This window comes from Ranitomeya variabilis, chromosome 4 (genome assembly GCF_051348905.1).
Source record: "Ranitomeya variabilis isolate aRanVar5 chromosome 4, aRanVar5.hap1, whole genome shotgun sequence".
Classification (NCBI taxonomy): domain Eukaryota; kingdom Metazoa; phylum Chordata; class Amphibia; order Anura; family Dendrobatidae; genus Ranitomeya; species Ranitomeya variabilis.
The window spans coordinates 141,167,857-141,744,572 of record NC_135235.1 but is presented as its reverse complement, the minus strand read 5'-3'; the positions used below and the strand labels follow the sequence as shown (position 1 = coordinate 141,744,572).

Sequence of the window (576,716 nt, the reverse complement as noted above, 5' to 3'; positions counted from 1 at the left end):
TTATGGATGGCTTTGTACATTGGTGTTAGTAGCTTGAAGTGGATACGTTGCGGAATTGAGAGACCATGAAGAGATTTGCAGAGGGGAGAAATAGAGGAATAGAAGGACAGAAGTGGATTAGTAGGACAGCACAGTACTTCCACAGATTTGGATGCAGAGTACACACAGTGGCTTAAAGGCACAGTACTCCCACAGGCGGGGGTGAAGAGTAGACACAGTGGCTTTTTGGCACAGAACTCCCACTGGTGGGGTTACAGAGTACACACAGCAGATTTTGGCATAATTCTCCCATGTTGACACGTGCAGAGTATATAAAGCGGATTTTTGCAGAGTGTGCAACCTAACACTTTTCCGCATTCTGTCCCTATGCAAATCACAGCAGGATGGCGGCTGTACTCATGATCCGGCATTTATACAGGCTGGGTGACATGGTGCGCCAGCCAATCACAGCCTTGCCATTTTTTGGCATGGCTGTGATGGCTCCGAAAGTGCCTACAGCCTGAAAGCTTGTTCATTGGCTGTGCTACAGATTTTCAGCAAACTTTATTAAGCATGACCCTTTACAGTAAACTAGGCATCATGTTAAAAGTCAGTGCTCAGGGTTAGGTACAGAACACTAGGTGTCCGGTACCACCCCCAAACTTCACAGTTTTGGTTCTCTCATTGTTAGTTTGCTGTCCTTTATATAGGTACAAGATATATTTATACTAAACACACACGGAAAACATATATATATGCTTTACTGGTAGCTAGTGTTGAGCATTCCGATACCACAAGTATCAGGTATCGGCCGATATTTGCTGTATTGGAATTCTGATACCGAGTTCCGATATTTTTGTGATATCGGAAATCGGAATCGGAAGTTCCCAGTGTATGGTTCCCAGGGTCTGGAGGAGAGGAGACTCTCCTTCAGGCCCTGGGATCCATATTCATGTAAAAAATAAAGAATTAAAATAAAAAATATGGATATACTCATCCGTCCGGCGGCCCCTGGTCCTTACCGATGTAACCGGCAGCCTCCGTTCCTAAGAATGAGGAGTTTAGGACCTGCGATGATGTCGCGGCTTGTGATTGGTCGCGTGAGCAGTCACATGAGCGGTCACGCGACCTATCACAAGCCGCGACGTCATCGAAGGTCCTAAACTCCTCATTCTTAGGAACGGAGGCTGCCGGTTACATCGGTAAGGTCCAGGGGCCGCCGGACGGGTGAGTATATCCATATTTTTTATTTTAATTCTTTATTTTTACATGAATATGGATCCCAGGGCCTGAAGGAGAGTTTCCTCTCCTTCAGACCCTGGGAACCATCCAGGATACCTTCCGATACTTGTGTCCCATTGACTTGCATTGGTATCGGGTATCGGTATCGGCGATATCCGATATTTTTTGGATATTGGCCGATACCATCCGATACCGATACCTTTGAGTATCGGAAGGTATCGCTCAACACTACTGGTAGCTTTATTTAAGGACTTTCAGTAAATTGTCAGGGAAGCATTGGAAATCTACATTATTTACCTGCAGAATAGCCATACAAAGTGGAGAAAATAAGTATTTGATACACTAACGATTTTGCAAGTTTTCCCACCTACAAAGAATGGAGAGGTCTGTAATTTTTATTGTAGGTACACTTCAAAAGTGAGAAACTGTTATGGTCTGGTGATTAAGGAGCGACATGCAACTAGCTCTGAGCAGGTGGTAACTATACCGACCGCAGTTCCTGATCTTAACACAGACACTAGCAGTAGCCGTGGGATGTTCCTGTCACTCCCTGGACACCTCGTCACAGCCGGAGATCTAGCTACCCCTAAAGGTAGAAGCAGGAAAGCTATCTTGCCTCAGAGAAAATCCCCAAAGGATAGGACAGCCCCCCACAAATAATGACTGTGAGAGGAGAAGGAAATGACATACGTAGTATGAAACAAGATTTAGCAAAGGAGGCCACTACTAGCTAGAAAGAATTTTTACAGAACAGAACACTGTGCGGTCAGTAATAAAAACTAGAAAAAGTCCACCGCAGAGAAATGCAAAAATCTCCACACCTGACTAAAGGTGTGGAGGGCAAACTCTGCTGCCCAGAGCTTCCAGCTTAGCTGACTAGATACATACTGATAAGCTGGACAAATGAGCAAAACATAGAAAGTGCTAAACAACAAAGTCCACAACAAGTGAACTGCAAAAAGACAAGCAAGGACTTAGCTTTGCTGAAATGGTCAGAGTGACAGGGAAATCCTCAGAGAGCCATGACTCCAAGCTCAACAATTGACAACTGGCATTGAATTAGGGAAAAGGCCAGACTAATATAGCAGAGCCAGAAAGACGATCAGTGAAAACAGCTGCTGATGCTAAATCCAAGAAGCAGCCATACCACTCAAAACCACAGGAGGGAGCCCAAGAGCAGAACTCACAAAAATGCTACTTATAACCACCGGAGGGAGCCCAAGAGCGGAATTCACAACAGAAACGGAGCCTAAAAATAAAAAATCCGAAAATCACATTGTATGATTTTTAAATAATTAAGTTGCATTTTATTGCATGAAATAAGCATTTGATCACCTACCAACCTGCAAGAATTCTGGCTCTCCTAGACCTGTTAGTTTTTCCTTAAGAAGCTCTCCTACTCTACACTCATTGCCTGAATCAATTGCACCTGTTTAAACTTGTTACCAGTATAAAAGACACCTATCCACACACTCAAAAAAGCACACTCAAACCTCTCCACCATGGCCAAGACCAAAGAGCTTCTGAGGATACCAAAGTTTTCTGGATTTTTTTAAGATTCTATTTCTCACAGTACAAAAGTGTACCTACAGTAAAAATTACAGACCTCTACACTCTTTGTATGTGGGAAAAGTTGCAAAATCGTCAGTGTATCAAATACTTATTTTTTTCAATCTGTATCTGCAGGTAAATATCATTTTCTAAAATAGCAGGTTCCCTTTAAATAAGATAACTAAATTGTAGACTTACACAAGGCTGGGGTAAGCTACGGGACAATAGGAAAGCAGCTCGGTGAAAAAGAAACAACTGTTGGCACAATTATTTGAAATAGGAAGAAACACAAGATGACTGGCAATATTTCTCGATCTGTTGCTCCATGCAAGGGCTTAACTTGTGGGATAAGGATGATTCTAAGAAAGCTCAGAAATACATGGGAGAACCCGGTCAATAACTTGTTGAGAGTTGGGACTGCATTTTCAAACATTGCGGTGAGTAACATACTACACTGCAATGGATTAGAATCCTGCAGGACATGCAATGTCACCCTGTTTACGCCAGTACATGTACAGGCCTGTTTATAATTCACCAATGACCATCTGTATGATCCAGAGGAGGCATGGGAGAAAGCCATGTGAATTTTTGTTTTCAGCTCCACTGTTTGGAGGAAGAAGGATCAGTACAACCCTTATAACCCCATCCCAACCATGCAGCATGGTGGGAAAACATCATAGTTTGGGGTGATTTTCTGCAAAGGGGACAGGACAACTGCACTGTAATGAAGGGAGGAAGGATGGGATACTGTTTCATGAGATTTTGGCCAACAACCGCTTTCCCTCAGTAAGCGCATTGTAGATGGGTCGTGACTGGGTCTTCCAAGATGACAGTGACCCAAAACACACAGCCAGGGCAACTAAGGATTGGTTTCTTAAGAAGCAATTCAAGGTCCTACAGTGGCCTAGCCAGTCTCCATACCCAAACCCAATAGAAAATCTTTGGAGGGAGCTGAAACTCAATGTTGCCCAGTGTCAGCCCTGAAACCTGAAAGACCTGGAGAAAATCTGTGTGGAGAAGTGGGCCAAAATCCCTGCTGCAGTGTGTACAAACTTGGTCAAGAACTACAGGAAACATCTGACCTCTGTAATTGCAAACAAAGATTTATATACCAAATATTAAGTTCTGTTTTTGTATTGTATCAAATACTTATTTCATGCAATAAAATGCAAATTAATTATGTAAAAATCATACAATGTGATTTTCTGGATTTGTTTAAGACTCTGTCTCTCACAGTTGAAGAGTACCTACGATAAAAATTACAGACCTCTCCACTGTTTGTATGTGGGAAAACTTGCAAAATCTTCCGCATATCAAATACTTATTTTCCACTCTGTATCTGCAGGTAAATATCATTTTCTGATATGAAAGGTTCCCTTTAAATAAGATAACTAAAAAGCAGCTATACTATTACTATATTTTTGTATTAGTTATATGGGTCTAAAGTATAAGTTGTTAAGTTAAGTTAATTTCTGGTCTTGAAAATGCAAGACTCTCAATTTGAACTCACTCATGTATAAAATAGTCTAAAAAATGAATGAAAACATCATTGTCATAAACATAAATGTAATAGATTTCACTTAGCTGCATACATATGAAAATATATTAGGTTTTCATTGGATGTTTCATGTCATAAATCATATATTATAGTATGTAAGGTAAACTTGAGTCTACATAATTTATATTGATGTCCTTAAGCAGTTATTGTGATAAATGTATTTTTCCCAGAAATCACATTTAGTTTCTACGCAAATTCCAACTACATTTAAACTCATTTATTGCATTTTATCATGTCAAAAATGAACACAAAATTGTGCAAAATATTAGTTTTATACTATACAATGTTCACACCGGAAAGCTGAGCTATCGCTGCATCATACAACTCAAATTTCTATTTTAACAAAGCCTATAAATTCTCTAAACTTAAGTATCCACTTTAAAATATGAAAGGCAAAATCATATTTCTTTAGGTGCTATATTCCAATACAAAAACCTGAATTTTTCTTCTACTTTCATATTTCATTGCTCATTGAAATTTCAGAATAAAATGATTCAGAATTCAGGTTATTATAAAGAAGAACAATCTACTAGAGAGAGCTGGTGATACAATTGTATAATCTGTGCCTTTTGCTTATTTCCACTATACTGTTGTTCTTCAGGGCTTAGATATAGAAAATCTATAGTGCAATTTGGCAAGGCAATGCAGCAACGAAAGCCATTAAAAGAGAGCCCCTCATTCCTAAAAGGAAGATGTTTTCATCAAAAGGTGATAGAATGTTATCAGCTGCAGTTCTTTCATAGAAACCTCAAATTTTACATCATCCAATTTTAACAGAGTTATCTAGCACACAAAGTCTACTTTCTGTAAGTTATCATAACTGAGACCTTGCTAAAGATGAACTTTACTTCCAGTCAATAATAATGTACCTAAAAGATAATGACATCTCTGTCACACATCATTCTGTAATTATAGTGATTGAAACAAGCAACAAAGCTGGACAAATAGCTTTAGAAATTACTGCTGTACCTGTGATAACTTTGCTCGGAATCATACATTAGAAAATACATGGGCATGTAAAACTGCAACATATTTCTTACCATTATATTTAGATTGCAGCATATTTAGGATCAATCGTACATATCAATTTTAACTTTACTTTAAACATGTTACAGATTTAAAGAACATTAAGCGTTAAGGAAATCATAAAACATGACATCAAATTATAAACATTTTCATGAATGGGATTTCCACTGTTACGTATGTGGATCCTAAAGGTTGCATAATATTTAAAATATGAAACACAGAAGGTACTCATGCTAAATCTGCTTGGGTCTCAGTGTTTTAGCTAGTGAGGTAATATCATGTTGATAGTGGGTATCACCACTGTAGCAAATCACAGAGATGAGCGGCTTGTGCCATCAAACTTGCCCAGACACTGAGCTCAATGATTGGCTACAGTGGTGATGAGCGCTGTCAACTTGAAGTCACAACTGCAACCAAAATGTTTAAGCCTCAGTAGCAGCAGGTAGCGAACACTGAACTTGGGGAGGGTTTTGTGTCCATATTCCTGATGGTGGAGAACCACTTTAAATATATATCATTTGCAAATTCAATTATTTCTCTTATTGTTACAGGGAAGCAGGTTGTACTTTGACTTTTCCAAAGAGAGCGCAGAGGAGGTGATATGGTTCTACATAACATCTGAATGATAAATTATACCCTTGTGCTCAGATTTGGATGGACTTGGCATATTTAATAATTTTATTGACTTGTTGGTCCAAGGAATATAATGAAAACTAAATTCACAGATTTTTCACAAAGATTCAAGAAAAGTAAACCTAGAGGTTTATGACTAAACGACCACCTGAGTTTTCGCTTGCGCTCCTGATTATGGGGTTAGATTTGAGCTCAGGTGGATACCAGGTACTACTCAAGGACAGTTCCCGGTAACATGGCAGCTGCCCCCAGGGGTCAGGAAAGCAGAAGAAAGCTGCTAGTTTTCTTACTACAATTACTGTTCAGACACCTCCAGGTGAAGGTGTCTTAAGTATTAGGTGCCTCCCAGCTATTGGCTGGGGACACATTAGGAGTGTGCACTATGTCTCTGACAGAGAACCTGTGTGGTGCATGCAGACCCTGGGACATGGAAGGCACAGCAGGGTAGAGCCTGGGTGGTGAGTAAGGGTACTGTCACACTCTGCAACTTTCCAACGATCACGACCAGCGATACGACCTGGCCGTGATCGTTGGAAAGTCGTTGTGTGGTCGCTGGAGAGCTGTCACACAGACAGCTCTCCAGTGACCAACAATGCCGAAGTCCCCGGGTAACCAGGGTAAACATCAGGTTACTAAGCGCAGGGCCGCACTTAGTAACCCAATGTTTACCCTGGTTACCATCGTAAAAGTAAAAAAAAAAAACATTACATACTCACATTCCGGTGTCCGTCAGGTCCCTTGCAGTCTGCTTCCCGCTCTGACTGAGTGCCGCCGTAAAGTGAAAGCAGATTTCCGGCCGGCAGTGTTGATGTTTACCCTGGTTACAAGCGAACGCATCGTTGGATCGATGTCACACACTCCGATCCAACGATGACAGCGGGAGATCCAGCGACGAAAGAAAGTTCCAAACGATCTGCTACGACGTATGATTCTCAGCAGGGTCCCTGATCGCTGCTGCGTGTCAGACACAGCGATATCGTATGGATATCACTGGAACGTCACAAATCGTACCGTCGTAGCGACAAAAGTGCCACTGTGAGACAGTACCCTAAGTTGGCGTCCTTATCAGGAAGTAAAAGCAGAGGCATGCAGGGATGATGGTGTTACACTGTACAAAGTCAGACAGCCTGAGCATACGTAGAAGTTGTGAGAGGATTTAAGTTGCTGTTTCAAGCCTTTTCCTACTGCTGTTACATAATGGACAGGATTTCATCTTACATCTCTTTTTAATTAACCTCTTTACCCCCAAGCTTGTTTTCCCTTTCTTGAACAATTTACAATTTATCATAAAATTTTAATTTATCCTCATTTTTTAAAATTTTCAACAGGGTAACAGGAAAAAATGAACTGCATAATTTGTTGTGCAATTTCTCCTGTGTATGCCAATACCTCATATGTGGGGGGAAACTACTGTTTAAGCGCATGATAGCAATCAGAAGAGAAAGAACACCATTTGACTTTTTGACCACAAAATTGGCTGGAATAGATAGCGGATGCCATTTCACATGTGGCGAGCCCCTGATGTGCCTAAAATATTAAAGTCCCCCACAAATTATGGCATTTTGGAAACTAGACCCATCAAGGAATGTATCTAGATGTGTGGTGAGCCCTTTGATCCCCCAGGTGCTTCACAGAAGTTTATAACGAACAGCCGTGTAAATAAAAAAATGTAATTTTTCCCACAAAAATGTTCTTTTAGCATCAAATTTTTTATTTTCAAAGGGTAAAAGGACAAAAGTTGACCCCAAAATTTGTTCTAAAATTTTTCTTCAGTACGATATTCTGATACTCCATATGTGGAGGGAAACTACTGTTTTTGCGCACAGCAGGGCTTGAAAGGGAAGGAGTGCCATTTCACTTTTTTAACCCCTTCGTGACGAAGCCTATTTTGACCTTAATGACCTACCATTTTTTGCAATTCTGACCAGTGTCCCTTTATGAGGTAATAACTCAAGAACACTTCAACGGATCCTATCGATTCTGAGACTGTTTTTCGTGACATATTGAGCTTCATGATAGTGGTAAAATTAGGTCGATAATTTTTGGCGTTTATTTGTGAAAAAAATGGAAATTTGGCGAAAAGTTTAAACATTTTGCAATTTCCAAATTTTGATTTTTATTCTGTTAAACCAGAGAGTTATGTGAAACAAAATAGATAAAGCATAACCTTTCCCACATGTCTACTTTACATCAGCATAATTTTGGATTTTTTTTTATTTTGCTAGGAAGTTATAAGGGTTAAAATTTGATCAGCGATTTCTCATTTTTACAATAAAATTTACAAAACCTTTTTTTAGGGACCACCTCAAATCTGAAGTCAGTTTGAGGGGTCTATATGGCTGAAAATACACAAATGTGACACCATTCTAAAAACTGTACCCCTCAAGGTGCTCAAAACTACATTCAAGAAGTTCATTAACCCTCCGTCACATACAATATTCGGACTAACGAGTTCACATACAATGTGCCTGTCAGGCGCCTGCTGGAAAAATACCTATAATATCTAATGTTTGCAATTTCAGTGCTCTAAAAGTGATCAGTGACCTTCATAGGGATGTAATAAAAGAGACTACACATAATCAGTTGCAAAAAAAACCATTTACTTAACATAAAACTAATAACTATGAAATACAAACTTTTCAAAACTCCCGCCAAATAGTCCCCAGTTCGACTCTCTCAAAAAAATGTACAAAGAAAATTTTTGAACACAAACTTAATTTTAAGGTACCTTAAGTACTATTAAAAACATATTCAATCAGAAGTAGATGCTGAGGTTTCCCCAGAAAAGTCACACTTGCAGAGCAAATAGCAAGAATTACACACCATTTTTGCATGTGTAAGGCAAATTGCTTTATGACATTTGAGACATTTGAGACATTATTTTATAAAATCTCCCTTATTTCTATGAAATATCCTCACATTTTGTGCTATACATTCATAAAACAAGCTAAATAAACTATTGTGATGAATAAAAACATAAAATACCAACCTTACTGAATGTGACGTATTCACATACAATGAGCCTGAGAGATCTGTGCAGCTATATCCTCTCCCCTGAAGCTCTGAAATCCAACTGTGATATCAGGTTTCACAGACCTTCAAGAGACAGGAGACTACCTGGAGGGAGGGGCTTTCCTCACAATCTGGTGAGGAAGGAGAAATGAAAGTAAAAGAGAAGCGCCTGTCAGATCAGTTGTATGTGACGGAGGGTTAACCCTTCAGGTGTTTCACAGCAGCAGAAGAAACATGGAAGGAAAAAATGAACATTTAACTTTTTAGTCACAAAAATGAACTGTAAGCAACAATTTTTTTCTTTTCCTAAGGGTAAAAGGAGAAACTGGATACTGAATGTTATTGTACAATTTGTCTTGAGTACGCTGATACCCCATATGTGGGGGGAAATCACTGTTTGGGTGCATGACAGGGCTCGGAAGGGAAGAAGCACCATTTGACTTTTTGAATGAAAAATTGGCTCCAATCTTTAGCGGACACCATGTCGCGTTTGGAGAGCCTCTGTGTGCCTAAAGATTGGAGCTCCCCCACAAGTGACCCCATTTTGGATACTAGACCCACCAAGGAACTTATCTAGATGCATAGTGAGCACTTTGAACCCCCAGGTGCTTCACAAATTGATCCGTAAAAATGAAAAAGTACTTTTTTTCACAAAAAATTATTTTAGCCTTAATTTTTTCATTTTCTCATAGGCTACAGGATAAAATGGATCTTAAAATTTGTTGGGCAATTTCATCTGAGTACACCAATGCCTCACATGTGGGGATAAACCACTGTTTGGGCACACGGCAAGGCTCGGAAGGCAAGGAGCCCCATTTGACTTTTTGAATGAAAAATTAGCTCCAATTTTTAGCGGTCACCATGTCGTGTTTGGAGAGCCCCTGTGTGCCTAAACATTTGAACTCCCCCACAAATGACCCCATTTTGGAAACTAGACCCCCCAAGGAACTCATATAGATGTGTGGTGAGAACTGTAAACCCCCAAGTGCTTCACAGAAGTTTATAACGCAGAGCCATGAAAATTAAAAAAAAATTTCTTTCCTCAAAAATTATATTTTAGCCCACAATTTTTTATTTTCACAAGGGTAACAAGAGAAATTGGACCCCAAAAGGTATTGTCCAGATTGTCCTGAGTACACTGATACCCCATATGTGGGGGTAAACCACTATTTGGGCGCATGGCAGAGCTCAGAAGGGAAGTAGTGATGTTTTGAAATGCAGACTTTGATGGAATGGTCTGCGGGCGTCATGTTACATTTGCAGAGCCCCTGATGTGCCTAAACAGTAGAAATCCCATACAATTGACCCCATTTTGGAAACTAGAGCCTCAAGGAACTTATCTAGATGTGTGGTGAGCACTTTGAACCCCAAGTGCTTCACAGAAGTTTATAACGCACAGCCGTGAAAATAAAAAATCATTTTTCTTTCCTGAAAAATTATTTTTTAGCCCGCAATTTTTTATTTTTACAAGAGTAACAGGAAAAATTGGACCTCAAAAGTTATTGTCCAGTTTGTCCTGAGTACTCTGATACCCCATATGTGGGGTAAACCACTGTTTGGGCACACGTCGGGGCTAGGAAAGGAAGTAATGACGTTTTGAAATGCAGACTTTGATGGAATGGTCTGCGGGGGTCACGTTGTGTTTGCAGAGCCCCTGATGTACCTAAACAGTAGAAACCCACCACAAGGGACCCCATTTTGGGAACTAGACCCCCCAAGGAACTTATCTAGATGTGTGGTGAGCACTTTGAACCCCCAAGTGCTTCACAGAATTTTATATCACAGAGCCGTGAAAATAAAAAATAATTTTTTTCCCACAAAAATAATTTTTTAGCCCCCATTTTTTATTTTTCCAACGGTAACAGGAGAAATTAGACCCCCAAAATTGTTGCACAATTTTTCCTGAGTACGCTTATGCCTCATGTTTGGGTAAACCACTGTTTGGGTGCACGTCGGGGATTGGAAGGGAGGGAGCACCATTTGACTTTTTGAATGCAAGATTGGCTGGAATCAATGGTGGCACTATGTTGTGATTGGAGACTCTCTGATGTGCCTAAACAGTGGAAACCCCTCAATTCTCACTCCAACACTGACCCCAACACACCCCTAACCCTAATCCAAACTCTAACCATAACCATAGGTTTACATGGTACTATAAACGTGATGGAAAAATGCCACGAATCCACAGCGGCCAATCCGCACCGTGTGCACATAGCCCAATTCTAACCCTATTTCTAACCCTAACCCTAATTGCAACCCTAACCCTAATTCTAACCCTACCCCTAATTGCAACCCTAACCCTTGCCCTAAACTTAGCCCTAGCCCTAACCCTAACCCTAGCCTTAACCCTAGTTCTTACCCTAACCCTAGTGGTAAAATAAAAATAAATATATTTTATTTATTTCATTATTTTCCCTACCTATGGGGGTGATAAGGGTGGCTTTATTTACTATTTATTTTATTTTGATCACTGTGATATAACCTATCACAGTGATCAAAATGTACCTGGAATGAATCTGCTGGCCGGCAGATTCGGCGGGAGCACTGCGCATGCGCCCGCCATTTTGATAGATGGTGGCGCCCATCGCTGAAGACGGTCGGACACCGGGAGGGACACCGGGACTTGGTAAGTATGGGGGGTGGGATTGGACAGCGGAGGGGTGGAGGGGAGGCCGGGGGCAGGCGGAGGGGAGAGGAGGGCAGCGGAGCACAGAATGGAGGGGAGGAAAGACTGACAGGAGTGGCAGATCGCAGCTGTCAGTCGGTAGACGGGGCAGATCGCAGTCTCCAGCCATGGCCGATGATATTACAGCATCGGCCACAGCTGGATTGTAATATTTCACCAAGTTTCATAGGTGAAATATTACAAATTGCGCTGATTGGCTGTTTCACTTTCAGCAGCCAATCAGAGCGATCGTAGCCACGTGGGGGCAAAGCCACCCCCCCGGGCTGAAGTACCACTCCCCCTGTCCCTGCAGATCGGGTGAAATTTCAGTTAACCCTTTCACCCGATCTGCAGGAACGCGATCCTGCCATGACGCCACATAGGCATCACAGGTCGGATTAACACCGACTTTAATGATGCCTATATTTGGATCTCCCCCAGGCGCAGGGCAGTGGGGTACTCAGTACCAGGTCCCTCTGTCTCGGTTCCGGGGATGTCATGGTGGCCCGACCCGGTCCGTGGCCCTGCTAAGGGGCGCCCAATTAAAGGTGTAGTTAGTTGTTTGTACGATGTTCGTGACGCCACCTGTGGTATTCGGTCAGGATGACCGACGCTGCTAGGGGTCCACTTGGCTGATGGAAGATGGAATGGCAGCTAGATGGTATACCTTCCCACAGGTGAAGTATGTTCCCAGGGCTTCCCAGTAAGGTAGATGATGATGGTGTAGGTCGCAGTAAATAATGAGGACACAGGGTTGCAGTCTCTTTACCTTTTACTCAAGACTTCAGCATCCACAATCCAGAGCACTGCTAACAGGGCTGGCTGAATCCGGCCGGTCCAAAGGCACATCCAGAGTTCCCTTTGCAGGTGGAAATCAGTAGCCTTCCTACTTGTGCCTGTGTGTTGTAGTACCTCCCTGCTGAGCACCACGGGATAGTCCTCACAACTGTCGTGTATGTTTCTGATATTCTCTCTCTCCGTCCCCCAGATGGTATGGATATGATGACCCATATGACGGGGTAGGCCTGGAGCTATTTTATAGGGACCCTAGAGACGCGCCTCTCCCACAATTTGCCTCCGTTGTCTTCATTAGGTTAAAGGTTGGGCAGCCAACTTGGAATTAACTGTCCTGCCGTAGTTTGAAGTAATGCGTAGAGCCTATTACTCCCTCGGTGTACCGGCCACCGGCTACACGCCTCAGAAGGATGTTGCCAATCTTAAGGCAGAACTCCTCCCGTTATTATCTCCTTGTGCTGTGATCTCGTTTCTCACTTCTCCACAATATACTCCGCTTCTTGTCCTTTCTTAGGATGCTGCTGCAATGGGGTGCAGGCGCAGCTCCGTAACGTTCTATCTCTTGCTAAGTCTCTGCCAGGATCCCACCCCTGACAGGGACCTCTGTCTGCAGCTCAGATGTTCCTCCTTCTCTCCCTGTCTGCCTGACAGGTCTTTCCTGGGTCTCACCCAGCAGCTTTCTGACTAACTTCCTATCCAACCCCCAGTTTTACCCGAGTGTGAGAAGTGGCCTAATAGATAGAACCCTTTGCTCCCCCTGGTGGTTGGAGTGTGAAGTGTAGTGTGTGACTGTGATACCTGGTCAGGTGAACTCCTTTAGTGCCATCAGACGTACCATCACTCCCCCTGGTGAAAGAGCAACAATACTGCAACGACCAGGACTCTGGGGCGCTGCATATTTATAGTGGAAACCATCCACAAGTGCCCCCATGTGTATACCATGTCACATTTGGAAAGCCCCCGATGTACCTAAACAGTGGGAAAACTCCTACAAGTGACCCTTTTTGGAAACTGCAACTTATCTAGATGTGTGATGAGCACTTTGAAATCCCAGGTGCTTCACAGAAGTTTATAGCATAGAACAGTGAAAATTAAAAATCATATTTTTCTTACAAAAATGTTGCTTTAGCCCCATTTTTTAATTTTCACAATGGTAACAGGAGCAAATGGAACCCAAAATTTTTTTATGCAATTTCTCTTGAGTACACAGATACTCCATATGTAGGGGAAAACTAAAGTTTGGGCTTGGTCATGAGTGGCTTTGACTTGACACAAGGAATGCGACACTTGTAGCCCATGTCCTAGAAACATCGATCTTGAAGCAATGACTCCAGCAGCAGTCCACTCCTTGTGAATCTCACCCAAATTTTTGAATGGCCTTTTCTTAACAATCCTTTCAAGGCTGCCGTTATCCCAGTTGATTGTGCACCTTTTTGTGCCACACTTTTTCTTCCATTCAACTTTCCATTAATATGCTTGGCTACAGCACTCTGTGAACAGCCAGCTTCTTTAGCAATGACCTTTTGTGGCTAACCCTCCTTGTGGAGTGTTTCAATGAATGCCTTCTGGACATCTGTCAAGTCTGCTGTCTTCCCGATTATTGTGGAGCATACTGAAACAGACTACGGGACCTTTTAAAACGCTCAGGAAGACTTTGCAGGAGTTTTTTGTCAATTATTATAATTTACTGAAATAATGATTTTTTGGGTTTACATTGGCTGTAAGCCATAATCATCAACATTAACTGAAATAAACACTTGAAATAGACCATTCTGTTTGTAATAACTCTATATATATAACATATGAGTTTTTTTATATTGAAGAACTGAAATAAATTAACTTTCTGATGTATTCTAAATTTGTGAGAAGCATCTGTATATATATTTTGTCCTGTCCTGAGAGCCATAACTTTGTCATTTTATTCATTGACAGAGCTCTATGAGGGCTTGATTTTTTGTGTATCAAGTTGTAGTAATTATTGGTATTATTTTTAGATATATACAAGTTTGTGATCGCTTTTTATTTAATTTATTTTTTGTGTGGCAGGATCAATAAAAACTGCAATCATGACATCGTTTTTATCTTTATTTTTTCAGCTTTCGTCATAAGGATAAATAACAGTATGGTTTTACAATATGTGTTGTTGTTTTTTTTTAACAACCATACCAAGTATGTTAAAGTTTTAAATTAGATTTATCTTTTTCCAGATTAAACTATTTTTTTGTTCGTAACTGAGATTTTGAGGAAAGTGGGGTTTTTTTAACATTTTTTTTTCATTTGTCACTCAAGGGGACTTGAGCATGTGATCTTATGCTCACATTAGTAATACAATGACAGTACTACTTTATTAGGGCTGTGTATTACACTATCCTATCAGTGCACGACTGACAGAGGCTAATAAGGCCCCACCTCCTGTGAGATCTATTGGGAGGTGTATTGGAGATCTGAAGGTCATTGTAAGGCCTTTTGTTCCTATAGCAACCTATCCATAGACTGTACTGTAGGGGTACTGATGGGATGACAGAGGGAATATTTTCCCTCTGTCAAACTCCTCATATGCTATTTTCACTAATCTACTCCTATCCCTTGATTTTATTTTTTATAACTAGCAATTAAAACTTAAAAATATACAGAAAATGGTCTGTTGCTAAGTTGACTAGCCATTAACCCATCCAACTCTTACAATATTTTATTTCCCTGTTAGACAATTGGCGAATCAGGAGCCGTCCCCCACTGCAATAGGGCGCCATAATTATTGTGCCCCACTGCTCTGGTCAAACTCATTCTTCAGCCATTTGCCAGAGAAAAATAAGTAAGATTAGTAGGAAACTGAAGGAATGATCTCTGCAGGATTTCTACAAGACAATTTTTTCAGAAACATTAAAAAATCATATCTATTGACAGATAGTATGGGGACGTTTGAGTATGGGCAAGTTTGTTGGCTTCCAGGTATTGTTTGTGCAAGAATATTCTGCAGTGAGACAATTTGTTCTACCTGATATTCAGCATTTTCATGATTTTTGCATTCATTGGATAGATATACATTTTGTCTTTATTACTTCAGTAATATGAGGTTTATTATGATTCGCCATTAGAGCATTGAAAAGGGTTTGAGCAATACAAACACAATATCAATAATTACTGAATGTGTTTTCAGAGATGTTGAGGAAACCAGAGTGTATGTTTGTGTCAAGAAATGGTGCAACCTAGAGGATAAAGTACATATGTTGCCTAGCAACTTGGAAAGTCTCAAATGACTTCAAGAGTACAATTTGCAATGCTGCTGGCAGTTTCACTCAGATAGAATATCTAATGGACCTTGGTTACTTAATAAAATATACATGTTGTATCATCAGACTGTATTATTTGGATAAACATAGTTCTTCATAGCTTAAAACAAGAAATTTGGTGGCTAGTCCGAACGAAAGATTAACTGAGATATGGTGTTTGGTGAGTGCCTTGTGTAGTAATCATCTCACTGATCTGTTGTGCTGTAACTTATTGTGAAGCTCAAAGAAGACATCTATATTTTAGAAAATTGAGGGAAATGAAATCTTTAAGCAGCCTTTAGATTTCCTGACAATCCCATCAGGAGTAGAGATGTGTAGACCCCTGGATGTTCAGGTCCGGTGGGTTCAGCCGAATTGTTAAAAAAATGTCCCTGTTCAGGTACCAGAACTGTTCCCAGACCCTAACCCGGAGCCTGCACTGTAGCATGATCGCATGTACAATGTCCATTTAATGATTGTATTTGGTGAGATAAATATATTCAGAAAAAAAAATCTCTCAAAATGGCGCCGGCTGCATCAGCGCAGAAGCATCTATTGGCGATCCGATAGATGCTACTGCGCAGGCACCACCGGCGACATTTTACTAGAGGAAAAAAAAATTGTCTCCACCAAGATGGCAATTCCGCAGAGCACCACAAAGTGCTGAGGAATACGTTGGTGCTATAGAAAATAAGATTATTATTATTATTATTATTATTATTGATGATGATTTTTAAGTAAACTTAAAAATAATCTTACCCAGCAAATAAACATTTAGCTTGTTCTCCAGGTGATTGGAGGTCTGATAAGAAAGGTCAATTATTGGGAGAGGAGAGTTCCTAGAAATGCTTTTTCCCAATAATCAGGATGAGTAAATACACCATAAATGGTAATATTAAGAGGCAGTTTTACCATAAAAAATAAGCAGTTTATATGATTTGGCTTTCTTTTAACTATGGGCTTTACTTCTCCATTTATTCTGTTAGTCTGTGACCCTAACACCGATGTACATTGTGCAAAATTAATGTGTAAATTCAGATGGCAATCCATTTTTGCCTTATACAGATGAACCATCAAAAGTCATAAATAACTGATATATTTGTGACCACCTTCCTTTTCCAATACTAATATAAAGAAAACTGTTGATGTTCATAATTGCAGTTAAATGGCACAAATTGTGCATTGTCTAACTTGATTGTGCTTTTTTGTTCTTAGATTGGTGTAACTGTGCTGCATTACAAAATATATGGTACTAAAATGGTTAAATTTCGATAAACGGATTGTTTCATGATAAATATTACACACTAATGTACATGTTCAATAAATAATTCACTTATGTGACCTAATGAATGGATGCTGTATTCGAAGTATTGCCTTAAAGTACAATATGCCATAATTAGGCCATCCAATATCTCGTGTGCTAACATCTTTGGTAATGACTTTACACAGTCATGGTAAAGCCATAACAATTTTGTACTGATTAGTATGCAAATTGCCTCTTCCGAGAAAAAGAGGACTTAACTCTATAGCGCCACCTGTTGGAAGTAGCGATCCTACAAGTCACAATCAACCCTCTAACGAGTCGTGCAATATGACTTAGGATAAAAGCCAAATCAGTATCTCAATTCGCAGACATGGTGTTTCGGGCTGTTGGCCCTCGTCAGTGCGAAGCATGAGAACTTATTTGGCTAGGTGAGAGGTTCTGGACTGGGGTCTAAGGGGTATCGTTTCTCCTTATGGAGAGTGACATACCAGCTGGCTTGTCAAGGTAAGGAGGCTTATTTGCCGTACAATGCTCCTCTGGGAAATTAAATAGGCAAATTGCCTCTTCTGAGAAAAAGAGGACTTAACTCTATAGCGCCACCTATTGGAAGTAGCGATCCTACAAGTCACAATCAACCCTCTAATGAGTCGTGCAATATGACTTAGGATTAGTGTTGAGCATTCCGACACCGCAAGTATCGGGTATCGGCCGATACTTGCGGGTATCGGAATTCCGATACCGAGATCCGATACTTTTGTGGTATCGGGTATCGGTATCGAAACAACATTAATGTGTAAAATAAAGAATTAAAATAAAAAATATTGCTATACTCACCTCTCCGACGCAGCCTGGACCTCACCGAGGGAACCGGCAGCGTTCTTTGCTTAAAATGCGCGCGTTTACTTCCTTCCGTGACGTCACGGCTTGTGATTGGTCGCGTGCCGCCCATGTGGCCGCGACGCGACCAATCACAGCAAGCCGTGACGTAATTTTCAGGTCCTCAATGCCTAATTCTAGGCATTCATGATTTTAAAATTACGTTCCGGCTTGTGATTGGTCGCGTCGCGGTCACATGGGCGACGCGACCAATCACAAGCCGTGACGTCACAGGAGGCAGGAAACGCGCGCATTTTAAAATTACGTCATGGCTTGTGATTGGTTGCGTGCCGCCCATGTGAACGCGATGCGACCAATCACAGCAAGTGACTAATTGTGCCTAATTCTGCATTCAGGACCTGAAATTACGTCACGGCTTGCTGTGATTGGTCGCGTCACGGCCACATGGGTGGCACGCGACCAATCACAAGCCGTGACGTCACGGAAGGAAGTAAACGTGCGCATTTTAAGCAAAGAACGCTGCCGGTTCCCTCGGTGAGGTCCAGGCTGCGTCGGAGAGGTGAGTATAGCAATATTTTTCATTTTAATTCTTTATTTTACACATGAATATGGATCCCAGGGCCTGAAGGAGAGTTTCCTCTCCTTCAGACCCTGGGAACCATCAGGGATACCGTCCGATACTTGAGTCCCATTGACTTGTATTGGTATCGGGTATCGGTATCGGATTAGATCCGATACTTTGCCGGTATCGGCCGATACTTTCCGATACCGATACTTTCAAGTATCGGACGGTATCGCTCAACACTACTTAGGATAAAAGCCAAATCAGTATCTCAATTCGCAGCCACGGCAAATAAGCCTCCTTACCTTGACAAGCCAGCTGGTATGTCACTCTCCATAAGGAGAAATGTTACCCCTTAGACCCCAGTCCAGAGCCTCTCACCTAGCCAAATCAGTTCTCATGCTTCGCACTGACGAGGGCCAACAGCCCGAAACACCGTGTCTGCGAATTGAGATACTGATTTGGCTTTTATCCTAAGTCATATTGCACGACTCGTTAGAGGGTTGATTGTGACTTGTAGGATCGCTACTTCCAACAAGTGGCGCTATAGAGTTAAGTGCTCTTTTTCTCGGAAGAGGCAATTTGCATATTTAATTTCCCAGAGGAGCATTGTACGGCAAATAAGCCTCCTTACCTTGACAAGCCAGCTGGTATGTCACTCTCCATAAGGAGAAATGTTACCCCTTAGACCCCAGTACTGATTAGAGAAAGATATTAATGTCATGTTTAATATATGTATTAAAATGGCATTTTAATCAATGCAAATTTAATAAAGCGGTTTCTAATTGGAGCATATGAAAGATTCTAATCAACAGTTGTCAAAAAATAATTGGAGTCATTGCTTTTTTGCGTAGTAATTATCAGATTATAAACCTAATATGTGGATTGAGAATCATGAAATCTATAGGCTCACAAGGATACATACATTTCTTTTAATGAATTCATATAAAATGTGTCAAACAACATAATGTACATAATGAAAATAATGACGCGTTCTAATACAGTGACTTGTGGCAAAATCATAAGGTGCTGCAAAGAGTGTCTATGGCTAAATAGCATATATTCACAGGAGCTTTGTTTTTTTATTGTACAGACTGCATGCATACATAATACAATAGCCATGAATAGTAAAATTTTCAAAATTGTTCAAAAGTGAAAAAAAACAACAGGATACATGTGTATAATAGCCGAGATTGTCGTTCTAATTGCACGTGCAGGCGACCATATAAATCGGACCAGCGCTATCCGTGGTTTTAATGTAAAGTACTCGTACCCATATTATTCCGTAAGGCCATGCACAGGTCCGATTTTTTCCTCAGACCGAGCTAGATAACTTGTCAAATTATCAAGTTAAATTGATAACATTATGTGTTTTTTGTGCATGCAATGATTTTGATATGCTGACATTCAGTAACTGAACTGATTTTTGGTGGAATCTGTTCCAACAATCTGTTACAAACTACTCTATCATGCACATGAATCCAATTTGCAAAACCCTATCCAAACGTAGCTGCAGATTTGTTCAGTTTGTGCCTGGGATTTATCCAATTTTCATAGAAATTATTTAAGACCTGTTTTTTCATGACATTTATATTTTAGTGAATTTATACAAGCATTGTAGCATCAAAGAAACAAACCTAATTAAAACAAATTATTTTTAATAGATAATATTAAAAGTATAAGACACAAGACAGACCAAACAAAGCATACAGTGGGTACGGAAAGTATTCAGACCCCTTTAGATTTTTCACTCTTTCTTTCATTGTAGCCATTTGGTAAATTCAAAAAAGTTCACTTTTTTCTCATTAATGTACACTCTGCACCCCATCTTGACTGAAAAAAAACAGAAATGTAGTAATTTTTAAAAAAAGAAAAACAGAAATATCACATGACCATAAGTATTCAGAACCTTTGCTCAGTATTGAGTAGAAGCACCTTTTTGAGCTAGTGCAGCCATGAGTAGGGTTGAGCGACTTTCATTTTTTTAAGATCGAGTAGGGTTTTGGGAAACCCGATTTTGTCCAGAGTCGAGTCGAGTGCAGTCGGCCGATTATCGCTAAAAGTCGGGGATCGACCGAAACACGAAACCCAATGCAAGTCAATGGGGAAGCATAGTCGGCAGTGAGTGGAGGCCAGGAAAACACCTACAGTGCCCATTTTAATGCCAAAAACATCCATTCTTGTTTCTGAAGCTTGCCAATCTTAATTAACTGTATAATAATAGTTGGGCATAGGGAATTGGGGGAAAGTTGTGGGGGGAGTAGGGCTGGCTCAAGTTTTTCGTGGGCCCAGGAAATGCGGACTACGTCACGGCGGTGTTGCAGGGAAAGGTAAGTATTTAAACGTTGCAAGTGCTGTGATCCTGAGCAAGCAGGGGGGGGCCCACTCGTTCGCATTGGCACTGGCACAGGGCCCCTCAAAGTACGGCGGTGTGTTTGCATGGCGGGGGCGCCTCCCACCAGCAGCGACACTTTTGCGTACTCTGAGGGGCCCTGTGCCAGTGACGTCGCCAACGAGTATGCCCCCCCACCTGATGAAGGAACCTGCACTTTCATCTGCACCTTCCTCTTTGTCCCTGTGTAAGGTGGTATAACATGCGGGAAGGGGAACCTTACTTTCAGCAGGGTCAGATTCTGGCTGTGTAGAGTACAAGGGGAATGTAGTGGTCTAGGTCAATGTACCAGCAGACTCATTTAGCAGTGGCTGGGCAATGGGCAGGATGAGGAGGAAACAGATATAGGGCCAAAGAATAAAGTAGGCTAAATGCAGTTCAAAATTGGTAACAGGACTAAACAGGCGGCATTGCTTTGTTCAGTGGAGTAGCAAACCCAAGAGCAGCAGACACTGTTTCAAGGGCCTAACCACACTAGTAGGCCAAATGCAGTTTAATATCTGATAGTATAGGGCGAAAGCCAGAATGTGGAAGCTCAGCTTTGTTCAGTTGAGGACAACAACAGGGAGGGGCAGACACCTTTAGTAGGCCGGAAAAGCCTATTGCATTTTTTAAAATGGTAATTTGGAGCAGAAGGTTGAAGCTCAGCTTTATTTAGTTGAGGACAACACCAGGCAGGGGCACACAGACAGACACCTTTAGTAGGCCGGAAAAGCCTATTGCATTTTTTAAAATGGTAATTTGGAGCAGAAGGTTGAAGCTCAGCTTTATTTAGTTGAGGACAACACCAGGCAGGGGCACACAGACAGACACCTTTAGTAGGCCGGAAAAGCCTATTGCATTTTTTAAAATGGTAATTTGGAGCAGAAGGTTGAAGCTCAGCTTTATTTAGTTGAGGGCAACACCAGGCAGGGGCACACAGACAGACACCTTTAGTAGGCCGGAAAAGCCTATTGCATTTTTTAAAATGGTAATTTGGAGCAGAAGGTTGAAGCTCAGCTTTATTTAGTTGAGGACAACACCAGGCAGGGGCACACAGACAGACACCTTTAGTAGGCCGGAAAAGCCTATTGCATTTTTTAAAATGGTAATTTGGAGCAGAAGGTTGAAGCTCAGCTTTATTTAGTTGAGGGCAACACCAGGCAGGGGCACACAGACAGACACCTTTAGTAGGCCGGAAAAGCCTATTGCATTTTTTAAAATGGTAATTTGGAGCAGAAGGTTGAAGCTCAGCTTTATTTAGTTGAGGACAACACCAGGCAGGGGAACACAGACAGACACCTTTAGTAGGCCGGAAAAGCCTATTGCATTTTTTAAAATGGTAATTTGGAGCAGAAGGTTGAAGCTCAGCTTTATTTAGTTGAGGACAACACCAGGCAGGGGAACACAGACAGACACCTTTAGTAGGCCGGAAAAGCCTATTGCATTTTTTAAAATGGTAATTTGGAGCAGAAGGTTGAAGCTCAGCTTTATTTAGTTGAGGACAACACCAGGCAGGGGCACACAGACAGACACCTTTAGTAGGCCGGAAAAGCCTATTGCATTTTTTAAAATGGTAATTTGGAGCAGAAGGTTGAAGCTCAGCTTTATTTAGTTGAGGGCAACACCAGGGAGGGGCAGAAGCCGTTAGTAGGCCCTAACCACCATTTTTTTTTTAAAAAACCACTTAATGAGAGCCGGAAGGTTGAAGCTCAGCTTTATTTAGTTGAGGACAACACCAGGCAGGGGCACACAGACAGACACCTTTAGTAGGCCGGAAAAGCCTATTGCATTTTTTAAAATGGTAATTTGGAGCAGAAGGTTGAAGCTCAGCTTTATTTAGTTGAGGACAACACCAGGCAGGGGCACACAGACAGACACCTTTAGTAGGCCGGAAAAGCCTATTGCATTTTTTAAAATGGTAATTTGGAGCAGAAGGTTGAAGCTCAGCTTTATTTAGTTGAGGGCAACACCAGGGAGGGGCAGAAGCCGTTAGTAGGCCCTAACCACCATTTTTTTAAAAAAAAACCACTTAATGAGAGCCGGAAGGTTGAAGCTCAGCTTTATTTAGTTGAGGACAACACCAGGCAGGGGCACACAGACAGACACCTTTAGTAGGCCGGAAAAGCCTATTGCATTTTTTAAAATGGTAATTTGGAGCAGAAGGTTGAAGCTCAGCTTTATTTAGTTGAGGACAACACCAGGCAGGGGAACACAGACAGACACCTTTAGTAGGCCGGAAAAGCCTATTGCATTTTTTAAAATGGTAATTTGGAGCAGAAGGTTGAAGCTCAGCTTTATTTAGTTGAGGACAACACCAGGCAGGGGCACACAGACAGACACCTTTAGTAGGCCGGAAAAGCCTATTGCATTTTTTAAAATGGTAATTTGGAGCAGAAGGTTGAAGCTCAGCTTTATTTAGTTGAGGACAACACCAGGCAGGGGAACACAGACAGACACCTTTAGTAGGCCGGAAAAGCCTATTGCATTTTTTAAAATGGTAATTTGGAGCAGAAGGTTGAAGCTCAGCTTTATTTAGTTGAGGGCAACACCAGGCAGGGGCACACAGACAGACACCTTTAGTAGGCCGGAAAAGCCTATTGCATTTTTTAAAATGGTAATTTGGAGCAGAAGGTTGAAGCTCAGCTTTATTTAGTTGAGGACAACACCAGGCAGGGGCACACAGACAGACACCTTTAGTAGGCCGGAAATGCCTATTGCATTTTTTAAAATGGTAATTTGGAGCAGAAGGTTGAAGCTCAGCTTTATTTAGTTGAGGGCAACACCAGGCAGGGGCACACAGACAGACACCTTTAGTAGGCCGGAAAAGCCTATTGCATTTTTTAAAATGGTAATTTGGAGCAGAAGGTTGAAGCTCAGCTTTATTTAGTTGAGGACAACACCAGGCAGGGGAACACAGACAGACACCTTTAGTAGGCCGGAAAAGCCTATTGCATTTTTTAAAATGGTAATTTGGAGCAGAAGGTTGAAGCTCAGCTTTATTTAGTTGAGGACAACACCAGGCAGGGGCACACAGACAGACACCTTTAGTAGGCCGGAAAAGCCTATTGCATTTTTTAAAATGGTAATTTGGAGCAGAAGGTTGAAGCTCAGCTTTATTTAGTTGAGGGCAACACCAGGGAGGGGCAGAAGCCGTTAGTAGGCCCTAACCACCATTTTGTTTTTTAAAAACCACTTAATGAGAGCCGGAAGGTTGAAGCTCAGCTTTATTTAGTTGAGGGCAACACCAGGGAGGGGCAGAAGCCGTTAGTAGGCCCTAACCAAAGTTGAAGGCCAAATGCAGTTTAATTTCTGATACTATAGGCCGAAAGCCAGAAGGTGGAAGCTCCAATTTAGACAGTGGAGGACAATTTGAATTAGGGACTGCAGACAGACTTAGTAGGCTGTCCCCTGTGGACCATGCATCCACCACATTAACCCATTGCGCCGTAATGGACACGTAATCTTCCGTGGCCATGCCTACAGGTCCATGCGTCTGTTGTCAGGTGCACCTTTGTACTCACAGATTGCCAGAGTGCATGGACAATGCGGTCTTCTACATGCTGGTGGAGGGTTGGGATGGCTTTTCTCGCAAAAGAAGTGTCGACTGGTTAGCTTGTAGCGTGGTACAGCGTAGTCCATCATGGCCTTATTAATAGTAAATAAAATATATAACTAGGCTCTATGAACTTTTAAATAGGTTCCAGGGGTACACGGGCAGCATTGGTGTGGTCAGTGGAGGAGTATTGCAAGTAGGGGCTGCAGACAGGCTATCAAAGGCCTAAAATACCAAACAGTAGGCACTCATGGCAGTTTTACATCGGTTACATGGATACACAGGCAGGCACTCCAGGCAGCATTGTGGTCAGTGGAGGAGTATTGCAAGTAGGGGCCGCAGACAGGCTATCAAAGGCCTAAAATAACAAACAGTAGGCAGTCATGGCAGTTTTACATCGGTTACATGGATACACAGGCAGGCACTCCAGGCAGCATTGTGGTCAGTGGAGGAGTATTGCAAGTAGGGGCCGCAGACAGGCTATCAAAGGCCTAAAATAACAAACAGTAGGCAGTCATGGCAGTTTTACATCGGTTACATGGATACACAGGCAGGCACTCCAGGCAGCATTGTGGTCAGTGGAGAAGTATTGCAAGTAGGGGCCGCAGACAGGCTATCAAAGGCCTAAAATAACAAACAGTAGGCAGTCATGGCAGTTTTACATCGGTTACATGGATACACAGGCAGCTAGGTGGTGAGTGGAGGAGTATTTAAAGTAAGGACCGCAGACAGGCTATCAAAGGCCTAACATAACAAACAATAGGCTCATGGCAGTTTTACAGCGGTTACATGGATAGACGGGCAGGCAGCTTGGTGGTGAGTGGAGGAGTATTTAAAGTAGGGACCGCAGACAGGCTTCAAAGGCCTAACATAAGAAAATGGGCTGGCTGTAGGCACTTTATAATTGGTTCCAGGGGTACACGGGCAGCAGTGGTCTGGCCAGTGGAGGACTAGTGGAAGGAGGGACCGCAGACAGGCTTCAAAGGCCTAAAATAAAAAAATGGGCTGGCTGTAGGCACTTTATAATTGGTTCCAGGGGTACACGGGCAGCAGTGGTCTGGCCAGTGGAGGACTAGTGGAAGGAGGGACCGCAGACAGGCTTCAAAGGCCTAACATAAAAAAATGGGCTGGCTGTAGGCACTTTATAATTGGTTCCAGGGGTACACGGGCAGCAGTGGTCTGGTCAGTGGAGGACTAGTGGAAGGAGGGACCGCAGACAGGCTTCAAAGGCCTAACATAAAAAAATGGGCTGGCTGTAGGCACTTTATAATTGGTTCCAGGGGTACACGGGCAGCAGTGGTCTGGCCAGTGGAGGACTAGTGGAAGGAGGGACCGCAGACAGGCTTCAAAGGCCTAACATAAAAAAATGGGCTGGCTGTAGGCACTTTATAATTGGTTCCAGGGGTACACGGGCAGCAGTGGTCTGGCCAGTGGAGGACTAGTGGAAGGAGGGACCGCAGACAGGCTTCAAAGGCCTAACATAAAAAAATGGGCTGGCTGTAGGCACTTTATAATTGGTTCCAGGGGTACACGGGCAGCAGTGGTCTGGCCAGTGGAGGACTAGTGGAAGGAGGGACCGCAGACAGGCTTCAAAGGCCTAACATAAAAAAATGGGCTGGCTGTAGGCACTTTATAATTGGTTCCAGGGGTACACGGGCAGCAGTGGTCTGGTCAGTGGAGGACTAGTGGAAGGAGGGACCGCAGACAGGCTTCAAAGGCCTAAAATAAAAAAAATGGGCTGGCTGTAGGCACTTTATAATTGGTTCCAGGGGTACATGGGCAGCAGTGGTCTGGCCAGTGGAGGACTAGTGGAAGGAGGGACCGCAGACAGGCTTCAAAGGCCTAACATAAAAAAATGGGCTGGCTGTAGGCACTTTATAATTGGTTCCAGGGGTACACGGGCAGCAGTGGTCTGGTCAGTGGAGGACAAGTGGAAGGAGGGACCGCAGACAGGCTTCAAAGGCCTAACATAAAAAAATGGGCTGGCTGTAGGCACTTTATAATTGGTTCCAGGGGTACACGGGCAGCAGTGGTCTGGCCAGTGGAGGACTAGTGGAAGGAGGGACCGCAGACAGGCTTCAAAGGCCTAACATAAAAAAATGGGCTGGCTGTAGGCACTTTATAATTGGTTCCAGGGGTACACGGGCAGCAGTGGTCTGGCCAGTGGAGGACTAGTGGAAGGAGGGACCGCAGACAGGCTTCAAAGGCCTAACATAAAAAAATGGGCTGGCTGTAGGCACTTTATAATTGGTTCCAGGGGTACACGGGCAGCAGTGGTCTGGCCAGTGGAGGACTAGTGGAAGGAGGGACCGCAGACAGGCTTCAAAGGCCTAACATAAAAAAATGGGCTGGCTGTAGGCACTTTATAATTGGTTCCAGGGGTACACGGGCAGCAGTGGTCTGGTCAGTGGAGGACTAGTGGAAGGAGGGACCGCAGACAGGCTTCAAAGGCCTAAAATAACAAACAATAGGCTCATGGCAGTTTTACAGCGGTTACATGGATACACGGGCAGCTTGGTGGTGAGTGGAGGAGTAGTGCAAGGAGTGTCTGTCCCAGTACTCCCAAAATATAAATAGATGTTAATGTCTCGCAAAACAACCAAAACAAAAAAAAAGGTGGCATACTTAGGTACAGGGGTGGGCTCATCTGCTGAGTTTCTGACATAGTAATTTGGCAGTAACTATTTAATGGTGCCAATATAGGACACAGACACAGACTACTTTAAGTTGCATCATAGATGTCTACAAATTTGTATTGTCAGTGCCAGACATTGAATGATGTCAGCGAATAGACTAAAGATTGGTGGAGCTGTGCGACATAATTTTGCACGTGGTAGAGCACATTTTGAGCTGGGGTAGGGGGGAACTCTCTTGAGGCCGGCGGGACCGCCCCAGGGCCCCTCATGTTACAACGGTGTGTCTGACGTTGGGTGCGCACCACCACCGCCAGAGACACTACATTGTACTATGAGGGACCCAGTAGCAATGCCGTCAACCAAAAGCGAGCACACCCACCTCTTCAGACAAACAGCAGTCTCACGGGTGCTTGCGCCAAGTCGCGATACCACGGCCCCGTGTGGGGAGTTTTGCCATTTAGGGAGGTGTAAACATGTCGTATGCTGTACAATCAGCTGCAGCAAATTAGACATTAGAAAAGTAATTCACAGGCAAGAGCTTTTCATAGGAAAGCTAGGTGTCGGCCGGGCAAGGTGGGGCAAAAGATTTCGAAATCCAGTTGTGGTTCATTTTAATGAATGTTAGATCGTCAACATTTTGGGTAGCCAGACGAGTCCTTTTTTCGGTTAATATTGAACCTGCAGCACTGAATACTCTTTCTGATAGGACACTTGCTGCCGGGCAAGCAAGCTCCTGCAATGCATATTCTGCCAATTCTGGCCAGGTGTCTAATTTGGAGGAGCAGTAATCAAATGGGAATGACGGTTGAGGGAGAACATCGATAAGGGATGAAAAATAGTTAGTAACCATACTGGACAAATGTTGTCTCCTGTCACTTTCAATTGATGCAGCAGTACCTGTCCTGTCTGCGGTCATAGCAAAATCACTCCACAACCTGGTCAGAAAACCCCTCAGTCCAACGCCACTTCTGATGTGTGCACCCCTAACACTCCTAGTCTGCTGCCCCCTGGAGCTCGTGTGAGAACGATCACGTGCGCTGTGTGCTGGGAATGCCTGAAGCAAACGGTCAACAAGAGTTGATTGTTTGGTTGCTAATATTAGTTCCAAGTTCTCATGTGGCATAATATTTTGCAATTTGCCTTTATAGCGTGGATCAAGGAGGCAGGCCAACCAGTAATCGTCATCGTTCATCATTTTCGTAATGCGTGTGTCCCTTTTTAGGATACGTAAGGCATAATCCGCCATGTGGGCCAAAGTTCCAGTTGTCAAATCTCCGGTTGTGATTGGTTGAGGGGCAGTTGCAGGCAAATCTACGTCACTTGTGTCCCTCAAAAAACCAGAACCCGGCCGTGACACGCAACCAATTTCCTGTGCCCCCGGGAAAGGTTCGGCATTAAAAATATACTCATCCCCATCATCCTCCTCGTCCTCCACCTCCTCTTCGCCCGCTACCTCGTCCTGTACACTGCCCTGACCAGACAATGGCTGACTGTCATCAAGGCTTTCCTCTTCCTCTGGTGCAGACGCCTGCTCCTTTATGTGCGTCAAACTTTGCATCAGCAGACGCATTAGGGGGATGCTCATGCTTATTACGGCGTTGTCTGCACTAACCAGCCGTGTGCATTCCTCAAAACACTGAAGGACTTGACACATGTCTTGTATCTTAGACCACTGCACACCTGACAACTCCATGTCTGCCATCCTACTGCCTGCCCGTGTATCCTCCCACAAATAAATAACAGCACGCCTCTGTTCGCACAGTCTCTGAAGCATGTGCAGTGTTGAGTTCCACCTTGTTGCAACGTCTATGATTAGGCGATGCTGGGGAAGGTTCAAAGACCGCTGATAGGTCTGCATACGGCTGGCGTGTACAGGCGAACGTCGGATATGTGAGCAAAGTGCACGCACTTTGAGGAGCAGGTCGGAGAACCCAGGATAAGTTTTCAATAAGCACTGCACCACCAGGTTTAAGGTGTGAGCCAGGCAAGGAATGTGTTTCAGTTGGGAAAGGGAGATGGCAGCCATGAAATTCCTTCCGTTATCACTCACTACCTTGCCTGCCTCAAGATCTACTGTGCCCAGCCACGACTGCGTTTCTTGTTGCAAGAACTCGGACAGAACTTCCGCGGTGTGTCTGTTGTCGCCCAAGCACTTCATAGCCAATACAGCCTGCTGACGCTTGGCAGTAGCTGGCCCATAATGGGACAACTGGTGTGCAACAGTGTCATCTGCCGATGGAGTGGTTGGCAGACTGCGTTCTGTGGAAGAGCTGTAGCTTCTGCAGGAGGACGAGGAGGAGGAGGAGGAGGGGGTGCGAACGCCTACAGCCAACTGTTTCCTAGACCGTGGGCTAGGCACAACTGTCCCTAAATTGATGTCGCCTGTGGACCCTGCATCCACCACATTCACCCAGTGTGCCATGATGGACACATAACGTCCCTGGCCATGCCTACTGGTCCATGCATCTGTAGTCAGGTGCACCTTTGTACTCACAGATTGCCTGAGTGCATGGACGATGCGCTGTTTAACATGCTGGTGCAGGGCTGGGATGGCTTTTCTGGAAAAAAAGTGTTGACTGGGTAGCTCGTATCGTGGTTCAGCGTACTCCATCAGGGCTTTGAAAGCTTCGCTTTCAACTAACCGGTAGGGCATCATCTCTAACGAGATTAGTCTAGCTATGTGGGCGTTAAAACACTGTGTACGCGGATGCGAGGATAAGTACTTCCTTTTTCTAACCAGAGTCTCATGTAGGGTGAGCTGGACTGGAGAGCTGGAGATCGTGGAACTTTCGGGTGTGCCGGTGTACATGGCAGACTGAGAGACGGTTGGAGACGGTATTGTTTCCGCCGGTGCCCTAGATGCAATATTTCCTCCTACAAAACTGGTGATTCCCTGACCCTGACTGCTTTTGGCTGGCAAAGAAACCTGCACAGATACTGCCGGTGGTGCGGAAAATGGTGTCCTTACAGTGACGGAAGGAATGTTGCGTTGCTGACTAGCTTCATTGGCCGAGGGTGCTACAACCTTGAGGGACGTTTGGTAGTTAGTCCAGGCTTGAAAATGCATGGTGGTTAAGTGTCTATGCATGCAACTAGTATTTAGACTTTTCAGATTCTGACCTCTGCTTAAGCTAGTTGAACATTTTTGACAGATGACTTTGCGCTGATCAGTTGGATGTTGTTTAAAAAAATGCCAGACTGCACTCTTCCTAGACTCGGATCCCTTTTCAGGGATTGCAGACTGAGCTTTAACCGGATGGCAACGCTGTGCTCCAACAGGTTTTGGCTTTGACACGCGTTTTGGGCCAGATACGGGCCCGGCAGATGGAACCTGTTGCGATGTTGATGCCTGCTGCGGCCCCTCCTCCACCTCCGCTTCTGAACTACTGCCGCCTGCACCCTGTTCCCCCAATGGCTGCCAATCGGGGTCAATAACTGGGTCATCTATTACCTCCTCTTCGAGCTCGTGTGCAACTTCGTCTGTGTCACTGTGTCGGTCGGTGGTATAGCGTTCGTGGCGGGGCAACATAGTCTCATCAGGGTCTGATTGTGGATCTGTACCCTGAGAGGGCAATGTGGTGGTCTGAGTCAAAGGAGCAGCATAGTACCACCTGCGCCAGGGACGGTATGTGTAAAGAGCTCCATGGAGTGACCCGTTGTGTCGCCTGCTGCATCCTTCTCTCTTGTTGTAGTTTTTGCTGAGGAGGACAAGGAAGCGACTTGTCCCTGACCGTGAACATCCACAAGCGACGCGCTGCTTTTACATTTACCAGTTTCGGAAGAGGAGGCAAAAGAGCTAGAGGCTGAGTCTGCAATGTAAGCCAAAACTTGCTGTTGCTGCTCCGCCTTTAAAAGCGGTTTTCCTACTCCCAGAAAAGAGAGCGTTCGAGGCCTTGTGTAGCCTGACGACGAAACTGGCTCCACAGCTCCAGACTTAGGTGGAATATTTTTATCCCCACGACCACCTGATGCTCCACTACCACTACCATCATTACCAGCTGACAATGAACGCCCACGACGACCTCTTGCACCAGACTTCCTCATTGTTTTAAAATCTTAACCAAAGTAACTTTATTTGTTGCTGTCAAACAACTTACACGGTGAGCTATAACTTCAGTATGATTTCAATATCCCTTAACAGGTTGGTGAGACCACAAGGAAAATCAGGCACAATGTTACACACTCTGTTTTCTGTGGCACAAAATCACAGAGATGACACACACGCAGGACTGTCACTCAAGCACTAATGTCAATATTAATCTCCCACCTAATTTATTTATTTTTTTTTCTCAGGGAGACTTTAGAAACCAAATAATATTAAAAAAAACAAACAAAAAAAGGCTTTCTATGGCCCACAATTAGAGAGAGAGAGGTGGCACACCCAGGAGTCAAGACTGGCGCACAAGCTGAAAGGGCAATATTACTCTCCCACTGTTTTTTTTATTTTTTTTTTTATTTCAGGGAGACTTTAGAAACCAAATAATATTAAAAAAAACAAAAAAAAAAAATAGCCTTTCTATGGCCCACTGAATGAGAGAGAGAGGTGGCACACCCAGGAGTCAAGACTGGCACACAAGCTGAAAGGGCAATATTACTCTCCCACTGTTTTTTTATGTATTTTTTGTTTTTTAAGGGAGACTTTAGAAACCCAATAATATTTAAAAAAATAAATAAATAGGCTTTCTATGGCCCACTGAATGAGAGGGAGAGAGGTGGCACACCCAGGAGTCAAGACTGGCACACAAGCTGAAAGGGCAATATTACTCTCCCACTGTTTTTTTATGTTTTTTTTTTTTTTCAGGGAGACTTTAGAAACCAAATAATATTAAAAAAACCAAAAAAAAAAAATAGCCTTTCTATGGCCCACTGAATGAGAGAGAGAGGTGGCACACCCAGGAGTCAAGACTGGCACACAAGCTGAAAGGGCAATATTACTCTCCCACGGTTTTTTTATGTTTTTTTTTTTTTTTTCAGGGAGACTTTAGAAACCAAATAATAAGAAAAAAAATAAATAAATAAATAGGCTTTCTATAGCCCACTGAATGAGAGATAGCACACACAGCAGTGGCACACAAGCCCTGACTGAGGCCAATATTTTTCTCCCACTGATTGATGTAGTGTTTTTGTGTTGAGGTAGATTTTAGAACACAAATCAAGGAAAAAAAAAAAAAATGCTTTCTATGGCCCACTGAATGAGAGAGAGGTGGCACACCCAGGAGTCAAGACTGGCACACAAGCTGAAAGGGCAATATTACTCTCCCACTGTTTTTTTATGTATTTTTTGTTTTTTAAGGGAGACTTTAGAAACCCAATAATATTTTTTTTTAAAAATAAATAGGCTTTCTATGGCCCACTGAATGAGAGGGAGAGAGGTGGCACACCCAGGAGTCAAGACTGGCACACAAGCTGAAAGGGCAATATTACTCTCCCACTGTTTTTTTATGTTTTTTTTTTTTTTTTCAGGGAGACTTTAGAAACCAAATAATATTAAAAAAACAAAAAAAAAAAATAGCCTTTCTATGGCCCACTGAATGAGAGAGAGAGGTGGCACACCCAGGAGTCAAGACTGGCACACAAGCTGAAAGGGCAATATTACTCTCCCACTGTTTTTTTATGTTTTTTTTTTTTTTAAGGGAGACTTTAGAAACCCAATAATATTTTTTTAAAAAAATAAATAGGCTTTCTATGGCCCACTGAATGAGAGGGAGAGAGGTGGCACACCCAGGAGTCAAGACTGGCACACAAGCTGAAAGGGCAATATTACTCTCCCACTGTTTTTTTATGTTTTTTTTTTTTTTTCAGGGAGACTTTAGAAACCAAATAATATTAAAAAAACCACAAAAAAAAATATCCTTTCTATGGCCCACTGAATGAGAGAGAGAGGTGGCACACCCAGGAGTCAAGACTGGCACACAAGCTGAAAGGGCAATATTACTCTCCCACTGTTTTTTTATGTATTTTTTGTTTTTTAAGGGAGACTTTAGAAACCCAATAATATTTTAAAAAAAAAATAAATAGGCTTTCTATGGCCCACTGAATGAGAGGGAGAGAGGTGGCACACCCAGGAGTCAAGACTGGCACACAAGCTGAAAGGGCAATATTACTCTCCCACTGTTTTTTTATGTTTTTTTTTTTTTTTTCAGGGAGACTTTAGAAACCAAATAATAAGAAAAAAAAAAAATAAATAAATAGGCTTTCTATAGCCCACTGAATGAGAGATAGCACACACAGCAGTGGCACACAAGCCCTGACTGAGGCCAATATTTTTCTCCCACTGATTGATGTAGTGTTTTTGTGTTGAGGTAGATTTTAGAACACAAATCAAGGAAAAAAAAAATGCTTTCTATGGCCCACTGAATGAGAGAGAGGTGGCACACCCAGGAGTCAAGACTGGCACACAAGCTGAAAGGGCAATATTACTCTCCCACTGTTTTTTTATGTATTTTTTGTTTTTTAAGGGAGACTTTAGAAACCCAATAATATTTTTTTAAAAAAATAAATAGGCTTTCTATGGCCCACTGAATGAGAGGGAGAGAGGTGGCACACCCAGGAGTCAAGACTGGCACACAAGCTGAAAGGGCAATATTACTCTCCCACTGTTTTTTTATGTTTTTTTTTTTTTCAGGGAGACTTTAGAAACCAAATAATAAGAAAAAAAATAAATAAATAAATAGGCTTTCTATAGCCCACTGAATGAGAGATAGCACACACAGCAGTGGCACACAAGCCCTGACTGAGGCCAATATTTTTCTCCCACTGATTGATGTAGTGTTTTTGTGTTGAGGTAGATTTTAGAACACAAATCAAGGAAAAAAAAAATGCTTTCTATGGCCCACTGAATGAGAGAGAGGTGGCACACCCAGGAGTCAAGACTGGCACACAAGCTGAAAGGGCAATATTACTCTCCCACTGTTTTTTTATGTATTTTTTGTTTTTTAAGGGAGACTTTAGAAACCCAATAATATTTAAAAAAAAAAAAAAATAGGCTTTCTATGGCCCACTGAATGAGAGGGAGAGAGGTGGCACACCCAGGAGTCAAGACTGGCACACAAGCTGAAAGGGCAATATTACTCTCCCACTGTTTTTTTATGTTTTTTTTTTTTTTTTTCAGGGAGACTTTAGAAACCAAATAATAAGAAAAAAAATAAATAAATAAATAGGCTTTCTATAGCCCACTGAATGAGAGATAGCACACACAGCAGTGGCACACAAGCCCTGACTGAGGCCAATATTTTTCTCCCACTGATTGATGTAGTGTTTTTGTGTTGAGGTAGATTTTAGAACACAAATCAAGGAAAAAAAAAAAATGCTTTCTATGGCCCACTGAATGAGAGAGAGGTGGCACACCCAGGAGTCAAGACTGGCACACAAGCTGAAAGGGCAATATTACTCTCCCACTGTTTTTTTATGTATTTTTTGTTTTTTAAGGGAGACTTTAGAAACCCAATAATATTTTTAAAAAAAAATAAATAGGCTTTCTATGGCCCACTGAATGAGAGGGAGAGAGGTGGCACACCCAGGAGTCAAGACTGGCACACAAGCTGAAAGGGCAATATTACTCTCCCACTGTTTTTTTATGTTTTTTTTTTTTTTTTCAGGGAGACTTTAGAAACCAAATAATAAGAAAAAAAATAAATAAATAAATAGGCTTTCTATAGCCCACTGAATGAGAGATAGCACACACAGCAGTGGCACACAAGCCCTGACTGAGGCCAATATTTTTCTCCCACTGATTGATGTAGTGTTTTTGTGTTGAGGTAGATTTTAGAACACAAATCAAGGAAAAAAAAAAATGCTTTCTATGGCCCACTGAATGAGAGAGAGGTGGCACACCCAGGAGTCAAGACTGGCACACAAGCTGAAAGGGCAATATTACTCTCCCACTGTTTTTTTATGTATTTTTTGTTTTTTAAGGGAGACTTTAGAAACCCAATAATATTTAAAAAAAAAAATAAATAGGCTTTCTATGGCCCACTGAATGAGAGGGAGAGAGGTGGCACACCCAGGAGTCAAGACTGGCACACAAGCTGAAAGGGCAATATTACTCTCCCACAGTTTTTTTATGTTTTTTTTTTTTTTTAAGGGAGACTTTAGAAACCCAATAATATTAAAAAAAAAAAAAAATAGGCTTTCTATAGCCCACTGAATGAGAGATAGCACACACAGCAGTGGCACACAAGCCCTGACTGAGGCCAATATTTTTCTCCCACTGATTGATGTAGTGTTTTTGTGTTGAGGTAGATTTTAGAACACAAATCAAGGAAAAAAAAAAATGCTTTCTATGGCCCACTGAATGAGAGAGAGGTGGCACACCCAGGAGTCAAGACTGGCACACAAGCTGAAAGGGCAATATTACTCTCCCACTGTTTTTTTATGTATTTTTTGTTTTTTAAGGGAGACTTTAGAAACCCAATAATATTTAAAAAAATAAATAAATAGGCTTTCTATGGCCCACTGAATGAGAGGGAGAGAGGTGACACACCCAGGAGTCAAGACTGGCACACAAGCTGAAAGGGCAATATTACTCTCCCACTGTTTTTTTATGTTTTTTTTTTTTTTTTCAGGGAGACTTTAGAAACCAAATAATATTAAAAAAACCAAAAAAAAAATAGCCTTTCTATGGCCCACTGAATGAGAGAGAGAGGTGGCACACCCAGGAGTCAAGACTGGCACACAAGCTGAAAGGGCAATATTACTCTCCCACTGTTTTTTTAGGTTTTTTTTTTTTTTTCAGGGAGACTTTAGAAACCAAATAATATTAAAAAAAAAAAAATAATAAATAGGCTTTCTATAGCCCACTGAATGAGAGATAGCACACACAGCAGTGGCACACAAGCCCTGACTGAGGCCAATATTTTTCTCCCACTGATTGATGTAGTGTTTTTGTGTTGAGGTAGAATTTAGAACACAAATCACGGAAAAAATAAATAGGCTTTCTATGGCCCACTCAGTGAGAGATGGCACACACAGGGATGGCACTGTAGCAGAAATGCCAATCTTAATCTCCCACAAAAAAAACAAAAAAAAAACAGGGACTGTCCTACAATTACTATCTCCCTGCAGTAATCTAAGCCAGGTATGGCAGGCAGCAATAGGAGTGGACTGATGCACAAATTAAATAAAAAGTGTGGACAAACAAAAAAGATAGCTGTGCAGAAAGGAAGGAACAAGAGGATATGTGCTTTGAAAAAAGCAGTTGGTTTCCACAGTGGCGTACACACAGCAATACAGCTATCACGGAGCCTTCTAGGGCAGCCCAATGAGCTACAGCGCTGAGGGGAAAAAAAAAAAAAATAGCTTCCACAGTCCCTGCACACCGAAGGTGGTGTTGGACAGTGGAAATCGCTGCAGCACAAGCGGTTTGGTGGTTAGTGGACCCTGCCTAACGCTCTCCCTGCTTCTGACGAAGCGGCAGCAACCTGTCCCTAAGCTCAGATCAGCAGCAGTAAGATGGCGGTCGGCGGGAACGCCCCTTTATAGCCCCTGTGACGCCGCAGACAGCAAGCCAATCACTGCAATGCCCTTCTCTAAGATGGTGGGGACCAGGATCTATGTCATCATGCTGCCCACACTCTGCGTTCACCTTCATTGGCTGAGAAATGGCGCTTTTCGCGTCATTGAAACGCGACTTTGGCGCGAAAGTCGCGTACCGCATGGCCGACAAGCACAGGGGTCGGATCGGGTTTCATGAGACGCCGACTTAGCCAAAAGTCGGCGACTTTTGAAAATGATCGACCCGTTTCGCTCAACCCTAGCCATGAGTCTTCTTGGGAATAATGCAACAAGTTTTTCACACCTGGATTTGGGGATCCGCTGCCATTCTTCCTTGCAGATCCTCTCCAGTTCCATCAGGTTGGATGGTGAATGTTGGTGGACAGCCATTTTCAGGTCTCTCCAGAGATGCTCAATTGTACAGTGTTCATTTTAGGACATGGTCACAAATCAAAGTCAAACATCAGAAATACTCTGTCTGATACCTCATTCTGATACTTGACTCTTATATCTAAAGGTACCTTCACACTAAGCGATGCTGCAGCGATACAGACAATGATGCCGATCGCTGCAGCGTCGCTGTTTAGTCGTTGTGTGGTCGCTGGAGAGCTGTCACACAGACGGCTCTCCAGCGACCAACGATGCCGAAGTCCCCTGGTAACCAGGGTAAACATCGGGTTACTAAGCGCAGGGCCGTGCTTAGTAACCCGATGTTTACCCTGGTTACCATTGTAAAAGTAAAAAAAAAAAACATACTCACATTCCGGTGCCCGGCGTCCGCTTCCCTGCACTCCTCCTGCATCCTGTGTCAGCGCCGAACATCTCCGGCATCTCCCACAGAGCACAGCGGTGACGTCACTGCTCTGCTTTACGGCCGGCACTTACACAGGATGCAGGGAAGCGGACGCCGGGCACCGGAATGTGAGTATGTGGTTTTTTTTTTACTTTTACAATGGTAACCAGGGTAAACATCGGGTTACTAAGCGCGGCCCTGCGCTTAGTAACCCGATGTTTACCCTGGTTACCAGTGAAGACATCGCTGGATCAGTGTCACACACACCGATTCAGCGATGTCAGCGGGAGATCCAGCGACGAAATAAAGTTCTGGACTTTCAGCAACGACCAGCAATATCACAACGGGATCCTGATCGCTGCTGCGTGTCAAACTAAACGATATCGCTAGCCAGGACGCTGCAACGTCACGGATCGCTAGCGATATCGTTTAGTGTGAAGGTACCTTAACTCTGATACTTGACTCTGATACCTAACTCTGATACCTAACTCTGATACTTGACTCTGAGGCTGGGGTCACACTTGGCGTAAGACAATACGCCACGTATTATACGTCCGTACTACAGCCGTAATACGGAGAAATGTTCCCAAAATATTGATCCGTAGTCAGGGTGTGTCAGCGTATTTTGCGCATGGCATCCTCCGTATGTAATCCGTATGGCATCCGTACTGCGAGATTTTCGCGCAGGCTTGCAAAACCGACATCTAATGGATTTATGTGCTCAAATGTTCGGGAAAACATATATACAGTATATATATATATATATATATATATATGTCATTGAGACACATATATATATATATATATATTCTGTATTTATATTTCATTCAGCGCGATATCTGTGAAAAGCCGGTAATTCAATTGCCGGCTTTTCATTTCTCCTGCACAAACCCGACAGGATATGAGACATGGTTTACATACAGTAAACCATCTCATATCCCGATTTTTTTTGCATATTCCACACTACTAATGTTAGTAGTGTGTATGTGCAAAATTTCAGCGCTGTAGCTGCTGAAATAAAGGGTTAAATGGCGGAAAAAATTGGCGTGGGCTCCCGCGCAATTTTCTCCGCCAGAATGGTAAAGCCAGTGACTGAGGGCAGATATTAATAGCCAGGAGAGGGTCCATGGTTATTGGCCCCCCCGTGGCTAAAAACATCTGCTCCCAGCCACCCCAGAAAAGGCACATCTGGAAGATGCGCCTATTCTGGCACTTGCCCACTCTCTTCCCACTCCCTGTAGCGGTGGGATATGGGGTAATGAAGGGTTAATGCCACCTTGCTATTGTAAGGTGACATTAAGCCAGATTAATAATGGAGAGGCGTCAATTATGACACCTATCCATTATTAATCCAATTGTTTGAAAGGGTTAAAAAGGGTTTTTTTCCGCCAGATTGGTTTTATTTTTCTGCCGGATCAGTTTTTGTCGGCCGGATCTGTTTTCTTTCCGCCGGATCCGTTTTTTTCAGCTGGATCCTTTTTTTTCCCGCAGGATCCGCTTTTTTTGCCGCATCCGTTTTTTCCGCAGGTCCGTTTTTTTCCGTCGATCTGTTTTTTTTCCGCCGGATCCGGTTTTTCTCTGCCAGATCCTTTTTTTTCCCTGCCGGATCCGGTTTTTTCTGTCGATCCTTTTTTTTTTCCACCGGATCCGTTTTTTTCTTCCGGATCCATTTTTTTCCGCCTGATCCGTTTTTTCCGTCGATCGCTTTTTTTTCTGCTGGATCCGTTTATATTCTGCCGGATCCGTTTTTTTCTGCCGGATCCGTTTTTTTGCGCAGGATCTGTTTTTTTTCCGTCGTATCCGTTTTTTTCCGCCAATCCGTTTTTTTCTTCCTGATCCGTTTTTTTGGCGCAGGATCCGTTTTTTTTTCCACCGGATCCGTTTTTTTCCTCCGGATCCATTTTTTTCTGCCTGATCCGTTTTTTTGTTCTGGATCCGTTTTTTTTTGCTCCGTATCCGTTTTTTTCCGTCGATCGCTTTTTTTCCACCGGATCCGTTTATTTTCCGCCGGATCCGTTTTTTTTCCGCCTAATCCGTTTTTTTCTGCAAGATCATTTTTTTTGCTCAGGATCTGTTTTTTTCTGCCGGATCCTTTTTTTTACGCCGAATCCGTTTTTTTCTGCAAGATCATTTTTTTGCACAGGATCCGTTTTTTTTCCACCGGAAAAAAACGGATCCTGCACAAAAAAAAACGGATCCTGCGCAAAAAAACGTATCTTGCAGAAAAAAACGGATCCGGCGGAAAAAAACGGATCGGCGGAAAAAACGGATCTGGCGGAAAATAAACGGATCCGGCGGAAAAAAAAGCGATCGACGGAAACAAACGGATTCTGCAAAAAAAACGGATCCGGCAGAAAAAAACGGATCCGGCAGAAAAAAACGGATGCGGCGGAAAAAAAACGGATCCGGAAGAAAACGGATCCGGTCTAAAAAAAAAAGGATCGATGGAAAAAAACGGATCCGGCAGGAAAAAAAAGGATCCGGCAGAGAAAAAACGGATCCGGCGGAAAAAAAACAGATCGACGGAAAAAAACGGACCTGCGGAAAAAACGGATGCGTCGAAAAAAGCGGATCCTGCGGAAAAAAAAGGATCCAGCCGAAAAAAAACGATCCGGCGGAAAGAAAACGGATCCGGCCGACAAAAACTGATCCGGCAGAAAAATAAAAACGATCTGGCGGAAAAAAAAAGGATCGGCGGTAAAAAAACTGATCCTGCGTCTAGAGACTACAGCCGTCGGCCTTACCATTGCATCACAAGCTCAAGTGATCCCAGGTGCTAATTTTAGCTAATTTTACTAATTTTACTAATTTCATGTATCAGAGTTAGGTATCAGAGTCAAGTATCAGGCCGGCGTCACACTTGGCGTAAGACAATACGGTCCGTATTTTACGGCCGTAATATGGCCGTAATACGGACAAATGTTCCCAAAATAGTGATCCGTAGGCAGGGTGTGTCAGCGTATTTTGCGCATGGCATCCTCCGTATGTAATCCGTATGGCATCCGTACTGCGAGATTTTCGCGCAGGCTTGCAAAACCGACATCTAATGGATTTATGTGCTCAAATGTTCGGGAAAACATATATACAGTATATATATATATATATATATATATATATATATATATATATATATATGTCATTGAGACACACATATATATTCTGTATTTAGATTTCATTCAGCGCGATATCTGTGAACAGCCGGTAATTCAATAGCCGGCTTTTCATTTCTCCTGCAGAAACCCGACAGGATATGAGACATGGTTTACATATAGTAAACCATTTCATATCCCCATTTTTTTTGCATATTCCACATTACTAATGTTAGTAGTGTGTATGTGCAAAATTTCAGCGCTGTAGCTGCTAAAATAAAGGGTTAAATGGTGGAAAAAATTGGCATGGGCTCCCGCGCAATTTTCTCCGCCAGAATGGTAAAGCCAGTGACTGAGGGCAGATATTAATAGCCAGGAGAGGGTCCATGGTTATTGGCCCCCCCTGGCTACAAACATCTGCCCCCAGCCACCCCAGAAAAGGCACATCTGGAAGATGCGCCTATTCTGGCACTTGGCCACTCTCTTCCCACTCCCTGTAGCGGTGGGATATGGGGTAATGAAGGGTTAATGCCACCTTGCTATTGTAAGGTGACATTAAGCCAGATTAATAATGGAGAGGCGTCAATTATGACACCTATCCATTATTAATCCAATTGTTTGAAAGGGTTAAAACACACACACACACACACACACGATTTAAAAGTATTTTAATGAAATAAACACAGCGGTTGTTTTAATAATTTATTGTGCTCTCAATCCATTTGCAAACCCTCGCTTGGCAAAATAATAAACACACAATATACATACCTTCTGATGTCCTATCACGTCCAACGAGGTAATCCATCTGAAGGGGTTAACTAATATTACAGGCAGGAGCTGCGATAAACCACTCGCTCGTGCCTCTAATCCCCGGGTGCTGAAAGGAAAGCAGTGATCTATACTTACATTGAGTCGCGGTGATGCGCCCCTGCTGGATGTTCTCATGAACTGCAGCCTGGGAACTTTTTCCCACGCTCCAGGTCATATGAGGACATCCACCAGGGGGCGCATCACCGCGACTGAAGGAAATGTAGGTCAATGACCTACATTTCATTCATTCGCCGGGGAATTACAAGCTCGAGCACAGCTGCTTAATAATGGAGAGGCGTCAATTATGTCACCTATCCATTATTAATCCAATTGTCTGAAAGGGTTAAAAAACACACACACACGTTATTAAAAAGTATTTTTTGAAATAAACAGGTTGTTTTAGTATTTTATTGCTCTCTCAATCCATCCGGAAGACCCTCGCTTGGCAAAATAATAAACCAACAATATACATACCTTCGGATGAACTGTCAGGTCCCACGAAGTAAATCCATCTGAAGGGGTTAAATCATTTTACAGCCAGGAGCTGCGCTAAAGCACCGCTCGTGGCTGTAAAAACCCCAGGTGCTGAAAGGAAAGCTGGGTGATCTGTACTTACATTGAGTGGATGTCCTCATGAACTGCAGCCTTGGAAAAGTTCCCACGCTGCACAAGGTGGCTCTTTTAGTTTATAATGGCTGGAGGGGGGTGACAGTGGCCCTTTAACACTTACCCTACATACACCTCGAAAACCAAACCTAATCCCTCTTTCACCACAACCTCACTTTTTCTCAGTCATGTTACTCAGATAGTGTGCTCAGATAGTGTGCTATGTGCACATTATTAGCAACAAAAAATTAGATTTCTTACTCTGCACAACCTCTGCACACAGCTGAATTTCAGTGGCACAAAACTAGAAGGTGAAATATGGCATGATGAATCACGTTACTAACAGAAAAAAGAATTGTTTCATTGTGGATGTGGCCTGTATGACAAAGAAATTCTGCTCCAAAAATTTTCAAAGTGAGATGTCCCCCTACTGTGTGACGTTAGTAACAGATTTTTTGTTGTTTTTTTTGTGTGGTAGCTCAAAACAATTTCAAACTGAGATCTCCCCTTCTGAATCACATTAGTAAAGTAAAAAAATATTTTTAGTGTGGATGAGGCCTGTATAATCTACATGATTGTCCGTGGCATTGGATAGCCCTCTTTCTTACAGTTGCTGCTTGTAAGGTGCAGGTTTGCCACAGAAATATGGCCGAAGTGTCATTAATAATAATGACGATTATTCATTTACCCAACACCAACTACCAAAGAGCGTTTGATGCTCGTCAGAAGATAGGTGTAACAGATGTGTATCTCAAGCTAGGCTTAAAAAATGCCCATGAGAAATTGGATGCCAAAGAAGCAACATAATCTAGAAGATAGGCTCAAAACAATGTTAAACGCAGATCTCGGCTGCTGTATCACGTTTGTAAAAAAAAAAAAAAAAATTTATGTGCAACAGTTCTGCACATAGAGTTATTTCAAAGCCACTAAATGAAAAGTTTGGATATAGCAGGCTGTATCAGGTTTATCAACAGAAAAAAATAAATGTTTTAATGTATGTGAGGTCTGCAGACAGTTTCATATCACCACCACAAAATGACAACAGGGGATACGGCGGGCTGTATGACATTTAGCAACAGAAAACAATTATATATTTTTTCACTGTGCATAATCTATGCACATTGTTGAATTTCACCGCCAATAAATAACAAGGTGAGATATGGCATTGTGAATCACGCAAGTAACTGCCCCCAAAAAATATTTCTTCATGCACAACAGTTCAAATCACAGAACAATTTCACCACAGCACTAAATGACAAAATGGGATAAGGCATGCTGTTTCACATTTAGCTAGTAATGGCAAAAAAAATGCCAGAAGTTAAATTTAACAGTCACACCAGACATTAGCTAGCTACACTATCTGACTGATATACAATCGCCTAACTAACTAGCTAAAATCTAGCTGATAACAGTGCCAGCATCAGGAGCAGCCTCTCTGTGCTGTTAAAGTGTCAAAATGGCACTAAAACAAGATGTCCGCTCTTTATATGGAGAGGGACATGTGATTTCAGCAGCCAGTGACACAAGCCGTTGTGTCCAGACATTGTGGCTGTTTCCTGCACCCTGATTGGCTAGCTGCAATGTGCACACATAAAGTTGTGAAAAAAATGACTGTTTACAAGAACACCAAACCTCTGAGCTCTTCAAACACCCTCCCTTCATCAAACACGTGCCAAATGCTCATGACACACCACCATTATCATAGCTAAAGTGCTGAAAATACTTTTGTGGCAGCGCAAATATTTTCCCACACTTTTTAAACATTGTTAGCAATATTTCAGATTTCACAAAATTTGCCGATCATTAATCTGAATGTGCCACATTAGTGCAGAATTTGTGTTTGGCAATCGTTTTCCGAACAAATTCACTTAACGCTATTAAGGATATATATATATATATGCCATAATGTTGCTTAGCAATAAATAAATACATACTTGTCTATATGTTTGACATGGAACCAGGCACAGAAGACTCACATGCAACGTAGATAGGGTATATAATAATCAGCTGAGATACATATGGACCTTACGCCTCATTTATGCACCTGTAATACGCTATATGTACCCCAGAATGAAATACAACTGATCCCAAAATACAAAAAATAAAAAAGCAATGGCTCCTCAAATGCAACAATATAAAAGTGAAGAAAAAAAAAGTGGCACTAGAATTCTAATCATTTTCCTCTCTGAAGAGACAATTTGCATATTTCCCAGAGGAGCATTGCAAAGCTTAAAAGTCTCCTCACCTTGGTATGTCAGCCCTGACATGTCACTGTTTGCAAGGAGAAATGTTAGCACTTGGATCCCAGTCAGATGCCACTCATCCAGCCTAACCAGATCTCACACTTTGTACTGACAAGGAGCAGTACCCTGAAATACAATGTCTGCAAGTTGAGATTTTGGTTTTGGCTTTTATCCTAACTCATGTGGCAAGACGGTTGCTACTTCCAATAGGTGACATTACAGTTCTAGTACCCTTCCTCTCTGAAGAAACAATTTGCAAATTTCCCAGAGGAACATTGCAAGGCTGAAAAGTCTCCTCACCTTGGCATGTCGGGCTTGACATGTTACTTTCTGGTAGAAGAAACGTTACCCCTTGAATCCCGGAACAAAAACAGTATGTCGTAACAGACAAAACTGTCTGTGATGTGAAAGAGTTAATTTGCAGTTTCTTCAGATCCTATATGCTGCAAAGAAATAAAACAGCATGTGCTATATGCCAGATTGTCTTGCATTATAGCAATATACATTTTTTTAGAATTTATTAGAAATCATAGTAAAATTGCAGTAAAAAACAAAGCAGTAATTAATTATATATTTTTATGTTATATAATGTGATATGGTGTATCTATACGTATATGAATATACAATTGTGTTATAAAAGAAATTCCTTGCACAGCAATCTCCTGACAATATTCAGTTTAATAGAGGGAAACTAATCCGACTCATTAAGTTACCGCAAGTTTTTATTGAGCCAAATAAAATCAAGGAGCTGATTGAAATGTTTGACAGATTCGGCTTACAACTTCTATTTGAGTAGGTGTTATCTAGACACGCACAGTACGCGATACTTCTCTAATTAAATTAAACTAAGACAAGAGAATGTGGAAAAGAGCAGAGATAACGTGTTGAAGTAAAGTGCTCTTTCATCAAGCATAATTTACGGCATTCTTTGGAGGATATGAATTGCAAAACAATGTTAATATGCTAACAGTATTTTATTTACAGACTATGGATGAGGAAAGATTGAACCTTTTTGTGTTGCCAATCATAAGGGTACTGTCACACAGTACCATTTTGATCGCTACGACGGTACGATTCGTGACGTTCTAGCGATATCGTTACGATATCGCAGTGTCTGACACGCAGCAGCGATCAGGGACCCTGCTGAGAATCGTACGTCGTAGCAGATCGTATGGAACTTTCTTTCGTCGCTTGATCACCCGCTGACATCGCTGGATCGTTGTGTGTGACACCGATCCAGCGATGTGTTCGCTTGTAACCAGGGTAAACATCGGGTAACTAAGCGCAGGGCCGCGCTTAGTAACCCGATGTTTACCGTGGTTACCAGCGTAAACGTAAAAAAACCAAACAGTACATACTTACATTCTGGAGTCTGTCCCCAGCGTCTCAGCTTCTCTGCACTGTGTGAGCGTCTGCCAGCCGGAAAGCGAGGACAGCGGTGACGTCTGACGTCACCGCTGTGCTTTCCGGCTATGGCGCTTACACAGTGGAGAGAAGCAGAACGCCGGGGACAGACACCGGAATGTGAGTATGTACTGTTTGTTTTTTTTACGTTTACGCTGGTAACCACGGTAAACATCGGGTTACTAAGCACGGCCCTGCGCTAAGTTACCCGATGTTTACCCTGGTTACCGGGGACTTCGGCATCGCTCCAGCGCCGTGATTGCAACGTGTGACCGCAGTCTACGACGCTGGAGCGATAATCATATGATCGCTGCGACGTCACGGATCGTGCCGTCGTAGCGATTAAAATGGTACTGTGTGACGGTACCCTAAGACTCTTTTTTAGCACTATTGAGTGTTTCCAGTATGTTTTATTTAAAATGTAACTTTACTAATAGGCACAACTATGCATCTGTAATGAGCCCTACATTGCGATACTGGGTTTTAGAGAAGGCTGTGTTTCGCACCCAGACTGAGGATGCAGACAAAAAATTTTATTCCCTCCTGGCTCACATGCATTTGCCTACTACAATCTCTACCCATATAACTGAAGCCAAAAAATACAAAACAAGTTGATTATTTGTATTGATCCTTTAGTTTGGGGTGTGCATCCTTGTATCCTTTTTCATACATTATCTCAACCTAAACTAAATGGTGGCATAAATTTCGCCAACATAAAAATATACAATTTGGCCTTTCTCCTTAGAGTGATCGGTGACTGGCTGCATTTTATGTCTATATTTACAGTTGATCAACAGTTCCTTTCTCATATATCTCTCACATTGGTACTTCACCTACCATATTCACACTAATTATTCCACCCACCTTCCCCTAATTTAAAACCCTAACTTCCAACATGGACAATCTCATCATACTTTTTACCTTTGATTAAAATGGGACTTAGATCTATTGATAATATATTAGATCGGTCACATATATGTATCCTAACTATTTCAGAGCTTTTTTTTCTAAACACCTAAAACTCTTTTTTGGAATTTTCCTTTATCTACTAGCTAAGAAATACATATTCACTATTCTGTCACACCTTATCGACACAGAGTGGGACCCACAATTAAAGATATTTGCACAAAGCCAAATATCAAGGTAATAAATGCTCCTTAATAATTCAATAGATCATGTCGTTCAGTCAACATCAATAACTAAATGGTTGAGAGTCGTACCAGATCTCACTACATCAACCCTACATAGAGCAATTGATTAAAGTCATAAGTTTTTTCCTTCAGCGCCATATATAAAAATGTTTTTCAATCTCTGTCATCGGGCCTCTGTTACCTTAATGAGAGTAGATAGGATGGGTATTTTCCCTACATTAAATTGTTCCTTGTGTAATGTCCTCAAGGATGACCTGTACCACTGCATGTGGTGTTGCCCACACATACAGTCTTTTTGGACTAAGATCCATGCTTTTGTATCTAATCAGCTGACCAATTTCACTCTTGTTTCTATCTAGACCATTTTTGGATCTCTGGATACTGAAGCATAACGATGCAATTCTGGTGTAAGGAAACATTTACACATAGTAGCAGCATTTTGATCCAAAATAGTTTTCCACACAGGGCTTAGTCCACAACCCCTTCTTACAAATCATTTTTGGAAAAACTTAACTTTTTGATAATGATGGAGTGGGAAGAGGCGTCTCTTCATAAGCAACATCTATTTCAAAATGTCTTTGACATTTGGGAGAGTTTTATCGAACTGTTAACTTACCATATTCGTAAACTCTTGCAAGATAGTTTTGAACCAGCCACATGGTTTTAACAAAAGCTGTTGATGGTAGATTCTCTGTTAATGTTACCTTAACTTTCCACTACATGATATGTGTACAACATGGAGACACAAATCAAAAACTGTCTCTCCTGCAATCACTATAATTTTCCTTGATGGTCATATGAGAGTTTTAACTGCCATACTGTTTAACTGCTGTATAATTGGTGAGAGCGCCAATTCTAGTTGTTATATCAGGAAATCAGATTCATGTATCAGTCAGGCTTCTGCAGCTGATCAAATTGGTACAGAAGTTGTACCAAGCGATCTGCATGATGTTCCATACATATCTGCAGGGGAGCACAAAGTGACATAATCTCTTGGTGGATTTGTATTGGTGTTCTCACAGTTTAACCTCTCATATTACCCAGTTAATAGTGTCAGAGGTGCATAATGAATTTTACAGGGGAAGAGCACTAGTGATGAGCGACTGTACTAGGTACTCGGGTTTTCCGAGCATGCTCGGATGGTCTTTGAGTATTTTGGGCGTGCTTGGAGATTATGCTTGAGTCGCTGCAGCTGCATGATTTGAGGCTGCTAGAGAGTCTGAATACATGTGGGGATTCCCTAACAAACAGGCAATCCCTGCATGTGTTCAGGCTGTCTAGCAGCCGCAAATCATGCAGCTGTGACGACTCTAACATAATCTCCGAGCACAACCAAAATACTCATAGACCACCCAAGCATGCTTGGAAAACCCGAGTACCGAGTACACTTGCTCATCACTACTGAGCACTCCATCTGCCAGCCCATTGGCACCCTCACAGCATGACTTTTGGGAGCCAATTAATTGCTATAGAAATTGGAGGCCTGACAAAGGCATGCTGGTCTTCTACACACTACTGCCTATCAAATTCCACATAACTCTGAGCCTGATAGACTTGTATCAGTCAGCCAATGACAGGATAGTGTAAAACACAGTAATAACCAAGTAATGCTTACTAAAAGTATTGCACATTCAAACTTCCTTGGTGGACTAGTAAATATTGTAAAAAAAATCTCATTCAGCAGAATAAACTCAGATCAGAACAGAATCTTCATGTGCATATATGTGCATTCAATCTTTGATAATCCTAATGATTTTAATAAATGGCAAAATTCTACAACACAAAGAGAATTTAGGGGCTATGTAAAGCACTTGTTCAATGGTTATATTGGTTCATGTATAACTATAGCATTCAGATACTCCTCCTTTTGCATTGCGTTGACCACGAGATTATTACTTTTTCTCTTGAGCAGTTATAGGACTAAACAAGCTAAAGTTTTCCACTTGTTTCACATATTTACCACAAAATTTTCTCGCTCCTTACTAGAGATGAGCGAACCATTCAAGGTTCAGTTCGGTTAAATTCACCGAACATTTACACGTTCACCGAACATGTTTGCAGAATGGTTAGACAATACTAGGTAGGTTAGGGGTTGAGGTTGGGGGATGGTGGACCAGGGTTGGGGGAGATGTACCCTGAAATCAGTAGGAGTAGGAAGATAAAGAGCAAGTAGGTATTGGAATTGTACAAAGTGCAATTGGTGGTTTGCATTTGAGAACATTGAGATTCCCACACTAAGGCGTGTCGATCGCGCATGTGACGGTTAATGCATATGTTTGTCAAATTATTGCAATTTTTGCCTTACTTTTTTTTCGCAAATTTAGCAGGTAACGTGATTGGGGTCATCCTTTGTGGTCTCAAAAAAGGCCAAGGCTAGGCAACCCATACCACCCCTGCAAACTGCACACTCGTGACCATTGCTGGCCACAGCCAGAGTTTGGGCTAAGGATGCAGTGCTTGTCATGGTTGCTTCACTTCATGTCTGTGTGGGAAGCCACAACGTAACCTTCTCGCCTACATTCTTCTCTACCTCCACTGCTATTCAGCTGTGTACCTCTGGGTTCACACCAAGTGGGTCTACAACCTCATCGTCATCCTCTCTGTTCTCACACTCCTCCTCTTCCTGACCTGACACCACAATACAGTCTACATGCACCTCTGGTATCTGAGTCTCATCAGGATCACCTCCACCCCCAGTGGTTAACGTTTGATGATAAGTATCTGGATTCTGCTTGAACCTTACTTGTTCTGGCCTCACATCCAACATGAAAAGATTTTGATCTTTGGTGCAGATGCTTTCCTCCTCTGCATTCTGTGAATTTTTTGGAGCAGACCTCTGATGTCCATGGAATAGAATGTGTGAACAGCTCTGAAGAATGGCCCATCTGTGGTTCCTCACAGTCAGTTGGGCATTTTCAAATTTGTGACATATGGGGAAACAAGGGTGATTGGGGTGCCACCTCTGAGGATTGTACTGTGTGTGACATTAAGGTGGGGGAAGAGGAGGAGAGGCCAATTGATGCAGCGATTGCCATCCACTGAGGTACATGCTCTTTCTTGCCTTCATCTACAAGGCATACTGCTGTGTGGCTGTCAAACATAGGGAGTGGAGTAGGCCGTCCAGTGTCAGATGTTGTCAGTTGACTATGGATAGAACTAGATGGTGTTTGCTTAGTTCAGTTTTCAGTAACATTAACACCTAACCCACATACACCTCGAACACCAAGCCTATTCTACCTTCCGTCTTGCTTTTTCCACTCATGTTGTGTGTACCCTTCCAGTCTTATAAACTGCTATTTCACAACCTTAGGCCCACAGCTGTCAATCTCCTGTCACTAAATGAACAATCACTATTTTTTTTCTTGGATAGTGTGATTGAGCAACAACAACAAATCACACAACAACAAATCACACTTCTAACAAATTTTAAGAAGAAATGTGGCTTTCTGATCTCTCACTGCAACAGAATTTCATCCCAAACGATTTGGATTAGCAAATTGGGTCTCTTGGCTGCACCCCAATATTAGACTTAAAAATTTATAAGTGGAAATCTGGCATTCTGATCTCTCACTGAAACACAGTTTTATCACCAATGATTTAGGTTAGCAAATGGGGCCTCCTTAGACTGTGACACAGTTTTTGCACAATCTGGTTAGATGCTGGAAGATTGATTTCACACAAAACAGGATCCTATCTAGCTAATTGACAGACTGAAAAAATGTGATGCACACTGTATACTTGGAGCAAAAGGTGCAGGCTGAACTAACAGTCACAATGTTAATGGAAAAACAGCCGCACACATAAAACTTGAAGGTCTATGCAAAAAATATTCTTTTATTTGTGCGTACAGTCATCGCCAAGTGTAGCATATGAAGCATTTGACGGACAGTAAGTTTTTAGGTTAACGTTTCGACCAAGGCTGGTCTTTGTCAAAACCTCTCTGAAAAGATAACTAAATAATAATATCAATATATGCTACAAGCATGCTGTACATAAATACACATAAGTGGAAGCAACGACACGACATGTACCAATCCAAAAACCCTCTACCAATAAAATCTCACATATATACAATTATATACAACCTAATATACAATCTAACAGTACATAAAAGGGACTATACAAGGTGTCCCTGAAAATACACTTCTTAAAGCACTAGGAGAAGCAGGCGAACCATGAAGACGGAAGCCAAATCCGCATTAAGATAAAAAGTAGCATATCCATATATACATAACAGCAATTCCCATGTTATTTTGATTTATGGGACGCCCACCACAACAACCTAGAGGAAAGAAAGAAAACGATTTGGATTAGCAAATTGGGTCTCCTGGCTGCACCCCAATATTAGACTTAACAATTTATAAGTGGAAATCTGGCATTCTGATCTCTCACTGAAACACAGTTTTATCACAAATGATTTAGGTTAGCAAATGGGGCCTCCTTAGGGTACCGTCTCACAGTGGCACTTTGGTCGCTACGACGGCACGATCCATGACGTTCCAGCGATATCCATACGATATCGCTGTGTCTGACACGCAGCAGCGATCAGGGACCCCGCTGAGAATCGTACGTCGTAGCAGATCGTTTGGAACTTTCCTTCGTCGCTGGATCTCCCGCTGTCATCGCTGGATCGGTGTGTGTGACACTGATCCAGCGATGCATTCGCTTGTAACCAGGGTAAACATTGGGTTACTAAGTGCAGGGCCGCGCTTAGTAACCCGATGTTTACCCTGGTTACCATCGTAAATGTAAAAAAAAAAAAACAGTACATACTCACATTCCAGTGTCCGTCAGGTCCCTCGCCATCTGCTTCCCGCACTGACTGTGAGTGCCGGCCGGAAAGCAGGGCACAGCAGTGACGTCACTGCTGTGCTCTGCTTTTAATTTACGGCCGGCCGGCACTCACAGTCAGTGCGGGAAGCAGACGGCGAGGGACCTGACGGACACCGGAATGTGAGTATGTACTGTTTGGTTTTTTTTACATTTACGATGGTAACCAGGGTAAACATCGGGTTACTAAGCGCGGCCCTGCGCTTAGTAACCCGATATTTACCCTGGTTACCCGGGGACTTCGGCATCGTTGGTTGCTGGAGAGCTGTCTGTGTGACAGCTCCCCAGCGACCACACAACTACTTACCAACAATCACGGCCAGGTCGTATCGCTGGTCGTGATCGTTGGTAAATTGTTTAGTGTAACGGTACCCTTAGACTGTGACACAGTTTTTGCACAATCTGGTTAGATGCTGGAAGATTGATTTCACACAAAACAGGATCCTATCTAGCTAATTGACAACTTCACTTACAGCACTATCAGAAGTGGCTTCTCTGCTCTGTGACAATAAGAAAATGTCGCCCTCAAAACAAGATGTCCGCTTTTTATATGGCCAGGCACATATGAATTTGGCAACCAATCACAACAGACCTTGTATCATGATGGTGTGGATGGTTTCTGCACCCTGATTGGCTGCTGGAATGTACCTACATTAAGTTATTAAAGAAAAATAATTAAACAAAAAATTACACTCTGCAGCTCCTCTGACCTAGACACCCCCCTCCCCTCATCAAACATGTCCCCCCATCCCACCCGCTCAGCATACAGCATCACTATCCTAGCTAAATTTGTGATGAATTTGAGATTGAGATTCTACTCCTTACATTTTAATCCTGAGTTGACAGTAACTGTAAATAAATTACATTAATTTATTTTGTAACTGTTGTATGATGATACATCTTTAAAAAGGTTATTGAAAATTCCCCAAATATTTGTTGAAAATGCATAATTAATTATAAATTTGTTCTCTTTAAAGTGGTTGTCCTCTACTAGGTAACCTGTTCTTAAAAACCATATTTCTCACATGTAATTTAATATCAGCTATACTCAACTCCGCTGTGAACATGGTTGAAGCGATCTCAGCACCTTATCTCTCTGGGCAACAATGTCACAATCAGCGTCCGGTTCACCCTCATTTCCTTCGGATGAAACAGCCAACTGGAAAAAATGAGAGTGAGTGTCTGCTCTTTGACTTCCTCCAGGATGTCAACTACATCCATAGGGATTGAGAGTGCAGCAGCCGCTGATTGGCTGCCAGGCTCACGTGACATAACAATGTCATGCAAGCCCAGGGAGCGCAGGTGTTAACATCACTAGAATGTCACCCGCACTGAAGGTGAGCATATCCTTGATTATTTTACGTAAGGGAAATACGCTGCATCTTACTGCATGTGTCTGTAACAATGCCTACTATGATATCCAATAACCACAAGATTTTGAAACAAATTTTGTGGCCAATGGGAATCATAATGGACAGATTATGTGCATTCAGCAAGATGCAGGAAGCAGTCTGTCCCAAAGGAGAGGCTAAATTGAGTAAGTATATCACAATCTGATTTACAGATTTGCTAGTTAGACAGCTGTTCCTTTGCAAAATCAAGTAATAGTTTAACAAGTAAGCAAAACTGACTAATTGCCACTTTAGTTTTCAGCTACATTGCAGCTGGAACATGACCGATCCATTTGGCCTTACTGTAATAAAGGTGTGTTTGCTATTCTACTTAGACTCATGGCAGATTGATTTTTTTCCCATGTCAGTCAGATGCTACATTGATTGATTTCCTTCACATCCATACACTAGACAAACAATGTGATTTGATGATTAGTCTCTTAGGTTACCACCAAATACATAATACATCGGTAACAGATGCCTTCCCTACTAACCTATATAGTGTTATTTTGCTACAATTCCTCCATTATATTTTGAGCTCCATGTATTATGTACTGTATCATCATGCATTTTTTCTACTATTGTATTATGATTCTTCTTTCTAATTCTTTCTGGGATTTACAGAGCTATTAAATATATTATTATGACTTATATTCCTGTTTGTTCACTCCAGGCTGTCACTTACATGTTATATACTTTTGCAAAAGAAGAAAAAAAGATTTATTTGTTGTACAGAAATGTAATGGAAAAATATAATTTTTGAGTATTATCCAAGAGAAACAAAGAGAACTGGTGTATAATTTCCATGGCAATTAACTGGGTAGAAGAGTTTTTCGCGAAAAAGTCTGCAAGAGAAATTTCAAAAAGTATGCTCCAAAAGAATCAAATGTGAATATCCATTCATTAAAGCAGCTCAAAATAAAAATGAGGGGCAGACTAAGGGGAGCTCAGGGCTTTTTTACCACGTATTTAGCCTAATTTTTTTGCGCAAGTTACAGGTCCTCTTACACTCCTTCTTCACAGGGCCAATTTTTGCTTTTCCACTTTCATTTTATCCTTCTATTCTTAGGAGAGCCATACTTTTTTTCCTTTGGCATAGCCAATGGTTTCTAGGTCAATTTCAAATGAAATCAATTACTGTGTTCAAACATGAGCTCACTAGATAATTCTCTGATACTGTTAAGAGAATATCAGCAATACCTCATACATATTATAGTTCCTCAATTAACATGAATTGTGAACCTACAATGAAAAAATGACGGACATTGCACGTATGAGCGGGTGTCAGTTCCTGCAACATGATGGGCTTTGCCCGTCATGATTTTGAACTGTCACTGCATGCAAGCATGCAGTAACAGTTCAGTGCCGACAGCTGTCAGTGACAGCGGAGCAGCACCGGAGGAGGTGCAGGGACCCGTGCCGTCGATCACCGTACCCAGATCGTTGTAATCTGTCAGTCAATCTGACTGACAGATCTCAGTATGATCATGCAGGAGGTGCTGTAATATCAGCACCTCCTACCCAATCAGAGCAGGAGTGGGCAATCAGGCACTGCTAGTGGCCAAGCTTCTGCAGGAACAACCAGGCACAGTGCCAATACTGCCCCAGGCTCCTTAACCCCCTATGTTCTGTGATCGCTTGTGATCACAGCATTCAGGGGTCAGGCAGAGGGACGGAAGCTCCCTACACCATCAGATTGATGCCCCTGCAACATCATCGCGGGGGCTCGATCATTGCCATGGTGACCCGGGGTCATCATGACAACCCCAGGTAAGCAAGATACGGCAATCTTTTGAGACTATGCTCAAATCATGGTCATGCTGCACACAATGCATTATAACTGCAAACATAGTGAAAAAAGTGACAAAAGTGAAAGTCCCATAGACTAAGTAAAAAAGTTTAAAAAGTTACCCAAAAATTTAAAAACTATTAATAAAGTACAAAATGTAAAAAAATAATAAGTATTACACCAATGGATACAAATGTTATGTAAAAAAAATAAATAAACAAAAAAGTACATGTATTTAGTATTGCGGCGTTCGAAATTACCCGATCTATAAAAGTGTCACACTAGTTAACCCCTTCAGTGAATGCCATAAAAAGTGGTAAATTATGCTTTTGTCATCATGCTGCTGGAAAAAAAGTGTAATGAAAAGTGATCAGAAAGACAAATGTAAATATAAAAGCAGCCATAGAGCTCCATCAGTGGAAAAATAAAAAAAAGTTACAGCTTTCAGAATACTTTTTTTTTTTAAAAAAGTTTTCACTGTGTAAAAGCACAAAAATATGAAAAATTATATAAATGTGGTATCGCTGTTATCAGTATGTGAGACACTCACTTTTGCTCTGTGAAGCAGAATGATCTCACCCAGAGGACAGACCTGTGTGAGTGTGGGGAGAGAGTGGTGAGAGTGGAGAATCACTGAGATGCTTCTCTGCTTTCAAGAATCTGCTCCCTGCGCAGTCAGACCTATGTGAGGTTAGCACAGGGAGACTACATTGTGCACACTGGGGGGGAGTATGAGGGGACCTCTTATGATGACAGGTACTGCGCAAGCTCGGCCAGCTGATCGTCTACTGAAACGACCGATAAAGCTTGCAGACGTAATAACGCCAGAGGTGCCAGGGAGCATACTTCAGCAGATGAAAGCTTGTTATTTTTTTAATGGAGCATAATTATTAATAACTGTAAATTAAAAAACCATTGATTTTCACCTTTTCTGCTTGGTTAAATGTATTCTTTATGGTGGCACAACCCCTTTACGGTTTAATGCTTTCTGGAAGAGTATGCACATATAGCTCACTATTATTGCTAACATAATAATGATAAACAGCTTATTAATATAATATAGATAAAAATATATCATTACAAATAATATACACTGCTCAAAAAAATAAAGGGAACACTAAAATCTCACATCCTACATATCACTGAATGAAATATTCCAGTTGTAAATCTTTATTCATTACATAGTGGAATGTGTTGAGAACAATAAAACCTAAAAATGATCAACGTAAATCACATCTAATATCCCAGGGAGGTCTGGAGTTGGAATGATGCTCAAAATCAAAGTGGAAAATGAAGTTACAGGCTGATCCAACTTCAATGGAAATGCCTCAAGACAAGGAAATGATGCTCAGTAGTTTGTGTGGCCTCCACGTGCCTGTATGACCTCCACACAATGCCTGGGCATGCTCCTGACGAGGCGACGGATGGTCTCCTGAGGGATCTCCTCCAAGACCTGAACTAAAGCATCTGCCAACTCCTGGACAGTCTGTGGTGCAACGTGGCGTTGGTGGATGGTGCGAGACATGATGTCCCAAATGTGTTCAATTGGATTCAGGTCTGGTGAACGGGCGGGCCAGTCCATAGCTTCAATGCCTTTATCTTGCAGGAACTGCTGACACACTCCAGCCACATGCGGTCTGGCATTGTCCTGCATTAGGAGGAACCCAGGGCCAAACGCACCAGCATATAGTCTCACAAGGGGTCTGAGGATCTCATCTTGGTACCTAATGGCAGTCAGGCTACCTCTGGCGAGCACATGGAGGGCTCTGCGGCCCTCCAAAGAAATGCCACCCCACACCATTACTGACAAGCAGCAGATCACTCTCCAGACTCTGTCATGTCTGTCACATGTGCTCAGTGTGAACCTACTTTCATCTGTGAAGAGAATAGGGCGCCAGTGGCGAATTTGCCAATCCTGGTGTTCTGTGGCAAATGCCTAGTGTCCTGCACAGTGTTGGGCTGTGAGCACTACCCCCATCTGTGGACATCGGGTACTGAGACCATCCTCATGGAGTCGGTTTGTAACCATTTGTGCAGACACATGCACATTTGTGACCTGCTGGAGGTCATTTTACAGGGCTCTGGCAGTGCTCCTCCTGTTCCTCCTTGCACAAAGGCTGAGGTAGCAGTCCTTCTGCTGAGTTGTTGCCCTCCTATGGCCCCCTGCACATCTCCTGGTGTACTGGCCTGTCTCCTGGTAGCGCCTCCAGCCTCTGGACACTGCGCTGACAGACACAGCAAACCTTCTTGCCACAGCTCGCATTGATGTGCCATCCTGGATGTACTGCACTACCTGAGCCACTTCAGTGGGTTGTAGAGTCTGTCTCATGCTGCCACAAGTGTGAAAGCACAACCAACATTCAAAAGTAACCAAAACATCAGCCAGAAAGCATTGGTACTGCAATGTGGTCTGTGGTGCCCACCTGCAGAACCACTCTTTTATTGAGTGTGTCTTGATAATTGCCAATAATTTTCATCTGTTGTCAATTCCATTTGCATAACAGCATGTGAAATTGATTGTCAAACAGTGTTGCTTCCTAAGTGGACAGTTTGATTTCACAGAAGTTTGATTTACTTGGAGTTATATTCTGTTGTTTATGTGCTCCCTTTATTTTTTTGAGCAGTGTATATACAGTGCCTTGCAAAAGTATTATGCTCCCTGGAACTTTTCAACCTTTTCCCACATATCATGTTTCAAACAAAAAGATACCACATGTAAATTTTAGGTGAAGAATCAGCAACAAGTGGAACACAATTGTGTAGTTGAACGAAATGTATTGGTTATTTTAAATTTTTGTGGAAATTCAAAAACTGATAAGTGGGGAATGCAATATTATTTGACCTCTTTAACTTAATACTTTGTTGCACCACCTTTTGCGGCGATTACAGCTGCAAGTGGCTTGGGGTATGTCCCTATCAGTTTTGTACATTAAGAGACTGAAATTCTTGCCCATTCTTCCTTGGCAAACAGCTCGAGCTCAGTGAGGTTTGATGGAGATCGTTTGTGAACAACAGTTTTCAGCTCTTTCCACAGATTCTCTATTGGATTGAGGTCTGGACTTTGACTTGGCCTGTTGTGAATTCTATTTTTGGGCTCCCTCTAGTGGTCACAAGCGGTACTGTGTAGTGTTGTCTTTCTGCAGGTTGGCTGCATCAGCTGGTTCGTTATCCTTGGTTGGTTTCCTATTTAGCTCACCTGGAGACTCAGTTCCTTGCCTGCTATCAATGTATTCAGTGCTCTTCAGATTCCTTGTGTCTACCTTGCTCCCAGTCTCTCCAAGACAAGCTAAGTTTTTGTTTGATCATTTTTTGATTATCAGCGTTCATTATGTTTTTAGTCCAGCTCGCTAAAATGTGATTTCCTCGCTTGCTGGTTGCTCTAGGGGACTGAGTTTCTCCCCCCACACCGTTAGTTGGTGTGGGGGTTCTTGAAATCTCAGAGTGGATATTTTGTAAGGGTTTTTTACTGACCGCATAGATTCCCTTTTCTATTTTCTGCTATCTAGTATTAGTGGGCCTCATTTGCTGAATCTGCTTTCACCCCTGTGTATGTGCCTTCCTCTTACCTCACCGTTATTATCTGTTGGGGGCTTCTATATCTTTGGGGATTATTTCTCTGGAGGCAAGAGAGGTCTTTTCTTTCTCTCTAGGGGTAGTTAGTTCCTTAGGCTGGCTCGAGACGTCTAGGATATTTAGGCACGTTCACCGGCTACTTCTAGTGTGTTTGGATAGGTTCAGATTTGCGGTAAGTCCAGTTTGCCACCTCCCTAGAGCTTGTCCTATGTTTGTTACTTAGCTGGAGTAATTTGTGATCCTCAACCACTAAGGATCATAACATTGGTAATTCTAACACCTGGACACGTTTATTTGTGAACCATTCCATTGTAGATTTTGCTTTATGTTTGGGATCATTGTCTTGTTGGAAGACAAATCTCCGTCCCAGTCTCAAGTCTTTTGCAGAATCCAACAGGTTTTCTTCAAGAATTGTCCTGTATTTGGCTCCATCCATCTTCCCATCAATTTTAACCATCTTCCCTGTCCTTGCTGAAGAAAAGCAGGCCCAAACTTTGATGCTGCCAACACCATGTTTGACAGTGGGGATGGTGTGTTCAGGGTGATGATCTGTGTTGCCTTTACGCCAAACATATCGTTTGGCATTGTTGCCAAAAAGTTTGATTTTGGTTTCATCTGACCACAGCACCTTCTTCCACATGTTTGGTGTGTCTCCCAGGTGGCTTGTTGCAAACTTTAAGTGACACTTTTTTTGGATATCTTTGAGAAATGGCTTCCTTCTTGCCACTCTTCCATAAAGGCCAGATTTGGGCAGTGTACGACTGATTGTTGTCCTATGGACAGACTGTCCCACCTTAGCTGTAGATCTCTGCAGTTCATCCAGAGTGATCATGGGCCTCTTTGCTGCATCTCTGATCAGTCTTCTCCTTGTTTGAAATGAAAGTTTAGAGGGACGGCCGGGTATTGGTAGATTTGCAGTGGTATGATACTCCTTCCATTTCAATATGATCGCTTGCACAGTGCTCCTTGGGATGTTTAAAGTTTTGGAAATCATTTTGTATCCAAATCCAGCTTTAAACTTCTCCACAACAGTATCACGGACCTGCCTGTTGTGTTTTTTGGTCTTCATGATGCTCTCTGTGCTTTAAACAGAACCCTGAGACAATCACAGAGCATGTGCATTTATATGGAGACTTGATTACACACAGGTGGATTATATTTATCATCATTAGACATTTAGGACAACATTGGATCATTCAGGGATCCACAATGAACTTCTGGAGTGAGTTTGCTGCACTGAAAGTAAAGGGGCCGAATAATATTGCACGCCCCACTTTTCAGTTTTTGAAATTCCACAAAAAATTAAAATAACCAATAAATTTCATTCAACTTCACAATTGTGTTCCAAGCATGATATGTGGGAAAAGGTTGAAAAGTTCCTGGGACCCGAATACTTTTGCAAGGCACTGTGTGTATATATATATATATATATATATATGTATATATATATATATATATATATATATATATATATATATATATATATATATATATATACAGTACAGACCTAAAGTTTGGACACACCTTCTCATTTAAAGATTTTTCTGTATTTTCATGACTTTGAAAATTGTACATTTACACTGAAGGCATCAAAACTATGAATTGACACATGTGGAACTATATGCTTAACAAAAAAGTGTGAAACAACTGAAATTATGTCTTATATTCTAAGTAGCCACCTTTTGCTTTGATGACTGCTTTGCACACTCTTGGCATTCTCTTGATGAGCTTCAAGAGGTAGTCACCGGGAATGGTCTTCCAACAATCTTGAAGGAGTTCCCAGAGAGTTTTAGCACTTGTTGGCCCTTTTGCCTTCACTCTGCAATCCAGCGCAGCCCAAACCATCTCGATTGGGTTCAGGTCTGGTGACTATGGAGACCAGATCATCTGGCGTAGCACCCCATCACTTTCCTTTTTGGTCAAATAGCCCTTACACAGCCTGGAGATGTGTTTGGGGTCCTTGTTTTGTTGAAAAATAAATGATGGTCCAACTAAACGCAAACCGGATGGAATAGCATGCCGTTGCAAGCCATACTGGTTCAGTATGCCTTCAATTTTGAATAAATCCCCAACAGTGTCACCAGCAAAGCACCCCCACACCATCAGACCACCTCCTCCGTTCTTCATGGTGGGAGCCAGGCCTGTAGAGTACGTCCGTTCACCTTTTCTGCGTCGCACAAAGACATGGTGGTTGGATCTCAAATTTGGACTCATCAGACCAAAGCACAGATTTCGACTGGTCTAATGTCCATTCCTTGTGTTATTTAGCCCAAACAAGTCTCTTCTGCTTGTTGCCTGTCCTTAGCAGTGGTTTCCTAGCAGCTATTTTACCATTAAGGCCTGCTGCACAAAGTCTCCTCTTAACAGTTGTTCAGAACCAAAAAACACGAATTATGTAACTCATGAATATATAAAAAATATATATATATGTTTATTAATGTACAGAAAAACAAACAAACAAAAAATATATACCAAGAAATAATTACAATCCAGAAAGTCAACAGTAATTACCACAGAGTCATATGAATGTTGAGAAATGGGTGCACCAAAACCAGTGTTGCACCATGGACAAAAAGGGGCATACAATGTAGTAACACAATTGTGCTGGGTATCTATATCTTAAAGTGCAAATGCTTAATATACCTCAATGATAGGTGTTACACAAAGTAAAAGGGATATACCCTATAGTCCAGTGACCACCGTTCTATCAATATAAGGGAGCTAGTCCCATGCTGTCCTCTTACCCTTCTCCTTGCCCATGTCTTAACAGTTGTTGTAGAGATGTGTCTGCTGCTAGAACTCTGTGTGGCATTGACCTGGTCTCTAATCTGAGCTGCTGTTAACCTGCGATTTCTGAGGCTGGTCTCTCGGATAAACTTATCCTCAGAAGCAGAGGTGACACTTGGTCTTCCTTTCCTGGGGCGGTCCTCATGTGAGCCAGTGTTTTTGTAGCGCTTGATGGTTTTTGCCACTGCACTTGGGGATATTTTCAAAGTTTTCCCAATTTTTCGGACTGACTGACCTTCATTTCTTAAAGTAATGATGGCCACTCGATTTACTTTACTTAGCTGCTTTTTTCTTACCATAATACAAATTATTAAAACAGTCTATTCAGTAGGACTATCAGCTGTGTATCCACCAGACTTCTGCACAACACACCTGATGGTCCCAGCCTCATTTATAAGGCAAGAAATCACACTTATTAAACCTGACAGGGCACACCTGTGAAGTGAAAACCATTCCGTGACTACTTCTTGAAGCTCATCAAGAGAATGCCAAGAGTGTGCAAAGCAGTCATCAAAGCAAAAGGTGGCTACTTTGAAGAACCTAGAATATAAGACATAATTTCAGTTGTTTCACACTTTCTTGTTAAGTATATAATTCCACATGTGTTAATTCATAGTTTTGATGCCTTCAGCGTGAATGTACAATTTTCATTGTCGTGAAAATAAAGAAAAATCTTTTTTAAATGACATTACAGCATCGGTAAGGTTAACCCTTATTCTTTCTGTCTAATACCTATGTTATAACTTTGTACCTACTGTACATGTGGCATGTGAGACGGAGCTATTAGGAACTGTGGACATTATCATGCATTAACCATTGGGACAGAACTTGTGTTGTCCTCCCCCTAGAGGTCTTGTGGGGATATGTTTGGACACACTATTGGATAGGGCTACTTACCTCATATATTTTTGGTCCTTTTCGTTGGACGTTCAGATTTATTTGTTGCTGTATGTTGCTCATTGGTGTCCTTTACCATCATATATATTTTTTTTAAAAATTGTTTGTCAATGTACGTGTGATTGTATTAATAAAGATTTGTCATAAGTTTTTCTACCATAAAACTCCTAGGTTTCTCCTTTGTTAGTATAGTTATTAAGGTTGAAGGAAGACTTTAAGTTCATCTTGTTCAACCCATAGCCTAACCTTACATGCCCTAACATGTGGATCCAGAGGAAGGCAAAAAAAAACATGTGGCAAGCAGTAAGCTTCACATTGGGGAAAAAAATTCCTTCCACATAAAGCAATCAGACTAGTTCCCTGGATCAACGAAATATCAAAGAATCTGGTATATATAACCTGTAGCATTAGACTTTTCAAGAAAGGCATCCAGTCCCTTCTTAAATTTTAGTAATGAATCACTCATTACAACATCATACGGCAGAGAGTTCCATAGTCTCGCTGCTCTTACAGTAAAGAATCCGCATCTGTGATTATGCTTAAACTTTCTTTCCTCCAGACATAGAGGATGCCCCCTTGTCCCCGTCTCAGGTCTACATGTAAAAAGGTCATTAGAAAGGTCTTTGTACTGTTCCCTCATATATTTATGCATTAAAATAAGATCACCCCTTAGCCTTCGTTTTTCCAAACTAAATAGCCCCAAGTGTAATAATCTATCTTGGTATTGCAGACCCCCCAGTTCTCTAATAACCTAACTCTTTCTATCCCTTTACTTGCACTGGAAGGGCCGTATTTAGAGTTTCTGCTGCCCTAGGCACTTTTAGTGCTGCCTCCTCCTTTGGTGAGTATGACATTATCGGCAGTGACTTTGGCAAGAATTGCTGATGTGAAAGTTGCCTTTTGCAGCAGATCCAGCAGTTTTTCTGCATGTGCCGCATAATGGATCACTTATGGCAACACTGCGTTCAGCCTCATTCATTCCCTATGGGATTTGTGGCACTTGCCATGATCTGGCAAATGTGGTACCATACCTCCCAACTTTTGAAGAAGGGAAGGAGGTATAAAGTTTGCATCGCACGTAGTGCGCCGCAGCAAATTTTAGGCCACGTCTCTGACCACACCCATTTCACAACTAGTCACACCCATATCCACATCCCAACCACAGCCATTTAGCACTGCTGATCACACTGTTTTATATACAATAATTATAAACAAAAAAAAATATGGCCACACAGTGCTCCATACTGTATAATGGCCACACATGATACTCCATACTGTATAATGGCCACACATGATGCTCAATACTGTATAACGGCCATCACACATGATGCTCCATACTGTATAATGGCCACACACTGTTCTCCATACTGTATAATGGCCACACATGATGCTCCATAGTGTATAAGGGCCACACATGATGCTCCATAATATATATTGGCCACACAGTGCTCCATACTGTATAATGGCCACACAGTGGTCCACACTGTTTAATAGCCACACACAGTTCTCCATACTGTATAATGATCCCACATGATGCTCAATACTGTATAATGACCCCCCTCCTGTATGCATGGCTCATCTCCCTCCCATCCCATATGCATGGCTCATATCCCCCCTCCTGTATGCATGGCTCATATTGCCCCCTGTATGCATGGCTCATATTCCACCCCTGTATGCATGGCTCATATTCCCCCCTGTGTGCATGGCTCATATTCCCCCTCCTGTATGCATGGCTCATATTCCCCCTCCTGTATGCATGGCTCATAGTCCCCCTCCTGTATGCATGGCTCATATTCCCCCTCCTGTATGCATGGCTCATATTCCCCCTGTGTATTCATGGCTCATATTCCCCCTGTATGCATGACTCATATTCCCCCCCTGTATGCATGGCTTATCTCTCAACCACCCCGCTCCTGCTCCTGCTCCCATCTTGCATGGCGCTGCTTACCGTCCTCCTTCATCCCCCCTCCCCTGTTCCCCATCCCTCATACTCACCTGTCCCACACCATGCGGCCGCGCTAACATCCCTCTGGCTCTCTCCCGACTCCCAGCACAGCACCTTCTTCCTGCGTGAGCGGTCTTGTGATACCGCTCATTAAGGTCATGAATATGCGCATATTCATGACCTTAATGAGCGGTACCATGCGACCGCTCATTCAGGACGAGCTGCAGATGCCCAGACCAGGCATCGCTGGAGAAGGGTGAGTATCGTCTTCAAGGAGGGTGGGTGGGGGGGCGTGGGGGCGCGGGGGGCGGTCAGTAGGGAGGTGACCCAGGACTTATATAAAAAAAAAAAAAAAACCTTGCTCAGGTGCCGCCCCCTGCATTGTCCTCACCCTAGGCACCTGCCCTCAAGTGCCTAGTGGCAAATATGGCCCTGTGCACTGGGATTGCAATTATGATGATCTTTAAAATGTCAGGGAATTGTTTGTAGTTCCTTGACATCTGTAACTTGCTTAGCACTTCTGGTTATCTCAAGCATGTTCCAGAAACCTGACCTTGAGTCGCCTAATAGTCATACCGATATACACTATGTTCCAAATTATTATGCAAATTACATTTTTCTCAGATTTTCCTAAAAGGTCGGGGCAAATGACAGTCAGTCTAATAAAAGTCATCACCCGTTAGATTATACATTGAATTTTATTGAGAAACCTCCCAATGATAACAGTATAATCTCCAAAATGAATAAAAACTCAAAATGCACTGTTCCAAATTATTATGCACAGTAGAATTTCTAAACATTTGATATGTTTTAAAGAACTGAAAATGCTCATTTGTGGAATTTGCAGCATTAGGAGGTCACATTCACTGAACAAAAAAGCCATTTAACTCCAAAACATCCTAACAGGCCAAGTTACATGTTAACATAGGAACCCTTCTTTGATATCACCTTCACAATTCTTGGATCCATTAAACTTGTGAATTTTTGGAGAGTTTCTGCTTATATTTCTTTGCATGAAGTCAGAATTGCCTCCCAGAGCTGCTGTTTTGGTGTGAACTGCCTCCCACCCTCATAGATCTTTTGCTTGATGATAATCCAAAGGTTCTCTATAGGGTTGAGGTCAGGGGAAGATGGTGGCCACACCATGAGTTTATCTCCTTTTATGCCCATAGCAGCCAATGACTCAGAGGTTTTCTTTGCAGCTTCAGATGGTGCGTTGTCATGCATGAAGAAGATTTTGCTCCTGAAGGCACGTTTCTCCTTTTTATACCATGGAAGAAAGTTGTCAGTCAGAAACTTTATGTACTTTGCAGAGGTCAATTTCACACCTTTAGGAACCTTAAAGGGCCCTACCAGCTGTTTCCCCATGATTCCAGCCCAAAACATGACTCCTCCACTCCTTGCTGACGTCGCAGCCTTGTTGGGACATGGTGGCCATCCACTACTCCATCCATCTGGACCATCCATAGTTGCTCGACACTCATCAGTAAACAAGACTGTTGGAAAATTAGTCTTCATGTATGTCTGGGCCCACTACAACCTTTTCTGCTTGTGAAAACTGTTTAGCGGTGGCCGAATAGTAGGTTTATGCACCACAGCAAGCCTTTGAAGGATCCTACACCTTGAAGTTCGAGGGACTCCAGAGGCACCAGCAGCTTCAAATATCTGTTTGCTGGTTTGTAATGGCTTTTTAACAGCTGCTCTCTTAATCCGATTAACTTGACTGGCAAAAACCTTCCTCATTCTGCCTTTATCAGCACGAACACGTCTGTGCTCAGATTCAGCCACAAATCTCTTCACAGTATGATGATCACGCTTAAGTTTTTGGGAAATATCTATTGTTTTCATCCCTTGACCAAGGCATTGCACTATTTGATGCTTTTCAGGAAGAGAGAGATCCTTTTTATTTCCGATATTGCTTGAAAACCTGTGACCTGCTTAATAATGTGGAACATCATTTTTAAGTAGTTTTCCTTTAATTAGAATCACCTGGAAAACTATTTATCACATGTGTTTCAGATTGATTTCAGTGATCCATTGAGCCCTGAGACACAATACCATCCACGAGTTTATTTGAAAAACAAAACAATTAAATCTTTATGACACTGAAATCCAATTTGCATAATAATTTGGAACACAGTGTAGATTTTCCTACAAGAGCAGCTCTCACAGTAAATCACCACTTCCATCTTAAAGGAGATATTCTGTGTAATGCTGAATACTTTTTCCCTTTTGAGTCTTCATAAATGGTTACCCTGTCCATATATTTGCATTCGGAACAATCTTCACACAAAAGCAATCTTTTGATATTATTGTAAATCACGTATTGCTATGTTAGTTATAATGCATCTAGCAATACATGATTGTATATGCAATTATATATATACCGGTATATACAGTATATATTTTTTAAATTATGTATTTTTATTTTTTATTACGGTATATTAATAAGTTATTTTTCATTGCTGTAAATGCAATAATAGAGGGCTCATAAAGGCTTTCTTTATATGTGTATACTTTTCCAGTGAGCATTAAGCATTAACTATGTGATAGTTCCTTCTTTGATTTTTTTTAACTAAATCATTGTTTGTAATACACCTAGTTTCATCTCTGGATAGCTGAGCGAGCGCACCCATCGCGTATACAATGCTTCACTGCTATAGGAAGACACTGTCACTATGCCACATCTCCCAGGTAACTGATCCTGTGGTTAAAATACATGTTCATGTTATTAGATCATGTGAGCACTGTGCCCTGTCCCTATTGCATCTCAACAACAAGACCAAGGAGCGCCCATAACCTCCAGGCCACCTCCTTCCTATTTGGGACCGCTATAAAGACATCTGTCTCTACACAATACACCACCTCCTGACAAAACCATCCGTAGTGGTGAAACGCGTGGGAAGGTTTTCCTCTTGCTGCACATGCAGACCAGGATGTCAAAAGGCATCCCTATAGCACTTTTTTATATATTAACTTTTATATTAAGTCAGAGAGAAACTGACACTTTTGTGAACACAGATCCTCAAATACTGACGCGTTTCATAAGTAAACGTCTTTTGAAAAAAACATACCATCAAATCAGGAAAAAATACATGTGTTTTAATAGTTTCTTGCTCTCAATTTTTTAAGTTCATTATTATTGTTTTTAATTGTGCTTGTCAGTAGTGTTTGTTTTATGATGGGTATATAACACACACTGCTAGCAAGCACAATTTAAAACTTAATAATAATAAATATAACAAATTGACAGCATGAGAATATAAAAACAAATTCATAATAATGTCAGTTGGAGAGCCATTGGCATTGAAAAGGTTAATACAGATGTAAGAGGTGTGTACTGTAGGAGATAATTGCTTAGCATGGAAGGATATTGGATTTTTGTGTTGCAGACAAGACAACCTTCTGGTGATAACTTATGGCAGGATTTAACCTACCGTTATCACTAGTCAGCACTAGTGATGAGCAAGTATACTCTTTACTCAGGTTTCCCCGAGCCTGCTCAGGTGATCTCCGAGTATTTGCATGTGCTCAGAGATTTAGTTTTCGTTGCAGCAGCTGCATGATTTGCGGCTGCTAGACAGGCTGAACACATGTGGTAATTCCTTAACAAGCAGGCAACCCCCACATGTATTCAAGCTGTCTAGCAGTCGCAAATCATGCAGCTGCAGTGACAAAAACTAAATCTCCGAGCACACCTAAATATTTGGAGACCACCCGCGTGTGCTCGGGAAATCTCAAGTAATGCTCATCACTCATCACTAGTAAGCACACAAAAATCGGACTGCACTCAGATGTTACCCAACTGCAGTTTTATGGTAACCAATCACTCATTGACTTGCATGGTTGAGTGCAATCTGATTAGCAGATCAAACTTGGGCATGCAGTGATCTTTCCTCTTTGGACTTTCCCTGTCTGACGAAATAATCAGACATGTGCACAGCTCATAGACTGACATTCGTCCTAGTGCGAGTGTTTTGTGGGATCTCACTCAGACAGAAAATACTCTGGCCTGCACCTGCCCCTAATATGTCATTTTAGCAAAAACTTCAAGGTCAGAGGGCTGTTATAAATGTGGCTACAATATCTGTAAACTTTTCAAATGTCTGATGGTTTCAAAAGAACTCTCGTTGATTAGGCAACACATATCCAAAAAAACAACAACTGTGAAACATATCAATTACAACAATAATTTCCGGGACCCATTCACTGAGTTTTAAACGGAAACAACATGTAGATTTCAGAATATGCTACTAGAAAATATAGGCAGGATACTTTAGTGGTATCCAGACATTTTTGCCCAAGTTCTCACAGGTAACACTGATCTGAGAGCTAGCGGACTAGAAAGGGTTATTGCCAGTGTGAGAGGTCGGAGGTTACTGCTTAGCAGGGAAACCCATTAGATTAGCCAATTCATGGCAGGATTTAACCTACCATTATCAGTGTATTATGATTAATTATATTTTCATGTTGCAAATTTGTTATATTGATTACTATTATGCTTGGTTTTAATTGTGTTAGTCAGTAGTGTGTTATATACCTACCATGTATTTTTTCATTGGTTTGTCAACTCTTGCAATTTATATATTTACTATAATATGTGCCTAGATTGCTGCAGAGACATTTATATTAATACTAGATGGTAGCCCAATTCTAACGCATCGGGTATTCTAGAATATGTATGTAGTTTATTTATGAAGATTTTAGAAGTATATAGCACAGCCCACGTAGTATATAACAGCCCATGTAGTGTATGACACAGCCACATAGTATATTGCACAGCCACGTAGTATATAGCACAGCCACATAGTATATTGCACAGCCACGTAGTATATTGCACAGCCCACAGAGTATATAGCACAGCCCACGGAGTATATAGCACAGCCCATGGAGTATATAGCACAGCCCACGTAGTATATTGCACAGCCCACGTAGTATACAGCAATGTGGGCATCATATCCCTGTTAAAAAAAAGAATTAAAATAAAAAATAGTGATATACTCACCTTCCGTTGGCCCCAGATCCAGGCGAAGCACTTTCCGATGTTCCTCGCACGCTCCGGTCCCAAGAGTGCATTGCGGTCTCGCGAGATGATGACGTAGCAGTCTCGCGAGACCGCTACTTCATCATCTCGCGAGACCGCAATGTATGGAGTGGTCACCGGGGCGTCGTGAGGAGCGGGAAAGGCCTGTTCTGGATCCGAGGGGCCGACGGACACTGAATATATAACTATTTTTTATTTTTTAAATTATTTTTAACATTAGATCTTTTTACTATTGATGCTGCATAGGCAGCATCAATAGTAAAAAGTTGGTCACACAGGGTTAAGAGCAGAGTTAACGGAGTGCGTTACACCGCGGCATAACGCGGTCCGGTAATGCTGCCATTAACCCTGTGTGAGCGCTGACTAGAGGGGAGTATGGAGCGGACACTGACTGCGGGGAGGAAGGAGCCGCCATTTTGCCGCCGGACTGTGCCCGTCGCTGATTGGTCGTGGCTGTTTTGCCGCGACTTGGGATTTCCGTGACAGACAGACAGACAGAAAGACGGAAGTGACCCTTAGACAATTACATAGTAGATTTTATATAGAAACAACTAGAGCCTTGTTATTGGTATTATACTGTTGATACTGGTTTTCTCTGCATCTGGAGTTTTGGGTTGTTTCTGTGCTGTTAGAGTCTTATGGACCTTACTAGCTCTGCCTTCTCTGTCTTGCTTTTAATATAGTTTGATTGTAATTTGCTTGCTTTTACAAATACTCTTTAATAAACATTTTCATTTTTTATGATTGAAATAGTCTCCACCACCTTTTTTCATTGTAGGTTCACACTTTTTAAGAATCAGTCTGACTGAAGTTTCTCTGCAAGATTTGAATCATTTATCTATATAGAGGACCCAGGCTACCACTGTGTCACCATTTTATAAATGGTTTTCATAATTATGGGTGGACTTCATTACAAACATAAATGGACTATTTAGTCATCCTGTTCATTAAATCAGTACTGAAACATCCTGTAGTGCCTGACATTTTCCCTTAATGGTTGTTGAGCTCTTCTGTTGGGGAAAAAAATACTTTGCAAGAGCACAATTCTATTTTAAGAGCAAATAACATTATCAATGCATCCAACAGTTGACTCACATCCAATACTTTTTAATTATATGCCATTCATCACATCCTGCACGAGCTAAGGTAATATGTTGCTATATCTACACACTGGCACTGACAGCAATCTAGCCAAGCACGTATAAGTTCCTTTGTAGCACCCATTGATTTCCTGTAGTAGCTAAAATGAAGAAAGCAAGCCTCTTCTTATCGAGGGCCTACGGTCAAACCATTGCTAATAAACAATGAGTACAAGCTAAAACAATAAGTCAGCATGATTAATGGAATCACGTAATAATAATCATTAAAGACTATTTGTCCTTTTAGTTCATGCACACAATGTAAAATCTTGAAAACTGGCGTTTGAACTTGTTATACAGTGAAGGAAATAAGTATTTGATCCCTTGCTTATTTTGTAAGTTTGCCCACTGACAAAGACGTGAGCAGTCTATAATTTTAAGCCTAAGTTAACTTTAACATTTAACATAGAATATCAAAAATAAAATCCAGAAAATCACATTGTATAAATTATATAAATTGAGTTTCATTTTGCAGTGAGAAATAAGTTCTTGATTCCTCTGGCAAACAAGACTTAATACTTGGTGGCAAAACCCTTGTTGGCAAGCACAGCAGTCAGACATTTTTTGTAGTTGATGATGAGGTTTGGGGCTTGGGCACATGTCAGGAGGAGTTTGGGTCCACTCCTCTTTTGCTGATCAGCAAGGGATCAAATAATTATTTCCTTCACTCTATTAACTCTTTCTTATCATATGATAGGTCATATGTTGAGTTCCTATCTCTTGAAGCAGGGTCAAAAGTTGAGCATGCATTATTGCAATCAGATGTTGACTATGTAAATCAGCCATCATTTACCTCTAGTAGCAGTGAGTGAAAGATTGGACTATAAAAATAATAAAACATAAAATGAATTAGCTCAATTAAAAATAAAATTTTGTTTTGCTTTCCTAGGAAAGCTAAAGAGAGTGGTGAGTTATCGCAAAGCATATGTACTATACACTGCTAACCTGGCCCCTCTAAAAAATAAGCAGCTCAATACAAGAGTGGTACATTGTTCACTGCAGCATCTCTAACTCAGCAATTGGTAGGGGTCTTAACACCAACAGTCATTAATTAAGGCAAAGAAAATGTTATTTTGCTGTATCATTGGACAAACATAAAGTATAGTAAAGTATGTTCTATATTATGGCATTGCTTATGCAAAGTATTTACGCTCTTCCACCTTGTTGGAAATACTCATGTGCTCTACTTACTCATGTCAAATACAAAGTGTATTTAGCCTGTTTTATGAGGATGACAGATTGTAAACATCTTTCCTGATCATTACAATATTCATTTGCTTACAAAATTTCTTGTCCTTTCCAGATGGTTTAAGTCAAGTGAGATGCTTTGGCAAATATTTTCAAACGTAAAACTCCATCTGGCACCAGAAACGGTTTCACGATGTTTACTGTATATTATATTATTCTGATGCAAGCATTTTCTATAACAGCCTTCGGAACAATTAAAACATTGTTAAGGTAAATGATGCATGTCCCCTCTCCTCACTGATTTCAGTTTGTATTTTGTGTGAAGATACAATATATAAAGATCAGGGAGATCATGAGTTTCATGTTCACATGAGCTAAGGACAGTGTTACATAGGCATGGAGGACAATTCAGCACCAGTTACTCTTTTTCATCTATTGATCTGAAGCATGTTGGTTGTATTCTTCACAATTAGTACAATTTGAGAACATTTTTAGTAGAATGATTTGTATATAGTTTTTATTCAATATGACAAAAATACGAAAACAATAGACGCAGGCATTATTCTTGAACATTTTGGCAATATTTATTCAGTTATTTAAACATTGGACAGATATTGAGTTAAACTATGATTTTTGTTAATTGTATGCCTAATTATGAAGCCTATCCCCATTACAGTTCTTGATTTTTGGCATGTTTAAAATGCATAGATGTTGCTTTCTCCGTGTTTTATTCAATTAATGTTTTTTTTTAATTGTTGGATTTTCAAGGAAACCTGTTTGCAACACAGTTATGGGTTATCCTGGATCTGTGAAGACGGCAGTTTTTAGTAGCTCCAGTCTTTTGAAAAGTATATATACATGTTGAGTTCTGTAGACATCCCATGAAGAGTGGTACAAACAAGGGGGGAGTGGATAGCCAAAATAAACCTCCGCAATTTACTATACTGTTGCCGTATAAACATTTTCCTGATGGTTATTTTTAAATCACATCTGTAATCTTAGTAAAGAACATTCAAATATATTAAGTAGGGTTTCGAGCAATGATCAGGGATCCCCCACTGGTTTTCCATCAAAATGAAACTCATAATGCCAGGCGTCATATGATCAGATTCTCAGGATTCAGCTTTTTTTTCCAATATAGTTGTTTATCGGCTTGTTAATTTTTTGGATTAATTGCTTTTATCAGTGAAACCATATTGCTGCTTACAACTGAATATCTAACGTATATTAACTTTTTATATGGAAAAAGAAAAAACAGCTATTCTGCTCTTTAATTTCAATGTTTTACATTTTTGAATTTGCTGCAGAAATAAAGCGTTATTTTTTTCTCTGAGTCAAAACAATTCAGATGATACCAAATTTGTATAGTTTCATTTATGATTTATTGAATTTGTTCAAAAAGGACCCTTTTTAGCTGTTGTGTTTCTATAAGTTCAATAAAGTTTTGTGATGGCATATTTTTTGCAAAGCATTGTGTAGTTTATATTGGTAACATTACTTTTTTCCCACTTTTTAATTCATTTTTTTGTGTTGCGGGTTGAACAATAATGGAAATTCTGGCATTTATTTTCATTGATTGTGCAGGAAAAATAAATAAATGCAATAGTGGTATGTAGGTGTGGAAAAATGCTGCAAAGTAAGAATGCTTTCAAATAGAAATGTTAATAGTTATTTTTTAGCCATTAAAGTGCAAAGTGAATGAACAAAAGACAAATCAAATCGATACTTGGTGTGACCACCCATTGCCTTCAAAACAGTAACAAAGCCTCAATACTTCTAGATTCACATCCACATAGTTTTTCATGGAACATAGCAAGAAAGTTTTTCTAAACATCTTGGAGAATGAACCACAGATCTTTTGTGGATGTACAGTAGGATTGTGCAAATCTTTTTTTCTGTTTGTGGAATCCCATGCAGATTCGATGATGTTGCGATCAGGGCTTTGTAGGGCCATACTGGGACATAACTTCAATATAAATGCCCTAGTTCCCCCTGGTAAGGAATTCTCACTCACTGGCAATTCAAAAAGCTGATCTCAGCTTGCTTGAACCCTGAAATTCCTCAAGAATCTTCTATTAAATTCAGGATGCTGGGCCTCCCTAAACATCACATGTAGTGTGACACTACCTTGTTACAAGTTTTTTCTTAAATAAAAAAAAGTATCTTACCATAACATGATTGAAAGTTTCTTGACTCCTGCTTTAGCTGCAATGCTGTGGCATGCATGGTAGATGTGTAGAGAATATTAGCACTACCATTTCAAAAAATTACAGGAAACAATATATGAAGTGAAAAGGGAGAGATGATATAACTTGAAAAAACTTTTTGGATTAAATTATGCACACAGAATAATGACATGCCCCGAGGAGATCCTGTGAGCAATTCCCCATTGAATAAGACCTTAGAAATAACAGAATTCTCAGAAAAGCAGCAGTAATAAAATAAATTAAAAAACTGTCCACTTTTTACTTTGGGACAGGTCTTAAAGATTGATCCCTATTAATGATAAGTGAACCCTAAAATGCTCAAGTGCTCATTACTCGAATCGAGCAGGTCAGACTCTCGGACGGGCTTAACTCGAGTAACAAGTATAATGGAAGTCAATGGGAAACTTGAGAATTTTTCCGGAGGGCACTCATGCTCTCTATGTCCCTGCGTTCCCAGAATGGAAATACCCCACATCAGTGCTTCACACAGCTCAGATGATGCAAATAAGCTTCTTATGGGGATTCGAGCACCACTCAATTCTCGGCACTGCTTGATACTCGATCAAGTACCCCGATGCTCGATCGAGTATCGAGCCGTACTAAGCACGCTCACTCATTACTAATGCCTATATAATATTAAAATAGGTGGTGATCCAACAGCTAAAATACCCTCTTAATATTGAGAATGAGACTCTACAAACTTCATAGAAATGGACCAAATGCTGCATACTATCACCCCATTCATTATGTATGGGACTGCAAGAAAAAGCAAAGCGATGTTACAATGGGCATTTCAGAGACCCATTTTATGGGGCAGTGGGGATCCCATCTGTCAGACCTGCGCCAATCAATAAGTTGTGAAGCATTCTATGGATACGCGATAACACCTAATGTTGGGAATTACCGTTTATAATGCATCTCCAGTCTTTGCACATTATTTCTTTATACATTTCACTAATATCTATTTGCAAGTGATTCACTGTCAAATTTGCATTTAGAGTTTTGTAACTCCTAATATATAGCATTTACCATATTAAATATATTAAAACAAAATCGGAGATGCTGATGCGTGCTTCCTTTCCATAAACAGTTGAATATTAAAATGAACAGTCATTTTGACATGAAAAAGGAGACAATAATTAGATGAATAATTGCCTGCTCATTTTTAAGCTGTCATACAATTAAAATTAATTGAAAACTTGTACACTTGACTAATCTTGTATAAAAAAAAGCTGGATGATTTGTCATGGGCGTGGCGAGTTTTGGAGTTGATATTTTCAAGGTTACATCAAATAAATTGCAAGATAAGCAATCCATAAAACCAACTCTCCTATTAAGCCATAAACGTCCCAGTCCTATGTTCTTATAAAACAATATGTACAGTTGGCATAAACTGTGATTCATAGAGACATGTAATAAATAGTGTTGAGCATTCCGATACCGCAAGTATCGGGTATCGGCCGATACTTGCGGTATCGGAATTCCGATACCGGGATTCCGATACTTGCCGCGTATCGGATACCGGAATCGGAAGTTCTAAGATTCAAAAAGCAGAAATTCAGCCAATGAGATTGATTCCAAGTGTGGGCACATCCTGTTTAGCATGGAGGGCATGAAACTACTGGCAAGGCTGTGATTGGCTGGTGTAATGATGTCATGATGCAGTTTAAAAGTCGCTGGCGCCATTTTGCGATCACTCTGCTGTGAATTCAGTTAGTGACAGGACGCTGTTTGCTGACTGAGGGACAGTTTAGAGATAGCGATTTGCTTCTTTGTGCTTTCCAAAGGCTAATTTAGCAACCGCTGTGTTCACCTACTATTCACCTTGCTTTTGCCTTGTAGCGCTGTTTTCACAGCGATCTGCAGGGTCTGTGTGTGTGTGTGTGTGAGTGCAGCCCAGTCTCCAGTCTGAGTGCAGCCACATAGGCCATCCATAGTTGGTTGTATTCAGTTCAGGGAGGGTGGTTCATTGCCTCATACTGTTCCTTTTTTTTTTTTTTTCCCAAGTAGTGTAGTCTGCTGCTAATTTATTCAAAAAAATCCTATTAGTGTCTTTCCACCCGTCTCCAGCTAATTTGTGGAAAAACACTACATAGGATAAAGTAGAGGAGGGTTTTTGGGCCTTGCAGCGCCGTTTACGGCCGTCTGCACGGTCTCCGTGTGACTGCAGCTCGCCCTGTAATCTGTGAGCAGCTGTAGCCTGGTTGTCTCCAGCTCAGGGTTTTTCACTGCGTCATACCGCCAAATCAATTTTCTTTTTTTTCAAAGTAGTGTAGTCTGCTGCTAATTAATTTAAAAAAATCCTATTAGTGTCTTTCCACCCGTCTCCAGCTAATTTGTGGAAAAACACTACATAGGATAAAGTAGAGGAGGGTTTTTGGGCCTTGCAGCGCCGTTTACGGCTGTCTGCACGGTCTCCGTGTGACTGCAGCTCGCCCTGTAATCTGTGAGCAGCTGTAGCCTGGTTGTCTCCAGCTCAGGGTTTTTCACTGCGTCATACCGCCAAATCAATTTTCTTTTTTTTCAAAGTAGTGTAGTCTGCTGCTAATTAATTTAAAAAAATCCTATTAGTGTCTTTCCACCCGTCTCCAGCTAATTTGTGGAAAAACACTACATAGGATAAAGTAGAGGAGGGTTTTTGGGCCTTGCAGCGCCGTTTACGGCTGTCTGCACGGTCTCCGTGTGACTGCAGCTCGCCCTGTAATCTGTGAGCAGCTATAGCCTGGTTGTCTCCAGCTCAGGGTTTTTCACTGCGTCATACTGCCAAATCAATTTTCTTTTTTTTCAAAGTAGTGTAGTCTGCTGCTAATTAATTTAAAAAAATCCTATTAGTGTCTTTCCACCCGTCTCCAGCTAATTTGTGGAAAAACACTACATAGGATAAAGTAGAGGAGGGTTTTTGGGCCTTGCAGCGCCGTTTACGGCTGTCTGCACGGTCTCCGTGTGACTGCAGCTCGCCCTGTAATCTGTGAGCAGCTATAGCCTGGTTGTCTCCAGCTCAGGGTTTTTCACTGCGTCATACCGCCAAATCAATTTTCTTTTTTTTCCAAATAGTGTAGTCTGCTGCTAATTTATTCAAAAAAATCCTATTAGTGTCTTTCCACCCGTCTCCAGCTAATTTGTGTAAAAACACTACATAGGATAAAGTAGAGGAGGGTTTTTGGGCCTTGTAGCGCCGTTTACGTCTGTCTGCACGGTCTCCGTGTGACTGCAGCTCTATCTGTTGTCAGTTCAGCCCCCAAAAAATAAATAAATAATAAAGTTCACCAAACACACCAGTGACACCACTTTACATTTCTGTAGGCCACATTAGCTCATATTAAAGTCTAGTCCACACTTTAGATAATTAGTGCTTCTTATACCTGTTAGGAGGAGTTGCTCAGGAATAAGCACACAAATCCGTTAGTACTTTTCTGCTTATCTTTATCAGTCAACCAAGATGAAGAAGGCAGTGAGTAAGGCACGTGGGCGTGGGCGTGGGCGTGGAGCAGGGAGGGGACGTGGGGATTCTGTGCCTGCTGCGGGCACCGGTGACTCATCAGCACCCACTTTCACCAGGCAACAGTCGTTCATGCGAAGCTTTGTGTCCGAGCGCCGTACACCGCTGCTGCGTGAAGAACAAATTGAAGCTGTTGTCGGATGGATGGCAGCTAATGCATCAACTTCCATTAGTGCCACATCCTCTCAGACACAGAGCACTGGAGAGCAGCCATCTGTCTCTTCACCACCTGCCAAATTGCCCAGGCAGACAGAGAGCCCAGGACAGGAGCCGTCTCTACTTCTGTTCTCTGAATCTCTTGGCTTGGAAACAGGGGGCCAGCCAAGCAGCATTGGAGAAATGGAAGAAGAGGCAGGGTGCAGTGATGCCCAACAGCTTTTTCTGTCTTCCTCTGAAGAGGCGGGTGGGCCAGTGGCTCCGGTCACCACATCGCAGGCCGCATCAGCTGATGATGACACTCAGGTGCCACTTACTGGTGCGTGCTCTGCTGCTGAGACTACCCAGGAGGAGCAGTTGGGGGCAGAGGGTAGTGTAGATGATGAGGTCCTCGACCCATCTTGGCGTGAGGGACAGGAAGGTGGTGGGAGCAGCTCTGAGGAAGAGATTCCCCGTACGGCCCAAAGAGGGAGAGGGAGGGGGAAGACTGCGGATCCTGCAGCCTCCGCTTTGGCACCCGTTAGGAGCATGTCTCTTCCAAAAGCCAAAAAGGGCGCTCCCAAGACTTGCAGTGCCTGGTCCTTTTTTGACACAGTTGCAGATGACATTTGCTATGTCAGATGCAACGTGTGTCATCAAAAAGTCAAAAGAGGGAAAAATGTCAGCAACCTCAATACCTCCAACATGTGGAAACATGTGCGCAACAGGCACCCGGCGGAGTTAGAAAAACACACTGAAGAGGTAGGCCAACCAACAGCGGCAGCTACCACCCCTTCAGCTCGTGTTGCCTCTTCCTCTACCTCACACGCAGCTGGTTCGGCGTCCTCCCAGGATCGCCGTGGAAGAACCTCTGCCCCTGTTGTCCAGAGACCCGCTGTAATTCCACCCGCAGCGCCACTTTCCCAGTCATCCACACACTCCCAGCCCAGTCTACAGCCATCGGTAGTACAGGCATGGGAGAAAAGGCGGCCTTTCTCGTCAAACCACCCACGAGCACAGGCTCTGACTGCAGGCATTGCCAAACTTCTGTCACTGGAAATGCTGTCATTCAGGCTGGTGGAGACTGACAGCTTCCGTGACTTGATGTCATTGGCAGTCCCACAGTACAATGTGCCCAGCCGCTTTTACTTCAGCAGGCAAGCCGTCCCTGCCCTGCAGAAGCATGTGGAGGGACACATAAAACACGCGCTACTGAACGCCGTCAGTAGCAAGGTCCACCTCACCACCGATGCGTGGACCAGTCAACATGGACAGGGGCGATACCTTTCCCTCACTGCCCATTGGGTTAATGTCGTTGAGCCGGGTACAGACCGTGCGAGTGGCGCAGGACGTGTCCTGCCCACTCCAAGGATTGCAGGAATCCATTCTGTACGCATTGACTCCTCCTCTTACACCAGTTCCTCAGAATCATCGCTGCAGGAGCCGTCACAGTCCACCTCCACATGGACCCGTGATGAACGTGTACCTGTTACGACCGACATGAGCACAGCCGTGGCCAAACGTCAACAGGCCGTCTTGAAATTAATTTTCTTGGGGAATCGTAGCCACACAGCGCAGGAGCTCTGGAATGCCATCAAGCAGGAGAGCGATGTGTGGTTTGTGCCAGCGAATCTCCAGCCAGGCATGGTAGTGTGTGATAATGGCCGAAATCTGGTGGCAGCTCTGGGCCTCGGCAACCTCACTCACATCCCATGTCTGGCACATGTGCTCAATTTGGTCGTGCAGAGCTTTTTGAGGGACTATCCGGATCTTGATGCACTGCTGCACAAGGTCCGCCTAGAGTGTGCTCACTTGCGGCGTTCCAGCACGGCAAAAGCGTGCATTGCGGCTCTGCAGCGCCGACACCGCCTGCCGGAACATCGCATCATATGTGACCTACCTACCAGGTGGAATTCCACGTTACATATGTTGGAGCGGTTGTGTGAGCAGCAGCAAGCTGTAATGGAGTACCAGCTGCTTCAGGCGCAAAAAAGTCGCAGTCAGCGCCGTACAGACTTCACAACCACAGAGTGGGCCACTATGAATGACGTCTGCCAGGTTTTGCGTCCCTTTGATTATTCCACGCGGATGGCGAGTGCAGATGATGCACTAGTCAGCATGACTGTCCCCCTTATCTGCCTGCTTGAAAAATCACTGCAAGCGCTAAGGGATGATGTTGTGGAAGAGGTGGAGGATGAGGATTCACCATTTCCATCATCTTCTGGACAGTCAGCGCCACGTGGTTCCTCACAAACGCGTAGGCAGGGGACCGTTTGTGAGGAGGATGAGGAGGAGTCAATGGAGGAGGAAGACATCCGTCCAGAGGAGGGAGTTACACAATTGTCCAGTAGTCAGTGTGTACAGCGAGGGTGGGGTGATGACGAGCGGGCAGAGATCACGCCTCCAGCAGGGGACAGCGTTTCTTGGGCAGTTGGCAGTCTGCAGCACATGGTGGATTACATGCTGCAGTGCCTGAGAAACGACCGCCGCATCGCCCACATTCTCAACATGTCTGATTATTGGGTGTTCACCCTCCTCGATCCTCGCTACCGGGACAACGTAGAAAGCCTCATCACACCGTTGAACCGGGAGCGAAAAATGCGGGAGTACCAAGACACACTGGTCAATTCCATCATCTTCTCCATTCCAACTGAGAGAAGTGCTGCTAGTGCATTCCAAAGCAGCTCAGTGCGTCCAGGCCGTGGTGGAGGCTCTGCACAAAGAGGGAGCAGAAGCAGTGCCTCTGCCCAAGGCAAGACCAGTATGGCCGAACTGTGGCACAGTTTTCTGTGCCCGCCACAAAAGTCTACACCATCACAGACGGCTCCAGTCAGCAGGAGGCAACGGTTCCGTCAGATGGTGACAGACTACATGTCTTGCCCTCTTGCTGTACTCCCAGACGGCTCTTCCCCTTTCAAGTTTTGGGTCTCAAAGCTGGATACATGGCCAGAGCTAAGCCAGTATGCATTGGAGGTGCTGTCTTGCCCTGCGGCCAGTGTATTATCGGAACGTGTCTTTAGTGCTGCAGGTGGTGTACTAACTGACCGTCGCATGCGACTATCCTCCGATAACGTTGACCGGCTTACTTTCCTGAAAATGAACAAGGCCTGGATCTCGCCGGAATTTGCCACTCCTCCTCCTGATTGAATAATTAGGTCACTGTATACGTTATCCAGGTCTCCTGTTGTGTTCATCTTTCTACCACCTGAACTTAAATTCCTGGGCTCCAACACCGCCAGTTGAGGCTCAGACGTGCCGTCTGCACAGTCAAAACATACGACCCAGTGTTATTGGGTTTCAGTAACGTCAGCTGATCCCCAGCTGTGTAGCCGGCAATGTGTCATGCGACCGCCACGCTGACACAACAACTGAAATGTAAGGGAATCTGTCCCCCCCCCCCCAAGGCGTTTGTTACTGAAAGAGCCACCTTGTGCAGCAGTAATGCTGCCCAAGGAAAAGGTAGCTATTTTTGTTTAGCTCCTTGCACACGCAGAACTTAACACTTATAAAATGTGTCCACTGATACCGTAAAACCGTCCCGGAGGTGGGACTTTCCTTCGTAATGTGACGCAGCCCAGCCGTCATTCCTACCCCCCCGGCGCCGCGCACCGGCTCCTCAGCGTTGTTTTATTCCGTCCAGGAGCCTGCGCTGTTATGTTATCCCGTGGCCAGGCACACTTAGCGCTGCCCGTCTTCTGGCATCATTTGGTGTCTGGATGGCTGTGCCTGTGCGGCCGCGCTGGCAGAGAGCCCACCTCGCAGTGTCTTCTGATTTAATCCCACTGGGGGCCTGGGATCCATGGACATGCGCAGTGCATATCTGAACCTCCACCTCTCACTCATTTCCCTATGGCTTCTTCAGACTGTTCGGTGTCAGCTGGTCCCTAACAGCATGCCACGGCCGTGACACCGCACAGTCTGAAGAAGCCATAGGGAGATGAGTGAGAGGTGGAGGTTCAGATATGCACTGCGCATGTCCATGGATCCCAGGCCCCCAGTGGGATTAAATCAGAAGACACTGCGAGGCGGGCTCTCTGCCAGCGCGGCCGCACAGGCGCAGCCATCCAGACACCAAATGATGCCAGAAGACGGGCAGCGCTAAGTGTGCCTGGCCACGGGATAACATAACAGCGCAGGCTCCTGGACGGAATAAAACAACGCTGAGGAGCCGGTGCGCGGCGCCGGGGGGGTAGGAATGACGGCTGGGCTGCGTCACATTACGAAGGAAAGTCCCACCTCCGGGACGGTTTTACGGTTGCAGGGGACACATTTTATAAGTGTTTAGTTCTGTGTTTGCAAGGAGCATGATGAAAAGAGCCACCTTTTCCTTTTGCATCTTTTGTGCTGCACAAGCTGGCTCTTTCAGCTACAAACGCCTTGGGGGGGGGTTAAAGGTTCCCTTTCGACTTTCTCAGGCTTCGGCCTACATTGTGTTCCTCTGCTTTTCCACCTGTCCCTGGGCTCCAACACCGCTAGTTGTTGCCTGGTAGTGCTGTACGCACAGTCCCAACAGTCGCTCCTCTGTTATTGGGGTTCAGTAACGTCAGCTGTTCCCCTGCTGTGTGTGTGGCAATCCCTCCTACCTCCTCCAACCTCCTCCTCCTCCACCTGTCCCTGGGCTCCAACACCGCCAGTTGCCGTCCAGAAGTGCTGTACGCACAGTCAACAGTCCCTCCTCTGTTATTGGGGTTCAGTAACGTCAGCTGTTCCCCTGCTGTGTGTGTGGCAATCCCTCCTACCTCCTCCAACCTCCTCCTCCTCCACCTGTCCCTGGGCTCCAACACCGCCAGTTGCCGTCCAGAAGTGCTGTACGCACAGTCAACAGTCCCTCCTCTGTTATTGGGGTTCAGTAACGTCAGCTGTTCCCCTGCTGTGTGTGTGGCAATCCCTCCTACCTCCTCCTACCTCCTCCAACCTCCTCCTCCTCCACCTGTCCCTGGGCTCCAACACCGCCAGTTGCCGTCCAGAAGTGCTGTACGCACAGTCAACAGTCGCTCCTCTGTTATTGGGGTTCAGTAACGTCAGCTGTTCCCCTGCTGTGTGTGTGGCAATCCCTCCTACCTCCTCCAACCTCCTCCTCCTCCACCTGTCCCTGGGCTCCAACACCGCCAGTTGCCGTCCAGAAGTGCTGTACGCACAGTCCCAACAGTCGCTCCTCTGTTATTGGGGTTCAGTAACGTCAGCTGTTCCCCTGCTGTGTGTGTGGCAATCCCTCCTACCTCCTCCTACCTCCTCCTCCTCCACCTGTCCCTGGGCTCCAACACCGCCAGTTGCCGTCCAGAAGTGCTGTACGCACAGTCAACAGTCCCTCCTCTGTTATTGGGGTTCAGTAACGTCAGCTGTTCCCCTGCTGTGTGTGTGGCAATCCCTCCTACCTCCTCCAACCTCCTCCTCCTCCACCTGTCCCTGGGCTCCAACACCGCCAGTTGCCGTCCAGAAGTGCTGTACGCACAGTCAACAGTCGCTCCTCTGTTATTGGGGTTCAGTAACGTCAGCTGTTCCCCTGCTGTGTGTGTGGCAATCCCTCCTACCTCCTCCTACCTCCTCCAACCTCCTCCTCCTCCACCTGTCCCTGGGCTCCAACACCGCCAGTTGCCGTCCAGAAGTGCTGTACGCACAGTCAACAGTCCCTCCTCTGTTATTGGGGTTCAGTAACGTCAGCTGTTCCCCTGCTGTGTGTGTGGCAATCCCTCCTACCTCCTCCTACCTCCTCCTCCTCCACCTGTCCCTGGGCTCCAACACCGCCAGTTGCCGTCCAGAAGTGCTGTACGCACAGTCAACAGTCCCTCCTCTGTTATTGGGGTTCAGTAACGTCAGCTGTTCCCCTGCTGTGTGTGTGGCAATTGTTGTGAATTTGGATTCTGGGCTCCCCCGGTGGCTACTGGTGGAATTGAACTTGTGACATCATCTTCCCTGTTCACCTGTTCTGATTAGATCTGGGTGTCGCTATATAACCTGGCTTCTCTGTTAGATGCTGGCCGGTCAACAATGTTATCAGAAGCCTCTCTGTGCTTGTTCCTGCTCCCAGACATCTACTAGATAAGTTGGACATTCGTCCATGTTTTGTTTTTGTATTTTGGTTCCAGTTCACAGCTGCAGTTTCGTTACTGTGTCTGGAAAGCTCTTGTTGATCAGGAATTGCCACTCTGGTATTATGAGTTAATGCCAGAGTCCTAAAGTAATTTCTGGATGTGTTTTGTTAGGGTTTTCTACTGACCATGAAAGTATGCTTTCTGTCTTCTGCTATCTAGAAAGCGGACCTCAAATTTGCTAAAACTATTTTCCTGCTGCGTTTGTTGTTTCATCTCATATCACCGCCAATATATGTGGGGGGCCTCTGTCTCCTTTTTGGGCATTTCTCTAGAGGTGAGTCAGGTCTTATATTTCCCTCTGCTAGCATTATTTAGTTCTCCGGCCGGCGCTGGGCATATAGGGATAAAAAGTAGGACATGCTACCTGGCTACTTCTAGATGATGCGGTAGGTTTAGTTCATGGTCAGTATAGTTACATCTTCCAAGAGCTTGTTCCTATTGAGGCTTATGCTAGTTCTCTGGCCATGGAGATCATGACAGTTTGACCGGCCCACTAAAGGGTTAAAATCCTTGGCTGAGAAAGGAGAGAAATAAGAAGTCTGCTGAAAAATTTTTTTTTTTTTTTTTTTTTTTTTTCTCTAGTAGTTAGTGTGCTCTTAATTGGATCACTTGCCAGTCTGTCTATGCTGCAGTCTTTCTTTTTTTTCTCTCTCCTTCTAATCTTTGAATGGCTCTATGTTCACCTGTCTATAATGGATCTACAGAGTGTAACTGCAGGTTTGAATAATCTCGCCACGAAAGTACAAAGTTTGCAAGATTTTGTTGTTCATGCTCCGGTATCAGAGCCGAGAATTCCTTTGCCGGAATTCTTCTCAGGGAATAGATCTAGCTTTCAGAATTTTAGAAATAATTGTAAGTTATTTTTGTCCCTGAAATCTCGTTCTGCTGGAGACCCTGCACAGCAGGTTGGGATTGTGATTTCCTTGCTCCGCGGCGACCCTCAAGATTGGGCTTTTGCATTGGCACCAGGGGATCCTGCGTTGCGCAATGTGGATGCGTTTTTTCTGGCCTTGGGCTTGCTGTATGAGGAACCTCATTTGGAACTTCAGGCAGAAAAAACTTTGATGTCCCTATCGCAGGGGCAAGATGAAGCTGAAATTTACTGCCAAAGATTCCGTAAATGGTCTGTGCTTACTCAGTGGAATGAGTGTGCCTTGGCGGCTACTTTCAGAGAGGGTCTTTCTGATGCCATTAAGGATGTTATGGTGGGGTTCCCTGTGCCTGCAAGTCTGAATGAGTCCATGACAATGGCCATTCAGATCGATAGGCGTCTGCGGGAGCGCAAACCAGTGCACCATCTGGCGGTGTCCACTGAGAAGACGCCAGAAAACATGCAGTGTGATAGAATTCTGTCCAGAAGCGAGCGGCAGAATTTTAGACGGAAAAATGGGTTGTGTTTCTATTGTGGGGATTCTACTCATGTTATATCAGCATGCTCTAAGCGTACTAAAAAGCTTGATAAATCCGTTCCCATTGGCACTTTACAGTCTAAATTTATTTTGTCTGTGACCCTGATTTGCTCTTTGTCATCTATTACTACGGACGCCTATATCGACTCTGGCGCCACTTTGAGTCTTATGGATTGGTCCTTTGCCAATCGTTGTGGGTATGATTTAGAGCCTTTGGAGACTCTTATTCCTCTGAAGGGGATTGACTCCACCCCATTGGCTAATAATAAACCACAATACTGGACACAAGTGACTATGTGTATTAATCCGGATCACCAGGAGACTATTCGTTTTCTGGTGCTGTATAATCTACATGATGATTTGGTGCTGGGATTGCCATGGCTGCAGTCTCACAACCCAGTCCTTGACTGGAGAGCTATGTCTGTGTTGAGCTGGGGATGTAAGGGGACTCATGGGGACGTACCTTTGGTGTCCATTTCATCATCTATTCCCTCTGAAATCCCTGAGTTCCTGTCTGATTATCGTGACGTCTTTGAAGAACCCAAGCTGGGTTCACTACCTCCGCACCGTGAGTGCGATTGTGCTATAGATTTAATTCCGGGTAGTAAATACCCAAAGGGTCGTTTATTTAATCTGTCTGTGCCTGAACATACTGCTATGCGAGAATATATAAAGGAGTCCTTGGAAAAGGGACATATTCGTCCATCGTCATCTCCCTTAGGAGCCGGTTTTTTCTTTGTGTCAAAAAAAGACGGCTCTTTGAGACCATGTATTGATTATCGGCTTTTGAATAAAATCACGGTTAAATATCAATACCCATTGCCGTTGCTGACTGATTTGTTTGCTCGCATAAAGGGGGCCAAGTGGTTCTCTAAGATTGATCTCCGTGGGGCGTATAATTTGGTGCGGATCAGGCAGGGGGATGAGTGGAAAACCGCATTTAATACGCCCGAGGGCCACTTTGAGTATTTGGTGATGCCTTTTGGTCTTTCTAATGCCCCTTCAGTCTTCCAGTCCTTTATGCATGATATTTTCCGCGATTTTTTGGATAAATTTATGATAGTGTATCTGGATGATATTCTGATTTTTTCGGATGATTGGGACTCTCATGTCCGGCAAGTTAAGAGGGTTTTTTCAGGTTTTGCGGTCTAATTCTCTGTGTGTCAAGGGTTCTAAGTGCGTTTTTGGGGTTCAGAGAATTTCCTTTTTGGGATATATTTTTTCTCCCTCTTCCATTGAGATGGATCCTGTCAAGGTTCAAGCTATTTGTGATTGGACGCAGCCCTCTTCTCTTAAAAGTCTTCAGAAATTTTTGGGCTTTGCCAACTTTTATCGTCGATTTATTTCTGGTTTTTCGGATGTCGTTAAGCCATTGACCGATTTGACTAGACAGGGTGCTGATGTTGCTAATTGGTCCCCTGATGCTGTGGAGGCCTTTCAGGAGCTTAAGCGCCGTTTTTCTTCTGCCCCTGTGTTGCGTCAGCCTGATGTGACTCTTCCTTTTCAGGTTGAGGTCGACGCTTCTGAGATCGGGGCTGGGGCAGTGTTGTCGCAGAAAAGTTCTGACTGCGCCGTGATGAGGCCTTGTGCCTTCTTTTCCCGTAAATTTTCGCCCGCTGAGCGGAATTATGATGTTGGGAATCGGGAGCTTTTGGCCATGAAGTGGGCGTTTGAGGAGTGGCGCCATTGGCTCGAGGGGGCCAGACATCAGGTGGTGGTATTGACTGACCACAAAAATTTGATCTATCTTGAGACCGCCAGGCGCCTGAATCCTAGACAGGCGCGCTGGTCATTATTTTTCTCTCGGTTTAATTTTGTGGTATCGTACCTACCGGGTTCTAAGAATGTTAAGGCGGATGCCCTTTCTAGGAGTTTTGAGCCTGATTCACCCGGCAACTCTGACCCCACAGGTATTCTTAAGGAGGGAGTTATCTTGTCAGCCGTTTCTCCAGACCTGCGGCGGGCCTTGCAGGAGTTTCAGGCGGATAGACCGGATCGTTGTCCGCCTGATAGGTTGTTTGTTCCTGATGATTGGACCAGTAGAGTCATCTCTGAGGTACATTCTTCTGCATTGGCAGGTCATCCTGGAATTTTTGGTACCAGGGATTTGGTGGCAAGATCCTTCTGGTGGCCTTCCCTGTCACGAGATGTGCGAGGCTTTGTGCAGTCTTGTGACGTTTGTGCTCGGGCCAAGCCTTGTTGTTCTCGGGCTAGTGGATTATTGTTGCCCTTGCCTATTCCTAAGAGGCCTTGGACACACATCTCGATGGATTTTATTTCAGATCTGCCTGTTTCTCAGAAGATGTCTGTCATCTGGGTGGTGTGTGACCGTTTTTCTAAGATGGTCCATTTGGTTCCCCTGCCCAAATTGCCTTCTTCTTCCGAGTTGGTGCCCCTGTTTTTTCAAAATGTTGTTCGTTTGCATGGTATTCCTGAGAATATCGTTTCTGACAGAGGAACCCAATTTGTGTCTAGATTTTGGCGGGCATTCTGTGCTAGGATGGGCATAGATTTGTCTTTTTCGTCTGCTTTTCACCCTCAGACTAATGGCCAGACCGAGCGGACTAATCAGACCCTGGAGACATATCTGAGGTGTTTTGTGTCTGCTGACCAGGATGATTGGGTTGCTTTTTTGCCATTGGCGGAGTTCGCCCTCAATAATCGGGCCAGCTCTGCCACTTTGGTGTCCCCGTTTTTCTGTAATTCGGGGTTCCACCCTCGATTTTCCTCCGGTCAGATGGAATCCTCGGATTGTCCTGGAGTGGATGCGGTGGTGGAGAGATTGCATCATATCTGGGGGCAGGTGATGGACAATTTAAAGTTGTCCCAGGAGAAGACTCAGCTTTTTGCCAACCGTCACCGTCGTGTTGGTCCTCGGCTTTGTGTTGGAGATTTGGTGTGGTTGTCTTCTCGTTTTGTCCCTATGAGGGTCTCATCTCCTAAGTTTAAGCCTCGGTTCATCGGTCCGTATAAAATATTGGAGATTCTTAACCCTGTTTCCTTCCGTTTGGACCTCCCTGCATCCTTTTCTATTCATAACGTTTTTCATCGGTCGTTATTGCGCAGGTATGAGGCACCGGTTGTGCCTTCCGTTGAGCCTCCTGCTCCGGTGTTGGTTGAGGGTGAGTTGGAGTACGTTGTGGAAAAAATCCTGGACTCCCGTGTTTCCAGACGGAGACTCCAGTATCTGGTCAAGTGGAAGGGATACGGCCAGGAGGATAATTCTTGGGTCACTGCATCTGATGTTCATGCCTCTGATCTGGTTCGTGCCTTTCATGGGGCCCATCCTGATCGCCCTGGTGGTTCTGGTGAGGGTTCGGTGCCCCCTCCTTGAGGGGGGGGTACTGTTGTGAATTTGGATTCTGGGCTCCCCCGGTGGCTACTGGTGGAATTGAACTTGTGACATCATCTTCCCTGTTCACCTGTTCTGATTAGATCTGGGTGTCGCTATATAACCTGGCTTCTCTGTTAGATGCTGGCCGGTCAACAATGTTATCAGAAGCCTCTCTGTGCTTGTTCCTGCTCCCAGACATCTACTAGATAAGTTGGACATTCGTCCATGTTTTGTTTTTGTATTTTGGTTCCAGTTCACAGCTGCAGTTTCGTTACTGTGTCTGGAAAGCTCTTGTTGATCAGGAATTGCCACTCTGGTATTATGAGTTAATGCCAGAGTCCTAAAGTAATTTCTGGATGTGTTTTGTTAGGGTTTTCTACTGACCATGAAAGTATGCTTTCTGTCTTCTGCTATCTAGAAAGCGGACCTCAAATTTGCTAAAACTATTTTCCTGCTGCGTTTGTTGTTTCATCTCATATCACCGCCAATATATGTGGGGGGCCTCTGTCTCCTTTTTGGGCATTTCTCTAGAGGTGAGTCAGGTCTTATATTTCCCTCTGCTAGCATTATTTAGTTCTCCGGCCGGCGCTGGGCATATAGGGATAAAAAGTAGGACATGCTACCTGGCTACTTCTAGATGATGCGGTAGGTTTAGTTCATGGTCAGTATAGTTACATCTTCCAAGAGCTTGTTCCTATTGAGGCTTATGCTAGTTCTCTGGCCATGGAGATCATGACAGGCAATCCCTCCTACCTCCTCCTACCTCCTCCTCCTCCACCTGTCCCTGGGCTCCAACACCGCCAGTTGCCGTCCAGAAGTGCTGTACGCACAGTCAACAGTCCCTCCTCTGTTATTGGGGTTCAGTAACGTCAGCTGTTCCCCTGCTGTGTGTGTGGCAATCCCTCCTACCTCCTCCTACCTCCTCCTCCTCCACCTGTCCCTGGGCTCCAACACCGCCAGTTGCCGTCCAGAAGTGCTGTACGCACAGTCAACAGTCCCTCCTCTGTTATTGGGGTTCAGTAACGTCAGCTGTTCCCCTGCTGTGTGTGTGGCAATCCCTCCTACCTCCTCCAACCTCCTCCTCCTCCACGTGTCCCTGGGCTCCAACACCGCTAGTTGCCGTCCAGAAGTGCTGTACGCACAGAGCCAAACACCTCGCCAATGTGTTAGTGGGGTTCAGCACCGCCAGCTGTTCCCCTGCTGTGTATACGGCAACGTGTACTGCGACCGCCACGCAGACACAACAAGTTAAATGTAAGGGAACCTGACCCCCCCCCCCCCCCAGGCGTTTGTTACTGAAGGAGCCACCTTGTGCAGCAGTAATGATGATGCAAAGGGAAAAAGTGCCTCTTTTCGTGATGCTCCTTGCACATGCTGAACCAAACACTTATGAAATGTGTCCCCACACAGCGTTACACCGTCCGGTAGGTGGAACTTTCCTTTGTCGTGTGACGCAGCACAGCCATCATTTTTACCCCCTTGGCGCCGTGCGCCCCCTCCTCAGCGTTGTTTGAATCTGTCCCGGAGCCTGCGCTGTTAGGTTAGCCCTTGGCCATGCACACATGTTGCGCTGCCCGTCTTCTGACCTCATTTGGTGTCAGGCTGGCTGCGCCTGTGCGGGTGCGCTGGCCGAGATCCCGCCTCGCAGTGTCGTCTAATGTAATCCCACCGCGGGCCTGTGATCCGTGCCCGTGCGCAGTGCATATCCTCTCCTCTCACTCCCCTCCCTACGGCTTCTTCAGACTGTGCGATGTCAGCTGGTCCCTAATAGCATGCCACGGCCGTGACACCGCACAGTCTGAAAAAGCCGTAGGGAGGGGAGTGAGAGGAGAGGATATGCACTGCGCACGGGCACGGATCACAGGCCCGCGGTGGGATTACATGAGACGACACTGCGAGGCGGGATCTCGGCCAACGCACCCGCACAGGCGCAGCCAGCCTGACACCAAATGAGGTCAGAAGACGGGCAGCGCAACATGTGTGCATAGCCATGGGCTAACCTAACAGCGCAGGCTCCGGGACAGATTCAAACAACGCTGAGGAGGGGGCGAACGGCGACAAGGGGGTAAAAATGATGGCTGTGCTGCGTCACACGACAAAGGAAAGTTCCACCTACCGGACGGTTTAACGCTGTGTGGGGACACATTTCATAAATGTTAGGTTCCGCATGTACAAGGACCATAATTAAAAGAGCTAAGTTTACCTTTTCCAGCATTAGTGCTGTACACAATGGCTCTTTCAGCTACAAACGCCTGGGGGGGGGGGGGTTAAAGGTTTCCTTTCAACTTGCTCGAGTGCAGGCTTCGGCCTACACTCCGCTCCCCCTGCTCCTCCTGCTGACCCTGGGCTCTAACACCGCCAGTTTTTGCCCAGATGTGCTAGCTGCACAGAGAAAAACACCAGCCAATGTGTCAGTGGGGTCCAGCACCGCCAGCTGTTCCCCTGCTGTGTAGCCGGCAACGTGTCCTGCGACCGCCACGCAGACACAAGAACTGAAATTGAAGGGAACCTGTCCCCCCTCCCCCAGGTGTTTCTATGTTTTACAGCTACCTTGAACAGCAGTAATGCTGCATGTGTTCAAGGTGGCTCAGAAACTTATTCTCCTTGCCCATGTTGAAGTGAACACGTCTAAAATGTGTCCTCTGTGACCATTAAAACGTCCCTCAGGTGTGATTTGACTTTGTATTGACACACGCAACAAGCTCCTTGGTAACGCTGCCCGTCTTCTGGCATCATTGTTTGGCTGGCTGCGCTTCTGCGGCCGCCCTGACCCACACAACGCCCCTCGGTGTCTTATTTATTGGGACTGCGAGGGTGTGATTGATGGGCAGGATCAGTGCATCAGTTCGCCTGTCCCTCCTCTCCTTCCGCCTTCTTCGGACTGTGCGGCTTCATGGCCGTGGCATGCGATAAGGGATCAGATGACGCCGCACAGTCTGAAGCGGGTGTAAGGACCCGAGTGTGAGAGGCGAACATATGTGCTGCGCCAGGCCCTGAATCCCAGCCCCGCAGTGTTTTAACAATGTTAAGACACTGCGGGGCTGGGATTCATGGTCATCGCGAACCGCACCGGCCGACATTACATGATGCCAGAAGATGGGCAGCGCTAACGGCGCTAGGCCAGGGGATAACACGACAGCGCAGACTCCTGTACAGCAAATAACAACGCTCGGGAGGCTGCACCCAGCACCAAGGTGGGATTCTTGACACCTGTGCTGCGTCTCATTACAAAGGGAACTCTCGCCTCCATTACACAGTTTGACTGTATAAAGGGCTGAATGTTATACGTGTTCCATTCAGCGTGTGCAAGGAGAAAAATTACAAGAGCAACCTTTGACTTGCGCAGCACTGCTGCTGCATAAGCTGTGGCTCTTCTACTTTGTAACCCCTGAGGGGGGGTTAAAGGTGACTTTTGAAATCGGTTCAATTAGGCTTCGGCCTACACTCTGCTCCACCTGCAGAGCCCGGGCTCCAACAACGCTAGTTGCTGTCCGGAAGTGCTGGCTGCACAGAGCCAAACACCTCGCCAATGTGTCAGTGGGGTCCAGCACCGCCAGCTGTTCCCCTGCTGTGTAGCCGGCAACGTGTCCTGCAAAAGCCACGCAGACACAACACACCCAAAGCTGCCGCCTGTGCAGGCTTCGGCCTACACTCCCCTCCCCCTGCTCCTCCTCCTCCTGCTCCTCCTCCTGCTGTCCCTGGGCTCTAACACACCGCCAGTTTTTGCCCAGATGTGCTAGCTGCACAGAGAAAAACACCAGCCAATGTGTCAGTGGGGTCCAGCACCGCCAGCTGTTCCCCTGCTGTGCAGCCGGCAACGTGTCCTGCAAAAGCCACGCAGACACAAGAACTGAAATTGAAGGGAACCTGTCCCCCCTCCCCCAGGCGTTTTTACGTTATCCAGCCACCTTGTACAGCGGTAATGCTGCATGTGTGCAAGGTGGCTCAGAAACGTATTCTCCTCGCACATGTGGAACTGAAAACACGTCCGCAATGTGTCCTCTGTGTGACCATTTAACCGTCCCGGTGGTGTGACTTTCCTTTGTAATGACACGCTGCAACCCCCTTGGTAGCGCTGCCCGTCTTCTGGCATCATTGTTTGGCTGCCTGCGCCTCTGCGGCCGCCCTGACCCACACAACGCCCCTCGGTGTCTTATTTATTGGGACTGCGAGGGTGTGATTGATGGGCAGGATCAGTGCATCAGTTCGCCTGTCCCTCCTCTCCTTCCGCCTTCTTCGGACTGTGCGGCTTCATGGCCGTGGCATGCGATAAGGGATCAGCTGACGCCACATAGTCTGAAGCAGGTGTAAGAACCCAAGCGAGAGGCGAACATATGTACTGCGCCAGGCCATGAATCCAAGCCCCGCAGTGTTTAAACTATGTCAATACACTGCGGGGCTGTGATTCATGGGCATCGCGAACCGCACCGGCCAACATTAAATGAGGTCAGAAGATGGGCAGCGCTAACAGCGCTAGGCCAGGGGATAACACGACAGCGCAGACTCCTGTACAGCAAATAACAACGCTCGGGAGGCTGCACCCAGCACCAAGGTGGGATTCTTGACACCTGTGCTGCGTCTCATTACAAAGGGAACTCTCGCCTCCATTACACAGTTTGACTGTATAAAGGGCTAAATGTTATACGTGTTTCATTCAGCGTGTGCAAGGAGCGAAATTAAAAGAGCAACCTTTGACTTGTGCAGCACTACTGCTGCATAAGCTGTGGCTCTTCTACTTTCTAACCCCTGAGGGGGGGTTAAAGGTTACCTTTGAAATTGGTTCAAGTAGGCTTCGGCCTACACTCTGCTCCCCCTGCAGAGCCCGGGCTACAACACCGCTCGTTGCTGTCCGGAAGTGCTGGCTGCACAGAGCCAAACACCTCGCCAATGTGTCAGTGGGGTCCAGCACCGCCAGCTGTTCCCCTGCTGTGTAGCCGGCAACGTGTCCTGCAAAAGCCACGCAGACACAACACACCCAAAGCTGCCGCCTGTGCAGGCTTCGGCCTACACTCCCCTCCCCCTGCTCCTCCTCCTCCTGCTCCTCCTCCTGCTGTCCCTGGGCTCTAACACACCGCCAGTTTTTGCCCAGATGTGCTAGCTGCACAGAGAAAAACACCAGCCAATGTGTCAGTGGGGTCCAGCACCGCCAGCTGTTCCCCTGCTGTGCAGCCGGCAACGTGTCCTGCAAAAGCCACGCAGACACAAGAACTGAAATTGAAGGGAACCTGTCCCCCCTCCCCCAGGCGTTTTTACGTTATCCAGCCACCTTGTACAGCGGTAATGCTGCATGTGTGCAAGGTGGCTCAGAAACGTATTCTCCTCGCACATGTGGAACTGAAAACACGTCCGCAATGTGTCCTCTGTGTGACCATTTAACCGTCCCGGTGGTGTGACTTTCCTTTGTAATGACACGCTGCAACCCCCTTGGTAGCGCTGCCCGTCTTCTGGCATCATTGTTTGGCTGGCTGCGCCTCTGCGGCCGCCCTGACCCACACAACGCCCCTCGGTGTCTTAATTATTGGGACTGCGAGGGTGTGATTGATGGGCAGGATCAGTGCATCAGTTCGCCTGTCCCTCCTCTCCTTCCGCCTTCTTCGGACTGTGCGGCTTCATGGCCGTGGCATGCGATAAGGGATCAGATGACGCCGCACAGTCTGAAGCGGGTGTAAGGACCCGAGTGTGAGAGGCGAACATATGTGCTGCGCCAGGCCCTGAATCCCAGCCCCGCAGTGTTTTAACAATGTTAAGACACTGCGGGGCTGGGATTCATGGTCATCGCGAACCGCACCGGCCGACATTACATGATGCCAGAACATGGGCAGCGCTAACGGCGCTAGGCCAGGGGATAACACGACAGCGCAGACTCCTGTACAGCAAATAACAACGCTCGGGAGGCTGCACCCAGCACCAAGGTGGGATTCTTGACACCTGTGCTGCGTCTCATTACAAAGGGAACTCTCGCCTCCATTACACAGTTTGACTGTATAAAGGGCTAAATGTTATACGTGTTTCATTCAGCGTGTGCAAGGAGCGAAATTAAAAGAGCAACCTTTGACTTGTGCAGCACTACTGCTGCATAAGCTGTGGCTCTTCTACTTTCTAACCCCTGAGGGGGGGTTAAAGGTGACTTTTGAAATTGGTTCAATTAGGCTTCGGCCTACACTCTGCTCCACCTGCAGAGCCCGGGCTCCAACAACGCTAGTTGCTGTCCGGAAGTGCTGGCTGCACAGAGCCAAACACCTCGCCAATGTGTCAGGGGGGTCCAGCACCGCCAGCTGTTCCCCTGCTGTGTAGCCGGCAACGTGTCCTGCAAAAGCCACGCAGACACAACACACCCAAAGCTGCCGCCAGTGCAGGTTTTCGGCCTACACTCCCCTCCCCCTGCTCCTCCTCCTCCTGCTCCTCCTCCTGCTGTCCCTGGGCTCTAACACACCGCCAGTTTTTGCCCAGATGTGCTAGCTGCACAGAGAAAAACACCAGCCAATGTGTCAGTGGGGTCCAGCACCGCCAGCTGTTCCCCTGCTGTGCAGCCGGCAACGTGTCCTGCAAAAGCCACGCAGACACAAGAACTGAAATTGAAGGGAACCTGTCCCCCCTCCCCCAGGCGTTTTTACGTTATCCAGCCACCTTGTACAGCGGTAATGCTGCATGTGTGCAAGGTGGCTCAGAAACGTATTCTCCTCGCACATGTGGAACTGAAAACACGTCCGCAATGTGTCCTCTGTGTGACCATTTAACCGTCCCGGTGGTGTGACTTTCCTTTGTAATGACACGCTGCAACCCCCTTGGTAGCGCTGCCCGTCTTCTGGCATCATTGTTTGGCTGGCTGCGCCTCTGCGGCCGCCCTGACCCACACAACGCCCCTCGGTGTCTTAATTATTGGGACTGCGAGGGTGTGATTGATGGGCAGGATCAGTGCATCAGTTCGCCTGTCCCTCCTCTCCTTCCGCCTTCTTCGGACTGTGCGGCTTCATGGCCGTGGCATGCGATAAGGGATCAGATGACGCCGCACAGTCTGAAGCGGGTGTAAGGACCCGAGTGTGAGAGGCGAACATATGTGCTGCGCCAGGCCCTGAATCCCAGCCCCGCAGTGTTTTAACAATGTTAAGACACTGCGGGGCTGGGATTCATGGTCATCGCGAACCGCACCGGCCGACATTACATGATGCCAGAACATGGGCAGCGCTAACGGCGCTAGGCCAGGGGATAACACGACAGCGCAGACTCCTGTACAGCAAATAACAACGCTCGGGAGGCTGCACCCAGCACCAAGGTGGGATTCTTGACACCTGTGCTGCGTCTCATTACAAAGGGAACTCTCGCCTCCATTACACAGTTTGACTGTATAAAGGGCTAAATGTTATACGTGTTTCATTCAGCGTGTGCAAGGAGCGAAATTAAAAGAGCAACCTTTGACTTGTGCAGCACTACTGCTGCATAAGCTGTGGCTCTTCTACTTTCTAACCCCTGAGGGGGGGTTAAAGGTGACTTTTGAAATCGGTTCAATTAGGCTTCGGCCTACACTCTGCTCCACCTGCAGAGCCCGGGCTCCAACAACGCTAGTTGCTGTCCGGAAGTGCTGGCTGCACAGAGCCAAACACCTCGCCAATGTGTCAGTGGGGTCCAGCACCGCCAGCTGTTCCCCTGCTGTGTAGCCGGCAACGTGTCCTGCAAAAGCCACGCAGACACAACACACCCAAAGCTGCCGCCTGTGCAGGCTTCGGCCTACACTCCCCTCCCCCTGCTCCTCCTCCTCCTGCTCCTCCTCCTGCTGTCCCTGGGCTCTAACACACCGCCAGTTTTTGCCCAGATGTGCTAGCTGCACAGAGAAAAACACCAGCCAATGTGTCAGTGGGGTCCAGCACCGCCAGCTGTTCCCCTGCTGTGCAGCCGGCAACGTGTCCTGCAAAAGCCACGCAGACACAAGAACTGAAATTGAAGGGAACCTGTCCCCCCTCCCCCAGGCGTTTTTACGTTATCCAGCCACCTTGTACAGCGGTAATGCTGCATGTGTGCAAGGTGGCTCAGAAACGTATTCTCCTCGCACATGTGGAACTGAAAACACGTCTAAAATGTGTCCTCTGTGTGACCATTTAACCGTCCCGGTGGTGTGACTTTCCTTTGTAATGACACGCTGCAACCCCCTTGGTAGCGCTGCCCGTCTTCTGGCATCATTGTTTGGCTGCCTGCGCCTCTGCGGCCGCCCTGACCCACACAACGCCCCTCGGTGTCTTATTTATTGGGACTGCGAGGGTGTGATTGATGGGCAGGATCAGTGCATCAGTTCGCCTGTCCCTCCTCTCCTTCCGCCTTCTTCGGACTGTGCGGCTTCATGGCCGTGGCATGCGATAAGGGATCAGCTGACGCCACATAGTCTGAAGCAGGTGTAAGAACCCAAGCGAGAGGCGAACATATGTACTGCGCCAGGCCATGAATCCAAGCCCCGCAGTGTTTAAACTATGTCAATACACTGCGGGGCTGTGATTCATGGGCATCGCGAACCGCACCGGCCAACATTAAATGAGGTCAGAAGATGGGCAGCGCTAACAGCGCTAGGCCAGGGGATAACACGACAGCGCAGACTCCTGTACAGCAAATAACAACGCTCGGGAGGCTGCACCCAGCACCAAGGTGGGATTCTTGACACCTGTGCTGCGTCTCATTACAAAGGGAACTCTCGCCTCCATTACACAGTTTGACTGTATAAAGGGCTAAATGTTATACGTGTTTCATTCAGCGTGTGCAAGGAGCGAAATTAAAAGAGCAACCTTTGACTTGTGCAGCACTACTGCTGCATAAGCTGTGGCTCTTCTACTTTCTAACCCCTGAGGGGGGGTTAAAGGTGACTTTTGAAATCGGTTCAATTAGGCTTCGGCCTACACTCTGCTCCACCTGCAGAGCCCGGGCTCCAACAACGCTAGTTGCTGTCCGGAAGTGCTGGCTGCACAGAGCCAAACACCTCGCCAATGTGTCAGTGGGGTCCAGCACCGCCAGCTGTTCCCCTGCTGTGTAGCCGGCAACGTGTCCTGCAAAAGCCACGCAGACACAACACACCCAAAGCTGCCGCCTGTGCAGGCTTCGGCCTACACTCCCCTCCCCCTGCTCCTCCTCCTCCTGCTCCTCCTCCTGCTGTCCCTGGGCTCTAACACACCGCCAGTTTTTGCCCAGATGTGCTAGCTGCACAGAGAAAAACACCAGCCAATGTGTCAGTGGGGTCCAGCACCGCCAGCTGTTCCCCTGCTGTGCAGCCGGCAACGTGTCCTGCAAAAGCCACGCAGACACAAGAACTGAAATTGAAGGGAACCTGTCCCCCCTCCCCCAGGCGTTTTTACGTTATCCAGCCACCTTGTACAGCGGTAATGCTGCATGTGTGCAAGGTGGCTCAGAAACGTATTCTCCTCGCACATGTGGAACTGAAAACACGTCTAAAATGTGTCCTCTGTGTGACCATTTAACCGTCCCGGTGGTGTGACTTTCCTTTGTAATGACACGCTGCAACCCCCTTGGTAGCGCTGCCCGTCTTCTGGCATCATTGTTTGGCTGGCTGCGCCTCTGCGGCCGCCCTGACCCACACAACGCCCCTCGGTGTCTTATTTATTGGGACTGCGAGGGTGTGATTGATGGGCAGGATCAGTGCATCAGTTCGCCTGTCCCTCCTCTCCTTCCGCCTTCTTCGGACTGTGCGGCTTCATGGCCGTGGCATGCGATAAGGGATCAGATGACGCCGCACAGTCTGAAGCGGGTGTAAGGACCCGAGTGTGAGAGGCGAACATATGTGCTGCGCCAGGCCCTGAATCCCAGCCCCGCAGTGTTTTAACAATGTTAAGACACTGCGGGGCTGGGATTCATGGTCATCGCGAACCGCACCGGCCGACATTACATGATGCCAGAACATGGGCAGCGCTAACGGCGCTAGGCCAGGGGATAACACGACAGCGCAGACTCCTGTACAGCAAATAACAACGCTCGGGAAGCTGCACCCAGCACCAAGGTGGGATTCTTGACACCTGTGCTGCGTCTCATTACAAAGGGAACTCTCGCCTCCATTACACAGTTTGACTGTATAAAGGGCTAAATGTTATACGTGTTTCATTCAGCGTGTGCAAGGAGCGAAATTAAAAGAGCAACCTTTGACTTGTGCAGCACTACTGCTGCATAAGCTGTGGCTCTTCTACTTTCTAACCCCTGAGGGGGGGTTAAAGGTTACCTTTGAAATTGGTTCAAGTAGGCTTCGGCCTACACTCTGCTCCCCCTGCAGAGCCCGGGCTACAACACCGCTCGTTGCTGTCCGGAAGTGCTGGCTGCACAGAGCCAAACACCTCGCCAATGTGTCAGTGGGGTCCAGCACCGCCAGCTGTTCCCCTGCTGTGCAGCCGGCAACGTGTCCTGCAAAAGCCACGCAGACACTTGCTCTTGTACCTTCTGCTCCCCATCCTGGTTCCAGTACCGTCAGCTGGTTCCGGGCAGAGCCTTTGGCTTAGGTGCCTCCCTCTGGGTATCCGAGTTCCACCAACGTCAGGTGGTCCTTGGTAGTGCTTTCAGGCACGGGTACCTCCTGCTTAGTAACCGGGTTCCAGTAACGTCAGCTGGTCCTCGGTAGTTCCATTGGCTCTTGGATCTTCGGCTACCCATCCGGGTTCCAGCACCGTCAGCTGGTTCTCGGCAGTGTCTTTTGCTCTTGTACCTTCTGCTCCCCATCCTGGTTCCAGTACCGTCAGCTGGTTCCGGGCAGAGCCTTTGGCTTAGGTGCCTCCCTCTGGGTATCCGAGTTCCACCAACGTCAGGTGGTCCTTGGTAGTGCTTTCAGGCACGGGTACCTCCTGCTTAGTAACCGGGTTCCAGTAACGTCAGCTGGTCCTCGGTAGTTCCATTGGCTCTTGGACCTTCGGGTAGCCATCCGAGTTCCAGTTCCATCAGCTGGTTCTCGGCATTTTCTCAGCCTTCTTGTACCTTCTGCTACATTTCCAAGTTCAAGAGACTAAACACGATGACCCGGAAGAACACCCCTAAGATGACGACGACACCAGAGACGACAACCACCGTGATGACGACGACCCTGGAGACGATGACCCTGAAGACCACCCCGATGACGACGACCCCGGAGACCACCCCGATGACGACGACCCCGGAGACGACGACCCTGGAGACGACGACGACCTGGAAGACCGAGAAGCAGAAGAACAAGAGGCTGCAGAACAAAGAGCAGAAGGACATTAAGCATAACACAAAATATCAGAGCAAAAAAATATTATGTAAATTATAAGCAGAAGAAGACTAAGCAGTGTATGGGGGTGAGTCCGTTCCTCCTCGTGGTGCCCCTGGATAAAGCCTGATGCTGCAGGCCAAACTGAACGCGGACAAATGTAACTGGTTTGTGACAGGCAGAACGGAAGGTGTAATCTTCAAACTTTTATAGATAACAACTACGGGAATGCCTGTCACAAATAAGAATATGATGAAGAAGTTGAATATGATGAAGATAAGAGTAAAATAAAAAGAATATGAACAATGTAACCCAAAAAATAATAGGTAGAAGATGAAGAAGAAGATGAATAAGGTGAAGAAGTTGATGTCAAAGAAGCTGATGATGAGGATAATTAAGAAGAAAGCGTGGGAGAAGTAAAAAAGAAGGTGAAGGGCGTGGAAGTAGTGAAACATCAATATCTGACATAAAAAAAAAAAAAAATAACATAGTCAAATTCTTTCTAACGCCGAACTTCATAAAAAAAAATTAAAAATCCTGCTATTCTATTACATTGGGCTAAACCTCTGTCCCTTTAATATCTCCGCCACGTCCCCCAATACATCCTACATTATTCTTAGTTGTTTTCCTTCATGTAGAATGAACCTACAAGTGTATAAAGGGTTTATTTTAATTCCGATATTTTCGTCCCATTGACTTGCATTGGGATCGGGTATCGGTATCGGATTGGATCCGATATTTTGACGGTATCGGCCGATACTTTCCGATACCGATACTTTCCGATATCGGAAAGTATCGCTCAACACTAGTAATAAACTGAACAGTTGTCATCCATCTATTTGCTGTTTTTTATTAATTGCCCATTCACTTGAATGTACAAGTTTGGGCCACATAATGAACCAGTATAGGACTTGTTTCAATTTTCTGATGTGGACCATCATTCTGGACAATGAAAGAGAACAATTATAAATAACCCCAAAGAATATAAGATGTCTGTGTGCTGCCTATGGAAAACAGGAACAGCACACTGGTGAAAAGAAACCAATTTAATAATGCCTCATTGTAGCATGGTATATTTAATTATCATGTCACTGCTAAGATTGTACTTATTGATTTTTAACAAGACACTTTTCAGTTATGAAATTATGACTGGCACAATGATATCTTCCCAGTGTTTAACAACTGTAAAAAAAAAGCACCTACACGCAATGCCCAAAGCAGTATCAGCTCTCATAAGACATCTTCTACAAATATATTATAAATCTGATAGGTGTACAGAGACTGTCAATGATCTTCTCTTAATCTATCAGCGGAAACATACCAGTTGGAGCAAAAGTAAGTTCACGTGTATGAGAAGCTGTTATAAATTGTCCCTCAGGAAGGCAATAAGGGTGAACAAAAAGGAATAATGACAATAAGGGCATGTTATAGGAGTATTATGCCTGCTTTTGAAATATATCACATCAACAGTCAGTTATGTGGGATCTGTTAGCTGAACCACTGGTTCAGTAATTTCAGCTTAGTTGCTCAGTTCAAGTCATATGTATGAGCCGTGTTTTTCCTTCTGCCATAGCGTTCATGAAATAGGATACAAAAAGTCAATAATTATTACATTATTATGTACAATTATTTATTACAATGGAGTTTATCCAGTTTCTGCTGTGATCAAAATACCTACAGCCATTAGAGATAAGAACATTTTGCAGGAAGCTGAGAGGAGGGAAGAGGAAACAAGAGAGCGCTACCTAAGCGCAATAAATGACATATAGAAAACAATTGTGATATATATATATGTTTATATGCTCACCTGTGGGGGTTATGCAGGATAGGTACAACACTATGTAGAAATTTGATCACAAATGGGAATCCATCCTCGTGGTATGCCGCTGTAGAAGTCGCAGGAACACAGGATGCAGGGATGAGCAGGAGGCAGAACAAGAGTTAAGGGGCTTATTACAGGGGATACTCCATGCAGGGAGAGTAATAGTGATGTAGGGAGGGTAAAAGTGAAACTCATAAACAAGGATAATGACACAGTTAGCTAAACAACAGGCAAACTTATCAGTCTGAAGTTTTTGAGGCATTGAAGGCTTGTACTCCCACGGTGGCATCATAGAAATGAAGTCCCTGGCTTGGTCCTGAAGGAAACCAAGGCACTGTCTCCTGAAGGAAGCGGCGTGTCTGGGTTCTCTTGAGCGAAATCCTGCAGGGACGGTGCAATGTATGGGTAGTGACACAGTCTCTGGTTCCGCCGGAATGCTGTAAAGTTCAGTGACGGAGGTGGGATGTAAGCCAGACAGCTCCAGCTGATAGTCTGGTTCAGCAGTGGGCCACATACCATCGTTAGACTTAGGAAAGGCGTGCGCGATGAACTCGGTGTTACCGCTAGGTGAAGGCACACAGTAAATTCCCTCATGGTCAGGAGGGGAATGAGGTAGCATACGGCAGTGAGGGTCTGAGATGTGACATCATGTTATGGAGTGAGAGTAAATGGTCTCCTGTTGCATACTCTGCCTTCCCGTCAAGTCTCCCCTTTTCCCGGCCGCTGCACCTTTTATCTCAGTCATGCCCCCTTCAGAGCAGTGCAAAGGTCCATCCAGGTCTAAATGCTTCCCCCCTGCAACAATGGTGACAATCCCGATGGTTCCAGGCCCCGCACAAGAAAGGCACCACTGGTCCAGTCCATCTTCCTATGATCCCCTCTCCTTGAACTCGCCATTCCACTGGTGAGTTTTCTTGTAAAATACTTTGGGGTTCTGTGGCTCCTTGAACAGTTTGCTTCCAAACAAATTGGTTCTGATTGTATCGATTGGGAGGTATTCCAGCTGTTGTTCGTTCTGAGCGCCTTAAGGCAGAAGGAGTAATGGGAGTCACCTTGAGTGGCCAAGTCAGGCTGTATAGAGGAAGGTGGCAGTGTGTCTGGTTCCACTGGTGTGGGGTATTCAGGAACGTCTGGAACTTGTTCCACTGAGGGACCCTCGGATGATTCCTCAGGCTCTTCTTTTTCTTCGTAATTTGTGACCTCTGATGCAGGTTCCTCAGGAGCTTCTGGTTCACTTTGATTTGCTCAGGATCTTTTGACAGACAGGGCTGCAGCATGTTTCAGTGAACTATCCGAGTGGTGGAGTTCTTCCCCCTTCAGGTTGAATTTTGTATACAGGACCTACAAGGTCAATCCGCCGTTTCACCCAATACGGGTGTTTCTTCCACCGGTATTCTAGTTTATCTTGAGGGCGTTTCTCCCATACTAATACACAGTCACCAACTTGAAGATCCATTCCTCAGGGCAGAGACATCTCTACATGCTCTACTTCTTGATGTTTGGTCCGCACCAAGTGATGCAAAGTCTCCAACTGATGTTTATGTTCTCGAACCCAGGTGGACACCCCTGTCTGAGGATACTCCTCTTCAGCAGTGTATACTCCTCAAACAGCAGTGTATACGGGGCATAGCCGCTGACTTGGTTTACATGGTTGTTATACAACCACACTAATTCAGCCACGTACTCGGGCCATCGAGCCTTCCGATCCTCTTCCAGAGTTCTCAGCATCTGAATGAGGGTGCGATTGAATTTCTCGCAGGCTCCATTTCCTTGTGGATGGTAGGATGTGGTGTGAGACTTCTCGATCTGATATAACCGGTGTACTTCTTCCATTACTTTTTCCAAAAAACAGGCCCCCTGATCAGAATGAATTTGTCTTGGGCAGCTGTATATTTGAATGAAGTTTTTGCAGATGGCATTGCGGATTCAGCAGTCTGTTCTCGTTTTGGGGTCACAACAGCAAACTTCGTAAAGTGGTCCACCATCACCAAACAATGTTCATATCCTTGATGGGCTGGCCCGATGGTCAAGAAGTCAATCATTAACACCTCCAGGTGGGCCAAGGTCACGATGGTCTGTGTGGGAGCTCTCTGCTCAGGTGTTTTTTCTAAGTCACAACTACTGCACAATCTAAAGGTCTCTTCCACCACTGCTCTTAATCGGGGGTGGTATACAAGTCATTGTAACCACTGGAAGGCCTTTTCCTGGCCAAGGTGTGCCCCCTGTTCATGCGCTTCTGTGGCCACTTTGGATAATATTGATTGCGGGAACACCACTTGCCAGATGATGCCGAGTTCCTGCCGTAGCTGCAACTTCCGATACAGCAGCCTATTTCGCATCTGAAGTCATTCCCATTACCGAAGAATCTTCAAAGTCTCTGGTGAAAAGGCATTTCTCTCTTCCTGACCGGGAGGATGCTTGGATGTCACCCACTGTGACATGGCCACTTCAGCTTCAAGGGCTGGGGTCATGGGTTGCATTCTCAGCATTCCCTCATGCGTTCTGACCAACTCCATAACATAGTTACTACCTGTGAACTTGGGCAGATTATTCAACATTGCCCCCAGAAAAAGGCTGATTCGTGGGTTCACCCTAACTGCTTGATCTGCCTCCATGCTGGCAGACTGCATCCTGCCAACTACGCCAAGTGTAGAAATCACAGGAAGTGATTAACATGAGGCAGAACAAAAGTTAAGGGGTTTATTACAGGGGATACTCCACGCAGGGAGAGTATTAGTGGTGTAGGGAGGGTAAAAGTGAAATTCATAAACAAGGATAATGAAACAGTTGGCTAAACAACAGGCAAACATATTAGTCTGAGGTTTTTGGGGCGTTGAAGGATTGTACCACAACGGTGGTGCCGTAGAAGGCACGTGAAGTTCCTGGCTTGGTCCTGAAGAAAACCGAGGCACTGTCTCCTGAAGGAAGCAGTGTGTCCAGGTTCTCTAGGGTCTCTCCTGCAGGGACAGTGCGATGTATGTATAGTGACACAGTCTCTGGTTCCACCGGAGTGCTCTAAAGTTCAGTGACGAAGGTGGGGTGTAAGTCAGACAGTTCTGGCTGATAGTCCCATTAAGCAGTGGGCTGCATGCCCGTGTTAGACTAAGGAACAGCACGTGAGATCAATTCGGTGTTACAGCTAGGTGAAGGCACAGTCAATTCCCTCATGGTTAGAAAGGGAGTGAGGTGGCATACGGTAGTGAGGGTCGGTGATGTGACGTCATCTCATGGAGCGAGAGTAAACTGTCTCCTGCTGTGTACTGTGCCTTCCTGCCAAGTCTCCCCTTTTCCCACATGCAGCACCTTTTATCTCAGTCACACCCCCTTCAGAGCAGTGCAAAGATCCATCCAGGTCTAAATGCTTTTCCCCCTGCAACAATGGTGAGAGTCCCGATGGTTCCGGGCCTGGCACAAGAAAGGCACCACTGTTCCAATCCAACTTCCTACATCTCCCTTCCAATTGGTATGGAGTTGTGTTAGTCATGTTGCATTCACAACTCCAAAAGATATGTGAGAAAAGAAATCGGAGGAGCTCCCCTCTGGTGGAATGAATCCACAAACAGATGTCAGATGTGAACCACTCCTTTGGGCAATGTCCAAACTGGTGAAGACACTTTGTATTTGTTAAATTCAATTTATTTAAAAAACATGAGCAATAAAGATGTTTTCATGCTTGCGATAATTAAAAAAGCATGAAAACCTTACATAGGTATTAAAATCACAACGCGTTTCTGCTCTAGAAGAGCTTTCCTCAGATGAGGATAGGGGTATAAGTATAATTCCCTACAAGTCATTTTTTTTATACACCTGAGGAAGGCTCTTCTAGAACAGAAACAGAGAACATATATAAAGCTTAATCATAAAAATACCCACATTTAACCCCTTTACCTCAAAGGGTAGTTTGACATGAATGACTGGGCCAATTTTTACAATTCTGACCACTGTCCATTTATGAGGTAATAACTCTGGAACGCTTCAATGGATCCTGGTGATTCTGACACTGTTTTCTCGAGACATATGGTACTTCATGTTAGTGTTAAAATTTCTTTGATATGTTTTGCATTTATTTGTGAAAAAAGTGAAATCTGGTGAAACTTTTGAAAATTTTGCAATTTTCCATCTGTGAATTTTCATGACCTTAAGTCACACAGATATGTCACACAAAATAACAAAATATTTAATAAGTAACATTTCCCACATGTCTACTTTACAATAACACAATTTTGGAACCAATTTTTTTTAGGGAGTTATAATTGTTAAAAGTTGACCAGTGATTTCTCATTTTTACAACACCATTTTTTTAAGGGACCACATCACATTTGAACTCCCTTTGAGGGGTCTATATGATAGAAAATACCCAAAAGTGACATAATTCTAAAATATGCACCCCTTATGGGATGCAAAACCATATTCAAGAAATTTATTAACCCTTCTAGTTCTTCACAAGAATATTTGGAATGTTTAAAAAAATGAACATTTAACTTTTTCATCATCCTACATCTCCTCCCTCATCTCTATCACCCTACCCATGCCCTCAATTCCGCTAATGATCTAAGACTAACATCCTCAGTTATCCGAACTTCCCACTACCATCTCCAAGACTACTCATGAGCTGAGCTACTTCTCTAGAATGTGCTACCAGGACAATTTGATTAATTCCCAATACCAACAGTTTAAAGGATGCCCTAAATCCTCACTTTTTGAGTCCGGCCTATTGCTTCACCTCAGTTATGTATCTATTCCAGTTTTGCCCTTCCAAAAATTTCTTCCAAATCTGGTCCTTTGTAGCATCTGTTCACACACCCTCTATGCACTTAATAGCACTTTGTGTCCATACTTGCACACATACTGGCTAGTCACCGGTTCATGCAGCATTATGTGAATACCCTATTTATTATATTGATGGCTGGATCATACCATACAAGCAATTTTTACTATATATACTTTTGTGTCTCCCTTCCTTTCCTCATAGATTGTAAGCTTGTGAATGGGACCTTCACTCCTCTTAATATCTGTTGAACTTTGCATGTACTCTGTTATGTTTTTATTGTCTGTACAAGTACCCTCTGTAATGGAAAGGGCTGCGGAAAAAGTTAGTGCTATAGAAATAAAAAATATTATTATTTAAGTGTTAAAAAAGTTGGAAATTTGTATGAATTTTTTTTAACTTTTGTCACTATTTGAGACCGATAACATTTTCATTTTTCAGAATATGTGGCTGTGTGAGGGTTATTTTTTGTGCCCGGAGCTGAAATTTTTTTATACCATTTTAGGGTAGATACAATGTTTTGATCTCCTCTTATAGCATTTTATTGCAATGTTGAGGTGGCCAAGAAACATAATTCTGGCGTTAAGACTTTTTTCTCATTAAACTGTTTACTGATCGGATTCATTTGTTTATAATTTTGATATATTTTAAATGCAGCTATACCAAATATATGTGTTTTTATTTTTTTAAATTGTTTTATTTTCAATGGGTTAAAATAGGAGTGATTTGAACTTTTGCGTTTTTTCATTTTTTTCATAGTTTTAAAAACATTTTTTCCATTTTTACTTTATTTAATAGTTAACTTAGGGGACTTGAAGCTGTGGTCATCTGATCGCTTGTGCTATACATAGCAGTGCTCCAGCAGAAATCATGATCTCCTATAAACGCTGGCTATGGGCCAGCCCCAGGGCTGGCAGTCTGGTGTCACACTAGGACCGACATGGGTAAGAATCAATCCTGAGGTAGCCAGTATGCTACCTCAGTGCTGGTAGTGGGGGACTCAATTATTAGGGGAACAGATAGGGCAATCTGTCACAAAGACAGGGATCGTCGAACGGTGTGCTGCCTACCTGGCGCTCGAGTCCGACACATCGCTGATCGGGTGGACAGATTACTGGGAGGGGCTGGTGAGGACCCAGCGGTCATGGTGCACATTGGCACAAATGACAAAGTTAGAGGTAGGTGGAAGGTCCTTAAAGATGATTTCAGGGAATTAGGGTGCAAGCTGAAAGCAAGGACCTCCAACGTGGTATTTTCTGAAATACTGCCTGTACCACGTGCCACGCCAGAGAGGCAACGGGAGATTAGGGAGGTTAATAAGTGGCTCAAGAATTGGTGTAGGAAGGAGGGGTTTGGGTTCCTGCAGAACTGGGCCGACTTCTCAGTTGGCTACAGGCTCTACGCTAGGGATGGGCTGCACCTCAATGGGGAAGGTGCAGCTGTGCTGGGGGAGAAAATGGTTAGAAGGTTGGAGGAGTGTTTAAACTAGGGAATGGGGGGAGGGTATTCATTTTATAGGTGGGGAAGATAGTGCAGATAGAGACCTGGGCACAAATAAGGAAGTTGGGGGTGGCGGAGGCATGGGGGGTGGGGTTAGAACAGTTAGTAATTTAAGAAAGAATAGAGGTACAGAGAGGAACATCAAGTGAATGTATACTAATGCCAGAAGCCTCGCCAACAAAATGGACGAATTAGAACTAATGTTGTTGGAACATAATTATGACATGGTGGGGATATCTGAAACATGGCTGGATGAGAGCCATGACTGGGCTGTTAACTTGCAGAGCTATAGCCTTTTCAGAAATGACCATACAGATAAGCGAGGGGGTGGGGTGTGTCTGTTTGTAAAATCGACCTTAAAACCCATCCTGCGTGATAATATAGGTGAATCTAATGAAAATGTAGAGTCCCTGTGGGTGGAGATAAGGGGAGGGGGAAAAAATAATAAATTACTGATAGGGGTTTGTTATAAATCTCCAAAAATAATGGGAGCAATGGAGAATATCCTTGTAAAGCAAATAGATGAAGCTGCGACTCAATGAGAAGTCATTATTATGGGGGACTTCAACTACCCTGAAATAGATTGGGGAACAGAAACCTGCAGTTCCAGTAAAGGTAATCGGTTTTTGACAACTATGAGAGACAATTACCTTTCACAACTGGTTCAGGACCCAACAAGAAGGGGGGCACTGCTAGACCTAATATTAACCAACAGGCCAGACCACATATCAAATATAAGGGTTGGGGGTCACTTGGGGAATAGTGATCACAAAATAATAAGTTTTCATGTCTCCTTTAATAAGATGTGTAGTAGAGGGGTGACAAGGACACTAAACTTCAGGAGGGCAAATTTCCAACGGATGAGAGAGGATCTTGGTGCAATTAACTGGGACAATATCCTGAAACATAAAAGTACACAAAGAAAATGGGAGACATTTATTAGCATCCTGGATAGGACCTGTGCACAGTATATACCGTATGGGAATAAACATACTAGAAATAGGAGGAAACCAATATGGCTAATTAAAGCTGTAAGGGGCGCAATAAGTGACAAAAAGAAAGCATTTAGAGAATTAAAGGAAGTAGGTAGTGAGGAGGCATTAAATAAATACAAAAAATTAAATAAATTATGTAAAAAGCAAATCAAGGCAGCAAAGATTGAGACAGAGAGACTCATTGCTAGGGAGAGCAAAAATAACCCCAAAATATTCTTTAACTACATAAATAGTAAGCAACTAAAAAATGATAGTGTTGGCCCCCTTAAAAATAGTCTGGGTGAAATGGTGGATGAAGATGAGGAAAAAGCCAATATGCTAAATGACTTTTTTTCATCAGTATTTACAAAAGAAAATCCCATGGCAGCCAATATGACTAGTGATAATAATTCCGAATTTAATGTTACCTGCTTAACCCAGCAGGAAGTACGGCGGCGTCTAAAAATCACAAAAATTGACAAATCTCCGGGCCCGGATGGGATACACCCCCGAGTACTGCAGGAATTAAGTACAGTCATTGATAGACCATTATTTTTAATCTTTAAAGAGTCCATAATAACAGGGTCTGTACCACAGGACTGGCGTATAGCAAATGTGGTGCCAATATTCAAAAAGGGGACAAAAACTGAACTCGGGAATTATAGGCCAGTAAGTTTAACCTCTACTGTGGGTAAAATCCTGGAGGGCATTCTAAGGGATGCTATACTGGAGTATCTGAAGAGGAATAACCTCATGACCCAGTATCAGCACGGGTTTACTAGGGACCGATCATGTCAGACTAATTTGATCAGCTTCTATAAAGAGGTAAGTTCCGGTCTGGACCAAGGGAACCCAGTAGATGTAGTGTATATGGACTTTTCAAAAGCTTTTGATACGGTGCCACACAAAAGGTTGATACATAAAATGAGATTAATGGGAATAGGGGAAAATATGTGCAAGTGGGTTGAGAGTTGGCTCAGGGATAGGAAACAAAGGGTGGTTATTAATGGAGCACACTCGGACTGGGTCACGGTTAGTAGTGGGGTACCACAGGGGTCAGTATTGGGCCCTCTTCTTTTTAACATATTTATTAATGACCTTGTAGGGGGCATTCAGAGTAGAATTTCAATATTTGCAGATGACACTAAACTCTGCAGGGTAATCAATACAGGGGAGGACAATTTTATATTACAGGCTGATTTATGTAAGCTGGAAGCTTGGGCTGATAAATGGCAAATGAGCTTTAATGGGGATAAATGTAAGGTCATGCACTTGGGTAGAAGTAATAAGATGTATAACTATGTGCTTAATTCTAAAACTCTGGGCAAAACCGTCAATGAAAAAGACCTGGGTGTATGGGTGGATGACAAACTCATATTCAGTGGCCAGTGTCAGGCAGCTGCTACAAAGGCAAATAAAATAATGGGATGCATTAAAAGAGGCATAGATGCTCATGAGGAGAACATAATTTTACCTTTATACAAGTCACTAGTGCGACCACACTTAGAATACTGTGCACAGTTCTGGTCTCCGGTGTATAAGAAAGACATAGCTGAACTAGAGCGGGTGCAGAGAAGAGCGACCAAGGTTATTAGAGGACTGGGGGGTCTGCAATACCAAGATAGGTTATTACACTTGGGGCTATTTAGTTTGGAAAAACGAAGACTAAAGGGTGATCTTGTTAATGTATAAATATATGAGGGGACAGTACAAATACCTTTCTGATGATCTTTTTAATCATAGACCGGTGACAGGGACAAGGGGGCATTCTCTACGTCTGGAGGAAAAAAGGTTTAAGCATAATAACAGACGCGGATTCTTTACTGTAAGAGCAGTGAGACTATGGAACTATCTGCCGTATGATGTTGTAATGAGTGACTCATTGCTTCAATTTAAGAGGGGACTGGATACCTTTCTGGAAAAGTATAATATTACAGGGTATATATATTAGATTCCTTGATAAGGCGTTGATCCAGGGAACTAGTCTGATTGCCGTATGTGGGGTCGGGAAGGAATTTTTTTCCCCATGATGGAGCTTACTCTTACCACATGGGGTTTTTTTGCCTTCCCCTGGATCAACATGTTAGGGCATGCTAGGCTATGGGTTGAACTAGATGGACTTAAAGTCTTCCTTCAACCTTAATTACTATGTAACTATGTAACTATGTAACTGCCTCTTAAAGGTGTAGGAACATATTTTACTTTGGTCTATTTGTCATGCATATGGTTCTTCTGGTCTTGTACTTATTCATTAAGGGTTGACCTCCAGACTCATTATACCTGAGTCCTTTCTCAAATCTACCTGTTAACCTTATCTATATATATAATTGTATAAGGTCCACTTCCATCTGTTTGTCTGTCAAGGAAATCCCGCGTCGCTGATTGGTCGTGGCCGGTGACAGGCACAGTCCGGCCGTGAATTGGCCCCTCCCTACTCCCCTCCAGTCAGTGTCCCCTCCACTCAGTGCCCACATAGTGTTTTAGCAGTCAGTTAAATGGACTGCGTTACACTGTGGCATAACGCGGTGTAACGCAGTCCGTTAACACTGCCATTAACCCTGTAAGTGTGACTAACGTTTTACTATTGATGCTGCCTATGCAGCATCAATAGTGAAAACATATAATGTTAAAAACAATAATAATAAAAAATCATTATATTCTTACCTTCCGGCATCTGCGGCAGCCTTTCCCGCTCTTTGCGACGCTCCGGTCCCAAGAATTATTATTGCCGCAAGGCATTACTGGGAACGGAGCATTGCGAAGAGCATTGCTAAAGGCCTGGGTGGATCCGGGGGCCGCCAGAAGGTGAGTATATAACTATTTTTTATTTTAATTCTTTTTTTTAACAGGGATATGGTGCCCACATTGCTATATACTACGTGAGCTGTGTTATATACTACGTAGGCTGTATTACATACTGCGTGGGCTGTGTTATATACTACGTTGCTGTGATATATACTATGTGGGCTGTGCTATATACTACATGGCTGTGCAATATACTACGTGGCTGTGCTATATACTACGTGGCTGTGTTATATACTACGTGGGTTGTGTTATACACTGTGTGGGCTGTGTTATATACTGCATGGGCTGTGCTATATATGTGGGCTGTGCTATATACTACGTGGGTTGTGTTATATACTGCGTGGGGTGTGCAATATACTATGTGGCTGTGCAATATGCTATGTGGCTGTGCAATATACTACGTTGCCGTGCTATATACTACGTGGCTGTGTTATATACTATGTAGCTGTGCTATATACTACGTGGCTGTGCTATATACTACGTGGGCTGTGTTATATGCTACATAGGCTGTGAGACTCTTTCACCCGGGGCCCTCAAAAATGGAAAAAATAACTGGAACTGGCCCTGGATTCACTGATTGGTCACACTGGCCGTGAACAATCAACGACAGGCGCAGTCCGGCCACGAATTGGGCAGGATTTGAACCACGCTTCGCTAATTGGTCGCACCCAGCCGGCTGAATCCTGTGTATTCATTGCATTATTCTGAAATTTTCATAAATAAACTACATACATATTCTAGAATACCCGACACGTTAGAATCGGGCCACCGTCTAGTACTACTATAATCTCTATTGGTGAAAGACATTTTATTTAATGGTTATATTGATGTTTAATATAGAAATAAAAATTATCTTGTATTTACTTCAAAGACAGACTGTCTCAATTCAACTAGCGAGTGACCTGGGACAGGTGGCACCTTTCCTGGCCCTAACACTAGGAGGCATCCTAGCTTGCCCTGTTCTGATACTTCAGATTGCAAAGATGCCAGGACCTCCGCCCTTTGCTTATCTCCTACAACAGCCCCACATCTGTCCACTTCCCCCACCCGGGGAAAAGAGGCACTACTGTGTACCGCAATACACCAACCCGACAGACAGGGGGACAGAGACAAGGGTATAAAGAAAACTCCACACACACAAAATATATACTCACATAAAACAGAGGTATACACCAGGGTGTGTAGGGTGGGAGAAGAAAGTAAAACGGGAAAGGATAAGGAATTTACAATAGTACAACCAAGCAACAGTCGCTAATAAACTCCTCCAGTTCTCTTTTTCCACACCAGCTTCTCATACTCCAGATCTGTGTAGCTAATGCTAACTCAGACAAGGACCTGGTAATCGAGCCCAGCTTTTATAGGGAAGAGGAGTGGTTAACTGAGCACAGCTGAATGCAGGAATTTCCAACATGGCCGATTAACCTCTGTTCTGCTGAAAGAAACAAACACGTTTAATACACCGGAGAAGTGCTTCTTTTCAGTGAGTAAAAGCCACCAGATGCTGTGGTCATCTGGCTCTGCTCTGTTCTGGTAACCCCATGACACAGACTTTAGGTGGCCATTTGGCCTTGTGATGTGGTGTATATTTTGGGTGTTGCTCTGATTAATCTGTTTATATTGGATTTTGGTCATAATTTAAAAATAATCCAAATACACATCTTTTACAATAATGTTTATATATCAGACTCCTGCAGCATTACCAAAAAGTTAATTTTCAAAATACTTTGGTGATTAGGGTGGTAAACTGGTTGCTCTGTTTGATTAGACTGAATGTTCTGAAGCCTTATGTTTTGGTAAATTAGTATGTACACCAGAAGGCAGAGAAAGAAGGTTTTATGTACCTGTCCTGGCTCAGTGGCCAGGCTCTGCTACCTTCCCTTATACGAGTTCCCCTCAGCTGTGGCAGACATCAGGTTTCACAAGTTACCCAATGTACCTCAGTTGCGTCGTCACCTAAAGCCTTTTAAAGGCAATTGTGACACTCCTGTAAGTAAAAGTATTGACTGAGCCATGTGTTTATTATTTTTTGTCTTAGAGTTTGTCCAACAAGTTTACTCAGCTGGAATCATCTCTTCGGGTATGTGCACACGTCAGGATTTCTTGCAGAAATTTCCTGAAGAAAACCGGAAATTTTCTGCAAGAAATCCGCATTTTTTTTTTGCGTTTTTTTCACGGTTTTTTTTTTTCGCGGTTTTTTAGCATTTTGCAAGCGTAATTAGCTTGCAGAATGCTAAAGTTTTCCAAGCGATCTGTAGCATCGCTTGGAAAACTGATTGACAGGTTGGTCACACTTGTCAAACATAGTGTTTGACAAGTGTGACCAAGTTTTTACTATAGATGCAGCATCAATAGTAAAAGATAGAATGTTAAAAATAATAAAAAAAATAAAAAAAATGGTTATACTCACCTTCTGCAGACTACCGATCTCCTCAGCGGCGTCTGTTTCTATAGATGGTGTGTGCAGGACCTTCGATGACGTCGCGGTCACGTGACCGCGGTATCATCGCGGTCATGTGACCGCAACATCATCGCAGGTCCTTCACACACACCAGCTATATGAACCGAAGGGCAGCGTGCACCGCTGAGAGGCGGGAAGACTGCGGGGGCCATCCAAGGTGAGTATATGACTATTTTTTATTTTAATCCTTTTTTGTTTTACCAATTATACGGTGCCCAGTTCGTGGAGGAGAGTCTCCTCTCCTCCACCCTGGGTACCAACCGCACATGATCTGCTTACTTCCCGCATGGTGGGCATAGCCACATGCGGAAAGTAAGCAAATCAATGCATTCCTAGTTGTGCGGAATCCCTGCAATTCCGCAAATTTAATGAACATGTTGCTTTTTTTTCTGCGATGCGATTTTTTCGCGGAAAAAAATGCAACATTTGCACAAGATATGCGGAATACACTGAAAATAATGGGAGGCATATGAAAGCGTTTTTTTCGCATTTTTTTCGCGTTTTTATAGCGAAAAAATGCGAAAAAAATGCGAAAAATACTGAACGTGTGCTCATGGCCTTCAAGATACTGTTGCTTCTGAAATCTGCATTTGTTTTCTGGCTTGTTGGCTCAGACTTGTTGATTTACCATGCACCTGCTGTCAGCATTGTCTTCACTTTTATCGCTATTGTAACAGATTGTATCATCTCCATAATTAAGTTTACCTCTTCATATCTATGGCCAACAGCTATCTATTATTTACTTATTAACCCTTTCTCTTATGAAAGTTTTCCAAACTGACTTCTGGACTAGTTCACATTACAAAACCTGCTGCTATTCATGGATTGTTTATACATCTTCAGTTCCTACGCTACGCCACTGGATATGTGACTTTTGGTGAGTCTTGCTTCACTTCCATGCCTTCTATATTAGTCCTTGCAGTTTTATGTATTATCCAGCAAGTCAATATTGCTGTACCATTGGCATTGGTCCATGCTCTCACCTTAACCTGGAGCTTAATGCTTCCACCTCTCTAACTGAGCTCTAACAACATACAACACTGCAACATACTCCTCTGTGGCCTACCTTCTAACACTCTCGCACCCCTCCAGTCCATCCTTAACTCTGCTGCCCGACTAATTAATCTCTCTCCTCGCTACACTCCTGCTTCCCCTCTTTGCAAATCCCTTCACTGGCTCCCAATTTCTCAGCGTATCCAGTTTAAACTACTAACACTGACCTACAAAGCCATCCATAACCTTTCTCCTCCGTATATTTCCACACTAATCTCTCAATATCTTCCCCCACGTAATCTCCGGTCCTCCCAAGACCTCCTTTTCTCCTCCACACTTATTCGCTCCTCATCCAATCGCCTCCAAGACTTCTCCCGAATATCACCCATCCTCTGGAATTCAGTGCCCCAACACATCCGGTTATCCACTACTTTTGGATCCTTCAAAAGAAACCTGAAAACCCATCTCTCCAAAGAAGCTTACAGCCTGTAAAGACCACACAGCCACCTCAAGACCATTGGAGCTACTGCAACCCTCGACCTACTGTCTCCTTCCCCATAATCCTGTAGAATGTAAGCCCGCAAGGGCAGGGTCCTCGCCCCTCTGTACCAGTCTGTCATTGTTAGTTTTGTTTACTGTAAGTGATATTTGTATTTTGATGTAACCCCTTCTCATGTACAGCACCATGGAATTAATGGTGCTATATAAATAAATAATAATAATAAAAATAATAATAACAAAGGATATTAGAATAGGTGGAAGGAAGGAGGATGAACGGTGGCAAAACAAGGCGTAGAGTTTATTGGAACAAATTTCAGTTTTTGCTACTGTAACTGATTATTAGGAGTATGATTATGGCTAGGTCATACATTTTTGGCATTGTCCAATTATAGGACATGTGATTACCTGCTAGAGAAGGGGAAGGATCATATATGATGGCACAGAAGTGTGACCTATGTGCCAAAAATGCTTCAAAGCTGTGAAGCCATCCTGCAGATCATTGGGTGGGGTGGCTACTTCAAGCGATGGGATTTTCAGTTATGTTATGTAAATATGGCCTCAAAGTATGCGCAAATGTGTTCTCAACACTTTCTTCAGCATTGTGGCAGAGATGTTGTAACTTGTGAGAGTATGATGCTGTATTTTTTCTGGCTTGCTGGAGGTGGAGATTGTGATATTGTGGACAGTAAGCACGGTACTGGTCCACACAGTGTTAGGCTACTTACACACTAGCGTCGTACGACGCACGACGAATTGCATCATTGCGATGTACCGACGCTAACAGTGAATGCGCCACACAACGGGGGCAGCGGATGCTGTTTTTCAACGCATCCGCTGCCCCATTGTGAGGTGCGGGGAGGAGGAGGCAGAGTTCCGGCCGCAAATGCGCGGTCGGAAATGCTGGACATGACGCACCAAAAAAGTTACATGCAACGTTTTTTGGTGGCGACGGTCAGACGCAACACGACGGTTGCGACGTGTGGCAATGCATCGCACTGTGTCGCTAATGCTAGTCTATGGAGAAAAACGCATCCTGCAAGCACTTTTGCAGGATGCGTTTTTTCTACAAAACAACGCATAGCGACGTGCAGTGCACGACGCTAGTGTGAAAGTAGCCTTAGACTCATTTGAAACATGTAACTGTTCTTCAACATGAGGATAGCAGAGAGGTTAGAAAGATATGTGTCTGTTGTGGTCTCCTCTTCTGAAAAAAATTGGTTTCAGTTCTAAAAAGTAATATTTAAAAAAACATCAAATGCATTCAAAAACCATAATTGATAAACCATTTAACCATCATTTTCAGCTGCTAAATATAAATTAAATCAGCTACTTCTACTTACAATGTCTTCCTTCACTGAGACCTTACTCTACTACTATCTCACACTATATTCCCACAAATAAATTGCGTCCCTCAATATACATCCTTTTTGTTGTCATCTTTTCTGCTGTTCACACAACAGTCTGAAGGACTTCTACCGTGCTTCACCTAAACCTATAAAATCCCAAAATATAACACCGCTTAAAGGGGTTGTTCAGCACTGGAAACCCCCTGCTGAATTACTTTATAATTCTATGCAGAACATAAATAATCTATACTCACCTCCCACAGCACAACTGTTCCAGAACTGTTAGTGCCATTATTCCCTGCAGATCATGAGACATTGTTGGGTCAAGTAACCATTGTAACCAATCAGTAGCTACTGACCGTCTGCAGCTCATCAACATTCTGTCAGTTCAGATATCCACTCCGATGAAATAGAAAAGACTGCAGCCAATCAGCAGCTACTGATTGGCTGCACTAATCACATGACACCACATTGGGAACAGCATGATGCAGGGTGCTTAACTAATGATTTTATTCAAATGTAAAATCAGCACATGAACAATTTAAAAAAAAGTTACAGCTACACAAGGTTTAGAAAACATGTCAACGTACATAAAAAAGAAAATTAAGCTTCTGTACATAAAGGTATGGCCTCTTTTTGGGAGGTGCAGAGCCTTGTTTCTCTTGGCAAAACTGGTAACGGCAGCATCACCAACATTTAGTCAGCTAAAAATGTGTAATTTTAATTTGGAAAAATACATACATACATACATAAATATATACATTTTAGAGATCTACATAATAAACATTTTTGCTGGGGACAAATGGTGAAATATGCAAAGGAGCATTTTAGAATGGAATATTTACCGTATTTGCTAGGAGCCCAAAGTGTAGAAACAATTCAAGAACTTAAAGATTAAGTTCTTTTGGTCAAATTTCCTTGTTTTTTAATGAAGGTAGAAGTCCACTCCTGACAAATTTCTGCACAGTTCCTATTTGTTCTTTTCAGAGTAGAAGTGTTAAGAGGAATTTCTTGGGACATACTTGACTCAGACCAAAATAATCTGTCTCTCAACATCCAGTGACTTTTTCATGGCTGCTGAACACAATTCATTTCATCCTTTTTCACTTAATAACTTGCTAGTAGAGATGGGTGAATCCAAACAGTAAAGTTCGGCATCTGTACTGAACACCTACTGTTCGGGCATGGCCGCTGAACATGGATGTCACTAGAAAATCTGTGTTACTGTTCGGGTTCTACTGCCTGAACACCGGGTGTTTGTCACGCTGTCATGTGCATGTCAGCATGGCAAACACCACTTCTAAAACCATCACCGATGTCAAAGAGCTGCAATTCACATGCTGTTAAAAGACAGCATGAGTGTGCTGCTGTGATCGGAGGTATAAGGTTTATCTCCAGTCACTTGTGTCAGCTGATGGGACTACTGCTCCCATCAGCTGACGCCTGCTGCCACTAATAACAGCAACAGCAGGAGTGGCTGATGGGTATATTCATCAGCCGGCTCCTGCACTGAAAATAAATAATTCTAAAAAAAACGGTGTGGGTTCCCCTGTATTTTTGTTAACCAGCCACGCAAAGCTCACAGCTGGGGGCTGCAACACTCAGCTGTCAGCTTCAGCAAGGCTTGTTATCAAGAAAAGAGGGGTCCCAACGCAATATGCTTTAATTATTTAAATAAATAATAAAAAAAAATGTTTGGGGTCCCCCATTTTTGATAACTAGCCTTGCTAAAGCAACTAGGGGCTGGTATTCTCAGGTTGGTAAGTGGCCATGGATGTCAGCCCCCCAGCCTAAAAATATAAGCCCGCAGCCACCCAGAAATTGCAAATCTATTAGAGGCGCCAATTCTGGTGCTTTGCCTGGCTCTTCTGACTTGTCCTGTAGCAGTGGCAAGTGGGATTCATATTTGTGGGTGACATGAAGCTCACTGCATAGTAATAGGGAGGTGTCTATAAGATGGCCTCGCCCATCTCTATTTTCCTAACCTTACTAACTTCCTGCCAGGCTCTTTAGAGAAGGATCCTATATGCTTTAGGTCCAGGTAGGCACACAGATCTCTAATGCAGCAAGCAGAAAGGCAGAAAGGCACATACATCAAGAACTTGGCACACATGAATCTCAGGAGCAGCAGGATGAATAAAGTAGAACCCAGCCAGGATGAATGCAAACACAAAAAACAAAGCAAAGATGATAAGAGCACACCAAATATAAGAATAGAGTCTCAGTCCCAGGACACAGATTTGGGTCTAAATGGCATTTAATTGGGTATAGTAAGACAATGTCATTGATCTACTCCAGCTAGCCTGCAAAACTCAGTGCAGAGCACAGCAAAGGACAGCAAACCCAGGAGAAGTAATCAGAGCCTGGGATACCCAGGACGGGTGTGTAACAGTATCCCCCCTTCTTAGGGACCCTCCCAGATGAGCCAGACACAGCAGAAGAGGATGCTTAGTATGAAATCTCCTGTGCAGGATTGGATCATCTATGTACTTGTTGGGCACCCAGTATCTCTCCTCAGGAACACGAGTCATTTCACAGTCAAGAATTTGGTGGATTTCATACTCCATGAATGGATCAGAAGTAAAAGCAGGAACTGTTGTGGCCATAGAAGAGGAATCTTTGAGGGCCAGAAGACAAGCTTCAGATGGAGAGTTGGAAAAGGAAGAGACAGAAGCAAGAAGGCACTCAGGCTCTATTACATCTTCCCTTCAGTTCCTGTGGCCCCATGTCTGGAGAAAAGAAAACATCTAAGAAGTTCTGATAGGAGGCAGAAAAATTAGAGGCAGCAGATACCGAGGAGATTTTCAGAGAATGTAGTTGATGCAGAATTTTCATTCAGTTATGAAAACAAGATGATCCTATCTCAGACGACCAATTAATTCCTGAAGCGTGAAGACTTAGCCACGGAAGTCACAAAATCACCAGTGCATCAGAAGATGACAAAATTAAAAGATAGATATTCTCAATGTGTTGTGCACCAATCTGAAGCGTTACTTTCACTGCCCGGAATTGAATATCACCATCTGGAATTTTAGAGCAATTCATGGAGATTTGCTTCAGGGGTGTCTGCAAAGAAATTAAATTAATTTTCAGCCTATTTGTCAGAGAGAAGTCTATATAATTCTCTGCTTCTCCTGAATCAATTAGTGCTTGTCCCGTGAACACAGAGTAACTGTAAGAAATGCGCATAGGCACGAATAATTTATCTTTAATGACGGAAAGAGTTAATCATTGGGCGATACATCACTCTTCGCCTAGGGACTGAAGATCTCTGATTTTGGAATTGAGATTTGTACAATTTCTGTGATAATGATCCTGTGCACCTCAAAACAAACAGTCTGCCAATAAGGAGTTGGAATCTTTCAGCTGGAGATAATTCGCCAGCAGACCCAGGGAAAGGAAACAAAACCCAAGATACCTAGGGTAGGTGTGTAACACTTCCTGAAGTAATACCAATTTCCTATGTCAACTATCTGCGGAACCATAACAATCAGATGTAATACAGATGATATGTATGAGCTCTGTTTTCTTCTAATTTTGTACACCCATAGACTTGAATGGGTAAGTCTCATTCAAAATACAGAGGAGAATGATGCGGTTTTTTTGTGTCATATGATCATGCAGCGCCCCAGAGTCCTGGTCGTTGCAGTATCATGGCTCAGCCACTAAGGGGGGCCATGGTGCGTTCGATGGCACTGAAGGAGTTCTCTGAGCAGGTATCACAGTCACCAATACATTTCACGGCTGGGCCTCCGGGGGGAGCTAAGGGTGCTATTCATTAGGCCACTCCCCACCATAGTGGGTAAACTGGGGGTCAGGCAGGAAGTTAGAGAGAATGCTGACGGGATTGAACGGAGCAACACCCTGTGGCAGGGGGTGTTGTGAAGGGAGAGACTGTAGGGTCTCTGCCAGGGGTGGGATCCTGGCAGAGGCTTGGCATTGAAAGAACGTAACGGGTCCGCGCAGGCTCCTGGAAGCGGCGGGACTCAAGAAAGGACTAGAAGCGAGATAGATTGTGCTGAGTGAGAAACGAAGTCAAGCGAAAGGAGATACCAGTGAGGGTTGTGCTGAAAGAGGCAGCACCTTACTGAGGCGCACTACCGGTGGCCGGAACGCCGAGGAGGTAAAGAGTTTCAAGCCATACCTCAGACCTACGGCAGGGCAGTTAGCTTTAGGCGGACTGTCTCACGCATCACCCAGGAAGGCAAAGGGGGGTACCAACAGGAGAGGGGCGCAGATAGAGTCCCGGAAGATCTCCGAGCCTCCCCGTCATACGGGTGCGTTCCTACCATAGTATCTGGAGGGACAAGGAAGATCATTGCGAATTAAGTTGTTGTGAGGGAACACGAGAAACAGACACAACAGTTGTGGGGTACTTTCCGTAAGCACAGCAGGGAAGGACTGCAACACATAGCGCTAGAAGGAAGGCACCGATTTCCACCTGCAAGGAGAGCTCTGGAAGTGCCATTGGACCGGCCGGACTTGCGCAGCCTGGTGAGCCGTATTCTGGACTGAGGACCCAGAGAGCTTCAGTAAAGAGGTAAAGAGACTGCAACCTGGTGTCCTCGTTATTTACCGCGACCTGCACCCCACAACTGCACCGCTACACCGTTACTACACCACTTATTGCACCGGACGTCCCCCACTGACAGACAGGGCCACGGACCGGGTCTAGCCACCGTGACAACCCCAGGACTGAGACCTAGAGGCCCGGCTCCGGGTACCCCTCGGCCCTGCGGCGGTGTGGGGGCGCTCCAAACTTGGCGTCACGAACAGGATCTACTTAAGCCTGAAGAATCAGGTCATGTGTGCCTAGAGACTGTGATTTACTGTACTTTATTGCAAGATTGTGCTGCGCCATTGGCCGCCAGAAGTTCCCGCCAAAAGGCGCCGCCATTGCTACACCCCAGGAGAAGGAGGGTGTGTTATGGGCGGAGACTCCCAGTGTGGCGCGAGAAATGGCTACCGCCCCCTGCACTTCTGGTTGCAAAGAGATGACCTGCCCCAAAACAGAAGACAACCCCCTGAGATGCAACGGCGGGAAGCTGGCGACGGAGAAGCCCGACCTAGGAGAAATGGCGGAGTTAGGTGCATGCACTGCCGGCGACTATCAGGCGGCGATGACGAGCAGCAAGTGCCGGAGCGAGGAAGAAGCGATCTCGGCCTACCATCCTTCACCAGCGACGGACCGGGAGCCTGTGAAGCTGACAGCGGAATTACCTCCACCAATCCCGACCTCGGAGTTGGAGGAGGAGGAACCACAGCAAGCGGAGCCGAATCCGAGAATCCCATTGGAGGAGCCACGGTCCAGGCTGCAGCTGACTCCAGTGCCCTTGTCGGCGGACCGGATCGACCACGGTGGGACCACACTAGGCGCAGGTACGAAAGGCGCCCCTGCCTCCGCACTCGATCCCGCTCCCGCGACCGATTTCCCCCCCAACAGTAGCCCTTCCTTCACAATTGACCGGGCGATCCTCACCCCTGGCGCGATGGGGAAACTGTTACCACCATTACCCACCAAGTGGGGGGAACCCATAGAGATGGACCCGGGAGGAGTGATGTTTCGATGGGATACCCCCTGGGTCGAGCAGGACGGGGTTCCAGTGGATGGTCTCACTATTGCGGTGTTTACCTGGGAACAGTACAAACAATGCATACTCCAACACTGGAAGCAGCGCGAAGAAGTTGAAAAACAGGAGATGCAAAGTAAGAAGTTTATATATGGTGGAAAGGACGCAGTAAGACGAGGAATTGTATCGGCCTTCTACCCCAAGAAAGGGTGGGGCTCCATTTGGGAATCAGGTTTACCTACTGGCATCTTCGTTGCTGGCTACGACGTGGACACCCCCTGCTGTGATCGGGAGGGCGAGCCGCTACGGGAGGGAGATCAAGTGACGTACACCCGCCACCAGAATGCGCAAGGATGGCGTGCCCGGAAGGTGCGGCGATGTGAGCCTGAGAGAGTCTCACCTGTGGCCCCAATTACGGGTGATCCAGAATTGCCGGATCTCGTTACTATCTCCACGGTGCGCTTTGTAGTAGCTCCCGAGCTTGCCCGTCGGGTTAGTCTTCAAATCCAGATGCCGAGTGACCTGGTGGCCCCTGTGGAGCTTGCCGCTGGAATCCGTGTCACAGTGACCGGGGTCCAGGAACCAAAGCCACCGGAAGAAGAATAAACCTCGATACCATGAAAATGTAAATAGTTAACTGTTCATTCCTTTAACTGTTCCTGTTTGCTGCTAAACCCGTCTAGGGTTAAAGGTGACCCCTTTGTTGACCCGGGGTCACTGTTGTTTTCCTGAAGTTTATACAAGTTTTAAAGTTACACAAACTGCAGAAATCATGGACTGTGCATGATTCGAACTTTCTTTTGTAAATAGTTTGCACCTTCTTAAGGGTGCTCCCTACTGGTTTTAGCCAAAGACACTTTGCGAAGATATTTGCCCTATTGGTTTGAGCCAAAAGACACTTTGCGAAGATTCCTTCTCTACTGGTTTTAGTTAAAGACACTTTGCGAAGAAACCTTTCCTACTAGTCCTAGTTAAAGACACTTTGTGAAGATCCCGGGCTGGAACTTTGCATAAGACTGGTAGGCTGAGAAGACGAGCTACCTCAGAGAGACTTGGTCCCCTCTTAAAGGGGATGTGACGAAGTAAATTTGAAAGAGATACTGTTACCGAACAGTAATGTGATAATGATGCCTTGAAAAAGAAAATGCAACTGTGTTACATGCCGAGTTATATGTGTTGAAGTTGTTGAAATGTGAAATTTGAATAATGTTTTGTAGAAAGGAAAGATGCAGAGAGCCCGTAGGGGTAGATGTAGAAGCCTGCATAGTTGAAAGTAAAAGAAGTAATAATGAAGGTGAGGATAGAAGGTAAACCCCGCGTCCCCATTGAAAAGTTACTTTGTTACTAAGGACAGAGAGTGAACCCGTAGGGGTTAGAGAGTGAGTCCTTAAAGGAGCCGAGTAGAGCGGGCTCAGAGTTCTTTAAATGAAAGGAATGTTATGTCTATACTGTGTATAGTAGCGAAAGGCAGTAGGCCCTGGCTGAACAGGGCGGTCCTGTAAAAGAAAGGAGAGGCAGTAGGTCTGGTGCCGTAGGGACAGGCGGTCCTGCAGGTTCACAAGAAGGAGAATGTAAAGTTGAAATGCCTTATAATGTGATTATAGGAAGGCCTTTGATAGACTAAGAGTGTGAGTTTCTTAAAGGCAATGTTAAGTTATTGTTCCAAAAATTGCACTAAGTAGAATACCCGGTTGGGTAACAGAAGTTATTTATGCTCTGTAATTTATAATGTTGATTATGTTTGTAACGTTAAAAGTGTCCTCACCTCCCATAAAGGGAAGCCTACTTAAGTATACTTACTGTTATTTGCACTCAACAAAATTGTATGTCTTTTTGCTAACCTGTATTGTTGTTTTTCTTCCCAGTCCCGGAGTACTGTGTTTAACCAGGGGGGAGTGCAGCGCCCCAGAGTCCTGGTCGTTGCAGTATCATGGCTCAGCCACTAAGGGGGGCCATGGTGCGTTCGATGGCACTGAAGGAGTTCTCTGAGCAGGTATCACAGTCACCAATACATTTCACGGCTGGGCCTCCGGGGGGAGCTAAGGGTGCTATTCATTAGGCCACTCCCCACCATAGTGGGTAAACTGGGGGTCAGGCAGGAAGTTAGAGAGAACGCTGACGGGATTGAACGGAGCAACACCCTGTGGCAGGGGGTGTTGTGAAGGGAGAGACTGTAGGGTCTCTGCCAGGGGTGGGATCCTGGCAGAGGCTTGGCATTGAAAGAACGTAACGGGTCCGCGCAGGCTCCTGGAAGCGGCGGGACTCAAGAAAGGACTAGAAGCGAGATAGATTGTGCTGAGTGAGAAACGAAGTCAAGCGAAAGGAGATACCAGTGAGGGTTGTGCTGAAAGAGGCAGTACCTTACTGAGGCGCACTACCGGTGGCCGGAACGCTGAGGAGGTAAAGAGTTTCAAGCCATACCTCAGACCTACGGCAGGGCAGTTAGCTTTAGGCGGACTGTCTCACGCATCACCCAGGAAGGCAAAGGGGGGTACCAACAGGAGAGGGGCGCAGATAGAGTCCCGGAAGATCTCCGAGCCTCCCCGTCATACGGGTGCGTTCCTACCATAGTATCTGGAGGGACGAGGAAGATCATTGCGAATTAAGTTGTTGTGAGGGAACACGAGAAACAGACACAACAGTTGTGGGGTACTTTCCGTAAGCACAGCAGGGAAGGACTGCAACACATAGCGCTAGAAGGAAGGCACCGATTTCCACCTGCAAGGAGAGCTCTGGAAGTGCCATTGGACCGGCCGGACTTGCGCAGCCTGGTGAGCCGTATTCTGGACTGAGGACCCAGAGAGCTTCAGTAAAGAGGTAAAGAGACTGCAACCTGGTGTCCTCGTTATTTACCGCGACCTGCACCCCACAACTGCACCGCTACACCGTTACTACACCACTTATTGCACCGGACGTCCCCCACTGACAGACAGGGCCACGGACCGGGTCTAGCCACCGTGACAACCCCAGGACTGAGACCTAGAGGCCCGGCTCCGGGTACCCCTCGGCCCTGCGGCGGTGTGGGGGCGCTCCAAACTGTCATGCTAAATAACATTAGTCCGTGTGGTGGCAGTGAGCTACCCGATTTTAACGCAGACAGCACATGTGCATAAAGGCAACGTAGAGACACTATGCTATGGTTCTGTAATATTCTGGGATTTGTGATACCAGCCTTGCTTGGAGCTCTGCAGTTAAACTTTTGGCTTTAGGTTTCTCCTATTAATCCAGGGTGAGGTCACTGGCCATATAAAATCCTGAAGATGTAGTCATAGTTATACTTATTGCTAATTAGCTGACTGGTGAGCACTCATCTATCTGCTTCAGTTTGTAGTCATCTGTTGTTGACCTTAGCCTGTTTTTTTGACCATGTACCTGCTTTATGGTTTTACTACTGTTCTGCATATCTTGGATTTGAATGCAGCTTTCTGACTACTCACTAACAGTCGGTTTCCCTAGCTAGGCTGTCACACACTGCCCAGTGACAGGTACCGTATTAGTATAGAGAAAAGACAATATAGTAAATGGCTGGTAAATTTAACTCAAGGCACTAATTAACTTCACAGAATGGTGGGATCCTAAGGTAAACATCACAGAAATTTTGATGACTACAGTCAAAAGTAATAAACACCACATTAAACCAGGCACATAAACAAGTGTTACCCCAATCACGTTTCACTTGGAAAGCTTTGTCTAGGGTAATGCTAATGACTTAACTTTTAGATAATATTCTGGCAATGCTTATAAATGGTCATTTAACAGTATGTCAAAATCCTAGTTACTTTGTAGCCGCAGAAAGAACAAGAAATAAAAGGATTTTATTGTTTGGCAAAATACATTCTAGCAGACAAAAAATGCAATTTAGGATCAAAAATTGTCCGTATCTAAATCATTTTTCAATTCCAGATTCTACAACACAAAATACAAATTTGACTATTTGATTTAGGTATAACATGCTTTATTTATGATTCATGTGAAATTTCTATATGCATGTGTGAATTATGCTGCAGCTAAGAATAATTCTTATACTTGGGTAATATATGCAGTAGAATGCTGGACACTGTGCAGTATTTTATAGACATCTTAGAGTTCAAAGAATACCTTGTTTCCTTGATTTACTGGGACCATTGAAGATCTGATTTACTAGTCTACTGTCAGACTTTCTGGCTCAGCATAAGAATGTGGACTAGAATATTTTTTTTTTCTTTACAGCGACATATTACTCTTGTTTTGTCAAAGAAAGTGTTCTTCTGCAAAGTACTCTTCTGCAGTATCACTGATTATTTTGAGAAAATTATCTACCAAAATCCTGACATTGAAAATATTTACCATTTATATTAATTACTGAGATTCCTATTTGCATGATATATACTTTTTCAGTATAAATATTCTTGGTTCCTATAATCGTGAATAAACTTTTTCAACATAATCATGTGTCACGCTATTAATCCCTTCACACACCCAAGCGTGTTTTCACCTTCATGACCACATGTCTGCTTTACATCAGCACTATTTTTGAAACACAATTTTTTTGCTAAGAAGTTAGAAGAGTTAAAAGAAAATACTCAAAATTTACGCCATGCTAAGGCCGGCGTCACACTAGGCGTATGAAAATACGGTCCGTTTTTTATGGCCGTAATACGCAGAAATGTTCCCAAAATAGTGATCCGAATGTCATCCGTAGGCAGGGTGTGTGTCATGTCGGATGCTGTTCACACTAGGGCGTCCGACAGACAGCAGTAATTCCACTTACGTCCACTACACGCTCAGTGGCGTCGGCTAGATTTTATCCAGCTTGCTCGGGGTTAATCTAGTTGGTAATCAGTTTGGAGGCTGGGTCACGCCCACGGCCTTTAAATAGTCGCACTGGACTTTGGGCGTCGCTGAATATAGCTTGTGCTTTATGCCTGGTGATTCCGGTCTGGAGTGGTGGTCTTGTTGTAGGAATATTGTATCTGGTGGTGTATAATCCTTTGTCATATTCCTCCTCCCTATTTGTATTTGTTTTGCCCTGTGCACTTTATAGTGTATTCCTGTGTGTCTGCGGCGTGGTGCGTTTTTCAGTTTTCCCTGTCTGTGCTTTCTGTGGGGATTGGTGTGTGGTCTCTTCACTGGGTGGCGGGTTGTGGTTTCAGGGCTGAAGCAGGAGTCAGGGTCAGGCCTGGCGGCCCAGACATGCACACCTTTAGTGTAACTTCTGGGAAAGGGACAGACAGGGTTTCCCTAGCCTGAGGGATATCGCAGGGGCCCGGGTAACCAACCTTAGTCTACCCAGTTCCCCCGTGACAGTGTGTCAGCGTATCTTGCGCATGTAAACCTCCGTATGTAATCCGTATGGCATCCGTACAGCGAGATTTTCTCGCCGGCTTGCAAAACGGACATACAATGGATCCATGGGCTGAAATATTCATGAAAACATATATACAGTCTATATATATATATATATATATATATATATATATATATATATGTGTGTGTGTGTGTGTATATATATATATATATATATATATATATATATATATATATATATACATGTCAGTGAGACATAAATATATATATATTTATATTTAATACAGCGCTAGATAGCAGAAAAGCCGGTTATTCAATTGCCGGCTTTTGCTATCTCCTTCCCAAACCCGACATGATATGAGACATGGTTTACATACAGTAAACCATTTCATATCCCTTTTTTTTGCATATTCCTCACTACTAATGTTAGTAGTGTGTGTGTGTACAAAATTTTGGGGATTTAGCTGTTAAAATAGAGGGTTAAATTGCGGAAAAAACTGGCGTGGGCTCCCGCGCAATTTTCTCCACCAGAGTGGGAAAGCCAGTGACTGAGGGCAGCTATTAATAGCCTAGAGAGGGACCATGGTTATTGCCCCCCCCCCCGGCCTGGCTAAAAATATCTGCCCCCAGCCACCCCAGAAAAGGCGCATCTGTAAGATGCGCCTATTCTGGCACTTAGCCTCTCTCTTCCCACTCCTGTGTAGCAGTGGGATATGGGGTAATAAAGGGTTAATGTCACCTTGCTATTGTAAGGTGACATTAAGCCAGGTTAATAATGGAGAGGGGTCGATTAAGGGTAGCCAGGGCCCTGGGCTGTTCAGACACTGTGCTCCCCCTGGTCATGTGACGGGGTCATGTGATGGGGTCATATGACGGGGATCATGTGACGGGGGTCATTATATAACTGAACCAGATTATTCCAGAAAAATAGTTGCTGTGTGAAACTATAACCTGTCAAACATCCATTGATCTAGTCAATTTACCCTTCAGTTCAGTATATAGTATACACTGTATAGTAAATTTAGGAAAACTGACTGAACAGCAATCTAGTTCCGAACTGGTGCATAACCAAAAAAAGTCTTACATAGCAAATAGATAATGGCTGCACTCAGTTTTACTGTGCTAAAGCAAGGAAATGTGCGATACATGAAATGTGAATAGCATAATGGCTTGTGAAATCTATGAAAAAACACATGAGATGCTTAGCACAAGATTTGGCCAAAAATTGTGAGCCCATCCACCAAACGTCAAGGTGATCTCAGATCGGATGGGTAACTGACCTGTCTGCCTAGTGTGAACACTTACCTATGGCTAATTATCTATTTGCTATACAGTGTATAGTGTCAGTGTATAGGTAACACTGACTCACATGTGACATCTCTAGGTGAAGTCCTTCATCTTTCTTCCAGCACAGACTGCCATCACTTCATTCAGCCAGGACTCGTCTCAGCAGGAAATAACACAGTTATCTCAAGCTCCGATTGCAGAACACATTACTTAATTTTTCCCAACTTCTACATTACACCACATGAAGAAAAAGAGGCAACATAGTCTCACTCTACACAATAACAGGACCGCCCCCCATTTAAAACAGTGTCCTCAAAAAATAAAATAAATACATCACTGCAGTAATAATATCCCTTAATTAGCCCCTGTGGTAATAATAATATCCCCCATCCTGGCCCCGTATATCTCATTCCTGGCTCCAGCCATATGTTCTCCCATCCTGCCCTCATGAGTATCTATCCTGCCCCATATGATCTCCCCATCTTGCCTCATCAGTCTCCATCGTATCCATCCTGCCCCATGATTCTGCACGATCTGTCTCCAATCCTGCCCCATGTCTTTCATTCTGCCCCATGTCTCCAATCATGCCCCGTATCTACATTCTGCCCATGTCTTGAGCATCTCTGCCCCAAGTGTCTAGCATCTCTGCCCCCAGTGTCCAGCATCTCTGCCCCCAATGTGTCCAGGATCTCTGTCCCCAATGTGTCCTGCATCCTGCCCCTAGTGGGTCCAGCATATTTCTCCTTTGTGTCCAGCAATCTGCCCCAGTGTCTCCAGCATATTGCCCCCAGTGTGTCCAGCATTCTGCCCCCAGTGTGTCAAGCATCCTGCCCCCAGTGTCTCCAACACATTGCCCCCAGTGTGTCCAGCAATCTGCCGCAGTGTCTCCAGCATATTGCCCCAGTGTATCCAGCAATCTGCCCCAGTGTGTTGAGCAATCAGCCCCAGTGTCTCCAGCATCCTGCCCCCAGTGTGTCCAGCAATCTGCCCCAGTGTGTCCAGCAATCTGCTCCAGTGTATCCAGCATCCTGCCCCCAGTGTGTCCAGCATTCTGCCCCCAGTGTGTCCAGCAATCTTCCTCAGTGTCTCCAGCATCCTGCCCTCAGTGTCTCCAGCATATTGCCCCCAGTGTGTCCAGCATTTTGCCCTAGTGTGACCAGCAATCTGTCCCAGTGTCTCCAGCATCCTGCCCCCAGTGTCTACAACATATTGCCCTCAGTCTGTCCAACATCCTGCCCCCAGTGTGTCCAGCAATCTGCCCCTAGCTTGTCCAGCAATCTGCCCCAGTGTGTCCAGCAATCTGCCCCAGTGTCTCCAGCATCCTGCCCCAGAGTTTCCAGCATTCTGCCCCCAGTGTGTCCAGCAATCTGCCCCAGTGTCTCCAGCATCCTGCCCCCAGTGTGTCCAGCATTCTGCCCCAGTGTGTCCAGCAATCTGCCCCAGTGTCTCCACCATATTACCCCCAGTGTGTCCAGCATTCTACCCCAGTGTGACCAGCAATCTGCCCCAGTGTCTCCAGCATCCTGCCCCCAGTGTCTCCAACATATTGCTCCCAGTGTGTCAGCATCCTGCCCTCAGTGTGTCCAGCAATCTGCTCCAGTGTGTCCAGCATCCTGCCCCCAGTGTCTCCAGCATATTGCCCCCAGTGTGTCCAGCATCCTGCCACCAGTGTCTCCAGCATATTGCCCCCAGTGTGTCCAGCAATCTGCCCCAGTGTCTCCGGCATATTGCCCCCAGCTTGTCCAGCATTTCTACCCCCAGCGTGTCCAGCATTTCTGCCCTGGGATCGCCGCTCTAAAAAAAACCAAAAAAAAACAAAAACGAGTTCTTACTTACCAAGCCGCGATCCACGGCGGCCGGCGGGCAAAGCTTCCTCCCTCCACTCAGGTGAAGCATGCACTCGCTGGCGGCTGACAATGATGTCAGACGCCGGCGATGTGCACCCTGCGGCACATGTCAGCTGCCAGTCTCCGATTGGCTGGCGGCTGTTAAATATTAACATGTGGGCCCGCACCCGCACGTCAATAGCCTTACTGCCACAGCGCCTGTAGGAGGGGCCCGGTGAGCAGATGAGATGGGGCTCGATGTGGGCCCCCTCTGTCCACCGTGCCCATATGCCAGTCAGGGCAGTAATGCCCTGATGGCGGCGGGCAATCTGAGCGGTAGCCCAGGGCCCCCCACACACCACTGGGCCCTGGGCTACCGCCCAGATTGACCCTATTGTAATCCACCCCTGCACCTATCCATTATTAATCCAATAGTAGTAAATGGTTAATAAAACACACACACACATTAGGAAAAAGTATTTTAATGAAATAAAGACACAGGGTGTTGTAATAGTTTATTATACTCTCAATCCAATTGAAGACCCTTGTCACCTGAAAAAAAGTTAAAATAAAAAAACAACAATATCCCATACCTTCCGTCATTCAGTCTTGTCCCACGCTGTAAAACCATCTAAAGGGGTTAAATAATTTTACAGCCAGGAGCTCTGCTAATGCAGCTGTGCTCCTGACTGTAAAATCTGGGGAATGAATGGAAGCAGGAGAACGTAGCTACCTAGACTTGCGGTGCTGCGCCCCCTGCTGGCATAACCTCATATGAACTCGAGCGTGTGAACTTTTCTGAACTTTTTCCCACGCTCGAGTTCATATGAGTTTATGCCAGCAGGGGGCGCATCACCGTGAGTCTAGGTAACTACGTTCCCCTGCTTCCATTCATTCCCCAACGTTTACAGTCAGGAGCACAGCTGCATTAGCAGAGCTCCTGCTTGTAAATTAATTTAACCCCTTCAGATGGATTTACATCGTGGGACAAGACTGAACGACGGAAGGTATGGGATATTGTTGACTTTTTATTTTAACTTTGTTACAGTGACAAGGGTCTTCAGTTGGATTGAGAGTATAATAAAATATTACAACACCATGTGTCTTTATTTCATTAAAATACTTTTTCCTAATGTGTGTGTGTTTTATTAACCATTTACTACTATTGGATTAATAATGAGTAGGTGTCTTAATTGACACCTCTCCATTATTAACCTCTCTAGGCTAGTAATATCTGCCCTCAGTCACTGGCTTTCCCACTCTGGCGGAGAAAATTGCGCGGGAGCCCATGCCAGTTTTTTTCCACAATTTAACTCTTTATTTTAACAGCAAGAGCCCCCAAATTTAACAAACATACACTTCTAACATTAATAAAGAGGAATATGTAAAAAAAAGAAGGGATATGAAATGGTTTACTGAATGTAATCTATGTCTCATATGCTGTCGGGTTTGGGAAGGAGATAGCAAAAGCCGGCAATTGAATTACCGGCTTTTAAGTTATCTTGCGCTGTATTAAACATAAATATATATATATGTGTGTCTCACTGACATATATATATATACCTATACTATGTGTAGACATTTATTCTATCTATTCTATTCTCACATGTCAGTGTGATTTTACTATACACCGCACTGAATTACCGGCTTTTCTATAGAACACCGCTGCGTATTTCTCGCAAGTCACACGCATGGTCCGTGTGCATTCCGTATTTTTCTCACCCCCATAGACTTTCATTGGCATATTTTTTGCGCAATACGCCGACAAACGCAGCATGCTGCCATTTTCTACGGCCGTACAAGACTGTAAAATACTGATGCATAAAATACGCCAGATAGGAGCTGGGCCACAGAGAATCATTGTACCGTGTGCAATGCGTATTTTCTGCGCCTCTCATTCATCCGTAAAACTCGCTAGTGTGACGCCGGCCTAAAAACTACACCCTTCGAGATGCTTAAAATCGCATTCAAGAAGTTTATTAACCCTTCAGGTGTTTCACTGAAACTGAGGAAATGTGAAAGGAAACAAATGAACATTTAACTTTTTTTCACATAAATTTTTCTTTAGACGCAATTTTATTCATTTTAAAAACAAGAGAAAATGGACCTCAAAATTTGTTGTGCAATCTTTCCTGAACACACTGATAACCCATATGTGGGGAAAAACTACTGTGTGCGCACATGGAAGGGCTTGGAAAGAAAGAAACACCGCTTGACTTTTTAAATGCAAAATTGGCAGGAATCGAGAGCCACTGATGTGCCTAAAGAGTGGAAAACACCCCACATGTGACACCATTTTGGAAACTGGAACTCTCAAGGAACTCAACCTATCTAGATTTGTGGTGAGCACCTTGAACCTCCCTGTGCAACACAGAAATTTATAGACCTCTTAGTGAAATTATCTAAATGTGTGGCGAGCACCTTGAACCCCCAGGTGCTTTACAGAAATATATAATGTTGAGCACTGAAAATAAAAAATCACATATTTTTCACAAAAATATTATTTTAGCTCCATTTTTTTATTTTCCAAACTTAACGGGAGAAAATGGATCACAAAAAATGTTCTGGAATATCTCCTGAGTACGCTGATACCACAAATGTGGGTGAAATCTATTGTTTGGAAACACGGCAAGACTCGAAAGGGAAGGAGCGCCATATAACTTTTTGAGTGCAAAATTTGCTGGAGTCATTAGCGGACTTCATGTTGCGTTTAGAGATCCCCTGATGTGCCTAAACAGTGGAAACCCCCACAGTTGAACCCATTTTAGAAACTAGACCCCTCAAGGAATGTAACTATATGTGTGGTGAGCACCTTAAACCCCCAGGTACTTCACAAAAGTTTATAACGTTGAACTTTAAAAATAAAAAATAATTTTTTTTCCACAAAATGTTCTTTTAACCCAATTGTTTTTATTTTCACAGGGGTAATAGACAAAATTGTACAATACAATTTGTTGTGCAACTTCTCCTGAGTACACTGATACCCCATATGTGGTCAAAAACTACTTTTGAGGTACAGTGCAAAGCTTAAAAGGGAAGCAGGACCTTATTGGATTTCAGATTTTGCTGAAATGGTTAAAGGTGCTATGTCATATTGGCAGAGCACCTGAGGTGCCAGCAGAGCAGAAACCGGTTCCTCATAAGTGATGTCATTTTACAAAATACACCTATCAATGAATTCATCTAGGGGTGCAGTGACCATGTTGACACCATATGTGCCTCACAGAAATTCATACTAGTGGGAGGTGAAGGAAGAATAATCACATTTTTACTTCTAAAATGTTGTTTTAATCCCAATTTTTTACTTTTTAAAGCCTAGTAGGAAGAAATGGATCTCTCAGTTTGTATTGCAATTTCTCTTCAGTGCGCCAGTACCCTACATGTAATTGGGAACTACTTTTTAGGCACAGTGCAAAACTCAGAAAGAAGGCGCTCCATAATGAAGAGAAGATTTTACGGTAATGGTTTGTGGGTGTCCCGTCTCACTGGGAGAACCTTTGAGGTGCCAGAACAGCGTAGAACCACCCATAAGTGACCCCATTTTACAAACTACACCATTCAATGAATTCATCTAAGGGTGCTGTCATCATATTGACAACAGAATTTTATACCATTGGTCAGTGAAGAAAAAATAATTACATTTTAACCACCCAAATTCAGTTTTAGCCCCGGATTTGACATTTTCACAAGGTGAAATGGGTAAAATGGCACCAAAATTTGCCACACAGTCTCTACTGAACATGGACATACCCATTTGTGGCTGTTCAGTATTGCTAGCCATATGGTTAGACTTGGGAGAGGCAGAGCGCTATTTGCCTCATGGAACGCATATTTTCCTAAAATAGCTTGCAGACTCCATATGCAAAGCCCATAAGTGCTAGAAAAGCAGAATAACCCCCTCAATTGACCTCTTTTTGGAAAGTTTACCCCTTTGAGAATTTATTTATAAGTTTATATAGGATTTTGACTCCATGGGTGTTTTCTAGAAACAAGCAATGGATGTTGTTGAGTGAAAATTGCAAATCTGACATTGCAGTGCATATACATTGTAGCGCTCAGTACATTGTAGTGCCCAGTTTGTTATGCCTAGTGCATGTTTCTGGAGACATGCATCCGTAAATTAAGCAGACTCTCATGGCTATAGAAATGCCAAATATGTGGAAGCTAAATGTTATTTAGATACACTGGGGTGTTCAAAAGAGAAGAGGGCATTTGGCTTTGGGAGTGTACAATTCTCTGGATTTCTGTTGAAGGGTGAATGCGTTTCCACAGCCTTTGTTCTACATGTAACGTGGAAGACTCTTATATTTCCATTGACAGATGATGGACCTGAGTGGGGACTTGCTTTTTTGTGGATTGAGTTGAAACTTTTATCGGGAACATTTTAAATAACGTTTGTGATCGCAATTTTCCAGCGCTCTATGCGGAGCACTTATATTGAGGTTTCTATTTATATCTTCTAACAACGTGATTCAGATGAATCCCTCGAGAAACCTATTCACTATAATGATGTAGCAAAATTACTCTTGAGTCCATCTGGCCTCTGTTCAGCAGTGCACAAAACTGTTGCCGACTGCACTTTTATGCACATCTAAAAAGATGGATCATAGACAAGACGGCATCCACAGTGTCTTCATCTGCCTCATTATAGGGAATCTTCCGCCGGGGATTCCGTCTGAATCATGAATCCCAGAGATTTACATGTAAAACCTGATGTAAGCACTCAGCGATGAGTGCAGGATAAATGTATGCCTTACTGCTTTCTTTGTGAGGCAAAGTAAAAAAATTAACAGCAGGTGAAGAATTGGTTTCATTTATTTTTTACTCCATACCTCGTGTGATAACTGACTAGACAACTTTATTCTTGGTGCAATCAAAGGACATGTGGAGCCCCCTCCCTCTGCCTGCCTTCTAAGGCCATGTGCACACGTTGCGGATTTCTTGCAGAAATTTCCTGAAGAAAACCGGAAATTTTCTGCAATAAATCCGCATTTTTTTTTTTTGCGTTTTTTTTCCGTTTTTTTCGCGTTTTTTTAGCATTCTGCAAGCGTAATTAGCTTGCAGAATGCTAAAGTTTTCCAAGCGATCTGTAGCATCGCTTGGAAAACTGACTGACAGGTTGGTCACACTTGTCAAACATAGCGTTTGACAAGTGTGACCAACTTTTTACTATAGATGCAGCCTGTGCAGCATCTATAGTAAAAGATAGAATGTTTAAAAATAATAAAAAAAATAAAAAAATGCTTATACTCACCCAGACATCTCCTCAGCGGCGTCCGTTCCTCTTTCTATAGCTGGTCTGTGCGCACAGGACCTTCCGTGACGTCACGGTCACGTGAGCGGTCACATGACCGCTCACGACCAATCACAGTACAGTGACGTCATCGGCAGGTCTTTCACCGTACACCAGCTACAGGAACCGAAGCGACAGCGAGCAGTGGAGGCAGGAAGACATCGAGGGTGAGTATAGGACTGTTTTTTATTTTAATTCTTATTTTTTGACCACTTATATGGTGCCCAGTGCGTGGAGGAGAGTCTCCTCTCCTCCACCCTGGGTACCAACCGCACATAATCTGCTTACTTCCCGCATCGTGGGCACAGCCCCGTGCGGGAAGTAAGCAGATCAATGGACCCCTAGGTGTGCGGAATCCCCTGCAATTCCGCATTTTAATGAACATGTTGCTTTTTTTTCCGCGATGCGATTTGTTCGCGGAAAAAAAGGCTACATTTGCACAAAAAATGCGGAATACCCTGTAAATAATAGGAGGCATATGTAAGCGTTTTTTTCGCGTTTTTATCACGTTTTTATAGCGAAAAAACGCGAAAAAAACGCGAAAAATACTTAACGTGTGCACATGGCCTAAATGCTGTGTTCCATATCAATTGCAGAATTTAGAAGGTTATACTGTTGGTAGTGGTGCAGGCATCGCTTCTTGCAGTGAGTGCCAGGTGTCAGCTGTCAGGTCAGCCTGAACACACGATGGCGATCACACGCTCAGCTCCTGTGCACGCAAAATCGCCTGGACTTATTCATAATTCCAAGGTCGGGAAGTACTACCCAACATGAATGTTTGGATATGTCTAAGGTCATGAAGGGGCTAAAGGGTACCTATGACCATGAAACTGCAGTCTATTCTTCAGGTACCGTGATATAAAGCAAGGAGAGCTGAGCAGATTTATATATAGTTTTGTGAGAAAAGTTTCAGTATAACCTGTATTTTATTCATTTAATCCTCTGCTCCATCTGAGATTTTTGGTCCAGTGGGTGGTCCTTTTAGTAAATGACATATTTCTTTCTTCAACTGTGCATTCAGAGGTAACTGTCAGTCACTCATAGGACTGCTCACTTTAATGAACATCCCAGAAAACCCCTTTAATGTTCGAAGTGTGCACAGATTTTTCTAAATTAACATATTACATCTAAATTTTATGGAGATATGTAAAAAGGACATTATTGCACACAGTTACTCATCTATCCTGATTCTAGCATCAAGTGCTGCCTCACTTCTCTTCAGCCAATTTAATCTCCTCTCCTGCTCATCGGGGGCTTGTCGTGTCACCTATGACATCATCGACCTGTGTAATCTAAAGCCAACTCATGTGCCCTGATTAGTGTTGAGCGATACCTTCCGATATCGGAAAGTATCGGTATCGGAAAGTATCGGCCGATACCGTCAAAGTATCGGATCTAATCCGATACCGATACCCGATCCCAATGCAAGTCAATGGGACGAAAATATCGGAATTAAAATAAACCCTTTCTTTCCTTGTAGGTTAATTCTACATGAAGGAAAACAACTAAGAATAATGTAGGATGTATTGGGGGAGGTGGCGGAGACATTAAAGGCACAGAGGTTTAGCCCAAACAAATAGAATAGCAGTTTTTTTTGTTTTTTTTTATGACGTTCGGCGTTAGAAAGATTTTGACTATGTTATTTTTTTTTTTTTTCAGATATTGATGTTTCACTACTTCCACGTCCTTCACCTTCTTTTTTACTTCTCCCACTTTCTTCTTCATTATCCTCATCATCAGCTTCTTTGACATCAACTATCTTCACCTTATTCATCTTCTTCTTCTACCTATATTTTTTTTTTTTTTACATTGTTCATATTCTTTTTATTTAACTATTATCTTTTTCATATTCAACTTCTTCATCATATTCTTATTTGTGACAGGCATTCCCGTAGTTGTTATCTATAAAAGTTTGAAGATTACACCTTCCGTTCTGCCTGTCACAAAAGAGTTACATTTGTCCGCGTTCAGTTTGGCCTGCAGCATCAGGCTTTATCCAGGGGCACCACGAGGAGGAACGGACTCACCCCCATACACTGCTTAGTCTTCTTCTGCTTATAATTTAGATAATATCTTTTGCTCTGATATTTAGTCTTATGCTTAATGTTCTTCTGCTCTTTGTTCTGCAGCCTCTTGTTCTTCTGCTTCTCGGTCTCCCATGTCGTCGTCGTCTCCAGGGTCGTCGTCTCCAGGGTCGTCGTCTCCGGGGTCGTTGTCATCGGGGTGGTCTTCAGGGTCATCGTCTCCAGGGTCGTCGTCATCTCAGTGGTCGTCGTCTCTGGTGTCGTCGTCATCTTAGGGGTGGTCTTCCGGGTCGTCGTCTTTAGGGTCTTGAACTTGGAAATGTAGCAGAAGGTACAAGAAGGCTGAAAAAATGCCAAGAAACAGCTGATGGAACTGGAACTCGGATGGCTACCCGAAGGTCCAAGAGCCAATGGAACTACCGAGGACCAGCTGACGTTACTGGAACCCGGTTACTAAGCAGGAGGTACCCGTGCCTGAAAGCACTACCAAGGACCACCTGACGTTGGTGGAACTCGGATACCCAGAGGGAGGCACCTAAGCCAAAGGCTCTGCCTGGAACCAGCTGACGGTACTGGAACCAGGATGGGGAGCAGAAGGTACAAGAGCAAAAGACACTGCCGAGAACCAGCTGACGGTACTGGAACCCGGATGGGTAGCCGAAGGTCCAAGAGCCAATGGAACTACCGAGGACCAGCTGACGTTACTGGAACCCGGTTACTAAGCAGGAGGTACCCGTGCTGAAAGCACTACCAAGGACCACCTGACGTTGGTGGAACTCAGATACCCAGAGGGAGGCACCTAAGCCAAAGGCTCTGCCCGGAACCAGCTGACGGTACTGGAACCAGGATGGGGAGCAGAAGGTACAAGAGCAAAAGACACTGCCGAGAACCAGCTGACGGTACTGGAACCCGGATGGGTAGCCGAAGGTCCAAGAGCCAATGGAACTACCGAGGACCAGCTGACGTTACTGGAACCCGGTTACTAAGCAGGAGGTACCCGTGCCTGAAAGCACTACCAAGGACCACCTGACGTTGGTGGAACTCGGATACCCAGAGGGAGGCACCTAAGCCAAAGGCTCTGCCCGGAACCAGCTGACGGTGCTGGAACCAGGATGGGGACCTATTCAAGCTTGTCTTCCTAGAGCCCCAACTAGCGGTGTTGGAGCAAAGGGTCAGCAGGGGGAGAAGAGTGTAGGCCGAAGCCTGCACTGGAGGCATTTGTAGGTCTGTTGTGTCTGCGTGGCTGTTGCAGGACACGTTGCCGGCTACACAGCAGGGGAACAGCTGGCGGTGCTGAACCCCACTGACACATTGGCTGGTGTTTATCTCTGTGCAGCTAGCAGTAGCGGGCCCCAACTGGCAGTGTTAGAGCCCAGGGTCAGCAGGAGGAGGAGAGGGAGCAGAGTGTAGGCCGAAGCCTGCACTGGCGGCAGCTTTGTGTCTGCGTGGCTGTTGCAGGACACGTTGCCGGCTACACAGCAGGGGAACAGCTGGCGGTGCTGAACCCCACTGACACATTGGCTGGTGTTTTTCTCTGCAGCTAGCAGTACCCGGCCCCAACTGGCGGTGTTAGAGCCCAGGCTCTGCAGGGTGAGCAGAGTGTAGGCCGAAGCCTAATTGAACCAATTTTAAAGGTAACCTTTAACCCCCCCTCAGGGGTTACAAACTAGAAGAGCCACACCTTATGCAGCAGTAGTGCTGCACAAGTCAAAGGTTGCTCTTTTAATTTTTCTCCTTGCACACGCTGAATGAAACACGTATAACATTTAGCCCTTTATACAGTCAAACTGTGTTGGAGGCGAGAGTTCCCTTCGTAATGAGACACAGCACAGATGTCAAAAATCACACCTTGGTGCTTGGCGCGGCCTCCTGAGCATCGCATTTTGCTGTACAGGAGTCTGTGTTGTTGCGTTATCCCTTGGCCATGCGCTGCCCGTCTTCTGACATAATTTCATGTCGGCTGGTGCGGTTCGCGATGCCCATGAATCCCAGCCCCGCAGTGTCTTTACAGTGTTTCACACTGCGGGGCTGGGATTCATGGCCTGGCGCAGTACATATGTTCGCCTCTCGCTCGGGTCCTTACACCTGCTACAGACTGTGTGGCGTCAGCTGATCCCTTATCGCATGCCACGGCCATGAAGCCGCACAGTCTGAAGAAGGCAGAAGGAGATGAGTGACAGCCTGGCGAAGATATGCACTGCTCATGCCCGTCAATCACACCCTCGCAGTCAAAATAAATTAGACACCAAGGGGCGTTGTGTCGGGCAGGGCTGCCGTAGAGGCGCAGCCAGCCAAAAAATGATGTCAGAAGACGGGCAGCGCTACCAAGGGGATTACTGCGTGTCATTACAAAGGAAAGTCACACCTCAGGGATGTTTAAATGGTCTCAGGGGACACATTGTAGACGTGTTCCGTTCCACGTGTGCAAGGATAATAAGTTTATGAGCCACCTTGCACACATGCAGCATTACTGCTGTACAAGGTGGCTGTAAAACACACAAACACCTGGGGGTGGAGCGACAGGATCCCTTCAATTTCAGTTCTTGTGTCTGCGTGGCTTTTGCAGGACACGATGCCGGCTACACAGCAGGGGAACAGCTGGCAGTGCTGAACCCCACTGACACATTGGCTGGTGTTTTGCTCTGTGCAGCTAGCAGTACCGGGCCCCAACTGGTCGGTGTTAGAGCCCAGAGTCAGCAGGAGGAGGAGAGGGAGCAGAGTGTAGGCCGAAGCCTGCACTGGCGGCAGCTTTGGGTCTGTTGTGCCTGCGTGGCTGTTGCAGGACACGTTGCCGGCTACACAGCAGGGGAACAGCTGGCGGTGCTGAACCCCACTGACACATTGGCTGGTGTTTTGCTCTGTGCAACTAGCAGTACCGGGCACCAACTGGTGGTGTTAGAGCCCAGGGTCAGCAGGAGGAGGAGAGGGAGCAGAGTGTAGGCCGAAGCCTGCACTGGCGGCAGCTTTGTGTCTGCGTGGCATTTGCAGGACACGTTGCCGGCTACACAGCAGGGGAACAGCTGGCGGTGCTGAACCCCACTGACACATTGGCTGGTGTTTTTCTCTGTGCAGCTAGCAGTACCGGGCACCAACTGGCGGTGTTAGAGCCCAGGATCTGCAGGGGGAGCAGAGTGTAGGCCGAAGCCTAATTGAACCAATTTTAAAGGTAACCTTTAAACCCCCCTCAGGTGTTACAAAGTAGAAGAGCCACAGCTTATGCAGCAGTAGTGCTGAACAAGTCAAAGGTTGCTCTTTTAATTTTTCTCCTTGCACACGCTGAAAGGAACACGTATAACATTTAGGCCCTTACACAGTCAAACTGATTTTGAGGCGTGAGTTCCCTTCGTAAAGAGACGCAGTACAGCTGGCAAAAATGCCACCGTGGTGCTTTGCGCGGCGTCCTGAGCATCGTTATTTGTTGCACAGGAGTCTGCGCTTTCGTGTTATCCCTTGGCCTTGCGCTGTTAGCGCTGCCCATCCTCTGACATCATGTAATGTCGGCCTTTGCGGTTTGCGATGACCATGAATCCCAGCCCCGCAGGGTCTTAACATTGTTAAAACACTGCGGGGCTGGGATTCATGGCCTGGCGCAGTACATATGTTCGCCTCTCGCTTGGGTTCTTACACCCGCTTCAGACTATGCGGCGTCAGCTGATCTCTTATCGCATGCCACGGCCATGAAGACGCACAGTCTGAAGAAGGCGGAAGGAGATGAGGGACAGGCGAAGAAATGCACCATTCATGCCCATCAATCACACCCTCGCAGTCCAAATAAATAAGACACCGAGGGGCGTTGTGTGGGGCAAGGCGGCCGCAGAGGCGCAGGCAGCCAAACAATGATGCCAGAAGATGGGCAGCGCTACCAAGGAGCTTGTTGCGTGTCAATACAAAGGAAAATCACACCTGAGGGACGTTTTAATGGTCGCAGAGGACTCATTTTAGACGTGTTCAGTTCAACATGGGCAAGGAGAATAAGTTTCTGAGCCACCTTGAACACATGCAGCATTACTGTCGTACAAGGTGGCTGTAAAACGTAGAAACGCCTGGGGGAGGGGGGACAGGTTTCCTTCAATTTCAGTTCTTGTGTCTGCGTGGCTGTTGCAGGACACATTGCCGGCTACACAGCAGGGGAACAGCTGGCGGTGCTGAACCCCACTGACACATTGGCTGGTGTTTGGCTCTGTGCAGCTAGCACATCTGGGCCCCAACTGGCGGTGTTAGAGCCCAGGGTCAGCAGGAGGAGGAGAGGGAGCAGAGTGTAGGCCGAAGCCTGCACTGGAGCAAGTTGAAAGGGAACCTTTAACCCCCCCCCAGGCGTTTGTAGCTGAAAGAGCCATCGTGTACAGCACTAATGCTGGAAAAGGTAAACTTAGCTCTTTTAATTATGGTCCTTGCACATGCTGAACCTAACACTTATGAAAAGTGTCCCCTCCTACCGTGATACCGTCCGGTTGGTGGAACTTTCCTTTGTGATGTGACGCAGCACAGCCGTCATTCTTACCCCCTTGGCGCCGTGCGCCGCCTCCTCAGCGTTGTTTGAATCAGTCCCGGAGCCTGCGCTGTTAGGTTAGCCCTTGGCCATGCACACATTTTGCGCTGCCCGTCTTCTGACATCATTTGGTGTCAGACTGGCTGCGCCTGTGCGGCTGCACTGGCCGAGATCCCGCCTCGCAGTGTCGTCTAATGTAATCCCACCGTGGGCCTGGGATCCATGGCCATGCGCAGTGCATATCCTCACCTCTCACTCCCCTCCCTACGGCTTCTTCAGACTGGGCGGTGTCACGGCCGTGGCATGCTATTAGGGATCAGCTGACACTGCACAGTCTGAAGAAGCCGTAGGGAGATGAGTGAGAGGTGGAGGTTCAGATATGCACTGCGCATGTCCATGGATCTCAGGCCCCCAGTGGGATTAAATCAGAAGACACTACGAGGCGGGATCTCGTCCAGCGCGGCCGCACAGGCGCAGCCAGCCTGACACCAAATGATGTCAGAAGACGGGCAGCGCAAAATGTGTGCATGGCCAAGGGCTAACCTAACAGCGCAGGCTCCGGGACTGATTCAAACAATGCTGAGGAGGCGGCGCACGGCACCAAGGGGGTAAGAATGACGGCTGTGCTGCGTCACATCACAAAGGAAAGTTCCACCTACCGGACGGTATCATGGTAGGAGGGGACACATTTCATAAGTGTTAGGTTCAGCATGTGCAAGGAGCACCACGAAAAGAGGCACTTTTTCCCTTTGCATCATTACTGCTGCACAAGGTGGCTCCTTCAGTAACAAACGCCTGGGGGGGGGGACAGGTTCCCTTAAATTTAACTTGTTGTGCCTGCGTGGCGGTCGCAGTACACGTTGCCGTATACACAGCAGGGGAACAGCTGGCGGTGCTGAACCCCACTAACACATTGGCGAGGTGTTTGGCTCTGTGCGGACAGCACTTCTGGACAGCAACTAGCGGTGTTGGAGCCCAGGGACAGGAGGAGGAGGTGGAGGAGATAGGAGGGATTGCCACACACACAGCTGGGGAACAGCTGACGTTACTGAACCCCAATAACAGAGGAGGGACTGTTGGGACTGTGCGGACAGCACTTCTGGACGGCAACTAGCGGTGTTGGAGCCCAGGGACAGGAGGAGGAGGAGGAGGTGGAGGAGATAGGAGGGATTGCCACACACACAGCTGGGGAACAGCTGACGTTACTGAACCCCAATAACAGAGGAGGGACTGTTGACTGTGCGTACAGCACTACCAGGCAACAACTAGCGGTGTTGGAGCCCAGGGACAGGAGGAGGAGGAGGAGGTGGAGGAGATAGGAGGGATTGCCACACACACAGCTGGGGAACAGCTGACGTTACTGAACCCCAATAACAGAGGAGGGACTGTTGGGACTGTGCGGACAGCACTTCTGGACGGCAACTAGCGGTGTTGGAGCCCAGGGACAGGAGGAGGAGGAGGAGGTGGAGGAGATAGGAGGGATTGCCACACACACAGCTGGGGAACAGCTGACGTTACTGAACCCCAATAACAGAGGAGGGACTGTTGGGACTGTGCGGACAGCACTTCTGGACGGCAACTAGCGGTGTTGGAGCCCAGGGACAGGAGGAGGAGGAGGAGGTGGAGGAGATAGGAGGGATTGCCACACACACAGCTGGGGAACAGCTGACGTTACTGAACCCCAATAACAGAGGAGGGACTGTTGACTGTGCGTACAGCACTACCAGGCAACAACTAGCGGTGTTGGAGCCCAGGGACAGGAGGAGGAGGAGGAGGTGGAGGAGATAGGAGGGATTGCCACACACACAGCTGGGGAACAGCTGACGTTACTGAACCCCAATAACAGAGGAGGGACTGTTGGGACTGTGCGGACAGCACTTCTGGACGGCAACTAGCGGTGTTGGAGCCCAGGGACAGGAGGAGGAGGAGGAGGTGGAGGAGATAGGAGGGATTGCCACACACACAGCTGGGGAACAGCTGACGTTACTGAACCCCAATAACAGAGGAGGGACTGTTGGGACTGTGCGGACAGCACTTCTGGACGGCAACTAGCGGTGTTGAAGCCCAGGGACAGGAGGAGGAGGAGGAGGTGGAGGAGATAGGAGGGATTGCCACACACACAGCTGGGGAACAGCTGATGTTACTGAACCCCAATAACAGAGGAGGGACTTTTGGGACTGTGCGGACAGCACTTCTGGACGGCAACTAGCAGTGTTGGAGCCCAGGGACAGGAGGAGGAGGAGGAGGTGGAGGAGATAGGAGGGATTGCCACACACACAGCTGGGGAACAGCTGACGTTACTGAACCCCAATAACAGAGGAGGGACTGTTGGGACTGTGCGGACAGCACTTCTGGATGGCAACTAGCGGTGTTGGAGCCCAGGGACAGGAGGAGGAGGAGGAGGTGGAGGAGATAGGAGGGATTGCCACACACACAGCTGGGGAACAGCTGACGTTACTGAACCCCAATAACAGAGGAGGGACTGTTGACTGTGCGTACAGCACTACCAGGCAACAACTAGCGGTGTTGGAGCCCAGGGACAGGAGGAGGAGGAGGAGGTGGAGGAGATAGGAGGGATTGCCACACACACAGCTGGGGAACAGCTGACGTTACTGAACCCCAATAACAGAGGAGGGACTGTTGGGACTGTGCGGACAGCACTTCTGGACGGCAACTAGCGGTGTTGGAGCCCAGGGACAGGAGGAGGAGGAGGAGGTGGAGGAGATAGGAGGGATTGCCACACACACAGCTGGGGAACATCTGACGTTACTGAACCCCAATAACAGAGGAGCGACTGTTGACTGTGCGTACAGCACTACCAGGCAACAACTAGCGGTGTTGGAGCCCAGGGACAGGAGGAGGAGGAGAGGAACACAGTGTAGGCCGAAGCCTGATTGGAGAAAGTCGAAAGGGAACCTTTAACCCCCCCCAAGGCGTTTGTAGCTGAAAGAGCCAGCTTGTGCAGCACAAAGGATGCAAAAGGAAAAGGTGGCTCTTTTCATTATGCTCCTTGCAAACACAGAACTGAACACTTATAAAATGTGTCCCCTGATACCGTGAGACCGTCCCGGAGGTGGGACTTTCCTTCGTAATATGACGCAGCACAGCCGTCACTCCTACCCCCTTGGCGCCGTGCCCCGGCTCCTCAGCGTTGTTTGATTCCTTCCCGGAGCCTGCGCTGTTATGTTATCCCTTGGCCAGGCACACTTAGCGCTGCCCATCTTCTGGCATCATTTGGTGTCAGGCTGGCTGCGCCTGTGCGGACGTGCTGGGCGAGAGCCCGCCTCGCAGTGTCGTCTAATGTAATCCCTCCGCGGGCCTGGGATCCATGGCCATGCGCAGTGCATATCCTCGCCTCTCACTCCTCTCCCTACGGCTTCTTCAGACTGTGCGGTGTCACGGCCGTGGCATGCTATTAGGGACCAGCTGACACCGCACAGTCTGAAGATGCCGTAGGGAGATGAGTGAGAGGTGGAGGTTCAGATATGCACTGCGCATGTCCATGGATCTCAGGCCCCCAGTTGGATTAAATCAGAAGACCCTGTGAGGCGGGCTCTCGGCCAGCGCGGCCGCACAGGCGCAGCCAGCCTGACACAAATGATGTCAGAAGATGGGCAGCGCTAAGTGTGCCTGGCCAAGGGATAACATAACAGCGCAGGCTCTGGGATGGAATCAAACAATGCTGAGCAGCCGGCGCACCACGCCGGGGGGGTAAGAATGACGGCTGTGCTGCATCACATTACGAAGGAAAGTCCCACCTCCGGGACGGTTTTACGGTATCAGTGGACACATTTTATAAGTGTTAAGTTCTGCGTGTGCAAGGAGCTAAACAAAAATAGCTACCTTTTCCTTGTGCAGCATTACTGCTGCACAAGGTGGCTCCTTCAGTAACAAACGCCTTGGGGGGGGGACAGGTTCCCTTACATTTCAGTTGTTGTGTCAGCGTGGCGGTCGCAGGACACATTGCCGGCTACACAGCTGGGGATCAGCTGACGTTACTGAAACCCAATAACACTGGGTCGTATGTTTTGACTGTGCAGACGGCACTTCTGAGCCTCAACTGGCGGTGTTGGAGCCCAGGAATTTAAGTTCAAGTGGTAGAAAGATGAACACAACAGGAGACCTGGATAACGTAGACAGTCACCTAATTATTTAATCAGGAAGAGGAGTGGCAAATTCCGGCGAGATCCAGGCCTTGTTCATTTTCAGGAAAGTAAGCCGGTCAACGTTATCTGAGGATAGTCGCATGCGACGGTCAGTTAGTACACCACCTGCAGCACTAAAGACGCGTTCCGATAATACACTAGCCGCAGGGCAAGCCAGCACCTCCAATGCATACTGGCTTAGCTCTGGCCATGTATCCAGCTTTGAGACCCAAAACTTGAAAGGTGAAGAGCCGTCTGGGAGTACAGCAAGAGGGCAAGACATGTAGTCTGTCACCATCTGACGGAACCGTTGCCTCCTGCTAACTGGAGCCATCTGTGATGGTGTTGACTTTTGTGGCGGGCACAGAAAACTGTGCCACAGTTGGGCCATACTGCTCTTGCCTTGGGCAGAGGCACTGCTTCTGCTCCCTCTTTGTGCAGAGCCTCCACCACTGCCTGGACGCACTGAGCTGCTTTGTAATGCACTAGCAGCACTTCTCTCACTTGGAATGGAGAAGATGATGGAATTCACCAGTGTGTCTTGGTACTCCCGCATTTTTCACTCCCGGTTCAACGGTGTGATGAGGCTTTCTACGTTGTCCCAGTAGCGAGGATCGAGGAGGGTGAACACCCAATATTCAGACATGTTGAGAATGTGGGTGATGCGGCGGTCGTTTCTCAGGCACTGCAGCATGTAATCCACCATGTGCTGCAGACTGCCAACTGCCCAAGAAACGCTGTCCCCTGCTGGAGGTGTGATCTCTGCCCGCTCATCATCACCCCACCCTCGCTGTACACACTGAGTACTGGACAATTGTGTAACTCCCTCCTCTGGACGGATGTCTTCCTCCTCCATTGACTCCTCCTCATCCTCCTCACAAACTGTCCCCTGCCTACGCGTTTGTGAGGAACCACGTGGCGCTGACTGTCCAGAAGATGATGGAAATGTTGAATCCTCATCCTCCACCTCTTCCACAACATCATCCCTTAGTGCTTGCAGTGATTTTTCAAGCAGGCAGATAAGGGGGACAGTCATGCTGACTAGTGCATCATCTGCACTCGCCATCCGCGTGGAATAATCGAAGGGACGCAAAACCTGGCAGACGTCATTCATAGTGGCCCACTCTGTGGTTGTGAAGTCTGAACGGCGCGGAGTGCGACTTCTTTGCGCCTGATGCAGCTGGTACTCCATTACAGCTTGCTGCTGCTCACACAACCGCTCCAACATATGTAACGTGGAATTCCACCTGGTAGGTAGGTCACATATGATGCGATGTTCCGGCAGGTGGTGTCGGCGCTGCAGAGCCGCAATGCGCGCTTTTGCCGTGCTGGAACGCCGCAAGTGAGCACACTCTAGGCGGACCTTGTGCAGCAGTGCATCAAGATCCGGATAGTCCCTCAAAAAACTCTGCACGACCAAATTGAGCACATGTGCCAGACATGGGATGTGAGTGAGGTTGCCGAGGCCCAGAGCTGCCACCAGATTTCGGCCATTATCACACACTACCATGCCTGGCTGGAGATTCGCTGGCACAAACCACACATCACTCTCCTGCTTGATGGCATTCCAGAGCTCCTGCGCTGTGTGGCTTCGATTCCCCAAAGAAATTAATTTCAAGACGGCCTGTTGACGTTTGGCCATGGCTGTGCTCATGTCGGTCGTAACAGGTAAACGTTCATCACGGGTCCATGTGGAGGTGGACTGTGACGGCTCCTGCAGCGATGATTCTGAGGAACTGGTGTAAGAGGAGGAGTCAATGCGTACAGAATGGATTCCTGCAATCCTTGGAGTGGGCAGGACACGTCCTGCGCCACTCGCACGATCTGTACCCGGCTCAACGACATTAACCCAATGGGCAGTGAGGGAAAGGTATCACCCCTGTCCATGTTGACTGGTCCACGCATCGGTGGTGAGGTGGACCTTGCTACTGACGGCATTAAGTAGCGCGTGTTTTATGTGTCCCTCCACATGCTTGTGCAGGGCAGGGACGGCTTGCCTGCTGAAGTAAAAGCGGCTGGGCACATTGTACTGTGGGACTGCCAATGACATCAAGTCACGGAAGCTGTCAGTCTCCACCAGCCTGAATGACAGCATTTCCAGTGACAGAAGTTTGGCAATGCCTGCAGTCAGAGCCTGTGCTCGTGGGTGGTTTGACGAGAAAGGCCGCCTTTTCTCCCATGCCTGTACTACCGATGGCTGTACACTGGGCTGGGAGTGTGTGGATGACTGGGAACGTGGTGCTGTGGGTGGAATTACAGCGGGTCTCTGGACAACAGGGCCAGAGGTTCTTCCACGGCGATCCTGGGAGGAAGCCGAACCAGCTGCGTGTGAGCTGGAGGAAGAGGCAACACGAGCTGAAGGGGTGGTAGCTGCCGCTGTTGTTTGGCCTAGCTCTTCAGTGTGTTTTTGTAACTCCGCCGCGTGCCTGTTGCGCACATGTTTCCACATGTTGGAGGTATTGAGGTTGCTGACATTTCGACCTCTTTTTACTTTGTGATGACACACCTTGCATTTGACATAGCAAATGTCATCTGCAACTGTGTCAAAAAAGGACCAGGCACTGCAAGTCTTGGGAGCGCCCTTTTTGGCTTTTGGAAGAGACATGCTCCTAACGGGTGCCAAAGCGGAGGCTGCAGGATCTGCAGTCTTCCCCCTCCCTCTCCCTCTTTGGGCCGTACGGGGAATCTCTTCCTCAGAGCTGCTCCCACCACCTTCCTGTCCCTCACGCCAAGATGGGTCAAGGACCTCATCATCTACACTACCCTCTGCCCCCAACTGCTCCTCCTGGGTAGTCTCAGCAGCAGAGCACGCACCAGAAAGTGGCACCTGAGTGTCATCATCAGCGGATGTGGCCTGCGATGTGGTGACCGGAAGCACTGGCCCACCCGCCTCTTCAGAGGAAGAGAGAAAAAGCTGTTGGGCATCACTGCACCCTGCCTCTTCTTCCATTTCTCCAATGCTGCTTGGCTGGCCCCCTGTTTCCAAGCCAAGAGATTCAGAGAACAGAAGTAGAGACGGCTCCTGTCCTGGGCTCTCTGTCTGCCTGGGCAATTTGGCAGGTGGTGAAGAGACAGATGGCTGCTCTCCAGTGCTTTGTGTCTGAGAGGATGTGGCACTAATTGAAGTTGATGCATTAGCTGCCATCCATCCGACAACGGCTTCAATTTGTTCTTCACGCAGCAGCGGTGTACGGCGCTCTGCGACAAAGCTGCGCATGAAGGACTGTTCCCTGGTGAAAGTGGGTGCTGATGAGTCACCGGTGCCCGCAGCAGGCACAGAATCCCCACGTCCTCTCCCTGCTCCGCGCCCACGCCCACGTGCCTTACTCACTGCCTTCTTCATCTTGGTTGACTGATAAAGATAAGCAGAAAAGTACTAAAGGCTTTGTGTGCTTATTCCTGAACAACTCCTAACAGGTATAAGAAACACTAATTTTCTAAAGTGTGGACTAGACTTTAATATGAGCTAATGTGGCCTACACAAATGTTAAGTGGTGTCACTGGTGTGTTTGGTGAACTTTATTATTTATTTATTTTTTGGGGACTGAACTGACAACAGAGAGAGCTGCAGTCACACGGAGACCGTGCAGACAGCCGTAAACGGCGCTGCAAGGCCCAAAAACCCTCCTCTACGTTATCCTATGTAGTGTTTTTCCACAAGTTAGCTGGAGACGGGTGAAAAGACACTAATAGGAATTTTTTGAAAAAATGTGCAGCAGCCTGCACTACTTAAAACAAAAGGAAAATTGATTTTACGGTATGACGCAGTGAAGAACCCTGAGCTGGAGACAACCAGGCTATGGCTGCTCACAGACTACAGGGCGAGCTGCAGTCACACGGAGACCGTGCAGACAGCCGTAAACGGCGCTGCAAGGCCCAAAAACCCTCCTCTACGTTATCCTATGTAGTGTTTTTCCACAAATTAGCTGGAGACGGGTGGAAAGACACTAATAGGAATTTTTTGAAAAAATGTGCAGCAGCCTGCACTACTTAAAAGAAAAGGAAAATTGATTTTGCGGTATGACGCAGTGAAGAACCCTGAGCTGGAGACAACCAGGCTATGGCTGCTCACAGACTACAGGGCGAGCTGCAGTCACACGGAGACCGTGCAGACAGCCGTAAACGGCGCTGCAAGGCCCAAAAACCCTCCTCTACGTTATCCTATGTAGTGTTTTTCCACAAATTAGCTGGAGACGGGTGGAAAGACACTAATAGGATTTTTTTGAAAAAATTAGCAGCAGACTACACTACTTGGAAAAAAAAAAAAAAAAGAACAGTATGAGGCAATGAACCACCCTCCCTGAACTAAATACAACCAGCTATGGATGGCCTATGTGGCTGCACTCAGACTAGAGAGTGGGCTGCACTCACACACACAGACCTTGCAGATCGCTGTGAAAACAGCGCTACAAGGCAAAAGCAAGGTGAATAGTAGGTGAACACAGCGGTTGCTAAATTAGCCTTTGAAAAGCACAAAGAAGCAAATCGCTATCTCTAAACTGGCCCTCAGTCAGCAAACAGCGTCCTGTCACTAACTGAATTCACAGCAGAGTGAGCGCAAAATGGCGCCAGCGACTTTTAAACTGCATCATGACATCATTTCAGCAGCCAATCACAGCCATGCCAGTAGTTTCATGCCCTCCATGCTGAACAGGATGTGCCCACACTTGGAATCATTCTCATTGGCTGAATTTGTGCAGTTTGAATCTGGGAACTTCCGATTCCGGTATCCGATACGCGGCAAGTATCGGAATCCCGGTATCGGAATCGATATCGATATCGGCCGATACCCGATACTTGCGGTATCGGAATGCTCAACACTAGCCCTGATGCCTCTTGAGTATTCAGGCAGTTGGCATTGTCACAACATTATTACATCAGCCAGCTGCAGCTACATTAACCTACCGCAACTCTTCTACATTAGTGATCCAGCATTGCTACATCAACCTGCTGTACCAACTCTGCTACATCAATATTATAACTGCGAACATAATTGTTGTCACAAGTGTGTCACGTCAGCCTGGGAGATCTGGGGGTAGAAGATCACTGCATATTGTGAATCACAGATTTTCCATTTAGCCTGTGTATTTGGATCCCATATTAAATTAATTTGGTTACCCTGGTTGCTGAAGAGGTTAACGACCCCTTCTATGCTGGTCAAAAACATGCAGCTCCATTTCAGCAGCTTCCGATCTGGTCATTATCTCTTCCTATAAAGCCTGGCCAGACCCTCTCTGTCTTTCCAGTGAAAACTCTGCTTCCTTGCTCTTAGGAGACGCTGTGCTGAGTAGGAGTTTATTGTTGCTAATGGAGATTCATCTCCCTCTGCTGTGTGCTAAAGCAAAGTAGTTGAAGTTTGGAGTGGCAGTTGTGGTGTTCTGTAGCTTGCTGTTGCACATATGTGTTTATCTTCTGTTCCCTTTTCCCTTTCAGTTTATTCCTTCCTGTCCCTATCCTCCTCCCTTTTTGTTGATTAGTGCTTTTGTATGATAGAGTTTTTCTGTTTTCCCTGTTTTGTCTTTGTATCTGGTTTGCCTTTAACTTCTCTCCCATGCCTGATGAGGTGGGGAAGGGGACAGATTAGGGTTTTTACATGACAATAGTAAAGTTGAAGACTCTGGTCTCTACATTTAAGAGTACCCCTGGGACAGGGATAGTAGGTCCCAGCTCCAGGGACAGTTTGAGCCCCTCTTCCTTACTGAAGACCACTACAGCATGACAACTGTGCTCTTCTGGTTGACTTTGTTCTAGCTTTGCTTCACCGGTTCCCTTACTGCAAACATAAGTCTGCTGTTCTAGTCAACAGTGCTTCAATACTGCTGCATTAGCTGCTATGACTTGCTGCTACTCCAAGCATGATTGCTCCAGTGTCGTTACACCTACCTCCACCATTACTACTCTGCTACATCCATCATCAATACCACCTCTGATACAGCAGCATTCATTATATCAGCTCTGATTTTCCAGTGTTTGCCAATCCAGCACTACTACATTGAGTTTTGTTTCAACACATGTATGCATTTGCTTGTATGTCCTGCTGTACCAGTACCAACTGTTCATGCTGCTTTAAGATTGTCATTTGGATTAGTGGCTTCCCCCTGAGGAAGCCACAAATATCGCACGTTTGGGATCATGTTCTGGTGAAATTGCTCAGGGTGTATTTTTTCAATGAGTAAGAATGTTTAATATTTGCCATGTGTATTACGTGTAAAAATTAATGAGATTTAATACTGCTTTTCATTGCTGTGACCATTGTGTCCATTATTTGCCAATACATAGGTTTCCTCCTGAATAAAAGTAGACAGCATGCAATTCAGGGTGTTCAACAAAAAAATATAGTCTTTATTCCACCATCATGCAAATATAACATTTCAACTCATTGCATGACTTTATTAAGAGCCTGCAATGGGATAAAACATATTTGCATGATGGTAGAACTAAGACTGTATTTTTTGATTGAACACCATGGATTGCATGCTGTCTACTTTCCTTCTAGCTGATGATTTCCAAGTGGGTTCCTTGGCGCATTTGGACGTGTGTCCTGACATTGAGTGCTGTCAGCTCTTTTTCATTGGAATATTTTTCCTCCCTTCTACCTTGCATACCCCCCATAATCGTAGTTACTTACCTATACACATGGGTCAATCTATGCCCATTTAAACCCGGTTGTTTGAATATACCCAACTGATGGACATTTACTTGTTCACTAATTACGAAAATGTGATATTTTGTTATACATGTAAAATTATTGGACATGTAATGCCTCATTTTCTGACCATTGTGTCCCATTTATATAAAGACTCATGATTCCGCCTTACAGTACACACTTGTTACAGCAGCAAATATTTATTTATAACCATGGAGCTCTACATTCATTCAAACATGATTGTCAAAATATACCTAACAGCTGTATATTCACACGTCCATTTATCTTACGTGTTAGTAAATTGTATGCACCTCCATTAGGGCACATGGGAGATTTAATTACTTTTTGTCTGTTGTGACTATTGTTTTATGTTACGACTAATTATTTGTCCTTTCTACCAGAAATACCTGTTATAACAGTAAATATTCATCTGTATTTATGTCCATTCACATTTGGTTGTTGAAATATACTCAATTGGAGCACATTCATATCTGAACTTTTCTTACTTAAATAAAGTAAGTTAATTGTATGCACTTTACTATAGCAACTGTTCACACTGTAATTATTCATGCTAAATTGTATGCAACCTAGCTATGCCTTTTCCTGGCTACCATAAGCACCGGTGTCTGTCTTTGTATATAATCCTTAATTGTTTTTTGCATTTTAGCCCCAAACTCCAATTTTTCCTCTTGTCATTCATATCCTTTATAGTGGCTAACAGGGATCTGAGATACACTAGTATTGAATCATTTATGATAATATGTATCTGTTGGATTTTACATTACTACTCTGCTGCATCCATCATCAGTACCAGCTCTGCTACAGCAGTATTCATTATATCAGCTCTGCGGTTCAACCTTTGACAATCCAGCACTGCTACGTCGATTTCTGTTTCAACACATCGTGTCTCGTGCAGTTACTTGTATGTCCTGCGGTACCAGCACCAACTGTTCATGTTGCTTTAAGATCTTCGTTCAGATCAGTTGCTTTATAGATCCGTCTCCATCTTTTGAGACATGATAACATGCATATAATAATGGTAGCACTAGAGCTTGGCTAATTTACAGAGGCGTAATATCTAAAAAAGCCTAACACAATTTCTGTACTAGGATATGCTATCATCAGATGATTACATTGATCTTACCACTAAGTGTAGTAAATATTTAACAATTGAGCTAGTTGCTGTTTTTCCTATTTTTATTTATGGTTGTTTATTTCTATTTCAATACAGTAAGATTATTGTTGTTGTTTTCAATCTCCATATTGTAGCCTGCTGCACAATTAAAATAATTAAAATATTTATTTTTGAGTTTTCTGGGAGCATTTTTTTTTTTAAATAAAGCTTGGCCACAGTCTTTCTATATATTGTTATATATTTATATATTCCAATGTCATTCATCATTTTTTACTGCACATCGAGATGATGTGTGAACTTAAGTCGCCTATACATATTCAATATTTTAGCCAAACCCTTCCATTTTTGGCAGGATCAAGTGATTATTTAATGTGTACGAGGGTCACTAGAGTCTGCTTTGACAACTGATATAGAGGATGATAAGTCACTACCAGCATTGTCTCGTTGCAGCTCAATTCTTTCTCACTTTTAAAAAGCTTTGGACATTCGGCTGAATGAGCACGTGTATCAGGGCATCAGGAGGGATAGCCACTGGCCCAACTAGTCTATAGCTGACAGCAATCCAAATAGTATGGGCAGTATTAGTCCAAATCCTCAATAGGGGATCCGAACACAAAAAGTGCCTAAGGCAGCATTAACTTGAAATTCAGCCCTCAAGGTACTGCTACAGTTCACAGTACAGCAGGGAACCTAAGTGCTGCTATGCAGGAAATACATGGAAGAAAATGCCGGGGCGAAACGAGTTCTGCAGCCCTTCCATTATGAGGATCATCATGGATCCCAAAGTGTCAGACCATCCCTGGAGAGATTACTGTGTACAGCAAAATCTAAGGAATGGCACCGCTGCTCTTTTACAGCCGGAAACTAAAAACAGTTTTGATTGTTTTAATTCTTACAAAAGCAGAGCTACCAACGTAAGCAGGCTTTTAAATTACAGCTCAGCTTCAGTATGCAACTGAGCTCATATCAGACTGATCCCAGGGGACGAATTACGCTTTTTGGTTAAAAAAAGACTATTTGTTTTCCACATAATTCCCCTTTAAGGTAGAGGCGTGATATTGCTACTTTGGTGACAAAGAGTGGTAAGTCTTTTTTTTCTCCAGATACATTACATGAGAACTTTGGAACATTGTGATTGCGTATATGGACAAGAATGATAAGTGCACCTAATGAGATGGAAACTCTGTATGAAATCCATTCATTCTATTCTATTTTTCATTATAATACTATATTTTAGAATAGTGAGCAAACCATGACAGACTTGAAGCTATTTTATTCATAAGCTTTCAATGTGTTTGAATGTTGGCAGTTCAAGTCAATGGCATGTTTTATTCTATTAGAGTAGTATTCTGCCTTAGAAGTATTTCTTCTTGTCATATGAAAGACATATTTATGCATTGAGGTATTGCTTGAAGGGTGAAATATTGGACATACCAAAGCACTATGTAATGGTACATAAAGGAGCATGGCTTTCCTATGTGAATGGAGCTATACAATCTGCAAACAAAAGAATACAGCAGCCCACTGCAAGCGCTAAGGTGTATGCAAACATTGAGCATATGAGATTTGAACGGCATTACTGCTATATAGAATATACTATACAACGAAGGTACTTAGCTGAGAGCCCATCAGCCGCGACAAGGTGTCCTTCTTTGATGGCATCATAACCTACTATCGTGCATCTCTTGGGCTAAAAGCCTACCAATTTAAAGGGCAGGTAGGATCCAGCATTAATCAAAAATAGTCTTAGGCTGATATGAGGAGTGCTAAGCCAGAAAACGAAGTAGTCACAACCTCCAATGGTATACTACGAAAAACAAAATAACTGGCCATCACTTCTGATTAGAATAAAGCAAGTGTAAACAGGTGCATGCTGCCATGAAAAGAAGAACTTGTCACTACTGATGGGCTCTTATGACCTGGCCAGTCTAAGTACCTTCATTTTCTATAAGCATATTCAATTCAGCAGTAATGAAGTTCAAATCTCATATGCTCAGTGTTTGCATTTACATCCTAGCACTTACAGAGGCTGCTGTATTATTTTCTTTGTATATTATGCAGTCATGGCAGCTTGCACCTGTTCATTCCTGCTTTATTCTGTTCGGAGATTAAAACTAAAGAAAGCTGTTTAATAAAGAGAACAAAAAAAGTTATCATGAGAACTGAGCAAAAAGATATGCAGTAACCCCATCCATGGCCATGTCAGTAGTTAATGTCCGCCTCACTAGACCCCTGCCCTCCATCTGTAACCTGCCATCATTACTGGCTCCTCTTCTAATTAGTAGTCATCATTGTGACATGTCACTAATTATATGAGGTGTCTTAGATGCTATTTTGTCAGTAGTCTATTTAAAAAAAATGCTTTTGTTCATTCATTCACAAACTAATTTTAATGTTTTAAACTGCCCTTTGTTTTTATTTTAACCCCTTCATGACCGGAGGTTTTTCCAATTTTGCATTTTTGTTTTTCGCTTCCCTTCTTTCCAGCGCCATAAGTTTTTTATTTTTCCATCAATATGGCCATGTGAGGGCTTATATTTTGCAGAATGAGTTGTACTTTTGAACAACATAATTGGTTTTAGCACGGCGTGTACGTAAAATTGGGAAAAAATGCAAAAAAAGTGCAATCCCACACTGGTTTTTTCTTTGCTTTTTTTTTTGCTAGGTTCATTAAATGCTAAAACTGACCAGACACTATGATTCTCTAGGTCATTGCGAGTTCATAGACACCAAACATGTCTAGGTTCTTTTTTAGCTAAGTGGTGGAAAAAAATAACAAATTCCAAAGTTTGGTAAAAAAAAAAAAAATTGTGCAATTTTCCGAGACCTGTAGCGTCTCCATTTTCATCACCTGGTGTTGTGTGAGGGATTATTTTTTCCTTGCCCAGCTGACGTTTTTAATGATATCGCTTTTGTGCAGATACATTCTTTCAATCGCCCGTTATTGCATTTTAATGAAATGTCACGCGACCAAAAAAATGTAATTCTGGCGTTTTGATTTTTTTCTCTCTACACCATTTAGCGATCAGGTTAATACCTTTTTTATTGATATATCAGGCGACTCTGAAAACGGCGATACCAAATATGTGTATGTTTGATTTTATTTTTATTGTTTTATTTTGAATGGGGCAAAAGGGGGTGATTTAAACTTTTATTTTTATTTTTTTCATATTTTTAAACACATTTTTTTTACTTTTGGCATGCTTTAATCACCTCCATGGAAGGCTAGAAGCTGCCACAACTCGATCGCCTCTAGTACATAGAGGTAATGCATAGATTGCCTCTATGTAATAGAATTACAGCATTGCTATGATCGATGACCACAGGGTGGCGCTCATAGCAATCTGGCATCAATAACCATAGAGGTCTCAAGGAGACCTCTGGTTGTCATGCCGATGCACTGCTGACCCCTGATCACATGACGGGGTCAGTGGTGCGTGAATATCCGGCCCGATTTCAGGAAGTGCTTGTTAACTAGTTAATTGTCGCGGGTGGATTGCAATTCCACCCGCGCCTATTGCATCACATGTCAGCTGTTGAAACAGCTGACATGTCGCAGCTTTGAGGTGGGCTCACCGCTGGAGCCCACCTCAAAGTGTGGCTTCTGACATCGGACGTACTATCCCGTCCGATGTCAGAATGGGGTTAAACATCCGAAAAACACGGGAACATGGGAAAGATGAAGAAGAACTCACTACAGGGTATGTTTTAGCACCAAATTGCAGATTATTATTATTATTTACTATTATAGCACCATTTATTCCATGGCACTTTACATGTGAAAAGATGGTTCATTCGTGGTGCTTGGTAGACTTGTGGAGAGCCTGAGTAAACTGTTAAGCCTGAGGCGTGTTCATCAAATAGGTGTTTATGAACTGGAAGCTAAAGTATGCCAAGGTACCCATGAGGTCAATACTAACTTGATTTGGAGAGGGTTGCTGAAATTTACTAACACAAGTTTTATTCTGGAAAGTTTAAAGTATGGTAGATTACAACCACCAAATCTAGTGCCCTGTATGACCTCTTAACATGTTATGCCTCTGTATGATGAAAGGGAAAGTTAAATTCTTCTGTTCCAACAGAAATGGTCAGAAATAATTTTTTCAAAAGGAACCTGTCAGTCAAATTAAGCTGCCCAAACTAGCAGCATACATTAGAACCTTGCTTCATGATTGCAGCCATGTATGTTTTTATCTGAAATGCTACAGAATTTCAGAAAACAAATATAGCTTAAAGATCTGGCCAGCTTCTCCCCACATCCTTCTAGTTTATTGGTATGTTTCTCCCTATTTTTTTTAGATATATTCACTTGCTGTTGGTTCTATGTAGTGACCATTGCTGCTCTGATGCTGTGGGATGATGTAGCCTGGAGCTATGGGGGCTTTGCCTTGCAGCATGGGTGCTTTGGGGCACCAGGATGCTCCCCCCTGCTAGTGTGCTGTCGCTACAGCGGTGGTCGGCACGCGGCGCACATCTTTTTTGTTAGAGCACCCACTGAGTGGTTCATCATTATGTGCTAATGGGTTTCATACAGTCTAATCAGAATTTTAATCTAACAAACCTCATGTTCAGTTTTGTCTTTTTACCTGGCTGCATTAGATCAATGTATGATTTTTGGATGTGCGATCCATGTTTTTCTTTTACAGTTACGGCAGGTCTCTTCCTACATACACTTATGGGACAGACTTGTCAACCACTTAGTCTCCAACCATGCCAAAGAAAAACATACATGGCTGCAATCATGCAGCTAGGCTCTGATTCATGCTGCTTGCGGTGTGGACAACGTGAATCCACTGGCAAGTTCCTTTTAAAATTGGAATATTTGATCAACATCCTACAAACTGAGTTCTTTAGATGTTATAAACACAGTCAAAGCAATGATTTGGTGGAGTAATGACCTATTCTAAGCACTCTAATAACTATATAAGGATTTAGGACCCAGAACTCCTGTCACTTCTTCCAATATACCCCCATTTGATTGTGCTAGTTTTAAAAAGCTGGGAAATGTTACTATTTGGAGGTTAAACAATCATTACAATACTTTCTCAAAATTTAATTATTTGCCATCCCCCCCCCACAAAAAAAAACATATTTTCAACTTCATTACTTGTGAATCATTTCTCGCCTCAGTCCCCTGATGATGCCTGTCTAGGTGAAACATGTTGGGGAGGCTATGAGCTATCTTTACCTGCTTGTGTGGCCTTTTCTCTATTGATAAATATTTATACCCTACAAATTAATGCCAATTCATGGACTGCAGCCATGATTTAGTTAGGAATCAAGATATTAATCCAATGTTAGTAGTGGATAGGGCATGGATCTCTAAAATATAGGGCACCATTCATGTGACAATATACCAATATAGGACCACATATGTGTTTTTAAACTTTAGACTTATCTATATTAAGTTTTATCTACAATACCTAAGATAGAGTTCTTTTGCCCCTCGGGGCAATTTGTTAGCAAGTATCGTTCACCTGTAAAGGGTTTGTATAACACATTTTGTTTGTCATGAGCAAACATGGGTATCTGAATGAAATCTTACTGCATATATATAACATTGAGAAATGTTACATGGGTGCCTCCCCAACTAATCAAAGCCCTTAGCCACTATTTTTTCATAGTTCTCATTCATACGTCAGTTTTTTTGCATATGAAAGCTATATGTCCTTTTCACGGATAGCACCCGTGTCTATGTCAGTCTTTCGGGCTATCCTTGACTTTTTGATGGCCAAGTGGGCCTGGAAAAATCATGGAGACATGTTCAATCTCAATCCTACTGTCCGATTAAAATTGGCAATGCAAATATCAAATTTTCATGTGCTGTTGTGGGAAAAGATGTAGAAAGTTTTTTATTCGTCATACAAGAAAAACTGATGAAAATCAGACCAAATTCTAATGAAACTCAGATGACACTTTAATGGAATTCGGATGTAAATCAGTGATGACGTATGAATGAGGCCTATAATAGCGCTAACATATTCAGCAGCGCTTTACAGTTTGCACACATCATTATCGCTGTCCCCAATGGGGTTCAAAATCTAAATTCCCTATCAGTATGTTTTAGAGTGTGGGAGGAAACCGGAGTACTTGGAAGAAACCCACGCACACAAGGGAGAACATACAGGTTGTCTCCTACTCTTTCCCCCGGACAGAGGAGACAGCCCCGTCAGTCCCGGACCCACCACGGCCCGGTTCTCCTCCTTATCATGACACATGCATGGAGATCCCAACAAACAGGCTCTCCATGCATGTGCCGTGACTGTCACACAGCCGCGACACCTGCAGCTGCAGAGCCGAACAGTTGATCAGCCGGAGCGATCCAGGAAGCCGGGTTCCCTCTGCAGCTTACTCGGTAAGCGCTATAGCTTGCAAAATAAATAGGGAGACAAACATTCGCTCATCTCTACACAGAAGCACTAACATATTTGTGTCTTATGTATTCTTACCCTTTCTATAATGTTTACGGTTCAATCCAAGAAAGTAGTCAAAACAGAAAACAGCTGAAAGACTAATAATCTGGCCATTAAATACATAAGCAAATATATAATGAAGAAGCTCAGGGAAATTACAGGCTTTGCACTCCAATTACTTTAATGTTGCACTTGAAGACTATAAATGCACATTTCCGCCTACACAATGAAAAAGATCTGCTGCAATAACAACAATAGAAGTAGGAAAAAATACAAGAAAAAGCTCATTTTCTATGTCAATTTTTAGTACTCTGTGAAAAGGTTTGCTAGGCAGCCGTTTTTACTTTGTGTGCCACTCACAAAGAATGCCTGCTGATGCAATCTAGAACACAGAAGGATTCTTCTCCATGCCTCCTAGTGTGAAGACACACTTATATTTGAGAAATTACAGATCCCGCATGAACCCAGGCTAAGCAGCTGATGTTGAATAAATCAAGTTTTAACAATGAAATCTTTTGATGTAACAGGAATACTTGTCAGTATAAAATTAGTACATACTGAAAGTAGTTAATTATTATAATCTGCATCAGTTATGAACTTTAATATTGAATTTATTTTTTGTAATATTAATGAGCAAAAAGGAGAAACTGCTTCAATGGCATTTATATATCATAAATAGTTATAGAGTGAACAGCAGCCAAGTATAAATTTAGAATCCAAATTTCTCTATAATTTAAGATCATAATAGGAGTATGAGAATAAAGGTACCTTCACACGAAACGACTTTGTAACGATATCGCTAGCGATCCGTGACGTTGCAGCGTCCTCGCTAGCGATATCGTTTAGTTTGACACGCAGCAGCGATCAGGATCCTGCTGTGATGTCGCTGGTCGCTGAATAAAGTCCAGAACTTTATTTGGTCGTCCGATCGCCGTGTACCGTTGTGTTTGAAAGCAAAAGCAACGATACCAGCGATGTTTTACACTGGTAACCAGGGTAAACATCGGGTTACCAAGCGCAGGGCCGCGCTTAGTAACCCGATGTTTACCCTGGTTACCAGCGTAAAAGTAAAAAAAACAAACAGTACATGCTCACCTGCGCGTCCCCCAGCGTCTGCTTCCTGACACTTACTGAGCGCCGGCCCTAAAGTGAAAGTGAAAGCACAGCGGTGACGTCACCGCTGTGCTGTTAGGGCCAGGGCTCAGTCAGTGTCAGGAAGCAGACGCTGGGGGACGCGCAGGTGAGTATGTGCTGTTTGTTTTTTTTACTTTTACGCTGGTAACCAGGGTAAACATCGGGTTACTAAGCGCGGCCCTGCGCTTAGCAACCCGATGTTTACCCTGGTTACCCGGGGACCTCGGCATCGTTGGTCGCTGAAGAGCGGTCTGTGTGACAGCTCCCCAGCGATCAAACAGCGACGCTGCAGCGATCGGCATCGTTGTCGCTATCGCTGCAGCGTCGCTTCGTGTGAAGGTACCTTAAGAAAAATGGTGAGATTAGGATTGCAAATTCTAGATGCCATGGTCATGGACATTAGTGGTGCTGTCCTTGATAATTACTCCGATGATCGTACCCCTTCTCTGCATTAGTAGAAATACTGGAAAATAGAAGTTATTTTGGATCATATTGTCACATTAATAACAATGTCCTCATGCGTATACAACTTTTGGATCTGTACCACAAGGATCTCAATTGTTTCACCCACGATAATCTTTTGGCACATTGTTTATCTCCTGGTGCATTTTATTTACTTGGAGATTTTAGTTGGATTCTTTGTGAATTAATTTTTAGAACCTTGGTAAATGTTGAGTATATTAGTAAATGCAGACATTTCTAAAAGACTATCATGCAACAGATGCTTTGGCCCAATTAATACAGGTTTTAATTTCGCATTTCCAACATGGCCTTAGAGATGATCAAATTGATTTGCAGCAAATTAAATTTGAGTTTAATTTTATCAAATTCTCAGGTCTCAGCAACTCGAACAAAAACTGCCTACCACCATTTTACATATTGCAGAATATTGCATCAGACAGAGACGTTTGAGATGATCTCAAATACATCTGTGCTTGCTTCTCCATAGTAGAACATGGAACAGCACAGCCAATCAGGAAGGACTTTTATAGCATCTATAAAAGTCTAGGCAGGTAATGCAGCCACCATTGTAGAATGATTTGAATGCTACTGATTTCAGACTTACCGGAGACATACTTTCAAATTACTAAGGCACTGTTTGCATTAAACAGATTCAAAAGGGTTAAATACAGTCCTAGGAGACCTGCATAACTTTTTAACCTCCTCACGACTTTTCAATTTTCCATTTTTGCGCATTGCTTTTTTCCTCCCTTTATTCCAAGAGCCATAACATTTTTATTTTACTTTCCTCATAGCCCTATGAGTGCTTGTTTTTTGGGGGATGAGATATACTTTTGAATTACAGCATTCTTTATATCATATGATGCACTGGCAAGCGGGGAGAAAAATCCAAGTGTGTTGAAATTGCAAAAAAAGTGCAATTCCACAATTGTTTTTTTTTTTTTTTAATTTACCATGTTCACTATATGGCAAAAATAACCTGGCAATATGTTTCTCCTGGTAAGTTCGAATTTGCAGATTTTTTTATTTAATCATTCCTATATTTACAATAATCAGTGTTAGACTCTTCAAAATCGATACTTCACCATAGTCTAATACAGTTGGTTGCCGTTTAGATAGGAAGCAATTCTCACTCAAGAGGATAAAATCACAAATAATTTTTATTCAATATCAAAATTAAAAACAAATAAAATGATTATGTGATTATTCAAAAACCACAGATTGGATACCTTAACAGCAGGTATCCGATTAATCAGCTTCACAGTGTTCTTATCGCATTGCTTTACATTATAGTGCTAAATCCTGCTGACTGGTTTTCTTTAATATATTGCAGTCATTATATTATACAGCACTTACAACTGCTAATTTTTTACTTCTACCAAGTTAATTCAATGATATCACATGATTAAAAACTGACTAGCTGAATCCTTCTAATCTCTATGTAAAAACAGGGAGTCTATTTTCCCAATATGAGTCTTGAGTCACTGCAAAAGTTTCTGGCAGAGGAGAGGAGGAAGGAGCAGCTCGGTATGGAGTTGAAGAGAGGAATGATTTCAGCAGGGAAAAGAGGCTTCCTGTTTTCCTGTTTCTACGTAGAGCAGGGCGAAGAGAACTAGCTGGGTAAAAAGGCAAAATGAGCAACTGTAAGTACTCAGTGCTATATAATATGAAGATTGCAATTTAGAGTATAACAAATAAGCAAATATTAATATATCTGAAGATACAAATTAAATTACAAGACCGTAAAGCCTATAGACCTGGTTTATAGTTATGCTTATTTGTCTAAAATAAAATTAGTAAGTTTTATTGTAAAGTATTAAGGCCTCAATCCATCAAGATGGACATTTTGTCTGGTCCTGATGAAGCATCACTGGACTAAGAATCACCAAATTAATGAGGAAGCATGTGCAGCTTAATGAATTTGACAATTCTTTCAGTTTTCATGTGCTACCACAAGAAATGTGCTCCAGGAGTACACTCCATTGTACTGAAGTAAATTTCTGTAATAATTTACACCAGTTCAGTTCGGATTGGCCAAATGGACTGTCGTTCACAATTTGCCAAACAGTTCAAAAACGTACCTAAACACCAGTAGATTCAATGTGAAGCAAAACCAAACTCTTAGACAACACCTTATGGGTTGACAAAAAGCTTCTCAGACAGCTAAAATTAGGGGCACCATGAAAAGTGGCATAAATTGACCCTCAGTGGAAATTTGCAAATGGCACAGCAGCAATCATGGGCCTTGCATGAGGTATTAGGGCCTAGCCCAGGATTTACAGCTTTGAGCTGAAGTTTCAATGAGGACCTGGTGGTTAAGGGAGCAATGTAAGCCTTCTTAGCTGGGAGACTTCACACCTCATGCAACACCTCCAATTTTTTTATATTTTTACTCCAGCCACACTCAGATGGCACAAACATCATTTTCATTGACTACTATTGATAGAAATATGTAAGAATAGTAACAGAGGTAGTTGACTGGAAGTAAGTGCAGGTCTGCCTGTCTGGAAGTCCTACTTACATGGGCAACCCATCAAATGGAGACCCAACTTTGAGTCTTCACAGTTCAAAAATAATTGTCACACAACAATAAAGTGCCATGAATTTCCACAGAGTAGAAACAGTGTAATAGGCCTCTACTACAGGCAACCCACCAGATGGAGACCCAACTTTCAGTCTACACATTTAAAAAAATAATTGTCACACAACACTAAAGTGCCATCAATTTCCACAAAGTAGAAACAGTATAATAGGCCTCTGACACACCTTCTGCTACAGGCAACCCACCAGATGGAGACCCAACTTTCAGTCTACACATTTAAAAAAAATTATTGTCACACAGCACTACTTGGAGTCTCCACATTTCAAAAAATTATTTGTAACATCAGCAGCATTAGCAACAGCAGGCACAGAAGGCATCACAAAGATGGAAAAGACCGCAATAACACAAGATCAATACATGACACTAAAAACGACTCCATCGTCTAGTTTGCCAAATCTGTGACTGGGGTGCAAAATTCATCGGAGATCCGTGATTTGTTCATTTTAATGAAAGTTAGGCAGTCTACACTTTGAGGGGAAAGCTGAATGCGCTTAAACATCAGGACACCCCCAGCAGGGCAATGACAAAACCTCCAAGGCGTGACAGGCGAGCTCAGGTCACTATTTCATTTTTAAAGACCAAAATGTAAATTGATTCAAACTGCCCATGATGGCACTGATATTGAGATCCAGATAGTCCTGTCAATCCAGTCAATCACAATGTGTCAACTTGTATTCTGTTCTGCTGGTGCACAGGCTGGTCTAAAAAAATTTGTTAAACGACTCACATAAATTGCTTATGCCACTTACACTGCTGCTAATGTTTTGCTGATGACACCTTAACATTCACGGGGCTGGACATCTACCACTGGGATGCAAAACTTTGTGCCTCACTGCTGTCTTGGAGAAAACAACTCTTAAGATTGTCTACAAGCTTATTTCGATACTCCAGCATGCGTGCATCCTTTTCCAGGGGTAGAAGCATCTGGCTAAATTTACTCTTGTATCGTGGATCTAACAGATTGGCAACCCACTAGACAGCACTATTTCTAACTCTAAGAATACGACCAACGTGTTGAAGATAGTGCAGCAAGAAGGTGCTCGTGTATCACTATCCTCTTCATATCAACACATTCTCCTCAATTTGTTCCTCGGCTCCTGCATCTTCACGAGCAGTTGTCTGGTACAATGAGCCACCTTGATCTCAGTAAGCCACCCTCCCATGGCACCCTCCTGTGTGACGACAATCCAGAAATTTGAGCTATTGTTATTCTTTCCAAATCCACCTCTATTTCAAACTGTTCCTCTGGGACCATCACCTCTTGTTCAAAGTGTACTCCAGCATGTAGATGACCGGAATAGTGATTCTGATGACGGCATCATCAGCGCTAACCATCTTAGTAGCCATTTCAAAACTGTGCAGAAGGGTGCAGAGGTCCTTCACCTGTGCCCACTCCGCAAGCATGATTTGCAGCACGTCATGACTGCATTGGCCCAGGCTATGCAAATAGACATACTGCACCAGGGCTCGTCGCTGCTGACACAATCACTGTTGGAACGTGTGTCTGATTAAGGGAGAGTTTGAGGGCACAGGTGGAGGCCCTAGAGGAGGTTGGGGAGGCAGAAGCAGTGGAGGAGATGTTAGAGGTTTATCCCGAAAGACTTGGGAATTCACAGACTTGTGGAGCAGCGACTTGACTGCCTGTCCCCTTTTTTTGCAAATTTTACAGATAATGGGTGTTGAGTCATCCTTTGTGGTCTCAAAAAATGCCCAGGCTGGGCAATTCTTGCTGCCCCTGCAAACTGCACACTTGCGACCGGTGCTGGCCACAGCCAGAGTTGAGGCTGAGGATGCAGTGCTTGTCATGGTTGCATTACTTCGTGTCTGTGTGGGAAGTCACAACGTAACCTTCTCATTTTCCTCCACATTTACCGCCTATGCTGAGCTACTTAGTTGCATACCTCTGGGTTAACACCAAATGGGATCTACAACCTCATTGTCATACTCTTTGTTCTCACACTCCTCACCCTGAGAATCTCCCTCCTCTTCTTCCTGCCCTGGCACCACAGTACAGTCTGCATGAACCTCTGGTATCTGAGTCTCTTCAGAAAGACTCTTCTGAGGTTCTCCACAGTCAGTTGGTCATTTGGAAATTTTTGATGCGGGAGGAAATAAAGGTGATTGGGGTGCCTCCTCTGTGGATTATACTATGTGTGATGTTAAGATATTGTCAGTGGTCTTAGGATAGGATGAGACAGTGTTTGTTCAGTAGAGCTTTCATTCACATTAACATCTAACCCACATGCACACATGTCAAACACCAAGCCTATTCCACTTTCCACCATGACCTCGCTGTTTTCCACTCATGTTGTAAGTAGCTTGTAAACTTCTGTTTCACAACCTTAGGCCCACAGCTGTCCGACACCTGTCACTAAAGGAAAAATCGCTATTTATTTTCTTAGATAGTGTGCCTGAACAACACAGTTATGCCTAACGATTTTTAAGTAGAAATCTGGCTTTCTGATTTGCCACTGAAACACAGTTTTAGCACAAGCGATTTTGAAGTAGCAAATGGGGCTTGCGGAGACAGTTACACAGTTTTTGCGCAATTTACTGTACTTCGATACTGGGAGATCGATTTCACAAAGGACAGCATCCTATCTATTTCACTGACAAGTTCACTTTCAGCATTAGCACTAACGCAGGAGTGACCTCTCTGCACTGTGCCACGGGGCATATGGCACCAGCAAAACAAGATGTCCACTTTTTATATGGACATATGACTTCTGCAACCAATCACAGAAGACCTTGTGTCATGACGTTGTAGATGGTTTCTGTTCCCTGATTGGTTGCTGGAATCAACACAAATAAAGTTAAGTGAAAGAAAAAAGCATGCGCCGCTCCTGTAATTTCTTCAGACGCTCCTTTAACCTATCCATACCCCCTCCCCTCATCAAATATGTCCCACCATCTTCCCTGCTCATCATACAGCACCACTATTCTAGCCAAAGTCATACAAAAGCATTAGTGGAAACGCAACGATTTACCGAACTGTGAAAGACTTTTGCCAACTTTAAGTAAAAATGTTAGTGAAGCGAACACAAATCCAAATGTGCTACATTTGTGCCAAATTTGAGATTGGTGAAAGTTTTTCGAACACGGCTCATATCTAATAAAGACAGTGGCTTGTAAGTATGATACTAAATGCAGGAAACTTAGAGTAATACCACTCCAGCAGTAAAATAAAAAAAATACACTGGGGTAGGGCAGAAAACTTCAAATTCAGAAGAAGTTCAACCCCTGGTAGCCAGCACTTTATGCTGTTTTTAACCCCTTAATGACATATCAATTTTATATTTTTTTAATTCAAGCTTTTTCCTCCCCTCCTTCCAAGAGGCTTAACTTTTATATTTTTCTGTCCATATAGCCATTTGAAGGCTTGTTTTTTGCAAGGCAAGTTACAATTTTAAATCACACCATTCATTCTACTACATTGCATTGAAAAACAGGGAAAAATTCCAATTGTGAGGAAATTGCAAAAAAGTGTAACTCCCCAATTGTTTTTTTGTGTTCTTTCATTTACCATACTCACTAACTTGCCAATATGATTCTCTAGGTAACTGCAAGTACGCAGATACCAAATAGATAAAGTTTTATTTTTATTTAAGTGGTGAAAAAAACATTGAAATAAAAAAATAAATAAATTTGCTTTTCACACCATTCTCCAAGACTAGTAACGTTTTCATTTTTCCGGATATGGGGGCTGTGCAAAGGCTTATTTTTTGTGCACAGAGCTGACTTTTTTACTTATATAATTTTGAGATAGATACAATGTTTTGATTGCCTCTCATTACATTTTATTGCAGTGTTGCATAGATCAGAAAACTGTAATTCTGGCATTTTGATTTTTTTCTCTTTATGATGTTTAATCCCTTCACCCTATAGCCTGTTTTCACCTTCCTGAACAGGCCAATTTTTTTCAATTCTGACCACTGGCAATTTATGAGGTTATAACTTTGAAAAACTTCTATGTATACCACTGATACTACGAACATTTTTTCATTACTTATTCTACTTCATGATAGTGTTAACATTTATTTGAAAAGACAATTTTTACACTTTTCATTTTTATGCCCTTAAATCAGAGAGTCACGTCACGCAAAATAGTTAATAAATAACATTTCCCACATGTCTACTTTACATCAGCATAATGTTTGAAACATAATTTTTTTGGGGGGTCTGGAAGTGCATAAAAGTCATCTACACTCTGCTGACTCAACAACTCATTAGCAAATGGCATCACTACAAAATCTGTGCGATTGAAGCCTCATTGCAAGGATTTCCATGACAAAGTAGCTGCAGACAAGTCTTAAAGGGGTTTTACACGAACAAAAGTGGATTTTAGTCAATAGTAGTGCTGAGCATTCCGATACCGCAAGTATCGGGTATCGGCCGATACTTGCGGTATCGGAATTCCGATACCGAGATCCGATACTTTTGTGGTATCGGGAATAGGAATCGGAAGTTCCAAGTGTATGGTTCCCAGGGTCTGAAGGAGAGGAAACTCTCCTTCAGGCCCTGGGATCCATATCCATGTAAAAAATAAAGAATTAAAGCAAAAAATATTGATATACTCACCTCTCCGGAGGCCCCTGGACATCAACGCTGGTAACCGGCAGCCTGCTTTGCTTAAAATGAGCGCGTTCAGCACCTTCCATGACGTCACGGCTTCTGATTGGTCGTGTGCCGCTCATGTGACCGCCACGCGACCAATCACAAGCCGTGACGTAATTCTCAGGTCCTAAATTCCTAGAATTCGGAATTTACGACCTGAGAATGACGTCACGGCTTGTGATTGGTCGCCTGGCGGTCACATGAGCGGCACACAACCAATCAGAAGCCGTGACGTCATGGAAGGCCATAAACGCGCTCATTTTAAGCAAAGAAGGCTGCCGGTTACCAGCGGTGATGTCCAGGGGCCTCCGGAGAGGTGAGTATATCAATATTTTTTATTTGAATTCTTTATTTTACACAGTAATATGGATCCCAGGGCCTGAAGGAGAGTTTCCTCTCCTTCAGACCCTGGGAACCATCAGGATACCTTCCGATACTTGGTGTCCCATTGACTTGTATTGGTATCGGGTATCGGTATCGGCGATATCCGATACTTTTCGGGTATCGGCCGATACTATTCGATACCTATACTTTCAAGTATCGGACGGTATCGCTCAACACTAGTCAATAGATCTAGGAATAATAATAACTTCAACAATTGGATGTGTTTAAATAAAATGTTCCTGTGCTGAGATAATCTTATAAATGTGTCCATGCTATGTACTGGGTAATGGCTGTGAAATTCTATGACTCCTTAACTAATGAGTTCACAATATTTTACAATTTTTAATATATTATTTTTTTAATTCATTATTTTTTTAATTATTTTCCTCCACTCATTATATGAAATGCTGATCTTTATTTTGATCTTTTTTGAGTGCCTCTATTTGACTACCTGTGCAATAGCGAGGAAATTCTGAAATCATTATTTGTTGGTGGACCTTGGGGACTGATGATAAGGAACACTAGTGTAAACACTCTGGAGGAGTGGAAATGTACTCTGTGGAATGATGGATAGAGATGGGCGGACACCTGGATATTTGGGTTTGGCGGATTCGGCCGAACAGTTACAAAAAGTTCGGGTTTGGGTACCAGAACAGTACCTGGACCCAGACCCAAACCCGAACCTCATTCACTTGAATGGGGGTCCCAAACATTCAGTGTTTGCCACACTGTCATGTGCATGACAGCGTGGCAAACACTGCTTCTGATTGGCTGTGAAATCATCCTCGCCGGTAGGAGAGCCACGGTTCCCACGCTGTCAAAAGGCAGCGTGAGCATTCAGCTGTGATCAAAGGTATACAATTTTCCTCTAGTCACTGGTGTCAAAGGATGGGACTACTGCCCCCATCATCCAACACCTGCTGCCGCTAATAACAGCGAGAGCAGGAGGAGCTGATGGGTGTATTTATTAGCTGGCTCCTGCACTGAAAATAAATTATTTAAAAAAAACGGTGTGGGTTCCCCTGTATTTTTGATAACCAGCCAGGCAAAACTCACAGCTGGGGGCTGTAATCCTCAGCTGTCAGCTTCCACAAAGCTGGTTACCAAGAATAGGGGGCTCTCTGACCAGCGGTGATGATTTCAACGCCTAACAGATGCGGTGTTTGCCACACTGTCATGCACATGACAGCGTGACAAACACCCGGTGTTCAGGCAGCTGAACCCGAACAGTAACACAGGCTTCCTGATGGGTTTGCCCCTCTCTAGTGATGGATGATACTTCTATATCTGGCAATTTGATAGAAGTTTGTCTGGTTTGGTGAATGCTAGTGAACATTACCTGCCTGACTGCATTGAGAGTTATGAGGCTACATTTCCAGTGAAGGGAAATTTTATTGTTTCACCATATCAAGATATTTTGGATAACTGTATGCATCTAACTTTGAAATGGCTTCCCATTTATTATTTCAAATATAAAACTAATGCTTTTTTTCTCATCCCCATCCAGGCGATTTTAAAATTGCTAGTACTTTTCTGTAACTGCGGATCTCCCCTACTATATCCTCACCCATCCCTCGTAGACTGTGAGCCCTCGTGGGCAGGGTCCTCTTTACTCTTGTACCAGTCGGTGAATTGTTTTGTACTTGTTTTTATTATGTACACCCCTTTTCACATGTAAAATGCCATGGAATAAGTTGCATTATAATAATAAATAATAAGAATAAAAAATAATTATTTTGCTCACCGTAATTTTATACTGTGTTGTTTATGGTACTGAAGGAGTTACTTTTCTTCTACTAACAGTAAAGTATAACATTGTAATGAAAGTACAAGAGGAGAACTGGTGCAACATAACCAGTAATCACTTTTGTAACAGCTGTTTCTTGTCTAGAAACAGGTTAAAGTTAACTATGTCTATATTTCTCAAGAAAAAAAGTGCCCATTGATTGTCAATGAAGATGCAATCTTTTTGCACAGCTGCTGTACAGAAACAATACTGCCAGCTTTTATAAATAAAAATTGCTGTTGGAAAAATACTGATTATAGTATATCTAAGAAATAGTATGTTGAAAATCAATTTCTGTTGCTTTTACATTTATTTTACTTTTGGGCAAAGGTCCACTAAGCATTTTTTTTAAACACAGATTTGTGGCACACAATCTCAGCCAGGGGGAAAAAAAAACTTGATTATCCAACTCCAAGAAAACAACAACATTGTCATCCACCCAGCGGATAAAGGCGGGGGTATTGTAATAATGGACAATACAATGTATCATAAAGAATCATTAAGACTCCTCAATGACACAGTGTCATATAAACGAATAACCTCTGACCCCACGCTGAGATATATGAAAAGACTCCATATATTAGCTTCCAAGGGCAAAACACTTAGAATTTTGAATATAAAGGAATACCAATTCATTTACAACAAAACCCCTTCCATAGATATTTTTTATCACATCCCTAAAATCCGTAAGGATGTGCACAATCCTGTGGGTAGACCAATTATATCTGGCATAAATTGCCTTACTGCAAATTTATCGCACTATGTAGAAACACATCTGCAGAAGTGCATGACACTGATACCATCCTATCTTAAGGATACCACTCATACCCTCCAAACTTTAGATTCCCTTGAATGGAATAGTACCTTTATCCTAGGCACCTTAGACATCAAATCCCTATACACAGTTATCAACCCCCAAATGGGCTGTCAAGCAGCGGAATCTGTTCTTAAGGCTTTAAACATCTACAAGGATACTCAAATCCAATTCATTGTCAAAAGAATACAATTTATACTCACACACAACTACATCATGTATGACAAGCAGTATTACCTTCAGGTACATGGTACCGCTATGGGTACGCATTTCTCACCAAGTTTTGCAAACATATATGGTGGTATGTGGGAACAAAAATATATTTATAAGGATAACAATCTACATAGGGGCCTCAGGCTCTGGCGTCGATTTATAGACAACATCCTCTTTATGTGGGAAGGATTCCTACTAGAGCTACAATCCTCCATTTCCAGCCTCAACTCTAACAACTTTTGTTCGGAGTTTATACCCACCTAAAGCAAAACCAGGGTCGACTTTCGAGATCTTACCATTTGTGTAGAATCTAATAAATTAGTCACCAAAGGTTTTCATAAGTATGTAGAATCAAATAGTATTATACATCTAAGCAGTTGCCTTCTTCCGATTTGGCTCAACAATATCCCCAAAAGCCAATATACGCGAATAAGGAGAAACTGTACTAATTTACAGGACTATCATGAGGAAACAAAACATCTAACCGATCAATTTGTGGAAAAAGGGTATAATCCCCAAGTCCTAGATGTAACCAAGCAAGAAATAGAAGCCACATCTAGAGAGACTCTAATTTATAAGCCACATAAAGAATGTAATCCACCGACTCTTCAGGAACAAATTCAACAACTGCCAATAGTTACCCAATTCCACGCAGGCTACAATCGGTTCACTAAAATTGTATAAAAACACAATATATGAATTGCTTCCCAAAAACCCCAGGTTTGTCCACACTAGAGCCCAAAATTTGGGGCTTCTACTGGCCCCAACAACTAAAACAATCAAATCAGATAGTACTGTTGCTAAGAAGCAAACCTTTTTAAAAACACCATCAAAAGGTTTCTTACCATGCGGAAGATGCCCATGCTGTAGGCAAACACGTATACAGAAGAAACTATACACAACTTTTATGGATAGCACGAGAAGTAATTAATATTTTATTAAAAACACCATTACGTGCGACACTACAGGAGTTATTTACATTTTAAAATGCCCCTGTGATATGATGTATGTTGTCCGGACTAAAAGGCGCTTGAAGGACCGAATCAAGGAACACCTTGACAATATTAGTAAGGGGTTTACAGGACATCCGTTATCCAAACACTTCCAAGACAAACACAATAAATCATGTAACGGTGTCCTTTTTCTTGGTATTCAGGTGGTCCAACAGAACCCTAGAGGAGGGAACTACCTTAAAGCTATGTCTAGGATGGAAACCAAATGGATATTCACTCTTGATAGTCTAGCCCCGAAAGGCCTCAATCATGAAATTGAACTATATGCATTTTAAATTCCTATTTTCCATTTTTTTTTATTTTTTATCTTCCATTATTCAGTTTTTATAATTTTTTATCTCATATTTATCCCTCCTTTTGGAAGTGTTTTTCCTGACTTGGTTGTAATAATTTATACCCGATATGGATTAAGAGCATTGAGAGTGCAATTATTCATATACTGTATGTATTTGATTGTTAGTTTAAAAATTGCTTTAAAAAAAATTGTTACAAAAACTGTCTAATAAAAAATCTTCCCTTTGCGTACCCCATTAACCTTAAGGACCATTCCCAACATCAAGATGGCACCAATATATGCACCCTCACGAGTGATCCTAACTCACCTGCATTACTTTTTTAGCTTTTTTATATATATTTTTAATTTTTATTTTTTCAACAAAGGATGTACTTTTTAATCTTATCATTATCTACATTCATATGATTCATTTTAGGTGCCTTGCATCCTCTTTTTTTGTACAAATGACTGAAGTAATCTATTTCGAGACTATCAATGAACCCACATTTATGTCATTTGTAATGCAGACCACCCCATACATATATAAAAGTTGACTTAATCAGTCCATTTCCACAAGTAGTGGTGCCACAATGACAATTCATTAACCCCAAACTACACTGTGTTCCAAATTATTATACACATAGAGTTTAGGAGTGATAAGGTTAGAATTTTTTTGTTTGTCATTTAAACTCATTGATGGTGATGTGTGTCAGGGCTCCTTATATCACTGAAAGCAATTGCAGATACCTGTGCAAATTAGTTTGGCAGGTGTGTCCAAATAAAGGCAAGACTACTTAAGAAGGCTGTTCCACATTATTAAGCAGCCTACATTTTTTGCCAAAATGGGAAAGAAAAAGGATGTGTCGGCTGATGAGAAGCAACAAATTGTGGAGTATTAAGGTCAAGGCATGACTACAATCAACATTGCCAAGACACTTCATCGTGATCATCGCACAATCAAGAAGTATGTAGCTGATTCCCAGCACACACGTGTGCGTGCTGATAAGGAAAAATTGAGGACTCTTTCCAACAGGCAATTGTGTAAGGTTAAAAGAGCAGCTGCAAAAATGCCTTGTCATAGCAGCAGACAAGTTTTTGAAGCTGCTGGTGCCTCCAATGTCCCCAGAACAACAAGATGCAGGCTCCTTCAGAGGTTTGCAGCTGTGCATAAGCCATCCTGTCGACCACCTCTATCCACTGCAACAAGCAGAAACGGCTCCAGTGGGCCAAACGATACATGAAGACTGACTTCCAAACTGTTTTGTTCACCGATGAGTGCCATGCAACGCTTGATGGTCCAGATGGATGGAGTGGAGGATGGCTGGTTGATGGACACCCCATGAAAACACGGCTAAGGTGCCAACAAGGAGGAGGTGGAGTAATGTTTTGGGCTGGAATCATGGGGAGAGAGATTGTCAGCCCCTTTATGATCCCTGAAGGGGTAAAGATGAACTCCATAATCTATGTGGCGTTTCTAAAACAACACTTCCTGCCATGGTTCAAGAGGAAGAACTGTGCTTTCCGCAGCAAGATCATTTTCATGCATGATAATGCACCGTCTCATGCTGCAAAAAACACATCTGCATCTCTGGCTGCTATGGGCATAAAAGAGGACAAACTTATGGTGTGGCCACCATCTTCCCCTGACCTCAACCCCATTTAGAACCTCTGGAGCATCATCAAAAGGAGTGTCTATGATGGCGGGAGGCAGTTCACATCTAAGCAACAGCTCTGGGAAGGGGATTCTGTCCACATGCAAAACAATTGACGCAGAAACCATCCAAAAACATAACCTAGAATAAAGTTTTCACTTGAAAACTGTTTGATTTCATTTTGTAATAAGCTGATAATGCTTATAACTTCACAATTGACCATTTTTTTGTTCAAAATAAAAAAAAAAGGTTGAAAACTCTGCTGTGCATAAAAATTTGGAACATGCATTTTGAGTGTTTATTTTTTTTAAAAAGATACTGTTTTCATAGGCATTTTTTTCCAAAACATTGCAATTATACTAGAATAGTAGATGACTGGAAAATAACAATGACTGCAATTCAGATAGGTAATTTAGGGAAAATATGAGGAAATATTATTTGCATAATAATTTGGAACACAGTGTAGATGACTGTGGATATGCCCAAACATATCATCTAAAATTAGATCCAGATGCTAGACTCTGCAGGCAGGCTCATATATAAGGAAGGCACCAGCTGCGATGGACATAGCCCTTACAAAGAGGGGAGTTACCCCTTGAAATGCGTAGGAAAGTGTCTGCTCGTGCACCCGTCCTTCCCTTCTCAGTGATGTCACATTAGCACCTCCTACTTTTTTTGCCACATCCTCAGCGCTTGCTTCCGGACGGGACATCGTTAGGTGCTGCAGTTTTTCGTTCTCCATCTTTTATCGCTGGGGTACGTTTTCTGGCAGAGATCCGCACCTAATAGCAGCGCCCGACAACCGCTGTGCCACAAACGCTGTCACTCAAGTAAGTGTACCTCATCTACACTACTTTACCAGATGGCAGTGTAAGTTCCCCGACGGTATTACCTTCTACTTTCAGCAACCTTACTCAGCCGACACTTTACCGGCAAAACGCTGCATCGACATTATCATTATTATACTGGTACAGGGCAGATTCCAGTTGATCACTGGACAATGGGCTAACTGCATCTATATACAACATACCAGCCATCTTCAGAATATCTGCAGTTTCCTGCTAGACCAAGGTTCACAGGTCTCACCTAAGCAGGAATTATAAATGCAATTATAAACGCAATAAGTGCCATCATACTAACCCTATTTTTAACACATGGTGTTTTGACCTCATTTCCACTATTGTGATTTTTTACATCTGTAGTTAATTATCCCTAAACCCCGTCAACCTACAGCAGCTCTCCTAAACGGACAAGTTTTTGGCACTCCACACCTGCCTTTGGAGTAAGTCAGTCAGTAACCATATAAAAGCAGCCTGCTTATTTTCATCCTTATTGACATAGGGTATTAACTACTGTATCACCCTATCAGCTTCTACCACTGGATACTTCATCCTCCTATGGCCCCATGAACAGTTTTCCACTTTTTTCTACTACAAAAGAGAGTATCTCTGACTTTTTTATCATTCACAAGTTATAATTTTAGCTCGGTGAATATTGTAATATAAATCTCTTTGGTTCTATGTATTAACAGGGTTAGACACAGGACATGTTATTCACCAACATCTGTTACACAAGTTGTTTGTCTTTAGTGGATAGCGCCAGTGTATACTAGCTTGAATATAAATAAAAATTGCTGTTGGAAGAATACTGATTATAGTATATCTAAGAAATAGTATGTTGAAGATCAATTACTGTTGCTTTTACATTTATATTATTTTTGGGCTAAGGTCCACTAAGCATTTTTTTAAACAAATATCTGAATAATAATGATTTTTTGGAATAATGATAGATTTGATTGCAAACATATCTTACCTGTTTTGAGTAACATTACAGATTTAGAATTTTGAAACAAATGTTTACTCAACAATTGTCAAACTATAATTAGTATAGTCCTAATTCACATAGCTGTGATAAAGTTCCTCGTCACAGAGCCGCAGTTGGGCATCTTTTCACTAATTATATTTGTTGACTTCGTTGATTTAGTACCTAGATACTTAGATTTCTTTTGTGGCACAATACAAAAAATATGGCATATAGATGTAGCCTTTCTTAAAATGACAAAGATATTATAATACAAAAATATATTACAATGCAGAAAAATGTAACTCGAGCCCTAACTATAAAAATTCAATGTTAACTTTCTACATAATGATATCTACCTTGTCTGTTAATTAAAGAAAGGCTAAATCTGTATTGTATCAGAAACCAAATTTTTGAGCAATTCTACTCTGGAAACAATAACCTTATATGAGAGGCTCAGCATGGGACATCATGTTCCGCCATACACCCTTCTGCGCATGGCTGGGCCCCTATCTGCAAATTCGCCAAGAAGCAAAAGCAAATCTTTCTGCTAACATTAACAAAATTTGCAGTGAACCAGTGGAAACATATGGCCTATTCATTATTTAATCATTATAGAGGTTCCTCTTATTATTTTTTATTATTAAGGTAATAAAATTCTGTTAACCTATGGAATGTAAAAGGAGAAGCTGTGTGGTGTGTGTGCTAATGTGAGAAGCTGTTAGAATTTGCAATTCATTTTAAAACACTGGAAAAGTTAGATATTTACCCCTACTTTAATGGATTCTTCAGCAGTGCAGATTTAGACACTTCACCTTTTTTCAAGACAAGGTAATGATGCTAAATAGTGTGTGTGGCCTCCACATGCCTGTTTGACTTCCCTACCACACATGGGCATGCTCTTGATGAGGCGAAGGATGTTCTCTTGAGGGATCTCCTCCCAGACCAAGATGAAAGCATCAGTCAACTTCTGCGCAATCTGTGGTGTTGGTGGATGGAACAAGACATGATGTCCCAGATGTGCTCGATTGGATTCAGGTCTGGGGAAAATGCAGGCCAGTCCATAGCATAAATGCCTTCATCATGCAGAAACTGCTAACACACTTCAGCCACATGAGGCCTAGCATTGTTATGCATCAGTGCACCTGCATATGGTCTTATAATGGGTCTTAGGATCTCATCCAGGTACCTAATGGCAGTCAGGGTACCTCTGGCTATCATATGGGGGGATGTGTGTACTCCAAGGAAATGCCTCCCCACTGCCAAACTGACCATGCTGGAGGATTTTGCAGGCAACAGAACGTTCTCCACGGTGTTCTCCAGACTCTTTCATATCTCTCACATGTGCTCAGTGTGAATCTGCTCTTATCCGTGAAAAGCACAGGGAACCAATGTTGAATCTGCCAATCTTAGTGTTCTCTGGAAAATGCTAATCGCCCTGCCCGGTGTTCAGCTGTAAGCACAACACCCACTTGTGAGCATCAGGCCCTCATGGTGTACCCCCAACCAACTGTCACCTTCCCCATAATCCTGTAGAATGTAAGCTCACAAGGCCAGGGTCCTCTTCCCTCTGTGTCAGTCTGTTATTGTTAGTTTTGTTTATTATAAGTGATATTTGTATTTTGATGCAACCCGTCTAATGTACATCATGGAATTAATGGTGCTGTATAAATAAATAATAACACTGGTCAACGCAATTTTTCTGGCAAGAGGTTTTAAAACATATTTTAAGTCAATTTTGGCTGCTGATTATGAATATGAACTCCGTTTTTGGCTATCACATCAGGATTTCGAGATATTTTCAATTTTTGATGAAAATTACTCAATGTTTTATGATAAAAACACATGATTTTTGGTACTACATTTTGTATATTTTTAATGAAGGAATAACAGAGATTACAAAGTCTATGTACAGCAAATCAAATATACTTACAGAATTAAACTACAAGATATAAAAACACATATATATGGCACACAGATGAATGTCAAATGGCAGTTATTTGAACTTTCTTTTCTTGGCTGATCTGTGATGTACAACTTCTGGGTTGTCTCTCATCAAGCTCCAGCAATAGCCAGCCATCATATGTGAGTCCCACCAGCTTTGATACCGTTCTTCCATTGTTTTAATGTCCTGATGAAAACGTTCCCCTTGTTCCTCGCTCACATCCCCAAGGTTCTCTGGAAAAAAGTCCAAATGGCTGTGTAAATAGTGAATCTTGATACTCATTCTACATCCAAGATTTCGCAGACTCATTAGTAGCTCTTCCACAATCTCTTCATAGTTGTCTGCTTTCTTATTCCTTAGAAAATTCTGCACCACATTACAAAATGCATTCCAAGCTCTTTCTTCTGTCTCATTCATTGATGTGATAAATTTGGATCTCTCATAAGTGTTCTTATTTGAGGTCCATCAAATATTCCAGCCTTTTTCTTCTCATCACTAAGACCAGGAAAAGTTCAACATATATAGTTAAAGCATTCTCCACTGTGATTGAGAGCTTTGACGAACTGCTTCATCAATCCAAGTTTTATGTGTAAGGGAGGAAAGACAATATTCTTCCTATCCACTAGAGGATCATGAAGACATTCTTATCGCCAGATGCCAAACTCTGTCGCTGAGGCCATTCAGTTTTCACCCAATACTCTGCTGTAACACTACTGTCCCAGTAGCACAGAAAACAAGGGTGTTTTGTGTACCCTCCTTGCAGACCCAAAAGAAAGTTAACTATTTTCAAATCAACACAAATTAACCACCCAAATTAAACTAAATTTACCTTAGTGAACTGTATAAACCGGCACTTTTCATACACTACTTATATTTATCATGGAATTCATGAAAATTGGCTATTTTATATATATAAAATATATTTTATATATATTTATATATATACTATTATTATATACTAGATGGTGGCCCGATTTTAACGCATCGGGTATTCTAGAATATGCATGTCCACGTAGTATATTGCACAGCCCACGTAGTACACTGCACAGCCCACGTAGTATATTGCCCTGCCACGTATTATATTGCCCAGTTACGTAGTATATTGCCCAGTTATGTATTATATTGCCGAGTGATGCAGTATATTGCCCATCCACGTAGTATATTGCCCAGTTACGTAGTATACAGCACAGAGCCACGTAGTATATTGCACAGCGACATAGTATACAGCACAGAGCCACGTAGTATATTGCACAGTGACATAGTATACAGCACAGAGCCACGTAGTATATTGCACAGCGACGTAGTATACAGCACAGAGCCACATAGTATATTGCCCAGTTACATAGTATATTGCCCAGTGACGTAGTATACAGCACAGAGCCACATAGTATATTGCACAGCGATATAGCATACAGCACAGAGCCACATAGTATATTGCCCAGCCATGTAGTATATTGGCCAGTCACATAGTATATTGCCCAGCTATGTAGTATATTGCCCAGCCACATATGTCACAGGTTAAAAAATAAAAAATAAACATATACTCACCTTCCGAGGGTACCCTTGTAGTTCTGTCACCTGTGTGCGGTGCAGGCAGCAGCTTCCGGTCCCAGGGTGTGATGACGTTGCAGTCACATGACCGTGACGTCATGGCAGGTCCTTGTCGCACACCATCCTTAGCACCGGAACCTGCCGCTTGCATGGACCGGTCACCGGAGCGTCATGAGGAGCGGGAAAGGCGGCGGAAGGTGAGTATATAATGATTTTTTATTTTTTTATTATTTTTAACATTAGATGTTTTTACTATTGAAGCTGCATAGGCAGCATCAATAGTAAAAACTTGGTCACACAAGGTTTATAGCGGCGATAATGGAGTGAGTTACCCGCGGCATAACGCGGTCCATTACCGCTGGCATTAACCCTGTGTGAGCCGTGACTGCGGGGAGTATGGAGCGGGCACCGGGCACTGACTGCAGGGGAGTAGGGAGGGACTAATCGGACTGTGGCCGTCGCTGATTGGTCGCGGCAGCCATGACAGGCAGCTGGCGAGACCAATCAGCGACTTGGATTCCATGACAGACAGAGGCCGTGACCAATGAATATCCGTGACAGACAGATAGACAGACGGACAGACAGAAAGATGGAAGTACCCCTTAGACAATAATATAGTAGATATAGGTATCTATAGCGCAAAAACATGATGCGATAGAGAAATTATAAGATCAGATTTGAATTCAGCACCCTCAAATTAGTCTAAAACTGTTCTTAAAGTCCAGAAATTATTTTTTTTTTGTGGACCAGTGTAATAAGTAATAATAATACTGGCCTGTCTCCTGGTATCTGCTCCATGCTCTGGGCAATGTGCTGACAGACACAGCTACCCTTCTTGCAACAGCTCGCATTGATGTGCTATGCTGGATGAACTGCACTAACTGAGCAACTTCTGTGGGTTGCTTCTGTACCTTTTGGGGCAAGAGCAATATCAAAATGCAAAAGTGACCATAACAACAGCCAAAAAGGATGAGAACAGAGAAATGGTCTGTGGTCAACACCTGTAGTGCCACTCATTTATAAGGGTTGTCTTGCTAATTGACTATAATTTCTAGCTGTTGTCTGTTCCATTTGCACAACAGCAGGAGAAATTGATTCACAATCAGTGTTGCTTCATAATTGGACAGTTTGATTTCACAGAAGTGTGATTGACTTGGAATGACATTGTGTTGTTTAAGTGTTCTCTTTATTTTTTTGAGAAGTGTAGTTCAATACACTCCCCATATGCCTATACAGTATATAGTATAATGCACTCACCATAGGACTCTATATATACAGTTGAAATTAGAAGTTTACGTACACTATATAAAAAGACCCATATGCATGTTTTTCTCAATACCAGAATAAACCTTTTCCATGTTATGTCAGTTAGGATTACCATGATTATTAATATTTGTCAAATGCCAGAATAATGAGAGAGTGAGAATGTTTTAAGGCATTTTAATCACTTATGCAAAGTCAAACGTTTACATACATTTCATTAATATTTGGTACCATTACCCTAAAAACTGAATGACTTCAGTCAAACATTTGGGATATCCTTCCACAAGCTTCTCACAATAGTTGGTCGGAATTTGGGCCCAATCTTCCTGACAAAACTAGTGTAACTGATCCAGGTTTGTATGTCATCTTGCTCACACTTGCCTTTTCAGTTTTGCCCATACATTTTCAATAGAATTGCAATCAGGGCTTTGTGATGGCCACTCCAAAACATTGATGTTGTAATCCCTAAGCCACTTTGTAATCATTTTGGCAGTATGCTTGGGGTCATTGCCCATTTAGAAGACTAATTTCCACCCAAGCTTTAACTTCCTGGCTGATGTCTTGAGATGTTTCAGTATTGCCACATAATGTTCTTTTATCATGATGTCTGTTGTGAAATTGGATTTTGGGCTCCCCCGGTGGCCACTGGTGGAATTCAACTTGTGTGCATCATCCCCTCTGTTCACCTGTTCCCATCAGGATGTGGGAGTCGCTATTTAACCTTGCTCCTCTGTCACTTCCATGCCGGTCAACATTGTAATCAGAAGCCTTTCTGTGCATGTTCCTGCTACCAGACTACTTCCAGCTAAGTCGGACTTTTGTCCTTGTTTGTTTTTTGCATTTTGTTCCAGTTCACAGCTGCAGTTTCGTTTCTGTGTCTGGAAAGCTCTTGTGATCTGAAATTGCCACTCTGATGTTATGAGTTAATACTAGAGTCTTAAAGTAATTTCAGGATGGTGTATTGATAGGGTTTTCAGCTGACCATGAAAGTACCCTTTATGTCTTCCTGCTATCTAGTAAGCGGACCTCGATTTTGCTAAACCTATTTTCATACTACGTTTGTCATTTTCATCTTAAATCACCGCCAATATATGTGGGGGCCTCTGTCTGCCTTTCGGGGAAATTTCTCTAGAGGTGAGCCAGGACTATATTTTCCTCTGCCAGGATTAGTTAGTCCTCCGGCCGGCGCTGGGCGTCTAGGGATAAAACGCAGGCTACGCTACCCGGCTACTGTTAGTTGTGCGGCAGGTTTAGTTCATGGTCAGTTTAAGTTTCCATCCTTCCAAGAGCTAGTTCCTATGTATGCTGGGCTATGTTCTCTTGCCATTGAGAACCATAACAGTTTGACCGGCCCTAAAGGGTTAAATTAATTGGCAGAGAAAGGAGAGAAAAAAGAAGTCTGCTGAAAAATTTTTTTTTTTTTTTTTTCCTTCAGTTCTGAGTGTGCTTTCTATTGAATCACTTGCAAGTCTGCCTATATTGCAGCCTTCCTCTCTCTCTCTCCTTCTAATCCTGGAATGGCTCTGTGTTCACCTGTTTAAAATGGATATTCAGAGTTTAGCTGCAGGTTTGAATAATCTCACCACGAAAGTTCAAAATTTACAAGATTTTGTTGTTCATGTTCCTATATCTGAACCTAGAATTCCTTTGCCTGAATTTTTCTCGGGGAATAGATCTTGCTTTCAAAATTTCAAAAATAATTGCAAGTTGTTTTTGTCCCTGAAATCTCGCTCTGCTGGAGATCCTGCTCAGCAGGTCAGGATTGTGATTTCCTTGCTCCGGGGCGACCCTCAAGATTGGGCTTTTGCATTGGCTCCAGGGGATCCTGCGTTGCTCAATGTGGATGCGTTTTTTCTGGCCTTGGGGTTGCTTTATGAGGAACCTCATTTAGAGCTTCAGGCGGAAAAAGCCTTGATGTCCCTATCTCAGGGGCAAGATGAAGTTGAAATATACTGCCAAAAATTCCGTAAATGGTCCGTGCCTTTCATAGGGCTCATCCTGATCGCCCTGGTGGTTCTGGTGAGGGTTCGGTGCCCCCTCCTTGAGGGGGGGGTACTGTTGTGAAATTGGATTTTGGGCTCCCCCGGTGGCCACTGGTGGAATTCAACTTGTGTGCATCATCCCCTCTGTTCACCTGTTCCCATCAGGATGTGGGAGTCGCTATTTAACCTTGCTCCTCTGTCACTTCCATGCCGGTCAGCATTGTAATCAGAAGCCTTTCTGTGCATGTTCCTGCTACCAGACTACTTCCAGCTAAGTCGGACTTTTGTCCTTGTTTGTTTTTTGCATTTTGTTCCAGTTCACAGCTGCAGTTTCGTTTCTGTGTCTGGAAAGCTCTTGTGATCTGAAATTGCCACTCTGATGTTATGAGTTAATACTAGAGTCTTAAAGTAATTTCAGGATGGTGTATTGATAGGGTTTTCAGCTGACCATGAAAGTACCCTTTCTGTCTTCCTGCTATCTAGTAAGCGGACCTCGATTTTGCTAAACCTATTTTCATACTACGTTTGTCATTTTCATCTTAAATCACCGCCAATATATGTGGGGGCCTCTGTCTGCCTTTCGGGGAAATTTCTCTAGAGGTGAGCCAGGACTATATTTTCCTCTGCCAGGATTAGTTAGTCCTCTGGCCGGCGCTGGGCGTCTAGGGATAAAACGCAGGCTACGCTACCCGGCTACTGTTAGTTGTGCGGCAGGTTTAGTTCATGGTCAGTTTAAGTTTCCATCCTTCCAAGAGCTAGTTCCTATGTATGCTGGGCTATGTTCTCTTGCCATTGAGAACCATAACAGATGTCATCTATTTTGTGAAGTACACCAGACCCTCATGCAGCAAAACAACTGCACAACATTATGCTGCAACCTACGTGTTTCACAGTTGGGATGATGATCTTAGGCTTCCCTTTTTTTCTCCAAATGTAACTATTGTCATTATGCCCAAAACGTTTGAATTTAGTTTCATCAGACCACAGGACATGTCACCAAAAATGAAGGTCTCTGTTCCTGTGTGCATTTGCAACCATTAATCTGGCTTTTTTATGTTTCTTTTGGAGTAATGGCTTCTTCTTGGCAGAATGTCCTTTCAGCCCATGTTGATACAGTACTCATTTCTCTCTGGATATGGACACAATCATACCAGCTTCCATCATCATCTGCACAAGGTCTTTTGCTTTTGTCCTTGGGTTGATATGCACATGTTTGACCAAAGTATGTTCATCTCTGGGACACAAAACCCATTTCCTTCCTGAGTGGTATGATGGATGGACATTCCCATCTTGATTGTACTTGCGTATAATTGCTTGTAGAGATCAACAAGACACCTTCAGGTATCTTTAAATTGTACCCAAGGATGAGCCAGACTTGTGTATGTCCACAATTCCTTTCCTGATATTGTGGCTGATTTCTTTAGACTTTCCTATGATGCTAGACAAGAAGCAGTGTGTTTCAGGTGTGCATTAAAATACATCCACAAGTGTATCTCTAAATAACTCAGATGTTGACAAAAAACCTAAATCAGAACTTCCAAACACATGACATCATCATATGGATAGTCCAAAATAGTTTAAAGGCATAGTAATCTTAGTGTATGTAAACTTTTGACTTTGCAGTAAGTAATAAAGATGCCTGAAAACATTCTCTCTCATTATTCTGGCATTTGGCCAAAACTAATAATTATCATAATCCTAATTGACCTAAAACGGTAAAGTTTTTTTTTTATTTCATGTCCGATATTGAGAAACAAATGCATATGTGTTTTTTTTTAAGTTTATGTAAACTTCTAATTTCAACTGTAAGTATAGTCTTTTTCAAACCTGTTATGGTTCCTCCATATATTGGGATATATTCCCTATATGATGAAATATGAATATTTGGAGGTCTATCAAAACTAATCTTGCTGTGATTTTTTTTTATTTTGAAAAGTAATTTGCTTACTATTTTCAGATTGGCAAACTTCCTATCATTATTTCCCATTTGAGAAAATGGAAGGTAAAACACAAATCTTTATTTTAATCTTTATTGTATGCTATGTTCCAAATTATTATGCAAATGCTATTTTCCTCTGATTTCCCTAAATGGTCGATGCAAATGAGTTAGCATAATTAGAGTATAAATTAAATTTGGACAAACCTCCCAATGATAACAGTATTTTTCAAGACTAATAAAACTTCAAAAAGCATTTTTTTATACACAACAAAGTTTGCAAACATTGTTTATGTTGTAAAGAACTAAAAATGTTCATTTGTTGGAATTGCAGCATTAATAAGTCACAATTACTAAAATCAAAGGCAAAAAAGTCTTTGATTTTAAAACATTTTAAAAACATCTTAACAGACCAAGTTACATGTTAACATATGACCCCTTCTTTGATATCACCTTCACAAATCTTGCATCCGTTGAACTTGTGAGTTTTGGGAGAGTTTCTGCTTGAATTTCTTTAAGAGTATCAGAATAGCTTCCCAAAGCTGCCGTTTTGATGTAAACTGCTTCCCACCCTCATAGATCTTTTGCTTGAGAGCACTCCAAGGGTTCTCAATAGGGTTGAGGTCGGGGTTCTTCTTTTTGTACAATGGAAGAAAGTGGTCAATCAGAAACTCTACATACTTTGCAAAGGTCATTTTCATACCTTTGGGGATCACATAGGGGCCTATCAGTTTTCTCCCCTTGATTCTGGTCCAAAACAAGACACTACCGTAACCTCTACAATTATTAGTGATGAGCGAATAATGAAATATACAGATTCAGCAAAATCAGCACAAATAAATTTCTAATATCCATGTATTTGGACCGAATACCGAATCAAATGCAAGTCAATGGGAAAGCCGAATATTTTTCTGCTGGACCCAAAAAACAGGTCTGGGGGCCTGAGAAAAAGCTGAAATGGATGGGAAAGTGCTAAAACTAAATGGGAACAGCATGGAGAAGATGTTTGCAAGCCTTTGTCACTCACATATGGTATCTGAGAATAATGTTGTCAGACTATTGCCCTGGTTTTATGGATTTATAAAAAGACCTACCAAATCACAATTTTATTTTTTTTTTAGGGAAAAATGCTAACAAACATTTTTTCCTTTATAATTATATGTATATAATGCAAAAATAAAAAAAAATATATAGCGTTTTGATTTTAGCTTTTTCCTTTAACATTTGTGAGGGCTCTCACTCCTACATTTGGGAGGTCTCGACCTCATTCAAAATTGTTAGCTAGATAGTTGAATGTATGTATTGTATGTATGCATTCCCCATCACTTTACAATGCCAGCTAAAACATGCCCATTTGAATTTTGGGCTGTGCCTGCCACCACTACCACATCCACCGCCATATCATTATGCAGCCCTCACTTGACATTTTCAGAGGCCCAGCAGATGCCGTGAATTCTGAGTTTAGGAAGGCCCCTCAGGTGGCCCTATATCAGAAATTTGGGAGAGCTCTCACTCCTAATTTGAGAGGTCTCTCCCGCATTCCAAATTGTTAGCTAGATAGTGGAATACATATTCTCTATCACTTTACAATGCCACCTAAAACATTCCCAATTGAATTTTAGACTTTGCCTGCCACCAACACCACCAAGTCCAGCACCATGTCATTAGGCGGCCCTCGCTTGATGTTTTCAGAGGGCCAGCAGATGCTGTGAAACTTGAGTTTGGGAAGGGCCCTAAAGTGGCCCTGTAGTATACATTTAGGAGAGCTCTCACTTCTATATTTGGGAGGTCCCTCCCTCATTCCAAATTGTTAGCTAGATAGTGGAATACATATTCTCCATCCCTTTATAATGCCAGCTAAAAAAATGCCCATTTAAATTTTGGGCTTTGCCCATCACCACACCATGTCCACCATCATGTCATTATGCAACCCTCACTTCACATTTTCCCCAGGCCAGCAGGTGCCGTGAAACCTGAGTTTTGTGAGCTACACAGTTCATTTTGGCCACCGGATCCCAATGGAGCCACTGTTATAGTGGGTGAAGCCTCTGTAAGGTGAATATAATACAGGAATTGGGGGTGCTGTATGCCCAATGTCAGTAAATTGGATTCTACCAGACACCAAAAGCACTAGAATTAAATTCTGAATACCGTGTATTGTGGTCAGTCTGTGAGACCTGAAACTCATGTCAGGAACATGTACAAGCCTCATTTTACTTGGAAGCAGCCTCCTCAAGGTAAAGAGACAGGAGTGTCTTTTACCAATCTGCACAATCCTATGCACCTCATCTGGAAACTACCCAACCAGGCAGAATTTCTCTTTTGCATGGTTTTGAGCAACAATGGAGTAATTACAGGATATGTCCCAGAAAGTGACGAGGTCTGTGGAGTGTATTACTCAGGTGACAGGCAGTGCTACAGAGCTCAGATAAAGGCCTTAGCGTGACAATGATCTTGTTCCAATATGTGTAAGGCTGCACCCTGAATAGATCTGTGGAGTGTATTAACCTATTCTCTTAGACCTGCTTAAAATGTACAGAAACTGTGCAATACCCCACCACCATTTATTTTTTGGACCTAAATTTAGACAATTTAAGGGAAACGACAGATTAATAAAGAGACACAAGTCTCATTTAGGAGTCGCGAAAAGCCAGCAATGGTCTTTGTCCAGCACCAGACAATGTAAAGTGCTAACAAATATGTATGCCCTATCTAACTAACAATTTGGGAAGAGACATATATGCTGACAAAGAATAACTGAACGCTGCGCTCGGACAATGAACTGGACATGGTTGCTGACTGTTGTTACTGTGCAACTGCAGGTTGTGGGCAAAAGGCATCAGCGCCTTCTACCTTGACGGCAGATTGGGAAGGGTGTAACACCCTCAGACACAGATTTTGTACCCAGTCATTCTGTCAACATACAAGGGTGCTGCATATGTGAGCAGCATATAACGTATGCTAACAGAGGCATTATTGGTATGGACCTGGTGGTTAGGAGCACCCGAAATTACCTGATGGTTAAAATGGAAAAACCTGGGACAAGCTCTGAGGAAGTGGTAACTCTACTGACCGCAATCCCTAATCCTATCACACACACTAGAAATAGCCGCCGTGGAGCGTACCTAACTCTCCCTAGACACCTCTTCACAGCCTAAGAGCTAACTACCCCTAAAGATAGAAATAGCAGCCTACCTTGCCTCAGAGAAATTCCCCAAAGTAAAGGTAGCCCCCCACAAATATTGACTGTGAGTTAAGAGGAAGTAACAAACACAGGAATGAAACAGATTTTAGCAAAGGAGGCTGAATCTTCTCTAGACAGACAGAGGATAGGAAAGGGAACTATGCGGTCAGTATTAAAAACTACAAAAACCACGCAGAGTGTGCAAAAAGACCTCCACACCGACTCACGGTGTGGAGGTGCAGCTCTGCACCCCCAGAGCTTCCAGCTAGCAAGGAAATATCATAATAGCAAGCTGGACTAGAAACATAGCATGTACTGAGAAATATATTCAAAAACCAATGAACAGCAAATGGACTAGCGAGGACTTAGCTTCTGCTGGAGTAGACAGGTCATCTGAGAAATCCAAGAGAGATCTGAACCAGTACTGAGACATTGACAGCTGGCATGAACTAACGACCTGGGCAGAGTTAAATAGGGAAGCCAGCAGCAGCAATAAACGAGGGCAGCTGAGAAAGCCAACCTCAAAGATCAGCAGTTCCACTTAAAGCCACCAGAGGGTGTCCAAGGACAGAACTCACCAAAGTACCATTCACGACCACAGGAGGGAGCCCGAGAACGGAATTCACAACACATTATGTCATATTTCCCTTTATAAAGGGATGTGTGAGTAAGATTTTTGAACTAGCAGCATATATATAGAACATGTTTCATTACTCAGATTATTGCTCTTTTTAAGACTGAAACTTGAAGAAGTATGTGGAGCATATTACTGTACAGCTTGGACAACCAATAGTTAAAGGGCACTGAAGAAGAAAAAGGAAGAACACTGGTATGGTCCTTCACCATCTTGGTCAACTTCTCTCTCCAAATCATAGTTACACCCACAGATAGCCCTTGTTGATGTGACAGTTTCATGAAAATGGCCCAGTTGGTGGACATTCCCCCCTGAATTGCACCAGGTGTGCATGTCCCTCCCCTGTAATCCTTGTGGATGAACAGAGCCCGTACCTCTTCCAACAGTGTTGTCTGAGTATAATCTTTTCAGCAAGTCTTCCACAATGGCCCTCTGGCATGCATGCACTGAAAATGGCACATCTGCCTCCGACATGAGAGAAGGAAATTTCTTTTTTTATCGTGTGTCAAGAAAGGTGCACAGCCAGCATTTCATGGTGGACAAAATGTATTTCATGGGAGGGTCTTGGAAAAGGTGTATGGACATGTACTGTGCCATGTGTGGCAGACTACAGAGAGTCAAACGTTCAATTTTTTTTATATTGTCTTTATGAATTAAGTCAACAGCAGACTCTGGAAAATTATTGGCACTGGTAAATTGTGACGTTTGTGTATCTCTGCAGGCTTTTCAGAAGTCACACTGCTAGATAAATATACGCTATTTATTTAACCAATAGAAAATTGGGTCACTCGAATATACCGAGGCGAATAGCAAATTACTCACCGAGTAACCAATAGCCTGAATTGCGTACTATTCGTGCGAGTAACGAATACTGTCGAATGTATTCGCTCAGTTTTTGTGAAATTTGTACTGTTTTTATACCTTATCCAAGGCACTGCACTATTTTAAACATTTCAACAGCAGATAAATCCTTTTTCTTTCTCATACTACTTGAAACATTTGGCATGCTTAACAATGTAGAACATCCATCTTAAATAGTTTTCCTGTATTTTTTTTTTGCTTGTGGAGTGGTGTGGCCTGGAATCATGAGAACTCAGTCTTGCAGCATGCTACGCTGTGAGGCACCAGGCCGCCTGCCGTGCTGGTGTATTGTCGTTGCAGCAGTGATTAGTGCACAGAGACCGCTCCTTTCATGCTGCAAAAAGTTAAAGACCCACTGATAGGTTCGCCATGATGTGGTAGTGGGCTTCATACCATCTAATCAGAATGTTAAATTAAAAACCTCATGTTCAGTTTTGTACATTTTTGCCTAGTGGAATTAGATCAACGTATGATTTTTGGATCTGCGGTCCATGTCCTTTTTCTACAGTTCAGCATCCTACTCAAGTAGTTTTCATTTTTCTGAGCTCATCAGATAAACTAATTACCATAGTTGATCCAAAGAGCCCTGAGACACAAAATTAATAGTTTATTTGAAAAACAAAAATTACATCTTTATGACATTTAAATCTAATTTTCATAATAATTAGGAATGCCGTGCACCGGAAGTATGGCTCTATAATTTTATACAAAAAAGAAAATAATTTCAAATCTGCAACTCTTCCCCTCTCTAGTCATTCCTTCTCCTATATGGTCAAATGTTACATTAGATTGACATGCACCATAGTAGGCTTACCTTACAATTTTAGCTTATTGCATAGAAACAGGTACTTTCCATGAATTGTAGGGTCATCATGCATTCCTATTTTTAAACTACTCAAGACATGGGGACCTCAACATTGCAGTTGCAATTTTAAATAGTTCCCTCTATGAATCTTTACTGCTGGGATGGGCTATTACTGCTTCTAATGTATCTTCTGCAATAAGTGACTTTCATCGTCCACTACTACGGAAACAAATTACGCTATATTTATTTCTCTTTAAAATGTAAAACGATTTTAGCTTTGCACCATGCAGAGAGTTTAATAGAAAACATCTCTTTCCCCCATCTGCGTATTTAACTAATAGTATCCGCTAGCTGCACAATTGATTTATTGCCTCATATTCACCCAGCATATTAAAACTACTGCGGTGCCACAGAGCAACATATAACTAAGCAATGCGTCTCATGCATAGGAAGAATTTATCGTGTGTAATATATTTTAAGAGAGTTTTGCTGGAGGTAGCATTTCAGTTATTCCGATTGCAACCAATATTTCCAATTGTCACTTAGGGTTTGATAAATTTATCATACATTTAAATGTGTCTCAAATATTGCTTTATTTTTATTCCACTCGCTAGAGATGAGCGAAAAAAAAAAATCAAGGGAAATTGAATTGTAAACAAATTTTTTAACAAAATCTGTATTGGTCAAAATGAGGATTTTTTTGTAATTCGATTCTGCACAAATTCAGTTCGCCGCCATTTTTTGGAAACATTATAGACCATCCAAAGGTTATTAACTGCTACCCATCCAGTCCTTAATGCATCTTCAGGTCCCCGGCCATTCACGATGGAATCTTTGTATCTATCACACTGTGCTAGGATGTCCGGGTGTCATGGCAGGACCGCAGTCACCAGCGAGGTGAGTATAATTATTATTTTTTTAAATATTATATTTATTATGCTCTTGGGGACTAGAAAGACCCCAGTGCATAATAATGGGCAATACATTTGTGGCGAATAACTGGATAATTCGAATTTTGCCTGATCCAATCATCTCTACCACCCACCAATTGGAAAACAAAGTTGAAACTTTCAAATGTGTGACTAGTTGCATTCATAAATGTGTCTATATTCTCGACAAAGCAAGCCAACATTTCAATGCAGTTTTACAAAGTGAATGGTCTGATACAAATAGCTTTTAAATCTGCTGTAAATAACTATTAAATGGACATTATTCTGGAGCAAATTTGTCACTCTGAAGAAAAAATGGAGACAAAAACCAAAAATGGATGAAAAATTATATCCAGCACACTATTGAAAAAAACTTCCATTTTTTAAAGTAAAAAAAGGAGATTTTAATAATTACTAAGGCCCATTCCTCTCTGCAATACATATACAAAAATACTTCCCCTCATCTAGAGAGGAAGAGGACAGCATTTAAATGCAGAACTGCCATTTTATAAATTTCGATGAGCAAAAAAATGTTTAACCCCTTAACGACCAAAGGTATTTTTGTTTTTGCATTTTCATTATTTGCTCCCCTTCTTCCCAGCACCATAACTTTTTTATTTTTTGGTCAAAATGGCCATTTGAGGGCTTGTTTTTTTGTGGAAGAGTTGTACTTTTGAATGACACCATTGGTTTTAATATATTGTGTACTGGAAAACAATTCAAAGTGCGGTGAAATTGCAAAAAAGTGCAATCCCACAGTTGTTCTTTGTTTTGCTTTTTTACTATATTCACTAAATGCTAAAACTTACCTGCCATTATGATTATCCAGGTCATTACAAGTTAATAGTATAGAAAATGTTTCAGCACAGCCTGCTAGGGAGGTGCACAAATATAGGTTCCCAAACCTTAATACGTGAAATAATTTATAATTGGCACACTCCAGAAATGTGATGCCAAGGGGAATATTTAATGTACATACAGTAGTCACAAACGTTTTGGTCTGCTGGACCTTCATCAGTGTGCTAGATATATAGCTGAGGTGATGTGAACCATATAATGGGCCCCAATACAGTTAGCTTGCATCAACTGGAGAGTGTTGAGGAAAACACTAAATGATGTGGCAGTCCAGCCGTTGAAGGAAAGGAAAAAGGCACGCAGAGGACTGGTGCAGCTATGCGGTATTCACCGCAAGTAGACTGGACGCGGACCGAAACGTTTGTGACTACTGTATGTACATTAAATATTCCCCTTTGCATCACATTTCTGGACTGTGCCAATTATAAATTATTTCACATTACAAGTTAATAGACACCAAACATGTCAAGGTTGTTTTTTATCTAAGTGGTGAAAAAAAATTCTAAACTTTGTTTAAAAAAGGAGCCATTTTCCGATAACCATAGCGTCTCCATTTTCGTGATCTCAGGTTGGGTGAGGGCTTATTTTTTGGGCACGGTGCTGACATTTTTAATGATACCATTTTGGTGCAGATACGATCTTTTGACCTCCCATTATTGCATTTTAATGCAATGCCGCAGCAACCAAAAAAGCCTAATTCTGGCGTTTTGACTTTTTTTCTCACTATTTAGCGATCAGGATAATCTTTTTTTATTGATAGATCGGACGATTCTGAACGCGGTGATACCAAATATGTGTATGTTTGATTTTTTTTATTGTTTAATTTTGAATGGGCAAAAGGGGGGTGATTTGAACTTAAATATTTTCAAAAACTTTTTTTTTACTTTTTGCATGCTTCAATAGTCTCCATGGGAGACAAAAAGCTGCCATAACCTGATCAACTCTGCTACATTCAGGCAATGATCAGATTGCCTGTGTGTTGCAGAATTACTCACTTGTTATGAGCGCCGTCCACCGTGCTGCATTCATAGCGATCTGGCAGTGACAACCATAGAGGTCTGTAGGAGACCTCTGGTTGTCATGCCAACCCATCGGTCACCCACGATCAATGTTTTTTTCATTTTTTTATTTACCAACTTCACTATATGGTAAAACTGACCTGGTAGTACTATTCCCCAGGTAAGTATGATATAGACATGTATAGTTTATTTTTATTTACGTGGTGGAAAAAATTCCCAAATTTACACTAAAATTTTTTTTTTGCTTTTCTCACCATTTTAAGAGACCTGTAACGTTTTCATTTTTTGGGATCAAGGGCTGGCTGATGACTTATTTTTTGTACCCTGAGCTGACGTTTTTATTAACACAATTTTAGGGTAGATATAATGTTTGATCGCCTCTTATTGGTGCAGCCATAAGACCGAATTAGCTAATCTAAATTGTTTGCTTAGGCCAAAGATAGTGGTGCAGCCATGAGGTGCAATTAGCTACTCTATATCTTTTGTGCTAAAACTGTGTTTCAGTGGCAAATCAGAAGTCCAGATTTGCACATAAAAATTGCTAAACCTAATATAGTGGTGCAGTCTCTAGACCTAAATGGCTACTCTAAATCATTTGAATCATTTGCGCTAAAACTGTGTTTCAGTGGCAAATCAGAAGCCCAGTATTCCACTTAAAAATTGTCAGATCTAATATAGTGGTATAGGTAGAGGCACAATTAGCTACAGCAAATTGTTTGTGCTAAAACTGTGTTTCAGTGGCAAATCAGAACGCCAGATTTCCACTGAAAACCATTAGGCATAATGGTGTGGTTTAGGCACACTATCTAAGAAAATATATAGTGATAGGCTATAGGTGATAGTGAAGGCTACTTACAACATGAATGTAAAAAAGCTAGGTTGTGGTGTAAGGGGGAATAGGCTTGGTATTCTAAGACCGCCCTGTCCTACCTAAAGACCACTGACAACATCTGTTACTGACCGGCCTACTCAACTCCCTTTCTTTGGCAGCCACACAGCAGTAAACCTTGTAGATGAGGCTCAGACAGAGCATGTGGCCCAGTGGATGGCAAGTGCTACATCAAGTGGCCTCTCCTCCTCTTCTTCTACCTTAATATCACACACAGTACAATCCTCAGAGGTGGCACCCCAATCACCATTGTTTCCCTCACATCAAAAATTTCCAAATGTCCTATTTAGTGTGGGGAAACTCAAATGGGACATTTTGAAGAGCTGTTCACACATTGTATTCCATGGACATCAGAAGTCTGCTCCGAAGGATCACAGAATCACAGAATCCAGAGGAGGAAAGCATCTGCACCGATGCCCAAAATTTTTTCATGTTGGATCCAGGGCTGGACAAAGTAGAGTCTGAGCAGAATCAAGACCCTCGTCAACAGACGTTAACCACCAAGGGTCGAGGTGACCTGATGAGACTCAGATTCCAGAGGCGCACGCTGACTGTACTGTTTTGTCAGGGCAGGAATAAGAGGAGGATGACTCTCAGGGTGAGGAGTGTGAGAACAAAGAAGATGACAATGAGGTTGTAGATCCCACTTGGTGTGAACTCAGAGGAACGCAGCTAAGTAGCTTAGCAGAGGCGGTGGATGCAGAGGAAGATGAGGAGGTTATGTTATGACTTCCCACACAGACATGAAGTAATGCAACTTTGACAAGCACTGGATCTTCAGCCCCAACTCTGGCTGAGGCCAGCACCAGTCTCGAGGAGTATCTAGAGTTGCCCAGCCTGGGCATTTTTTGAGACCGCAATGGATGACCCAACACACATTATCTGTCAACTTTGCAAAAAACTCAGTAGAGACAAAAAGTCCCAAATTTAACAACATGCATGAACCAGCACATGTTCGGTCAACATGCGTTTATGTGGGAATCTTACTGTGCTATAATGCAGACCAATGGGCCTTGTCAACCCCCGGCCATCCCATCAACCCCATCTGCTGCTTCTTCCTCCTATGTCACCATCTGAAGTTTTATCACACAGGTCTCCGGCCACAGAAACTATTATTCATTACCCACCACAGTCTGTTTGAGTGAGAGCCGATCAGCTGTTATGGAAGTAGATATTACTGCTGCTTTTATGTCAGCCTAGCACAACATATCATTCTCAATCCAACATAACATCTCCACCCGCACCTCATTCACAGACCAGCAATTTGTCCTGTTCTCCGTACTCCGCCCTCTCTCAACACAGCAGCCAGCCCTCGGTCACATAGTTTTGGTGACGTAAAATAATGTTTCCTTCAACACATGGCAAAACTAAGAGCTTGAACTCCATCATCTCCAATCTGTTGGCCACGAAAATGCTGCCTTTCCACCTGGTGGGTACAGATGGCTTCAGAAAGTCGACGGTCGTCGCAGTTCCCCAGTACCAGTTGCCCAGTCGCCATTAATTCTCTAAGAAAACTTTGTCTGTGCTACAGTGCATATGAAACTGATGTTTGTGCCATCTACTTTTGGCTGGAATAAAAAAAAATTGGAGGTGTTGCATGAGATGTGAGGTCTCCAAACTTAGAAGGCTTACACTGCTCCCTTAACCACCAGGTCCTCATTAAAACTTCAATTCTAAGCTGTAAATGATGGGCCACATCCTGATACCTCATGGCCCATGGCTGACTGCTTGTGTGTCATTATAACAGTTTCTACTGTAGGTCAATTGATCAGTCAACTACTTGTGTTACTATTATTACATTTTTTTATCAATACAGTAGTACTCTATGAAACTAATATTTGTGCCATCTGAGTGTGGCAGGAAAAAAAATTGGAGGTGTTGCATCATGTGTGAAGTCTTCCAGTTAAGAAGGCTTGCACTACTCTCTTAACCACCAAGTCCTCAATTGAAACTTCAATTTCAAGCTGTGAATGCTGGACCAGGCCCTGATGCTTCATGCATAGCACATGGCTGAGCGCTGCTGTGCCATTTTCAAATTTCTACTGTTTGTCAATTGATGCCACTTTTCATGTCTGCCCCTAATTTTAGCTGTTTGGGAAACTTTTTTGTCACCCCTTAAGGTGCTGTCTATGCATTTGGTTTTGCCTCCCATTGAATCTAATGGGTTTCTGGTACGTTCGTAGAACAGTTCGGCTAACTGTTCGGTGAATGGTGATCTGTTCGGTGAAACATTGAAAGGTTCGCTCATTTTTTGTGATGATATGCCACCCACAGAACATCATAAAGTCTGGTATTACATGAGGTGACAGAAGGATATGTGCAAGAATACATCTACAGAAGATCTGTAGTGAGTCCTCTAACATGTCTGGAACAGACTACCTGCCACGTACCTTCAAATGTGCAAGTGTCACTAGAATATTTAATTATATTTTTAAGGCAAATGGCCTGGCTGTCACACAAAATTTTGGTAATAAATTAATAATTGATAAAATAATTAATAATTAAGAAAAATATATTAATACTTATTTTTGAAAGCATTCTTACTTTGCAAAATTTTTCCACACCTCTCTTAAACTCTTGCACAGTACTGTGTATAAATAAATAGACAGATAGATAGATAGATAGATAGATAGATAGATAGATAGATAGATAGATAGATAGATAGATAAACATAAACACTCTTCAAATCTTGAAAGTTACGTGTGCTCCTTCTATTAACTCCGAGCTTTAGTTCCTGCCATTACTTTTCTGTTGAATTCAGGTCAGGTGATTGGCTGAGCCATTGTAGAGGTTTTATTTTCTTTCTCTGAAACTAATTGATAGTTTCCTTGCCTATGTGTTGGGATCATTGTCTTGCTGAAATGTCGACACTTGTTTCATCTTCATCATTACAGTACATGAGAGCAGATATTTATCAAGAATGTCTCAGTACATTTCTCCATTCATACTTCCTTCAATTACAGTCTTAGCTGAAAGTGTTGACATTAGGGTTGAGAGAAACAGATCGGCCAATTTCAAAAGTTGCCGACTTTTGGGAAAGTCGGGTTTCGTGAAACCCGACCCGATCTCACTGTGGGATCGGGTCGGCCGTCGGCGATCTTTGCTCCAAAGTCGGGTTTCGTTTTTTATATATATGTATATATATACATATATGTCATTGAGACACATATATATATATATATATATATATATACGTATATATATATATATATATATATATATTTATATTTATATTTACTTCAGCGCGATAATGTTGAAAAGCCGGTAATTCAATTGCCGGCTTTTCATTTCTCCTGCCTAAACCCGACATGATATGAGACATGGTTTACATACAGTAAACCATGTCATATCCCCCTTTTTTTTGCATATTCCACACTACTAATGTTAGTAGTGTGTATGTGCAAAATTTCGGCGCTGTAGCTATTAAATTTAAGGGTTAAATCGCAGAAAAAATTGGCGTGGGCTCCCACGCAATTTTCTCCGCCAGAGTGGTAAAGCCAGTGACTGAGGGCAGATATTAATAGCCTAGAGAGGGTCCATGGTTATTGCCCCCCCCCCCCGGCTACAAACATCTGCCCCCAGCCACCCCAGAAAAGGCACATCTGGAAGATGCGCCTATTCTGGCACTTGGCCACTCTCTTCCCACTCCCATGAAGCGGTGGGATATGGGGTAATGAAGGGTTAATGCCACCTTGCTGTTGTAAGGTGACATTAAGCCAGATTAATAATGGAGAGACGTCAATTCTGACACCTATCCATTATTAATCCAATTGTATGAAATGGTTAAAAAAACACACACATGATTAAAAAGTATTTTAATGAAATAAACACACAGGTTGTTTTAATATTTTATTGCTCTCTCAATCCACCTGAAGACCCTTGCTTGGAAAAATAATAAACCAACAATATACATACCCTCTGATGAATTGTCACGTCCCACGAGGTAAATCCATCTGAAGGGGTTAAAATATTTTACAGGCAGGAGCTGTGCTAAAGCACTCACTCGTGCCTGTAAACCCCAGGGAATGAAGGAAATGTAGGTCAATGACCTATAGTTACCTTCATTCGTGGTGATGCACCCCCTGCTGGATGTCCTCATATGACCTCGAGCGTGGGAAAAAGTTCCCAGGCTGCAGTTCATGAGGACATCCAGCAGGGGGCGCATCACCGCGAATGAAGGTAACTATAGGTCATTGACCTACATTTCCTTCATTCTCCGGGGTTTACAGGCACGAGCACAGCTGCATTATAGCAGAGCTCCTGCCTGTAAAATATTTTAACCCCTTCAGATGGATTTACCTCGTGGGACGTGACAGTTCATCAGAGGGTATGTATATTGTTGGTTTATTATTTTTCCAAGCGAGGGTCTTCAGGTGGATTGAGAGAGCAATAAAATATTAAAACAACCTGTGTGTTTATTTCATTAAAATACTTTTTAATCATGTGTGTGTGTTTTTTTTAACCATTTCATACAATTGGATTAATAATGGATAGGTGTCATAATTGACGCCTCTCCATTATTAATCTGGCTTAATGTCACCTTACAATAGCAAGGTGGCATTAACCCTTCATTACCCCATATCCCACCGCTACACGGGAGAGGGAAGAGAGTGGCCAAGTTCCAGAATAGGCGCATCTTCCAGATGTGCCTTTTCTGGGGTGGCTGGGGGCAGATGTTTGTAGCCAGGGGGGGGCAATAACCATGGACCCTCTCTAGGCTATTAATATCTGCCCTCAGTCACTGGCTTTACCACTCTGGCAGAGAAAATTGCGCGGGAGCCCACGCCAATTTTTTCCGCGATTTAACCCTTAAATTTAATTGCTACAGCGCCGAAATTTTGCACATACACACTACTAACATTAGTAGTGTGGAATATGCAAAAAAAAGGGGGATATGACATGGTTTACTGTATGTAAACCATGTCTCATATCATGTCGGGTTTAGGCAGGAGAAATGAAAAGCCAGCAATTGAATTACTGGCTTTTCAACATTATCGCGCTGAAGCAAATATTAAAAAAGTATGCTTCCCTATTGAATTGCATTGGGTTTCGTGTTTTGGCCAATCCCCGACCCCGACTTTTCAATAAGATCGGCCGATTTCACTCGACCCGACTTTTGAGAAAGTCGGGTTTCGTGAAACCCGACTCGATCTCAAAAAATGAAAAGTCGCTCAACCCTAGTTGACATCCTTGAAATTGTTGCAGAAAATTAAGTATTTTTCCCAGAAAATTATTGCAATCACTCATGTTTTGTTGTACACATGTTTATTTATTATGTGTGTTTTGCAACAACACACAAAAAAACAGAAAAAAGGCAAAGTGTACAAAATTTCGCACAAAACCACAAAAATGGGTTGAACAAACTTGTTGTCACTCTCAACTTAATATTTGGTTACACACATTGTGGAATAAATAACTGCAATCAACAAAGTTCCTGCAACTCTCAACTGGAATATTGGACCACTCTTCTTTTGAAATCTGGTCCAGGTCTCTCATATTTGAAGGCTGCCTTCTCCTAACAACAATTTTATGATTTCACTACAGGTGTCAATGGGATTTAGATCCACACTCATTGCTGGCCACCTCAGAAATGTCCAGTGCTTTATTTCCATGCATTTATGGGTGCTTCTTGAATTATGTTTTGGGTTATTATCCTGCTGAAAGACCCATGATCTAGGACACAAACCCAGCTTTCTGACACTGGGTACTGCTTTGCGACCCACAATCCTTTGGTAATATTCATATTTCATGATGCCTTCCACACAATCAAAGCGCGCAGTGCCAGAGGCTGCATAACAACTCCGAAATATTTTTGAACCTCCACCATATTTGACTGTAGATACTGTTTTTTTTTTTTTGTAGGCCTCATTTCCATTTCAGTATACAATAGAATGATGTGCTTTACCAAAAATCTCTATCTTGGTCTAATCAATTTACAAGAATCTTTACCAGATGGATTTTGACTTACTCACATACATTTTTGAATAACTGCAGTCTAGCTTTTTATGTCTCTGTGTCAGCAGTTGGATCCTCCTGGGTCTCCTGTCACTTCGTTTCATTTTATTCAAATGTCGATGGATAGATTGCACTGACACTGATGCACCCTGACCCTGCAGGACAGCTTGAATTTCTTTGGAACTTGATTGAGGCTGCTTTTCCACCATCTGGACAATCTTAAGTTGCAACCTTCCATCAATTTTTATAAGCCGCCCACATCCAGGGAGATGAGCTTCATTGCCATGGGTTATAAACTGCTTGATTATGTTATAAAACCTTATAAAAATGATAATTCTCTCTAAAGTCCTATATCTTCTCCAAACCCTCCCAATAGACATTCTCAACAATTTTTTCAGAAACTCAAAAATATAATTTCTAGTGATGAGCGAATATACTTGGTACTCGAGATTTTCCGAGCACGCTCGGGTGTCCTCCGAGTATTTGTAAGTACTCGGAGATTTACATCTGTTAGCCAGCATAAGTACATGTGGGGGTTGCCTGGTTGCTAGAGAATCCCCACATGTACTTATGCTTGGTAACAGATGTAAATCATTCAGCTGCGGCGATGAAAACTAAATCTCCGAGTACTTACAAATACTCGGAGGACACCCAAGCGTGCTCAGAAAATCTCGAGTTCCGAGTATATTCGCTCATCACTAATAATTTCCAAATTTATATGGGCTGATAAAAACCATAGGATAAATCATACAATCTTGATAAAATCAAGACGTAGAAGAGGTTTGGGTCTCCCTGTTTTTGAAAGATTTAGATTATCAACCCACATATCAAGAGTGATCGAGCTGCAATCCCCTTGTCCCACAAAACTTTGGGTTCGATTTGAGTTGAACGATCTTCATGATGGTTTCTCACACTACCTATGGCCCAGCCCATTTAATAGATTTAAATTCAAGAATATCACAAATTCGTGCACTATAACTACCCTCAGATTATGGCACAAAACAAATAAAATAAAAATGAATCTTATTCCAAACATATGCAAAGCAACTCCTTTCTTGCATTTGATCCCTAATAACTAAATATCTCTTAAAGGGAATTTGTCACCCACAAAATCGAAGGTGAGCTAAGCCCACCAGCATACGTGCATCACAGCAACTGAAACAATGTGGAAGGAAAAAATGAACATTTCACTTTTTTTTGCAAACATTTTACTTCAGAACCAATTTTATTATTTTCACAAGGGTAAAAAGAGAAAATGAACCACAAACTTTGTTGTGCAATTTCTCCTGAATACGACAATACCCCATATGTGGGGGTAAACCACTGTTTGGGTGCACGGCAGGGCTTCGAAGAGAAGGAGTGCCGTTTGACTTTTTCAATGCAGAATTGTCTGGAATTGAGATCGGACGCCATGTTGCATTTGGAGAGCCCCTGAGGTGCCTAAACAGTGGAAACCCCCCACAAGTGACACCATTTTGGAAACTAGACCCCTTAAGGAACTTATCTAGATGTTTGGTGAGCACTTTAAACCCCCAGGTGCTTCACAGAGGTTTATGAAGTAGAGCCATGAAAATAAAAAAATCACATTTTTTACACAAAAATCATCTTTTTCCCCACAATTTTTTATTTTAACAAGGGTAACAGGAGCAATTAGACCATGATAGTAGTTTTGCAATTTCTTCTGAGTAAGTCGATGCCCCATATGTGGGGGTAAACTGCTGTTTGGGTGCATGGCAGAGCTTGGAAAAGAAGGAGTTTCGTTTGACATTTTCAATACAGAATTGGCTGAAATTGAGATCGGATGCCATGTCGCGTTTGGAGAGTCCCTGATGTGCCTAAACAGTAGAAACCCCCCACAAGTGACCCCATTTTGGAAACTAGACCCTTTTAAGAATTTGTCTAGATATGTGGTAAGCACTTTAAACCCCCAGATGCTTCACAGAAGTTTATAACGTAAAGCCGTGAAAATAAAAAATCAAATTTTTTCTACAAAAATGATCTTTTCGCCCCCAAATTTTTATTTTCACAATGATAACAGGAGAAATTAGACCCCAAAAGTTGTTGTGCAATTTGTCCTGAGTACGCCAATACCCCATATGTGGGGATAAACCACAGTTTGGGTGCTTGGAAGAGAAGGAGTTCCGTTTGACTTTTTCAATGCAGAATTGGCTGTAATTAAGATTGGACGCCATGTCATGTTTGGAGAGCCCCTGATGTGACTAAACAGTGGAAACTCACACAAGTGACACCATTTTGGAAACTAAACCCATTAAGGATCTTATCTAGATGTGTGGTGAGCACTTTGAACCCCCAAGTGCTTCACAGAAATTTATAACGTAGAGCCGTGAAAATAAAAAATCCTTTTTTTTTTCCTTAAAAATGATTTTTTAGCTCACAATTTTTTATTTTCTCAAGGGTAACTGGAGAAATTGGACCCCAAAATTTGTTGTCCAATTTCTCCTGAGTATGCTGATACCCCATATGTGGGGGGAGAACACTGTTTGGGCACACATTGGGGCTTGGAAGGGAAGTAATGATGTTTTAAAATGCAGACTTTGATGGAATGGTCTGTGGGCATCTGCAGAGCTCCTGACAGGGGCGTAACAGTCGCGGTCGCAGGGGTCACAGCTGCAACCGGGCCCGGAGTGCTAGGGGCCCACCCAGTCCAGCAAACAAGTAGCACTCGCCGGGAAACTCAGCAGACAAGTCACGCACCCTGCTGGCCACGCCCACAACGGCCAGCTTCTCCACTTCCAGCGGTGTGAGGTGAGTGGGCGTGTCCATGAGTGGGCATGTCCGTGAAGGACATGTGACCTAGCGTGTCACTGAAGCTTGACAGAGATGGAGGGGAAACAACAAACCCGAGGAGCCTGCAGCAGCTGTCACAAAGTCCAGGTGAGGCACGAAGGCAGCAGCTGGTGAGCAAGTGCAGTCACGGTTGTAAAGTGCTGATGTGCGGCCAGTGTGCTGCTAACACCTGTCATTCACCTACACACACACACACACACACATACAGACACACCTGTTCTGTGTGCACATGACATGATCAGTGGCCTCAGTGTATGCAGGACTCTGCTGTGCTGATTGTCATGGAGCTGAATGAGGGGAAGTCTATGTGTGGGGTCAGGAGGGGTTTACAGTGTGAATGTAGCAGAGCCGTGTATGTACAAGGTGTACAGAGCGGAGCCGTGTATGTGTGTAGTGGAGCAATGTGTACGAGGTGTACGGAGCAGAGTCAGGTGTTTATGAGGTGTACAAAGCTGAGCCGAGTGTGAAAGAGATGAGTGGAGTCGTGTATGTATGGGGTGTATGGAGTGGTGCTGCATGTTTACGAGGTGTACGAAGCGGAGCCGTGTGTGTATGGAGTGTACGGAGCGGAGCCGCGTGTGTATGGGGTGTACGGAGCGGAGCTGTGTGTGAGGTGTACAGAGTGGATCCGCGTGTGTCTGAGGTGTACAGAGCAGATCCATGGGTGTAAGAAGTGGAGCCACGTGTGTACAAGGTGTACGGAGTGAAGCCGCGTGTGTACGGGCTGTAAATTTCCGAGTCGGGAAGAATGGTACACGGCTGTGGGCAGAGCCCAGCATGTGCACTGTGGGAGAGTATTGGGTGTACTCGCCAGCATCAGAATGTGCAGTGCGTATGCTCCAGAGACAACCAGTACACCCAATACACCCCCACACTGCACAGGTCCGGAAATGACGCACTGCAGCGTCATACCAGGAAGAAACAGCACACAGATTTCAAACGCTGGGAGTGCGCTTGCAATTAGAGGGAGGGAGGACATGAACGCCCAGAGTCTGCACTTCTGAAGACATTGCCCTAATTAGTATAGGGACTAGTGTTGAGCGATACCTTCCGATACTCAAAGGTATCGGTATCGGATGGTATCGGCCGATATCCAAAAAGTATCGGATATCGCCGATACCGATACCCGATACCCGATACCCGATACCAATGCAAGTCAATGGGACACAAGTATCGGAAGGTATCCAGGATGGTTCCCAGGGTCTGAAGGAGAGGAAACTCTCCTTCAGGCCCTGGGATCCATATTCATGTAAAAAATAAAGAATTCAAATAAAAAATATGGATATACTCACCTCTCCGGCAGCCCCTGGACCTTACCAATGTAACCGGCAGCCTCTGTTCCTAAGAATGAGCGCGTGAAGGGCCTTCAATGACATCGCGGCTTCTGATTGGTCGCGTGACCGCTCATGTGACCGCTCACACGACCAATCACAAGCCGCGACGTCATCGCAGGTCCTTCACGTGCCCATTCTTAGGAACGGAGGCTGCCGGTTACAGCGGTAAGGTCAAGGGGCCGCCGGAGAGGTGAGTATATCCATATTTTTTATTTTAATTCTTTATTTTTTACATGAATATGGATCCGATTCCGATTTCCGATATCACAAAAGTATCGGAACTCAGTATCGGAATTCCGATACCGCAAGTATCGGCCGATACCCGATACTTACGGTATCGGAATGCTCAACACTAATAGGGACATGTACGTTATAAAATCATTTTTCTCAGCGATTACAGGGTAGTATTAGGTCAGACTATACAACAAAGCAACAAAACTATAGTGTGCGAAATGAATAGGGAAAATGTGAATTTCGGTGGGAAATATTTTGGCGTGGGGGGGCCCCATTTGAAAGTTCGCATCGGGGCCCCTCCCTTTGTAGTTACGCCACTGGCTCCTGATGTACCTAAACAGTAGAAACCCCCCACACCACAAGTGACCCCATTTTGGAAACTAGACCCCCAAAGGAACTTATCTAGATGTGTGGTGAGCACTTTAAACGCCCAAGTGCTTCACAGAACTTTATAATGCAGAGCCGTGAAAATAAAAAATCCTTTTTTTTTCCTCAAAAATGATTTTTTTAGCTTGCAATTTGTTATTTTCTCAGGGGTAACAGGAGAAATTGGACCCCAAAATTTGTTGTTCAGTTTGTCCTGAGTACGCTTATACCCCATATGTGTGGGGGACCACTGTTTGGGCACACATCGGGGCTCGGAAGGGAAGTAGTGACGTTTTAAAATGCAGACTTTGATGGAATGGTCTGCGGGCGTCAAGTTGCATTTGCAGAACTCCTGATGCACCTAAACAGTAGAAACCCCCCACAAGTGACCCTATTTTGGAAACTAGACCCACCAAGGAACTTATCTAGATATCTGGTGAGCATTTTGAACGCCCAAGTGCTTCACAGAAGTTTGACGCAGAGCCATGAAAATAAAAAAATCATTTTTTCCCCACAAAAATGATTTTTTAGCCCCTAATTTTTTTTATTTTCACAAGGGTAACAGGAGAAACTGGACCACAAAAGTTGTTGTCCAATCAGTCCTGAGTACGCTGATGCCCCATATGTGGGGGTAAACCACTGTTTGGGCGCAGGGCAGAGCTCAGAAGGGAGGAAGCACCAATTGACTTTTTGAATGCAAAATTGGCTGTCACGTTTGGAGACCCCCTGATGTACCTAAACAGTGGAAACCCCCAATTCTAACTCCAACTATAACCCCAACACACCCCTAACACTAACGCAGCCCAATCCATAACCCTAATCAAAGCCCTAACCCCAAAACACCCCTAACCCTAACCCTATAGCATAACCCTAATCACAACCCTAACGCCAAAACACCCCTAACCCAAATCCCAACCCTAATCAAATCCCTAAGTCCAACACACCCCTAATCATAATCTCAACCCTAACCTCAAACCTAACCCTAACCCTAACCTTAACCCTAATCCCAAACCTAACCCTAATCCCAAATGTACCCCTAATGCCAACCTTAACCCTAATACCAACCCTTACCCTAATCCAAACCCTAATCCCAACTCTAACCCTAACTTTAGCCCCAACCCTAACCCTAACTTTAGCCCCAAGCCTAACTATAGCCTCAACCCTAGCCCTAACCCTAACTTTATCCCTAACCCTAACCTTAGCCCCAACCCTAACCCTAACTTTAGCCCTAACCCTAACTCTAGCCCTTCCCTAACCCTAATGCTAACCCTAGCCCTAACCCTAATCTTAATTGGAAAATAGAAATACATACATTTTATTTTATTTTATCATTTTTTCCTAACTAAGGCGGTGATAAAGGGGGGGTTATTTACAATTTTTTTTATTTTGATCACTGTGATAGGATCTCACAGTGACCAAAATAAAACAAGAGGAAGAATATTCCTCTGCCGGCCGGCACATCACGGAGGGCAAAATGCGCATGTGCCCACCATTTTCTGCCCGGAGGTAGAAGCCGGCGGCCAGGAGGGGATGCAGGAGGACCCAGGGACACCGGTATGTATGATAGGGTCCCCGAATCCCCCTATTTCTCTGTCCTCTGATGTGCGATCACATCAGAGGACAGAGAATGACACGCAGCTTTTTTTTGCGTTCGCCGGTAAACGGTTAATTACCGGTGATCGCAAAACAGGGGTCGGTAAAAACCGACCCCGATCATGTTCTTTGGGGTCTCGGCTACCCCGGCAGCCGAGACCCCAATGATCTGCTGGGTGCCGGCCAGCGGGCGCACTGCGCATGCGCCCGCCATTTTTTCCCCGGAAAAATATGGCGGCGCCCATCGGGAGACACGGGGAGCATTGGGAGAGATGGGTGAGTATTGGGGGGCTATCGGGGACCACATTTCTCTGTCCTCTGATGTGCGATCACATCGGAGGACAGAGAAATTAAATGGGAAATTGCAGTGTTTTGGGTTTTTTTGCGGCCGCCGGTAAACGGTTAATTATCGCAACCCGGGGGTCCGTAAAAACCCCTCGAATCATGTTCTCTGGGCTCTCGGCTACCCTCGGCAACCAAGACACCAGAGAAAATCCGACTCTGGGGGACGCTATTCACTTTTTCCACAGTGCCGTTAATTAACGGCACTGTGGTTTAAGTACCCTTAACTGCCGCCGTTAAAAGGCATATCGGCGGTCGTTAAGGGGTTAAACTACTTATGAACACAAAGTGTTGTGTTTATATTTTTGTTCACTGTATATAGATTTTTTTTTTCAGATTTTTACATGAGCAAAACTTTGTAGAGCAGAAACTATTTTTTGAGTAAATGTATGGTTTAATTACATAACAATAATGATTATTTATTCTCTAAATTTATATTTCACAGTTCCTCTGTGACCTCTCACATTAATAGTCTTTAAACTCACTTTAATAGATAATTTAGGCGGCTGAACATTTTTATCACACTTTTGCATTTGTAACACATTAATTATCTGGATATCAATCCATTTTCATTGCTTAATGTTTTCTTCACCTTATCTTTTATCTATTCTCCAGAAGTCTGACCTACAAATGTATTGCTTTAAAAAAAAAATCTGCATAAAATAACAATCCTTTCAACTGACTTCACATAAAGTTCAAGGTGTTTTGGATTAATTAAAATTCTGATTTGTTTAAAAAAGTATTATATAGTGCAGGGAATAAAATACAAAGTGTATGAAAATTATACTATAGCTTTGTTATTCTGTGCTTTTCATGTTTTTCCATATTTATTTATTAACATTCAGGAATAGAAAGAATATTAAATAATGTTAAAAAATTACTCCCAACATCACTGACAGTTAAAATTGCAAAGTGCTTGTAAAAAAACAATTATCTTTACAACTTATTTGCTGTAAAAATCCTCTCAGTTCTCAAGTGGGATTTTACATCGTCTACATTACTGGCCAATACTGGTCAGCAATACTCAGTGATGACAGGGCATGCAAACTGCTTCCAATCTTTTTCATAGATCTTATGAGTTAAAGCTGAAGAGTTTGCCTTTGCTTGTAGAATAGCAGAGCGGACAGTCCAGGCTACTAGTGGAACCAGTACTGTTCCAAACTTTCCATCATCAGGAGAGCTCTTCCCTTCAAGCAAGCAGAAATCCAGGAGGCAGGCAGCGGTGTGCTCCTGAAGTTGAAACATGAGAGAACCCTTTTAAGGTTATGTTCGCACGTTCTGTTTTTGCTGCATTTTTTAATGCAAAATAAAAGCTGCTGTTTACAGTACCAGCAAAAGCTATGAGACTTTAGAAATTTCATTAATACACATGCTGAATGAATTGGAAAACTGCTGAATTTTTTAAAACTGCAGCATGTCAATTCTTTCAGAATTTTTGCAGAGATTTTGCAGCACTTTGTCACTCATAGAAAGCAATGAGTAAGTGCAAAAAAGCAGCAAAAACGCAACAAAAATGTTGCCATCATCAGTTTTAATGAAAAAAAGCAGGTACTGCAGGATGTATAACCCATTTATGTTTGTGATTTTTTCAAGCTTAAACCAAAATGTCTTGCTGTCCTCACCTGAAAATGACAGTTATTAGTACAGTTTAATTAAATTAGTGATATGCATAAAGTAACAATACCTGACCAATGTGTGAGACTGAACAATGCCAAAAAACTCAATAGCCAACCAATGTGTGAAAGTAAACACAGAGTGACATCTCTCCAACTACAGGCAACCCAGCAGATGAACACCCAACCACGAGTGTACACATTTCCAAAAATTAGTGGCAGATACCAACAAAGTGGCATGAATTTCATAACAGTAGAAAAAGAATAATAGGGACCAACAAATTTTCCACTACAGCTGAACTAGCAGGTGAACACCCAACCAGGAGTCTGCCAATATCAAAAAATGAGGGCCTGACAACACCAAAGTGGCATCAATTTCATGAGAGTAGAAATAGTTACATAGTTACATAGTTACATAGTTATTAAGGTTGAAGGAAGACTGTAAGTCCATCTAGTTCAACCCATAGCCTAACCTAACATGCCCTAACATGTTGATCCAGGGGAAGGCAAAAAAACCCCATGTGGCAAAGAGTAACTCCACCATGGGGAAAAAAATTCCTTCCCGACTCCACATACGGCAATCAGACTAGTTCCCTGGATCAACGCCTTATCAAGGAATCTAGTGTATATACCCTGTAACATTATACTTTTCCAGAAAGGTATCCAGTCCCCTCTTAAATTTAATTAATGAATCACTCATTACAACATCATACGGCAGAGAGTTCCATAGTCTCACTGCTCTTACAGTAAAGAATCCGCGTCTGTTATTATGCTTAAACCTTCTTTCCTCCAGACGTAGAGGATGCCCCCTTGTCCCTGTCTCAGGTCTATGATTAAAAGTATATTAGTATATTAGGGACCAACATGTCTTCCACTACAGCGAACCCAGCAGATGGAGACCAACCATGACTGTGCATATTTCCACAAATTTGTGTTATAATCTGCAACAGCAGTCACAGAAGCCACACTAAAGATATCACAGAGTGCAATTAGCAATTACATGAGATCAATGCAGCACACTAAAAACTTCAATATCATCTAGTTTGTACAGCCTGCAATTGGGGTGTAAAATTCCTTGGAGTTCCATGACTTGCTCATCTTGATGAAAGTTAGATGGTCTATACTTTCATTGGACATCTGGATGCGCCTATCCAACAGGACACCACCAGCAGTACTGAAGACTAGTGTTGAGCATTCCGATACCGCAAGTATCGGGTATCGGCCGATACTTGCGGTATCGGAATTCCGATACCGAGATTCGATACTTTTGTGGTATCGGGAATCGGTATCGGATCCATATTACTGTGTAAAATAAAGAATTAAAATAAAAAATATTTATATACTCACCTCTCCGGAGGCCCCTGGACATCACCGCTGGTAACCGGCAGCCTTCTTTGCTTAAAATGAGCGCGTTTAGGGCCTTCCATGACGTTGCGGCTTCTGATTGGTCGCGTGCCGCTCATGTGACCGCCACGCGACCAATCACAAGCCGTGACGTCATTCTCAGGCCCTAAACTCCTCATTCTAGGAATTTAGGACCTGAGAATGACATCGCGGCTTGTGATTGGTCGCGTGGCGGTCACATGAGCGCCACGCGACCAATCAGAAGCCGTGACGTCATGGAAGGCCCTAAACGCGCTCATTTTAAGCAAAGAAGACTGCCGGTTACCAGCGGTGATGTCCAGGGGCTTCCGGAGAGGTGAGTATATCAATATTTTTTTATTTTAATTCTTTATTTTACACAGTAATATGGATCCCAGGGCCTGAAGGAGAGTTTCCTCTCCTTCAGACCCTGGGAACCATCAGGATACCTTCCGATACTTGGTGTCCCATTGACTTGTATTGGTATCGGGTATCGGTATCGGCGATATCCGATACTTTTCAGGTATCGGCCGATACTATCCGATACCGATACTTTCAAGTATCGGACGGTATCGCTCAACACTACTGAAGACACATTCTGAGAGAACGCTGATTGCCAGGCATGATAAAACCTCCAAGGAATGAGAGATGAGCTCAGGCCACTGATCCATTTTTGAAGACCTAAATGTAAAAAGGTCCAAACCCTCCCTAAGGTATTAATATTCAGTTCTAGATATTCCTGCACCATCCTCTTCATTCATTCTCCACGTGTCAGACTTGGACTCTGTTGTGCTGGTGTATGAGCTGGTCAAAAAAATGTCAAAGGACTTATATAAATTGCTTCTTCCACTTACACTACTGTTATTGCTAATGTTTTGGAATTGGCGAATTGAAGTGCCTGAAGTTGGAAGACTAGAGCTGCAATGCACACTGTGTGCCTCACTGCTGTCTTGCGGAAAACCTCTCTTAAGGTTGTGTAAAAGCGTGTTTCGATACTCCAGCATTTGTGGGTTCCTTTCCATGGCAGAAAGCATCTGCCAAAATTTTGTGTTATAACGTGGATCTAACAGAGTGGCAACCAAGTAGTCAGCGCTATTTTGAATCATAACTATATGGGGATCATGTTGCAGATAGTGCAGCAAGAAGGCACTCATATGTCATGCTCTTACATGAGGTCCAAGCCCATGTTGTGTTGGTGGCTGGATAACACTGATGCTTGTTTCCTCATCATCTCCTGACAGTTGCTCACCCATCACCTCTTCTTCCTCCATTTATTGATCTTGCACCTTCACTAACAGTTTGTCTTATCCCCAGCCCTCCTCGATCGCAGTAAACCACCCTCCCTTGGCACCCGCCAGCGTGATGACAGTCTGGAACTTTGAGACAATGTTATCCCTTCCGCATTCTCCTCTGCTTCCTCCTCTACATTTGGTGACACCACTTCCTCCCGCTGGCTATTCAAAGTCTGGTCCAGCATATAGATGACCGTAATAGTGATGCTGATGCATCATCAGCGTTAGCCATCTTAGGAGCCATTTCGAAACTGCAGAATAATGCAGAGGTCCCTAATCTGTGCCCACTCCAAAAACGTTATTTGCGCCATGCCCATATTATGTTGGCCCAGGCTATAAGACATGACATACTGCTTCAGGGCTCATTGCTGCTGCCACAGTTGCTGCAACATGCGCAGAGTGGAATTCCACCATGTCGGCACATCGCATATCAAGCTGTTAACTGGCATGAACAAAGAACTCTGTATCAATGTAAGTCGATGACCTAAGGAGTGCGAACGATGAAAGTGAGCACACAGCTTCTGTGCTTTCTGCAGCAGTTCACCCAGGTCAAAATGGTGATGGAGAAAATGCCGTACCACCAGGTTGAGCACGTGTGCCATGCAAGGCACGTATGTGAGATTGCCTTGGCGTAGAGCCGCCACCAGGTTCGTACCATTATCGGAAACGGCCTTCCTTATTCTAGGTTCAGTGGAGACAGCCATTGCTGAAACTCAGCCTGGAGAGCTGTCCACAACTCTTCAGCTGTATGACTGTGATCTCCAAGGCATATCAATTTTAACACTGCCTGATTGCTGTGAGCCCTGCCTGCGCAGTATAGAGGTGGTGAGGATTTGCTCTGCACTGTTGCAACACATGACTCATTAAGGCAGAGTTTGATAGCACAGGTGGAGGCCCTAAGGGAGATAGAGGAGGAGGCAGAAGCAGTGGAGGAAGTGTGAAATATAGAGATTTGTCCTGGAAGCTTTGGAGATTTCAACACGTGTGGAGCAGCACCTTCCCCACCTGACCCCACAGCCAATTGAGTGATTCAGTGCTCAGTCAGCGAGATGTAACACCCTTGGCCATGCTTACTCATCCAAGTGTCTGTGGTGAAATGCACCCTGTCAGACATATATTCAAGGAACGAGTGATGTCTGCAACATGCTGGTGTAGCGAAGACACAGTTTTATTAGAGAAGTAATGGTGACTGGGCAACTGGTACTGGGGGAGTTCAACCTCAGCTTTGTCATGTGTAGGAGGAAACAATCTTTTATATGAGCAAAACTGCTGGACCATGGGTGGGCTGCAGTGCTGAGAGAGGGTGAAGACCGGTGAACTGGACAATTTGCTGGACCATGAGGGAAGTGTAGGCGGAGATGTTACAATCGATTGATAAAGATCTGGTGTGCTTGTTCTCTCAGATGGTCAAAAACAGCAGGCATGTTCACTTCTGTTACAGCTGATGGGCTCTCACTTACCCTGACCGGAGCGAGTAAATAACCCGAGGTTCTGTGGTCAGAGACCTGCATCACAATACTTGGCATGGTAACAGAAGAGGAGGAAGAAGCAGCAGATTCCATTAATGGGGAGGCTGATGGTTGCTGAGGTCTCCTGGTCCACATTTTAGCACAGTGGGATTCCCAGAGTAATGCATGTTGATTGCGCATGTGAAGGTTCATACACGTAGTAGTCAAATTATTGCACTTTTCCTTCTACTCAGTATTTTCTTTGCAAAGTTGGCAGATTATGTGAGTTGGCTTATCCTTTGCAGTGTCAAAAAAGGCCCAGGCTAGGCAGCCCTTGCCACCCCTGCAAGCAGCAGACCTGCAAATGCTACTGGCCACAGCTACAGTTGCGGTGCATTGCTCATCATGCCTGCATCGCTACATGCCTGCGCTGTACCTGTCTCCACCTACTCCATCTCTTCAGATGACCTACTCAGCTGCATGCCTCTGTGTTCATGCCAACTGGGATCTACCACCTCATCATAAACCTCTGTGTTATCACATGCTTGCCCTGAGTGTCACCCTCCACCTCTTCCTTCCCTGACAGCACATTACAGTCAGATATCTGATCTCATCAGGAACACCTCCCTTAACGTCTGGTGACAAGAGTCAGGATACTGGTCAGACCCTACTTCGTCCTGCCCCAATTAAAAACAAAAAAAATTGGGGGCATTGGTGCAGATGATATCCTCTTGACTGTGAAGCTTTTGAGTACACTTCTGATGGACATGGCAGAGTGTATGAACGGCTCTGCAGACGCACCCATCTATGGTAACCTACAGTCAGTTGGGCGACTGAAGAGTTGTCACATGGGGGAAGCAAGGGTAATTGAGGTGCCGCCTCTATCGACTGTACTGGGTGCAATATTGAGGTGGAGGGAGAGGAGAGGCCACTTGAATCTGCGCTTGCCATCCGCTCAATCACATGCTCTTTCTGGGTCTCATCAACAAGGTGTACCGCTTTGCGTCTGCCAAATAAACGTAGTGGCGTAGCCCATCCAGTAACAGAAGTTGTCAGTTGTATAGGACGTGACGTAGTTGGTTCATCAGTGCTTTCACAAACATTACCACCTACCTCACATACACCTTGAACACCAAGCCTAATCCCCCTTTCTCCGCGACTTCGCTTTTTCCCAGTCATGTTGCTCAGATACTGTGGTAGGAGCACAGTATTAGCAACAAAAAAAAATAGAATTTTTAAACTGCACCAGCTCTGCTCACAGCTGAATTTCAGAGTTATAAAATGACAAGGTGAAATATGGAGTGGTGAATCACGTTAGTCACAGAAGAAAGAATTGTTTGAGTGCAGATAAGGCCTGTATGACAATGCAGATAAGGCCTGTTTGGCAAAAAAGATATGCTCCAAACAATTTCAAAATGAGATCTCCCCACTGTATGACATGAGTAAAAGAAGAAATAATTGTTTCAGTGTGAATAAGGCATGTATGACCAAGAAGATATGCTCCAAACAATTTCAAAGTGAAATCTCCCTCACTGTATGATGTTAGTAACGGAAGACATTTTTTTTTTGCTGTGGATGAGCCTTATATAACATATATTAGTTGCTCCAAACAATTTCAAAGTGAGATTTTCTTACTGTATGATATTAGTAACCTAAGACTTTTTTTTGGCTGTGGATGAGCCTTATATAACAGACTAGATGCTCCAAACTATTTCAAAGGGAGATCTGCCCTACTGTATGATGTTAGTAACATAGACAAAATTGGGCTGTGGATGAAGCCTGTATAACAGACTAGATGCTCCAAACAATTTCAAAGTGATATCCACCCTACTGTATGATGTTAATAACCAAAGATATTTTTTTTGGCTGTGGATGAGCCCTATATAACAGACTAGATGCTCCAAACAATTTCACAGTGAGATCTCCCCTACTGTAGGACGTTAGTAACAGAAGACATTTTTTTGGGCTGTGGATGAGGTCTGTATAAAATAGACAAGATGCTCCAAACAATTTCAATGTGAGATCTGCCCTACTGTGTGATGTTGGTAACAGGAAATAAACATTTTTGGCTGTGGACGAGGTCTGTATAACATAGACTAGATGGTCCAAACAATTTCAAAGTGAGATTTACCCTACTGTAAGATGTTAGTAACAGAAGACATTTATTTGGCTGTAGATGAAGCCTGAATAACATAAACTAGATGTCTCAAACAATTTCAATGTGAGATCTACCCTACTGTATGACATTAGTAACAGAAGACTTTTTGTGTGGATGAGACCTGTATAACATAGACTAGATGCTCCAAACAATTTCAAACTGAGATCTCCCTACTGTATAATGGTAATAACCTAATAAATGTTTTTGGGAGGCTGTGGATGAACCCTGTATAACATAGACTAGATGCTTCAAAAAATTTCAAACTGAGATCTCCCCTACTGTAGAACATTAGTAACCTAAGAAATTTTTGGGGGCAGTGGATGAGCACTGTATAACATAGACTAGATGCTCCAAACAATTTCAAACTGAGATCTCCCCCACTGTAGAACATTAGTAACTGTGGAAATTTTTATTTTGCTGTGGATGAGGCCTATATAACAGACCCCCTACCCTCATCAAACACGTGCTCCATGTTCATCAGACACCACCATTATCATAGCCAAAGTGCTCAAAATACTTTCCTGGCAACGCAAATATTTTCCCACACTTTTTACCAAATGTTTCCAATTTTTTTTTATTTGACAAAATTTTGCTAGTGTTTCAAATCACGAATCCGACTGTGCCATATTCGTGCCTATTTTATCTTTGGTGATAGTTTGTACATATAGCCATGTCAAAGGAGGTCAAAGCATAATGAGATAGCATACTATAAATTATATCAAAACTTGTGTCAGTCTAATAAAGGAGGGATCCTTTTTTTGTGTTATGTGTGCATTCTGTCCCCAGGACCATGACCTCTTTTATTTACAGATCAGAAATTCTCTAAGACATACAATATGCTACCCAAGAAGTAACTCCAAATTGCTATGACAGTTCTTGGTACCAAAACCCATGAGACTGGATCAATGGGGTTTGTAAAAGCGGTGACATTGCTCCTCGGGACAGTGAAACCATAAGCTGCAGCACAAAGGTACGAAGTTCAATCTTACATTGGGTGGACATCGTCTGTTAACAGCAATTTTCAAGTTTCGACACATATTTTCAATGGGATTTAGGTTTGTGCCATTCAAATACATGACTATGCTTTGATTTAATACATTCCATTGTAGCTCTGGCAGAATGTTTAGAGTTTTTGTCCTGCTGGAAGGTTAACCTATTCCCAAGTCTCAAGTTTTCTGCAACCTCTAACAGGTTTTCCTCTAGGATTGCCCATGCCCTGTATTTAGCTTCATCCATCTTCCAGACAATTCTGATCACCTTTCCAGTCCCTGCTGAAGAAAAGTACCCCACAGAATGATGCTGCCACCACTATATTTGATGGTGAGGATGGTGTTTTCAGGGTGATATGCAATGTTAGTTTTCTGCTTCAAAAAGCATTTTGCGTTTCCCCCCAAAATGTCTACTTTGGTCTCATCAGACCAGAGCACCTACTTTCACATGCTGTGTCCCCTGCTTTTTGCAAACTGAAAATGGGATTTCATATGACTTGATTTCAAAAATTGCTTTTTTCTTGACACTCTTCCATAAAGGCCAGATTTAAGAACTATATGGCTAATAGTTATCATAGGCAGAGATTCTCCAACCTGAGCTATGGATCTCTGCAGATCCTGCAGAGTGACCATCGGTATCTTTGCTCTCCTTGCTTGAGATAACAAAGAGAAAAAGGATTGGACTAAAATAGGCCCGCACAACCACATATTGTAGAAAATTGTAACAACGTTTTATTGAACACCACAACAAGCAACATAAAAACATTTAAAAATGCACAAATCAGTACATAACACCCCAATTCAAGTAAATATGCAGAGTAAAGTATATATATATCACCGATATGCTCAACTATACTAGCACGTATGCGCCAACATCATAGCCAGAACCAAAAGGGACCCTTTAGCGTGAACCCAACAATAATAGAGGAGGTCCCAAACAGTGTATGGTGGAATCCTATAGCCTACAACAAAAAGTGATGAAGTTGCAGGTAGGCAGAGAAAAGCTGCTGAGTATGCAGAAACACGGTATAATGCCGTAAATACCTAGCTGAGTCCGGAGCACATCAGAGCCAAAAAAGATATAAGGCCATAGAAATTACCTAAACCCGCATACCGGAAATGTTCGGCATAAAGTGCAAATGGGGTGTGGGAAACTGGCCCCACGCGTATCGCTGCCGCAGCAGCTTCGTCAGGGGAAGTGGATTGTGTGGTGAACCACCTACGTTATATATAGGATGTAATTACCTTAAATACCTGCCGATGTGCCGACTCGAGTAGAGAGACATGAACCGCACTGAGCGCGCCGGCCGGAAATAGAGGGGAGCTGGGCGGAAGTCACAAGAATCTCCATGGAGAAGAAATTGCGCATGCGCACGCACGGCTCAAGTAATGAGCCATGTTGCGCAAGCGCCCGACAAAGGAAAAAAGTAAAAAAGTAAAGAAGTAAAGTGGGAGGAGTAAAGACCTGCGGTATAATCAACACACAGGAATGAAACAGAAAAATAGCACAGATGGGAGCTCCAAAGGCACCGAAGGAGCATCAACATTTTTGATTATGTGCCTCGTTTGTTAATGTATTAGACATTTGTCATATTGTTTCCCTTGTATATATGTATCTATATTCTTTATTCCCTTTTAGGGAATTAAATTATGGCCATTTGGTTTGGAGATACATTTATATTTGTTTGCACTAATTATACATTTTACTCCTATGTGGCGGGATATAGGTGTCCTCATGCTCCTTCGGTGCCTTTGGAGCTCCCATCTGTGCTATTTTTCTGTTTCATTCCTGTGTGTTGATTATACCGCAGGTCTTTACTCCTCCCACTTTACTTCTTTACTTTTTTCCTTTGTCGGGCGCTTGCGCAACATGGCTCATTACTTGAGCCGTGCGTGCGCATGCGCAATTTCTTCTCCATGGAGATTCTTGTGACTTCCGCCCAGCTCCCCTCTATTTCCGGCCGGCGCGCTCAGTGCGGTTCATGTCTCTCTACTCGAGTCGGCACAACGGCAGGTATTTAAGGTAATTACATCCTATATATAACGTAGGTGGTTCACCACACAATCCACCTTCCCTGACGAAGCTGCTGTGGCAGCGATACGCGTGGGGCCAGTTTCCCACACCCCATTTGCACTTTATGCCGAACATTTCCGGTATGCGGGTTTAGGTGATTTCTATGGCCTTATATCTTTTTTGGCTCTGATGTGCTCCGGACTCAGCTAGGTATTTACGGCATTATACCGTGTTTCTGCATACTCAGCAGCTTTTCTCTGCCTACCTGCAACTTCATCACTTTTTGTTGTAGGCTATAGGATTCCACCATACACTGTTTGGGACCTCCTCTATTATTGTTGGGTTCACGCTAAAGGGTCCCTTTTGGTTCTGGCTATGATGTTGGCGCATACGTGCTAGTATAGTTGAGCATATCAGTGATATATATATACTTTACTCTGCATATTTACTTGAATTGGGGTGTTATGTACTGATTTGTGCATTTTTAAATGTTTTTATGTTGCTTGTTGTGGTGTTCAATAAAACGTTGTTACAATTTTCTACAATATGTGGATGTGCGGGCCTATTTTAGTCCAATCCTTTTTCTCTTTGTTGTGGCTATATATATTATTGGACTAGGCACTGCACCCCTATCTACAGTTAGTATACAGCTGAAGTGCACCCTTTCTCTACAATTCTATGCTCCTTGCTTGAGATGTCAGCTTTGAAAACCGTGACTTGGCAGGTGTGCAGTTGTTCATATTCCTTCCATTTTTGTATGATGGACTGAATAGTGCTCTGTGAGATATTCAGAGCTTGAGCTATGTTTTAATAACCTAAAACTGCTTTACTCTTCTCCACAACTTTATCCCTGAAATGTCTGGTCTGTTCCTTGCTTTTCATGATGCTGTTTGATCCCTAATGTTTTCAAACAAACTTCTCAGGCTTTCACAGAACAGCTAGATAGACTGAGAATAAATTACACAGGTTAAATTTACTAATTGGAGTTCTGCAGGCAATTGGTCATGCAGGATTTTATTTAACGGTATCAGATTACAGAGTGCTTAATACAAATGCAAGTCTCAAATTCCAGATTTATTTTTTTAAAATACTTGGAAAACCATGTATAATTTTCTTCACACTTCACAAATACTTGCTACTTTGTATTGGTATATCACATAAAATTCCAATAAAATATGTTTCAGTTGGTGGGTGCAACGTGAAGAAAAGTGGAAAAATTCATAGTGTATGAATACATTTTCAAAGCAATGTATGTGACAGTGGATATTCAATTCAGTTTGAGCTGAATACTAAGAGGAGTGAGTTACACAACGACTCTGTGTAAAGTGGTTAGAATATTTCAGATTGCAGAGACATAGATTCCTGAATGACCAAGTGTGAATGAATCATTGCATGCTATACTTGAAAGGTGGCAAAGTACTCTATAAAATATCAGGGGTCTAAGCAATACATTACATGTTCTCACTGTGGACACCTGATCTAAGGCATTTCCCAACCATCAAAATCGTTCCAAGACAAGAATTTTAGATATTTTAATCTACACTTAAGAATATCAAACAATACCTGCTATTGCAAAGTGTAGTGTTAGAGAAATTCCTGGATCTAGTTAGGCAGAAGCAGCAGACTTGCAATAAGACAGTGAAATGACATTCTAGCATGGTACCTGGGGTTTTTGCCCTGAGGAAGAGGATGAAAGGCTTGTTGAATAATAAGTTAAATATTCAAATTACCTAGCCTGCTGCAGGTTTAAGTCTCAAGATGAATGGTTTAAATCTGCCACGAGTAGTGTAGTAGTGTGTGGTGTGTGTTAAAAGAATGTTGAAAGAGGACATGATGCGGGCAATCTTTGTGTTAGGGATAGTGACAGAATATTCCTTGTTTTCTTAAAAAGACTCTGTTCTGCCACTGCCAGGAGGAGGAATAACCTGTTGGCTTAGCTTTGTACATAAAAGACTGAGTATTATCTGCACCAATCCTGTCTGAATTCTCAAATGTTTTGGCATAGAGACAGTTTTACACAGAAAGATCAGAGGCCATTAGGCATTAGACTGATCACAACACCTGGAGAATGACCTGAAAGAAGTCAAAAGTGATATCCCTCCTTATAGAAAACTTGGAAGCGACTGTTTTGGTCTTCAGTAAAGGTACCGTCACACTAAACGATATCGCTAGCGATCCGTGACGTTGCAGCGTCCTCGCTAGCGATATCGTTTAGTTTGACACGCAGCAGCGATCAGGATCCTGCTGTGATGTCGCTGGTCGCTGAATAAAGTCCAGAACTTTATTTGGTCGTCCGATCGCTGTGTATCGTTGTGTTTGACACCAAAAGCAACGATACCAGCGATGTTTTACACTGGTAACCAGGGTAAACATCGGGTTACTAAGCGCAGGGCCGCGCTTAGTAACCCGATGTTTACCCTGGTTACCAGCGTAAAAGTAAAAAAAACAAACGGTACATACTCACCCAGCGTCATACCTCCCCCAGCGTCTGCTTCCTGACACTTACTGAGCGCCGGCCCTAAAAAGTGAAAGTGAAAGCACAGCGGTGACGTCACCGCTCTGCTGTTAGGGCCGGAGCTCAGTCAGTGTCAGGAAGCAGAAGCTGGAGGACGCGCTGGTGAGTATGTACTGTTTGTTTTTTTTACTTTTACGCTGGTAACCAGGGTAAACATCGGGTTACTAAGCGCGGCCCTGCGCTTAGCAACCCGATGTTTACCCTGGTTACCCGGGGACCTCGGCATCGTTGGTCGCTGGAGAGCGGTCTGTGTGACAGCTCTCCAGCGACCAAACAGCGACGCTGCAGCGATCGGCATCGTTGTCGCTATCGCTGCAGCGTCGCTTAATGTGACGGTACCTTAAGTGTTTGTTCTTGCTCCTTGTCATACAATTAATTTGCAGGATTCTTAAGGATCAGGTAATGGGTACCCCTTCTGCACACCTGGTCTACTGGGTGAGAGAGCTGTGTGATTCTTCTCACTATACTCAGACGATGTCGTGGGTGAGAGAGATGTGTGATTCTTCACACTGCATCCAGCTGGTCTAGTGGGTGAGAGCTGTGTGAGCTTTCCCACTACACCTAGAAAGCTCATTCTAACTTGCCGTGTTCAAAAATGAGTGTGGCCTGTTCAAAAAGTTCAGGTCACACTGGAGGGTATTTTCAGAAGATGGGTTGGAGGAACAAGTTGAGGCCATTGGCATTTTGTTCAGTTGCAGCCAGGTCTACCAATAGGATCCAAATCAACCAAACAAGTAGGCACAGACAGGGATCATAGGCAAGCAGTGAAAATGTGGGACCAATACTAAAAAAGCAAGTATTCCAGAGTGTGGATGTTTGGATGTTTAAAAAATAACACAGATTCAGGGAAGGGAACAAAAGTTGGAAATACGACAAAAGAACGGAACAGCAAGTGAATAAATGGTATTGTGCAGCAGTATGGGTGTAGAGAGATCAATGAATGGTTGGATGCATTCAAAACTAAGAACATGACTGCTATTGCCCCACCTCAGAAACCTGGAGCAGACAGATTGATTTCTAAACATTGCGATTAGCAAAACCCAGGCTGGTGACATACTTGTGTGATATGTTGTACCCCTCACCTTAAGCAAGTCATGCTAAATTCTATTCAGATGAGATTACATTCAGTGACACACAGGAAACAGAGCAAGAGTTAACAGGTTCTTTATATATAGGAGCAGTAACTATACAAGCAGAGGGGTAAAGGATGTGATTGGAGGACGGAGTAAAAGTCAAATGCAATAATATGTAATGGGTTAACTTATCAGTCTCTGTGCGCTTGAGAAAGGTAGCTGAAAGATCCCTCGGTTACACCTCAGGCGGTGCGAGATGTCTCCGATCGAGTCCCGCAGATGAGCGATGCACTTTCTCCTTGCAAAGACAAATCCTCCTGGTTCTTTGGCATGTGATCTCCTGATCCATGCACACGGTGAGGTAGAGGTGATGGTCGGCAGCACAGAAGAAGAAGCAGAGAGTTCAGTGAACAAGGCCGCAGTAGGAGCACACAGTCCAGCAGACACAGCTACAGGCATGGGCCAGTCCTCAGCAGGCACCGGAAGAATGAGACTAAGCGGTGCCACGGTGGGGGTGGAGCGAAGGTCCGAACTCTATCCTGGTCACTCCCTGGTGAGGAAGTCTCTCTGGGCTGAGGGTAGGACGCATCGGCAGTCTGGCTAGCTGGGCGTAGAGGCACAGCTAGTGAGCGTGGGTCCGTGAAGAGGGAATTAACCATCTTACTACTCACAGGCTCGGTCCCCATCAAGTGTTCTGTCTTCCCACTCAAACTCCTATTTAAGTCAGACCCGCCCCATCAGTCAGGTGCCCTGTACTGCTCCGGTTAGCAATCTCTTCCCCCTGAAACACTTGTGACAGCCCCGACGGTTCTGGCCCAGACACACAGGAGAGACCATAAACTTGGCTCTCCTCCCTACAGTGACATGGGAGTAGCGTGAACACTGGATGTTTGGGAGGAAGCGGATAGTAATCCAGAGACGGAGGGACTTGTGGAATGCCATAGGACCACCTCCTGCAGCCACAGCAGGCGCGCTGAGGAGAGTGACTAGAATCAGACAGATAGAGAACTATTGTCCCTGGAGAACTTCTGACTAACTTGCTATGTTGCCATACCCCAAGAATGAACCTGTCTTCTTTTACAGTCAAATATAGATAACATATTGGACATTTAAGTGCACTTGTGTGGACCTAGAAAGCCAAGTGATTCTCCAAAAGTAGGTGACATACTGTGTCATATACACTTGTGCAAAAAAGTGTTTGCCCCTTCCAGATTTCCTATAACAAAGGGTCAAATATAGGCAATGAATGAGCAATCTGTGAAGTCCAGAAAAATGTACTGCAAAGAGCTAATAAAATGAACCTCCCCCATAAAATGAATAACATTTGGGACTCAGGGTAACACAGACCCTGGAATTAAAGTGTATTAACGTAGGGTTATGGTTACATTTAATGCTCCCTCAAAGACATACATTTGCCAGGCAACCTATTGGTGTTGCAAACAAAAGAGTTGTCTGTTTCAACTTCAATTAAGTGGTTAAATAATTGCGGTTTTCGCCATGAAGGTTCATTCTGTAGGGGTTCAATTCTCTGGATTTTCATTGTAATAATAAATTTTATTTTTACACGTGCTTGCCTATTGGCTTCTCAATATCATATTATTATTTTGAAGCCTTTTTGACATTTCTACAATGGGCATTACAAGACAAAGTCAGTTTATAGATCCTCCTCTAATGTATGTTTACACCTGCAAGTAAAATATATGGAGTTGTTGGAACTATTAGGCATTCTGTTAGCCATGGAAAAGATAGTTTATCTTTGCTGTAGCTTGGAATTCCTACCTATTATAATAGATTCAGACAGAATGAAATATAGACGCTCATTAGAAAAGTTAGGTAAACTTAATTAAATGTTAACAAATTTTTTAGCTAGGGAAAATGTTACACTGAGGTAAGTGCAGTCCTTACTGGGCTTATTAAATTTCGCACTGAGAAAAATTCCTATGGGTAGGGTTTTTTCAGATGCCTTTATGATACTACAAAAGGTTTTTATTCTCCAAGGTCTCATATAAGGTTAAATAGAGAGGTAAAAGAGGACCTCAGGGTATGGTTAGATTTCTAGGCTAATTTTAATGGTTGTATTTGTTGGCAAAAGGTGTTTAGTTCTGCAGATTCTATCTTATTATTCAGAGACACAGCACAGGAGTTTGGGTTATGGTGATTTCTTTAGCGGTCACTGGTCTGTGGAACCTTGGTCCAAATCTTGGGGAGTGAACAAAGTTGTTAAAAATATAGTGGTTTTGGAGTTATTTCTAGTATTAGTCCATGATCATGTGGTGTTCAAAAGTAAAAAAATAAAAGAATATTATTCTACTCTGATAACCAGGGTGTCGTTTTTGCAATTAATACATTGTCCTCAAAATGTAAGTGGCTAGTTAAGATACTAAAACACTTCAGTTATATACTGTATTTGGTTGAAGGCTCATTTTATTGTGAGTAAAAATAACATAATAGCTGATGCCCTTTCTCACCGCCAGTGGCCAAAGTTTCGATAGTTGTTACTAAAAGGTTGTAGAAAATATTCTCTAAAGCCCGACAAGAGACATCCAATTTCAATTGATCTGTTACAAGGACAATGGTTCGTGCTTAAGGTAATATGCACAGATAGGTTTGAAACATGTTTCTTTAAAGCAAAATTTGTGTTGTTTTCTGTGTTAAGAGATGGAGAATTACTGCCTTCCAGCAAAACAAATATTTTTGGTTTGTTAGCAAGCGACCTTATGTTGCATAAGTCATGCGTTGTTCTATTAATAAGGAAATCAAAAACAGACCTATTAGGGAGACGCTGTAGCATCAAACTGAATGCTATTCCAGAATCATTAATCTTCCCTGTAGACAACCTTAAAAAATGGTTAGAAATTAGTGATGAGCGAATATACTCGTTACTCGAGATTTCCCGAGCACGCGTGGGTGACCTCCGAGTATTTTTTAGTGCTCAGAGATTTAGTTTTCCTCACCTCAGCTGAATGATTTACATCTCTTAGCCAGCTTGATTACATGTGGGGATTCCCTAGCAACCAGGCAACTACCACATGTACTTATGCTGGCTAACAGATGTAAATCATTCAGCTGCGGCGATGAAAACTAAATCTCCGAGCACTAAAAAATACTTTGAGGTCACAATTGGTTTCTCTTCAGATTTTTGGGAGGCAGAATGAACAAAAATCAGCAATTCAGGAATTGTTTTTTTTTTTTTATGCCTTTCCACGGCAGCTTTATTCTTCGGGTCAGTGCGATAACAGCAATACCACATTTATATTTTGTTTATGTTTTGGTGCTTTTACATAGTAAACAGTATTTCCTAGAAAAAAAAAATATTTTTGCAATGCTTTATTCTGAGAGCTATACCTTTTTATTTTTCCACTGATTGAGCTGTGTGGTAGATTGTTGCTCTGCGCATGGTCTGAGGTGCTTGCTGTAGCCTGGTGGCCCAGATGTCATCTTCATGTCATTATAGCAACAATTGGGCCCCCCACGATGATGTGGCCCCTGGGTGCTGATCACAGGACCAGTAGAAGCGCATTTGGGCGAAACGACCATCGTCCTTCAGATGCCACACGGAACCCTCCTGCCTTGAATGTTTAAATTGCCTTCATAAAAGTGGATTTTATGGGAGAGTGCCACCCTTGCTCTTCCAGTTTTGCACGAATACATGTTTTGCTCTTCATTAGGGTTGGCACCCGAGAGCCCGGGCACGAATGCTTACAGTGTTATTGACACCACAGCCAGGTGCATTAACACAGGTGTTGTGCGGTGTTTTGTTGGTGGAGTGTAATGAATATAAAGATGACAATAGTTCCGAGCCTTATAGAGAACAGAACCCATCATTTTTTATATTACTGTTCACAGCTATTCCATTGTCAATTTTCAGAATCACAAAGAACAGTAGAATCGCCTCGTGCTGGTTAACCTCAGACCACAATTTGCTCAGCTAAAATGCTGCAAAGATAAGGTTAGGTCTATTTAACTCCTGTATTAAAAAACAAATTGGACTGTGAGAAAAGTTATCCTAACACACTACTTACACATGTCAGCTTGCGTCCTCTCTGCTTCTCACAGATACCAGTCAATGGGATGTGCTGGAAAATGAGCTCATGCATTAAACACTATGTGAACATGAAAATTCATGCCACTTCAGTGGAGGAAATGGTTTCCTTAAAAGATTCATGCTGGCTGTAACTTTCCAATAATACGTTGGATTGAATAATACAACTTTTCAGCAGGACTGTAGCTGCATTTTAGATACAATAAAGCTAAAAATCAGTTTGGTTTCAACTGAAACATTGCTCATTGGAGCCTGTAAAGAGGTATGAATAGTAAAAATATCCATTAGTAAAATGGCAGATTTCCATGATAGAAAATAATAATTTCTTTAAATGCAGTTTTTCCTTTCCGCAGCCCAGTTCTTTACGGACATGGTTACATCAATGATATCATGACACATGACCGCTGCAGCCAATCAATAGGCTCAGTGGTCTGGTACTGTTACTGCCTAGGCCAGCATTGTGTAAGTAATACTGATTCTTATTTTTATTTGGACAGCGCATTAGCGTACACCTTTTAGCCAAGCCTTAGTGAAAATTATCTTTTTCATTTTTTTGCCTGAGCCAGTAAAACACGATACCTTTTTAGCATGAAAAATTACAACTTTTTTAAAAAATGAAGCATTTTTCATCACTTAAAAACCCGTTTGGAAATATACATAAGAAACAATTAAGACCACCAGTTCCTGTTGTCCACCCAATTGCTAACAAATCCTAAATAGGGTTAATGTGTTCAGCAGCAGTTAGAGCATTGGAAAGATAACATTCGGGATTATTGAAAAAAAATTGCTTAGCTGATTCTATTATATACTCTTTGTACAGTATCAACATGTTTGTACAATAATTTCTGAATTCATGTATTCAAAATAAATAGTATAATTTTTGAGATTTGAATGTTGAACACAAGTACACTTCAGATGATATGTCTCTGTGACCACAGTACCTGGTGCTCGATGTTAGGCTGTAACAATTGCTATTACACCATTTCATTCACGATTTTCATCCTATAAAAACACTTGGCTGACATTGCTTACTGCTGATGAGTTACAATCGCATAATTCATTGCTAAAACAATTTTCTGCTGTGTGTAAACAAACCCAGAGACTACATTCCCACAAGGAATATTTGCTGAGTTTATGATATTAAGTGTTACAGATTTTCTGCAGCTTTTTTGCGTGAATTAATTAATTCAAGTTACTTGTTTTTCTTTCATAGTATTTGGAGGGCGAATTTCTACTTTGCTACTAAGTTTAGCATTTGGGGGCATCATAGGCACTGAGCAAAGACCACAAGTTGGCAGTTAGTGACGTGAAACAGCGAGATCCGCCACGTAAGGGGTGGCCTGAGGAAACGAGCACCTACATTTGAGAAACAAGATAGTGAATCAGAGTGGTTTCTACCCAGTGAAAGGCATGGCCATGACAGGCTTCAGGAGGCAGAAGAGACAATGCCATTCAGGTGAAGTAAGTTAGCGATAGCGAGTGAATAGTATCGATCTAAGATGGCAAATCAAAGAGCGTGGATGAAACGCACCAGTAGTGATGAGCGAGTGTGCTCGTTACTTGAGATTTCTAGATGTCTAGCAGCCATAAATCATGCAGCAGTGGCAACACAAGCATAATCTACGAGCACGCCCAAGATACTCGGAAATCTTGAGTAACGAGCACACTTGCTCATCACTATGCACCATTCTCTGCTACGGCATAAGTAACTAAGGAGGGCTGGAATGCAGTGAGTGGCATAAGCTTACGATCTTGATTGAATGAGAGGTGAAGGCAGGCTGCTTGGCTTAGAAAATTGCCAGATCTCTAGGCTCCAAAACGGAAGATGAGGCCTACATCCTGACTAAGCCTCTAGCCCGCGAATGTTCTGAACACCACAAGGCCATATTGGCCCAGTATCCAGTGAGTCTCCTTCCCTGGCCGGAGTTTCCTCCTCCAAACCCCAAGGGTTCCCCTACAATCTCGGTGTCGTGTTCCCCGAACTTGGAGGTAATACCCAACCCTGGGGGATACCCCTTATCTTGTGGGAGGAATGGATTGAAGGAGGTGATACAAGCTAGGAAAAATAAAGAACAGTGGGTCATGGCCCAGTAAGACACTATGATTGTTGACAGGGCTTCAGCTTCATCATGGAGGAAGGGATCGGGCACAAGGTGTAAATCCTCTGAAAAGGACCAAGCTTCCAGGAAGGAGAATGCTCCAAGTTCCCCAAAGAAGATGGACTGAGGGTCTGGGTGGCAATTGCGGGCTACAGAATCAGGTAGCAGGAAGCAGAGGTACCAGTCCCTGACAGGACCCTGTAGCACATCGGATTGTTACATTCTTGAGGGCGAGAATACGGAAAACCATGGGGAAACTGTCTCAAGTTCCTGTGGGCTGAACAAGATGGGGACCCAGAACTTCTTGAAGTACCAGCCAATCTGGGCATGGTGTACGTGGTCTAGTGTGTGTTGGCCCCAAGCTCGAATGGGTCAGGAGACCCACAGGATTCAGTACTCCCTTGTCTTGATGGTTGTGTATGCACAAGAAAGTTGATTTTTCCTCAGTTTTGTTGTGCTCATTGCCCATTCAATTGCTGGATGCCCCAGATGCTGTAGCTGCTGGATTGCCCCACATTCTCAGCCAAGGACTGAATTCCAATAGACAAGGGAGGGAACACTGATGGAACTGTGCCCCTCATGAACAGAGTCTTTGCTACAAGGACCAATGTTTGAGGGAAGGGGGATAGATGACTAAAGCGGGTTAAAGTCTTGAGGACGACCTGAGGGTCTTGGCAGAACTGGGAAAATGCTGACCCAGCAGGACTGTTGCCGGGACTTACAGAGTTGGGCCATGCCCATGGACTGTTGGGCAGTTGTTATGTTGGCCTATGAGCGCAAAGAGCTTGAATTCTTAGATCTGGGGTCCCAACTAGAGATGAGGGAATTTGCTTGAGTTCCCTCTTATTCGGCAAGCTATAGCTCTTGACTAATAAGCTGCAGAGGAAACCCGGCTTCCTGGATCACACCAGCCGATCAGCTGATTGGCACCGCAGCTGCATGTGTAGTGGCTGTGTCACAGTCACGACACCATGACACACTCATGGAGGGTCTGACAAACAGGAGTCCAGGAATCCGGATTCAGGAAGTCGGGTTCCCGTTGTAGCTTATTCGGCAAGCGCAATAGCTTGCCGAACAAGAGGGAACCCGAGCAAATTTGCTCATCTCTAGTCCCAACCTAGTGGGATAGGGATGATGCTGATCTACCAGGAGAAATGAACTTACTTTCCCCAGAAGAGAGATTGTTTTTGTGTTTTGTGTTGCATTGGTGACTTTTAGATTTCTGGATGGTCAAGGATGACTATCGCTATAGAGGGGAGGAATGTAGATGGAATAAACTAGACTGTTGTGTTCCTACCTCTGTATATACCAATTGCTCCTTTCTGTATATATTGTGTCATGTGATGTTTATTTATGTAATATGTAGCAATGTTGGTTGTTTACAGTATAGGATGGCATACAGTAAGATATAGTTTAGGTCTTAGGAAATAAGGTAGGTAGTATAAGGTAGGGACTGTAGTTAGGTAATGACTAGTGTTGAGCGATACCTTCCGATATTCAAAAGTATCGGTATCGGATTGGATTGGCCGATATAAAAAAATATTGGATATCACCGATACCGATACCCGATACCAATGCAAGTCAATGGGACACAAAATCGGAACGTAAATAAGCCCTTTCTGTCATTCTTTATGCTGTTCCAGAGGGGGGAAGAGTGTGGGCGGTGCGTGGGCAGACACTGTGAGTGTCTGTGTGTGCGTGCGGGGTCTGTGCGGGCCTGCCAGGGATCTATGCGGGGCTGTATGTGGGCTGCCCGGGGTCTATGCGGTGTGCTGGGGCTCGATGCGGCGTGCTGGGGCTGTATGTGGGCTGCCTGGGCTCTGTGTGGTGTGAGGGGGTCTCTGTGCGGCGTGGGGGGTCCCTGTGTGATGTGTCGGGGCTCTGTGTGGCGTTCTGGGGCTCTGTGCGTGTGTGCAGGCATCGTCCGATGGGACTACAAGTCCTATCGGATGATGCCTGCTACACTAACAGTGATTGACACATTAGCCAATGATGGGACAGTAGTAGTCCCATCATCCGGCTAATGTGTTGAATGAAAAAAAAAAAACTCCATACATACTCCATACATACTCCATACATACTACATACATGCTACATACTACATACATACATGCTACATAAATACTACATACATACTACATACATACATACTGCATACATACTACATACATACTACATGCTACATACATGCTACATATTACATACATGCTACATACATGCTACATGCTACATACATGCTACATACATGCTACATGCATGCTACATACATGCTACATACATGCATGCTACATAAATACTACATACATACATACTACATACATACTACATACATACATACTACATACATACTGCATACATACATATTACATACATACTACATACATACTGCATACATACATACTACATACATACTGCATACATACATACATACTACATACAGTACATACATACAGACATACAGTACATTAAACATAGATTACATACTCACCATTACTTGTCACTTTGATCCCCGAAGCCAGTGTCAACCTGTAAAAAATATGAAAAAAGCAAACAACCAATATACTCCCTGTCCACAGAAATCCACGAGTGTCCCACGATGATCTCCCATGGAGAACGGCAGCAACAGCTGTTGTGACCACTCTCCAGGGGCCCCAGAAACACAATGATGGGAGGAAGGTATTCCTCCGCCGCTGTAAAAAAAAGTCCCTAGTCTGACTAATGGCATTGCTGTATGATACATTTTCCCAGGCAGCAATTGCATAAAGTAAGACTTTGAACTTTAGTAACCTCAGTGATACACTGCAGGAGCCATTGTCTCCTGTCAGTGTGTCACTGAGGGTCCTATAGAGCAGTGACATAACCCAATGTCACTGTTCTATAGGGAGATCGTCGTGGGACACTCGTTATTAATTGGACTACGGCGGACAGGTAGTATACGGTTTATTATTTTACATTTTTTGCAGGCGCTGAAGTATGGTAAGTATGGTGAAATGAAGAATATTAAAATACTTTTTCCTAATGTGTGTGTGTTTTATTAACCCTTTCTTACTATTGGATTAATAATGGCTAGGCGTCTTATTGATGCCTCTCCGTTATTAACCCAGCTTAATGTCACCTTACAACAGCAAGGTGACATTAACCCCTTATTACCCCATATCCCACCGCTACACGGGAGTGTGAAGAGAGGGGCTAAGTGCCGGAATTGGTGCATCTTACAGATGCGCCATTTCTGGGGTGGCTGCGGACTGGTATTTGTAGCCGGGGGGGCAATATCCATGGCCCCTCTCTAGGCTAGTCTTGCACAAATTTCACAATGTGCTTCGGTACGTCGGCCCGATGCATAGCGATGGACCCGTACCGACGCAAGTGTGAAAGAGGCCTTAATGAGCGTTGAATAAAAAAAAAATGGCATGGGCTCCCGTGCAATTTTCTGCGCCAGAGGGGGAAAGCCGATGGCAGGGGGCCAATATTTGTAGCCTGCTATGAATATCAGCCCGCAGCTGTCTGCGTAGCCTTTACTGGCTATTAAAATAGGGGGACCCCCAAAAAAATTATGTGGGGTCCCCCTATATTTTATAGCCAGAAGGGCTATGCAGACAGCTGCGGGCTGATATTCATAGCCTAGAGAGGGGCCATGGATATTGCCCCCCCCGGCTACAAATACCAGTCCACAGCCGCCCCGGAAATGGCACATCTGTAAGATGCGCCAATTCCGGCACAGCCCCTCTCTTCACACTCCCGTGTAGCGGTGGGATATGGGGTAATAAGGGTTTAATGTCACCTTGCTATTGTAAGGTGACATTAAGCCGGGTTAATAACGGAGAGGCGTCAATAAGACACTTATCCATTATTAATCCAATAGTAAGAAAGGGTTAATAAAGCACACACATTAGGAAAAAGTATTTTAATATTCTTCATTTAACCATACTTACCATACTTCAGCGCTTGCAAAAAACGTAAAATAATAAACCGTATACTACCTGTCCGCCGTAGTCCAATTAATAACGAGTGTCCCACGATGATCTCCCCTACAGAACAGTGACATCGGGTGATGTCACTGCTCTATAGGACCCTCAGTGACACACTGACAGGAGACAATGGCTCCTGCAGTGCATCACTGAGAGGTTACCTTAGGACAAAGTCTCACTTTATGGCAATTGCTGCCTGGGAAAATTTCTCACCCAGCAATGCCATAAAGTGAGACTAGGGACTTTTTTTTTACAGCGGCGGGGGAAAACAATGCGGAAGGATACCTTCCTCCTGTCATTGTGTTCCTGGAGCCCCTGGAGAGTGGTTGCAACAGTTGTTGCTGCCGTTCTCCACGGGAGATCGTCGTGGGACACTGGTGGATTTCTGCGGACAGGGAGTATATTGGTTGTTTGTTTTTTTCATATTTTTTACAGGTTGACACTGGCTTCGGGGATCAAAGTGACAAGTAATGGGGAGTATGTAATCTATGTTTAATGTATTGTATGTCTGTATGTATGTACTGCCTCCCGAGGAAGCTGTATAAGCGAAACGTGCATCGGGGCTACACGGATCTAGCGGCAGGGCCGGACTGGGACTAAAATTCAGCCCTGGCATTTGAAGTTACACAGGCCCACTTGTCACATGGTGACTGTATAATATCTTTGTACACTTGTAGGCAGGGCCGGTTTTAGGCAAAGTGGGGCCCTAGGCAAAGTTTAAAATGGGGCCCCAAAAGCTAACATATTCCACATCACACAGAAGCCTTTCTGTTGTATTTACGTGCGCTGAGTTCAGGCCGCTAAATGAGTTTGATCGACAATACGGAAGTTGTTCAACGCTTGTTTCCCGGCCTCTTTCCACCAGCTGAGGAATAATGATGGGACAGAACGATCACTAATAGATCACTAACAGATCACCATACAGTATCATGTTTTCAGCAGCACATCTACAGTTTACACTGGCAATGTGCTGCTGACAAAAAGGCTTTTTGTTCCAGCAAAAACAATCTGAATATGCAGCATTTTACTTGTTTAGTAAAATACACCCCATAGTCCTCCATATATTATAATGTGCTCCATAGTCCTCCATATAGTATAATACACTACCTATAGTCCTCCATATATTAAAATATACTGCTCAGTTCTCAACATAGTATAATACACTCCTCATAGTCCTCCATATAGCATAATACACTCCTCATAGTGCTCCATATAGTATAATGCACCGCCACAGTCATCCATGTAGTACAATTCACTTCCCATAGTATAATGCACCCCATAGTTCTTCATATAGTATAACGTATTCCCCATAGTCCTCGATACAGTATCATGCAGCCCACATATAGTATAATGCAGCCACCCCAGAGTATAATACACCAACCACAGAGTATAATGCAGCCACCCCAGAGTATAATGCAGCCACCCCAGAGTATGTAACCCCCATAGAATATAATACAGCTCACCTCCCCATAATATATAATGTAGCCCCCCATAGAATATAATGCAGCCCCCCATAGTATAGAATATAATATACTCCCCATAGTGTATAGCAAAGCCCGCATATTATATAGCACAAACCGCATAGTATACAGCACAGCCTGCATACTATAGCACAGCCCGTGTAGTAGATAACACAGCCCACAGAGCAGTATTCAGCACAGACCACACAGTTGTATACAGCACAGCCCACGTAGAAGTATACAGCACAGTCCACACAGTAGTATACAGCACAGCCCACAGAGTAATATATACAGCACAGCCCACAGAGAACTATATACAGCACAGCCCACAGAGAACTATATACAGCACAGCCCACAGAGAACTATATACAGCACAGCCCACAGAGAACTATATACAGCACAGCCCACAGAGTACTATATACAGCACAGCCCACAGAGTACTATATACAGCACAGCCCACAGAGTACTATATACAGCACAGCCCACAGAGTACTATATACAGCACAGCCCACAGAGTACTATATACAGCACAGCCCACAGAGTACTATATACAGCACAGCCCACAGAGTACTATATACAGCACAGCCCACAGAGTACTATATACAGCACAGCCCACAGAGTACTATATACAGCACAGCCCACAGAGTACTATATACAGCACAGCCCACAGAGTACTATATACAGCACAGCCCACAGAGTACTATATACAGCACAGCCCACAGAGTACTATATACAGCACAGCCCACAGAGTACTATATACAGCACAGCCCACAGAGTACTATATACAGCACAGCCCACAGAGTACTATATACAGCACAGCCCACAGAGTACTATATACAGCACAGCCCACAGAGCAATATATACAGCACAGCCCACAGAGTACTATATACAGCACAGCCCACAGAGTACTATATATAGCACAGCCCACAGAGTACTATATACAGCACAGCCCACAGAGTACTATATACAGCACAGCCCACAGAGTACTATATACAGCACAGCCCACAGAGTACTATATATAGCACAGCCCACAGAGCAATATATAGAGCACAGCCCACAGAGTACTATATACAGCACAGCCCACAGAGTACTATATACAGCACAGCCCAGAGAGTACTACATACAGCACAGCCCACAGTGTACTATATATAGCACATAGCACACAGTAGTATACAGCACAGAGCACAGCCCACAGAGAACTATATACAGCCCACAGTAGTATACAGCACAGAGCACAGCCCACAGAGAACTATATACAGCCCACAGTAGTATACAGCACAGAGCACAGCCCACAGAGAACTATATACAGCCCATAGTGGTATACAGCACAGAGCACAGCCCACAGAGAACTATATACAGCCCACAGTGGTATACAGCACAGAGCACAGCCCACAGAGAACTATATACAGCCCACAGTGGTATACAGCACAGAGCACAGCCCACAGAGAACTATATACAGCCCACAGTGGTATACAGCACAGAGCACAGCCCACAGAGAACTATATACAGCCCACAGTGGTATACAGCACAGAGCACAGCCCACAGAGAACTATATACAGCCCACAGTAGTATACAGCACAGCCCACAGAGAACTATATACAGCCCACAGTAGTATACAGCACAGAGCACAGCCCACAGAGAGCTATATACAGCCCACAGTAGTATACAGCACAGAGCACAGCCCACAGAGAACTATATACAGCCCACAGTGGTATACAGCACAGAGCACAGCCCACAGAGAACTATATACAGCCCACAGTAGTATACAGCACAGAGCACAGCCCACAGAGAACTATATATAGCACAGTAGTATACAGCACAGAGCACAGCCCACAGAGAACTATATACAGCCCACAGTGGTATACAGCACAGAGCACAGCCCACAGAGAACTATATACAGCCCACAGTAGTATACAGCACAGAGCACAGCCCACAGAGAACTATATATAGCACAGTAGTATACAGCACAGAGCACAGCCCACAGAGAACTATATACAGCCCACAGTAGTATACAGCACAGAGCACAGCCCACAGAGAACTATATATAGCACAGTAGTATACAGCACAGAGCACAGCCACAGAGTACTATATATAGCACAGTAGTATACAGCACAGAGCACAGCCCACAGAGAACTATATACAGCCCACAGTGGTATACAGCACAGAGCACAGCCCACAGAGAACTATATACAGCCCACAGTGGTATACAGCACAGAGCACAGCCACAGAGAACTATATACAGCCCACAGTAGTATACAGCACAGAGCACAGCCACAGAGTACTATATATAGCACAGTAGTATACAGCACAGAGCACAGCCACAGAGAACTATATACAGCCCACAGTGGTATACAGCACAGAGCACAGCCCACAGAGAACTATATACAGCCCACAGTGGTATACAGCACAGAGCACAGCCCACAGAGAACTATATACAGCCCACAGTGGTATACAGCACAGAGCACAGCCCACAGAGAACTATATACAGCCCACAGTAGTATACAGCACAGCCCACAGAGAACTATATACAGCCCACAGTAGTATACAGCACAGAGCACGGCCCACAGAGAACTATATACAGCCCACAGTAGTATACAGCACAGAGCACAGCCCACAGAGAACTATATACAGCCCACAGTGGTATACAGCACAGAGCACAGCCCACAGAGAACTATATACAGCCCACAGTAGTATACAGCACAGAGCACAGCCCACAGAGAACTATATACAGCCCACAGTGGTATACAGCACAGAGCACAGCCCACAGAGAACTATATACAGCCCACAGTAGTATACAGCACAGAGCACAGCCCACAGAGAACTATATATAGCACAGTAGTATACAGCACAGAGCACAGCCCACAGAGAACTATATACAGCCCACAGTAGTATACAGCACAGAGCACAGCCCACAGAGAACTATATATAGCACAGTAGTATACAGCACAGAGCACAGCCCACAGAGAACTATATACAGCCCACAGTGGTATACAGCACAGAGCACAGCCCACAGAGAACTATATACAGCCCACAGTGGTATACAGCACAGAGCACAGCCCACAGAGAACTATATACAGCCCACAGTGGTATACAGCACAGAGCACAGCCACAGAGAACTATATACAGCCCACAGTGGTATACAGCACAGAGCACAGCCCACAGAGAACTATATACAGCCCACAGTAGTATACAGCACAGAGCACAGCCCACAGAGAGCTATATACAGCCCACAGTAGTATACAGCACAGAGCACAGCCCACAGAGAACTATATACAGCCCACAGTGGTATACAGCACAGAGCACAGCCCACAGAGAACTATATACAGCCCACAGTAGTATACAGCACAGAGCACAGCCCACAGAGAACTATATACAGCCCACAGTGGTATACAGCACAGAGCACAGCCCACAGAGAACTATATACAGCCCACAGTAGTATACGGCACAGAGCACAGCCCACAGAGAACTATATATAGCACAGTAGTATACAGCACAGAGCACAGCCCACAGAGAACTATATACAGCCCACAGTAGTATACAGCACAGAGCACAGCCCACAGAGAACTATATATAGCACAGTAGTATACAGCACAGAGCACAGCCACAGAGTACTATATATAGCACAGTAGTATACAGCACAGAGCACAGCCCACAGAGAACTATATACAGCCCACAGTGGTATACAGCACAGAGCACAGCCCACAGAGAACTATATACAGCCCACAGTGGTATACAGCACAGAGCACAGCCACAGAGAACTATATACAGCCCACAGTAGTATACAGCACAGAGCACAGCCACAGAGTACTATATATAGCACAGTAGTATACAGCACAGAGCACAGCCACAGAGAACTATATACAGCCCACAGTGGTATACAGCACAGAGCACAGCCCACAGAGAACTATATACAGCCCACAGTGGTATACAGCACAGAGCACAGCCCACAGAGAACTATATACAGCCCACAGTGGTATACAGCACAGAGCACAGCCCACAGAGAACTATATACAGCCCACAGTAGTATACAGCACAGCCCACAGAGAGCTATATACAGCCCACAGTAGTATACAGCACAGAGCACGGCCCACAGAGAACTATATACAGCCCACAGTAGTATACAGCACAGAGCACAGCCCACAGAGAACTATATACAGCCCACAGTGGTATACAGCACAGAGCACAGCCCACAGAGAACTATATACAGCCCACAGTAGTATACAGCACAGAGCACAGCCCACAGAGAACTATATACAGCCCACAGTGGTATACAGCACAGAGCACAGCCCACAGAGAACTATATACAGCCCACAGTAGTATACAGCACAGAGCACAGCCCACAGAGAACTATATATAGCACAGTAGTATACAGCACAGAGCACAGCCCACAGAGAACTATATACAGCCCACAGTAGTATACAGCACAGAGCACAGCCCACAGAGAACTATATATAGCACAGTAGTATACAGCACAGAGCACAGCCCACAGAGAACTATATACAGCCCACAGTGGTATACAGCACAGAGCACAGCCCACAGAGAACTATATACAGCCCACAGTGGTATACAGCACAGAGCACAGCCCACAGAGAACTATATACAGCCCACAGTGGTATACAGCACAGAGCACAGCCACAGAGAACTATATACAGCCCACAGTAGTATACAGCACAGAGCACAGCCACAGAGTACTATATATAGCACAGTAGTATACAGCACAGAGCACAGCCCACAGAACTATATACAGCCCACAGTAGTATACAGCACAGAGCACAGCCACAGAGTACTATATATAGCACAGTAGTATACAGCACAGAGCACAGCCACAGAGTACTATATATAGCACAGTAGTATACAGCACAGAGCACAGCCCACATCTCTTCTCTTCCTCCACCCCCTCCCCTCACCTCCTCCGAGAATGGCCCCACAGTCCAGAAAAAAAAAAACTCTCCTCACCTCTCCTCTTGCCAGCGTTGCTTCCGCCTTCCTGCTCCTGTCTCTGTCTCAGCAGCGTGCAGTCTGCCCGGGACACAGCAGGTGCGCGATGATATGACGTCATCGCGCACCCGCAGTGTCAGAGGCAGAGCGGGGAATGATGGGAGAGGAGCGTCTGTAGACGCTCTCCTCCATCATCGAATTCAACTGTACCGGTGTCTATACGCCGGTATAGTTGAATGCGACGGCGGGGGCGGGGGGAGGCGGATCGAGCGGCCCACTACTGGCACCGGCCCTTCTGGCATTTGCCAGAAGTGCCCGATGGCCAGTCCGGCCCTGTCTAGCGGGATATCTGACCCACATGGGTAAGCACTATGGTTAATGTGATCATTTAGCACTGTTGCTATGCACTTTTTTTCATAATGCACTTTTGCACTTTATGATGTGAGTTAGTTTCCTTACCGGCCCTAATCCTTTGTGATTGCATTCACTTATCTATGGGCAGTGCCGTTGTTTCTAATAGGACAGTAGTCGGGATATATACATATGCCCGACGGACCGGTATAACAGGTGAGGTGCATATTTATGCATAGTACATTTTTGCATAGTATAGGGTGTTGAAATGCTTACATGATACCGCTGTATCCGTATTCTCTGTGTCATCACCATTGCCTGTCAATTTTTTGTGAATATATCATTGTGTATTTATCTCTTTTTATATAATAAAGATTTATTGTTGTTAGTTTTTGTATTTGATTAGTCATTATTTAGGGGCGCTACACTCCAGGTTCTCTATAGGTTCATATGATTATGGGAGTTGTCCTAGTGGTCAGTCTTCAATTTGGCATCCGCACTCTGTGGAGTTGCTAGTGGGTGTTACAAAAAATGTCGGTTTTTGTTCAATTAATGTATGTACTGCATGTAGTATGTATGTATGTATGTAATATGTATGTATGTAGTATATATGTATGTAGTATGTATGTATGTATGTATGTATGTATGTATGCAGTATGTAGTATGTATGTAGTATGTATGTATGTATGCAGTATGTGTGTAGTATGTATTTATGTATGTATGTAGTATGTATGTATGTAGTATTTATGTAGCATGTATGTATGTAGTATGTAGCATGTATGTAGCATGTAGCATGCATGTAGCATGTATGTAGTATGTAGCATGTATGTATCATGTAGCATGTATGTAGAATGTATGTAGCATGTATGTAGCATGTAGTATGTATGTATGTATGTAGTATGTATGTAGTATTTATGTAGCTTATATGCATGTAGTATGTAGCATGTATGTAGTATGTATGTAGTATGTATGTAATATGTATGCAGTATGTAGCATGTATGTAGCATGTAGTATGTATGTAGTATGTATGGAGTATGGATGTAGTATGTATGTAGTATGTATGGAGTATGTATGGAGTATGTATGGAGTTTTTTTTTTTCATTCAACACATTAGCCGGATGATGGGACTACTACTGTCCCATCATTGGCTAATGTGTCAATCACTCTCAGTGTAGCAGGCATCGTCCGATGGGACTTGTAGTCCCATCGGACGATGGGACTTGTAGTCCCATCGGATGATGCCTGCACACACGCAGAGCCACGGCAGCCCGCACAGAGGCATGGCAACCTGCACAGAGGCACGGCAGCCCGCACAGAGCCCCGCAGTCCGAACAGAGCCCCGGCACACAAGCACAGAGCCCCACAGTCACGTACAGACACCACCCGCACAGACACACGCAGTCTCTGCCCACGCAATGCCCACACACCATTATAGTGCATAATTGCACTATAGGAACTTCCGATTCCGATTTCCGATATCGCAAAAATATCGGAACTCGGTATCGGAATTCCGATACAGCGAATATCGGCCGATACCCGATATTTGCAGTATTAATGCTCAACACTAGTAATGACATTAGAATAAGATCATGATAATGTTCTGGACTAGCCCATAGTGGCAGGGGCTTAGTGATAGCTAAAAAGACGACTTCCTTAATTTAGACAGATAGTGACAAGTTCAAAGAAAAGTAGGAAGTGTCTGTGAGCAGTGCGGCAATTTGGGTGAACTACTGGGAAGGAAACTAGCCAGGAGTAGTGTAGTGCAGAGTGGTAACCGCAGGGAAGGCACTCATCTTCTGTGATGCTTCAGTGCACTACATGAAAGAGTGGGTTTGCGCTGGGTACTGATGTGTAAGAGCCTTGCGCCTGTGCAGGGCACCTGAAGCCAATGGTGTTGGGTGGCCTGGAGTATAAGTTTCAGAGTTCAATAAATTAGACTTCTGTTCAAAAGCACAGTCTTTACTGAACTGTAACTTGGTAAGGGTTATTAACAAGGAGTAGCAGGTACAAAGTCTAAAGGATGTCTACTTCACAGTGTAAAGCATTTTCACACACATACTTTCCTTCTACAGTAGTCTACTCTGGGGTCAGTGAAGCACACTGTTTCGCCTTAGCTCATTACAGCCTATCTTGTCATCACAGTCCTGATCAGTAAGCCTCTCTAACTGCTCAGTGGTTCTGCATCCTATTTCTTCCCCTACTGGTGCCCTGGATCTACCACTTGGAACCATCCACTAGTCCCAAAAACTCACTCCTGTTAAGGTCTGTTACCTTCGGCATTTTACAAGCTAAGGATTTCTCGTGAAATGTCATCGTACCCAAGCACCCCTTTTAGGTGGAAGGCCACTCTGTCTCATCTTTGGCCTGTTCCAGGTTGCATTACTCCCTTGTCCCTTAGTCTCCTTCCCAGTAGTTCACCCAAATGGCAGCACTGCTCACAGATAGTAATGGGCGAATCAGTGTTGGGTTCAGGCACGTTCGGCCGAACATGTACGAAAAGTTTGGTTTAAGTATCCAAACTGTACCCAAACTGAGACCCAATTCAAATGAATGGGGAACCTGAAGATCCGTTGTTTGGCACTCCGTCATCTGCATGACAGCCACAACAAATACAGGCTCTGATCGGCAATAAGATTACCACCGCCGGTCAGAGAGCTGCGGTTCCCATGCTGTCATCTGAGCAAGCATCTGTGACTAGCAGTAAAAAGTTTACTGCCGGTCACAGTCATCAGGCTGATGAGAGAGTACTACTCCCATCAGCATACACCTGCTAAAGGTGGTCGCAGTGATCTCATTAAAGTCACCACATTTCTTCATCCCAGCTCACAGTGAAATGGCAGGTGCATGCAGCCCCAGTGATCTGTGGTAATCTCGATGACATCACTGCTAGTCACCTCATTTTCACATGGTTTTCAACCATCATGGCACCATCCAGTTTGTCAACCGCATATCGCAGACATGGATTTGAGGGATATGGTTGTTTATTATTATTATTTTTTTTTTTTATAGAGGACAAGGATTTCAATGGAATGGGCTTAAGGTGATTTTTTATTTTTATTTCAACTAAAGTAGTCAGTGTCTTTCTTTCAGATAAAGGATTTTATTCTGGCTGTGTCTTTATTACAATCTAACTATGGGGTTAGTAATGGGCAGGCATCTTAAAGATGCCTATGCCCACTTGTGGGCTTGATATCAGCAGCCATAAAACAGTTGATATCAACCTCACAAATATTCCCCCACTTGCCACCGTACCAGGGCAAGAGGGGGGAGCCAGGCAAAGTGCCAGATTTGGCAAATCTAATTGAAGCGCCATTTCTTGGGCGGCTGCGAGCTGCAATGTTAGGCTGAGGGGAGCCAATATCTATGGCCCATTATGAACCTGAAGCTGCAGCTCTCTGACCTGTGGTAATATTCTTACCACTGATCAGAGCCGCCGGTGTTTCTTGCACTGTCATGCAGATAACAGTGTGAAAGACACTCGATGTTCAAGGTGCCGAACCCAAACAGTAACACGGAGTTCATGGAAAAGTTCATGCTCGGAGTCCATGCCCCAACACTAGCTGTTCGGTAAGGACCCCAAACTTTATTGTTAGGGTACACTCATCTCTACTCACAGACACTTCCTACTTTTACTTGAACTTGTCCCTAACTGCCTAACTACTACTACTACTTTCCCTATCACTAAGCCCCTGTCACACTGGGCTAGTCCTGAACATTAACTATATCTTACCCTAATGTCATTACCTATCTACAGTCACCACCTTATACTAACTATTGTATTTCCTAAGCCCTAAACTTTGCCTTATCTTATTCTATCTTATACTGTACACTACCAAAATTACTACACATTACATAAGCAAACATCACATGATACAATATACACAAAAAGGAGCAAGACATTATTTCTTTTACGCAATTAGTGTCTTCAGGGGTTAAAATGCAACAGTCCGGTCCACACCTCTTACATAGTGACATTATTTAATCTTGTTATAGTGGTAATATCCCATCATAATATAGCTAAATTATTTCGCTATATTATTCAGTTACTGTATTTATTATTATTTGGGGGGGAAGGTTAATTTAACTTTTTGTGTGCATTGCTTGTCGACTGCACGTACAGTGTTTGTTCTATTCATGTCTGAAGCGACTGCTGCGATTTTATCATCTGTGTGCTGTGGTTTTATAATGTGCCTATCCAATGTCTAAACTCTTTCATCTTTTGCATACTGTATATACAGAATGCGTGCTACAGCTGTACTCAAAAGTTTACATACTCCGGCATTATTTTTGCTTTCTTTTTCAGACAATATGAATGGCAACACCAAAACTTTTTCTACACTCATGGTTAGTGGTTGGTTGAAGCCATTTATTGTCAAACTAATGTGTTTTTCTGTTATCCGTGAATTATTATTTGCTGATGACTGTGCACTTAATGCAAGCACGGAACAGCAGATGCAGCATGAAATGGACTGTTTTTCGCAAGCTTGCGACAGTTTTGGTCTCGAGATCAACATTAGAAAAACTGAAGTCATGTATCAACCAGTTCCAGGAAAACTGTACAAGGAGCCACATATCACAGTGATGGAGCAAAACCTCAAAGCAGTCGATAACTTCACCTACTTAGGCAGCACACTTTCCCGTGAAGTAACCATAGACGCCGAGGTTAATAACAGAATCGCCAAAGCCAGTGCCGCCTTCGGGAGACTGCGTAAGAATGTCTGGGAACGAAGGGGACTCAGCCTTACCACCAAGCTGAAGGTCTACTAGGCGGTGGTCCTCACCACACTTTTCTATGCTAGCGAGACCTGGACAGTGTACAGCCGGCATGCTAAACAGCTTAATCATTTCCACATGAATTGCCTCCGCAGACTCCTCCACATCAGGTGGCAAGACAATGTCCCAGGCACGGCAATTCTGGAACAAACTGGGCTCTGCAGCATTTACACTCTCTTACTGAAAGTCCAAGCCAGGTGGGCTGGACACGTGGTTAGAATGCCTGACAGCCGAATACCGAAACAACTGCTGTACGGAGAACTGTGCCAAGGTAAGAATAAGCACTATAAAGACTGTCTTAAGGTGTCTCTCGCAAACCTGGAAGTCAACACCAATGAATGGGAAGAGCTTGCCCTGGATCGTCCAGGTTGGCGGGGCAGGATCACCTCAGGAGCATGTGCAGCTGAAGATAGGAAAATCTTTGACGCAAAAAGAAAGCGCGCTATACGCAAGGCACAAGTAGAATCTGGTGTACTGACCACATCTGCTTCCTTATGTCAAGTATGTGGGCGAACCTTCAGGTCCCGGATTGGACTCATCAGCCACCTCCGGACCCATAACTACTAATTCTCTTCTAGCCATGAAGTCATGGTCATCTTCAAAAAGGAAGGACGAACATCATCAATGTGTTTTTCCCTTTATAAATCACAATGACAACCCAAAACATCCAAATGACCCTGATCAAAAGTTCACATACCCCATTTCTTAATACCGTGTATTGCTCCCTCTAACATCAATGACAGCTTGAAGTCTTTTGTGGTAGTTATGGATGAGGTTCTTTATTTTCTCAGATGGTAAAGCTGCCCACTCTTCTTGGCAAAAAGTCTCCAGTTCCTGTGAATTCCTGGGCTGCCTAGAATGAACTGTGTGCTTGAGATCTCCCCAAAGTGTCTTAATGATATTGAGGTCAGGAGACTAAGATGGCCACTCCAGAATCTTCACTTTGTTCTGCTGTAGCGAATGACAGGTCGACTTGGCCTTGTGTTTTAGATCATTGTCATGTTGGAATATCCAAGTACGTCCAATGTACAGCTTCCAGGCTGATGAGTGCAAATTTGCCTCCATTATATGCTGATAACGTGCTGCATTCATCTTTCCTTCAACTTTGACCAAGTTTCCTGTGCCTTTGTAGCTCACACATCCCCAAAACATCAGCGAACCACCTCCTTGCTTTACAGTAGGAATGGTGTTCCTTTCATCATAGGTCTTGTTGACCTGTCTCCAAATGTAACATTTATGGTTGTGGCCAAGTTCAATTTTGGTCTCATCACTCCAAATTACCTTGTTCCAGAAGTTTTGAAGCTTGTCTTTGTGCTGTTTTGCCTATTGTAGGCAAGATACTTTGTGACATTTGCGCAGTAAAGGCTTTCTTCTGGCAACTCAACCATGCAGCCCATTTTTCTTCAAGTGCCTCCTTATTGTGCATCTTATTGTGCATCTTGCACTAGTTTTCAGAGAGTCCTGCATTTCAGCTGATATTATTTGTGCATTTTTCTTTGCATCCCAAACAATTTTCCTGGCAGTTTTGTATGACATTTTTGTTGGTCCAACTGACCGTGGTTTTGTATTTACAGAGCCCCTGACTTTTCATTTGCTAATCACAGTTTGAACGTTGCTGACTGGCAGTATCAATTCCTTGGGTATCTTTTTGTATCCCTTTCCTGTTTTCCCCATGACTCACAATCCAGGAATGTGAGTGGCTCGATGAAAGATGCAAGAGTCTGTCTGGATCCCAGAAACTCACTCAGCTTTTATGCACACACACTGAGTACAAGCAAAAAGGTCACAGGTGAGGATGTTACCTTTAGTAGACATTTAAACCCCATTTGTGTCAACTTTTATGCATGTTATCAGGCCAAAATCACCAGGGTATGTGAACTTTTGATTGGGGTCATTTGGTTGTTTTGGGTGGTCATTATGATTTAAAAAGAGAAAACACAGTGGTTTGACAATAAATGGCTTCACCCAACCACTAACCATGAGTGGAGAAAAAGTCTTGATGTTATCATTCATATTCTCTGAAAAAGGCCAAGAAAGCAAAAACTCTGCAGGGGTATGTAAACTTTTGAGCACAACTGTATGTCACTGCATGATGCAAGATACACAAATAGATACATATGGGCTGTCAGTGTTCAGTTGAGAATAATCTAATTATTTTATACATTCTTAGTTGTAAATTAATGGTAAATTCTAGTAAAAAAAAAATTCAGTTTTTTTCTGAAACAATTAACAGAAAAGTACACATATGTACTAAATACAATCCCTACAACCTGTCTATTTTCTGTTAGTTTTCCAAAATAGTTGTTAACATAAAATATTTGCCAATTTAGTTAAACACTATTTTATTTATCTACTTAGCATTTGGAACAGAAATATGCACACAGCCTACTTCCATTACATGTGTCAATATATCTTCTTGTACTTTCAAACCAATCTTTACTCTGGCAGGAAATTTCTGAAAGCAGACAGTGGATTCTCACAGTATCTCCAACCTTCTGTTCCAGAAATCAGAACAAAAGATAGTGAGCCTGGCAGAAGAAATAAGTGGTAGACTGCTTTTCTGAGACCGTGGTGCCAAGGCCACATGACAGACATGCATGTGCTATGTCACTGCTGTAAGGAAGGCACAAAAACAATTTAATAGTGCTTCTTACACAAGAATTTGTAGTAAAAAAACTAAAATCCTATTTGTGAATATACTTCAATGTCTCATGGCCAAATTCTCATGACATGTAGGATACTCTCTACAAAAGTGTAATTTATTCTTCAAATAGTCTTGTCATCTCACGTCTAAAGGTCCACCTGTTAGTAAGGCAAAATTTAGAACAATCTCCTAGCTAAAAAAAATGCACATGCTGTCCTAATGGCAGGCAGCACAAATCAGAGCTTACCTTCAAGATCAAAACTAGGTATGTTTTTCTCTAAAGCACTTTGCTGTTTCCAAAACAACATTGTTTGAAAAGCTGGGGACTATGCCCAGAGACCTGGCTACAAACAAAAGCCGGCTGGGGACCACCTTAGATTAATCTATAGTCTCTGGTCGGGTTTTAAAACTATGTTTTCTCTGTAATCTTACAGGTAAGCTCGGACCCATGCTGCTCAATTTTTTCTGAATTATAGATTTTGTTTCTATCTAATGGGGACATAAGGTGGAACGTTTCTCCTTGTGGAGAGTGCCAAGCGGACATAAGGAGACTTACAGGCCATACAATGTTCCTCTGGGAAATTAAATATGCAAATATCCTATTCAGAGAACAATAGAACTTGTACTCTAATGTTACCTAATAGATGTTGCAATTCCAAAAGTCAGTATCAAGCCTATGCCACATGACATTGGATAAAAGCCAAACTAGACACTCCATTTGCAGACACGTTTTTCAGAGTTTTTGCCCCTTCTTCTAACTTTTAGGATTTCTATTCTCAATAGGTAGAGCTAGAGTACTGTTCTGTTTCTCTCTGAAGAAGACATTAGCATGTTTAATTTCCCAAAGGAGCATTGCATGGCCTATAAGTCTCTACGTTGGCTCGGCATTCTCAACAACGAGAAACGTTCCTCCTAAGATCTGTAGTCAGAGGCCTCTTACCTAGACAAATCACATCTCCTGCTTTGCATTAAGGAAGGGCAAACTTCCTGAAACATGTTTCTATAAGAAATATTTGTATACAATTAAAAAAATATATTTAAAAAAATGTTATTTAACATTTGTTTGTTATTGCTTACCAAAGTCCACTTCCTCTTTCCACCTCTATCTACTTTTGTGCTCCTATTGTAAAAAACACAACGGAACAAACTACAGTATAATGGCTAGATACGTTTCTATAATTCTGAATTTAGAAGAGTGAATAATTGTCAAGTGAGTGTGAATTGTTATCTTTTTCAGTACATAAAATCATCAGGAATAAGCAAAACAAATGTTATTTATAGTAAGTGAGAATCATAATGCTGTCATAGGTGTCAAGACGATGATTCTGAGGCTGGTCTGTAAACCGCCGAGATATCCCGTGGTTTCATTACTAAAAGGTTAATTCACTGTCAGTCTTAAAATGCCCACTGAAAGAAGCGTCAGATAGAGTTATGATGATGACAAATTATTTGCAATTTTCAGCATACTTACATAATTGACAAGGGATTTCATTACATCTTTCAGTAGGAGAAAGTGTAAGTTTCCAGTTTTTAATTTCTGAAAACTTGTATTGAGCATAAAAAATGTTAATGTTGTTCAAGCATTAAATCATATTACGTGTGACAAAATAATACAATTGAAAAATACAATTTATCCTGCATAGTCTTAAACTGCATTCTTACAGCTGACTACTCTTTTCATATATAATGGTGCTCATTGTGTTCCACCATATACTGTATGCAACCCTTTTCTTTGCATCAAATTTTCTAGAACTATCTTTGTAGATACAAAGATAGAGCCTTGGATGGTAGAGTAAATCCAATAATTACAGCCCACAGCACATATATCTGGCCCTGTAAACTGATGCAGGGGCAGAACACATTATTTTCAACACTGATGCAGGCTCTGTAAGGGGACCAACCTTACAACATTCCATCTGGATCTCGACCAGAGCCTGGACGTAGGTGGTAAAGGAGCCTAACAGCAACTGATGCAGTTATGCACCAGTTTTGTCATTAATTGTGATCAGTTGAGCTCGATCAGAATAATGAAAACTGAGCATGATGCAACGGATCTATATACTACACGCCTAGAGTTTTAAGAAGAGCACTGGTAAAGGAGTGAATTACAAGGATACAAAAGTAGCTAAGTGCTCCTGGGAGTAAACCCGTTGTAATATTTGCCCTGGACTAGTGAAGTATATATTTTTTAGTAGTATCTAAAAATGAAAGTTGCACCAAAATAACTTTCAGTTTAAAAATTCAAGATTGTTTCTTCTTAATTATGAAGATGACGGTATTTACATGACATAAGCTGGATGTTTTTGGTGACTGACATTGATATTAACAGTACTATGCAAGAAAAGTATTAACAGCTGTTACATGAGAGAAGCCTGGCAATAGCAAGCCCAGGTAGGAATAAAAGTATCATTGAGCAATGTATTTCCTGGGTGTCTGAATAATAAATCACATTTCTATTATACTACATTCTGCTGATTGACATAATAAGTACTATTACTCAACTTGATTGAGAGGCTCCAGTTTCACATAACTGCAAGTAATTCTTAAATGGATTGTCATTATTAAATATTTTTATTTATATAGTAGAGATTTTTTTTTTTTAAGTGCGTATTTTTAAACGCCTTTTTAGATACATCAAATTGACAAAAAGTTTTGGAGCGCCCATGCATTACACCAACAGGAGCTTTTATCAAATCTCATTCCGATTCTATTGATATCAATATGAAATAAGCTAAAACAGCTTCCACGGTTCTGTTAACTCTCTAAATGCTGGGATCAAGCGCGATCTCAACATTCGGGATGGAGTCAGAGGGACAAAAGCTCTCTCCGCCTTCAGACTAGTGACGTCATTTAGGGGGCCCAATCACTGCCATGGTGACTCAGGGTGATCTTGATGATCCCAGGGTCACCAAGCTACAGAAAGATTCTAAGACCATGCTCACAGCATGGTGTCAGAAACTTTCAGTATAGGTATAATGCATTGTGTATTGCAATGTATTATACCTGTAATCAAAGTTGAAAAAAAGGAAATGTCCTGTAGAGTGACTAAGTAAAAAAGTAAAACAAAATAAAAATTACACAATAATAATATTAATAATAAAATATTACACTAATAAATACACATTTCACGTAAAAAAATAAATAAGCATAAAAACTAGACATATTTGATATTGCAGCACCTGTAACAACCCGATCTATCAAAGTCTAGTTAACCCCTTCAGTGAGAAAAAAAAAAAAAAAAAGTAGCAAACTCTGCTTTATCATCATACTGCTTGGAAAAAGTGGAATAAAACACAATCAAAAAGATGAATGTAAATAAAAATGGTATCACTAAAAATGCCATCTTGCCCTGTAAAAAACAAGCTGCAGTACAGCTCCATCAGTAGAAAAATAAAAAAAGTTATGGCTCTCAGAATAAAGCGATGCAAAAATAATTCTTTTTTTTAAAAAAAGATAGAAATGAGATATCGCTGTAATCGTACTGACCAGAAGAAAAGCTGCTTTAATCAATCAAATTGCTGGTTTTTGTTCATTCTGTTTCCACAAAAATAGAAATAGAAAGCGATCAAAAAATATCATATGACCAAAAGTGGTACCAATAAAAAAATCAACTAAAAAAACAAGCCCTAACATGACTTTGTCAGCCAAAATATGGACAAATTATAGCTCTAAAGATATGTCGATGCAAAAATTTCTAGCAAAAAAGGTGTTTTTTAGTGAGTGACAGCAGCCAAATATAAAAAAAAGGATATAAATCTGGCATCGCTGTAATCGCACCGACACAAACAATAAAGTCTTCTAATCATTTACTGCACGAGGAAAAGCATAAAAAAACCCAGAAGATTCCTTATAATGAGGCAGGCGGAAGCACTGTGGACTCAGTCTAACCTATGATCCAGTAATATCCATCTTTTTAGGCGAGCATGAAAATGCAGTCCATCAAAGTTTTGTGCACCTCTGAAAGAAAGGACATCGCTGAACAGAGGCCAGATGGAGTCCAGAGTAACTCTGCTGCCTCTTTATGGTGATTGGATCTCTCGATGGTTTCATCTGTCACATCACTCGGAGATTTAGATGCAAACTTCAAAGTAAGAGCTCAGCGTAGAGCACAAAAATAGAATTAGTTGTACAGGTAGTTCAGTTTCTAGGAACCTTCCAAGACAGCATCATCGGAGGATGTCTCCCAGCCCTAATTGGGGACAGAAAACACAAAGAGGTTAAATACCCCTCCCCTTCCTGCAACCACCAGTGTTATTTTTGGACACACTAGCATGAATAGTTACCACCAAAGTGCAGGAATCATACAATAGATAGAGAGGGAAATTAGTTCGGTCCTGGAAGGTTCCTAGAAACCAAATTACTGGTAAGACTATTCCTATTTTCTCCAGTCATCTTCCACAACAGCATCATCGGAGTAATACCAACAACTAACATCTCAGTGAGGGATCACAGCCTGCAGAACTCGTCTGCCAAATGTTAAGTCCCTATTGAAATTTAGTCTATAGTGTCTGGTGAACGTGTGGACAAACGACCAGGTAGCGGCTCTGCATATCTGCTCAGAACATGCGTTCTCTCTCTCTGCCCATGATGTAGAAACTGCACGTGTAGAATGTGCCTTTAGTGAAGCAGGAGGAGAAAGATTCTGTGATGAATATGTCAGACAGATAGCTTGCGTGATCCAGTTAGCAATTGTATTCCTTGCTGCCTTTTTGCCTTTGTTCTGTCCCGCGAACCGAATGAATAGGTTTTGGTCAATCCTCCAATCTTCAGTTTGTTGGAGCTAATATAGGACTACCCTGCGGACATCATGGTGGAAGGATTTGGGCAGAATGAGAGTAACACAATATCCTGACCTCTTTGAAAGTCTGAGACTACCTTAGGCATAAAGAAGGGATCTAACCTAAGGATAATACTGTCTGTAGTGATAGTTAAATAAGGTTTCTGTATTGACAGGGCTTGTAATTCTCCTATGCACGTGGCGGTAGTAATCGCAACTAAGAAGATGGTTTTGAGCGTCAGGTTCTTTAAGGTCATGGATGATAGAGGTTCGAATGGATCTCGGGTTAGACTATCCACGACTATATTCAAATCCCAAGGGGAAATCTGACTACGGAGCCTAGGACGAATTCTAGTTGCAGAGGTCATAAAGCGTTTAACCCAGCGGTGGTCAGCCAAGTCCTGATCAAAGAAAGAACTAAGACCTGATACCTGCACTTTCAGAGCTGGGTGTAAGTCCTAGCTCCAACCCCTTTTGCAGAAATTCTAAAATCTGCGCTATATTGGGATGCAAGGGATCAGGAGTGTTTGGGAAACACCAAGATGAGAATCGCTTCCAGACTTTGCCGTAGATGGCATTAGTTACTGGTTTTCTACTTTTCTGAAGAGTTTGGATTACTTTATCTGAGAGTCCTTTAGCCTTTAAGATTTTGGCTTCAGTAGCCAGGCCACAAGGTTCAATTTGCCTAGGTCCGGATATAGAAGGGGACCCTGGTGAAGAGGGTGGATCTTCTGAGGCAGGAGCAAAAGACCCTCATGAGCCATGTCCAGCAAGGCCTGTACCATCTTCTCCCTGGGCACATGGGAGCAATTAAGGTTGTAGTGACTCGATCTGTTCGAATCTTCTGTAGTGTTCATACCAGCATTGGTATTGGTGGGATGTGTATGCCAGGTTGAAGTTCCAAGGATGGGAGAAGGCATCTATCCCTTGTGAACCACCTGCGGGACAGAGGGAAAAAGAACGTCTTCACTTTTGCATTCTGGCCACTGGCAAACAGGTTTACGTCGGGACTCCCCATCTCGAGGTCAGGGGCAAGAAGACCGCTTGGTCCAGGCACCACTCCCCCGGATGGATGTCTTTCCTGCTGAGGAACTCAGCCAGAATATTGTCTGATCCTTTTAGATGTACTGCCGATATGGACAATAGATGTTTTTCTGCCCAAGAAAAAATCCTTGCCGCGATTGATTTTAGATTGGCATATTTCTTGCTCCTCTGGTGTCGAAGGTAGGCCACTGTGGTCATGTTGTCTGAATAGACATTCACATGGTGATCTAGAAACAGGGCTGATGCGGCTTTTAATGCTTCCCCCAATGCTTTCAGCTCTCTTAAATTTGAGGAGCTGGAGCTGATGTTTAGGGGTCACGACCCCTGGATGTAAGATCCTTCTACTACTGCACCCCAGCCTCTCTGACTGGCATCCAAAAGGAGTATCTTCAGGGGAAGCTGATCCCAGCTGATCCCCCGCTGAAGGATTTGGTAGTCCAGTTACAACAGGGCTGATTTTACATGACCGGGAAGTGGAATTCTCTTGGTCAGTGGACCCTGATATCTTCTTGAATATAGAAGTAAATGAAATTGTAGGACTCGTGTATGAGCTTGAGCCCAGGATACCGCCTGGATACACGCAGTCAGGGATCCCAGGACTGACATTGAATCCCTTAAGATTGCTGACCTCTGGTCCCTGAATCTGGAAATTTTTTGGACAAGGTCGAGCTGACGATCCCTGGGTAGGAAGGATTTCCTCTTCTCTGAATCCATAAGGATTCTCAGAAACTTCTTCCTTGTGGAAGGTTGAAGATCTGATTTTCCCAAATTCAGAGTCCAGCCTAGGGATTTCAGGATTTCCTGGGTCTTTGCCACATCTAGATCTGGGTTTTGTTGGTGGTGGGGCACCAGAATATTCTTGCCCATGCCACCCTTGGGGTAACTCCATCGCCCTGTTTTGCCCTTCCCCCTGAAATCCCTCTGCGAGGGTTGGTCCCGGGGGGACGAAAAAAACATTTCCTAAAATTTTTCTGCTGGGGAGGGATTTCTTTTTATCCGTAGCCCTATCTAGGATATCGTCCAGGACTGGGCTGAACACATAGTGGCCTTGGAAGGGAATAGCGTACAGTTTAGATTTGGAAGTAAAGTCGCCCCTCCAAGACTTTAAACATAGTGCTCTCCTAGATGAATTGGAGAGGACTGCAGATCTCGCTGCCACCCGCACAGACTCAGCAGAAGCGTCAGCCACGAATCCCGTTGCCTTCTGTAGGAGGGGAAGAGAGTCCAGTATCTCCTCTCTAGATGTACCTTGAGTAAGGTGAACTTCCAAGTGCATAGCTAGAGGAATAGAGATCTGGTGACGCATGTTGAGGCCACGTTCGTTTTAAGCAGATTGGTAGAAGTGTCCCAGGATTTCCTTAACAAGCTCTCAATTTTCCAGCCCATAGGATCTTTGAGCTGGGAAGAATCCTCAAAGTGAAGAGCCATCTTTTTGACTACCCTAGAAACGCCCACTTTAGGAATTTAGCATAAGGAACTATCCCCGTCCACGGGAAAATGATTTTTTAGCTCCAAAGGGACACTAAGACCTTTTTCAGGGAGGCTCCACTCCTGAAGGATAAGGTTCTGCACATTGTCATGTAGAGGAAACCCCTTCCTGACTTAGGGGTGGAAGTGGAACCCTCATTCTCCCAAATATGCTCTGAACCCGAGGTACAGATTTTGCACGAGTCTGAGTCAGATTCCACAGGTGCCATCCTCCTTTTCTTATCAGGAGGGGGCTGTGGTGCTGGGACCTGGGAAAAAGTAGCCATAGAGGATTGGACCTACTGTTTTATGAGAGTCTTGATGCTATCCAGAAGGAAGGGCTGCTCCGAACGTAACACCTCATCCGTGCACGGCTGGCAAAGCTTTTTCTTATGTGTGGAAGGGAGCATGGAGGTGCATATACCACACTTGCGGCTCATCTTATCCTTCTTCAGGGCAGGGACCTTTTCTGCCTAACAAGAGTGAAAGAAGGTATACTAAGTAACCTATGGGCTAAAGTACCTGGATAGCAGGGAACCATCACCCACTACTTACAGTAGGAGGAATGCTGGGTTCTGCAGACACACATAGGGAGGGTTTGTCGCCATCCATGTCAGTGTGCCCACATTCACAGGGGAACATAGACAATGAGTCTTACCAGGCGGCATCCTCGACCAGGATTTTAAGAAAAACTGAGGTCCCAGCGTCATTCTGTGCTCCTCACCAGGTCCAGTAGGGGGAATGACAAAGAGTATGCCTCAATATGGCCATTGATCCCCAGGACTCGGTACCCACCGGCACGCATGTGCGCTCCAGCATGGAACGCACAGGAAGTAGACCGGAAGTTCAGGTCCACGTCACTTCCGATGGCACAAACTCCAGGATCAGCAGCACGGAGGAGGAGGATGCTGGGGAGCTACAGGAGGACCCCAGCTGCACATCACTGCCATGCTTTACCCCTTGTGGTAGTGCAGGAGGGGCGGGAAGGTCCTGAGTCACACGGGGCACGTGGAGATGGGAGCAGCCATCAGAAGAGGAGAGCAGAGCCCCTGACCTCAGCTGCCTGGCATTGAAAGGTAACATGGGATGCTCCAGATCGCTGGCCACGGCATCACCATCAATAACCTCTCTTCATGCCCCATAGGGGACAGGAAAAACTCTGGTGGTTGCAGGAAGGGGAGGGGTATTTAACCTCTTTATGTTTCCTGTCCCCCATTAGGGCGGGGAGACATCCTCTGATGATGCGGTTGTGGAAGGTGACTGGAGAAATAAATGTGATCCCAAACATTCTATAACATTTTCCCAATAAAAGCTTAATTAAATCGATTCATAAAAAAGCAAGTCCACACTCAGGTCCATCATCTGATAATGGAAATATAGGGGCTTCCACTTTATTGGTAGCACAGAAGCTCTGAAAAAGCAAAATGGCTCCTTGTCTCTCAAAAGAAATTCAGTAAATTCTGTGCTCCCAAATCCAAATGCCCCCCTCCCTTCTGAGCCCCAGTGTGCATAAACCACCTTTAGTAGCCACATGTTTGACAGCGGTATCACTTCCAAAATGGAGTCACTTTAGGGGGGGAATTCTGCTTTCTAGCACTTTGTGGACTCTGTATACAGAGCCCCTAACTATTCTAGTAAAGTCTGCACTCCAGGAGGCAAATAGCACTCTGTCCCTCCCGAGTTTGGTCGTGTGGCTAATCAGTACTATGGAGCCACATATAGAGTATTTCTACATACAGCAGAAATTGTGGGACAAATTCTGGTGCCATTTTTACCTATTTTCCCATGTGAAAATGTAAAATCTGGGGCTAAGACTAAATTTTGGTGGTAAAAATGTAATTATTTTTTCTTCGCTGCCCAAAGGTATAAAGGTCTATGACACACCTCTGGTGTAAATATGATCACTGCACCTCTAGGTTAATTCATCACATGTTACTTTGTAACATGGGGTCACTAATGAGGAGCTCTGCTGTTCTGGCACCTCAGGGGCTCTCCAAGTGGGTCATGGCACACTCAAACCATAATAGTAAAATATGCACAATAATATGGCTTTCCTTCCCTTTTGAGCTTTGCACTGTGCCTCAAAAGCAGTTTTCACCCACACATGGGATATTGGCACACTAAGGAGAAATTGCACAAAATATGTTGGTGTCCAATTTCTCCTGTTACCCTTCAGAAAATAAAAAAATGTGTGGCTAAAAGAAACATTTTGCGGGAAAAATTCATTTTTTTTTAATTTTCTTAGCTCTTTTATACACATCTAGATAAGTTCCTTGTGGGGTCTAGTTTCCACAATGCTGTAACTTGTTGGGTGTTTCCACTGTTTAGGCACATCCTCCTAATGTGATATGGCATCCACTCTCGATTCCAGACAATTTTTGTTCAAAAAGTCAAACCTTGCTCCTTCCATTCCAGGTCCTGCTGTGCACCCAAACAGTGGTTTCCTCCACACATACAGTATATGTGTATATTTGTTTTTTTTTAATTGTTTTATTTTGAATGGGGCGAATGGGGGGGTGATATGAACTTTTATATTTTTTTAATATTTTTTTTAAACTTTATTTTTACTTTTTTCATGCTTCCATAGTCTCCATGGGAGACTAGAAGCTGCAGTTGTCTGAACTCCTCTGCTGCACAGATGCGATGATCAGATTGCCTGTGTGTAGCAGAAATGCTCACTTGCTGTGAGCGCCAACCTCCAGGCGGCGCTCATAGCAATCCGGCTATGACAATGATGGAGGTCTGCTGGAGATTTCTGGTTGTCATACCGACCAATCGGTGACCCGCAATCATGTGACAGGGTCACCGATGGGCGGGATTCCGATAAGCGCAAGTTAAATACCGCTGTCAGAAATTGACAGCGGCATTTAACAAGTTAACAGCTGTGGATGGATCGCAATTCCACCCATGGCTGTTGCAGGCACATGTCAGCTGTATATATAAGCTGTCATGTGCCCGGAAAGGTGCGGAGCCCGCACCAAACAGTGGGAGTCAGAAATCAGAGTATTATTGTGCCCGTTCTCGGAAAGAGGTTAAGGGATTAATGTAAATCTGTAGGTATGTGCTAACACAGATTTCAAGAAAGATGACAAGTCCTCTAAGTATTTCTAAAGTATTTATTTTTATAAATCTGAAAGATCGCATAGGTATGATATGAAACATCTAGTGTTTGTTTTTGTCATATAGAAAAAGTCTCTCTAATTACATTCTCTTAGATAAATATAATAAATTAATTTCTTCCATGGAGAAAGCGCTTAATTAATCTCCAGATTTAAGGTTTATATTGAGGATTAAGTTGTAAGTTGTAAGCCATACATTTCAGCATCACTGCAGCACATCGGGGAAGTTAAGTGTCTTCAGCCTGTCTCAGCTTGGGTGTTGCTGCCATCTACTGTAATGCAAAGAAGACATTAATATCTGCAGAGAAAATCTAAGGGGCAAATTCAGAGAATATAACACCTATGCACTTAATATTCTTATCTTAGAACCCTGCTTCAACATATTTGCAATGATATTAGGCTGAATTTGCACCTTTTTGGTGTGATTTTTCAGTTATGGAATCAGCCATTAAAATTCACAACCATGTACATTGCGATGCACGTGAATAGAGCAATTAACAAAGAGCATGAAAATGTGCTGCAATTTCTCTCTCATTTGTGAGAAAATTGGCATTAACTAATATTTACAGTTTCTAATTTGATGGGAAAAAATATTTTTATTTTTTCAAGCAAGAAGAATCTGCTATGTCTCCATGTCATCTTTACGGAGGACTGGCTCCGCTAGCACTCGGCACTTGCTGAGACTCTTGTCTGTAAGGACATTCCTGGCACCTTTGCCTATTACCCATTTCAGGGAGCCTGTGCAATATCTCTGATCATTAGTGCATTCCCTGGGAAAAGACTGTTCCTTCTAGCCAGGCACAGGCTGAGTCTTTTCTGGTCATCTTGTGGGGGTAACTGCCCTTTCTGTCCAAGACACAATATCTGATATATACTGAAAAGCAGCATCCTTGTCCACTGCCACCATCTAGTGGACAGTTCTTAGTACTGCAGCCTTGCTAAGTATTACAGGGGTTTCCCCTGTGCCGATGCGCTGGTTTACCATCATGATGCAGCTCTAATATAGTTATGGCCTTCATCATCCTATTATCTCTCCTGTGAATGGGGCCTAGTATATGCTTTTTTGCTGTTTAATTCTGCCTGATCACCTACACAATGAGTCGTTCCAAGAGCCAAGGTGTGGCTTCAAAACTCAATGAATTTGCCCTTATGCTTCGGCTGGAAGGGTCTGATGTTTCATATTCTTCTAATTACTTTAGCCATAAAGGGTGTCCCTGCTTATCAACTGCAAACAGCAACTGGACATAAACCTTATCCGCCAAGACATGCAGAATTTGAAAGCCAGAATCTGTGAATTGGAGGATAGAGTATCTTGCATTAAGGACCAATCAAACCCTCTAATCTCTAAAGTATCTGACGCCCCTAGGAAAATAGTTAAAGGGAACCTGTCACCCGCAAAATCGATGGTGAGGTAAGCCCACAGTCATCAGGGGCTTATCTACAGCATTCTGTAATGCTATAGATAAGCCCCCGATGTTACCTGAAAGAGCAGAAAAGGACATTAGATTATACTCACCCAGGGGCGGTCCCGCTCCGATGGGCGTCGCAGGTCTGTTCCGGCGCCTCCTATATTCATTCCATGATGTCCTCTCCTGGTCTTCATGCCATGGCTCCGGCGCAGGCGTACTTTGTCTGCCCTGTTGAGGGCAGAGCAAAGTACTGCAGTGCGCAGATGCCGGAGAGGTCAGAGAGGCCCGGCGCCTGCGCACTTCAGTACTTTGCTCTACCCTCAACAGGGCAAAGTACACCTGTGCCAGAGCTGGGGCGTGAAGACCAGAAGAGGACGTCATGGAATGAGGATAGGAGGAGCCGGAGCGGACCTGAGACACCCATCGGACCCGGACCGCAGCGGGACCGCCCCTGGGTCAGTATAATATAACCTCTTTTTCTCCTCTTTCAGGTTACATCGGGGGCTTATCTACAGCATTCCAGAATGCTGTAGATAAGCCCCTGATGATGGTTGGCTTACCTCATCATCGATTTTGGGGGTGACAGGTTCCCTTTAATTAGCAGCAAAAATCTGAATCGTCTGAGACATAATAATCTGTGCATTATTGGGCTCCCTGGAAAACCAGAGGGTCAACCCCCATAATCCTTCACAGAACAGTGGCTGCAATCCCCTCCTGGTGATTCTGTCTTCTTCAGCACCTTTGTAGTGGAGCGAGCAAATTAGGTCCCCGGTAAACCTCCTCCACCTGGGACACTTCCTCATCTGTCCTTGGTTCGCCTACTCAACAGCAAGGATCAAAATGCTGCATTAAGACCTGCAAGGGTAAAAGGTCCGCTGACCTACAACTGCCCAGTTTCCTGATTTCTCAGCAGAATTGCAAAAGCAGCATGCCACCTGTACGTATATTAAAAAGAAGCTGAAGTAGAGGGGCATCCGATACTCCATGGCACATCCTACTTATCTGTGAATCATGATAGTAAATCCATTTTCTTCACATCTCCTGCTGAGGCACAGCAATGGATTAGTCTTCACCAACATTGAAGTATCTCCTCGTTCAATACCCATGTTCCTGACCTGACGTTTTATCACCTCCAGGAAATGTGAACTGTGTCCTTCATTCCCCCTCTCCATTTTTTCCTTCTCCTCTCTCAGTTTCCTTTTCTCAAGGCCCGCATCCCTTTGAAAGTCTGCATTGATTCTCCTCGGCATTCTCGCATTAAAGGAGACTATCAAATATTTAAGGTTATCTGTCAGGTTTATATTGTTTACATCTTGGCCTATTATCTACACTATTGCAGTATCGCTCCCACATAACTGTGCATTAATTTCTGTATGTTTTGTTTCTCCTGTCATGTATAAAAGTATTTGCACTCATTTCTGATAAAATTAAATGTCTGTCTTAGAATGTGAGCGGGTCTTAATAAGAGGTCAATGGTGTATTCATAAATCAAGTGACACAGCCCACATACAGTCAAGGTCGAAAGTAATGGCACCTTGAAATCATTCCTGAAAATGAAGTATTTGTCCCAGAAAATTATTGCAATTACACATGTTTATTTCCTTTGTGTGTATTGGAACACTACAAAACAAAGAAGAAAAAAAGACTAGACCAATAATGGTATGCACACCCATGGATAGTACAAAAACATCATAGTACTTTTACCGAAAAAGAGAAAAACACAAATGGAAGCACCGTCACAGTATTTAAAGACTGATAGATTTTATTAAAGGTCAATTGACACAAACATTATAAATAAATATATATATAAAAGAGTAATAGGATACCATCTTCTGGGGAACAACATACAGTCTGAGACCACAGGTGCACGGCCCTATACAACAATCATTTACTTACTCAAAAAGACACTTGGGGTAAAAAGCAGTAAATATATATAGTTCCTATCAAAGGATGTCCAATTGGTTTGGCTACATATTAGTTCATGGTGGAGATTCACCCTTTATCATAGTATGCCTGGATCAATGTATGGAGGAACTATAGATTTATAAGGTAAAGTGCCAAGTGCTTTAAAGAGCTCACTATTGTTGCTGCCAATAATCTATCTGGAGTCATAGTGGCAGTGAGAAATAAGAGGCTAGTGAAAGCATCAAACCCACTATCTAGCTTGTAATACCGGCATGAATAATGAAAGTTATACGTAACCTGCACGTGTAGTCCTGACAGCCCCAACGCGCGTTTCGCGTCTTGCTTCTTCCGGGGGAGTATGTGGATAGTGGCCAATGTAAGGGCTTTTTATAGCCCTGTCTTTAATTGGTGGTAGCGTTGTTTGTAATGGCGCTCTCATCGCCGTACAGCCCCACAGCGCATGCCCGGGTCGGCGTCACACGCCGCTGTTCCACTTCCTCGTCTGACGCGTCAAGACGAGGGGCGGAGTCAGCGGCGTCATAGGACGCATTCCCATAGCAATGCGGCGAGGCCCCAGAGACAGAGCGCACACATCGCTGTGTGTGGAGGGATTCCTGATTTTACTGCGCGAGATCGGTAAAAGGTGTTGCTACATGAACGGTGTTCAGTAAACTGTGCGCACCGATAAGAAAGCTTATTTATCTATCCGGAAAGGTGGAATCGAGGGCGTTACTGGGGCTTTTTGCATAATGTCTATGTTTTAGTTTGATATGTACGTTAAAAAGGGAGATTTTAACCAAAAGATCTCATGGTGTAAGGGGCAAAGGGCAGCACATTTCATCTAGGGCAAAAGTGAGTGATCGTGCATGTGATCGAGCCTCCAAGGTGATATTACAGACATGTGCAGGCCATATATTATATATAAAATAATTTATTTGTAGTTTAAATATGACTAATCAAGGCATACTATGAGGGTAGTAAGGTATCATATAGATAACCCCATAATTAATAGAAGTTTTTATTCCCTCTCTCCCCCTTTATTTTATATATATAGATCTCCTGCATACTACATGAAAAAAATATATACAATATATAATATATAAAAAATGAAAAATATATTCTAAATAAAGTGCATTAAGGACCACTATTCCAATATCAACAAATACATATGTTTATAATACACAGATTACATAATTAGTGCATATGTGGTAGATTGTAAAAACAATCAAAGCTAATGAAATTATTATAATAATCTTCAGGATGATATAATTAATTTAAAGTGACACGTGTTTGAAACTATTAATTAAATTAGATTAAATTAATAATATTAAATTCTAGTGTAAAATCCGTAATAATTATTTGCAGTTACCAGATAGACTATGTATAAGGTGGCTCGTGCATCCTAGTAATATTATATATAAAATTATCATAAATTAAGTGCCATAAAAAAAGTGCCTAATTAATCCAATAAAGTGCAATGTGACATTTATTGCAAATAGCCCTTGTACTTACTACCCCAAATGTTGTTCAATATAAGGATGTATCACATATCGGTCCATATACTTAAAGTGACTCAATATTCATATTCTTTATTGGTGTTCCCCCGTTTTCATCAATAATGTCCCTTTCATGTATTTCCTCTTCTAGGTCTTCTTGGAAGGTCCCAGCTGGTTCCACATCAGGATCCAACTTAGTCATTAAAGTGCAACAAGTTGAGGGTCCATCCATTATCTTCCAGTGACCACATCTACTCCAAAGACACCCCTTCAAGGATCCTGGTCCATGGAGAAGATAGCACCACCTGGGATCCTACAGATCTCAGTATATCTCCAGATCCCTTCCACTTTCCGAGCACCAGGAACCACCAACCACGTAACTAATCGGTAGGTATATTCTAGGGGAAACTAAAAATATAACTATTAAAAATATGCAGAGTATACATAATAAATACATAACAAAAGACACTGGATAAAAACACCACTAATATTAAAATTAAAGAAAAGGGGCAAAACTTAGTTTTTCATTAAGGCCTTTCGGATACACACAATCAATCTTTTTTATCCATCTTGTCTCCAGTTGGGCAAGAGTTTTCTTCCAATTTCCGCCACGTTGATCAATATACACTTTATCTATGCCTGATACTTTAAGGAGTTTGGCATTGCAATCATGTGCTTGTTTAAAATGCCTGGGGATCGATTTCAATTCTGCCATATCAGTTGTCTCTCGGGCATTTACAATATCTAGGAAATGTTCCCTCACTCTCAACTTAAGTGGTCTAGATGTTAGGCCCACATAGATTTTGCCACAAGGGCATTTGGCATAATATATTACACCGATAGTATTACATGTAATATGCTGTGTGATGGTAAATTTTTTGGTTCCATCACTAGATTCAAACGTGGAGGTTTTATGCATATTTGGACATGCAATGCAATCATTGCATGGGAAAAAGCCCCATTTAGGTCCTTTGGATCCAAATGCTCTGCTTGGGTCCTCACCTGGATGATAACTGTGTACCAAAATATCCTTTAAATTTCTTGCTCTTCTGTATGTGATGGATGAAGTCTCACTAATATGACTCGTTAAGGTTTGATCAATTTTTAATATTGCCCAATATTTGTCCAGGGCAATTTTCATATCCTTCCACTTTTCATTATACGTGGATATAAATCTGATCATGGGATCCTGGGTTTTCTTCTTGTCTTTAGGCTGGATGAGAGCTAGTCGATTTTCTGCTGCTGCTCGCTTACGTCCTCTCTTAATGCTCCGATTTGAATAGCCCCGGTTTTTAAATCTTCCCGCTAATTCATCCGTTTGTTTGTTAAACGTGTTGTCATCTGAGCAGATTCTTTTGATCCGCAAAAATTGGCCCATGGGTATAGCATTTACCACCTGTTGGGGATGAGAGGATGAGGCATGGAGAAGTGAATTTACAGCAGTTTCTTTGTGAAACACATCAATTACTAACGTGTTGCACTGTCCCTTAGAAATGAGTATGTCCAAAAATTCAATGTTTGTTTGGCTGTGTTTACAAGTTAGTTTTACATTGATGTTGTTATTATTCAGTATATCCACAAACGATAAAAGTTCCTCTTCTGTGCCTTGCCATATCATCAAAATATCATCAATAAATCTTGCCCAGAAGAGGACTTTCTCAATATCAGCAATGGGGTTGGTAAAGAATATTTTGCGTTCCCACGCCCCTAAAAAAAGATTTGCGTATGAGGGGGCAAATGCTGCCCCCATGGCTGTACCTTGTTTTTGTAGGTACACGGTGTTTTTAAACATAAAGTAATTATGCTGTAATGCAAATTCTAAAAGGGTCATTAGGAGTTTAGAGAGATTCACATCATAATCAGACATTGACAGGAACATTTGCACAGCCTGCATACCATCTTTGTGTTGGATTGATGTATATAAGGACTCTACGTCCAATGTGACAAGCCACATATCATTTTCCATGGGGATTCCTTCAACTTTACCCAATACATCCCCAGTGTCTCTAATATGTGAAGGCAAAGTTTGTACTATAGGTTTCAGGTGGAAATCTAAGTATTTACATACTGTCTCACATAAGCTTGCATTACCTGAAACAATAGGTCGTCCCGGCGGATTTGATAAATTTTTGTGGATTTTTGGGACAAAATATATACATGCAGTTTTTGGGTATACTGGCACAAGGTTATCTCGCAACTCCTTAGTTATTGTTCCATCTTCAAATGCTTTATCCAAGATGTCACACAACTCATTCTGAAATGCAGATGTTGGGTTGTATGTTACATCTGAACTTGATGCACTAAACAAGGACATTGATGCACAATTTCAGATTTGGGAAAAAGATGTTAAAGAAGTTAAAGGCAAAAAATTCCAGAGAGATCTGAATGATTTTAAAAATGGTACAGTTTATAGATGGCGATCCACCACAGCCAAGGAGTATGACAACACCAGGTCCTCCTCAATCTCATCAATGTCATCAAGAGATGATGAAGGGGAACGGGGAGCTAGAAACCGTATCTATAATTTAAGGAAGAACAACTATAGGAAAAGAGGGAGTAGTAATTATAGAAGACCGGACAATTCATCATCAAAATTACAGGTGATTAACTTGTCAGACACTCAGCTGACTGAGTCACAAATAGAGGTACTAAGTTTAGGCTTAACCTTCTCCCCTGTCTCTCCTTTTGATTCGTTCCTAGCCATAAAAGACCTTCACCTCTTTGCACGCAAGTTAGTCTTAAAGAAACTACATAGCAAGACCAATAGAGATGAAGAATGGAGCACAGAAGAATTGGAAACTTTAACCACATTGGAGCAATTAATGGATGAACAGGATGCACCCCCGACAAAGAGTAAGTTTATAGTACCTACTCCTAAAAAATTCCCGTCACTGAACATCTATCCTAACATAGAAATGTTTGTTAAACTAGTGACTGAGGAATTTGAAAAGATTGCTAAAGGTGTCTCAAATGATAACAACCACTGAACAAAGAAAAGCATTAGATGAGTTAAAAAATATGAGAGATTTAGTGATAAAACCCTCAGATAAAGGGGGCAATGTAGTCATCCTGCCGAAGAAACAATATGAGAGGGAGGCTTTTAGGCAGCTCAGAGATACATGTTGCTATAAAAAACTAACATACAACCCAACATCTGCATTTCAGAATGAGTTGTGTGACATCTTGGATAAAGCATTTGAAGATGGAACAATAACTAAGGAGTTGCGAGATAACCTTGTGCCAGTATACCCAAAAACTGCATGTATATATTTTGTCCCAAAAATCCACAAAAATTTATCAAATCCGCCGGGACGACCTATTGTTTCAGGTAATGCAAGCTTATGTGAGACAGTATGTAAATACTTAGATTTCCACCTGAAACCTATAGTACAAACTTTGCCTTCACATATTAGAGACACTGGGGATGTATTGGGTAAAGTTGAAGGAATCCCCATGGAAAATGATATGTGGCTTGTCACATTGGACATAGAGTCCTTATATACATCAATCCAACACAAAGATGGTATGCAGGCTGTGCAAATGTTCCTGTCAATGTCTGATTATGATGTGAATCTCTCTAAACTCCTAATGTCCCTTTTAGAATTTGCATTACAGCATAATTACTTTATGTTTAAAAACACCGTGTACCTACAAAAACAAGGTACAGCCATGGGGGCAGCATTTGCCCCCTCATACGCAAATCTTTTTTTAGGGGCGTGGGAACGCAAAATATTCTTTACCAACCCCATTGCTGATATTGAGAAAGTCCTCTTCTGGGCAAGATTTATTGATGATATTTTGATGATATGGCAAGGCACAGAAGAGGAACTTTTATCGTTTGTGGATATACTGAATAATAACAACATCAATGTAAAACTAACTTGTAAACACAGCCAAACAAACATTGAATTTTTGGACATACTCATTTCTAAGGGACAGTGCAACACGTTAGTAATTGATGTGTTTCGCAAAGAAACTGCTGTAAATTCACTTCTCCATGCCTCATCCTCTCATCCCCAACAGGTGGTAAATGCTATACCCATGGGCCAATTTTTGCGGATCAAAAGAATCTGCTCAGATGACAACACGTTTAACAAACAAACGGATGAATTAGCGGGAAGATTTAAAAACCGGGGCTATTCAAATCGGAGCATTAAGAGAGGACGTAAGCGAGCAGCAGCAGAAAATCGACTAGCTCTCATCCAGCCTAAAGACAAGAAGAAAACCCAGGATCCCATGATCAGATTTATATCCACGTATAATGAAAAGTGGAAGGATATGAAAATTGCCCTGGACAAATATTGGGCAATATTAAAAATTGATCAAACCTTAACGAGTCATATTAGTGAGACTTCATCCATCACATACAGAAGAGCAAGAAATTTAAAGGATATTTTGGTACACAGTTATCATCCAGGTGAGGACCCAAGCAGAGCATTTGGATCCAAAGGACCTAAATGGGGCTTTTTCCCATGCAATGATTGCATTGCATGTCCAAATATGCATAAAACCTCCACGTTTGAATCTAGTGATGGAACCAAAAAATTTACCATCACACAGCATATTACATGTAATACTATCGGTGTAATATATTATGCCAAATGCCCTTGTGGCAAAATCTATGTGGGCCTAACATCTAGACCACTTAAGTTGAGAGTGAGGGAACATTTCCTAGATATTGTAAATGCCCGAGAGACAACTGATATGGCAGAATTGAAATCGATCCCCAGGCATTTTAAACAAGCACATGATTGCAATGCCAAACTCCTTAAAGTATCAGGCATAGATAAAGTGTATATTGATCAACGTGGCGGAAATTGGAAGAAAACTCTTGCCCAACTGGAGACAAGATGGATAAAAAAGATTGATTGTGTGTATCCGAAAGGCCTTAATGAAAAACTAAGTTTTGCCCCTTTTCTTTAATTTTAATATTAGTGGTGTTTTTATCCAGTGTCTTTTGTTATGTATTTATTATGTATACTCTGCATATTTTTAATAGTTATATTTTTAGTTTCCCCTAGAATATACCTACCGATTAGTTACGTGGTTGGTGGTTCCTGGTGCTCGGAAAGTGGAAGGGATCTGGAGATATACTGAGATCTGTAGGATCCCAGGTGGTGCTATCTTCTCCATGGACCAGGATCCTTGAAGGGGTGTCTTTGGAGTAGATGTGGTCACTGGAAGATAATGGATGGACCCTCAACTTGTTGCACTTTAATGACTAAGTTGGATCCTGATGTGGAACCAGCTGGGACCTTCCAAGAAGACCTAGAAGAGGAAATACATGAAAGGGACATTATTGATGAAAACGGGGGAACACCAATAAAGAATATGAATATTGAGTCACTTTAAGTATATGGACCGATATGTGATACATCCTTATATTGAACAACATTTGGGGTAGTAAGTACAAGGGCTATTTGCAATAAATGTCACATTGCACTTTATTGGATTAATTAGGCACTTTTTTTATGGCACTTAATTTATGATAATTTTATATATAATATTACTAGGATGCACGAGCCACCTTATACATAGTCTATCTGGTAACTGCAAATAATTATTACGGATTTTACACTAGAATTTAATATTATTAATTTAATCTAATTTAATTAATAGTTTCAAACACGTGTCACTTTAAATTAATTATATCATCCTGAAGATTATTATAATAATTTCATTAGCTTTGATTGTTTTTACAATCTACCACATATGCACTAATTATGTAATCTGTGTATTATAAACATATGTATTTGTTGATATTGGAATAGTGGTCCTTAATGCACTTTATTTAGAATATATTTTTCATTTTTTATATATTATATATTGTATATATTTTTTTCATGTAGTATGCAGGAGATCTATATATATAAAATAAAGGGGGAGAGAGGGAATAAAAACTTCTATTAATTATGGGGTTATCTATATGATACCTTACTACCCTCATAGTATGCCTTGATTAGTCATATTTAAACTACAAATAAATTATTTTATATATAATATATGGCCTGCACATGTCTGTAATATCACCTTGGAGGCTCGATCACATGCACGATCACTCACTTTTGCCCTAGATGAAATGTGCTGCCCTTTGCCCCTTACACCATGAGATCTTTTGGTTAAAATCTCCCTTTTTAACGTACATATCAAACTAAAACATAGACATTATGCAAAAAGCCCCAGTAACGCCCTCGATTCCACCTTTCCGGATAGATAAATAAGCTTTCTTATCGGTGCGCACAGTTTACTGAACACCGTTCATGTAGCAACACCTTTTACCGATCTCGCGCAGTAAAATCAGGAATCCCTCCACACACAGCGATGTGTGCGCTCTGTCTCTGGGGCCTCGCCGCGTTGCTATGGGAATGCGTCCTATGACGCCGCTGACTCCGCCCCTCGTCTTGACGCGTCAGACGAGGAAGTGGAACAGCGGCGTGTGACGCCGACCCGGGCATGCGCTGTGGGGCTGTACGGCGATGAGAGCGCCATTACAAACAACGCTACCACCAATTAAAGACAGGGCTATAAAAAGCCCTTACATTGGCCACTATCCACATACTCCCCCGGAAGAAGCAAGACGCGAAACGCGCGTTGGGGCTGTCAGGACTACACGTGCAGGTTACGTATAACTTTCATTATTCATGCCGGTATTACAAGCTAGATAGTGGGTTTGATGCTTTCACTAGCCTCTTATTTCTCACTGCCACTATGACTCCAGATAGATTATTGGCAGCAACAATAGTGAGCTCTTTAAAGCACTTGGCACTTTACCTTATAAATCTATAGTTCCTCCATACATTGATCCAGGCATACTATGATAAAGGGTGAATCTCCACCATGAACTAATATGTAGCCAAACCAATTGGACATCCTTTGATAGGAACTATATATATTTACTGCTTTTTACCCCAAGTGTCTTTTTGAGTAAGTAAATGATTGTTGTATAGGGCCGTGCACCTGTGGTCTCAGACTGTATGTTGTTCCCCAGAAGATGGTATCCTATTACTCTTTTATATATATATTTATTTATAATGTTTGTGTCAATTGACCTTTAATAAAATCTATCAGTCTTTAAATACTGTGACGGTGCTTCCATTTGTGTTTTTCTCTTTTTCGGTATTTGTATTTGGGAAGCGTCACCTTAAGGGGCCGTATTTATTGGTTTAACATCATAGTACTTTATTGACACCTCAGAAAAAGACAAACACAGGATAAAACCATTTAAAAAAGGCCTAAATATAGGACCAGTGGTCCTCACCCCTATACAGATCATGCATAATATAACATAACCAAAGCATAAAGTGCGGATACCAATCTATATAGACATAAATAATGTGCTTGATTATGTTAGTACAAATATGCAGTATCTCTTGTTTAAGTGCATCAAATAGCAAACCAATAGGCTATAACAAAACAAAATATTGCAAGCACAGAGAAAAAGGAACTAAATAATGGCACACAATACACTGTAGTCATGTATCGACATAATAGTGGCTGCATAAGTAAGGCAAAATAAGTTGCAGTATAATATAAGCATGCTCAATACCTGAACGATATTAGCCCCAATGTACCCATCACAAAGTGAACCTAAGCTGTCATCATAAGACCTGGCCAGGTATGTAGCAAGGCTCCCTAGAAGAGGGAAGTACTGCCAATTCAAATAAAGGGCAATAAGCTTACGGATTTGAAGGAGATGGGACAAGAGTGCCAAGAATGAAGGCTGTAGCACCGGTGCTAAAAAATAACGCATGTCGAGGCAGCCAGAGAAAACAAGAGACGGAATAAGGGGTGAGGCAAAAGCCCATTGGAACAATACAAACAAAACAGAGGAAAAAAAGGGAAATTGGACATTGTTTCACACAAAACCCACACAATGGGGGGGCAAAATTATTGGCATCTATCCAAAATTGCGAGTACCTCGCCCACAGCTATCACCACATGCCACATTACCCTGTCATAGCAGGACTACTGGACGGGCCCCTATACTCTTCTTGCACAGGGGCCCTTTTTTGTCTGCGTATACCAGTGATTAGACAAATACAGTCATTGATTCTGCTAGGCAGGACTGATGATAGTTCCTGGACTTTGGCTTAACGGGATACAATGAAGGCCTTCAATTCACTTGAATGGCCTTTCTTGAAAGCCTGCTTAAAATCTTTTGGTTTTCCCCTACATTTATTAAATAAGTACAAATTATTCACTCTGCCCCATCTGCTAATATTTGTGTTAATGGTATTCCATCTGCCACTTTCACAATACATATGGGGACCCTACAGGAATGCCCACTATTGCCTGCCCTTTATGTAATTGCTATTGAAGCATTGGCAATTCACCTCCATAGCACCTCTTACTCTACTTTAAGGAGAGCTGAACTGGCCTGTAGAAGAAGTTTAGTTAAACTTCACGCAGATGACCTGATATTATCTGTGAGAAATCCAGATCATTAAGTTCCCAATGACATAGAAGAAATTGATACATTTTCAGGTATGTTGGGCTTATATGTTAATTGCCGGAAACCTGCCTTAATATACCTGTCTAATTCTCAGGTGATTAGTCCCCCTCTCTCTATTTTTTTTAATTTTGTCGCTAGTGTCCTCATTCAATACCTGGGGATATTTATGAATAGTGATTCTGTTGTATTTATGGATGATAATTTAACCCCATTAATGAACCTAGAGAAGTCCAAGGCTTAATACATGGGCTAAACTGGCATTATCTGTGGCAGGTTGTAACATATGTCTTAAATAGAGTTATAGATATACAGATTAAAAGCTGGGGAAATTGGATCACTGCATGCACACCTCCCCCCCCCCCCCCCCCTGTGAACAGATAATTAAAGCAGGTTATCTGAAGAACAGCAGACGTGGAGTGTATACAGAATAATTAACGAGTAGCTGACAGTTGTTGGAAGGGAAACTTTGACTTTTGACTTCTACATCCTCTTTACTAAATATGTGGGAATCAATGTAAGGTGAAGAATACTGTCTCGAAGGCAGACAGCATGGCTCCATATCAGAGGCATCACATGGCAATGTAAGTACCATATTTTCTATGTCATAACTACAAAATCAGAGTTTTACACAATCCATTACCATATTCATGTGCATGGAACATATTTGCATCTGTGCATAAAAATGCAAAAGTTTCTGTGGCTGGCAACCCACAAGAATGCAATATCTCCCTGAATTATGGATATATCATATTTGTGTGTGGTATGTACAATAGTCTTCAAAATAATAACAGTGGGTTAAAAAACATGAATTAATCACAAAATCTTTATACTTGTTTTTATTTCCATGCATTGGGAACATTGAACATTGTTTTCTAATTCAAAATATGAAGAGAAATGCATATAATGTAACTACTTTAGAGAAAAGAACAAAAAATGAACATTATGCTGTTCAAAAAAATAGTAGCAGTGTCTGCATTTGTCTTTACAAATTCACAATATGTACTATTTTTGAAGATTTATCATTCCTGTGAATCACTAACCTAATATGTAGTTGTATACCCACAGTTTTTTAGAACTGCTTCACATCTATGTTGCATAGAGTCAACCAAATTCTGGCAACTGGCAACTGTTATTCCAGACCAAAATTCTTTGATCACCTCCCTCAATTTTTTGGCATTTGTTGGCTTTGTCTCAGAAACTGAATTTTTTATGTCATCGCAAAAATAATCCATCGGATTAGGGTCCGGGGATTGGGCTGGCCACTCCATAACCTCAATTTTTTTGGACTGGAACCAAGATTTTGCTCATTTGCTGGTGTGTTTAGGGTCATCTTATTGAAACACCCATTTCAAAGGCATAGTCTCTTCAGTGTAAGGTAACATGACCTCTTCAAGTATTTTAATATATGCAATTGGTCCATGATCCTCGGTGTACGGTAAATAGGTCCGGCACCATAGTAAGAGAAACATGGCCATATCATGATGCTTGCACCGCCATGCTTCACTATCTTCAGAGTGCACTGTGGCTTTAATGCAGAGTTTGGGGGTCATCTGATGAACTTTCTGAAGCCCTTGGACCCAAAAAGAACAATTTACTTTCATCAATCCACAAAATGTTTTTCCATGTTTCCTTAGGCCAGTTGATGTGTTCTTTGGCAAATTATATCAGCTTCAGTACATGTCTTTTTTTTTTTTTTTTTTTTAACAGCGAGGACTTCGTGTTAAAATATTAGCTTCACACAGGCTTCTAACGGTCACAGGTAACTTGAGACTGTCTTTGATCATCCTGGAGCTGATCATTGGCTCAGCCTTTGCCATTCTGGCTATTCTTCCATTCGAACGGTAGTCTTCAGATTTCCTCCATGTCTCTCTGGTTTGGCTTTCCATGTTAAAGCATTGGAGATCATTTTAGCTGATCACCCGATCATTGTCTGCACTTCTTTAAAGGTTTTACCCTTTCCAATCAATTTTTTAATCAAAGTACGCTGTTCTTCTCAACAATATACTACCCATATTTCTCAGGCTTCCAAGGAGAAATGTATCTACAACATGTCCTGGTTTCACCCTTAAATAAGGGCCACCTTATTCACACCTGTTTCTTCACAGAATGATTTACCTCACTAATTGATCTCCACACTGCTTTTATTTTGAACACCCCCTTTCAATTAATTATTCTAATACACAGACTCAAAAACATGCAGATCATGAGTGCGGAGTTTGCTTCTTAGAATCTACTACCCCAACTGGAAAATTTGACATCTGGTAATATAATTTATACCAAAAACAGTAATTATGTGGTTAGTCATATAGGACTACTATTATTTTGAACACTACCTTATAAAATGCTTGAAGAATGTTCAATAAGATGATGGCCATATTGTTTCTCTAGGAGGATTCTGGGGGAAATATGGCCGACAACAGAAATATGGCCTAAAACTGGATTTAAATCGAATCTAAATCAGCCTTCCTCCACTTACCTCAGCTGAGGGACCAGTGAGGGGTCTGGAGAGACCCTTTATAACATGTAATCTAAGGAATATCTGTGTCAGACCCCAGAAGAAGCAAAAAATATTGCTGATCTGTTCATATTTCCCATGGCATTCCCCTCCACCAGAAGCTCTCATGGATCCAATTTCCTTTTATTTTATAATATTTTTGCCTGAATGTCTTTGTATTATTTAAACAGTACAATGATGTGCTTTACCAAAAATCTCTATCTAGATCTCATCTGTCCACGACACTTTCCCAGTAGGATTCTGGCTTACTCATGTATATTTAGGCAAACCGCAGTCTAGTTTTTTATGTTTGTGTCAGCACTGGGGTCCTCTTCTGGGTCTCCTGCCATAGCGTTTCATTTCATTCAAATTTCGACAAATAGTTTGTGCTGACACTGATGTACCCTGAGTTTACAGGACAACTTGAATTTCTTTGGAACTTGATTGTGGCTGCTTATCCACCAACCGGACTATCTTGCATTGCAACCTTTCATCAATTTTTCTCTGCTATCCACGTCCAGGGTGCTTAGCTACAGTGCCAGGAGTTGTAAACTTTTTAATTATGTTGCAAACTGTTTAGAAAGGAACATCAAGATCTCTGGAGATGAACTTGTAACCTTGAGATTGTTGATATTTTTCAGCAATTTTGGTTATCAAGTACTCAGACAGTTCTCTTCTCCTCTTTCTGTTCTCCATGCTTAGTGTGGCACGCACAGACACAGTGCAAAAATTGAGTCAATGTCTCCTCTTTTCATCTTGTTTCAAATGTAATTTTTAAATCGCCCACATCAGATACTTGCCACAGGGGAGTTTGAACATGCTTGGAACAAATTTGTTTACCCACAATTTTGGAAAGGTGCCAACAATTTTTTCTGACCCATTTTTAGAGCTTTGTGTAAAATGATGTCCAATTTGCATTTTTTTCCTGTTTTTTTTGTTGTGTTGTTCCAATACACACAAAGGAAACAAACACATGTATAGCAAAACATGTTCAATGGCAATAATTTTCTGGGAGAAACTCATTTTATGGGACAATTTCCAGGGTTGCACTTTTTCGGCCATGACTGTAGGTATATATGTTATACATTAAAGGCTAAATAAAAGGGAAGGGGCTACGTGGCACTCCTAATTGTTAATTATGCATGGAGCAGGTGATTGGACACCATGACCCTTGAGGGCCCTTCCAATTGTAACATTCTATGATTCTATATGTTCAGTAAACGTATTAATATGCATCTTGATGTCCATTGATCTGTTGTAGACCGTACTTTTGATATATCTGTTGCTATATCAATTAGATCCTCTGACTTGTTTCTCTTATACATTGTTGTACATTTATTATCTTTTTATTTCTTACCTGTATTTCCCCTGCGCTTAACTTAAATTTTTTAGTTAATTATATCTTTAGTTCTGAAGAAGGCCATATAACTGGCTGAAACTTCAAATGATATACAGTGGATAACCTGTGTGAAATAAAACACTTTTTTCCCATTTACTCTGGAGTGCCAAATTTATTTTCTACTATATATAATAAATAAATAGCTGCACAGTGAGTAAACAGTAGGTGAATCTGGCAGTTTAGAAGATGCTTAGAGATACAAAAAGAGATATAAGTTACAAATCTTGCTTTCAGCACACACTCACTGATCGATTCACTGTTAACACGTTCTGTACTTATATACAGTACAGACCAAAAGTTTGGACACACCTCATTTAAAGATTTTTCTGTATTTTCATGACTATGAAAATAGTAAATTCACACTGAAGGCATCAAAACTATGAATTAACACATGTGGAATTATATACTTAACAAAAAAGTGTGAAACAACTGAAGATAGATCTTATATTCTAGGTTCTTCAAAGTAGCCACCTTTTGCTTTGATGACTGCTTTGCACACTCTTGGCATTCTCTTGATGAGCTTCAAGAGGTAGTCGCCGGAAATGGTTTTCACTTTACAGGTGTGCCATGTCAGGTTTAATAAGTGGGATTTCTTGCCTTATAAATGGGGTTGGGACCATCAGTTGTGTTGAGCAGAAGTCTGGTGGATACACAGCTGATAGTCCTACTGAATAGACTGTTAGAATTTGTATTATGGCAAGAAAAAAGCAGCTAAGTAAAGAAACACGAGTGGCCATCATTACATTAAGAAATGAAGGTCAGTCAGTCCGAAAAATTGGGAAAACTTTGAAAGTGTCCCCAAGTGCAGTTGCAAAAACCATCAAGCGCTACAAAGAAACTGGCTCACATGAGGACCGCCCCAGTAAAGGAAGACCAAGAGTCACCTCTGCTTCTGAGGATAAGTTTATCCGAGTCACCAGCCTCAGAAATCGCAAGTGAACAGCAGCTCAGATTAGAGACCATGTCAATGCCACACAGAGTTCTAGCGGCAGACACATCTCTACAACAACTGTTAAGAGGAGACTTAACAGTAAAATAGATGCAAGGAAACCACTGCTAAGGACAGACAACAAGCAGAAGAGACTTGTTTGGGCTAAAGAACACAATGAATGGACATTAGACCAGTGGAAATCTGTGTTTTGGTCTGATGAGTCCAAATTTGAGATCTTTGGTTCCAACCACCGTGTCTTTGTGCGACGCAGATAAGGTGATCGGATGGACTCTACTTGCCTGGTTCCCACCGTGAAGCATGGAGGAGGAGGTGTGATGGTGTGGGGGTGCTTTGCTAGTGACACTGTTGGGGATTTATTCAAAATTGAAGGCATACTGAACCAGCAGGGCTACCACAGCATCTTGCAGCGGCATGCTATTCCATCCGGTTTACGTTTAGTTGGACCATCATTTATTTTTCAGGACAATGACCCCAAACACACCTCCAGGCTGTGTAAGGACTATTTGACCAAGAAGGAGAGTGATGGGGTGCTACGCCAGATGACCTGGCCTCTACTGTCACCAGACCTGAACCCAATCAAGATGGTTTGGGGTGAGCTGGACCGCAGAGGGAAGGCAAAAGAGCAAACAAGTGCTAAGCATCTCTGGGAACTCCTTCAAGATTGTTGGAAGACCATTTCCGGTGACTACCTCTTGAAGCTCATCAAGAGAATGCCAAGAGTGTGCAAAGCAGTAATCAAAGCAAAAGGTGGCTACTTTGAAGAACCTAGAATTTAAGACATATTTTCAGTTGTTTCACACTTCTTTGTTAAGTATATAATTTCACATGTGTTAATTCATAGTTTTGATGCCTTCAGTGTGAAATTACAATTTTCATAGTCATGAAAATACAGAAAAATCTTTAAATGAGGTGTGTCCAAACTTTTGGTCTGTACTGTATATGATGAGTGTTAACTGCACTATTAGGACAACCCCTTCTTCATCAAAATGTTTGACCCCGATAATAATATAAAGCTTATATTCACGTCCTGTGCCGATGCTGTTCCCACGGCACTGACTCTCCCAGGGGTCCAATGCTGTTGTTAAGACATGAAATGCTGGTGCCCAATCAGTCCTGGTGTCACTGTCTCCACCTTCGGACAAATCGAACATGAAGTGGAAGTCTTGGCTGAGGATGATGCCCGACTGCCTCTTCATGTTCATTTCGACTGGAGGCAGGGACAGTGATGCCGACACTGATTGGGCACTGGCATTACGGGTCAAAACAACAGCACCAGAGCCCCGACATCGCTGGAATTGGGCCAGCAGTATAAGCTTTATTATTATGAGAAGAAGTTGTCTATGTAGTGGACAACTTCTTTAAGGGAAAATCCATTTTAGGGCAAAATTTGGTGAGATTCTTTTTCCCAAGAGATAGCAACTGTGAGGAGTGAGAATGTCAAGGTATACAGCATTTGAAAGGAAAATGGAAAGGCCAGTCTTAAAGTCACAGATCCATAAAATACAATTTGTTAATCTGCTAAAAAGAGAGGACAGCAGCAGCGACACAAAGGAGAACATTTGGCAGGCGCGTTTCCTTACTACTGATCAATTGGAAGCTTTGAGCTTGTAGTTATTTTCACCTTAACCCCTTAGTGACCAAGCTAATTTTGAACTCAATGAACAGGATACATTTTTTAAATCTGACAATAGTGATGAGCGAATATACTCGTTACTCGAGATTTCTCGAGCATGCTCAGGTGTATTCCAAGTATTTTTTAGTGCTTGGAGATTTTTTTCATCACTGCAGCTGAATGATTTACAGCTACTAGCCAGCATAAGTACATGTGGGGGTTGCCCGGTTGCTAGGGAATCCCCACATGTAATCAAGCTAGCTAAGAGATGTAAATCATTCAGCTGAGTTGAGGAAAACTAAATCTCTGAGCACTAAAAAATACTCAGAGGTCACCCGAGCATGCTGGGGAAATCTCGAGTAACGAGTGTATTCGCTCATCACTATCTGACAAGTGTCACTTCATGAAGTAATAACTCTGCAATGCTTCAACGGATCCCAGTGATTCTGAGATAGTTTTTCTTTGTGACACATTTTACTTCATGATAGTGGTTAATTTTTTTTATATGACTTGAATTTATTTGTGAAAATATTGCAATTTTGGCAAAGTTTTTTTTTTTTAAATAGCATTTTTCAATCTTTCAATCTTTATATCCAAAAACCAGTTAGTCATGATGTACAAAATAATTAATGAATAACATTTCCCGTATGTCTACTTCACATCTGCATTATTTTCCAAACATCATTTGATTTTGTTAGGATGTTAGAGGGGTTAAAATTTTAGCAACAATTTCTTTTTTTTTTTCAACAAATTAACAAATCCTGTTTCTTTATGGACCTATTCAAATTTCAATGGACCTTGAGAGGCTTATTTATTTGAAACTGCACAAAAGTGATACCACTTTAGAAACTGCACCTCTGAAATATTTCAAAATTGTCAGGATTTTTTTTTAACCCTTCACATGCTACACAGGAATTAATGCAAAGTGGAATAAAAAATATATTAAATTTTACCTCTAAAATATTGCTTTAGCCCCATTTTTTTCACTTTTGCATAAGGTAACAGCAAAAAGTGGATCGAAGTTTGTTACCCACTTTCCAGCACAGGGATACCCCACATTTAGTCAAAAAGTTCTATTTGGACCAACAAAAGGGCTCGGAACGGAAGGTATAGTGAGGATTTTGAACCAAAAGGTCCTACAGAGAATGTGATAGTATTAGGTCATCATATTGAATATGTTGGCGTTAGTGTTAAAAGTGCTTGCTACTTGAGTTTGCATCGAGTCCTCGAGTATGCACAGAATATTGTTAGTGCTGAAGTGACATGCAAAAGTCCCAGAGGCCACATGTTTCGCCAACTCAAAGCCCAACCCTAACCCAAACCCTGAGCACAATGGCAAAGAATGAAAGAAAAATTATGTATATTTTTTTAATCTAAGGTGAGGACACAAGTTTGATTTACTAATTATTGGGCTTTTGATCACTGTGATAGACCATAAAATTCCCTGCAATTGCCAGCCACCATTTTATTTTAATTAAGAGGAGGTGTAGGGCCAGAGTGATGGAGCAGGAGAGTCCAGGGGATGGAGAAGGGACTGATGGGGGCTTGCGGACAACATTTTTCTCTCCTCTGACATGTTATATCATGTCAGAGGACAGAGAAATTATTTTTATAGTGGACAATTTTTTTGCGTGATCACCGTTATTTATTGAATGCCAGCAATAACGTGATCAGGGACAGGAAAAAAAGGCCCTGATCGTGCTCTCCAGGGTCTAAGCTACCTCTGGTAGCTGGAAATCCCAGAGATTTTTTAACTTTGGCGGGTGCTATAGACTTATGGATGAAGAAAAAAGCTCCTTAGTGGTCACTGATTAATGCATATTGGCGGTCGCTAAAGGGTTAAGCTAAGTATGAGACTTTGGTCTGAAAGATCTGCAATGCAAAATCTGTCTTTTAAGAACATTTTTTTCTTAGAAAAAGTGACACTATGTCTGTGATATGTTATGTGGGTATCAATTTGTGTATATTTATACTTTTCTGATTTTCAGTGTTCTCTTGTTGCCCTGTATCATTCCGTTTATTCCCCATACTGTCTAGAGTCTCAATTACCTTCCAAAAGGTTGATAATTGGATTAGCTCACTTACTGTCTGCAGCCTTCAAGACAGATTGGAGAGGGGAGAGATTGGTAAGAGGGAGACCGATTAGTAGAGAGGTAAAATAGTCCAGACGAGAATGAATAAAGGTACCTTCTTAAGGTACCTTCACACTAAACGATATCGCTAGCGATCCGTGACGTTGCAGCGTCCTGGATAGCGATATCATTTAGTTTGACATGCAGCAGCGATCAGGATCCTGCTGTGATATCGCTGGTCGTTGAATAAAGTTCAGAACTTTATTTGGTCGTCAGACCGGCGTTTATCGTCAGGTTTGACACCAAAAGCAACGATACCAGCGATGTTTTACGCTGGTAACCAGGGTAAATATCGGGTTACTAAGCGCAGGGCCGCGCTTAGTAACCCGATGTTTACCCTGGTTACCAGCGTAAAAGTAAAAAAACAAACAGTACATACTCACCTGCGCGTCCCCTGCCGTCCGCTTCCTGCTCTGACTGAGCGCCGGCCCTAAAGTGAAAGTAAAAGCACAGCGGTGACGTCACCGCTCTGCTGTTAGGGCCGGCGCTCACACAGTGTAGGAAGCAGACGCCGGGGGATGCGCAGGTGAGTATGTACTGTTTGTTTTTTTTACTTTTACGATGGTAACCAGGGTAAACATCGGGTTACTAAGCGCGGCCCTGCGCTTAGCAACCCGATGTTTACCCTGGTTACCCGGGGACCTCGGCATCATTGGTCGCTGGAGAGCGGTCTGTGTGACAGCTCTCCAGCGATCAAACAGCGACGCTGCAGCGATCGGCATCGTTGTCGCTATCACTGCAGCGTCGCTTAATGTGAAGGTACCTTAACTCATCAACTTTACAACGAGAACGACAATGATCCGTGACGTTGCAGCGTCCTGGATAGCGATCTCGTTGGTGTTTGACATGCAGCAGCGATCTGGATCCCACTGTGATATCGCTGGTCGGAGCTAGAAGTCCAGAACTTTATTTGGTCATCAGGTCGGCGTGTATCGTCATGTTTGACATCAAAAGCAACGATGTCAGCAATGTTTTACATGGAGCTAACGACCTGTGAGAACGATAAGTGAGTCACCGTTACGCCACAGGATCGCTCCTGCATCGTTGTGGAGCTGCTGTGTTTGACGTCTCTACAGGGACCTAAACAGCGACGCTGCAGCGATCGGCTCGTTGTCTATATCGCTGCAGCGTCGCTGAGTGTGACGGTACCTTAAGAGAAACCGTGAGTTTTTGCAGAGTCAAAAGTAAGAAAGGGTCAAATTCTAGAAATGTTTTTGAGGTGCAGATAACAAGAGCGAGCCAGTGATCGGATGTGGGGGGTGAATGAAAACTCGGAATCAAGTATGACTCCAAGACAGTGGGCATGTTGCTGGGGAGTAATGGTGGAACCACACATGGAAATGCAATGTCGGGCATAGGTACATTAGTTGAGGGAGGAAGCACAAGAAGTCCAGTTTTTGACAGGTTCAGTTTCAGATAGAGGACATGATGTTAGAGACAGCGATAAGACAGACAACGGTAAGACAACCACTAGTATTTTCTAAAAAAGCAGGCGTGATATCAGGAGTAGAGGTTTATAATTGGGTGTCATCAGCATAGAGATGGTACTGGAAACCAAATCTGCTAATTGTCTGACCAATAGGGGCAGTATACAAAGAGAAGAGGAGGGGGCCTAGAACCGATCCTTGAGGAACGCCAACAGTAAGTGGAAGATGAGAGGAGGAGCCAGCAAGATACAGTGAACGAGCGGTCAGAGAGATAGGAGAACCAGGAGAGAACAGTGTCCTTGAGGCCGATGGAGCAGAGCATAGTGAGGAGTAGCTGATGATCTACAGTGTCTAATGCTGCATAGAGTTCCAAGAGAATTAGCAGGGAGCAATGACCATTAGATTTAGCTGTTAGTAGATCATTAGAGACTTTAGTAAGGGGAGTTTCAGTAGAGTGTAAAAAGCGGAAACCGGATTGTAGAGGGTCGAGAAGTTATTTGAGAGATAGCGGGTAAGACAGGAGTGGACCAGGCGTTCCAGGAGTTTAGAGATGAAGGGAAAATTAGAGACAGGTCTATAGTTAGTGGCAGTTTTGTTTGAGGGATGGTTTTTTAAGTAATGGATGTATGCATGCTTAAATGAGGGAAAAATACCAGAAGAAAGGGTTGAATATTTTTGTTAGGTGGGTGGTGACAGCAGGGGAAAGGGACTGGAGATGTGACGGAATGGGGTCACTAGTGCAAGTGGTCGGGTGAGAAGATGCAAGGAGCCTGCACTTCTTCTGTGACTGGTTCAAAGTCAGAGAGTGAGCTAGATACAGTGGAGGAGGAAGGAGAGTGCATGGTATGAGGGGATTGGGAGATAGTTTCCTGTTGGATAGGGTAAATTTTTTCTTTGAAATAATTGGCCATATCGTCAGCGCGGAGATCCATGGTTGGGGCCTGCACTCTTGGGTTGAGTAGGGAATGAAACGTGTCAAAGAATCGTTTCGGGTTATTGGATAGTGAGGTGACGAGGGTGTTGAAATAGGTTTGTTTGGAGAGGTGAAGGGCAGTGTTGTATGTTTTAAGCATAAACTTATAATGGATGAAATCTTGGGTAGATTGGATTTTCTCCACAGACGTTCGGCACACCTGGAGCACCGCTGTAGGAAAAGTGTTTGCAGCGTGTGCCAGGGTTGTCACCATCTACATAAGATCTTACTGTTGATAAACTTGTTAGCGTTACTGCGAATTTATTATTGTTGTTTATTAATATAGTACTATTTTTTCCACAACGCTGATTTTACCCCTTGAAAATCGTGAGTGTACATTATTTAAAAGTAGACTAAGAATGTGGAGAAGACATCCATTGAATAAAGCTGAATTGTAAAAGCTTGCCAATGCCTCAGATTCTGAAGAAAATATCCAACTGGACAAAGTGTCCAAAGATGGGGTCCACATAAGTGGTGGGGAAAGGGATTATGAGAATTTTGATTCTGAAGTTGAATCTGATGAGGCATGATACTCAGACAACTAGTCCGATGCAAGCAATTCAGTCTAAAAACAAAAATGACATATGGAACGTGCAGCCTTCTGTCCAAGAAGAAAAAGTGTCCTCTGCTAACATTAATCATCTAATAACCAGCTGCTAATAGAGAAGTTTGGGATAAATGGATAGAGATTTTCCATAATTATACAATACTGGTGAAAATGTCACTGTGGATGAACAACTTGTGGCATTCAGATGTAGGTGCCCATTCAAACAATATACAGTTAGGTCCATGTATATTTGGACAGAGACAACCTTTTTCTAATTTTGGTTATAGACATTACCACAATGAATATTAAACAAAACAATTCAGATGCAGTTGAAGTTCAGACTTTCAGCTTTCATTTGAGGGTATCCACATTAAAATTGGATGAAGGGTTTAGGAGCTTCCGCTCCTTAACATGTGCCACCCTGTTTTTAAAGGGACCAAAAGTAATTGGACAATTGATTCCAAGGCTATTTCATGGACAGTTGTGGGCAATCCCTTCATTATGTCATTCTGAATTAAGCAGATAAAAGGCCTGGAGTTGATTTGAGGTGTGGTGCTTGCATTTGGAAGGTTTTGCTGTGAAGTAAACATGCGGTCAAAGGAGCTCTCCATGCAGGTGAAACAAGCCATCCTTAAGCTGCGAAAACTGAAAAAAACCCATCTGAAAAATTGCTACAATATTAGGAGTGGCAAAATCTACAGTTTGGTACATCCTGAGAAAGAAAGAAAGCACTGGTGAACTCATCAATGCAAAAAGACCTGCGTGCCCACAGAAGACAACAGCGGTGGATGATCGCAGAATAATCTCCATGGTGAAGAGAAACCTCTTCACAACAGCCAACCAAGTGAACAGCACTCTCCAGGAGGTAGGCGCATCAATATCCAAATCTACCATAAAGAGAAGACTGCATGAAAGTAAATACAGAGGGTTCACTGCACGGTGCAAGCCACTCATAAGCATCAAGAATAAAAAGGCTATACTGGACTTTGCTAAAAAACATCTAAAAAAGCCAGCACAGTTCTGGAAGAACATTCTTTGGACAGATGAAACCAAGATCAACCTCTACCAGAATGATGGAAAGAGAAAAGTATGGCGAAGGCGTGGTACAGCTCATGATCCAAAGCATACCACATCATCTGTAAAACACTGCAGAGGCAATGTGATGGCTTGGGCATGCATGGCTGCCAGTGGCACTGGGTCACTAGTGTTTATTGATGATGTGACACAGGACAGAACCAGCAGAATTAATTCTGAGGTATTCAGAACCATACTGTGTGCTCAGATCCAGCCAAATGCAGCCAAACTGGTTGGTTGTTGTTTCATACTACAGATGGACAATGACCCAAAACATAAAGCCAAAGCAACTCAGGAGTTTATTAAAGCAAAGAAGTGGAATATTCTTGAATGGCCAAGTCAGTCACCTGATCTGAACCCAATTGAGCATGCATTTCACTTGTTATAGACTAAACTTCAGACAGAAAGGCCCACAAACAAACAGCAACTGAAAACCACTGCAGTGAAGGCCTGGCAGAGCATCAAAAAGGAGGAAACACAGCGTCTGGTGATGTCCATGAGTTCAAGACTTCAGGCAGTCATTGCCAACAAAGGATTTTCAACCAAGTACTAGAAATGAACATTTTATTTACAATTATTTAATCTGTCCAATTACTTTTGGTCCCTTTAAAAACAGGGTGGCACATATTAAGGAGCTGAAACTCCTAAACCCTTCATCCAATTTTAATGTGGATACCCTCAAATGAAAGCTGAAAGTCTGAACTTCAACTGCATCGGAATCGTTTTGTTTAAAATTTATTGTGGTAATGTCTAGAAGCAAAATTAGAATAATGTTGTCTCTGTCCAAATATATATGGACCTAACTGTATAAGAGTAATATAAGTGTAAGCCAGCAAAGTATGGCGTCAATATAAGGATACTTTGTGACAGCAGTTCATATGCTCTAAAAACTCAGGTGTATACACGAGAAAAGTCTGGAGAAAAGCCAGGAAATAATTAGGGTATGCAACTTTCAGATTTGACGTATGGACTAATAGGACAAAATGTGACATGTGACAACTTTTTTACATTGCACCAACTGGGGCAGCTGTTGCTAAAAAGAAACAATGTAGAAAAAAGCAAGCCTGAACTTCCACAAGGTATCCTTGGTAAGAGATGTTCAAAGTTCCATGTTTTACTTTACTGGATATACCACAGTGGTTTCATTCCGGAAAAAGGCCAAACATGTCATTTTGATGAGCATAATGCACCATGACAATGCAGTAACTAGTCGAGATGACAAAAAGCCGCAGATAAAATTAGTTTATAATGGCGCCAAAGGGACAGTTGATTTGAGATCAACTAATAGCTAAGTACACAAGCAAGCACAAAATCAATTGGTGGCCAATGGTTTTAGTTTATAACATTCTTGATGTATGTGCCTACCATGCATTTGTTTTATGGCGTGAAATAAACCCTGATTGGCACACAAAAACTGCTTAAATGAAGGCACTTTCTGGAAGAAAAAGAAAAGTCACTTATTATGTCGTCTATTTTAGGAAGAAAAGCAAAGTCTCGAAGTGAAGGAGCAGCAGCCATAGTAAACCGTAACCAGTAACATGCTCAGCAACGCAAACCCAAGGCCTCCACCAACACTGGAAAAAGCCCAAAAGGGAAGAGATGCAGCATTTGTCCATCTTCGTGTGATAAAACAAATATTACATGTTGTAGTCATAGTAAACATTTATGTAAACACATATTTATGTGCAGAATGTAAGAATGCCTGATATAGCAATAAGTGAACTTGTACAATCTTGTTCTAAAGAAAATAAGTCAAACTGAAGTTTTGATTTTCATTTTTCATTTGTTTTTGACAAACCATGCACACATACAATGAGATAATGCAAATGATATTCAAATGATACACTTAAGAGTAGCTAAAAGTAAAAATTAACAGACTTTAATTGGTCGTAATGACCCGAACAGTACAAGTGTATAGCCACTACGAACAGAACAGCAGGGTTAAATAAGAATCAGGGCGACTAGCAATTAGTATAGGACATAAACAGCATGTATGTGTCATAAAACAACAAGAGAATGATTATTGACCCTGTTACTGTAAAAATCAGAACCAGATCAAATGATGTTGTTTTCATAGTGAAAAAATATTTCCAAAGCGTTTCCTCAAAGGGGGAATATGTTAACTAGGATCCATAAATTTCTGGCAATAACTCCAAGGTGCTGGCTGAAATATAAGTTGGGTTAGGAGTTCTACATGCCTAACTGAACACAACAAAACTTCATATGAAACAGACCTGGAATAATTAACAAATCAATATGCCAATGATGTCCCAAAGATCTTACCTAGAGTTGTCTAATTGGAAAAGAGCTCCATAAGATCAAACTATTTCCAGTTCTTGACGGCATCAATTGACAATTTCTGGTCTCTTGTTGACACAACGTCACATCCAGTTGTTGGGGAACTCATACTAAACTTCTATGGACCACATTAACAGTCCATTAAAAGCGTAAATGTGTCACATCCAGTTGTTGTAGAGTGAATGTGAACTGTAGTGATGTCATTTCTGCAACTGCCGAACATCTCAACATATTATCCAATAGGCTCGACTCTACAAATGGCCCTAATTGTGATTGTGGCCCTAATCAGTGATTCAGTGTTACCCAGCCCAGTGGTTAGGCGAGATGTAATGTTTGTATTTTTTCTAAAGATTTTGACACAATAAAACAGTGAGGACACAAAATCAAATGGGTAGCAATAAATAATGTGGGGAGGGAAGTGTACAATATACTGTATAGTGGGGTGGGGGAGCACAATTGCTTATAAGGCTAAGATGGATGATGTTCAAAAGAGGACCTGGCTATATAGAAACTGGTGAAGTTTATCAGCTCCTATAATTGACACCTTATCTAACTGCAGAGGTTAGCACCCTAGACTGAAATGTTGGGCTATTTCAATTTTAACTGGACATTATTAGGACCTTAACCTCTTAAAAGTTTGAAATAATGAAGGAGAAAGACATAATACTCTTTCGCTCAAGGACCTCATCGAGCATAATAGTTACAACTCTTATCTAAGAAACATTGTTCCTACCCATCTGACCCCAATATTCATGAAGTAGACCATAACTGCGGTTCTGATCTTGTATGTGTCATCATAATTTGGACAATTCAAATCAGTTTAGTTTATTTCACTGATTTGAATTTGTTTTTTTTTTCAATACAGGGCACCTGCTACGGTTCTTTCCTTAAGATTATTTCTAAGATTTCTTCATTAAAGGGAACCTGTCACCCCCCCAGGCATTTGAAACTAAAAGAGCCACCTTGTGCAGCAGTAATGCTGCATTCTGACAAGGTGGCTCTTTTAGTTCTGGGTGCTGTAACTGCAGAAATAATCAGTTTTGTAATTTATCAGAAAATACCTTTCTTCAGTCCTGGAGGCAGGCCTTTCCCCCCTTCTGCAGACGCCACATAGCCATCATTCAAGTCTTCTTGGCGCCGGGCGCCGCCTCCTCAGCGCTGTTTTAAAATGAGCCTGCGCTCTTTTCTCCTACCTTGGGCAGGCGCAGTGAGCGCTGCCCGTCTGTTCTCATATGCAGTCTAGCTGACTGCGCCTGTGCGGCCGCCCTGCCTGTGAATCCCCGCCCCGCAGTGTCTTCTGATTTATTCACATTGCAGGGCTGGGATTCACAGGCAGGGCGGCCGCACAGGCGCAGTCAGCTAGATTGCATATGAGGACAGACGGGCAGCTCATCACTATTATTTACCTTTTCAAAACAGTGGGAGACTGCACATCAATACATTTCAGTTAAATGGTAACCAGGGATGACCATCAAAATGAAGACGCATATAGAGCTGGTACAAGAAGGACAAGAGAAACAATGAAGGAAAAAGAGCAGAGTAACCAATAACTACACTAAACAATTCGGTAGTAGGAAATATAAGTGAGCAAAAAATGTTTCATACAATTTAGGCAGATGTTTTAATGTACTACAACTGTAGCATAAAAGATGGAGTTTAAAAGAGAAAAGCTCAAATGTGGCCAAACGTTCTGAGATTGACACAAATTTTTTTGTGTTTTTAGACCTTTAGTAGGATGTTTTCATGATTACTGAAGCACAATAAGGCCACGTTCTCACATTCAGTAGTTGGTTAGTATTTTATATCAGTATTGATGTAATAAATGATAGTGGAGACGCGTCCATATTCATTACCTTAATGAGCGGTACCACGTGATTGCTCAGCACAGGAGAGTCTCCGACGCCAGGTCAACGGAGATGCTGAGATGGAGGGTATGATCTTTTCTGTTAGCCGGCGGCTACAGCTGTCACTGTGCCACAGCCACCGGCTCCAGCCGCTACTACGCCGCTCCCCCTCCCCATGTTCTGGACCATGACTCTTGTATAAGCCGAGGGGGGCGTTTTCAGCACAAAAATGGGGCTGAAAATCTCGGCTTATACACAAGTATATACGGTAATTGCAATATTTTTCGGGAAGAAAATTGTAGTTACTTACCGATAACGGTATTTCTCTGATCCCATGATGGCACCACGGAGAGAGGGGTCCGCCCCCAGGGACAGGAAACCTACAGGTGAAAAAGGGCGTACCTCTCTCCCACATCAGTTGGTTTACAGAGCCTTATACAGAACTTCAGCTGCAACTTAATATTTACACAAATTAAGCTTAACAATTTTAACTTAACAGAGGCACCGTGACTAAACTAAATATCAATATTATTATCATGTGCACCAGAGAAATACCATTATCGGTAAGTAACTACAATTTTCTCTATCCCCATGATGGCACCACGGAGAGATTTACATAGATTGTAACTTTTTAGGGAGGGACCACTGCCTCTAGAACCCTTCGACCAAAGGTGAGATCAGAGGAGGTCAAGTCTAAGCGGTAGTGTTTGAAAAATGTAGACTGGGAAGACCAAGTGGCCGCTCTACATATCTGTTGTATTGAAGCGCCAGCTCTTTCCGCCCAGGATGATGCTACTGCTCTGGTCGAGTGCGCTTTTATATTCTCCGGGATGGCTGCCCCGCTGGATGAGTAGGATAGGGCGATGGCATCTCTTATCCACCTCGCTAGCGTAGCTTTTGACGCTTTCTGTCCCTTCCGTGGACCCTGGAAGCAGACAAACAGAGCCCTATCCTTCCTGCACTCCCTAGTGGCTGACAAGTATTGGAGTAGGCACCTTCTAACATCAAGGGTATGTAATGTTTTTTCTCCCTCATTCTTGGGGTTGGGACAGAATGAGGGCAGGGAGATCTCTTGTGTCCTGTGAAATTGTGACGCGATTTTTGGGAGGTAAGCCGAGTCTGTTTTTAGAATGACTCTGTCCTCGAGAATTTGAGTGAAGGGAGGACACGCGGACAATGCTTGTATGTCACTAACGCGACGGGCTGAGGTTAGGGCCACTAGGAGTGTTGTTTTTAAAGATAGCATCTTTAGGGGTGCGTCTGCCAGAGGTTCAAAAGGAGATTTGGTTAGCGCATTTAGAACAAGGTTTAGATCCCATGGAGGGGCATTATGCAAAGGAACAGGTCTTGATCTACCCTAGGCTTTGATGAATCTCGCGATCCATCGGTTTCTGGCTAGATCATAATTATACAGTGCTCCCAAGGCTGCTACCTGAACCTTTAGAGTACTTGTAGCTAAACCTTTTTCCAAACCCTTTTGCAGGAACTCGAGAATTTTTTCTATTGGGATTTCCCCCGCTGGGTCAGCCCCCGATACAGACATGAATTTTTTCCACACTTTGCCATATATTTTGGTGGTTACGAGTTTCCTACTCTGTAGTAATGTGGACACCAGATTGGATGAAAACCCTCTGTTGCTTAATAGCTTCCTTTCAAAAGCCAAGCTGTCATATGTAGGCTTTTTACACTGGGGTGACACACTGGGCCCTGGGATAACAGATTTTGCGTGTCTGGTAGAACACACGGGCTGTCTATGGACATCTTTCTCAGCCAAGAAAACCATATTCTGCGAGGCCAGAATGGAGCTATTATTATCACTGTTGCCCTCTCCTCCCGAATTTTCCTCAAGACTAGGGGAATGAGGGATATTGGAGGGAACGCGTAGGAGAGACGATAGTTCCAGGGGACTGTAAGCGCGTCCAGAGCTACTGGGCCTCCCCGGGGATCGATTGAGCAGAACTTTCTCACTTTCCGGTTTTGATAGTCCGCGAATAGGTCTATTTCTGGCTCTCCCCAACACTTCACTATTTGGTTGAACACCGACTGTTTCAGCTCCCACTCCCCCTGTTTCAAGCGTGTTCTGCTGAGGAAGTCTGCGGTCTGGTTTTCTGAACCCTTTATGTAAAGGGCTGTTAGGGACTTCAGATTGTGTTCTGCGATATAAAAGATGGATCGGGTTTCTTCCATCAGTGTTTGCGACCTGGTACCCCCTTGGTGGTTTAGGTATGCTACCACTACCTGATTGTCTGAGAAGACTTTTACGTGGTGGGAGCGGAGGAGTTTTAGAAAGTGTATTAGAGCGAGTTTTACCGCTAGCAGTTCTTTCATGTTTGATGAGGTTAGCTCTTGATTTTTGCTCCAGTTCCCTTGTGCCACCTGACCGTCTACATGAGCACCCCACCCCCAGGTGCTTGCATCCGTCGTTAGGATTTTTTCTGTCGGTAGTGCCCAAGGGACCCCCTTGGTAAAATTTATCGGGTCCACCCACCACTGTAGGGAGTGTATCGTAGTTGGTGATATACTTAACTGCCCGTCTAAATTTCCTCCCAGACACAGGCTTGAACTTAAAGTCTCCCGTTGTAAGTCCCGGGAATGGCACTGTGCCCACTGTACGGCCGGGATACAGGCTGTCATGGAGCCCAGCAGGGACATGGCTTTTCTGAGCGTGGTGACTGGGGATGTTGACAATTGCATCGCAGCCTGTGTCATTTTTTGAATCTTCCCCTGAGGAAGATAGCACACTTGTGTGGTTGAGTCGAGGACTATCCCTAAGTACTCCTGTACCTGTGATGGGACTACTTTGGATTTGGTAAGGTTCAACAGCCAACCTAGGCTTGACAGAGAAGTCATAACCAAATCCAACTGCTGTTTGCAGTGATGGAATGATGTCCCTGCTACAAGGAGGTCGTCCAGGTAGGGAACTATCAGGATATTCTGTTCCCGTATATGAGCCATCACTTCCGACATTATTTTCGTGAATACTCGGGGTGCGATAGCTAACCAAAATGGGAGGGCCCGAAACTGATAATGTTTCACCTCCCCCTGGATATTCACTGCTAGCCGGAGGTACTTTTGATGATCCTTGTGGATCGGTACATGATAATATGCATCTCGTAGATCTAGAACAGTCATGAAACACCTGGGAAAGAGTATTTTTACGCAAGATTTTATTGTCTCCATTTTGAAGTGTGGGATCTCGAGAAAACTGTTTAATTTTTTGAGATTTATTATCGTCCTGTATGATCCGTCTGGCTTCTTTCGGAGGAAGAGGGGAGAGTAGAAGCCCATGCCTCTTTCCTGGTGTGGGACTTCCTGTAAGACTTCCTTCTGGACTAGGCCTAGAATTTCTTCCTGGAGAGCCGACTGTTCTTGAGACTGTCTCTGCGGTGTCATCATGAAGAGGTTGTTGGGGGGAATGCGGAACTTTAGCTTGAGCCCTTCTCGTACTATGCCTAGTATCCAGGGACTGCTTGAAATTTTTTCCCAGGCTGGAAGAAACCCGGTCAGTCTCCCGCCAACCTGGGGGACACCTTCATTGAGTTTTTTTATTATCGGGAGTGGGTTTGTTGAATAGGAAACCTCTGGTTTTGTTTCTTTTGTCCTCCCATGTTTCTTTGTTCCCTTTCGGAGGTTTTCTCCGCATAAATTTTTTATTCCGAAAGGAACGTCTGTAAGACTGGTTGGGGAAACCAGGGAAAGACTTTTTCTTGTCCTCGGCTTTCTCGAGGATATCATCTAGCGTTGCGCCGAACAAGAATTCACCCTCACAGGGTATTGAACACAGTCTCGTTTTTGTTTGAAGGTCCCCTTGCCAACATTTTAGCCACAGAGCACGTCTTGCGGCGTTTGAGAAGGCGGCAGCCCTGGCTGCTAATCTGGCCCAATCTACCGATGCATCCGCCAAAAAGGCTGCTGCACCTTTCATTACGGACACTGATTTTTGAATTGTGTCTCTTGAGACTTTCTCCTTTAATTGGGAATCCAAGTGTTCGAGCCACACCATTAGCGCGCGGGCCGTGCAGGTGGCCGCGACAGCTGGTTTAAGCCCGCCTCCTGCCGCTTCCCAGGAGTTTTTTAAGAAAACCTCGGCTTTTTTGTCCATCGGGTCTTTTAAGGTACCCATGTCCTCGAATGGTAGGGCAAACTTTTTTGAGGCCTTTGCTATGGCCACATCTAACTTTGGTGCCTTACTCCAGGACGAGCAGGCTGGGTCATCAAACGGGTACTTTCTTTTGGGGGTCAGGAGAGCTTTTTTGTCTGGCTTTCTCCATTCTCTTTTAATTAGAGAGTGAATTTTCTCATTTACTGGAAATGCTCTTTTTCTTTTTTGTTCCAGACCGCTGAACATTATGTCCTGTGCTGTTCTTTTAGGTCGCTCATCTACTAACCCCATTGTTGCTCTGACCGCTTTCACTAAAGCGTCTGTTTCCTCGATAGGGAAGCAACTGCGCCCCCCCTCAGAGGATACTGAAGAGGTGTCAGAGGCTGACGAATCATTTGAGTGGGATAACTCGCTTTCTGACTCGTCCGCACTAGACTCAGGGAACTCAGGTCTTTTTTTATGTTTTTTCTTTGTGGTTTTAATGTCTTTAATGGCACTTTCCACCTGGCTTTTTATTAATGACTTTAATTCTGAGGCAAATGATGGGGTTTCCTCCTGAATCGTCTTTTTTATACAAACGCTGCATAGTCTCTTCTCCCAGGAGGAAGGCAGCTCGTCTGAACATATGGCCCATTCCTTGTGCTTAGTTTTGCCTGTACTTTTTCTCCCCTAGAACAAAAAGAGTAACCCCATATTAAACTCAGCACTTTCACGTAGATCACTCACCCCCTGTGGATCAGAGATACCGTCTCGGGCCTGGGGACTGTATCCGCTGGAATCGTCGCCGGCCGTGTGGTTTTTGCAGACCCCCGACTGCGTTGAGACTCTGATCGTCCGCTGCTGCTGCGCTGTACAGAGGAAGAGTTTCCTTTGCGCTGCTGCTGTAAGTGCAGACGCCGCTGCACTTGTGCCTGCTCAGGAGATCGCTGGACCGCTTCCTGCATAACCTGCTGCTCGTTTTCGCTCATAGTGGCCTCCGCACTGTCTGGTGCACTTGGAGTTTGAATTTGCCACACTTTTTCGTTTGCTGGCGTTCTTTTATTGTATTTGCCGGTGACACCGGAAGTGACGGTCTGCGCATGCGCCCGCCCAACTTCCGGTTGTCTGGTTCGTCGACCTCACATGAGGGAATGAATGCGCTGGGACGCCGGCGCGCGCGTACTAGCGCTCCGTTGTCGGCGTTTTGCGGTAATGGCGCCGGTGAGCGCGTACCAGCGCTCCGTTGCCGACGCCTGCACCGACTTGGCGGTAATGGCGCCGGCGTCTTTGCCCACGGGTGCCCCCGTTCTTACCTGGGCTTTTATGGAAAGATAGCCGCCGCTACCTCCATATTACTATGTAGAGTCCTTCGGTGACCGCCGTCACCCGCTCCTTCATACCCCCCTTTTTTTTTTTTTTTTTTTTCGAGGAAGGCAGACTTGATCCTTTCACTGCCTTCCCCCACTCACCCATGAGGCCCGCCGACCTCTGTGGTGGTGCTTCAGGAAAGGGAGAAAAAAAAGGGGAAAAACCGCTTGATCCAGCCGTAACAGGGCGCCCCCTGTTAGAAAGTCGACTGCACAAGCCCCTGGAATCCCACGAAGAATCCTTCAGGTACGTGCTGTAGGTTCCCCGTCAGGGACAGGAAACCAACTGATGTGGGAGAGAGGTACGCCCTTTTTCACCTGTAGGTTTCCTGTCCCTGGGGGCGGACCCCTCTCTCCGTGGTGCCATCATGGGGATAGAGAAATACGTTATTTTCTGGGACAATTTCAAGGGTGCCAACACTTTCGGCCAAGACTGTGTGTGTAAATATATATAACGAAATAGGGAAGATCGTATCTTTAAGTGTAGGGGCTTCATTACACATCGAGTAGATCAAAAAAGTTAGGCAAACTTGTTACAAAGATGCGATATTTATTTTTCTTTTTAAAGACAATTTAGACACAGCAATTATAAAACAGGTACATTTTTATTATTATTTGTACATGGAAAGAAAGCCAAACAACAGGAGGCAAGTTGATAATTTTAGGCACAACTCCAAGCAGTAAAGCTCATTTAAAGTGCATATAGTCCCCCCACCCAATAACATTAATTTATTATTCGCTCTTTTACACATTACAGTAGTTATTTCCTTTCCTTATTTAAGATATTGCACAAAATATTATACAAGAGAATGGGGTCAGTAAATTATAAAGTAGCCTATTAGCTTCATTAATGGATTACATCTAGACCAACTTACTGTAAACACTTGTTAGAGCTGGGTCACAAAGGATGACATCAGAGCGAGCAAAATGTGACAAATGGTTAACAAAAAAGCATAATACAGATTCCACTAAATGAAGGCACTCGAGCATATAACATTTTTCTTTACCATGCCTTTTCTCTTAATTTAGTTACACATTAATGTCAGTAAAACATTCTAATTTTGGTAGATGCGCCAAGAATCTAAAATATATGGGTGCCTCCCTACGGTTGGTAAATTTGTGGAAACCAGGAACAGGCATAGTGTTCTGCTGGGAGACAGGAAGGACTGCAGTTGAGCAGCTCAACTTACAGACAATTTTGACAGTGCCTGTGTCTCCACGAAATTAAAATCTTGTACTGTTTCTACAAAATACTAGACAGTTTAGCAAATGTCACAGACTTTAAAATCCTTTATAATGCTTATGATGCTGTAGGGTTGTAATGAAGTACAGTCATCCAACTGGGTCTTTCCTCCTGATCTCAGACATGGTGCAATAGTAAAGGTTGATTCCTCATGGAAGAATAATAGGGCCATAGGTCTATGCCTAGAAAAGCAGCTTAAGATGCCGAAGTACACACATCTCAAGGTATGTGGGTATCGATAAGGTCTGATATACACATTTTTTTTCAATTCTACTGAAGGTCTCTTGCGAGAACCTACATAACTGTTGGTCACTTGAGAGCCATCTTGCTCTATCACCTAGTGGGACTAAAACAGGTTGTAATGTATAGAAAAGTAACCACCTTGTGCTAAAAACTGTATGAATATGGCAACCCAGGTAAATAGTCTACCAAATGAAGAAACGTAAGATGGTGAAGTGGTTAAACTGGCCTTTTGAAAAAACATAGAATATATTTAACATATATTTTTAAATTACTATACTATTTTTACAATAACTTGGATGATCTAAATCTGTAACTTTAAAGGGTTATTTTGGCTCTACTTTCTACTGCTTGGGGAGGTGAGTGGGGGGACAGTGACGTCAAACACTGATAACTGCTCGACGTTTGCGCAACCGTTAATTTTTTTTCTTTTACACCTGTTCTACGTTAACTGATACCTATTAGCATGGATGCGCAATCAGCATGTATTGTGCATCTGACCCATTGGCAGGTATCAGTTGAAGTGATGTCACCAGCCCCACTCACATTTGTGTCAGGAGTTGGGGGAGGTGACATCACCCCCGAGCAGGAATGACCATTTAAAGGGAACCTGTCACCACGTTTTTGGAAGATGGGATAAAAATAGCGTTAAATAGGGGCAGAGGTGGGCGTTACATTAGTGTGTGTGTTATGCGTTTATTACCCACCTAAGTTGCCGAAATAACTTTGCAAAGTCTCCGTTTTCGCCTGTCAATCAGGCTGGTCAGGTCACATGGGCGTGGTGTCTTCACCCAGATTTGGCGTAGTTTTCCGTTGGTGGCGTAGTGGTGTGCGCATGCCCAAAGTCCGGAATCCTCTTCCAGGGGATTTAAAATAGCGCGGTGTTCGTTATTGCATTGGTGATCGGTGGGCGCGGCCATCTTCCTTTGGCCGCGCGTGCGCAGAAGCGGCGCTCTGCTGGCCGCGGCTTCAGGAAAATGGCCGCGGGATGCCGCGCGTGCGCAGATGGATATCGCGGCGGCCATTTTCCTGAAGCCGCGGCCAGCAGAGCGCCGCTTCTGCGCACGCGCGGCCAAAGGAAGATGGCCGCGCCCACCGATCACCAATGCAATAACGAACACCGCGCTATTTTAAATCCCCTGGAAGAGGATTCCGGACTTTGGGCATGCGCACACCACTACGCCACCAACGGAAAACTACGCCAAATCTGGGGGAAGACAACGCCCATGCGACCTGACCAGCCTGATTGACAGGCGAAAACGGAGACTTTGCAAAGTTATTTCGGCAACTTAGGTGGGTAATAAACGCATAACACACACACTAATGTAACGCCCACCTCTGCCCCTATTTAACGCTATTTTTATCCCATCTTCCAAAAACGTGGTGACAGGTTCCCTTTAAAGAGAACTACACCTCAAAATAATGACTAAATATGGATCAGAACTTTGATTATTTCATGGACAAGAGGAAAACATTTACAATACAAAATGGGGAGCTACCTCAGCACCTAGCGCAAAAAATGACCAAAGTAACCTAATAATAATAAAACTTCTCATTTACTGGCCATACAGTGTGAAGCAAGATACTGTATAAACGTAGCAGCAAATCTCTAACTTCTTCAAAAACCCAGCAAAAAATACAACCGTTCTTAGAATTAAGTAATAATCCCAGATACACCATAGTAATATAAGGTTAAAGCGAATCTGTCAGTAAAATCCACCCTCCTAAGCCGTCCACATGGGCATGCAGGTCATAGGAAGCTGAACCTTTTATTTCAAATAAGCTCTGGAGGGATAGTCCTGCCGAGATCAGGGTCCCGTCCTTAGATTTTAACAGTCCATTTACATATTTTTTAAAAAAAAGTATTTCTCTGGAATATTATATCGGATTGCAGATATCAAGGCATCATTTCATTCAGCTTCCTATGACCTACATGATCATATACACGGCTTAGGAGGGTTGTTCCTACTGACAGATTCCCTTTAACCGAAGAAACATCAGGATCATTAAAAGTGCATACAAGTCCATATGGATTGGTCAAGCCAACTACTTTAGCCTACTTCAGTGGAAAATTACTAATAAGGATTGATTTAGGAATGTCTATAACATATTAGGGGCCCCTACTGGTATTTTCCCCATTAGTGGAGGTGAGACTAAGAGCAAGTTGGTGATATTGTCACTTTCAGTCCACTTGGCACTAGATGAAGTGAATGACATAAGGAACTGTTGAGTAACCAAATAGTCTGGTCAATAATACAATGCTACAATTATTTTCTTTAAAATTAATCTAAAACTTGTTGTTTCCTTGAGATTTTTGGTCCAAAATCTTGTGCTGATCAATTTAATATTTTTCTTTTTTAGCTTGCATAGCCATACAAGTAAATTCTGTCTGCTACAGCTGCCAATAGAGGGAACATAGAGATTCTAAATTGCACTCAATAATATAGTATTATGCGGTCCCCACTAATGTGTTGGCTCCAAGAAGCTAAAATGGCATCATGTATCCTTTTAGCAAATAAAAATAAATAAAAAAAATTAAACAGCACCAAAAGTTGGATCTAAGAGTGTCACGATATTGAAAAGAGGACAATCACTCTAATGTCACACTTTAACCCTTTAGACGTAGAAGCGGTTAACTAAGAATACATAACCATAAACCCATTGTGGCCTTTAGCTTTTCCCATCTGTTCTCCTTTTGGTATTGTACGAAGATAAGAAATACCCTTTCGTATTTTATGTCATGATAATCTTAGTCTTAGAGACAGGTCATTATCATGACATTGATTATTGAACCAAAAGAATAATAATAGAGTTGTAAATCACTTCGTAAACACACAGGTGTTCTCTTGAATAGTACTTTTTTGCACCATATGGTCAAACCCAAAAATGCTCGATATAGTTTTGATGCTTTGTTTGTGCGATACAGTATCATCACATGGTTTTTCTTCACTTTCTCCACATTATCTGATAGTATACTTGCAGTCATTCAATCCTAAGTTGTGCTAATGGCAAGGTTTTTTTTTTTTTAAATTTTGTATTTAAATGTAACTGGGCTAATTCTCTTGATAATATTAGAATAACAGAAAACCCTCCCTTAGTAAATTTTGCCATTTCAGTCCATACATTTAATAATAAAAATACCTTTTCCAGCCTAACTGAACTGAAAAGCCTAGTTCATTGTATTGTGCATGTGCAGGAACATTGTCAATATACAGACTCGTGTACAGTAGATCGATTATGTATAAATACTTATTATTCAGTTGTAAAAAAAAAAAAAATCAGAAGGGCAATGTGCAAAAAGCTAACCTTAATGCAATAAATATTCTTTATACTCTCAAATAATTAGATAAATAAGTTACATACTTGCATAGCACTTGAAAAGGTTAAAGAATGCACAACGGAAAAAAAAGTGTACATTACTAATAAATATATGATATACTGTTATAATGTAGACTTTAGTACCCGGGCTGTTGAAATATGCAAGCAAGGTTTTAACAGTTGAAATGTGGTTAATGAGAGACCAAACTGGGCTAATAAAGTATTAACTATAAAGAGTGGGTTATTGGGGCATAACTAAATGTGTCTTAGAAAATCCGAGAAAAATAAGACACAGAGAGATCTGCAAAAAGTAGGAAAATCATTATAAAAATATCATTATTCGATCCAGTTAGGAGGGAACACAACTGTACAACAAATGGAATACTATCCTCAAGTTGAAAGTAAAATAACTTAAAAAAAACAACAATATGGGGTTAATTATCATATCTACATTGATAGATGCACATTAAAGCAGTACAACAAAACTTTATATGAACAGAGGAACAGTTTATTATTCCTTGAAGAAACTTAAACGTATATGTGTTTTTTAATGTATCTATCTCGTATATATGAATTTTATTTCATTAATGTGCCTTTGGTTGAGGGAGACGTGATTGTCTCTTTTGGACTAAGCTTTCAACATTTTCTTGCGGACTCTCTCTTTTATTGCTTAGTGGTCTGGTTACAACTGCAGGTGTACATTTTACTGGAGATTTTGGAGGTTCACTTGATGCATCAACCTTGGAAGTGTTCGGTTTCTTAAGTTTACTCGGAGGTCTGAGCATAGACCCTTTAGGAACCAATTTGCTCATTGGTTTTGAGGATTCTGATCCAGGAGGTTGTATTTCGCTCGGCAAGGTTACTTCAGATGACAGTTTGCCATTACTGACTGACGGTGGCGAGTTGTGACTTAACGGCTTTGTGCATGACATTGTAATAAGTGACTGGGCGTGAACAACAGAACTTAAAGAATCCGCACTGCTTAAGATGGAATTTGAAGGTATGTGCTTAGGAGGCTGATATGATGAACAATTGTTCAGTGTTGGCTGAATTTTCTGTACCATAGTTTGGGTATCATTTGACGACTGGGCCGAAGGAGGACTTGAAGGTATTGAGAATATTTGTGACTCTTTTGAGGATGGGTTTGATAAGACAGAGTTGGTAACGCCTTTCTGTGCCAAGGCATTGTGAATTTTGGGTCTGGGGAGCTTTAACGTTTTTGACTTGGGGATCTCTCCAGGCAATGCTGTAGCAGAGTTTACATTAGTTTTTGACATTACGTTTTTCTTGGCTTCAACTGGAGAAGGTGTTAGAAGATGTAGAGCTTCTTGTGGTCTTATATTTTTGTTATTATCAAGCTGTTCAGGATTCTTGCTACCTGCTTCTTTAACATGTTCAGGATTGTCATCTACATCATCGATCTTCAACCGCATACTCAAAAGGTCACTCAGTTCTCTTTCAGGAATTTCAGTTAAACTTCCAGTATCTCCTTTTTGATTATAAGAAGCTGGATGCTGGGTGGTGTCTTTAGGTTTACTTTGGAGCTCTGCAGGTGGAAGGGCTATTAGTTTTCCCGAAGTGTGGTCTGTAGAATTGGGGATGTTGATGGAACACTGTAATATTTGAGGCTGCAAAAAAAAAAAAAAAAAAAAAAATCAGCATACTATCTTTTAAGCATACAATAGATGTAGAATATATAACATGAAGACCGACAGTTCAATTTCTTAAATCATTACTTTTACAGTATATAAGTGCAAAACACACAACTCCAGCAGCATCACATGCATGAAAAAATTCAAAAATTAAAAGTTCAATAGTATAAAATTGTCAAGATAAAAATCTCTTTATACATAAAAATGCATGCCAATAGGAAATTCATGCACTTCACATTGAAGATTGTCCATTAAAAAATGCAGTCCATTGGAATTAGATACACTAACACGCAAAACTACACAAGAGAAAAAATCTATGTAAGAAAGGATAGAATAGATGTTGTTGTTTAGTGCCCCTAAAATGCTTGGAGGCTACAGGGCAACAATAAAAATATGAATCTCTATGATGGTACTACCTATGTACACAAAATCATTGACCGGTTAAGCAAATAACAATAGCACTAGAATGAGATACATTAGACAACAATAGAACACAATTGTGAAGTCGATATCTTGGAGAAAAATAAAAATGGGCATGTGTTGATAAGCAGCTTAGACAAGAGACAAATTGTGATGGTTGGCTGAGGGGGTCAAAGCACCTCCAAAACAGCAAGTTTTGTAGATGGGAGGGGGTGAGAGATGATGTTTTGGTTACAATCTCCCTGGTATATAGGGGTTATTACAAACCTCAAAAGTAGTCCAAAGAAGGACTTTAGGAATGACAAGAGAATCAAGGGTGCCCAGGCCTCCATGATGTGTGTGGGAGGTGAAAGTTAGACCTTTGCTTCAGATCCCGCAGATGAGCTAATGTAGCAGAAAATGCTGGCGCTGACAGAAAGGTGTGAGATCACACATTGTATTGCTACAGACCAAACCTAGTGACCATTCTGATCCCTGTACAGCCAAGAGAGTCTGCAATGGACAGCAGATCATCAGAATGGGACCATGGAGAATTAGTCCAGTTCTCATGCAAGGTCTGTGCATTGTTTACTTGGGGACGAAGGGATATTCAGTATAAGGCTGTGGGCAATGTTCTACTGGAAAAAGGTGTCCCGGCTGTTAAGTGGATGTGACTTTATCCCTTAAATAGGTTATAAGGGACCATTTTATAGTTTTCTTATGGACCTAAAAAAGTTACAGGCAGGTAGTTAACTAACTGCCTGTTGTGGCCAGCGCTGATCTCTGCGCGCTTAACCCTTTACTGCCATTGGACGGGATAGTACGTCCAATGGCAGTACCCCCGCTTTTATGTGGGCTACGGCGGTAAGCCCGCATCAAAGCTGGGACATGTCAGCTGACATGTGCCCGCAATAGGCGCAGGTGGAATCGCGATCCACCCGCGCCTAGTAACTAGTTAAATGCCACTGTCAAACTGGAAATACGCGCACCGCTGACCCTCGTCACGTGACCGGGGGTCAACGATTTGTCGGCATAACAACCAGAGGTCTCCTTGACACCTCTAGGGTTGTTGATGCGGATTGCTATGAGCGCCACCCTCTGGTCGGCACTCATAGGCTCATAGCAATGCAGTAATTCTGCTACATAAAGGAGATGCTTAGATCGCCTCTATGTAGCAGAGCCGATCAAGTTGTGGCAGCTTCTAGCCATAGAGGCTATTGAAGCATGCCAAAACTTAAAGAAAAATAGTTTTAAAACTACTAAAAAAACATAAAAACTTTAAATCACCCCCCTTTTGCAAAATAAAACAATTAAAAAAAAAAATCAAACATACACATATTTGGTATCGCCGAGTTCAGAATCGCCCAATCAATAAAAAAAAAAAGGATTAACCTGATCGCTAAACTATGAAGCGAGAAAAAAAGTCAAAACGCCAGAATTACGTTTTTTGGTCACCGTGACATTGCGGTAAAATGCAATAACGGGCGAATCGTATCTGCACAAAGGTGGAATCATTACAAAACGTGAGATTGGCACATAAAAAATAAGCCCTCACCCAACCCGAGATCACGAAAAATGGAGACGCTACGGGTATCGGAAAATAGCGCAATTTTTTTTTTTTTACCAAAGTTTGGAATTTTTTTCACCACTTAGATTAAAAAAAACCTAGTCATAATAGGTGTCTATGAACTCGCAATGACCTGGAGAATCATAGTGGCAGCTCAGTTTTAGCATTTACTGAACCTAGCAAAAAAGCCAATCAAAAAATAAATGTGGGATTGCACTTTTTTTGCAATTTCACCGCACTTGGAATTTTTTTTCCTGTTTTCCAGTACATGACATGGTAAAACCAATGGTGGTGTTCAAAAGTAAAACTCGTCCTGCAAACAATAAGCCCTCACATGGCCATATTGATGGAAAAATAAAAAAAGTTATGGCTCTGGGAAGGAGGCAAAAAATGAAAACGCAAAACCGAAAAAAGCTCCGGGGTTAAAGTAGTCCAACGGCTTCTAGTGATGTCCCAACGACAGAGCAGGTATTTATATTCCACTCTGCTCTGCTGACTGCAGGGAGCCGGCTGTCAACACATATGACATCGGCAGTCACCTCTCGTCGACAGAGCAGTCCACAAGATGTAGAGCTGCTTTGCTGAGGTGAGGAGCTGTCTGTGAATGCTTTGAGCAAGCAGAGTCCATTAGCAACTACCTGCCTGTAAGTTCTTAGCCTAATAGTTACAGATAACCACTTTATCACCTACGTAAACATTTCTCCAATACTCTCCTTTGTAATAGGCTTCTTGTAGGATAATGCACCTTGTCATGCTGCAAACATTTTTCAGGATTGATAAATGAGTTAAAGGCGCTCATTTTGTCTGCAAATCTCCCAGATTTTTCATCTGATAAAGCATCTCTGGGATATGCTAAGGAATAAGTCACATCTATGCATTAGACAGGGCATTGCTATTTTGTTGGCATGAGCAAGACCTTGCACAATATTAGGCAGGTGCTGTTAGGAGTAAAACCATGTGTTAAATATAAAACAGTATGTGTAGGCTTTTCAGCATCTAGTTTGCAAGAAATCTAGGCACCAGCAGAGCACTTCAACTTATGAGACATATCTGTTCATTTTAAAAAATATCAAGTTACGATTATGTGGTCAACAGATGAAATCAGCATAACTTCATTACTCTAACTGGCCATCCGCTAATGAAAATATCTCCCTTTATGTAGGTGAAATCTGGGGTCAGAAAGTAGCAATACTCACTATAAACACACACTGAACACATACCAGCTTTTATCATTACACCTAAACAGGTTAGCACATTTTCAGTACAAAAGTTAAGTGAACCTCATGCTAAGAAATATATGATAAAGCTATAAATTCATGTTAAAGATATATTGACTATTTACTAATATACAGTAGGAAATACTGGTTCATTGATAATGCTGCTATTGCTTTGTTTGATATTATCTACACCAGTAGCTAACAAAGGTTCCCACTGGCCACACTCTTGACCTTGACCTTGAAGAAGTCATTATGTTTCATGTGCCTATTTGGAGCTAAACTCCAACAAAAACCCTATTTATATGATATTTGGTTCTTTTTAATTCTAAAGATCAGTACTTTATCTCCTGGCTCAAGCAATCACTAAGGATGAGGTCAAATAGTGTGGTTGGCCGTGCGGACGAATCTCTACCCACCTGTGCTGGACAATGGCCTTATGAGTTTGACTTAAGCCAAAAACCAAAATTGCTAAAAAAGGAACTATTTAATAACGAATGGTACAAAAATAAGTGTCCTATTTGTCACAAAAGCGCACGCAAAAAATAAAATAGTTGAAAACATATGACATTCTTATATTGAAGAATAATCATGGAACTCAGTAGATTAGATCAGTAAATAATACCTTTATGAAACAAATTCTACAACCAAAAATATACGGTAACTGAAAAAGTTTTAAAAAAACAAACAAAAATAACGGTTTGGCAGTGAAGGATGCAGGATTAGGCATACACCACAATAAATACAAATTAAAGGGAAGTTCCAGGGAGAGAAAAGTAACCAAGGAAAATCATAAGCCCATTATCACCCATCCCAGTTGCAAGTCAAGTGTTTGGAAGATATCATAGTACTCACCGCTGGTTGGAAGCAGAGTTGTCCTACGATCTTCTGGTGCCTTCACATCACCTACCAGAAGCTACTCCACATCACTCTCCTTCCAGGCTGGGATGCTTAGTCACAGCTCCTGGAACATGGCTTGATTCAAGCTCATTATTCAAGCCTGCCCCTGTCCGAACACCATCACAGACCCTCCACTGGTATGATGTGTGCTCTTACACAACAAGCTTGTAAGTAGTGAACATGTGTCTTTCCCTGCATATGAAATATAGTAAGTAAAATCATGGACTACTTCGCTTTGCACACCAAACTATTCCTGGGCTTGGCTTTTTCAGTACAACTGCTATTTCTGCAGAGCTCAGTAGTCAGGCTGGCTTTGTGATCAGCTGCTGAGCTCTGGACATTTAAATTCAATGTGCAGAGCGTAGCAGCCTGTGACAAAGTCAGATTCACTGCTAAGTTATGCATATTCCTATACAGGGACAGACATAAGTAATACAAACTGGTGAACTGCACGTACAAGCATACAACACATCACTGTTGTGCACGGATGGAAACTGCTCAGTGATTATGTCCTACAGGGAAGCAAGCTTGAATAATTAGATTGAATCAAGCCATGCCCTGGGAGCTGTGACTCCACATCCCAGGCAGAAGGGAGAGTGATGAGGAAAAGCTTCTCTGACGTGATGTCACTAGAACATTTTATAACTACTCAGCTTCCGGACAACAAAACATCAACTTGCAGCTTGGTTGACTTCATTCTCCCTAGATGAATTCAATTTAGAAAATATTTGGTCTCCCTGGAGCACCCCCTTAAACATAGTAAATAATGTAGTGCGCTAAATAATAACAGCTCACTATCTGCCACAGTGGCCACACAATGTTTCCAAGCCAATTTGTCCAAGTATCAGGACCAGGACAGTAAAGGCGCTTCATGGGACACAACTGCATGGCTCAATGTGGTGTGGGAAGGGTTAAACAACCTCTCCTTATGCAGTGTTGCTGGTTGCGTTACATGCCGAGTAGCCTGAGGGTGCACTGATGGCTGCCAAACCTCTCCTTTTGTAGTATGAACTATATTTGTTATTTGATAGTTTGCTGGAGAGCAGGAGATGGATTATCTTGGGTGGGAGTCAAAGAAGTAGCATTCCTAGAAGGTAACAAAACTGCCAGCCCTTTCTGTAGCACTAACGAGTAGATCTAGACAAGAACAAGGCACCAGCAAGGCGGGATTACGTCAGGTAAGTAGGAGGGTTTTACATTAGTATTATCAATGTGTTATGGCATCCTGACAGGGAGCAATGCTGGCGGGTCACAATAAAGAACATGCAAGTAGTCTTGAGGTGTTTTCTAAAATCTCTAGATGAGTTGGTGCAAATCGATCTGCAGGACACTATCCATGCCAGTGATCTGTGGCTGCTGGATGGGAGCCGTGAGGACAGCCTCCTACATGCAGCAATCACAGCTCTTAACTTGATTAGTTGGCCTGGCATGACATTATTGTTGTGGCGTGATGCACATGTGACACCACACCAGGCTGGCTAATCAAAAGGAGAACTGCAGATGCCATCAGATAACAGGCGTCTCTCAGGATTCATGTCCAGCGACAAAAGATTCCTGACTTGGACGATGTGTATCAATGGATAACTCCCATTAAATCATGTTCAGCTAGGTGTCTAGTTCCGTTTTCATCATGACGTGTTGCTGCATTGTGGCGTGCGTGTCAAGTCAGAAATTGCTATATCTGTAGCAAATAGTTATTCTTTGCAAGTTAAATGTTACATTATTTTCCACTAAACTTATGCATGAATTCTAGTGTATTTAACGTCTCTGCTTGCAGTGAGTCCATCATTGTATGACAGATGCAGGAATCGTTACAGCTACCAAAGGAATTGAAAAGAGGAAGGCATATGTATGTTCATCACATGACTAGGATAGGTTTTTAGCCACTAGAAGAATTATACCTAATAGTTGTTGAAAAGATTTTGAAGAATTTATACCGACAGCTCACATCACAATAAACATCACAATACCTAAGATTACAGGGTTTTGGAATCCATCTACACAATTACTCCACCCCATGTTTTCCAGAACTTGGAATCTTTATCAAGAAAAAACTACTAATTCAGATTTACACAACTCCAAGCTAAAGGGAAACTGTCATGCCCCTAGATATTATTAACCTGCAGATAGAGGGGTAATCTGCCGGTTAACTGCGCTATAATTCTGCCTGCGCACCTTACTGAAAGCACAGCTACCAGGAGAAAAACAGCTTTCTTCCTCCTGGGAGCCGTCAGCTTTCAGTCATAGAGGCGCGGCCGGCACAGCTTCAGTCACTGCTAAGTACACAGTGAGCAATGGCTGGAAGCAAAGCTGGGTATTGACTGACAGCTCACTGTGCAATGCATCTGGGCACAGCAAGCTGCCACTCAAAGCTGCGGCTTACTGTATCATCGTTGCTGTGTGTTCTGAGCAGAGGCTGAGGCTGTGCTAACTACAACGCTGTGACTGAAAGCCGGCGCCTCCCGGGAAGAATAAAGCATGTTTAATCCTGGTAGCTTCGCATTTAGTAAAGCAGCTGTGTAGTTTTGTAATGCGATTAACCTGTAGTATAACAGCCTTTGGGGACATGATAGGATCCCTTTAAAGAAAATTTTGAGCTGAGAGACAATTTACAACCTCCAGGAATCTTCCTTTCAGAGCACCAGTGGGTGGTCTCAACTCACAGATACAGTAGTGTTCAAAATAACAGTGTGTTCAAAACACGACAATCACAAAATCTTAAGGGTAAGTTCACACAGGGCGCTTTAATTTAATTATTTATAGCACAGGAGCGGCAGATGAATACTCCCATCAGCCACTCCTGCTCTCACTGTAATTAGTGGCTGCAGGTGTCGGATGATGGGAGCAGTAGTGCCATCAGCTGACACCAGTGACCGAAGTTAAAGTTTATACCTCCGATCACAGCTGAGCATTCTTGCTGTCTTCTGACAGCGTGGGAACCGCGGCTCTCTGACCGGCAGGGAGGATTTCCCCGCCGATCAGAAGCAGTGTTTGCTGCGCTGTCATACAAATGACAGCGTGGCAAACACTGTCGAGCCCGCCATTCAAGCTCTGCTGGATGACAAGCTGTATGAACGCACCATGCAGCCTGGCATCTAGATGTAGCAGAGCCGAGTGTGATGTCACATCCGGCTCTCCTTGACTTTTCTGCAGAAAATACGCTGCAAGAAAAGTCAACCTGTGTATTTGCAGCGTTTTTTCACCATCCATTCAAGTCAATGGGTGAAAACGCTGGAAAACGCTGAAATAAATGACATGCTCTAAGTCCAAAAAACGCTGCAAAGCACAAAATCCTGATGACAAAAAAAACAATATGTGTGCATGAGATTTCTGAAATCTCACAGGCTTTGCTGGTAATGGAAAAAGCAGCTGAAAATTAGCATTAAAAAACGCAGCAAAAAAACGCTGCAAAAACGCCCTGTGTGAACTTACCCTTATACTAGTTTTTATTTCCAGCATTGGGAACATTGCACATGGTTTTCTAATTGAAAACATGAAGAGAAATGTATATAATGTTTAACTACTTTAAAGAAAACAAAAAAATGAACATCGGGCTGTTCTAAATAGTAGCAGTGTCTGCATTTGTCTTCACAAACTCACAATATGTACTATTTTTTGGAGGATTTCGCATTCCTGTGAATCACTAACCTAATATGTAGTTGCATACCCATAGTTTTTGAGAACCGCTTCACATCTATGTTGCATAGAGTCAACCAAATTCTGGCACCTGCCAACTGTTATTCCAGCAAGAACCAGAGAAACAAGGATCCCTAAAATATAACTTTTAATACATAGAGTTAAAAACAATTATTCCAAATTTGGAGACATTGCCACAAACGGGTTACGATAGGGAGAAAAATACATTCAATGTGTACTATTAGGCCCTGCAGGTCCACTAATAAGAAAAAACAAGCAAAATTGAGAAAAAAAAATAGAAAAAATTAGAAAAATTAACAAAAAAAATTATATTTGTTTTTTTACCCTTGTATATCCCTAATGGGATTCATATATACAGATGCAATCTGAGCAAAAAGATGTGTAAATGTCTCATTTGTCCAGATATCCAAATATAAAAAGGACTAAACTCCGCTACAGATGGCTTATACGCTATTCATACCCATCAAAAAATTGTGTCTATTCATAATGGCAGTGACCTTTCATTTACATACATCCTGGCACAATGACCTTGTATCCTTATTCAATAGCAATACGTAAAAAGACACTCCCAATCACAATGGGTAATAATGAAAGCGGAGAAAAAAGGAATCCCAACAAAGCCACCAGTCAGGCTTCCTACACAGTCGTTTAAGCACCAGTGCCCGCCAAGTTCGTATTCATTAACATTAGCATTGCTAGGGATGTTATCCCCATACGAGGCTTCACTGATGGCTATGTTGAACGGTGTTCCCCGCGCTGAAGACGGTGCAATGTGGCTTAGATGAGTATAGCATTATGTGCACTGCTTATGAGAATTTAAACAGTATTGTATCCATTCATGTGGCTATGTGAAGTCCTATTATGGACATTTGATGGTTAATGAATACGAACTTGGCGGGCACTGGTACTTAAACGACTATGTGTAGGAAGCCTGACTGGTGGCTTTGTTGGGATTCCTTTTTTCTCCGCTTTCATTATTACCCATTGTGATTGGGAGTGTCTTTTTACGTATTGCTATTGAATAAGGATACAAGGTCATTGTGCCAGGATGTATGTAAATGAAAGGTCACTGCCATTATGAATAGACACAATTTTTTGATGGGTATGAATAGCGTATAAGCCATCTGTAGCGGAGTTTTGTCCTTTTTTATTTGGATATCTGGACAAATGAGACATTTACACATCTTTTTGCTCAGATTGCATCTGTATATATGAATCCCATTAGGGATATACAAGGGATAAAAAAAACAAATATAATTTTTTTTGTTTTTTTCTATTTTTTTCTCAATTTTGCTTGATTTTTCTTATTGTGTTTTTTGGGCAATGGGTGTATTGGGACACAGTTTTTAACTACTACCATAGGGATTGATTAGGGATACAAGAGCAAGCTGCCGCTGAGTGGGGGCGCCTACGGCTGAAACTTACGGTGCCAACCTCCGCAGCTAGGCAGGGGCCAGTATTAGTGGACCTGCAGGGCCTAATAGTACACATTGAATGTATTTTTTCTCCCTATGGTAACCCGTTTGTGGCAATATTTCAATTTGGAATAATTGTTTTTAACTTTATGTATTAAAAGTTATATTTTAGGGATCCTTGTTTCTCTGCTTCTTGTTTGTACAGTATCTAGGATCCCAAGAGATTTGTTGTTGGTATTTTTGATGTTATTCCAGCCCAGGATGCTTGGACTACATTCCATCTTTTGGCATTTGTTGGCTTTGCCTCAGAAGCTGTACTTTTAATGTCACCCCACAAGTGTTCTAGCGGATTGAGGTCCGGGGATCGGATTGAGGTCCAGGGATCGGGCTGACCACTCCATAACCTCAATGTTGTTGGACTGTAGCTAAGATTTTGCTCGTTTGCTGGTGTGTTTGGGGTCGTTGTCTTGTTGAAACCTCCATTTTATGGGCATATCCTCTTAAGCGTAAAGCAACCTGACCTCTTCAAGTATTTTAATATTTACAAACTAGTCCATGATCCCTGGTGTGCGGTAAATAGGCCAGCACCATAGTAAGAGAAACATGGCCATATCATGATGCTTGCACCATCATGGTTCACTGTCTTCAGAGTGTACTGTGGCTTGAATGCAGATTTTGGGGTCGTCTGATGAACTGTCTGTGGCCCTTGGACCCAAAAAAGAACAATTTTACTTTCATCAGTCCACAAAATGTTTCTCCATTTCTCTTTAGGCCAGTTGAAGTGTTCTTTGAAAAATTGTATCTGCTTCAAAACATGTCTTTTTTTACCACAGTGGGACTTTGCGGGGACTTCTTGCTAAGAGATTAGCTTCACACAGGCGTCTTCTGTCACAGTCCTCACAGGTAACTTGAGACTGTCTTTGATCATCCTGGAGCTGATCATTGGCTGAGCCTTTGCCATTCTGGCTATTCTTCCATCTATTAGAATGGTAGTCTTCCGTTTTCTTTCACGTCTCTCTGGTTTGGCTTTCCATTATAAAGCATTGGAGAACATTTTAGCTGATCGCACGATCATTGTCTGCACTTCTTCATAAGTTTTACCCTCTCCAATCTACTTTTGAAGTTCTTCTGAACAATGTCTCGATTGACCCTTAATTGTCAGGCTTTCAAGGAGAAATGCATTTGCAACATGTCCTGGCTTCACCCTTAAATAAAGGCCACCTGAATCACACATGTTTCTTCTCAGAATAATTGATCTCACCGATTGACCTCCACACTGCTATTATTTTGAATACCCCCTTTCAATTAATTATTCTAATACACAGACTCAAAAACATGCAAATTATGAACGCGGAGTTTGTTGGTTTTCTTATAATCTACGGCACCAACTGGTAAATTGTTTGACATGTGGTAATATAATTTATACCAAAAATCTGGTTAGTCATATTGGACTGCTATTATTTTGAACGCTACTGTACACACTGGTGGTCTAACAAGACCAAATGACGTATGAGAAAATTGGAACATATTTAATAGTCAATAAATATATGTGTCCATCCAAAGTTTACCGAATAACGTAATAAAAGACTAGAACAAACATAAAATTGGTGCCATTGCATGCAACATGCAGGAAATACGGAATCAACATGGTGATGTCATTATATAGGGGTAGGTAGTACATGGGTAGAAATCGGAAATTGTACTATACCACGCTTTATCAGAGAAGTAATGGACTAACTCCTCAACTCCTTTCCATTGGGAAGTGTGAAAGCAGCGACAGGGAGACAAGGACAAATGGCATCAGAGAAGAACATAGAGCAGAGACCATTTCAGACAGCAACAATGCAGAAATTCCTCTATTCAAATCTCTCACACTGCTTTATCTTTTGTATATTCCTAGGGGAAATCACAGCAGAGGACTGCTGGAAGAATAACATATGTAACAAAAGTGCCACTAAACTTAAAGCACTATCTATCCTTTGAACAAAAGTCCTAAACTGTTTACTTGAACTGCAAAGGGAGAAAAAATATAGGTCACAAAGAACATCTAATTGTTTATGCAATAATCAAAGCTACGAGCTCTCCCAAAGTGGCACACACAAGTTCAATTGCACAAAACAGGTTCTAATTAAACATAAATCCAAGTTTTCAAATTGTTTGGCAGGAAAATATGGCCCTTGAGCACTGAACAAATCCACTAACATTACACTTCTAATAGGCAGCGACGTATCACAGAAGTAGACTTCTGTAAAGTAGGAGAATTCTCATGAACAGTGAGGAATCACTTTCTGGCAATTTAGTTGAGAATATGAAGTTGTCACGTTTAGCACCTAAATGTGTCCTCCGCAGGCTACAGATGTAAGATGGGTCAGGCTAGTTAGACCAGCTGAACATATCCGCTTGTGATGTAGCAATATACATAGTGCGTCTCTAGGCAAGTCCTGTGGGCAGCGATGAAGCAAGACTCAACTTTGCCCCAGACAAGACCTGTGTACTGCCCTAGCCCTAAATCTAAATGTCCTGGCCAAAGCAAAATGGGAAGTTGGCACCCAGATGCCTCCATGTAAAAGTCTGCCCTATGGGTATCATATTTATACATATCAGACATAACCAGCCTGTTATGGAGGAAACGTATCCAAAATGTAAAAAAAAAAAAAAACTGTCTTGCTCAAAATTTTTTATTAAATATCTTGTAAAAATCTTTGTGCTCCCCTGATTCCGCAGCTTTTTGCTGCTTAGCGCTGAGTCACTCTGTTGTTGAGATATTCATATTTGTTTGCTCTGGAGTGCATTATGTGAAATCTCTTGGCGTTTTGTTCAGTCTTTCTTCACCCTTTCCTCCTAGATGCTGCCAATCACAGTCTGGTAGCCTCTGAGACTTCTAGATCAGATGCCGAGCTGTGACAGGGAGTGAGGGATGAAAGTGAATGCCCCAGAGAAGTCTGTGAAGAAACAACCAATTGGAATACAAGCTGAGATTTCACATACTGCATTCCAGATGAAACAAATGTGAGTATCTCTACATAGGAGTGATGCAGCATAAAATGGAAACAAGCAGCAGAATTAGAGGAGCTCAGGGATTTTTAGACTGTATTTAACTTTTTTTTGAGCAAGTGACATGTCCTCTTTAACCCCTTCACCCCCAAGGGTGGTTTGCACGTTAATGACCGGGCCAATTTTTACAATTCTGACCACTGTCCCTTTATGAGGCTATAACTCTGGAACGCTTTGACGGATCTTGGCGATTCTGACATTGTTTTCTCGTGACATATTGTACTTCATGTTAAAGGTAAAATTTATTCGATATAACTTGCGTTTATTTGTGAAAAAAATGGAAATTTGGCGAAAATTTTGAAAATTTTGCAATTTTCCAACTTTGAATTTTTGTGCCCTTAAATCACAGACATATGTCACGCAAAATACTTAATAAGTAACATTTCCCACATGTCTACTTTACATCAGTACAATTTTGGAACCAAAAATTTTTTTTGTGACGGAGTTATAAGGGTTAAAAGTTGACCAGCAATTTCTCATTTTTACAACACCATTTTTTTTTAGGGACCACATCTCATTTGAAGTCATTTTGAGGGGTCTATATGATAGAAAATACTCAAGTGTGACACCATTCTAAAAACTGCACCCCTCAAGGTGCTCAAAACCACATTCAAGAAGTTTATTAACCCTTCAGGTGTTTCACAGGAATTTTTGGAATGTTTAAATAAAAATGAACATTTAACTTTTTTTCACACAAAATTTATTTCAGCTCCAATTTGTTTTATTTTACCAAGGGTAACAGGAGAAAATGGACCCCAAAAGTTGTTGTACAATTTGTCCTGAGTACGATGATACCCCATATGTGGGTGTAAACCATTGTTTAGGCGCATGGCAGAGCTTGGAAGGGAAGGAGCGCCATTTGACTTTTCAATGCAAAATTGACTGGAATTGAGATGGGACGCCATGTTGCGTTTGGAGAGCCCCTGATGTGCCTAAACATTGAAACTCCCTACAAGTGACACCATTTTGGAAAGTAGACCCCCTAAGGAACTTATCTAGATGTGTGGTGAGCACTTTGACCCACCAAGTGCTTCACAGAAGTTTATAATGCAGAGCCGTAAAAATAAAAAATCATATTTTTTCACAAAAATGATCTTTTCGCCCCCAATTTTTTATTTTCCCAAGGGTAAGAGAAGAAATTGGACCCCAAAAAATGTTGTGCAATTTGTCCTGAGTACGCTGATACCCCATATGTGGGTGTAAACCATTGTTTGGGCGCATGGCAGAGCTTGGAAGGGAAGGAGCGCCATTTGACTTTTCAATGCAAAATTGACTGGAATTGAGATGGGACGCCATGTTGCGTTTGGAGAGCCCCTGATGTGCCTAAACATTGAAACTCCCTACAAGTGACACCATTTTGGAAAGTAGACCCCCTAAGGAACTTATCTAGATGTGTGGTGAGCACTTTGACCCACCAAGTGCTTCACAGAAGTTTATAATGCAGAGCCGTAAAAATAAAAAATCATATTTTTTCACAAAAATGATCTTTTCGCCCCCAATTTTTTATTTTCCCAAGGGTAAGAGAAGAAATTGGACCCCAAAAAATGTTGTGCAATTTGTCCTGAGTACGCTGATACCCCATATGTGGGTGTAAACCATTGTTTGGGCGCATGGCAGAGCTTGGAAGGGAAGGAGCGCCATTTGACTTTTCAATGCAAAATTGACTGGAATTGAGATGGGACGCCATGTTGCGTTTGGAGAGCCCCTGATGTGCCTAAACATTGAAACTCCCTACAAGTGACACCATTTTGGAAAGTAGACCCCCTAAGGAACTTATCTAGATGTGTGGTGAGCACTTTGACCCACCAAGTGCTTCACAGAAGTTTATAATGCAGAGCCGTAAAAATAAAAAATCATATTTTTTCACAAAAATGATCTTTTCGCCCCCAATTTTTTATTTTCCCAAGGGTAAGAGAAGAAATTGGACCCCAAAAAATGTTGTGCAATTTGTCCTGAGTACGCTGATACCCCATATGTGGGTGTAAACCATTGTTTGGGCGCATGGCAGAGCTTGGAAGGGAAGGAGCGCCATTTGACTTTTCAATGCAAAATTGACTGGAATTGAGATGGGACGCCATGTTGCGTTTGGAGAGCCCCTGATGTGCCTAAACATTGAAACTCCCTACAAGTGACACCATTTTGGAAAGTAGACCCCCTAAGGAACTTATCTAGATGTGTTTTGAGAGCTTTGAACCCCCAAGTGTTTCACTACAGATTATAACGCAGAGCCGTGAAAATAATTTTTTTTTTTTTTCTCAAAAATGATTTTTTAGCCCCCAGCTTTGTATTTTTACAAGGGTAACAGAATAAATTGGACCCCAAAATTTGTTTTCCAATTTGTCCTGAGTACGCTGATACCCCATATGTCGGGGGGAACCACTGTTTGGGCGCATGACAGAGCTCGGAAGGGAAGGAGCGCCATTTGGAATGCAGCCTTAAATGGATTGGTCTGCAGGCGTCACGTTGCATTTGCAGAGCCCCTGATGTACCCAAACAGTACAAACCCCCCACAAGTGACCCCATATTGGAAACTAGACCTCCCAAGGAACTTATCTAGATGTGTTGTGAGAACTTTGAACCCCCAAGTGTTTCACTACAGTTTATAATGCAGAGCCGTGAAAATAAAACATCTTTTTTTTCCCACAAAAATGATTTTTAGCCCCCCAAATTTTTATTTTCCTAAGGATAACAAGAGAACTTGGACCCCAGAAGTTGTTGTTTAATTTGTCCCGAGTACGCTGATAACACATATGTTGGGGTAAACCCCTTTTTGGGCGCACGGGAGAGCTCGGAAGGGAAGGAGCACTGTTTTACTTTTTCAACGCAGAATTGGCTGGAATTGAGATTGGACGCCATGTCGCGCTTGGAGAGCCCCTGATGTGCCTGGACAGTGGAAACCCCCCAATTCTACCTGAAACCCTAACCCAAACACACCCCTAACCCTAATCCCAACGGTAACCCTAACCACACCCCTAGCCCTGACACACCCATAATTCTAATCCCAACCCTAATCCAAACGTAAATGTAATCCAAACCCTAACCCTAACTTTAGCCCCAACCCTAACTTTAGCCCCAACCCTAACTTTACCTCCAACCCTAGCCCTAGCCCTAACCCTAACCCTACCCCTAACCCTAACCCTAAACGTGACTGAAATACGTGGCACTGAAATACGTGGCACTGAAATACGTGGCACTGAAATACGTGATACGTGGCACTTAAATACGTGGCACTGAAACACGTGGCACTGAAACACGTGGCACTGAAATACGTGGCACTGAAATACGTGGCACTGAAATACGTGGCACTGAAATACGTGGCACTGAAATACGTGGCACTTAAATACGTGGCACTTAAATATGTGATACGTGGCACTTAAATACGTGGCACTGAAATACGTGGCACTGAAATACGTGGCACTGAAATACGTGGCACTTAAATACGTGGCACTTAAATACGTGGCACTTAAATACGTGGCACTTAAATACGTGGCACTGAAATATGTGATACGTGGCACTTAAATACGTGGCACTGAAACACGTGGCACTGAAATACGTGATACGTGGCACTGAAATACGTGGCACTGAAATACGTGGCACTGAAATACGTGCAACTGAAATACGTGGTACTAAAATATGTGGCACTGAAATACGTGATACGTGGCACTGAAATACATGGCACTGAAATACGTGGCACTGAAATACGTGGCACTGAAATACGTGGCACTGAAATACGTGGCACTGAAATACGTGGCACTATGACTGTCAGAAAATGTTCATTAAACGGTTAGGGGTAGAGTTAGGGTTAGGGTTTGGATCCCTTTATCACCTTGATGGTGGTGGGTGGCTTTTCAGTGTGTTTTCTGGTTTTTTTTCGATAAAAATGCATGCGTTTTTAACGCAAACAAACGCATGTGCTTAAAAACGCAATAAAATACTGCAGGTTGTATTTCTGAAAATGAACGCATGCAGAAAAAAACCGCATGCGTTTGAAAACGCGACCAAACGCGTACAAAAAAACCGCATGCGTTTTCAATGTTAAATATAGGGAAAAAACGCATGCGTTTTTTTGTGCAAAAAACGCTGCAGACAAAAACGGAAGTGTGAAACCAGCGACGCTTTTTATAGCAAAAAAGTTTTTGCGTCTCCACATTTTGAGACCTATAATTTTTCCACATTTGCTCCACAGAGTCATGTGAGGTCTTGTTTTTTGCGGGACGAGTTGACGTTTTTATTGGTAACATTTTCGGACACGTGACCGTTTTTGATCGCTTTTTATTCCGATTTTTGTGAGGCAGAGTGACCAAAAACCTGCTATTCATGAATTTCTTTTGGGGGAGGCGTTTATACCGTTCCGCGTTTGGTAAAATTGATAAAGCAGTTTTATTCTTCGGGTCAGTACGATTACAGCAATATCTCATTGATATCATTTTTTTTATGTTTTGGCGCTTTTATACGATAAAAACTATTTTATAGAAAAAATAATTATTTTGGTATCGCTTTATTCTCAGGACTATAACTTTTTTATTTTTTTGCTGATGATGCTGTATGGCGGCTTGTTTTTTGCGGGACAAGATGACGTTTTCAGCGGTACCATGGATATTTATATCAGTCTTTTTGATCGCGTGTTATTCCACTTTTTGTTCGGCGGTATGGTAATAAAGCGTTGTTTTTTGCCTCGTTTTTTTTTTTTTTTTTCTTACGGTGTTTACTGAAGGGGTTAACTAGTGTGGCAGTTTTATAGGTTGGGTCGTTACGGACGTGGCGATACTAAATATGTGTACTTTTATTGTTTTTTTTTTTAATTTAGATAAAGAAATGTATTTATGGGAATAATATTTTTTTTTTTTTTTTCATTATTTTGGAATATTTTTTTTTATTTTTTTTTACACATTTGGAAATTTTTTTTTTAACTTTTTTACTTTGCCCCAGGGGGGGACAATACAGATCGGTGATCTGCCAGTTTGCATAGCACTCTGACAGATCACCGATCTGCGAGAAGTGCAGCCTGCTTCACAGTGCCTGCTCTGAGCAGGCGTCTGTGAAGCCACCTCCCTCCCTGCAGGACCCGGATCCGCGGCCATCTTGGATCCGGGTCTGGAGCAGGCAGGGAGGGAGGTAAGATCCTCGCAGCAACGCGATCACATCGCGTTGCTGCGGGGGGCTCAGGGAAGCCCGCAGGGAGCCCTCTCCCTGCGCGATGCTTCCCTGCATCGCCGGCACATCGCGATCATGTTTGATCGCGGTGTGCCGGGGGTTAATGTGCCGGGGGCGGTCCGTGACCGCTCCTGGCACATAGTGCCGGATGTCAGCTGCGATATGCAGCCGACACCCGGCCGCGATCGGCCGCGCTCCCCCCGTGAGCGCGGCCGATCGGCTATGACGTACTATCCCGTCGGCGGTCATACGGGCCCACCCCACCTCGACGGGATAGTACGTCGGATGTCAGGAAGGGGTTAAAGGGGTTTTTCATTATTATTTTGTTATCATTATTCCATAAGTTTGTGCTATATAAAAATCTTAAAATCTGCCTTACTTTCCCTCTTGCCCTTGGAACTTGATGGCATTGTTGCCGTGGTGATATCATGACTACAATACCTGGAGGCTGCCACCAATTACTGGGCTCCAAAGGCTCGAGCAATCTTGGCATAACCGCTGAGCCCAGCGATTATTAAAGAGGCATGTATAAAAAAAAAAACGGGGTGTATCATCAAGAGCCAGGTACTAATGTAGGGTCAGGGGTAAGGCTGCTATTGTTATTTTAAATCCTAAATCACCACAAGAACGCAGTTATATCCCATAAAATATCACTTTTATTAATATACCTTTAAAAACAGTATAAATATGTAGGCCCAAAGGACAAAGGTAAGGGTGGTGGAACACTAAACCACAGTACACTGTAAACATAGGGGCCTATGGTGCCCCCCATAGCTGACACATACCACAGTATTCGATAATAATAAGATGCCGGCCCATATAGATGAAAAGAGTAATAAATAGAATGATACAGGCCTGATGCCAAACACCTAAATAGGTGCAAATAAAAGTATAAATACCATACCTGGTATGTACAGCAACTGGGGGACACAGGTGATTTAGGATTTCTGTTTTGGCAGTTGTCCCTATTAAGTCCGTGACATACATATCTAGGAGAGGATATTATTTGTATATATTGCACACCATGATTTTCCCTATATGTATTATGTATGCTACAACTTTATGTTTTATTTTAAAATAGACCAAGAGCATATGAAATAAAACAAATAGAAAACGCCTTTAATAAAATCTAGAAAGTACTTCTGCAATATAATTTAATTATTAAGTTCAAATTTTATTTTAAAGCGCACCTTTTTAAAGCGCATTTTAGAGCACCTGACTCCAACAATGTATAACTTACTGGGCTGTGTTTTGCGTTTTCAGTGTTTTATCAACAAGATTATCAATAGGAGACTAGGTCTCACGTGCCTCCTAGTCCAACCACACCCTTACTACTGATTAGCAGCTATCTACACTTCACAGGAAACTGCCAATCAGTGGTGTGGGCGAGTTATACAGGGCTCAGCATTCCAAGCTCTGCTAGATCTGCAGCAAAGAAAACGGTGATTCTAACACACCTAAAGCACCCAAACAACTAAGTGATATAATGTTGCAATTAGGGTGCCTGTCCCTACAGCATGCTGCTGTCAGATTACATAGCAAAGCCTGCTGACAGATTCCTTTTAATGAGACCTCATAAAATCAGAATTCTTGTAAAATATACAAATTTGTAAAAATCATTATTAGTTTTATGGTGAAATTAGTTGCCAGAGAAAAGCTTATGATGTAACAGATGACAAATGCTTTCTACAGGGTCAGTTTTCTTTCTGATGGCATTAGTTTTGCCTCTCTAGGTCCCTGATCTGGATAGAGGAATGCTACACGTAATGAAATGGTGAACAAAAAGTGCAGCTGATTTTCTTTTATCTCTGTATAACACAGACATTTTATGAAGCATAAATATGGCCAAGAAGATAGAGCCTTAGATGGCCACCAAAAGTCAAAATAAGGGATGATTAGGTTTTTCAATTACATTTCCAGCCCTTTTGTCTACAATGGCAAGGGACTTAAAGGAATCGGGCACCAGGTTTATGCTGCCTCATCTGAGACCAGCATAATGTAGGGAAAGAGACCCCGATTCCAGCCATGTATCACTTAGTTTACAGGCAGCTGCAGTTGTGACACAACCAGCGGTTTTCGTTTTACGATGCAGCAGAGCTCAAAAGCTAACCCGCCCTCACCACAGCTTTTTATGTACACTGCCTATAGGCAGTGAGCTGCTTATTAGGGGAGGGGGCTTGGTCAGATCAGGGCTCACAGGAGCACCAGTCCAGGCAATGATAATCTTCTGGTGATAAAAACCTTCATTCTGTGTTAACAGCACACAACCTAATAAGTGAAACATCCATGAAATCGGTGTCTCAGACCCTTCCTCTTGCTGTCCTCAGATTACATAGCAAAAATCTACTGACAAGATTCCCTTTAAGTGGTGAGTTAATGCTTTATTATTATTATTATTATTAAATTGTTTAACCCTTTCTCTGCCCTTGGCCACATTTACAAAATTACTGGAAACCTTTTTAAAGTTTGAAAACTTTTTTTGCCTTTTAACTTGTAAATTTATAGAGAAATTCTAAATAAAAAAAATGAATTGAAACTGGCATGATTAACTATTTGAAACATAATGAGAATATAGCTCTGCCCTTTATAGTCATGAACTTGAAAGGTTTACTTTATGTGCCTCTTACATGTGGAATACAAAGGATGCCTCTAATTGCTATTTCTTTGTGTGATTTGAAGGGTTCATCTACCTGCCTATTATATGTAGAATATTAAGGACTCCTTTACCTCCTCGGTATAGCAGGAATTAGAAGCGTTTGTTTAATGAAAGCATATTTCTACATGTTCTATTGCTCAGAAATATTTGACATCAGGCTGCTGATAAGAGTGATATTCTCGGGATTGCTGTATAAGAGAATGCACGGGCAGTTTATTGCTGCATGCGGCCAGGAAGGTATTGTCAGAGATTGTTTATCTTTCTCAGGATATGGGGAAATGGAGGATATTTATTTTTGTGGCCAATAAGAGTGTGATGACAGATCAACAGCAAAATACCATCTAGGCAGGGGCTTATATTATAAATCTCCGCAAGAAGGATTCATCTCCTTCAAATGTTTGCAGGCAGAGAAGGCTCACATAAAAGGACCATACTCAAACTCATACCTTCTATACAAGGGAGAATGATTATTTCCTAACTGAGCAATAAAAGCAAAATAGGTTTTGCTTTTAAAATCCATAATGTTATAGAATAATTGTATATGAAAAAGCTCCATTTATCAATACGTTCTTGATCCAGTATTCATTTGTTATGAATGTTATATATTAGCTCAGGTCCCCATCCTTCATGTGATGGCAAATTGCTAGGATATCCTACTTCTTTATGCTCAGTGGGGGGCAGATGTTGAGGACCTTTCCAAATTCTAGGCATCTAGGGATAGTTAAAGGGTTTATATAGGACTATTTTTTTTTCTTTTCCTATGTGCCTAAAAATTAATAGGCAGGTAGTTGGTAACTACCTGCCTGTACTACAGGCATTGTCAGGTTGGCGCTGTTACACTGATTAAAATGATACCTGGGATGAAGAAATCCATCCTGTGGTTCTTGTGTAATCAGTGTTAGAAGTTTTCAGGTAATGAGATGATCGTGCTCCGGGGCAGGACTGTAGGCAGAGTCTTATCTTCCCCTCTAGGCCAGAGAAACCAAGGAAAGACCTGCCCACAGGCCGCCCAGAAGCACAAACAGTCTGTCTCTCAGTCTCTATGATGAGGAACATGTTTGTGCTTTGGGGCGGCCTGTGGGCACGTCTCTTTTTGGTTTCTCTTCTCTAGAGCAGGAAGACTCTGCCTACAGTCCTGCCCCGGAGCACGGGCATCTCATTAACTGAAAACGTCTAACACTAATTAGACAAGAACCACAAGACTGATTTCTTCACCTCAGGTATCATTATAATCAGTCTAACATGACAATGCCTGTAATTTATTAGCATTCTGACAGATTCACTTTAAGCACTGTGTCCCTTTACTGCTGAACAATCCCATTAATTTATTTTATGTTCTAGATGTTGGATTTTCATCAATCATATAGTGATTGCATATCGCTGGGATATGCTATCCGTTTATAATTTAGGAATATTCCTTTAAAATTTACCCATCAAGATTAGATTTTACATTCTATGTACTATTAATTTAACAGTTAATAAAATATATAGGTGTTAAGAGTTGGCTTTCTACCACATTGATAACACTGGTATACAGTGATTTTGGTGTCAAACCAACAATCATAATTATATTAAGTTCACATTGCTGATTAAGAATATAACTTCGGTTTTGCCAGATTGGCTCTAGTTTCTGAGATATTTAATAGTTAATTAAATACTGTAGATTTCTGGCTTAAAAAATATGCTTTTATAGCATTGTAAGACTACAAATTGAAATACAAAATGATTCTATGGGATATTTAATTACCTAAGACACTGTTAAAGAGTCAAAAAACCAAAAGCTATTGCATTTGTCATTACACAGAATTTGCTTCAGGGGAATACATTATTTTCATGGATGAATTATCTCAAAAACTAGAACCAATTCAGCAAAAGTAGTGGGATTTTTTTTAATTCAGCACCCTCCAAATACCCTAAAATCATTCAAAAAACCCTAGGCACCTGAAAAAACTTTTTTGGGGGGTACACCTGTGTAATTCATATGTAGTTATCAATGGTCACTTTGAAGCAACAATACTAATACATTGAGGGTATGTGCACACGCTGCGGATTTTGCTGTGGAGAGGCCGCAGCAGTTTTCCATGAGTTTACAGTACCATATAAACCTGTGGAAAACAAAATCCACAGTGCACATGCTGCGGAAGAAAATGCGCGGAAACGCAGCGTTGTTTATTCTGCAGCATGTCAATTCTTTGTGCGGATTCCGCAGCGGTTTACACCTGCTCCTCGATAGGAATCCGCAGGTGTAAAACCGCAGGTGAAATCCGCACAAAAAATGCGGAAAAACTGCGGTAAATGCGCGGTAATTCCATAGTAAATACGCAGTGCAGATTTCCCAAAGTCAGTGCGGAAAAATCCGCCCACCTTTCGGCAACGTGTGCACTTACCCTTAGTATATTTAGGGTGCAGTTGGAAGGGAATGACTGTAGGACAAGACTACTCGGTTTACTTGCAGCCTGTGATGACGAGAGAGGCAGATCTGATTCTGTATAGATCGCCTGGTTCACTAATTTTAAGCTGCATGGATAGGGTATTTTCAGCTGAAATATCATATTTGTAGTAGGATGTTTCTAATGAAGACTAGTTGAAAAGTTGCTTCATTGTAGTATTTTATGCCTTGGAACAAAAAAATGTACATAGCTTTTAACTGAAGGAAGTTGTCCAAGTTAAAGGAATTGCTGACTTATCCTTAGGACAGTTCATTAATATAATGTCAGTGGTGGTCAAAATCCCAGCACCTCCACCAAGTGGCTGTTGTGAACTCCAGCTGTATGTAAAGAGTGAACAAACAAACCTTTAGATTATGGAGGGTATTGTAAATGAGCTGTTAAAGATCTATGGGCAGGACATAGATCCCCCCTGAGAATCTGCCTCCAGAGTCTGCTATAAATGAAAGAGTAAAATCAGTCATTCATTACATGTCTCACACTGGAAATGCTGCCTTTCATTTAAAATAATCTCTGAACGGAAATCAGTGCCCGCCCATAGATCTTAACAGCTCATTTACATGTTAAGAAAAACATGGATTATTCTGGAATAAATCATCAGATTGCAGACATCAAAGTATCACTTTTTCCAGCTTGCTATGACCTACATATGTATGTAGATGGCTTAGGAGTTTGATCCTACTAACATATGCCTTTTAAAAGGTGACTGGGGACTAAGCCGCACAAGGCGATTATTAGAAATGCCGCTCTCCAGCGGCTTCTTCCCGCCTGCTTCACGTGTGTCTATGGAGAGCCCTGTGTCATTGGCAGCGGGCGGGGAGAGGCCACCAGGGACCAGCCTGGCCACCTAACTTTTGGGAGTCTCTGACAGCTTTTAAAGTAAGAGTATGCTTTTCTCTAAAATGCTGCAGCATTTCACGAGTCAACTATACATTGGCTGAAATCATGAAGCCAGTGGTTCAGACAGAATGTATCTGCTGTCAGGTTCCCTTTTAAAAATGTAATTTTGAATCTTTGTTTTTTCATTCTTTTAACTTAAGAAGTGCCATAAACTGTATTTTTTTTTTTTTTTTTTTAACATGACAGACTTAGGAGAGCCTTTGAGACTGCCATCTTCTTGTAGGTGGTAAAGATAACAGTTGAAGAAATAACATTGTAAGGTGCTAGTCTTTACACTTTTTATTAGATGGCGTTCCCAGGTTTATTGTGAAATGCTGTAATTCTGCCTCCAGACAGGTTTAGAATTTAAAATACTAACTAAAACCATTGCATAAATAAGGACTTCATGTCTATTGGAACCCAGGGAAGACCGTATCCTACAAGACACCGTAATGCGAGAGCCTTGCAAATAAAAGATTCTAGTTTCCTGGAATTCATACTTTGTAAACTAGAAAGTTCATTAGAACACTTCAAAACACTGAGAAAATGTGTTCTAGGAATCAAATTATTATTTAAGGCTTCAATATCATGCTAATGTGCGGAGTTTATTGCCTTATTGCTGGCCTTCTTTTGAATGCACGTTTCGTCTAAGTGGCAATTCTTTTTAAATTTCCCAGCGGTGAATTGCTAATTTGTTTTTCAACATTTCAACCTGGACTGGGACTTTTAATGATCTCGCTGTATAATATATGTTTATCTCAATTTGTGTTTGGTATATAAGTGTCCTCAAGGGACTCTGTAAGCAACAGCTAATAAACCTCAAATCCTCATCACAAACCTGGAGGTGGGTAAATCAATTCTAGGACTACAGTCTGTTTGTCTTTCACAAGCCATTTGTACAGTCACATATCTACTTACCTTTCCGACATGAAAACTCACACTGCTTGGAGGATAAAATACAGAAAAATGTAGAGCACAAAATTCAGGCATGCCATTAACATGTAAAAGGGCTGTTAGCAAAAGCCAAGGGTGACACATGCTCCAGATGTTACCGCACAATAATATGGAGTCAGTACAGGGAAAATAAGCCATTCCATTCATCAACCTTTCATTAGTGCTCTTCCTTTTAAGGGGCCATGGGCAGATTACAACAAAGGCCTGAAGAAGACATCAAGATGCGGCAAAATGGAAATATCGCCGCAACCATTCATCTTCTTAAGGGAGTGGGCCAACTGCTTGCTATTTTTACACATGTGCTGTAGAATAGCATAAGTACACCTTACTAACTAATACTATTATCAGCAGTTCAGCCCCGATGTTGTATAACACTGCGCACAGCACAGGAAACAACACGTGCACTGAGAGATGGGTCTTGTCATAAGTGCCTCCATAAGTGGCATAGTGACTATATCAGGCAAGTTATCATATAGAGCTTCTCAACTACATCTGTACTGTACCGCTCCATGGCTTTTCTGTATGTAGGGAAGACTAGCACTATTGGAGCTTTTCGGAATCTATCCAGACACATTACCTACATCCCAATATGGACAAGTTAAAATAAACGAATAATGGGACTGATCAAAGCAGCAGTACTCAAGTACCAACCAAGTGGATTTATAGTCCTGCAATTCAGAGGCTATTTCTAATATTCTTAATATTTTATATTAGGGGCATGTTATTTTTTGTAATTCACTTCATATCCTCTTTTTTTTAGGGGAAGCTTCAAGTTCACCATTGATTGGCTGACATAGGTTTCAAAAATAGTGTCTGCTGCATCTGTATTATAAGCTATATGGCTGCACTATACTTTATGAGGGCACAATACTTTAAAGGGAACCAGTCACCCCCAAAATCGAGGGTGAGCTAAGCCCACCAGCATCAGGGGCCTATCAACCGCATTCTGTAATGCTGTAGATAAGCCCCCGATGTATCCTAAAAGATGAGAAAAAGAGGTTAGATTATACTCACCCAGGGGCGGTCCCGGTCCGGTCCGATGGGTGCCGCGGTCCGGCGCCTCCCATCTTCATCAGATGACGTCCTCTTCTGGTCTTCACGCTGCGGCTCTGGCGTACTTTATCTGCCCTGTTGAGGGCAGAGCAAAGTACTGCAGTGCGCAGGCGCTGGGCGCCTCTGACCTTTCCCGGCGCCTGCGCACTGCAGTACTTTGCTCTGCCCTCAACAGGACAAAGTACGCCTGCGCCGGAGCCGCAGCGTGAAGACAAGAAGAGGACGTCATCCTATGAAGATGGGAGGCTCCGGACCAGACTGCGACGCCCACCGGATCGGACCGCCCACTGGATCGGACCGCCCCCCCAGGTGAGTATAATCTAACCTCTTTTTCTCATCTTTCAGGATACATCGGGGGCTTATCTACAGCATTACAGAATGCTGTAGATAAGCCCCTGATGCCGGTAGGCTTAGCTCACCCTCGATTTTGGTGGTGACAGTTTCCCTTTAAAGAAAAAATCTGTTTACATAGGACAATATGCTGCTGAAAATGATTACAATTTGGGCAAAGCAAAAAAGATCGGCAGCCTGTTAACAGCACATGATTATCAGGAAACAGGCGTTCCTAGGATCCTCTTGTCCACAATAATTGTGCAGTGTAAATGCACCTTAGGAATAGTCCTAATAAGTGATGGAGTAACTCACTGTAATTAATCAGTGGTTAATAAAGAAGGACTTTCCTACAAAGGTAATAGGAGACCGACTGCTTCAGAAGCAAATTCTGAGCAGTGTCCATATAGTGCCTCTCATGATACCTGTACAATTGCCATGTTCTAACACCAGAAAGTGAAAATCACACAAGTATTGTTTGCAGACACGTTAAATAGAACCTATGAGAAGGTTTGTAAAGTCCAAACCACCACCAGATGCTGAATTATGGTAGTTCGCATTCTAGCTAAAGGTGTCCTTATTTTCCAGAGCGAGGACAGAGGATTTGTCAACAATGTACACACCTTATACTTACTACCTTGTTGGAGTCGCAGAGGTGAAGATGATGGGGTGGTCCAACTCTAAATGACCCAATGCAGCTTAAGTGACCTTTTCTAGTTGTATTCCTCTCCTGATGGCTTACGGCTCACATGCAGTGTAGCTGGGAGTATCCTGCTTGCATACATTTGTGTACAGCACACGCACAGAAGCCACCAATCCATTAGAAGATGAATACAGTGCACGTGTGCAAATTTGGACTGGCATGTGAGTTAGTACTCTGTCCTTATAGACAGATTGGGTTGGTTTTGGGCATTGCCAACTTGACTCCCCAGAGTCTCCACCTCTTCACTTCAGCAAGGTAATTGGTACATGGAATACACGTTGATTTAAAAACATTCTTTTCCAAAAGTCTCTTTTCACTGTGGCAAGTAAGGAACAAATGAATGAATCCAAAAGTTAATAGCAGAGGTTTGAAGTGGATAATTTCTAGCGGCAAAACCATTTAAAGCACTCCTCTCATCAAAGTTTTTATCCTCTTAATATATTGCAGTCATCATATTATATAGCACTTTATACTTACAATTGCTCATTTTGCCTTTCTACCCTGATAATTATTCTCTTTTCCATTAGGTCTAAGACCTGTCGTAATTAATAACGGACTAGCTAAATCCTTCTAAGCGCTATGTAGAAACATGAAGTCAAAATTTCCTGCGTGACTCATGAGTCACCGCAAAAGTCCTTGGTAGGGGGTGGGGGGGAATGGAGCAGCTGGGTGAGGAGCTGAAGAGGAGGATGATAAATGCAGGGACAAGAGACTTCCTGTTTCTACATACAGTGGAGAAATGAGAATAACTAATTGGGTAGAAAGGCAAAATGAGCAATTGTAAGTACACAGTGCTTTATAATATGATGATTGCAATATATTATGAGGATAAAACTTTGATGGGAAGAGTGCTTGTTTAACATGCTTGGAGGCCTACTGTACACCTGTACGCAGCAAATAAATAAAGCTCAATCTTGTTGCATAAAAAATACTATGCAACTATGTAATATACATTTTTGTGTTGGAACCTCACCATTTTAAGATCTGTACTTGGTAGCAGTGAACAGATAAATTCATGGACACTAATTAAGGTTTATTCTAACGAGTCTGAAAATTTAAGATAATATTGCTGCAAGCATGTGCTAGGTCACATTGTCATATTACAGGCCCCAGAAAGGGAAGAGCAATATTAGGAAATGGCTCAGATGGTCTTGGCAAGTGATGGGTAATATACTGCTCTGTAAAGGTATACGCATTGTTTTAGCTTGTGTCAATAAAGCATTTTTGTTAGAACCAGCTGGTGTGCATCTTTTTCCATTTGGGCAGGGATGCTAGTGAGGACAGGTGCATGCACAATATTTAATAGGCAGATGTTTAGGGTCAGGAGGGATGAGTGAGGGGAGCACAGACTCACTCTGTCTGCGGTGCGGTGGACCAGTCCGAGGACTTCCCTGGTATGGGCCCTGCCAGGGTGAGAAGGAGGGAGCAGAATACCCACTCTGTGCAGAAAAAAAAGAGGGGAAATTGGATAATAAAAGTAGGAAAGGGGGAGGAAAAAGCGTCACGAAAGCCAAAATACAGAGTACCGGCTTATAATTCACTTAACAGAGCAATGTTTTAACCAGAACATAACACTTACTGAAGAAATATAACAATAGTAGAAGATTAATTCTAGGCAAAAATCATGATGCACAACAAATGTAAAGTTTAAAAGGCAACATAGAAGCATCAAAGTATTCAGCTGTAAAAGTAATCACAGGAATAATCAAAGTTCTGCTCACCCCGACCTTCTGGGTTCCATTTCTACATACCACCTTGTAAGAACATTTTATGTGCAAACCTCTAGAATTAATTAAAAAATAATTGTCTATGTCTTCTGTTTTTTTAAAACCCGAAGGACAACTCAAGCATTTATTAGGAGATAATGTATCAAACTTCTATCCTGGAGGAGTGTAGATGTTACCCAGGACATGTAGAGCGCTCATGAATGGCTTTAGTCTGGGGAGCCCACTATGCAAAAAGTAGTCTAAACAAGAGCTTCTCAAACAGGGAGACTAGCCTCACCAGTGACACTGTAGTTAGATGTTAGTGAGGCATAGACGCTGAAAGATATAACGTTAGTATGTTGTTCCACTATAAATCGTGAGGCTCAGACATCAACTTGGTTTGTTAAGGCCCATGAACCACCAGTGAATTCCTGTGGAGGTCAAGTTATCCAAGCTGTAACATGTATTCTCCAGAAGTCAAAGATGACAGCGGATTTGATAAAAACATAGCTTTTATTTAATCCATCCATAAAAAAAGGATTGCAATATCTCGGCCAAAATGGCCTTTGTCTTTTCTTTGCTTGAAAAAAAGCTATTCTGGCTGAAACATTGCAATGTGTTTTCCTTTATGTCAAGTCTCAATTATCTTGATCGGTGTAATGAGGCCCCAGCAGAAAAAGTTGGGAGAAGCCCTGGTGTTTAACAATCTGATAGAAGATTTCAAGGACTTATTTGAGTTATAGAGCATTTGTTCATAAATATATTTAAAACTAGATATGTTTAGGAATGTAGTAAAAGGGGTGTTGTCAAGTTATTAAATTGCTTTAATTAATTAGATAGCATGACAATAAGCAATATTGCATTGGGGGTTTTTTCTATCTGCTCTCATTCTCTTGCAAGGACAGCTTTTATTTTTCATAGTGTACAGCTGGTTTCCATAGAGCTTGGCCACCAGTATCGGCCCAGACCCTGGCCAAGAGTGTGCAGCTACAATCCAGTAAGCATCCCAGCCACCTCTCTCCAGCATATTGATTTCTATAAAGCAGTTAGCTGCTTACCTCCCTCTTAGCTCCTGACAAGGTACTGTTATACATTTTGTAAAATTAGCAGCCCTCAATATCACCTAAACAAAGAAAAAAGAATAAACCAGCTCACCCACAGTAGGGGCACACGGCTTGCTGAAGCACGTAACTTGTGCGGTCACACGTGTAGTACTGATGAGAAAAAGGAGATGTGTTCCAGCTTCATTGAATCCAAAAATGTATTAGAAATTACTTTTTAAAAAAACAAACAAACCATGGCAATGGCAAAAGTCACATGGCAAGATATAGTTATGATATATATATATATATACACTCACCGGCCACTTTATTAGGTACACCATGCTAGTAACGGGTTGGACCCCCTTTTGCCTTCAGAACTGCCTCAATTCTTCGTGGCATAGATTCAACAAGGTGCTGGAAGCATTCCTCAGAGATTTTGGTCCATATTGACATGATGGCATCACACAGTTGCCGCAGATTTGTCGGCTGCACATCCCAAAGATGCTCCATACAAGGCAGGATGGATCCATGCTTTCATGTTGTTTACGCCAAATTCTGACCCTACCATCCGAATGTCGCAGCAGAAATCGAGACTCATCAGACCAAGCAACGTTTTTCCAATCTTCTACTGTCCAATTTCGATGAGCTTGTACAAATTGTAGCCTCAGTTTCCTGTTCTTAGCTGAAAGGAGTGGTACCCGGTGTGGTCTTCTGCTGCTGTAGCCCATCTGCCTCAAAGTTCGACGCACTGTGCGTTCAGAGATGCTCTTAGGCCTACCTTGGTTGTAACGGGTGGCGATTTGAGTCACTGTTGCCTTTCTATCAGCTCGAACCAGTCTGCCCATTCTCCTCTGACCTCTGGCATCAACAAGGCATTTCCGCCCACAGAACTGCCGCTCACTGGATTTTTTTTCTTTTTCGGACCATTCTCTGTAAACCCTAGAGATGGTTGTGCGTGAAAATCCCAGTAGATCAGCAGTTTCTGAAATACTCAGACCAGCCCTTCTGGCACCAACAACCATGCCACGTTCAAAGGCACTCAAATCACCTTTCTTCCCCATACTGATGCTCGGTTTGAACTGCAGGAGATTGTCTTGACCATGTCTACATGCCTAAATGCACTGAGTTGCCGCCATGTGATTGGCTGATTAGAAATTAAGTGTTAACAAGAAGTTGGACAGGTGCACCTAATAAAGTGGCCAGTGAGTGTATATATATATATATATATATATATATATATATATATATATATATATATATATGTTGCCATGTGAACTTTGCCATTGCCATGGTTTTATTTAAGAAATAATTTCTAATACATTTTTGGATTTAAAGGAGCTGGAACACATCTCCTTATTCTCCTCAGTATCAACTTCTCGTACAGTAGATGTTCTACTCATAGCTCTCACTGTCCAGAGCTGTGTGGTTGTTCAAAGGCCCTGATATCGGTTTGTAAATACAGCAATAACCGTGTAGACGGAAAACAAACCATTGATTGAAAAATGTGTTGCAGCAGATCTTGCACTTCTTTATAGTTCTACTAATACAGGATTACTATTCACCAGAGCGCTCACTCCAGAAGGAGAGCCTGTCCTACAAGAAACCAGGAATTAAGTAGACTGCATAACTCTGAGCTGCTTATATGGGTTATATCCACTACTTGGACAACCCCTTCTTAAACTAAATGTTTGTCCCCAATAAAATAAATAATCTGAGCTAGCTCTGTTCCAGCAGTGTTGTCACTTGCGGTCCTGGGGCTGTGATATGATGCCGTGACAAGTGATGCCCGGTGCCCAATCAGCGCTGGCGTCACTGTCTCCGTCACTGTCTGTTCATTTCGACAGGAGGCGGAACGTGACACCAGCCCTGATTGGGCACCGACATCACCGGTCATTTCACAGCATCACAGCCTTGGGACCGCAAGTGCAGACACCACGGGAACAGAGCCGGTACGGGAGGCGAGTCTAGGTTTATTTAGTTTAAGAAGGGGTTGTCCTAGTAGTGGAGAATATTGCGATTTTTTATTTTTTTTAATTATTTTTAACCTGGGTTTTGTTGTGTATGCGTTTTCGCAGCGGAAAACCGCTGCGAAGACGCATACACAACAGGTGCACATAGCCTTGACGGGTCCGTCAGAAAAACAGGCCCAGTGCACCCGTTTTTACAAACTGCACATGATCCGTCATTTCAACATTTTGATGGATCCTGTGCAGATTGTAAAAACGAAAGTGTGAAAGATGCCTATGCCCTGTGATATCTATGAAATAATTATATCAAGCACAGGCTAAATTAGCTCATGGATACAAAACTATGTATATTTTAGAGAAGAGAATCGGAGCCTCATCCTAAAAAAAAAATAAAATAATAAAAAAATCCCCTAAACCTAACTCTTAAAGACTACAAAAACAGCACACTCCAATGCGATCTCTTTCTATATATATATCCACCACCAGCGCCCACTCCGTTAGTTATCACCACTATCTGCATTCTCAGGATGCAGAAAGTGGTGAATACATCGGTGGAAGGTGGTGCCACCGGCTCCATTTTCCACTAATCAGTATGTGAGACTGTAGACAAAATGACTTCATTTCATCCCGATGCTGCCGAGACTCAGTGCACAGGAGACAGGAGCAGAGATCCGGGGGAATGGGAGCAAAGTGAGTATGTGTTGTTGTTGTTGTTTTTTTCATGTGTATGAGATATTTGTATGTATATAGGAGGCTATGTGGGGCTCACAGTGTATATATGGAGGCTATGTGGGGGTTATACTGTATATAGGAGGCTATGTGGGGATTATACTGCATATAGAAGGCTATGTGAGGGCTCATACTGTATACAGTAGGCTATGTGGGGGCTCACTGTATATAGGAGGCTATGAGGGGGTTCATACTGTATATATGAGGCAATGTGGTGGCTCATATTGTATACAGAGAAGCTATATGGGTGTTTATAATTTATATAGGGTTCCATGTTGGGGCTTATCTTTTATATAGGAGGCAGTGTGTGGGCTCATATGGTATATAGTGGGGCTTTGTGCGAGCTCATACGGTATATAGGGGGATATCAACATATTTAGTTCTGCTCAATATTAAGTGATAAAATTAATATTAATATAAATAATTATAATATGTTAATATTAATATTGAGCAGAATTAATTTCAGTCTATTGGTTCAGCCCTCCACAACAGTCACAGGTGTCTCGTGTAGCCCCTCGGGAATATTCATTGCCCACCCCAGTTATAAGTGCACTGCGGCATCAACTCTCTGTTATACATCCTGAACACTTCCACTACCCAACAAAATCAGCTCTTGTGGCAAAAGAAGAACATGACAAAGAATGTTTTTGTCACTACTCCTCATCTAACAACACTCAATCACACCATTCTTAGCTTCAGAAGATGCCCAAACCATGGACAGCAAAAATCAGAGCCAGGCACTTCATAGAAAACATGGTTAGAAGATTTTCTCAGAGCAGCTAGATGTGATTGACAGGTCTCTCCCCTAGCTACAGATTCTAATTATACTTATAAACAAATATACTTGGTTGCAATTATGCATCCCGGCTCAGATTTTCATGCTTCCCATGGTTTAGGCAACATGAATCAATTGACAGGTTCCCTTTCAGCAGGTTTTCGAGTTATTAAAATCTATATCTATAAAAATGAGTATATGTGCGTGTGTGCGTGTGTGTGTGTGTGTGTGTAAGTATCAGCCACGCCCACTCCACATAGCCCCACCCAATGACTTTGCATCTTCCATTTCACCAGAGCTGTTTAAAAGAAGCTGAGCTGTGATTGGTTGGTGTGAGCAACAGTTTTCCCACTCCACAACATCTCAGCAGACACTGACCGGGTGGGAGAAATCTAGCATCCCGGGAACATAAGCTCCCAGCCATTGTCTGCCCCCCAGACATGACAGACATGAATCACCCCCTTCTCTATTACTGCCGCGCTCTATTGTTACCGGGGTAGAAAATCGCATCATCAGTGGCCGCACACAGAGCCGCACTGCCAGGTTACATAACAGCACATCTGCAGGAACTCCCTGCTCAGCACCACCCAGCTCGGGACTATAGGATGGAGGCTGTATGATGGGTATATGGGCACAGGACTATGGGATGGAGGATGTATGATGGGTATATGGGCACCGGACTATGGGATGGAGGATGTGTGATGGGTATATGGGCACCGGACTATGGGATGGAGGATGTGTGATGGGTATATGGGCACCGGACTATGGGATGGAGGATGTGTGATGGGTATATGGGCACCGGACTATGGGATGGAGGATGTGTGATGGTATATAGGCAGCGGACTATGGGATGGAGGATGTGTGATGGGAATATGGGCACAGGACTGTGGGATGGAGGATGTGTGATGGGTATATGGGCACCGGACTATGGGATGGAGGATGTGTGATGGGTATATGGGCACCGGACTATGGGATGTATGATGTGTATGATGGGTATATGGGCACTGGACTATGGGATGGAGGATGTGTGATGGGTATATGGGCACGGGACTATGGGATGGAGGCTGTGTGATGGGTATATGGGCACAGGACTATGGGATGGAAAATGTGTGATGGGTATATGGGCACCGGACTATGGGATGGAAAATGTGTGATCGGTATATGGGCACCGGACTATGGGATGGAAAATGTGTGATGGGTATATGGGCACCGGACTATGGGATGGAGGCTGTGTGATGGGTATATGGGCACCGGACTATGGGATGGAGGATGTGTGATGGGAATATGGGCACAGGACTGTGGGATGGAGGATGTGTGATGGGAATATGGGCACAGGACTGTGGGATGGAGGATGTGTGATGGGTATATGGGCACCGGACTATGGGATGGAGGATGTGTGATGGGTATATGGGCACCGGACTATGGGATGGAGGATGTGTGATGGGAATATGGGCACCGGACTATGGGATGGAGGATGTGTATGATGGGTATATGGGCACTGGACTATGGGATGGAGGATGTGTGATGGGTATATGGGCACGGGACTATGGGATGGAGGCTGTGTGATGGGTATATGGGCACAGGACTATGGGATGGAAAATGTGTGATGGGTATATGGGCACCGGACTATGGGATGGAGGATGTGTGATGGGTATATAGGCACCGGACTATGGGATGGAGGATGTGTGATGGGAATATGGGCACAGGACTGTGGGATGGAGGATATGTGATGGGTATATGGGCACCGGACTATGGGATGGAGGATGTGTGATGGGTATATGGGCACCGGACTGTGGGATGGAGGATGTGTGATGGGAATATGGGCACAGGACTGTGGGATGGAGGATGTGTGATGGGTATATGGGCACCGGACTATGGGATGGAGGATGTGTGATGGGTATATGGGCACCGGACTATGGGATGGAGGATGTGTGATGGGTATATGGGCACCGGACTGTGGGATGGAGGATGTGTGATGGGTATATGGGCACCGGACTGTGGGATGGAGGATGTGTGATGGGAATATGGGCACAGGACTGTGGGATGGAGGATGTGTGATGGGTATATGGGCACCGGACTATGGGATGGAGGATGTGTGATGGGTATATGGGCACCGGACTATGGGATGGAGGATGTGTGATGGGTATATGGGCACCGGACTATGGGATGGAGGATGTGTGATGGGTATATGGGCACCGGACTGTGGGATGGAGGATGTGTGATGGGTATATGGGCACCGGACTGTGGGATGGAGGATGTGTGATGGGTATATGGGCACCGGACTATGGGATGGAGGATGTGTGATGGGTATATGGGCACCGGACTATGGGATGGAGAATGTGTGATGGGTATATGGGCACCGGACTATGGGATGGAGAATGTGTGATGGGAATATGGGCACCGGACTATGGGATGGAGGATGTGTGATGGGTATATGGGCACAGGACTATGGGATGGAGGATGTGTGATGGGTATATGGGCACCGGACTATGGGATGGAGGATGTGTGATGGGTATATGGGCACCGGACTATGGGATGGAGGATGTGTGATGGGTATATGGGCACCGGACTATGGGATGGAGGATGTGTGATGGGTATATGGGCACCGGACTATGGGATGGAGGATGTGTGATGGGAATATGGGCACCGGACTATGGGATGGAGGATGTGTGATGGGAATATGGGCACCGGACTATGGGATGGAGGATGTGTGATGGGTATATGGGCACAAGACTATGGGATGGAGGATGTATGATGGGTATATGGGCACCAGACTATGGGATGGAGGATGTGTGATGGGAATATGGGCACAGGACTATGGGATGGAGGATGTGTGATGGGTATATGGGCACCGGACTATGGGATGGAGGCTGTGTGATGGGTATATGGGCACAGGACTATGGGATGGAGGATGTGTGATGGGTATATGGGTACCGGACTATGGGATGGAGGATGTGTGATGGGAATATGGGCACAGGACTGTAGGATGGAGGATGTGTGATGGGTATATGGGCACGGGACTATGAGATGGAGGCTGTGTGATGGGTATATGGGCACAGGACTATGGGATGGAGGATGTGTGATGGGTATATGGGCACCGGACTATGGGATGGAGGATGTGTGATGGGAATATGGGCACAGGACTATGGGATGGAAAATGTGTGATGGGTATATGGGCACAGGACTATGGGATGGAGGATGTGTGATGAATATATGGGCACAGGACTATGAGATGGAGGCTGTATGATGGGTATATGGACACTGGACTATGGGATGGAGGATGTGTGATGGGTATATGGGCATAGGACTATGGGATGGAGGATGTGTGATGGATATATGGGCACAGGACTATGGGATGGAGGATATGTATGATGGGTATATGGGCACGGGACTATGGGATTGAGGATATGTATGATGGTTATATGGGCATGGGACTATAGGATGGAGGATAATCATTATAATTTGTTATAACTTACCACAGTTAGTTACTATGCCCGCCTGGCTCTTCAGCTAGTTGCTAATATTTGCAAAAAAAAAAGAAAAAAAAAAAGTCTACTTAGCCCAATTTCACATCTCCATATATCTCAGCCGGAGTTCGGACAGTGATATCTGGACTGGTTGGGGGTCTCCAGACTCATACTGTGTATACCCACAAGGCTTATGAGCTCGGGTCAACAAATCTGCAGCCCATCCCTGCATTTCAGTCTTTACTCGGAACGTTATACACGGATGTATATATTTCACTACAAGTTAGGCTAAGCAAAACTATTAATTTAGTGCATCCTTTCCTCTGTATCTCTCAATTACAAGCACATGAGTTTTCTTATATCTGTGACTATTGATTAGCAAATGGGAAGTTGTGCAAGCAGAATGATGGGGCATCACGGGAAATATAGGCTAACAGGTCTGGCTTCCTGCCACACATACTGGCAATATTCTTTTTTTTTTCATGATGCTATAATTTAGGACACTAAACTTGAATTAAATGGAGACTCTTTACATAGTACTAGCTGAATAAAAAAATCAAAAGTAGAAAAACATGAAAATAAAAGGAGAATTTGCTATTTTTATAGAGCAAAACTTTAGCTCAGAAGTTGTAACAAAGAGCCAGAGCTGAAAGATTTCTAAACGATCCACAAGTCGATAATTAATGTGGATGATGCTTAGAAGACTGACAAGACTTTAAACGTGTTGGAACAAAAAAAAGAAATTAGTAGAAAAGAAAATCCGTGAGAATAAAATCTCATTGTAATGTTAAGGCAGTGAGGAACACAGAAGTTAAAAGACATCTTTCCTTATAGACACATGATAAAAATTTCTTCCAAAACTGATCTTCTATATATCTTAATCAACAAGTGACTGATATTACGGATCATTACTAACTAGAGATGAGTGAATCGATTGGCAGGATCCAACACCAACGTACCGGGAGGCCTGAGAAACGGTCTCCTATCTACATTGGCCTTGATTTTACAGCATGACACACCCAAGTTGTCTCCTACCTGATGGAATCCCACCATTTCTTTTGATTTGTATCGTTGCAGAGTAACGTATGCATGTGGTCACACAGGGCACGCTAATCAGAAGAGACACTGGCCATTCCTGCAAATCAATTCGCTCCTCTCTATAAACACAATGGATCACTTGGAACAGACCAATCAGGTATGTAATAGACAAAAATCTGTATTGTCCATTAATGTTCAAAAAGTCCAATACCTCAAAGTGTTATGGCAGATCAGGTTACAACGTACTGACCATCTTTTACAGACAGCAATACATTACTGGCTCTCCAAGCAAAACACTAACAAGGTAATCGTCTGATCGCTTGTACTATGTACAGAAATACTTAAATACTGCTGTATATAGAAAATATTCAGGGTCTTTTTTGAAGCTTAGGCACTGGCTGGGTTTCCATGGAGCACTGTATTAGAAGATGTGGGGTTTTTCAGCAGACCCCCCAGCTGCCATAACAATCCATCGGCAACCTGCAAATGCGGAGGTCAGAAGGCACTGTGAAAAAGGGTCCCCCAGTCCATGCACCAGGGCTGTGGAGTCAGAGACGTGGAGTCAGTCTCCATTTTGGTGGAGTCGGTATAAAATGGACGGACTCCAACTCCTAAAAATATATATTAAATTGGGTTCAGTGCAGGATGTGCTGTAAATGCTTTTATAAGAATTTGGGAAATGTATGAAATGTCCTATAAATGTCTGTCTGTTCCTGATCTAAGGATCTTGGCTTTTAGTTGAGACGAATCTGTGGTGCACTTTATGTACATGCTCAGGAATGACCAGTGCTGTGGGGTCGGAAGTCAGGGAAATTGCAGAGTTGGAGTAGGTGTTTTGGTTTACCATCCCGACAGCACTGCTGGGCACTAAGTGCAGCAGTCACAGATTGACAGCAGCATTTACGTGGATAAAAGCGGCCAGTGGAGCTGCCCTTGGAGGCAGATCCCAACAGTGTACCTCTGAGACTGCTGTATACGACCTCTGACGACTTGCAACATGAATCTAAGGTATATCAGAAGAAGGGTAAAGGGATTTCCATCTATAATTTTATTAACCCCATCACCTTGCTGGATTCCGCTTGGAATAGACATGCTACTTCATCTGATGGTTTCTTAGCTTTTGTAGCCTGAATCAGAGAAAATAAGTGACAAAAGATGCAACATGTGCACAGCAATATCCTTTTTACATTGCTGTGAATTATGTTCATTCTTTGTAACATTTTTATAGCGTTTTTTCAGGAGGCTTCCAGGCGAAATATGCCTGAAAAAGACGTTGTGTACACACAACCTTATAGTGATTTTCCTGTTTCACAATAAAATGGCATAAGACCAAATCAACATTGCTACCTACCGCTACACCAGCGCTGCCTCTCAGCTGATCACTACGGACATCTATCACTGTAATGTCACGTCTCAGGCATGTCACTGCTGCAGGCATTCACAAGGCTCTGGGATCATGTTGATGTGGATGGCGCAAGACCATCAAGCACAGTGTTTGGCTGCAGCGGTCACATGTTGTAGACACAAAAAAAGCGCTACAGCCATGCAAACAAAAACTGACGAAGAAGAGCGGAGGGCTATCACTGGAGTGGCAATAGCTAACTAATGCTGATCTTGCCATTTCCAAACAGTTGAAGCCATTTTGCAATAAAACCGGAGGCCTCCTTATCATATTGTAATCTGTGAGTCAAACACATTTAAACAAAACTAGGTCACATTACATCAAAGGGTAATGACGACTCCGGAGTGTGACTACAACAAATTATTCCAAAGTCTCTTTAACAAGCACTTACTAATCTTAAAGATTATCATAGCAGCTTCATATATCCATGAAAATGGCTATAACCATGGCTATTAGGATTACTTTAATTAAAAAAAGGCTTCCACGTTTTACAATGTGGCAGTAACCATTAAAGACAACAGACGGTGGGCCTGTGTCCCTCGCCTCGTAAAGAAATATATTCTTTTTTACTGCAGCACTGAAAACACATGGATTAATATGAATACTTCATCAATGACTTTCCTGTTTCCTTATTCACCACGTCACACAGGAGAGTACTAGTCCTTTTCTGGCTTCTCCTGTATCCATCCTGAAACATGAGCATCTTCTGGTGTCCTCCTCCCTTCACTAAAGGGTTATTCCCATCTTCTCGGATAAGAGAAATTGCGATGCTCTTTTAAAACAAACTTTGCAATTTACAAGGACACCTTTAAGAATACAATGACCCAAACTTTCCAAAAAGAAAGTCCCACTACAATACGCGCAAGATGCTTCATGACTCTTCTAAGTAATGGAGACATATTGGTTGAGGTTTCACACCAGAAGAACTCATCTTCCAGAGCCTTATCATGGGTTTGCAGAAATCTTCAAGATTACACACCATCTCGGGTATGTTTCCCATTATTAACACTGCTAATCTAGGACACGTAATCCCATGTCAGCTGCTACAACACAGGTGGGCCGCACAATTAGGCTATTCATCGGGGGGAACAAGCACATTCAATGGATGAAACATTTATATGCCTCAATGCCACAGGTAGAATAATAAGCAAGGCATAAAAATAAAAAAAGAGTTGACACTTCTAATCAATGTATGCAATCCCGTAATAAACTAGATTGTTATACATTCTAATGTAGAAGAACATACATTTTAATCAGAGTTGAGTAAAAGGATTGGTGCAGTCTTTGTCTAGCGTCCTGTCTGGTTCTCCTTGGCAGCCTTCACATCTGTGGCCAGAATCCTTGGTCCGGCCTCCGGGATAACTTTTACGCTTATTAGATCCCATGTGACGATGTGATATACAGTGAAGGAAATAATTACTTGATCCCATGCTGATTTTGTAAGTTTGCCCACTGACTAAGTCATGAACAGTCTATAATTTTAAGAGTAGGTTAATTGTAACATTGAGAGATAGAATATCAAAAATAAAATCCAGAAAATCACATTTCCTAATTATTTCCTTCACTATATGTTGTGTCATGTCAGGATCTAGTAAGCAGTGCCGGGCCGAGAATACGGACTACAGAAGATTTTGCTTGTCCCACTGGCACGGAGGAACAGACGCGACGCTGGATCAGGACAACACAAATATTTTTGCTCAGCTTTTAAAGGAAGGATGTCCACTTTCAATAAAATGGTCCTCAAAGTGTGTACAGCACATAAAATAACAAACCTAAACATAAAATAAACTTCAGGTACTCAATCTCCCTGGGTCCAGCACCAGCTCCCTGACGGTACTGTGGTTGTGGTGTTGTGACTAACCAATGGTGTCACGTCAACAACGGACGTCACTACTTAAGCCATTCACTGAGCTCAGTGCTCATGTAGAGAATGACAGCTCGCAACAACGAGCTCAGTGCTCATGTAGAGAATGACGACTTGCAACAATGAGCTCAGTGCTCATGTAGAGGATAATGGCTCACGAACAGCTGAGCTCAGTGACTGCCTAGATAGAGCAGTGAAAAGACTGGGATCAAAGCAGTGGCAATAAGCCAGAGTGTGAGTACCTGATGAGTTTGTTAATTCCTTTACCATACACACTATAGCGGATTATCTTAGTGAAAGTAGACATTTCCTTTAATAATCTAAATAACAGATGCGTGTATGTGTATATACAGTGTGGGCCATTTACATGGACACACCTAAATAAAATGGGAATGGTTGGTGATATCAATTTCCTGCTTGTGGCACATTAGTATTTGGGAGGGGGAAACTTTTCAAGATGGGTGATGACCATGGCGGTCATTTTGAAATCGGCCATTTTGGGTGCAACTTTATGTCATGTGACACATCAAACTTATTTAGAATTTCACAAGAAAAACAAAGTTGTGCTTGGTTTTAATGTAACTATATTCTTAGTTATTTAAAAGTTTCTCTTTGTTTACAGCCATTGACATGTCGCAAAGGTTAACACGTGAGGAGCGGATAGAAATTGTGTTGATGTCTGGTGAACGCAGTACCCGGGTCCCATTCTACAGTTAGCAAACTGCTTGCCAAATTTCGGTTCAGTGTTGGATTTTCCAAAATGTGGATGCAAGAAAACTGTCACTAATGAAAAAACATCAGTGGCTGTCCTAGCTTCATTCAGCAAGAGCCCACAGTGTAGCACTTGCCGCATGTCGCTGGAGAGTGGCATCAGTCGAACATCTCTTCGGTGGATATTAGCTACTCACAAAGGGCACCCTTACAAAATCCAGCTGCTGCAGCATCTCAGCGAGGATGACCCAGATTGTCGGTACGCTGAATTTGCAGAATGGGCAAAACAAAAATTCGAACAGGTCCCTCAGTTTACACAATTGTCTATGCTGTGAAGATAAGATGTGCAACATCTGTAACAACAGATACTGGAAGCCTGCACTAGCATTTCTTCTGCGGTGTTGCTATCAGTGTGTCAAGAGTGGGAGAAGAGGGTTGCATTGACAATCCAACACAATAGGCAGCACTTTAAACTCATTTTATAAGTAGTCATAAACTTGTAAATAACTCACGAAAGAATAAAGTTATGTTAAAACCAAGCACACCCTTGTTTTTCTTGTGAAATTCTCAATAAGTTTGAGGTGTCACATGACTCCCTTCCCATTGGAAAAAATAAAGTTGGATCCAATATGGCCGACTTCAAAAGAGCAGCAATGGTCACCAACCATCTTGAAAAGTTTTCCCCCTCCCATATACTAATGTGCCACAAAAAGGAAGTTGATATCACCAACCATTCCCATTTTATTTAGGTGTATCCATACAAATGGCCCAACCTATATATTATATATGCACATATACACTACCGTTCAAAAGTTTAGGGTCACCCAGACAATTTTGTGTTTTCCATGAAAACTCATACTTTTATTAATCAAATGAGTTGCCAAATGATTTGAAAATCTAGTCCAGACATTGACAAGGTTCGAAAAAAATATTTTTATTTGAAATAATAATTTTCTCCTTAAAACTTTTCTTTTGTCAAAGAATGCTCCCTTTGCAGCAATTACAGCATTGCAGACCTTTGGCATTCTAACAGTTAATTTGCAGAGGTAATCTGGAGTAATTTCACCCCATGCTTCCAGAAGCACCTCCCACAAGTTGGTTTGGCTTGATGGGCACTTTTTGCATACCATACGGTCAAGCTGCTCCCACAACAGCTCAATGGGGTTGAGATCTGGTGACTGCGCTGGCCACTCCATTACAGATAGAATACCACCTGCTTGCTTCTTCCCTAAATAGTTCTTGCATAATTTGGAGGTGTGCTTTGGGTCATTGTCCTGTTGTAGGATGAAATTGGCTCCAATGAAGCGCTGTCCACAGGGTATGGCATGGCGGTGCAAAATGGAGTGATAGCCTTCCTTATTCAATATCCCTTTTACTTCGTACAAATCTCCCACTTTACCAGCACGTAAGCAACCCCATCACATTACCTCCACCATGCTTGACAGATGGCGTCAGGCACTCTTCCAGCATCTTTTCAGTTGTTCTGCGTCTCACAAATGTTCTTCTGTGTGACCCAAGGACACAAAATTTGAATTCGTCTGTCCATAACACTTTTTTCCAATCTTCCTCTGGTCAATGTCTGTGTTCTTTTGCCTAATCTTTTCCTTTTATTAGCCAGTCTCAGATATGGCTGTTACTTTGCCACTCTGCCCTGAAGGCCAGCATCCTAGAGTCGGCTCTTAACTGTAGACGTTGACACATGCGTTTTGCATGTAATATTTAATGAAGCTGTCAGTTGAGGACCTGTGAAGAGTCGATTTCTCAAACTACAGACTCTAATGTACTTGTCTTGTTGCTCAGTTGTGCAGCGGGGCCTCCCACTTCTCTTTCTACTCTGGTTAGAGCCTGTTTGCACTCTCCTCTGAAGGGGGTAGTACACACCGTTGTAGGAAATCTTCAGTTTCTTGACAATTTCTCGTATGGAATAGCATTCATTTTGCAGAACAAGAATAGACTGTTGAGTTTCACATGAAAGTTCTTTTTTTCTGCCCATTTTGAGAGTTTAATGGAGCCAACAACTGTAATGCTTCTGATTCTCAACTAGCTCAAAGGAAGGTCAGGTTTATAGGTTCTCTAATCAGCCAAACTGTTTTCAGCTGTGCTAACATACTTGCACAAGGGTTTCCAGGGGTATTCTAACCATCCTTTAGCCTTCTTACACAGTTAGCAAACACAAAGTACCATAAGAACACTGGAGTGATGGTTGTTGAAATGGGCCTCTATACACCTATGAAGATATTGCATTACAAACCAGAAATTTGCAGCTACAATTGTCATTTACCACATTAACAATGTAGAGTATTTCTGAATCATTTAATGTTAACTTCATTGGAAAAAACTGTGGTTTTCTTTCAAAAATAAGGAAACATTTGAATGGTAGTGTAGAGTATAATACACAAAAAAAACCATAATTTGTATAAAATACTACATCTGCATGTAAAAGTATACTCTCTCTATATATATATGTATACATATAAAATCGGTATCCATGCATCCGTCATATATACAGTAAAAAGGGGAGAAGAGTGAAATCTCAATCTCTGCACAGTATTCTTCGGTGTATCAAGATGATTGTTTCAGAAGTAAACTGAATTTAAATGAATCTCAGAACTCTTGTGATATTGACTGCCGCCTCGACTATCTGATAAGACTTGGAAAATTGCAGCTAGAGCTGATTAAGTGACAGTGACTGATACGTGAAGACCCATCTGTATTCTATTCCTGCTCTTCCGACTCCCACATGCTGTATTTAAAGCAGAGCGATTGCTGGCACTCCACGTCTAGGACACCGTTACTGCAGTGACTTTTCCGCTAATACATTACAATCCAGTGTAACTCAGTAACTGCTGAGAAAAAGTGTTCGCTTTAGATCCTTACAATCTTTCTCGGGAGGCACCTGTAAAACCACCACAAACAGCCCTATAAATATAGGTAGCATTCATCTCTACAAATAGAACTTGTCCTAAAGAGAAAAATCAAAAAGGTAGAAAATGGGTCAAACAAAACAGATGGGCGCCTCCTCACTCTAGAAGGCGTTTTCCAGGAGTTGGTGATGAGCAGATCTGTCCGCAAATTAAAGATGCAGGTCCATACTTCTGTCGGACAAAACGCCACAAGGAAAAAAATGGTGTGCTATGTTTCTGATGGAACAATGAAATAATTGAGCAGCAGTCAACCACCAAGGGGCAGGGCGAGTAACGGGGCACTCCCCACATGAACGTCATGGCCTTATAATTCAGGCTGCTGTATTTTGATCACTCCTCTTAACCAGATCTTGGTTCACACAGAGTGTCAGTATTGGGATAAAAAAAAAAAAGTTGGGGCTTCAGGGAAAAAAACCGACAGGGAGACTGCCACTCTCTAAATTATCCCACAGATTTGCAGTCATAAGCGGATTAGCCTCATTTATTAATGGGTGGCTACCCACTGGGGAAGATGATTCCACAAATGGCATGTTATGGGAGTGCAAGGTTTATACAAGAGATTCCACCTGATTCATACACAACCTATTCAGACAATCTTTCTGTATTTAAAAAAAAACAATAAAATAACTATCCAAGTGGTGTGTGCATGCCCCAGGACTACAACCTGTTAGTCCAATGCAAACGAAAAAGAGTCAGCACTCCAAAAATAATGTAATAGAACAGACAATTTCATTACATAAATAGCAACAACAACAGAGCTCCAGAATGGATATTTCCTGATTCCAAGTTGTCAGAGTCCTCTTCTGATAAGCAGCTCACTGTCTATAGACAATGTACACAGCGAGCATGGTAGTAAGCCGCAGCGGCCGGCTCCTGCCTCCTGTGTCCCGCTGCTCTACCGCTGCCACTCCTCCACCTCCCCACCACAGCCAGAGCAGGTACATCCGGATTATAACACGCACTCCCCATTTCCCCCACAGTCTTGGAGGAGAAAAGCGTGTTTTATATTCCGAAAAATACGGTATGTCGTATGTCAGGTCCCCATGTATGGAGCGGACTCAGGAACTCAGCTTGCACAGTAACCGATAGATGACTGCTGTGTTACACAGTTAGCATCTGCCCACAACAATAGTGTCTAGTGATGAGCGAGTATGCTCGGATAAGGTGTTAATAGAGTATCTTCGGCGAGCTCTAATACTATGTTCAAGTCGCCGTGCCTGCATATCTCACAACTGTTTGACAACCGAAACACATGCAGGGAATGCCTGCCGAAGATACTCTATTAGCACACAAGTATGCTGTGATAACACCTTATCAGAGCACGCTCACGCAACAGTAGTAGCGACTTAAGCTTGCTCTGATCGCACTTATCCACAGCGGTGGACTTAGGAAAAATGGCCATCAGAGGCAGCGCATGCGCAGATTGAGAACTCGGGATGGCAAGTGCAGGGACTCCCAACATTTTCTTAAAGCTCGGAGCCCGCTGCAGCCTTGCAATGCCGAACACTCCCTCATCGCAGCCCGAGGCCCGCAGCATCGCCCCACTACTGCCGCTTCCAGCTTCCTGCAACAGAGACCCTGCTCCATCGCAGCTACCCTCCCCCTTCCCGGTAAGCTACATCCGGATTATAGGGTGCACCTCCACTTTCTCCCCAAATTTGGGCGAAAAAGTGTGTCTCAATCAATACAGTAAGTACCAATGCTAGTGCACCAGTGGCCCATTGTTGAAGGCCCTTGTGTGGAATGCTACTATGGCTGCCATGTTTGTCTTCCTGTGTTTTTTTCCTCTACATTGCAATACAGTATATATTGCAGATTCAATTTCCACAAGGGAATTTAAAAAATAGACACACACATTCAGACACACATACAAATCTATAGCTATATATTATCTCCTGTAAAAAAAAAAAGTAGTTAGAAAAACTAAGCATATTGGTATTGTAATGTTTGTAAAGTGCCAATATGTCAAAATATAATACTACTAGATGGAGGCCCGATGCTATCGCATCGGGAGGGAGGTAATGTCACGATGGGGGCAGGCTTTGCAGCGCTGAGAATCTCTCCCCCCATGTGCTCACCCACCTATCCACTCTCTTCCCCATGTGCTGACTTCTCCGGTCTGTGCGCTCTTCTTTGACCTGCCTACCCCATGTGCTATTCCCCTTGCCTGCTGTCTCTCTCCTTCCTGTGCTGTGTTCTCCCATCATGTGCTGTGGTGTATACAGTGTGTGTATGTATTGCGACGGTCTTCCGCTGGTGGTAACGCGCAAGAGGCTGGTACCACCATCAGTTTCCATATTGAGACACCCATCATTTGGGTGTCCCAATATGGAGGTCGGTGAACTTCCACCGCTTAGAATTCTGGGATCCGGACACATCTGGATGGAACAGGATGTGAAGACATTACAAGGTAAGTATATATTAAGATAAAAGAAAAATCAAAATGTAAAATGTCTTAAAAAATGTGAGTATGTGCAACAGGAATCTAAGCTCCCTTCAAGTATAGAAATAAGTGATCCAGTAGACATGCTCATGTAATTCTGGAGATACAAGGGGATCGGAGGTAAAAAATAGGCTGCTTACATTGCCGTTTACCTTGTCTTTCCGATCTAATAGTGGAGATTCCAGAGGTGCTGAGGTAAAAAGAGGCTGCTCACACTGCTGTGCACTATGTCTTTTTGATCTAATACTGGGTATACTAGAGATGCTGAAATAAGACAAAGCTGTTCACACTGCTATTTATCCAGTCTTTTAAATCCATTACTAGAGATACCAGAAGTGCTGAGGTAAGACGTGGCAGCTCAAATTAATGTCCATCATTCTTTCTTATCTAATACTTCAGATACTAATGATGCTGAAGTAAGAAGAGGCTGCTCACACTGCTGTTGATGACGTCTTTCTGGTCTAATACTGGATATACAAAGGGTGCTGAGGTAAGAAGAAGCTCCTCACACTGCTGTCCATCCTATTCATCTGATCTAATACTGGAGTTTCCAGGGGTGCTGGGGTAACAAGAAGCTGCTCACATTGCTGTCCACCATGTCTTTATGATCTAATATTGGAGATTACAGAGATGCTGAACTAAGGGGAGTCTGCACATGTCCTCCCAGTTTATCACTGGAGACACCATGGGTGGTGGGGTAAGAAGAGGCTGCTCACATTGTCGTCCACCATGTCTTTCTGAATGGCCGTGCATGGTATACATATCTCCAGGTCACAGCACTGTAGCTTCCTACTGCATGTGTTCACAGATAGCTGTCCTAACAAATTTCTGTCAAAGTAACAAGGTAGTGGCCATTTTAACTTTATAGTGATTATGTCCCTATACAAAACAATTGAGATTGGCTAGGTAAAAGTATTTAGTTATTTATTTATGATGACTTTTATTTATTTTTTTCTATTCTCGTAAAACACCTTTAACTATGCTAGCATTTACTCTCGAAATGTATGTAAGAAAAATAATCTAAGTTATTTGATTGGTTGCACTAGTTTCCATAAATCTTTCTAATTGGGTCTAGTTCTGTACTCAAAGACAACACATCAGAAAGCAATATGGGTTAAAGTACAACAGACACAAGTTAGGAACAAGCTGTTGGTAATCACATAACCTGTTTTGGTAATGCTCAAGGACTGGGATTCTAAACACTTGTTGCTTGAAAATGCAAGAAATTTGATGCAAGAAAAGTTACTGACGCAAAACAAAATTTTTTTTTTTTTTTTTACACTACCACCGTGGGAATAGAGAAGTAAAAATGATATGTACTGTATGTGTGTGTGTGTGTGTGTGTGTGTGTGTGTGTGTGTGTATGTATGTATTTTTGATATATATATATATATATATATATATATATATATATATATATATATATATATATATATATATATATATATATATATATATATATAGTGCTGAGAGAGTTATTTGGGCCATCCCAGGGCCGGGTTTTATGAACGGTCACAAGGGATGGGTGGGAATGACAGCTCACAAATCCCGACCCGCAGGGGCGTAGTTTGGCAGATAAAATGGATGCCGAGTATCTCATTTAGTGTCTGTGGCTGGGGGTGTGGAGACCTCCAGTGTGTGTTGTTAAAGGCAATGACCTGAGCGGGCAGACCCGCAATACCATATGGAATATTACTTTTCAGTTTCGTTTTCACTTCGTGCCAGAAAAGGCTCTGTTTTCTTTTGCCATCCAGATCAGTTTATGAAGTTAAATTAACTTGCCTGGACTATTGCATGGAAACCGCCCTCCGTGCCTACCTCAAGAGCAGCCGAGCGAGCACAAACCTCTACTATGTATATATATATATATGTTACTAATATATGTGTGACAAGCTGCTGTTAACAAGAAATCGCATGTAATGTTCAAAGGTGAAAGCTGCTTTGCTTCCCTGTGAGGAAATGTAGCTCAACATAGTACATAATTACACGACACTGAACACTTTACTCACTGAACTTCTCCTCCAGGAGGTCTGAGTATACTTGTCATGCTGTTTTGGCTTTACAGCCTTTGACTCTTGGCTTTCCTTTTGACATTTGCATGTTGTTTTCTTGAGAGGAGAAAACAAAAAAATTATAAAGGTTGGCCAACAGTTATAAGCAAGAAATGCAATCAATATGACTTTGACCCATGTTGTATCAAACTAGTAAAATTGCTAGTATGTCTGTAAATATAAGAAACTTTGTAGCACAACAGATGCAAGTGTGATTACTGACACAGCTCCAGACTGGCAATATGCGGGAATGTGCATTACAGCAGAGCTAACAGAGCTAGAAGAGGAGGAGAGCTGATAGAAGGGTTTGTAATGTGACACAGCTAAACTCAGCTAAGCTGCCCCTTCCCCGCATCAACCTTTAAGGGAACCTGTCAGGTCCCCCGTGCCACCAGAACCACTAGAAGTTGTGTCTGCATGTATAATTTCCCTGCATAACAGTCCCTGTATTACATTACATACATAAACAGATCTTTAGAAAAAGTATTTCTAAAGTCCGTTTCTGACATGTAAATGAGGGCTTTGACTAGTCTGTACACTTCTCATCATGCGCAGTGCGCCTCTCTGAAGATGGGACACGTGCACCCGGCTTCAGAGGATCAATGATGACTTGTTAAAATTTGTCCGGCTCAAAATAAGATGAACTGCCAACTCCGTGAAGTATCAGATTACAGCAGCCTATTGAAGTTTATCGAGCGAAAAAAGCAAGGAGACCAGTAAGAGAACACAGGGAGACACAAATATATTTTGCTGTAAGTCTTGAGATATTGTATTTCTCGGTTGCTTTATTGGGGGACGCAGAGAAGAATGAGATAGTTTGCTGTCACCTGGAGGCTATTATTCCAATCTAAATGAAAAATGGCTCCTCCTCCTCAGACTACACCTCGCCTGCCAGCCTCCGGCTCCATCAGATTTGTGTAGTGTCAGTTGCAGGCAAGGTCTGTCTCAGACCTTAGTCATTCGGCTAGGCATTAATCGCCTCCATTTTGTGATTTTCAGCTGGATCAAGTCCAGGGTAACAGGGTGTAATTGTGAACTCTGTTTCACCCACACAGTGACGGAGATTACAGGCTATAATCATGCAGCGCGTATCTTTGCTAGTCAGTATGGTCAGACCACAGTACCTAGACACAGTCTGAGTCCGGTACTGGGGTCGGCGGTCTGTAAACCAGCCAGCTCCTGCCCTACATAGCACGCATGTTGCATGGAGCAGAAAACTGGATTTCAGGTCTTCAGGACAAGTATTGCACTGTTGTGACCCTCACCCAATCTGTCTCTCTCTATCCCACGCCCTTCCTCAATTTATACCTTCCCCTGCTTCATCTTTTAGAGTAACTCAGAGAGCGCGAGGATGGCTGGGACTGGGTGAGGTGGTAACGAAGAGTGATAAGATCTCGATGTCTAGTTGCTTGGTCCTGGGGTAGACTGCGCTGCCAGGTGGGGTAGACCTTTTACTGCTGTGGCAGCATTCTGTTTCAATCTGCCCCCCTGGCCTCCAGGGATCGCACAATTACCTGGGTTATGTGGTCTGAACTGTTTGCAGCTCTTGCTCAGCCTCTGTCCCAGCGCGACGGTCCTGCAATACTGGCCAGTCGGAATCTCTGATGTGCCGTGGCCAATCAGCGTGGCGGCAGCCAGATGCGTTGACATATCAGCGGCGCCCACCCCTTCAGCCCCCCTTTCCAGTGCTATATCGCACGGCAGTAATTTGTAGATGGTGCCCGCATGGGATCATCGCTTGCATTGTCCTGCTACCGGCACTCACCGAAGCATAAAGCACACCAGTGACACAAGGGTGCTCTTCTGGGACCGCACACAGGGTAGGTTGTTGACATCTGGGGACTGATTATCGATTATCCTTGTTTGTTGTTAATTTTTTCTTTGTCCTTTGGCTCTTATAATGTCAGAATCCAGAGATGACAGTGCACGACTAAACACCTATTATGCATGCCTAGCCTGTAATAATACGTTTTCGGCAATCGAAGGCCTACTGTAACCTCCTGTACTCCTCCACCTCCCTCCTTACTGAAACCTACTCAGGGGACCTCTGTAATGTCAGAAGAGAGTATAACCCTCCCTGCTTGGGTTCATGATTTAGCCCAGTCTGTAGCCATACCAACTAGGGAGTTTAGGACGCTGGTTATTGTTGTGGAGAGTTTGCCATAGGCAGCTGCCGCCCCAGGAGCTCCGACCGCCAACACAGGAGAGTCAAATTTGAACTGTGTGGCCATTTGTCTTATTTTATGGCTGAAATAATAGAGAGCTGATTTGATATTCGAAGAAATCACTTACAGGTTTACCCTTCCAGGAAGGTTTCAGAAGTTTGGTTCTAAATTGAATAAGACCATTGTTAATGCCATGGGCAGCAGAAGCACTCTGCTCCCCAGGCCAGGCCCAGCCGTCTATTTCGAAGATGGGGAGGCTTTGCAATTTCTCCCCTTTCGTCAGTTTCCTGCACCAGAGAGTTCCGGTCGTCAGGTCAGATCCAGAGTCTCCCAGAGATCAAGGAAATCATGATTTAAACCCACTCCCGATGTGCATTCCCTCGGTCCATGTGGTAAGCCCCCTGGTTCCAGAGGCAGTAGAGGCGTTAACATAAGATGGGCGGCCTCCACTCGGGAAATCTTCCCGGGTGGGTGGCCAGCTCCTGCTCTTCAAAGATGCATGGCTGGGGGCAGTCAGCGACTTATAGGTCAGAGAGGTCATCTCTTCTAGCTACAGAATAGAGTTTGTCACTCTTCCGTCCCAACTTCCCACAGTTTAAGAGACAGTTTTGACCAAGTGACAGCTTCCCTGCTTCAAGCAGGAGTAATTGTGAGGGTTCTCTTTCAGAATATTTCAGACGGTTCTATTCAAACCTATTCATCATCCCCAAAATGTATGACCCATTCTGGATCTAAGACAGCTTAACAACGGCTGCATCACTACAGGATGGAGTAGTTGCTTCGGTCAGTAGCGCCATCCATGGAGGCTGGGGAGTTTCTGTCCTCGGCAGACATTCAGGACACCTATTTTCATGCACCTATCTTTCTGGTTTATCAGTGATTTCTTCGCTTTGCTGTGAATTAGGATCACTTTCAGTTCAGGGCTATTCCCTTTGGGCTGGCAACTGCGCTCAGGGTGTTTACAAAATCCTGGACCCAGTCATGGCTTTGCTCAGGACCAGGGAGGTGGTGGTAATCCCCTATCTGGACAATACTGTGGTCAAGGCTCCTTCTTTTTTCCAGAATCTGAACAGTTTGCAGATTCGTCTAGATTCCCTGGAACAATTTGAATGGATTGTCAAAGTCCACATTAGTTCTAACACAGCGGCTTTTGTTCCTTGTGAATAATAATAATAATAATAATCTTTATTTTTATATAGCGCTAACATATTACGCAGCGCTTTACAGTTTGCACACATTATCATCACTGTCCCCGATGGGGCTCACAATCTAAATTCCCTATCAGTATGTCTTTGGAATGTGGGAGGAAACCGGAGTGCCCGGAGGAAACCCACGCAAACACGGAGAGAACATACAAACTCTTTGCAGATGTTGTCCAAGGTGGGATTAGAACCCAGGACTCCAGCGCTGCAAGGCTGCTGTGCTAACCACTGCGCCACCGTGCTGCCCTTGTGAAGATATTTTACACAGTTGAAGCGTCAATCTTTCTTCTAGAATAGAAGAGGCTAGCGCTGCCATCATCTGTCAGAATTCTGGACAGGTGTTACTTATGCTCTCTTGTTTCAGAGAGATGTGGCCTCTAGTCCTCAGGACTTTTCTTCACTGGGTAGCGCATGCTAGACCACCTTATCTGCCTCTCCGTGATCCATGCGACCTTAATCTAGGTCTTTGTGACTCTTAAATCTCTCTGAGAGGGTAAAATGATGGTGACTTATGTGCTTCATTTTGCCTATAAAGTAGCTTTCCCTATAGCTATCACCTCTATTAGGACAGTATTGGAGCGTGCTGCTCTCTCTTGTCAAGCTCCTTTCCTCATTGTGCACCAGGATAAGGTAGTGTTGAGACCTGTTCCATTCTTCCTCCACAAGGTGGTTTTGGCGTTTCACCTTAACGAGTACACTGTCTTGTCTTGCTTTTTCCCTGCGCGTTGCCATCCTATCAAGAAGGCTCTGCACAAATTAGAAGTTGTGAGGGTCGTACGGTGACATTTATAAGCCACCGCACCATTTAGGCAGTCTGATTCCTTGTTTGGCCCTCGCAGCAAGCAAAGTTTGATCATTGGATTAGAACAGCCATCGTTCAGAGCTATAGAGTGCAGGCCAGCACACCTTCTTATACGATTAAGGTGCACTCTAAGCGGGTGGTAGCGGCTTTTTGAGCGGTTCACCACTAGGCATCAGTCCTGCCACTCTGTAAAACAGCTACTTGGTCATCAGTGCATGCTTTCTTCAAGTTTTACAGGGTCCACACCTTTGCTTCTGCGGATGCAAGTCATGGCAGGTAGATTTTGCAAGCAGCAGTTGCTGAGGCTTTGGCCAGAGCAAGAGTGGAGAATTTGGTGGTAACAGTATATTATTTATTTTCCCACCCCAGGGACAGCTTTAGAATGTCCCATGGTTCTCTGTGACCCCCAATGAAGCAGCCGAGAAATTAAGATTTTTGGCACTCACCAAATATGTTTCTCAGTAGTGTTTTTTGCTGGACATAGCATTCACCCTTAGGCTACTTTCACACTTGCGTCGTGTGACATACGTTGCAATGCGTCGTTTTGGAGAAAAAAAAACGCATCCTGCAAAGTTGCCCGCAGGATACGTTTTTTCTCCATAGACTTGCATTAGCGACGTATGGCCACACGTCACATCCGTCGTGCGACAGATGCGTTGTGTTTTGGCGGACTGTCGGCACAAAAAACGTTCCATGTAACTTTTTTTGTGTGTCGCGTCCGCCATTTTCGACCGCACATGTGCGGCTGAAACTCCGCCCCCTCCTCCCCGGACATCACAATGGGGCAGCGGATGCGTTGAAAAACTGCATCCGCTGCCCCCGTTGTGAATTTATTTCACAACGTCCGTCGGTACGTCGGGCCGACGCATGGCGACGGCCCCATACTGAAGGAAGTGTGAAAGTAGCCTTAGTTGCCCGACTGGGTATATATTTATGTTTTTTTCTTCTTTGGGTGTAATGAAGTTTTTTTTGTCCAACTGCTTTAGTTTTTTTTGCTCCTCACTAAACTGAGTAAGACTAAGGTTAGCAGTCTAGGTATAGTCTACTGGGATGGAACCAACTTTCATTTCAAATGTTATAATAGTGTCACCGCCTTCCAAGTGGACGCAAATCATCCCATGGTTCTGTGACCCCCCAATGAAGACTACCGAGACACAGATTTTACAGTGAATACTAATAATCTTTAAACTTCATCTCACCCCAATGCTGGACTCAAATCTGCCCTGCTCAGTACTTCTATATAATGCCCTTCGTGACAGAGAGCCAGAAGACCTGTTTATATTTAAACTAGATGGCAGCCCGATTCTAAAGAATCGGGAGTCTAGAATCCATATATACTTTATTTATTCAAATGTAAGAATAATACAATTAATAAATAATAGTAAGAAAGAACAAAAAATGGCTGCACTCACCAGCTCTTGACAATTCTTGACAGTACGGCACATTTCTGATTGGTCGCTCGCGGCAGGCGGCAACCAATCAGAAAAGTGCCACGCACCACGAAGGCATATATCTTTGTCCACCCTGAGCGGGTGTAGGACGCTGGTGACGTCACTTATCTCCGGACATTATCTCCGGACAAAGCCACGGAAGTTGGCACAAATTGCCGGAAGTAGTATTCTAGGCAATTATATATTAGATTTTAATGTTATCAGTGTTTACCTTTGAACGTTTATATTGTATTGTCCTGTCACCAGCCATGTGTACGATTATCGGCCGAAAGCCTCTCTGGAACCAATAATCACCCCATGTAAAGGTATCTTTATAAGTCAAAGATTCAGAATACTATGACTTTTATCATATCCTGAACAGTCAAGTTTTTTATGAACCGTCAAGGTTTTCTGGTTGAAGTAAAAAAAACTCTGAGTGTTTACAGTTTGAAACCATAAAATGTTGAAAAATTATGTCATTCTTGAGTATATCACTCAATGGTGCTCATAAACGTGTCAAATTTGATCTATAATATACTTTAATATACGTTACTTTAATCTTTAATATACTTAAGAACAGGGCCCCAGACATCAAACAGGGGGTCTGAAACACCGCACAGTGGTCCAAAATATCGCTGTGCTCTGCCTGGGGCCCCATATGCTGCCTGGGGCCCCTGTGCTCTGCCTGGGGCCCCATATGCTGCCTGGGGCCCCTGTGCTCTGCCTGGGGCCCCTGTGCTCTGCCTGGGGCCCCATGTTCTGCCTGGGGCCCCTGTGCTCTGCCTGGGGCCACTGTGCTCTGCCTGGGGCCACATATGCTGCCTGGGGCCCCTGTGCTCTGCCTGGGGCCCCATATGCTGCCTGGGGCCCCTGTGCTCTGCCTGGGGCCCCATAGGCTGCCTGGGACCCCTGTGCTCTACCTGGGACCACTGTGCTCTGCCTGGGGCCCCATATGCTGCCTGGGGCCCCTGTGCTCTGCCTGGGGCCCCATGTTCTGCCTGAGGCCACTGTGCTCTGCCTGGGGCCCCATAGGCTGCCTGGGGCCCCTGTGCTCTACCTGGGACCACTGTGCTCTGCCTGGGGCCCCATATGCTGCCTGGGGCCCCTGTGCTCTGCCTGGGGCCACTGTGCTCTGCCTGGGGCCCCATAGGCTGCCTGGGGCCCCTGTGCTCTGCCTGGGACCACTGTGCTCTGCCTGGGGCCCCATATGCTGCCTGGGGCCACTGTGCTCTGCCTGGGGCCCCATATGCTGCCTGGGGCCACTGTGCTCTGCCTGGGGCTCCATATGCTGCCTGGGGCCCCTGTGCTCTGCCTGGGGCCCCATATGCTGCCTGGGGCCCCTGTGCTCTGCCTGGGGCCACTGTGCTCTGCCTGGGGCCCCATATGCTGCCTGGGGCCCCTGTGCTCTGCCTGGGGCCACTGTGCTCTGCCTGGGGCCCCATAGGCTGCCTGGGGCCCCTGTGCTCTGCCTGGGACCACTGTGCTCTGCCTGGGGCCCCATATGCTGCCTGGGGCCCCTGTGCTCTGCCTGGGGCCACTGTGCTCTGCCTGGGGCCCCATATGCTGCCTGGGGCCCCTGTGCTCTGCCTGGGTGTAGGACACTGGTGACGTCACTTATCTCTGGACATTAGCTCCGGACATTAGCTCCGGACATTATCTCCGGACAAAGCCACGGAAGTTGGCACAAATTGCAGGAAGTAGTATTCTAGGCAATTATATATTAGATACAACATTTTGATATATACTACAGAGTTGCTTCTGATCGGAATATGCCTGAAGAATGATCAGGTCACTTCTTTTAGCCGCTTCATGCTTTCGAAAAGCTAACTGTTTAAAAGGAGCTCAAAAAGACAGAACAAATGCACGGCAAGTTGTTTTGACAATGCAGTGTGCATGTTCATTCTGTTTAGTGACTCTTCAAATCGGGTTTCATGTGAATTCTGCCTAAAAAATATTTAGCGTAATACCTAAAATTAGACATGGAGCCTGCAGAGGGGGAAACTGATAAATGTAAGATACAAGTGATAAATGTCCAGGTAATGTATAATAGTGTTATTAATCATATACACATGGTCGCTAATTCTGAATAAGTCACCTGAAACAACAATTAGACTATAGGCTCTCAATTACCTATCACTAGTCAGGCGCTTTTTGTTTTAGGGCTCTAATGAGCAGAAATTAGAGATATTTCAACCATATACCGTATTTTTCGGATTATAAGATGCACTTTTTTGCCCCAAAATTTTGGAGGAAAATGGGGGGGTGTCTTATAAAGCGGATATGCCTTACCGGCCTTGGTGGAGCAGGGTCCCAGGGTCGCTGCTGGAGGAGGCAAGAGTGGCACGTTGCTGCAGGCCGCAGGCTGGGACGAGGGGGTGTTCAGATGTGCGCCGCTGCGGTTGTTCAGTGGTGCAGGGGCTCCACTGACATTTTGTGAAAGCCCAGAGCCCCCTGCACTTACATGGTTAACTATGCGGTGGACTCTGGGAAAATGGCTGCCGGGGGTGGCGCATGCGCAGATAGAGATCTCGGCACCAAGATCTTGGGAGAAGCGCACATCCGAACACCCCCTCATCCCAGCCTGCAGCAACATTCCTCTCTTGCCTCCTCCAGCAGCGACCCTGGGACCCTGCTCCACAGCAGCCACCACCCACGGTAAGCAATAAGATGCATGGATTGTAAGAAGCACTACCATTTTATTAAAAAAAAAGTTTTTTTCTTATTTCTCTCCTCAAAATTTGGGGCGTGTCTTATAATCCGGTGCGTCTTATAAACCGCAAAAAACGGTACCTCCTGACTATAGGACCAGGCATTGTGCACAGTATACATTTATTCCTGCAGCTGTGCATTTTGGTTATTCAGAAGAGATATAAGCGCTCATGTCGCAGCACAGTTGTGCAGACAATGAGGAGTCAACACATCACATTTCATTAGACGTTTGAAGGATAAGATATATCTGATATTAACTGTTTATTGTGGAACTTGTTGGACTTTTCTGTATGGACAGATCGCACAATAATATTGTGGTTTAATGATTAGATCTCAGGAACCAGTGCTTATTATTAAAGGGAGTCTGTCAGTAGGGTCAACACTCATAAGCCGTCTATATGGGCATGTAGATCCTAGAAAATCTAATAAAATGAGACCTTGATATCTGTTTTCTTACATGTAATTGAGCTGTTACGATCTATGACCTGAACATAGATTTCCCCAAGAACCTGCTTCCAGAGCTTATTCGTTAAGGGGCATTCTCATCTCCAAGATCCTACCCCAATATGTAGAAGGAGTAGTAATATTAGCAAAGAAATACCTTCAATTAGAAAAGTAGTATAGTTTTCCGATTCGCTAGGTCTCTTTTCTCATGTATAAAGATCAGAATAAACTGAACCAGAGCAGTTCACATATATATATATCAACAAGTACTCTATATACAAAGCATTGATGATAGTGATATATATGTGCATACGAAGGAATGGCAGACCATTCAGATTTATACAATGGAACGAATGGAGAAAGAGCCAAATATGGGACAAGGAAAGATTAGAAAAAATGAGAACGAAACACCTTTATTAGGACAACTGGTGAAATGGTGGCACAAGTAACAGAGGTGCCTACACGTACAAACAAATGATATAACACAGCATCCCATGGGGAACATATATATATATATACACAACACAAAGGTAAATTAATACACCAAAAGTAGATCTGGTAGTCAAAGGAGCATAATATTGTGTATAGATGTCCAAGTGGACAAGACTTGCTAGGTGTCAGAATTATTCTGTATGCAAATTGCCTCTTCAGGGAGAAAGAGGACTTGAACTCTATAGCGCCACCTGACGAGGGCCAATAGCCCAAAACACCGTGTCTTCAAATTGAGATTCTGATTTGGCTTTTATCCTAAGTCATATTGCAAGACTCGTTAAAGGGTTGTTTGTGACTTGTAGGATCGCTACTTCCAACAGTTGGCGCTATAGAGTTCAAGTCCTCTTTCTCTCTGAAGAGGCAATTTGCATATAAAATTTCCCAGAGGAGCATTGCACGGCGAAAAAGCCTCCTTACCTTGACAAGCCAGAGCTGGTATGTCACTCTCCACAAGGAGAAGCCTTACCGCTTAAAAGCCAGAATCAATAGGCCTAAAAAGGGTGTATAGCAATGGTGTGGGATCATCAGATGCTGTGACAGAAAGCGTAAGTAGAGAGTAAGAACATAGGGATGGATATATACCTACCTCAAATAGGCAGGATGTACTGAAAATGTACATACATGTAAAGGGCAAGATAAGAGTGCTGAAATGTTAGCATATCACTTAAGAACTAATAATAAATATATAGCCAAGATCAGTATACCTACAAAGTAAAGGTAAGGTATGGTTACCCTGTGGCAGACTGTACTGATGCAGCACGTACCCGGACGCACGTTTCGGACCATCTACCCCTGATGAAGGAAGTGGTCCAAAACGCGTGTCGGGGAACGTGCTGCACCAGTACAGTCTACCACCAGGTAATCATGCCTTCCCTTTACTTTGTAGTTACACTGATCTTGGCTAGATCTTAGTAGAGCGGATACCTTTGGTGTATTAATTTACATTTATGTTGTATATATATATTCCCCACGGGATGCTGTGTTTTATCATTTTGTTTGTACGTGAAGGCACTTCGGTTAGTTGTGCCACCATTTCACCAGTTGTCCTAATAAAGGTGTTTTATTCTCATTTTTTCTCATCCTTCCCTTGACCCATATTCGGCTTTCTCCATTGGTTCTACTCTTTCCTCATTTTGCAGGGCACTGCAGTAACTTACAAGAACAACAACGCTGAAGAATGTCAATTTAATGCTGCTGAGAATATGTAGTGAAAGGTGTGAAAAATGTAGACATCCATAAGTTGGTAAAGTGAGGCAGATGGAATCAACAAGATGGCAGAAGACTTTTACAGAAGGAAATACTTAAGTGTATCAGTCAGCAAAACAGTTTTGTTCTGCACGACAAGCAATCTAGAACTGTCGAGCTTTATAGATGAGACCCAGCCGAAAAAGAAGAAAAAAATAAAGGTCTGACAAAACCAGCCATGAAATAAATAGTACTACTGACTGTCAGACCTGGTTGAGGATTTAAAAATAAGGTTGTTCTTGATAAATTAAAAAATCGCTATGTAAAACATTCTAGGAGTTGGAGAACATCCTTAAACTGCTCAATATTTTATACAGTCTGAAATTAACTTTTTAAGGAAGAGGCAAAATAAAATGTAGTGAAATAGCACTTTATAAAAAGAATTGCACCTTCCATCGTGTGCTCTGGTTTACCTTAGCCCGGTGTCTGAAATATACTTTTACACTAAAGTAATAACATGCTCAACATCTAATTCAATAAATATTTTCTCTCCACTAAAAATGCAAAGTATACTGAGCTTCCGTGGCTCGAGCAGTGGAAAGGGGTCAGTTGGAGATTAATGGAGCTATACTGTGTATTCCCTATCCATATACCCTACTAGAGAGAGATAAGGGAATCGTTTTGTGCAGCTTCAGCCCAGGACAGTGCTCTTGGCAGTGTACTGGAGAAGTGCAAATTTCCTTATCTTCTAGGTTCCCCGGGCACAGCGTTTGGCTCACTGGCCCTTGCGTGACGTCATCTGTGTGACTCCCAGGTTACATCACGCAAGACAGACTCTTCATAAGCCGAGCCTGGGATCCTGGAGGGTAGGGAAATTCATGCAGCTCATGTCCACAGCCAGGGAACTTTCTCAACTCCATAGTACTTTGCGTGCCAGTCCTCCTGGACTCCAGCACAAAGCTCTGTCCAAATCAGGCCTGTGTCAAGCCAATGGTGGAGAAAATGGATAAAGCTTTTCTCACCAGTTGTTCCTGTAAATGCTTAATTGTCTCATCCTTCTTATTTGACTCTTCTTTCAGGTGTTGAATCTCTCGGAGAAGATCTTCAGTCTTAAAAACAATAAAAGAAAACAAATATCAGTTTACAAAAGAACAGTTCTTTCGACATGGAACATGAAATAATGAATCCTAGATTATTAAAAAAAAGGTCAGCCGAACACCGCATTATCTACAGTTTTAACCAACAACCTTATGTGTATGGGGCATCACGACTGTCCTCGGACATACTGGATCTCCGATGCTCTGTTTCCACCATAAGCTAATAACTGCCAATGGAGTCTGACAGCAATTTATTCCCTTCTCCCCACATAGTTGGTGGCTTGTGGTTAAGTTGAGTAAAATAATTTATATTAATGGAACCTATATTTTCCCTTTATTACAGGATGGCTGCACCGAATGATGAACATGAATTTGTCGCAGCTCTTAGAATGGACATCGTTCTACTCAGCCCTGATATCAGGTCCTCACGGAAAAAAAGTAAAGGCTTAGCAATCCTTAAAGACACCATGAACAGTCATTTTGTCTAGGTGGAGACCTAAAATAGTTGGAAAAATATAACTCTGTTCACTATCGTACACTAATATCGAGACTTAAGGTGCCCCTACACCTTAGATAGATTGTGGCTTCTGACTCCTCCACACAAGAGCGTTCATGTGCTCTCTGAATGGAGAATAGTGTCAGACAAAGCTGGAATAATCCAACAGGGGCTAATCGACCTGGAGAACACAAGGAAATCAAATGGTCCCATCAAAGATCTGGGTCTGGAGGTTGACTGGTTCGATCAATTATAATCCAAGATGTATAGAGATCTTTACGGGAACCATGGGTAGAGATTAACTCTTAAAAATGCAAGTCTTCTATCAACCAGTAATTCAAAGTTCAGCAATTAAAGCACCCAAATGAAGTATGAATCCATAAAGCCGTGCTAGTACCACAAAGACCTTTCCATCGTCTTGGTTAGTCCCACCATTACAGTTTCATCTTAGATTAAAAAATCTTAAATGCTGATGCTTAGTGGAGATCCTATTACTAAATTAATGTAATTTAAAAAAAAAATCTGATATCTGAAACCAAGAATGTTGTGCGTAGAGCGCTGCCCCATTTTTATATGCCAATATGAATAGAATTGTGAGCCAGCGTGAGCCAATCTCATGCCATTATGTCATTTTTCTTTTTGCTACAAGTCATCCTTCAGGAAGTAAACCATCAGGGTCCTGCCACATCTCCTGCATACACTCCGCTAATAGAGTCAGTGCTGCTTCTTAGTATTTAAGCGGCTTTTAAACTAAAGATTCTTCTCTGAGAAATTACAGCCAGAGAAGAACGCTGTAATGGACGTTAAGGTCATGAATAATGGGACGATAAACTCAAGGGTCACTTTTTGGCTATTAAGTCTCGCAAACTTCTCTTTTCCAATGAAATGGATGCATCTATTACCAGCAAAAAGCAATGGGTTACTTATTTCAACAATGGCCCTGAAGAAGACTCTATTCTGGGCAGTAATAAGAAGAGTAGAGCTTTACATCTAATTTGCAGCCAATTTATGGGTATCTAACAGCATGAGATACTGTGTACTATCATCTATTAGTGATTATCTATAAAAGCTTTGGTCATATGACTTGTACTGACTGACCTAACAGAACAAGACGAACCGAATTATCTATGTAATGATTGCGTGGTACAACGATTAGAGCTGGTGAGTTCATCGCATTTAATTCTTATACAATAATTGCTTTGTTTACAGCTTAGAAACCATATGTCTTGTTGTACCATATAGTAAGAAATTCCAGATTGTAATCTATTATACAGAGAAGTACAGTAAAAACATATTTCTAGGAAATATTACAAACTATATATTATCACTAACAGATTTAAAGGGCTATTCCCAGGTCGTAGACTTCTGGACTAGCAAGCAAAGCCATATATGTATGATAGACACTTGCCCCCGTGCTGGGATCTGCATATACTGCAAGAATGGGGCCAGTCACTAAGTAAGTGACAAATTATCATAAATTTCATACAAATGAATGGAGTGGAGAGAGCTACTGATTCATTACCAGCTCTTCCCCGATGGTGGTGCAACTGACCCCCTTTCTTCAGATAGATCCATCATAAATTTATGGCATACCCATAGAGCAGTGTTTCTCAACTTCAGTCCTCATGACCCCACAGCAGGTCATGTTTTCAGGATTTCCTTAGTATTGCATAGGCGATGGAATTAATGCTTGAGCAGGTGATGAAATTATCACCTGTGCAATACTAAGGAAATCCTGAAAACGTGACCGGTTGGTGGGTCTTGAGGATTGGAGTTGAGAAACACTGCCTTAGAGGCATAGAATGGAAACCAGTCAGCAAAAAAACAAAAAACTGTAATTACCTGCAGCCATAGTGATAGTCTGCAGATAAATATTGTTATATAAGCAGCCTGGCAGCGGGATTTAACCCTATTTATTGATAGGAGAGTTGTATCAGCCTCCTAATGTAGTCTGCAATGATGTCTTAATTCTGCAAAACTGAAGATTAGTCTCAGTGATTCACTACTGAGACTAGCCCAGGGGTGGCATCAATCATCTCTGCACTTCGCTGACATCATGCCCCCCGCAGTCTGATTGATAAACCAATGTGTGCTCAGAGAACAGGAGCAAAGAGATTTTGTAGTGAGTGCTGACTGTCCAAAGCCCCGACCCCACAAAGCAGAGGCTGCAGGGAGAATATAACTTAATTTTCTCCCTGCAGCCGCACATCCAATTAGACTGCCGGATATGTTTAAGGAAGTGTTTACTTGCAAATTACCACTATATTTGCAGGTAAATGCAGGGTGTTCTTTGCTGATGGGTTTCTTTAGCAATAGCAACATAACTTTGGCCTATAATGGAGCAAATAAAGCAATTAAGGTTCAATTTTATGCTGTGTGTATATAGCAACTATTAGACACCGGCACAGCAGCCTACTTTTCCCAAGTGAGACTGCTTAGGAACTCGGCAGTTGTTTTTCTGAAGCAGTTTTGCCTTTGTTCTACTGGCGGCTCCACTGACGGCAAACTTCACTCTACAGCGTGAAGAATAGGAAGAGGATGGCTTCTAGCCGCCAAAAGAACGTGCATGTCACTTTTATTTAACTGTTTTAATGGTTCCAAACCATATAGCAGTTATAATAAGTGACATAAAACAAAAGATGGGCAGAGCAATGTCGCATTGATGCTACTGTACACTGTGTTCATATTGTGGGGGAATTTTGTGGCGTTTTTCCAGTTGGATTACAGGAAGAAACTGCCTGAAAAAGGTGTTGCGTGCACATGGCCTTAAATAGGTCCTAGTCAACCCAAATATATCCACAAACGCTGTCAAGTGGATCCCCCCGGTATCTGTCAAAAAAGAGTGTCCCACAAAATGAACATAAGGCACAGCAATGTGAAAACACCATCTTTTGTCACATCTTTTAACCACTTCAGACACTGGGAAAACATCTTAAAAGACGCCAGAAAAGCTGCTTCAAGACTACATCCGCAAGTGTTTCCCGAGAGCAGATTCATGTTAGCAGCCCTGGCGGGTGTGCCAGTGCCTAAAGGATTCTGTGTTCACGTACCCTGAGGCAAAGGTGGCAAGGATGGATCTGCAGGTGGAATGGAGACTTACAGCCATGATTGTAATTCCTGCCCAAACTGCCAGTGCCAAGCATGGCTACTTAGCTGCTACCTTGTATTATCAGAGAGCGGTCAGGGAAAAGCAATTTAAAGGGAACATGAAGGTGATCAGAAATCGGCCGGCAAATAGGAAGGTCATTAATTTCAAAATTCAGTTAGCGGTGACTTCTGGCAGCAAATCCAGCTAAATGCCGCGGGTCAGAAGAGACTTTCTGCACAATAAAAGCCACCGGATTACAACAGATTTTTTTTCTGTCTTAATCGATTTGTTAGAGCCTGTAAGTTTTGGTGGCATCTCTTGTCAAATACTACGGTGTAATTTCAGGGCTTTCCGCTTTGAAGCCAATAGTTTAGTTGCTTCAATCAATATGGCTTTTTACAATTACAGGCTCGGGGCACGGATATCTGCTGTATATGGAGTTTACTATGCCGTTTCCCTTCGAACAGATGTATGCCTTCATAGTAAAAGACAAGTCTAATCATACAGTAAATATAGCGGCATCGGTGGGCCACAATCGCCCCGTGCCGTCACGTCTTTAATGAAATACAGCCACAGAGCATTACAGGATGTAATATGTTTCCATCCCCAGTGCTATAGGTTACAGACAAACTAAAAAAGAGGCAAAATCCAATTAATCTTGAAAGACACCTTTATCGGGTTACTTGGCTTCTATATTAGATCAACAACCGGCTGACCTTAAGCCCTTCCATAATGAATAGGACAGACATCGCACTCTGCAGAGAGAAACGATCTCTACTGGGAAGAATTGCTTGGTCTCCGATATATAATTATTTCTATATACAGCTTAACCCCTTCGCACCGCAGCCCATTTTTGTTTTTCGCTCCCCTTCTTCCCAAAGCCAGAACTTTTTTACTTTTCCGTCAATATGGCCATGTGAGGGCTTGTTTTTTGCCGGACAAGTTGTACTTTTGAATGACACCATTGGTTTTATCATATCGTAAACTCAAAAATGGGAAAAAAATTCCAAGTGTGGTGAAATTGCAAAAAAAAGTGCAATTCCACAACGGTTTTTGGATTTTTTTTTACCATGTTCACCAAATGCTAAAACTGACCAGTCATTATGATTCTCCAGGTCATTACGAGTTCATAAACACCAAACATGTCTAGGTTTTTATACTTACCGTATATACTCGAGTATAAGTTGAGAATTTCAGCCCATTTTTTCAGGCTGAAATTGCCCCTCTCGGCTTATACTCAAGTCATACCCAGGGGTCGGCAGGGGAGGTGGAGCAGCAGCTGTGTAAGAATACTCACCTGCTCCTGGTGCGGTCCCTGGTTCCCCGGCGCCGGCAGCTTCTTCCTGTATTGAGCGGTCACATGGTACCGCTCATTACAGTAATGAATATGGACCCGACTCCACTCCCATAGGGGTGGAGCCGCATATCCATTACTGTAATGAGCGGTACCATGTGACCACTCAATACAGGAAGAAGCTGACGGCGCCCAGAGAACAAGGGACGTGCAGGGACCACGCCAGGAGCAAGTGAGTATGATGGGGGGCAGTGCGTGATATTCACCTGTCCCCCGTTCCACCGTCCGTCTTCCGCGTCCTCTGCAGTGACGCTCAGGTCAGAGGGCGCGATTATGCGATTAGTGTGCGCGGCGCACTCTGCCTGAACAGTCAATGCACAGGAACGCGGAAGACACAGTGGCGCCGACGGTGGAACGCGGCGCGGACAGGTGAATATAGCAAGTGAGTATGTCTTTTTTTTTTTTTTTTAATCGCAGCAACAGCATATGGGGCAAATGTGTCTATGGAGCAACTTATGGGGCCATGTTCAGCATTATACGGGGCAAATATTTCTATGGAGCATCTTATGGGGCCATGTGCAGCATTATATGGGGCAAATATCTTTATGGAGCTTCTTATGGGGTCATAATTAGTGTTGAGCGATACCGTCCGATACTTGAAAGTATCGGTATCGGAAAGTATCGGCCGATACCGTCACAGTATCGGAATCCAATCCGATACCGATACCCGATACCAATACAAGTCAATGGGACTCATGTATCGGACGGTATCCCTGATGGTTCCCAGGGTCTGAAGGAGAGGAAACTCTCCTTCAGGCCCTGGGAACCATATAAATGTGTAAAAGAAAGAATTAAAATAAAAAATATCGCTATACTCACCTGTCCGACGCAGCCGGGACTTCAGCGAGGGAACCGGCAGCGTTGTTTGTTTAAAAATCGCGCTATTACTTGGTTACGTGAATTCCCGGCTTGTGATTGGTCAGGTCGGCCATGTTGCCGGGACGCGGACCAATCACAGCAAGCCGTGACGAAATTACGTCACGGCTTGCTGTGATTGGTCCGCGTCCCGGCAATATGGCCGCCCTGACCAATCACAAGCCGGGACGTCACGGGAGGCTGGACACGCGCTCATTTTAAAATGGGCGCGTGTCCAGCCTCCCGTGACGTCACGGCTTGTGATTGGTTGCGCCGCGATCAACCAATCACAAGCCGGGAGGCTGGACGCGCTCATTTTGAAATGGGCGCGTGTCCAGCCTCCCGTGACGTCACGGCTTGTGATTGGTTGCGCCGCGATCAACCAATCACAAGCCGGGAGGCTGGACGCGCTCATTTTGAAATGGGCGCGTGTCCAGCCTCCCGGCTTGTGATTGGTTGACCGCGACGCAACCAATCACAAGCCGTGACGTCACGGGAGGCTGGACACGCGCCCTTTTTAAAATGAGCGCGTTTCCAGCCTCCCGTGACGTCACGGCTTGTGATTGGTTAATGGCGGCCATGTTGCCGGGACGCGGACCAATCACAGCAAGCCGTGACGTATTTTCGTCACGGCTTGCTGTGATTGGTCCGCGGCCCGGCAACATGGCCGCCCTGACCAATCACAAGCCGGGACTTCGCGTAACCATGTAAAAGCGGGAATTTTAAACAAACAACGCTGCCGGTTCCTGCGCTGAGGTCCCGGCTGCGTCGGAGAGGTGAGTATAGCGATATTTTTTATTTTAATTCTCTATTTTACACATTTTAACATTAATGTTGTTCCGATTCCCGATACCCGATACCACAAGAGTATCGGAATCCCGGTATCGGAATTCCGATACAGCAAGTATCGGCCGATACCCGATACTTGCAGCATCGGAATGCTCAACACTAGTCATAATCAACATTTGCGCAGCATTATATGGGGCAAATGTCTGTATGGAGCATCTTATGGGGCCATAATCAACATTTGTGCAGTATTACATGGGGCATATTTTAATATGGAGCATTTTATGGAGCCCATCATAAACTGTATGGAGCATTATATGGGGCGTATTATGTATGGAGCATCTTATGGGGCCCATCATGAACTGTATGGAGCATTATATGGGGCTCCTGATTCAATATGGATATTCAAAAACACTTAACCTACTGATGTCTCAATTAATTTTACTTTTATTGGTATCTATTTTTATTTTTTACATTTACCGATAGCTGCTGCATATTCCACCCTAGGCTTATACTCGAGTCATTAAGTTTTCCCAGGTTTTTTGTGGCAAAATTAGGGGTCTCGACTTATACTCGTGTCGGCTTATACTCGAGTATATACGGTAAGTGGTGAAAAAAGATCCAATTTTGCTATAAAAAAAAAATAAACAAAAACAAATTGCTCCATTTTCCAATACCCGTGGAGTCTCCATTTTTCGTGATCTCGGATCAGGTGAGGGCTTATTTTTTGTATGCTGAGCTGACGTTTTTAATGATACCATTTTGGTGCAGATACGATCTTTTGATCGCCCATTATTGCATTTTAGTGAAATGTTGCGGCGACCAAAAAAACTTAATTCTGTCGGTTTTATTTTTTTTTCTCGTTACGCCATTTTCTCATTACGCGATCGGGTTATTTTCTTTTTTATATTGATAGATCAGGCAATTCTGAAAGCGGCGACTCTAATTATGTGCATGTTTGAGGTTTTTCTTATTGTTTTATTTTGAATGGGGCGAAGGAGGGCGATTTGAACTTTTGTATTTTTTTATATTTTTAAAAACACTTTTTTTTTTTTTTTTTTTTTTACTTTTGGCATGCTTCAATGGTCTCCATGGGAGACTAGAAGATGCCATAACCTGATCGGCTCTGCTACATACAGGTGATTATCAGATCAACTGTATGTAGCAGAATTGCTGACTTCCTATGAGCGCTGACCAAGGGGCAGCACTCATAGCAATCCGGCATTGACAATCATAAAAGTCTGCAGGAGACCTCTGGTTGTCATGCCAACCCATCGGTGACCCACGATCGCGTGATGGGGGTCACCAATGTTCGGCTCTCTGGTGTGATTGCCGGAAGCGCATGTTAAATGCCGTTGTCAGTGTTTGACCGCAGCATTGAACAGGTTCGACCCGCAGCTGTTCCAGGCACATGTCAGCTGTTCAAAACAGCTGACATGTGCCGGGAAATATGTGGTCTCTGCGCTGGAGCCCACATCAAAGGGGGAGACACGACATGCGCCGTACATGTACGGTGCATGTCATGAAGTGGTTAAGGGTCATCGTTAAAGAAGTTGTCTGGCCTTAGACTGACTGCAGATTTGGAGGCTATGACTACAGACTTGTGAATCCTCACAGTGTGCATACATGCAGTCATGTGTCGACTAGACATAAATAGCTATGCTCAATGCAAGTGTATTGAGTGAGATCGAACATGTCTAGTCGTCATGTTGCCGGAAGTATGCAAATCACATATTTGCGGTCACATGACCGCCTGCTCCTGACACTGTAAAATCCTCAGAGCGCGCAGTGCACGCACTGTGAGGATTCACGACTCTACAGTCTCAGAGAGTGGCTTCAGACTTACATTCAAAGGCCAGACAACCCCTTTAAACACTTTTGACTTACACAAAAACCACTACTCTAAACCACTGGTGGTCTAGTGTACTGATGAAGTTAATTTTAGCTTCCTTGATTGTTTAGGGTAATAAAGTTGTTAAATTGGTAGTTCATTTTCCGTTAATTTTGGAGGACAGGCAGGTGATGCTTTATATGACATCTATAACCAGATTTTTGCTAGGCAACCTGAGAGCAGCATAATGTAGAGGCAGAGACCGTGATTCCAGTTGTGTGTCACTTACTGAGCTTCAAACTGCAGTTTTGATAAAATCACAGTTTTCTCTGCAGCAGATCTAGCAGTTTGCTGAATGCAGAGCTCTATATAACCCCACCTACAGAACGGAGTATCAGCTTTCTTTGTACACTGTGCATAGGCAGAAAGCTGCCAATCAGTGGTGGGGGTGGCGCTATACAAAACATGAATATGAAGGACTGCATAGCAGAAGGTTTACCAGTCCTCCTCAAGTCATCTCAAAACTACGGCAAGCAGCCCAGTAGTAAGAAACAAGTTGCTGGAATCAGAATCTCGGTCTCTACATTATGCTGCTCTCAGATTATGTTGAAAAAACCTGGTGATAGATTCCCTTTAATAAAACAAAATAAACATTACTACTCGATGAAACTCCTACAGCTGCTGGGTCGCCTTCTCATTGGTATTTGTGTACAGGACTACTAGGAATTGACTACGGAGGCCTGTGACTGGGGGTAACAGAAAAGTGTTATAGAAAAGAAGCCGCTGCTGCAGACTAATAATCTTTTCAAAACTTGTGAATTTTCCATAATTTTTGCACTTTCATTTTTTCAACAGCCATAACTTAACTATTTTTTTGCAGCCATGAAAGGGCTTGTTTTCTGTATGGAGAATTACACTTTTGAGCCATACCATATAATGTACTGAAATATGGGAACAATGATCAAAAACTGTAGTGAAAAAATGCAATTCTGCTATTTTTTTATGTTTACTGTAAAATATGACCTGGCGAGAGGATTCTCCTGATCAGTGTTTAACCCCTTCTCAATCTGAGTGTTTGCCCCAATTACAATAAACACACATATATTCCCCTCTCATACCGATCATCAACAGGATTTCAGGGTTGCGGCTCCTCTCTGACTTCCGGGTGATGCTCGATAAGTCCTAAGGCGGTGACAGAGACAAGAACAGTGATTGGGCAGTGACTCGCGGGAAGTAACAACCTCACGGGAGCCCTGGGAGAACAAGTGTCGGCACCGCTGGAATGGGAGAGGAGTATACACTTATATTGATAAGGGGTTGTCAGAGTACTGGACAACCCCTTTAAGGACGCAGCTAATTTTCATATTTGCATTTTCCATTTTTCCTCTCCTTTTCCAAATTCACAATTTGTTTATTTTTGATCTGACGTAGACATTTAAGGACTTGTTTTTTGTGGGGTAAGTTGTGGTTTTGAAAGACCCCACCTATTTTTTCATGTACTTTATGGGAAGTTTGGAAAAAAAATCCAAGTGTGGCGAAATGGTGAAAGACATGCTTCCGCTATTTTTTGGGTTCCATTTTCAAGCATTCATTGTAAAGTAAAAATCACCTGGCAGCAGATTCTCCAGGTCAGTGCAATTATGGCAATTTCACACATGTATACTATTGCTTTTTTAAACTATTTTAGTGGTTTAAAAACCTCGATCTGTGAAATGAAAAAATAAATAAATAAATATCCCGACGCTTTCCAAAAGTCAAAACTTTTTTTTATTTTTCCCTCAAATGGAGCGATGTGAGGGCTTGCTTTGTTGAGAGGCAAACTGGTTTATTATTGATATCATTATTGGGCACATACTACTTTGATCACTCCATCCTGCATCATTTCTTTTGTGGGAAGTAATGAGTAAAAAAACCATTAGAGCTTAAATGTCGCAGTCAGTGATTCACAGCTGTATATAAGGGGTCAACAGCAGCGATCGGAGCTAGCACCAATCGCTGCTGTTAGCCGGCTGCCCTGGGTGAAGGTGGCTCACTCCCCGACTCGCTATACATTATATATATATATATATATATATATATATATATATATATATATATATATATATATATATATATATATATATATATATACACATACATACACGGTATATATATATATATTTTATATCTCCATCATATACAGTGCCAAGGGGTTAAGCTGCCACATAGCAGGTTCATGATGGATTCTATACATCTCGCATTATGTAATATATTAGAAAATGGGCTTACTGGGATAGTGTAGCATATCCTTTGGATCAACGTCAGATCAGAATTAGCAGTATTTATCATCCTGTGCTGCTCCCTCATGGAGGTATGAAAGTACTATAAAATGCCAGGATATTTACCTTTAAGACAATGTCCGTGCCTTGTGGTTCGGGAGTGGTGGGATAAGACTGCTGTACTTCTTGTATCGGTGATTCAGGGTCATCCTCCTGCGGAAGAACAAACACATTTAGTTGTCTGGCAACGCACTGAATTTATAAGTATTCACATATTTTGCAATTTTTTTGGCGTCTTACACATGAAATCCACTACCAATACCTCAAATGCATTATATTTACGTGTCGTCCATTTGCACTGTATGATTTTGACCTTTTTTGTAGTGATCCGAGACGGCTTTTAGCCAGTTAAAAGCATTTCTGGGCAGAACAAGATTTCTGAAAGATGGGCGATGACATGGATGGTTTTCATGGCTTTCATTGGAGCATTGCACAACTACACAATAATGTGCTGGAACAGCAGCCGCTGATAAATGATCAAATGTTATATTTAAAAGGGTTCATGATGTTAGTGCGTTCTCTGCAGAAATAAAAACCACCAGTAAATAATTGTGGTTTGTGCCACGGTTCTCCAGCTATGGTGGCGATCAGCCTCATCGTGCTCTCTGAGGGGTAGAAATCAGGACATTTACTTTACAACCACCAGAGAAAAAGACACAAGATCTTCCCAATATTGAGAAGAGTCCTTATACTATGGAAGATCTCCACTAGTGTACGTCTCTTAGGCACCATTAACTTAATATTTTGTTGCACAACATTTTGAGGCAATCACTGCAATCAAACGATTCCTGTAACTGCCAATGAGACTTCTGCACCTGTCGACAGGTATTTTGGCCCACTCCTCAAGAGCAAACTGCTCCAGTTGTCTCGTGTTTGAAGGTTGCCTTTTCCAGATGGAATGTTTCAGCTCTTTCCGAAGATGCTCAATAGGATTTAGGTCACGGCTCATAGAAGGCCACTTCAGAATAGTCCATTGTTTTCCTCTTAGCCATTCTTGGGTGTTTTTAGCTGTGTCTTTTGGGTCATTATCCTGTTGTAAGACCCATGACCTGCGACTGAGACCAAGCTTTCTGAAACTGGACAGCACATTTCACTTTAGAATCCCTTGATAGTCTTGAGATTTCATTGTACCCTGCACAGATTCCAGACACCCTGTGCCAGATGAAGCAATGCAGCCCCAGAACATAACAGAGCTTCCTCAATGTTTCACAGTAGGGACAGTGTTCTTTTTCTTGATATGCTTCAGTTTTCCATCTGTGAACATAGAGCTGATGTGCCTTGCCAAAAACTTCCATTTTTTGTCTAGTCTGTCCATAGGACATTCTCCCAGAAGCTTTGTGGCTTGTCAACATGTAGTTTGGCAAATTCCAGTCTGCCTTTTTTATGATTTGTTTTCAGCAATGGTGTCCTCCTCGGTCGTCTCCCATGAAGTCCACTTTGGCTCATACAACGACGGATGGAGCGATCTGACACTGATGTTCCTTTATGTTGATGTTCACCTTTAATCTGTTTAGAAGTTTTTCTGGGCTCTTTTGTTACCATTCGTAATATTGGTCTCTTGATTTGTCATAAATTTTCCTCCTGCAGCCACGTCCAGGGAGGTTGGATACAGTCCCATGGATCTTAAATTTCTGAATAATATGTCCAACTGTAGTCACAATAACATTAAGCTGCTTGGAGATGGTCTTATAACTTTTACCTTTATCATGTTTGTCTATAATTTTCTTTCTACGCTCCTGAGACAACTCTTTCCTTCACTTCCTCTGGTCTGGTGAGTATCTGTAGCCCTATATACAGGTCACTCACTGATTCCAAGATTGTAGACACCTGTGATGCTAATTAGCGGACACACCTTGATTTAACATGTCCCTTTGGTCACATTATTTTCAGGGGTACCGTCATTTTTGTCCTATTTCATGAGTTTTATTTTTTTAAAAAAACCTCTGTTGAAGCACTGTTGAAAAGCATTGTCTGACTTTCATTTGTTCATTTTCATAGATCTTCTATTTATCATTACTTTTGTCAGATTCAAGTTATTTCTGTGATCAGCCATACAGGTGCCAACAAAATTACTACTGCCGCAAATTAGATGTATTTGCAAAATTGACCAACTTTCTTTTGTTTGCAATAAACCAACCAACAAGAACAAAGTTAATAGCTCAACTAATATACCAAGTGGTGTCTCCAAATTCATCACAAAATGATATTTTTACTGACTGCTGTAGAATTAGTCAAGTATCTTTAGGACTTAGTGCAGCACCCTGGTTGCTAGGACCTGCTGTAAATGAGTCTTAGGCCGGGGCCACACTTGCATGTGCAATGCGAAAAACTCACATGAGTCTCTCGCATCAATTCCCGGCACTCAGACCGGAGCGTGCGGCTGCATAGAAATTCATGCAAACCGCACGCTCCGGTCCCGAGTGCCGGCGGCAGTGCCAGGTAATGATGCGCGAGTTTCTCGCATCATACTCGCAAGTGTGACCCCGGCCTTAGCCAGATACCAGTTTTGTTGAGGAATCTACGCCCAGTCCTCCAGGGCAGTGGCATACAGTTCACTAATATTTTTTAGGTTGTTGGGAGGATGGCATAAAAAACAACACAGATCACTGTGATAATAGCGATATGGGTGGTCACCATACAGCATCTGTCTATCCAAGCCTCCTGATGATCCAGATCGTGAAACGCATTGAGGCATGAGGGATTCACCCTCTAAACATCATAAACGATGAGTACCCCATTGTTATAGCTGGCATACTCTTTATATCATAACATGGCCACGCAGTCTGTTATCTATACTGTGTCCATTGTTGGTTAAGCGTTTTTAGCCTACCTAAATCAATGACTGTGGTTGTAACTTGGTTTGGGCCCACCAGGCTATATATCTAAGGCTACGTTCACATTGGCGTTGTGCGGTGCTGCGTCGGAGACGCAACGCACAACACATGCAAAAACGCATGCAAAACGCAGCTTTTTGTGACGCATGCGTCCAATTTTGGCATGATTTTCGGCGCACAAAAAATGCAACATGCTGCGTCCTGTGCGCCCTGACACTTGCGCCAAAAAAGACGCATGCGTCACAAAACGCAAGACAACGCATGTCCATGCGCCCCCATGTTAAATATAGGGGCGCATGACGCATGCGCCGCTATGCGTCGCCGAAACTGCGCCCGACGCAACGCAAATGTGAACGTAGCCTAAGAGTTAACAGTTCACTCATAGGGTCACCGTTAGGGTGAGCCGCCGAGGAGTGGGGGCGCCATTTCCGCTGAACAGTAGGGTGCCAACCCCCACAGTTAGGTAGGCTATCAGAAATAGCAGGGAACAGCTATAGAGAGGTACTCTGTGTGGATTATGCACTTTTTTGCACTTTAGATAATTTTGTCTTTCACTCTACCTCACACTGTCTTAATGATTGCCATGGATGACTAATTTATAAAGCAATCACTGTCCCTTTCATTTTTCCTGTCGTGTCAGATTGGAGTATAATTTTATCACACCATTTATAGTGGTTAAACAGGAGTAATAGGGACAGCCGCCGTCGAGCGGGGGCGCCTATCTCGAATAAATTTGAGGGTGCCAACCTCCGCTGTATAGGCAGGGATGATTTAGAGTATCAACAGTGTGAGGGAGAGTTCTAGTCAAGCACGGTTGTTTGTATGGTGATTGTGTGTTACATTTTAAAGTGAACAATAAAAATATAGTTTTATCTAGTATTTGATAAGGTACAAGGTTTCCTGTTTAATTTTTTCCTGATTTTGAACCTTGGTAGTTCATCCAAATTTTCTTGTTACAGATCACTGCCTTGCATAAACAAGGAAAACGATGCAGAAAGAGAGTAAAAACATGGAATGTTTCTGGAGATATAGTTAGAACAGAGTTCGCAAGTTCACAGTTATATGAACACTGGCTACATTACTGTATGTGGCAGAAAATAACAGTGATCATCTTCTGTCACCACATTCCTGTGGAGGGAGGTTGTAAAAAACCATCGAGTGACTGCAAAAGATCTGCGGCAAGATTTGGCAGCAGCAGGCACTGAGGATTCAGCTTGCACAGTAAGGCACATACTAAACCCTTTACTGACCCAAAAGCACATGAAATGTTGGCTCCAATATGCTCCAAACCACATCCATAAGATGTTTTTAGAGCAATCAAATTGAAACTGACAATGGATAGCAGTTTACCTGTTGTAGGAAGAATGAAGCAATTGTCAGATAAAAAAAAAAACACCCTGCAGGTAAAGCATGGTGGTGGCTTGGTGATGCCTTGGGGAGGTTTTTCTTCTTCTGGAATTGCTCCTTCACACCTACAAGTGTGTGGAAGGCTAAAAAAAACACATCATGCTCTCTGTAAGGCTACGTTCACATTTGTGTTGTTGGGTGCAGCGTCGGCGACGCGACGCAACCAACAACGCATCTACACAACGCAGCGTTTTGCGACGCATGCGTTGTCATAAGATCCTACAGGTCGGGACTTTCGGCGCAGGGAAAACGCTACAAGTAGCGTCCCCTGCGCCCTGTTTTGTGCATCTATATGACGCATGCGTCGTAAAATGCAGTACAATGCATACCGGCGCATGTTCATGCACCCCCCATGTTAAAGATAGGGGCACATGACGCATGCGTCGACGACGCTGCGCCCAACAACGCAAATGTGAACGTAGCCTAAGATAGCGCTCGAGTGTCATTGGAACTTTGAACAGGACAATGATCACAAGCATACCTCAAAGTCCATCAAGACTTGGTTTCAGAAGAAGAGCAAAGAAATAGAAGACCAGGCTATAAGGCGCTTCCACTCAGATACATCGAGGATCCAGAGGTATGGATGAATTGAAATATTTAATTTTAAAAAACCTAGCAAAAGGTTGCTAGATAACATATGACAAAATGTAATAACGCAATAAAACAAAGAACGCGTTTCAGCTGTCTAGCCTTCATCAGGTGTATATGAAGGCTAATCAGCCGAAAAGCACTGTGCTCATGTTTTATTAAGTTTTTAAATTTTGTCATATGTTATCTATAACCTTTTGCTTGTTTTTTTTTTTTCAAATTAAAAATTTCAATCCATCCATACCTCTGGATCTTTGTTGCATTTGAATGGAAGCGCCTTATAGCCTGGTCTTCTGTTTCTTTGCTTTACCTCTCACGTTGGAACCATTCCCAGGAATTGTCCACGGCAACTACGCTGGCAGCAAACCACCATCAGGGATGCATATTGGAGACAGATTGGTGCCTGTTCACACAACTCCATGAGGTGAGTTTAATCACTCACACCCCATTTCGATATTATGCTTACATAGCACTCCCATTTTTCTGCATCCTCTTCCCAGAATTTTTCATTATGGTTTGAGAAGATGTCCAGGAATATTCTGGACTGGCTATCACAGTCGCCTGACTTGAACACCATATAAAAGCTTGGGAGATGCTTTGGAGAAGGAGGTTGAAGAAGAAACACAAGAATATTAAGGTATAGGATACCATTAGCGATGAGGAATGGGCTAAGATTTCTTGGGAATAATGCCAAAGGCAGGGGTCTGGATGTGCACCACATTTGCAGCAGGTTACAACAGCCAAATGATGCGGTACTAAGTGCTGAGGCCCATTATAGATATTACTACAGCCTATATGACTGGAGCAGGGGGGCAAAGATGGTGAGGTCACTGGCCTCTATATTCTTATGTTGAGAGCGAGAACAGGAACAGTGAGGCGACAGAGGCTTTTTTATTTTGGGCCCTGACCAGTGATCACAAGGACTGACAAGTCAGGAGATTGGGCGGTATTATTAAGTAAGGAATTGTAGTATTTCTGCAGATACACTTTAGCACTATACTTAATAACCAACAGCAAAAAGCGCAGTCATGGTAGAATTATAGAGGTTTTAATTCAGCCCAACACTGATCAGATGACGAGTTTTACTAAAGCAAGGTTTGGAGGCTTATGCTGCCCACACAAAGCCAGGAAATACAACTGCAATCAAAAGCCCGATTGTCTCCAAGGCGGCCACACTGGTTGCATCATCAGGGAATACGTTAAAGAAGCCGCGCTTATTAGCCTCATGCAATTCCTTCCACGTCAACAGAGACAAGCAACGTGCTATGCAGTATGTCCGCTGGCCATAGTTCTCCTCTCATGGGGCAGCGATGTCACGGAAGCAATGAAGTAGCAACACATTTAATACAAGAGGACATGTGGCACTTTCTAAATGTATGAAGGGCAGATAGAAATTCACTATTTTGTTGTCAGGACAAAAGAATTTGAGTTTTAAAATGTTCGTCATTCATGTTATTTGCTTATAAAGTAGAGTGGTTAGTGTGAGCATACATTGCCATTATAACACCACTGCAGTAGTCACAGAAAACATTCTGCTGCCTCACCGTTGCCTTTCGGAAATACACTTGTACGGCTCATGCACAAGGTCACATTATGAGTCTCCGAACTGCCAGAAAAGTATGAAGCCCATAAACTTAGATTTCATGTAATGAAACTTTAATTTTGACAAAGACATTTTGCCATGCTAAATCAGAAGCCACAATACACAACTATTTACTACTAAAAACACTGCGGCAAGGAGAGCGTATCTGCGTCAAGGAGAGCGTGCCTCCACGGCGAGGAGAGAGAGCACCTGTGGCAAGGAGAGAGCGCACCCGCGGCAAGGAGAGAGCGCATACCTGCGGCAAGGAAAGCACCCGCAGCAAGGAGAGAGAGCACCCGTGGCAAGGAGAGAGAGCACCCGTGGCAAGGAGAGCGTATCTGCGGCAAGGAGAGAGCGCACCCGCAGCAAGGAGAGAGCGCATACCTGCGGCAAGGAAAGCACCCGCAGCAAGAAGAGAGAGCACCCGTGGCAAGGAGAGAGAGCACCCGTGGCAAGGAGAGCGTATCTGCGGCAAGGAGAGAGAGCACCCGCGGCAAGGAGAGAGAGCACCCGCAGCAAGGAGAGCACCTGCGGTAAGGAGAGAGAGCACCCGCGGCAAGGAGAGAGCAACCGCGGCAAGGAGAGAGAGCACCTGCGGCAAGGAGAGAGAGCACCCGCGGCAAGGAGAGAGAGAAATAGAGCACCATACAATGGCTCGTGGGTTAAGTACTATTGATTTACAGTGGAATGCTTGTACTCCCTTTTTCATTTTTTTCATACTGTGCCCAATTGACGACTACGTCACTGCAGGACCACACAGCAGTACACATCAGAAGTATATGGCAGGGGATCACTACTAATGTATATGGCGTCATTACGGAGATGTGAAAAGAGTCTAATTTTGTTGCTGCCCTCACTAGTGTCACTACAATTAACTCCTTAAGGATGCAGTCAATTCTGCCCTTCAAGGCACAGCCCATTGTCCACATCTGACACTATGTGGACTAGTGATTCAGAGATTGTAGAGTATTTAATGCTATAATGCAAAACATGACTACGGTACTTTCTTGGACAAACTCCTAAAAGTAATATCCAGGTTTAGAACATACAGTACTTGCCACCACTATAAATCCAATTCTTTTGTTGAGAATCTTCGTTATATTATCCCAAGCACTTCCACCGCCACTGTCTTGTTGCTTTCATCACACTACCTGAAGAGATCGCATTGTGTATTTTTTTCTTTGTGGCTGATAAATGACAGACATCTTAACTTGAAAAGTTATAAGGTCAAACTTGCCTGAAAGGAACCAACTTCTTTAGTTCCCTGGAGGGAATATAATATCCTTTGCATCCAAAATGCATGCTAAAACTCAGAAGTAGAGCTACAAAGAACATATGAATCAAGGGCTTAGAAAAATACCTTGCATTCTGTAAGAATATCAGGAGAAATACAAAAAGTAAACATTTTTTTTCTTATTCTTTATGATAACATAGACCAACCCTAACATCTGATGTCATCTCCACATTCCCAACCATTTTTTTTTGTATCATTTCAATGCATAAAAGTTAAAAATATAATAGTATGTCTGCAAATCTACTATATAATTGTCTAAGGGGTACTTCCGTCTGTCTGTCTGTCTGTCCCGGAAATCCCGCGTCGCTGATTGGTCTCGCCAGCTGCCTGTCCTGGCTGCCGCGACCAATCAGCGACGGCCACAGTCCGGCCAAGAATTAGTCCCTCCCTACTCCCATCCAGTCAGTGCCCGGGCGCCCCTTCTATACTCCCCTCAGCGCTCACACATGGTTAATGACAGCGTTAACGGACCGCATTATGCCGCGGGTAACGCACTCCGTTAACGCTGCTATAGACCCTGTGTGACCAACTTTTTACTATTGATGCTGCCTATGCAGCATCAATAGTAAAAAGATGTAATGTTAAAAATAATAAAAAAAACAAACAACCTGCTATTCTCACCTTCCGTCATCTGCCGAGGCGCGCGCGGCTGCCGCCAGCTTCCGTTCCCAGAGATGCATTGCGAAATTACCCAGAAGACTTAGCGGTCTCGCGAGACCCCTAAGTCATCTGGGTAATTTTGCAATGCATCGCTGGGAACGGAAGCTGGCGGCAGCCGCGCGCGCATCGACACAGCTTCGCTGGACGACGGAGGGTGAGTATATATATATAAATATATATTTTTTTTTTTTTACAGGGATATGCCCACACTGCTATATACTACGTGGGCTGTGTTATATACTGCGTGGTTGCTATATACTATGTGGCCTGTGTTATATACTGCGTGGGCTGTGCTATATATTATGTGGGCAGTGTTATATACTGCGTGGGCTATGCTATATACTACGTGGGCAGTGTTATATACTACGTGGCTGCTATATACTACATGGGCAATACTACGTGGGCAATGTTATAAACTGCGTGGGCTGTGTTATATACTGTTTGGTATGTGGCCTGTGCTATATAATATGTGGCTGCTATATACATACATACATACATACATATTCTAGAATACCTGATGCGTTAGAATCGGGCCACCATCTAGTAGTAAATAATCCCACAGCTTACTTTTTACAGTCGGTATACACCTGTCTGTTTTTATGGCACCTGACAAAACACAAATGTCTGATTCTGCAGAGATCGTCGCAGTTTTCTATTTTTTGACTACATACCAAATATATATTAGTAAAGCTCAGGGAACACATGCAGGAAAGTGTAAAGCCGTGTTCACATGGTGCACTTATAGTGATCCAGATGTGTTCCGCTAATAGCGGCAGACCACACAAACACTACAGGGCCTCTGAGTTGGGGGAGCCTGGTACGAAGCAGCATCGCCTCGCCACCCCCACCGTCTCATATTCATGGATATCTGTATTTGGTGAAATGGTGAAATAGGGAGCAGTAAGCTCGTTGCTCTACCATTCAACCTGCAAGTCTTAGGACTCAGGCAGATGTCCGTGCATATTGGTCCTAACACGAACTGTCCGAGATCTGTGTGGAGCATCATACTGTGTGGTGGATTGTGGGGCATCATGTGTGCGAAAAGGGGCGTTGCATGGGCATCAATCTGTGTGTGGGGAGCTATGGGATCCCTTATACTCTAAGAGGGAATCATACTGAGATAGGGTGCTATAGGGATATCATTCTGTTGTAGGGTGCTATAGGGATATCATACTGTGTGGAGGCCATCATATTGTGTGTGGGTTGTGAAGGAACATCATATTGTGTGAGAGGGGAACTGTGGGGGCCATCATACTGTGTGTGTGGGGAGCTACAGGATCCATTATACTAGGAAAAGGAATCATACTGATGTAGGGTGTTATAGGGATAACATACTGTGTGGAGGCCATCATTTTGTGTGTGAGTTGTGAAGGAAAATCATATTGTGTTGGGGGGGGGGGGGGGAACTGTGGGGGATCATCATACAGTGTGTGGGGCATAATACTACCGGTAAGTGGAAATCTTGAGTGCATCAAGGGGTTATCACACTGTATGGAAGTAGATGTGGGATATCTGTGTGAGGAGAGCTATGGGGGTAATAATGTGTGTGGGGAGCTTTAAGGGCATAATACTTTATGGAATAATAGTGGGGGCCTCAATGTGTGTGAAAGCTCCAGGATAAACATACTGTTTGGGGGACACACTGTACTGTGTTGGGGACAATGTGGCTGCATCATACTGTGTTGGGGCACTGCGGAGTCATAATACTGTATGTGTATTGGGTACTATGTGGCATATTATGTAAGGGAATTCACTGTGGGGGTATTTTGAGGAAGAGGAGGGAGCACTTTTGGGAGCATAATACTCTATAGGGTCATGAAAGGGGTGTAATAGGTAAGGGCATCAGAAGGGTTACAATTACTGTGTACAAGATATAATACATTTTCGTATAACTATCTTCAAATAATGCAGGGTATGCATTCTGGGCCTGCACTCATGTGCCATGCACCCATCCTGCTCAGTTTAATTAACTTCTATTTTATTTTGTAAGGGTGGGGAGGGCTAAATTAATAACTTTTGCTATGGGGGCCATATCTTCTATGTAGTCCAGTGATGTGAGCACAGTCTAATTGTAGGTTAGGACTATACAAAGATTGTTAGTTTCCTGTTACCATGGAAACACATGTCTGTGCAGGAGCTGCAAACACAATGATGGCAGTGACGGAACACACGGATCTAATCGGATCTAATAACCACAAGACTAAAACAAGAATATTTCAGCTGTAGAAGGCAGATTCACACGTCCAAAATAACGGAACTTTCAATTTTTGGTAGAGCTAGTCCTTACTCTATAATTTACAACTATCTTTTTTTCCACCCAAAATTCTATGTAAATTGGTGAGAAAAGTGGGTTTTAATTGGGTTTTCTGATCTTGGACATTTATGGTATGTACAATGAATATAACATAAATGTGTGACAACTTTCCAGAATGGGGTCAGCTGGCTGGAGAGTTGGCAATACGTGGGGGGTGATAAATATCTGGAATGAGACGACCCCCAGATTTGACCACATTTGTATATATTAGTAATGTTTGATCACATTGGCTAGGGTTCAATGACAAACATCTGCAAATGTCGGCACAATTACATGGACCCCAGGTAAGGTTACAATTAGAGAGACCACCTTTGTAGACAGCTGGAAGATTCAAGGCGTTTTTGGCATAATTTTGTGTTACTGTGTATAGGAAATGACACCTTGGTCTTTGCATCCTTAATGTATATTATTGTAAACTGCTTCCTGTCACACGTCTAGCTTTCCCAGTATGGCTGCCCTATACCCTCTCACTAATTTCAATCGGACATTAGAAGGACAAAGCATTCTCACATCGGAGACATTAGAGAGCGTCTCTTCCTCCCTAGGGTCACTCTGTACTAGGTGGACGCAATATTGGGATTAAAGCTATGCATCGCATGAAAGGGGGGAAAGGCAATACAATACAATAGCTTCATTTTGTTATTTGTGACATACCCAAGAAATTCGGACTGTAAGTAAACTGCTATTCCCTCACTTGTCCTAACCCATTTTCTGGAGAGCTTAGAAAGGAAAGAGTCTTACACAGGATCCTTCTTATCTACTACACATAATAGCTAGAAGTGTAACCGGCACGGCATTAACTGCTTGACCAATTACTAGGTATATGGGGATATTAGGAGACATACAATTTGGGGCATTTTCTCTACAGCTCTGCACACATATACACTTCCTTGCTCGGATATTCTGATACTCTTATGAGGCATCAGTGCAGTTTGTGTCTCGGTGATTGTGGTATGACTTGCAGCCTATGAAGGGTTTTGCTAGCATGTCACACTTTGAGTCTCTGTCCAAATTCAAGAAATTTGTTACATTTTTCTTTTCATTTTTTATTTTCCTGATGTATTTTACCAGGTTTTTTTTATTAAATATCGCCATCTTATCATAAGTTATCAGAGTCAAAATTTTACTTCTACCATATATTATGTACATTGGCCATCTTCTCTGGAAACCATCACCCAGTAGATCACGTTTCAATGCCATTATGGGTGCTGATCCTAAACTGGTTCCTCTTTGTATTGCAATATCTGCATATTTCTTTGCTCTCTGTGCAGTTTGGAGGATGGGCATCTGCTCCAGCAGGTACACTATTTCCCTTTATTGGTCTCCTGTCCCTGGCAGTGGCGTTGATCCGAGCTCTGGCGAGCTGGATGTCTCCCTTGTCTATCTGTTTTTGCACACCTAAGCTTTGGACCAACCCTGATGGCCTTAAGGCCCCGTCACACACAGCGACGCTGCAGCGATACAGACAACGATGCTGATCGCTGCAGCGTCGCTGTTTTGTCGCTGTGTGGTCGCTGGGGAGCTGTCACACAGACAGCTCACTCCAGCGACCAACGATCAGGGGAACGACTTCGGCATCGTTGAAACTGTCTTCAACGATGCCGAAGTCCCCCTGCAGCACCCGGGTAACCAGGGTAAACATCGGGTTACTAAGCGCAGGGCCGCGCTTAGTAACCCGATGTTTACCCTGGTTACCAAAAAAAACAAACACTACATACTCACCATCTGATGTCCGTCAGGTCCCTTGCGTCTGCTTCCTGCTCTGACTGAGTGCCGCCGTACAGTGAGAGCAGAGCGCAGCGGTGACGTCACTGCTGTGCTGTGCTCTCACTGTACGGCGGCACTCAGTCAGAGCAGGAAGCAGACGGCAAGGGACCTGACGGACATCAGATGGTGAGTATGTAGTGTTTGTTTTTTTTGGTAACCAGGGTAAACATCGGGTTACTAAGCGCGGCCCTGCGCTTAGTAACCCGATGTTTACCCTGGTTACCAGTGAAGACATCGCTGGATCGGTGTCACACACACCGATTCAGCGATGTCAGCGGGACCTCAACGATCAAAAAACGGCCCAGGCCATTCCGACACGACCAGCGATCTCGCAGCAGGGGCCTGATCGCTGGTACGTGTCACACATAGCGAGATCGCTACTGAGGTCGCTGTTGCGTCACAAAACTTGTGACTCAGCAGCGATCTCGCTAGCGATCTCGCTATGTGAGACGGGGCGTTTAGTGAGTACAATGTGTATTTTAAAGGTCATCCTTTAGTACATACAAGATTTCCCTTAAAGCCACATTCACACATTAAGTATTTGATCAGTAATTTACTGAAGTCACCACTTCGGCATTTTTCTGATGTAAAACACTGAAGTGTGAACGCGGCCTAACATGCACTTCTTGTCTTGCAATTACAACATTTGTGGCTGTTCCTTACTATGCATGTAAACGCGCTGCACACAACGTTACAGAGAACCTCACCTGCTGCAGCAGACGTTTCAGCTTCAGGAGCTGGGTCTTCACTGTGGTGCAGTCTTGGACCATATGGCACAGAGTCATTTCATCAAGGATCACAGTATTGTCTCGAAAACCCATCATCTGTGTAGTCCGTGGGGACTGTGAGTAAAAGTTGGGACTCCCATAGCTTTCTCTATGGTCAGTGGGTGATTCTAAGTAGGAGGAACCCCTGAAACACAACAGTAACACGAATATTATCTTATCATCATGTATTATCTTGGTATCTATATCTACATTATACAACACAGCTAAAGGTTTGAAACGCACTAGATGCAAGTGGTCTGAGGATTTCGGCAATATTTGTGGACCTTCTAACATGGAGGCATCCCAACTCTCCCCCGACAGATGACGTCAGGGGAGAGAATTAGTGCGCAGTAGGACTTTTAATACCCAATCCATTTATTTTCAGACAAGAAAAGCTGCTGCCAACAAGTTTCTGGCAGCGCTTTCTCCTCTCTCCATGGAAGATACTTTAAAAAATTTCCTGCGTCCTACCCATTTAGAAGGTGTAAACTTTTACACTATTGTATATAGCCATGAGTAAAACGTGCAGGCAAATTTATGAGATATGAAAGAGGAATTCAGCAGATTCCTATTAGTAGGATTTTATTTTCAAGGTTCCATTTATCCATTTCATATATGATCAAATACTGCATTTTTCAAAAGGGATAATGTGTAGATGATCCACTAATAAAGTAGTGATAAGCTCATGGTATAAATTGGACAAGACCCACAATTATTATTATAACATGTTGGCTTAGGGTCACACACTTGATCTTGGCTGTAGATGGGAACAACAACAATTAAATAGTGAAGTGAAACATTCCCTCCATAGTCAGTAGAGTAAAGCAGTCGGTTATTTAGGTGAGTGGCGCTGAGCCTCTGATCAATGGCTGCTTTCAGAGCGTGAATCATCCTAGCACCAAGGATTTTCATTTGGTCTACATGAAAAATCGATTAATATTTCCTCTCATCTTCAAGGTTAACTTTCCAGATCGGGATCAATACAAAAAAAAAAATCACATATAAGAAAAATATAGAAAAAGGTTAACAGAGAGGAAAAAATACAATTGAAGTGTATAACAATGAAACCTAATAAATCACAGGTGACGGGTGACAGCTAGAGTAGAATGACTATAAAGTAGATGTGGACGCTCCTCTGAGCACAGAAGGAAGGGAAGAGGCCCAGCTTGGGGATAGACGCTTTTCTGGGAATTCAGTCAGTATCTGGGAGATCGGCTTGGTCCTCCAACTACAGAGCACTGTCCAGATCCCGGATGTGCCAGGGCAGCATTTAAAGAGCCAGGTTACAAGTGGCCACGATTTGCTCTCATTCTTTTTTTAATTTGTATATGTGTGTGTATATATATATATATGTATATAGTAGAACAGGGCACTCGTGCTATATATAGGTATATATAGGTGCACAAGTAGGGGCCCAATCCGTACCCGAATGTATGAAGATCTTGGCACACAAGGATGTATTTTCATATATAGAAGTATTTAATTGGAACCCACAGTGAAATAGAAGTATGACGTTTCGGTCTGTACTAGACGTTCATCAGATGAACAGATTGCTTCAGAAGTACATGGCACAGAAAGGCGCCGAGAGCTTGTACATGGGAAATAGTGCAAAGCAGTAGTGGAGCAGCCACTTTAACTATGGCGCCTGTGCAAGTCAGCGCCTTTCTGTGCCATATACTTCTGAAGCAATCTGTTCATCTGATGAAGGTCTAGTAAAGACCACAACGTCATACTTCTGTCACCAGATTTTCACTATGTAATCTGAGACCAATATGATGTAGGGGTAGAAACCTTGCTTACAGCGATGTGTAACGTACTGGGCTGTGTGTTGCTGTTTCAAAACCATCAGTATTTTACCAGCAGGAGATCACTACAGGACAAGGTGCCTTGTGCCTCCTAGTCCAACCACGCCCCCATCACTAATTGGCAGCTGTCACCATCCAGTGTCATAGAAAGCTGCCAATCAGTGGTGTGGGTTGGGTCATACAGAGCTCAGTGGTGTGGGCGGGGTCATACACAGCTCAGTGGTGTGGGCGGGGTCATACAGAGCTCAGTGGTGTGGGCGGGGTCATACAGAGCTCAGTGGTGTGGGCGGGGTCATACAGAGCTCAGTGGTGTGGGCGGGGTCATACAGAGCTCAGTGGTGTGGGCGGGGTCATACAGAGCTCAGTGGTGTGGGCGGGGTCATACAGAGCTCAGTGGTGTGGGCGGGGTCATACAGAGCTCAGTGGTGTGGGCGGGGTCATACAGAGCTCAGTGGTGTCGGCGGGGTCACAGAGCTCAGTGGTGTGGGCGGGGTCATACAGAGCTCAGTGGTGTGGGCGGGGTCATACAGAGCTCAGTGGTGTGGGCGGGGTCATACAGAGCTCAGTGGTGTGGGCGGGGTCATACAGAGCTCAGTGGTGTGGGCGGGGTCATACAGAGCTCAGTGGTGTGGGCGGGGTCATACAGTGCTCAGCATCTGAGCTCCCCTAAATCTGAAGCAGAGAAAACGGTCACAACTGCAGCACCTAATAAACTACGTGATACATCTCTGAAATCAGGGTCTCTGTCCCTACATCATGCTACTGTCAGGAATATCCTTTAAAGGGAATCTGTCAGCAGTTTTTTCTAGATAATATATCGCAGTCATGCATGTCAATAAGTCTCTATAAATGTCTCTATGTTTCAGCATAAGCAGTCATGGCTGTTTCCATATCCTTCATACAAGTGAATGTTGCACAAATCGCATAGTTTAGGCTGGTTTCACACTTGCGTTTTGATCTGCAGCGTTTTTAATGAAAAAAACGCATGCTTTTTTTCCCCTATGTTTAACATTAAAAACGCATGTGTTTTTTTTGTACGCGTTTTGCCGCGTTTAACGACGCATGCGTTTATTTGCTGCATGCGTTCTTTTGCAGAAATGCAACATGTAGTAATTTTCAGAGGCGTTTTTTTGCCGCAAAAAAACGCATGCGTTCATTTGCGTTTGATTTGCGGCAAAAAAATACATTGATGTCTATGGAAACGCATGCGTTTTTGCGTACATGCGTTTGCTTGCGTTTTAAACGCATGCGTTTTTATAGAAAAAAACAAGAATACACCATGATAAGCCACCCCCCACCATCAGGGTGATAAAGGGATCCTAACCCTACCCCTACCCCTAACCCTAACAATATGACAGTGAATACTCTCCGAGTTTATATTTTTAGTACTCTATAGCAATACCGTATATCTTGGGGTGTCCACATTGAACAAAGCTTTTTATTAGAAGAATGGCCTGGTCTCCAGGTCAACATAATAGCCAATCCCTATGGATCCCTAGGGTTAGGGTTAGGGTTTGGATCCCTAGGGTTAGGGTTTGGATCCCTAGGGTTAGGGTTAGGATCCCTAGGGTTAGGGATAGGGTTAGGGTTTGGATCCCTTTATCACCTTGATGGTGGGGGGTGGCTTATCAGTGACCTGGTGACCAGGACATTCTTCTAATAAAAAGCTACCCCTAACCCTAGGGATCCAAACCCTAACCCTACCCCTAACCCTACCCCTAACCCTAGGGATCCTAACCCTAACCCTATCCCTAACCCTAACCCTAGCTAATTCTATTAATAGTGGGTTTTCTAGTTGATTTTGATGATTGGCAGCTGTCACACACTTCTCAGCATGCGTTTCAAAAACGCAAACGCAGGAAAAAACGCATGTAAACGCGTCAAAACGCCGCGTTTTTTTTCTGCATGCAAAAACGCATGAGTCTAAAAAACGCAGCGTTTGCACGCGTTTTTTCACCACATGCGGTTTTTTTTTCTACAAACGCTGCAGATCAAAACGCAAGTGTGAAACCAGCCTTACTATGGTATGTGGTTTCCCTAAGTACCATTCACTTCTATGGGATCTCTGGATAGTGCATAGCTCAGACTGATAATCGTCTGTTTCCATAACTCTGAATACATGTGGCCGGTCCATAAAAACAGATATTCCTGTTTCAGCCATGAATAGCCGAAAAAGGGAAACCCATCTCCATTTGTAAATATAATAAGAGGGAAGTACCGTACATATTCTCAAGCTCAGCCTTTATCCGTCATTCCATACTGCCCTCACACAGAATGAGCCCTAATGCCACAGATCCTGGCTCCGGCTCTCACTAAACTACTCATCAATATATGTCACTTTCTCATAGTCATTGGTGTAGTCGCTGCCCGCGCCATCTAACCCTACTAAATATTCTACATGGCTTATAAACGCCAATGAAGGCAACTGCCGTGCAACCTGCTCAGCGGCCGTCAGGGCCCGACTAAGTACATGGCAACCGCTGCTAAGGCAGGAAAAGTGACAGACTTCTCTACTATTTATGGGGTATTACCAAGTAGCACAACAAATCGGGAGATAAATAGAATATATAAGAGAGAAGACATTGCCGATTACATGAGATTGTACACATTAAAGGGGACCTGACACCAGAAAACTGCCGATGGCATGCTCCGGACAGCAATTACATGATCACTACAATGATGTTTGTAGCCAAATTAGACATTATATGGTTTTCCTATAGTTCTAAATTAAAAACGCCGAGTGGAAAAGTTACCCAGAGTCCTAGAGATGAACCAAAAGCTTACCGTACCGCCCCGATGACAAGGCAAGTGTGCACTTTATTAATGTAGCAAAGCTATAAAACGCGCAGTTTACATATGAGTATCATTGTAAGTATCATGTCATTGCCAGCAGCAGTGTGCAGTTCGCGTAATGGGCAATTTTCTAATATCAGATTCCCTTTAAGAAAATAAAACTAACATCCTATTTCTCCCAGTCATTTCGGATTACAGATATTACAGACTAAAGTCCTTTTAGGTCTTGATACGTGAACATTTCTTAAATATTCCTAGAACTCCCATCCACTATGCTGAGACAGCTGGCCGCTGTGGTTTTGACCCTGCATAAATCCGCAGCAGTTTCTGATCGTGGGCACCTACCCTAAGGGTCATTTCATACTTAAATAAACATAAAACAAAGATATCAAACAAAGAATTGTTTTAAAAAAGGGGCTAATCAATGATATATGGCGTGAAGTAGCGGAGCCCATGGCACAGCTCCGGTCCACCATATCGAGCTGCAGCTCCTGAACTCTGCTGACTATTGGGGTCTGTACCTAATCCCTATACAGCTCACCCTAAACTGAGACGAGTTCTAGTGGTTAGGGGCACGGGATTACATACCCCATGTGCAGCTGGTCCAGGGGCCTGAGGGGGCCGTCTCGCTGTATATTTCAGCCAAGACATTCTTGTGATTATTCGGCTTTCTCCTAATGTAGATTCTACTTATTTAAATTAGGACAAAGAGAGAAACGTTCCGGCAAATGGTAAAAAATAGCTTCATTGTTACTTTATTTTCCATTAACTCCATAAAAGGTTAACACAAATGGAACGTCTGCATAAGTGTTCAGCAACAAAAAACACAGCGAGTCTTGCAAAAACAGACAAGACCTCAAAGTGAAGCACTCATAAAAAACAAAAAAGCTATGGCTATTACAATTATGAATAAAAAGCAGTGTCTAGTCATCTGAACATGTGAGTCACAAAAATGTAATTGTTATGTGTGTGTATCTTCTATATGCTGGTGTGCATGTTTGTACTATATATGTGTATGTATCTTCTATATGTTGGTGTGCATGTTTGTACTATGTATGTGTATCTTCTATATGCTGGTGTGCATGTTTGTACTATATATGTGTATGTATCTTCTATATGTTGGTGTGCATGTTTGTACTATATATGTGTATGTATCTTCTATATGCTGGGGTGCATGTTTGTACTATATATGTGTATGTATCTTCTATATGTTGGTGTGCATGTTTGTACTATGTATGTGTATCTTCTATATGCTGGTGTGCATGTTTGTACTATATATGTGTATGTATCTTCTATATGCTGGTGTGCATGTTTGTACTATATATGTGTATGTATCTTCTATATGCTGGGGTGCATGTTTGTACTATGGATGTGTATCTTCTATATGCTGGTGTGCATGTTTGTACTATATATGTGTATGTATCTTCTATATGCTGGGGTGCATGTTTGTACTATATATGTGTATGTATCTTCTATATGCTGGTGTGCATGTTTGTACTATATATGTGTATGTATCTTCTATATGCTGGTGTGCATGTTTGTACTATATATGTGTATGTATCTTCTATATGCTGGTGTGCATGTTTGTACTATATATGTGTGTGTATCTTCTATATGCTGGTGTGCATGTTTGTACTATATATGTGTATGTATCTTCTATATGCTGGTGTGCATGTTTGTACTATATATGTGTATGTATCTTCTATATGCTGGTGTGCATGTTTGTACTATATATGTGTATGTATCTTCTATATGCTGGTGTGCATGTTTGTACTATATATGTGTATGTATCTTCTATATGCTGGTGTGCATGTCTGTACTATATATATATGTGTGTGTATCATCTATATGCTGGTGTGCATGTTTGTACTATATATGTGTGTGTATCTTCTATATGCTGGTGTGCATGTTTGTACTATATATGTGTATGTATCTTCTATATGTTGGTGTGCATGTTTGTACTATATATGTGTATGTATCTTCTATATGCTGGTGTGCATGTTTGAACTATGGATGTGTATCTTCTATATGCTGGTGTGCATGTTTGTACTATATATGTGTATGTATCTTCTATATGTTGGTGTGCATGTTTGTACTATGGATGTGTATCTTCTATATGCTGGTGTGCATGTTTGTACTATATATGTGTGTGTATCGTCTATATGCTGGTGTGCATGTTTGTACTATATATATGTATGTATCGTTTATATGCTGGTGTGCATGTTTGTACTATATATGTGTATGTATCTTCTATATGCTGGTGTGCATGTTTGTACTATATATGTGTATGTATCTTCTATATGCTGGTGTGCATGTTTGTACTATATATGTGTGTGTATCGTCTATATGCTGGTGTGCATGTTTGTACTATATATGTGTATGTATCGTCTATATGCTGGTGTGCATGTTTGTACTATATATGTGTATGTATCGTTTATATGCTGGTGTGCATGTTTGTACTATATATGTGTATGTATCTTCTATATGTTGGTGTGCATGTTTGTACTATATATGTGTATGTATCTTCTATATGCTGGGGTGCATGTTTGTACTATATATGTGTATGTATCTTCTATATGTTGGTGTGCATGTTTGTACTATATATGTGTATGTATCTTCTATATGCTGGGGTGCATGTTTGTACTATATATGTGTATGTATCTTCTATATGTTGGTGTGCATGTTTGTACTATATATGTGTATGTATCTTCTATATGCTGGTGTGCATGTTTGTACTATATATGTGTGTGTATCATCTATATGCTGGTGTGCATGTTTGTACTATATATGTGTATGTATCGTCTATATGCTGGTGTGCATGTTTGTACTATATATGTGTATGTATCTTCTATATGCTGGTGTGCATGTCTGTACTATATATATATATGTGTGTGTATCATCTATATGCTGGTGTGCATGTTTGTACTATATATGTGTGTGTATCTTCTATATGCTGGTGTGCATGTCTGTACTATATATGTGTATGTATCTTCTATATGTTGGTGTGCATGTTTGTACTATGGATGTGTATCTTCTATATGCTGGTGTGCATGTTTGTACTATGGATGTGTATCTTCTATATGCTGGTGTGCATGTTTGTACTATATATGTGTATGTATCTTCTATATGCTGGTGTGCATGTTTGTACTATATATGTGTATGTATCTTCTATATGCTGGTGTGCATGTCTGTACTATATATATATATGTGTGTGTATCGTCTATATGCTGGTGTGCATGTTTGTACTATATATGTGTATGTATCGTCTATATGCTGGTGTGCATGTTTGTACTATATATGTGTATGTATCTTCTATATGCTGGTGTGCATGTCTGTACTATATATATATATATATGTGTGTATCATCTATATGCTGGTGTGCATGTTTGTACTATATATGTGTGTGTCTCTTCTATATGCTGGTGTGCATGTCTGTACTATATATGTGTATGTATCTTCTATATGTTGGTGTGCATGTTTGTACTATGGATGTGTATCTTCTATATGCTGGTGTGCATGTTTGTACTATGGATGTGTATCTTCTATATGCTGGTGTGCATGTTTGTACTATATATGTGTATGTATCTTCTATATGCTGGTGTGCATGTTTGTACTATATATGTGTATGTATCGTCTATATACTGGTGTGCATGTTTGTACTATATATGTGTATGTATCTTCTATATGCTGGTGTGCATGTTTGTACTATATATGTGTATGTATCTTCTATATGCTGGTGTGCATGTTTGTACTACATAAGTATCTTCTATATGTTGGTGTGCATGTTTGTACTATGTATGTGTATCTTCTATATGCTGGTGTGCATGTTTGTACTATATATGTGTATGTATCTTCTATATGCTGGTGTGCATGTTTGTACTATATATGTGTATGTATCTTCTATATGTTGGTGTGCATGTTTGTACTATGTATGTGTATCTTCTATATGCTGGTGTGCATGTTTGTACTATGTATGTGAATCTTCTATATGCTGGTGTGCATGTCTGTACTATGTATGTGTATGTATCTTCTATATGCTGGTGTGCATGTTTGTACTATATGTGTGTATGTATCTTCTATATGCTGGTGTGCATGTTTGTACTATATATGTGTGTGTATCGTCTATATGTTGGTGTGCATGTTTGTACTATATATGTGTGTGTATCGTCTATATGCTGGTGTGCATGTTTAGAATATGTGTATGTGAATCTTCTATATGCTTCTGTGCATGTTTGTACTATGTATGTGAATCTTCTATATGCTGGTGTGCATGTTTGTACTATATATGTGTATGTATCTTCTATATGTTGGTGTGCATGTTTGTACTATGTATGTGTATCTTCTATATGCTGGTGTGCATGTTTGTACTATATATGTGTATGTATCTTCTATATGCTGGTGTGCATGTTTGTACTATATATGTGTATGTATCTTCTATATACTGGTGTGCATGTTTGTACTATATATGTGTATGTGAATCTTCTATATGCTGGTGTGCATGTTTGTACTATATATGTGTATGTGAATCTTCTATATACTGGTGTGCATGTTTGTACTATATATGTGTATGTGAATCTTCTATATGCTGGTGTGCATGTTTGTACTATATATGTGTATGTGAATCTTCTATATGCTGGTGTGCATGTTTGTACTATATATGTGTGTGTATCTTGTTTATGCTGGTGTGCATGTTTAGACTATGTGTATCTTCTTTATGCTTGTGTGCATGTTGTACTATGTATGTCTGTATCTTCTATATGCTGGTGCGCAGTGGCCGTTCAATATCAGTGTCCGCCCGTACATATGTGGACTGGTGGTCTGCAGGTGTTCTCAATCATATGAAGTAAATATAAGGGAATACTAGTACTTATTCCTTGTACTGTGACATCACTGTGTACATTACTTTTATAACCATGGTTGTTGTCCTTTGCTGTGACATCACTAATACATTTTTTGCTTGTACTGTGACACCACTTTGTTAATTACCTTTGTACTTTCAATATGATGCTGTGTTGCCTGTGCTGCACTGTGGCATCACTGCAGCCCTTAAAGGTTATTTTGAGTTAACAGTAGGTGATAACTTATTGAGCATTGAGGATCTGACTGCTGAGACATGTACACAACAGCAGAAAAGGGAAATTTATCCCCGTTCCAAAATGGCACAGCATGTTGGATGTCCAGTACTGTGACATCACTGTGTACTACATTATTCCAGTACTGTGACATCGCTGCGTACTACATTATTCCAGTACTGTGACATCACTGTGTACTACATTATTCCAGTACTGTGACATCAGTATACTACATTATTCCAGTACTGTGACATCACTGTGTACTACATTATTCCAGTACTGTGACATCACTGTGTACTACATTATTCCAGTACTGTGACATCGCTGCGTACTACATTATTCCAGTACTGTGACATCACTGTGTACTACATTATTCCAGTACTGTGACATCACTGTGTACTACATTATTCCAGTTCTGTGACATCACTTTGTACTACATTATTCCAGTTCTGTGACATCACTGTGTACTATATTATTCCAATACTGTGACATCACTGTGTACTACATTTTTCCAGTAATGTGACATCACTGTGTACTAAATTATTCCAGTACTGTGACAACACTGTGTACTACAATATTCCAGTACTGTGCCATCACTGTGTACTACATTATTCCAGTACTGTGACATTGCTGTGTACTACAATATTCCAGTACTGTTACTTCACTGTGTACTACATTATTTCAGTACTGTGACATCAGTATATTACATTATTACAGTACTGTGACATCAGTATACTACATTATTCCAATACTGTAACATCACTGTGTACTACATTATTTCAGTACTGTGACATCACTGCGTACTACATTATTCCAGTACTGTGACATCACTGTGTACTACAATATTCCAGTACTGTGACATCACTGTGTACTACATTATTCCAGTACTGTGACATCACTGTGTACTACATTATTCCAGTACTGTGATATCACTGTGTACTACATTATTCCAGTACTGTGACATCAGTATACTACATTATTACAGTACAGTAACATCACTGTGTACTACATTATTCCAATACTGTGACATCGCTGTGTACTACATTATTCCAGTACTGTGACATCACTGTGTACTACATCACAGTACTGTGACATTAGTATACTACATTATTACAGTACTGTGACATCACTGTGTACTACATTATTCCAGTACTGTGACATCACTGTGTACTACATTATTACAGTTCTGTCACATCAGTATAGTACATTATTACAGTACTGTAACATCACTGTGTACTACATTATTACAGTACTGTGACATCACTGTGTACTACAATATGCCAGTACTGTGACATCGCTGTGTACTACATTATTCCATAACTGTGACATCACTGTGTACTACATTACAGTAGTGTGACATTGCTGTGTACTATATTATTACAGTACTGTGACATCACTGTGTACTACATTATTACAGTACTGTGACATCACTGTGCACTACATTATTCCAGTACTGTGACATCACTGTGTACTACAATATTCCAGTAGTGACATCGCAGTGTACATTACTACAGTACTGTGACACCACTGTGTACTACATTACTACAGTACTGTGACATCAGTATACTGCATTATTACAGTACTGTAAAATCACTGTGTACTACATTATTCCAGTACTGTGACATCGCTGTGTACTACATTATTCCAGTACTGTGACATCACTGTGTACTACATTATTCCAGTACTGTGACATCAGTGTGTACTGCAATATTCCAGTAGTGACATCGCTGTGCACTACATTATTCCAGTACTGTGACATCACTGTGTACTACATTATTCCAGTTCTGTGACATCACTGTGTACTACATTTTTACAGTTCTGTGACATCACTGTGTACTACATTATTCCAGTTCTGTGACATCACTGTGTACTACATTATTCCAGTTCTGTGACATCACTGTGTACTACATTTTTACAGTTCTGTGACATCACTGTGTACTACATTATTACAGTTCTGTGACATCACTGTGTACTACATTTTTACAGTTCTGTGACATCACTGTGTACTACATTATTAGTTCTGTGACATCACTGTGTACTACATTTTTACAGTTCTGTGACATCACTGTGTACTACATTTTTACAGTTCTGTGACATCACTGTGTACTACATTTTTACAGTTCTGTGACATCACTGTGTACTACATTTTTACAGTTATGTGACATCACTGTGTACTACATTTTTACAGTTCTGTGACATCACTGTGTACTACATTATTACAGTTCTGTGACATCACTGTGTACTACATTATTCCAGTTCTGTGACATCACTGTGTACTACATTATTCCAGTTCTGTGACATCACTGTGTACTACATTATTCCAGTTCTGTGACATCACTGTGTACTACATTATTCCAGTTCTGTGACATCACTGTGTACTACATTTTTACAGTTCTGTGACATCACTGTGTACTACATTTTTACAGTTCTGTGACATCACTGTGTACTACATTATTACAGTTCTGTGACATCACTGTGTACTACATTTTTACAGTTCTGTGACATCACTGTGTACTACATTTTTACAGTTCTGTGACATCACTGTGTACTACATTACAGTTCTGTGACATCACTGTGTACTACATTTTTACAGTTCTGTGACATCACTGTGTACTACATTATTACAGTTCTGTGACATCACTGTGTACTACATTTTTACAGCTGTGTGACATCACTGTGTACTACATTTTTACAGATGTGACATCACTATGTACTACATTATTACAGTTCTGTGACATCACTGTGTACTACATTATTCCAGTTCTGTGACATCACTGTGTACTACATTATTCCAGTTCTGTGACATCACTGTGTACTACATTATTAGTTCTGTGACATCACTGTGTACTACATTATTACAGTTCTGTGATATCACTGTGTACTACATTATTCCAGTTCTGTGACATCACTGTGTACTACATTATTAGTTCTGTGACATCACTGTGTACTACATTATTACAGTTCTGTGACATCACTGTGTACTACATTTTTACAGTTCTGTGACATCACTGTGTACTACATTATTCACAGTTCTGTGACATCACTGTGTACTACATTATTCCAGTTCTGTGACATCACTGTGTACTACATTTTTACAGTTCTGTGACATCACTGTGTACTACATTATTCCAGTTCTGTGACATCACTGTGTACTACATTATTCCAGTTCTGTGACATCACTGTGTACTACATTATTACAGTTCTTTGACATCACTGTGTACTACATTATTACAGTTCTGTGACATCACTGTGTACTACATTTTTACAGTTCTGTGACATCACTGTGTACTACATTTTTACAGTTCTGTGACATCACTGTGTACTACATTTTTACAGTTCTGTGACATCACTGTGTACTACATTTTTACAGTTCTGTGACATCACTGTGTACTACATTATTCCAGTACTGTGACATCACTGTGTACTACATTACTCCAGTACCGTGACATCGCTGTGTTCTACATTATTACAGTTCTGTGACATCACTGTGTACTACATTTTTACAGTTCTGTGACATCACTGTGTACTACATTATTACAGTACTATGACCCTGCAATGTGATTACCCTTTCTTTCAACTGTACAGTGTTTGAAATGTTTTGGGACTTTTGTTCCTGTTTTGAGATGTTATTTTGGGCACTAGACCTTTTGTAAATGGAGTCTTTCTGCCACTCTTTACCAGCTGAGACAACTTTTTGAAAAGTACGCAGAGCTTTGTGGAGAGGGGAGTTGGCGAAGAGCAGCCGCTAATTCATAATTTACTACACAACTATCCAAAGGTGGCGTCCACAATGACGCAAATGCCCTCTAGGCATCTTATGGTGGCACACCGCAGCTTAATCATGATCCAAATTTATTAAGAGACGCACTTACTCCAGCGCACTGTTCATCAAGACTGTCATACATCTTGCTGGATCTGAGCCTCTGTGCATAATAGAGGTATAAGGTGCAGACGTTGTAGGTGCAGCTGTAGGGGAAGCTGTTACAGATGTGGTTTTTGATGAATACCTCTGCTGGGAAGTTCTGAGATCGCCTTTAATCCTTGAGAAGATATGAGTAACCTACCTGCCATTGTGGTAGTGGTCAGGATTGCTCAAGTGGTACTGCTCTTGCCCATTTAGACGCGGTGGTGCCCTTTTCCAAAACACTTGCTGCTGCTGCTGTCTCAAACTCCGATCAGTTCTTTCAAAATGGCTCATATTTTCAACTTTTCCTGAAATAGAAAGTAAAGTCAGTATCATGTTTTGGCTGTAATAGTGAACTGGTTATTTTCAAAACCACCAATATATACTGTATTGGCACGATAGCATGTAGGGGAAAGGTTCTGTATCCCAGATACGTTGGTAGCTTATCTATACAAGGTAGTCAGTTTTCATTTTAGTACCTAATATGTACACTGTACACTGTGGAAATATATCCTTCAGTGAAAATGGGACAGGGCAAGGGAAGGCTGTCAGGCGCAGCACAGAAGGAAGGCCGTCAGGCGCAACACCGAAGGAAGGCCGTCAGGCGCAACACCGAAGGAAGGCCGTCAGGCGCAACACCGAAGGAAGGCCGTCAGGCGCAACACCGAAGGAAGGCCGTCAGGCGCAACACCGAAGGAAGGCCGTCAGGCGCAACACAGAAGGAAGGCCGTCAGGCGCAACACCGAAGGAAGGCCGTCAGGCGCAACACAGAAGGAAGGCCGTCAGGCGCAACACAGAAGGAAGGCCGTCAGGCGCAACACAGAAGGAAGGCCGTCAGGCGCAACACAGAGGGAAGGCCGTCAGGCGCAACACAGAAGGAAGGCCGTCAGGCGCAACACAGAAGGAAGGCCGTCAGGCGCAACACAGAGGGAAGGCCGTCAAGCGCAGCACAGAGGGAAGGCCGTCAGGCGCAACACAGAGGGAAGGCCGTCAGGCACAACACACAGGGAAGGCTGTTAGGCACAACACACAGGGAAGGCTGTTAGGCACAACACAGAGGCAATACAGTCAGGGGCAGCATAGAAGGAATACAGTCAGGCGCAGCAGAGAGGGAATACAGTCAGGGGCAGTAGAGAGGAAAGACAGTCAAGCGTAGAAGAGAGGGAAAACAGTCAAGGCTTAGTAGAGGGGGAATACCATCAGATGTAGCAGAGAGGGAATACCATCAGATGTAGCAGAGAGGGAATACAATCAGATGTAGCAGAGAGGGAAGACCACTATATGTAGCAGAGAGGGAATACCATCAGATGTAGCAGAGAGGGAATACCATCAGATGTAGCAGATAGGGAATACCATCATATGTAGCAGAGAGGGAATACCATCAGATGTAGCAGAAATGGAAGACCATCAGATGTAGCAGATAGGGAATACCATCATATGTAGCAGAGAGGGAATACCATCAGATGTAGCAGAGAGGGAATACCATCAGATGTAGCAGATAGGGAATACCATCATATGTAGCAGAGAGGGAATACCATCAGATGTAGCAGAGAGGGAATACCATTAGATGTAGCAGAGAGGGAATACCATCAGATGTAGCAGAGAGGGAATACCATCAGATGTAGCAGATAGGGAATACCATCATATGTAGCAGATAGGAGACTTTCAGGTAAAGTAGAGCAGTTCTGGTCATAACTCACAAATATCACATTGTGTCATTTACAGGTTAATAATGAACTGTACATAACCATTCCATAATGTTAAGGACACAAACAAGTTGACATTAAGTATGAAATGACAAGCTCAGCTCTGCTTCATCTGCTATGGCTTCCACAGCTTCAGTAGTCTATGGCATACAACAAAATTTACCGGCATACAACAAAATTTACCAGCAGCCGCCTACTTTGTTCTGGTTTCTGTATCTACATGTCAGCATCGACAAAGCTGGTAAAAATGTAATCTAACAGTTTCTTTCCACTAGAATGCCTTGCTTCAGCAGATGTTTCCTCGTTAGAGGGTTAGAAATATGTTCTGCTGCGACCCAGACCTTGAACAGCTGTGTAGCCCTCCTCTGTATACAGGAAGACAGGAACATCTATACGTCTCATCCTACAAACAGAAAGGTCCACGAAGAACTGGACGTCAATAAGAGTACAAGTAACAGGAGAAGCGAGAAGTAACAGTAATAAACTTAGCAAGTCTATGCGGAGCTCCCTCAATAACCAGCAGCTACTTACCCAAACCCCAGCGCCACACAAGGGGAACATTGTGTCATTCTCCAGCGACTCTTGCACTATTGCATACAAGACTTTTATACAAACAGGCCTTCCTTCCTACTGAATTCCCACCCTTCGTGTGGCTGGGAATACGGCCCAGTTTTGTCCTGTGACTTGGAAAAAAAAACCCAGCCCTAACTATCCATTTGCATAGTTAGCAAACCAGACTGTGTCTTTAAATAGCTGCTTGTCTCAGAGGAGAGGCAAGCAGAATGGCGAAGGCCGGACAGCGCAATATTTACTTTTACCCAGTAAATTCCTAGATGGCCTTGTTAGATATAGAGACAAACCCAAGACAAGCAAAAAAGTAACCAGCACTGCTGGAAAACGAAGACTGCCAGGAGCAGCTGCAGCAGGAACTGAGCTCATTCCTGCCTTACAAAGCACAAGCAAAGAACAGGTTAAAGAAGCCAAGCGGGGCTCTTCATGTAAAGTCATGCTCCGGGTGCTTAGTGCAAGCCTAAAACATTCATTAATTAGCTTCTGTGCAGCTACAAAGGCTTAACGAGTCGTGGAGAGATCAACAACACACACGTTAATATGAGGACTATGACAAGCTCAGTCTCATAGGCTGTAGCCAAATTAATCACTTCCAATAAAGTAGGAAGATAAAGTCATATGGTGAAGGACAAACTAGCTGTACGAGTAATGACAGACTAGCTACACGGTGAGGGACAGACTCGCTGTACGAGTAGTGACAGACTAGCTACATGGTGAGGGACAGACCAGCTACACGGTGAGGGACAGACTAGCTACACGGTGAGGGACAGACTAGCTACACGGTGAGGGACAGACCAGCTACACGGTGAGGGACAGACCAGCTACACGGTGAGGGACAGACTAGCTACATGGTGAGGGACAGACTCGCTGTACGAGTAGTGACAGACTAGCTACATGGTGAGGGACAGACCAGCTACACGGTGAGGGACAGACTAGCTACACGGTGAGGGACAGACTAGCTACACGGTGAGGGACAGACTAGCTACATGGTGAGGGACAGACCAGCTACACGGCGAGGGACAGACTAGCTACAAGGTGAGGGACAGACTAGCTACACGGCGAGGGACAGACTAGCTACACGGCGAGGGACAGACTAGCTACACGGCGAGGGACAGACTAGCTACACGGTGAGGGACAGACTAGCTACATGGTGAGGGACAGACTCGCTGTACGAGTAGTGACAGACTAGCTACATGGTGAGGGACAGACCAGCTACACGGTGAGGGACAGACTAGCTACACGGTGAGGGACAGACTAGCTACACGGTGAGGGACAGACTAGCTACACGGTGAGGGACAGACTAGCTACACGGTGAGGGACAGACCAGCTACACGGCGAGGGACAGACTAGCTACACGGTGAGGGACAGACTAGCTACATGGTGAGGGACAGACTAGCTACACGGCGAGGGACAGACTAGCTACACGATGAGGGACAGACTAGCTACACGATGAGGGACAGATTACCTATGCCAGTGATGGCAAACCTTTTACAGTATGTGTCCACCGTCCGTAATGATGGCGCTTTGGAGGGAGCGGAAAACTTGCTCCGCCCAAAGCACCGCCCCCTTCTTTACGCGCGGTGATCTCCGCACCCCATACATAGGGCCCTGTGATAAACAGACATGCAGCGATCTAAAAAGATGCACCGCATGTCCGTAAACACAGGGCTGCCGGATGCGTGTTCGCACACATAGTGGAGAAGGGATTTCATAAAATCCCCTCCACTATACTGTAACATCTGGACGCTGCGGGTTGAACGCTGCGGTTGTACACAGAGTTCAATCCGCAACTAATCCGGATGTAATCCGGCCTGTGTAGAGATCGAGTACCCAAACTGCAATCCAAAACCCACTGATTTTTTGCAATGTGCCCTGAATACTGAGGCTTTAGATTAGAAAGACAACTCATACATTAGCGCGCTGTAGTCATTATCAAAGAGCTTGCAAGCGCTGCACTGCAAGCCTAAGATGCTAGCCACCAATCATAGTGAAGGTCTGTTCTTGAGAATGGAGAGGATTTTTAATCAAAAGTAAAATTGCAAAGTTGATGATGACCCTACTGTATCCCCTCCATCAGTTCCCCCAACAAAGAATGGTGACTCCATCACAGTATAATTCTCCAACTGTAATCCCCACACAGCCCTCCATACAGTACAACGGGCACATAAAGTTCTTCATACAGTACAATGGCTCCACATAGATCTCCAAAAAGGATAATGGCTACAAATAGTCCATCATACTGTGTAATGGCCCCACATAGTCCTGCATAAAGTGTAATAGGCCCCACATAGGGCTTCATGCAGTAAAATGGCCCCAAAAAGTGCTTCATACTGTATAATGGCCTCATATAGTGCTCCATACTGTATAATGGCCCCACATGATGCTCCATACTGTATAATGGTCCCACGTGATGCCCGGCCTATACTGTATAATGGCCCCACATGATGCTCCATACTGTATAATGGCCCCACATAGTGTTTCATACTGTATAATGGCCCCACACAATGCTCCATACAGTATAATGGCCTCACATGATGCTTCATACCGTATAATGGCCTCACACAATGCTTCATACTGTATAATGGCCCCACATGATGCTCAATACTGTATAATGGCCCCACACGATGCTCCATACTGTATAATGGCTCCATACTTTATAATGGCCCCACACGATGCTCCATACTGTATAATGGCCCCACATGATGCCCTATACTGTATAATGGCCCCACATAGTGTTTCATACTGTATAATGTGCCCACATAGTGCTCCATACAGTATAATGGACTCACAAAAAAAATAAATACCGTATATACTCTTGTATAAACCGACCAGAGTATAAGCCGAGGCACCTAACTTTGCCACAAAAAAACTGGGAAAACGTATTGACTCGAATATAAGCTGGGTATACATTGTCTCCTAATCCCTGTTTTTGTCTGTGTGGTGCCTTTTCCCCATCCTTGTCTGCATGGCTCCTTATTCCCATTCTTGTCTGCATGGTGCCTTATCCCCATCCTTGTATGTGTGGCTCCTTATCCCCATCCTTGTATGCGTGGCTCATTATCCCCATCCTTGTATGCATGGCTCATTATCCCCATCCTTGTATGCATGGCTCATTATCCCCATCCTTGTATGCGTGGCTCATTATCCCCATCCTTGCATGTGTGGCTCCTTATCCCAATCCTTGTATGCGTGGCTCCTTATCCCAATCCTTGAATGAGTGGCTCATTATCCCAATCCTTGTATGCGTGGCTCTTTATCCCCTGTTATGGACCTGGTGGTTAGGTGCACCAGGAATGACCTGATAGTTAAACACGGAATCAGGACGAGCTCTGGGGAAGTGGGAACTCTGCTGACCGCAAACCCTACTCCTATCAACACAACTAGAAAGCCGTGGAGCGTGCCTGACTCTGCCTAGATGCCTCTTCACAGCCTAAGAGCTAACTACCCCTAAAGAAGGGAAACAAAGCCTTACTTGCCTCAGAGAAATTTCCCCAAAGGTAAAAGCAGCCCCCCCACAAGTATTGACTGTGAGATAAGAGGAAATCACAAACACAGGATGAAATAGGTTTTAGCAAAAAGAGGCCAGTCTAACTAAACAGATTGAGGATAGAAAAGGGATCTTTGCGGTCAACACAAAAAGCTACAAAAACCACGCAGAGTGTGCAAAAAATACCCCCGCACCGACTCACGATGCGGTGGTGCCACTCTGCACCCCCAGAGCTTCCAGCTAGCCAGGTAGTTTCATGATAGCAAGCTGGACTAGAACTTAGCAAGAAAAACCATATGTAACAAATGAACAAGCAGGAACTTAGCTTGTGCTGGAGTAGACAGGTCCTCAGAAAGATCCAGGAGAGATCTGAACCAGTACTAGAACATTGACAGCTGGCATGGAGTAACGATCTGAGTGGAGTTAAATAGAGAATCAGCCTAGCCCCAAACGAGGGCAGCTGGAGAAGGAATCTCAGAACCAGCAGCTCCACTCACAGCCACCAGAGGGAGTCCACGGACAGAACTCACCGAAGTACCATTCATGACCACAGGAGGGAGTTCGAGAACGGAATTCACAACAATCCCCATCCTTGTATGCGTGGCTCCTTATCCCAATCCTTGTTTGCGTGGCTCATTATCCCCATCCTTGTATGCATGGCTCATTATCCCCATCCTTGTATGCATGGCTCATTATCCCCATCCTTGCATGTGTGAATCCTTATCCCAATCCTTGTATGCGTGGCTCATTATCCCAATCCTTGTATGAGTGGCTCCTTATCCCAATCCTTGTATGCGTGGCTCATTATCCCCATCCTTACAAGTGTGGCTCCTTATCCCAATCCTTGTATGCGTGGCTCCTTATCCCAATCCTTGAATGAGTGGCTCATTATCCCAATCCTTGTTTGCGTGGCTCATTATCCCCATCCTTGTATGCATGGCTCATTATCCCCATCCTTGTATGCGTGGCTCCTTATCCCAATCCTTGTTTGCGTGGCTCATTATCCCCATCCTTGTATGCATGGCTCATTATCCCCATCCTTGTATGCATGGCTCATTATCCCCATCCTTGCATGTGTGAATCCTTATCCCAATCCTTGTATGCGTGGCTCATTATCCCAATCCTTGTATGCGTGGCTCCTTATCCCCATCCTTGTATGAGTGGCTCCTTATCCCAATCCTTGTATGCGTGGCTCATTATCCCCATCCTTACAAGTGTGGCTCCTTATCCCAATCCTTGTATGCGTGGCTCCTTATCCCAATCCTTGAATGAGTGGCTCATTATCCCAATCCTTGTATGCGTGGCTCCTTATCCCCATCCTTGTATGCGTGGCTCCTTATCCCAATCCTTGTATGCGTGGCTCATTATCCCCATCCTTGTATGCATGGCTCATTATCCCCATCCTTGTATGCATGGCTCATTATCCCCATCCTTGCATGTGTGGCTCCTTATCCCAATCCTTGTATGAGTGGCTCCTTATCCCCAATCCTTGTATGCGTGGCTCCTTATCCCAATCCTTGTATGCGTGGCTCCTTATCCCCATCCTTGTATGCGTGGCCCGTTATCCCAATCCTTGTATGCGTGGCTTCTTATCCTCATCCTTGTATGTGTGGCTCCTTATCCCCAATCCTTGTATGCGTGGCTCCTTAACCCAATGCTACCTGAGAGACAGACTACCTATACGGTGAGGGACAGACTAGCCACATGGTGAGGGACAGACTACCTATACGGTGAGGGGCAGACTAGCTACACGGTGAGGGACAGACTAGCTACACGGTGAGGGACAGACGAGCTACACGGTGAGGGACAGACGAGCTACACGGTGAGGGACAGACTAGCCACATGGTGAGGGACAGACTAGCCACATGGTGAGGGACAGACTACCTATACGGTGAGGGACAGACTGACTACACTGTGAGGGACAGACGAGCTACACGGTGAGGGACAGACTAGCCATACGGTGAGGGGAAGACTGGGTGCAGAAAATGTTTATTACCTATCAAGTTACGATTACAAATAAATGTGCACATTTTATTCTTTAAGGGAATCTGTCAGCAGGCAAACCCCCCCCCTAAGCCGTGTAAATGGGCATGTAGGTCATAGGAAGCTGAATACAATAATACCTTGATATCTAAAATCCAATGTCTTATTCCAGAAAAATCCACATTTTTCTTATATGTAAATGAACAGTTAAGATCTATGGACTGGATATAGATCTCCCTGAGAATTTGCCTCCAAAGCTTATTATAAATGAAAGGGGAAGTTACCAGTGTGAGACATGTAATGACTACCAGTCTGCTCTCCTGAACTATATGTCTCACATGGATAATGTCCCCTTTCATTTATAATAAACTCTGGAGGCGTGTTAGGCTCATAGATCTTAAAAGATCATTTACATATTAAGAAAAAATCACAGATATGAAGGTATCATTTTATTCAGCTTCCTATGACCTGCATGCCCATAAAGACAGCGTAGGAGGGTTGCTCCTACTGACAGATTCCCTCTAAAGCCCTGCCATAATACAGAACCACCGGAAGGATCACATCAAAGATGTACACGTAACAAGAGGATTAGGATGAGTGCACCAAATATTAACCCCTTCATGACCTTGGAATTTTCAGTTTTTCCGTGTTAATTTTCGCTACCCTCCTCCCCAGAGCCATAACTTTTTGTATATTTCCGTCAATATGGCCATGTGAGGGCTTATTTTTTGCAAAACAAGTTGTACTTTTGAACGACCATTGGTTTTACCATGTCGTGTACTAGAAAACAGGAAAAAAATTCCAAGCGCGGTTAAATTGCAAAAAAGTGCAATCCCACACTTGTTTTTTGTTTGGCTTTTTTGCTAGGTTCACTAAATGCTAAAATTGACCTGCCATTATGATTCCCCAGGTCATTATGAGTTCATAGACACCTAACATGTCTAGGTTATTTTTTATCTAAGTGGTGAAAAAAAATTCCAAACTTTGCAAAAAAAAAATTGCGCCATTTTCCGATACCCGTAGCGTCTCCATTTTTCATGATCTGGGGTCAGTTGAGGGCTTATTTTTTGCGTGCCAAGCTGGCATTTTTAATGATACATTTTGGTGCAGATACGTTCTTTTGGTCGCCCGTTACTGCATTTTAATGCAATGTCGCAGCGACCGAAAAAACGTAATTCTGGCATTTCAAATTTTTTTCTCGCTACGCTGTTTAGCGATCAGGTTAATGTTTTTTTTTTTTATTGATAGATCGGGCGATTCTGAACGCGGCGATACCAAATATGTGTAGGTTTGATTTTTTTTTTATTGATTTATTTTGAATGGGGCGAAAGGGGGGTGATTTAAACTTTTATATTTTTTTCACATTTTTTTAACTTTTTTTTTTTTTACTTTTGCCATGCTTCAATAGCCTTCAATAGAAGCTGGCACAACTCAATCGCCTCTGCTACATAGCAGCGATCATCAGATCGCTGCTATGCAGCAGAAATGCAGGTGTGCTATGAGCGCCGTCCACAGGGTGGCGCTCACAGCTAGCCGGGATCAGTAACCATAGAGGTCTCAAGGACCTCTATGGTTACTATGCAGAAGCATCGCTGACCTCCGATCATGTGACAGGGGACAGCGATGCGCTCATTTCCGGCCGCCCGATTCACCCGCTGCTATTAACTAGTTAAATGCCGCTGTCAAACGCAGACAGCGGCATTTAAATCGCGATTTCACCCTCCGCTATTGCGGGCACATGTCGGCTGTTCAAAACAGCTGACATGTCCCGGCTTTGATGCGGGCTCACCGCCAGAGCCCGCATCAAAGCGGGGGTTCTGACCTCGGACGTACTATCCCGTCCGAGGTCAGAAAGGGGTTAAAGGGAATCTGTCACCCCAAAATGGAAGATGAGCTAAGCCCACCGGCATCAGGGGACCATCTACAGCATTCTGTAATGAGTGATTAATTACTTAAATTTAAGAGGGGACTGGATACCTTTCTGGAAAAGTATAATGTTACAGGGTATATATACTGTATGTACTAGATTCATTGATAGGGCGTTGATCCAGGAAACTAGTCTGATTGCCGTATCTGGAGTCGGGAAGGATTTTTTTTCCCCAATGTGGAGCTTACTCTTTGCCACATGGGTTTTTTTTTGCCTTCCTCTGGATCAACATGTTAGGGCATGTTAGGTTAGACTATGGGTTGAACTAGATGGACTTAAAGTCTTCCTTCAACCTTAATAACTATGTTACTATGTAGTTAAGCCCCCGATGTATCCTGAAAGATGAGAAAAAGAGGTTAGATTATACTCACCCAGGGGCGGTCCCGCTGCGGTCCGGTCCGATGGTCGTCGCGGTCCGGGGCCTCCCATCTTCTTACGATGACGTCTTCTTCTTGTATTCGTGCTGCGGCTCCGGCACAGGCGTACTTTGTCTTCCCTGTTGAGGGCAGAGCAAAGTACTGCAGTGTGCGGGCGCCGGGAAAGGTCAGAGAGGCCCAGCACCTGCGCACTGCAGTAGTTTGCTCTGCCCTCAACAGGACAGACAAAGTACGCCTTCACCGAAGCTGCAGCGTGAAGACCAGAAGAGGACGTCATCCTATGTAGATGGGAGGCCCCGGACCGGACCACGGCGCCCATCGAATCGGATCGCCCGCCCAGGTGAGTATAATCTAACCACTTTTTCTTATCTTTCAGGATACATCGGGGGCTTATCTACAGCATTCCAGAATGTGGTTGATAGGCCCCTGATGCCGGTTGGCTTAGCTCACCTTCCATTTTGGGGGTGAGAGGTTCCCTTTAAATAATAAGTAATTGTATATGTATATGCAGCTGAACTGCTGTAAAAATATAATACAAAGTGTGAAAAACAAGTAAAGTTGATCTGTCATCTGATTTCACAATATTATGTATTATCAATTACGTATTCATTACACTGATATATATTATTTTTAATATTCACACCAGAATAGCTTTATAATCCTGATATTAAGATGATCATTTTTTGAGTGCAGCAACAGAATTGAGTAGCTCATAAGTCAGAGTGGATAATGTCTCCATTCATCCAGCCTGGCTGACAGCTGCAGCTTGTACTAAGCAGTATGAGATTGCAGCAGGGAGGTGGGACACTGGAGAGTTGTTAAACAGTCTAGGTGAGCGGAGATTGATCTCAATTTTCCCATACATCCATTCTGATTTGTATTTTCAAAGTAAGTGCAGGATCCTTAACAGGTCAGCTCTGTTTAGTAATATAAGTAGCTTTAATTATGAAAACTGGTAAAAAAAAACAGCTTTAAAAATCAAATTGGTGCTTTTGACCAACTCAAGAACCAACGCCATACAATACTGGCTCTGGACCGCATTAAAAAATACTAATTCACAGAGTAAAAAGCCATACAGCCAGTATGGTGGTAAACTGAACAAATGCAGGCATAAAATTAAGGCCCTAATTCATAAAAGCTTTTACCAGAGAATTCTGCCATAAAAAGCTCTAAAAAGTTGCAACATTTTTGCACAACATAGAGTTGTGACAACAGCAAAAAAAAAATTGTGCAAGTTTTGCCCAGCTCTGACAAAATGGCAAAGGTAGAGCGGGACAGGAGCATGACAGCTCCACCCCCCTTCCTCATCAAATGAATGATGAGCGGTGGTGTTCACTAAACCACAAGTCTTAAGGTACCGTCACACTCAGCGACGCTGCAGCGATATAGACAACGAGCCGATCGCTGCAGCGTCGCTGTTTAGGTCGCTGGGGAGCTGTCACACAGACAGCTCTCTCCAGCGACCAACGATCAGGGGAACGACTTCGGCATCGTTGAAACTGTCTTCAACGATGCCGAAGTCCCCCTGCAGCACCCGGGTAACCAGGGTAAACATCAGGTTACTAAGTGCAGGGCCGCGCTTAGTAACCCGATATTTACCCTGGTTACCATTGTAAAAGTAAAAAAATAAAACACTACATACTCACATTCTGATGTCTGTCACGTCCCCCGGCGTCCACAGGGTTACGGGCTGCTGCTCAGAGCTTCCTGCACTGAATGTGTCAGAGCCGGCAGTAAAGCAGAGCACAGCGGTGACGTCACCGCTGTGCTCTGCTTTGACACAGTCAGTGCAGGAAGCTCTCGGCAGCAGCGCGTAACCCTGTGGACACCGGGGGACGTGACAGACATCAGAATGTGAGTATGTAGTATTTTTTTTTTTTTTTTTTAAACTTACAATGGTAACCAGGGTAAATATCGGGTTACTAAGCGCGGCCCTGCGCTTAGTAACCTGATATTTACCCTGGTTACAAGTGAACACATCGCTGGATCGGTGTCACACACACCGATCCAGCGATGACAGCGGGTGATCAGCGACGAAATAAAGTTCTGGACTTCTAGCTCCGACCAGCGATATCACAGCGGGATCCAGATTGCTGCTGCGTGTCAAACACAACGTGATCGCTATCCAGGACGCTGCAACGTCACGGATCGTCATCGTTCTCGCTGCAAAGTCGCTTAGTGTGAAGGTACCTTTACTCCAGTCTCCGACTCGGTGGTGTATACCACTTCCCACCTAACCTGATCCATTAAGAAGCATGTGCCTCTTAATGAATCAGAAGCCTCACACTTTCCCCTTCATCAAGACCGGTCTGAAAATCTCTATGCTTGATGAATCGGGGCCTAAGTGTCTACCCAGCAAATATCTGGACATATCATTGTCTGGTCCTCAAGTGTAATCTGTGTGCACTTTACTAACACGTTTATGCCTTTGCTTGAGGGAATGGGTTTTGGGTCTGGACTAATATCAGGGTGACAACCGTAAGTGAATCAGAAACAATCATTTGCTTTTTTAATTGCTTTTTAGTCTGTGTTCAGGTGAGTTAATTATTTTGTTGAAGCATTGCAGCTACTTAGATAACTCCTTGCCTATTTCTCACTGCACACCCTCTTGAGGTTTAGCTTACATTGCCTTGGTGTGTGGTGCCCTTGATCCACTTTTTGCTAGCTTTACTTTAGTGTCCATTCCCACCAGCCCTAATCTTATGTTATCACTGTCCAGGTCTCTTGTCCTCCTCTTCTGGCATGGTCGGTGAGTGACCTGGATTTAGGGGGTCACTCGCCAAACAAGGCGATACCTTGCTGATAACACCGAAAGTGGAAGAGAGGACCAGCAAGAAACCTGCGCAGCAGTACAGAGGAGCAGCTGGGGATTGTTTGGAAAATATATGGCAAAGAAAAAAATTGGGTGGACGGCACCTTTAAATCACACACATCTGTTGCAGAAACTTCCACAACTGAAAATCAGTTCCAGGCATCGGTAGCGGCTTGTTTGCACAGAAAGGACATGGATCTACGCAAACCCGATTTTCTTAAAACTGCAGTCTGCAAACTCCAACCAGCAGAACCTAGGCGACACTTTATGACGCCGGACTCCCATTGATCAGTAAATTATATCACAGCCTGACTATACGCATTACTTATCATAGGCAAGCTAAGGTGACATTTTATTTACTATGTCAGTAAAATATTTTTTAGCCATCAGCCAAATTACAACCCCAATTCCAAATAAATTGGGACACTGTGTAAAATGTAAAGAAAACAAGAATGCAATGATTTGGAAATCTCTTATAGCCAGATCCACATCACAACATAGCACACAGATTAAAAGGCTTAAAAAACTTAGCCATTTTCCATTTCCAAAAGTAACTCATTTAGAAATTGATGGCAGCGGCACGATGGAAAGTGAGGAGACAATTGCTGGAGTTTTGGGAGAGGAATGTGGTCCCATTTTGCCTGATGTAGGATTCTGGATGCACCACAGTCCTGGGACTTTGCCAGATTTTTCATTTCATAATGCGCCAAATGTTTTCGATTGGTGAAAGGTCTGGACTACAGGTTCATCACCAAAACGCTTTCTCCAGAATCACTGAATCTTTTGATGATAATATGCACTGTAGATGATGGAATGTTCAAACTCTTGGAGACACATTACATTGAGGAACATTTTTCAGAAATTGTCCCACAATTTTTAAATGCAATTGTTCACAGATTAGAGAACCTCCGACCATCTCTGCTTCTGAGAGACTCTGCCTCTGTAACCTGCTCTTTTTATACCCAGTCATGTGACTTAGCTGAATACTTACTTCTCCAGTCATTTCATTAACTTGTCCTCGCTTTTTTGAGATGTATTGCTGTTATCAAATTCTAAATTAGTTAAATGTCTATGTAATGTTTATCTTTCACCACCTGATCTGTTCTATATTCTGCAGTGAACAACATATGGCTATAAGATTTCCACATCATTCAATTTTTGGGGAATTGGGGTTGTAACTAGTTGAATGACTTGGGACAAAACTGTATATTTAAATGCATAGTGTAAAAAAAACAAACAAAGAAACAAACCCATGTCACATGTGGCGTCTTCCGGCAAATCCACATCCAACATAAGATCGTCATCTTCTAAATCACAGGAGTCGAGATTATTGAGGATGTCCTGTATACAAGTACAAACAGTGTATCAGTAATGTGCACAGACTGACATAGGTTGCAGATTCTTAAAAGGAACTCTGAGGGTCTATGTACACCATAAATATTAGACATGTGTATGTTGCAATTCCTTGAATGTAGCACAGAGCTGCCAGATATGCTGGAATCACTCAATATCAGCAGCAGAATAATAAACGGACATAAGCAATGGCACTTCTCTAATTTTAGTAAGTTCAGAGTCAGACAAGACCATTTCCTGAAATAAAACTTAAGTAAATACGTAACTTTTTTATTTTTTTTTAATTTAGAGGACAAACAACCCAAGCCAGTCAATTTATGCTGCAAAAATTGGCATCCTCTGCAGCAGATACATCCCTTCTGGATCAGCAAACGCTAATCTACGTTATTATTATTTCATTTGATACATAGATTATGAGCCCAAGTGGGAACAGGGGCTGACGCCAGAGATGGCAGTCTCTGTACAGTGCTGCGGATTAGGTCGATGATAGAACAGAATAAAACCTTGTCGTCTTCCAGCAGCAGACAGATTTACACAACAATTTGCTTTCAGTGTAAGGGAAATCTCTCAAGTTACAAATGAATAAGCAGATGTGGATTTGTAAGGCAGACATTTGATTTGCCGCTAATAAAATAAATGTTTCTCGGTGGGTGTTCTGAGCACACTTATGTAACATATTCGGCGGCCGTTTGTGCGGCTCGTCAGGATCCATTTGAAGTGAATCACTCCAAAGTACACACAATGCTGCAAATCATTAAGAACCTAATTTAACTAGTCTGTTCTGCAATGGCTTCTGACTCCGCACAATAGTCACTGTGTTACACACAGCTCCGGTATAATGGAACAAGGCAGGCAATTGTCTTTCCACTTCCAAGTAAGAAACACAATTGAGAAGATGGAGAAATTGGAAGGTAAATTTCATCCTGTTCTCCATTTGTGATACAAGTCCCTTTATAGAGCTCTTTAGAAATTGCAGCTGTAACATGGACATGGTAATGAACAAGGCGCTAATTCAGTAATATCAGGCATCATACTGGCAGTATACAGCATCTCCGATGCAGAGCGCAGGCAGGATCTACATTGCTCAGCTCAGTCTGTTCTTTTGAACAGAAGCTGTGCTGCAGTAGCTGGTAACGGTCAGAAGAGGGTGCTATACATTGAATGGAGCTTCAAAGAGTTTACATCCAGACGGTGCCGGAACAACAAACAGCTGATCGGTGAGGGCAATCTGCTATTGATGACCTAACCCCTTTAACTGAAACAGCTGTGTAGGAGCTTTAAACTAAGTGGAGAAGATAGGATAGGACGAGGAGAGGACAGGATAGGACGAGGATAGGACGAGGATAGGACGAGGATAGGACGAGGAGAGGACGAGGAGCGGAAAAGAGAGGACGAGGAGCGGAAAAGAGAGGACGAGGAGCGGAAAAGAGAGGACGAGGAGCGGAAAAGAGAGGACGAGGAGCGGAAAAGAGAGGGGACGAGGAGCGGAAAAGAGAGGACGAGGAGCGGAAAAGAGGACGAGGAGCGGAAAAGAGAGAGGACGAGGAGCGGAAAAGAGAGGACGAGGAGCGGAAAAGAGAGGACGAGGAGCGGAAAAGAGAGGACGAGGAGCGGAAAAGAGAGGACGAGGAGCGGAAAAGAGAGGGGACGAGGAGCGGAAAAGAGAGAGGACGAGGAGCGGAAAAGAGGACGAGGAGCGGAAAAGAGGACGAAGAGCGGAAAAGAGAGGGGACGAGGAGCAGAAAAGAGGACGAGCGGAAAAGAGAGGACGAGGAGAGGAAGAGAGGACAAGGAGACGAAGAGAGGACGAGGAGACGAAGAGAGGACGAGGAGACGAAGAGAGGACGAGGAGACGAAGAGAGGACGAGGAGACGAAGAGAGGACGAGGAGACGAAGAGAGGACGAGGAGACGAAGAGAGGACGAGGAGACGAAGAGAGGACGAGGAGACGAAGAGAGGACGAGGAGACGAAGAGAGGACGAGGAGACGAAGAGAGGACGAGGAGAGGACGAGGAAAGGAAGAGATGACAAAGAAAAGAGGAGACGACGAGGGGAGGAGGAGACAGGACGAGGAGAGAGGAGCAGGAGAATGGTGGCCCGATTCTAACGCATCGGGTATTCTAGAATATGTATGCGTACTGTATAGCACAGCCCACGCAGTACATTGCGCAGCCCACGCAGTACGTTGCGCAGCCCACGCAGTACGTTGCGCAGCCCACGCAGTACGCTGCGCAGCCCACGCAGTACGTTGCGCAGCCCACGCAGTACGTTGCGCAGCCCACGCAGTACGTTGCGCAGCCAAAGCAGTACGTTGCGCAGCCAACGCTGTACGTTGCGCAGCCCACGCTGTACGTTGCGCAGCCCACGCTGTAAGTTGCGCAGCCAACGCAGTACATAGCGCAGCCCACGCAGTACATAGCGCAGCCCACGCAGTACGTTGCGCAGCCAACGCAGTACGTTGCGCAGCCAACGCAGTACGTTGCGCAGCCAACGCTGTACGTTGCGCAGCCCACGTTGTACGTTGCGCAGCCCACGTTGTGCGTTGCGCAGCCCACGGGGTACGTTGCGCAGCCCACGGCGTACGTTGCGCAGCCCACGCAGTACGTTGCGCAGCCCACGCAGTACGTTTCGCAGCCCACGCAGTACGTTGCGCAGCCCACGCAGTACGTTGCGCAGCCCACGCAGTACGTTGCGCAGCCCACGCAGTACGTTGCGCAGCACGTTGCGCAGCCAACGCAGTACGTTGCGCAGCCAACGCAGTACGTTGAGCAGCCAACGCTGTACGTTGCGCAGCCAACGCTGTACGTTGCGCAGCCCACGTTGTACGTTGCGCAGCCCACGTTGTACGTTGCGCAGCCCACGTTGTACGTTGCGCAGTCCACGTAGTATATTGCGCAGCCCACGTTGTATATTGCGCAGCCCACGTAGTATATTGCGCAGCCCACGTAGTATATTGCGCAGCCCACGTTGTAGTCACGTAGTATATTGCCCAACCACATAGTATATCGCACAGCCACGTAGTATATAGCACAGCCAACGTAGTATATCGCACAGCCCACGTAGTATATAGCACAGCCCATGCAGTATATTGCCCAGCCACGTAGTATATTGCCCAGCGCATGTAGTATATAGCACAGCCCATGTAGTATATTGCCCAGCCCATGTAATATATTTCCCAGCCCACGTAGCATATAGAAATGTGAGCATCATATCCCTGTTAAAAAAAAGAAATAAAATAAAAAATAGTTAAATACTCACCTTCCGGAGCCCCCGGATCCAAGCGAAGCGGTTTCCGACGCTGCTCGTGCCCTCCGGTCTGAAGAGCGCATTGCGGTGTCTCGAGATGATGACGTAGCGGTCTCACGAGAACGCTACGTCATCATCTCGTGAGATCGCAGCATGGCCCAGTTACCGGAGAGTCGCGAGCGGGAAAGGCCTGTTGTCGATTTGGGGGCTGACGGACGGTGAGTATATAACGATTTTTAATTTTTTTATTATTATTTTTAACATTAGATCGTTTTACTATTCATGCTGCATAGGCAGCATGAATAGTAAAAAGTAGGTCACACAGGGTTAATAGCAGCGGTAACGGAGTGCATTACACCGCGGCATAACGCGGTCCGTTACCGCTGCGATTAACCCTGTGTGAGGGCAGACTGAAGGGGAGTACGGAGCGGGCACTGACTGCGGGGAGGAAGAAGCGGCCATTTTTCCGCCGGACTGTGCCCATCGCTGATTGGTCGTGGCTGTTTTGCCACGACCAATCAGCGACTTGGATTCCATGACAGACAGAGGCCGCGACCAATGAATATCCGTGACAGAAAGAAAGACAGAAAGAAGGACAGACAGACAGAGTGACCCTTAGACAATTATATAGTAGATTATATATATATATATATATATATATATATATATATATATATATATATATATATATATATTTATTTGAAACTAGAAGTTTACATACATTATAGAAGAATACACATATGCATGTTTTTTAATAGTTGCCAAAGGCCAGAATAATGAGAGAGGGAGAATGTTTTAAGGCATTTTTATTACTGCAAAGTCAAAAGTTTACATATATTTCATTAGTATTTGGCACCATTGTCCTTAAACTGAATGACTTGGGTCAGACGTTTGTGATATCCTTCCACAAGCTTCTCACAATAGTTGGATGGAATTTGGGCCCATTCCTCCTGACAAAACTGGTGCTACTGATCCAGGTTTCTAGGTCGCCTTGCTCGAGCCTGTCTTTTCAGCTTTGCCCATTCATTTTCAATAGGTTTGAGATCAGGGTTTTGTGATGGCCATTCCAAAACATTGACTTTGTTATTCTTAAGCTACTTTGGAAGTATGTTTTGGGTCTTTGTCCATTTGGAAGAACCATTTCTGCCAAAGTTTTTACTTCCTGGCTGATGTTTTGAGATGTTTCTTCGGTGTTATTACATATTAATCTTTTCTCATGATGCCATCTTTTTTGTGAAGTGCACCAGTCCCTCCTTCAGTAAAACAACCCCACAACATGATGCTGCCCCCCCTGTGTTTCACAGTTGGGATGGTGTTCTTAGGCTTCCAAGAGTCTCCCGTTTTCCTCCAAGCGTAACGATGGTCATTATGCCCAAAAAGTTCCATTTTAGTTTCATCAGACCACAGGACATGTCTCCAAACATTAAGGTCTTCGTTCCGGTGTGCATTTGCAAACATTAATCTGGCTTTATGTTTTTGTTGTTTTTTTTGGGAGTAATGGCTTCTTCCTGGCAGAGTGGCCTTTCAGCCCATACAGTACTCGTTTCACTGGATATTAACACAATCTTACCAACTTCCGCCATCATCTTCACAAGGTCTTTTGCTTTTGTTCTTGGGTTGACATGCACATGTCAGACCAAAGCACGTTCTTCTCTAGGACACAGAACCCGCCTCCTTCCTGAGCAGTATGATGGCTGGACATTCCCATCTTGTTTGTACTTGCGTATAATTGTTTGTACAGATGAGCGAGGCACCTTCAGGTATCTTGAAATTGTACCCAAGGATGAGCCAGACTTGTGCAAGTCCACAATTCTCTTCCTCAAATCTTGGCTGATTTCTTTAGACTTCCCCATGATGAAGCAGTGTATAAAATGCAGGAGAAGATGAGTCAAAGCTACAAAAAAAATCTCAGTTTTATTTGAATACAAAAAGACACTATGTGGAACAAGCAACATCATAATGAAGTAAGATCAGATACATAAAAGAAGCAGGCGACACAATGACACAGTTGCCCCAAGATAAAAAATGTTGGCTGATTAGCACAAAAACAGGTATCAATGGGGGTAATGAACATAAAAAAGATCCAACCAAATAACTGCCTCTTAATTAGTCTTGCAACAATGCTAGCACAGAGAGGAAGAAAAAAAAGAAAAAAAAAAAAAACTGATTAATATCAGCTGACCACTAGTGTGGGTTGCAACAGTGCTGCAAAGACCTTGCCTCCATCACTTAAAAGCTTGGCCACCAAGATATAGGTAAAGCAGAAGGGAGTATGTAAATACACTGGGTGGTTAAAAGGAATCTGTCACCTCATTTTAGGCCTATAAGCTAAGGACACCGCCATCAGGGGCTTATCTACAGCATTCTATAATGCTGTAGATAAGCCCCCGATGTAACCTGAAAGATAAGAAAAACAAGTTAGATTATATTCACCCAGGGGTGGTCCCGGTTCAGTCTGGTCCGATGGGCATCGCGGTTTGGGTCCGGAGCCTCCCATCTTCATACGATGACATCCTCTTCTTTGCTTCCTGCCGCGGCTCCTGCGCAGGTGTACTTTGCCCTGTTGAGGGCAGAGCAAAGTACTGCAGTGCGCAGGCGCCGGGCCTCTCTGACCATTATGCTGCCTGCGCACTGCAGTACTTTACGCTGCTGCACAGGCGACACGGCAGGATGCAAAGAAGAGGACGTCATCGTATGAAGATTGGAGGCGACGGACCCGGACCGCGACGTCCATCGGACCCGGACCGCACCGGGACAGCCCCAGGGTCAGTATAATCTAACTTGTTTTTCTTATCTTTCAGGTTACATCGGGGGCTTATCTACAGCATTATAGAATGCTGTAGATAAGCCTCTGATGGCGGTGGCCTTAGCTTATAGGCCTAAAATGGAGTGACAGATTCCCTTTAAGACAGAAGTTCGATGCAGGTTGTAATGAAAAAATAACCCATATGGTTAATGGATCACAGAAACAAAGAGTTAAATACCAATGACCATTAATGTAGTGGTGCGCCGGCCAGCAGACCCCAACGTACGTTTTACAAGCAGGTTGCTTCCTCAGCACACACCAACTGCATAAGAATAATGCAGCAAAGGGAGCAGCTTAATACCTGGCATATGCCACTTAACGCATTAATTTTTTTTGTTAATAGCTGTAAGAAAAAGACTTGCAAGCTTCAGTTCTCCACTGACTCCGATGTCGTGTATGTTCAGCTAAAATCTTTATTAATCAATAGGAATCCATTTCTCTTCTGCATGCTCTAGTTAGCTGACACAAAGCTTGCCTGCCATTCACTGATATAATAAGATCGCTCTGTAATACTAGGGCACAGGCAAGGAGATCGCAACATTTTACAAGCTGCAATTATTGCACCTTGTTATACTGTGCATTATAATACTGCTATATAGTTATAAAGTATGTCACTGCTGGTACTGATGTCAAGACAAACAATGAAGGGGCTTCAGCTCCAGCACACTGTTTCCCTGCTGCTGCAGAGTAAGGGTCTAGGACAGGTCATAATGGGAAGAACCGAATACCGTCGCGTAGGGCCAGGGGACCTACAGTGAGGTAAGGGCAGGTGAGCGCCTCAGACTAATAATGGGAAGCAACTCTTAGGCCGGCGTCACACTAGGCGTATGAAAATACGGTCTGTTTTTTACGGCCGTAATACGCAGAAATGTTCCCAAAATAGTGATCCTTATGTCATCCGTAGGCAGGGTGTGGCAGCGTATTTTGAGCATGTCAGCCTCCGTATGTAATCCGTACTGCGATATTTTCTCACACAACCGACATACAATGGATCCATGGGCTCAAATATTCGTTAAAACATATATACAGTTATATATATATATATATATATATATATATATATATATATATATATATATATATATATATATATATATATATATATATATATATATACACACACACACATACACACTGTATTTATATTCAATTCGGCGCTAGATAGCAGAAAAGCCGGTAATTCAATTGCCGGCTTTTGCTATCTTCTTCACAAACCCGACATGATATGAGACATGGTTTCCATGCAGTAAACCATCTCATATCCCTTCTTTTATTACATATTCCTCTTTACTAATGTAACAAGTGTCTTGGTGTCAAATTTGGGGGCTCTAGCTATTAAATTAAAGGGTTAAATCACGGGAAAAATTGGCGTGGGCTCCCGCGCAATTTTCTCCGCCAGAGTGGGAAAGCCAGTGACTGAGGGCAGATATTAATAGCCTAGAGAGGGACCATGGTTATTGGCTCCCCCCTAGTGCCAGAATAGGCGCATCTTTACAGATGTGCCTTTTCTGGGGTGGCTGGGGGCAGATGTTTTTAGCCAGGGGGGAGCCAATAACCGCGATTTTTCCGCGATTTAACCCTTTAATTTAATAGCTAGAGCCCCCAAATTTGACACCAAGACACTTGTTACATTAGTAAAGAGGAATATGTAATAAAAGAAGGGATATGAGATGGTTTACTGTATGTAAACCAGGTCTCATATCCTGTCGGGTTTGTGAAGGAGATAACAAAAGCCGGCAATTGAATTACCGGCTTTTCTGCTATCTAGCGCTGATTTAAATAAATATTATATATATATATATATATATATATATATATATATATATATATATATATATATATATACACACACACATACATATACATACATATATGTGTGTGCCTCACTGATATATATATATATACCTATTCTATGTGTACACATTTATTCTACCTATTCTATTCTGTCAGTGTGATTTTACTGTACACCGCACTGAATTACCGGCTTTTCTAGAGAACACCGCTGCGTATTTCTCGCAAATCACACGCATGGTCCCTGTGTAATCCGTTATTTTCTCGCCCCCATAGACTTTCATTGGCGTATTTTTTGCACAATACGCTGACAAACGCAGTATGCTGCGATTTTCTACGGCCGTACAAGACCGTATAATACGGATCCGTAAAATACGGCAGATAGGAGCTGGGCCATAGAGAATCAGTGTACCGTATGCAATCCGTATTTTCTGCGCCTCATACGTCCGTAAAACACGCCAGTGTGACGCCGGCCATACAGGCACAGAAGGCCAGGGAGCTACAATGAGGTGAGGGCAGGTGAGCGCCTCAGACTGGTGATAATGGGAAGTGACTCATACGGGCACAGAGAGCCAGGGAGCTACAGTGAAGTAAGGGCAGGTATGCGGCTTAGACTGGTGATAATGGGAAGCAACTCTTACATGCACAGAAGGCCAGGGAGCTACAATGAGGTGAAGGCAGGTGAGCGCCTCAGACTGGTCATAATGGCGAAGCGACTGATACAGGCACAGAAGGCCAGGGAGCTACAGTGAGGTAAGGGCAGGTGAGCGCCTCAGACTGGTGATAATGGTGAAGCGACTGATACAGGCACAGAAGGCCAGGGAGCTACAGTGAGGTAAGGACGGTTGAGCGCCTCAGACTGGTGATAATGGTAAGCAACTGATACAGGCACAGAGGTCCAAGGAGCTACAGTTAGGTAAGGGCAGGTGAGCGCCTCAGACTGGTGATAATGGGAAGCGACTGATACAAGCACAGAGGGCCAGAGAGCTACAGGCAAGTGTACCGGACAGATGATAATGTGAAGAACCAAATCCTGTTGCAGAGTGCCAGGGAGCTACAGTGAGGTACGGGTAGGTAGGGGGTCTCAGACAGGTGATAATGGAAAAAACTGAATACTGATGCCGAGGGCCAGAGAGATGTGTCAGGGTAAGGAAAGGCAAAGGCCTCAGACAGTTGACTATTATTTTAACTTCTTCCAAGTTCTCAAAAAAAGAAAGAAAAATGGAAAGTCGCCACCATTTTACTGGATACATGCAAACTGAACCAAAAAAAAGTTGATATTCCCCACAATCGTTGCAACAAATTCCCCCATCTCTAACAATTACAATTTCTTATCTCTTTTGATATTTGTGTGTGGAAGTCAGAAACGTCTAATCACACACCACCTGTGTACAGAGAATATGCTGTGGTGATCAGCAAGGCCTCTGTCACGGGGTTACCGCGAAAGAGTGGAGCCAGAAGATGGCAGTGTCTGGTTGCTCATACTCCGGCGCTGAGGAGGAGCACTTCTCTGTCATATTAAATGTGGTTATTTCTTCTGGCAGAACAGGGGTTAATCGACCATGTTGGGAATCCCTGTGCTCAGCTAGCCACAACTTTCCCCTATACAATCTGGGCTCTGCTACTAATACTTGTCAGAGCTAGCTGATTGCTGCATGGCTAAAGGAGGGAAAGGACTTGGTATGAGAAGGAGACCTGAAGGAGTTATTAGTGACTGTTTGGTTTGTACGCGTGGCAAATCCTTATCGTTCTCTGTTTTATTTTTGTCCCCTTCCTGCACACCTCAGGGGATTCCTCTACCATATGTGAGTGAATATTTTGTGTGTCTGGAGTTTTCAGTTAGCCCTTGTCTGTGTTGCCCTGTTTGTTGGGTCGGTGTACTGCGATGCACAGTAACACCCCCTCTTCCCTGGGTGGGGGAAGGGAACAGACGGAGGGGTAACTTAGGAGATAAGGCGAGGGTGGAGGCCCCAGCACCTTCACCATCTGAAGTACCCTGAGTAGCAGGGCGAGCTAGGGCGACTCCTAGTGTTAGGTCAGGAAAGGGGCCCCTGGCCTTGGGTCCCGAGTCACCCGACAACTGTGTCGTGACAGCCTCTGCAGTGACCACTACAGGTTGTAACATAGTAATACATGGCAGTCATTCAGAATAACACTGATCCACATGTGGCTATAGTCAGTCATACATCCGTATCTATTCTTGTCATCCATGTAACACAGACCATTTTTTCTCTAACGTGTCAGCAGTATTGCTTCCATTTTTCACTCTTTTTTGTCATTCTGTTTTTGAAGACTGAAGGTAGTAAACCATCTGAACTTTTACTTATCCATTGACTCTTAGAAATGGATCGGTGAAAAATAGATAAAACACGGGTGGATCACCAAAGTAAAAAGTCTGTCTTCCGTGTTTCATCTTTCTTCAACAGAACCACATAGACTTCAATGACAGAGTCTGAGGCGCAAAATGAGTAAGAATATGACATGCTCCAAGGCTCATGGACCGAACGCACAGATCAGTTTTAAAACCAATGCATTTATGGATCAATGAAAACTCTATTGTCTAGTCAAAAAAAAACAGCACAAAGATGTGTGCAATGGATACGATACACTATATTGATCCCGGGGGAAATTACGGAATGTGTGAAATTACGGCTGTGTGAATGCAGTTTAATATGGACATCCAGGGTCCTTCACAATAAAATGTACTGCTAGTTAGCGGCTTTAAAGAGGTTGTCTACTACTTTAACATTGATGACCTATCCTTAGGATAGGTCATCAAAGTTTGAGCAGCCTGGGTCAGACACCCAGCATCCCCGCTGATCAGTTGTTATCGGTGGTGGCGCCCTGCAGCCAGAACTACTCGCTTGCCGAGCTGCTCGGTCTACTTGTAGTGGCCGGGGCTTGATACAACACATCCTCCTATTCAAATCAATAGGTGGCAGTCATGTTGTACCCTGCGGAGGACACTACAAGTTGAGGGAGCAGCTCGGAAAGCAAGTAGTTCTGGATGCAGGGCGCCACCACCAATAAGAGCTGATTGGCGGGGGTGTCGGACCCCAGCTGCTTAGTCATTGATGATGTATCCTAAGGATAGGCCATTAATGTAAAAATAGTGGACAACCTTTAAGTACTGTAGTTCCTCTTTTTTTAATTGGGTAGTAGACAAATGTAAGAATCTGCACATTATATTATATAAATAAATATATTTATTATATACATATAAACACACACTCTATATGTTAATCAGGGAATTCTGCTACTTCCTCCCTTTATGAGCACACCTCTCTCCCTTGCCTCCTGAACTTATAATCCCCCTCTGAAAAGAAGTGGTTTTGTGTTAAATTGTACTGAACCTGGTTGTTACTGAGCGGGCGGATCCCCTCAGCTACAGAGACTGTATACCATTTTGTTCTCCTGTTTTACCCGAAAGGCCGAGTTTGTTTTCACTTCACGTTGGTTTATGCCACATGTATAATAAACCAGTGGAAGATTTAAAGGTACAGTGAACCTTTGTCTACCTCTGTGTGCAGCCGAGTGAGCTGATCTACCACATCCGGTATAAAATTAAAATGGCCTACACTCACCTTTGGGGGCTGCACCATTCCAGCGACAACGGCACTGGCTCCCCTGCGGCATGTCATGTTATCTCACTTTCTGTGGACTAAACCGACATTTGGAAGAAGTGAGAGCTGCTGCTGCTCTTTGCCTTCACCCGAATGTCAGTTAATTCTGAAGAAAGTGAGAGTGAAGTGGCTGCTGATTGGCTGCAGAGTGGCTGCTGATTGGCTGCAGAGTGGCTGCTGATTGGCTGCAGAGTGGCTGCTGATTGGCTGCTGATTGGCTGCAGAGCTCACGCAGTATCACACATGGGCCCCAGGGTGGTTGTCGCAGGATCGGTTCAGGCACCAGAGGAGAGCGGAGGCTTTTATATGGGAAGTATAGCAATTGAAAAGGGGCTGTCAGCGTCGTAGACAACCCATATAAGCATGGTTTTGAATATACAGAATTACCTATAAATGTAACCAAGCAAAGTCACAGGCAACACGGTCCACAAACATAACTCACAGCTTACACCGTGTAAATGAGCAGTGTGGACTGTAGATCTTGGGTGACTCCTGTACAGTACAGACCAAAAGTTTGGACACACCTTCTCATTTAAAGATTTCTCTGTATTTTCATGACTATGAAAATTGTACATTCACACTGAAGGCATCAAAACTATGAATTAACACATGTGGAATTATATACTTAACAAAAAAAAGTGTGAAACAACTGAAATTGTGTCTCACATTCTAGGTTCTTCAAAGTAGCCACCTTTTGCTTTGATCAAGAGAATGCCAAGAGTGTGCAAAGCAGTCATCAAAGCAAAAGGTGGCTACTCTGAAGAACCTAGAATGTGAGACACAATTTCAGTTGTTTCACACTTTTTTTTGTTAAGTATATAATTCCACATGTGTTAATTCACAGTTTTGATGCCTTCAGTGTGAATGTACAATTTTCATAGTCATGAAAATACAGAAAAATCTTTAAATGAGAAGGTGTGTCCAAACTTTTGGTCTGTACTGTATGTATAATGTGAGAGAACACCACGCCCAGATTTGTCCCACGAGATGACGGCACGTGTCAGACGCCATTGTTACTAGCGGTGTATAGGCAATTATATAAGATACAAAAATTGTAATAACGACATGAAAGGTTATGGGAGCTGCACTGAAGGAAAGATAAGTAGGAAGAAACAATGGAGGTGATTAGTGCGATGGAAGAGGGCATGAATAAATCATGAGGAAGATGACATCTGTCAGAAGACAAAAACAAGACAGGCTTGGGATCATTTTTGCAAGATGTCAAAAAGTCAATTGAGCTGCTTGATTTTGCAATTTCCTGTTAATCTTTGTGCTAGATCATACAGCAGGGGCGGCACCCATGGCAAAGGCTTTACAGGACCAGCATCCCTGCCCTGGGTGACCCTACGTATGTACTATGTCACCCCAGGAGTACCCATACAAGCTGCTCGCCCCCAGTGCTTCACATGCACACGCCGGCTTTCCCATCATCCTTTCGTCTGTTCCCATAGCACATTACATTAACCAGAAATTACGGGTCTGGGCACTCTTTGTATCAGTGGGGGGGCCAGACTTTTATAGCACATCACATAGATAAGCCATGATTATCTGTCATCCGAATAACTGGTTCCTGTCATTTACACTAAAAGTTGGGAAATCCTCCCCAATACCACTAAACCTGCAATGAACATCTCTAACATTAAAGTTTGGAAAGAAACTTTCCTCCATTGTGATGTGAAGGGTGAGCGAGTTCAGGACGTAGATGAGCTTTATTATACGGCTTTATTTTACAGGAAAAAATCACGGTGGCGCAGTGGATAGCACAGCAGCCTTGCAGCGCTGGAGTCCTGGGTTCAAGCCCCACCTTGGACAACATCTGCAAAGAGTTTGTATGTTCTCTCCGTGTTTGCGTGGGTTTCCTCCGGGCACTCCGGTTTCCTCCCACATTCCAAAGACATACAGATAGGGAATTTAGATTGTGAGCCCCAACGGGGACAGTGATGATAATGTGTGCAAAAACTGTAAAGCGCTGCGGAATATGTTAGCGCTATATAAAAATAAAGATTATAAAGATTAAGAATAGAATAAACACCAGGCTGCTTCTGCCACCTCCTGGCCTTCTACAGTAACTACACAGGTTCCATGACTTGTAGAGTACAGGGCGCACTGGTAATTCGGATCCACAGACGTGGCACTGATGACACCACATGCAATTATCAGTGGGAAACCAATGCAGTACGGGTGGCCTATGGACCCACACGCAGAGCTCTGCCGGTGTGCTCTATGTGTGCTTGTAATACACAGCCCTTGTAATAGATTTACATCAGCTGGAGGAGAGAACAGGTTGCACAATGCTTTTTTAGTGTTTGCAGATTTCTGTACATGTCCAGTCACTTATCACTCATGATTCTGCCATTATAAAAAATGTATGTATAACACAAACAAAATAGGACAAGTTATAAAAAAGGATCCATATTGTGCATCTACATGTGACCTGTACTGTACCTAGGCCTGTCACTAGGGGCAGGGACCACCACCCAATATCAGAGTATAGGGGTAGTAGGAAGCTGCAGATTTCTCCAGAGAAAATTCTCTACAATTACGCCTTGTTTGCTATTAGGACCTCCTAGATGGGATTCGCTTTTGTTGGAGCAGCCATAGACTTGAAATGGCGAGTCTCATCCGATTTATGGAAAAACCTTACCCCTTAGACCCCGATTTACGGAGGAAACTCGTACATGCGGTGATTTTCTTCACACAGATTCATTCAGTCAGTGAAAAATAAATTCTCATTTGCACTGCCCCAATAAATGAACACTTGGCCAGCACATAAGCCAGGGTGAACCTTACAAAACCTATGTTCTCATGCCCTCACTGGGGAGTTCTGCCCTGATCTCTTGGCTACAGCAGAGAGCGCGTACAAACACTTCTGGAGGAGCAGTCCTGTCCAGCACTACACCGATCGCGCAATCATTGAAATGACATACATGAATGCTCCTTTAATGAATGACGCCTGAATGAAATTAAATAATTGACAAAACATATAGGCCTCGATTCCTCAAAACAATTTCAACAGATTTTGGCCTAAATTGCTTTGAAAAGTCACAAGATTTGGGCGCCACTCGGGAGTTGTGTAAAATGTTGCGGCTCTTGCGTTTTCATGCTAGTTTCTTCCAGTTGTGCTGAAATGGGTGGAGCTGGGGCGGTACGGAGGGGCGACGCCACAGCTGGTCTAATACATGATGAGTGGTGTTCTTGCCCTACGCGAAAAATGTTAATCTAGGTTTTCAACTACAATTTTTTTTTTCTATATAAAAAAAAAATCCTCTTTAGGCTACTGTCCCACGGAACGCATTTGATGCTCACGTCCGACAACAGAGGTCCCGCAGTGATAACCGATGCTCTTAATGAATCAGGAGCTTCTAACTTCTACATCCCCCTCATCAAGAAAGGTGGGAAAATCGCCGGTCCCAATGAATCAGGGCCATAGTTCCTGTCTTATACACAGTCTGTCAGCCCAAACTGACTGTATCCATTAGGCTTGTAGCCCTGTAGGGGGTACAGCCCTAGCGCAATCGCACCTTTAGTGTACTAACCACTGACTCCAGAAATGGAAGTTTAACCAAATACGCCATGGTGCTTGGTGCACCCTGTGTGTGGCAAAGAAGCTCGGTGCACCGTTCCGTCCACTGATTTTGAATGCTCTGCCTACTTCTCTGGACATTAACAGCGCTGGCCTTCAGGAAAGCCAGCACTGTCAATAGCCTGTGAGGGAGGTGGGGATATGCTAAACCAGTTGATGGAAGTGCACTGGGCCTCTAGGCCACATCAACAGTGCAACGAGCACCACGGTCAGCAGATTTGATCAACCTTCATCTTCTGCAAAATGAGATCAGTGATTAAAACATCAAGGCCATGATCCCACTTGCAAAAACACATTTTCCTCACGCTGTCTTTTTCTGCAGATGTACACACCAAAATATGTATCATAAGTGCATTTTGCTGATTATTGTGTTTCTGCTGCTTTTTTGAAGACCGCTGTAAACGGCAAGAGGAAATGGATCCTAAAAGCGTATTGTCAAATGATGACTGATGTAAAGGGCAAGTGGAGACGAATACTAAAAGTGTAGCGTCACATGATGACCGCTGTAAACGGCAAGTGGAAATGAATCCTAAAAGTGTAGCGCCACATGATGACCGCTGCAAACGTCAAGTGGAAACAAATCCTAAAAGTATAGCGTCACATGATGACCGCTGCAAACGGCAAGTGGAAATGAATCCTAAAAGGGTAGCGTCACATGATGACCGCTGTAAACGGCAAGCGGAAACGAATCCTAAAAGTGTAGCGTCACATGATGACCGCTGCAAACAGCAAGTGGAAACGAATCCTAAAAGTGTAGCGTCACATGATGACCGCTGTAAACGGCAAGCGGAAACGAATCCTAAAAGTGTAGCGTCACATGATGACCGCTGCAAACGGCAAGTGGAAACGAATCCTAAAAGTGTAGCGTCACATGATGACCGCTGTAAACGGCAAGTGGAAAAGAATCCTAAAAGTGTAGCGTCACATGATGACCACTGTAAACGGCAAGCGGAAACAAATCCTAAAAGTGTAGCGTCACATGATGACCGGTGTAAACGGCAAGTGGAAACGAATCCTAAAAGTGTAGCGTCACATGATGACCGGTATAAACAGAAAATGGAAACGAATCCTAACAGTGCGTACATTACACACTCCTATGTTTCAGCAAGCTGCAGAGTTACAAAAAACTTCCTTGTGGGTGGACAACCCTTTTCGGGTTTTAGGTGAGAACTGCTTCTAATAGCAAAGTGTCAAGTGAAATTAAAAATCATCAATACTTGTAACCTGTAATAAATGGAGGTTTTTGTGGGGGGAGTGCAAAGAATATATATACACAAATCTTCTTTCTCAGCAATAGGAATAAATAAACCCACAGATGGCAAACTAACTAGAAAGCCAACCACATCACAAAATGTAAATCCTTCTGTTATTAAGTGAGAATAGTAAAATAGATGGCAGCAGTGAAACGCAAATCTTATAGAATAGATTATTGCCTGGTATTAATAAAATATGTACTGGCGCGCACAGCGTGTCTGCGGAGCTCTCTCTTACTTTATAATATACAGGCAGTGTCATAATCCGTCACCAGACAGCACAGTGCAGATGTATAATCATCTCTCGTCAGCGGCTACTGGTAGACGACAGATGAGTAATGCTGCAATAAAATCCGCTGCCATAAGGAGCAAATTGGGAGGGGGTGTAATTAACCAAGACAGGTCATAAGTGGTCGCTCACCATCTTCAAAATTAATGTCCCCTCGTCAGCTAAGCATCCACAAGAAATATAATATTGCCACACGGACGTCTGAACATGTGACATCTGGCCCTTATATGCCGTGGCCCCACAACATAAGATGTTACACAAGAATAACATGCAAAAACACATTTTCATTGCTTTTTATCAAACTCCTATGTATGTGCCCCCACCCGTAATTAGGAGAACTTGGTGCACATTTTCTACATGCAAACTCGTCAGCATGTCACCATTCCAGCAAAGAGGAAGTTCCTATTTAATCTCCCCCAAAAACTGGGTTTTGGTGCAGAATCTGGTGCATTTTTCTTTTAAATCTTAGCATTTCCCTTTATATTAAGCAGTAGTTTCAGTTTATTAATTGGCCACTTGAATTTACCAGTATTACAAAAAAAGTGTGGCACATTGATGGCCGCGCCCTACTGTCAGCAACCCTCAAACTGTACGACAATGCGACAATCTTCATAGGGCACATGCCTTACTGTCAGCAACCCACAAACTGTACGACAATGCGGCAATCTTCACGGGGCACGTGCCGCACTGTCAGCATCCCACAAACTGTACGACAATGCAGCAATCTTCACGGGGCACGTACCGTACTGTCAGCCACCCACAAACTGTACGACAATGCGACAATCTTCATAGGGCACATGCCTTACTGTCAGCAACCCACAAACTGTACAACAATGCGGCAATCTTCACCGGGCACGTGCCGTACTGTCAGCATCTCACAAACTGTACGACAATGCGGCAATCTTCACCGGGCACGTGCCGTACTGTCAGCAACCCACAAACTGTACGACAATGCGGCAATCTTCACGGGGCACGTGCCGCACTGTCAGCATCCCACAAACTGTACGACAATGCGGCAATCTTCACGGGGCACGTGCCGTACTGTCAGCCACCCACAAACTGTACGACAATGCGGCAATCTTCACGGGGCACGTGCCGCACTGTCAGCCACCCACAAACTGTACGACAATGCGACAATCTTCATAGGGCACATGCCTTACTGTCAGCAACCCACAAACTGTACAACAATGCGGCAATCTTCACCGGGCACATGCCTTACTGTCAGCAACCCACAAACTGTACGACAATGCGGCAATCTTCACGGGGCACATGCCGTACTGTCAGCATCCCACAAACTGTACGACAATGCGGCAATCTTCACCGGGCACGTGCCGTACTGTCAGCAACCCACAAACTGTACGACAATGCGGCAATCTTCATCGGGCACGTACCGTACTGTCAGCATCCCACAAACTGTACGACAATGCGGCAATCTTCAACGGGCACGTGCCTTACGGTCAGCAACCCACAAACTGTACAACAATGCGGCAATCTTCACAGGGCACGTGCCGTAATGTCAGCAACCCACAAACTGTACGACAATGAGGCAATCTTCACGGGGCACATGCCGTACTGTCAGTAACCCACAACCTGTATGACAATGAGGCAATCTTCACCGGGCACGTGCCGTACTTTCAGCAATCCACAAACTGTACGACAATGAAGCAATCTTCACCGGGCACGTGCCGTACTGTCAGCATCCCACAAACTGTACGACAATGCGGCAATCTTTACGGGGCACGTGCCGTACTGTCAGCCACCCACAAACTGTACGACAATGCGGCAATCTTCACCGGGCACATGCCGTACTGTCAGCAACCCACAAACTGTACGACAATGCAGCAATCTTCATCGGGCACGTACCGTACTGTCAGCATCCCACAAACTGTACGACAATGCGACAATCTTCACCGAGCATGTGCCGTACTGTTAGCAACCCACAAACTGTACGACAATGCGGCAATCTTCAACGGGCACGTGCCGTACTGTCAGCAACCCACAAACTGTACGACAATGAAGCAATCTTCACCGGGCACGTGCCGTAATGTCAGCAACCCACAAACTGTACGACAATCTTCACCGGGCACGTGCCGTACTGTCAGCAACCCACAAACTGTACGACAATGAAGCAATCTTCACCGGGCACGTGCCGTACTTTCAGCAACCCACAAACTGTACAACAATCTTTACCGGGCACATGCCTTACTGTCAGCATCCCACAAACTGTACGACAAAATGGCAATCTTCATAGGGCACGTGCCTTACTGTCAGCAACCCACAAACTGTACGACAATGCGACAATCTTCACGGAGCACGTGCCGTACTGTCAGCAACCCACAAACTGTACAACAATCTTCACCGGGCACATGCCTTACTGTCAGCATCCCACAAACTGTACGACAATGCGGCAATCTTCATAGGGCACGTGCCGTACTGTCAGCAACCCACAAACTGTACGACAATGCGGCAATCTTCACGGGGCACGTGCCGTACTGTCAGCAACCCACAAACTGTACGACAATGCGGCAATCTTCATAGGGCATGTGCCGTACTGTCAGCAACGCACAAACTGTACGACAATGCGACAATCTTCATAGGGCACGTGCCGTACTGTCAGCATCCCACAAACTGTACGACAATGCAACAATCTTCATAGGGCACATGCCGTACTGTCAGCAACCCACAAACTGTACGACAATGCGGCAATCTCCACGGGGCACATGCCGTACTGTCAGCAACCCACAAACTGTACGACAATGCGGCAATCTTCACGGGGCACGTGCCGTACTGTCAGCAACCCACAAACTGTACGACAATGCGGCAATCTTCACCCGCGCACAGGTCACCGGGTGTTCTTGCTCAATTACTGGTAACAATTGGCTCACGGTCATGTAAGATTTTCTTTTTTTTTTTTTTTTTTTTTTTGATACTGAGGCTTTTTTCATTTTTTCATAGCTGAAATGCTCTCTCTTACTCCTAAAGACTGTAATGGACAGAAAAGTACACACATATGACTTACTCTCCTTCTTGTCATCCCTATCTTTCCCACCATTGGCCACTTAAAAGAGATTTTGTCACTAGGTATTTGCTACCCCATCTGTGGAGACCTTGATTCCAGTGATGCATCACTTATTAGGCTGCTTGCTGCAGTTTTGGTAAAATCAACGGTTTATCTGCTGCAGATCTAGCAGTTCTCGGAATGCGGAGCTAGGCATATCCCCACCCACACCACTGATAAGTAGCTCTCTGCCTATGCACAGTGTGCACAGAAATATGTTAATCAGTGGTAGTCCTGGTTTATAACAAGCTCATGAGTATGCTTAACTACCTGACATCAAGTTTACTAGTCATCTAGTGATAATTTCCTGAGGATAAAACAATGATTTTAATCAAAAACTACACTAAGCAGCCCAGTAAGTGAAACATCACTGGAATCAGGGTCTCTGCCCCTATATTATGCTGCTCTCAGTTTAGGTGGGTAAACCTGGTGACAGATTACTATTAAGATGATAGCCACATGACCTCTTAATCAGACATTTACACTGTATCCTACAAAATGGGGGACATTTCATATGCCAGTCTTAATAAAAATCAGCATGGAGTAAGATAAGACACGCTTACTAAGCGGCAAAGGTCTCTAAGTAATATGGCTGCATCTTTGCCTGTCAATCAGAAAATCTATTTGTGCTACAAATACATGCCAATTTCTGCTGTATATTACAGTACAGTTCCGGAGCCCATCCTCCTACAGTTCTGGGGCCCAGCCTCCTACAGTTCTGGGGCCCAACCTCCTACAGTTCTGGGGCCCAGCCTCCTACAGTTCTGGGGCCCAGCCTCCTACAGTTCTGGGGCCCAGCCTCCTACAGTTCTGGGGCCCAGCCTCCTACAGTTCTGGGGCCCAGCCTCCTACAGTTCTGGGGCCCAGCCTCCTACAGTTCTGGGGCCCAGCCTCCTACAGTTCTGGGGCCCAGCCTCCTACAGTTCTATGGCCCAGCCTCCTACAGTTCTGGGGCCCAGCCTCCTACAGTTCTGGGGCCCAGCCTCCTACAGTTCTGGGGCCCATCCTCCTACAGTTCTGGGGCCCAGCCTCCTACAGTTCTGGGGCCCAGCCTCCTACAGTTCTGGGGCCCAGCCTCCTACAGTTCTGGGGCCCAGCCTCCTACAGTTCTGGGGCCCAACATCCTACAGTTCTGGGGCCCAACATCCTACAGTTCTGGGGCCCATCCTCCTACAGTTCTAGGGCCCATCCTCCTACAGTTCTGGGGCCCATCCTCCTACAGTTCTGGGGCCCATCCTCCTACAGTTCTGGGGCCCATCCCCCTACAGTTCTGGGGCCCAACCTCCTACAGTTCTGGGGCCCATCCTCCTACAGTTCTGGGGCCCATCCTCCTACAGTTCTGGGGCCCAGCCTCCTACAGTTCTGGGGCCCAGCCTCCTACAGTTCTGGGGCCCAGCCTCCTACAGTTCTGGGGCCCAGCCTCCTACAGTTCTGGGGCCCAGCCTCCTACAGTTCTGGGGCCCAGCCTCCTACAGTTCTGGGGCCCAGCCTCCTACAGTTCTGGGGCCCAGCCTCCTACAGTTCTGGGGCCCAGCCTCCTACAGTTCTGGGGCCCAGCCTCCTACAGTTCTGGGGCCCAGCCTCCTACAGTTCTGGGGCCCAGCCTCCTACAGTTCTGGGGCCCAGCCTCCTACAGTTCTGGGGCCCAGCCTCCTACAGTTCTGGGGCCCAGCCTCCTACAGTTCTGGGGCCCAGCCTCCTACAGTTCTGGGGCCCAGCCTCCTACAGTTCTGGGGCCCAGCCTCCTACAGTTCTGGGGCCCAGCCTCCTACAGTTCTGGGGCCCAGCCTCCTACAGTTCTGGGGCCCATCCTCCTACAGTTCTGGGGCCCATCCTCCTACAGTTCTGGGGCCCATCCTCCTACAGTTCTGGGGCCCAGCCTCCTACAGTTCTGGGGCCCAGCCTCCTACAGTTCTGGGGCCCAGCCTCCTACAGTTCTGGGGCCCAGCCTCCTACAGTTCTGGGGCCCAGCCTCCTACAGTTCTGGGGCCCAGCCTCCTACAGTTCTGGGGCCCAGCCTCCTACAGTTCTGGGGCCCAGCCTCCTACAGTTCTGGGGCCCATCCTCCTACAGTTCTGGGGCCCAACCTCCTACAGTTCTGGGGCCCAGCCTCCTACAGTTCTGGGGCCCATCCTCCTACAGTTCTGGGGCCCAGCCTCCTACAGTTCTGGGGCCCATCCTCCTACAGTTCTGGGGCCCATCCTCCTACAGTTCTGGGGCCCAGCCTCCTACAGTTCTGGGGCGCATCCTCCTACTAATCCTCACTTACTTTTGAAAAGCAGCAGAAAAATATAACAAGTGACAGATTGTGACACATAACAGGCATGAGCCAAAATTGTCTATTTCTTTCAAGCCAGTGTTAAGTCTATAACCCCCCCTTCCCCATGTCTATGTAAGTGACATTAAGGCACTCTCCCTATTTAGTATTATTCAGATACCAGGCGTACACCACAAAAATTTTGCAAAAATACAAAAAAAAAAAAAAAGTCAATGGCAATGTGGAACAGAGGAAAACCACGACATGATCTGCACTAAAAAAACATCATGTAACAGCCTAATGAGACATGGCTCTACAGGGCACCGGGAAGCTTCCGGAATGATTCTGTATTACTAGTAACAGCTGGGCAATCCAGCTACCCTACATAACAAATTCACATCTCATTTATCACTCGGCCACGAAAGCTCAGAATTCATTTGACTATCAACAGCTTTCTCCAATGCAGAAAAACAAAAAATGGCCTGGGGGGCAACACGGTCGTCAGACATCAACACTCAAGAAAAATCATCCAAAGCATCCAGAAATCGTAGAACTGTCACTAAGAGGCTGTCCGGGCACATCACCGCACACTCACCTCCGTGCATCTGGCAGGCTGCTCAGCTGGCCCCAGGATTAGATCAATCATCTGATCGCTAAAATAAACTATCAGAGGTACTTCTGTCATCCGAAATCTCTCATTAGTCACTCAGGTGCAGGGATAATGAAGACTTGGCCTATGAAACAGATTTCCTCTTGATAAGGTCTCAGTTGTGCCCGCCGTCTAATCTGGGAAAGTAGGCCATGGCATTCATTGTCCTCACAAATGGTGAATGGTATTGGATAAGGAGGGGTGGTCTGGCTATTAAGGGTAGAAAATGGAGCTGTGAGAGCCATATGCCAAGCCCAGCTTACATTCATCTGTAATATAATACGCTAAGCCCTGGAGGCCCCGTGGAGACCGTGCAAATGGCAGCTCAAAGATGGTCTGTCAGAGATATTCCAATCTAGCAGAAATCACAATCTGCCACTTACATTATCATGTCTGAATCATCACATACAATGGAAAACACCACCCCCTCTCCAGGCCACATTTCCAGAGACAGGTTTTAGTACCACCATAGCTTGTGCATACGAGCCACTTCCTCTCAGAAGACCATTCCCAAGAAGGCCACTTTTCAGTGTGGCTTTGGGCCACGGTCTCAAACAGGTTATACTGTTCAGTACATGCCTTTCACAGCACACGAGCCTGACGCCATGAGAACCTGTCACCAGACGAGTGATGGGAGAGAATGGACCACCGCAGTCTACCAAATCAGAAGGTCTGTGCCGCAAGGATATGCAGTCACTTAGAATCATTCTGGACCAACACGATTCTTCACCGGTGAGTGGAGCTATTCTGCAGGTCAGGATACAGGGTGAGTATGGAAACGGTACTGAGCAGAAGACCTGCTGAGGGGACCCATGTTCTCCACTTCATAAAGGGTCCCAGAAGTTGGATCACTGATGTTATGGCCCATCCTACTGACATACCATTACACTGCAAGCTGGGAACACCATGTAGGGTCTGTGCAGACGGTGTCTGTTAGGCTACGTTCCCACTTACGTACCGGGGCTTTGCGGATGGCTGCGTACTTCCTCCCTGAAGCTCCGTCCACTTCCACACTTCTTTCGTTTAGGCCCGCCTACTTCTGCATGCGTCCTACATACCTATCTTTAACATTGGGTACGCAGGACATGCGGATGCGTTGTTTTGACGCGCCCGCCGACCGCACGGGAACCCCCATTTTGTCTCTAATTTCCAAATCATTTTTGAAGCAGAAGATGCTGGCCTAAAGTGAATATTCTGATAACTTCTGCAGCGGTTTCACATATGACATAGTGGTGGATTCCAAGTGGATGCCGCTGAAGGATGGACAGGTCACTCCTTTTAGATGTTTTGTGACTTTTAGAGCCTGAAGTGATTAAAAGCTACAAAAAGATGGAACACATGCACAAGTCGTATGATATTGCCGGGCACTGTCTATTCTTGTTTTGTTAGCTCTTTTTCAGGCAAGTCCACTTGAAACAGATGTGTGCACATAGCCTTAATGGTTTCCAGCGAGCACTAGTTTTATCAGGAGTACCAAGGGAGGGCTAGGTTTTTCACCCTGGCACTCCCCTCCGTCATTTACCTCTGATTATCAGACACCTTTTTTGTATTACTTTCATCTGCATGGGATTCATGCCATGTATTCCTATTGTACGGGGCTTTTTACTGGCACACCCGAAAATCGGACTGCGTTGGCGTAATACATGTCTTTTTACGTCTAAGATTCCCTTGTCCTATATTCAGAAGCCGCTCACAGGATCACACAGCAGCAGGCAGAAGATGTTGGAGGAGAACGCATTCTAAAAATGAAGGGTCCGAGCACACACAGTGACAGTGTCATCTCCTTCTCCTGTTATGTGATGCAGTGTGCAGAGAGCGGCCATTACATACCAGACAGGGGATCCAAGGGCGCCCTCGCACACTGACATTTATGAGCTTTTGGCTCCCACAATGTTAACGAGTACAGGACCGCAAACTTAAAAACAGGCAGCGTGCCGTGGAGCGCTCTCAGTCATTAGAGGAGGGACAGAGGATGGTAAATGAGAGGTTGGACAGTGGACTAACCTCATGGTCACGCCAAAGGTGCACAGAGGTCCCCTCATTCACATATGTAATAAAACTATATTAAAAAATAATGTGTACCACAAATATAATTTTTAAAGGTGTTACATCCCAAATATGAATGTTTATTTTGAGAATTGGGAGTGACAGACTCCTTAGAAGGCTGGAATTCCTCATTAAATAGGAGCATTTATATACAAATGACACTGCCTCACTTTCCTGCCTGTCAGAACTGCAAACACGAGCCGACACGTTACAAACCCCTGGCTCTGAGGGACCTTTAAGCTCACACTGACCTACCTGTTAATGACATCTACAATCACAAGTCCAATGAGTGGAAGAGCACGGCTAGGAGCGTCTCCTTCCCCTACAGGCTGCCCGTCATTGCGGGGGCCAGCATGTGCTCGGCTTTTCTTATGCATCTCTACTGAAACGCATCTTTTTAAAGCATTATATCTGTATTTTGCAGAAACTGCTCCCCTTCCGCCAGAAAACAATTGTCCCCAGTGTGTCACAATTTTGTGAATAGCTAATTACACTTATTTTGTTAAGCTAGTTTCCGGTTACAGCAAATTCTAATTAATGCTAATTATGAGAAAGTCAACGGGGCCCCCGCTTCATGGCGCAAAGCGAGTCGCTCATAAAAGGATCTTTGAATTCAATGCTGCTGATATTATGTGCTGACATGGGGAGCTGGGAGCGTCCGCCAAATAGCAGCAGCTACAAGGGAACGCAGACATAATATCAGATGCAAAATTAGGCATATACTACATCCACCCAAAACTAGGACATGAGGCGAAGGGCAGAGCTGAAGCACATGGAAAGTCATGTGAAGGCAGAAAAGGTCAGATTTTTTTTTTCACAAAAATGTTTAGCCCCAAATATTTTATTTTCACAAGAGTAACAGGGAAAATTGAACCTCAAAATGTATTGTGCAATTTCTCCTGAGCACGCAGACACCCCATTTATGCACTTGACTTATAACTTCTGTTGTACTGCATGCACTTTTGCCTTTTACTTATATTTGATTCCTTTGAGACTGATTTCTGCATTTTCATAGTGCGCACTGTTGCATTTTGCTTCAGCATTTCTGCTGCATGCTTAGTAATTGGATCTTATTAGGACCCCTGTTGGGACTGCTCGATACATAGTTGCAGCTATTATGCTTACTAATTTTCTATATTGCACTATATATATATATAAAAAGTTCTTTTCTATACTAGTTTTGCATATGTTACTCCACTTGGATGAAATATTACTATGATCTCTAATCCCCCCCCATATATTCCTGCTTAGTTGTGTTACTCTGATGTGATATATGATAATATTCTGATTAAATACATTTATAAGAATTTCACACTCTGACGCTTCTCTGTGTTTTTCACCAATAGAATGGGTTATGTGTGGTAGTTTAACAATTGAGAGTTATTGTTCATTAATGGAGGATACCTGTTTTGGGGAGACTTAGTCTAATAGCTCTCAGTTGGAGGAGCAGACACCTAGTGACAGGCTCCTTTTAATAGACGTGTTCTTGCTTCTGGTGGAGAGATATTTAGCATCTTTCCTACAATTACCGCGCTTTGTGAGCCTTTACTATGGGATTAATATGCGCTGTCTGTTGTACCTGAACATGACATATTAGGAACAGATCGAGTAGACAAAAGTTTCCTAAAGACTGATAATTACTGCACTCGCTACAGCTTAGTTTCTGCCTAGTGAAGCAGTCCTGCAACTCCCACACGGCGCGCAGACACCCAATTATACCGTCTCCAAGTCATGCATTATTGATGCAGGCCGTCTTACAAAGACTGGCAGTGCCGTACACAAGTAGAAAAACTGTGCCAAAGAACAGAGAAACCATCTCAGCGGAAGTCTGCGAAACACAGGCACGGACAGAATGATTTCTCTGATGAATACGAGCTTCGGGTTAAAGCATTAACATCTATGCTGGGATTCTCAGGGCGGATTTCTTTTTAAGGTTCTTGCAACTGCTACAATTGAAAACTTCATTAATTATCCTGTACAACAGTGAAGTGCCATCAATCCCCCCCACAAACCCCCCAAACACTGAAATACTCCCTGCCTCTGCCCCAATCACACAGGGTAAGAGACGTCAGCCGGATGACAGTGGTGCCTTCTACAGGCTGCCACTAGATGTCACTATTGAACCAATAAACCAGAAAGAAGGCTGGAGAACGGAGACATAACGAGCGGAGACATAACGAGCCGCCTCATTCACTGGGATTCATTCTTCATGTCATCATACATACAATTTTTTCCTCTCTGTTAATAAATTGGCATCATGTTCCAATGTCAGAATGAGACTCATTAGCAGCACGGTCAAGTGTTTCAGGGGTTTACTCTGTGTGCAAAAACCTGGCCTTACTGGAAGCCACAAAGCCCTCAGGGACACAGTGAGGCAGATCAGACAAATATTATGACCCTACAGTAATACTGTCGCTACCAGGATCATTACACCCATCAGCCAGAACATTAAAACTACTGACAGGTGGACAAAGACCGTTGGTTATCCCATGACCAGTGCTAGGATCTGAGAGACTTTGACAAAGATCAATGGGTCAGAGCATCTCCAAACTGGCTGGTCGTGTGGCACGTTCCCGTTACAAGCCGGTTGTGCCTATAAGTGGTCCAAGGAAGGACAACTGGCTGAAATGTCAGGACGCCGGGGCTGACTGATGTGTGTGGGGAGCGAACTGGAGCCTGACTGGTTAGATAACGCAGAAGAGCTTCTGTAGCACCCCACCGGTGAAGAGGCGCCACAACACATGGCGTGTGTTACTACGAAGAGGCGCCACAACACATGGCGTGTGTTACTACGAAGAGGCGCCACAACACATGGCGTGTGTTATTACGAAGAGGCGCCACAACACATGGCGTGTGTTACTACGAAGACGCGCCACAACACATGGCATGTGTTACTACGAGGAGGCGCCACAACACATGGCGTGTGTTATTACGAAGAGGCGCCACAACACATGGCGTGTGTTACTACGAAGACGCGCCACAACACATGGCATGTGTTACTACGAGGAGGCGCCACAACACATGGCGTGTGTTATTACGAAGAGGCGCCACAACACATGGCGTGTGTTACTACGAAGAGGCGCCACAACACATGGCGTGTGTTACTACGAAGAGGCGCCACAACACATGGCGTGTGTTACTACGAAGAGGCGCCACAACACATGGCGTGTGTTACTACGAAGAGGCGCCACAACACATGGCGTGTGTTATTACGAAGAGGCGCCACAACACATGGCGTGTGTTACTACGAAGACGCGCCACAACACATGGCATGTGTTACTACGAGGAGGCGCCACAACACATGGCGTGTGTTACTACGAAGAGGCGCCACAACACATGGCGCGTGTTACTACGAAGAGGCGCCACAACACATGGCGTGTTTTATTACGAAGAGGCACCACAACACATGGCGTGTGTTACTACGAAGACGCGCCACAACACATGGCATGTGTTACTACGAGGAGGCGCCACAACACATGGCATGTGTTACTACGAAGAGGCGCCACAACACATGGCGTGTGTTACTACGAAGACGCGCCACAATACATGGCATGTGTTACTACGAGGAGGCGCCACAACACATGGCGTGTGTTACTACGAAGAGGCGCCACAACACATGGCGTGTGTTACTACGAAGACGCGCCACAACACATGGCATGTGTTACTACGAGGAGGCGCCACAACACATGGCATGTGTTACTACGAAGAGGCGCCACAACACATGGCGTGTGTTACTACGAAGACGCGCCACAACACATGGCATGTGTTACTACGAGGAGGCGCCACAACACATGGCGTGTGTTACTACGAAGAGGCGCCACAACACATGGCGCGTGTTACTACGAAGAGGCGCCACAACACATGGCGTGTTTTATTACGAAGAGGCGCCACAACACATGGCGTGTGTTACTACGAAACAGGTCCTTAAAAACGATTTCAGGGAATTAGGCTGCAAGCTGAAAGCAAGGACCTCCAACGTGGTATTTTCCAAAATACTGCCTGTACCACGTGCCATGCAAGAGAGGCAACGGGAGATTAGGGGGGTTAATAAGTGGCTCAAGAATTGGTGTAGAAAGGAGGGGTTTGGGTTCCTGAAGAACTGGGCTGCCTTCTCAGTTGGCCACAGGTTCTACACAAGGGATGGGCTGCACCTCAATGGGGAAGATGGAGCTGTGCTGGGGGAGAAAATGGCTAGAAGGTTGGAGGAGTGATAATACTAGGGAATGGGGGGAGGGTATAAGTGCAGATAGAGACTTGGGCACAAATAATGAAGTGGGGGGTGGGGTTAGATCAATTAATAATTTACGAAAGAATAGATGTACAGAGAGATACATAAAGTGCATGTATACTAATGCCAGAAGCCTTGCCAACAAAATGGAGGAATTAGAACTAATGTTGTTGGAGCATAATTATGACATGGTGGGGATATCTGAGACGTGGCTGGATGAGAGCCATCACTGGGCTGTTAACTTGCAGGGCTATAGCCTGTTCAGAAATGACCATACAGATAAGCGAGGGGGAGGGGTGTGTCTGTATGTAAAATAATCCTTAAAACCCATCCGGCGTGATAATATAGGTAAATCTAATGAAAATGTAGAGTCCCTGTGGGTGGAGATAAGGGGAGGGGGAAAAAAATAATAAATTACTGATAGGGGTTTGTTATAAATCTCCAAAAATAATGGAAGCAACAGAGAACATACTCGTAAAGCAAATAGATGAAGCTGCGACTCAAGGAGAAGTCATTATTATGGGGGACTTCAACTACCCTGAAATAGATTGGGGAACAGAAACCTGCAGTTCCAGCAAAGGTAATCGGTTTTTGACAACTATGAGAGACAATTACCTTTCACAACTGGTTCAGGACCCAACAAGAAGGGGGGCACTGCTAGACCTAATATTAACCAACAGGCCAGACCGCCTATCAAATATAAGGGTTGGGGGTCACTTGGGGAATAGTGACCACAAAATAATAAATTTTCATGTATCCTTCAATAAGATGTGTAGTAGAGGGGTGACAAGGACACTAAACTTCAGGAGGGCAAATTTCCAACGGATGAGAGATGATCTTGGTGCAATTAACTGGGACGATATCCTGAGACATAAAAATACACAAAGAAAATGGGAGACGTTTATTAGCATCCTGGATAGGACCTGTGCACAGTATATACCGTATGGGAATAAACATACTAGAAATAGGAGGAAACCAATATGGCTAAATAGAGCTGTAAGGGGCGCAATAAGTGACAAAAAGAAAGCATTTAGAGAATTAAAGGAAGTAGGTTGTGATTAGGCATTAAATAAATACAGAAAATTAAATAAATTCTGTAAAAAGCAAATCAAGGCAGCAAAAACTGAGACAGAGAGACTCATTGCCAGAAAGAGTAAAAATAATCCCAAAATATTCTTTAACTACGTAAATAGTAAGAAACTAAAAAATGATAGTGTTGGCCCCCTTAAAAATAGTCTGGGTGAAATGGTGGATGAGGAAAAAGCCAATATGCTAAATGACTTTTTTCATCAGTATTTACACAAGAAAATCCCATGGCAAACAATATGATCAGTGATAACAAAAATTCCCCATTGTCACCTGCTTAACCAAGCAGGAAGTACGTCGGCGTCTAAAAATCACTAAAATTGACAAATCTCCAGGCCCGGATGGGATACACCCCCGAGTACTAACAGCATTATTTTTAATCTTTAAAGAGTCCATAATAACAGGGTCTGTACCACAGGACTGGCGTATAGCAAATGTGGTGCCAATATTCAAAAAGGGGACAAAAACTGAACTCGGAAATTATAGGCCAGTAAGCTTAACCTCTACTGTGGGTAAAATCCTGGAGGGCATTCTAAGGGATGCTATACTGGAGTATCTGAAGAGGAATAACCTCATGACCCAGTATCAGCACGGGTTTACTAGGGACCGTTCATGTCAGACTAATCTGATCAATTTCTATGAAGAGGTAAGTTCCGGTCTGGACCAAGGGAACCCAGTGGACGTAGTATATATGGACTTTTCAAAAGCTTTTGATACGGTGCCACACAAAAGGTTGATACATAAAATGAGAATAATGGGGATAGGGGAAAATATGTGTAAGTGGGTTGAGAGCTGGCTCAGGGATAGGAAACAAAGGGTGGTTATTAAAGGAGCACACTCCGACTGGGTCACAGTTAGCAGTGTGGTACCACAGGGGTCAGTATTGGGCCCTCTTCTTTTTAACATATTTATTGATGACCTTGTAGGGGGCATACAGAGTGGAACTTCAATACTTGCAGATGACACTAAACTCTGCGGGGTAATCAATACAGAGGAGGACAATTTTATATTACATGATGATTTATGTAAACTAGAAGCTTGGGCTGATAAATGGCAAATGAGCTTTAATGGGGATAAATGTAAGGTCATGCACTTGGGCAGAAGTAATAAGATGTATAACTATGTGCTTAATTCTAAAACTCTGGGCAAAACCGTCAATGAAAAAGACCTGGGTGTATGGGTGGATGACAAACTCATATTCAGTGGCCAGTGTCAGGCAGCTGCTACAAAGGCAAATAAAATAATGGGATGTATTAAAAGAGGCATAGATGCTCATGAGGAGAACATAATTTTACCTCTATACAAGTCACTAGTTTGACCACACTTAGAATACTGTGTACATTTCTGGTCTCCGGTGTATAAGAAAGACATAGCTGAACTAGAGCGGGTGCAGAGAAGAGCGACCAAGGTTATTAGAGGACTGGGGGGTCTGCAATACCAAGATAGGTTATTACACTTGGGGCTATTTAGTTTGGAAAAACGAAGGCTAAGGGGTGATCTTATTTTAATATATAAATATATGAGGGGACAGTACAAAGACCTTTCTGATGATCTTTTTAATCATAGACCTGAGACAGGGACAAGGGGGCATCCTCTACGTCTGGAGGAAAGAAGGTTTAAGCATAATAACAGACGCAGATTCTTTACTGTAAGAGCACTATGTAGACGTGTGTAAATTAGGACAGCCGATAGCCAGAGATTCATACACACATCTCATAGATTGAATAACATCTTTAAGGGAACCCATAAGGTGCACCAAGGCCCCCAAACTGCCAGCATTACCCTTTGGAGCCCTACACTTCTACATCGCTGTCAGTGATATGCCTATCTCCCTAGTCCGGCGAGGCATCTATTCCCCCAGACTAGTCCGGCCTCCGGTGCTGTAATCATGCCCCTTCTATGTGATTAATAATTTAAAGCTCGGTTTGCCCCCAATGTGAAAGGAGTGTGTGACTTACCAAAAAAGGCTAAGGATATGCTAAAAGGTGCAAAAAAATGATCTACAAGCAAGACCACCAAGAGATGGTGTAAAGTGACATGGCAGTGCCTGATGGAACAAACCTTGTCTGCTGCGCTCGATGTACGGCTTCCTGGAAAAATAGGTTTGAAAAGTCAACTCCTCTGTTCCTTTATCAATGGGTGACCTGTCCTACAACACCTACCAGAAATCTGAAATAATTTCATAGATAAACTAATCCTTAACAGGAATGTCACCAATGCGATCCTAGTCTCAGAGCTGCATAAAGTGGTGGTACAGACCCCGATTCCAGTGATGTGTCACTTACTGGGCTGCTTACTGTAGTTTTGCCAAAATCAAAGCTTTTCAGCAGGAGATTATTATTAGAGGGCTAGTAAAGCTGCTACCATGTAGTTCTCCATAATCATGAGCTCTGTACTACCCCACCCCTCCACTGATTGGCAGATTTCTGCCTATACACAGGGTGGGGTTATACAGAGCTCAGCGTTCAGAGAACTGAACGATCTCCAGCAGGGAAAACTGTGATTTTATCAAAACTGTAGCAAACAGCCCAGTAAGTGACACATTGCTGGAGTCAGGTTCTCCGCCCCTACATCATGCTGCACTCAGAAGGAGCAAAAATCTGGTAACTGATTCCCTTTAATGATGTAAACTGTAAAATGAAAGACAAAAACTACACATTAATGGAGAATATAAAACTATTCTCCACCTACCAGGCTGTTCATTTCTGAGGAATCGTAGCTTCTGCAGGGATGGACGTTTCCGATCGGCTCCATCCCCTCTTCATCCCACATGTATGTGCCATCAGAGCTGTCAGATGGAGAAAGCTCCAGAGACGATGGATCTCGATAATCCATATCAGGGGAGATCCTGCGCTCTCTGTAAGGGCTGCCGCTCGCTTCCACTTCCTTTTGCACTGGAGAGGTTTAAGAGAGTGACAATCAGTGTAAGAAATGGACAGGAGCACAACAGTCAGGTCACATCTGCAGGACACGTACCAACTGGGCAGCCATGGGTAGCTTCAGTAGGCCCCAGCTGCCATCACAAGCCTTATGCACTCTGCGGTAACACCCACTGAGGATGTCGGGGCAGCTTAAATGCCAGTGTCTGTTATTCACAGCGTCATTTAAGGGGTTAAACACAAGATAGGAGTGCACTGTCACTGCTCCTGTTAGAGGCTGACGCCGGGTGGAGAGCAGGCTCAGCTCTTGAATCTGCTCCACACACCACAACCCAATGTATGATGGATATAGATCAGTCATGGGGAGACAACAAGATAAAAGAAGCCAAGACACAACCCCACATATCGCCCAATTCCTGGGCTTAGTTAGAATTGCATGGTGGGGCTGAATTATCACAATATTTTACATAACTTTGTGGAAAGTGAAGCAAAAACGCCACATAATCCCCCAAAATGTTAAAGAAAGTGTACAAGGAGGGCTTGGAGGCCTTTCCTGAAAAATATAATATTACAGGTTATGGGCACTAGATTGTGAGGAGACGTTGATCCAGGGAACTAGTCTGATGGACAGAGTTGGAGCTGGGAATGATTTTTCCAATAATACGGGGCAATTAGCATCAACCTCATGGAGTTTTTGCCTTTTTATGGATCATGTTAGGGTATAGGTTTAACTCCATAGCCTTGTGCCTTCTTCCAATGAAACCTCTGAAAAATGCCTCCATTTGTAAAGGAACTGATTACTTTCTGCAATTTGTGGTACTGGTTTGGGAGAGAAACGGCCATGTTCTTATAATCCTGCCCAATCCCTTAGAGTACAGATAAGATCTTACAAAAGTGACTTAAAGGGTTTTTCCAGGCTTGACACAAAAGTCTGCAGACACTATGCGATTCCTGGTATTGGCAGTGTGAATGGTCATTAAACAACGTGATTTCCATATCTGCAGTCTAGTGCCGACTAGACGTATCTTTTATCTCTTTTAATTCACTTCTGTTCATAGAGGCCAAGCACGTCTAGTTGGCATGTGACCGCAGGTATGTGAACTGTGAATGACCACACTTTCATCTGCAATACTAGGGAAACCGGACAGGGTGTACACCGTTACATAGACTGACTGCAGACTTTTGGGTCAAACCTGGACAGCCCCTTTAACTGTACATGTAGACTGTAAAATAATGCAAAGTCAAGCTCCACTTATAAGGCGTTTTCCCATTTTCGGGGCACCCTTGTTCACTGGCTGCAGTTTACTTTAAAAAACAGAAACTGTGCTTTAGTCTGTGTGAGTCAATGGCCCAAGATGCTCAGAGCCGCTGAGCTCACTGATTGGCTGCAGCATTGTCAACGTAATATCAGCGCTGCAGACAATAACAGACACCGTGAGCCGCGGCGGAGACTCAGTGTCGGACCTAGGGAGGGTGAATAAAGCACAGTGGAGGTTTTTCTTTAAGCAAATGCAACTGTGGACAGGGGTTTACAGACACTGGAAAACTCCTTTAAGAGTATGTGCACACAACGTCTTTCTGGTAGATTCCTCTGCGGAAACCGCCTGAAAACACTCAAAAGAATGAAGATATGCATTTCTACATAAAACGACATTCTGAGCATATGTTTAGGCTTTTGAATGTCAACCTCATCAGGTTTCCAAGACACCAAGCAGCTAAAAGAAGTGACCACCCCATTCTTCTGGCATATTCCGGTCAGAAGGTGGGAAAGCCCAAACTACTTCCCCGACTCATTTTGACATTGATTAAAAATGCTAGTGGTTTCTTCATTATTCAAAGAAAAAAAAAAAAAACACATCACAAAAACCAAAGGAAAATCCAAAAACGCATGTATGAAAAAAACATCCTAAAGATGCTCAGGAAATGACCTTAAAAAACAACACAAAAACACCATATTTTCCTGAGGTTTCTTCTGCTTGAAACATTCAGCAGGTTTAAAATTCATCATGTGCACATAGTCCAACAAGCTATCGGAAGCCACTTGGCAAATACATTTTTTTTTTAATTTTCAAAAATACAGGAACAATAAGAAAAAAAAAACGTACCTGAAATATTCACACCTATCCATCCTTCTGAATCACGCTCGTTCTTGTCCTGAGATAATTGCTCCGAAGGTTTTTCCGGCACTTTGCTCTCAGACGCTACAAGAACAGTCTTATTGCCATCTTCCAAATCTATGAAATCATCGCTAAAATCTTCGCTGAGGTCATTTTTGTCAGATGACGACAAAGAAGAAATAGAGAGGTCGTCCACATCCTCAATGTAATAACTATCCTTACAATTCAGTTTATCCAAGTTCTCACCAGAGGAATAATGACCGATATCCAAATCTTCCACCTCCTTGTCCTGTATATCGGTGGTTTTGTTAGACAGTGGGTGGATTTTGTCCATTACGGGGGCAGTAGGAGGGCCTTTTTTGTCACTAAAGATGTTTTCCCTGTTGGAATAGAATAGTTTGGTTTTTTGTAGAGATGGACGGTTCATCCTGTAGCCCAATGGAGCAATTTCAGTAGGACCATTTGATAGGCTAGGTTTCTTTAGACCAAGAGAAGACCCTACAGAATACGTCTTGGCAAAACTAGATCTTACTTGTGGGTCATCACCGTTAGAAAGCCCATATTGCTTAACAGTCCTTGTGAGGGCGTTCTGCCTCAAAACTGTTTGCATGGGGATATGTTGTGACTGGTAAGGCCTTGTTGGATCTACTTCCCTATTAAATGAATGAGACCTGGTCAATGATGCATCTGGAAGCAAAGGATTCTGAACCGAATGGGAAAAACTCTGTGATCTTCTAACATTGGAGAAAGGTTTATTCTCAGTCGACAATGATTTACTTGGAAAGTGTCTACTTGTTGCAGAATTAGCTCTAGGTCTATGTAAACCTGTCGGGGGCTTGTTTGTGTAAAAACCATTAACCTGAGTTTTACAGCTATTGAGCCCAGAGTAGGGGAGCCTTCCAAACTGCATCCCTTTCAGGAACTTATTAGAATTCGACAGTAAGTTTTCATTGGGGTCCTCCTTGCGTGACAACAACATGTTGCTTTGCTTCCTGGGTTTTTGGGGGTCTTTTTCCACTGCTATCTGGGACTGAGGAATCCTTTTTTCAGTGACAGCATTTGGAAGTTCTCTAGAAATCTGGCCATTCTGTTGACACTTTAGTTTCCTCCAGCTGAATGAAAATTCTGGTGTCCGCTCATGGCCACTGTGCTTCTCTCCCACAAGGTGCGGTTTACTCAACAAAGTAGTATGTGTGCCATTGGGAACCCGCTGGATAAAGCTTCCTGAGGACTTGGGTCCACCAAATTTAGGTACTTTTGAACCTAAAGAGGCTCGGACCTGTAATTTTTCTTCCATGAGAGGACAGGTGCCTTCAGATTACGGTTAGATCTAAAAAAAAAAAAAAAAGAGAAGAGTTTTACCACCATAAACGATTCAAGAATAATTATACTATCTCTATTTACCATCCTATATACACAGCTTGACGTCTAATAAAACTAAAGCTGCAGTTACGCTGGCCAATGGTGGCCAATAATCCACCGCCGATCATCTACAAGCAACCCGATCTGCAGTCATGTAATGGCCAGTTTAGACAGGCCCACCGCAGTTCCATGTGCACAGAACGATCGTTAGTACACCTGTCATTGTCATAGTTCTCCTCTTTACATAAGATCGAGAACGATCATTTCCCCAAATTAACAAGCAAAAGCAAACAATCGGCAAATGATTTGTCCTAGGAATGCTCATTCCCAATTATTGGCCAGTGTAAATGCAACGTAAGCAGTTCCAACCACAGCATATTATCGGACAGCTAGATGGTTGTGCACATATGCCTCAAAGCTCTTTCACACAGGCCGATGCATGGCATAATGAACCTTTCTGATCACTGGCCCAGTAAACTTGCCCAGCACCAGCCGATAAAAAGTAAACACCTGGCTGGCGGAAGCAGACCCCGTCATGTGAACAGGCGTGCGGTGCAGATCGTTATCCTAACTGTATGGGGACAGATGATCGGTCTTGCCTACACAGTGGACACATTCACTATGACGTACAAAAATAAGTTGCCAACTACTTTCTATACCATCAATTGGAGTTAATCTAGATAGCATCCCTGTTGGTGTAAAAACCTAAAAGTAGTGAAAAAAATGGACCAACTAGTCTCACACCGCAAATATTCCTGCCATTTATCAGAGCACTAAAAAACGGACGACACAAAAATCAAATAGCCAAGCAGATACCCTGCATATTACTGGTCAAAGAGCTAAAAACGCTTTACTTTTCTAGGCACCTGCTAAACACATAATATATTGAATTTTACTGTGAAATTTGCACCAGAACGATAATGCGCCATTTTCAGCATATCCACCCCAGGTTCTTACAAAATAATTTTACTGTTTGATGAAAACAACAACTGTAGCAGAGCTGGATAGGATCACAAAGCTATAGAAGAATTCCCTTTTTTAGATATCCCTATAAATTCATAGCTCAGCAGTAATGCAGATAATCTCGCTTAGATCACTAGCTTTTCCACTTTATGATTTAGAAAAGTTATTGATTAATCACTATGCTTACAAAAGCAGATTCAGAAAGTCAAATATTACTAGATAAGTGTTGCTGAATCTGCACGTCTTTAAAGGGGAAAGTAAACCTCAAACACAAGCAGAGCAAGGCACAACCGCTGAGCTCAGTGATTGGCTGCAGTGGTGACGTGCGCTGTCAATACCTGCTGCAGTTAAAGCACATAGACACGCAGCAGCGAGGAGCCAGCAATGATCCCTGGGAGGGCGAAAACCTTCTCTGTCTCCCCCATTTTTGACAACCAGCCTTGCTAAAGCTCACAGCTGGGGGCTGGTATTCTCAAGCTGGTAAGGAGCCATTGATACAGACCCCCCCAGGCTAAAAATAGCAGCACGCAGCTGCCCAAAAAAGGCATTTTGCCTGGCTCTTCCCACTTGCCCTGTAACGGTGGCAAGCGGGGTAATGAGGGATTAATGTCACCTTGCTATTGTAAGGTGACATTAAGCTGGCTTAGTAATGGAGATGCGTCAATAAGACAACTATCCATTACTAAACCTATAGCAATTAAAGGGTTAAATAAACACACACACACGCAGAAAAAAGTATTTTAATGAAATAAAACACCACACAGTTTTGACCATATTTTTTTTTGTCCTGCCAGTCCAAAGCGAAGCCAACGATCTTCTGTAATAAAAACAAAATAAAAAAGCAAAAGTATACTCCCTGATCCGTCGTAGTCCGATATACCGAGCGTCCCACGCAGTATCTGGGGGAGATAAAGCTTACAACCAGGAGCGATGCTAATGCGACTGCTCCCGGCTGTAAGCGACTGGGGAATGAATGAGGCGCAGCGGGTGCAGGCTTAGTAACTAGCGGTGACGTCAATGAGCCTGCGCTGCCTCACAGCCTGACCTGCCTCACTGCCTGACCTGAGGTAACCTCGGGACCGTGCGAAAATGCCAGGGAAGAGGACGCCACAGGTAATGTGTCTATTGTATTCTATCTATCTATTCTATCTATTCATTCTATCTATCTACAGGAAGTTGTTGTTTTTTCTCTGTGTGCACTCAACTTTATTGGTATGAACAAAGAAAAAAACGCACCAAAAACGTGGCAAAAAAACACCAAAAACGCACCTAAAACTGCGTTTTTGGCACAGCTTCTTTCCTGCCAAGATGATCAGGTTTTGCTGCAGAAAAAAACGCAGCAAAAACGCCCTGTGTGAACTTACCCCAACACTGTCTTTTTTTTGTTGTTATTTCAGGCATGTAAGGGTGGTTGAGGTCCCCTTTCCTTAAAGTTAAAAACTCCTTTAATATTTAAACTGCATTCCCTCTCCTGGTTGTATGAAGAGCATTAGAGATCTTCATTTTTTCTATACTGTAATTGAGTTTACAAGCAGTTAAATACCGCGGGGCCACTGGCATATATCGGCACTGATGTGCAAGCTTCCAAAAACATGTAGGGGGAAAGGGAGGAACTCAATAAATAGCGGCACAACAGCAGCTCATGTGTGTCTGCTCCACTGACCTTGTGGGCAGAGAATCAATATCACAACCCAGAGAAAAGTCAAGATTAATAATGGACAGATGAGTGCACTTGTAGTCACACTATATAGAGGCGGTGGGACAACGCGTACAGAAGGAATCCTAAATTTGTGACTGGAAAATATTTAATCACATCTAACAAATGCTCAAATAAAATGAATACAAAAGCAAATGGGCGCAGAGGGCCTGCCAAAGAGACCCCCAAACGAGCTGGAAAGTCCTGTAAGGGAAGACCTATCATTTATTTATTTACAGTTAAAACAGCACGTTAGCTATTTTAATTAATCCTATCAGTAGTTCCCCAATATATATTTATTCTGCCAGTATGCCTATCACGGGGTTACCGCAACGGAGCGGTGCCAAAAGACCGCAGAGTCTGGTGGCTCCTACTCCGGCACTGAGAGGCTATGTGCACACGGTGCGGATTTTGCTGCGAATCCACAGCGGATTGGCCACTGTGGATTCACAGCTGTTTTCCCTGAGTTTACAGTACCATGTAAACCTATGGAAAACAAAATCCGCAGTGCACATGCTGTGGAGAAAAACACGCAGAAACACGGTGTTGTTTATTCCACAGCATGTCAATTCTTTGTACGGATTCCGCAGCAGGTTACACATGCTCCATAATAGGAATCCGCAGGTGTAAAACTGCAGGTGAAATCAGCACAAAAAACACGGGAAAAAAAAAACGTGGTAAATCCGCGGTAATTCCACAATGCGGATTTCCTGCGGATTTACCAAAATCAGTGCGGAAAAATCCGCACACCTTTCCACAACATGTGCACATAGCCAAAAGAAACACTTCTCTGGTTTATTAAATGTGTTTATTTCTTTCAGCAGAACAGGGGTTAATCGACCATGTTGGAAATTTCTGTGTTCAGCTGTGCTTGGTAAGCCACTCCTTTTCCCTATAAACTCTGGGCTCTATTACCTAGTCCTTGTCAGAGTTAGCACTTGCTGCATGACAATAGGAGGGAGAGAAGTTGGTATGAGAAGGAGTGCTGGAGGAGTTAGAAGAGACTGTTGCTTGGTTTGTACGCTTGATAATCCCTTATCCTTGCCTGTTTTGCTTTCTTCCCCATCCTGCACACCCTGGTGGATTCCTCTGTTATAATATTTTGTGTGTTTCAAGTTTTCAGTTTACCCTTGTCTTTGTTGCCCCATTTGTCGTGTTGGTGTACTACTGCACACAGTAGCGCCCCTTTTACCTGGGTGGGGGAAAAGGACAGACAAAGGGCTAACTTAGGAGATAAGGCGAGGACGGAGGCCCCCGCGTCTTCGCCATCTGAAGTATCCCGGGGAACAGGGCAAGCTAGGGCGCCCCCTAGGGCTAGGGCCAGGAAAGGAGCCCCTGGTTCCAGGTCATTCGACAGTTGAGTAGGTTACAACTCCCTTATTTAGGACGTCAGTGGATCTTGGTCTGCCACACTCTGGTCATGAGACTTGTGGCCAGTCCATGAATTGCAGTCCTTGATCAGACTGAGGTCAATGGACATCTGAATGAGCCCTGATGGTATGTGCTCACGATCCGGAATAGCAGCATTTTGGATGCAGCTCACCTGCGCTGCGCCCAAACAGCTGCATTCTAGGTTATAAGCAGAGTGGATGGGATTTATAAAAATCCCATACAAGCTTAAATTGGTGTAATGGCATCAACATTCTGTGTAGTGCTATATCAATGAATGCAGGTAATCTAAGCTGCAGAGTCTATTTTGTAAGCAGCATGAGTGCTGGGGACAACGTGCATGTGGCTATATGACAATAAGATATACATGGTATATGTCATAGGGATTGCCCGCAGGCTATTTCCAGTAATGCGCATCAAATAGGACCCTTAATAGACTATACCAGTATGGCATAGAGGTGCGAGTGTGGCGATGAATTGTCCTCCATGACGTGTAATGTGTAATTATTTATCACAAGTATATCTCCCCACCCATACCTTTTAATGTATTTGACTCAATAAAGTTGTATATTTTTTTAACTACACAATTGGATTTGCATCCTCGGTTCTTTCTTCCTCTTTTGCATGTATGTTCACCGATGAGTCCATAATAGATCCATAAACACACATGTGGCGATAGCAGAGGATATTTTCTTCTATTACCGTACTCCATTTTACACACTTGTCATAATTGTATATTAACCTACATGTGTATTCTGATCCTTATATTTCCCACCCCCCATTTTTTTTTTTTTAATTCTTGTTAAAGGGAACCTGTCACCCCCAAAATCGATGGTGAGGTAAGCTCACCGTCATCAGGGGCTTATCTACAGCATTCTGTAATGCTGTAGATAAGCCGCCGATGTTACCGGAAAGATGAGAAAAAGACGTTATAGGCGCACTGCAGTACTTTGCTCTGCCCTCAACAGGGCAAAGTACGCCTGCGCTGCAGCCGCGGCGTGAAGACCAGAAGAGGACGTCATCTGATGAGGATGGGAGGAGTCGGAGTGGACCTGAGACACCCATCGGACCCAGACCGCAGCGGGACCGCCCCTGGGTGAGTATAATCTAACTTCTTTTTCTCCTCTTTTAGGTAACATCGGGGCTTATCTACAGCATTACAGAATGCTGTAAATAAGCCCCTGATGACGGTGAGCTTACCTCCCCATGGATTTTGGGGGTGACAGGTTCCCTTTAACAATTCTATTTGACACTGTGTAAACTCACCCGCGGCGCAGGTCTACGAGCCGCGGAATGTCAATTATGTGCAGCGGAGACGCCAGTGCCGCTGCGTAGTCTCTCCCATAGCTATTCATTACATGCGGATTTACCTGCAGGACTGGAACGCAGCGTTTTGGATGCAGCAAAAATACACTATATCCTGATCGTGGGCACGTAGCCTTAGTAGTAGATACTTTCTTTCTGAAAACTTGTTTACTTCTTCATTTGGGTCTCATTATTTTTAATATTTATTTATTTTTAGAGCACCATTGATTCCACGGAGCTGTACATGAGAGTGGGCTATATGCGAAATAAAGATCGTAAACTACAATGAATATGACCTCAAGGTGACCCTGGGAAAGGACATGTCTATGTTCTCTTGGGGTAGGTTTCCACGTTCAGTATTTGCTGCGGATTGAACGCTGTGTACAGCCACAGCATCAAATCCGCAGCGTCCAGATGTTACAGCATAGTGGAGGGGATTTCAAGAAATACCATCTCCACTAAGGGTTAAAAGACGTCCGCGGCTCCCTGCATAAACGGACATGCGGCGCGTCTTTCCAGATCGCAGCATTGTCTTTTTATGTTACGGAGATACTCAGTCTCCGCAACATAAATTTCCCATAGACTATCATTAGATGCTGTAAAACGGCATCATCTTTATAGTCACATGCGTAGTAAGTGTGGAAACGCAGCTTACTACGCACGTGAACTAATGGAAATAATGTCTTACCTTCTGCCACAGCCGGAACTTCGCGTCCACTGCAGTTCTCGCAGTGATATCAGCTGACCGCGAGAACGGCCGTGCACGTAACTGCCGGGGTTATCTCCGGTCACTAGCAAAGTTCTCACTGTCAGCTGATCGTGAGAACTGCAGTGCAGGTGACCGCCAGAGACCGGGTTATCTTCGGTGGTCGTCTACAAGCTCTGCTGTGTCTGGATGTCAGCATCATGGCTGATTCACACTGCAAATTAAGGTCCACAGCCACAACAGGCACCCTATACCCTCAGAATCGAATCTCTGGGATAACCCCTGGATACTACAGGGACAGCTCTTCTTTATTCTTGAGTTCTGCTCTTATACTACACCTGGATTAAGCGACCTAGGAGTAAGACCCGGGAGGGTTGAAACGTCAGTAATCTGTGTCGCATATTATTTTTCCAGTGTATATATGTTATCTGATTGACTTTGTGTATATTGAATAAACTGTTCATTTCTGAAAGATATTCCACTAAGGGTGTGCAGTGAATCTTAGTCTATTGATATTGGACCTTTTAGTCCATTACACCAGCACCCCGCATTATTACAGAGTGCAGGCCAATTTTTTTTTATATGACTTAATGCGCATGTGACTAGGAAGATAATGCAGTTTTACTGCATCTAATGAAAGAGTATGGGTAATTTACGCAGCGGAGACTGAGCGTTTCCACTACATAAATTGACATGCTGCGGTCGGTCTAGAAAGACGTGCCGCATGTCTGTCTCTGCGGGTGAGCGGCAGGCATTGGTGCACACATAGTGGGCATTGGATTTCTTGAAATCGCATCCACTATGCTGTAACATCTGGACGCTGCAGATGTATGCAGCGTCCAACCCACAGCGTTCACTGACCATGGGAACATATCCCAATATATAAAGGGAAACAGGAAATCACTTTTTCACAAACGCATGTAAAAAACGCATCAAAACCGCAAGAGACCTTCCAGTGACCTCAGATATAGATTTGGTGCAGATTTTACCTGTGTCAAATCCTGAGCAAATACTGGGCGATTCCTGACCGTGGAAACATACCCTAAAGGGGGTCACCAAAACTTCCTGTATGATTACATAGAATGCACTGAACCAACGATGTTCTGCACAGGGAAAGGGGACAAAAACTTCTATACTACAAAGCTCCGGCAAGTCAGAACGCACAAGATCACAGTTCAGCTTCCCCGATTCATCAAAGGCGCCAGTCATCAAACGTTTCTTTTTCAGAGAGGTTACTGGTTCTAGCTGGCCATATGATGATGCACTGACACATCATGGGATTAATAACAGAAAATAGAAAAATAAAACACAGGATGATCTTTGGGAATCAAAATGAAGGGAGGTAAGTGCACTACAGATAAAAAATATAGAGTGTGATAGATAATCCTGTGGCGGTCACAGGGATGGGAATAAAATTGCTGGAATGCCATTACAATTATTCTTGAAAACAAGGACTGAAGAAAAAATTGGCAGATCATGGTTTCCTGTTTGGTAAGTCACCTTCTGATTTGCAAGTCCTACTGTGGCAAGTTGATCGGGCGCCAGCTGACAGCAGAACCTGCATAAAAGCAAGTCATAGGCCTGACTCACACCCATCGTGTGCTTAATGCGTATCACCCTTCACCTTCATGCAGACCATGTCACAGGCCAGACTCACACCCATCATGTGCTTAATGCGTATCACCCTTCAAGCAGACCATGTCTCAGGCCAGACTCACCCATCATGTGCTTAATGCGTATCACCCTTCATGCAGACCATGTCACAGGCCAGACTCACCCATCATGTGCTTAATGCGTATCACCCTTCATGCAGACCATGTCACAGGCCTGACTCACCCATCATGTGCTTAATGCGTATCACCCTTCATGCAGACCATGTCACAGGCCTGACTCACCCATCATGTGCTTAATGCGTATCACCCTTCATGCAGACCATGTCACAGGCCTGACTCACCCATCATGTGCTTAATGCGTATCACCCTTCATGCAGACCATGTCACAGGCCAGACTCACCCATCATGTGCTTAATGCGTATCACCCTTCATGCAGACCATGTCACAGGCCAGACTCACCCATCATGTGCTTAATGCGTATCACCCTTCATGCAGACCATGTCACAGGCCTGACTCACCCATCATGTGCTTAATGCGTATCACCCTTCATGCAGACCATGTCACAGGCCAGACTCACCCATCATGTGCTTAATGCGTATCACCCTTCATGCAGACCATGTCACAGGCCTGACTCACCCATCATGTGCTTAATGCGTATCACCCTTCATGCAGACCATGTCACAGGCCTGACTCACCCATCATGTGCTTAATGCGTATCACCCTTCATGCAGACCATGTCACAGGCCTGACACACCCATCATGTGCTTAGTGCCCATCACCCTTCATGCAGACCATGTCACAGGCCAGACTCACCCATCATGTGCTTAATGCGTATCACCCTTCATGCAGACCATGTCACAGGCCTGACTCACCCATCATGTGCTTAATGCGTATCACCCTTCATGCAGACCATGTCACAGGCCAGACTCACCCATCATGTGCTTAATGCGTATCACCCTTCATGCAGACCATGTCACAGGCCTGACTCACCCATCATGTGCTTAATGCGTATCACCCTTCATGCAGACCATGTCACAGGCCTGACTCACCCATCATGTGCTTAATGCGTATCACCCTTCATGCAGACCATGTCACAGGCCTGACACACCCATCATGTGCTTAGTGCCCATCACCCTTCATGCAGACCATGTCACAGGCCAGACTCACCCATCATGTGCTTAATGCGTATCACCCTTCATGCAGACCATGTCACAGGCCTGACACACCCATCATGTGCTTAGTGCCCATCACCCTTCATGCAGACCATCTCACAGGCCAGACTCACACCAATTATGTGGTGACCACATATCCCCCTTCTTGCAGGCCATGTCACTGGCCACGTTCACATCCATTATGTGCTTACAGCATATCCCTCTTCATACAGGCCATACTTACATGTGCTGACGGCATAACCCTGTTTATACAGCCTATTTCACAGGCCAGGCTCACACCCATCCTGTGGTTACGGCATATCCCTCCTTCATACAGGCCATTCCACAAGTTAGACTCACAACCATCATGTGTTTACAACATATCCCCCTTCATACAGACCACTTGTAAGGTCAGACTCGCAACCATCATGTGCTTACGGCATACCCCCCCTTCATACAGGCCATTTCACAGGTCAGGCTCCCAACCATCATGTGCTTACGGCATATTCCCCCTTAATATAGGCCATCTATCAGGCCAGACACAGACATCATGTGCTTACGACACATCCCCCTTGGTACAGCCCATTTCACAGGCCAGACTCACACCAATCAAGTGGTTACAGAATATCCCTCCTTCATACAGGCCATTTCACAGGTCAGGCTCCCAACCATCATGTGCTTACGGCATACCCCCCTTCATACAGGCCATTTCACAGGTCAGGCTCCCAACCATCATGTGCTTACGGCATACCCCCTTCATACAGGCCATTTCACAGGTCAAACTCACAACCATCATGTGCTTTTGCATATGTCCCCTTTATAGAGGCGATTTCACAGATCAGACGTACAACCATCATGTGCTTAAAGCATATCACCCTCATTCATGGCCATTTCAGCATCCAGGACTGGCACCTATCACGCACTTATGGTATCTCGCCCTATTACAGGCCACCAGAGATATTACTGACCATTGTTAGGGGACTATTCAGTCTCCAAAGGAACATGCAGATCCAACATGGACTCCAGCATCTTGCAGCTGTACATTGGTCTGCAGCCTCGGAAATATACTGTGTGACAAAGTGTCCTCATTATGGAAACTGAAGGAGCTCATAATGAATACCGTAATTATATCGGAAAACTTTTACTTTAGATTGATCTTGTCATCCTTTCTAATAATTACAGACTTACCTCCACATTACCTTTCAATTTCCGCTGTACTATTTAAGGAGCTATAATTTAATATTCTACACCTCCAATATTTTAATTACACGTCAATGTACTGAAATCATTGTGATTAAATCCATAATCAATATTTAGGATTGGTATGCCATAGGTTAGAACATAATGTACCTGCAATTTGTCTACCAGGGTCAAGAATCATACAATCTTGTGCAACACAATACTTTTAAGATGGCTTCACAAAAATTATGACCTTCCTCAGTCATTCAAAAAGTAACCGCAGTCTGACAAATGACTCCTTCCTCAGGATAATAGACATTTGTGGTAATTTCCTGAGGAAGGAGTAATTTGACTCCGAAACGCGTAGAATAAAACCACCATCTTTTATATTATAGCGCGGATCATGTCCACAATTTTCCATTTCAATGATTTCTAACATGGTCACTTGGTGACCCGCGGACCTGCTGCAGCTGACATCTCTATGATCTACACGCTTTGTAAAAAGGATCACCAGGTTAGTACAATCTGAATACATGTTTTAATTGTCCATCAGATAAGACCCTATTTGCGCTGATCTCTCCTGCAATTTTATGGTTGACATTACTGATCGGGCGCATTTTGACACCCTACAAATCGGTCACGGATTATCACACCTACTCTCAGATCAGATCTAGAAAGCCAAAGGAGGCCACAAAGAATATCCCTTACCACACAAGACAATTTAACAATGTGACCTATGGGTGACAGATGCTACTATACATCATCCTTCACAGGTCTCCATCTGATGTACACCATGCGGATGGGTGGTGGTCTTGGAAAAAACAAATGGAGCCCGTGATGTAACGAACACCACATATAGCAGAGGCTGCTGTAATCACGACTGCAATAGCTGGATCCTACAAAACACAGATACTTAGGATATGTTATCTATTTCTGCAGCTGGCGTCACCTGGGGGTAAAGGGGGGTAAAGAGGAGCTTGTAAGTGACTAACGATAACAGAAACAGAATATAAAAATAATTCTATTTTTTAACTAAAAAAAATACAATAAAACTTAAACTTCCACGCTGAAATGAATAAAATGATCACTGTGCCAATGCTTTAAAAGCCCCATTACTACTTGAAATTAGTATATGGCAAGTAGCAAACCCACTAAAACAGGACCCAATTGTCGATCAGGTGTCTTGTTAGTGAGAATGTGTTGATGAGAAAGAAACTTCCGTAATTCCAAAACAGCACTTTATAACCTTGTCTGGCTAGATAATGAATATCTCTTACAGAATGGCTCTCAATTTTGTCTCATAGAGGGGTGTTACAGGCAGGGCTGGCGTTAGGGGCAGGCAGACTAGGCAGCTGCCTAGGTACCCCGCTGCCATAGGGGCCCCCAGCCAGGGGCGGACATACTGCCGGTGGCACTGCTATTTTTTACCTGCGGTTTACCAGCGGATTTCCAGCATTTTTGGGCGGATTTCGCCTGCGTTTTTAACACGTGCAGATTCTTATTGAGGAGCAGGTGTAAAACGCTGCGGAATCCGCACAAAGAATTGACATGCTGCAGAAAATAAACCGCAGCATTTCCGTGCGGTAATTTCTGCAGCATGCACTGCGGATTTGGTTTTCCATAGGTTTACATGGTACTGTACACCGCATGGAAAACTGCTGCAGATCCGCAGTCAAATCCGCTGCGAATCCACAGCCAAATCCACAACGTGTGCACATAGCCTCACAGTGTGTCTTCGGCTCCCTCCACTGTTCTATTCCCAGCAGACTGAAGCATCTCCTCACAGAGAAGATATGGGGGAGGAGACTCACCACAAGGGACAGCATGGCAGCACCAGGGGGCTGATATCAATCCTGTCTGCTGTGTGTCCCCATTCCCCACAGTTGGTTCTGCAGTCCTCTCCAGCTAAACTATGTGGCCGACCTCACCCAGGGCTCATCTGATCCCCTGATATCACAGATTACTATGTATGTGCTTGTATATGTATGTATGTATGTATGTATGTATGTATGTATGTATGTATGTATGTATGTATGTGTGTGCATCTATGTGTATGTTTCGGTGTGTATCGGTTTATGTATGTACAGTATATATATATATATATATATATATATATATATATATATAGTGTATTTGCATGTCTGTGTGTGTATGCATGTACAGTATGTGCTTATGTGTAATTCTTTATTTATTTATGTATGTACAGTATGTGTATATGGGTATGTGTGATAAATTTGTATGTATATACAGCATGTATGTTTATGTGCATGTAATTACAGTATATGTTTATGTATGTTTGTACCCTATGTGTATACTATATGTGTATATAACTGTATGTGTGTATGTACGGTGTGTGTGTGTGTCTGTGTGTGTGTGTCTGTGTGTCTGTGTGTGTGTGTGTGTGTGTGTGTGTGTGTGTGTGTGTGTGTGTATGTATGTACAGTGTGCGTATGTGTATCTGTATTTATGTATGGTATATGTGCGTGTATGCATGTACAGTATAAGTGTATATGCATCTACCGTATATGTATGTTTATGTATGTACGGTGTATGCATGTGTATCTGTGTGTATGTACGGTATATGTACCGTATTTTTCGGACTATAGGACGCACCGGACTATAAGGTGCACCCAGGTTTTAGAGGTGGAAAATAGGGAAAAAAATATTTGAAGCAAAAAAAATGTGGTAAAATATTTAATAACATAAATAACATACTATTATATGTGGTGTTATTATATATAATAGTATGTTATTATGTTGGAAGCTGCGGGACCAGTGTGGTGTCTGTGAAGTACGATATGAAGACGCTGGAGGGTGAGTATAAGGGCTCATTTCCACATGCGAGGCACACGTCCGTATCTCGCATGTGGAAACCAAGCTCTGGCGCCGGCACTTTGGAGCGGAGCTGTGCAGCTCCATGTGTTCCTATGCGGCCGCATGCTCCGCTCTGGAGTGCCGGCTCCACAGCTTGGTTTCCACATGCGAGATATGGACGTGTGCCTCGCATGTGGAAATGAGCCCTAAGAATGGGGGCACAGGGCTTATAGTGAAAGCACCACTCCAGCACTGCAAAATAACACTGGAGTGCTGCTTTAAAATCCCATGGGAGAACTATAACTCCCAGCATGTCCTGCAGATCCTATCACATGCTGGGAGTTATAGTTCACCAAAGGAGTGGCAGAGTGCTTTATTGTGTTTTGTAAAGACTAACCTCTTAATTGTGGGAGCCAGCCACACTGTGGTGAGGTAAAAGCTGGAGCATCCCATGGCTGCACACACACAGAGCCCTCCCTGTTGTTGTTGCCTTTCCACAGCGCAGGACATAAGAGGAAGCTGCAGATTCTAGGTGGGAGTCTGAAGGACCTGTGATGATGTCAGAAGAGGGAGGGCTCTGAGCTGCCATGTGATGCTCCAGCCCGCCCACTTCTGACATCACACAGGTCCTCCTGCACAGCACTGGTCCAGCACAGGCAGGTATGCAGCATCTCCTGGCCCCTGCTGCTGCTGCTGCCTCCTCCCCCGGACACACAGATTCTCCCCAGAATCAGTGCTGGGGAAACTGTGTGTTGCTGCTTAAGTGCAGTATTCATTTGCTGCTCCCTGCTCACCGCTCAGCTGATCGGTGGGCAGGGAGCAGCTAATAAATATTCACTGCACTTAATCAGCGGGGCCATGTGGTTTCCACAGCAGCTGATTCCAGGCAGCGGGGACATCTTGAAGTGGGATATCATTGCGATCCCACTCGCTGCTGCCCCCCTCCCCACATGCTATATCCGTACTATAAGACGCACCCACACTTTCCTCCCAAATTTGGAGGAAAAAAATGTGTCTTATAGTGGAAAAATGGTATGTATGGTATGTGTACAGTACAGAGCAAAAGTTTGGACACACCTTCTCATTTAAAGATTTTTCTGTATTTTCATATCTATGAAAATTGTACATTCACATTGAAGGCAACAAAACTATGAAATAACACATGTGGAATTATATACTTAACAAAAAAGTGTGGAACAACTGAAAATATGTCTTATATTCTAGGTTCTTCAAAGTAGCCACCTTTTGCTTTGATGACTGCTTTGCACACTCTTGGCATTCTCTTGATGAGCTTCAAGAGGTAGTCACCGGGAATAATTTTCACTGCACAGGTGTGCCCTGTCAGGTTTAAAAAGTGGGATTTCTTGCCTTAGGCTTCTTTCACACTAGCGTCGGGCTCGGCCCGTCGCAGTACGTCGGGCCGAGGTCCCCGACGCTAGCGCTGTCTCCGCCGCACAACGGGGGCAGCGGATGTATTTTTCCAGCGCATCCGCTGCCCCATTGTGAGGTGCGGGGAAGTGCGGGGATGTGGGGGCGGAGTTCCGGCCGCGCATGCGCGGTCGGAAAAAGCGGACCGTCGGGAGCAAAAAATGTTACATGTAACGTTTTTTGGTCCCGACGGTCCGCCACAGCACGGTGCAACCGTCGCACGACAGTTGCGACGTGTGGCAATGCGTCGCAAATGCGTCGCTAATGTTAGTCAATGCTGAAAAAATGCATCCTGCAAGCACTTTTGCAGGATGCGTTTTTTCGGCAAAACGACGCATTTGCGACGTATTGCAGTTAACGCTAGTGTGAAAGTAGCCTTATAAATGGGGTTGGGACCATCAGTTGTGTTGAGCAGAAGTCTGGTGGATACACAGCTGATAGTCCTACTGAATAGACTGTTAGAATTTGTATTATGGCAAGAAAAAAGCAGCTGAGCTAAGTAAAGAAAAATGAGTGGCCATCATTACGTTACAAAATGAAGGTCAGTCAGTCGGAAAAATTGGGAAAACTTTGAAAGTGTCCCCAAGTGCAGTGGCAAAAACCATCAAGCGCTACAAAGAAACTGGCTCACATGAGGACCACCCCAGGAAAGGAAGACCTAGAGTCACCTCTGCTTCTGAGGATAAGTTTATCCAAGTCACCAGCCTCAGAAATCGCAGGTTAACAGCAGCTCAGATTAGAGACCAGGTCAATGCCCCACAGAGTTCTAGCAGCAGACACATCTCTACAACTGTTAAGAGGAGACTTTGTGCAGCAGGCCTTCATGGTAAAATAGCTGCTAGGAAGCCACTGCTAAGGACAGGCAACAAGCAGAAGAGACTTGTTTGGGCTAAAGAACACAAGGAATGGACATTAGACCAGTGGAAATCTGTGCTTTGGTCTGATGAGTCCAAATTTGAGATCTTTGGTTCCAACCACCGTGTCTTTGCGTGACGCAGAAAAGGTGAACGGATGGACTCTACATGCCTGGTTCCCACCGTGAAGCATGGGGGAGGAGGTGTGATGGTGTGGGGGTGCTTTGCTGGTGGTGACACTGTTGGGGATTTATTCAAAATTGAAGGCATATTTAACCACCATGGCTACCACAGCATCTTGCAGCGGCATGCTATTCCATCCGGTTTGCGTTTAGTTGGACCATCATTTATTTTTCAACAGGACAATGACCTCAAACACACCTCCAGGCTGTGTAAGCGCTATTTCACCAAGAAGGAGAGAGATGGGGTGCTACGCCAGATGACCTGGCCTCCACAGTCACCAGACCTGAACCCAATCGAGATGGTTTGGGGTGAGCTGGACCGCAGAGTGAAGGCAAAAGGGCCAACAAGTGCTAAGCATATCTGGGAACTCCTTCAAGATTGTTGGAAGATCATTCCCTGTGACTACCTCTTGAAGCTCAACAAGAGAATGCCAAGAGGGTGCAAAGCAGTCATCAAAGCAAAAGGTGGCTACTTTGAAGAACCTAGAATATAAGACATATTTCCAGTTGTTTCACACTTTTATGTTAAGTATACACTTCCACATAGTTCTGATGCCTTCAATGTGAATGTACAATTTTCATAGTCATGAAAATACAGAAAGATCTTTAAATGAGAAGGTGTGTCCAAGCTTTTGGTCTGTACTGTGTATGTGTATATATATATATATATATATATATATATATATATATATATATATATATATATATATATATATATATATATATATATATAACACCGCGATCTCCAACGGAGAAGCAGGGACGAGCCAGGAGGGTGAGTATATTTACCTGTCCCGTTCCACTGCTCCATCCTCCACCTCCTCTGCCTGTGACGTTCAGTTCAAAGGGCGCGATGTCGCGCTTAATGCACGCCGCCCTCTGACTGAACAGTCACAGGCAGAGGACCCCGGAAGACAGAGAGGCGCGCAGCAGTGGAATGGGAGACAGGTAAATATAGCAAGTGCCAGGGGCCTGAGCTAGCGGCGACTCCGGCACCTGACCCCCACAGCGCGCCGGTGTCCCCGCCTGCTCAGGCCCCCAGCACTCGGCGCCCAGCACAGCCGCCCGCACTCTCAGCACCACCCCGCACAGCCGCCCGCGCACACTCAGCACAGCCGCCCGCGCACACTCAGCACAGCCGCCCGCGCACACTCAGCACAGCCGCCCGCGCACACTCAGCACAGCCGCCCGCGCACACTCAGCACAGCCGCCCGCGCACACTCAGCACAGCCGCCCGCGCACACTCAGCACAGCCGCCCGCGCACACTCAGCACAGCCGCCCGCGCACACTCAGCACAGCCGCCCGCGCACACTCAGCACAGCCGCCCGCGCACACTCAGCACAGCCGCCCGCACACACTCAGCACAGCCGCCCGCACACACTCAGCACAGCCGCCCGCACACACTCAGCACAGCCGCCCGCACACACTCAGCACAGCCGCCCGCACACACTCAGCACAGCCGCCCGCACACACTCAGCACAGCCGCCCGCACACACTCAGCACAGCCGCCCGCACACTCAGCACAGCCGCACTCGGGCAGTAGAGCCGGAGAGAGAAAGATGAGAGCAACATATGGCAGAATGGAAACAGGAACAGGCAGAATGGGTGCAGCACATTACAACAGAATGGGGGCACAGGATGGGAGCAGCACATGACAGAATGGGGGCGCAGGATGGGAGCACCACATGACAGAATGGGGGCACAGGATGGGAGCAGCACATGACAGAATGATTGCGCACGATGGCAGCAGCACATGACAGAATGGGGGCGCACACATGACAGAATGGGGGTGCAGGATGGGAGCACATGACTGGATGGGGCGCAGGATGGGAGCACATGACAGAATGGGAGCAGCACATGACAGAATGGGGGCACAGAATGGGAGCAGCACATGACAGAATGGGGGCACAGGATGGGAGCAGCACATGACAGAATGGGGGCGCACACACATGACAGGATGGGGGTGTAGGAAGGAGCAGCATCTCACAGGATGGGGGCGCAGGATGGGAGCACATGACAGGATGGAGACGCAGGTTGGAGCAGCACATAATAGGATGGGGGCGCAGGATGGAACAGCACATGACAGGATGGGGATGCAGGATGGAGCAGCACATGACAGGATGGGGGTGCAGGATGGGAGCACATGACAGGATGGGGATGCAGGATGGAGCACCACATGACAGGATGGGGGCGCAGGATGGAGCAGCACATGACAGGATGGGAGAGCTAGTATAGTATATATATATATATATTTATTTATTATTTATTTCAAACACACAGTGTATATATATCAGTGAAAAAACATAAGTATTGTAGCATAGTGCCTACTACGTGTCTTGGGGGACACTCGCTTGACATGGGATTAACGCACTCGGGCACGGTTTTCTATTAAAACAGAGTCTTTTAGGTTTATTTCTCACAACATAAACCACATCCACAGGAACTTAGTAACAGTTTGAACACCATCTGGACGTATTCAACTTCACCACAGTTCGTCTCTGACCCCGGTCAGCATTACACACAGTTTTCAGACCGTTACCCGTTGGCAACCATCACGGGTTCCTGGACACCTCTTGGCCTCAGAGGTGCCCCATACACAATGTCTCTCTCTTTTAACCCCGGTTAGCATAACACGGATCCCTTTCCGTTACCTGTTGGTACCGCACAGGTTTCTCGGATACCTCTCCTCCACAGAGGTATCCTTCAGACGTTTCTTACTCTGACCCCGGTCAGTACAACACGGATCTCCATCCGTCCCACACACTGGCATGTGCTAGGTCCAGGGCCCTGCCATGTGCTCTTCAGGAATCCTATTCTCCAGGACTTCCAACACAGGCTTCCAGGACCTTCCGGCATAGATCATTCAGGTCCACACTCCAAGACCATGTGACCATCCCTCAGTCACATTATATAGTACTAACCACTCCCACAGGTGGGAGTGTGGATGTGTGGCTAGTTTGTCCTGCCCATCTCACACAACTAGCCTAGTAAGTCTCCCTTACAACTACACCATAGATATACACACTCTTGAGGGACTACAGGTCCCAGAACAACAACATTGCATCAGACTTACCACGCAGACTCCCTCTGCGACACATATCGGCCATTCACAACACTGCCAGTCACTGTTTCACCACGATTATAATGACAAATATGCCTCCATACATATCCCAAGGAGCACACACAGCACCCCCTAGCTGCCACAAGGGTCACTACACCACAGTATATATATTTTTTAGAGCTGCGGGGGCCCTGTGATTGCTATGTATGCCCCTGGTTGCAGGGCAGTAATAATGAGGGCAATCTGACTTGTTTCTCTGAGCACGAGGCTCCAGGGTCCCATTGCCAGATTGCCAATATCGTAAGCAGCATACCGTGCAGGTAGGGGGGCCCAGACACATTTCTTGAACAGGGGCCCCAAGCTATTAGGTGTCCGCCCCGCCCCTGCCCCCAGCCAGTGGCTTGTCGCTAATAGCGGCACATCATTCAGCTGCTATGGGGCCCGTGAGTCAGGGGGGCCAGCCCGATGCCAGTGAAGCAGCAGCAGCGGAGCAGCGGGTGACAGGAGGCAAGAACCGGCTGCTGTGGCTAAAGCCTGTGCCTGCTGTTAAAGAGAAATTCACATTCACTGCACCCCACGCCCATAGTCCCTCCCACCGCAATGCACTGAAACCGGCGCTGAGAGATGGGAGGGACTATAGGAGTGGAGAGCAGTGAATATTCATTTCACTTTAATAGCGGGCACAGTAGCCACAGATGCAGGCTTCCTGCTGCAGGGCAATCACATGTGCCCGTTACTAAAGGGAATGAATATTCACTGATCTCCACGCCCATGAATACGGTATATATCAGTGAGTTCGTGGTGGCCATAATACTGTAGGACTGCATTATATTCTATGGTTGACTGCATTATATTCTATGTGGGGGTTGTGTTATACTATATGAGATTAGAATTTTGTTCTATATAGGGACTGCATTATACTCTATGGAGGACTATGGGAAGAGAATTATACTTTATGGAGGATTATGGGGAGTCTATTATACTATATGGAGGACTATGGTGAATATATTATACTATATGGAGGACTATGGGGGTGTATTGTACTATATGAAGGACTATGGGGTGAGTACAAAATGCAGGATATTCATCGATTAGATTGGTTATGTCAGAACAAAAATCATTCTTCTCATCAGCACATCGCCCAGTGAAAACTGCAGATATGCTGCTAAGATGATACTGTATGTGGACAGATTGATCTACTAGTGATTATTCTGTCCCCATCATTATTCCTCAGCTGGTGTAAAGAGGCCGGGAAACAAGCGGCGAATGACTTCAATATTGTTGATTGCACTCCTTTAGTGGCCTGAAATCAGCGCATGTAATTACAACCAAAATGTTTCTGTGTGATGTGTAATATGTTAGCATTTGGGGCCCCATTTTAAACTTTTGCCTAGAACCGCCCCTGGTTGTGGGTCTACTCCATAATAAGGCATATGAATCGGTGTTGTTTTCTTAAGACAAGCCCTTTAAATTAAAGCGGTCACTGGGATTACAGGATCTCATTAAGTGTTGTAGAAATACAAGTTCTCGTTGAGCCATTAATTGAGGTCGATATTCACATGAAACGATCTGGAACTTATGGTCTGTTCATCCTTTACAAAGATACACATTTACAAGGGATTCCACGGCTCAAATGATTATCCAAGTACAATGAATGCTTCAGCACCCGGCAGCATGAGGCCCGGTCACACAATGGCAGCAATCATTCCTTATTTATATATGAAGTGCAAGTTAATATCACTTCAGTAGTCACCGTGACTACTTTCAATGAGAAGCAGGCCAACATAGATAACTGAAGACTACAGATCATGAGTGTACAGGACCAAAGCTGTGCATACACATAATGAATGCTACAGATACGCCAATAATTTCACGTGTTTGGGGTTAACACAAGTGCAAGTAATATCCCAAAAGTAAAGGGAATGAAAAAAATACTTTTAACCATGCCAAAGAAGTTGAAAAGAAGAGCCTTGAGTGAGGAAAAGAAGGGATCAATTTTGGCTTTACTAGCAGAGGGACACAGTGAGCGTCATGTTGCCTCCATACTTAAAATTTCTAAGACGGCAGTTCATTACAACAAGGTCAAGCAGCAGACATTGGGGACAACAAAGCTACAGACCATCAGAGGGCGAAAACGACTCTCCACTGACCGGGATGACCATCATTTGAAAGACACTCAGCAACCTCAGGATGACATCAAGTGACCTACAAAAGGAATGTCAAATGGCAGCTGGGGTGAAGTGCATGGCAAAAACAGTTTGTAACAGGCTCCTAGAGGCAGGACTCAGGTCATGTAAAGCTAGAAAAAAGCCTTTCATCAATGAGAAGCAAAGGAGAAAGATGAGCCAGGCTGAAGTTTGCCAAAGACAATACGTATTGGACCATAGAGGACTGGAGTAAGGTAATCTTCTCTGATGAGTCTAATTTTCAGCTTTGCCCAACACCTGGTTGTCTAATGGTTAGACGGAGACCTGGAGAAGCGTAAAAGCCACAGTGTCTTGCACCCACTGTGAAATTTGGTGGAGGATCGGTGATGATCTGGGGATGCTTCAGCAAGGCTGGAATTGGGCAGGTTAATCTTTGCAAAGGGCGTATGAATCAAGCCGCATATAAGCAAGGTTATCCCGGAAAAACAGTTGATTCCTTCTGCTCAGGCAATGTTCTCCAACTCTGTGGACTGGTTTTTCCAGCAAAATAATGTGCCATGCCACACGGCTAGGTCAATCAAGGTGTGGATGAAGGATCACCACATCAATTCCCTGTCATGGCCATCCCAATCTCCAGACCTGAACCCCATTGAAAACCTCTGGAATGTAAGCAAGAGGAAGATGAATAGCCACAAGCCATCAAACAAAGAAGAGCTGCTTACACTTTTGTACCAGGAGTGGCATAAGGTCACATAAAAGCAGTGTGAAAGACTGGTGGAAAGCATGCCAAGAGACATGAAAGCTGTGATTAAAAATCATGGTTATTCCACAAAATATTGATTTCTGAACTCTTCCCGAGTTAACACATTAGTATTGTTGTTTCTAAATGATTATGAACTGGTTTTCTTTGCATTATTTGAGGTCTGCAAGCAATGCATTTTTTTGTTATTTTGACTAGTTCTCATTTTCAGAAAATAAATACAAAATTTATTGCTTGGAACTTCGGAGACATGTTGTCAGTAGTCTATAGAATAAAAGGGCAATTTATATTTTACTCAAAAATATACTTATAAAGAGAAAAATCAGACAAACTGAAAATTTTTTAGTGGACTCTTAATTTTTGCCAGAGCTGTATTTTCGTAAAATTAATGGCGTCATTCCAAATGACAGCTCATCATGCAAAACCAGACCCTCATATGGCTGGTTATGTCAACAGAAAAAATAAAAACGTTTTGGCTCTCTGAAGAGAGGAAATAAAAACGAAAGATAAAAAATAAATAAATAAAATAAATAATGTAAGATAGAGCTTACTGCATGTGTTGGGGGACACTCGCTTAGCAACGGGATTCAGTCACACAGGCACGATTTTCTCCATAAAACAGTACATGCGGTTTATTTACACATCATAACCGCCATGTTACACATCACACACATATAGTTCATAGTACACGGCTTCCTTCAATGGACAGACTACACCAGCCAGTCCTTTTCTGACCAGTTCCCGGGGCTGTCCATGTGCCGTATCAATATCTCTACTCACAAAGCATTACACAACATTAGATTGCAGTCTCTAAACACGCCGGACCTCACTTCATCCAGTTACCGTGGCAGACAGTCTGTTCCACTGCCAGATACTCGTCTGCCCATAACCCCCCGTTATCTGGAGTTACCTTACAGGAGCTCCTGCTCCACATGCTGACTCCTCGTCAGTCCTTTTTCCTGGGGAAACTGCCTAACTGGAATCACCATCCTGGACCATGCCTTGCTCACTAGGCCACCCGACAGTTCCAGACCCACAGAAGGATGGTAGCTTCCCCAACACAGTAGCCGTCACAGGCTCTGCAGGACCATGGTCTCACCCCGTGCTCTTCGGGAATCCTGTCCTACTGCTAGGACATTCCAACACAGAGGCCATCCAGGTCCACGGCCTCACCGTGTGCTATTCAGGACGTCCGTCCTACTCCCAAGACTGCCCAACACACAGGCCTTCAGGTATGCTGCCTCTCCGTGTGCTATTCAGGACGTCCGTCCTACTCCCAAGACAGCCCAACACACAGGCCTTCAGGTACGCGGCCTCTCCGTGTGCTATTCAGGGATCAGGTCCACACACAGGACCTCCCAACACACAGGCCTTCAGGTCCATAGCCTCTCCATGGGCTTACCAGGAATCCAGTCCTACTCCCAGGACATTCCAACACACAGGACATCCAGGACCTTACACTCCGACCATGTGACCAGACCTCAGTCACATTATATCCGTGTAGCCACTCCCACAGGTGGGAGGTGTGTGGTTAGTCAGACAAGCCTAGCTCTCCGACTAATCCTGTAAGCCTCCCTTTACAACTACACAATCTTCAAGTCCCAGAACAACATTACTGGCTTACAGCGCAGAGAATCTCCTCTGCGACACATACCGGCCATTCACAATGACGCCAGTGACCGTCTCATCGCAGTTATGCCTGCGACTGCCATGCACTCCCAGGGCCTCAATACACCTCCGTGCGTATTCTGAGGAGAACATACAGCGCCCCCTAGCTGTAACAGGGGTCACTGCCTCACAATAAATACTGCCTTGTCCTGAAAGAGTTAAACAGCATATTCACTAGGCCTGATCTATGGGACCAGACAGCAGCGCGCATGGATGATGAGGTTTTTGATAGTGCCTTCAATCTCGTAAAACCCCTTTTAGCTTCCTGAACGACAATTTCGGTGCAATTTTGCTAAACAGCCAGATTAAATATCTATCTACAGCGAATGCATGGCGGCTCCGTACAATGGCTCATATGGCTGATTGGCCTGCTGCTTTCAGAACAATCAGAGCTGGATGGGTCAGTGGGTAAATACAATGGCAGCACGATAGCCACAGAGTAAAATGAACATATGACAAACGACACATTAAAGAAACAAAAAGAAGGAATGAAAGGAAATAAGTTTCACATTACAGATCAGAAGCTATTTAGCCAAAACAATGGTGGAGACTAGAAATGGATGGCTAGGTGGGCAATCGCTGGGGTCATTATACTTCCTCTGCCACAATGCATGCTTAGCAAACTCCACACAAAGGTCTGTGCCAATAATAGGCAAATTACTAAACCACAAAGCCTTCACAGGAGCATTGCTTGAAGTCTGCAGCCTTAAGGATTACTAAACAAAGACTAAAAAACAAAAGAAAACGCGCCCGTCTACAGCAATCCCTGAACAAAAGGTAGACAAGATTTCAGTCCTAGTCTTGTACAAACAAGAAACAGAGACAGCTCTGCCCTTTTTACAAGGATTTGAGTGTGTCCACGATACGACCAACACTAATAACACTCATAAGATGATGTCAATTTTACATTCAGGAGTGAAATCAATTAAAAGACAAACTAAACCACTTTTTTAAAGGGAATCTGTCAGCAGGATTTTTCTATATCTGAGAGAAGCATGATGTGGGGCAGAGACCACGATTCCAGTTATGTGTCACACTGGGCTGTGTGTTGCAGTTTCATTAAAATCAGACTTTTATCAGCAGGGGATTATCACTACAGGATCAGCTGCCTCCTGCCTGTAAAAAGTCCAACCCACCCATCATTGAATGGCAGCTGATTGACCGCTTTCTGTGTGCACTGTACAATCAGTGACATGGGTGATGTTATACAAGAATCAGCATTTTGAGCTCTGCTAGATCAGCAGCAGGGAAAACTGTGATTGTATCAAAATGACAGTAAGCAGACCAGCAAGTGACACAATGCTAGAATCAGCATCTCAGCCCCTACATCATGTTTCTCTCCCCTTTAATCTGTCAATCCATTCCTCCTGTTATGGCTAATAATGTGCAGAACATAAAGAGGACATGCAAATTAGATAGCTACAGGTTGAACAATCGTTAGAAAGCCATTGTACAATCACTGACTGATGCGACCCATACACATTAACTCCATATACATTGCTGCAGTCCTAAAGGATTATTGCCATAGAGGAGACGTACAAGCTTTCTGCGAACATTCATTCAAAGAGAGGACAAGTGACCTTTTGCACAGAGTATGTTCTTTTCCCGGCTATAGGGATAAAGATATTCAAACATGGCCAACTTCAAACCAGACATGGAGTCGTCAGACAGCTAAAATGATTGCTTGTTAAATTTCCCACAAGAAATATTATTATTAGGGATTTTCAGACACTTTAGTTTAATGCCTTCAGGCTCTGCTCACATAGGTGATTAAAGGAGCCCATCATCCAATTCCCCGCCATCTTCATCGCTTTACAGTGCAGCTCCAGTCAGTTTCCAGTAAAAGTGACCTGCCAGCAGCCCCAGTGTTTCATGAAGCGTGTCGATGGTCACTTTTCAATACAAGCCTATGGGAGCCTAGTTCTGGTTCTCATAGACTTACACTGCGCTCTTGTGATGTAGCTTCTGACTTCCAGACACTTAGAAGCTTCGCTCTCAAGGAGACGCCGTGGGACTGGAGAGGTGCCGAAAAATGGTGAAGACGCCGTAAAGTGAGTATACCCCCAGGGGCACGAGGCTTAAACGCTGGAGTGGGACTTCAAGTAATTACTTTAACGGGGTTGTCTCATGTTATTCAATGGGTAAAACAACAAAGTGCATGTCAAAACAAGCAACATTACAATTTGCCTCTTATTAAAAACCAATCCATTCTTAAGAATTTTATAGTGAACAGCTCTTTATCTCTGGTGTGGTGGGTCTACTAGGCAAGAATCGCTTGCAAGCTGCTTGTCTTCAGTCCCCCTGGGATTCTAGCCGGCTGCAGAGACAAAGCTGCCTCTGCTTGCAGCATTAGTTAGCGCACAGTTTGGGGCAGTGGATCAGCCATGCAACATGACCGAACTCTCAATTTTCAGGAGCTACCTTCCAGTGCTACCAGAAAATCAGATGTCAGGGGAGTGATTTGCTCCTAAAGATAGGAACATTGGACCCATAATTCACCTCCCCTAATACCAGATGGCAGGGGAGTGATGTGCTCCTAAAGATAGGAACATTGGACCCATAATTCACCTCCCCTAATACCAGATGGCAGGGGAGTGATGTGCTCCTAAAGATAGGAACATTGGACCCATAATTCACCTCCCCTAATACCAGATGGCAGGGGAGTGATGTGCTCCTAAAGATAGGAACATTGGACCCATAATTCACCTCCCCTAATACCAGATGGCAGGGGAGTGATGTGCTCCTAAAGATAGGAACATTGGACCCATAATTCACCTCCCCTAATACCAGATGGCAGGGGAGTGATGTGCTCCTAAAGATAGGAACATTGGACCCATAATTCACCTCCCCTAATACCAGATGGCAGGGGAGTGATGTGCTCCTAAAGATAGGAACATTGAACCCATAATTCACCTCCCCTAATACCAGATGGCAGGGGAGTGATATGCTCCTGAAGATAGGAAGATTGGACCCATAATTCAACTCCCCTAATACCAGATGGCAGGGGAGTGATGTGCTCCTAAAGATAGGAACACTGAACCCATAATTCACCTCCCCTAATACCAGATGGAAGGGGAGTGATGTGCTCCTAAAGATAGGAACATTGGACCCATAATTCACCTCCCCTAATACCAGATGGCAGGGGAGTGATGTGCTCCTAAAGATAGGAACATTGGACCCATAATTCACCTCCCCTAATACCAGATGGCAGGGGAGTGATGTGCTCCTAAAGATAGGAACATTGGACCCATAATTCACCTCCCCTAATACCAGATGGCAGGGGAGTGATGTGCTCCTAAAGATAGGAACATTGAACCCATAATTCACCTCCCCTAATACCAGATGGCAGGGGAGTGATATGCTCCTGAAGATAGGAAGATTGGACCCATAATTCAACTCCCCTAATACCAGATGGCAGGGGAGTGATGTGCTCCTAAAGATAGGAACACTGAACCCATAATTCACCTCCCCTAATACCAGATGGAAGGGGAGTGATGTGCTCCTAAAGATAGGAACATTGGACCCATAATTCACCTCTGCAAATACAAGACGGCAGAGGAGTGATGTGCTCCTGAAGATAGGAACATTGGACCCATAATTCACCTCCGCTAATACCAGACGGCAGGGGAGTGATGAGCTCCTGAAGATAGGAACATTAGACCCAGAATTCACCTCCCCTAATACCAGATGGCAGGAGAGTGATGTGCTCCTGAAGATAGGAACATTGGACCCATAATTTAGCTCACTAGATACCAGATGGCAGGGGAGTGATATGCTCCTGAAGATAGGAACATTGGACCCAGAATTCACCTCTCCAAATACCAGATGGCAGGGGAGTGATGAGCACCTGAAGATAGGAGCATTAGACCCAGAATTCAGCTCACCAGATGGCAGGGGAGTGATGTCTTGCTGAAGATAGGGACATTAGACCCATAATTTATCTCTCCTAATACCAGATGGCAGGGGAGTGATGTGCTCCTGAAGATAGGAACATTGGACCCATAATTCACGTCCCTTAATACCAGATGGAAGGGGAGTGATGTGCTCCTAAAGATAGGAACATTGGACCCATAATTCACCTCTGCAAATACAAGACGGCAGAGGAGTGATGTGCTCCTGAAGATAGGAACATTGGACCCATAATTCACCTCCGCTAATACCAGATGGCAGGGGAGTGATGAGCTCCTGAAGACAGGAACATTAGACCCAGAATTCACCTCCCCTAATACCAGATGGCAGGAGAGTGATGTGCTCCTGAAAATAGGAACATTGGACCCATAATTCACCTCTCCAAATACCAGATGGCAGGGGAGTGATGAGCACCTGAAGATAGGAGCATTAGACCCAGAATTCAGCTCACCAGATGGCAGGGGAGTGATGTCCTGCTGAAGATAGGGACATTAGACCCATAATTCATCTCTCTTAATACCAGATGGCAGGGGAGTGATGTGCTCCTGAAGATAGGAACATTAGACTCATAATTCACCTCTCTCCAAATACCAGATGGAAGGGGAGTGATGTGCTCCTGAAGATAGGAACATTAGACGCATAATTTACCTCCCCTAATACCAGAAGGCAGGGGAGTGATGTGCTCCTGAAGAAAGGAACATTAGACCCAGAATTCAGCTCACCAGATACCAGATGGCAGGGGAGTGATGTGTTCCTGAAGATAGGAACATTGGACCCATAATTCACCTCCCCTAATACCAGATGGCAGGGGAGTGATGTGCTCCTGAAGATAGGAACATTAGACCCATAATCCAACTCACCAGATACTGCAAAGAGTCACAATAAAGATGACATGTAGAGATGCCTCAAAGTGCAAAGAAGATTCCCCTGGCACCTATAACTTCTGCCACGGTCAATGTTGACAGAGGGAAATGCAAACATTTGTTCCATACAATATCTCCATATCCTTGCTGTGATTTTAGCTACAAGTAGACATTTATGATTCTCTGTCTGGAAGGAGTAAAGGACTGGGAGTTGTGTCACTGGCTTATAGGAGACCACAGAGACTTGAATTTTTTTTACAAGTTTTCAGGTTCCTTCCTGCAAACCACAAATATGTAGGGAAATCCCACAAAGCTTTATCAAATCAAAGAAAACAATTTACAGCCTTAATAAAAGATTGGATGACTCTTCCATATATTCAGGCAAATGTCATTAGGATAATGAAATTAAGAAAGCGTAGCATGACACCACACCAGCGAGTAATCCTCTCGGACATGCTCACGCTTCCTCGGTCTTGTGACCACTCTCGGAGACTAGCTTGGCTAGTAGTTGCAGGGCTGGGTTTAGGTAATGACAGAGGGCGCCTCTATTACAATCCATAATTGTGATGATTTAAATCATAAAAAGTCATTAACAGCTAAGAAGCTACTCAGAACACTAAATGACGAGGTAATAAAAAGTCTGGGGAGCTGCCTGCTTCATAGTGGTAATGGCTATCTGTCTCATGATTATTCTATGTAGGCCAATGCAGGATTATCGGAGACACGCTGAAAAAGCCAAAGTATTAAGAAATGATAGGCCGTATAGTCACTGCATTATACGGATGCATCCACTCACCAGACTACATTTTTAGACAATTGCATGGCCTCATAGGTAACGGCTAATCCAAAAGCTTAGCCTACAAATCTAAATCTAGCAGGAATTGCATCCCCCATGACTAAGGCACCAACGTGAGCTACAGAGGTACGTCCTGAATACATCCTAAACCTGCAGCCGCTCTGCGGAGATCTCATCTATGGACACACCTAATACTACTAAAAATATAAGAACTGATGATCAAAAATGAAACACTTGTACAAAGTGTAATCGTGTCCAGTAGGTAATACAGTATGTTCATTACATTAGAAAAAATGGTGAATCATCAGTATCGCCTAGGTGTGGCCCGTCTGACAGACCTGAGCACACGGAGGGCCAGAGGGCATCACTTACTGACAACACAACACAACTGGCTGTCAGGTCGTTATCTGCTCAAACAATTATAGGATGTGAAATTAAAACAAATAGCAGAAATCACATACTAACAAAGTCTTAAAAAAATCATAGTGCGAGTGTGAATGGGAGTATCTGGATGAGAAATTATATTGGAAGGCTGAGCCTTAGGGTGCATTTACACAGACCAATAGAGGAAAAGCATGTCTAGGAACCCTTGCTTCCTGAAGAGTACAGGGTTTGCGGTTAGCTCTCCAAGATGTTTGGAACACCCTTCTTGCCGAGTTCCTTCCAACACTGTGTACAAGTGACAAGTGTAACTAGAAGAACTGATGCTTTGACAGCGCTTTGAGGGCAAAGGGTGGTCACATTTGTATCTATCAGCATTAAGGACACCATTAGTTTGGATTAAATCCCCAACTCTAGCTACAGAAACGCAGCCTCAAACTTGCATGAACTCTCCCGCCACGCTTCAATGTGGCCTGCAGACACTCATCATTGTATTGCTCTCCTATATTTTCATGTATAGCTGAGTCGCTTAACTTTGTTTCCATGTCGAAGGTATAGTTTTTGGACGCAATCCATTCTTGATGACCACTTTTAGCCAGACTTCTTCAAACAGTAGATGGATGTAACCAAGATTTAAGTATTTGCCAGTTCTGAGTGTATGGCACTGCTGGACATTCTCCAATTTTAAAGCTAGGTACATTTCCACAGCCAACAATTTTGTCTATTGTCCTCAACTTTAACCACTTCTTGGTGTCCTCAATGCGGAGAAATACAGGCAGATAGTTATCCATCATACAATAAGGCTACGTTCACATTTGCGTTGTGCGCCGCTGCGTTGGCGACGCAACGCACAACGCAAACAAAAACGCTGCGTTTTGCGACGCATGCTGTTGTGAATTTGCTTTTTGCTCCCTCTAGTGGTTACTAGTTTTTTGACTCTGGTTTTTCTGTCATTCCTTTTATCCGCACCTGGGTCGTTAGTTAGGGGTGTTGCTATATAAGCTCCCTGGACCTTCAGTTCAATGCCTGGCAACGTAGTTATCAGAGCTAGTCTGCTGTGCTCTTGTCTACTGATCCTGGTTCCAGTTATATCAGCTAAGTCTGCCTTTTGCTTTTTGCTATTTGTTTTGGTTTTGTATTTTTGTCCAGCTTGTTCCACAGCTATATCCTGACCTTTGCTGGAAGCTCTAGGGGGCTGGTGTTCTCCCCCCGGACCGTTAGACGGTTCGGGGGTTCTTGAATTTCCAGTGTGGATTTTGATAGGGTTTTTGTTGACCATATAAGTTACCTTTCTTTATTCTGCTATCAGTAAGCGGGCCTCTCTGTGCTAAACCTGATTCATTTCTGTGTTTGTCATTTCCTCTTACCTCACCGTCATTATTTGTGGGGGGCTTCTATCCAGCTTTGGGGTCCCCTTCTCTGGAGGCAAGAAAGGTCTTTGTTTTCCTCTACTAGGGGTAGCTAGATTCTCCGGCTGGCGCGTGTCATCTAGAATCAACGTAGGAATGATCCCCGGCTACTTCTAGTGTTGGCGTTAGGAGTAGATATATGGTCAACCCAGTTACCACTGCCCTATGAGCTGGATTTTTGTATTCTGCAGACTTCCACGTTCCTCTGAGACCCTCGCCATTGGGGTCATAACAGCATGCGTCCTTTTTTGCCGAAAGTTGGACACAAAAAAAATGCAACTTGCTGCGTTTACTGCGCCCAACGCTTGCGGCCAAAAAAACGCATGCGTCGCAAAACGCAGCACAATGCATGTCCATGCGCCCCCATGTTAAATATAGGGGCGCATGACGCATGCGGTGACGCTGCGGCGCCGAACGCTAATGTGAACGTAGACTAACATCAGTGAGGCATCTGATTAACTCTCCATATTACCAGCTGGCAATTACGTCATGTGCATGGCTACGTTTGCTGTTTCATAATGAACAACTTCTTACAATGCACATTTTTCAGACATATGTTCATGATTTCATCCTGGAGGAATTTCCTTGCCACATTATTTTATTATTTACCTTATAGCAATGATAGACTTATTAGACATGGCTTCTCTTGTCAGATTCTATACTTCAGAAATTTCTGCACCACAATTAATAGGATGTACAACAGATAAAAAATATACGGTATTTAAAAAAGTCTCAGACTAGTGTAAAATACAAGAATCGATGCTCATTGTTTCTCCTCTGCTCCAACTCTCTAAAGATCCCAGCAGCCTTTGGTTATGTCCTAGTGTATATGCCCGATGCATCAAGACCGTTCATGCTGGTGTTGACGAGAGGGTGTGCTGGAGTCAGACGCTCCCGATTCATGCAGACGTGGAAGCCTCTTCATGAATCAGGAGCACTAGACGAGTGGCATAAACTTTGTGTCCAACTCGCCACAAATCCTACTCCAGCCCCTGAAAATTCATGACGGGAGACGGTTGCCATGCCCTGTCCCGCCACTGCTACGCCCATTTTGTCAGAGCTGTGAAAAACTGGAGTAACAACTCCAAGAGTAGCAAGTTTCAGACGCAACTCTGAGTAGAACTTAAATTGTACGACTTTTCAAAGCATTTACGACAGAATTCTGGTGTGAAAGCTCTGTTGCATCGGCCCATTATGTATACATCTTAATATATACTTACCTTGTAATGTCTTCACATCCTGTTCCGTCCAGATGTGTCCGGATCCCAGAATTCCAAGCGGTGGAAGTTCACCGACCTCCATATTGGGACACCCAAGTGATGGGTGTCTCAATATGGAAACTGCTGGTGGTACCAGCCTCTTGCGTGGTATCACCAGCGGAACATCATCGCACCACACACACACACTGTATATGCCGCACGCACCACACACACTGTATACACCGTACGCAGCATACACACACACACTGTATATGCCGCACGCACCACACACACTGTATACACCGTACGCAGCATACACACACACACTGTATATGCTGCACGCACCACACACACTGTATACACCGTACGCAGCATACACACACACACTGTATATGCCGCACGCACCACACACACTGTATACACCGTACGCAGCATACACACACACACTGTATATGCTGCACGCACCACACACACTGTATACACCGTATGCAGCATACACACACACACTGTATATGCCGCACGCACCACACACACTGTATACACCGTACGCAGCATACACACACACACTGTATATGCTGCACGCACCACACACACTGTATACACCGTACGCAGCATACACACACACACACTGTATATGCTGCACGCACCACACACACTGTATACACCGTACGCAGCATACACACACACACACTGTATATGCTGCACGCACCACACACACTGTATACACCGTACGCAGCATACACACACACTGTATATGCCATACGCACCACACACACTATATACACCATACGCAGCATACACACTGTATATGCCGCACACACCACACACACTGTATACACCGTACGCAGCATACACACACACACACTGTATATGCCATACGCACCACACACACTGTATACACCGTACGCAGCCTCTTGTGCGGTATCACCAGCAGAACACCGTCGCAAACACGCCGCCACCGGGATCAGACAAATGATTCACTGACCGCCGCCATCTTTGTACAGGAGGAGCGCATGCGCAGTTTTAATGTGACCGCGGCTAACTGACTGTACAAAGATGGCGGCGGATTTCCTGAGCCTGAGCGAATTCCGCACAGTGAATCATTCAGATGATCCCGGTGGCAGATGCGTGACGTGTCTTCCTGCCAGCTTGGGGTCGCAACATAGCCTAACTCCTGTCTTCGCAGAACACTCCTTCTCCTACCGGCCTGGGGCCCACAACATTGCCCTACTTCTGCCTCCATCAGCTTCCTGCAGCAGCGACCCTGCTTCCTTGGACCCCGCTTCACCTCCGCTGCCTCCCCCCAAGTAAGCTACAGTATAGGCAGACTATAAGACACACCACCATTATATTAAAAAAAGTTTTCCTATTACCCCCCACAAAAAAATTGGGATACACCCTATAATCCGATGCATAAAGCAGTATATTTTGATGATATGATTCCTTTATTTAAAAATCTTAATAAATGTATAGTAATCAGTTTTTTGGTATGTCATATTACAAAATATAGGTGTTCCCTATCCAGTATCCCCTTCTCTTAGCCAGATCTATCTTTAGAGAATCCAGCGTGTCTATGGATAACACAGATATTCTTTATTCCAGTGAGTGCCTGCTGCATCAACACATCAGGTAAATTGAACAATTTGACGATAAAGTTATTTTTGTGCTTTAGGGAAAATTTTTCATTTTGTAACATTTCGTATATGTATTTTATTACCTGACATTTTAGATCCTATAGAGAAACTTATGTATAAAATGCCACAATTTTCAGTAAAGAATTTGCCTCGACATATGGCCACAGCTTTTCACAGCATTTTGGAAAAAGCAAAAATGGTAATAACATTTCCATAAAAAAGTCACAGTTATTTTATTATGAAAAATACAATTACAAAAGTATCTATAATACCATTTTTTACTTCCATACAGTGATTATCAAATATTATGATATAATTTCATTGTGCAGCTGTACAGTGGCAATTATTTCCACTTTATTTGGAACTAGCTGAAGAGCCCGGCGTTGCCTGGGCATAGTAAATATCTGTAGTTAGTTATAGCACCTCACTTCTCTCATTTTCCCATCAAGCCTCTCATTCCCCCCTCACATCTGTCATTTTCTGATCACTCCACTATTTTCCCTCACACCTCTCATTTTCCCCTCAGTATATACAGGTTTGTCATCTCCCTTATATATAGTATACACCTGTATGTCATATCCTGTATATAGTATATACCTGTGTCATATCCCCTGTATATAGTAAATACCTGTATGTCATCTCCCCTGTAAATAGTATATACCTGCTGTATGTCATCTCCTCCTGTATATTGTATATACCTATGTGCCATCTCCTCCTCTATATAGTATATACCTGTATGTCATCTCTTCTGTATATAGTATATACCTGTGTGTCATCTCCTCCTATATATAGTATATACCTATATGCCATCTCCTGTATATGGTATATACCTGTATGCCATCTCTCCTGTATATAGTATATACCTGCTGTATGTCATCTCCTCCTGTATATAGTATATACCTGTATGTCATCTCCTCCTGTATATAGTATATACCTGTGTGTCACCTCCTCCTGTATATAGTATATACCTGTATGTCATCTCCTCCTATATATAGTATACCCCTGTATGTCATCTCCTCCTGTATATAGTTTATACCTGTATGTCACCTCCCCTGTGTATAGTATGTACCTGTATGTCATCTCCTCCTATATATAGTATATACCTGTATGTCATCTCCTCCTGTATATAGTATATACCTGTATGTCATCTCCTCCTGTATATAGTATATACCTGTGTGTCATCTGCTCCTGTATATAGTATATACGTGTGTCATCTCCTCCTGTATATAGTATATACCTGTGTGTCATCTGCTCCTGTATATAGTATATACCTGTGTGTCATCTCCTCCTATATATAGTATATACCTGTATGTCATCTCCTCCTGTATATAGTATATACCTGCAGTATGTCATCTCATCTATATACATGTGTCATCTCCTCTTTTATATAGTATATACCTGTAGGTCATCTCCTCCTGTATATAGTATATACCTGTGTGTCACCTCCTCCTGTATATAGTATATACCTGTGTGTCACCTCCTCCTGTATATAGTATATACCTGTATGTCATCTCCTCCTATATATAGTATACCCCTGTATGTCATCTCCTCCTGTATATAGTATATACCTGTATGTCACCTCCCCTGTGTATAGTATGTACCTGTATGTCATCTCCTCCTATATATAGTATATACCTGTATGTCATCTCCTCCTGTATTAGACCTCGTTCACATGTTATTTGGTCAGTATTTTTACCTCAGTATTTGTAAGCTAAATTGGCAGCCTGATAAATCCCCAGCCAACAGGAAGCCCTCCCCCCTGGCAGTATATATTAGCTCACACATACACATAATAGACAGGTCATGTGACTGACAGCTGCCGTATTTCCTATATGGTACATTTGTTGCTCTTGTAGTTTGTCTGCTTATTAATCAGATTTTTATTTTTGAAGGATAATACCAGACTTGTGTGTGTTTTAGGGCGAGTTTCATGTGTCAAGTTGTGTGTGTTGAGTTGAGTGTGGCGACGTGCATGTAGCGACTTTTGTGTGTCGAGTTGCATGTGACAGGTTAATGTAGCAAGTTGTGTGCAGCAAGTGTTGCGCATGGCGAGTTTTGCGCGTGGCGAGTTGTATGTGTGGTGCGTTTCGAGTATGTGCAAGTTTTGTGTGAGGCAACTTTTGCATGTGTTGCAACTTTTGTGCATGTGGCAATTGTTAAGCGTGTGCAAGTTTTGAGTGTGGCGAGATTATTCCATGAGGTGAGTTTTGCACATGTGGTGAGTTTTGCGTGAGCCTAGTTTTGCATGTGGCGAATTTTGCGTGTGGCGAGTTTTGAGCGGCGACTTTTGTGTTTTGACTTTTATGTGGCGAGGTTGGTGTATGTGTGGTGAAATGTGTGCTGAGGGTGGTATATGTGTTCAAGCACGTGGTAGTGTGTGGCGCATTTTGTGTGTGTGTTCAAATCCCCGTGTGTGGTGAGTATCTCATGTCGGGGCCCCACCTTAGCAACTGTACGGTATATACTCTTTGGCGCCATCGCTCTCATTCTTTAAGTCCCCCTTGTTCACATCTGGCAGCTGTCAATTTGCCTCCAACACTTTTCCTTTCACTTTTTCCCCATTATGTAGATAGGGGCAAAATTGTTTGGTGAATTGGAAAGCCAATCCCGGACATACACACATTCAGCTTTATACATTAGATATATACACACACACACACACACACACACACACACACACACACACACACACACACACACACACAATGTGAATGATATACCGTACATTAAAAGAAACTTGACAGCTGATATAAGTGTATAGGAGGAGGCCTATCTCTCAAGGACATTGGGCAGGAAAAACGTCCGGGACCCGCCTGTCCGACTCGTCTCCCAGTCGGCTCTGTCCCTGGCGGTCATTAAATCCTGCTCTCTGATACACCGCGGCATTTCAGAATTAAAGAGACATGCCAAAAATCATTCAGCCAGCGCCTGATACCTGCAGCTCATGGATCGGGCAGCGTCTATCAGCTCCGGTTAATGTATATAAGTATACGCTTGTATCAGGATCAGCAGAAATGACATGATCCTTCAGAGACATTCTACAATGTGAAGGGGGCGTTGTGGAAATATACATACTTAGCTCTTCTCAGACAGTAAGGTTATTTTCACACACAGCGTTTTTGCTACATTCTTACCATGAAGAAAAAAAAGAATCAGCTTTTTACAGTAGAAGCAAAATAAGTGACATTTTTAAAGATCTCATTCACACAGCGCATAGTTTTCCTTGTTTGTCTTAAGCTCTGATGCAATTTTTAAATCTCCCGTACGCCAATTAGGCAAGAGTTTTTTGCAAATTCATAACAAGGAAATATATATACATGCATACATATATATACATACACACACATTATATATATCTCTATATATATATATATATATATATATATATATATATATATATATATATATATATATATATATATATATATATATCTGCATTTTTTATGCCAGCAGATACACTTTTATTGCGGAAAAAAAGCTGAAGAAAGACGCAGCATCAACATCAACAACATGCCCCAGTACAACAGTATACAATCGCATGCTCCAGTAAAGCTTAATAATTTATCTGTAATATTCTGTTTCCCCTAATACATTCCATTTATACAACTTTGGAGCCTTGAGATTTTGCGGAATTGCCCAACAGTAGACAATTGTGTCCATTACTTTTCCCTTAATGGATTTTACAGATAAAATATTCTGACAAGGAGCTATGAAATCCAACACTAAATGCTCCAACTATGGAAATAATTGAAAACCATTAACTGGAACAGCAAACTCAGAGCCACAGCCGAGCAGAGAACTGAGCAGAATGGATGTGATCTTACCAGCGAGGCTGGAGCCCTGACTTACTGCCATCACCATGATGTGTACGGCCCTATAGTATCTACACATCTCCTATAGACCCAAGTCCTACTGAGCCAAGAATTATAAAATCATTCTTTAGAAATGTCTAAAACAACAATAACAGACAAGTTAGAAAAGCAAGATTGCTAAAATTAATAAATCGGTTCTATGCTCATAAGTGAAGACAATGGAACATTCTCACCCATTTATTGCAAATAGGCATCAAAAAGCCTTATAACTGATTCTATATTGCAGCTCCCATCGATCCCCAGGGGTGGAGTAGAACTACCTTGTCTCTACCCTCTACTCATAAGGATCCTATCACTAAACTATCCACTATAGAAAAACAACTTCCACCACTGACACGTTTCATCAGAGCCTAAGGGTACATGCTCACGATCCGGATTTGCTTTGGTTTTGGCGCTGCGTATTTATGCAGCGGCCAGATGTGACAGCATAGTGGATGGGATTTCTAGAACATCCCATGACCACTCTGTGTGTATGTGAGCCTGCGGATCACCCACAGAGACTGACATGCGACACATCTTTCAGGACTGCAGCGTGTCAATTTCTCAGAATGTATTGAAAGCAGTAAATCCGAATGGTTCAGTGAACACATGGGGACTTACCTGCGTTCAATAGACGGCAGTGCTTTAGAAGCAGCGAAAATACGTTATGTCCAAAGCGCTGCTAGTTCCGGATGGCGGACACATAGCCTTACATGTGGCTGAGCGCCATACACTCAAATCTTAAAAAGAGAATTATCACATCTGTTTACCAATCTTCAGGATCCAAACATAATGATGCTCAGACACGTCCGATCTACCTGGAAGGCATCAACGTCATTTATAGTTCTCCTGGAGCTCATCCTACTTCTTAATGTACGGAATTTCCAGTATTAGTGGAGCGTAAAAACTCACTACTCACTTTTAAACATGGAGTACTGCCTCCATTTTTTGGGGCGTGAATCAGTGGTGGTTTACTATCCGTCCAGTGCCGATCGGCTGAATGTTCTGTTCCACAGTAGAGCTGGCCATATACAGCAGATGGCTGTCGGCTGAACGATGCTCCGATTGATGGTTTGGGTGACAGTCATCTCAGCCAACTCTCCCATACACAGAAGTGTTCTCTATGAGAGTGCCGCCCACTCACAAGCCTGCTGGCGGCTTATCTCAGGGAGAACAATGTGATCGATTGTCCGAAATTGGACATTCCAATTGAAATCTCACCCAACCATCAGTTGGTGGGTGTCCCCATACACATCAGACAGTCACCCGAACCCATTAGTATTGATGAGTTCAACCAACATTAGTCTAGTCCAATGTGTTTGGAGGACTTAAAGGGGTATGGACAGCGGGCGTACCAAAACAATGCATCCGCATGTCCTGCATACCCAATGTTAAAGATGGAAACACGGGATGCATACAGAAGTAGGCGGAGCTTCAGGGAGGAAGAAGGGAGGAAGTACCCAGCCATCCGCAGCCCTCCTGAACCCAAGTGTGAACCTAGCCTTAGAGAGCTGCTAGTGGTCGTAACCATGGATACCTAAGGTCCTGCAGTGTCTGCACATAAGCTAAGAGAACCACTTAAACTTTTACAGGCGTGGTACTGCCATAATCGTATGGACCTGGAGAATCGTGTTGCCGTGTCATTTTTACTGCACCATGAACAGCATGAAAATAAAACCCAAATACAGTGGTGGAATTGTGTTTTTTTACCTTTTCTCTAGATCTGGAATTATTTTCCACATGTATCAGTACATCATATTGTAAAATAAATGGCGCCATTCAAAACTACAGCACCCGCAGGATACAAACCCTTATATGACTATCTGGATGAAAAAAAACAAAAAGTTATGTATCTTGGAAGAATAGGGGAGAAAAGAGCACAAAAACAAAAAATAGCCGTGGCGCAAAGGGGTTAAGGGTAAACAGCAGGCACATACCGATTTTTGGCTGCAAGGAGAAAATTAAGTTATATTCTCAATGCAGACGCTAGTTTACAGTCAGCTGGGCGGCGATCAGCAAAACTGTGAGCGATCAGCACTTTGTACATGACGACTGACATCCTGCTCTGCAGGTACGCTGGATTTCAGTGAATGATGAATGGACGCGATTACAATCACTGTAATAATAATAATGATAATAATAATCTTTATTTATATAGCGCCAACATATTCCGCAGCGCTTTACAGTTTAACAGTTTCAAACACAACAGTCATAGGTAACAATGTTAACAATACAGTAATAAAGTGGACTGGTGACTGTAACAGCTCCAAGCACCGCCCACTTGACTAGAAGTGTCTGCAGGAAGACTACAACTTCAGTCTCTTCCAGCAGCCAAAATTCGTATTAGACAACAGCAAACGCCCAGCATATTAGCACTACGGCTGCAGGTAAATAATAACTATTTGCGAATGACAGATTCTCTTTAATAAGTCCAATGTGTTCACTGTTAGCAGTTAAAGGGGTTGTCCAGCTTTATGCTATTGACGACCTATCCTCAAGAAAGGTCATCATTATCAGGTCAGTATGGGCGCCAAGTGTCCGACCCCATCTGCTTTCAGCTCTGGAGTGGACAGGAGGCAAACTATGAACGGGAACAGCACAGCTCCGATCACTGTGTAGTGGCCATTGCTGAGAACTGCAGTTCAGCTCGTATTAAAGGGACTTTGTTTTTTAAAGGAAACTGCTACTGGGAGTAATAGGGGGTTTCCAAACAGAAACAAAAAAAAAAGAAATGTAAGTCCATCACAATGCAATGTAATAACACAGCAGAGAATTGCATTGCCTGCTGTACTACACAGAACCAGGCTTCAGCCACTTGGTATTAGATGAAGAGAATTCACGAAAAGTAAGCTGTAAGTATCACATGCACTTTTCTCTCCGACACTGCATCTTATGGACCGGCGGAGAAACATTTTGGGAACCCAAACTCCTACACGGCCAACACTCTAGAAATGCTCCTCTATCCACAGAGGCACACTTTATGACATGTCACCCACTACAAATACTACACGCGACGTCACCCACTACATATACTACACGCGACGTCACCCACTACATATACTACACGCGACGTCACCCACTACATATACTACACGCGACGCCACCCACTACATATACTACACGCGACGTCACCCACTACATATACTACACGCGACGTCACCCACTACATATACTACACGCGACGTCACCCACTACATATACTACACGCGACGCCACCCACTACATATACTACACGCGACGTCACCCACTACATATACTACACGCGACGTCACCCACTACATATACTACACGCGACGTCACCCAGTACATATACTACACGCGACGTCACCCACTACATATACTACACGCGACGTCACCCAGTACATATACTACACGCGACGTCACCCACTACATATACTACACGCGACGCCACCCACTACATATACTACACGCGACGTCACCCAGTACATATACTACACGTGACGTCACCCACTACATATACTACACGCGACGCCACCCACTACATATACTACACGCGACGTCACCCACTACATATACTACACGCGACGCCACCCACTACATATACTACACGCGACGTCACCCACTACATATACTACACGCGACGTCACCCAGTACATATACTACACGCGACGTCACCCACTACATATACTACACGCGACGTCACCCACTACATATACTACACGCGACGCCACCCACTACATATACTACACGCGACGTCACCCACTACATATACTACACGCGACGTCACCCACTACATATACTACACGCGACGTCACCCACTACATATACTACACGCGACGTCACCCACTACATATACTACACGCGACGTCACCCACTACATATACTACACGCGACGCCACCCACTACATATACTACACGCGACGCCACCCACTACATATACTACACGCGACGTCACCCACTACATATACTACACGCGACGCCACCCACTACATATACTACACGCGACGCCACCCACTACATATACTACACGCGACGTCACCCACTACATATACTACACGCGACGTCACCCAGTACATATACTACACGCGACGTCACCCACTACATATACTACACGCGACGTCACCCACTACATATACTACACGCGACGCCACCCACTACATATACTACACTACACGCGACGTCACCCACTACATATACTACACGCGACGTCACCCACTACATATACTACACGCGACGCCACCCACTACATATACTACACGCGACGTCACCCACTACATATACTACACGCGACGCCACCCACTACATATACTACACGCGACGTCACCCACTACATATACTACACGCGACGTCACCCACTACATATACTACACGCGACGCCACCCACTACATATACTACACGCGACGCCACCCAGTACATATACTACACGCGACGTCACCCACTACATATACTACACGCGACGTCACCCACTACATATACTACACGCGACGCCACCCACTACATATACTACACGCGACGTCACCCACTACATATACTACACGCGACGCCACCCACTACATATACTACACGCGACGTCACCCACTACATATACTACACGCGACGTCACCCACTACATATACTACACGCGACGCCACCCACTACATATACTACACGCGACGCCACCCACTACATATACTACACGCGACGCCACCCACTACATATACTACACGCGACGTCACCCACTACATATACTACACGCGACGCCACCCACTACATATACTACACGCGACGTCACCCACTACATATACTACACGCGACGTCACCCACTACATATACTACACGCGACGCCACCCACTACATATACTACACGCGACGCCACCCAGTACATATACTACACGCGACGTCACCCACTACATATACTACACGCGACGTCACCCACTACATATACTACACGCGACGCCACCCACTACATATACTACACGCGACGTCACCCACTACATATACTACACGCGACGTCACCCACTACATATACTACACGCGACGTCACCCACTACATATACTACACGCGACGTCACCCACTACATATACTACACGTGACGTAACATACTACATATACTACACGCGACGTCACCCACTACATATACTACACGCGACGTCACCCACTACATATACTACACGCGACGTTACATACTACATATACTACACGTGACGTTACATACTACATATACTACACGCGACGTCACCCACTACATATACTACACTACACGTGACGTCACCCACTACATATACTACACTACACGCGACGTCACCCACTACATATACTACACGCGACGTCACCCACTACATATACTACACGCGACGTCACCCACTACATATACTACACTACACGCGACGTCACCCACTACATATACTACACTACACGCGACGTCACCCACTACATATACTAAACGCGACGTCACCCGCTACATATACTACACGCGACGTCACCCACTACATATACTACACGCGACGTCACCCACTACATATACTACACTACACGCGACGTCACCCACTACATATACTACACTACACGCGACGTCACCCACTACATATACTACACGCGACGTCACCCACTACATATACTACACGCGACGTCACCCACTACATATACTACACGCGACGCCACCCACTACATATACTACACGCGACGTCACCCACTACATATACTACACGCGACGTCACCCACTACATATACTACACGCGACATCACCCACTACATATACTACACGCGACGTCACCCACTACATATACTACACGCGACGTCACCCACTACATATACTACACGCGACGTCACCCACTACATATACTACACTACACGCGACGTCACCCACTACATATACTACACGCGACGTCACCCACTACATATACTACACGCGACGTCACCCACTACATATACTACACGCGACGCCACCCACTACATATACTACACGCGACGCCACCCACTACATATACTACACGCGACGTCACCCACTACATATACTACACGCGACGTCACCCACTTCATATACTACACGCGACGTCACCCACTTCATATACTACACGCGACGTCACCCACTACATATACTACACGCGACGTCACCCACTACATATACTACACGCGACGTCACCCACTACATATACTACACGCGACGTCACCCACTACATATACTACACGCGACGTCACCCACTACATATACTACACGCGACGTCACCCACTACATATACTACACGCGACGTCACCCACTACATATACTACACGCGACGTCACCCACTACATATACTACACGCGATGTCACCCACACTACATATACTACACGCGACGTCACCCACTACATATACTACACGCGACGTCACCCACTACATATACTACACGCGACGTCACCCACTACATATACTACACGCGACGTCACCCACTACATATACTACACGCGACGTCACCCACTACATATACTACACGCGACGTTACATACTACATATACTACACGTGACGTTACATACTACATATACTACACACGACGTCACCCACTACATATACTACACGCGACGTCACCCACTACATATACTACACTACACGTGACGTCACCCACTACATATACTACACGCGACGCCACCCACTACATATACTACACTACACGCGACGTCACCCACTACATATACTACACGCGACGTCACCCACTACATATACTACACTACACGCGACGTCACCCACTACATATACTACACTACACGCGACGTCACCCACTACATATACTACACGCGACGTCACCCGCTACATATACTACACGCGACGTCACCCACTACATATACTACACGCGACGTCACCCACTACATATACTACACTACACGCGACGTCACCCACTACATATACTACACGCGACGTCACCCACTACATATACTACACGCGACGTCACCCACTACATATACTACACGCGACGCCACCCACTACATATACTACACGCGACGTCACCCACTACATATACTACACGCGACGTCACCCACTACATATACTACACACGACGTCACCCACTACATATACTACACGCGACATCACCCACTACATATACTACACGCGACGTCACCCACTACATATACTACACTACACGCGACGTCACCCACTACATATACTACACTACACGCGACGTCACCCACTACATATACTACACGCGACGTCACCCACTACATATACTACACGCGACGTCACCCACAACATATACTACACGCGACGCCACCCACTACATATACTACACGCGACGCCACCCACTACATATACTACACGCGACGTCACCCACTACATATACTACACGCGACGTCACCCACTTCATATACTACACGCGACGTCACCCACTTCATATACTACACGCGACGTCACCCACTACATATACTACACGCGACGTCACATACTACATATACTACACGCGACGTCACCCACTACATATACTACACGCGACGTCACCCACTACATATACTACACGCGACGTCACCCACTACATATACTACACGCGACGTCACCCACACTACATATACTACACGCGACGTCACCCACTACATATACTACACGCGACGTCACCCACTACATATACTACACGCGACGTCACCCACTACATATACTACACGCGACGTCACCCACTACATATACTACACGCGACGTCACCCACTACATATACTACACGCGACGTCACCCACTACATATACTACACGCGACGTCACCCACTACATATACTACACGCGACGTCACCCACTACATATACTACACGCGACGCCACCCACTACATATACTACACGAGACGTCACCCACTACATATACTACACGCGACGTCACCCACTACATATACTACACGCGACGTCACCCACTACATATACTACACGCGACGTCACCCACTACATATACTACACGCGACGTCACCCACTACATATACTACACGCGACGTCACCCACTACATATACTACACGCGACGTCACCCACTACATATACTACACGCGACGTCACCCACTACATATACTACACGCGACGTCACCCACTACATATACTACACGCGACGCCACCCACTACATATACTACACGCGACGTCACCCACTACATATACTACACGCGACGTCACCTACTACATATACTACACTACACGCGACGTCACCCACTACATATACTACACGCGACGTCACCCACTACATATACTACACGTGACGTCACCCACTACATATACTACACGCGACGTCACCCACTACATATACTACACGCGACGTCACCCACTACATATACTACACGCGACGTCACCCACTACATATACTACACGTGACGTTACATACTACATATACTACACGCGACGTCACCCACTACATATACTACACTACACGCGACGTCACCCACTACATATACTACACCTGACGTCACCCACTACATATACTACACGTGACGTCACCCACTACATATACTACACGTGACGTTACATAGATCCATATACCAAAAAACGATGGAGAACACGTCCATATTCGTTAGAAAGTTGTAAATTTTATAGTACAGTAATTCGCAAAGAATATATACAAAAATTGAAATAAGAAAACCAAAAAATAACAAACCATTTCAGCAAGGGGAACTTAAGTAGCACAGACAGAACAATGTGAACCACTCATGATACCATAGCCGAGTAACAACAAAGTGCATAGTGCATGTTTGGGTAGATACACATAGGGGCAGAGTATTCCATATAAGTAATAACTTAGCCCTTCTCTGAGGCTCTAAGGTCATAATATACCAATCATTCCCACCCCCAAGCTCTTACCCATTGCATGGCATCAAAAGGGTCCACACCGTAGCCCCAACGCGCATTTCACATCGGCTTAGTCAGGGGCGGTCAACATTACATACTACATATACTACACATGACGTTACACACTACATATACTACACGTGACATTACACACTACATATACTACACGTGACGTTACACACTACATATACTACACGTGACGTTACACACTACATATACCACACGTGACGTTACACACTACATATACCACACGTGACGTTACACACTACATATACCACACGTGACGTTACACACTACATATACCACACGTGACGTTACACACTACATACACTACACGTGACATTACACACTACATATACAACACGTGACGTTGCACTCTACATATACTACACCTGACTTTACACAATACATACTACACGTGACATTACACACTACATATACAACACGTGACGGTGCATACTACATATACTACACGTGACTTTACACAATACATATACTACACGTGACTTTACACAATACATATACTACACGTGACGTTGCATACTACATATACTACACGTGACGTTACACACTACATATACCACACGCGACGTTACACACTACATATACTACACGTGACGTTACACTACATATACTACACGTGACATTACACACTACATATACAACACGTGACGGTGCATACTACATATACTACACGTGACTTTACACAATACATATACTACACGTGAAGTTGCATACTACATATACTGCACGTGATGTTACACACTACATATACTACACGTGACGTTGCATACTACATATACTACAAGTGACGTTACACACTACATATACTACACGTGACGTTACACTGCATATACTACACGTGACGTTGCATACTACATATACTACACGTGACATTGTATACTACATATACTACACGTGACATTGTATACTACATATACTACACGTGACATTACACTACATATACTACACGTGACGTTACACACTACATATACTACACGTGACATTACACACTACATATACCACACGTGACGTTACACACTACATATACCACACGTGACGTTACACACTACATATACCACACGTGACGTTACACTACATATACCACACGTGACGTTACACTACATATACTACACGTGACGTTACACACTACATATACCACACGTGACGTTACACTACATATACTACACGTGACATTACACTACATATACTACACGTGACATTACACACTACATATACTACACGTGACATTACACACTACATATACTACACGTGACATTACACACTACATATACTACACGTGACATTACACACTACATATACCACACGTGACGTTACACACTACATATACCACACGTGACATTACACTACATATACTACACGTGACATTACACACTACATATACAACACGTGACGTTGCATACTACATATACTACACGTGACTTTACACAATACATATACTACACGTGATGTTACATACTACATATACTACATGTGACGTTACATACTACATGTGACGTTACATACTACATATACTACATGTGACGTTACATACTACATGTGACGTTACATACTACATATACTACACGTGACGTTACATACTACATATACTACACGTGACGTTACATACTACATATACTACATGTGACGTTACATACTACATATACTACATGTGACGTTACATACTACATATACTACATGTGACGTTACATACTACATATACTACACGTGACGTTACATACTACATATACTACACGTGACGTTACATACTACATATACTACACGTGACGTTACATACTACATATACTACACGTGACGTTACATACTACATATACTACACGTGACGTTACATACTACATATACTACACGTGACGTTACATACTACATATACTACACGTGACGTTACATACTACATATACTACACGTGACGTTACATACTACATATACTACACGTGACGTTACATACTACATATACTACACGTGACGTTACATACTACATATACTACACGTGACGTTACATACTACATATACTACACGTGACGTTACATACTACATATACTACACGTGACGTTACATACTACATATACTACACGTGACGTTACATACTACATATACTACACGTGACGTTACATACTACATATACTACACGTGACGTTACATACTACATATACTACACGTGACGTTACATACTACATATACTACATGTGACGTTACATACTACATATACTACATGTGACGTTACATACTACATATACTACATGTGACGTTACATACTACATATACTACATGTGACGTTACATACTACATATACTACATGTGACGTTACATACTACATATACTACATGTGACGTTACATACTACATATACTACATGTGACGTTACATACTACATATACTACATGTGACGTTACATACTACATATACTACATGTGACGTTACATACTACATATACTACATGTGACGTTACATACTACATATACTACATGTGACGTTACATACTACATATACTACATGTGACGTTACATACTACATATACTACATGTGACGTTACATACTACATATACGACACGTGACGTTACATACTACATATACTACACGTGACGTTACATACTACATATACTACACGTGACGTTACATACTACATATACTACATGTGACGTTACATACTACATATACTACATGTGACGTTACATACTACATATACTACATGTGACGTTACATACTACATATACTACATGTGACGTTACATACTACATATACTACATGTGACGTTACATACTACACATACTACATGTGACGTTACATACTACATATACTACATGTGACGTTACATACTACATATACTACATGTGACGTTACATACTACATATACTACATGTGACGTTACATACTACATATACTACATGTGACGTTACATACTACATATACTACATGTGACGTTACATACTACATATACTACATGTGACGTTACATACTACATATACTACATGTGACGTTACATACTACATATACCACATGTGACGTTACATACTACATATACTACATGTGACGTTACATACTATACCACATGTTACATACTATGTTGCAACTCTTCTCTTATGAAGCACAGAGAACATCCCCAAGACATATAGAAACAAAGAAAACTTTTGGCAAAAGTCTAACCAATATCCCATCATCATGAAAGAAAACTCAAGAAAATGTAGAATGTGCTATATACGTTACAGTTGTAAAGTTGGTGGATGGAAGCCCTTCATCATCCTCCAAGCCTTCAGCATCTAACTGTGTCTAGCTCATGAAAAATATATTCCCTCCCAGCACAACATACGCTATAGAAGAGCAGAGTCATCTTCCGCACAATAAATAGTTAATGCGCAGGTTGAAGGCAGCTCCTTTGTGAGCTCATGTTTTGCAATGACACATCCTCAGGCCTATGAGGTTTCTGCAGATGCTGCAGCATCACCAGGCAGGTCGGAATCATCAAAAGGATGCCAAGCCCTGCCTGTCCCAGCCCTCCGTAACAGGGATATTACTGGCTGCGCAGTCACGCCACAACAGACGGAAGACTTGGGAAATCAGAGCATGGAGAAGATATGCATTAATCGTCACTAAATAAGAAATGTAAATCAGTATTCGTCTGCCTGTGTGATGACACAATGACAGGAGAACATGGGGCCTTATAACTCACTCATTAAAGGTCTGTCATAGTCACAATGTCACATACTCCCTGTATAACCGGTAGCGACATTGTGTGTTTCCTTTACGAGTACATGCACTAAAAGCCATATTCAGATGTGGCTATGATTTTGGAGCAGATTGTGTAAAAAAACGCATCGCGGTAAAAAACGCAGCATGTTCATAAATTTTGCGGATTATTCTCGTTTTTGTGGCTATATTATTGCATTGCGAAACTCCGGAAAAAAACGCAAAAAAAGAGCATAAAACACGATAAAAACGCATGCGGATTTCCTGCAGAAAAGGTCTGGTTTTGTTCAGGAAATTTCTACAAAGTATCCTGACGTGTGCACATAACCTTAAACTTGAAGCCACTATTGAGATATTTACACTTACGGTATTTTCTTTACAACTCGTTGCCTAGGAAACAGACTACCACTGTAGTCTAGCCTGTAAGCACTGCGCTGAAGCTTGCCAGGATTAGGAGGTAACAGTGCACTCTAGTGATCTTGACTAGTTTAGTTTAAAGGGAACCTGTCACCAGAAAAAAAAGCCAACAATCTGCAGTTTAATAGTGTTACTAACCGGTCGGACGCCCGCCTGTAGCTGAATTCTGCAGGGAGAAAATGGACTTCATTCTCCCCGAAACATTCAGTTTCAGCCACGGGGGCGATGCCGGTTCAGTCACGGTTCTGAAAATACAGAGCGGTGGCTGGAACCTCGTCCTCGGCCCAGACAGACACTGGCTCTGTAATATGGCCGGCTGCCAGGCAGGGCCGGGGGCGCCCTTACAGCTGCAGCTCAGTATACTCAGAGCGGTGACTGAACCATCACCGGCGCCGTCCCCGTAGCTCAACACCGACCGCTGTTGGGGGGAATAAAGTTAATTTTCTTCCCACAGCATTCGGCCTTGTGCGGACGCCATTCAGGTTAGTAACGCTATTTACCTGCAGATTAACCCCTAATAGCATTTATTTCTGGTGACAAATTCCCTTTAATAAAAGTGCGTGCAAGGACTGGGCATGTTCTACTGTCTAGCAACAGTGGTCGGCCTCCAAAGTAACAAGCTGAAAAAAAGGTTAACATTTTAAGAACGGCTGAAATTTTTAATAAGAAGTGAATTCCAAAACTGCTTGAATTTACAAACACTATCTGACCAGACCCATAAAGATAGAAATAACCAAGAGGCGTGGATAGTCATGGCAAGAACATAGTTTTGCCTCTATGGCGTGGCCACACTTCCGTACTGTGTACAGTTTCAGTCTTGAATACAGGGTGGGCCATGTATATGGATGCACCTAAATAAAATGGGCATGGCAATCTGGGTCATCCTCGTTGAGGCGCTGCAGCAGCTGGATTTTGTAAGGGTGCCATTTGTGAGTAGCTAATGTCCGCCGAAGGGCTGTTCAACTGATGCCAGATCGGCGCGCTGAATTTGCAGAATGGGCAAAACAAGAATTGGAACAGGGCTCTCAGTTTACACAGAACATTATGTTCAGTGATGAGGCAAACTTTTTTGGGTGGGCCATTATATAGATACACCTAAATAACATGGGAATGGTGACAGTTTTCTTGTGTAGGGTGTCTTGCATTGAAATCTCCTGCAATGACCCGGGTACTGCGTTCACCAGACATCAACAGAATTTCTATCCGCTTCTCACGTGTTAACCTCTGCGACATGTCAATGGCTGTAAACAAAGAGAAACCTGTAAATAACTCATGAAAGAATAAAGTTACTTTAAAACCAAGCACACCATTGTTTTTCATGTGAACTTCTGAATAAGTTTGATGTCACATGACCCTCTTTCCATTGAAAAAAATAAAGTTGGATCCAAAATGGCCAACTTCAAGATGGCCGCCAGGGTCATCACCCATCTTGAAAAGTTTCCCCTTCCCATATACTAATGTGCCACAAACAGGAAGTTGATATCACCAACCATTCTCACTTTATTTAAGTGTATCCATATACATGGCCCACCCTGTACATATGAAGCAGAAATAGACCTGGTGTGGAGAAGAGCAACCAAGGGATTGGGTGACCTACAATACCAACACAAGTTCTTAAACTTCAGTTTGGAAAACGAAGTCTTAGCGGCGATCATATTACAGTACACAAATATATGTAGGGACTGATCTGTATAATGATCTTTATACACCTAGTCCTGCCACAGTGACAAGGGGACATCCTCTAGGTCTAGAGCAGATATGTCAGACTCTGGCCCGCGGGCGAGTATATTTGGCCCGCCCAGCATCGCACTTTCAACTGTATCAGCATCCTGGATACAGTTGAAAGCAATGATGGAGGAGGGAGTGTTAGGTGACCCTTCTCTCCCATCATTCCCCTTCTATGCGTGATGTCTCAGCGCAGAGGACGCGATCATGTCATTACAACCCACCTGCTGTGCCAAGATGTGCAGAGAATGAGAAGACTCACTAAGAAGCCCAGAACAGTGGGGGAACAAGGGGAGGTGAGTATTTATTTAGGTGGGGCCCATTATACTGTAATCAGCATCACAGTGCAATTATGGCCATGTCTTTAGTTTATAGGGCTAAATCCTGCAGATGGGTTCTCTATAATTTTGAGAAGAATGTCAGCCTATGGGTTCAGCCCTCCACAACAGCCACAATCTCTTATGTGGTCCCTCAGGAAAATTACCGTATATACTCGAGTATAAGCCGACCTGAGTATAAGCCGACCCGAGTATAAGCCGACCCCCCTAATTTTGCCACAAAAAACTGGGAAAACTTATTGACTCGAGTATAAGCCTAGGGTGGAAAATGCAGCAGCTACCGGTGAATTTCAAAAATAAAAACAGATGCTCCATACTGTTCATTATTGCCCCATAGATGCTCTGTTATGATCCTAGTGGCAAGGATCGCAGGTCGGACTAGCTAAGTAACTGAACAGACTACTAGCTCTGGGGAAGTGGTAACTAGATTGACCGCAACCTGATCCTATCCGCAAACAACTATAGGCAGCCGTGGAACGTTTACCTAAAAATCCTAGACGTCTCGTCACGGCCTGAGAAACTGACTATTCCTAGAGAGAAAGTAAGTCCTCACTTGCCTCAGTGGAAGACCCCAAAGATATAGAATAGCCCCCACAAATATTAACGGTGAGTTAAGGGGAAAGCACAAACGCAGAGATGAAATCAGATTTAGCAAATGAGGCCCGCTAATACTAGATAGCAGAAAATAGGAAGAGAACTGTGCGGTCAATGAAAAACCCTATTCAAAATATCCACGCAGAGATTGCTCGAGCCCCCGCACCAACTAACGGTGCGGGGGAAGCAACTCCGTACCCCAGAGCTTACCAGCAAAAAGAAATCCCATGTTAGCAAGCTGGACTAGACTCATCATACACAGAAATCATATTGCAGGCAGATGAGCAAAAAATATTCAAACAGAACTTAGCTTATCCTGAAGAGGCAGAAAACGAGATAATCAGGAGTAATCAGAATAGCACTGAATACATTGACAGCCGGCAACAAGTGGAAATGAAGCAGAGCTAAATAGGAGCCTCCCTGGTGAATAACGAGGCAGCTGATCCAGCAGACCCGCAGGATAATAAACCAAACCACCAGGGGGAGCCAAAAAACCAAAGTCACACAATACCATCTGTGACCACAAGAGGGAGCCTGAAAACGGAGTTCACAACAATGCTCCATATAAAGCTGTGCCATATATAATGCTCCATACCATTGATTATTGCCCCATATATTATCCATACATAGCTGTGCCATATAGAATGATATGCACCGTTCATTATGGCCCCATAGATGATCCATATATAGCTGTGCCCTATATGCTCTGCACCGTTCAGTTTGGCCCCATAGATGCTCCTTATATAGCTGTGCCCTATATGCTCTGCACCGTTCAGTTTGGCCCCATAGATGCTCCACATAAATCTGTGCCATATAGAATGCTGGTGCTGCTGCTGCAATAAAAAAAAAAAACACATACTCACCTTTCTTGCTTGCAGCTCCCCAGCGTCCGGTCTCGGCGTCTCTCCGCACTGACTGATCAGGCAGAGGGCAGCGCGCACACTATATGCGTCATCGCGCCCTCTGACCTGCACAGTCAGAGCGGAGAGACGCCGGGAAGATGGAGCGGCGCCCGGCGTGTGGAACGTGGACAGGTAAATATGCGATACTTACCTGCTCCCGGCGTCCCGCTCCTTCCCCCGGACAGCTGGACTCCGGGTGCCGCAGCCTCTTCCTCTATCAGCGGTCACCAGCACCGCTGATTAGAGAAATGACTATGCGGCTCCACCCCTATGGGAGTGGAGTCCATATTCATAAGTTTAATGAGCGGTCCCACGTGACCGCTGAACAGGGGAAGAGCTGCGGCACCCGAAGACAGGAAAGAGCTGCGGCACCCGAAGACAGTGTGACGGGCAGGGGGAGCGTCAGGATCGCCGGGACTAGGTAAGTATGCCTCAGCGCCCTCTCCCCCGCACCCGCCGACCCTGCCACAGACCGTGACTCGAGTATAAGCTGAGAGGGGCACTTTCAGCCCAAAAATTTGGGCTGAAAATCTCGGCTTATACTCAAGTATATACGGTAATTGCCCACCCCTGACTTACAGGAATCCTGTGAATATACATTACAACCATTACTTAGTAAGTGATTGGTGAAGGAGAAGTAAATGACCAACACAACAAAACTAAATATGGGTGATCAATTCGTACAACTCCGGTTTACCAGCCAGGTTGGCAGTCTATGGCTGCTGAACAGATGACATTGCGGCAGCCCTGGCTAATAAAAAGCTGCACGGGGCAACCAGGAAGGAAGACGACCCACGAGACTCCAGTCCAGCAACCAGAGACTACTGACCTGGCCGACGCACCAGAGACCTGCTGCCAATCCACCTGCCCATCTCTAAGTAGGCCCCATGTATGCAGGAAAGGTTAGAGAGAGATATCTTCTTTATAGAACAGCCTATCAAACTACAAGAAGAAACTGTTAGTCCTATGTCCAAGTTATGGAAGAGCTTGGGAAAAAGAAGAACAACCAGCCTCAATTTCCATCTACTACTCGGAACAAATGGCACAAACTACACTACGCCCACTTACCAAATGATATACAAGAAAGATATAGTAGAAAGTCAAAACTATTCACGGCACACCCCGCACAGCAAATGCTCACATTAGGTGAACAATGGCCTAGATATAAAGGAATCCTGTGCACCGTTTTTTGTACTATACTCATACTTAGGAGTGTAGAAGACGATTCCTTGGCGGCTGCGCTCTAGCGGTGCCAGCAGAATAATGGTGTAATGGCGGTCACTGCATTATATGGCAGATATACGGATGATAGCGCTACACATACTGAGGTTGATAGTTCACTCTTCTATTTTGCTAAATATTTCTATTGTCCATGAAATAATGCTGGAGCATTTTTTTTCTTACAACTATGTTGCGCCTTTCATGTATTATTCCTCCTGGAAATATATGAATAAACCGGCAACTGGGTTCTACCAAAACTAAACCAGCCACGTATGACAAGACAACAGGGTGTTCTCCAATATGCTCACCAAGTCTCAGCATGCACTTTATCAGTTGTTCATATTTTAGTTACTGTACTTCCAGGTAACTTTACAGAATAAGCTGTCCTTTGTGGGCATTATATGACTTCTGTGCTACATTTTCACCAGTTTTCCCTCCAAATTTGCAATTGACTCTGAGCTGGTGGGATTATAATAGCTGCTATAATGACTCCCATACACAGCTCAGAAAACACAGATCTGTGCTCCCTTTTTACTCTGTCACACAAATGGAAGCAGCAGCATGAAGGAAATTATACAGCAATACTGAGCAGTGTAAATGTAAATCCAGCTCTAGGGAGAGGTAAAAGACTAGGTAGAAAGCTCAGCGCAATCATTTTGTGCCTCTCTTTGCTGATCAATCTTCTCCAACATGCCTTCTCGATAAAAATATAATAGGGAGTGTAACCAGACACCTCACTGTGTTGGCAGTCCATCTTACCTTGAGCAAAAAGCAATTGAGCTTTATTTTGGAGAGTCAATCGCAAATTCAGGAGCCAGGAGGAAAGGGAAGAAGTGTCTCATAAGCGGAGATGAGAGCAGATTTCTGTCACAACTCTGTTGTCGAGTGACCCGGGACCAGGGGCTCCTTCCCTCTCGCCAACGCTAGGGGGTGCCCTAGCTTGCCCTGTTCCCCGGGTTACTTCTGAAGGTAAAAATGTCGAGGCCACATACTTTTCCTTAGCTACTGAATCAGTCTGTACCCTTATCCCACCCAGGGAAGATGGGAGTATTAGTGCACCATAGTACACCAACCAGACTAACAAGGTAACACGAAGAGGGGTAACGGAAAATACCAAACATACAAAGGTACACTCACATATAAAAGAGGTATGCACCTGGGAGTGAAGGATGGGGTTAAACCTAAGTAGGAGAAGGAAAGGGAATAATCTAACTCACAAAAACTACCAACTGTAACAGATAAATCCACCAACCAACTACTCAAATAACCACCAACACCTATCCTCCTAGCCATGCAGCCTAAGCTATCTCTGACAATGAGTGCCAGCCAGGACCCAGTTTATACAGGAGATGGGCGTGGCTAACAGTGCATAGCTGAGAGCTTAAATGCTCCAAGAGCTCCCAACAGAGCAGACTGACCCCTGCACTGCCTAAAGAAATTTACACTGTTTAATAAGACGGTGAGCTGCTTCTATTCAGCGCAGGAGTAGGAGAAATTAGAAGCTGCAGTCTTTTGGCTCCTCTCTGTCGCGGTAAACCCGTGACAATTTCTTTGATGAGCTATAACAACATTTCTTATTATTCACCTGTTCTGTTGATTTATGCGATCATTTGGGAAAGTACAGTTCCCATTTAACTGTGGCTTTTCAAGGATCACAACTGTTCATTACCTGAGGATGGATACTAAATACACATGATGCAAGTCAGTTATGTATTTTAAAAAGAGTTGTCTGTTTTGAACGTTTGTTTATTTTGGAGATTAAATTTATGTATTGCTTCTAATCTTCTAAACTTAAAGCCCCATTCCAAAGGTTTTTTTTCATTGCACCACTGGAGTGCAATTTTCATCTGTTTTTGCTGCAGCTCCATTCGATGTCCGTCGAAAAGTGACCTGTCTGCAGCTGCAGTGTTTCATGGAGCTGTGCAGAGGTCACTAATCAGTGTAAGTATATCAGAATCTTGTTCTGGCTGCTGAAGCATTCACAATAAATTTACAATGACTGGCATGGGGGGTCTTCTGCAGGCCCCCGGCTGTCATGACAACCCATCGGCGTCCTGCGATCACATGACAGGGGGACGGATGGGTGTGTCTTGTGACGCGCTTCCACCCAATGCATGTTAAATGCTGCTGTCAGAGATTGACAACTGCATTTAATTGGTTAACAGCCACAGGTGTTAGAGGGAAAGATGCGGGCTCAGGGCCAGAGCACGCATCACGTGCAGGGACACAACCTTGGACTTTCTCCCATGTGTATGAAAGTTTGTAAAGTCTCAGAAATAATGCTGGCACTGCAATACCCAGCAGATTATCAGTGTGCAAATACTCATAAGTAAACCCGCTGTGTGTAGGGACTACCCTGAACTGACAATACACATTAGAAAAAGGTATTCCAAAGCCAGCAATGTAAATAGGATCATCTGAGGGTCTTAACCATAAGGGGAGTGACCGGTAACAAACATCAAGTTAAGAAGGATTGGGTATACACAGTGCCTTGCAAAAAGTATTCATACCAAGTGAGCTTTTCTACATATTTTCACATTACACCCTCAAACTTAAATGTCTTTTATAGAAATATTTTAAAAATATAAATCTGAAAATTGGAAAGTGAATTTATATTCAGTCCCCTTTGGTTTGATGCCCCTAAATAAAATCCTGAGTGACAAATTACCTCCAGAAGTCACATAATTAGAAAATTGAGTTCACTTGTGTGTGATTTATTCTCAGTAAACTACAGCTGTTCAGTGAAAGCCTCAGAGGTTTGTTTGAGAACATTAGGGATTAACCCCTTCATGACCCAGCCTATTTTGGCCTTAATGACCTTGCCGTTTTTTGCAATTCTGACCAGTGTCCCTTTATGATGTAATAACTCGGGAACGCTTCAACGGATCCTAGCGATTCTGAGACTGTTTTTTCGTGACATATTGGGCTTCATGTTAGTGGTAAATTTAGGTCGATAATTTCTGCGTTTATTTGCGAAAAAAACGGAAATTTGGCGAAAATTTTGAAAATTTTGCAATTTTCACATTTTTAATTTTTATTCTGTTAAACCAGAGAGTTATGTGACACAAAATAGTTAATAAATAACATTTCCCACATGTCTACTTTACATCAGCACAATTTTGGAAACAACATTTTTTTTTGCTAGGAAGTTATAAGGGTTAAAATTTGACCAGTGATTTCTCATTTTTACAACAAAATTTACAAAACCATTTTTTTTAGGGACCACCTCACATTTGAAGTCAATTTGAGGGTTCTATATGGCTGAAAATACCCAAAAGTGACACCATTCTAAAAACTGCACCCCTCAAAGTGCTCAAAACCACATTCAAGAAGTTTATTAACCCTTCAGGTGTTTCACAGCAGCAGAAGCAACATGGAAGGAAAAAATGAACATTTAACTTTTTAGTCACAAAAATGATCTTTTAGCAACAATTTTTTTATTTTCCCAAGGGTAAAAGGAGAAACTGAACCACGAAAGTTGTTGTCCAATTTGTTCTGAGTACGCTGATACCTCATATGTGGGGGTAAACCACTGTTTGGGCGCACGGCAGAACTCGGAAGGGAAGGAGCGCCATTTGACTTTTTGAATGAAAAATTGGCTCCAATATTTAGCGGACACCATGTCGCGTTTGGAGAGCCCCCGTGTGCCTAAACATTGGAGCTCCCCCACAAGTGACCCCATTTTGGAAAGGAGACCCCCCAAGGAACTTATCTAGATGCATAGTGAGCACTTTAAACCCCCAGGTGCTTCACAAATTGATCCGTAAAAATGAAAAAGTACTTTTTTTTTTTCACAAAAAAATTATTTTAGCCTCAATTTTTTAATTTTCACATGGGCAACAGGATAAAATGGATCCTAAAATTTGTTGGGCAATTTCTCCTGAGTACACTGATACCTCACATGTGGGGGTAAACCACTGTTTGGGCACATGGTAAGGCTCGGAAGGGAAGGAGCGCCATTTGACTTTTTGAATGAAAAATTATCTCCATCGTTAGCGGACACCATGTCGCGTTTGGAGAGCCCCTGTGTGCCTAAACATTGGAGCTTCCCCACAAGTGACCCCATTTTGGAAAGGAGACCCCCCAAGGAACTTATCTAGATGCATAGTGAGCACTTTAAACCCTCAGGTGCTTCACAAATTGATCCGTAAAAATGAAAAAGTACTTTTTTTTCCAAAAAAAATTCTTTTAGCCTCAATTTTTTAATTTTCACATGGGCGACAGGATAAAATGGATCCTAAAATTTGTTGGGCAATTTCTCCTGAGTACGCCGATACCTCATATGTGGGGGGGGGGGGGTAAACCACTGTTTGTGCGCATGGCAAGGCTCGGAAGGGAAGGCGCGCCATTTGACTTTTTGAATGGAAAATGAGCTCCAATCGTTAGCGGACACCATGTCGCGTTTGGAGAGCCCCTGTGTGCCTAAACATTGGAGCTCCCCCACAAGTGACCCCATTTTGGAAACTAGACCCCCCAAGGAACTTATCTAGATGCATAGTGAGCACTTTAAACCAACAAGTGCTTCACAGAAGTTTATAACGCAGAGCTGTGAAAATAAAAAATAATTTTTCTTTCCTCAAAAATGATTTTTAGCCCAGAATTTTTTATTTTCCCAAGGGTAACAGGAGAAATTGGACCCCAAATGTTGTTGTCCAGTTTGTCCTGAGTACGATGATACCCCATATGTGGGGGTAAACCACTGTTTGGGTGCACGGCAGGGCTTGGAAGGGAAGGCACGCCATTTGGCTTTTTGAATGGAAAATTAGCTCCAATCATTAGCGGACACCATGTCACGTTTGGAGAGCCCCTGTGTGCCTAAACATTGGAGCTTCCCCATAAGTGACCCCATTTTGGAAACTAGACCTCCCAAGGAACTAATCTAGATGTGTGGTGAGCACTTTGAACCCCCAAGTGCTTCACAGAAGTTTATAACGCAGAGCCATGAAAATAAAAAATAATTTTTTTCTCAAAAAATTTTTTTTAGCCCTGAATTTTTTTATTTTCCAAAGGGTAACAGGGGAAATTTGACCCCAATAGTTGTTGTCCAGTTTCTCCTGAGTACGCTGATACCCCATATGTGGGGGTAAACCACTGTTTGGGCACACGTCGGGGTTCGGAAGGGAAGTAGTGACGTTTTGAAATGCAGACTTTGATGGAATGCTCTGCGGGCGTCACGTTGCGTTTGCAGAGCCCCTGATGTGCCTAAACAGTAGAAACCCCCCACAAGTGACCCCATTTTGGAAACTAGACCCCCAAAGGAACTTATCTAGATGTGTGGTGAGCACTTTGAACCCCTAAGTGCTTCACAGAAGTTTATAACGCAGAGCCGTGAAAATAATAAATACGTTTTCTTTCCTCAAAAAAAATTTTTTTAGCCCTGATTTTTTTATTTCCCCAAGGGTAACAGGAGACATTTGACCCCAAGAGTTGTTGTCCAGTTTCTCCTGAGTATGCTGATACCCCATATGTGGGGGTAAACCACTGTTTGGGCACATGCCGGGGCTTGGAAGTGAAGTAGTGATGTTTTGAAATGCAGACTTTGATGGAATGCTCTGCGGGCATCACGTTGCGTTTGCAGAGCCCCTGATGTGCCTAAACAGTAGAAACCCCCCCACAAGTGACCCCATTTTGGAAACTAAACCCCCAAGGGAACTTATCTAGATGTATGGTGAGCACTTTGAACCCCCAAGTGCTTCACAGAAGTTTATAACGCAGAGCCGTGAAAATAAAAAATCATTTTTCTTTCCTCAAAAATAATTTTTTAGCCCGCAATTTTTTATTTTCCCAAGGGTTACAGGAGAAATTGGACCCCAAAAGTTGTTGATCAGTTTCTCCTGAGTACGCTGGTACCCCATATGTGGGGGTAAACCACTGTTTGGGCACACGTTGGGGCTCGGAAGGGAGAGAGCACCATTTTACTTTTTCAACGCAAAATTGGCTGGAATCAATGGTGGCGCCGTGTCGCGTTTGGAGACCCCCTGATGTGCCTAAAAAGTGGAAACCCCTCAATTCTAACTCCAACACTAACCCCAACACACCCTTAACTCTAATCCCAACCCTAACCACAACCCTAACCCCAACACACCCCTAACCCTAAGGCTATGTGCTCAGGTTGCGGATTTGAGTGGATTTTTCCGCAGTTTTTGAAAAATCTGCAGGTAAAACGCACTGCGCTTTACCTGCGGATTTACCGCGGATTTCCAGTGTTTTTTGTGTGGATTTCACTTGCGGATTCCTATTATGGAGCAGTTGTAAAACGCTGCGGAATTGCACAAAGAATTGACATGCTGCGGAAAATGCAACGCAGCGTTTCCGCGCTGTATTTTCCGCACCATGGGCACAGCGGATTTGGTTTTCCATAGGTTTACGTGGTACTGTAAACGTGATGGAAAACTGATACGAATCCGCAGCGACCAATCCGCGTGCACATAGCCTAATTCTAACCCTAATTCCAACCCTAACCCTAATTCTAACCCTAATTCTAACCTTAGCCCTAAGTGCAACCCTAGCCCTAAGTGCAACCCTAGCCCTAAGTGCAACCCTAGCCCTATGTGCATCCCTAGCCCTAAGTGCATCCCTAGCCCTAAGTGCAACCCTAGCCCTAAGTACAACCCTAAGTGCAACCCTAGCCCTAAGTGCAACCCTAAGTGCAACCCTAAGTGCAACCCTAAGTGCAACCTTAGCCCTAAGTGCAACCCTAAGTGCAACCCTAAGTGCAACCCTAAGTGCAACCCTAAGTGCAACCCTAAGTGCAACCCTAGCCCTAAGTGCAACCCTAAGTGCAACCCTAGCCCTAAGTGCAACCCTAAGTGCAACCCTAGCCCTAAGTGCAACCCTAAGTGCAACCCTAAGTGCAACCCTAAGTGCAACCCTAAGTGCAACCCTAAGTGCAACCCTAGCCCTAAGTGCAACCCTAAGTGCAACCCTAGCCCTAAGTGCAACCCTAAGTGCAACCCTAAGTGCAACCCTAAGTGCAACCCTAAGTGCAACCCTAAGTGCAACCCTACCCCTAACCCTACCCCTAACCCTACCCCTAACCCTACCCCTAACCCTAATGGAAAAACAATAAAAATAATTATATTTTCTATATTTTATTATAGCGACCAAAATGTGCAGGAACGAATCTGCCGGCTGGCAGATTCGGCGGGCGCACTGCGCATGCGCCCGCCATTTTCCAAGATGGCGGCGCCCATGAAGAAGACGGCCGGACACCGGGAGGGACATCGGAGCTAGGTAAGTATGGGGGGGTGGGATTGGAACACGGGGGGGGGGGGATCGGAGGACCGGGGGAGCCGACAGGAGGGAGGAGGGGAGCAGAACGGAGATCGGGGCAAAAAGGACGACTGGGGAGGTGATCGGTGGGGTGGGGTGGGGGCAGATCGGGGTCTCCAGCCATGGCAGATGCTATTGCAACATCGGCCATGGCTGGATTGTAATATTTCACTATTTTCATAGGTGAAATATTACAAATCGCTCTGATTGGCAGTTTCACTTTCAACAGCCAATCAGAGCGATCGTAGCCACGGGGGGGTGAAGCCACCCCCCCTGGGCTGAAGTACCACTCCCCCTGTCTCTGCAGATCGGGTAAAATGGGAGTTAACCCCTTCACCCGATCTGCAGGGATGCGATCATTCTGTGACACAGCATATGCGTCACAGGTCGGATTGGCACCGACTTTCATGACGCATACGCTGTGTCACAGGTCGGGAAGGGGTTAAAGGGAATCTATCATCCCATTTTTCGCCTATAAGCTAAGGCCACCGCCATCAGAGACTTTCACGGCTCCGGCACAGGCGTACATTGCTCTCGAGGGCAGAGCAAAGTACTGCAGTGCGCAGGTGCCGGGAAAGGTCAGAGAGGCACAGCGCCTGCGCACTGCAGTACTTTGCTCTGCCCTCAACAGTGCAAAGTACGCCTGCGCAGGAGCCGCGACAGGAAGCAAAGAAGAGGACATCATTGTATGAAGATTGGAGGCATTGGACCTAAACTGCGACATCGGATCAGACTGCACCGGGTACGCCCCTGGGTGAGTATAATCTAACATGTTTTTCTTATCTTTCAGGTTACATTGGGGGCTTGTCTACAGCAATATAGAATGCTGTAGATAAGCCCCTAATGGCGGTGGCCTTAGCTTATAGGAAAAAATGGGGTGACAGATTCTCTTTAAGGCCATGTTCACACTTTGCGGTTTTTACCGCAGAACCGCGGCGATTTTGATGCTGCGGGTCCGCAGCAGTTTCCATAGCGTTTCCATTTACATGTAAACCCTATGGAAACCGCAAACCGCTGTGCACATGCTGCGGGAAAAACCGCGCAGAAACGCAGCGGTTTAAAACCCGCAGCATGTCACTTCTTTGTGCAGAATCGCTGCGATTCTGCACCCATAGGAATGCATTGAACCGTTTACTTCCCGCATGGGGCTGTGCCCACGTTGCGGGAAGTAAGCGGTTAATGTGCGGGTGGTACCCGGGGTGGAGGAAAGGAGACTCTCCTCCAGGCCCTGGGAACCATATTTGGGGTAAAAAAAAGAATAAAAATAAAAAATCATGTTATACTCACCGCTCAGCGCTGCACGCGGCCATGCGGTCAGAGTTGCTGTGCGAACAGGACCTGCGGTGACGTCGCGGTCACATGACCGTGATGACGCCCGGGTCACATGACCGTGACGTCACGAAGGTCCTTCTCGGCACAGCATCTTTGGAACCGGAGCGCCGCGTGCAGCGCCCAGGAGATCCGGACATCAGAGGGTGAGTATAACCAATTTTTATTATTTTTAACATTACTATTGATGCTGCATATTGCTGCATATGCAGCATCAATAGTATAGGAGTAATCCCGCAGCGGAAATCGCAAAACAAACCGCGATAAATCTGCAGGGATAAATCTCCAGGGCAAAACCGCTGCGGTTATCAATTCCGCTGCGGGAGAACCCGCAGAGGGATGCCGCAAAGTGTGAACATGGCCTAAATAGCATCAAGGAAACCAAGGAACACACTAGACAGGTCAAAGATAAAGTTGTAGAAAAGAGTAAACAAGGGTTAGGTTATAAAAGAAAAGCCAAGCTCTAAACTTCTCATGGAGCAATGTTCAATCCATCATTCAAAAATTGAAGGAGTATGGCACAAGTGAAAACCTACCAAGACTGACATCACAAGCAACGAGAGCACTAATTAGAGAAGCTGCCAAGAGACCCATGGTCACTCTGGAGGAGGTGCAGAGATCCACAGCTCAGGTGGGAGAATCTATCTACAACACAACTATTAGAGCGCAGTCAGATGGCTGCATAGCACGGACTGGCCAGCGGCTCTCCTGACCAGAGCATGACAACTTGTATTTCTATGCAGCAATCATGCTCAGCTGACGTCCAGTCCGTGCATTGCGATGTTATTGACATCCGTGTTATATTGCCGTTTGACTGTGCCATTAGTCGTATACTCCAAAAATCTGACCTTTATGGAAGAGCGGTAAGAAGAAAGTCATTTTTGAAAGTAAGCAATAAGAAGTCCCATTAGAAGTTTGCAAAAATGGAACACAGCTACCATGTGGAAGAAGGTGCTCTAATCAGATGAGACCAAAGTAGAATTTTTGGGGCTGAATGCAAAACGCTGTGTGTTGCGGAAAACTAACACTGCATATCACCATGAAAACACCTTCCCATCGCCAAACATGGTGGCGGCAGAATCATGTTTATTATGGGGATGCCTTTCTTCAGCAGGGGCAGGGAAGCTTCTCAGAGTTGTTCAGAAGATGGATGGAGCTAAATAAAGGTCAGTCTTGGAGGAAAACCTTTTAGAGGCTACAAAAGACTTGAGACTGGGGTGTAGGTTTACCTTCCAGCAGGACACGGACCCTAAACTCACTTCCAGAGCTACAATGGAATGGTTTAGATCAAAGCATATTCCTGTCTGTGAATGGCCTAGTCACAGACCAGACCTAAATCCCATTGGGAATCTATGGCAAGACTTGAAAATTGCTCTTCACAGGCAAATATTTAGAATTGAGAGTCCTGAGTGGTTGATAAGTTTTAATGGCTAAAGCTACTTTCACAATATCACATATTTATACACAACACAGCACAGAAATAATACCATAGATAAGACAAGTGACGTGAAGCAGAACTACCATTATGGGAGAGTGATAAACAGTTATGTCCATAAATATTGGAACAACTGGACACAACTGTTTATCACTCTCCCATATTGGTAATTCTGCTTTATGTCACCTGTCTTATCTATGGCATTATTTCTGTGCTGTGTTGTGCATAAATTGTGATTCTTCAGAATTTCTTTTAGTCTATGCCTGATGAAGAGACCTGTGTAGTCTCGAAAGCTTGCTATTTGTTACAATAATTTCAGTTAGCCATTAAAAGGTATCAACCACTGAGGACTCTCAATTCTAAATATTTTTCTATCTACTGGCTAACACGGTACCAAGATACATATCTTTCCTGTTCACAGGCAAAAATTTCAGCCTCTAGATGTGAGAAGCTGATAAAGACATACCTCAAAAGACTCGCAGCAGTAATTGCAGCAAGACGTGGTCCTACAAAGTACTGACTCAGAGGGGCTGAAGACAAATGCAAGGCACAATTTTCAGATTTATATAATTTTTGTAAATTAATTTGAAAGCTACATATAATTTCCTTTACACTTCACAAATACTTGCTACTTTGTATTGGTATAGAACATAAAATCCCAATAATAAACATTTACTTTTGTGGATGCAATATGAAAAATAGTGGAATGGGGTATGAATACTTTTTCATGGCACGATATCCCCAAGCCAATAGCGAAGAGACAGACTGAGTCTGGACCATATCCATGTATACATTATATGGACGCCACCAATATGAAAGGCTCAAACAGAAACTAGACGTAACAGCTCATAAAAATCAAAATTATAATCAAAACACTTATTTGAAATAAATATAAAATAATGTGGGCGACTAAGTCCAGTAATTTGCATGGCAGACCATTCGGGTTAAACACCAAAAAGAGCCCACAGGACATGCACTATAAATGAAATAAAAAGGAACAAAAAACAGAAAATAACTATTGTAAAAACGCCTTTATTGAGGTGAATGGCAAATTGATAAAGTGCAAGAGCGCCCGTACAAAAATAAAATAAATTAAAATCTTAGAAATAATGCCATAAAAAGTGAGGAGGTGACGGAGGACACAGCTCTGAAACGTGCGGCGGGGTATGCTCCGCACTTTATCAGGGACCGCCATTTTTCCTGTTACCAGATATTATTTTATTTTCGTTTCACAGCACCTCCCTTGGCTATTTTGCCCACGATTTTTGCAGTCAGCCCTCTTCAGCCATGATTTCCTGACCGGGGATTTACGATTATTATCTCCATTAGTGCACAACCATTTGGGAATGTGATTAGATATAGTATTGTATATTAGACAGCATAGTATTTGCAATTTGATTGATTCATGGTTCAGCATTATTTATGATTGGATATATCTTTGTGATTTATTTTTTATACTCGAATATTTAATTATTTATCATGACTCTATAATCCAATACATTTATTGCTATTTTCTCTACATTTATACTATTTTACGGTATTTTCAGGATTTTCCTTGTGCGGTCCCTGACTTTTCATGGCATTATTTCTAAGATTGTAATTTATTTTATTTTTGTGCAGGCACTTTGTATCAATTTACCATTCACCTCAATAAAGACATTTTTAGAATAGTTACTTTCCGTTTTTGTCCGTTTTATTTCAATACTAGCTGAAGAGCCCGGCGTTGCCTGGGCATAGTAAATATCTGTGGTTAGTTATAGCACCTCACTTCTCTTATTTTCCCATCACGCCTCTCATTTTCCCCATCACATCTTTCATTTTCCCCCTCACATCTCTCATTTTCTCCCTCACACCTCTCATTTTCCCCCTCACTCCTCTCATTCCCCCCTAACACTTGTCATTTCGACCTCACATCTGTCATTTTCCGATCACTCCACTATTTTCCCTCACTCCTCTCATTTTGCACTCACACCTTTCATTTTCACCTCAGTATATACATGTTTGTCATCTCCCTTAAATATAGTATACACCTGTATGTCACCTCCTGTATATAGTATATACCTGTATGTCATCTCCCCTGTATATAGTATATACCTGCTGTGTGTCATCTCCCCTGTATATAGTATATACCTGTATGTCATCTCCTCCTATATATAGTATATACCTGTATGTAATCTCCTCCTGTATATAGTATATACCTGTGTGTCATCTCACCTATATATAGTATATACCTGTGTGTCATCTCACCTATATATAGTATATACCTGTATGTCATCTCCTCCTATACATAGCATATACCTGTATGTCATCTCCTCCTGTATATACTATATACCTGTAGGTAATCTGCTCCTGTATATAGTATATACCTGTGTGTCATCTCCTCCTGTATATAGTATATACCTGAATGTCATCTCCTCCTGTATGTAGTATGTACCTGTATGTCATCTCCTCCTCTATATAGTATATACCTGTGTGTCATCTCTTCTGTATATAGTATATATCTGTGTGTCATCTCCTCCTGTATATAGTATATATCTGTGTGTCATCTCCTCCTGTATATAGTATATACCTGTGTGTCATGTCCCCTGTAAATAGTATATACCTGTGTGTCATCTCCTCCTGTATATAGTGTATATCTGTATGTCATCTCCTCCTGTATTAGACCTCGTTCACACGTTATTTGGTCAGTATTTTTACCTCAGTATTTGTAAGCTAAATTGGCAGCCTGATAAATCTCCAGCCAACAGTAAGCCCACCCCCTGGCAGTATATATTAGCTCACACATACACATAATAGACTGGTCATGTGACTGACAGCTGCCGTATTTCCTATATGGTACATTTGTTGCTCTTGTAGTTTGTCTGCTTATTAATCAGATTTTTATTTTTGAAGGATAATACCAGACTTGTGTGTGTTTTAGGGCGAGTTTCGTGTATCAAGTTGTGTGTTGAGTTTTGTGTGGCGACATGCGTGTAGCAACTTTTTGTGTGTCGAGTTGCATGTGACAGGTTAGTGTAGCAAGTTGTGTGCAGCAAGTTTTGCGCATGGTGAGTTTTGCGCGTGGCGAGTTTTATGTGTGGTGCCTTTTGAGTATGTGCAAGTTTTGTGTCAGGCAACTTTTGCATGTGTTGCAACTTTTGTGCATGTGGCAATTTTTCCGCGTGTGCAAGTTTTGCACGTGTGGCGAGTTTTGCATGTGGAGAGTTTTGCACGTGGCGAGTTTTGAGCGGCGACTTTTGTGTGGCGAGGTTGGTGTATGTGTGGTGAAATGTGCGCTGAGGGTGGTATATGTGTTCGAGCACGTGGTAGTGTGTGGCGCATTTTGTGTGTGTGTTCATATCCCCGTGGTGGTGTGGTGATTATCCCATGTCGGGGCCCCACCTTAGCAACTGTACAGTATATACTCTTTGGCGCCATCGCTCTCATTCTTTAAGTCCCCCTTGTTCACATCTGGCAGCTGTTAATTTGCCTCCAACACTTTTCCTTTCATTTTTTCCCCATTATGTAGATAGGGGCAAAATTGTTTGGTGAATTGGAAAGCGCGGGGTTAAAATTTCACCTCACAACATAGCTTTGACGCTCTCGGGGTCCAGACGTGTGACTGTGCAAAATTTTGTGGCTGTAGCTGCGATGGTGCAGATGCCAATCCCGGACATACACACATATACACATTCAGCTTTATATATTAGATGAATGGTTGCCAGATAAGGGTAGATGGAACAACAGAAGCTCCACCGTTCCGCCCCAGGCCAATGGCTGCATGGTCGTGAAACAACTGTGTGGCAGTGGGCAACTGCGGAGGCTGTACATGGGCTAATCCCATCCGCATCTATATTGCTCTGGAAGATGTTTCGGGTCATGTTTCCTCTTCTGCTGAATCCAAATCTGAGAAAAATAAAATATAGTCAAACGGCCCCATATATGTCTGGGAGTCCTTGTCCTGACCATAGCGGAAAGTACCGTGCAGCCACTGAAAGAAGCCGGGGCCCACATCTAGGGACACATCATACTAGGGAGACCCCCAATCTGCGAATAAGGATACAGACATGAGGAGCAAGGATTCCAAGTCACCGGCTTCTACGCTCCGGTCATCTGTCTCATGCTGAGCAGCTGTGTGGCCAGACGCCATGTATCAGTGCAGACAAAGTGTGGACAGCACCTGCCAGCAGCACAAACAAGCGGGCAGCGAGCGGAGCCACGAGTCCTGTCACACCCAGAAGGCACCATCCATTTATTATGGCTGAGCCATAAACCATCAGTTCACCAGAACACCAAGGTGCAAATAGGAGTCAGGTCAGATTATACCCAAGTGTCCCCGGACCAGAGGGCCTGAGCCCAATGTGGCATCATAGGACATTGCTAGGCACAGGAAGAGACAGATGATGATGGGAGTTGTGCCTATATGTAATGAGGATGATGGGAGTTGTGCCTATATGTGATGAGGATGGGAGTTGTGCCTATATGTGATGAGGATGATGGGAGTTGTGCCTATATGTAATGAGGATGATGGGAGTTGTGCCTATATGTGATGAGGATGATGGGAGTTGTGCCTGTGATTGTTATTTTTAAATAAAAAAGTAAAACTGTGTTTCGTTTTATTTCTAATAAAGGACTTTATTCTGGCTGTGTCTTTATTTACCAAACAACTATAGGATTAGTAATGGAGTTGTGTCTTATTGACACTTCTCCATTAGGCTGGGGTCACAGTCCGTTAACGCTGCCATTAACCCCTATTATCGGTCGCATCACCAGCGCATGCCATAATCGGCATGCGCTAGCGGTGTGCCATCATTCAGTGACGGAGCCTCGGACGCGGGCTGCAGCGTCTGAGGCTCCGTCAAAGAATCATCTACGCAAGCGGTATAGCATAACGCAATGTCGTGTATGCTACAGCGTTAACGCACCCCGTCAACGCTATGCGTTGAACGGGCTGCTTTAATCAGTATGAACCTGGCCTTACTAATCCGAGGGCTTGATGTCACCTGACTATACAAAGGTGACATCAACCCCACAAATATGAACCCCACTTGCCACCGCTACAGGGCTAGTGAGAAGAGCCAAGCAAAGTGCCAGAATAATCAAATAGATGTGCCTTTTCTGGGCAGCCCCGGGCTGCTATTTTTAGGCTGGGAGGGGGTCAATATCTATGGCCCCTTACCAGCCTGAGAATACCAGCCCCCAGCTGTCTGCTTTAGCAAGGCTGGTTGTCAAAAATGGGGGAGACCCCACATTGCTTTTTTTAATTATTTATTTATTTATTTATTTAAATAATTAAAAAATATGGTGTGGGGACCCCTCTATTCTTGATAACCAGCCTTGTTGAAGCCCCCAGCTGTGAGTTTTGCCTGGCTGGTTATAGAAAATACAGGGGAACCCACGCTGTTTTTTTTTTATTATTATTTATTTACTGTGCAGGAGCCAGCTAATCAATACTCCCATCCGCCGCTCCTGCTCTCGATGTTATTAGCGGCTGTAGGTGTGGGATGATGGGAGCAGTAGTCCCATCAGCTGACACCAGTGACCGGAGGTAAACTTTATACCTCTGATTACAGCTGCGCGCTCACACGGTCAGTTGACAGCATGGGAGCTGCAGCTGTCTGACTAGCGGGGATGATTTTACCACTGATCAGAAGCGGTGTTTGCCGCGCTGTCATGCACATGACAAACACCCGATGTTCAGGCAGCCGAACCCGAACAGTAACACGGACATCCTGGTCAAGTCCATGTTCGGTGTCCATAGCCAAACAGTTGGTGTTCGGTACAGATGCCGAACTTTACTGTTTGGGTTCACCCATCTCAAGTGCCTATATGTGATGATGATGATGATGATGGGAGTTGTGCCTATATGTGGTGAGGATGATGATGGGAGTTGTGCCTATATGTGGTGAGGATGATGATGGGAGTTGTGCCTATATGTGGTGAGGATGATGATGGGAGTTGTGCCTATATGTGGTGAGGATGATGATGGGAGTTGTGCCTATATGTGGTGAGGATGATGATGGGAGTTGTGCCTATAGGCGATGGTGATGATGATGGGAGTTGTGCCTATACAGTACGGACCAAAAGTTTGGACACACCTTCTCATTTAAAGATTTTTCTGTATTTTCATGAATATGAAAATGGTACATTCACACTGAAGGCATCAAAACTATGAATTAACACATGTGGAATTATATACTTAACAAAAAAGTGTGAAACAACTGAAATTATGTCTTATATTCTAGGTTCTTTAAAGTAGCCACCTTTTGCTTTTGCACACTCTTGGCATTCTCTTGATGAGCTTCAAGAGGTAGTCACCGGGAATGGTTTTCACTTCACAGGTGTGCCCTGTCAGGTTTAATAAGTGGGATTTCTTGCCTTATAAATGGGGTTGGGACCATCAGTTGTGTTGAGCAGAAGTTTGGTGGACACACAGCTGATAGTCCTACTGAATAGACTGTTAGAATTTGTATTATGGCAAGAAAAAAGCAGCTAAGTAAAGAAAAACGAATGGCCATCATTAAGAAATGAAGGTCAGTCAGTCCGAAAAATTGGGCAAACTTTGAAAGTGTCTCCAAGTGCAGTGGCAAAAACCATCAAGCATTACAAAGAAATTGGCTCACATGAGGACCGCCCCAGGAAAGTAAGACCAAGAGTCACCTCTGCTTCTGAGGATAAGTTTATCCGAGTCACCAGCCTCAGAAATCGCAGGTTAACAGCAGCTCAGATTAGAGACCAGGTCAATGCCACACAGAGTTCTAGCAGCAGACACATCTCTACAACAACTGTTAAGAGGAGACTTGTGCAGCAGGCCTTAATGGTAAAATAGCTGCTAGGAAACCACTGCTAAGGACAGGCAACAAGCAGAAGAGACTTGTTTGGGCTAAAGAACACAAGGAATGGACATTAGACCACTGGAAATCTGTGCTTTGGTCTGATGAGTCCAAATTTGAGATCTTTGGTTCCAACCACCGTGTCTTTGTGCCACGCAGAAAAGGTGAACGGATGGACTCTACATGCCTGTTTCCCACCGTGAAGCATGGAGGAGGAGGTGTGATGGTGTGGGGGTGCTTTGCTGGTGACACTGTTGGGGATTTATTCAAAATTGAAGGCATACTGAACCAGCATGGCTACCACAGCATCTTGCAGCGGCATGCTATTCCATCCAGTTTGCGTTTAGTTGGACCATCATTTATTTTTCAACAGGACAATGACCCCAAACACACCTCCAGGCTGTGTAAGGGCTATTTGACCAAGAAGGAGAGTGATGGGGTGCTACGCCAGATGACCTGGCCTCCACAGTCACCAGACCTGAACCCAATCGAAATGGTTTGGGGTGAGCTGGACCGCAGAGTGAAGGCAAAAGGGCCAACAAGTGCTAAACATCTCTGGGAACTCCTTCAAGATTGTTGGAAGACCATTCCCGGTGACTACCTCTTGAAGCTCATCAAGAGAATGCCAAGAGTGTGCAAAGCAGTCATCAAAGCAAAAGGTGGCTACTTTGAAGAACCTAGAATATAAGACATATTTTTAGTTGTTTCACACTTTTTTGGTAAGTATATAATTCCACATGTGTTAATTCATAGTTTTGATGCCTTCAGTGTGAATGTACAATTTTCATAGTCATGAAAATACAGAAAAATCTTTAAATGAGAAGGTGTGTCCAAAGTTTTGGCCTGTACTGTAGGTGATGGTGATGATGATAGGAGTTGTGCCTATAGGTTATGATGATGATGATGGGCGTTGTGCCTATATGTGGTGAGGATGATGATGGGCGTTGTGCCTATATGTGGTGAGGATGATGATGGGCGTTGTGCCTATATGTGGTGAGGATGATGATGGGCGTTGTGCCTATATGTGGTGAGGATGATGATGGGCGTTGTGCCTATATGTGGTGAGGATGATGATGGGCGTTGTGCCTATATGTGGTGAGGATGATGATGGGGGTTGTGCCTACAGGTGGTGATAACGATGGGAGTTGTGCCTATATGTGATGAGGATGATGATGGGAGTTGTGCCTATATATGTGGTAAGGATGATGATGGGGGTTGTGCCTATATGTGGTGAGGATGATGATGGGCGTTGTGCCTATATGTGGTGAGGATGATGATGGGGGTTGTGCCTATATGTGGTGAGGATGATGATGGGAGTTGTGCCTATATGTGGTGAGGATGATGATGGGTGTTGTGCCTATATGTGGTGAGGATGATGATGGGTGTTGTGCCTATATGTGGTGAGGATGATGATGGGTGTTGTGCCTATATGTGGTGAGGATGATGATGAGTGTTGTGCCTATATGTGGTGAGGATGATGATGGGGGTTGTGCCTATATGTGGTGAGGATGATGATGGGGGTTGTGCCTATAGGTTGTGATGATGATGGTAGTTGTGCCTATAGGTGGTAATAATGATGGGAGTTGTGCTTATAGGTGATGAGGAGGATGATGGGAGTTGTGCCTATAGGTTGTGATGATGATGATGGTAGTTGTGCCTATAGGTGGTAATAATGATGGGAGTTGTGCTTATAGGTGATGAGGAGGATGATGGGAGTTGTGCCTATAGGTTGTGATGATGATGATGGTAGTTGTGCCTATAGGTGGTAATAATGATGGGAGTTGTGCTTATAGGTGATGAGGAGGATGATGGGAGTTGTGCCTATACATGATATTATATATGGACGGATGCTCGTGTTTCCTCCACACCAATGCTGGTTCCCGTGTGCCCATCAGTCCTGCGTGTGCCCGGTCGGGGCAGGATGTGGTGACAGCAGACATGTCAGCAGTCCTGAAGGTGAGATGGCAGCCCCCCTGCTTGCCCTCGCCCCGCCCCACAGCTGACGCAGACCCCCACCACAACCTACCTTTGGGCTGGCGGTGCCCGTTAGCCTCTTCGTGTGTCTCATTCACATCCCTCCTTCCACTACAGAGGACGGTGCGGCTGATGGACAGCCATCCCCGGCCGTAGCCGCTCCCGAGGTGTCCTTGTGACTCTGCCCTGTCAGGACACCGGGCACCGGCCAATGTTCGCCCTGGTGCTCGGGCACGTGTGTGACGTTGAGTCCTCGGAGCACGCATGCGCAAATGGAGGCTGCTTGTGTTCTGGAAGCGCAGGCACGCTGTAGTTCCGTCACAGTCAGGAGGTTGCGGCGCGCGGTGCTGCTGGGAGCCGGCGGGGAGGTGTCAGGTAGCGACGACAGCGGAGTGAAATTTTGAGGGAATGATGTCACCGGAAGGAGCCTCCTGAGTCCAAAGTCCTGTGAAGACCCCATGGCAGGAAGTCGCGTTGTGCTGAGGCTGCTGTAGACGAGAGGACTGAGGGGCTGCACAATGGACCCTTGTACAAATGCTAATGAGGACACAGGACTCCGTGTGAGCGCTCTGAGGATGTGTTTTGGAAGGGGTTGCTGTTACTTGAGTGGAGCTGCATAGTGAAGATGCTGAGGGGCTGTGGAAAATCAGGATGATGATGGGCTGTGTGGAGAAGGGGATGATGAGGGGTTGTGCGGAGAAGTGGTATGATTAGGGGCTGTGGAGAAGGGGATGAGAAGGTGGGATGATGATGAGGGGCTGCGCGGAGAAGGGAGATGATGAGGGGCTGCGCATAGAAGGGGTCTATGATCATGAGGGGCTGCGCGGAGAAGGGGAGGATGATGAGGGGCTGCGCGGAGAAGGGGATGATGATGAGGGGCTGCACAGAGAAGGGGATGATGAGGAGCTGTGCAGAGAAGAGGGGATGATGATGAGGGGCTGCACAGAGAAGGGGATGATGAGGGGCTGTGCAGAGAAGAGGGGATGATGAGGGGCTGTGCAGAGAAGAGGGGATGATGATGAGGGGATGATGATGAGGGGCTGCGCGGAGAAGGGGGATGAATGATCAGGGAATGCGCAGAGAAAGGGGGATGATGAGGGACTGTGCGGAGAAGGGGGGGATGATGGGCTGTGCAGAGAAGGGGAGATGATGATGGGGGCTGTGCGGAGAAAGGGGGTCATGAGGAAGAGCGGCTGTGTGGGGAAGGGGGTGATGTAACTCCCTTGTAGATAAAATAGAAAAAAACAGCTTACCCAAGCATAAGGCGTGCTGAAGCACGGAATCCATGGGAGCAAATGTGAAGAAAATCCAGCTTCTTGGAAATTGCTATAATTATTGAAAAATTGATTTAAAAAAATCAAACCATATGCATTTGAAACGCGTTGCTATGCTGTCACTGCAATTTGATTTTTTTTATCTATTTTTCGATAAATACTCTTTTTATATATCGTGATTCGACTTCTATGCTTCTCTCCTGAATTCTATTTTTCGATAAATGTAGCAATTTACAAGAAGCTGGATTTTCTTAACATTTTATTCATATTTGTATCCCCCTTGTGGCTGTGCCGGCAGGTGGGTAATGTCACTCATGAGGCTGCATGTTTGTTGGGAGGGTAATGTCACTATCGTTGGGCTGCTTGTTGGGGGGAGGGAGAGGGTAATGTCACTCTCGTGGGGCTGTGGGGGGAGAGGGTAATATTACGGCTGTGGGGAAAGGGTAATGTCACGGCCGTGGGGCTGTGGAGGGAGAGGCTAATGTCACGGTCTTGGGGCTGTGGGGGGGAGGGTAATGTCACTCGTGGGGGGAGAGGGGAATGTCACTGTCGTGGGGCTGTGGGAGGAGAGGGGAATGTCACGGTCGTGGGCCTGTGGGGGGAGAGGGGAATGTCACGGTCTTGGAGCTGTGGGGGGAGAGGGTAATGTCACAGTTTTGGGGCTGTGGGGGGAGAGGGTAATGTCATGGTCGTGGGGAGAGGGTAATGTCACTGTCGTGGGGCTGTGGGGGGAGAGGGTAATGTCATGGTCTTGGAGCTGTGGGGGGAGAGGGTAATGTCACGGTCGTGGGGAGAGGGTAATGTCACGGTCGTGGGGATATGGGGGGAGAGGGTAATGTCATGGTCTTGGAGCTGTGGGGGGAGAGGGTAATGTCACGGTCTTGGAGCTGTGGGGGGAGAGGGTAATGTCACGGTCTTGGAGCTGTGGGGGGAGAGGGTAATGTCACAGTCTTGGGGCTGTGGGGGGAGAGGGTACTGTCACGGTCTTGGAGCTGTGGGGGGAGAGGGTAATGTCACAGTCTTGGGGCTGTGGGGGGAGAGGGTAATGTCACGGTCTTGGAGCTGTGGGGGGAGAGGGTAATGTCACAGTCTTGGGGCTGTGGGGGGAGAGGGTACTGTCACGGTCGTGGGGCTGTGGGAGGAGAGGGGAATGTCACGGTCGTGGGCCTGTGGGGGGAGAGGGTAATGTCACGGTCTTGGAGCTGTGGGGGGAGAGGGTAATGTCACGGTCTTGGAGCTGTGGGGGGAGAGGGTAATGTCACGGTCGTGGGGATATGGGGGGAGAGGGTAATGTCATGGTCTTGGAGCTGTGGGGGGAGAGGGTAATGTCACGGTCTTGGAGCTGTGGGGGGAGAGGGTAATGTCACGGTCTTGGAGCTGTGGGGGGAGAGGGTAATGTCACAGTCTTGGGGCTGTGGGGGGAGAGGGTAATGTCACAGTCTTGGAGCTGTGGGGGGAGAGGGTAATGTCACGGTCTTGGAGCTGTGGGGGGAGAGGGTACTGTCACGGTCGTGGGGCTGCATGTTGGAGGGTTTGTAGGGAGGTTGATTTCACTTGTGTGCTTTGTTTTCATTACTTATCTCTGATGTTTCTTAGTTCTACACATTTGTAAAGTTCATTGTAACAGACTTGTATGTATAAATATATTTAGATCTTTCTCCTTTTTGTTAGAATTAATTATTTGTGTTTTTAATAAAACTGTTTGAGAAGTATGGGTTGAATTTTTCATTTCTATGTTTCTAAAACTCGGGGTTAGTTCAGATCCCGCTGACAGTTTCTATCCTGTCCTCAGCAGCATTTAGCATATTATTCAGACTGTAAGAGGCACTTTTTTCCCAAAAAATTTGGGAGGAAAATTGGGGTACATCTTATAGTCTGAATATAGCTGATGGGGTTGGGTGGGGTTGTGGACACCCCTCTCCTCCCACCCAGGGCACGTATCATCGGCCCATCACCTATGACTTCCTGCAGCAGGGACCCTGCCTCCTGTGACCCCCAATCCACCGCCCCCCAGGTAAGCTACCGTAAATTTGGACTATAAGACAGACCCCCATTTTATTTCAAATTTTCTGTTTTTCCTCACCAAAATTTGAGGTGCGTCTTATAGTCCGAAAAATACAGTAAATTAAAAAAGTACGGTAAATAAAAACATAATCGCTTATGTAGCCAATTTATTGGGTCCCAGCAGTATCTCTGCCTTCTGTGGCCACTTACCATTCTCTGTGACCCATATAGCCTGGTCAGTTGTAGAAGTCATATAGGACATTTTTTTTTTATAGATGTTTATTAAGGGGCCATCAGTTGCTGAGGGTCTGACTTCTGGTGCCCCCTCTGCTCCATAGGATGGGCTCTGGCAGAGGTCACACTGTCATGTTCCCAATGGCAGGGAATTAAACACATAACACGGGCAAAAACAGGACGAGCTCTAGGGTGATGGAACCTGAGCTGACCGCGATCCTGAACCTCAACACTCAACTAACAGCAGCCGGGGAACGTTCCTGGGGGGACTCTAGACGTCTCGCGCCAGCCGGAGATCTAGCTACCCCTATCAGAAGAATCACAGACCTATCTTGCCTCCAAAGAAATATTCCCACAGAAATAGCAGCCCCCCACATATAATGACGGTGAAATGAGAGGAAGGCACAAACGTAGTTATGAAAACAGATTCAGCAAAATGAGGCCCGCTTAAGCTAGATAGCAGAGGATACAAAAGGTGAACTGCGCGGTCAGCTTAAAACCCTTCAAAATACCATCCTGAAATTACTTGAACTCATGTGCCAACTCATGGTACATGAGTGGTAATTTCAGCCCACTAGAGCAACCAGCAGCAGAGAATTACATATCTGCAAGCTGGACTAAAAACATGAAAGCAAACATGAAACAGGGAAATCCAGACTTAGCTTGTCTTGAAGGCCTAGGAGCAGGTAGCAAAGGTAACAGAGACACACTGATACATTGATAGCCGGCAAGGGAATGACAGGAAAGCCAGGTTAAATAGGAAACACCCAGCCTCTGATGGACAGGTGGAAACCAGAGACCGCAACCCACCAAAGTCACCCAGTACCAGCTGTAACCACCAGAGGGAGCCCAAAAACAATCCACAACAGTACCCCCTCCTTGAGGAGGGGTCACCGAACCCTCACGAGAACCCCCAGGGCGATCAGGATGAGCTCTATGGAAGGCACGGACCAAATCAGTCGCATGAACATCAGAGGCGACCACCCAGGAATTATCCTCCTGACCATAACCCTTCCACTTAACCAAATACTGGAGTTTACGTCTGGAAACACGAGAATCCAAGATCTTCTCAACAACATACTCCAATTCTCCCTCCACCAGCACCGGAGCAGGAGGCTCAACCGAAGGAACAACGGGCACCTCATACCTCCGCAATAACGACCGATGGAACACATTATGAATAGCAAACGATGCTGGGAGATCCAAACGAAAAGATACAGGGTTAAAAATCTCCAAGATCTTATAAGGACCGATGAACCGAGGCTTGAACTTAGGAGAAGAGACCTTCATAGGGACAAAACGAGAAGACAACCACACCAAGTCCCCAACAAGAAGTCGGGGACCCACGCGGCGACGGCGATTAGCAAACTGCTGAGTCTTCTCCTGAGACAACTTCAAATTGTCCACCACCTGATTCCAAATCTGATGTAGCCTGTCCACCACCACGTCCACTCCAGTACAATCTGAAGGCTCCACCTGACCAGAGGAAAAACGAGGATGAAACCCCGAATTACAAAAGAAAGGAGAAACCAAAGTAGCAGAACTAGCCCGATTATTAAGGGCAAATTCGGCCAGTGGCAAAAAGGCAACCCAGCCATCTTGATCAGCAGAAACAAAACACCTTAAATAAGTTTCCAAGGTCTGATTAGTTCGCTCCGTCTGGCCATTCGTCTGAGGATGGAATGCAGACGAGAAAGACAAATCAATGCCCATCTTAGCACAAAACGTCCGCCAAAATCTAGACACAAACTGGGATCCCCTGTCAGAAACGATATTCTCCGGAATCCCATGCAAACGAACCACGTTCTGAAAAAATAAAGGGACCAACTCAGAGGAGGAAGGCAACTTAGGCAAGGGTACCAAATGAACCATCTTAGAAAAGCGGTCACATACAACCCAGATAACGGATATTTTCTGTGAGACGGAGATCTGAAATAAAATCCATGGAAATGTGCGTCCAAGGCCTCTTCGGGATAGGCAAGGATAACAACAACCCACTGGCCCGAGAACAGCAAGGCTTAGCCCGAGCACACACTTCACAAGACTGCACAAAGGTGCGCACATCCCTTGACAAGGAAGGCCACCAAAAAGACCTGGCCACCAAGTCTCTAGTACCAAATACTCAAAATGGCTCTTAAATGCGGTTTTCCACTCATCACCCTGCTTTATCCGCACAAGATTATACGCACCGCGAAGATCTATCTTAGTGAACCACCTAGCCCCCTTAATGCGAGCAAACAAATCAGTCAATAATGGCAATGGATACTGATATTTGACTGTAATCTTATTCAGAAGGCGATAATCTATACAAGGCCTCAGGGAACCATCTTTTTTTGCCACGAAAAAAAAACCTGCTCCCAGAGGGGACGAAGATGGACGAATATGTCCCTTTTCCAAGGACTCCTTAATATAATTCCGCATAGCAGTATGCTCTGGCACTGACAGATTAAATAAACGACCCTTAGGGAACTTACTGCCAGGAATTAATTCTATAGCACAGTCACAATCCCTATGAAGAGGGAGCGAAGTGAGCTTAGGCTCCTCAAAAACATCCCGATAGTCAGACAAAAACGCAGGGACCTCAGAAGGAGTAGATGAAGCGATTGAAATCAGAGGTGCATCATCATGAACCCCCTGACATCCCCAGCTTAACACAGACATTGTTTTCCAATCCAGGACTGGATTATGAGTTTGCAACCATGGCAGACCAAGCACTAGTACATCATGTAAATTATACAGTACAAGGAAGCGAATCACCTCCTGATGAACGGGAGTCATGCGCATGGTCACTTGTGTCCAGTACTGCGGTTTATTCATAGCCAATGGTGTAGAGTCAATTCCCTTCAAAGGAATAGGAACTTCCAGAGGCTCCAGACTAAAACCGCAGCGTTTGGCAAATGACCAATCCATAAGACTCAGGGCAGCGCCCGAATCCACATAGGCATCGACGGAAATGGATGACAGTGAACAAATCAGAGTTACAGACAAAATGAACTTAGACTGCAGAGTACTAATGGCAAAAGATTTATCAACCTTTTTTGTGCGTTTAGAGCATGCTGATATAACATGAGCTGAATCACCACAATAAAAACACAATCCATTTTTCCGCCTATAATTTTGCCGTTCACTTCTGGACTGAATTCTATCACATTGCATAGTCTCAGGTGTCTGTTCAGAAGACACCGCCAACTGGTGCACAGGTTTGCGCTCCCGTAAACGCCGATCAATCTGAATGGCCATAGCCATAGACTCATTCAGACCTGTAGGCGCAGGGAACCCCACCATAATATCCTTAATGGCCTCAGAAAGACCATCTCTGAAGTTTGCAGCCAGGGCACACTCATTCCACTGAGTAAGCACCGACCATTTCCGAAATTTTTGACAATATACTTCCGCTTCATCATGCCCCTGAGAGAGGGCTAATAAAGCCTTTTCAGCCTGAATCTCCAGGTTAGGTTCCTCATAGAGCAATCCTAGTGCCAGAAAAAACGCATCCACACTGAGCAATTCAGGATCCCCTGGTGCCAATGCAAATGCCCAATTCTGAGGGTCGCCCCGCAGGAAAGATATTACAATCTTGACCTGCTGAGCAGGGTCTCCAGAGGAGCGAGATTTCAAAGAAAGAAACAATTTGCAATTGTTCCTGAAATTCAGGAAGGTAGATCTATCTCCAGAAAAAAACTCTGGAATAGGAATTCTAGGTTCAGACATAGGAGTGTGAACAACAAAATCCTGTATGTTTTGAACTTTTGCAGCAAGATTATTCAGGCTGGAAGCCAAACTCTGGACATCCATGTTAAACAGCTAAGGTCAGAGCCATTCAAGGGTTAAGAGGAGGTAAGAAGCAGCTAGACAGCAATTAAGGGCTAGGCAGCAAAACTCTGAGGGAAAAAAAAATAAAATTTCCCTTCAACACTTCTTTTTCTCCTGCTTCAGCCCAAACAATTAACACTTTGTGGGCCGGCTATACTGTCATGTTCCCAATGGCAGGGAATTAAACACATAACACGGGCAAAAACAGGACGAGCTCTAGGGTGATGGAACCTGAGCTGACCGCGATCCTGAACCTCAACACTCAACTAACAGCAGCCGGGGAACGTTCCTGGGGGGACTCTAGACGTCTCGCGCCAGCCGGAGATCTAGCTACCCCTATCAGAAGAATCACAGACCTATCTTGCCTCCAGAGAAATATTCCCACAGAAATAGCAGCCCCCCACATATAATGACGGTGAAATGAGAGGAAGGCACAAACGTAGTTATGAAAACAGATTCAGCAAAATGAGGCCCGCTTAAGCTAGATAGCAGAGGATACAAAAGGTGAACTGCGCGGTCAGCTTAAAACCCTTCAAAATACCATCCTGAAATTACTTGAACTCATGTGCCAACTCATGGTACATGAGTGGTAATTTCAGCCCACTAGAGCAACCAGCAGCAGAGAATTACATATCTGCAAGCTGGACTAAAAACATGAAAGCAAACATGAAACAGGGAAATCCAGACTTAGCTTGTCTTGAAGGCCTAGGAGCAGGTAGCAAAGGTAACAGAGACACACTGATACATTGATAGCCGGCAAGGGAATGACAGGAAAGCCAGGTTAAATAGGAAACACCCAGCCTCTGATGGACAGGTGGAAACCAGAGACCGCAACCCACCAAAGTCACCCAGTACCAGCTGTAACCACCAGAGGGAGCCCAAAAACAGAATCCACAACATCACACTACATATTTTACAGAGGGGTAAAAATATTCCTCTTAGCAATTTTGAAGAGTATTTTTAGCCAAGAAGGCGGTCATAATTTGCACTAACTCAAATCTATATACATAGTATACATTAGGCCTGGGCATACTGCAGCTCGCAGGACATCCAGTCCTCTGGCTGTTCCTGTCTGGCACATGGATTGGGGCAGCCAAATATAAAATAAAATATGGCAATTTTTTGCCCCGGTCTAAAAAAAAAAAAATTTAAATGTCAGTGATTTTGTTTTTAAGCTGAAGAAACTTACACAGATAATTTTGACTCATTTTCATAATTTTACAGTGAATGCAGCAATTGTCTTCATATCAGAATTATGGACTGTACTGTAGATATGTATTATTTACAGCCATAATGATTTATTATGATTTTTCAATGTGTCCTCAGTTGGAGAACATTGCCTGAGTAGAAGGAATCAACTGTTTTCCCGGGATAACCTTGTATGCGGCTTGATTCATACATCCTTCGCAAAGATTAACCTGCCCAATTCCAGCCATGCTGAAGCATCCCCAGATCAACACCTGGTCGTCTAATGGTTAGACCGAGACCAGGAGAGGCGTACAAGCCACAGAGTCTTGTTCCAACTGTGAAATTTGGTGAAGGATTGGAGATGATCTGGGGGTGCTTCAGCAAGGCTGGAGTTGGGCAGGTTGTTCTTTGCAAAGGACTTATGAATCAAGCCACATACAAGGTTATCCTGGAAAAAAAGTTGATTCCTTCTGATCAGACAATGTTCTCCAATTCTGTGGACTGGTTTTTCCACCAGGACAATGCGCTATGCCACACAGCTAGGTCAAACAAGGTGTGGATGAAGGACCACCACATCAAATTTCTGTTATGGCCAGCCCAATCTCTAGACCTGAACCTCATTGAAAACCTCTGGAATGTAATCAAGAGGAAGATCGATCGTCACAAGCCATCAAACAAAGAAGAACTACTTAAATGTTTGTACCAGGAGAGAGATAAGGTCACCCAAAAGCAGTGTGAAAGACTGGTGGAAAGCATGTCAAGACGCATGAAAGCTGTGATTAAAAATCATGGTTATTCCACAAAATATTGATTTCTGAACTCTTCCTGAGTTAAAACATTAGTATTGTTGTTTCTAAATTATTATGAACTTGTTTTTTTGTTTTTTTTTGCATTATTTGAGGTCTGCAAGCAATGCATTTTTTTTGTTATTTTGACCATTTCTCATTTTCTGGAAATAAATACAAAACTTATTCCTTGGAACTTCGGAGACATGTTGTCAGTAGTTTATAGAATTAAAGAACAATTTACATTTTACTCAAAATATACCTATAAAGAGAAAAGTCAGAAAAACTGAACATTTTGCAATGGTCCCTTGATTTTTGCCAGAGCTTTATAGTGGAGGAGGCAACCCTACTGTTGCCCCAATATATAGTGGAGGAGGCAACCCTACCTTTGCCCCAATATATAGTGGAGGAGGCAACCCTACCTTTGCCCCAATATATAGTGGAGGAGACAACCCTACCGTTGCCCCAATATATAGTGGAAGAAGGCAATCATACCAACGTCCCAATATATAGTGGAGGAGGCAACCCTGCCGGCGTGAATCTATTTTAGGAGAACGCAGCCCCTGGCTCCTCCCACTATTCGGCACAAGCAACTGACAGCAGATACGATGATGTCACTACATCGCGTGTGTAGTGCAGAATGTGAGTGCACACAGGAAAGACCGCTGCAGAGCGCCAGAAGAAAGGGAACAAGGTGAGTGTTATTTTTGTGTGTGGTTTTGTCAGGTCTCATCAGTATATAGGGGAGGCTGTGTGTGGGGGCTCATGCTATTGGGGGACTGTGGTGACCATAATACTGTCTGGGGTGTTGTGGAGGATTATATTTTGTATAGGGGCCCATGAGAACCATTAAACCATGTGTGTGGTGCTGTGAGGACCATAATTACTGTCTGTGGGGGGATATGGGTGCCATTACTCTGAGGAAGCTGTGATGACCATCAAACCCATGTGTGGGGATGCTGAGAGATCCAGCATACTGTCTGTGGGGGCCATCAAATTATGTTGGGTAGCTGTGGAGGCATCGTGTGTGTGTGTTTGGTGCTATGGGGGCATTGTACGTTTTGGTGGCATTGTACTGTGTGTGGGGGCATCGTACCTTGTGGCGCTGTACTGTGTGGAGGCATCATACTGTATGACTGGGGCTGTGGGGGCATCGTACATTGTGGTGGCACTGTACTGTGTGTGGGGGCATTGTATGTTGTGGCATTGTACTGTGCGGGGGCATCGTTCTGTGTAGGAGAGCTGTGGGGACATCATGCTGTGTGCAGCTGTTTATCAAGGTACAATGGCTGAATAACAGTAGCAAATGATCTTGCTCTATGCAACTGCAGAGCGCTCTGCTTTTTCCACCAGCTTTATTGAGAATGAATAGAGTAGAGGTCGGCATCCAACCAGCCACTCTATTTTGCACCGGAGATATAAAGTCCCCGTTTTGCCAATTGGTGCGGGTCCCAGCGGTCGCACACTCACTGATCAGCACGTTATCATCTGTCCCATAGTTAGTAGATAACTTGTTTTAACTGTACAACTCATTTAAAAGGACTTTGTCAGCACAGAATGATTTTTCAAAACAAGCACAGGTGCTTAGTGAACCTTTGGTGTGGCCAGATGTTTAAAGGGGTTGTCCACTTTCTTTGGAGGGCCGTACAGCCCTCCAGGTGCTCGCCAGAGGTAGCCTCACTGCCATTAGGTACCGAGATGAGATCCTCAGACCCCTTGAGAGACCATATGCAGATGCAGTTTGGCCCTGGGTTACTCCTAATGCAGGACAATGCCAGACCTCATGTGGCTGGAGTGTGTCAGCAGTTCCTGCAAGACGAAGGCATTGAAGCTATCGACTGGCCCGCCCATTCCCCAGACCTGAATCCGATTGAACACATCTGGGACATCATGTCTCGCATCATCCACCAACGTCACGTTGCACCACAGACTGTCCAGGAGTTGGCGGATGATTTAGTCCAGGTCTGGGAGGAGATCCCTCAGGAGACCATCCTCCGCCTCATCAGGAGCATGCACATGCATTGTAGGGGAGTCATACAGGCACGTGGAGGCCATACACACTAGTGAGCATCATTTCCTTGTCTTCAGACATTTCCACTGAAGTTCGATCAGCCTGTAATTTGATTTTCCACTCTTTTTTTTTTTGAGTATCATTCCAAACCCAGACCTCCATGGGATATTCATTTTGTTTTACATTGATCATTTTTATGCTTTATTTTTATCAACACATTCCACTATGTAATGAATAAAGATTTGCAACTGAAATATTTCATTCAGTGATATCTAGGATGTAGTATTTTAGTGTTCAAGAGAAGAAAATGTCCAGCTTCACCGAATCCGTGAAAAAAAGTTTTCTTTATTCACAAACTTAAACATGGAGGATACAAACTTCAGCACAAACCATATGGTAAGAATCTCAACGCGTTTCTGTAGGCTAAGGTCCCTTAATCATGACAAGGGATGTCATGATTAAGGGAGCTTTGTCTTCAGAAACGCATTGAGATTCTTACCCATATGGTTTGTGCTGAAGTTTGATCCTCCATGTTTAAGTTTGTGAATAAAGAAAACTTTTTTTCATGGATTCGGTGAAGCTGGACATTTTCTTCTCTTGGATTCTACACGCCTGGACACAGCAGGTCCGTGCTCCCGAAACTCGGCTTATGCATCACGGGTGAGCTGGTTTATATTCCTTCTTTCAAAGTATTTTAGTGTTCCCTTTATTTTTTTGAGCAATGTATAAAGTATGTAAGGAAAGTTGAGAGGTCCCTGCTGGGGAGTCAGCTGCCTCTACTGTCGCATGACTTCCGAGTCATTTTGATTGATAGCCTGCTCTCCCAGTTAGGCAGCGGGAAACCGGCTGTCCATCAGAATGACGTTGGCAGTCCCGCCCTGTCAACAGAGCAGAGCGGGAAAAAAGTAACCGCTCTATAGACAAGATGTCAGCAGAGGCAGCTGACTCCCCGGCAGGAGTGTCTGTGACCACTCTATGCAGGGGAAGAACGGTGCTGAGCACAACAGGCAGGTAGGTAGCAATTATCAGCCTGTTAGTGCTTAGACACATTTTTTTCTCCACAAAGTCATGGATATCTCCTTTAACAATGGGGGAGGGAGAGAAAGCAGTGGCCACTTTGTGCATTTTTGTTAAAATTAATAAAGTTATTTTTTTGATTATCGCTTTCGTAATAAAAAAAAAATGTTACACAGATCTCTGATTGTTCAGCTTTGATAGAATACAAATTTTCCTGTATGTTCACAAGTCTCGGCCAATGACGGAGCACAGCCAACAGAATCATCAGAATTTACATTGCAAAAGTGGTAAAAACTACACCAAAAATGATCTCCGGTGACCCCGAACATTCCTGTAATAATTTATGTCACTTCTGTGATGTATATTATGACGACCGGGACCGTCAGTTGCGCTCTCTTACAATGACTGTGGGTTGCGCTCTTTTATGATGACTGTCGGTTGCGCTTTTTTATGATGACTGTCGGTTGCGCTCTGTTATGATGACTGTTGGTTGCACTCTTATGATGACTGTCATTTGCACTCTGTTATGATGACTGTGGGTTGCGCTCTATTATGATGAGTGTCAGTTGCGCTCTGCTATGATGACTGTCGGTTGCGCTCTGTTATGATGACTGTCGGTTGCACTCTGCTATGATGACTGTCGGTTGTGCTCTGTTATGATGACTGTGGGTTGTGCTCTGTTATGATGACTGTGGGTTGCGTTCTGTTATGATCACTGCCGGTTGAGCTCTGTTATGATGACTGTCGGTTGCGCTCTGTTATGATGACTGTCGGTTGCGCTCTTTTATGATGACTATCAGGTGCGCTTTTTTATGATGACTGTCGGTTGCGCTGTGTTATGATGACTGTCGGTTGCGCTCTGCTATGATGACTGTCGGTTGCGCTCTGTTATGATGACTGACGGTTGCGCTCTGTTATGATGACTGTCGGTTGCGCTCTGCTATGATGACTGTCGGTTGCGCTCTTTTATGATGACTGTGGGTTGCGCTCTGTTATGATGACTGTGGGTTGCGCTCTGTTATGATGACTGTCGGTTGCGCTCTGTTATGATGACTGCCGGTTGATCTCTGTTATGATGACTGTCGGTTGCGCTCTGTTATGATGACTGTTGTTTGCGCTCTTTTATGATGACTATCAGGTGCGCTTTTTTATGATGACTGTTGGTTGCGCTCTGTTATGATGACTGTTGGTTGCACTCAGCTATGATGACTGTCGGTTGCACTCTGTTATGATGACTGTTGTGAATTCCGTTCTTGGGCTCCATCCTGTGGTTGCTAATGGTATTTTTGGGAGTTCTGCTCTTGGGCTCCCTCTGGTGGTTTCAAGTGGAACTTAGCAGCTGCGTTCACTAATCGGTTTCCTGGCCTTGTTATTTAACTGGGCTTTTGGCTGTAGTGGATGCCAGCTGTCAATGTATTTCCTGTGGATTCTGTCCTTTCTTGGAAGTTCTCTGTTGGCCAGTCCATTTCCAGCTTAAGATAAGTCTGCTAGTTTTTGGGTGTTTCCCTGCTTATGACCTTTTGTTCAGTTCAATTTATGTCTCTTTGTCCAGCTTGTCATTATGAAATATTCTGGCTAGTTGGAAGCTCTGGGGTCGCAGATTTGCCCCTCCACACCGTGAGTCGGTGTGGTGGTTATTTTTGTAAACTCTGCGTGGATTTTTAGTTTTTATACTGACCGCACAGTAACCTTTTCTATCTCTGTCTATTTAGATAGTACTGGCCTCCTTTGCTAAAAAACTAGTTTCATTTCTGAGTTAGTCATTTCCCTCTCCACTCACCGTCAATATTTGTGGGGGGCTATCTTCCTTTGGGGGTTTCTCTGAGGCGAGATAGCTTTCCGTTTCCATCTTCAGGGGTAGCTAGTTATTAGGCTGTGCAGAGGCGTCTAGGCAGAGTTAGGTACGCTCCACGGCTATTTCTAGTGTTGGTGTTAGGAGTAGGGATTGCGGTCAGTAAAGTTACCACCTCCTCAGAGCTAGTACTACTTTTGTTTTACCCACCAGGTCATCTCAGTACCGCTCCGTACCCACCAGGTCATAACAGTACAGCTGGCCCACAATGTGTTAAATGCGTCTCAAAAGAGGGAAGAGAAAGTTCTGAGTCATTTTTTTTTTTTGTTGCTGCTTGTTTTGTCCTTTTTTTTTCCCCTTGATTTTTGGATGGTGCAGGAGCTGGGTGCTGATATGGAGGTTCAGGGTTTGTCTGCGCGTGTTGATCATCTCGCTGCAAGGGTACAGAGTATCCAAGACTATGTTATTCAAACTCCTGTTTCTGAGCCTAGAATTCCTATTCCTGATTTGTTTTCTGGGGATAGATCTAGGTTTTTGAATTTTAAAAATAATTGCAGATTATTTTTTGCTCTGAGACCCCGTTCCTCTGGTGACCCCATTCAGCAGGTGAAGATTGTTATTTCTCTGCTGCGTGGCGACCCGCAGGACTGGGCATTCTCCCTTGAGCCAGGCAATCCTGCATTGCTCAATATAGATTCGTTTTTTCAAGCACTGGGACTGCATTATGACGAACCCAATTCTGTGGATCAGGCAGAAAAAAATTTGCTGGCTCTGTGTCAGGGTCAGGAAGCAGTAGAGATATATTGTCAGAAATTTAGAAAGTGGTCTGTGCTTACAAAATGGAATGAGGATGTCCTGGCGGCTATTTTCAGAAAGGGTCTTTCTGAAGCTCTTAAAGATGTTGACGAATCAATGTCTCTGGCCATTCAGATTGATCGGCGCTTACGTGAACGTAAGGAGGTGCACCATATGGCGGTGTCCTCTGGGCAGAGTTCTGAGCCTATGCAATGTGATAGAGTTTTGACGAGAGCAGAACGGCAGGAGTTCAGACGTCAGAATGGGCTGTGTTTTTACTGTGGTGATGCTACTCATGCTATCTCTGACTGCCCGAAGCGAACTAAGAGGGTTGCTAAGTCGGTTACCATCAGTACTTTACAGCCTAAATTTCTCTTGTCTATTACCCTGATTTGCTCATTGTCGTCCTTTTCTGTAATGGCATTTGTGGATTCTGGCGCTGCCCTGAACTTAATGGACCTGGAATTTGCCAAGCGCTGTGGTTTTTCCTTGGAGCCGTTGCAGAGTCCTATTCCCTTGAGGGGGATTGATGCTACGCCATTGGCCAAGAATAAACCTCAGTACTGGACACAGTTAACCATGTACATGGCTCCAGCACATCAGGAAAATATTCGCTTTTTGGTGTTGCATAATTTGCATGATGTGGTTGTGCTGGGGTTTCCATGGTTACAGGTACATAATCCAGTGCTGGATTGGAAATCTATGTCCGTGACTAGTTGGGGTTGTCAGGGGATACATAGTGACATTCCTCTGATGTCAATTTCCTCGTCCCCTTCTTCTGAAGTTCCTGAGTTTTTGTCAGATTTCCAGGATATATTTGAGGAGCCTAAATCCAGTCCTCTGCCTCCTCATAGGGACTGTGATTGCGCTATTAATTTGATTCCTGGCTGTAAGTTCCCTAAGGGTCGACTTTTCAATCTGTCTGTGCCAGAGCATACCGCTATGCGGACTTATGTAAAAGAGTCCTTGGAGAAGCGGCATATTCGCCCGTCTTCGTCACCGTTGGGAGCGGGGTTCTTTTTTGTTGCCAAGAAGGATGGCTCCTTGAGGCCCTGTATAGATTATCGCCTTCTCAATAAGATCACGGTCAAATTCCAGTACCCTTTGCCTTTGCTCTCTGATTTTTTTGCTCGGATCAAAGGGGCTAGCTGGTTTACCAAGATTGACCTTCGAGGGGCGTATAATCTGGTCCGCATCAAACAGGGTGATGAATGGAAAACAGCATTTAATACGCCCGAAGGCCATTTTGAATATCTTGTGATGCCTTTCGGGCTCTCTAATGCTCCATCTGTGTTTCAGTCCTTTATGCATGATATTTTCCGGGAGTATTTGGATAAATTTATGATTGTATATTTGGATGATATTTTGCTTTTTTCCAATGATTGGGAGACTCATGTGAAGCAGGTCCGGATGGTATTTCAGATTCTTCGTGCTAATACACTGTTTGTGAAGGGGTCTAAGTGCATTTTTGGAGTTCAGAAGGTTTCTTTTCAGGGGTTCATTTTTTCTCCCTCGGCTATTGAAATGGACCCTGTTAAGGTCCAGGCTATTTATGATTGGACTCAGCCCACATCTGTGAAGAGCCTTCAGAAATTTTTGGGGTTTGCTAATTTTTATCGCCGCTTCATTGCTAATTTTTCTACTGTGGTTAAACCTCTGACCAATTTGACCAAGAAAGGTGCGGATGTGGTGAATTGGTCCTCTGCGGCTGTGGAGGCCTTTCAAGAGCTTAAGCGTCATTTTACTTCTGCCCCTGTGTTGCGTCAGCCAGATGTTTCTCTCCCTTTTCAGGTTGAGGTTGACGCTTCTGAGATTGGGGCAGGAGCTGTTTTTTCTCAGAGAAGCTCTGATGGCTCTGTGTTGAAGCCGTGTGCTTTCTTCTCCAGAAAGTTTTTGCCTGCTGAGCGTAATTATGATGTCGGCAATCGGGAGTTGTTGGCTATGAAGTGGGCATTCGAGGAGTGGCGACATTGGCTTGAGGGATCCAAGCATTGTGTTGTGGTCTTGACCGACCATAAGAATCTGATTTACCTTGAGTCGGCCAAGCGCTTGAATCCTAGACAGGCTCGGTGGTCTTTGTTTTTCTCCCGTTTTGATTTTGTGGTCTCGTATCTTCCGGGATCTAAGAATGTGAAAGCTGATGCCTTGTCTAGGAGTTTTTTGCCTGATTCTCCTGGAGTCCGTGAGCCGGCTGGGATTCTCAAGGAGGGGGTGATTCTTTCTGCTATCTCCCCTGATTTGCGTCGGGTGCTTCAGGAGTTTCAGGCTGATAGACCCGACCGCTGTCCTGTGGGGAAATTGTTTGTTCCTGATAGATGGACTAATAAGGTGATTTCTGAGATCCATTGTTCGGTGTTGGCTGGTCATCCTGGGATCTTTGGAACCAGAGATTTGGTTGCCAGGTCGTTTTGGTGGCCTTCTTTGTCACGGGATGTGCGTTCCTTCGTGCAGTCCTGTGGGATTTGTGCTCGGGCTAAGCCCTGCTGTTCTCGTGCTAGTGGGTTGCTTTTGCCCTTGCCTATCCCTGAGAGGCCCTGGACGCATATTTCCATGGATTTTATTTCCGATCTTCCTGTGTCTCAGAGGATGTCCGTCATCTGGGTGGTTTGTGACCGGTTTTCTAAAATGGTCCATTTGGTACCTTTGCCTAAGTTGCCTTCCTCCTCTGATTTAGTTCCTTTGTTTTTCCAGCATGTGGTTCGTTTGCATGGTATTCCGGAGAATATTGTGTCTGACAGAGGTACCCAGTTTGTTTCTAGGTTTTGGCGGTCCTTTTTTGGTAGAATGGGCATTAATTTGTCTTTTTCTTCGGCATTTCACCCTCAGACAAATGGACAGACGGAGCGAACCAATCAGACCTTAGAGACCTACTTGAGATGCTTTGTGTCTGCTGATCAGGATGATTGGGTTACCTTCTTGCCGTTGGCCGAGTTTGCCCTTAATAATCGGGCTAGTTCGGCTACTTTGGTTTCGCCTTTTTTTTGCAATTTCGGTTTTCATCCTCGTTTTTCTTCAGGGTAGGTTGAGCCTTCGGACTGTCCTAGGGTGGATTCTGTGGTGGACAGGTTGCAGCGGATTTGGACTCATGTGGTGGACAATTTAACATTGTCTCAGGAAAAGGCTCAACGTTTTGCTAACCGCCGTCGGTGCGTTGGTCCCCGGCTTCGGGTTGGGCATTTGTTCTGGTTGTCTTCTTGTAATGTTCCTATGAAGGTCTCTTCCCCTAAGTTCAAACCTCGTTTTATTGGTCCTTATAGGATTTCAGAAATTATCAATCTGGTGTCTTTTCGTTTGGCCCTTCCAGCTTCGTTTTCCATTCATAATGTGTTCCATAGATCTTTGTTGCGGAGATATGTGGTGCCCATGGTTCCCTCCGTTGACCCTCCTGCTCCGGTGTTGGTTGAGGGGGAGCTTGAATATGTGGTGGAGAAGATTTTGGATTCTCGTCTTTCAAGGCGGAAACTTCAGTATCTGGTCAAGTGGAAGGGTTATGGCCAGGAGGATAACTCTTGGGTTTTTGCCTCCGATGTCTATGCTGCCGATTTGGTACATGCTTTTCATTTGGCTCGTCCCGATCGGCCTGGGGGCTCTGGTGAGGGTTCGATGACCCCTCCTCAAGGGGGGGGTACTGTTGTGAATTCCGTTCTTGGGCTCCATCCTGTGGTTGCTAATGGTATTTTTGGGAGTTCTGCTCTTGGGCTCCCTCTGGTGGTTTCAAGTGGAATTTAGCAGCTGCGTTCACTAATCGGTTTCCTGGCCTTGTTATTTAACTGGGCTTTTGGCTGTAGTGGATGCCAGCTGTCAATGTATTTCCTGTGGATTCTGTCCTTTCTTGGAAGTTCTCTGTTGGCCAGTCCATTTCCAGCTTAAGATAAGTCTGCTAGTTTTTGGGTGTTTCCCTGCTTATGACCTTTTGTTCAGTTCAATTTATGTCTCTTTGTCCAGCTTGTCATTATGAAATATTCCGGCTAGTTGGAAGCTCTGGGGTCGCAGATTTGCCCCTCCACACCGTGAGTCGGTGTGGTGGTTATTTTTGTAAACTCTGCGTGGATTTTTAGTTTTTATACTGACCGCACAGTAACCTTTTCTATCTCTGTCTATTTAGATAGTACTGGCCTCCTTTGCTAAAAAACTAGTTTCATTTCTGAGTTTGTCATTTCCCTCTCCACTCACCATCAATATTTGTGGGGGGGCTATCTTCCTTTGGGGGTTTCTCTGAGGCGAGATAGCTTTCCGTTTCCATCTTCAGGGGTAGCTAGTTCTTAGGCTGTGCAGAGGCGTCTAGGCAGAGTTAGGTACGCTCCACGGCTATTTCTAGTGTTGGTGTTAGGAGTAGGGATTGCGGTCAGTAAAGTTACCACCTCCTCAGAGCTAGTACTACTTTTGTTTTACCCACCAGGTCATCTCAGTACCGCTCCGTACCCACCAGGTCATAACAGATGACTGTCAGTTGCGCTCTGTTATGATGACTGTGGGTTGCGCTCTGTTATGATGACTGTAGGTTGCGCTTTGTTATGATGACTGTCAGTTGCGCTCTTTTATGATGACTAAATATAGAAAAACTGACTGAACAGCCATCTAGTCTGAACTGGTGCATAACCAAAAAGTCTTACATAGCAAATAGATAATGGCTGCACTCAATTTTATTGTGCTAATACAAGGAAATGTGCAATATATGAAATGTGAACAGCATAATGGCTTGTGAAATTTATGAAAAAACACATGAGATTTTTAGCACAAGATTTGGCCAAAAGTTGTGAGCCCATCCACCAAACGTCAAGGTAATCTCAAAACGGATGGGTAACTAACCTGTCTGCCTAGTGTGAACACTTGCCTATGGCTAATAACATGGTAAAGCCTGCATTTATAGGGGAGGTTAGAACCAACTGTGTTTGGATGTAGTTAAAATCACAGCATGGTGAAGGGCGGGGCGTTCAAGTCAGAAAAAGCAATACATAGTAAATATAGAAAAACTGACTGAACAGCCATCTAGTCTGAACTGGTGCATAACCAAAAAGTCTTACATAGCAAATAGATAATGGCTGCACTCAATTTTATTGTGCTAATACAAGGAAATGTCCAATATATGAAATGTGAACAGCATAATGGCTTGTGAAATTTATGAAAAAACACATGAGATTTTTAGCACAAGATTTGGCCAAAAGTTGTGAGCCCATCCACCAAACGTCAAGGTAATCTCAAAACGGATGGGTAACTAACCTGTCTGCCTAGTGTGAACACTTACCTATGGCTAATAACATGGTAAAGCCTGCATTTATAGGGGAGGTTAGAACCAACTGTGTTTGGATGTAGTTAAAATCACAGCATGGTGAAGGGCGGGGCGTTCAAGTCAGAAAAAGCAATACATAGTAAATATAGAAAAACTGACTGAACAGCCATCTAGTCTGAACTGGTGCATAACCAAAAAGTCTTACATAGCAAATAGATAATGGCTGCACTCCATTTTATTGTGCTAATACAAGGAAATGTGCAATATATGAAATGTGAACAGCATAATGGCTTGTACATTTCCTTGTATTAGCACAATAAAATTGAGTGCAGCCATTATCTATTTGCTATGTAAGACTTTTTGGTTATGCACCAGTTCAGACTAGATGGCTGTTCAGTCAGTTTTTCTACATTTACTATGTATTGCTTTTTCTGACTTGAACACCCCGCCCTTCACCATGCTGTGATTTTAACTACATCCAAACACAGTTGGTTCTAACCTCCCCTATAAATGCAGGCTTTACCATGTTATTAGCCATAGGTAAGTGTTCACACTAGGCAGACAGGTTAGTTACCCATCCGTTTTGAGATTACCTTGACGTTTGGTGGATGGGCTCACAACTTTTGGCCAAATCTTGTGCTAAAAATCTCATGTGTTTTTTCATAAATTTCACAAGCCATTATGCTGTTCACATTTCATATATTGCACATTTCCTTGTATTAGCACAATAAAATTGAGTGCAGCCATTATCTATTTGCTATGTAAGACTTTTTGGTTATGCACCAGTTCAGACTAGATGGCTGTTCAGTCAGTTTTTCTATATTTACTATGTATTGCTTTTTCTGACTTGAACGCCCCGCCCTTCACCATGCTGTGATTTTAACTACATCCAAACACAGTTGGTTCTAACCTCCCCTATAAATGCAGGCTTTACCATGTTATTAGCCATAGGTAAGTGTTCACACTAGGCAGACAGGTTAGTTACCCATCCGTTTTGAGATTACCTTGACGTTTGGTGGATGGGCTCACAACTTTTGGCCAAATCTTGTGCTAAAAATCTCATGTGTTTTTTCATAAATTTCACAAGCCATTATGCTGTTCACATTTCATATATTGCACATTTCCTTGTATTAGCACAATAAAATTGAGTGCAGCCATTATCTATTTGCTTTTATGATGACTGTTGGTTGCCCTTTTTATGATGACCGTCAGTTGTGCTCTGTTATGATGACTGTCTGTTGCACTCTGTTATGATGACTGTCGGTTGCGCTTTTTTATGATGACTGTCAGTTGTGCTCTGTTATGATGACTGTCGGTTGCGCTCTGTTATGATGACTGTCGGTTGCGCTCTGTTATGATGACTGTCGGTTGCACTCTGCTATGATGACTGTCGGTTGTGCTCTGTTATGATGACTGTGGGTTGTGCTCTGTTATGATGACTGTGGGTTGGGTTCTGTTATGATCACTGCCGGTTGAGCTCTGTTATGATGACTGTCGGTTGCGCTCTGTTATGATGACTGTCGGTTGCGCTCTTTTATGATGACTATCAGGTGCGCTTTTTTATGATGACTGTCGGTTGCGCTGTGTTATGATGACTGTCGGTTGCGCTCTGCTATGATGACTGTCGGTTGCGCTCTGTTATGATGACTGACGGTTGCGCTCTGCTATGATGACTGTCGGTTGCGCTCTGTTATGATGACTGACGGTTGCGCTCTGTTATGATGACTGTCGGTTGCGCTCTGCTATGATGACTGTGGGTTGCGCTCTGTTATGATGACTGTGGGTTGCGCTCTGTTATGATGACTGTCGGTTGCGCTCTGTTATGATGACTGCCGGTTGAGCTCTGTTATGATGACTGTCGGTTGCGCTCTGTTATGATGACTGTCGGTTGCGCTCTTTTATGATGACTATCAGGTGCGCTTTTTTATGATGACTGTTGGTTGCGCTCTGTTATGATGACTGTCAGTTGCACTCTGCTATGATGACTGTCGGTTGCACTCTGTTATGATGACTGTCAGTTGCGCTCTGTTATGATGACTGTGGGTTGCACTCTGTTATGATGACTGTAGGTTGCGCTTTGTTATGATGACTGTCGGTTGCACTCTTTTATGATGACTGTCGGTTGCGCTTTTTATGATGACCGTCAGTTGTGCTCTGTTATGATGACTGTCTGTTGCGCTCTGTTATGATGACTGTCGGTTGCGCTCTGTTATGATGACTGTGGGTTGTGCTCTGTTATGATGACTGTGGGTTGGGTTCTGTTATGATCACTTCCGGTTGAGCTCTGTTATGATGACTGTCGGTTGCGCTCTGTTATGATGACTGTCGGTTGCGCTCTTTTATGATGACTATCAGGTGCGCTTTTTTATGATGACTGTCGGTTGCGCTGTGTTATGATGACTGTCGGTTGCGCTCTGCTATGATGACTGTCGGTTGCGCTCTGTTATGATGACTGACGGTTGCGCTCTGCTATGATGACTGTCGGTTGCGCTCTGTTATGATGACTGACGGTTGCGCTCTGTTATGATGACTGTCGGTTGCGCTCTGCTATGATGACTGTGGGTTGCGCTCTGTTATGATGACTGTGGGTTGCGCTCTGTTATGATGACTGTCGGTTGCGCTCTGTTATGATGACTGCCGGTTGAGCTCTGTTATGATGACTGTCGGTTGCGCTCTGTTATGATGACTGTCGGTTGCGCTCTTTTATGATGACTATCAGGTGCGCTTTTTTATGATGACTGTTGGTTGCGCTCTGTTATGATGACTGTCAGTTGCACTCTGCTATGATGACTGTCGGTTGCACTCTGTTATGATGACTGTAAGTTGCGCTCTGTTATGATGACTGTGGGTTGCACTCTGTTATGATGACTGTAGGTTGCGCTTTGTTATGATGACTGTCGGTTGCACTCTTTTATGATGACTGTCGGTTGCGCTTTTTATGATGACCGTCAGTTGTGCTCTGTTATGATGACTGTCTGTTGCGCTCTGTTATGATGACTGTCGGTTGCGCTTTTTTATGATGACTGTCAGTTGTGCTCTGATACGATGACTGTCGGTTGCGCTCTGTTATGATGACTGTCGGTTGTGCTTTTTTATGATGACTGTCAGTTGTGCTCTGTTATGATGACTGACGTTTGCGCTCTGTTATGATGACTGTGGGTTGCGCTCCTTTATGACTCTCGGTTGCGCTCTGTTATGATGACTGTCGGTTGCGCTCTGTTATAATGACTCTGTCGGGTGCGCTCTGTTATAATGACTCTGTCGGGTTCGCTCTGTTATGATGACTGTCGGTTGCGCTTTTTTATGATGACTGTCAGTTGTGCTCTGTTATGATGACTGTCGGTTGCGCTCTGTTATAATGACTCTGTCGGGTGCGCTCTGTTATAATGACTCTGTCGGGTTCGCTCTGTTATGATGGCTGTCGGTTGCACTCTTATATGATGACTGTCGGTTGCGCTCTGTTATGATGACTGTGGGTTGTGCTCTGTTATGATGACTGTCGGTTGCGCTTTTTTATGATGACTGTCAGTTGTGCTCTGTTATGATGACTGCCGTTTGCGCTCTGTTATGATGACTGTGGGTTGCGCTCTTTTATGACTCTTGGTTGCGCTCTGTTATGATGACTGTCGGTTGCGCTCTGTTATAATGACTTTGTCGGGTGCGCTCTGTTATAATGACTCTGTCGGGTGCGCTCTGTTATGATGGCTGTCGGATGCACTCTTATATGATGACTGTCGGTTGCTCTCTGTTATGATGACTCTGTCGGTTGCACTCTTTTATGATGACTGTCAATTGTGCTCGAAGATGACTTTTGGTTGCGCTCTTTTATGATGGCTGTTGGCTGCGCTGTTTTATGATGACTGTCGGTTGCGCTCTTTTATGATGGCTGTCGGATTGCACTCTTTTACACCTCTTCCTGTAAAGCTCCGCCCACTCTTCAAAAACATCGCTGCTACGGACAGGACTTGTAACAGATGGGAAAAGTCACATTACGGCTAAACTGAACAATCAGCGCTGTGTGTAATTATTTATATTACAAAAAGTTACAAAAATGTAAGTTTTATAAATCAGGAAAAAATGAATTTTGCCCAAATACATAAAATATATTACAGTGTAAAAAATATTCATGTCTGACTTGTGATGTTTCCTGCATTCAAACCTTGAGAAACTCCATAAAAATCATTAAAGGGGACTAAAATGAAGTTTGTATGAGAAGCTCCAGGAACTAACTCCATTCAAGTTGTTTCAGTGCTGGGCCCTCTACATCGGAGTTGATTTTTTGAGGATCTCACCATATCCACTCCGATCTAGTCACCTCACCACTGAGGTGTCTACAACGGAGTGGCTAAACTAAGGACCTCAAAAAATCAACTCCGATTTGGACACAACCCTGTCAGGACACCGGGCACTGGCCAATGTTCGCCCTGATGATCGGGCACATGTGTGACGTTGAGTACTCAGAGCACGCATGCGTGTCTGGAGACTGCTTGTGTTCTGGAAGCGCAGGCATGTTGTTGTGTCACAGTCAGAAGGTTGCTGTGGTGCTGCTGGGAACCGACGGGGTCCTGTTAGGCCGGTGGGAGCTCATTCATGGCCAGTGCCTCTCTGCTCCCAGGCTTTGTCTTTGTGCTCCCGAGCTGTGTCCGCCATTCTCAGGCAGCACCTTCTGTTGTCAGTGAGGTACAGGCGAGCACAAATGGCCGCAGCACAGTCCGCTATTGTACACTGTATTTTTTCCTCCCCTCTCTGAAGAGTCAGAACTTTTTAGTTTTTTACTCTTGGCGTGTGTGTCGGTACTGAGCTCTATATTTTTTACTGATCCATCAGTTTTAATCACTGTTGTTGCATTGTTAGGCTGAGTGCATCAACTGAAAAAAACAAATTTTGACTTTTAGATTTATTTATTTTACCTAATGCAGGGGTGGGAAAACTTTCTGCCAATATTATTTATAACATCCCTCGGGGGCCATACAAATCGTGCACAAAGTTTGTCCTGACTATTGATGGGCAGTTTGGCTCTTTTTGGTGAGTGGAGCCAGATCACCAAAAAGAGCCAAACTGCTCTTTTGTATCCTGAATGGATCTGTGACGATGTGACACAACCCGTTTGGTCAGCGGACAGTGCAAAACACTAACAATGGGATGGAAATGGGGAGAGGAAGGCCCTACTGATAGGGAAATGTGGCATGGACACCACCTGAGCTCAAACCTGAGCCTGACTCTGCACTCCCCTAACGCCATAAGTGGGTCCTTCCTCCCCACCACCATCAGGAACCTCGTCCCCACAGCTCTTTTCAAACGGGTGTGGAACTGATATTAAGCCCTGCTGGTCCTGAAAGGAAAACGCTATATTTAAAACAGAGTGAAACCAGAGCTGCCACGAATCCAAACATGGATCGTGACAGGATGCCTGTTAAATATGTGTTCACAATAGGTGAATGCAGCGCCCCCACTGCCGCAGGGCCGAGGGGCACCCGGTACCGGGCCTCTGAGTCTCTGTTCTGGGGTTGTCACGGTGGCTAGACCCGGCCCGTGACCCTGCCGAGGGGCGCCCAAATAATAGGTGAAGATGGTGGTGGTGGTGTGGTGCAGTGAATAACGAGGACACCAGGTTGCAGTCTCTTTACCTCTTTACTGAAGGCTTCAGGGTCCTCAATCCGGAATACGGTTAACTGGGCTGCGTAAGCCTGGTCGGTCCGATGGCACCTCCAGAGTTCCCTTTGCAGGTGGAAATCTGTGCCTACCCGCTAGCGCTTGTGTGTTGTAGTCCTTCCCTGCTGAGCACCACGGGATAGTCCTCACAACTGTTGTGTCTGTTTCTCGTGTTCCCTCACAACTCGATTCTGATGTTCTTCCACGTCCCCCAGATCTTATGGTTAGGACGCACCCGTATGACGGGGAGGCTCGGAGCTATTCCGGGACTCTAGCGTCGCCCCACTCCTGTTGTTACCCCCCTGTGTCTTCCTAGGTCAATTGGGTGAGACAGCCCGCCTCTAACTGACTGTCCTGCCGTAGGTTTGAAGTTTGGCTTGGAGCTCTATACTTCCTCGGCGTTCCGGCCACCGGTATTGCGCCTCAATAGGATGTTGCCTCGTCTTACAGCACGACTCCTACTGGTATTCTCCTTGTTGCGTTGATCTCGTTTCTCACTCAGCACAATATACCTCGCTTCTTATCCTTTCTTAGGGTACCGCCGCTATATCGTGCAGGCGCGGTCCCGTAACGTTCTCTCTGGTTGCTAGGCCTCTGTCAGGATCCCACCCCTGACAGGGACCCCTCTGAATCTTCCCCCTACAACACCCTCTGCCACAAGGTGTTGCCTGGTTCCAACCCAGTCAGCTTTCTCCCTAACTTCCTGCCTAACCCCCAGTTTTACCAGATTGTGAGGAGTGGCCTAATGAATAGAACCCTTAGCTCCCCCTGGAGGCCAGACTGTGAAATGTATTGGTGTCTGTGATACCTGGTCAGATGAACTCCTTCAGTGCCATCAGACGTACCATAGCCCCCCTTAGCTTCGGAGCCACAGTACTGCAATGACCAGGACTCTGGGGCGCTGCATGAACACATACTTAAGATGAGTTTAATGTGGCCGAAGCCCCTCCTACCCATGGTCAATACTCCGCCTGCTTGCATCGAGCCAATTAAATATATGAGTGGGTGGGTGGAGTTACGTCCGACAAACACTGGAATTTTATGCCCAGTGAGAGCCATTCAGAGAATATAGTGGCTCTCAAAGGGGTATCAGCTGGCATCGTTCACAGCAGGGAGCTGGCTCTTTGTCATGGTTCATTTGCGACCCATCACTAGTCAGGACGTAATCTTTTATTGCACGTGCCTCAGTGGTCAGTAATGAACATTGAGTGCCCATGCTCACAGAACAAGAAGAAATTAATGGGCCAGTGGCCAACAAAATACAGCTGCCAGCCCAAGCACTGCAGTCCCTAGTAATCTGCCCTGGGGCTGGATAAAAGGTCATCAAGGGCTGTAAACACCCCTGACTTGACACCCCTGACCTAATGGGTTAAATAATACTTCTAAAAATTTTCATAACTTGTCAGGTTCAGTTATGAAATTAGCTTTTTCTTACTTTTGGCCTCCAGAATTCAGATCTGACAATGACAAGTTTTAGTTTTCTCTTGCTTCTACAATATCACAGCGTTTTCCTTTTACTACTACATATAATTAATGCAGAGAAGTTTTAGTACTTTGAAAAATTATTATTTTTTAAAACATAAAGATGCAGAATATTTTGTTATGCCAATTCTCTGATATTTATTTAGAGGCAGGCTTGGCCCACAGGACAACAGGAAAATCCCCCGGTGGGCCCCTGTGCAAAAGTGGGCCATCACCCTTTAATATGATCAGTACTTGGCATTATGATACCACAATGGCTGGAGATATATGTGGTCTGCCTTCTGTATATGACGCCCACCATAATTCCAGGTTCAACGTGATCACGCCAACAATGTAACTGTGAAAAAAAAAGTCAAGACAAAAAAACTCCCATGACACTAATTTTCTTTCTTTTTATTCTTTATTGGAACAGCAATAAGCAACATTGTAATAAAAATATTACCGGCCCTTTAAGAAATTGATCTGTGATCACAAAGACTCTCAGATCAGGCCCCATAGAAATCACAGAACTAGCTGTGGTCATTGAGGACCGGCTGAGAGCCACTGGACCGAAAGATCCAGAGGAAGGTGAAGAAACCCCCCGGAGAGTTCTCAGGGGGGAAAAAAATTCCTTCCTGACCCCAGCTGTGGCGGTCGGATATTTCCCTGGATCACGTCTGTCTTGCTGCATATTGCTGAATATCTGCATGTATTATAATCACAGGAGAGCCAACCTGGAAAGGAAAGACAAATACATCCTGCTCCTAGGAGCTTCTAATCTAATATACAATATACACATTGCTGAGCGCTTACAGACTAATCTACACCTTGCTCCTAGGACAGCAGGGGCGAACCTATGGCACACTGGCCAGTGGGGGTACGCGCAGCCCTCATTGTGGGCACATGTGACATCGCCATTCTGCTGCATCAGTAGACCAGGGCCGGCGGGTGAGGAGCCTGGCGACGCTGGCCCCTTGGACACATATCCAGCTGAAGTGTATTGCAGCTCATGAACTTGCTGGGTCTGTTCGCCACAACACACGCTGCTGACCATTCAGAGGCTAGAAGCTGACATCGGCGTACAGGCGACTGGGCGCGTGACTGTGACGTCATGCTCCCCCATCACTTGGACGCTGAAATCACCTGCCATCTTCAAAAGACAATGTGGCGTGGCAGGGGAGAGGAAGGAAGGAGGGTGAGTAGCTGTGTTTATTGTTTTTTTTTTCTTTATATGCTTTGAACAGCGGCCCGGCAGGATGGAGGACATATACAAGGATGGAGGCGCATATAGGATGGTGGGGTGACATTTACAAGGATGGGGGAGCATATACAATGATGGGGGGACATTTACAAGGATAGAGGAGCATATACAATGATGGGGGGACATTTACAAGGATGGGGAGCATATACAATGATGGGGAGACATTTACAGGGATTGAGGAGCATATACAATGATGGGGGACATATACCATGATGGGTACGCACATACAATGAATGGGTGACATTTACAAGGATGGAGGACATGTAAAAGGATGGGGGCACATATACAATGATGGAGTGACATATACAAGGATGGGGGCATATAAACCAGGATGGGGGCTCATATACAATGATGGGGTGACATTTACAAGGATGGGTGTTATGACCCCAATGGCGAGGGTCTCAGAGGAACGTGGAAGTCTGCAGAATACAAAAATCCAGCTCATAGGGCAGTGGTAACTGGGTTGACCATATATCTACTCCTAACGCCAACACTAGAAGTAGCCGGGGATCATTCCTACGTTGATTCTAGATGACACGCGCCAGCCGGAGAATCTAGCTACCCCTAGTAGAGGAAAACAAAGACCTTTCTTGCCTCCAGAGAAGGGGACCCCAAAGCTGGATAGAAGCCCCCCACAAATAATGACGGTTAGGTAAGAGGAAATGACAAACACAGAAATGAACCAGGTTTAGCACAGAGAGGCCCGCTTACTGATAGCAGAATAAAGAAAGGTAACTTATATGGTCAACAAAAACCCTATCAAAATCCACACTGGAAATTCAAGAACCCCCGAACCGTCTAACGGTCCGGGGGGAGAACACCAGCCCCCTTGAGCTTCCAGCAAAGGTCAGGATATAGATTTGGATCAAGCTGGACAAAAATACAAAAACAAAACAAATAGCAAAAAGCAAAAGGCAGACTTAGCTGATATAACTGGAACCAGGATCAGTAGACAAGAGCACAGCAGACTAGCTCTGATAACTACGTTGCCAGGCATTGAACTGAAGGTCCAGGGAGCTTATATAGCAACACCCCTAACTAACGACCCAGGTGCGGATAAAAGGAATGACAGAAAAACCAGAGTCAAAAAACTAGTAACCACTAGAGGGAGCAAAAAGCAAATTCACAACAGTACCCCCCCCTTAGTGAGGGGTCACCGAACCCTCACCACGACCACCAGGGCGATCAGGATGAGCGGCATGAAAGGCACGAACTAAATCGGCCGCATGAACATCAGAGGCGACCACCCAGGAATTATCCTCCTGACCATAGCCCTTCCACTTGACCAGGTACTGAAGCCTCCGCCTGGAGAGGCGAGAATCCAAGATCTTCTCCACCACGTACTCCAACTCGCCCTCAACCAACACCGGAGCAGGAGGCTCAGCAGAAGGAACTACAGGCACAATGTACCGCCGCAACAAGGACCTATGAAATACATTGTGAATAGCAAACGACACAGGAAGATCCAGACGAAAAGATACAGGATTAAGGATTTCCAATATCTTGTAAGGCCCAATAAAACGAGGTTTAAATTTGGGAGAGGAGACCTTCATAGGAACAAAGCGGGAAGAAAGCCATACCAAATCCCCAACGCGTAGTCGGGGACCCACACCGCGGCGGCGGTTGGCAAAGCGCTGAGCCTTCTCCTGTGACAACTTCAAGTTGTCCACCACATGATTCCAGATCTGCTGCAACCTATCCACCACAGAATCCACCCCAGGGCAGTCAGAAGGCTCCACATGACCCGAAGAAAAGCGAGGATGGAAACCAGAGTTGCAGAAAAAAGGCGAAACCAAGGTGGCGGAACTAGCCCGATTATTAAGGGCAAACTCAGCCAACGGCAAGAATGTCACCCAATCGTCCTGATCAGCAGAGACAAAACACCTCAAATAAGCCTCCAAAGTCTGATTGGTTCGCTCCGTCTGTCCATTAGTCTGAGGATGGAAAGCAGACGAAAACGACAAATCAATGCCCATCCTACTACAAAAGGATCGCCAGAACCTGGAAACGAACTGGGATCCTCTGTCTGACACAATATTCTCAGGGATGCCGTGCAAACGAACCACGTTCTGGAAAAACACAGGAACCAGATCGGAAGAGGAAGGCAGCTTAGGCAAAGGAACCAAATGGACCATCTTGGAGAAGCGATCACATATCACCCAGATAACGGACATGCCCTGAGATAGCGGAAGATCAGAAATGAAATCCATGGAGATATGTGTCCAAGGTCTCTTCGGGACAGGCAAGGGCAAGAGCAAACCGCTGGCACGAGAACAGCAAGGCTTAGCTCGAGCACAAGTCCCACAGGACTGCACAAATGACCGCACATCCCTTGACAAGGAAGGCCACCAAAAGGACCTGGCCACCAGATCTCTGGTGCCAAAAATTCCCGGGTGACCTGCCAACACCGAGGAATGAACCTCGGAAATGACTCTGCTGGTCCACTTATCCGGGACAAACAGTCTGTCAGGTGGACAAGACTCAGGCCTATCAGCCTGAAATCTCTGCAACACACGTCGCAGATCCGGAGAAATAGCTGACAAGATAACTCCATCTTTAAGAATACCAACAGGATCAGCGACTCCAGGAGCATCAGGCACAAAGCTCCTAGAAAGAGCATCGGCCTTCACATTCTTTGAACCTGGTAAATACGAGACAACAAAATCAAAGCGGGAGAAAAACAATGACCAGCGGGCCTGTCTCGGATTAAGGCGTTTAGCAGACTCGAGATACATCAGATTTTTGTGATCAGTCAAGACCACCACACGATGCTTAGCACCCTCGAGCCAATGACGCCACTCCTCAAATGCCCATTTCATGGCCAACAACTCCCGATTGCCCACATCATAATTTCGCTCGGCAGGCGAAAACTTCCTAGAGAAAAAGGCACAAGGTTTCATAACAGAGCAACCAGGGCCTCTCTGCGACAAAACGGCCCCTGCCCCAATCTCCGAAGCATCCACCTCAACCTGAAAGGGAAGTGAGACGTCAGGCTGGCACAAAACCGGCGCCGAAGTAAACCGGCGTTTCAACTCCTGGAAAGCCTCCACGGCAGCAGGAGCCCAGTTAGCTACATCGGAGCCCTTCTTGGTCATATCCGTCAAAGGTTTCACAATGCTAGAAAAATTAGCGATAAAACGACGGTAGAAGTTAGCGAAGCCCAAGAACTTCTGAAGACTCTTAACTGACGAGGGCTGAGTCCAATCAAGAATAGCTCGGACCTTGACTGGGTCCATCTCCACAGCAGAAGGGGAAAAAATGAACCCCAAAAAGGGAACCTTCTGTACACCAAAGAGACACTTTGAGCCCTTGACAAACAAAGAATTTTCACGCAAAATTTTAAAGACCAACCTGACCTGCTCCACATGCGAATCCCAATTATCAGAAAAAACCAAAATATCATCCAGATAAACAATCAAAAATTTATCCAGATACTTCCGGAAAATGTCATGCATAAAGGACTGAAAAACTGAAGGCGCATTGGAGAGCCCAAAAGGCATCACCAAGTACTCAAAATGACCTTCGGGCGTATTGAATGCGGTTTTCCATTCATCACCTTGCTTAATGCGCACAAGGTTGTACGCACCACGAAGGTCTATCTTGGTGAACCACTTGGCACCCTTAATCCGGGCAAACAAGTCAGACAACAGCGGTAAAGGATACTGAAATTTGACAGTGATCTTATTTAAAAGCCGATAATCAATACAAGGTCTCAAAGATCCGTCCTTTTTTGCCACAAAAAAGAATTCCGCACCAAGAGGGGAAGAAGACGGACGAATATGTCCTTTCTCCAGAGACTCCTTGATATATGAACGCATAGCGGTATGTTCAGGTACCGACAGATTAAACAGTCTTCCCTTAGGAAATTTACTGCCTGGGATCAAATCTATAGCACAGTCACAGTCCCTATGAGGAGGCAGTGCACTGGACTCAGACTCACTGAAGACATCCTGATAATCAGACAAATACTCCGGAACTTCCGAAGGCGTAGAAGAAGCAATAGACACAGGCAGGGAATCCCCATGAATACCACGACAGCCCCAACTTGAGACTGACATAGCCTTCCAGTCCAGGACTGGATTATGGGTCTGTAACCATGGCAGCCCTAAAACAACCAAATCATGCATTTTATGTAAAACCAGGAAACGTATCACCTCGCGGTGTTCAGGAGTCATGCACATGGTAACCTGTGTCCAATACTGCGGTTTATTTGCTGCCAATGGTGTAGCATCAATACCCCTAAGAGGAATAGGATTTTCTAATGGTTCAAGAGTAAAACCACAGCGCTTAGCAAATGAGAGATCCATGAGACTCAGGGCAGCACCTGAATCTACAAACGCCATGACAGGATAAGATGACAGTGAGCAAATCAAAGTTACAGACAGAATAAATTTAGGTTGCAAATTACCAACGGTGACAGGACTAACAACCTTAGCTATACGTTTAGAGCATGCTGAGATAACATGTGTAGAATCACCACAGTAGTAGCACAAGCCATTCCGGCGTCTATGAATTTTCCGCTCATTTCTAGTCAGGATTCTATCACATTGCATTAAATCAGGTGTCTGTTCAGACAACACCATGAGGGAATTTGCGGTTTTTCTATCACATTGCACCGAATTAGGTGTCTGTTCAGACAACACCATGAGGGAATTTGCGGTTTTGCGCTCCCGCAACCGCCGGTCAATTTGAATAGCCAGTGCCATAGTATCATTCAGACCTGTGGGAATGGGAAAACCCACCATAACATTCTTAATGGCTTCAGAAAGGCCATTTCTAAAATTAGCGGCCAGTGCACACTCGTTCCAATGTGTCAGCACGGACCATTTCCGAAATTTTTGGCAATACACTTCAGCCTCGTCCTGCCCCTGAGACATAGCCAGCAAGGCCTTTTCTGCCTGAATCTCAAGATTGGGTTCCTCATAAAGTAAACCGAGCGCCAGAAAAAACGCATCAAGATCAGCCAATGCCGGATCTCCTGGCGCCAGCGAAAAAGCCCAATCCTGAGGGTCGCCCCGTAAGAACGAAATAACAATCTTTACTTGCTGAGCAGAATCTCCAGATGAACAGGGTCTCAGGGACAAAAACAATTTACAATTATTCACGAAATTCCTAAACTTAAACCTGTCTCCGGAAAACAGTTCCGGAATCGGTATTTTAGGTTCTGACCTAGGATTTCTGATAACATAGTCTTGTATGCCCTGCACACGAGTAGCCAGCTGGTCCACACTTGTAATCAAGGTCTGGACATTCATGTCTGCAGCAAGCATAGCCACTCTGAGGTAAAGGGGAAGAAGAAAAAAAAAAACTCAGAATCTTCTTTCTTATAATCCCTCTTCTGCAATGCATTAAACATTTAATACTGGCCTGGCAAACTGTTATGACCCCAATGGCGAGGGTCTCAGAGGAACGTGGAAGTCTGCAGAATACAAAAATCCAGCTCATAGGGCAGTGGTAACTGGGTTGACCATATATCTACTCCTAACGCCAACACTAGAAGTAGCCGGGGATCATTCCTACGTTGATTCTAGATGACACGCGCCAGCCGGAGAATCTAGCTACCCCTAGTAGAGGAAAACAAAGACCTTTCTTGCCTCCAGAGAAGGGGACCCCAAAGCTGGATAGAAGCCCCCCACAAATAATGACGGTTAGGTAAGAGGAAATGACAAACACAGAAATGAACCAGGTTTAGCACAGAGAGGCCCGCTTACTGATAGCAGAATAAAGAAAGGTAACTTATATGGTCAACAAAAACCCTATCAAAATCCACACTGGAAATTCAAGAACCCCCGAACCGTCTAACGGTCCGGGGGGAGAACACCAGCCCCCTTGAGCTTCCAGCAAAGGTCAGGAAATAGATTTGGAACAAGCTGGATAAAAATACAAAAACAAAACAAATAGCAAAAAGCAAAAGGCAGACTTAGCTGATATAACTGGAACCAGGATCAGTAGACAAGAGCACAGCAGACTAGCTCTGATAACTACGTTGCCAGGCATTGAACTGAAGGTCCAGGGAGCTTATATAGCAACACCCCTAACGACCCAGGTGCGGATAAAAGGAATGACAGAAAAACCAGAGTCAAAAAACTAGTAACCACTAGAGGGAGCAAAAAGCAAATTCACAACAGATGGGGGCATATATACCAGGATGAAGGGCATACACAAGGATAGGGGAGCATGTACCAGGATTGGGGACATATACATGGATTAGGGGTGCATATATACCAGGATGAAGGGCATATACAAGCATGGGGGGAGCCTATACCAGGATGGGTGAGCATATATCAGGATGAAAGGCATATATCAGTGTGGGGGAACATACAGTGCGGGAAATAAGTATTTGATCCCCTGCTGATTTTGTAAGTTTGCCCACTGACAAAGACATGAACAGTCTGTAATTTTAAGGGTAGGTTAATGTTAACATTGAGAGATAAAATATCAAAAATAAAATACAGAGATTCACATTGTGTAAATTATTTAAATTTATTTGCATTTTGAAGTGAGAAATAAGTATTTGATCCCTCTGGCAAACAAGACTTAATACTTGGTGGCAAAACCCTTGTTGGCAAGCACAGCAGTCAGACGTTTTTTGTAGTTGATGATGAGGTTTGCGCACATGTCAGGAGGAATTTTGGTCCACTCCTTTTTGCAGATCATCTCTAAAACATTAAAATTTTCAAGCTGTTGATTGGCAACTTGGAGCTTCAACTCCCTCCATAGGTTTTCTATTTGATTAAGGTCTGGAGACTGGCTAGGCCACTCCATGACCTTCATGTACTTGTTGTTGAGCCACTCCTTTGTTACCTTGGCCTTGGCTGTATGTTTTGGGTCAATGTCTTTCTGGTAGACCCAGCCATGACCCATTTTTAATGTCCTGGCGGAGGGAAGGAGGTTGTCACTCAGGATTTTACCTTACATGGCTCCATCCATTCTCCCATTGATGCGGCGATGTAGTCCTGTGCCCATAGCAGAGAAACATCCCCAAAACATAATGTTTCCACCTTCATGCTTGACAGTGGGGACGGTGTTCTTTGGGTCCTATGCAGCATTTCTCTTCATCCAAACATGGCGAGTTGAGTTAATGCTAAAGACCTCAATTTTGTGTCATCTGACCACAGCACCTTCTCCCAATCACTCACAGAATCATCCAGGTGTTCATTGGCAAACTTCAGACGGGCGTGCACATGTGCCTTCTTGAGTAGGGGGACCTTGCGGACACTGCAGGATTTTAAACGTTTACAGTGTAATGTGTTACCAATGGTTTTGTTGGTGACTGTGGTCCCAGCGAACTTGAGATCATTAACAAGTTCCCCCGTGTAATTTTAGGTTGATCTCTCACATTCCTCATGATCAAGGATACTCCACGAGGTGAGATTTTGCATGGTGCCCCAGATCGATGTCGATTGACAGTCATTTTGTATTTCTTCCATTTTCTTACTATTGCACCAACAGTTGTCTCCTTCTCACCCAGCATCTTACTTATGGTTTTGTAGCCCATTCCAGCTTTGTGCAGGTTTATGATCTTGTCCCTGACATCCTTATAAAGCTCTTTGGTCTTGCCCATGTTGTAGAGGTTAGAGTGTGACTAACTAATTGAGTCTATGGACAGGAGTCTTTTATAAAGGTGACTATGTAAGACAGCTGTCTTTAATGCAGGTAACGAGTTGATTAGGAGAGTCTAACTGGTCTGTAGGAGCCAGAATTCGTAATGGTTGGTAGGGGATCAAATACTTATTTCTCACTGCAAAATGGAAATCAATTTATATAATTTATACAATGTGATTTTCTGGATTTTATTTTTGATATTCTATCTCTCAATGTTAAAATTAATCTACCCTAAAATTTATAGACTGTTCATGTCTTTGTCAGTGGGCAAACTTACAAATTCAGCAAGGGATCAAATACTTATTTCCCCCACTGTAAACCAGGATGGGGAAATGGAGCGGCCCCCAGACGCAGAACGACGGGGTACTCGAATCCGGGTCTCTCGGTTCTGAGGACGTCACGGTGGCCTGACCCGGTCCGTGATCCTGCTAAGGGGCACCCAATAAAAGGTGTAGGTGGTGGTGTAGGTCGCAGTAAATAACGAGGACACAGGGTTGCAGTCTCTTTACCTCTTTACTGAAGAGGTAAAGAGACTGGCTTCAGCATCCACAATCCAGAGCACTGCTAACAGGGCTGGCTGAGACCAGCCGGTCCAAAGGCACATCCAGAGTTCCCTTTACAGGTGGAAATCAGTGTCCTTCCTACCAGCGCCTGTGTGTTGTAGTACTTCCCTGCTGAGCACCATGGGATAGTCCTCACAACTGTCGTGTATGTTTCTGTTCTTTCTCTCTCCGTCTCCCAGATGATATGGATAGGATGCACCCGTATGACGGGGTAGGCCTGGAGTTATTTTATAGGGACCCTAGAGACAACCCTCTCCCACAAATTCCTCCGTTGTTTTCATTAGGTGTAAAGGTGAGACAGCCAACTTAAAGTTAACTGCCCGGCCGTATTTCAAAGTAATGCGTAGAGTCTCTTACTTCCTCGGTGTTCCGGCCGCCGGCTACGCGCCTCAGAAGGATGTTGCTGATCTTGAGGCACGACTCCTTCTGGTTCTATCTCCTTTGTGCTGTGATTCCGTTTCTCGCTTCTCCACAATATGCTTCGCTTCGTGTCCTTTCTTAGGAGTCTGCCGCTATAATGCACAGGCACGGCTCCGTAACTATCTGTCCTTTTCTAGGCCTCTGTCAGGATCCCACCCCTGACAGGTCCTCTCTCGAGCTCTTCCCAGCTACTTTCTCTCTAACTTCCTATCCAACCCCCAGTTTTACCCATGTGTGAGGAGTGGCCTAGTAGATTGGACCTTGAGTGTGAAGTGTAATGTGTGTCTATGATACCTGCAAGGTGAACTCTTTTAGTGCAATCAGACGTACCATCACTCCCCTGAGTGGCGGAGCGACAGTACTGCAACGACCAGGACTCTGGGGCGCTGCACTCCCCCCCCGGTTTAATCCAGTACTCCCGGACTGGGAAAAGAAGAACAACAACATGTTAGCAACAGACATACAAAATTTTGAAATACTATGAACAAGTAAATGCTATGAACAAGTAAATGCTATGAACAAGTAAATATAACAGGGCTTCCCTTTATGGGAGGTGAGGACACTTGAACGTTGCAAAAGTTTGGTCATGCACAGATCATGACTCCCAGTTCAGTGGGTGCAACCTTGAAACAGCAGGGACCCCGGGTAACAAAGGTGTCCCTGTGAAAGTTTTGGAGCAATTCACTGTCCATTACTCCATTGTCCATTTTTAAACCTGTAACAAAGATATTTACACAAACATTTTCAACCAAATAGCAACTATCGTTAATATCTCCAAGTTTTGTAGCGAAGTGGAGTTTGATTCTTAGTGCTACGTGTAGACCTCCGCAGTGCAGGGGTTGCTATTGGCCTAACAGGGCCCGCTATGCTTGCTATCGCTGGTGTAGTGCACTGTCTTCTAGCTACACTTCTAGTGAGTCTGGGTAGCACTGGCATACTGGAGCTCTCAGGGCTGCTGCTACTACTGGTGGGTATGGCAGATTCTCCGATAGCAGAGGGAGGACGTGCCGGTTCAACGGTTGGCATAGCATCCTCTGGTGGGGTCTGCTGTGATTGCGGGTCCGGATGATCTGGCACCATGTTTAGTTCTGGTGGTTCAGTTGATGAAACGTTAAGACAGGTACCACGATGGCCTGATTTATTTGAGTCCAAGACTGGGGAAAATCGCCAAGAACAGTGTGTATCATCTTCTCCTCTTCTACAGGTGGAGAGGTTCCTGGATCTGTTTCCCTCTCTCTCAACTTATCAGGGCATATTTTAAGGTGGTCCCTTGATATTCCCCTCCATCTTTGCTGATGAGACAGACCTTCGTGTTGTCGAAATCGGATGGCAGGATGGTATACGGTTCCGCTTCCCATTGATCATCAAGCTTGTGTAGCCTCCTCTTCCGTTTGAGCACTTGCTCACCGGGTGACAAGGGAATCACAGGGACATGCTGGTTGTAGACCCTTTCTTGTTTTTGTCTGGCTTTGGCGAGACTTCTTTCCACGCATTCCTATACTTTGCGGTATCTTTGCTGCCTTTCTGTATCCCAATCTGCATCTGGCGAGGTATCTTCGGGAGTTAGGACCCCCATGTCCAGATCAACAGGCAACTTACTAGATCTTCCTCGCATCAGGTACGCTGCAGTGCAGTTGGTGGAGTTCACTGGGATGCAGTTGTACATGTCTACCAAGTCGGGCAACTTTGTTGGCCATAAGTTCCGTTCCTCCACAGGTAAGGTCTTCAGTAAGTCGATTACCACTTGGTTCATCTTCTCACACATCCCGTTGGTTTGTGGATGGTACGGTGTGGTTCTGATCTTCTTACACCCGTACAGATTGCAGAACTCCTGGAACACCTCCGCTTCAAATGCTGGCCCCTTATCGGTCTGTACCTTTTCCGGGTACTCATGGGGTCTACAGAAGTACTGCTGGAAGGTTTTGGCGGCTGTCCTGGCATTTAGATCTTTGACGAGCATGACTACAAGGAATCTAGAGTAGTGGTCCACGATGGTGAGGGCGTAGATATAGCCTGACCGACTAGGTGTTAACTTCACATGATCTAGCGCGACCAGTTCGAGCGGCCGTTTGGTGATGATGGGCTGTAAGGGAGCCCGTTGGCTGTCACGGTCCTTCCTTCGTAGGCTACAGGGGCCACACTCCCGACACCACTTCTCGATGGCTTTCTTCATGCCAATCCAGTAGAACCTCCCACGGAGTAGCCTCTCCAGCTTCCTCCATCCGAAGTGTCCTGCCCCATCGTGGTACGCTCCCAGAACCATTGGCACATCTTGTCTTGAGACCACTATCTGCCATACCAATTCATGAGTGCGTGGGTCGATGCTTCTCCGGCACAGCTTACCGTCGTGAATGAACAGTTTGCCTCTCCCCCTCCACAGCTGTTGTGTCTCTTCTGGGTCATCCAGGCCGGGATACAAACCTGCCTGCGTCAGAAGCTCTTTCACCCGATGGACCGCGGGGTCACCATCCAGGGTCTCTGCCCACCCGTGATGGGGCAGGGGGTTCAGCGTGGTGCCCTGCTTATTCCTGCGCCTGTTCTCCACCTGATGGGAGCACTGGGTGGCCTTGGGGCGATGAAAAGTGGGCAGCTCTACCTCTTCAAGTGCCTCAGGGTCTTCTCCCGTTTCTGGCAAGTTGGGCATCCGGGACAATGCATCGGCATTCGCGTTCTTGTGCCCTGCCCGGTACTTGATGGTGAAGTCGAAATTGGACAACCGGGCCATCCACCGCTGCTCCAAGGCACCGAGCTTTGCTGTGTCCAGATGCGTTAGTGGATTGTTATCCGTGAAGACGGTGAATTTTGCTGAGGCCGAGTAGTGTTTGAACCTCTCCGTCACTGCCCAAACGATGGCGAGGAATTACAGCTTAAAGGAACTGTAGTTGTCTGGATTCCTTTCAGTGGGACGAAGTTTTCTGCTGGCGTAAGCGATTACCCTCTCCTTGCCTTTCTGGACCTGGGACAACACGGCTCCCTGTCCCACGTTGCTGGCATCCGTATACAGCACAAACGGTTGATCATATTCAGGGTAGGCCAGTACCTCCTCTCCCGTCAGCGCCAACTTTAAGCAAGTGAACTATTCTTCTAGTCCCTCGTTCCAGTCAAATGGGGTATTCTTACTCTTGGTCTTCCTGGATTGGCCCACCAACAGGTCTTGCAATGGCACGGCCTTCTTGGTGAAGTCCTTGATGAACCTCCTGTAATAGCCTACCAACCCGAGGAACTGCCGGACCTCATGGAGGTTGCCGGGCTTTGGCCAGTCCTTGATCACCGTGACTTTGTCGGGGTCTGGGGCCACCCCGTCAGCACTCACCACATGGCCCAGGTACTGCACCTTGGGTTTTAGCAGATGGCATTTGGACGGTTTTACCTTTAGACCAAAGTTGGACAGGGCTTCGAACACCTCGGCCAGGTGCTTCAGATGGTCCTCATAAGTCTTGGAGAAGACGATGACGTCGTCCAGGTATAGCAACATGGTTTCGAAGTTCTTGTGCCCTAGACAGCACTCCATCATCCTCTGGAATGTTCCTGGGGCATTGCACAATTCGAAGGGCATGTAGTTGAATTCGCAGAGACCCATTGGCGTCGTGAAGGCCGTCTTCTCCTTCTCCGCCTCTGCCACAGGAACCTGCCAGTACCCACTGGTGAGATCCAAGGTAGAGAAGTAGTTAGCAGATTTTAAACCAGCCAGGGACTCCTCTATCCTGGGCAGTGGGTATGCATCCTTATGTGTAATGCGATTTAACTGCCTATAATCAACACACATCCTCATTGTGCCATCTTTCTTCTTAACGAGGACTAATGGAGCAGCCCAGGGGCTACAACTGTCTCTCACTACCCCAGCCTCCTTCATCTCTCGCAACATGTTTTTGGCACACTGATAATGAGCTGGGGGTACAGGACGGTATCTCTCTTTTATGGGTCGATGGTCTCCTGTGGAGATATGATGTTGAATCCCTTTTACCTGCCCAAAATCTAGGGGGTGTTTGCTAAATACTCATGAACCACCCTGTAGGCCCCCTGTTTCTGGTGAGATGGGGAAGAATCGGTGCCCACGTGCAATTCCCGGCACCAATCTTTCAGTTGCCCTGCAGAACCGTTGTTCTCCACCGGATTGGACGAGACCAAGGGTCTGGGTGCCTGTATCACACTCTTATTAACAGTAAACAGTTTGGCAAGTGTGGCATATTTGGTTAGATGGACTTCCTCCTCCCCACAGTTAAGAACACGTACTGGCACCTTCCCCTTGCGGACGTCAACCACCCCTCTGGCTGTCAGGAGGGTAGGCCTATTATCTGAATATACGGGTTCTACCAGGGCCTGATTGTCTTTACCCCTGAGGCCTATGGCTGCCCGACACCATATTAACATTTCACTCCGGGGGGTATCGCAATGGGGTTTGAATCACTCACTGTGACACGACCAATTTCACCACCAGTCAGCTCCACCTGCTGTCTCTGCATCAGAGCCCTGATTTCTTTTTGCAGGGCGCGTTGTTCACTGTAGCCAGCTGTTTCTGCTACCTGCTGCAAGAAGACAATAACTTCTGCAAGACAGTTTTCTATGACATTAGTACCAATGGTCATCATGGGGTTACATTCGCGGCGGTCAATATCAACAATTACAATCCCTTGGGCCTACAATTCTACCCGCCCCACTTTAATAGTGACCTCTTTATACCCCACTTGTGGCAATGGCTGACCATTACTGGCTATTATGGTGAAATCATCATCGGGGCCACAGGTAATGTCGGTGTCCTCCCAATAACGTTTATAAAGGATGTAAGGCATAGTCGTCACCTGGGAACTGGTGTCCAGCAAAGCGTTCATGTTGATACCGTCGATCACGATGGGGAGAACTGGTCGCCCCCCGATGTATTTGGCTCTCCAGTTTTGCGGGCCTGATCGTCCTACTTCTGGGGGTTGGCCCTCTGCCCCAGGGGTTGCTCGTTTAAATTACAGTACCTTGCAAGATGGCCCACCTGGTGGCAGCGGCGGCAGATAGGTCGTCCGTCCCGATGAAAGCAATTGTCGTCCCTGCCTCTAGTCGGTGGAGTCCTCCTCTGTCGCTGCCAGGGGACATCTTCCGGTCTGGAAGCCAGCTGGATCTTCTCCTTGGGGGCCTCCTGTAGAGACTGTACGGTCCGGGCTAGGGCAGCAATGCTCTTGGTCAGCTCCTGCATCTGGAGGCGTAGTCCTGCAGGGGAGTCGTCTTCCAGGATCTGGGCATCAGCCTCGGCGGAAACTGGCGTGTCCGGCGCCACCTCCTGGTGGTACGTGAGGGCTTGACGCCTGGGAAGTACGGCACGGCTGGGCTGTCGCTCCGGTAGCTCCTGGATAGCTTTATCTTTGAATTGCGCAAAAGTCAGGTCTGGATTCTGCATGGCCAGGAAGTGTAATTGAGCCCTTTGGTGACTGCACAAGAGCCCCTCGATGAACCGCTCTTTCAGGAGTTTATCTTCATCTTGCATGCTGTCTGGGTCACTCTGCTTGATGGCCCGCAGTGCCTCCTGAAGATTAAGGGAATAGTCCCGTAAGCTATCCTGCGGCCTCTGCTTGCACCCATAGAAAGTCAATTTAATTTCCGTAGCGGTGCGGGTGTCAAAGGTGGCTTTAAGCTTTGCAAAGACCTGCTGCGCAGTTCTCTTATCCGCGGCGGGCCAGGACTTCACTTCTCTCAGAGCCGTTCCAAAGAGTTGGCCTGTTATCATATGAACTTTCTGGGGCTCTGTCAAGGGTTAGAACTCGAGCAGGCTGCAGATCCCTTCTTTAAAGTCAGTTAGTGTGTGTGATTCTCCAGAGTATCGCGGGAGCCAGGCTGCTCCAGGTAGGTACGGCATGGAGAAGGGCATTATGGCTGCTGTAGCAGTGGCAGTATCCGGTTGGCTGATGGGGCGGCAAGCTCTGCGGCAACCGGCGGTGGTACAAGGCCCGCTGCGGCGTCTACTGCGGGGCCCGGAGGCGCCCCTGGGTCTGTGGCTGCGTCCGCCGCCTCCGCTCCTCACGAATCAGACATGGCCTGTCCTCCCCCCTGCTAACCTGCTGGAAGTCGGGGTTCCTCTTCCGGAATCGGCACCTCACCGCGTCTTCTTGTTCCACGCTCTTTTTGGCCACGAAGCTATGGCTCCTCCCCTCGTGCGCGGCGATGGTGGATTTTGGCGGCAAATAGCAACACACAGTCTTTGCAATAAACCACGATTCAGCACAATTCAGTCACAGTTCCAAGGCACACATGACCTGATTCTCAGGCTTAAGTAGATCCTGTTCGTGACGCCAAGTTGGAGCGTCCCCCAGACGCAGGACGACGGGGTACTCGAATCCGGGTCTCTCGGTTCTGAGGACGTCACGGTGGCCTGACCCAGTCCATGGTCCTGCTAAGGGGCGCCCAATAAAAGGTGTAGGTGGTGGTGTAGGTCGCAGTAAATAACGAGGACACAGGGTTGCAGTCTCCTTACCTCTTTACTGAAGGCTTCAGCATCCACAATCCAGAGCACTGCTAACAGGGCTGGCTGAGACCGGCCGGTCCAAAGGCACATCCAGAGTTCCCTTTACAGGTGGAAATCAGTGTCCTTCCTATCAGCGCCTGTGTGTTGTAGTACTTCCCTGCTGAGCACCACGGGATAGTCCTCACAACTGTCGTGTATGTTTCTGTTCTTTCTCTCTCTGTCCCCCAGATGATATGGATAGGACGCACCCGTATGACGGGGTAGGCCTGGAGTTATTTTATAGGGACCCTAGAGACGCCACTCTCCCACAATTGCCTCCGTTGTCTTCATTAGGTGTAAAGGTGAGACAGCCAACTTAAAGTTAACTGCCCGGCCGTAGTTCAAAGTAATGCGTAGAGTCTCTTACTTCCTCGGCGTTCCGGCCGCCGGCTACGCGCCTCAGAAGGATGTTGCTGATCTTGAGGCATGACTCCTTCTGGTTCTATCTCCTTTGTGCTGTGATCCCGTTTCTCGCTTCTCCACAATATGCTTCGCTTCGTGTCCTTTCTTAGGAGTCTGCCGCTATAATGCACAGGCACGGCTCCGTAACGATCTGTCCTTTTCTAGGCCGCTGTCAGGATCCCACCCCTGACAGGTCCTCTCTCGAGCTCTTCCCAGCTACTTTCTCTCTAACTTCCTATCCAACCCCCAGTTTTACCCATGTGTGAGGGGTGGCCTAGTAGATAGGACCTTTTGCTCCCCCTGGCGACCGGAGTGTGAAGTGTAATGTGTGTCTGTGATACCTGCAAGGTGAACTCTTTTAGTGCAATCAGACGTACCATCACTCCCCTGAGTGGCAGAGCGACAGTACTGCAACGACCAGGACTCTGGGGCGATGCAGAAACATATACCAGGATGGGGGCATATACATGGATAGGAGGCATATACCAGGATGGGGGGAGCATATACCAGGATGAAGAACATATACCATGATGCGGGAGCATATACAAGTATGGGGGCATATACATGGATAGGCGGAGCATATACAAGGATAGGGGAGCATATACTAGGATGGGACATCATGTACAAGGATGGGGGGCATATACAATGGTAGGGGCATCATATACATGGATAGGGGAACGTATACTAGGAAGGTGAAGCATATACTAGGATAGGGAATTAATGATGCTATGTAAGAGAGTAAAAATATATATAATGTGTGTGCTTGTGCAAGTCTATAAGCCTGAACACAGATTGGAATTCAGGCAGATCGACTTTCTAACGAGCCTGTATGTAGATTTGAGCCCGCCCAGGCTCTGTGCTTCTGTCTGTTGAACAGCATGCTATAGAGCCACTGTTTTGAGCAATCGGTGGATTTCTCAGGGCCCAGTTCCCCACTGATCCACCCCACATAAGGGCTCGTGAACACGACCAATTTTTTCAGCTGAATGCTATCCGTGGATAGCACTCGTACCTATGGGACTGTGCAAATATCAGATATTTTCCTTGGACCGAGTGGTCCATGGAAAAAAATTGGAGACAAGTCCATTTTTGATCCCTGTGTTGGATCAAAATCGGCAATGCAAGTATATGGGCCCTTGAAATAATTGAACCACACTTGGATACCATCCAATATGGTTCAATTTTCACAGACTGACAAAATGCAGAAAGTGGAGAAACCTTTTTTTTTCTCTTTCTCCACGTCCGAGAAAAACTGATGCCACTCTGATCAAACTCTGATCAGAGTCTGTAACTCCATTATGCCATTTGCTGTTGCCTATATTCTGCTCATGATATTATGTGATTCCAGTTCTGCTACTCCTGCTGACATCGAGTTACTGAGTTCTCCGTTGTTTCTGCTTGGTCAGCCTGCTGTGCCACCGTCATTTGTCCGTGATTCATTACAGCTGCTCATCTGAACTAGATGAGACATTACACCTACCATTACAAAAAAGAGGGTTAAATGATAGAACCTATTTAAGGAATCAACCTGATACACAAGAGACATGTTTGCTGTCATTTTTACAGGTAAATGGTGCAGTTCTAAACTTCATCAAGAACACCCCACAGCTACACAATGTGTGAATAGGGCCTAAGGCTACTTTCACACTTCCGTCATGGGGCCTCCGTCGCAATCCGTCGTTTTGAGAAAAAACGGATCCAGCAAACAAGCTTGCAGGATGCGTTTTTTTCCCATACACTTGTATTAGCGACGGATCGCGACGGATTGCCGCACGTCGCATCCGTCGTGCTTTGGCGGACCGACGACACAAAAAAGTTCCATGTAACTTTTTTTGTGCGTCACGTCCACCATTTTCGACCGTGCATGCGCGGCCGAAACTCCGCCCCCTTCTCCCCGGACATTACAATGGGGCAGCGGATGCGTTGAAAAACTGCATCCACTGCCTCCAATGTGCATTTATTTCACAACGTCTGTCGGTACATCGGGCTGACGCATGGCGACGGCCCCGTACCGACGGAAGTGTGAAAGTAGCCTTAGTGTTAAGTGAACAGCTACCTATTTGGACTTGTCTTCCTCAAGCTGCTGCCTCTGGGGATGTAGGGGATGTGAAAGTATTGTTGTTCCTTTCTCTCCCCAACCCCTTTAAGTGTTTATAATTAATGTGTTCGTACATAATGTGTATTACCACCGTGTACAAGAGCATTGCTATACCTATTGTATATTGCTCTGAATATTTGTTTACATGCTGTTGTTTGCACACACATATGTTTTATGGGGAAAGTTTGCCCCCAGGCCCAGTATAGTGTTAGGGGCATAGTGTCCATAGTTGGCCACTAGAGGGGGGCATTATAGTATATAGTTAGAGTAGGAGGGGCACGGTGGGAATAAGAGGAGTTAGAGCTTCCTAGTTAGTCAGTCAGGGCCTGGGCGCCTGTGCAGCTCACTGGGCTGCCCAGCAAGGAGTCGCTGTGCCCCTCAACGTAAAGGAAGGGGCCCAGCATAGAAAAGGACACTGAAGAATTCCTCTAGGAGAAAAGGAGTACGGGAACCCTGCGGACGCAGCTGAAGGAATCTGTCCCCATAGAGAGAGAAGTTTGTTCGGCCGGGCAGCACAAGCAAGATGTGGCAGGTCTTTGCCTGGGCGGCTGCTCTTAGAACCGGGGCGAAGTGGTGTAGGACTCCCCCATGTGAGGCAAGAATTCCGAATGGAATAGCTTCTGCGGGACCGGAAGATTCGGTCCGACCTGGGGCTGAGTATAGTGAAGAAAAGGACAGAGAAGGGACAGAAAGGAAGAAATCAACTGTGATACTTGAAGTGCCTGTATTTGAACAAGTTGTGCTGAGTAAAAGAGTTAACATTGAAGTTGAGCCAGAGTGTTTCTCCCTTATTTTGGAACCGTCTGTGAGGAATACATCCCCGTATTGGGCAAGTCCAGATGGTGCAGAGAATCAGCACAAAGGTAACGCAGCAGAGAAATGGGATCTTATGCAGGAGAGGGTCCAGGGAGTGATACAGGGATTGCTGTCGGCCATGGCTGCCTCCCTGGTTCCCCCCTCCTACAGGGACACAAGGTGGTTGAGGATTCTGTACCAATTCTGATGTCATGTGATATCTATGATGTCATTTGCCCTGTGATGTCATATCCCCTGTTGTAATAACTGCCACTGATGTGTCATGTATCAAGTTTCCAACATCAAGGAAGAGTTGAATTAATAAAACAAACAGGCTGCAAATAACCACCAGCCTCATTTTTAACTGAGTCATGATGCACGATAAAACCTAAACATGCACATAAAACTAAAGGAAAGCACAGGACGCCATACTGCAATTCCTGATCACGATAAACCTCCAGTTCCCAGTCACACCTGATCCGACAAGGCCAAGAGAGCTGGCAACTGAGAAATGTAGTAGTCTGCAATTAAAGGGAACCTGTCACCCCCCCCCCCCCCCCCCCCCGGCGTTTTTAACTAAAAGAGCCAGCTTGTGCAGCACCAATGCTGCATTCTGTCAAGGTGGCTCTTTTATTTGGGGTCCCTTCCAACGCTGCAATATTCGTTTTTTTACTTTGCCCACCATTCCTGTAGTCTGTCCGGGGGGCATGTCTTTTCCCCCCAGACACAAACGCCGCCCAGCCATCACTCGGCCCCTCCGTGCTCCTGTGACTTCATTAACGTCCCCAGCGCCTGCGCTGTAAGTTCCCATCATGTGATGTGAGTTGAAGGGCAGTGCAATCTGGGCATGCCCGAAAAAAGAACTTACAGCGCAGACGCGGGGACATTAATGAAGGCACAGGAGGCGGGGCCCGGTACACGGAGGACATGAGTGATAGCTGGGAGGCGTTTGTGTCCGGGGGGAAATAGACATGCCCCCCGGACAGACTACAGGAATGGCGGGCAAATTAAAAAAATGAATATTGAAGCGTTGGAAGGGACCCCAAATAAAAGAGCCACCTTGACAGAATGCAGCATTAGTGCAGCACAAGTTGACTCTTTTAGTTAAAAACGCCAAGGGGGGGTGACAGGATCCCTTTAAAGGTATGTTATGAAAACGCTATGTTTTGACAACATTAATGGTAAAGCTTTCCAAAAATGGAACTAAACGGAGATGTCTCAACTGGTCCACCCCTTGCTATATGCTTTTATTAGAGCACATGGGTATCATAGAGGGGAAAACCAGACGATTGCTGAGGGTGTTCAAGACCAGTTACACATGATTAGGGGATCGCCAGCAGGCCCTCATTTAGGGAAGGGGATGTCCAGATTGGTAACCTCTGTTATCCCGGGTTCACAGTGGCTTACTAAAGAACCAATTTTTGGAATCTAATCAATAAATTTTCACAGAATCGTTATAACAGACACAGAGTGGGAGACATCATACTACGCTTTTTGCTAAGTTTTTCAGGCTAAGGATTCAGTTCTGAATCCCACTATTAACCCCCATCTATACAATGTATCAGTAAGGTCGTAAGTGAAGAGTACCCTACCAGGACTTGTTTCCTTCAAGCTGTCAGGCTCCAATGAAACAAAGTGGCTCAGGTGTTGCACTTTGTAAATTCTATACCACTTGTGATGTCATGAGGTTTATGTGTTTTGTGATGTCATCAAAACTGCCTGCTTAACCCCTTACCATCCGATGACATACTTTAATTTTGTGAACCGGTTATTTTGATGCAATGGAGAAGACATGGCATTCATCCAAAATTATTTATTTTTCTACCATAAAAAGGAAATCTAACTTTAACCCCTTTAACCCCAAGGGTGGTTTGCACGTTAATGACCGGGCCAATTTTTACAATTCTGACCACTGTCCCTTTATCAGGTTATAACTCTGGAACGCTTCAATGGATCCTGATGATTCTGACATTGTTTTCTCGTGACATATTGTACTTCATGATAGTGGTAAAATTTATTTGATATTACCTGCGTTTATTTGTGGAAAAAAGGGAAATTTGGCAATTTTCCAACTTTGGATTTTTATGCCCTTAAATCACAGAGATATGTCACACAAAATGCTTAATAAGAAACATTTCCCACATGTCTACTTTACATCAGCACAATTTTGGAACCAATTTTTTTTTTTTGCTAGGGAGTTATAAGGGTTAAAAGTTGACCAGCACCATTTTTTTAGGGACTACATCACATTTGAAGTCACTTTCAGGGGTCTATATGATAGAAAATACCCAAGTGTGACACCATTCTAAAAACTGCACCCCTCGAAGTGCTCAAAACCACATTCAAGAAGATAATTAACCCTTCAGGTGTTTCACAGGAATTTTTGGAATGTTTTAAAAAAATTAACATTTAATTTTTTTTTTTACAAAAAATTTACTTCAGCTCCAATTTGTTTTAATTACCAAGTGTACAGGAGAAATTGGACCCCAAAAGTTGTTGAGCAATTTGTCCTGAGTATGCTGATACCCCATATGTGGGGGTAAACCACTGTTTGGGCGCATGGCAGAGCTCGGAAGGGAAAGAGCGCCATTTGACTTTTCAATTCAAAATTGACTGGAATTGAGATAGGACGCCATGTCGCGTTTGGAGAGCCCTTGATGTGCCTAAACATTGAAACCGCCCACAAGTGACACCATTTTGGAAAGTAGATCCCCGAAGGAACTTATCTAGATGTGTGGTGAGCACTTTGACTCACCAAGTGCTTCACAGAAGTTTATAATGCAGAGCCATAAAAATAAAAAAATATTTTTTCACAAACATGATTTTTAACCCCCAATTTTTTATTTTCCCAAGGGTAACAGAAGAAATTGGACCCCAAAAGTTGTTGTGCAATTTGTCCTGAGTACAATGATACCCCATATGTGGGGGTAAGCCACTGTTTGGGTGCACAGCAGAGCTCGGAAAGGAAGGAGCGCCATTTGACTTTTCAATGCAAAATTGACTTGAATTGAGATGGGACGCCATGTCGCGTTTGGAGAGCCCCTGATGTGCCTAAACATTGAAACCCCCCACAAGTGACACCATTTTGGAAAGTAGACCCCCTAAGGAACTTATCTAGATGTGTGGTAAGCACTTTGACCCACCAACTGCTTCACAGAAGTTTATAACGCAGGCCGTGAAAATAAAAATTCATTTTTTTTCCACAAAAATAATTTTTTAGCCCTTAGTTTTTTATTTTCCCAAGGGTAACAGGAGAAATTGGACCCCAAAGGTTATTGTCCAATTTGTCCTGAGTACGCTGATACTCCATATCTGGGGGAAACAACCATTTGGGCACATGGCAGAGCTCGGAAGGGAAGGAGCGCTGTTTAAAATGCAGACTTAGATGGATTGGTCTGCAGGCGTCACGTTGCATTTACAGAGCCCCTGATGTACCTAAACAGTAGAAACCCTCCATAAGTGACCTCATATTGGAAACTAAACCCCCCAAGGAACTTATCTAGATGTGTTGTGAGAACTTTGAACCCCGAAATGTTTCACTACTGTTAATAACGCAGAGCCGTGAACATAACAAATCTTTTTTTCCCACAAAAATTATATTTTAGCCCTGAGTTTTGTATTTTCCCAAGGGTAACTGGAGAAAATGGACCCCAAAAGTTGTTGTCCAATGTGTCCTGAGTACGCTGATACTCCATATGTTGGGGTAAACCCCATGTTTGGGTGCACAGGAGAGCTCGGAAGGGAAGGAGCACTGTTTTACTTTTTCAATGCAGAATTGGCTGGAATTGAGATAGGACATGATGTCGCGTTTGGAGAGCCCCTGATGTGCCTCAAAAGTGGAACCCCCCCAATTCTAACTGAAACCCTAATCCAAACACACCCCTAAACCTAGTCCCAATGGTAACCCTAACCACACTCCTAACCCTGACACACCCCTAACCCTAATCCCAACCGTAAATGTAATCCAAACCCTAACTTTAGCCCCAACCGTAACCCTAACTTTAGCCCCAACCCTAACTTTAGCCCCAACCCTAAACCTAACTTTAGCCCCAACCCTAACTGTAGCCCTAACCCTAGCCCTAACCCTAGCCCCAACCATAACCCTAGCCCCAACCCAAACCCTAGCCCCAACCCTAACCCTAACCCTAGCCCCAACCATTACCCTAGCCCCAACCCTAACCCTAACTTTAGCCTCAACCCTAACCCTAACCCTAATGGGAAAATGGAAATAAATACATTTTTTTAATTTTATTATTTTTCCCTAACTAAGGGGGTGATGAAGGGGGTTTGATTTACTATTTATAGTGGGTATTTTAGCGGATTTTTATGATTGGTAGCTGTCACACACTAAAAGACGCTTTTTATTGCAAAAAATAGTTTTTACGTCTCCACATTTTGAGAGCTATAATTTTTCCATATTTTGGTCCACAGAGTCATGTGAGGTCTTGTTTTTTGCGGGACGAGTTGACATTTTTATTGGAACCATTTTCGGGCACATTTTATTCTGATTTTTGTGAGGCAGAATGACCAAAAACCAGCTATTCATGAATTTTGTTTTTTTTTGGGGGGGGGCTTTTATATAGTTTCGCATGTGGTAAAATTAACCCCTTTCTGACATTGGACGTACTATCCCGTCGAGGTGGGGTGGGCCCCCATGACCACGGACGGGATAGTACGTCCAGCGCGATCGGCGGCGCTCACGGGGGGAGCGCGGCCGATCGCGGCCGGGTGTCAGCTGCCTATTGCAGCTGACATCCGGCACTATGTGCCAGGAGCGGTCACGGACCACTCCCGGCACATTAACCCCCGGCACACCGCGATCAAACATGATCGCGATGTGCCGGCGGTGCAGGGAAGCATCGCGCAGGGAGGGGGCTCCCTGCGGGCTTCCCTGAGACCCCCAGAGCAACGCGATGTGATCACGTTGCTGTGAGGGTCTTACCTCCCTCCCTGCCTGCTCCAGACCCGGATCCAAGATGGCCGCAGATCCGGGTCCTGCAGGGAGGGAGGTGGCTTCACAGAAGCCTGCTCAGAGCAGGCACTGTGAAGCAGCCTGCACTTCTCTCAGATCGGTGATCTGTCAGAGTGCTATGCAAACTGGCAGATCACCGATCTGTATTATCCCCCCCTGGGGCAAAGTAAAAAAGTTAAAAAAAATTTTTCCAAATGTGTAAAAAAAAATTAAAAAAAATATTCCAAAATAATGAAAAAATATATATATATATTATTCCCATAAATACATTTCTTTATCTAAATAATAAAAAAACAATAAAAGTACACATATTTAGTATCGCCGCATCCGTAACGACCCGACCTATAAAACTGGCCCACTAGTTAACCCCTTCAGTAAACACCGTAAGAAAAAAAAAAAAACGAGGCAAAAAACAACGCTTTATTATCATACCGCCGAACAAAAAGTGGAATAACACGCGATCAAAAAGACAGATATAAATAACCATGGTACCGCTGAAAGCGTCATCTTGTCCCACAAATAACGAGCCACCATACAGCATGATCAGTAAAAAAATAAAAAAGTTATAGTCCTGAGAATAAAGCGATGCAAAAATAATAATTTTTTCCATAAAATAGTTTTTATCGTATAAAAGCGCCAAAACATAAAAAAATAATATAAATGAGGTATTGCTGTAATCGTACTGACCCGACGAATAAAACTGCTTTATCAATTTTACCAAACGCGGAACGGTATAAACGCCTCCCCCAAAAGAAATTCATGAATAGCTTGTTTTTGGTCATTCTGCCTCACAAATATCGGAATAAAAAGCGATCAAAAAATGTGACGTGCCCAAAAATGTTACCAATAAAAACGTCAACTCGTCCCGCAAAAAACAGGACCTCACATGACTCTGTGGACCAAAATATGGAAAATTTATAGCTCTCAAAATGTGGTAACGCAAAAAATATTTTTTGCAATAAAAAGCGTCTTTCAGTGTGTGACGGCTGCCAATCATAAAAATCCGCTAAAAAACTCGCTATAAAAGTAAATCAAACCCCCCATCATCACCCCCTTAGTTAGGGAAAAATAAAAAAAATGTATTTATTTCCATTTTCCCATTAGGGCTAGGGCTAGGGTTGGGGCTAGGGTTAGGTCTAGGGTTAGGGCTAGGTCTAGGGTTAGGGCTAGGGTTAGGGCTAGGGATAGGGTTGGGGCTAGGGTTAGGGCTAGGGTTAGGGCTAAGGTTAGGGCTAGGTCTAGGGTTAGGGTTAGGGCTAGGGTTAGGGCAAGGGTTGGGGCTAGGGTTAAGGCTACAGTTAGGGTTGGGGCTAAAGTTAGGGTTAGGGTTGGGGCTAAAGTTACGGTTAGGTTTTAGATTACATTTACGGTTGGGAATAGGGTTGGGATTAGGGTTAGGGGTGTGTCAGGGTTAGAGGTGTGGTTAGGGTTACTGTTGGGATTAGGGTTACGGGTGTGTTTGGATTAGGGTTTCAGTTATAATTGGGGGTTTTCCACTGTTTCGGCACATCAGGGGCTCTCCAAACGCGACATGGCGTCCGATCTCAATTCCAGCCAATTCTGCGTTGAAAAAGTAAAACAGTGCTCCTTCCCTTCCGAGCTCTCCCGTGTGCCCAAACAGGGGTCTACCCCAACATATGGGGTATCAGCGTACTCAGGACAAATAGGACAACAACCTTTGGGGTCCAATTTCTCCTGTTACCCCTGGGAAAATACAAAACTGGGGGCTAAAAAATAATTTTTGTGGGGAAAAAAAAAAGATTTTTTATTTTCACGGCTCTGCGTTATAAACTGTAGTGAAACACTTGGGGGTTCAAAGTTCTTACAACACATCTAGATAAGTTCCTTGGGGGGTCTAGTTTCCAAAATGGGGTCACTTGTGCGGGGCTTCTACTGTTTAGGTACATTAGGGGCTCTGCAAACGCAATGTGACGCCTGCAGACCATTCCATCTAAGTCTGCATTCCAAATGGCGCTCCTTCCCTTCCGAGCCCTTCCATGCGTCCAAACGGTGGTTCCCCCCCACATATGGGGTATCAGCGCACTCAGGACAAATTGGACAACAACTTTGTGGGTCCAATTTCTCCTGTTACCCTCGGGAAAATACAAAACTGGGGGCTAAAAAATAATTTTGGTGGGAAAAAATGTTTGTTTTATTTTTACGGCTCTGCGTTATAAACTTCTGTGAAGCCCTTGGTGGGTCAAAGCGCTCACCACACATCTAGATAAGTTCCTTAGGGGGTCTACTTTCCAAAATGGTGTCACTTGTGGGGGGTTTCAATGTTTAGGCACATCAGTGGCTCTCCAAACGCAACATGGCGTCCCATCTCAATTCCTGTCAATTTTGCATTGAAAAGTCAAACGGCGCTCCTTCCCTTCCGAGGTCTCCCATGCGCCCAAACAGTGGTTTACCCCCACATATGGGGTATCAGCGTACTCAGGACAAATTGTACAACAACTTTTGGGGTCCAATTTCTTCTCTTACCCTTGGGAAAATAAAAAATTGGGGGTGAAAAGATAATTTTTGTGAAAAAATATGATTTTTTATTTTTACGGTTCTGCATTATAAACTTCTGTGAAGCACTTGGTGGGTCAAAGTGCTCACCACACCTCTAGATAAGTTCCTTAGGGGGTCTACTTTCCAAAATGGTGTCACTTGTGGGGCGGTTTCAATGTTTAGGCACATCAGGGGCTCCCCAAACGCAACATGGCGTCCCATCTCAATTCCAGTCAATTTTGCATTGAAAAGTCAAATGGCGCTCCTTCGCTTCCGAGCTCTGTCATGCGCCCAAACAGTGGTTTACCCCCACATATGGGGTATCGGCGTACTCAGGACAAATTGTACAACAACTTCTGGGGTCCATTTTCTCCTGTTACCCTTGGTAAAATAAAACAAATTGGAGCTGAAGTAAATTTTTTGTGAAAAAAAGTTAAATGTTCATTTTTATTTAAACATTCCAAAAATTCCTGTGAAGCACCAGAAGGGTTAATAAACTTCTTGAATATGGTTTTGAGCACATTGAGGGGTGCAGTTTTTAGAATGGTGTCACACTTGGGTATTTTCTATCATATAGACCCCTCAAAATGACTTCAAATGAGATGTGGTCCCTAAAAAAAAATGGTGTTGTAAAAATGAGAAATTGCTGGTCAACTTTTAACCCTTATAACTCCCTAACAAAAAAAAATTTTGCTTCCAAAATTGTGCTGATGTAAAGTAGACATGTGGGAAATGTTACTTATTAAGTATTTTGTGTGACATATCTCTGTTATTTAATTGCATAAACATTCAAAATTGGAAAATTGCGAAGTTTTCGAAATTTTCACCAAATTTCCATTTTTTTCACAAATAAACGCAGGTACTATCACAGAATTTTTACCACTATCATGAAGTACAATATGTCACGAGAAAACATTGTCAGAATCACTGGGATCCGTTGAAGCATTCCAGAGTTATAACCTCATAAAGGGACAGTGGTCAGAATTGTAAAAATTGGCCCGGTCATTAACGTGCAAACCACCCTTGGGGGTGAAGGGGTTAATAAAGCAGTTTTATTCTTCAGGTCAGTATGATTACAGCGACACCTCATTTATATCATTTTTTTATGTTTTAGTGCTTTTATATGATAAAAACTACTTTATATAAAAAATTATTATTTTTGCATTGCTTCATAATGAGGACTATAACTTTTTTAATTTTTCACTGATGACGCTGTATGGTGGCTCATTTTTTGTGGGACAAGATGACGTTTTCAGCGTTACCATGGATATTTATATCCTTTTTTTTGATCGCGTGTTATTCCACTTTTTGCTTCAGCGGTATGATAATAAAGCGTTGTTTTTTGCCTTGTTTTTTTTTTTGACGGTATTCACTGAAGGGGTTAACTGGTGGGACCGTTTTATAGGTCGGGTCGTTACGGACGCAGCGATACTAAATATGTGTATTTTTTTATTATTATTTAGATAAAGAAATGTATTTATTGGAACAATATTTTTTTTTCTTTATTTAGGAATTTTTTTATTTATATTTTTTACACATGTAAATATTTTTTTTTAAACTTTTTTACATTGTATCATGGGGGAACATCATAATATAGTGTCAGAACGCTGATCAGACACTTTGCAGAGCACTGTGTCAGATCAGCAATCTGACAGGCAGTGCTCCTGGCTTACCAGTAACTGCTCTGAGCAGGCGCTTGTAAGCCACCTCCCTGCAGGACCCAGAAGCAGCCCCGTGGGGCCTGCAGGAAGAAGGAAGTAGGAGACCCTTGGAACAATGCGATCACATCGCGTTGCTCCGAGGGTCTCAGGGAAGCATGCGTGGAGCCCCCTCCCTGCGCGATGCTTCCTTATGCTGTCAGAATGCTGCGATCATGTTTGATCGCAGTGTTCCGGGGGTTAATGTGCCAGGAGTGGTCCGTGACCGCACCTGGCACATAGTGCCGGATGTCAGCTGTGATAGTCAGCTGACACCCGGCCGCGATCGGCCGCGCGCCCCCACCCCACCTCGACGGGATAGTACGTCAGATTTCAGAAAGGGGTTAAGGACACAGATATTAGTGATAAGCGAATGGGCTCGGATAACTAGTTATCTGAGCATGCTTGGGTATTATCCAAGTATGTTGTGCTCGTAGCTTCATTTAAATACTGCATTTTGTGTTTACTTGTGTTGTCTTTCTCTAATATTTAAATTTGTTTGGTGATCTGAAACATTTAAGTGCGAAAAACATGCTAAAGAATAGGGAATCAGGAAGGAGCAAACACTTTTTCACACAACTTTATATAATAGTACAGTTTAGATACGTCCTTTGGAGGTCTTCTCAAGACTAAATACATGCACCTTATCAGTGCTG

The 576,716-nt window shown here is 43.8% G+C and overlaps 1 protein-coding gene and 1 long non-coding RNA gene across 4 annotated transcripts; both read right to left on the bottom strand.

The window, feature by feature from the left end:
* Nucleotides 1-292,658: 292,658 nt before the first annotated feature.
* On the bottom strand, nt 292,659-296,605 carry LOC143770066 (uncharacterized). The gene is made up of 2 exons (XR_013214539.1): nt 295,020-296,605; nt 292,659-294,221 (listed from the first exon to the last, which is right to left on the bottom strand). It is a non-coding gene; the product is annotated as an uncharacterized LOC143770066 (long non-coding RNA).
* A 43-nt stretch (nt 296,606-296,648) lies between these two features.
* CCSER2 (coiled-coil serine rich protein 2) lies at nt 296,649-520,360 on the bottom strand. Of its 3 annotated transcripts, XM_077259308.1 has the most exons (12): nt 520,064-520,309; nt 445,238-446,579; nt 442,945-443,147; nt 410,237-410,327; nt 396,285-396,432; nt 382,491-382,695; nt 369,404-369,490; nt 358,535-358,621; nt 347,042-347,140; nt 326,318-326,402; nt 309,442-309,481; nt 296,649-298,557 (listed from the first exon to the last, which is right to left on the bottom strand). In XM_077259308.1, exons 2-12 carry the CDS (start codon nt 446,544-446,546, stop codon nt 298,494-298,496), a joined length of 2,418 nt encoding a protein of 805 aa, XP_077115423.1. In that variant the 5' UTR covers nt 446,547-446,579; nt 520,064-520,309; the 3' UTR covers nt 296,649-298,493. The 3 variants fall into 3 exon arrangements, with proteins under 3 accessions (XP_077115423.1, XP_077115424.1, XP_077115422.1); XM_077259309.1 differs by lacking the exon at nt 309,442-309,481; XM_077259307.1 differs by lacking the exons at nt 309,442-309,481; nt 326,318-326,402 and having other exon boundaries at nt 520,064-520,360.
* Between the last annotated feature and the right edge of the window lie 56,356 nt (nt 520,361-576,716).

Bases quoted from the DNA above. Each gene is read 5' to 3' on its own strand.
- CCSER2 (XM_077259307.1), bottom strand. From the start codon at position 446,546: ATGGAAGAAAAATTACAGGTCCGAGCCTCTTTAGGTTCAAAAGTACCT. The intron at 369,491-382,490 runs GTGAGGTTCTCT...GTTCTTCCGCAG, and splicing joins TGAAACGTCTGCTGCAGCAG to GAGGATGACCCTGAATCACC. The intron at 358,622-369,403 runs GTAAATATCCTG...ATTGTTTTTAAG, and splicing joins GCACGGACATTGTCTTAAAG to ACTGAAGATCTTCTCCGAGA.